Consider the following 576,716-nt stretch of genomic DNA (forward strand, 5'->3'; position numbering starts at 1 on the left):
AAAAATGGTTATTCTGTGGTGAACGGATTCGTATATCTGAGGATGAAAGTAGAATAGTAAATGACCGTTGAATCAGATTGAAAGAATGTACAGTATAACTTATTAATGTGAAATCTAAATATTCCTCGGGTATTACCTACCCGTTAAAATATTTTCATCATTAACAGTTTATACAAAAGAATTTTTAATTACAATCTTTATGAAAATATACTTACATATATATTTTCTTCAGATGTAATAATAGATTTAATGAGTTAATATGATATTAAACTCATCTGATATTCTGGTGGAACTAGAAATGAATAATCTCTAAGACTTTAGAGATTACATAATCACCACAGAATGGTTCTCCAATGAAATTATGAATCAATACATCATCGGTTAATATTGTTGTTGGTATTCCTTGGTATCTATGGTGCATATGACGTTGATGCTCGAGATACAGATTATGATGTTGAATCATGGGATGTGAATGTTATGGATGGTGGTACTGGTTATGCTGCTGGTGCTTGTAACCTTTGCACCATGTTCTCTAAAGCCACTATCCGAGCGTGAAGCTCGTTGACTTCTTCTATTACACCGGGGTGATTGTCGGTTCGGACGAGCGGATGAATAAGATCTAAAATTTGAGATAATATATAATCATGACAAGACACTCTGGAAATGAGAAAGAAAATAGTGTCTCAAACAGGTTCGCCGGTAAGTGCTTCAGGTTCTTCGCCAAAAGGGAAATGTGGTGGATGGAAAGGATCACCTTCTTCTTGTCTCCAATGATTAAGTAGGCTACGAACCCATCCCCAATTCATCCAAAATAGATGATGGCTAATTGGTTAATCCATTCCGGTCACACTACTTTCGGAGCTCGAGTGAGATTCCATTTCAGAATCCGAGGGACTTGAACTAATGACGAATTCCATTTTGTATGATTGAATAAAGGATTTTTCGATATGAAATGATTTTCCTGCTATCGGGTGGTATTCTAATTACATAGAATATCTATATATATATAGAGCAAAAAATTTCGTAGATTACAGAGGAATTTACAGAATATGTCAGGCAAAGTTTACAGTAACAGATACGCTAAGATATGAATTAGCAGATTCGCTAAGATATGAATTTTGTCTATATACTATTCATGCAATCAATGCAATAAAATGTCTCTAGACTAAGAATGATAAGCAGGCAATTTCTGACAAAAATGATAAGCAAAACTTTTGACATGCAGACACGGTCGAAGTCCAGACTCACTAATGCATCCTAACGACTTATCAGTTAGACACACTAATGCAGACCTGGTTCGCTAAGACCACCGCTCTTATACCAACTAAAATGCCCCGTTCATATACATTATAAACGATTCACAATAGTTGATTTCATCGCGAGTTATTTGACCTCTATATGATACATTTTTCAAACATTGCATTCATTTTTAAAAGACAAACTTTCTTTACATTTAAAGTTGACGGCATGCATACCATTTCATAATACATCCAACTGTATTTGACTTAATAATAATCTTGATGAACTCAAAGACTCGAATGCAACGTCTTTTGAAATATGCCATGAATGACTCCAAGTAATATCCTTAAAATGAGCTAATGCATAGCGGAAGATTTCTTTAATACCTGAGAATAAACATGCTTTAAAGTGTCAACCAAAAGGTTGGTGAGTTCATTAGTTTATCATAAATAATCATTTCTAATATTATAATAGACCACAAGATTTCTATTTCCATTTCTCATAAATATACGTCCTATACATAGAGACAAAAATCATTCATATGGATTGAACACCAGGTAATCGACCTTAACAAGATGCATATAGAATATCCCCATCATTCCGGGACTCCTTTCGGACATGATAAATTCGAAGTACTAAAGCAGTTCAAATTCTCTGACTGGGGCTTGTTAGTGCCCATAGATCTATCTTTAGGATTCGCGTCAATTAGGGTGTCTGTTCCCTAATTTTAGATTACCAGACTAAAAAGGGGCATATTCGATTCAATAATCCAACCATAGAATGTAGTTTCGATTACTTGTGTCTATTTCGTAAAACAGTTATAAAAGCAGCGCATGTATTCTCAGTCCCAAAAATATATATTGCAAAAACATTTAAAAAGGGAGCAAATGAAACTCACAATACTGTATTTCGTAGTAAAAATACATATGACGTCATTGAACAAGTGTAGGTTTGGCCTTGGATTCACGAACCTATATCATTTGTATATTTATTAATATACATAATTGTAATCGAAAAAATATATGTATAATTTTATTAGTTATATTCTTTTTATGTTAATAGTATATATATATATATATATATATATTTTTTATATGTTCTTTTTGTATAAAAAAATATTAATTTTGTTATTTTATAGGTATTATATATATATATATATATATATATATATATATATATATCATTTGTTTGTCAAAAATAATAATTATAATGATACTAAAATTATATTAATATTGGTAAAAATGATTATAATTATAATACTTAATATTATTAATAAAGGTAATAATGTTAATAATTATATTAATGATAATGATATTAATACTAATAATTGTAAAATATTTATTTTACTGTTAATGATCTTTATGATAATGATTTTAGTAATTATATAATAATAATATACATGATAAGATTAATAATAATATTTATAATGATTTGATAATATTATTAATAGTAATGATACATAATAATAATACTAATAATAATCTTAATAATAATAATAATGATAAAAATGATAATATTAGTAATGATAATAATAATGATAATAATATTAATATTAATGATGATATTTACAATAATCATAATATTTATAATAATCTTAATAATAATAATGTTAATGATAAAAGTAGTAATAATAGTAATAATTACTACTACTTTAATTATAACAATAAAAATCATACTTATATATTAACAATTAATCATCTTATATAATTAACCTTAACCATAATAACAATAGAATTAATAATAATATTAATAATAATAATAACAATACTTAATAATAATAATAATAATAATAATAATAATAATAATAATAATAATAATAATAATAATAATAATAATAATAATAATAATAATATCAAATTATACCTTAGAAGCATTAAAAAGAAGTAAACTGCCTGGGAGGGGACTCGAACCCGCTACCTCTAGCTTAGACCAAACACACTTAACCATTTCTCTAAATCAGTTTTTCTGAATTATAAACCTTCCAAATTTTTATAACCCGTACATCCTGTTTCCTATTTCTCCTTCTCCTTCCCAAGAATGATTCGACTGGAAAAATCAAATAATAACAACGGATAATTTGTTTAGTTTTAGGACTTTTCAAATGTAATTAAAGTGGCCATGACATAATCGATTCGAATTTTATAATAGTAAAGGAGAAAAAATTAAATTAAATGAAGCTGCAGCAGTCGTAACCAAACCATAAACTTAAATTCAATTTTTGATTTTTAGTCTGTTTTAAGTTCTAATTCCTACATGAATTAGGTTCTAAATTCTTCCTAGAAACTGTCTCAATCCTCAATTGAGCATGAACTATCAACATCTATTCGAATTTTCTGATGAACAATTTGTTGACTTTTTAATTTTGAAACTTTGACTCTAAAATTCATACTCATTTTAAAGAATTGAAAGCTTGAATTTTGCAGATAGTTTCACTAAAAGATTTCTAATGTATCTACATTTTTACATTTTGAAAATTCTTTCAAATTTGAGTTGTTGTTCATCACAGTCACGAATAACATGAATACTAAATCGAATATTAAATTTTAAATCATTTTTGGTTTTAATTACGACATGAATTATGTTATAAATCATTCATAGAAACTTTATGGATCATCAATTGATCAAGAAACTTCAAAACGAATTCAAATTTCATGATGAACAAAACCTTTGACTTTTTAAATTTTAACTTTGACTTCAAAATTCGAAATTAATAGAAAGATTTGGAGTATGAGAACTTACAGATAGTTTGATTAGATCATTCCTAACAGAACTGCATTGTTACATTTTGAAAATTTGTTCGAATTTGATCTAATGATCTTCACACTTCATGAACAGGGGAGCTGAACTAGTTCCTTTTAATTTTGTTTAATTTAATGATTATGAGCTGTAACCAGTTTTTAGATTGATAAGGATAGAATAATTAAGTAATACTTCAGCAATTGAGGTGATGAATTATTGTTAAATAATGGATTTGAGTGTCGACCAAAAATCACAAGTATAACAGGAGCTAGAAAAAAAAATTTAAAATGGATAGTGATATAACACGTAAGTACTTGTGATTATATAATATAGTTAGCCCTTAATATATATATATATATATATATATATATATATATATATATATATATATATATATTTGTAGTTATCTGTATTTATAATATCTGTATGTAATTATATTCATATATCAGTATTTACATATAATACTAATCTTATTAATTAATAAATATAACAATAATAATAATACTCTTAATATTATAAATAATAAAATTTATGATAATATAATAATAATAATAATAATAATATTATTAATGATAATAATAACTATAAAATTTATAACAATAATATTATTAATAATAATAATACTAATTATAATAATACTAATAATAATAATATTAATTATAATAAAACTATAACAATTTATATATATCAAATTCGTATCTCAGATTATATATTTAAATTAATATTAATAACACTAGTATTGATATTAATATTGAAAGTAATAACAATATTATTATAACAATTATATTTATACTTGTATTATATATATGTATTATTACTAGTATAATATTTAATAATCATATAATATATTATATAATAACTTTTATTGAATTTTTATTATTTATACATAACAATATAATAATAACTATACATAGCAATTATATATATTTATATATATAGCTTCATTTTTAATAACAACTTTTTATCTTGTGTATCATTTTACATAATTAACTCAATTGATTAAATTGTATTTTATTATTTCAATTTATTATATAAACTTATATTTAAATATATATATATATATATATATATATATATATATATATATATATATATATATATATATATATATATATATATATATATATATATATATATAGTTACAACAATCGTTCGTGAATCGTTGGGTAAGGTCCAATGGATAGTTAAGTGTATGAAATTATTTTAATATACAATGTCGATTTACTTACCTTGTCGATATCCATTATCTAAGTTATCTACATTTCATAATTTCACCTTTACATTAAATAATATGAAAGTTAAATAGTTACCTTATCAAAAGTCACGAGAAAATTATTGTAAAGCATGTATTGAAAATCAAACAGGAGTCTCCACTAACTTTTGTATAACTCTCGTTAATTGACACTTTGTTCTCACTAGAAGACCACTTTACTATTTCTTCCGAATATTGTTAAAAGAAAAGATTTCTTAAATCAAAGTGTGCCTTACTACAGAGATCCGTTAATCATTTCACATTGTATCTGATAATTCAATCATTTGATATTATCTTTTAATTCCATCGATAATCATATTGAAACAAATACGTTCATGTAAAGTATTATTAATGTGCGCAGAGGTGTATATGAAATGGTTATATTTTTATACGAAATACTATTAAATACGATATAATTTAACACAAGTTATTTATTTATTTATAGAGTGGATATACCTAAACCTTGCTATAACACTTATAGGAAGTGTACCTAATCGTATAGTAATGTAGTTTTTAGTAAGTCCAGTTTATTCCGCAGGGAGCTAGCCAAGTTTAACGCTATATTTTTAAAACTATATTTGTATATATATATATATATATATATATATATATATATATATATATATATATATATATATATATATATATATATATATATATATATATATATATATATATATATATATATATATAAGTAGTATTATTGTTATAAAAGGGGGTTTTTACCGTTTAATGACCGGTTTGTCGATTTTATGTCTTAAGTCGCAGTTAAAACCTAATGTAAAATATTAAAAATAAATTTAACTTAATTTAAAGCGTAAAGTAAATGACGATAATTAAAATGCAATAATTTAAAGTACGATAAATAAAATGACGATAAATAAAATTGTGATAATTAAAAAGTACGATAATTAAAAAGTGCGATAAATAAAAATGTAATGAATAAAATGACAGTAAATAAAAGTGCGATGAAATATGAATTAAAGGAATTATGCTTATTTAAACTTCCGTAATCATAATGTTTGACGTGTTGATTTTAGTTTATTACCATGGGTTAATTGTCCTTTGTCCTGGATTATTCGATATGTCCATCTGGTTTTTGTCCATAACAGTCCATCAGTCATAAATATAAAGTGCGAGTGTCCTCGTCAAATTATCCTTATATCCGAAGTCAAATATTCTCACTAATTGGGGACTTAAACTGTAACAAGGTCTTAATACTTTGTTTAATAATTACACCAGGATATCGACTGCGTGTAACCCAAGGTTTTAATACTTTGTTAACAATTATGCCAAGTATCCTTGTACATAATTCACCCCTGTTTTAATGAGTCCATTGACTATTAATCCATTCCCGTGTCCGGTCAAATAAACAATTATTAGTACTTATAAATATCCCGCCCATCGTGTCCGATCGAGTGTTTATGATTATTTATAGGTACGTCCAATTGTAAATCTTTATATTAAATTAACGAACTATCATTCAATTAAACAAATATAAAGCCCATTAATAGCCCATAGTCTAATTTCCACAAGTGTCGGTCTTTTGTCCAAACCCCAATTATGGTACAAAGCCCAATAACCCCGTCTTTAATATTTTAGCCCAACATCACGATTACTTCAATTTAAATAAGCATAATAATAACTTAGCTATGAGACATTAATTTAAAAAGGTTGAACATAACTTACAATGATTAATAATAGCGTAGCGTTACACGGACAGAATTTCGACTTACACACTTACAACTTTTGCTAACATACCCTTATTATTATTAATCTTAAATTAAAATTATAAATTATAAATTTTATATATATATATATATATATATATATATATAGTGAGAGAGTGTGGATAAAAAAAGATGTGTTTTTGTTCGCTGAATTCGTTGCCTTTTATAGATGTGGCCAGCATCAGGGCCATGCGATCACATGAGCTTCCTTTGCATATGCCATGCGATCGCATGGAGTCTAGGGACAGCTCACATAACTTTGTTTTCTTGTTTGCCGACGGTTTTAATTATATAATATAATATATATATAATTTTAAGAATTAATTATATATTATATTATATTCATGTGCATAGTTGACTTGTAATTTTTAGTCCATTGCGTCATGCGTTGAGAGTTGACTCTGGTCCCTGTTCAGGATTTTTGAACGTCCTTGCGTAAATTTATTATCTTGTACTTTGCGTTTTGCGGCTCGTACTCTTGTAATTTTTAGACGTTTCTCATCAATAATTTGAACCACTTTGATTGTACTTTGTACTTTTTAGCTTTTTGGTCATTTGCGTCTTCAAATCGTCGAATCTGTCTTTTGTCTTCACCTTTTATTATTTAAACGAATATCACTTGTAAATAGAACAATTGCAACCAAAAGCTTGTATTTCTTGAAGGATAATGCTATGAAATATATGTTCATTTTTAGCATTATCAAATATACCCACACTTGAGCATTGCTTGTCCTCAAGCAATATAGTCTTGAAATAAAAATACTAGAATCACTTCTTTATTCTTCACACTTTGTACATCAGTGATTTCTATACGGCGGTATAAACAATCTAGCTTTTACCCTAGATAAGTTTTCCAGAATAACCCTTCACCGGTGTTTGCAAAATGTTTTTGTGGGTTTTGTGGGTTTCAGATTTGAAAATTTTAGCTCAAAACTTGCGGTTTTGTGTCACCCACTTGCTAACCTTGTATTGGGAAAGCAACACGTCCAGTTTACTTCCTCCGTACATTACCTTTAGGTAAACTACCATCCGGTTGTAAAGGAAAGCGTTGAACAAGCAACTGTTAAGGCAATGTCCCGTGACATGCTTTTGATTATGGTCTATAACGTGTCAGATGCAATTACTATCCTTTGTAGGAGTAATAGTAAAGATCATCCTATAGTTTTTCGGTCTGGAATAAGGTCCTGTCTTTGTCCATGCTATGCAACCACCGTTCTTACGGTTGACACTCGATTTGGTTCAGGTGACCTAATGAATTCCAGGTTAATTCCTAGGATTTTATGTTCAATGGTAATGAACGCATTGAAAATAGGGTTTTCAGAAAACAAATCGGTTTGTAATTTAATCAAATTATTTTCTCATTCAAGCTCGAGTTTAGATATCATCGAATTCCATGAGTTTGTAATTCTCAATCATTAAGGTCAATCTCAAGGATTCAGTAACATCAGGCTTAAAAGCTGATTTTTTATTTTTAAGGAGATTATCCTTTCTGGGGATCTGATTCATTAGTCTTATAAGCTAATTTGCATGGTGCCCCCCATTGTACGAGACAGATCCTCTCATGGTTAGGATAAGTCTGACCACTTGGCGACCCTGTTTGATGCTGAGGTCCGTGGATTTTCAGCTGATTTTCGAGAAAACTTTTTACGGTTTTTCGTAGACTCTACAACTGGTTTGGACGACAACTTCCTGACCTAAATCAAGAAGCGCGTGTCTTTTTCTCGAAAGACTTTACTTCCTTTTTAAATTCTATTACAATAAACTGGGTAAAACCTGATTAAAATCATCCAAAATAAAAGTATCTTCAATTATTTGTACAAAAATATGTGACATATGTTCTAAATAACTTGGTAAATTTTTCCCACACTTGGCTTTTATTTTCCTTTCTTTGCTTTTTTTTTTTCTCTATTCCATTTTAAATGAATTCTAACATTTTGGGTTGTTTCTCAATTTATGTCCTTTCCGAGGTAACAATAATTTCGGTGTTAACACCTAGTTTTATCGTTCATAAATTTGTATAAACATGATTTGGAGTTCATTTAATTGAAAATTTTGAAAAATTTTACTAGAATTGGGTAGTCAGTATATAAGACTAGGGCTGTTCTTTATTATCAGAGAGCACTAGATTCTAATACAACTACTACGTAACTAGTATTTTTAATGGTAACCAAGTGTATAAGTCAAAAATTTTAAAAATCTGAAAGAATTTAACCCCTTCCCACACTTAAGATCTTGCAATGCCCTCATTTGCAAGAAATCAGTAACAATTTAAATTATTGAGGGTGATTAGCGTAGAAAAATGATTAAATTTTATCAAAGTTTCCAAACATATTGGCGTTTGTTTGTTGAATGATAAATGGTGCACATCATTTGTTCATTCCATCTTGTTGTTACATCACATTTGTTTTTCGTTTTGTCGTCAAAATTAGTAGCTTTTGCTGAACTTAATGGCAGTCTTTGAAAATTCGTTGTTTTACCCTGTTGTGTACAATTGACAATATACATACATACAAATAATAACATGCATGGTAATTTGAAATAGGACTTAACATCCCACTTTCAAATCAAATATGAAATATTAGTACAACATAATAAAAATGTTAAAACTTACATAAAAGTATCACAATATTATATGTTTAAACATAAATAAATAAAAATAATAAAAAGATAAAAATCATAGAAATTCACCAACGGGAACTGTATCAATCTAGATAGGGGTTCCAGTTCATGTCATCGGTCGGGTTCCACGGTTGGTTATAGGTGTACTGATAGGCTTGGTTGGGGTCGTAGAGAGTAAATGGTGGCTGCATATCGGGCTGGTGTGGCAGATAGTAAGCAGGTCAGGTCGGTACATCGTTGCCTGGAATGCTCATACACATTCTCGGCGTGCCACTGCTCGAACTGACTATGTCTAGCCTCGTTTATCATTTCTACCTCATCTATACGCTGGTAAACGTCAGTAACAGCCTCCCTAATGACATCCCTAATGTCATCCGATTCCTCCATTTCCTCATCTGAACCTCTCTCTACCTGTGAATGACGACCCTCGTATGGTACTGCCTGATTGTGTCTGCTCTTTAATACCTTTGCACCATGATAGACCCGCAATCCTAAAGTCTCAACCTGTTCCTTACATACCATCAGTGGATGTGACGACCCGGAAATTTCCGACTAAATTTAAACTTTATCTTTATATTATTCTGACACGATAAGCAATGTTTGTTAAGTTAAATCTCAAGGATTTTAAACTATGTTCATACATTCATTTAAACCTCGACCAAATTCCAATGATTCACGAACCATTAAATGAACATATATGAATATGTATGTATATGTTATAAATTGAAAATGTCAACAAAGTATTTAAACGTATAATGCTTTATATGAACGTATTTGTTTCAATATGATTATCGACGAAATAAAAAAATAATATTAAAAGATTGAATTATCAGAAACATTGAATTATGATTACAAGTCTCTGCTGAGAGGTCCACTATGATTTGAGAAAATCTATTCCTCTTAACGATATTCGGAATAATTTGTAAAGCTATTTATAAATAAAAATAAAAAGTGTCATTTACGAAAGTTAGACAAAAGTTAGTGGAGAATTGGTTTCCATAATATTCTATTAATCTATTTTCAAACGTACAAAAACGTTTTCAGTTTAAAAAGAACTTTATTATTAAAACGTATATAACTTTTATAAATATCTAGAATCACTTTTGACAACTCATTACTTAACCAGTATAATAAATATAACGATATTTATATTTTATTTCATTAAATATATATAACGATTTAAATTAATATTATATATATATATATTTATACGCGTATTATACATACATAGTTTTTATACTTTTACTATACTTTAACTTTACCTTTACTTTACTTTTACTTTACTTTAACTTTAATAATTCACTTTAATAATTCATACTTTAATAATTCACTTTAATAATTCATACTTTAATAATTCACTTTAATAATTCATACTTTAATAATTCACTTTAATAATTCATACTTTAATAATTCACTTTAATAATTCATACTTTAATAATTCATACTTTAATAATTCAAAAATCTATTATAAATAGAATTTAATAGGTTTCATTATTTCATAGAAACTTGAAAATATATTTCTCTAAACTCTCTCAATCGATTTATATATATATATATATTTGCTCTGTATTATTTCAAGATATTATTAGTATACATAAAATATTACGACGGAGTGATGTCCGAGTGATTTCAAAATAGTTTTTTTTGAATGAGTCGAAGCTAAGAAAATTATGGGTTATAGCTATGGAGGTGATGGATATGGTTCATGGGTATGCTCGTGAGGTCAATCTAGTGTTTATCATCTCCGTTGCGTCTACGTACTTTCCTGCAATATTGAATCTCAATATTGATACGTGAGCACTCATAAATTAACTTTTATATATCAATAGTGTATCCCTGACTAGTGCTCGAGTATATAGGATTATGCATGCTTGTACATTCGATATTGTCATTAGATAGGTTTGTTGAATCCTGAATTAGATACATATGCTACTGAGATAGGGTATATGATATGCATGTCGTTGGAAGGCTAGCGAAAAATTAAGAACTTTTCATTTAGATATCGAATGGTTTCGATGAACGGATTAGAAGTTATAGTCAACTGAATTTTAGTTTTATTGTTAAAATGATTATTATTACTATCGTCGTTATTATTTTAATAGAAATATCATTGTTATTATAAAATATCATTATTACTATTATGTTAGTATTATCATTTTATCATAATAATATTTTTAGTAAATATAAATATTGTTATTTTTTTTATAAGAATAATAATAATTATTATTACAAAATAATACAACTTTTACTTATTATTATTATGATCAATATTATTTTATCAAATAAATAGGGGATACAAAGATATTTTTCACCACGCGTAATATAATTACATTAATAATACTTACCACTATAGTTTTACGATATTAAGTGAACTTTATAAATTTTACTACTTAAGATATATAAAAGTATATTTTATCATATATAAACGTTAATATAAATTTTTGTTAATAAATGATTTTATTATTATAAAATCTAATAAATATATTTAAATATATAAAACGACTATAGTTAAGTTATATAATAAACACGTATAAATTTTAGAAGTCATTTTGGGTCAAGTTGACTTTTGTTGACTTTTGCATATTAGTCTCGAGCATTAGGATTGTGGTACACTATGACTTGACCAAAAATTGTTAGACAAATATTGACCAACATATAAATATATATAATTAATATAGGTTCGTGAATCCGAGGCCAACCTTGCACTTGTTAAATGACGTTATATGTATTTTTACTACGAAATACAGTATGGTGAGTTTCATTACTCCCTTTTATATATATTTTTGGGACTGAGAATACATGCGCTGTTTTTATAAATGTTTTACGAAATAGGTACAAGTACTAAAACTAATTCTACGTGGGTTTAAACCAGAAATATACCCTTAGCTTGGTAACATTAAACTACTTGTCTATGTACGGTAGGCGCGAATCCTAAAGATAGATCTATTGGGCCTGACAAACCCCATCCTGACTATGGGATGCTTTAGTACTTCGAGGTTATTTTAAACACACCTGATCTGGTGTACTTCAGAGGGTAAAACATGAACGTTAAGGCTTGTTACCGGGTGCCTACAACTTATAGAATACTTTTATACACTTGCGAGTGTACATATATTTATAAACAGAAATCTTGTGGTCTATTAATATATTGAAATGATTGTTATGATAAACCTATGAACTCACCAACCTTTTGGTTGACACTTTAAAGCATGTTTATTCTCAGGTATTAAAGAAATCTTCCGCTGTGCATTAGCTCATTTTAAGGATATTACTTGGAGTCATTCATGGCATATTTTGAAAGACGTTGCATTCGAGTCATTGAGTTCATCAAGATTATTATTATGTCAATTATAGTTGGATGTATTATGAAATGGTGTGCATGCCGTCAACTTTCGTTGTAAAAAAAGTTTGTCTTTTAAAAATGAATGCAATGTTTGTAAAATGTATCATATAGAGGTCAAATACCTCGCGATGTAATCAACTATTGTGAATCGTTTATAATGTATATGAACGGGTCCTTTCAGTGGACCCCCTTGATCCCTATCTATACTTAAATACTCTCCAATGAGAGTAACAAAAATACCTCCTCCTATTATTCCCCCGTCCTGTATTCCTTCCACCATTTTGGACAGATAAAAACCAACACAGTAGGGGATATTAACAAAGCTTCTAGTGTTTCGAATACACTTAAGGTAAAATAAATTGTGTTGAGTCACTTTCTCCTTGTTGTTACCTCCTTGTGTAATTGAAATAGCTAAAAATCTATGTATAATACGAAGCTCGGCTTTATTAATATCTAAATAGGAGTGTCTTCCTCCCTGCGTAAAAACATTATAATTTGACATACGCCTCCAGACGGCGTCATCGTCAAAATTCCTATCTACCCTTTCACCATGATAAATCAAATTTGTACAATTAGGTAGTAGTAATTCACCAGGAGTGTAAATCTGTAAAGCCCTGTCCATGTCCAGCATGGACATCCTATACATCCTACGGCCAAGTAAAAATCTAAGAAAATTCCTATCGTCTAACCTAACTACATCCTCATCAAGTGATATAGTACTCATAAGCTCAACACACCACTCCTTATATACATGCCTACGAATGGTGAATAAACGTTCTCAATCGGGAAAAGAAGAGTTACAATACCCTTGGATCAGATGCTGCCTAACTGAGTTAGCTAGTTGGACCCTTTCCAAAGGCTCCCAATCGATTACCCTCGTTACTTCTACATTTTTCGGTACCAATTTAAATTTGTTACTTTGGTATGTCGGGTAATCTCTCCAGCTTCGATCAAATCTCAAATTGGGATGCAACTGTTCTTCATGAATCGTTGGGTGTTCTATTATTGGATGAATCGGAAATTGTACGTAGGCATTAACATATTCTTGTTGCGGATCATAATATGGTATGTGTTGATCATTATGATATTGTTGTTCCTGTTGTTGTTCCTGTTCAGGTTCTGGTTCATATTGCATTTCTGGTTCAGGTTCGTTTTCAGGTTGTCTAGATGATGATCCACTGCCAGATTTGGTATATTTCTACAAAACACATTAAATACAAAATTTGTACATCCAAATATGCATTAGTGTTAGCAAAATAACAACTTGAAACAATTACAATGACATGTTTAATCCATATTAAACTCATGCTCATTTTCATATTTTTATCAATTCTACACTTTTTCAAATAAGCATGTATGAAAATGTTTACAAAGTTCATAAGCATCCTACTCAAATAACATGTCAAAATAATCATTACTAGCAATTAAATAAGTTTCAAATGGCATTTACATCAATTTAATCAAGTTAATGGATTTTAGACTTAAAAAGTCCACTTTAATTATCAAAAATCATGTTTAGGATCAAAGTTTGGATCATTTAGCTACCTAAACATGTTACACTACTTAATTTAGCAATAATTCATGACAAGAATTCTCAGAGACCTACTTTAGCTGACTCATAGGAGAGTCGTGTGATTTGGTTTTCCATAGCTACATAAGCGTAACCTCGATTCTTCAATATCTTTTCTTCTAAACATATGAACGGTCCTTCTCTGCATAGAGTAACAAATTCGGTATTTGAATATGTTTAATTGTTTGAACATTTACCTTCATGTGACCATTTTTTGCATTTATAACATCTTTCAAGGTGTCGTGCTCTTCTTTTTGTTGCGAATTTTGATTTTCCTTTACCAAAATGTATCTTATGATGATCTTTCCTGAGTTCTCTCCTTACTTCGTCCATTTTGCCTCTTATGAATGATACCACTTCACTCGGGAGTGTGTCATTATTATGTTTAGTAATCAAAGCGTGTAGTAGTAGACCATGGTTCAGATCAAAGGAATTCTTCATCTCGTAAAACCTAAAAAAGATAAAAATTCAGAATAGAGGGAGAAGACTAGTTCTTTAGGGTCTGCTAGGGAAAGACCATTCGAATTCCATTCTAGGGAACTACACGAAAAAAGAATATCTAACTGTTACAGAAATACATATTACCCTAAAAAGATTCGAATCTTCCCACAATTAGTTAGCTGTGGTATCGAAAATGTGATTAACTTCATCTTCAACTTCCATTGGATTATCTATGTAATGTTTAACTCTGTGACCATTAACCTTAAATTCAATCCCATTTGAATTTATTAATTATACTGTTCCGTACGGGAAAACTCTTTTGACTATGAATAGTCCAGAACATCTTGATTTCAATTTTCCAGGAAATAGCTTGAATCGTGAATTGAAAAGAAGAACTTTATCTCCTTCTTTAAATTCTTTTGAACTTCCGATTCTTTTATCATGCCATTTCTTCGTTCTTTCCTTATAGATTAACGAATTTTCATATGCTTCATGTCTTAATTCTTCTAATTCGTTTAGTTGACTTAATCGTAAACGTCCGGCTTCATGTAAATCAAGATTACATGTCTTCAAAGCCCAAAATGCTTTGTGCTCAATTTCTACTAGAAGGTGACATGCTTTTCCGTAAACGAGTTTAAAAGGTGTGGTTCCAATTGGAGTTTTGTAGGCTGTTCTAAAAGCCCAGAGTGCATCCTCCAATTTCATGGACCATTTCTTTAGATTTGATCCTACGGTTTTCTCTAGAATATGTTTTAATGCTCGGTTGGTATTTTTAACTTGTCCACTTGTTTGTGGATGATAAGCGGTTGAGATTTTATGAGTTACTCCATATCTTTTAAGAACTTTCTCAAGTTGATTATTACAAAAATGAGTACCCCGATCACTTATTAAGGCTTTCGGTGTTCCGAACCTAGCAAAAAGACATTTTAAGAAGTTGACTACAACTCGTGCATCGTTAGTTGGGAGAGCTTGTTCTTCCGCCCATTTAGATACATAAACAATGGCAACGAGAATGTAGAGATTATTATGAGATTTTGGAAATGGACCCATAAAGTCAATACCCCAAATGTCAAATACTTCAAATACTTGAATGACATTTTGTGGCATTTCATCACGTTGAATTATTTTTCCAGCCCTTTGACAAGCATCACAGGATTTACAAAGAAGGTGTGCGTCTTTGAAAATTGTAGGCCAATAGAATCCAGCATCGTAAACTTTTCTTGCTGTGAGTTGAGGCCCATAATGTCCTCCTATTGGTCCTATGTGACAATGGTTTAAGATTTGACTGGCTTCATCCCCGAATACACATCGACGTATTATTCAATCGGGACAACTTTTAAACAAATGTGGATCTTCCCAGAAATAGTGTTTTATATCACTAAAGAATTTCTTTCGTTTTTGGTACGACAACCCTTTTACAAGGAATCCACATACTAAGTAGTTTGCATAGTCTGCAAACCATGGAATTTCATTATAATCTATCTTCAATAGATATTCATCAGGAAAGTTATCTTGTATGGTCAATTCATTTAGAACTTCTAATTCGGGATTTTCAAGACGAGAAAGATGATCAGCTGCGAGATTTTCTGCTCCCTTTTTGTCTCGGATTTCAATATCGAACTCTTGTAAGAGTAAGATCCAACGAATTAATCTTGGTTTGGCATCTTGTTTTGAAAATAGGTATCTAAGAGCAGAATGTTCGGTATAGACCACCGTTGTAGCTAGAACGAGATATGAACGAAATTTGTTAAAAGCAAAGACAATAGCAAGGAGTTCTTTTTCAGTAGTTGTGTAATTCGTTTGTTCTCCTTGTAACGTCTTACTAGCGTAATAAATAGGTTGAAATCGTTTTTCAATCCTTTGTCCTAAAACGGCTCCCATTGCAAAATCACTTGCATTGCACATGAGTTTAAATGGTAGATTCCAATTTGGAGTAATCATGATTTGCGCATTAGTGAGTTTTTCCTTAAGAATATTAAAAGATTTGATGCATTCATCTGAAAAGATGAATGTAGCATCCTTTTCAAGGAGTTTATTCATAGGAGTAGCAATTTTAGAAAAAATCTTTTATGAAACGTCGGTAAAAACCGGCATGCCCTAGAAAACTCCTAACTCCTCTAACATTGGTGGGATGTGGAAGTTTAACAATTACATCTACTTTAGCTCTATCCACTACAATTCCTTGCTTTGAAATTTTATGTGCAAGAACGATGCCTTCTTTAACCATGAAATGGCATTTCTCCCAATTAAGTACTAGATTTGATTTTTCGCATATAATAAGCATTCGTTCAAGATTAACTAGACATGTTTCAAAAGTATCACCGAAGAATGAAAAGTCATCCTTGAAAACTTCCATGCATTCTTCTATCATGTCGTGAAAAATTGCCATCATGCACCTTTGAAAGGTTGCAGGGGCATTGCAAAGTCCAAATGGCATGCGTTTGTAAGCAAAAGTACCATAAGGGCACGTGAATGTGGTTTTCTTTTGGTCCTCGGGTGCTATTGGAATTTGAAAATATCCGGAGAAACCGTCAAGAAAACAATAGTAACTGTTTCCGGCTAATCTTTCTAACATTCGATCAATGAAAGGTAAGGGAAAGTGATCTTTTCTGGTGGCGTCATTTAATTTTCTATAATCAATACAAACACGCCATCCTGTTACAGTCCTAGTAGGAATAAGCTCATTTTTTCCATTTGTGATGACAGTCATGCCACCCTTCTTAGGTACGCATTGAACTGGGCTTACCCATTGACTATCAGAGATTGGATAAATTAAACCTGCGTCTAGCAGTTTAATAATTTCTTTTTTAACAACATCTTGCATATTAGGATTTAGTCTTCGTTGGCGTTGCACATACGTTTTATGACCTTCTTCCATAAGGATTTTATGTGTGCAATACGAAGGACTTATGCCTTTAATGTCATGAATCTTCCATGTAATAGCTAATTTATGAGCTTTTAGCACAGAAATGAGTTGAGATTTTTCATTTTCAATAAGAGAATACGATATTATTACAGGAAATTCAAATACACCATGTAAATAAGCATATTTCAAATGGTTTGGAAGTAGTTTTAACTCTAATATCGGTGGTTCTTCTATAGATGATTTGTATCGATATCTGTCTTCTTCTTTTAGCATTTGAAGTTCTTCTGTTGTTGGTTCATATTCATTAGCTATGAGTGCAGCTAACATTTCAGCTTCATCAATTGGTTCAGTTCTTTCTCCTAAAGAACATTCTCCTGTTCCTTGTAATTCTGGAAATTCTTCTAACAATTCTGCATGTGAATCTATAGTTTGAATATAATAACATGTATCATCTGCAGATTGCGGTTGTTGCATGGCTCTGTCAACAGAAAAGGTAACACTCTCGTCCTCTATACTTAGGGTCAGTTTCTTACCAAACACGTCTATTATTGCTTTAGCCGTGTTTAAGAATGGTCTTCCTAATATGAGAGGAACTCGAGAATCTTCTTCCATGTCCAGAATAACAAAATCTACTGGAAATACTAAAGTACCAACTTTAACTAGCATGTTCTCCATTATCCCTCTAGGATATTTTACTGATCGATCGGCTAGTTGTATGCTTATTCGTGTTGGTTTCAATTCTCCGAGGTCTAGTTTAGTGTATAGTGAATACGGCATTAAATTTATACTAGCACCTAAATCTGCCAATGCTTCTGTTGAACTAAGACTACCCAGAAAATATGGAATTGTGAAACTTCCTGGATCTGATAATTTTTCTGCTATCTTATTCAACAGCACTGCAGAACAATTAGCATTCATTGTAACAGCCGAAAGTTCTTCCATTTTCTTTCTATTTGTGATTAGATCTTTCAAGAATTTGGCATACCTAGGCATTCCTGAAATCACATCAATGAAAGGAAGATTGACATTTATTTGTTTAAACATATCCAAGAATTTGGATTGCTCGGCTTCAAGTCTTTCTTTTCTCATTTACTCGGGTAAGGAAGTGGTGGTTGATATGGTTTAACATAAGGCTTAGCCTTAACTGTGTTATCTTCATTAACCTTTTCAACTACCGGTTATGTTTCCTTATCTTACTCAGGTTGTTGTTCTTGTGGAGTAGGAATAGAGTCATCAGAAATTACAGGTATTTCAGGTGGTTTAAGTGTAATACCACTTCTTGTGGTAATGGCTTTAGTTGTTTCATTCCGGGAGTTAGCATTTGTATCGCTAGGTAGACTTCCCGGTTTTCTTTCACCTATCAACCTTGCTAGGTTGCTTACTTCTTGTTTCAGATTTTGAATAGAAGCTTGTTGATTTCTAAATGCTTGAGCATTTTGTTCATTGGTTTGTTTCTGAGATGTGAAAAATTGAGTTTGAGATTCAACTAGCTTCGACATCATGTCTTCTAAATTTGGCTTTTTATCATCGATTTATGGTGGTTAAATTGGAAAAATAGGTCTTTGCTGATTGTAAGTATTGTTGGATACTTGTTGATTGTTAGGACCTTGTTAATTGTTGTATGGAACATTTCGGTTATAATTCTAATTTTGATTGTAGATTGGTCTTGGCGGTTGATAATTATTCTGATAATTATTTCCAGGCCTTTGGTTCATGTATGAAACATTCTCTCTTTGTTCCATTGTTTGTTCAATACCGAATCAATATTTTGTCAAATGTGGTCCTCCACACTGCTCCCAACTAATTCATATTGAGTGAATATCTTTAATCATTTTTTCCATTCGTCTCTCGACAGCATCTATCTTTACAAAAATGGAATCAAAGTCATGGATAGAATCGGCTCTAGCCGCTTTAGATGATCTAACGATATCTTTTTCTTGATGCCACTCATGTGAGTGGGAAGCAGTGTTATCAATAATTTTGTAAGCTTCAGTTGCGGTTTTCTTCATAATGGAACCACCAGCTGCTATATCGATGTCTTTTCTTTTAGTGATGTCACATCCTTGGTAGAATATTTGTACTATTTGATAAGTGTCTAAACCATGTTGCGGTCATCCTCTCAACAACTTTCCAAATCTTGTCCATGCCTCATACAGAGTTTCATTTGACTTTTGCGTGAACGTAACTATTTCTCCTTGAAGTCTCACGACTTTAGATGCCGGAAAAAATTGTTTAAGAAAATTTTCAACTAAAACATCCCATGTATCAATTGCCCCTTCAGGTAACGATTTTAACCAATCTTTGGCTTCTCCCTTTAAAGTCCAGGGAAATAACATGAGATAGATCTGTTCATCCTCCACTTCTCAGATTTTAAATAGTGTACAGATCCTATTAAAGGTACGAAGATGTTCGTTTGGATCTTCCTTCGGCGCACCACTAAATTGGCATTGATTAGTTACCATTTGTAGGATGTGTCCATTGATTTCATAATCTGGCGCATTAATGTCTGGTTGAGTAATTGCGTGACCTTGGCAAGTGCGTTTAGCTCTCATTCGGTCTTTCATACTTAGAGGTTCCAGATTTTCCATGATTGAATTTGTTGAATCTGAATCACTAGAGGATTCTGAATTAATGGTTTCTTCCTCGACAATTTCTGGATGAGTGATTTGTGGTTCAGGTGGAATGATTAGTGGTTCAGGATCTCTGAATTGTCCCTGAATATCCTCCGGATTCTCAATTGTGAGGCCGGGTTCAGAAAATGGATTATCGGAAATTTGAATTGGAGTACTTGGTCGACTGGATGACTATTCTAAAGAAAAATCAACGGCGACAATGTTGGCTAGATGTCTTGATCGAGTTACAGGTGGTGAACGTATAAAAGGTGGTGAACGTTTTGCTCGGTGCATTCACAGAATATCCTATTAGTTATAAAAGATAAAAATTATATAAGGTATCAAATTAATAGACTTTTCTGATTTTGCCCCCGTTTCGAATAGCCAATAGATGCAGCAGGTAGCCAGGACCCTTTAAATCGGAAGCCCACAACTCGCCACTAACAAATCTAACTATTACTACGAACCAGAAAATTTTGGATGTCTATCAATTTAACCACTTAAAATAATTTTTCGTTTTGAAATTTTAGAGAAGAAATAGAAAATTCTATGTCCTAAAAACTAGAGCGTCGAGAAATAAGAAAGAAAAAGTGCGCGTCGAAAAATGTCGAAAAAAAAAGTTGAAAAATAAAAATAAGAAAGAAAAGCGTCGAAACTCAAAAGTCTAAAAACTAAATATTAAAACTTACGTCTAAAGGTATTAAAGTTTAAAGGAATTCTATATCCAAAACGGCAATAACTTAAAAAGGCACTAAAACTTAAAACGGCGTCGCAAAATTCTAAAGCACCTAAATCTTAGTCTAAAGATAAAGCACTTAAGGGATTTTACGGCAAAGTCTAAAAATCTAGAAATATAAACAATAATTATGGCAAAATACTAAGTTTAAAATTAAATACGAATGAAAAATTACAAATTACGAATAAACGATTAAAATATACAATTTATAAAAATAGACTTAAAGTTATAAAAATACAATTTTACAAAAATATTATTTTTATATTATTATTTTTATAAAAGTATTAATTTATTATATTAATAAAACTAATTAAAACTTAAAAATACAAAATAAATAAAACTAAAACTACTTAATATAATAATTAACCATAATTGGGGTTTACTAATAATAATAATTAAATTATACTCCGTACTTAATGTAGTACCAGGTTCAATCCTTGCGTGTCAGACAATCTCATGCGGTCGCATGAGTTTTAGCCTACGGGTTCATGCGGTCGCATGGCCCAGATATTCAGATCACAAATTGGGCTGCTACAATGTAGCCCGAATACTTTTTATATATATTTTTTTATTTTTCTGTTTTTAATTTATTTATATAAAATGAATAAAAACATAATTTTTAAAAACTAAAATAGAAATAGAAAAACTTTATATTTTAAACAAACTCTTAAAAATATATATATATTTTGTTTTTCTTTTTATATTTTTGTATTTTTAATATTTAAAACGTATTTTTACAAAAAGAAATTAAAACTTAATAAATTTTTTTTTTTTAAAAATAGTTTTTCGCTTCGGCGTTAAGTGATCCCCGGCAGCGGCGCCAAAAATACTTGATGTGCGCAGAGGTGTATACGAAATAGTTATATTTTTATACGAAATACTATTAAATACGATACAATTTTACACACGTTATTTATTTATTTATAGAGTGGATATACCTAAACCTTGCTACAACACTTATAGACAGTGTACCTAATCGTACAGTAGTATAGTTTTTATTAAGTCTGGTTCGTTCCACAGGGAGCTAGCCAAGTTTAACGCTATATTTTTAAAAGTATATTTGTATATATATATATATATATATATATATATATATATATATATATATATATATATATATATATATATATATATATATATATATATAAGTAGTATTTTATTATAAAAGGGGGTTTTTATCGTTTAATGACCGGTTTGTCGATTTTATGTCTTAAGTCGCAGTTAAAACCTAATGTAAAATATTAAAAATAAATATAACTTAATTTAAATCGTAAAGTAAATGACGATAATTAAAATGCAATAATTTAAAGTGCGATAAATAAAATGACGATAAATAAAATTGCGATAATTAAAAAGTACGATAATTAAAAAGTGCGATAAATAAAAATGCAATGAATAAAATGACAGTAAATAAAAGTGCGATGAAATATGAATTAAAGGAATTATGCTTATTTAAACTTCCGTAATCATGATGTTTGACATGTTGATTTTAGTTTATTACCATGGGTTAATTGTCCTTTTTCCTGGATTATTCGATATGTCCATCTGATTTTTGTCCATAACAGTCCATCAGTCATAAATATAAAGTGCGAGTGTCCTCGTCAAATTATCCTTATATCCGAAGTCAAATATTCCAACTAATTGGGGACTTAAACTGTAACAAGGTCTTAGTACTTTGTTTAATAATTACACCAGGATATCGACTGCGTGTAACCCAAGGTTTTAATACTTTGTTAACAATTACGCCAAGTGTCCTTGTACATAATTCACCCCTGTTTTAATGAGTCCATTGACTATTAATCCATTCTCGTGTCCGGTCAAATGAACGATTATTAGTACTTATAAATATCCCGCCCATCGTGTCCGATCGAGTGTTTATGGTTATTTATAGGTACGTCCAATTGTAAATCTTTATATTAAATTAACGAACTATCATTCAATTAAACAAATATAAAGCCCATTAATAGCCCATAGTCTAATTTTCACAAGTGTCGGTCTTTTGTCCAAACCCCAATTATGGTACAAACCCCAATAACCCCGTCTTTAATATTTTAGCCCAACATCATGATTACTTTAATTTAAATAAGCATAATAATAACTTAGCTACGAGACATTAATTTAAAAAGGTTGAACATAACTTACAATGATTAATAATAGCGTAGCGTTACACGGATAAAATTTCGACTTACACACTTACAACTTTTGCTAACATACCCTTATTATTATTAATCTTAAATTAAAATTAAAATTATATATATATATATATATATATATATATATATATATATATATATATATATATATATATATATATATATATATATATATATATATATATATATATATATATATAAATATCGTGAGAGAGTGTGGATAGAAAAATATATGTTTTTGTTCGCTGAATTCGTCGCCTTTTATAGATGTGGTTAGCATCAGGGCCATGCGATCGCATGAGCTTCCTTTGCATATGCCATGCGATTGCATGGAGTCTAGGGACATCTCACATAACTTTGTTTTCTTGTTTGCCGACGGTTTTAATTATATAATATAATATATATATAATTTTAAGAATTAATTATATATTATATTATATTCATGTGCATAGTTGACTTGTAATTTTTAGTCCGTTGCGTCGCGCGTTGAGAGTTGACTCTGGTCCCGGTTCTGGATTTTCGAACGTCCTTGCGTACAATTTAATATCTTGTACTTTGCTTTTTGCGGCTCGTACTCTTGTAATTTTTAGACGTTTCTCATCAATAATTTGAACCACTTTGATTGTACTTTGTACTTTTTATATTTTTGGTCATTTGCGTCTTCAAATCGTCGAATCTGTCTTTTATCTTCACTTTTTATTATTTAAACGAATATCACTTGTAAATAGAACAATTGCAACCAAAAGCTTTTATTTCTTGAAGGATAATACTATGAAATATATGTTCGTTTTTAGCATTATCAATTATACGCTTACTACTTTGTTAACGTTCTCAAGTTATAATACATATACATATATCTACATATACATATTCATATTAAATTATATGATGGTTCGTGAATCGTCGAAATTTAGTCGAGGTTAAATGAATGTATGAACACAGTTTAAAATTATTGAGATTCAACTTAACAAACTTTGCTTATCGTGTCGGGATAATATAAAGATAAAGTTTAAATTTGGTCAGAAATTTTCGGGTTGTCACACCACTTCCCTGTTTTGTACTCAAATCTGAGTTTTCTTTGAAACCATCTGGAAAGGTCACTATCTTCAGCGTTCAACATCTTCAGCTTCGCAAGTTGCATGATCTCAAAGTAAGATAGAGTTTTGAAGTGACTCAGTCTTTCCATATAATCAACTCCTCCTACTCTTTTGATTGCAAAACAATTGATCTCCTTGAAGTAACCCTAGCTCAATATTTTACCCTTGGCATACTTCTTGGTTCTCTTTCCCTTTTCATAGAAACTTGCAAACTTCGGCTCGAGTTCTGGCTTATTCATCTGCTCAGGGTTAACAACGTTCTGTTTCCACCAACTTTGACGACTCTCGTCTTCTTCAACATTTCTGTTCATCGTAACCCTATCACGTTCAAACCACTTCTTAATTTTGTTAGTCCCTAAAACATGAATATGTATGAATACATGAAGAACATGGTACGAATGTTGAGAGGAATAGTCAAATGGTCAACATCTTATTTCATACCAAGGGCTTTGAATGTGACAAGCACTTGACAAAAGGGAGCATTGAGGTCTTATATATAGCCACATATATAAGACCCACATTACATGGCTAGGAAACATAATCTGGCTCATTTTAGGGTGTCAACAATCTCCCCCATGAGATAGATTATGTTTCAAAAATTGCTCCCCTTCAAGTTTACATACAAAAAATACATACAAAAATACATACAAGGAATCACTAGAGCTAACTAACTAATTCCTATACAAATTAAGTATATGCCATCGAATCTTGAATCTTCGATGAATTTCCATCACTAACATTGTCTCGGTTAATCATTACGCTTCAACCTCCCCATAGATCCTCGAATTGTCACGCTAACATTCTTCCTTGACTTGTTTGAGATATGAACTTCATCTTGATTCTTCAATGGTCTTTGAGTAGTGCATAGCAGAATGTGTTATAATATCATCAACTTCATCACCGTCGATCACTATAGAGTAACCTCCCCCTTGACTTAGTTGTGATACGTCTTGAAGCTTTCATCAACGTCTACCTTTGTCGATCGCTAGACAACAATCTCCTCCCTAGATATCCATTGTGAATAGCTTGTAGAATTTGATTGATTTGAGATGAAATGTCGATACTCTAGAAGCTCCCCCTGAAAGTACATGGGATCTTTCTTTCAAAGTCTCGATCAATTGCTATTAGCTTTTATCAACTTCAACCTTTTTCGATTGCTAGACAACAATCTCCTCCCAAGATATCCGTTGAGAATCCCTTTAGCCTGATCCGAATAACTTCCCATATGATTTAGTATCTTCTTTGAATATCTAACTCCCCCCAATCAAACAATTTTTTCTTTAAACTCGAGTCTTGCAATGTACATATACAAGAGTCATAGTCGAAGCATCACTTCATGTATAAAGAACACTTCGAATTCTTGGAAGCACCTCTTTGGCGTCGATTACGAGCAAAACCATCTGATAATTACATACGAAACCCTCTTGGAAGATGTTTCATCATTACAGATGTTTTGGCGTCGATTGCGAGCAAAATCCTCTGAAAATTACATACGAAACCCTCTTGAAAGATGTTTCAACTTTCTTGACGAAACCCTCTTGGAAGATGTTTCATCATTACAAATGTTTTGGCTTCGATTGCAAGCAAAACTCTCTGAAAATTACATACGAAACCCTCTTGGAAGATGTTTCAACTTTCTTGATCATTACAGATGTTTTATCACCAGAAAGAGTGCTTTGACTTTGTCTTTGAAGACCGAGTCCCATACGGAGGGTATGGAAGTCATTATCTGAAGCGCGAGTCCTATACTGAGTGTATAGAAATCATTTGAAGATCATACAAATTTCATTTCTCCCCCAAAATGATGAATTTGTTGTAAAAAGCATCATTTTTAATTGGTTGATGTTGTTCGGAGAGGATTCGACAATTGAATCACCAAATCCGTTAGTCTCCGTTAGGCTTTTGTTGGTTGAAGTTTACTAGCACCCTTAAAAAATAAACAGTGTCAGTTAGCTGCATTTGCACAGATGGGCCCTTTTTAAGACCATAAGCCCAACTTGTATCACCATCACTATTTAATTGTTATTTGAGCAGCAGTAGTTTTCGAGCAGCTTGTTGCATCAGGTCTTCGAGCAGCAACTGATGAAGAACAGTTATCACCATTTGCAAGTATCTTTCTCTCTCTCTCAACCTTATCATCATAATACTTGTTCTTAACAACTAAACCCACTTACACTTACTAACCGATTGACCTTAGCAAGAATTGGGGCTAACAATTGGTATCAGAGTGGGTCTAAGCTCTTTGCATAAAAGATCCGTTGCTCGAAGGTCTCCATCTCATTTTTGAAGTGTTTGTGTTTGATTTCGATTTAGGTACCTTTATAACTCAACTCCGTGTTTTTGTTGGTTTAAATTCATATAACTTGTTGTATGTTTATCTAACCTCTAAAACTAGAAAATTTCATTAATACATACACATATGTGCTCACTGTTGCTTAATCTTGTTGTATGCAAAATTAAATTCGAACTTGTGTGTTTGAAATAGTATCACTCTTAAGCTTAAACTGCTACTACATGTTAAATTTCATATTTTGTTCATTTTGTTCATATACATGCTGAAATTGACTTGAATTTTAGCTTGTGAAAAAGTTAAACTGTTAGGATTTCTTGTTCTAGTGCATAAAACTGCTATAGAACACATTGAAATTAGATTTTTAGACTCAAAAGGTGTGTTTCCATCGAAAATAACCTGCTCGAAAACCTCTGCTGTTGTGCTTGAAACATAGCTTTTGTGCAATTTGGTATCCGAAAACTTAACTTTGTGCCAGAAAACTGTGATATTCATGCTCGAAAATTTGACTTGTGCCTAATTTTGCTGCTCGAAAATTAAAGATTGACTTGTTTTTGGCTCCAAAACTTTATCCATCAGACAAAACCCACCGAAAAACACAGTGTTGTGTAAGAATTGACTTGTTTTTGGCTCCAAAACAATATTTTTTGGATATCCATAAAAGTACAAAAGTACAAAGTGTTGTGTAAGAATTGTGTAAGGTGCATGTGATTTGTCAGAAAAAGTCATAAAGCAAGTGAACAAAAGTCAAAACTTATCCTTAAAATATTTAAAAAGGGGGGGGGGGGTTCGGTTAATTGGTGCTCGAAATATTTGATAACTCTGCTCGAAAAGTTAGCATAACTAAAGGTCTTGCTTGAAAAGTTGACTGAAGAGTGCTCGAAAACTTGGTCAAAACCTTACTGCTCGAAAATTGTGGCTTAGAACTTTTATGTGTTTAACTGCTCGAAAACCTGATCAAAAACCTGCTCGAGAATCCCCTGCTCGAAAACCTGATCAAAAACATTGCTCGAAAATCGTGCTCGAAAATCCTGCTTGAAAAACCTGCTCGAAAACCTTCCTGCCTGAAAACTTCTTTGAAATCATCTGCTCGAAAACTTTACACAAAAACCTCCTGCATCAAACCCTTATAAAGTTAAAAAAAAGGCGGGAAAACTCGGGTAAATTTAAATTTTTTCTTAGATTTAAACGATCATTTTTAAGCGAGATTTAAATTTTCACGACAGAAAATTTTCCGACCACAAAAACCACCCGAAAACGAACTATTTTGAACGAAATTTGTCAGAAAATTTTGGAAAAAGTCAAAATTTTTTCTCCACCCCTCGGTCACATATTAGCTCATATCTCAAAACTTTACGACATAAATTTTTGTCGAAAAATTTTGGAGGGAAAACCAAAACGTTCACTTAACTGATACTTAACGGAAAGTTAACGAAAACCTACGAAACCTCATTTTCAAAATTTGATTCATGTGAATCATATTTTGAGGGGGATAAAAGTGACATTCTTAAGTTTATTTGTCGTTTCGTGGTTTGCTCGTATACCTTGTCTGTCCTGACCCCTTGTTGAACACATGTCCTGTTAACATGGCAAATCGTGATGATCACGTGTCCTCTAATGTTGAGGAAGAGGTACAATTATACACTGATATTACTCATGCATATTATAACTCTGTGCATAATAATTCTGTATCTATATCTGATGTATTGCAAACTTGTCATGAAACACCTCTTGATCTAAATGATACAATTGCATGTAGCTCTGCTTTTCATACCTCAGTCCCACCTGTTCAAATGAAACTATCCATCAAATCTGAATCTGTGCTTTTTAATGACGAATGTGTGTTTCCTATACTACCTGATATGTATGTAGATAACTTTGCCAAGACGAATAGAGACCTTAGATCATTTGCTAGTCAAATTAGCGAACTCAAAAATGATAAATCTAGGTTGAAATCAGAATTGGAAACAAAAGTATCAAATCATACTTATTTGAAATTAAAACAAGATCTAGCTGACAAAGTAACTGAATTAAGAGAGCTAGAAAGTAGTGTGAAACCCCTACGGATCAAAAGGACATACTTTAAACCGAGGAATGCAGTTCTCATGGAAAAAGTTAACAACACTGAAAAAGAACTTAAGAAGCTTAATGATTCTAAGATACTTTTCCTAGAGACTGTAGAACAGAAAACTAGAAAGCCTTTGAGTGACCTGGCCGAGAAGACTTCTGAATGCTCTAAGTTAGTTACAGAAAACTTAGACTTGAAAACCCAACTAAGTTTACTTGAAGAAAAACTTTACAGAACTGACCAAGCTAAAGTAGTCTTAGATGGACACATTTCTAAACAAGCTCTGTTCTTGAATCGACCCAAAAACTCCTACCAAAAACACCAGGGGTTAGGTTTTGAAAATCCTCAAATACAGTCCAAGATCTCCAAAGCTGAACCTAGTTTATATGATGGTAGATACATTAAGATAGGTTTGCCAGGGAGACTCAATTTTGCCAATGAAAGTGAGATTGAGGAGAGAATAGCCAATCGATCAACAAAAATGAAACGTAAGGTGTCATTAATTTATGACAAAATAAATGCAAATTACATGAGAAAAGATGGTTCATATTATAACACTCCTCTCGATTTATTCAATGATTTTGAAAGTTTGAATGCTCAAAATAGTCCAAAAAGGCGTTTAATCTATTTACCAACCTTGGTTTTAGAAAGATACATCATCACTCCGAAGGACGAACTTGATCAAAACAAAATCAAATATTTTGACAACGAACTCAAATTTTAAATGATCATTAAGGCTTTACAACACCAAATCTCTGTCATTGAATCCCAAAACAACAAACTGGTCTCCAATGTTCATAAACTTGAAAAGCAAATTGCAAATCAAGTTGTTAATTTTTGTGAATTGATTTTAAAGAACACTGAATCACGGGACTCAAACCCAAAATCCGTGAATGACTCCATCGATTGTGTAGGTCTAGCACAAGAACTCAAAGACTTTAGTGATTCTCTCTTGACTAAACTTGACACTGTTGAACGTAGGTTAGAATCATCTAGGTCCAAATCTCTAGATCACTTCTTAGAATCTCAACCAAAGTTTTCAGAAGTTAAGTTTGAACCACAACCCGAGAAAGAACCTATCTCTTTAGGAGCTCAGGATGTTGAGACTGACCTTACTCAATTTGTTGACAAGCTAGAACGAGAAAACTTAGATCTGCAGGTTAAATGTGAGACCTACAAGAAACTCTAGCAACAATTGAGAAGATGCATGTAGTTCGTAAAGTAGAACTCACTTATGATTTTAAAGACTCTATTGTAGTTTCTATTGATGACCTTGTCTTAGAAATTCAGGAGTTAAAAGCTCATGTGAATCTACTTAAGGAAGAGAATGTGACCTTGCATGACCAATGTGATTCACTGGAAAGTATGGACTTCGTGACCAAGACCATATATTCAAAACCTGGATCTTACAAGATTTGTCCTGGTACTGAGACCTTACTAAAATCTACTGATACTCCAAAACTAAATGTGTTAGTTGGTTCCCAAGGTACTAAGTCTAAGTTATCCAATGCTTCAACGTCTACACCTAAGACTAAGAAAAAGCAGGTGACTTTTGCCAAGACCAATCCCAAACCCATAGTGTACCAATCCTCAATGTACTCAAGGACTGCTGTACGTAAAACACCAAAGACCTTGGAGACTCCAAAATCAAAAGACAACGGTCCTCCTAAGTCTACACAGACACCGGGGAAAACCCCCGTGAAACCAAAAGTTCACCAGGATACACCACCCAAAAGGTTCTCTAACCCCAAACCAAAAGAACGAGGTTCTCCAAAGTCAACGGTGACTCCAAAAAAAACATCCTCAAAACCAAACGAACCCAAAGTTACCCAACCCAAACCAAAGGAATTTAACGTTTCCCTACCCGTAGAATCCAAGATCCCAAGCAAAAGGATTTACTCTAGTTACCAGACCAAGTTCAATTGCCTGTTTCTGGAAACAACTTATGGGAAAAATGGGGAGATTACGGGGCTTCGTGATCAATATGGTTGGCTTCCACACAAACCCATGAAGCCATCCATAGGTCCGAGAAATACCCCGCGCACCAAAATTGACCTTGTTTCTAAACACTCAAAGAATAATTCTGCTAAATAAGTGTCAAATAAGAAGTGGACAACTAAACCATTTTCAACACCAACATCCACTTCTTCTTCAAAACCAATTAAGTACTCTTCGTCTGAGTTACTTAAACTTAAGCCGAGTTCTGTTTCTCTGGCTATGTCAAAAGATTTTCAATCATCCTTGATTCCACAAAATCAACTTTCTAAGGATACGTCGTGTATCAAACCTAAGTGGAATTCAACGTCCATAAGTCAGATCGACAATGCCTATAAATGGTATTCAAATTTGACTTTCAAAAAATTATTTGAATTCAAAATGGTTCTTGGACACAATGGTTCAAGACCCGGACTTAACCCGCTGACACCTGACTGTTCACTCAGGCATGACCCACTCGCAACCTCAGATGACCTGATGTGTTGTTTGAACCTATCTTTCCTTCAACCTTGTCCTATCCCCGGTTAATCCAAAACCAATTTTGCCTTAATCCACAGCCTTTGGTACATATACTTCAGTAGTTGTAGGCGAATCACCGTCCGTTGAAAAACACTCATATGAGTTTCTTCTCCTGGATGAACCTGGAAACTGCATGTGTCTAGGGGGAGCAATGCATGTGCCTAGGGGGAGCAATGCATGTGCCTAGGGGGAGCAATGAGACACGCAATGAAATGACGGTTATCAAAATCTGAAACGTCAAAAATTTTTTAGGGGGAGAATGGGGGAATGTGGGTTCCCATATAGATCATGATGGTTCCCATAATAGATCTGTATGGGATTCGCACTGCAAAGAAGGTTTTCACCCAAATCTTATACGATGTATGCACACATTTCAGTGTTTGCCCCGAGTCTCAACTGTCTTTCTTTCTTTTTCTTAAAAACATTTCAATAGAGAAACGTCAAATTTTTTTTATGGGGAGAAAGGGGGAATGATGGTTCCCATAGAGATCATGATGGTTCCCATAATAGATATCTATGGGACCCGCAAATCAAAGAAGTCCCTGAGAATGATGATGATTATAATAGATCTCAAAGGGACCCGCAAATCAAAGTAGGTTTCGTCCAAAACCTTATATGGTGTATGCACACATTTCAGTGTATGCCCCACGTCTCAAATGCCTTCCACTCTTTCTCTTAAAAACATCTTAGTGGAGAAACGTCAAATTTTTTTAGGGGGAGAAGGAGGGAATGATGATTCCCATAGAGATCATGATGGTTCCCATAATAGATATGTATAGGAACAACTCTTCAAAGAAGGTTTTATCCAAAACCTTAAATGGACCCGCAAAGAAGGTTTTTCATCAAAACGTTATATGGCTCGCGTCTCAACTGCCTTACAACCTTTCTCATCAAAACCTATATTTTCTGTGTAGCAAATTGTCAAAATATATTTTAATTCCAAATAAATCATATTTTGAGGGGGAGAAAAAGACCAAAAAAATAAAGGTTTTATCAAAACATGACACGTCATATATTGAGGGGGAGGGTAAAAGGATTAAAACCAACATGTGTTACATCCATAATGGCTTCTACATACTTCTGTGTAGAACCTGCATTTTAAAGTGGTGTCAAACACACTTCAAAGTGGTGTTAAACATCAAAACGGCTTTTGCACAAATAACAGTGTAAAACCCATATTTTCACAGAAAACTTTCCCAAGAAACCAAAGCTAAAACGTGCAACTATCAAGGGGGAGTTTAAAGATTCAAATGTAAGTAATGACGGAGGATGTGTCCTAGTGACAGCCTCAAGAGGATGTGTCTAAATGACTGCCTCAAACAAAATAGTCATCAAATGACGGAGGATGTGTCCCAGTGACTGCCTCAGGAGGATGTGTCTAGATGACTGCCTCAACTGTGGAATGACCCACCAACTTGATGCAAACTAAGTGTTTGGAGTCTCGAACTGCTGAAGGGGTTTCGAAAAACCATGAATAGGAACCCTGCGTATCGGCCAGAAATCCTCTATCAACACCTTATTTTAGAAGGTGGGACCTCAAACAGGGTTTAGAGGTCAGACTTATCTTGATGAGGGAGATCTGTATAGTTCAACGGAGAGGAAATATGACAATGCTTAGGCTTACCTTGGTAGATTTATCAGACATTTAATGATCAGTCAGCATTTAAGCCTGACCACACATACTCCTTTGAGAGTACAACAACTGAAAGAGATTTGTCACCTCATGACATATCAATGACTTCAGGACGCGATGTAACATCTTCCTACATTACATTGATTTCTACCGACACCAATGCGGTGTTAGGTACAGTTGGAAGACTTAGTATAACCAAGAGCGACATAGTTGCACAAAAGTCCCATGATACTTTAATCATGGAGGTGGATAGCTTGCTAACGCCGACTGGAACCTACCAATACCGGTGAGGTCCCCAAATCGGGAAATAGTTTTGGTTTTAGAAAACTTGTCTAGTGCAACAACTAGCATGCCTGATTTAAACCTGTCTAGTATAACAACTAGCTTGATTTTCACAAAACCAAAAACGGTTTATGAAGATCCTGTTTTCCCTGAGGATCAAACTTTTACCTTAATCTATTTGTCTCTTCTTAGAAGATACACGTTCCCTCTCTAACAATAATCACACATGATCTCTCTGCTGTTTTACGATAAACACGGGATACCATATTCATGCTACATGTGCTGAACACGGTACACCATATTAATCATGTGGAGAGAATGAAACACGAGTCAAAAATAAACCAATCATGATCATGAAAAAGGCGACTCAACATTTGAGGGGGAGCAAAAGAGGTTTACACAAGATCATATCGAAAGTCAAAGATCAAGACCTCGTCGCCCGCCTGAACTAAAGAAGATGACAGAACAAATCAACCATAACACTCCCAGATCAGTTCATCCTATGTGCAAGTTCGTGTTCAAAGCTGACAGCATCAAAAGCGTCATAGCTTCAAACCAAAATTAATGTCCAGAAGAAGACTGCACAAGAAACTGCAAGAGAATGATCAAGGGAGAATTACATCTGTTGAAAACCCCATGCAAAGGACTAATGGTTGACAATCAAGAAGAAGACTGTTGACAAAGGAAGACTGTTGACAACCAACACTGTTTTGAAAACCCCATGCCAAGGGGGAGATTGTTGACAATGAATATTGTCTATTATTTGTGGCATGTGGTTTTAGACTTATTCATGTAATAGGTTATTTACTTGTTATTGTATTTGTTAGTTTTACCATGGTAATTCTTATTTACCACTATTGTAACTAAAGGAGGTTTCTAGTATATAAAGCAACCTCCCACCCATTTTACTAGTTAGTTGAGTTATTACACATTTCACCATTTGCATGTATCTCTCTCTCTCTCTCTCTCTCTCTCTCTCAACCTTATCATCATAATACTTGTTCTTAACAACTAAACCCACTTACACTTACTAACTGATCGACCTTAGCAAGAATTGGGGCTAAAAAATTTCTTCTCATCCCTTGGCCTTAGCTTGCTCGGCTCGGAGTTTCTTCTTCTTTAGTTCAGTCTCATTTCTTTCTTTCTCAACGAGCAGTTTCTCATGTCAGATTCTCTTATTCCTTTCCATCAAAACATCAACTTCTTTGATTTGCTCCTTGTATACCTTCCTCGCCTTTTCTAATTCAATCAACTTCTTTGTTTTCACCTCACTACTTAAATTGAAAAAGTTACTTAAAGTATTGAGTGACGGATTCGAGTAGGGCTCGAGCGAAGGTATAACAATCTCAACCAGTTCATCTTCGGATTCAATAATCACATCCTCTTTCATATTATCTTTACCGACAGAATCTTCACTCTTTTCATCTTCAAACAAATTATCAAAATCACTTAAATCGATATTTTGGATTGATTCGGAAGGGACTTCAGCAATTGGCTCTTCTTGTGGAGCCTTGTTTTCAGCTTCAACTATCTCTGCATCCACTGTATCATTATCACTATCGTGTGCCAGAGCAGCAAGCTGCTCCACTGGGAAATCACTTGATGGAACGTCCCCCTTTTCCGCATCATTAAAAACATTTGAATAATTCATATAATATTCAGCAGTAAAGACCTCACCATATTCATTAAAACTTCGAATAGGTATCTCACTAACGGGTATCCAAAAGAGGGTCTTCCAGTTCAGCGTCTTCTTCATCTTTCTCATCGTCACCACCCAAATCAGAGGAATATTCTTCTCCTCCATCCGTTATCAACTTAGTTTTACCAGAGGTGAGCTGTTTGATCTTATCATTTAACTCTTTCAACTTCACTTCGTTCTCATTCTTAATTTCAACAATATGTTTCTTCAGCTTCTCTGTCTTTCCCTTCTGACGATTCACACGTTTCCACAAATTCTTATTATCTTCCACTAACAACTCAATCTTCGCATCACTCGACTTCTTTTCCTTAACGGCTTGATTTTCAAGATTCGTAATCTTAGTAATCAATGACAACAGAAGATTTTGTTGTGTCTTGAATTCAGATGGAGTAACCTGAGGTGTTGTAACAGCAACCCTCGGTGAGGTAACATCGGCTCTAGCATCCTTCATGAAACTGGAAGGTTGTTTTTGAATCTGTTGCCTTGAACCTCCATGAGATGATCTCTGTGGTGAGTCATTATGGTGTTTGGTTCTCCTCTCCTTCTTTTTAGGTTGCTCGAAAGTCATCGGTTGTTTCCCTTTCCTCTTCCTTTGAATCAAACTAACATCCTCTTCAGTCACTTCATCATTATCACCATCATTGTCATCATCATTGTTTCCTCCTTGAGCTTCACCAGCAGCTCTCTGATTATCACCTTCTCCTTCTTCCTCATCAGTAACTTCATAGTTTGAATCGGAATCATCGTTTCTCCAAGCATTACCAGATGGACATCTATAATCCTCCTTGCTAAGATGGCAAACAAGCTTTCTCTTGAAATCAAGTTTCAGTCCCTCATTTCGAGTTTGTTCCATTCTTTGAAATGTCACAACATTCATTGGACGTAGCGGCATGATGTCATGTTCAAGTTTTGGTAAGTCTGGTGCAGCGTCGTTGATAATCAACTGAAGAAAACGGGCGTAGATAAGATATCTCTATGTAGAACTGAAGTGATTAGCTTTGAAGTAATAGAAAACAAATTCGGAGAAATCATACGAAGCCTTTAGGACGAGTGCAACAAACAAGCTTTGCACTTTCTCATTAAGCTTATCAAACCCAACTTTTCGTCCACTCAAGCAATGCATCAACACGTAAGCAAGATATCGATACTGTAGAGGCAGAATAGACTTCATCAGTTCAGAATTACCAGTAAGGTAACCAGAGTATCCACATCTCTTGAAGCATCCGTGGATTCTTTCTCGATTAATTGTCATGTGGGAGCAGTTCTCATCATTAAAGCCTAGGATCCTCCTAATCACAGTCTTAGAAACAACAATCTCGTGCCCTTGAACATTACTAACCAGCTTAGCTTCATCCTCTGACACATCAAGCACTACATTTCTCCAGAATTCCCTTTGGTGGCTATAGTAGGCTATACACTGAGTAGAAATGGCAGTATGGATCCTTGATCATTTAAGAAAATCAACAATCTCTACAAAGTGGTCTCCTTTCTCAAGAGTAGTGTCGTAGAGAGCAACTTGGTTGTTCTGATCACCCATCTCTAAGATAATCTCTGGTTGAGCAGGTGGGTTGATGGGATTAACCTGAGGATTCTATCCTTGCTCCCCCTGAGCTTCTTGATTAACAACCGGAACATTAGCTTGTGGTTTTGCCATTGGTAGTATCTTAACAAACTGAAACATCAACATAAAAGTTAGAAACATTAATCATATATCATAAATCATCAAAGCACTTGCAATACAGTGTCATAAGCTCATAAACAGGACAAACGTGCGAGTGGCACTGTCACACATGCAGCTGAGAGGTCAGTCGTGCGAGTAACATAATCACTCGTATCACTGTTAACACGTTTGAGCAGTAACATGTTTCAGACAAGGTACACGGTTGAGGCAGCATGGATAAGCGAGTGAGTCAACCGTGTGGTGACTCGTACGGTTAAGCACACGTGTTAGCTTAGTCAAATGAGTGAGCATCCAAATAAATACTAAGTGATATCAAACGAGTGGGCTCAGATGTTCACACGGTTAAGCCTTAACCGTGCACTGACTTGTGTGAGTCAAGTTCCACGCGTGCGAGTGGGGTAACTCAAGCATTTCTGATGAAACCAATATTAAATGCTATTATTTAAATCAACACGATTACATGTTTGTGTGTTTTGGGATCCGATTTACATCACGATAGCAAGTGTATATACCGTTTAACACAAAACAACATCAAACAGTCATCAAAACACAATGCAATTACACAAAATTCGATTTATAACCCACTAGGGTTTTGACATATTCAAACAGCAAATTAACCAACGAAAAATTGATAGAATTGTACCTAGCTAGTGGCGCTGTGATCGGCTTTTGATGCTTAACAAACCCTACGGTGGAAAACTTGAATGGTGAGGATCTAGATTTGAGAGCAAAATAGGTGTTGGTGTGCAAGTGTGAGCGACTGTGCTCAGCACCCCTTATTTTTACTCTCGTGCTCAACCGTACGGTTGAGCACACGATTCACCTTCTAATTGCGCACCTCACAGTCACTCGTGCGTGTGACCCAGAAGACTATGGACAATTCTAGAACATGGTCACCCGTACAGTTAACCTCAATCGTGTAGTTACTCGTACGGTTCATACTTCAAACGTGCGAGTGATCCACTTAGGCAAATTCAAATTTTCACAAACTTAGGATTTCAACTCATTTGTCAATCTTAGAGCTAATCAGCACCTTCAATTTGAGTCATAAATCACTAATCCATCAAGAAATGAACACTAACACTTAGGCAATCCAAACATCTTAACCAAAAAGAGGTTAGTACTCTAAACATTCTGTTTCTCATGAGTAAGTCCTACAGTGTAATGTCATCTTAAGGTCACTAGCACCTTAAATCTTTAAAGTCCTTCAAACAATCACAAGCTCTACAAACTTCTATCTTATGGATTTGGTGGCCAGAAATATCTTGATCTCAATAAGGTTCTTTCAGATGTCATTGTGCATTCAGAGGATAATCAGAAAACAAAGGAAAGATAAAATCTTTATGAATATTCTGAGATATAATGTCATGCAACTAAAAATATGCAAAGGAGAGACATTCTATTATGAAATGCTATAACATGCAAAACCAAAATCTTTTTGTTATTTTTATGGTTTTCAATGCAAGCTATTTAACAAAATCAAACAGATAAGCAAAGCATACAAATCCACATTCTTTTTGTGAGCAAGATGATTAACAATTCTAAAAATGGATCAGAACTGACATATTGAATCAACTTCTGTTGTTCATTCCCAATTGTCCAGTCTATATCTATTATCATGCAATTACTGATATCAATTGATCATATACATAACATTGTATATATATATATATATTTTATTTGCTACAGGCCAAGAGCAGAACTGCGCGAACTATAATGCAAGGTTATGCAGTGTTCGCTAAAAATAAGTATAGCAGTTATCTTTTCGCACTAGCAAATGACTGCGGTTTAATCCGCTGGGTTTCCGCGGATAGTTAAGTGACTCGCAGACCGCGGATACCTCGAATACTATAAATAGGAAGCATGGCCTCTCATTTATAGGTTGTTGATTCTCTGCCATTTTGCCTAAGCCTTTGTAATTTCCACTTGTGATCTTGCCCAATGGATCTTTACATCGCGCAAAGGTGAATTATGCTAATTAACAATCATGACCGGGTCGGGGTGGTTGATCACTTGATAGTTAAAGTGAAAGACGATCATCGGGGCCCAAAATAATCATCAAACATTCCATCCTCCATTATAATCTTATTGCACTCAATCCGTAATTAAGTAACATTATTAATTAAGGATTGATCAATTGGCACCATCCGTGGGACACGTTTTACAAATTAAACTATAAAATTTTTTGTTTCGTGCCATCAAACAATTAATTCGTCGGTTTAATTTCAATCGTGTTTTTGTTGTGATGATTTGCAGGTGGTTTTTGAATACGCAATCAGTTGATCTGCTTGATAGTCACGATAACAAATGCAAAGCAAACTGGCATTTCTGCGAATGCTGATGCACTGCCTGGAGATTCGTAGAACGTCGTGATATTTCCATTGCAAACAAATGCTAGTATAACCGCGGGAATATCGGTTCAAGAACCGATTGCTAAAACATCCACTGTAAACAACGCTAGTGATTCGCAGCCAGAAATCGCTGCTGAGAAAATGATTGCGCGCAGAACTTTGCTGCAAAATCGCAATGAAACAATCGCTGATGGGAAGTGAGTAAAAGTTTTATCTAGAAAATCTAGTCTGCGAACTGACAAAATTGTTGGTACTGCTATTGAGCAAGCTAAGAAAGATGCTAAGTGCAGTCGTGAGTCTCGCATACCGCACACTTACTTATGGCCATTGAACGATTCAGGATCAAAAGTTGATCGCTTAGTTCTTGAGCGTAATGATAATGATAGTGATAATGCAGAAGATCGCATTCCTTTGAATTCTGCATATAACTCAAAAATGGCGAAGACGCCAAGAGAAGAAAGCGAATTTTCTGATGATTCGGACTGCGTGGAAGAGTTTGTTAAAAATCCACATGTTAAGCGAAAACGACCACCAACACCTTTCCCTCGTTATGGGGAAGAGGGTGAAGCATCTGATGCTGCTCGCAGAGAAAATGCCCAAAATTTTTTGGCGGATGCTTTCAGAAGCATTGCGCCAAAATCAATGCAACATAAGTTTGATCAGCCAAATTTTTTGCAAGACATTCTTACCAAGTTTTGTGCGGAGAATGCAGATACTCGCACAAAAAAGGCAACAGAAATCATTACTGCTGCGGACTAGTTTGCCCAGCATATTTATGACTATCCAATTGTTTCTCCGCCGATCGTGCCGGCAACTCTGGGAGTCTATTCGGGTTTAACCGATCCCTTAGATTTCCTGCAATGCTTTGAAGGGATGGTAAGCACCTATAACTGGGATGAACCAGTTGCGTGTAGAGTGTTCCCCATGGCTTTGCAAGTGTCAGCAAGGGAGTGGTCTCATAGTCTGCAATCTCGCAGTATCATTGGCTTTGTCGATTTGCGCGAATTTTTTTTGCTGCAGTTTCAAAATCTTTTACCGCAGAAAAACACATATAGAATGTCACAATATTAAGCAAGGTAACAAGGAAACTTTGAGCGCATTACTTACGCGGTACATTTACGAGTGCCAAAAAATTCCACGATTGAATGAAGATCAAAAAATTTCTGGTTTTTTGCATGCTATTAACCCACAGCGACATCCTACTCTTGTGCGAAGATTGCGAAGAGATGTCCCGCCGACTTTTGCAAAATTTCAACAAGAAACATATGATTATCTCCGCGGTGGAGAGGATAGCAGTATAACCCCTGCATGTGGGTGGGGTAGAGACAAAAGTTGGAGAGATGACAATGACTCTTTTCGCGATGGTAACAGTGATAATTACCGCGGATCAGGTTTTCCACAGAGAAATGGCAGAGATGGATACTCGCGAAATGACAGGTTTCAAGGTCAAAGTGATAACCATGGATATGGCCGTCGTGATCGCTATTCTACGCGAAGGTGGAACAATGAATCTTTCAATATCATTCAGATACTAACAAAAACACCTAAGGAGATTTTGTTACAGGAAAGAGTCGCTAAATCTTTTCCTGATTCGCAGCCTTTGGGAGAAAATAGCAGGCGCGATCGATCAAAGTTTTGTGTTTTCCATGACGATTACGGTCATGACACCAACCGCTGTAGAGATTTGGCGGAACTCATTGCAGAAGCATACGAGCAAGGCAAGCTGGTCAATTTAATCGCACAGAACACTGCAAATATGATTATAATGCATACAGAATCTAACACCTCAAATGCATCAAATGCGGTTGAGCGAAAGGCTCCCACAGTGAAAAATCTGGGGGTGAATATGGTGAATAAGAAAGAAAATCAGTGCGGAATTCAAGTAATTAATGTGGTAGAAGTGCAGGGCGAACTGTCAGTACTTCAAATTTCTGAGCAGATTGTAAGTTGGAGGTGCCCATCCATTACTTTTCCTCCTGCAAGATTGACCGCGGATGGTGATAAACCTGTGGTGGTTTCATGCCGCATTGCGAATACTGGTATAATGATAATGAAGGTACATGTGGATACTGGTAGCAGTGTCGATGTCATGTACGAACAATGTTTTAGCAAGCTGCCCGCGAACATTCAAGCTTTGATCAAACCTACTGCGGTTTCACTTGTCGGGTTCTCAGGAGAGTCATCCTGGCCTGTTGGCCAGTTGGAATTGTAAATGGAGCTAGTTGATGACAGCGATGAGTCGCTAAGGTGCCAAGCTTTATTGAATCTGTACATAATGCGAAATCAATCGCGATTCAATATGATACTTGGGCGCACTGCTCTGCGCATGTTTGGTGCTATTCCTTCTACTATACATGGCATGGTTAAATTTTATGCCAATAAGGGAATTGGCATGCTAATTTCTACGGAGACGGAGCCATTCTGTGCAATGATTATGGCAAATGCGAATATGGGTATTGAAGGATATTCAGTTAATCCTAAATAGTGCGAAATTTTAAAAGTTGTAATGAGATGCTAAGGCAAACTTTATCAATGTATGATATAATGATGCGAATACGATTGTTGCGTTTATTTTTGAACCTTGTAATGCGAAACAATAATGAATGAAGCAAAGTTAATCTCAGTGTTAGTAGTTGTTTCTTTAACAAAGCGAATGCACTGCGTGTGGCCACAAGTAGTGATAATTTCGCAGTATACAATTACTTATCTTTTATAACACTAAGTTAATGTTTGTTCTGCGGATACTTTCATTAAAGTGGCATGGTTTTCGCTAAACATGGCCTACTTAAATGTTAAAATAATGTAAAAATGCATTGCGAAATAAATTGTTAAAAATAAAGTGATGAAGTTGCCCACTTGTGTTAATAATTGCGAAAGGATAAAATTTCCTAAGTATTTGATCTTGCCAATACTTAGATGCTTTGCAATGCTAAATTTTCCTAAGGATCGATTTGTAGGACTTAGAAGATTCATAATGATTAAAAGATTGTTTCGCATAAAGTACGCTTTGTTATGTGCACAATAGCGAATGCGGAAATTGCAAAGGGCAAGTCTGAATTATGAATATATGATAATGTAAAGCGCTATATAAATAAAAGAAGTTGCAACTGCGAATTGTAAATAAGTCATTAATATTAAGCGTGGAAACAACGCAGATCATTACAAAAAACGCAATTCAAGATTGCAAGAATACATTCAAAAGCTAGCTAAGGCAAATTTAAAGCTCTAATGCTTCAATATCTGCGAATGAAATGCCCTCGCGCTGACTAAGTTCTTCCAGGGCAGGTATGCTGATTTTCTCGACCTCCTTCTTCGCTCTCTCGAGTGCTTCGCGAGCATCATCTGTGGCGCATATTTCTTTCACCATGACAAAAGGTAGAGGTTGAGAAAGATTGCCAAGCTTGCACAATAGATCATACCACTCACAACGAGTGGCAAGTTTTGCTGCTTGGGCATACGCTTGAAATTTTTCAGTGACTGGATTGGAGTCCATCACTTTATCTGCGAAAGTTGGGAGATATTTGACCAGCTGTGCAAAATTTTGTTCCGCAGTTTCCGCCCTCTTTTTAAGCTTGGCGTTCTCTTCCGCAACCTTTTTAAACAGTGCCTAGCCCTTTGCGCTTTTCTCTCGTGCGCGTTAGCAAGCTTCATAACATTATCATACTCATCTGACATCTCCGTGAAGCGCTCCATGCTGTTAATTGTTAGATAAATTTCATTATAACAATTATGCAGCCGCTGTCTTGCAGCTTCGGAGTATGATAGTTTGCGGTATTGCTCTTTTGTTTCCTGGGGAACAAATTTATAAAGCCTGCGGTATAATTTATTGGCATGTTCTGCTGCTGCAATTTCTTCTGCATCAGCTTCTCCTTCCTCCTCCTGATTAGACGCTTCTGCGTCAGATGGAAGAGACAAATCTTCTTACCCGGGCTCTTCGAGAACATCTGTGGGGATGCTCCCACTGATGTTGTAGAGTGGGGTGGCTTCAGCGGATGACTCTGAAAGAACAACTATAACCAGATAAACAAATATAGCGAGTTTATGCGAAAGTAAAAAAAACGTGTAATAAATAAATACTGCGAATCACAATTACGTACTCGTTTCTTGTTCAGCAAGAGAGCGTAATCATTTTCTACACGGGGTGGTGGCACCTTCCACAACTTTTCGCTTGCCGCGTTCCTCGCCACCAGTAATATAACATGTATTGATGATTGGCTCATCAATAAGAACAATATCGTCGTCGTCATTCTTTATACGACGAGCAGGGCTGATCCTGCTGATATCGGCAGATCTCATGATAATCTCAAGAGCAATCTCTGCGAAAATATAAACATATAGTATTATGTGAAGCAAAAATATACTACGAAAAGTATAAAAAGTATTATGCGATAAGTTTAAGCGATATATCATTTTTTGCCTGGTCAACCAAAAGCGCGTCATAGTCGCTCAATGGCCATTGAATTGAAACTCTGCCAATGTATAGCGGTACATTCGAATAAGCTCGCAGAATTAGGCCAGCGTTTTTTAGTGTTTTGAGAATATCATTCTCAAGATCATCAAGTACAGGCTTCTCATTGAGATTGGGATCAAGTTCTGTACACCATGTTCTTGAAATGTCGCTGTCCACATTGGCGGTGTCGTTAATATAAAAGAAAGAACCACGCCAGTTGTCGATTGTGTCTTTTGGCGAAATCATTGTGCCTAGTTTGCTGCGGAATGAAAACCATCCTACATAGTATAAAATTAGATTGTTACACGTGCGAAACACGTTTAGCAGCGGTTGTACGTTGGTGGCATTGCAAAACATCTCAAACAACACAATTTTATTAATTGCGTTGGGATGAAGCTGAGCCATGGCAATCTTATAATACTTACAAACACTGCGGAAGAATTGAGTAAGCGGGAATCGTAGGTTGCCCCGTGAGATGGCAGCCTCATAAACGGAAATCATCCCCTTAGGGGGAGTGTCAGCTCGTTGTTCCGCCGCGGGTGCGGTAGGAACAAATTGGGCAAGTGGCGGATACCACTCCTGTAGGGTTTGGAGTTTTGCTTCCGTCATATAGGAAACATAACCTCCAGGAGTATGCATAGATGAAGACGACGACATTTGTAATAAGGAAAATAAATTGGATGTTGGAATTGAAGAAATTAAAGGTTGGATTCGTTAATTGCTTGGTACGATTGTGATTAGATGAATTTGATTGAAAATGAAATCGAGCGAGAAGGCGTAAAGTTTTTATGCGGATTATTCAGCTATTTATAATTGGAATTAGGGTGAGCAAGTGGAAAAGGTAATCATTACATTTAAACGGCTAAAATTACCGCAACGTGTAAACGGTAAATTTCTAACCGTTACAGCGTATTTATTTGACAGAATAGCGAAAGTTACCGTTGTAATTGCGCGATGAGCCTAATAAAAACAACGGTAATAAATGGACGGTAAAAATTGTAAAATATTTCTTGTGAAATATTTTAAATAAGCACTTCTTTATTTTTAGAGTTTATCATGATACATTTGCTTCACGAAAATGTATCATAATAAACTGGGGGGACTTGATCATATACATAGCATTGTATATGTATAATTTATTTGCTACAGGCCAAGAGCAGAATTGCGCGAACTATAATGCAAGGTTATGGAGTGTTTGCTGAAAATAAGTATAGCAGTTATCTTTTCGCACTAGCAAATGACTGCGGTTTAATCCGCTGAGTTTCCGCGGATAGTTAAGTGACTCGCAGATCGCGGATACCTCGAATACTATAAATAGGGAGCATAGCCTCTCATTTATAGGTTGTTGATTCTCTGCCATTTTGCCTAAGCCTTTGTAATTTCCACTTGTGATCTTGCCCAAGGGATCTTTACATCGCGCAAAGGTGAATTATGCTAATTAACAATAAAGACCGGGTCGGGGTGGTTGATTACTTGATAGTTAAAGTGAAAGACGATCATCGGGGCCCAAAATAATCATCAAACATTCCATCCTCCATTATAATCTTATTGCACTCAATCCGTAATTAAGTAACATTATTAATTAAGGATTGATCATCAATCCTCATTAAATATGAACATATTTATTCCGGACACTTCGACAATCATGTTGACATTAATTACCTGAACACTAAAAAGCATTGATTTTTGAGATCACACTAAGTTCATTAATCCTTGATTCTTTCATCACTTATGATTGTGCGTTTCTATTAGGTTGTCAATTCATTACACGTAACTTTCCATTATCTCTATCCATGTACTTCATTCAAATTGAACAGGATGGTTCTCACGGCATTTTGAATAACCCTATCAGCCTTTGGCTTCTACCAATGTGTTGTCAATCTTCAATCTAGTTGGCTCGGCTGATCTTAGAGTATATTTGATTTTCTGAATAAGTGCATTATTTATCGTGGGGATTGGTCTACAGTTAAATCAGACATGCCTGATGACCAGTCGTCACACGAAATAAATCTCAAGGCCCTTAACTTCCTTATGTTCAAGTTGTCATGGAAAATGGAATCGGAAGTTAAACTTTCATTTATATATTATTTAGAGTATATCTAGGTAAGTATCTTTCCAACTTACAGTCTTAATAGGTATAAATCTAAATCGCAGACGATAAGAATCTTGATTGTTCCGTGTGAATGATTAAACAATTCAAGCTGCGCGGGGGCGTCATACTAAGAATGATCTGAGTTCTTTATGAGCACATCATGAATCAGCATTCTTCATACTTTCAGGACTTTGCCATCTTGATACGACAATTATTATTGACATTGATTTTCTTTTGATATTTTACTTTTTAGCATATCATTGTCTTTTGATATATTGATTTTGAACGCCATCATGAATGGATTTTCCATTTTTATGCATGAACTCATATTTCTTTGTTATGTGCTCAGATCACTCGAAGGTGTTCTCCCTTAAATGCTTGAACGGTCTGCAATAAAGAATCATACTTTTAAACTTTAAGCGAGAAGGAATACCTACTTCAACATACACTAATTTTCTCTGTAATTTCAGGGTTTAGTTTCGATTATTAAGTCTTAGGCCCGTGACAACGTGGTATGCACCAGCCAAACAGATAATCCTCAACCCTAAATCCACCCCAACCTTTTCTAATGATTATCAATTATGATAGGGGATACCCTCAACCGACTGTTGAGTTCCTCAACAATTATCATTTCATACAGATTCGGAGATAATTAGGTGATTACCTTCAAACGCTAAAGATCGTCCATGACTTCAGAATCTTAGATGATTGTTATTCTTAGTATGATTGTCTAATGCCAAGAATTCATAAGTCACATCTATCAGTACATCACACAACAGATAAACATAAACATTCAAATCAGTCCTTACTAATCAAATATATCAATTCTCAGTACAATAATTTCTTCATCTCTAACATATTAATCAAAACAAGCTCATTTTTGGAATTTTCATCTTTTTAGGATTTTCTGATGAGGCATTTTACACTTTTTAGGTATTTTCTGTTGAAACATATACTCCCCCTAAAATACTAAAACATAAAATCTTTTTGTCTTTTAGCATTTTAAACAAACAAAAAATATCTACAGACTAGCATGTAAACATGAAAGAAATCATGCAAGGAAATGCAGACAGAAAGCAAAAATATGCAGTACAGATAATCAGAAACTAAAATCTATATGTCATGCATCCTATATGCAAAGTCTAAAAGTTTGATTAAACCTCACACTCAACATCCGAAATTACTTTGTCTCGATCAACAATGCCATTCATCTCTAAAAGTAGCAAGAACCTAGGTTTATCAAAAGCCTTAGTGAAAAGGTCAGCCCTCTGGTCCTTAGTACCTATTCTCTTAACCTCAATTATCTTTTTCTCATGGCAATCTCTAAGAAAATGATACTTAACACCTATGTGTTTAGTCTTAGAATGTTGCACAAGATTCTTAGTAATTGCTATAGCAGTAATATTCTCAATATAAAGAGGAGAGAAAGAGATTCTTAGTACGTAATTGCGAAGTTGTTGTTGTATCCAGACAACTTGCGAACAACAACTAGCAGCAGCAATATATTGAGCTTCACATGTGGAAAGAACAACTGCAGTTTATTTCTTGCATTGCCAGGTCACCAGCCTTTCACCTAGAAATTGACATCCTCCTGACGTAGATTTGTTGTTGATTTTGCAACCTGCATAGTCTAAATCACTGTAGGCTATAAGATCAAACTTGTCTTTGTTCGAATACCAGATGCCGAGATTTGGAGAGTGTAACAGATAACGTAGAATTTTTTTGGCAGCTGTAAGATGAACTGTATTCGGATTAACTTGATAACGAGCACACAGACATGTTGCGAACATAATATCCAGCCTAGATGCTGTGACGACCCGAAAAATTTCGACTAATTTTAAACCAAACTCTCGATACGATTTAATATTTTTGACACGATAGGAAAAGTCTGTTAGGTTGAGTCTCAAAAATTTTAAACTGTTGCATATATTCAATTGACCTACGACCATTCCCGACGATTCACGAACAATTAATTGTGAATAGATATGTGTGCATATAGATATATAATAATTTGACATATAATTTGAAATATTACATGTTGTTGTTATTAAAGTTAATTATGTAAAATAAAATAAAAATAGGATATTATAATAATTATTATTTAAAATATATCAATATATATAATTGAACTATATATATATATATATATATATATGATTTAGATTTCATTTAGTAAACGAACGTAGCACTCATCCATTATTTCTATTGATAATTCAACAAGTTAAATTCAAACTCAAGTCTTTCGTTAATCAATGTCAGTTAAGATGAAATGTCCCTCTTGACAACATTCATTAAGTTGTTATCTATCCCATCCTTTTATTCAAGAAAATATGGATTTATAATTGATTATATATATATATATATATATATATATATATATTTCCCATGACTTTACCTTATGACAAATCATTGTCTTTTAAAAAGATCCACTAGATAAAATTTTTGTAATTCTTGTGACTCTTTGGTGCATTATTCAGAAATGAACGAAATTGAGACAACTGTTTTACATCCTTGAAATTTAGGATAATTTATAGGGCCACAAGATATGGACTTTTATTGGCATTACATATACCACTTGCATGCTTTTTCTTCCTATATGAATATTATATCTTTTATGAGCAATCAACCAAATGTGATTTATATTAGATTGTCTCTTCCCACAAACCATGTTTACTACTGTAAATATTTAGCTCTACATAATTTATGCATTCATATTTCACCATTTAGCTATTCTAAGTATTATATAATACATATAACATTTACATACATACAGATATAGAATGAACAAGAGCTTTATCTATCATCTCACCCTCTCTATCAACTCCCTTCTTAAATCATCTCCTTCAGCCACCACAGCCCCACTTGCAACAACAATAATATTCGTAATTTCCTTATTTGATCCCCACATCCACTACATAACAAATTACCAATTCCTACACTGTGTCTAATTGATTTAATTACTATTTCAAAGTTAACTTTCTGTTACATATCACCATCATCAATATCTATTCTATCTCTAATATATATATATATATATATATATATATATATATATATATATATATATATATATATATATATATATATATATATATATATATATATATATATATATATATATATATATATGATACATATAAAAACTAAAACATATAAGCTCGATCAACCATGAAACGTGAAACTTCACTTCTTCTTCATCCACAACCCCCATCTCATTTGTTTTTGGTTTCGCAAACTCATAACCTTATTTTCTTGCTCGATCAACTCCTACGACAACACCTAGTTCTTTTCTGTTTAAACCTTTAACTGCCATCACTGCTGCTGCAACCTTCTATAATATTTTTTTTCTGTTTATACTGCTCGTACCTACTGTCAATTTGTGGTCACTACAGTCATGAGGTGGCTGCTGCAGTTATGACCTGCTACAGCAGCTGGTAAACCACCAAGGACACCCAAGAGGTTCAACTACTACTACCCCATTGCTACTGCTGTCCTCATTTTTTTTTTTTGCTATCACTGTTACCTGCAACGAAAACCACCATAACAAAACCACCTCCTGCAAAAATTCATTAATTTATGTGCAACAGACCAAATCTATAAAGCATTCAGAACTTGTAATATATATATATATATATATATATATATATATATATATATATATATATATATACACTAATCCAAATCCATACTCTTACCTCATCAAAACATGAATACAAATCAACTCACTTTCTTGCTCACCAGCCTTATTCTTTGATAATCGTATCTGGGTGTTCTTCCATTGAATTTGTTACCAATCACTTACTCAATACCCTAATTATTTTCTTTTTCTGTTCCACTTTCAATCAAGCCATATATGTAACTATTTTATTTATATTCGATTAAACCTAACCCACCTTCAATCACCACCCTGCAAACAACCATCTCCATCTATCTACCTGTTACTTTTGTTCGATCATTTAAGAATATAGAGAAACACATCAATTCATCAAGTAAGTTATGATTCAACTATACTTTCAAAACAATTGCCAATCAAAATTGTTGAGGACCTTAGAACAATTGATTTAATATCAAAATTTAATTAACGACTTATTTCGATCCCTGGATACTCGTTTGTGCCTCGTAATGTATAAATCTTAATTGACTTACAATTCTAAATTCCAGATTCCAAGTCAACGAATAAAACCTTTTTGTCAATTTTTAATTCTTGAAATATAAGGAGTTTCGGGAACAAATCATTGATTTCGAGTGTTCTATGGGAGATTCTAAACACTTTTCGTGAAGGAATTTATACCTGGACCGCTTTAGATTCCAATTTCTGACTATTTGGTTCATCATCACCATCGCCTCTGTTGTAACAAAAATTGGAGCAGTCGATTATTCCTGGCCTTGATTTCCTTCACATGACCCTTAAGTGTAGGTCTAGGAAACGATTTCAGTGATCTTGTGATATGCTTTCATGGAATTCGATCTTGGAGAAATGAAATATTGGGCGTTCGTATTCGTATTATCGTATATGGTGAGAGTGAATCGACAGATACCAAGGCAGGGAGACTGAATAATATAGGCTGGCTGTTTATTTAGGCTTTTAATTTTGTAAAGCCCAACAAACCAATATTGTAAAGTGTACTATGTTCATTTATGTTGTTGGGCCGAAATGAAACTGGGCTAAGAAATAATAATACGGGTTAAATACTATTGGGTCTGAGATTAGATCAGAAAAACAGAAATGGCTCAATTTTTAGGGTGCGTGTTGGGTTATCGATAGGTCGTGGGTTCGAGCCCGGGCAAGGGCAGTTATTTCTTTTTGAAGCTTTTTCTTATGAGGTTCGTGAATCCGAGGCCAACATTGCATTGTTCAGTTCCGTCGTATGCATATTTTTACTACAAAATATCGTATCGTGAGTTTCATTTGCTCCCTTTTTAAATGATTTCGCAATATATATTTTTGGGACTGAGAATACATGTGCTGCTTTTATAAATGTTTGACGAAATAGACACAAGTACATAAAAACATTCTACGATTGAATTGGTGTTTATTATAATTGCCACCAAGATATGAGTACACCGGATATCATCCCTTTTTTACTGGTAACCTAAGAATTAGTGTTTATTATAATTGCCGCTAATTGACAAGAAATCCTAAAGATAGATCTATGGGCCTTGACAAGCCCCAGTCAAAGAATTTGAACTGCTTTAGTACTTCAACTTTTATTATACAACCGCCATCTTTAAAAGCTATGACCTGTTGTAAGGTGTATACAACCGTCATTTTTAAAAGGGATGGCCTGTTTGTATGCTGTGAGCAAACTGAGTGCAAAGCACGTGTTATGCGGGGGATATTCTAGATGCATTTTGTTAATGTCAGTTACCAAGTGTTGAATTTCGATAGAATGATTTTTACACTTGCAAGTGTATGATTACTTATATTTGAAATCTTATGGTCTATTAAAAAGATGGAAATGAATGTTTATGATAAACTAATGAACTCACCAACCTTTTGGTTGAAACTTTTAAGCATGTTTATTCTCAGGTATTAAAGAAATCTTCCACTGTGCATTTGCTCATTTTAGAGATATTACTTGGAGTCATTCATGACATATTTCAAAAGACGTTGCATTCGAGTCGATCGAGTTCAAAAAGATTATTATTAAGTAAATGACAGATTAAGTCATTTATAGTTTGGATATATTGGGAAATGGTATGCATATTGTCAACTATCGTTGTAATGAAATTTGACTTTTAAAAACGAATGCAATGTTTGTAAAATGTATCATATAGAGGTCAGAACCTCACAATGAAATCAACTATTATGAATCGTTTATAATCGATATGAACGGGTCCTTTCAGTTGGTATCAGAGCGGTGGTCTTAGCGAACCAGGTCTTGCATTAGTTTGTCTAACTGATAGTTATTAGGATGCATTAGTAAGTCTGACTTTGACCTTAGCTGCATATTATAAGTTTTGTTTATAATTCCTAGTAGGAAATTACCTGCTTATCATTTCTAAGTCTATATACGTCTTACTGCAATTATTGCATAGATGGTGTACAGACAAATTCATATCCCATCATATTAGACCTTGTCTGACACGTTTCCTTAATTCCCTCCGTAATCTACGGGATCTTTTGTACTATATATAGATATTCTAAGTAATTAGAATATCATTATATATCCTAAAACCATTTCATCTTGAAGAATCATTTATCTGACCGTGTAAGATGGATCTAGTTCCGAAGGCGATTATGAAGACTCTGAAGGTAGTGTGACTGAAGTGCCCCAACTGGTTGACTGCACTTCTTTCTGGAGGAGATGGGGATGGGTTCAAGACATACTCACTCGCTGGAGAAATGAAGAGGGATAACCCTACAGTGAACCAAATTTACCTCCCGACATCGGAGAACTTGACGCGCTCACCGGTCAACCAATCTGCAATACCGTTTTCACACTCTTTGCCAGAATATTCCACCTCGAAGAACGCATTCATAGAGTTATGTTAGTGATTCAACCTCTACTCCCGACTACTAATCAAGTAGGATTAGTGGAAGAATTCAAGGAGCTTTGTGCCAGGCTTGAAGAAAGAATGGAATCTCTGGAAAGTACAGTACGCAATTTGGAAGATAGACTTACGTCTACAACATCAGCATCAACCGCACCAGTACCACCAACAACAACATTCGCATCGCAAGCCTTAATATCACGATCTATACCTCGAGCATAATCATCGTTCTACATATCGTTCTACATCATTTATCTTCGTTCTACATAGCGATTATGTAATATCTAATGTTTCAAATATTATGTATTCTAGTTTTAACGGTAAATCAAATGAGTTTAATATTATATTAACTCATTAAATCCATGATTACATCTGAAGAAAATATATATATATATATATATATATATATATATATATATATATATATATATATATATATATATATATATATATATATATATATATTCATAAAGATTGGAATTAAAAGTTCTCTTGTACAAACTAATAATGATGAGAATAATTTAACGGGTAGGTAATACCCTAGAAATATTTAGATCTCACATTAACATGTTACACTGTGCATTCTTCAAATCCGATTCAACAGTCATTTACTATCATACTTACAACCACAGATATACGTATCCTTTCACCAAAGAATAACCATTTTCATTCCAATTCAATTTCATATACGAATTTCTGCCGATCAAAATCCAAGTCAAGATTTGACAAGTGGCATAATGAAGAAAATAATGGATAAAATAAAATTGATTAGTAAACAATTAATTAAATACGTAAAATTTCTTCATCATCTTCTGATCATAAATATTTTAAATTCTAAGATTATATATTGGACTATTGGACTATTGGACTACTAACATTGGACTACTAACCTTGGATAATTAAAAAGTATAAAAAGAGTAGGAAACATTAATTATAATTCATTTTGATTAAAATATCGTTAATAAGTTACATCTTCTACCGTTAAACATTCCTTCAAGTTTGCCACTTGATTCCATCTTAAACATCATATGTATCTTGAGGATTACAAACTATGTTCAAACCCTTCGAAATTCTTGAAAATCACCTCAGATTGATAACCAATGATTCAGATATGAGAGTGCTGATGAAGCAGCAAAACCTACAAATAGTCTTAATGGCCAAAAGCTTGATAATAAGAATGGTGTGTTGAAAAAGCTCAGATTTGGAACTGAAAAATGGATTGAGCAAACCCTGAAGGAGACTATGGACAAATCACAAGGATTAAACCTGTACTTAAAGAATTCAGATGATTCGTATCCGATAAAATCTTTAGTGAATACCTTAATCTTTACTTATTCTAAATTCTTGCGGAAAAATTTTATTCATCATCCTTCAAGTTTAGAAATTCTGAGATATCATCGCATCTTTCAGTTAAATATCCTCAGTATTTCTGAAGATATTTTCATAACTAATCTTGTCCGAAATTATTTATCTCTTCGTACTATCCGTGTTACATCATAAAGGAAACTGTTTTAGTTTCTAAATTCCATAACCTTCAAGTTTAAATTATGAATGATTTCTGGAGAAGTGTTGGAAATTGAAGCATGAGTTAGTATAATATAATGATGTCCGGCCAACGTGGTTATATTACAGTAAGTCATGCTGAATTTCTAATGGAACGTGATGATTCACAGACCTTACCCTCATCATGTGTCATGTTACACGACTCTTCATTCTATTTATCCTTTAAACATATCAATAAGTATTTTCTTGATATATCTATCTCTTCCGTGATTCTGGTAATTTGAAAATCAAATCGTGCTATTACCTTTCCTTTCTGCTTAGTGTATTATGATCATCTGAAACTTCATACCTATGAATTCTGGATCATTACTTGCTTTACTTAAAACCGAGAAGAGAAAACAAAAGCACAAAGCTTCGAAATATAAATAGGTGTATAAATCACAGCATATAGAAGAAATCCTTAACCATGGATATTAATAAATATGGAAAGACATATGGAAGGAAGGATTATGAGAACCACTACCCCAAGAGCGAAGTAGAAGTAAACAGATACCTCCGGTGGGAGTTGGAACAGAAGGATGATTGTTGGGATAGTCAGAATGAGATCAAAGATCAGAACTGGATTAAGCATCTCCACAATCTTTTGAAAGTTGGAATTGAGGAAAGTAAGATGAGAATGGTGACAGTAAGGAAATAAAGAAGGTGAATTTATAAAGAAATATCAGACATAGCAATCGAGGTAGATGATCGCATTTAATTAAAGAGAATCCTAATTTCCTTATTCACCGAAGAACCGAATCTTATATAGATTTCGAAGATTTTTCTAAATTCCTCGAATTCCGAAAATCCACCGTGACTACGTCAAAAGTTAAATCTCTATCTCAATCTTTTGTGACAGCTTCACTCGTACGCTTCACAAAATCGAATCGTTTTATCTATATTAATCAATAATGATAAAACTCTATTTATCAGCTCATATTCATCATGAAAACATTTTTATTGTTAGCCATGACGACCTCGATCAAATTTCGAGACGAAATTTCTTTAACGGGTAGGTACTGTGACGACCCAGGAAATTTCGACAAATTTTAAACCAAACTCTCGATACGATTTAATATTTTTGACACGATAAGAAAAGTCTGTTAGGCTGAGTCTCAAAATTTTTGAACTGTTGCATATATTCAATTGACCTTCGACCATTCCCGACGATTCACGAACAATTAATTGTAATAGATATGTGTGCATATATATATATAATAATTTGAAGTATAATTTGAAGTATTACATGTTGTTGTTATTAAAATTAATTACGTAAAATAAAATAAAAATAGGATATTATAATAATTATTATTTAAAATATATCAATATATATAATTGAAGTATATTATATATATATATATATATATATATATATATATATATATATATATATATATATATATATATATATATATATATATATATGATTTAGATTTCATTTAGTAAACGATCGTAGCACTCGTCCATTATTTCGATTGATATTTCAACAAGTTAAATTCAAACTCAAGTCTTTCGTTAATCAATGTCAGTTAGGATGAAATGTCCCTCTTGACAACATTCATTAAGTTGTTATCTATCCCATCCTTTTCTTCAAGAAAATATGGATTTATAATTGATTATATATATATATATATATATATATATATATATATATATATATATATATATATATATATATATATATATATATATATATATATATATATATATATATATCCTATGACTTTACCTTATGAAAAATCATTGTCTTTTAAAAAGATCCACTAGATAAAATTTCTGTAATTCTTGTGACTCTTTGGTGCATTATTCAGAAATGAACGAAATTGAGACAGCTGTTTTACATCCTTGAAATTTAGGATAATTTATAGGGCCACAAGATATGGACTTTTGTTGGCATTACATATACCACTTACATGCTTTTTCTACCTATATGAATATTATATCTTTTATGAGTAATCAACCAGATGTAATTTATATTAGATTGTCTCTTCCTAATGATACACATATCCGCAAAACTGTGCGGATTGCGCATCCAAATCCCTAAACCGCACATAAACTGCCATGTAAGGCATATGGCACGGGTATAGCCGCACCTTGTGCGCCTATACCATTTGATGCAAGTTTCGTATACTTGCATAAGGGTCCGGTACATTCTAGAAGAATGTACGGTATAATCAATTCGGATTCTTTTCCTTAAATAACGAAACTTAGTTGGGATAAGATTGCATTTAATTAGGGAAGAGATTCTACCGAAACCCTAATTCATGAGCCTATAAATACATAGCTCATAAACCCTAATACATACACATTCATTCGTTTAATCATACATAAACCATAGCATACAAATCTTCATCGTACGAACAAAGCTTCTTACGATCTTAAAGACTTTCAGGTATGTCTCGAACTATAAAACCTTCATGTCTTTGGGCCACTCAACCTCGTATGCTAGGTTGTTGGTGGACTCTCAAATCGGCCACCCTGTCGGAATCGAAACGATGCCGATGTGGGTTATCCACGACTACGCATCGGAGGTTCGAATGTTGTTAGTCCTTAAACCTCATTATGCACTCAAGCGTAAGTTCACCTTGACCTCGTGAAAATATGCTTGATCATTTGGCGCCATCCGTAGGACCGGTTACATGAGTAAATAAGAAGGAAATTCATAATGAATCTAATTCATTTTTGTGTTTTCAATAAAATATTTTTTGTTCATACTAATCGGTCAATTTCAGGTAATTTGCCTAATTCAGATCAATGGTGGGCAACAAAGGTTCGAAGCCGACTTTTCAGACATTTACAGGTCAAAGAACACCTACACAAACATCAAAACAGGCATCTGTGGTAGAAGGGAAAAAGGTGTCAAAACCTCCTTCGACAGAAGCTATCCTAACGGGGCTGACAGGCACCGTGACTGAAAAAACAGTTCCTCCAATCACGGCAGGGATAGAAAGTGAACGGCTGCAAAGTGATGGGGAAGATACGCCCCCAGCAGTAGAAACTAGCTCTATACGTTTCAAAGAAACGGAAACGGGGCGCATGAAGTCTTCGAAAAAAATAAGTTTCGGATCTTCAGCCAGCACTGACTATATACGTTTTAAAGAAACAGAGGATGGGTATGAATCTCTGCCAAGTGGTGTCCAGCTAATAGTAAAAACTAGGTATGTAGAAATAATCCCAATTATCACAACGGTGGAACCAGAAACTCAAACTTTGAGGGTTACCCCGGCAAGTGCGCAGGAAGAAATTAGAAGATTGGGCTTGAGAAACCTAGATGGTTTGTATATTGCAGTAGCGCCACTACAAGCAAAGATGACCTATGCACCATCCCAACCAAATGTAGGTGGGTTAACGCAAACTCAACATCAGTACGACCAGGGGAGTGCGCCTTATAATCCGCTGGAGCCAAGAAGCTCGAACAATTTTATTTCACAATTGCAGCAAGGTGCACCTCCACACCTAGCGCAAGCACTCAATGAGCCAGCGCGATTTCAGGAGTTTATGCAAAACTGGTTTGCAGTAATGCAATGGCATAAAGCAAGGCAATCTCTAGAGGTGGCTCCAACTACAGAAAAGTTCGCTGCACACATAGCGAATCATCCATTTTCGGAAGCACCTGTAATACCATTGACATTAGGAAGCTATGATGGGTTGTCTGATCTTGATGACTTCCTACAAAGGTTTGAGGGAACGGCAAGAACCCACAATTGGGGAGACGCGGTAGCATGTCACATGCTACCAATTGTGCTGCAAGGAGTGGCGCGGGAGTGGTTCAACAATTTAACTCCCAGAAGCATAACAGGTTATGCATATTTAAGATCTCGGTTTCTACTTAATTTTCATAGTCTGCGTGCACGAAGAAGAACGCACGTGGAATGCCATGACATAAAGTAAAAACCCAAAGAATCTTTGGGTGAGATTATTGATAGGTACACAAAGGAAGTGGCTAAAATACCAGATCTACCAGAAAGCCAAAAGGTGTCAGGATTTATACACTGCCTTGATACAGAAAAGCACCTGTCTTTGTGGCAGAGGTTGCGAAGGAAAGTTCCACAAACATTTGCGGAAGCAATAAAGGAAGCACATGATTACATGTGGGCGCAAGAAGATATAACTTAAAATTGCGGAAAAAGCTATCTGGGCAGAAATAATGATGATGATCATCATCGCGATCAGGGCAAAAGCTCTGGGTCTACAAAGAGATATAATAATAATAGCCCTCTCAAAGGTGGAAGTTACAACAATAACAATAAGTACCGACGGTACAACAGTAGAGGAGGTGGCAATTAAAGAAGCAAGAGCGTCCACGACGATAATTATGCAATCATAAAAGACCTCAGCAAAACACCAAAGGAGATATTGGCAACTGAGTCAGTGTGTAAAACATTTGAAGCTCCAGCACCACTACCCGATTATGCAAAGAAGGACAAAACCAAATTTTGTGACTTTCATGACAATTTTGGTCACGAAACTAATAAGTGCAGGCAGTTAATCGAGAAGGTAGTTGCAGAACTAAAAAGGGAAAAGTTGCAGCATTTAAAGAAATCGGCTAAAACAGAAGGCAATAGGTCAAGACAGGAAAAAGAATACCCGTGGCAAAAGAAAAGCGAATCAAAAGCAGGAGAAGCAGAAAAAACCATAAATATGGTAACAAGTGAGAGCGTAAGGACAGAAACGAAAGAAGTCAAAGAGTGGAAAAAAGAAAAAATCTCATTCGAAGCAAGCGAAAGGGAGTGGTTCAACAAACCTGTGATAGTTAAAGGATACATCAAAAGTTTCAACCAGGAACTTAAGGGGTTGTGTGTAGACACTGGCTATGACATAGATATCATGTATGAACATTGCTACATGTCGCTACCTAGATCAGTTAAGTCGCAGTTAAAAAAGAAAGCAGTTACTTTTTTTGGTTTTGCTGGTGAAATGGTCCCGTCATTAGGAATGATTAAAGTTGGGTTAGAACTACGAGACGCCACCAATGTTAAAAAGAGAAGGGATGTTGAGATTGAATTCGCTGTAGTCAAATCGAGAGCTGAGCACAACGCACTATTAAGCAGGGACACCTTACAGAAGCTAGGTGCCATACTATCCACAATACATGGCTTGTTAAGATTCCCAACAAAATGGGGAGTCGCAACTATAAAATCATAAGTGGATAGGAATGAAAAAGCGATATAAAAAGGCATAAGGCGGAGATGCAAAGATGCAGAGTCAAGCAAACAGCGAATGGCTCAGATAATCGAAGAAACGCTATGCTCACAGGTACGCAAATATTTTAATTCGATATTTGATGTTGCAAGTTTTTAGGAAAAACAAAAGTGCCAATTTGCTTTTCAATAAAGGTTACTTATTTAAAAAAAAGTGTAAACAATTAAGATAGGCGCTTAATTACGTAATGTGGGAGCATAAAACTGCGTTATAATTACCTGTCTTAAAGATATTATATACTATTATAAGATGCAGGGTTTGGAAAATCTTAGAAAAAGTGTTAAAATGAACAAGGAAATAAAAAGAAAGATCCGCACCCGCATCATGGATTTAGTGAAGAACTGCAATCCAAGGACCAAGAAAGAAACAACACATGCAATGGTAGAAAGATTACCTAATGCCAAAGAAGGACAGCTTGTGATGCACAAGCAAAACGCAAGGGTGCGCACACATATAAAGACAAAAAAATAGCTTGCACACAGCATCAAAAAATAGTACAGTTGTAAAGAACGATGCGCCCAAAGAGCTTGCTATAAAGCAAAGCATGCGTACCCGAAGATCTACTGACATCATTCAAACATGGTTGTCAGGAAGAGGTAAATTGCGTACATAAAATAACAGCAAAGTTAAATATTTTACTCTAGGCTAAATTGAAATTTATTTTCAGACATTATATCGATAGGAGGGTCATGACGTTTAAAACAATGACAATCAAGTGGTTGGTGGGATAAACACCATGCCAACGAAAAACCTCTGAAGATTGTTCTTGAAAAGATTGAGGCAAATGAAAGAGTGTCTAAAGGAAAAATGCCATGAAAGCAACATTGGGTTAAAATACAAAGAAACGATGGCACTGCCAGGTTAATAGCGGTAAGGAAAAAAGAATAATAAAAATCCAAGATATGATTGCGTGGTGAATGACCCAGATAACATGGTTACTAGGAAATGCAACAAAAAGGAGCACAAGGGCTTGAAAGAAAACTGACAGGATGCACCTTGCATGCGTAAAAATAAACGGCGCAAAAAAGCAAAAGATAGCAACAGTAGGATTGATCACCCAGACATCTGTTGAAATTTTGTTATGTTTCTATTTCTGTCATTTGAATTATTTTTCATAATAAATTGAATCATGCAATTTAAGCCCATAATTCGTGCACTTTTACATTTTCCTTAAGCTGCACAGGGACATACTCCGAGTCTCAAGTGGCATAGTTTAGTTTGGTTACTAATACTATCTCTAATGGTAACAGTAGTAAAATATTGGTTTGTTTCAAACGCTTGTATACTGCACAAGACGGAGACTTGCAAAGTCATGACTATAAAACACAAGTTTGGTTACTTGTTCATATCACAGACATTGGATTGTCCGGAAGACTCTTGAAATAAGCATTGGGTTGCTTATATAGACGGATTCGATATTGGTTTATCAATGCGTACAAATAATTTAAAACTGAAGAGTATAATATGTATAAGCATTGGTTTGCTTTGATAATATGTAAGAATAAAAAGATCATGCGCATATAGAAGGGTCGCTCCCGTCATATGCGAGTGACATTTATTCCCATGCTGTAATGCGCATACGAATGCAAATACGCCGCTTATAAATTTGCAAAAAAATATGAAATGCATATTGCAAAATATATTCAAATATTCGTACACGATAAGTAGAGCAATATTTATATTAAAATGCCTTCAGCAAACAGAAAATCTCTTACACTCCAACATCGTATAAGAAAAGGCAGATACCTATAAAGGATAGAATTCTACTTTTCCGCATATCGTTTAAAATAATTATTTCCTACTAATATACTAAGGGTGGCTTAATTGGAACGGTGCCTTACACTAAGGAGAATATACAATCCTCGCCCACAGCTATCAGACGTATATCCCGCTTTTAAAACAAAATAAATAAATATAGATATAGGGATGCGAAACCCATAAACTGTTGGGCCCATCCCTCGCTGGCGAAAAACAACAATCACTGCCCCTTCAACCCACCGCCTGCCAACCTATGCAAGCATATCGTCAACCACTTGACGGGATGAAAAGTTCCGATTTTCAGCCAATTCCTCCAGACGAGGAATCCTTAAACTTGCTAAAGCCGCACAGGCTTCCGTACACTTTCCATCAGCATCCTTCATAAGCTCATCTGAAATGGGTGTCGGAATAATATCCGGCACAGAAAGGTTTGACTTAACAACATCCCAAAAGCGCGATCGCTCAAGAGCACGTGCAGCAACTATAGCCTTACTAAACGGAATGCAAATACTCGGACAAGCCATAATATGCTTCGCAATCTCAGGAAGACCGGACGTTAGGGTCGAGTATTCAGATTTGAGGCTCGAGTATTCAGCTTTGAGGCTTGAGCATTCAGCTTGGAGGCTTGAGCACTTGGTCTTCAGGTCATCACGTTCGTTAACAACTGTTTGGCGCTCCGCATTCAACTCCTCAAGCTGTTTTTTAAACTGGCAGTTTTTCGATGATGCAGTACCAAGTTGTAGGGACAGATGAATCACTTGGGACTCAAGATCAGCACGAACAGTTTCAGAACGCTTGATTTCATTCAATAAACGCTGACACTCACCCTCAAGATGAGTATTCCTACCTTCCACTTTTAAACGGGCATCAACCTCCTGATGAAGTTGTTCAGAAATCTGTTGTTTCTCAGCATCAAGCTTGGCAAACTCCCTTTGCTTATGCGATAGATGTTTATGGCCAAGAACTATGGAATTAGACTTTTGTTTCAGACATCTAATATCTTTGGCAAGGTTAAACATCGTGGCTTGTGTCTCAATGAACAGATCTTGCTCAGGAGAAAGATGCTCAAACTTTGCAGCAAGATTGGAAGGAGCGCATGCACCTAGATGCGAGAATTGTTGGGAAAAAGTGGGGACAGATATCTTAAAAAACTCCTCAAAATAATCCAGATTCATGTCAGGGGATAAAGAAAAGCTGTGACGACCCGAAAATTTCGACCAAATTTAAACCTAACCTTTATATGTTTCCGACACGATAAGCAGAATTTGTAATGTTGAATCTCAAAAAGTTTGGAACTGCATTCATGTAATCAATTACCCTTTGACCGTGTTCGACGATTCACGAACAATTATGTGTATATAGATATGTATATATAATATATAATAACTGAAAACATTAACAAAGTATTTGATATATATGATACTTTACATGAACGTATTTGTTTCGATATATTTATCGACAGAATTAAAAGATAATATCAAATGATTGAATTATCAGATACATTATGATATGATTACGGGCCAATGTTATGAGGTCCACTGTAATTTAAGAAATCTATTCTTTTTGACAATATTCGGAAAATGGTAAAGTGATCTATAAGTAGGAACGTGGAGTATAAATAACTTAGATGTTGGATATCGACAAGTTAAGTAACTCGACATTTTTCATTAAGATGATTTAATACGTTTATTAAACCTTTGAACTTTGTCCCATGCTTCACCAACAGACTGTAATTTAAAAACTTGAAACCTATTATGAATATATATAATTCTACTTTTCTAATATGTTTTATGATATAACGATTTAAATTAATATTAAATATATTTATACGCGTATTATACGTACATAGTTTTATACTTTTACTATACTTTAACTTTACCTTTACTTTACTTTTACTTTACTTTTACTTTACTTTTACTTTACTTTAACTTTAATAATTCACTTTAATAATTCACTTTAATAATTCATACTTTAATAATTCACTTTAATAATTCATACTTTAATAATTCACTTTAATAATTCATACTTTAATAATTCATACTTTAATAATTCACTTTAATAATTCATACTTTAATAATTCATACTTTAATAATTCACTTTAATAATTCAAAAATCTATTATAAATAGAATTCAATAGGTTTCATTATTTCATAGAAACTTGAAAATATATTTCTCTAAACTCTCTCAATCGAATTACATATATATATTTACTTAGTATTATTTCAAGATATTATTAGTATACATAAAATACTACGACGGAGTTATATTCAGACGATTTCAAAATAAGTTTTCAAATGGGATAGAGCTAAGGAAATTATGGGTTATAGCTATGGAGGTTATGTGTATTGTTCGAGGGTATTGCTCGTGAGGTCAACCTAACGTTTATCATTTTCGTTGCGTCTACGTACTTTCCTGCAATATTGAATCACAATATTGATACGTGAGCATTCATATCTTATCTTTTATATATTAATAGTGTATCCCTGACTAGTGCTCGAGTATATATGATTATGCATGTTTGTATGCTTAGTTTCGTCGTTAAATAGTTTATGATAAATCATGAATTTGATACATATGCTACTGAGATAAGGTATATGATATGCATGTCGTTGAAAAGCTAAAGAAAAATTAATAACTTTTCATTTAGAAATCGTGTGGGTTCGATGAACGGATTAAAAGATATAGTCAACTGAATTATTATTAATTTTAATATTATTATTAAAACGATTATTATAATTGTTATCAGTTAATGTTATTACTAAAATTATCTTTATTACTAAAAATTAATATTTTTATTGAAACTATCATTTTATTATTTTTATCATTATTATTATTATCAATATTATTTAATCAAATAAATATGCGTACAAAGATATTTTTACCACACGTAATATAATTACATTAATAATACATACCACTATATTTTTATGATATTAAGTGAATTTTATAAATTTTATTAATTGAGAAATATAAAAGTATATTTTTATCATATATGAATTTAAATATAAATTTTTATTTATTAATAAATGACTTGTATTATTTAGTATAATAAGATCTGATAATTATATTTAAATATATAAAACGACTATATATAAGTTATATAATAAACATGTATAGATTTTGGAAGTCATTTTGGGTCAAGTTGACTTTTGTTGACTTTTGCATGTCGGTCTCGAGCATTAGGATTGTGATACACTACGACTTGACTTAAATTGTTAGACAGATATTGACCAACATATAAATATATATATACTTAATATAGGTTCGTGAATCTGAGACAAACCCTGCACTTGTTCAGTGCCGTCATATACATAATTGCTACGAAATACAGTATTGTGAGTTTCATTTCCTCCCTTTTTAATTGCTTTTGCAATATATATTTTTGGGTTGAGAATACATGCGCTGTTTTATAAATGTTTTACGAAATAGACACAAGTACTAAAACTAATTCTACGTGGGTTTAAACCAGAAATATACCCTTAGCTTGGTAACATTAAACTACTTGTCTATGTACGGTAGGCGCGAATCCTAAAGATAGATCTATTGGGCCTGACAAACCCCATCCTGACTATGGGATGCTTTAGTACTTCGAGGTTATATTAAACACACCTGATCTGGTGTACTTCAGAGGGTAAAACATGAACGTTAAGGCTTGTTACCGGGTGCCTATAACTTATAGAATACTTTTATACACTTGCGAGTGTACATATATTTATAAACAAAAATCTTGTGGTCTATTACTATTACAGAAATGATTGATTATGATAAACTAATGAACTCACCAACCTTTTGGTTGACACTTTAAAGCATGTTTATTCTCAGGTATTAAAGAAATCTTCCGCTGTGCATTAGCTCATTTTAAGGATATTACTTGGAGTCATTCATGACATACTTTAAAAGACGTTGCATTCGAGTCGTTGAGTTCATCAAGATTAATATTAAGTCAATTATAGTTGGATGTAATATGAAATGGTATGCATGCCGTCAATTTTAGATGTAAAGAAAGTTTGCCTTTTAAAAATGAATGCAATGTTTATAAAACGTATCATATAGAGGTCAAATACCTCGCGATGTAATTAACTATTGCGAATCGTTTATAATGTATATGAACGGGTCCTTTCAGTTGGTATCAAAGCGGTGGTCTTAGCGAACCAGGTCTTGCATTAGTGTGTCTAACTGATAGTTGTTAAGATGCATTAGTGAGTCTGGACTTCGACCGTGTCTGCATGCCAAAAGTTTTGCTTATCATTTTTAGTCGGAAATCATATACTTACCATCCTTAGGAAATTACCTGCTTATCATTCTTAAGTCTAGACGCGTTTTCCTACATTTATTGCATAATAATGTATAGACGAATTCTTATCTTAGCATATCTGTTACTGTGAACTTTGATTGACATCTTTCAAAGATTCCTCCGTAATTTATGGGATTTTGGTATTATATATACATATGTAAATTATGTATTGAAGAATACCAAATCTAAATTCTACAATCTATTTCATACCAAAAATTCTTTTCCTGATCATACAAGATGGATCCCTCAACCAGTTCGAATTCCTCAGATTCCGACAGCTATGCCGATATGGATTTCCACATGAGCTCCGAAAGCAGCGTGATCGGAATGGATCAAGTAATTAGCCATCATCTATTTTGGATGAATTGGGGATGGGTTCGTAATCTACTTAACCATTGGAGACAAGAAGAAGGTGATCCCTTTCATCCACCACATTGCCCTCTTGACAATGAACCTGAAGCACTTACCGGCGAACCTGTCCGAAACACCATTTTCTCTCTCATTTCCAGAGTATCTCGTCATGATTATATACTACACCAAATTCTAGATCTTATCTATCCGCTCGTCCGAACCGACAATCACCCCGGTGTAATAGAAGAAGTCAATGAGCTTCGCGCTAGGGTAGTGGCTTTGGAGAATATGGTGCAAAGGTTACAAACACCAGCAGCAGCACCAGCAGCATAACCAGTACCACCATCAACAACATCAACAGTACCATTACCACCACCAACAACAACCGCATCACAAACCTCAACTTCACAATCTGTCCCACGAGCATCGACGTCATACGCCATGTAGATACCAAGGAATACCACAACGATGAAGTATTGATTCATAACTTCATTGGGGAAACATTCTACGACGATTATGTAATTTCTAAAGTTTAGAAATTATCTATCCTAGCCTTAACCATAAATCAAATGAGTTTAATTTAATATTAACTCATTAAATCTATATTACATCTGAAGAAATATACACATATATACTTCCATAAAGACTGTAATAAAATTCTTTTGTACAAAATATTAATTGTGAAATTTTTTTTAACGGGTAGGTAATACCCGAGAGATATATAAATTCACAATTAATATGTTACATTCTTCGAATCTGATTCAGCAAATCATCCATTATACTCCCTACTTTCACAACAATATACATTCTTTTATAGAAATCAAAACAACCATACTCATTCAAAATCTAATTACATATTCTGATTTTGAAATCTCAGAATCCGATTCAAGATATAACCGAAATCATCACTCTTAGATTTCTACATCTTTCAAAACTATACTTTGACTTCAAAACTGTCCTAGAACCTCATTTCTATTCATGGAACTCACAAAAATATTTGTATCATTCAAAATCTTAGAACATCATATGTATATTAACAATTACAATATGTGTTCAAACACTTCGAAATTCTTAAAGACATGCGAGATGATGATCCAACCACACATTACCCACTGTCATGCACCTGAAAAGCTCTCGAAACCAAAGTTATAGTTTAACACGTATCCGTGTCAGATCCTTTGATATTTATTACCAAATATAATTTTTCAATCTCTTTTCAAAATAGACAGTTTTGTCATAGCTTCAACAAATCACCTTCATTTGTTTATACGAATAAACCTTATTATAACAATTACCCCTTCATCATTGTTACCGGGAAACCTTTCATATCTCGCCACATTAGCAGTAAACTTATCAACAACTTCATTAACCTTCGACTTAAGCCTCTCTGAAAAGCCACTATACTTATTCATTAAAACCCCATCATGTACTCACCTACATCCTGTAACAATAATTGTCACACCAACTACTGGGAATTAGCAATCAGTATTTTGAATTTCGCGATAATTTTACGTCAAAAGTTATATGTATACATATAACGTCTATCTCCTATACTTACATACTTCGAATGTGAATTTTCTGAAAAACATCCCAAACTATGAACTAGTTCTCCGAAATTGGAAAAAATGCTGATGAAGTAGCAAAAAACTGTAAACGACTTTAACAGTCAAAAGTTTGATGATAAAGAATAGTATGGTGGTAAAGCTGAGAAAAAGAGAAGGTTTGAAACTGGAAAACGGATTGATCAGACCATGAAGGAGGCTGTGGACAAATCACAAAGACTAAACCTGCCTTCAAAGGATCCAAATGATTCAGTGTCTACTGAAATCGTTAGCAAACACCTTACTTCTTATTCTAAACCTTCACAGACAAATCTTCTTCATCATCCATCTATGTTAAGAATTCTAAGATATCATCGTATCTTTTATTATAAATATCTTCGATATTCCTGAAGATATTTTCAAAACTATTCTTATCCGAAATCTTCTATCTATTCGCAATATCTGCGTTACAACATAAAAAGAAACCGTGTTAGTATCTAAATTTTGAAGAAGAAAAAAATTCGAATTTAAAATAGGAATGTTTTTGAAGTAGTGTTGGGAACTGAAGCATGAGTTAGTATAATATAATGACACTTGATCAATGTGATTATATTACAGTAAGTCATACTGAGTTTCTAATGGAACGTGATGATTCACAGAACATACCGTCATCATGTACTATTTACACGACTCTTACATTCTACCCAATTTCCAAACATATTAAGAACATATCATCTTGATAGCTCTATATTTTTGGATATTCTGGTAATTTGCCAAATCAAGATCGTGCCATTACGATTTTCTTCTTGGAACATTAACTATGTTCATCCAAAAATTCATATCTACAAATTCTGGACCATTATCCGCTTGACTTAAGGTCGAGAAGAAAAAACGAAAGCATGAAGCTCCGAAATATAATGGAGAATGTAAAGCCCGATAACAACCCCGAAATTACAAACCTTGTATATCAATGCATATAGCAATATAAAGACACGGGAGAATGAAAAACACAATAACCCCAAGGTAATGGTAGAAGAAAATAACTTCCTCCGGTGGTAGATGAAAAAGAAGAATGACAGATATGAAAGTTAAGATTATATCAAGAATCAATACTGGATGAAGCATATTAACGAATGCTTTAAAGTATGAATTGGGGAGAAAGACTAGAAGGTGTGAGCTGTGAAAATAAAGAAACGAAGGGGGTGGATTTATAGTAAAATATCAGGCAGAGAAATCGAGACAGATTATCGCATTTAATCAAATAAGATCCTGATTTTCTTAATCGCCGAAGAACCAAATCTTATTGCAAAGATTTTCTTTAAATTCCATGAATTCCGGAAATCAATCATAACTATGTCGTCGGTTAAAACGAATATACGTTTACTCATTTCACTCTCTTGCGATAGCTTCACGTATACTCTTCGCGTAATCAAATTGCTTTATCTATATTACTCAATGATGATAAAACTTTATTTATCAACTCATATTCGTCATGAAAACATTTTTAAAGTTAGCCATGATGACCTCGATCAAATTTCGAGACGAAATTTCTTTAACGGGTAGGTACTGTGACGACCCGGAAATTTCGACCAAATTTAAACCTAACCTTTATATGTTTCCGACACGATAAGCAGAATTTGTAATGTTGAATCTCAAAAAGTTTGGAACTGCATTCATGAAATCAATTACCCTTTGACCGTGTTCGACGATTCACGAACAATTATGTGTATATAGATATGTATATATAATATATAATAACTGAAAACATTAACAAAGTATTTGATATATATGATACTTTACATGAACGTATTTGTTTCGATATATTTATCGACAGAATTAAGAGATAATATCAAATGATTGAATTATCAGATACATTATGATATGATTACGGGCCAATGTTATGAGGTCCATTGTAATTTAAGAAATCTATTCTTTTTGACAATATTCGGAAAATGGTAAAGTGATCTATAAGTAGGAACGTGGAGTATAAATAACTTAGATGTTGGATATCGACAAGTTAAGTAACTCGACATTTTTCATTAAGATGATTTAATACGTTTATTAAACCTTTGGACTTTGTCCCATGCTTCACCAACAGACTGTAATTTAAAAACTTGAAACCTATTATGAATATATATAATTCTACTTTTCTAATATGTTTTATGATATAACGATTTAAATTAATATTAAATATATTTATACGCGTATTATACGTACATAGTTTTATACTTTTACTATACTTTAACTTTACCTTTACTTTACTTTTACTTTACTTTTACTTTACTTTTACTTTACTTTAACTTTAATAATTCACTTTAATAATTCACTTTAATAATTCATACTTTAATAATTCACTTTAATAATTCATACTTTAATAATTCACTTTAATAATTCATACTTTAATAATTCATACTTTAATAATTCACTTTAATAATTCATACTTTAATAATTCATACTTTAATAATTCACTTTAATAATTCAAAAATCTATTATAAATAGAATTCAATAGGTTTCATTATTTCATAGAAACTTGAAAATATATTTCTCTAAACTCTCTCAATCGAATTACATATATATATTTACTTAGTATTATTTCAAGATATTATTAGTATACATAAAATACTACGACGGAGTTATATTCAGACGATTTCAAAATAAGTTTTCAAATGGGATAGAGCTAAGGAAATTATGGGTTATAGCTATGGAGGTTATGTGTATTGTTCGAGGGTATTGCTCGTGAGGTCAACCTAACGTTTATCATTTTCGTTGCGTCTACGTACTTTCCTGCAATATTGAATCACAATATTGATACGTGAGCATTCATATCTTATCTTTTATATATTAATAGTGTATCCCTGACTAGTGCTCGAGTATATATGATTATGCATGTTTGTATGCTTAGTTTCGTCGTTAAATAGTTTATGATAAATCATGAATTTGATACATATGCTACTGAGATAAGGTATATGATATGCATGTCGTTGAAAAGCTAAAGAAAAATTAATAACTTTTCATTTAGAAATTGTGTGGGTTCGATGAACGGATTAAAAGATATAGTCAACTGAATTATTATTAATTTTAATATTATTATTAAAACGATTATTATAATTGTTATCAGTTAATGTTATTACTAAAATTATCTTTATTACTAAAAATTAATATTTTTATTGAAACTATCATTTTATTATTTTTATCATTATTATTATCAATATTATTTAATCAAATAAATATGCGTACAAAGATATTTTTACCACACGTAATATAATTACATTAATAATACATACCACTATATTTTTATGATATTAAGTGAATTTTATAAATTTTATTAATTGAGAAATATAAAAGTATATTTTTATCATATATGAATTTAAATATAAATTTTTATTTATTAATAAATGACTTGTATTATTTAGTATAATAAGATCTGATAAATATATTTAAATATATAAAACGACTATATATAAGTTATATAATAAACATGTGTAGATTTTGGAAGTCATTTTGGGTCAAGTTGACTTTTGTTGACTTTTGCATGTCGGTCTCGAGCATTAGGATTGTGATACACTACGACTTGACTTAAATTGTTAGACAGATATTGACCAACATATAAATATATATATACTTAATATAGGTTCGTGAATCCGAGACAAACCCTGCACTTGTTCAGTGCCGTCATATACATAATTGCTACGAAATACAGTATTGTGAGTTTCATTTGCTCCCTTTTTAATTGCTTTTGCAATATATATTTTTGGGTTGAGAATACATGCGCTGTTTTATAAATGTTTTACGAAATAGACACAAGTACTAAAACTAATTCTACGTGGGTTTAAACCAGAAATATACCCTTAGCTTGGTAACATTAAACTACTTGTCTATGTACGGTAGGCGCGAATCCTAAAGATAGATCTATTGGGCCTGACAAACCCCATCCTGACTATGGGATGCTTTAGTACTTCGAGGTTATATTAAACACACCTGATCTGGTGTACTTCAGAGGGTAAAACATGAACGTTAAGGCTTGTTACCGGGTGCCTACAACTTATAGAATACTTTTATACACTTGCGAGTGTACATATATTTATAAACAAAAATCTTGTGGTCTATTACTATTACAGAAATGATTGATTATGATAAACTAATGAACTCACCAACCTTTTGGTTGACACTTTAAAGCATGTTTATTCTCAGGTATTAAAGAAATCTTCCGCTGTGCATTAGCTCATTTTAAGGATATTACTTGGAGTCATTCATGACATACTTTAAAAGACGTTGCATTCGAGTCGTTGAGTTCATCAAGATTAATATTAAGTCAATTATAGTTGGATGTAATATGAAATGGTATGCATGCCGTCAATTTTAGATGTAAAGAAAGTTTGCCTTTTAAAAACGAATGCAATGTTTATAAAACGTATCATATAGAGGTCAAATACCTCGCGATGTAATTAACTATTGTGAATCATTTATAATGTATATGAACGGGTCCTTTCAAAAGCTGGTCGAAATATTGAGTCGAGCACGCTTGTTACGGCTAGTATCAAGTGAAGAGGTATCCGAACACAAGTTGGCGCGCCTTTGGAATGGTGGAAGCTCGCAGGAAACATTTGGATCTATAGTTGATTGACGGATAACGGGAGAATTTGGAATAGTTTTGGATACTTGGGCTTCTGAAGCAGGGGCACGGTTGTCAGATTGCACCTCTTGGTCGATTTCAATCGGATTGCTGATATCTGCAACATAAGGAATTACGATAAAAATATATGAATAAATAAATAATAGAAATGTTCTCAAATGGAGCATAAGGGACGTTTACCTATGATTGGCCTTTTTCCAGCCGCTTTCGAAGTTTCAACAACAGGGGATCGCTGAATTTCAACAAAGGAAGATACGTCGGTTTCTCTCTCTTGACGTAGACTGGTTGTCCTGCGCTTCGAAGTAGCAGGAGCAGCTGGATTAGTTGAAGCCTTGATAATTTCTGGGCGCACATCAGAGTCAGTATCATGCAGATCTTTCTGTCCATAAGCAATTCCATTGGACATCTTCAACAGCATGAACTCATTCAAGTCCATCTCTGCAAATACATGAATGCATATAAATATGAGAAGAAGGGAATTAAACATACACCCTATGTAATGCAACTAAAAAAGGGATATACCCTTCTTGTTCTTAATTATAACAGGATGCTTATCTGAAGGCGCCCAGTGGGTTGAAATGTAGCCGATAACTAAGGGGACATTGGGATAAACGTGAGATGGAAGCTGAAGGTTAAGTCAAGACTTATAAAATTTGTCTTCCTCAGTAGGAATCGGCAGAGGTTTATTTTTCTCCCCCTTCTTTCCAGAATACTAGACGAGAATGCTATTAAACTCCTCAGAAATACAAGTAGCTTTAATAAAGAAAAATGATTTTTTCCACGCCCCCTTCACACCCCGTTTTGGAGTAACACAAAATTTGACAACATTATCAAAAGAATACCAACTCTCATCACTCATTGAGGCAAGAAACAGGTTGGTAAAAATGGACAAAGAAGGTTTGCGACCATTGGCACGACACCACATTTCAAAAATAGAAATACAAATGGCACCATAAGGGTGCAATTGACTAATACCAATTGAGTAATGACGGAGAGCCTCCATGAAAAAATGGGTAGGAGGAATACGGGTGTTTCCGAACTCCAACACTTTGTCATAAATAGCAATCATATGCTCCGGCGGCTGGTTCGCCCGTTGGTCGCTGGCAGGGGCAATCGGAGAATATTTTTCAATTGGGGGGTATTGTTCGATGATACGGCGAATTTCTGCTTCGGTAATAGAAGATTCTATATCCTTCACGTTCTTATCAGAAGACATGATGAATGGATGCAAGATTTAAAGCGTAAAAAAGGAAAATAAAGAAAAGAAAGCACGGACCTTTAGGTAAATACGAACGGAAAAGCAAACGGCTGCCGGAAAAAGAGCAAAATTTGAAATAAGAGAGGAGCGTGCAAAACCCAAAAAGGGTGAATTATCTATTTATAGGCAAAGCAAATTTGAAAATAGCACGGTCAAATTCTGAGTGTACACGTGTATCAATCTGCAATAAAGATGATTGACAAAATCGGCGTACGATAGCAACTCCATGCGGTTACATATGTTTTCATCATTATGTCTAGGATGAATAGTGACAGCTGTCACCTCGGGTACAGGAATTACAGTTGAAAGGACGATTTTTCAACTATAAGAATATTTATCATTTAATGCAAATGGCGGTTGATTACATATACACGCATATAATGTCCTATGTGCATCGCCAATACGTTTAAATACACAGTCCAATGATCCGAGGTAATCATTGGGCATTATTCGGTACTTTTATTTTATTTTAAATTAGTTCAACGCTATACACTTATTGGCATTGTATATAACATCGAACTGGGGGGACTTAATGATACGCATATTCGCAAGACTGTGCGAATTGCGCATCTAAATCCCTAAACCGCACATAAACTGCCATGTAAGGCATATGGCACGGGTATAGCCGTACCTTGTGCACCTATACCATCTGATGCAAGTTTCGTATACTTGCATAAGGGTCCGGTACATTCTAAAAGAATGTACGGTATAATCAATTCGGATTCTTTTCCTTAAATAACGAGAGTTAGTTGGGATAAGATTGCATTTAATTAGGGAAGAGATTCTACCGAAACCCTAATTCATGAGCCTATAAATACATAGCTCATAAACCCTAATACATACACATTCATTCGTTTACTCATACGTAAATCACATCATACAAATCTTCATCTTACGAACAAAGCTTCTTACGATCTTAAAGACTTTCAAGTATGTCTCGAACTATAAAACCTTCATATCTTTAGGCCACTCAACCTCGTATGCTAGTTTGTTGGTGGACTCTCAAATCGGCCACCCTGTCAGAATCGAAACGATGCCGATGTGGGTTATCCACGACTACGCTTCGGAGGTCCGAATGTTGTTAGTCCTTTAACCCCATTATGCACTCAAGCGTAAGTTCACCTTGACCTCGTGAAAATATACTTGATCACTTCCCACAAACCATGTTTACAACTGTAAATATTTAGCTCTACATAATTTATGCATTCATATCTCACCATTTAGCTTTCTAAGTATTATATAATACATATAACATTTACATACATACAGATATAGAATGAACAAGAGCTTTATCTATCATCAGACCCTCTCTATCAACTCCCTTCTTAAATCATCTCCTTCAGCCACCACAACCCCACTTGCAACAACAATAATATCCGTAATTTCCTTATTCGATCCCCACATCCACTACATAACAAATCACCAAATCCTACACTATGTCTAATTGATTTAATTGATTTAATTACTATTTCAAAGTTAACTTTCTATTACATATCACCATCATCAATATCTATTCTATCTCTAATATATATATGAGATACATATACAAACTAAAACATATAAGCTCGATCAACCATGAAACGTGAAACTTCACTTCTTCTTCATCCACAACCCCCATCTCATTTGTTTTTGGTTTCGTAAACTCATCACCTTATTTTCTTGCTCGATCAACTCCTACGACAACACCTAGTTCTTTTCTGTTTCAACCTTTAACTGCCATCGCTGCTGCTGCAACCTTCTATAATATTTTTTTCTGTTTAAACTGCTCGTACCTGCTGTCAATTTGTGGTCACTACAGTCGTGAGGTGGCTGCTGCAGTTATGACCTGCTACAGTAGCTGGTAAGCCACCAAGGACACCCAAGAGGTTCAACTACTACTACCCCATTGCTACTGCTGTCCTCATTATTTTTTTTTTTTGCTATCACTGTTACCTGCAACATAAACCACCATAACAAAACCACCTCTGCAAAAATTCATTAATTTCTGTGCGACAGGCCAAATCTATAAAGCATTCAGAACCTGTATATATATATATATATATATATATATATATATATATATATATATATATATATATATATACGCTAATCCAAATCCATACTCTTACCTCATCAAAACATGTATACAAATCAACTCACTTTCTTGCTCACCAGCCTTATTCTTTGATAATCGTATCTGGGTGTTCTTCCATTGAATTTGTTACCAATCACTTACTCAATACCCTACTTATTTTCTTTTTCTGTTCCACTTTCAATCAAGCCATATATGTAACTATTTTAATTATATTCGATTAAACCCAACCCACCTTCAATCACCACCCTGCAAACAACCATCTCCATCTATCTACCTGTTACTTTTGTTCGATCAATTAAGAATACAGAGAAACAAATCAATTCATCAAGTAAGTTATGATTCAACTATACTTTCAAAACACCTGCCAATCAAAATTGTTGAGGACCTTAGAACAATCAATTTAATATCGGAATTTAATTAACGACTTATTTCGATCCCTGGATACTCGTTTGTGCCTCGTAATGTATAAATCTTAATTGACTTACAATTCTAAATTCCAGATTCCAAGTCAACGAATAAAACCTTTTTGTTAATTTTTAATTCTTGAAATATAGATTTTCGGGAACAAATCATTGATTTCGAGTGTTCTATGGGAGATTCTAAACACTTTTCATGAAGGAATTTATACCTGGACCGCTTTAGATTCCAATTTCTAACTATTAGGTTCATCATCACCATCGCCTATGTTGTAACAAGAATTGGAGCAGTCGATTGTTCTTGGCCTTGATTTCCTTCACAGGACCCTTAAGTGTAGGTCTAGGAAACGATTTCAGTGATCTTATGATATGATTTCATGGAAGTCAATCTTGGAGAAAATAAATATTGGGCGTTCGTATTCGTATTATCGTATATGGTGAGAGTGAACCGACAGATACCAAGGCAGGGAGACTGAATAATATAGGCTGGCTGTTTATTTGGGCTTTTGATTTTGTAAAGCCCAACAAATCAATATTGTTAAGTGTACTGTGTTCATTTATGTTGTTGGGCCGAAATGAAACCGGGTCAGGAAATAATAATACGGGTTAAATACTATTGGGTCTGAGATTAGATCAGAAAAACAGAAATGGCTCAATGGTTAGGGTGCGTGTTGGGTTATCGATAGGTCGCGGGTTCGAGCCCGGGCAAGGGCAGTTATTTCTTTTTGAAGCTTTTTCTTGTAAGGTTCGTGAATCCGAGGCCAACATTGCATTGTTCAGTTCCGTTGTATGCATATTTTTACTACAAAATATCGTATCGTGAGTTTCATTTGCTCCCTTTTTAAACGCTTTTGCAATATATATTTTTGGGACTGAGAATACATGCGCTGCTTTTATAATGTTTGACGAAATAGAAACAAGTACATAAAAACATTCTATGATTGAATTGGTGTTTATTATAATTGCCACCAAGATATGAGTACACCGGATATCACCCCTTTTTGCTGGTAATCTAAGAATTAGTGTTTATTATAATTGCCACTAATTGACGCGAATCCTAAAGATAGATCTATGGGCCTTGTGTCACACCCCCCTAAATGGAACCGGGGGTAACTGTGACTAACTAATATCATAACACAAGTGTATAAGCGAGAACGACTTTAAATGAGACGTTTTATTTATTAAATAAACAACGGAAGCATTATTCAAAGTTTTACGTCATAAGAGTACAGTAAATGGGAAATGTCTAAATAACATGATAAATATGAATGATGGACTCCATGCAAGCAACAAAGCATACATCAATCATCTAGAAGCAAGTAGCAGCTAGCTCAATCATCACCTGAGACAAAACATGCTTAAAGTGTCGACCAAAAAGGTTGAGTGAAATTCATAGGTTTATAAATAATATCCAAAGTTTTAGACAACAAGATTTAGTTTAAAGTTGATCAATATAGATATATCAATCTAAAAGTGTTGCTGTAGTTTGTAATATCGCTACTAAACAATTTACCCTATGATACCTTGTACTGCCAGTGTCGTGGAATCATTATTATGTAACCAAAGACCAACGGTCGAATGATTAGAGACGTTACTCTCAATAGGCCTACTCACAATAATTAAGTTTGCATTTAAACATAGCAATTAACGATATTACGGTAGGGATTTAGCATGAATCAAAGCATGACAGCATAGTTAACAATTTAGTACTTGTGTCTAAGCGTAAAATAGTTATAAAGCAAGCATGTGTCTCACCCCAAAAGTTGTAAAACAGTTATGAAATAGTAAAAAGTGGGGCTATGAAGTTCACCTTAAATAGCAGTTGAAGATAATCCACAAAGAAAAAAAATGACGGAAGTAACTAACGGAGATCTCAACCTAGAGATATAACGTTTAGTCAGTTATGTTCTAACAGACAAAAAGTATGTTTATTAATATAAGGATTATATTAATAGTGACAATTTATAGTAAGAGTTTATACTTTTGAAAAGTTTCCATTTAAAGCAGGTTTATAGTTTTAGAACGTTTGGGTTATAATCCTCCACATTAAGACGTTGTACAACTTCGTCCAAACTTCGTTGCTATTAAGTAAGTCGGGCTGACCAGATGTAACCGGGGGTCAGGAACTTTCAGTTGGACTATAAGTCTACAACCTTTCGTTTAATCCAAAACCTTATTCCCATTATGGCAACCTAGACATCATCCACTTTACCGTAAATAGCGGTGAGTTCGTATAAGTCATACGTTATCTTTTGATCATAACCTTCACCCATTATGTGAGTATAGAAATACGACATGTTTATGTATTAATAATATGATATTAATAAGTTTATTGTTATCGTATTAATAATTCGATTATCTTTGTTATTTATTTAAGTGTATATAAGTTTAGGTTTATTATTATATATATTATTGTATTTTATGAATTAATAAAGTATATGTATGTATAATAGGGAAAGGAATTAATTAGTTATTATAAGTATTATTTTGATGTTTTATAATAATAGTAACAATATAATATTAATGTATTTAATTAGTTTAGCCGAATTATATACATATACGATTTAATTTGTTGATTAATTCCATTAGTCACCTAAAAATTATGTTCATAATTTTTATAAATCTAGTTAGGTATATGAATCGGTAGAAACATTTACAAAAATAATTTTTCCAAGTTTTTATATTTATTTCCATTTTTCTTTGCATATGTTCTCGGTTTAGATTAAATCAAAGTTAATTAGGTAATTAATATCAAATCAACCTAAATAAATAATTTTATATTTTTTACAGGTTCTATATTCTATAAAAATGTTACAAAAATTATTAAATCAAATTTTATATCAAAATATTATTTATTTAATGTTTTCTAATTATTTTACCATTCTAATTGGCCTATAATTAAATAAATTGGAAAAACAATTTAAAATTAATTGTTATATTTTTTTTACAGTATCTAATGATGCTACTAATCATATAAAAATTTTATAAAAATAGATTTAATACACGTTTGTATTTATTTTGTATTTTCTTTATTATTTCACTCAGTTTAGAATAATGCAAAAGTAAATTCTATTTAAATAATAATCGACCCATTTATTTAATTTTTATAATTTTCACTTGTTTATAATAATATAGTAATCTCAAAAAACATTTATAATTATTTTTATTACTGTTTAATATTTTATTACGAATTTTTCATAGTTTTCGTGTTTAATTAATAAGTAATTCGTAATTAAATATAAATAATATTCCAAAAATTCTAAAAATCATTTTCACATGTTCCTTAATAGTTCCAACTAATTTTTATACAATTGTTACTAATCTTAATATTTTATATCATTTATATATATTTTATATATATATATATATATATATATATATATATATATATATATATATATATATATATATATATATATATATATATATATATATATATATATAGTGGTTTTGATTAAAATATAGAATATATATATAAAATAGTAAATAAATTTTGATTTCAGTTCTAATATTCTTTTTATGTTAATTTAAAGTTATGAAAATATTTTTTTTCCAGTTTTTAAGTACATATACTAATTTTTATTGATTTATAGTATATATATATACTAACCGAAACAAAAATAAAAATAAATACATAGAACAACATATAAATTAATATTTTGAATTTAATAACTTATATGTGATTAATAGAATCTGTAAAAATTATTTTTACTAATTTTAATGATTTATAATTATTTAATCCAATTTATATATTATTTTATGTAAACCGAAAAAAAAATGAAATAAAAAGAAGGAAAAGAAATTACCTCAAATTTCTTCAAAATTTGGAGAGAAATATTTAGGAGTTGTGTGAAAAAATATATGTGTTTTAGGTTGGTATTTATAGGTAAAAATGGTTGGTGAAAAGAAAAAAAATATACTAAAATAAAGGTGCCAATTTTGAAAAAAAAATAAAAGAAAACATGTTAAAAATATTTTTAATAAGTTTTTGTCTTTGAAAATATTTAGTCAAAATTCATGGGCTCATTATTTAATTTATAAAAAAAAATCTTATTTTTTTTATAAGTTAAAAATATAAAAAATGATAAAAATAACTTATCATTTAATTAATTATTATGTTACTTATAGTTTTATATATAATACACATTAATATTAATATTAACTAAAGCTATTTTATATAATTAGTGTAAACTTTAGTTAACAAAACATGCCGACTAAAAATAAATATTTAATTAACGTCGAATTTAATCATATATTACGTATGGATAACAACCCTAGGGGCAAATTAATCAATTCAAGTATGGAAATGTGAGGGTTGTTATAATACCTCCCCGTTAAAGAAAACTTCGTCCTAAAGTTTCAAGTAGACTTCTCGGATGCATCGGCGGTTGAGAAGAGGTGGGGATATTTCCGTTTCATATGGTCTTCACGTTCTCAGGTATACTCGGGGCCACGCCGTGAATTCCAACGGATCTTAACAATAGAAATGTTGCTTTGTTTCAAGTGTTTAATCTCACTATCCATAACTTCTATAGGTTCTTCGATGAAGTGCATTTTATCATCAATGCGGAGATCATCCAAAGGAATAACAAGTGTGTCATCAGCAAGACACTTTTTCAAGTTCGAGATATGAAATACGTCATGTACACTACTAAGCTCAGCAGGTAGTTCTAATCGATACGCCACGGGACCAATTCTCTCAGTAATCTTGAAAGGCCCAACAAAACGCGGACTTAGTTTGCTTCGTTTACCAAAATGAACGACGCCTTTCTAAGGGGATACTTTCAACATGACTTTATCACCCACTTGGAATTCCAAATCCTTTCGACAATTATCAGCATAGCTCTTCTGTCGACTGCGGGAAGTTTCCAATCGTTTCTTAATCTGTACGATCTTTTCGGTAGTTTCATGTATGATTTCAGGACTAGTTAACTGTTTGTCCTCTAGTTCATCCCAACATAGGGGTGATCTACATTTCTGTCCGTATAAGGCTTCAAAAGGTTCAACCTTAATACTTGAGTGGTAACTGTTGTTGTAAGAGAATTTACCCAAGGGCAGATGCCTGTCCCAACCTTTGCCGAAGTCGATAACATAAGCACGAAGCATATCTTCTAATGTTTGAATGGTTCGTTCAGTTTGACCATAAGTTTGCGGATGATAAGCGGTACTCATGTCGAGTTGAGTTCCAAGAGCATATTGTAAAGTTTTCCAGAATCTAGAAGTGAATCGACTATCGCGATCAGAAATGATAGAAATAGGGACTCCATGTCGTGAGACAATCTCTTTGATGTAAAGTTGTGAAAATTTCTCCATCTTGTCAGTTTCCTTGATTGGTAAAAAGTGTGCAGATTTAGTAAGGCGATCCACTATAACCCAAATAGTATCATTGCCACTAGAAGTCTTGGGCAATTTAGTAATAAAGTCCATAGTGATACATTCCCACTTCCACTGCGGAATATCTGGCTATTGAAGTAAACCAGACGGCTTTTGATGCTCGGCCTTAACTTTCAAACAAGTAAGACACTTGCTCACATACTCAGCAATATCAGATTTCAGATTAGGCCACCAATAAAACTCTTTCACATCGTGATACATTTTACTAGAGCCTGGGTGAATAGAATACCTAGTCTTATGTGCTTCATCCAAGACTAGTTCTTGAAGATTTCCAAAGGTTGGGACCCAGATTCGGTTATTAAAATACCATGTTCTGTTTCCCTTGAGTTCAAGTTGCTTTTCAAGACCTTTTAGTCTCTCGAGTTGGGCATTTTCTTCCTTCAATGCTTCAAGTTGTGCTTCGCGGATTCGAGTTGTAAGATTAGTCTGAATAACCATGTTCAAAGCTCGGACTCGAATAGGTTTATTACATTCCTTTCGGCTGAGAGCATCGGCAACAACATTTCCCTTACCGGGATGGTACTTAAGCTCACAATCATAGTCGTTTAGTAGTTCAACCCATCACCGTTGCCTCATGTTTAGTTGTTTCTGATCAAAGATATGTTGAAGACTTTTATGATCGGTAAACACCGTGAATTTAATTCCGTAAAGGTAATGTCTCCATATCTTCAAAGCGAATACCACAGCTCCTAACTCCAGGTCATGTGTGGTATAATTCTTCTCATGTTTCTTAAGTTGTCTAGATGCGTATGCAATAACTTTTTGACGTTGCATCAATACACAACCGAAACCTTGATTCGAGGCATCACAATAAACTATGAAATCCTCGTCTCCTTCAGGTAAAGATAGAATCGGGGCTGTGGTCAATTTCTCCTTTAAAATCTTAAATGCAGATTCTTGTTCTTCAGACCATTCAAACTTCTTCCCCTTGTGAGTTAACTTAGTAAGAGGTTTTGCTAGAATAGAAAATCCTTTGATAAATCTTCGGTAATAAACAGCAAGTCCTAAAAATTGGCTAATATGCTTCGCATTCTTAGGCACTTCATAGTTCTGAATAGCAGTGATTTTTGCTGGATCGACATGTATTCCTTCACTATTAACCACATGTCCAAGAAATTGAACTGTTCGTAACCAGAATTCACACTTGGAGAACTTGGCATACAGTTGTTCTCTCTTCAAGAGCTCTAAAATCAAGCGTAGATGTTGTTCATGCTCTTGCTCGTCTTTGGAATAGATTAAGATATCGTCGATGAAAACAATCATGAATTTTTCAAGATAAGGTTTGCATACACGGTTCATAAGATTCATGAATACATCAGGTGCGTTTGTTAAACCAAAAGGCGTAACAAGAAATTTGTAATGTTCGTAACGAGTTCGAAAGGCAGTCTTGGGAACATCAGTTTCCTTGACTCTCAGCTGATGATACCCTGACCTAAGTTCAATCTTCGAATAGATACTTGACCCTTGCAGTTGGTCAAATAGGTCATCAATACGCGGAAGTGGATAACGGTTCTTGATAGTTAACTTGTTGAGTTCTCGGTAATCAATACACATTCTCAACGTGCCATCTTTCTTCTTAACAAAAAGAACAGGTGCTCCCCATGGAGACGAGCTAGGACGAATGAATCCTTTCTCTAAGAGTGCTTGTAGTTGGATGGATAATTCTTTCATTTCGGATGGAGCTAGTCAATATGGTGCCTTTGCAATAGGTGCAGCACCGGGAGTTTGATCGATTTGAAACTTGACTTGTCTTTGAGGTGGAAGACCAGGGAGTTCTTCAGGAAAAACTTCAGGAAATTCTCTTACCACCGGAACATCTTCAATTTGTTTCTCTTCTGGTTCGACTTCCTTAACATTAACCAAGATGGCTTGATACCCATTCATCAGGTATTTACGGGTTTTGATACAAGAGATGATATTAAGTTTAGAACCACTCTTTTCTCCTTGTATGATTAGGGTTTCACCATTCTCAAGAGGAATATTAATGGTTTTATCACAACATATGATTGCAGCTCTCAACGGGGTTATCCAATCTATCCCTACAACTACATCAAAGCTTCCTAATTCGACTGGAAGTAAGTCGATCTTAAAGTTTTTGTCGGCTAGAATTAGATCACAATTTTTATAAATGTTGTCTACTTTCATAACCTTACCGTTTGCTACTTCTACAAGGCGATTGATTTCTAAGGCTTGTGGTTTTTCAGTGAATAAGGCACAAAATTCAGTAGACACATAACTTCTATCAGCACCGGAATCGAATAAAACAGTAGCATAGCAATTGTTAACAAGGAAAGTATCCGTTATAACTTCATCTTCCTCACGGGCCTCTTTGGTAATCATGACAAATGCTCTACCCTTAGCATTACCCGTTGTTGCAGTCTTGTTCTTAGGGCACTGGTTTCTGAAATGCCCAACTTCCCCACAACCGTAACAAGTAGGCACGGTTAGATTAGACTTTGCAGCTGGAGTGTTGGTTGCAGGCAGCACAACCTTACAATTCTTGGCTAAGTGGCCAATTTTCGTACACCTACTGCACTCAACAGTGCACCTCCCATGATGATGCTTATCACAGCGATTACATAACGGCTTTGTTCAAATATAACCACTTTTTGTAGCATCACTAACCCTTTTGTTTGAACCCTGACCCGAACTCTGAGCATACTCAAACTTCCTTTTATTATCAGCAGCTTTTACTTCAGTTTGCTTATTAGTGGCGAGCTTCCTTCTTTTCGCCATTACCAAATTTTGAGCCATCAATATCACACCATCGACGGTCTCCTTACCAGCAGCTATCACATTACCCTGAATCTCATCAGGCAGACCTTGAACATAACGTTCAATCTTCTTGTGTTCTGTAGGTACCATGTCGGGGCACAATGTAGCCAACTCTAAGAAACGGTTGGTATAAGCCTCAATGTCAGTACCCTTCACCTTGAGTTCCCAGAACTCACTTTCCATTTTCTGGACCTGATTTCTCAGACAATACTTGTCCGTCATCATTCTTTTTAGGATAGTCCATGGAATGGCATTTGCAGCATCAAGTCCCACAGTTTGAGAGTATGCGGTCCACCAAGTCAGTGCACTGCCAGATAAAGATCCTGTAGCAAATTTAACGCGATCAACATCGGCACAATTGCACATCTGGAAAATAGATTCAAGTTTTTCGAACCACCGAGTTAGTTCAACCGGTCCCTCAGTTCCTTTATAGCTTGGAGGTTTGCAGTTTGAGAAATCCTTGTATGAACAAGTTTTGGGGAGATTCTGTTGACCGTTGTTGCCATTGCTGTGGTTGCCCTGGGCGGCAGCTAAAAGTATCTGAAATTGCTCGACAGAGAGAGTAATGTTGGGAATAGTGTTGTTGTCGTTTGTTTGCGCACCACTAGTCATTTTCTTCAATACATAAATAAAGTATTAATTGAAGAGTTATGGTGTAATAAATATAAGTTTGCAATTATGATTCATAATAATCACACAACACACACATATAGATATGGTGAGATAAGACAAGATTTTTAAAAACAAACACTTGACTTTTATTAATAACGAATGGATAAATTATCCTTATTACACAGAAAACGATGAGTAGGCAAAGCGTTTATATGAAAAACACTTGACTTTTTTTATATAACTAAGTTAGTTGTGTTTAAGTCTCTTGGAGGGACTAGGGGTTTCAACAATAGGTGTCTCAGGTTCCTTCCACTTTTGAGAGGGAGCTAAGACAACAGTGGGCTCAGACTCCTTCTCGGGTTCAGATTCTTCTTCTTCTTTAATAATTTCCTCCATGATTTCTTCTTCATCATCATCCCCATCATAGTCAGCATCAATTTGGGATTCTCCAGCAGGTGGTGAATATGGTGGAGTAGCGGGCATATAGACTGGTGATGCAGGCGGTGTAGTCGGAACATAAACTAGTGATGCAAGTGGAGTAGCAGGTGCGTAAGTTGGTGAGTTGCCTGATCCTTCAGTTTCAGAATCAGAGATGATGATCGGATTACATTTGACTGATCCTTCAGTTTCGGAGTCAGAGATGATGATCAGATTATGGTTAGGCATCCTAAAAGAAAGAAGGAAAGAGAACTAGAATGATTCTAAGGATGACATAAAAGCACGAGGTAAGATATAAGGGAAAAGCACTTAAAACTAAGGCATGAAAGGTTATAGTCCTAAAGATTGCTAAGGTACCCTAACTAGCACATAAGGCACACATAAAATGCAATCCTGGTTCTCTATAACAATCCTGCTCTGATACCAATCTGTCACACCCTCCCTAAATGGAACCGGGGGTAACTGTGACAAACTAATATCATAACACAAGTGTATAAGCGAGAACGACTCTAAATGAGACGTTTTATTTATTAAATAAACAGCGAAAGCATTATTCAAAGTTTTACATCATAAGAGTACAGTAAATGGAAAATCTCTAAATAACATGATAAATATGAATGATGGACTCCATGCAAGCAGCAAAGCATACATCAATCATCTAGAAGCAAGTAGCAGCTAGCTCAATCATCATCTGAGACAAAACATGCTTAAAGTGTCAACCAAAAAGGTTGAGTGAAATTCATAGGTTTATAAATAATATCCAAAGTTTTAGACCACAAGATTTAGTTTAAAGTTGATCAATATAGATATATCAATCTAAAAGTGTTGCTGTAGTTTGTAATATCGCTACTAAACAATTTACCCTATGACACCTTGTACTGTCAGTGTCGTGGAATCATTATTATGTAACCAAAGACCAACGGTCGAATGGTTAGAGACGTTACTCTCAATAGGCCGAATCACAATAATTAAGTTTGCATTTAAACGTAGCAATTAACGATATTACGGTAGGGATTTAGCATGAATCAAAGCATGACAGCATAGTTAACAATTTAGTACTTGTGTCTAAGCGTAAAACAGTTATAAAGCAAGCATGTGTCTTACTCCAAAAGTTGTAAAACAGTTATGAAACAGTAAAAAATGGGGCTATGAAGTTCACCTTAAATAGCAGTTGAAGATAATCCACAAAGAAAAGAAATGACGGAAGTAAGTAACGGAGATCTCAACATAGAGATATAACGTTTAGTCAGTTATGTTCTAACAGACAAAAAGTATGTTTATTAATATAAGGATTATATTAATAGTGACAATTTATAGTAAGAGTTTCTACTTTTGAAAAGTTTCCATTTAAAGCAGGTTTATAGTTTTAGAACGTTTGGGTTATAATCCTCCACATTAAGACGTTGTACAACTTCGTCCAAACTTCGTTGCTATTAAGTAAGTTGGGATGACCAGATGTAACCGGGGGTCAGGAACTTTCAGTTGGACTATAAGTCTACAACCTTTCGTTTAATCCAAAACCTTATTCCCATTATGGCAACCTAGACATCATCCACTTTACCGTAAATAGCGGTGAGTTCGTATAAGTCATACGTTATCTTTTGATCATAACCTTCACCCATTATGTGAGTATAGAAATACTACATGTTTATGTATTATTAATATGATATAATATGTTTATTGTTATCGTATTAATAATTCGATTATCTTTATTATTTATTTAAGTGTATATAAGTTTAGGTTTATTATTATATATATTATTGTATTTTATGAATTAATAAAGTATATGTATGTATAATAGGGAAAGGAATTAATTAGTTATTATAAGTATTATTTTGATGTTTTATAATAATAGTAACAATATAATATTAATGTATTTAATTAGTTTAGCCGAATTATATACATATACGATTTAATTTGTTGATTAATTCCATTAGTCACCTAAAAATTATGTTCATAATTTTTATAAATCTAGTTAGGTATATGAATTGGTAGAAACATTTACAAAAATAATTTTTCCAACTTTTTATATTTATTTCCATTTTTCTTTGCATATCTTCTCGGTTTAGATTAAATCAAAGTTAATTAGGTAATAAATATCAAATCGACCTAAATAAATAATTTTATATTTTTTTACAGGTTCTATATTCTGTAAAAATGTTATAAAAATTATTAAATCAAATTTTATATCAAAATATTATTTATTTAATGTTTTCTAATTATTTAACCATTCTAATCGGCCTATAATTAAATAAATATGAAAAACAATTTAAAATTAATTTTTTTATTTTTTTACAGTATCTAGTGATGCTACTAATCAAATAAAATTTTTATAAGAATAGATTTAATACACATTTGTATTTATTTTGTATTTTCTTTATTATTTCACTCGGTTTAGAATAATGCAAAAGTAAATTCTATTTAAATAATAATCGACCCATTTATTTAATTTTTATAATTTTCACTTGTTTATAATAATATAGTAATCTCAAAAACAATTTATAATTATTTTTATTGCTGTTTAATATTTTATTACGAATTTTTCATAGTTTTCGTGTTTAATTAATAAGTAATTCGTAACTAAATATAAATAATATTCCAAAAATTCTAAAAATCATTTTTACATGTTCCTTAATAGTTCCAACTAATTTTTATACAATTCTTACTGATCTTAATATTTTATATCATTTATATATATTTTATCTATATATATATATAGTGGTTTTGATTAAAATATAGAATATATATATATATAAAATAGTAAATAAATTTTGATTTCAATTCTAATATTCTTTTTATGTTAATTTAAAGCTATGAAAATATTTTTTTTCCAGTTTTTAAGTACATATACAAATTTTTATTGATTTATAGTATATATATATATATATACTAACCGAAACAAAAATAAAAATAAATATATAGATCAACATATAAATTAATATTTCAAATTTAATAACTTATATGTGATTAATAGAATCTGTAAAAATTATTTTTACTAACTTTAATGATTTATAATTATTTAATCCAATTTATATATTATTTTATGTAAACTGAAAAAAAATGAAATAAAAAGAAGGAAAAGAAATTACCTCAAATTTCTTCAAAATTTGGAGAGAAATATTTAGGAGTTGTGTGAAAAAATATATGTGTTTTAGGTTGGTATTTATAGGTAAAAATGGTTAGTGAAAAGGAAAAAAATATAATAAAATAAAGGTGCCAATTTTGAAAAAAAAAAGAAAACATGTTAAAAATGTTTTTAATAAGTTTTTGTCTTTGAAAATATTTAGTCAAAATTCATGGGCTCATTATTTAATTTATAAAAAAAATCTTATTTTTTTTTATAAGTTAAAAATATAAAAAATGATAAAAATAACTTATCATTTAATTAATTATTATGTTACTTATAGTTTTATATATAATACACATTAATATTAATATTAACTAAAGCTATTTTATATAATTAGTGCAAACTTTAGTTAACAAAACGTGTCGACTAAAAATAAATATTTAATCAACGTCGAATTTAATCATATATTACGTATGGATAACAACTCTAGGGGCAAATTAATCAATTCAAGTATGAAAATGTGAGGGTTGTTATACCTTGACAAGCCCCAGTCAGAGAATTTGAACTGCTTTAGTACTTCGAATTTTAGTATACAACCACCATCTTTAAAAGCTATGACCTATTGTAAGGTGTATACAACCGTCATTTTTAAAAGGGATGGCCTGTTTGTATGATGTGCGCATACTGAGTGCAAAGCACATGTTATGCAGGGGATATTCTAGATGCATTTTTTTAATGTCGGCTACCAGGTGTTGAATTTCAATAGAATGATTTTTACACTTGCGAGTGTATGATTACTTATATTTGAAATCTTGTGGTCTATTAAAAAGATGGAAATGAATGTTTATGATAAACTAACGAACTCATCAACCTTTTGGTTGATACTTTTAAGCATGTTTACTCTCAGGTATTAAAGAAATCTTCCGCTGTGCATTTGCTCATTTTAGAGATATTACTTGGAGTCATTCATGACATATTTCAAAAGACGTTGCATTCGAGTCGATCGAGTTCAAAAAGATTATTATTAAGTAAATGACAGATTAAGTCATTTATAGTTTAGATATATTGGGAAATGGTATGCATATTGTCAACTATCGTTGTAATGAATGTTGTCTTTTACAAACGAATGCAATGTTTGTAAAATGTATCATATAGAGGTCAGAACCTTGCAATGAAATTAACTATTGTGAATCGTTTATAATCGATATGAACGGGTCCTTTCAGATGCAGTGAGATACATGATCGATCCGATGATTGCTCGATAGTATGTAGGATCAACAGGCTCCCCCTCACAGTCTAATGAAATACCGTGATTCACAGCTAGCGGGGTGGACACAGGACGTTCTTGAGTCATACCAAAACGTTCGAGTATATCATTCACATACTTTGCTTGGTGAAGAAAAATTCCATTATCAGTATGTTCGACTTGCAAACCAAGAAAATAGTGTAAGAGACCCAATTTACTGATTTCAAATTCGTCCTTCATCACCTGCTCAAACTCGTCAACGAGTTCCTGCTTAGTAGCACCGAAATAATGTCGTCTACATAAATCTGGACTAAGATTAATATCATCATCTTTAACTTTTGTGAATAGAGTACAATCTACCGTGCCCATTTGATAACCTTTTTCGATCAGATAACTTGACAAACATCCATACCAAGCACGCGGGGCTTGATGTAAACCATATAGGGCTCTCCATAAACGATAAACTTTGTCAGGATGAAGATGATCTTCAAAACCCAGTGGTTGACTGACATATACTCTTTCATTAAGCTTGCCATAAAGAAATGCACTCTTGACATCCATTTGATACACTTTGAACTTCATAAAAGATGCAAAAGTCAAGAAAATGTGAATAGCTTCTAATCTGGCAACAGGAGCAAAATATTCATCATAATCAAATTCAGGATGTTGCTGATAACCTTTAGCAACTAATCTTGCTTTGTTACGGATAACATTGCCATCTTCGTCAAACTTTCACTTCCAAACCCACTTGAGATCAATTACTTTAGCTCAATGCGGTTTGGTAACTAACTTCCAAATATCCAAACGATTGAATTGCTGAATCTCTTCTTGCATGGCCATGACCCAATCAACATTCTTCAATGCTTCTTTTGTTGTCTTTGGCTCTATTCTGGAAATATGACATGAGTACTCGTAGTAAGCGGCAGCAGCTGTCATATGAGTATCAACTTGACCATCAAAGTAAACTTGTCTTCTTGTTCTAACACATGCATTTGAATCTCCAATAATATTCTCTCTAGGATGAGCAGCTGTAGTTCTGGGAACTGGTTGTGCGGGAACAGGCATCTCGTTGTGTAGATTAGTAGTATCTCCAATATCTTCAGGATTGTCAGAACTTTCACTTGAAATATTAGATCCGCAGGTATCGTACACTGGATCAACATCTTGATCTGAATCTTGAACTGTCTCATTGACTATCGGTAATGGAGTTGGAATTGGAGTAGGTGCAGACACTTTTGGTTGACGAAACAAGACTAGGAACTTCGAAATCAACAGATTTAACTCATACAAAGGCGGAATTAGTGAATCAAACTCTCTAGTGAATATGAAATGCTTTTTGGGATTAATTAAGTCAAACCACAATAATGGATGTGTGATTAGATTAACACCTAGAGCTATTATTCACCTCTTGAGTGATTTGGGTTGAGTTAGAATCGAACAGGCTACCAGATCTGAGTGATGTGTGTGTAATGAGAGGCTTAACCTAAAATGAATACAATAACAGTTATATACCCCTACTGTTGACTCAACCGTGCGAGTCAGCCCTCACTCGTACGAGTGGGCTGTCTCAGCCGTACGGGTGATCACTCACTCGTGTATGTTTACACAGATTAAGTTTGTGACTCAGCTCAGCACCCTCGTGCATATGAGCTTGTCAGCTGTACGAGTGAGGCTTCACTCGTACGTCTGACTGAGTCTAAGATAGTCAAATATCCATATCGTGTTCCTGCAGTACCTGTAACCACATATAAACACAGATAGGATAATAACGAGCGATCATGGTAGCCCATAAACGGAAATACTAATCATAAACATAAGATAGATGTCTAGGGACTTACAGAAAATGCATCAACATCTCCCCTAGGACCTAGAACATCGATTACAATAAAGTAAACGTTCGTGAAATACATATAAGTCCAAAAGTAACATCAGTTTATCATCAAAACATATCCAGATTGTGATGACCCGGATTTTTCCTACTACTTGATTATACTATTTACATGATTTAATAATTTTGACTTGATAAGCAATGAATTTTAATAAGTCTTGAACCTCCGGAAAGAATTTTACATAAGCAGTTGACCACCCTTTTATTCTTACGATTCACGAACGTCATAACTTGTATTAATTATATATATATATATATATATATATATATATATATATATATATATATATATATATATATGTATATGTATATATATATATATATATATATTTAACTTGAAAATATGATAATTAAATACCTCATTAAGTATATTAACAAAGTATTATATATATATATATATATATATATATATTTTCATACTACTTATTTAAAGAGTTTTTGAACAAAATATATGTTACTATTTAAAAGACGTAATTAACTTATATTAAAATGTATTTACATATAAATTATTACGAGTGTAAATACATCCTTACAAGTATTGAATACACTTTATAATATACCAATACATATAAAGGATAGTTATATTCGTATTTTCGTTTAATTTCCTCAAGAATTCTACTCGCATTCATACGGTATTTTTACCTGTATTATACACAGCTTCTAGAAGTATTTACTATTGGTATATACCAATAGAAATCTGCAATTATTTGTGTAATATGTCATCTATGACCTAATCAATTTAATATGTCATCCATGACTTATTACATATTAACTTATCTTAGATATTTTCATTAAAAACAAAATTTTCAAGCCTATAAATAAGCACCATTTCTAACTCATTTTTACACATTCATTTTCCAAATTTTACTTTCAATTTTCACACACACTTGCAAGAACTCTCTCAAGTTTTGTTCTACTACTTCTTTTCAGCAACTTTACATTCTAAACTTGAGGTAAAAACTCTACTTCAACTCTTGTTCAATTCATATGTCTATAGCTATCTATATAAGAGTTTATAAACTAGAACATAGTTTAGTTAATTCTAAACTTGTTCGCAAACAAAGTTAATCCTTCTAACTTAACTTTTAAAAATAACTTAACACATGTTTTATATCTATATGATATACTAACTTAATGAGTTAAAACTTGGAAACACGAAGAACACCGTAAAATTGGACATACGCCGTCGTAGTAAAACCGGGGGCTTTTTGGGTTGGATAATTAAAAACTATCATAATCTTTGATTTAAAAGTTTTTCTTCTAGGAAAATTATATTTCATATGAACATGATACTATATCCAAAAATCATGGTTAAACTCAAAATTGAAGTGTGTTTTTTCAAAATGGTCATCAAGATGTCGTTTTTTCGACGAAAATGACTACCTCTTTCAAATATGGATTATAACTAGTAACTCTGACTATAAACCACCACTTTTCAGTTTAGTTTCACAAATTACAGTTCGTTATGAAACTGTAGCAATTTGATTCACTCAAAACAGATTTATAACGAAGAAATTATGGGCAAAACAATATTGGTTAGAAATGGATAATTTGATTACGGGATTAATTCGATAAAATCTATACTAACCATATCCTAGCTAACTTTTCTTGTATTATACATGTATTCTAACATGTCATGGTTACACAATACATCGGATAAATCAAAAGACACCACATACACAATACGTGTAACTACATTAGCGGTATTGTGGGTCATGATTGAGTCTTATACAACACGTGTATACTATGTACTACTAATTGTGGACTACTAACTGTGGACTACTAACTGTGGACTACTAATTGTGGACTACTAACGTTGGACTGCTAACTTGACAACTTAAACAATCACACGTGATTGAAAATATAAACTTAAACACTCACATGTGATTGATGATATGATATGAATAATAGTTGTATTACATTTTGATATATATATATATATATATATATATATATATATATATGTGTATATATATATATATGTGTATATATATATATATGTGTATATATATATATGTGTATATATATATATATGTGTATATATATATATGTGTATATATATATATGTGTATATATATATATGTGTATATATATATATATGTGTATATATATATATATATGTGTATATATATATATGTGTATATATATATATATATATATTTGTTACAGGTTCGTGAATCCAAGGACGACAGCCATATTTTTAATAAGTTGAAAACTTATTATTAATATACTTTTACTACCGTGAGTATATAATTTTTTAAACTCTAAAAATATTTTGGGATGAGAATACATGCATTTTGTATTTTACGCTATGGACACAAGTACTTAAAATATATTCTGCGTTGAGTTGTACCACCTTGCATATCTTCCCTAATAGCTTGGTAACTAATATTTACATGTTGTAAGAACATGTAAGCGCGAATCCTCTTGATAGATCTATCGGGTTTGACAACCCTAACCGGGCTAGTCGCTCTATTATCGTAAACGGTTGCATAATACTTCGTTTTTACTACACTTGGTACAGTGTAGGGAGATTTCATAATAAAGGGAATATGCTACATTTATGGTTAAGTATGGTTACCGAAGCGCTCAACAACTTATAGAATATCTTTATTGAAATATTTATAACTATGAAATCTTGTGGTCTATATTTATATCGATGCTAGCTTTAAACCTATATATCTCACCAACCTTTGTGTTGAATGTTTAAGCATGTTTATTCTCAGGTCCTTAAGAAAGTCTTCCGCTGTTGCATTATCTGAGCAAGCTGTGCATGGAGTCTCATGCTTTTGTTTAAATGAAGTGTTGCATTCAATAAAACCTTTGTTATGTATTATATTTGACTGTTATGTTACGTGTGTAGTATTTGGAAACCGATGTATCATGGTGATTATTCCTTAAATAATTGCCCACTTGTTTAAAACATGTATTATGTATAATAATGGTGTGCTTTTCATGAAACGGATGCAATATTTTCTAAAACGTATCATATAGAGGTCAAATACCTCGCTATGGGACCAATGAATAACGTACTGCATTTATAGTAATATGGACGGGTCGTTTCATAGATTCTCTCTCTCTCGCATAAATACATCATCAAAAATTAAATATAAACTAGCAACACAGTATCTGACAGGATTTAGTTGGCCTGAGCTTGGTTCGAGCTTTGAGCATCACTTTCTCTGTTGAGGTAGGCATGGTAGACAACGATCACACGTTGATATCTCATAGCTTCCTCCTTTTTATCATATCTGAACGTAATGTGATGGCGGTGAAGTGTCTCCACATCAAATCTCGACAAGTTTCTCAGCCACATAGGATCTAGAATCCTCACATTGTCAAACTGTATGCTTCCATCATCTTTCTCAATTGCGGTCAGGATCACTGCAACCTCCGACAATTCATCATAGAACCACCATCTGAAGTTTTTACATATATCCTTGGGTAAGGGCATCAAAGGAGATTGTTTCATGTACTTAGCTGGACGGAACTTAACAACTCGAACATGTCCACCTTTCAAATTCAACTTTGTTGGGTGCATAGAGAACTTGGTGTCAGTTGATTTAAATATATCCCATTTCCCTGTTTTGTACTCAACATCTTCAGCTTTGCAAGTTGCATGATCTCAAAGTAAGGTAGAGTTTTGAAGTGACTCGGTCTTGCCATATAATCAACTCCTCCTTCCCTCTTGATAGCAAAACAATATATCTCCTAGAAGTATCCCCAGCTCAAAATTTTACCCTTGGCATACTTCTTGGTTCTCTTTCCCTTTTCATACAAACTGAAAAACTTTGGATCGAGTTCTGGCTTATTCATCTAATCAGGGTTAACAACGTTCTGTTTCTACCAACTCTGACGAATCTCGTCTTCTTCAACATTTCTATTCACCTTAACCCCAATTATCTTTTTCTCATAGCAATCCCTAAGAAAATGATACTTAACACCTATGTGTTTAGTCTTAGAGTGTTGCACAGGATTCTTAGTAATTGCAATAACAGCAGTATTATCAATATAAAGAGGAGAGAAAGAGATTCTTAGTTCGTAATCGCGAATTTGTTGTTGAATCCAAACAACTTGCGAACAGCGGCAACAATATATTCAACTTCAAACGTGGAAAGTGCAACTGCAGTTTGTTTCTTGCATTGCCAGGTTACCAGCCTTTCACATAGAAATTGACATCCTCTTGATGTAGATTTTTTGTTGATTTTGCAACCTGCATAGTCTGAATCACTGTAGGCTACAAGATCAAACTTGTCTTCATTCGAATACCAGATGCTGAGATTTAGAGAGTGTAACAGATAACGTAGAATTATTTTGGCAGCTGTAAGATGAACTGTATTCGGATTAACTTGATAACGAGCACACAGACATGTTGCGAACATAATATCTGGCGTAGATGCAGTGAGATACATGACCGATCCGATGATTGCTCGATAGTATGTAGGATCAACAGGCTCCCTTCACAGTCTAACGAAATACCGTGATTCACAGCTAGCGGGGTCGACACAGGATGTTCTTGAGTCATACTGAAACGTTCAAGTATATCATTCACATACGTTGCTTGGTGAAGAAAAATTCCATTATCAGTTTGTTCGACTTGCAAACCAAGAAAATAGTGTAAGAGACCCAATTTTCTCATTTCGAATTCGTCCTTCATAACCTGCTCAAACTCGTCAACGAGTTCCTTCTTAGTAGCACCGAAAATAATGTCGTCTACATAAATCTGAACTAAGATAATATCATCATCTTCAACTTTCGTGAACAGAGTACAATCTGCCGTGCCCATTTGATAACCTTTTTCAATCAGATAACTTGACAAACGTCCATATCAAGCACGTGGGGCTTAATGTAAACCATATAGGGCTCTCCGTAAATGGTAAACTTTGTTAGGATCAAGATGATCTTCAAAACCCGGTGGTTGACTGACATATACTCTTTCAATAAGCTTGCCATAAAGAAATGCACTCTTGACATTCATTTGAAACACTTTAAACTTCATAAACGAAGCAAAAGTCAAGAAAATGCGAATAGCTTCCAATCTGGCAACATGAGCAAAAAATTCATCATAATAGAATTCAGGATCTTGCTGATAACCTTTAGCAACTAATCTTGCCTTGTTACGGATAACATTGCCATCTTCTTCAAACTTTCACTTCCAAACCCATTTGAGATCAATTACTTTAGCTCCATGCGGCTTAGTAACTAGCTTCCAAATATCCAAACGATTGAATTGCTGAATCTCTTCTTGCATAGCCATGACCCAATCAACATGCTTCAAGGCTTCTTTTGTTGTCTTTAGCTCTATTCTAGAGATATGACATGAGTACTCATAGTATGCAGCAGCAGCTGTCATATGAGTATCAACTTGACCATCAAACTGAACTTGCCTTCTTGTTCTAACACATGCATTTGGATCTCCAATAATATTCTCTCTAGGATGAGCAGCTGTAGTTCTGCGAACTGGGTGTGTAGGAACAAGTATCTCATGATGTAGATTCGTAGTGTCACCAATATCTTCAGTATTGTCAAAACTTTCACTAGAAATATCAGATCCGCAGGTATCGTACACTGGATCAACATCTTGATCTGAATCTTGAACTGGCTCATTGACTATCGGTAATGGAGTTGGAATTAGAGTAGGTGCAGACGCTTGTGGTTCATTTTGTAAATGAAACAACATTTGTAACTCAACTTCATTCTCCATTTCAATCAGCTCATCATAGTTATAAATCCAAGGATGACTCTTAGGAGCACTCTTCGTTTGATTCCTTTGGAAGTCAACTTCAGACCATTCTTCAACACATCTTGTTTCATTGTTAAAAACTCGCTTGTTAGGAGAACTATACCCAAGAAATACTCCAGTAACCACCTTAGAATCAAACTTACTTCCTGGTTTTCTTTTCAAGATGGTACACGGTGCACCAAATGGTTCTAGATGCTTCAATGATGGTTTTCTCCCATGCAATAACTCATAGCAAGTTTTACCCAGTCGTTTCACAGTTAGAACTCGATTCATAGTGTAACATGCATTAGCAATAGCTTCACTCCAAAAATGAACAGGTAATGATGAATCTGCCAGCATTGTTCTAGCTGTCTCGATCAATACCCTATTCTTTCTTTCAGCAACACCATTCATCTAGGAAGCGTATGCAGAACTGAACTGCATATTGATACCTTTTTCAATACAGAAACCTGCAAGATACTGATTCTTGAATTCTGTACCGTTGTTGCAATGAATCTTTCTTACCTTTAGATTAAAACATGTCTCGAATTGATTGATTAGAACTTTCAAATTCTCAAATGTATCGGACTTCTCTTTCAAAAACATTACCCAAGAAAATCTTGAATAATCATCAATTACCACCAAACAATACTTACTTCCATCGATGCTTTCAAAACGAATTGGACTGAAAAGATCCATATGTAACAATTCAAGTGGAGCAGAGATTGGATTATACTTCACCAGCTTATGAGCTTTCTTGCTCTGCTTACCCTTCTTACACGGAACAAATGTTCCTGGAATCTAAAAAGATCGAAGATCAACACCTTCTACAAGATTATTGTGGACAAGGTGATTCATTTTCCAAAAACTTAAATGACCCATGCGTTTGTGCCATGTAATAGAATCTTGTTCAGTCGCTTTAGAAACAAAAGCTTGATGATGTTCAGCAGTTGAAGTAGCAACATTCATATCTAGCATGTATAAATTAGCTTGTCTAGGAGCCTTCATCAAAATCATTTCTGGAGGAATCACAAACTCTGTTTTCAAAATGTAGCTGAATTCGTCATCAAATGCTACTTTGAAAGATTTTTCACATATTTGTGAAACTGACAACAAATTGTTTACAAGCTCTTGAAAATAGTTCACTTTATCGAAACTAACTTTTTCATTCTTTAATAAATCTTGAGCTGAAATGTGACCTCCTTTATCTCCAGCAAAAGCTACATATACTCCCTTAATTGGGTGTACATTCGAAAGAAGAGATAGTTGTCCAATCATATGTCTCGAAGCGCCGCTATCCACTATCCAGGTCTTATTTGCAGGTACCCTGCTTCCCTGCATATCACATTAAGAATATTAATTGATAATGGGAACCCATGCCCGGACGGCAGTAGGTTGTCCATTAACACCCATAGCTTGAAATTCCATCCATTTCCCGTTTGAGTCCGGTGGAATCTCATCATTAGAAACCATAAACTTAGACAGTTAAGAAGTAGCAATATTGCTCTTCTGGCTTTTCACATTTTACTCATCTTCGGAGCGATTCATTCATGGTCTATTACGAGAAAAGTATTTTCGACGACTAGCTTTTTGCGAAGGTGATCGTGCCTTTGGTTCAAAAGGTTTTTCTTGATTACAAAACCCTATTACATTTTCCTCAAAACATCTTTTTGGAATTTTACCTTTCACAGGTGAAACAGATCTATTTAAATTCTTTCTCTTAGAATCTCCATAAACAACATTTGTCTTAAACCTCTTATCACGACTTTCATTACTTACGGGTGAATTTGTTCTATGAACATAAGATGATCTAAAATTATCATGTGTCAAGTCAATCTTATGTCTAGTGGAACGAACTCTTCTAGGACAATAAGCAGCAATGTGTCCAAAGACAGCACATGTAAAACATTGACGAAACTCCCTATGTCCTCTAAATTCATACACGTTATTAGAGTTTGAAGAGGAAGGGTCTTGTGTTCTTACGAACACAGGAGAATCATTTGATTTATCTCTTGGAACAGGCTTAGGGGTAATAGGAGGAACATGTATGTAAGCAAATCTAGGATTTCTTAAAATTTTAACAGGACCTATTGGTGTTCTGACCCTACTTCTCTTAGAATTATCTCCTAAACCAGTTTTCCTATCTTCCTCATGATCTAGAGCACCTTCAGCAATATCATCAGAAGTTGTATTCTTAGTTGAGCTACATTTTTTATTCTTTTCAACGTAATCTTCATAACTAGGAGGAATACAGTCTTCTGGTCGACCGTCAACTACGTTTGCGTTAACAAATGTGTTCTGAAAAGGAGGAGATGCAGACTTATATCCAATACCCTTGTCCTTGGTGTCATTAATTTCCACCATTAATGCATTCCATTGTGACGCACTTGCCCAACATTTCATTTTAATTGAAATAGCTTCTAAATCAGCTTTAACGCATTCATTTTCTTTCTTTAGTTCATTGATTGTGTCAACACGTTTAATTAAAGCTTGATATATGTCAAATTTATAACATTTAAGATCGTGAAGCTGCTTTTTATAAACTTTGATCTGCTCTTTCAACTCATTTTCAACCTTAGTGGTCACAAGGTTTGCTTGACATTTATCTTTCATCTCCGCATAAGCCTTGGTTAAATTGTCTATTGTTATTTTAGATTCAGCGTATTTAACACATTCATTATCAGTAGATGGATTAGAAGATACCTGTTGAGCATTATTTGATGAAGAAGTCTCAGCCATAAATGCAAAGTAATTTGTCTTCTTCCCATCATCGAACTCATCTTCTGATTCTGATGAATCTGTAAGAAACTCTGATGTATCAGCATCTTTTCCCAAATGAATCTGTTCAAGTCTGTCCCAAATATCTTTAGCTCTTGTTAACCCAAAAACTTTCTCAAGATCACTTTTTGATAAGTACATCTTTAGTAAATCTACTGCTTGCTTGTTCAGTGCTTCAAAATCAGTTTGATCAAGTCTAGTATGATCAGCTTTAACTTCAACTTCTGAGTCTGATATTTTGTCTGAATCATCATCTTCTGAATTTACAATCTCAAGATCTGAACCTTCACCCATGAGAACTAACATTTCCAACTCTACGACAATCATTCTACCCCATTCGTCTAGTTCCTTGTCCGCATCAGATAAGGTTTCTTCATATTGATCAGCTTCTAGACTGTCTTCAAACACTGAGGTATCACCATATTTACTCTTCCAACTGTTGAAGTAGTAGTCCTCTGACGACGTTGGTAAAACACTTCCAGATTCGGGTGTACAAGGAACTGAATCACGTGCTTTCTTGAATTTGTCTTTAACCTGTTTCTGAATCTTCTCCTTCCAAATGGTTCGAGACAACTCGTCAGCTCTTTCAGCACGAGCAGTCAGCTTCTCAATTAAACTTCGATCAGTGACACAGTATTCTTCTATTGCAGTGATCTTTGCCATGTTAGCTTTAGGTTGTTGATCGTCTACATTCAATTTGATAGACCAATCATCATCATCTCCATGAATGATAACCAAAGCTTTGTTTGGAATCTCAGCTGTTTCTGCTTCATTTACTTTATCAGTAATCTATGTCTCACACTTAGTTGTTTGACTCTGAGAACTGTAGTTCCGATTCTTGAAAGGATTACGATTACCCTACTTCTTCTATTTTGTACACTGTCTTGAAAAATGACCTAATTCTCCACTGTTGTAACAATTAACAGTATTCATATCAAATCCCAGTTTTGTATCTTTGTTCAGACTGATCGGTTTTCAAGTTCGCTCTTCGTAATCTATAGCTTTTCTCACAAGATTTGCCATACCCCACATAATATCCATCTTTTCTGCTTCGTCCTTATCAAGTTGATGATAATCTTCAGTTGTTAGATGAATGTTACCCATACGACCATCAAGATAACTATCATAAGAATTTACAAGGCTTGATAGTATGGCTATATCTTCACTAATCTTTTCTTTCCCAGCTTTCCTTATGTTCTCGATCTTAAGAGCAGATAGAACATCTGATGCAGTCGGTGTAGATGATTCTGTAGTATTGGAAGTAGGTTGCGATTGAGTGTTGAGTGAACATGGTGAAACTTGTGGTGGATATGAAGGTTGTAGAATAGGTGCACTGCTGACATTCAAACCATAAAAATTTTGATTGTTCGTAGCAATGGCAGTTTAAAAAGGTGCATGAGGTGATTTAGGAGGTGTATATCCATTTGGACAATACATTTTAGTGTCTTGAACTTGTTTAGACCTCTTAACTTTGTTTAACAACTCTAATTCTTCTTCCTGAAGTCTTGCGATAAACGAGTTCACTGTAGCAGTAGCAAGTTCTCCACTGGTTTTCATAGTTAGTACGAAACCATTCCATTCTAATGGTAATGCTCCAGCTAGACATGTCACTTTATCTTTCTCAGCAATGGTTACATCATGCTTATGTAGTTCAGCTAGCAAGTGACGGTATCTTTCAACCAATTCCGTAATAGATTCTCCGACTTGCCAGTGAAAATGATCAAACTCAGCTTTCAACTCTAAACCTTTTCTAGTTCTGTAAGATGTATTTCCTTCATTGAAAGTACGGAGTGCTTCCCAAATCTTGAACGAATTATCATGACATGGGACCGTCAAGAGCACTTGTCAAGTTACAGTACATCTTCTTCTCCAAGTTATACTCTTCACGTTCTTCTGAAGGCATATTATGCAACGTATACAACTCATTTGTAACTGGTGAACGTGGCCATTGAAATTCGGTTTCAATGTACTTCCAAAGCTTGTGTCCTTACCATCAGACCAAATCTTAAATCTTGACTTCCATGTATAATTGTTATCCATATTCATCAATCTTGGACATTTCGTACCACTTCCGGATTCACTCTCAGCAAGGAGTAATCTTTTAGTCATATTCGTGATACTCTGAACTAAAGGTGCAGCTAATGCATAATCCTTCGAATTAAACATCTTGACAATCTTACCAAAATAGGTAAACCGTGCGGTTCAGAATCTCAGTCGTACGAGTCACAACCTCAAACGTACATGTCACTATCTCAAGCGTACGTGTCACAACTTAATCGTACGTATGACCTAGACAACCAAAAGAACCAACACTAAACCGTAAACGTGCGAGTAAGAATCAACCGTGTGATCACTCGTACGTGTCACAGTCAACCGTATGATCACTCGTGTGATCAGACTGTAGTCACTTAACCTAACTAAGGTTATGCTAAACCGTGCGGATGAGTTCACGAGTGAGGCTCAGCCGCGCGAGTGAGGAAATTTTCAGTGACCCACTCGTGTGACCTACTGTTTACCCTAAGTCACTCTAAAACCCTAGAAAATGATGTTAAACCTCAATTTCTTCATCCACAAGCTGGATTAGCACTAAACTAACATAAACACACTCTCTAATTACATTTACACACGTAAAAATAATTCCTTTTTTGATCAAAATCACTCTAAACTCAAAAACCCAAATAATAAACTCTTTAATAACCAAAAATCACTAGGATGATGTTGAAATCACAACCAATGCTCTGATACCAATGATGAAACATGACTAGAAACTTCGAAATCAACAGATTTAACTCACACAATGGCGGAATAAGTGAATCAAACCCTCTAGTGAATGAGAAATGCTTTTTGAGATTAATTAAGTCAAACCACAATAAGGATTGTGTGATTAGAATAACACTTAGAGATATTATTAACGTCTTGAGTGATTTGGGTTGAGAGAGAATCGGACAGGTTACCAGATCTGAGTGACGTGTATGTAATGAGAGGCTTAACCTAAAATGAAGAGCATAAACACTTATATACCCCTGTTGTTGAGTCAATCGCGCGTGTCAGGCCTCACTCGTACGAGTGGGCTGGCTCAGCCGTACGGTTGATCACTCACTCGTGTATTTGTATACAGATTAGGTTTGTGACTCAGCTCATAACACTCGTGCGTATGAGCTTGTCAGCCGTACGAGTGAGGCTTCACTCTTATGTCTGACCGAGTCTAAGATAGTCAAACTTCCATATCGCGTTCTTGCAGTACCTTTAACCACATATAAACACAGATAGGATAACAACGAACGATCATGGTAACCCATAAACTGAAGTACTAATCACAAACGTAAGATAGATGTCTAGGGACTTACAGAATATATATATATATATATATATATATATATATATATATATATATATATATATACTATGTTGGTGGTGGTGATGAAACTGAAAGTGGTGATTGGTGTGGTTGTGGTGATGATGCGGTTTGTGATGGTGGTATAGACTATTGATCGTAATGGTGGTATACACTGATGGTGGTGATGAACAATGTTGGTGCGTCATGTGGTGGTATAGATTGTGAGATGACCCGTCCTAATCCAATAGGATGAATACAATAACATATGATTACATTGCGAGGTACTTGACCTCTATATGATACCTTTTACAAACATTGCATTCATTTTTAAAAGACAAACTTTCATTTCATCGAAAGTTGATGACATGCATACCATTTCATAATATATCCAACTATAATTGACTTAATAATAATCTTGATGAACTCAATGACTCGAATGCAACGTCTTTTGAAATATGTCATGAATGACTCCAAGTAATATCTCTAAAATGAGCAAACGCACAGCGGAAGATTTCTTTCATACCTGAGAATAAACTTGCTTTAAAGTGTCAACCAAAAGGTTGGTGAGTTCATTAGTTTATCATAACAATCATTTCAATATTTTAATAGACCACAAGAGTTCATATTTCGAAAACAATCTGTGCAGGTCTGCTCAATGCTGTAAAAATCATTCATACGAATTGAACCCTGGTAACCGACATTAACAAAATGCTTCTAGAATATCCCCAAATATAAAAACTTCGAAGTACTAAAGCAGTTCAAATTCTCTAACTGTGGCTTGTCGAGGCACATAGATCTATCTTTAGGATTCGCATCAATTGGTGGCAATTATAATAAACACCAATTCTTAGGTTGCCAAGCTCAAAGGGGTGATATCTGGTATAACAATTCAATCGTAGAATGTAGTTTCTAATTACTTGTGTGTATTCGTCAAACATTTATAAAAGCACATGTATTCTCAGTCCCAAAAATATATATTGCAAAAGCATTTAAAAAGGGAGCAAATGAAACTCACGATACGATATTTTGTAGTAAAAATATGCATACAACGGAACTGAACAATGCAAGGTTAGCCTCGGATTCACGAACCTATATCATTTATATATATTAACACACATAATTGTAATCGTACAAATTTATATATATATATATATATATATATATATATATATATATATATATATATATATATATATATATTTATTAGTTATATCATTTTTATATTAATAACCTATATGTTTCATATATTTTATATATTTAAAATAAAAATATTACTTTTGTTATGTTATATGTATTAAATATTTTTTTGTGTATATATATATATATATATATATATATATATATATATATATATATATATATATATATATATATATATGTATATATATCATTTATTTGTTAAAATTTATAATAATATTAAAATAATATTAGTAATGGTAAAAATAATAATAATGATATTGGAGTTAAAAATGATACTTAACGATAAAAATGATAACTTAAATAAAAATGATACATTTAAATAAAATTTTAATTTTAATAATAATGAATACTAATAATAATAACCAGAAAAATAATGATTTTACTAATAATAATAATGATACTAATATTTATATTTTTTAATATTTGTAATAGCATAATAATAATAATAATTACTAATAATAATAATAATAATAATAATAATAATAATAATAATAATAATAATAATAATAATAATAATAATAATAATAATAATAATAATAATAACAATAATAATAATAATAATAATAATAATAAGTAAGAATAATAATAATAATACTAAGTAATAAATAAACTACCTCAAAGAAGTAACCCTTAAAAAAAATGCCCAAGTCCGAGTTTGAACCCGCGACGTCCCGCTAACCCGATAACATCCTTAATAATTGCTCCGTTTCCTATTTTCTATTTTAATTCGCCACTTTAACCTATTTAACCCATATGTTTTTCTGTTTATTTTTCTTCTTAATTTAAAACCCAAATCATCATCTTCATTAATCATGTATCATTGTCTTCATTATAATCACAGCATCATCATAACATCATCGAACATCCACCATCATCATAACAGCATCATCTTTCTTTATTATCATCATATACATAAAATTTTAATCATAAATTCATATTCATAATCATAATTCATAATAATAATTATATTCATATCGTCACATCACCATCCTATATCATCACCATATCTAATTACAATCGTCTTTATCATTATGACCTTCATTATCATAATAATCATCATAAATGAATCGTCTTCAACATCATCATCTATATTAATCGCTTAAATCGCCATCATCATTCTTAGATGCTGTAACCGAAGCATAAAATAACAACTAGTGGTAGTAGCAGTCGGTAACGAATCTCAAAGGAAACTGAACCAGAAGCAAGTGAGTAGCAACAACAATGAATCACGATGATCATCAAATCTTGGTGATCATAATCATCATCATCATCATCATCATCTCAACTTCATTAATCACATACCTCATCATCATTCATATCATAATTTCATAACCATCATCTTCTTCGTTGTCCATCATCAACATCGTTACCTCTCTTATCATCATTGTTAATCATCAGCTACTTAAAGGATGTATGTGTTTGTGTTGTTGTCGTGTAGGAATCAGAAAACATGAATGATAGCTTGCAAGTTGTGGCCCAAATTGCCTCACAAGCCCAAATAGTAAGAGATGGCCCAAGTTAAAGTGGTTAGAAGTAACCTGTCCAAGTTGCTAAAGTAATGAGCCCAAGTTGCAGCAATTTTACTCGCTTTAATTAAATGACTAGAGTCATGTTTTCTATCGGTGGAAAAGTATCGAATGAAAAGAAAAAAGTTATCATCTTCTTCTTTGGTCTGTAACAGACAAATAGAAACAGAGGTAAGGTACAGTAGCAGTAGCAGAAGTAGCAATATAGCGACAATTTTAGCAGCGAGATCATTCATCGTATCCACCATCATCATTGCATATCATTCGTCGTCACTTTCCATCATTGTAATAGTAACAGTGATGCTAGCAGTAGGAGTTATGGTATAGCAGTAGTCCAATTATGATTATAGATTGGTTTTCGAATAGAAATAATGAAAACAAAAAAGTATTGCAGCAATAGTGGTGGCAATGGTGATTGGGTTTTGAAGTTGTTTTTGTTAGGGTAGAACAAAAGGAAGCAATAGTAGCAACATGAGTTTAAAGAGGGTGGCGATTATGGATGTGTGTTGCTCCGGTTGTTTTAGATAGAAACAGAAAATACAGAAGCAGGTAGCAGAAGTATTCGAACTAGAAAGCAGGAAACAAACGAGAGAGAGATAGAGAGGAAAAAGTGGTGGCGGTTGGTGGTGTTTTCCGGCGGTTCAATGGTGAAAGATGGGTGGCCGTGGATGGTTGTGAATGTGGTGGGTTTGTTGAAGATGAAGAAGAAGAACATGAAGGTAGGTTATTATATGTCTATCTATCCTTCATTGTATGTAGGTGTATATATATATATATAAATATATATATATATATATATATATATATATATATATATATATATATATATATATATATATATATATATATACACCTACATACAATGAAGGATAGATAGACATATAATAACCTACCTATATATATATAAATTTATGTATAGATATGTACTCCGTTAAAATGTTCAATGGAAAGAAAGGAAAGACAAAAGATTAACACTAACTCAATAATATTGATTGTCAATCATAAACAGTAACATTGAATATAATGTTTATAAGTTTCACGGATAGAAGTTCTAGCAAAAGTGAAAAGAAATATATAATATAAATATATAAACGTGTAATATTATTAGCCGTCACCTTTCACGGACTGAATTTCGTACTCCTTTGTTAATCAGTGGCGAATAAAAGTCCACAGAAAAATCCCATATTTTTAAATTAACTATATTTATTTATTTTGGTCATTATGGTATAAAATTCGATCATTAATTTAATAAATAAAAATTACATCAACTGTCCCTCTCATTTATGGGTAAAATATAAAAAGTGTTAAAATTAAATAATTAGATCCTAAATATATTTTTAATAAGCCTATAACTTATATAACTCATTTTCGGATCACCTTTTATTTTAAAATCATATATGTTCGTTTTTAACTTGATTAATAACTATCAAGATGGTAAACGAGTGCTACGAGCGTTTATTAAATAAATTCTGAATTATATATATTCAATGTACTTTTCATATATAGATAGATTTATAGTAATTACATGTATTATTTTATTTACACAAATAAACTAACTCATATAAGTTTCTATTTCAAATTAATATATATATATATATATATATATATATATATATATATATATATATATATATATATGTTGTTTATTTACAGATAGTGGTTCGTGAATCGTCGGAAATAGTCGAAGGTCAAATAGATATCTGAAACAGTTCAAAATTTTCGAGACTCAATATTACAGACTTTTCTTATCATGTCGAAATCATATAAGATTAAGTTTAAATTTGGTCGGAAATTTCCAGGTCGTCACAGTACCTACCCGTTAAAGAAATTTCGTCCCAAAATTTGAGTGAGGTGGTCATGGCTAATAATAAAAATGTTTTCATGACGAATATAAGTTGATAAAATAGAATTTTATCTCTTCTAAGTATTTGAATAGAATAATTAGATTACTCAGAGCGTATGAGAGAAGCTATCACAAAAGAGTGAAATGAATAAATGCAAGTTTGTCTTAACCGGTGACGTAGTCACGGCTGATTTTCGAATTTAAGGGATTTGGAGAAAATCTTTGTAAAAGATTTGATTCTTCGGCGAATAAGGAAACTAAGACCTCTATAATTAAATACGGTGATCTGCCTCGATTACTCTGTCTGATATTTCCATTATAAATTAACCTTTTTTCGTTCCATTATATTCTCCATTCCTATACTTTTTTTCTTAGTTCATACATCCAAAAGATTGTGAAAAAGCTTAATCCAGTTTTAATCCTTGATATTTTTCTAATTATCATTTCTGTCATCCTTCTTTTCAATCTTTCACCAGAAAAATATCTGTTTACATCTACTATTTCCTTGGGGTGATACTATTCTTAATTGTACCGTGTCTTTATATTGCTATTCGTATTAATATCTACGGTTTGTAACCTCTGTGTTGTTATTGGGCTTTATATTTTCTCTTATATTTTGGAGCTCTTTGCCTTTTTATTCTCTTCTCGACCTCTAGTAAGGCGAGTAATGGTCCAGAATTTGTAGGTATAGAGTTTCGAATGACCATGACTAATGTTCTAAACAAGAAAGAACGTAATAGCACGATTTGATTTGTCAAATTACCAGAATATCCCCAAAAAGGCCGAATCATCAAGAAAAATATTTTCTTGATATATTTAGAGGTTAAGTAGAATACAGGAGTCATGTAACATGGCACATGATGACGTTATAATCTGTGAATCATCACGTTCCATTAGAAACTCAGCATGACTTACTGTAATGTAATCACGTTGATCAAGTGTCATTATATTATACTAACTCATGCTTCAGTTTCCAACACTACTTCAATATCATTCATATTTTAAGTTCGAATTTTTCAGAATTTAGAAAATAACATAATTCCCTTTCTGATGTAATGCAGATATTGCGAGAAGATAAATGATTTCAGATAAGAATAGTTATGAAAATATCTTCAGAAATATCGAGGATATTTATAATGAAAGATACGATGATATCTTAGAGTTTCTAATATCGATGGATGATGATGAAGATTTTTCCGTAAAAGTGTAGAGTTGGGAGCAATGTATTCATTAATGACTTCAGCGGATACTGAATCATTTGGATTCTTTGAAGACAGGTTTAGTCTTTGTGATTTGTCCACAGCCTCCTTTATGGTTTGCTCAATCCGTTTTTCAGTACCAAGTTTTCTTTTGCGCTTTTCCAACATACTATTCTCTATCATCATACTTTCGACGGTTAAAGTCATTTACGGTTGTCTACAGTTTCTGCTGCTTCATTCAGCTTTTTCAAAATTTGGAGTATTGTTTCTTAGACTGGGTGCTTATTTAGAAGTTCATAATTGAAATATGTAAGTCCAGGAGATAGATGTTATATGTACTCATATAACTGTTCATGTAGAAACGTTGCGAGATTCAAAATATTGAATGCTGATTCCCGGTACTTGGTACGGCAATTCTCGTTAAAAGATGTAGATGAGCACATGATAGGGTTTCGATAAAGATAATGATTTTTCGGAAAGTCAAAGATCAGTGAAGTTGCTGGTAACTTTACTGCTAATGTGATGGGATATAAATGGTTCTCCGGTAATGATGATGAAGGGGTAATCTTTATAATAAGGTTCATTCGAATAAAAAATTGAAGTTGATTTGTTGGAGCTGTGACAAAATTGGCTAATTTGAAAAAGAATTTCAATGTTATTTTCGGTAATAACAATGCCAAAGGAGCTATCACAGATACGTGTTAAACGTTTACTCAGGTTCCGAGTGTTTTCAGGTGCATAACTATATGAATCGATCTTTTCTCCCGTAGATGAAGTGCGGTTGGTTCATCCTCTCGATTGAGGTGTTTTTAAGAATCATGAAAGGTTTGAACGCAGGTTCTAATCGTCAAGATACAAATGAGGTTTAAGATGAAATCAAGTGACAAACTTGAAGAAATGTTTAGTTTCATAGGTTATAATCAATATTTTAATTCATTTTAATTGTCCAATATTGGTAGTTCACAGTTAGTAATTAATAATTAATATGTAGTTTAATATATAATATTCGAATTAATTAGTACGTATCGTGACCCATTGTATACATGTCTCAGACTCGATCACAACTCAAAGTATATATATTATTGTAGAATCAACCTCAACCCTGTATAGCTAACTCAAGCATTACTGCATATAGAGTGTCTATGGTTATTCTAAATAATATATATAGATGCGTCGATATGATATGTCAAAACCTTGTATACGTGTCCCGATATTTAAAGTGCATAAATTAAATAACAGAAATTAAATGACAATAAATAAAATTGCGAGAATTAAATTGCGATAAAATAAATTGCTATAATTAAAATGTAACAAGGAATTAGCAGTTAGCTAGGAACAGTTAGCTAGGATTTTGTTAGCGTGGATTCTTAATAGAATTTCTCATAGTTAATTCGTTTGTTTCTAACAAATTTTATTTTGTCCAATGTTTTCTTCATTATGTCACTTGTTGGATTCTGATAGATCAAAATCCAAATATGAAATTGAATGAAAATGGTTATTTTGCGGTGAACGGATACGTATATCGGTGGTTGTAAATAGGATAGTAAATGACTATTGAATTAGATTTGAAAGAATGTACAGTGTACTTATTAATGTGAAATCTAAATATTCCTCAGGAATTACCTACCCGTTAAAATATTTTCATCATTAACAGTTTGTACGAAATAATTTTTAATTACAATCTTTATGAAAACATATATACATATATATTTTCTTCAGATGTAACCATGGATTTAATGAGTTAATATGATATTAACTCATCTGATTTATCGTTAGAACAAGAATATATAATCTCTAAAACATTAGAGATTACATAATCGCCATGTCGAACGAAGATAAATGATGTAGAACGATATGTAGAATGATGATTATACTCGAGGTACAGAATAGGATGCTGAGGCGTGTGTTGTTGATGGTACGGGTATTATTGCTGGTGGTCCTGTTGATGTCGGTGATGTTGCTGAAGCTGGTAAGTTTTGCACCATATTTTCCAAAACTATTACTCGAGCACGAAGTTCGTTGACTTCTTGTATTACTCCGGGATGATTGTCGGTTGGAATGAGTGGATGAATAAGGTTTAGAATTGTGGATCAAATATAATTGTGACAAGATACTCTGGAAATGAGAGAGAAAATGGTGTCTCGAACAGGTTCGCCGGTAAGTGCTTCAGGTTCATCGTTAAGAGGGCAATGTGGTCGATGGAAGGGATAACCTTCTTCTTGTCTCCAATGACCAAGTAGATTACGAACCCATCCCCAATTCATCCAGAATAGATGATGGCTAATTGGTTGATCCATTCCGGTCACACTGCTTTCGGCGCTTGAGTGAAACTCCATATCAGAATGCGAGGGACTTGAACTAGTGGCGTATTCCATTTCGTACGATTGAACAAAGGATTTTTCAATATGAAATGATTTTCTGGCTATCGAGTGGTATTCTAATTATATAGAATATCTATATATATAGAAAAAAAGATTTCGTAGATTACGGAGGAATTTACGGAATATACTAGGCAAAGTTTACAGTAACAGATACGCTAAGATATGAACTTTGTCTATACACTATTCATGCAATCTGAAAGGACCCGTTCATATACATTATAAACGATTCACAATAGTTGATTACATCGCGAGGTATTTGACCTCTATATGATACGTTTTACAAACATTACATTTGTTTTTAAAAGACAAACTTTCTTTACATCAAAAATTGACGGCATGCATACCATTTCATATTACATCTAACTATAATTGACTTAATATTAATCTTGATGAACTCAACGACTCGAATGCAACGTCTTTCAAAGTATGTCTTGAATGACTCCAAGTAATATCCTTAAAATGAGTTAATGCACAGCGGAAGAATTCTTTAATACCTGAGAATATACATGCTTTAAAGTGTCAACCAAAAAGGTTGGTGAGTTCATTAGTTTATCATAATCCATCATTTCCGTAATAGTAATAGACCACAAGATTTCAGTTTCTATAAATATCCGTACACTCGCAAGTGTATAAAAGTATTCTATAAGTTGTAGGCACCCGGTAACAAGCCTTAACGTTCATGTTTTACCCTCTGAAGTACACCAGATAAGGTGTGTTTAATATAACCTTGAAGTACTAAAGCATCCCATAGTCAGGATGGGGTTTGTCAGGCCCAATAGATCTATCTTTAGGATTCGCGCCTACCGTACATAGACAAGTAGTTTAATGTTACCAAGCTAAGGGTATATTTCTAGTTTAAACCCACGTAGAATTAGTTTTAGTACTTGTGTCTATTTCGTAAAACATTTATAAAACAGCGCATGTATTCTCAGCCCAAAAATATATATTGCAAAAGCAATTAAAAAGGGAGCAAATGAAACTCAAAATATTGTATTTCGTAGCAATTATGTATATGACGGCACTGAACAAGTGCAGTGTTTGTCTCGGATTCACGAACCTATATTAAGTATATATATTTATATGTTGATCAATATCTGTCTAACAATTTAGGTCAAGTCGTAGTGTATCACAATCATAATGCTCGATACCGACATGCAAAAGTCAACAAAAGTCAACTTGACCCAAAATGACTTCCAAAATCTATACATGTTTATTATATAACTTATATATAGTAGTTTTATATATTTAAATATATTTATCAGATCTTATTATACTAAATAATATAAGTCATTTATTAATAAATAAAAATTTATATTAAAATTCATATATGATAAAAATATACTTTTATATATCTCAAATAATAAAATTTATAAAATTCACTTAATATCATAAAAATATAGTGGTATGTATTATTAATGTAATTACATTACGTGTGGTAAAAATATCTTTGTACGCATATTTATTTGATAAAATAATATTGATAATAATAATAATGATAAAAATAATAAAATGATAGTTTCAATAAAAATATTAATTTTTAGTAATAAAGATAATTTTAGTAATAACATCAACTGATAACAGTTATAATAATCGTTTTAATAATAATATTAAAATTAATGATAATTCAGTTGACCATATCTTTTAATCCGTTCATCGAAACCACACGATTTCTAAATGAAAAGTTATTAATTTTTTCTTCAGATTTTCAACGACATGCATATCATATAACTTATCTCAGTAGCATATGTATCAAATTCGTGATTTATCATAAACTATTTAACGACGAAACTAAGCATACAAACATGCATAATCATATATACTCGAGCACTAGTCAGGGATACACTATTAATATATAAAAGATAAGATATGAATGCTCACGTATCAATATTGTGATTCAATATTGCAGGAAAGTACGTAGACGCAACGAAAATGATAAACGTTAGGTTGACCTCACGAGCAATACCCTCGATCAATACCCATAACCTTCATAGCTATAACCCATAATTTCCTTAGCTCTATCCCATTTGAAAACTTATTTTGAAATCGTCTGAATATAACTCCGTCATAGTATTTTATGTATACTAATAATATCTTGAAATAATACTAAAATAATACTAAGTAAATATATATATATATATATATATATATATATATATATATATATATATATATATATATATATATATATATATATATATATATATATATATATATATGTAATTCGATTGAGAGAGTTTAGAGAAATATATTTTCAAGTTTCTATGAAATAATGAAACCTATTGAATTCTATTTATAATAGATTTTTGAATTATTAAAGTGAATTATTAAAGTATGAATTATTAAAGTGAATTATTAAACTATGAATTATTAAAGTGAATTATTAAAGTATGAATTATTAAAGTGAATTATTAAAGTTAAAGTAAAGTAAAAGTAAAGTAAAGGTAAAGTTAAAGTATAGTAAAAATATAAAACTATGTACGTATAATACGCATATAAAAATATATATAATATTAATTTAAATCGTTATATATATATATATATATATATATATATATATATATATATATATATATATATATATATTATATATATATATATATTTAATAAAATAAAATATAAATATCGTTATCTTTATCATACTGGTTAAGTAATGAGTTTTCAAAAAAAAAAAAAAAAATAGATTTCTTAAATCACAGTGGACCTCATAACATATTCCCGTAATCATATTATAATGTATCTGATAATTCAATCATTTGATATTATCTCTTAATTCTGTCGATAAATATATCGAAACAAATATGTTTATGTAAAGTATCATATATCTAATACTTTGTTAATGTTTTCAGTTAATATTATATATTATATATACATATCTATATACACATAATTGTTCGTGAATCGTTGAACACGGTCAAAGGGTAATTGATTACATGAATGTAGTTCCAAACTTTTTGAGATTCAACATTACAAATTCTGCTTATTGTGTCAGAAACATATAAAGGTTAAGTTTAAATTTGGTCGGAAATTTCCGGGTCGTCACAGTACCTACCCGTTAAAGAAATTTCGTCCCGAAATTTGATCGAGGTCGTCATGGCTAACTATAAAAATGTTTTCATGACGAATATGAGTTGATAAATAGAGTTTTATCATCATTGAGTAATATAGATAAAACAATTTGATTACGCGAAGAGTATAAGTGAAGCTATCGCAAGAGAGTGAAATGAGTAAACGTATATTCGTTTTAACCGATGACGTAGTTATGATTGATTTCCGGAATTCATGGGATTTTAAGAAAATCTTTGCAATAAGATTTGGTTCTTCGGCGATTAAGGAAATCAGGATCTTCTTTGATTAAATGCGATAATCTGTCTCGATTTCTCTGTCTGATATTTTACTATAATCCCACCCCCTTCGTTTCTTTATTTCCACAGCTCACACCTTCTAGTCTTTATCCCTAATTCATACTTTAAAGCATTCGTTAATATGCTTCATCCAGTATTGATTCTTGATATACTTTTAACTTTCATATCTGTCATTCTTCTTTTTCATCTACCACCGGAGGAAGTTATTTTCTTCTACCATTACCTTGGGGTTATTGTGTTTTTCATTCTCCCGTGTCTTTATATTACTATACGCATTTATATACACGGTTTGTAATTTCGAGGTTGTTATCGGGCTTTATATTCTCCATTATATTTCGGAGCTTCATGCTTTCGTTTTCTCTTCCCGATCTTAAGTCAAGCGGATAATAGTCCAGAATTCGTAGATATGAATTTTTGGATGAACATAGTTAATGTTCCTAGAATAAAATCGTAATGGCACGATCTTGATTTGGCAAATTACCAGAATATCCGAAAATATAGAGCTATCAAGATGATATGTTCTTAATATGTTTGAAAATTGGGTAGAATGTAAGAGTCGTGTAAACAGTACATGATGACGGTATGTTCTGTGGATCATCACGTTCCATTAGAAACTCAGCATGACTTACTGTAATATAATCACGTTGATCAAGTGTCATTATATTATACTAACTCATGCTTCAGTTCCCAACACTACTTCAAAAACATTCCTATTTTAAATTCAATTTTTTTTTAAATTTAGAAACTAACACAGTTTCTTTTTATGTTGTAACGCAGATATTGCGAAGAGATAAAAGATATCGAATAAGAATAGTTGTGAAAATATCTTCAGGAATATCGAAGATATTATAATAAAAGATACGATAATATGGATGAAGAAGAAGATTTGTCTGTGAAGGTTTAGAATAAGAAGTAAGGTGTTTGCTAACGATTTTAGTAGACACTGAATCATTTGGATCCTTTGAAGGCAGGTTTAGTCTTTATGATTTATCCACAGCCTCCTTCATGGTCTGCTCAATCCGTTTTCCAGTTTCAAACCTTCTCTTTTTCTCAGCTTTACCACCATACTATTCTTTATCATCAAACTTTTGACTGTTAAAGTCGTTTACAGTTTTTGCTGCTTCATCAGCATTTTTCCAATTTCGGAGAACTAGTTCATAGTTTGGGATGTTTTTCAGAAAATTCACATTCGAAGTACATAAGTCTAGGAGATAGACGTTATATGTATAACTTTTGACGTAAAATTGTCGCGAAATTCAAAATACTGATTGCTAATTCCCAGTAGTTGGTGTGACAATTATTGTTACAGGATGTAGGTGAGTACATGATGGGGTTTTAATGAATAAGTATAGTGGCTTTTCGGAGAGGCTTAAGTCGAAGGTTAATGAAGTTGTTGATAAGTTTACTGCTAATGTGGCGAGATATGAAAGGTTCCCCGGTAACAATGATGAAGGGGTAATTGTTATAATAAGGTTTATTCGTATAAACAAATGAAAGTGATTTGCTGGAGCTGTGACAAAACTGTATTTTTGGAAAGAGATTGAAAAATTATATTTGGTAATAAATATCAAAGGATCTGACACGGATACGTGTTAAACTATAACTTTGGTTTCGAGAGCTTTTCAGATGCATGACAGTGGGTAATATGTGGTTGGATCATCATCTCGCATGTCTTTAGGAATTTCGAAGTGTTTGAACACATATTGTAATTGTTAATATACATATGATGTTCTAAGATTTTGAATGATACAAATATTTTTGTGAGTTCCATGAATAGAAATGAGGTTCTAGGACAGTTTTGAAGTCAAAGTATAGTTTTGAAAGATGTAGAAATCTAAGAGTGATGATTTCGGTTATATCTTGAATCGGATTCTGAGATTTCAAAATCAGAATATGTAATTAGATTTTGAATGAGTATGGTTGTTTTGATTTCTATAAAAGAATGTATATTGTTGTGAAAGTAGGGAGTATAATGGATGATTTGCTGAATCAGATTCGAAGAATGTAACATATTAATTGTGAATTTATATATCTCTCGGGTATTACCTACCCGTTAAAAAAAATTTCACAATTAATATTTTGTACAAAAGAATTTTATTACAGTCTTTATGGAAGTATATATGTGTATATTTCTTCAGATGTAATATAGATTTAATGAGTTAATATTAAATTAAACTCATTTGATTTATGGTTAAGGCTAGGATAGATAATTTCTAAACTTTAGAAATTACATAATCGTCGTAGAATGTTTCCCCAATGAAGTTATGAATCAATACTTCATCGTTGTGGTATTCCTTGGTATCTACATGGCGTATGACGTCGATGCTCGTGGGACAGATTGTGAAGTTGAGGTTTGTGATGCGGTTGTTGTTGGTGGTGGTAATGGTACTGTTGATGTTGTTGATGGTGGTACTGGTTATGCTGCTGGTGCTGCTGCTGGTGTTTGTAACCTTTGCACCATATTCTCCAAAGCCACTACCCGAGCGCGAAGCTCATTGACTTCTTCTATTACACCGGGGTGATTGTCGGTTCGGACGAGCGGATAGATAAGATCTAGAATTTGGTGTAGTATATAATCATGACGAGATACTCTGGAAATGAGAGAGAAAATGGTGTTTCGGACAGGTTCGCCGGTAAGTGCTTCAGGTTCATTGTCAAGAGGGCAATGTAGTGGATGGAAAGGATCGCCTTCTTCTTGTCTCCAATGATTAAGGAGGCTACGAACCCATCCCCAATTCATCTAGAATAGATGATGGCTGATTGTTTGATCCATTCCAGTCACACTGCTTTCGGAGCTTGAGTGGGATTCCATTTCGGAATCCGAGGAACTTGAACTGATGACGAATTCCATTTCGTACGATTTGATAAAGGATTTTTTTGATACGAAATGATTTTCCGGCTATCGGGTGGTATTCTAACTACATAGAATATCTATATATATATAGATCAAAAGATTTCATAGATTACGGAGGAATTTACGGAATATGTCAGGCAAAGTTTACGGTAATAGATACGATAAGATATGATTTAGCAGATACGCTAAGATATGAATTTTGTCTATACACTATTCATGCAATCAATGCAGCAAGACGTGTCTAGACTAAGAATGATAAGCAGGTAATTTCCTAAGGATGGTAAGTAGATGATTTCCGACTAAAAATGATAAACAAAACTTTTGACATGCAGACACGGTCGAAGTCCAGACTCACTAATGCATCTTAACAACTATCAGTTAGACACACTAATGCAAGACCTGGTTCGCTAAGACCACCGCTCTGATACCAACTGAAAGGACCCGTTCATATACATTATAAACGATTCACAATAGTTGATTACATCGCGAGGTATTTGACCTCTATATGATACGTTTTACAAACATTACATTTGTTTTTAAAAGACAAACTTTCTTTACATCAAAAATTGACGACATGCATACCATTTCATATTACATCTAACTATAATTGACTTAATATTAATCTTGATGAACTCAACGACTCGAATGCAACGTCTTTCAAAGTATGTCTTGAATGACTCCAAGTAATATCCTTAAAATGAGTTAATGCACAGCGGAAGAATTCTTTAATACCTGAGAATAAACATGCTTTAAAGTGTCAACCAAAAAGGTTGGTGAGTTCATTAGTTTATCATAATCCATCATTTCCGTAATAGTAATAGACCACAAGATTTCAGTTTCTATAAATATCCGTACACTCGCAAGTGTATAAAAGTATTCTATAAGTTGTAGGCACCCGGTAACAAGCCTTAACGTTCATGTTTTACCCTCTGAAGTACACCAGATAAGGTGTGTTTAATATAACCTCGAAGTACTAAAGCATCCCATAGTCAGGATGGGGTTTGTCAGGCCCAATAGATCTATCTTTAGGATTCGCGCCTACCGTACATAGACAAGTAGTTTAATGTTACCAAGCTAAGGGTATATTTCTGGTTTAAACCCACGTAGAATTAGTTTTAGTACTTGTGTCTATTTCGTAAAACATTTATAAAACAGCGCATGTATTCTCAGCCCAAAAATATATATTGCAAAAGCAATTAAAAAGGGAGCAAATGAAACTCACAATACTGTATTTCGTAGCAATTATGTATATGACGGCACTGAACAAGTGCAGTGTTTGTCTCGGATTCACGAACCTATATTAAGTATATATATTTATATGTTGATCAATATCTGTCTAACAATTTAGGTCAAGTCGTAGTGTATCACAATCCTAATGCTCGAGACCGACATGCAAAAGTCAACAAAAGTCAACTTGACCCAAAATGACTTCCAAAATCTATACATGTTTATTATATAACTTATATATAGTAGTTTTATATATTTAAATATATTTATCAGATCTTATTATACTAAATAATATAAGTCATTTATTAATAAATAAAAATTTATATTAAAATTCATATATGATAAAAATATACTTTTATATATCTCAAATAATAAAATTTATAAAATTCACTTAATATCATAAAAATATAGTGGTATGTATTATTAATGTAATTACATTACGTGTGGTAAAAATATCTTTGTACGCATATTTATTTGATAAAATAATATTGATAATAATAATAATGATAAAAATAATAAAATGATAGTTTCAATAAAAATATTAATTTTTAGTAATAAAGATAATTTTAGTAATAACATCAACTGATAACAGTTATAATAATCGTTTTAATAATAATATTAAAATTAATGATAATTCAGTTGACCATATCTTTTAATCCGTTCATCGAAACCACACGATTTCTAAATGAAAAGTTATTAATTTTTTCTTCAGATTTTCAACGACATGCATATCATATAACTTATCTCAGTAGCATATGTATCAAATTCGTGATTTATCATAAACTATTTAACGACGAAACTAAGCATACAAACATGCATAATCATATATACTCGAGCACTAGTCAGGGATACACTATTAATATATAAAAGATAAGATATGAATGCTCACGTATCAATATTGTGATTCAATATTGCAGGAAAGTACGTAGACGCAACGAAAATGATAAACGTTAGGTTGACCTCACGAGCAATACCCTCGATCAATACCCATAACCTTCATAGCTATAACCCATAATTTCCTTAGCTCTATCCCATTTGAAAACTTATTTTGAAATCGTCTGAATATAACTCCGTCATAGTATTTTATGTATACTAATAATATCTTGAAATAATACTAAGTAAATATATATATATATATGTAATTCGATTGAGAGAGTTTAGAGAAATATATTTTCAAGTTTCTATGAAATAATGAAACTATTGAATTATATTTATAATAGATTTTTGAATTATTAAAGTGAATTATTAAAGTATGAATTATTAAGGTGAATTATTAAACTATGAATTATTAAAGTGAATTATTAAAGTATGAATTATTAAAGTGAATTATTAAAGTTAAAGTAAAGTAAAAGTAAAGTAAAGGTAAAGTTAAAGTATAGTAAAAATATAAAACTATGTACGTATAATACGCATATAAAAATATATATAATATTAATTTAAATCGTATATATATATATATATATATATATATATATATATATATATATATATATATATATATATATATATATATATATATATATATTTAATAAAATAAAATATAAATATCGTTATCTTTATCATACTGGTTAAGTAATGAGTTTTCAAAAAAAAAAAAAAATTGATTTCTTAAATCACAGTGGACCTCATAACATATTCCCGTAATCATATTATAATGTATCTGATAATTCAATCATTTGATATTATCTCTTAATTCTGTCGATAAATATATCGAAACAAATATGTTTATGTAAAGTATCATATATCCAATACTTTGTTAATGTTTTTATTTAATATTATATATTCTATATACATATCTATATACACATAATTGTTCGTGAATCGTCGAACACGGTCAAAGGGTAATTGATTACATGAATGTAGTTCCAAACTTTTTGAGATTCAACATTACAAATTCTGCTTATTGTGTCAGAAACATATAAAGATTAAGTTTAAATTTGGTCGGAAATTTCCGGGTCGTCACACAATCAATGCAGTAAGATGTGTCTAGACTAAGAATGATAAGCAGGTAATTTCCTAAGGATGATAAGTAGATAATTTTTGACACGAAATGATAAGCAAAACTTTTGACATGCAGACACGGTCGAAGTCCAGACCCACTAATGCATCTAAACAACTATCAGTTAGACACACTAATGCAAGACCTGGTTCGCTAAGACCACCGCTCTGATACCACATGAGACGACCAGTCCTAATCCAATAGGACGAATACAATAACATATGATTACATTGCGAGGTACTTGACCTCTATATGATACATTTTACAGACATTGCATTCATTTTTAAAAGACAAACTTTCATTTCATCGAAAGTTGACGGCATGCATACCATTTCATAATATATCCAACTATAATTGACTTAATAATAATCTTGATGAACTCAACAACTCGAATGTAACGTCTTTTGAAATATGTCATGAATGACTCCAAGTAATATCTCTAAAATGAGCAAACGCACAGCGGAAGATTTCTTTCATACCTGAGAATAAACATGCTTTAAAGTGTCAACCAAAAGGTTGGTGAGTTCATTAGTTTATCATAACAATCATTTCAATATTTTAATAGACCACACGAATTCATATTTCGAAAACAATCTGTGCAGTTCTGCTCACTGCTGTAAAAATCATTCATACGAATTGAACCCTGGTAACCGACATTAACAAAATGCAACTAAAATATCCCCAAATATAAAAACTTCGAAGTACTAAAGCAGTTCAAATTCTCTGACTGGGGCTTGTCAAGGCCCATAGATCTATCTTTAGGATTCACTTCAATTGGTGACAATTATAATAAAAACCAATTCTTAGGTTACCAAGCTCAAAGGGGTGATATCCGGTATAACAATTCAATCGTAGAATGTAGTTTCTAATTACTTGTGTCTATTCGTCAAACATTTATAAAAGCGCATGTATTCTCAGTCCCAAAAATATATATTGCAAAAGCATTTAAAAAGGGAGCAAATGAAACTCATGATACGATATTTTGTAGTAAAAATATGCATACGACGGAACTGAACAATGCAAGGTTGGCCTCGGATTCACGAACCTATATCATTTATATATATATTAACCCACATAATTGTAATCGTACAAATTTATATATGTATATATAAATTTACTAGTTATATCATTTTTATATTAATAACCTATATGTTTCATATATTCTTTTTATATATTTAAAATAAAAATATTACTTTTGTTATGTTATATGTATTAAATATTTTTTTTGTGTATATATATATATATATATATATATATATATATGTATATGTATATATATCATTTGTTTGTTAAAATTTATAATAATATTAAAATAATATTAGTAATTGTAAAAATAATAATAATGATATTGGAGTTAAAAATGATACTTAACGATAAAAATGATAACTTAAATAAAAATGATACATTTAAATAAAATTTTAATTTTAATAATAATGAATTCTAATAATAATAACTATAAAAATAATAATTTTACTAATAATAATAATGATACTAATATTTATATTTTTTTTAATATTTGTAATAGCATAATAATAATTATAATTACTAATAACAATAATAATAATAATAATAATAATAATAATCAGTAATAATAATAATAATAACAATAATAATAATAATAATAATAATAATAATAATAATAATAATAATAATAATAATAATAATAATAATAATAATAATAATAATAATAATAATAATAATAATAATAATAATAAAAAATAAACTACTTCAAAGAATTATCCCTTAAAAAAAATGCCCAAGTCCGGGTTTGAACCCGCGACGTCCCGCTAACCCAATAACATCCTTAATCATTGCTCTGTTTCCTATTTTCTATTTTAATTCACCACTTTAACCTATTTAACCCATATGTTTTTCTGTTTGTTTTTCTTCTTAATTTAAAACCCAAATCATCATCTTCATTAATCATGTATCATTGTCTTCATTATAATCACAGCATCATCATAACATCATCGAACATCCACCATCATCATAACAGCATCATCTTTCTTTATTATCATCATAGGCATAAAATTTTAATCATAAAATCATATTCATAATCATAATCCATAATCATAATTATATTCATATCGTCACATCACCATCCTATATCATCACCATATCTAATTACAATCGTCTTTATCATTATGACCTTCATTATCATAATAATCATCATAAATGAATCGTCTTCAACATCATCATCTATATTAATCGCTTAAATCGCCATCATCATTCTTAGATGCTGTAACCGAAGCATAAAATAACAACTAGTGGCAGTAGCAGTCGGTAACGAATCTCAAAGGAAACTGAACCAGAAGCAAGTGAGTTGCAACGACAATGAATCACGATGATCATCAAATCTTGGTGATCATAATCATCTTCATCATCATCTCAACTTCATTAATCACATACCTCATCATCATTCATATCATAATTTCATAACCATCATATTCTTCGTTGTCCATCATCAACATCGTCACCTCTCTTATCATCATTGTTAATCATCAGCTACTTAAAGGATGTATGTGTTTGTGTTGTTGTCGTGTAGGAATCAGAAAACATGAACAATAGCTTGCAAGTTATGGCCAAAATTGCCTCACAAGCCCAAATAGTAAGAGATGGCCCAAGTTAAAGTGGTTAGAAGTAACCTGTCCAAGTTGCAAAAGTAATGAGCCCAAGTTGCAGCAATTTTACTCGCTTTAATTAAATTGCTAGAGTCATGTTTTCTGTCGGTGGAAAAGTATCGAATGAAAAGAAAAAAGTTATCATCTTCTTCTTTGGTCTGTAACAGAAAAATAGAAACAGAGGTAAGGTACAGTAGCAGTAGCAGAAGTAGCAATATAGCGACAATTGTAGCAGCAAGATCATTCATCGTATCCACCATCATCATTGCATATCATTCGTCGTCACTTTCCATCATTGTAATAGTAACAGTGATGCTAGCAGTAGGAGTTATGGTATAGCAGTAGTCCAATTATGATTATAGATTGGTTTTCGAATAGAAATAATGAAAACAAAAAAGTATTGCAGCAATAGTGGTGGCAACGGTGATTGGGTTTTGAAGTTGTTTTTGTTAGGGTAGAACAAAAGGAAGCAACAGTAGCAACATGAGTTTAAAGAGGGTGGCGATTATGGATGTGTGTTGCTCCGGTTATTTTAGATAGAAACAGAAAAGACAGAAGCAGGTAGCAGAAGTATTCGAAATAGAAAGCAGGAAACAAACGAGAGAGATAGAGAGAGAGGAAAAAGTGGTGGCGGTTGGTGGTGTTATCCGGCGGTTCAATGGTGAAAGATGGGTGGCCGTGGATGGTTGTGAATGTGGTGGGTTTGTTGAAGATGAAGAAGAAGAACATGAAGGTGGGTTATTATATGTCTATCTATCCTTCATTGTTTGTAGGTGTATATATATATATATATATATATATATATATATATATATATATATATATATATATATATATATATATATATATATATATATATACTCCGTTAAAATGTTCAAAGGAAAGAAAGGAAAGACAAAAGATTAACACTAACTCAATAATATTGATTGTCAATCATAAACAGTAACATTGAATATAATGTTTATAAGTTTCACGGATAGAAGTTCTAGCAAAAGTGAAAAGAAATATATAATATAAATATATAAACGTGTAATATTATTAGCCGTCGCCTTTCACAGACTGAATTTCGTACTCCTTTGTTAATCAGTGGCAAATAAAAGTCCACAGAAAAATCCCATATATTTAAATTAACTATATTTATTTATTTTGGTCATTATGGTATAAAATTCGATCATTAATTTAATAAATAAAAATTACATCAACTGTCCCTCTCATTTATGGGTAAAATATAAAAAGTGTTAAAATTAAATAATTAGATCCTAAATATACTTTTAATAAGCCTATAACTTATATAACTCATTTTCGGATCACCTTTTATTTTAAAATCATATAAGTTAGTTTTTAACTTGATTAATAACCATCAAGATGGTAAACGAGTGCTACGAGCGTTTATTAAATAAATTCTAAATTTTATATATTCAATGTACTTTTCATATATAGATAGATTTATAGTAATGTCATGTATTATTTTATTTACACAAATAAACTAACTCATATAAGTTTCTATTTCAAATTAATATATATATATATATATACATATATATATATATATACATATATATATATATACATATATATATATATATATATATATACATATACATATATATATATATACATATATATATATACATATACATATATATATATACATATACATATATATATATATATATATATATATATATGTATATATATATATATATATGTATATGTATATGTATATGTATATGTATATGTGTATATATATATATATATATATATATATATATATATATATATATATATATATATATATATATATATATATATATATATATTTATTTATTTACAGATAGTGGTTCGTGAATCGTTAGAAATAGTCGAAGGTCAAATAGATATATCTGAAACAGTTCAAAATTTTCGAGACTCAACATTACAGACTTTGCTTATCGTGTCGAAATCATATAAGATTAAGTTTAAATTTGGTCAGAAATTTCTGGGTCGTCACAGATTGTTGGTCGTGATGTTGATGCTAATGAACGATGTTGGTGATGTATGTATTTATGCAGCTTTAAAAGTGAAACCTGTAAATGTGTAAGGTAGTAAGTGATTAGTGATTTTCAATATGGTAATTAAAGGAAGATGTTAAGTGATTGGTGATGTTAAAGGTGGTACTCGTGTTGGTGTATATGCAGGTTACACAATGAATCCCGTGAAGCAATTGGACCCCATGTACAGGCTTTAAAATATTAAATATGGCATACAATCTTATTGAAAATCTTATGGTGATAAGATTTTTGATAGTTGTAAGGTAACCTTTGCGAGCCTTGCGACTCGTATAACAACATCGTATGACTCATAAAACACGGTCATACGCAACACGCAAGAGCAACGTGCGACTCTGCAACTCGTGTTGTCTCGGTCATCAGTCTAAGTCTCAGTTCACGACTTGAATTTTCTCAGCCATCACCGAGCCTATGGCGAGTCGTAGGTTCACCTGGGCACCTTGCGACTTGCGAGGGCATTTTGGTAATATTATTTTGAATGCGAATCTTTATCGTTCGTTGTGAAAATGGGAGTTTTGGTAAGTCGCCCATAAAGGAATCTAACATAAGTAGTCAAAAAATAACAAGTATAGAAACCATAAGAAGTACTCGTTTTTGTGGTGTAGTGGTACACCTAACACATTGTGTGTTGTTTAGGGGTGGAAGGTCTTAAGTTTGAGTCCCCTCCTTTAAAATATTTCAGGTTATTAATACTTGAAATTAGTTGATAATGATTCCTTAGATAGCAACTAATGATACCGCAACCCGCAGGCGCACCGCAAATGTATGCGGACAATCACTATTGTGCGTATGCGTGTTCTTGTGTGCGGTATGCGGCGTGCGAATGCCTTTGTTCCCGGTACGGCGGTTGCTTAGCTGTCAAGTAAATATCTTTTCCATAATTATATCCGTGATTTGGGGGAGTCAGTTATGGATAAGATTAACGTGATCTGGGACGGTTCTAGAATTAGGGTTTGCCTATAAATACAAACCCTAATCATCATTTACCGGACACGGCATATTACGTAACTATCACACACGAGATACATTACGCAAAACAGCATCATTCAGCATCTCTTCAAGGTTAACAGGTTAGTCTTTCGTAAGCTAGTACCTACGACCTTATTTGGGGCCTCTTGATCGACGACCGTTATCAGAGGTGGACTTAATCACTTGGCCACCCCGCCGATATCATCATGTCGGCCAGGGTTATTCACGGTAGCCGGACCGGAGAGCCACGTTCTAAGATCCTTAAACCCCTCTTTACGTATTGAGCAGGCATATTAAACCCCACGGTTAAAATATGCATGATCAAGTGGTGCTTTCATTGAGAGTCGAATTAATTCAAGACTGTTTAATTGCTTTTTCTTTTAAGGTTTTGAATTGTATGACTCGTTATTTACAAAATTTTTGAATTTTTTCTTTAACAGTATCATGACTTCCGAGGAATCATCGGAACATACCCAAACAGATGTTCAGAACGCGCCGTCTGGTAGTCAACATACACCGGTTATGACTACGGGGGCCGCTATTCAGGCGGGGTACACGATGTACCCTCCACCTATATCCGGCGAACCCTTTCAGAGGTACAAGCTGATATATTCAGACGGGGTTACACCGCCAAGAGCAAACTCACCAGTCACAACCACGCGGCTGGACTTTTCGTCAGTGGATGCAGGGGTCATCTTTGCAGGCACTAGCGGTGGAACAACGGGGCCGCATGTGGTTTGCTGCGGCCAGGTACCTATTTACAGTACCACTGTTTCAATACCTCTGCATACGCAGAGCATTCAGCAGAATTCGTCATTTACACCGTTGCAACCCTGGCAACCACCGCGCCCAGTTTCACAATTTTTAACTCCTGCGGATGCGCAGGCGTTACTTAATAGTTGGGGATTTGGTGTCATCCTAGATGCAAACTCTCATAGGGCGCCAATAACAGCGCAGCAGCAAAGCACAGCGCATACAGTTGGGCTTTTAAGCGTGTATCCTCAAGTTTCGCAGATATCTGCACCACAGGTTTCGCTTCCTTTACAGCCACCTGTGTACTCTGCGTCTTCAAGTTATCCCTCTTTTCCAACGCAGCAGCCTTGGTTATATCCGCAGACGCAGGGTCAACCTTGGCAAATGTTCAAGGGCAGGCAAATCTTGCAAGTCAATTCATGCAGGCCGTACCTCCTGATATGGTTCACTTATTTTCACAACCTGACTTTGTTCAGGACATGATGAAGTGTTTCTTTGCAAACTTGAAAGGGGATCCTGTTAAACCACCCTTCGAGCTACCGACTACCTTTGACAAGTTTCCTCCGCATATATCCGCATACCCGTTTCCATCAGCACCAAAGATACCTAGCACGTTGGGTACTTACAATGGCCTGACCGATCCAGATGATTTTTTACAGCGTTTCGAAGGCGCAATGCGCACTCAAGGCTGGGTGGATCCGGTTGCGTGTCAGATATTTCCTATGACACTACAGGGTATTGCTCGTGAGTGGTTTAATAAGTTGCCGGCGATTAGTATTGCCGGGTTTATGGATCTGCGGACAAAGTTTTTGCTGCAATATCAGAATCAGAGACCACACAAGCGCACTCACATTGAATGCCATGACATCGTGCAGAAGTCCAAGGAATCTTTGGGCGAATTTCTCACAAGGTATACTAATGAGTGCCAGCGTATACCAGATCTCAAACCAGAGCAACAGATTTCCGGACTCATACATGGTATAAACTCAGAACGTCATCCAACACTGGTAAGGCATCTGCGCCATACAGCCCCAACAACTTATGCTGAGGCGCTTAATGAATGCCACGACTATATGCGGAGTGGCGAAGATAATGACATTCCAACAGCTAGCTCACGCAACGAGAGGAAGGACGATGATGATCGTTCGCGCGATCAAAATCGTGGTAACAACTCTCGCGGAAGGTATCCTAGCGGTGGTCCTATCAGGAATGATAAAGGGAAATCAAGTTGCAATTATCGAAACAATAATCAGCGCGGCATCAATAATCAGAACTATGCGCTACTCAAAAGTTTGTCCAAAACGCCCAAGGAAATTTTGGCAACGGAGCCAGTATGCGCGACCTTCACGGTTCCAACTCCGCTTACAGAATTTGGCAAGCGGGACAAAACAAAGTATTGTGAATTTCATGACGATTATGGTCACGAAACCAATCGGTGTAAAAACTTGATGGAACGGGTTCTGGAAGCGCTTCGCGCGGGCAAATTGGATCATCTAAAACCACCTAAAAAGGACAAGGGAAAGGCCGCAGAAGAGGCTTTGAAGTCTAAGACTTTTGCGTGGCAGAAAGTTGACAAAGCGAAAAATGCCGACTTAACCATTAACATGGTTGACACAGAGAAAATCAGCCAGCGGAGAAAGTAGAACGATCACCAGGATTGGGAGCTTCTCCCGATCACTTTCCCTCCTGTAATGTCAATTGATTCTATTAATGAGCCCATTATCATCAAGTGTCGCATCCCCGATTGCGGAATCCAGGTTAAGCGCATGCATGTTGACACTGGCAGCGGTGTCGATATTATGTATGAGAATTGTTATCGTTTCCTTCCGGCAGAAGTCAAAGCGCAGTTACGCCAGCCTGATATTACGCTATCAGGGTTTTCTGGAGAAAACTCGTGGCCGCTAGGCCGAATAGAGTTAATGATAGAGCTTGCGGATGACAGGAACCCGCAGATGATCAGGCGTGAATTGGTCGATTTTTATGTGGTTCGTTCAACTTCACGATATAACGCACTGCTAGGGAGAAACTTCATACGGCGTTTTAACATTATCCCATCGGTAGTGCATGGTTTGATTAAGTTTCCCACAGTAGGAGGCGTTGCCACAGTTGCGTCACATCAAGAAACCGAGCTGTGTGGCTCCATTGCGTCTGTAAGCGCTCCTAGCGTAGGAGAGCAACTTGAAAACTGTGCAGTAATAGCAAACCACTTGCATCCGGATAAGCGAATTAAAATCAGCGCAGGCTTGTCAGCCGAAACGAAGGGCAAGTTGCATGGAATACTGTCAGCTAACGCAGATATTTTTGCATGGCGCGAGTCAGACATGACAGGGGTTCCGCGGGATATTGCGGAACATAAGTTAAACGTTAATCCATCATTGACACCCGTTAGGCAAAAGAAGTGGCATATGGCCCTAGACCGCAGTGATTGGTTGTGCGCAGAGGTGGACAACCTTGTCAAAGCAAACATTCTGCGGGAAGTGTGTTATCAGACATGGGTTGCAAATCCTGTGTTGGTAAAAAAGGCTGACGGTAACTGGCGAATGTACGTTGATTTCAAAGACATTAATAAGGCATGTCCTAAGGACAACTACCCTCTCCCGGAGATAGACTGGAAGGTAGAATCACTGTCGGGATTTAGGTACAAGTGTTTTTTGGACGCATACAAGGGTTATCACCAAATCTTAATGGCTGCGGAAGATGAGGACAAGACCGCTTTTCATACGTCGCAGGGTATTTATTGTTACACGAAGATGCCTTTCGGTTTAAAGAATGCGGGCACGACCTATCAGCGTATAATTGACGCAGCATTCAAGCACCAAATCGGTAGAAATCTTGAAGCGTACTTCAACGACTTGGTAATTAAAAGTAACACCGAAGAAGACATGCTCGCGGACATCCTGGAAACGTTTGCATCTCTGCGCAGGATCAACATGAAGCTTAACCCGCTTAAATGTAGTTTTGGGGAAGAGGAAGGCAAGTTTTTAGGTCATGCGGTGACAGCGCGGGGTATTAAGGCCAATCCCAAAAAGATTGAAGCCATTGATAATTTGCCATCTCCGAAGACAAAGAAAGATGTGCAGAGTCTAACGGGGAAGCTTGCGGCTATCACACGGTTTCTGTCGAAAGCCGCAGAACGACAGTTACCATTCTTCAATACTTTGAAAAATTGTTTGAAGAAAAAAGACTTCGTATGGACTCAGGAAGCAGAATCAGCCTTTCAGGAGATGAAAAAGGTGCTTGCAGAATTACCAACACTTACTGCGCCAGTATCAGGAGAAACGCTAACGCTGTACCTCGCAGCATCGAAGGAAGCTGTCAGCTCAGTCCTCATCGCGGATCGCAGAAAGGTAATCCATTAATTTACATGCTTTATTTATATCGCAGAAATTTAACGACTGAGGTTTTTCTCAGACGCAAATGCCGGTCTACTTCGTAAGCAAGACACTGACATCAAGCGAAGTAAACTACTCACCAATAGAAAAGCTTGTATATGCGCTAGTCCATACGGCGCGGCGTTTGCACCGATATTTTCAAGCACATCCAATCGTGGTCCTAACTGATCAACCAATCAAACAGGTTGGTAAACGCCTACTTTGCGGCAATGACCGGGGTTACCGCATTGACTAACGCAATCATTTTTCTTTCAGGTGTTATATAAGCCTGAGATTTCTGGCCGAATGGCTAAGTGGGCAGTTGAATTAGGTGAACATGAAATAAATTTTTCTTCGCGCAGTGCGGTTAAGGGTCAAATACTTGCTGATTACCTAGCAGAATTACCTGCGGATGTCGAGGCATCAGCAGAACATCAGGATCCACCTGCACCAACTTTGTCACCATGGGAATTGTACACCGATGGTGCGTGCAGCGCATCTGGTGCAGGTGCGGGTGTAATTTTAACAGGCCCTGATGGCGAAGAGCATACATACGCACTGCGGTTTAATTTTGCTGTTACAAATAACAAAGCAGAGTATGAGGCTCTGTTAGCAGGTATGCGCATTGCGCATAAGTTAAATGTTAAAATTTTGCACGCTTATGTGGATTCAAAGCTAGTATGCAGTCAAGTCAGCGGAGATTTCGAAGCGCATGACATAGCCATGCAGCAATATCTATCGCTTGTTCACAACCTCGCTGACCAGTTTGAAGCTTTTCAAATCTCCCACGTAATGCGGGGGCAAAATAAGAAAGCGGATGCGCTAAGCAAACTGGCTGCCTTGGCTTTTGATCATATGGGAAAGAAAGTTCTAATAGAAGAACTCAATGCGAAATCCATTGTTATGATGCCTTTAGTGGCACCAGTTAAGGAATCAAGCTCAACATGGATGACGCCCATCGTGGCTTTTCTGCGGGATGGCACTTCTCCTGCAGATTCCGCTGACGCAAAGAAAGTCCGCGTTAAGGCACCGCTGTATGCCCTTGAGGGTAACGTCCTATATCGAAAGAATTATTTGGGACCGCACTTAAGGTGCATTGGCCCGAAGGAGGCAGAGGAAGTTGTACGCGAGGTGCATGAGGGTGCATGCACACTCCATTCGGGGCACAGGTCCATTGTGTCAAAAATAATGCGGCTAGGATATTATTGGCCCACCATGTACGGGGATACTGCGCGCATAGTTAAGCAATGTGAATCATGCCAAATACATGCACCTATTAGCAGAGCACCTGCGCATCCAATGATACCAGTCTCCTCACCGTGGCCATTCTGCAAATGGGCAATCGACATGGTCGGACCATTCCCAAAAGGCCGAGGTAATTTTATCATTTATTTTCTAAACATGTTACTCACATCAGTACCTTACGCACCTTCTGCACACGCAGGAAACATCAAATTTTTGATTGTTGCAATCGACTATTTCACAAAGTGGGTCGAAGCCAGACCGCTGGCAGCAATCTCAGGAAAAAGGGTGCGAAATTTTGTATGGGAAGACATCGTCTGTCAATTTGGTATACCAAACGAAATTGTTAGCGATAACGGTATGCAGTTCGCGGGTGACCCTTTTCGCAGCTGGTACGCGGAGCTTAATATTAAGCAAACTTTTACATCTGTTGTGCATCCGCAGGCGAATGGCCAGTGCGAAGTCACCAACCGGGATATAGTAGCTGGAATCAAAGCTAGGTTGGTTCATGGTCGCGTTGGTTGGGTGGATGAACTACCGAAGGTTTTATGGGCGCATAGAACAACACCCAAAGCAAGCACTGGTGAGACCCCGTTCAGTTTGGTCTATGGATCAGAAGATGTTGTACCCGCAGAAATTGGGGTACCAACGTTCCGCATACAAAATTTTGATGAGCAAAATAACTCTGAAGCTTTGCGGGAAAATCTTAATTTGCTGGAAGAGCGCAGACTCTCTGCGGCTGTCAACGAAGCAAATAACAAGCAAAAAATTGCAAAGTACTATAATCAGCGTGTGCGTTCGCGCTCTTACAAGTGCGGTGACTTGGTTTGGCGTCAGAACGACGCAAGTTATGCGGAGGATACTGGGAAACTGGGCCCCCATTGGGAAGGTCCATACAGGGTAGCGAAGGCAAACAATACCGGGGCGTACCATCTCGAGACATTAGATGGAAAACCTGTGAAATGCACTTGGCATGCGACGTTATTGAAAAAATGTTATATGTAGCTAGGTGGACCTGATCACTCCAGTTTATTGTAGCACATTATTTTTTCTATGTATTTTCCGTCCGTTTGGATGTGTCGCGGTTGTAATTGTGATTAATGCTAATTAAATATTTACTCGCGCATACTTTTGTTGTTTAAATCTTTTTTGTATGCGGTTCCTGCCTACTTAAGGGGTGTCCTCTAGCCCCCGTGCGGCAGAAGCCTGTTTGGTTACAAGGCTAGACGCTAACGGCAGGCAAAGGGAATTGGTTTTCCCCTAGCCAAGCGCCACGCAGACTAGATGGCTGCAAAGTCGACTTAAAAAATTACAAGCATTGGTTTGCTTGTGCGTAATTACTCTCGCATTGGTTTGCTTGAGGTACTCAAAGCATAAAAACATTGGCTTGTTTTTAGTTGCGTTGCTTACCATACAGCTATAGTGCACCTCTAGTACATGACAAAGCGATAACGCAGTAGCTTTCGAGTCTAAATTATTAAAGGGTAATTGTTAAAGTATTGGTTTATTTTACGCAGTAATACCTGCATACGCATGAGTTTTGGTTAACTATGCGCATGGGCATGCGGTTCACCTTTTGTTTTGATTCGCGATATATAAACAAATAAACACACTACGCATGCATATCAGGAATATATATACATCAAATTAAGTTGTTACATAAGAGGTAATTGTTTGTAACGCCTGCCCAACACGGGACTTAGGGCTGCAAAAATACAAATACCTGCCTAAGCATAGGACTTACGGCTCATTCCAACACAAACTAATAATCCTCCTTTAAAAACCCATCGATCGACATGTTCGGGTCCGCAGCGAATGCGTTGATTAGGGGGATAGGGATGGACTTGATGGCTTCTTCCGCCTCCATTAACGCTGCAGCCGTTCCCTCTTTTAGCTTCTTTTGAATGATGTCGGGGAATGGCGGTGTTAGACCGCAAGCTTGGATTACCTCCTGCACAGCCTTGTTGATTTCATGGTCCCTGACCGCATCAACGTAGGCATTGAACTTGTCGGACACAGGCTCTGAGTCCATCACCTTTTGCGCAATGGTAGGGAGTGCGGTGCGCAGCTTCGCTAGATCCGCCTCTGCCAGCTCGCGGTTGGTTACCGCGTCATCCTTTTCCCTCATCACTTTCTCAAGCTCCGACCGCAAACGTTCTGCATCCCCCTTCGCCTGCTCAACCGCACCAACCAGCTCATGGCTCTTTTTTATTTCCTCAATTAGCGCAGTTTTGGTTTCATTCGCGGTCGACTCAACTGCCTTACGCGCCTCCTCAGCAGCATCCCTATCCTTCTTAACCTGATCTACACCCGCCTGCAGTAGTCCTAGCTCTACCTCTTTGCGCAAAGCTAGCTGGTATATGCTGGAAGAGCGGCGGGCCTGATCCGCAAACATGCCGAAAAATACAAGGCCGTTTTGAATGAAGGCATTGTGCACATGGTTAAACGGTAGAGCGGCCAGTTGCTCGCGGAATTCGGCCGGAAAGATTTGCTGCAGGAACGCAGACTGCTCTGCGACATTTTCCGCGGAAGACTGTGTGAGTTGGCTGAGGTTGGCAAGGCGGAAGCTACCTTGCGGAGGAGTTGGTGTGGAATCGGAATCCACGTGTATTATCTTCTCCTTTGATGTGGCGGTAGCTTGGAGATCTGGGTGACCCGCGGGGTGGACGGCTGCGTCTCCTCCACATGCTCTGCATATCAGTAAATAGTTCTAACGTGAACTTTAGTATGCGGTAAAGGAGCAAGGAATGGACGCTTACCAGTAATGGGGGGAAGTAGTTCTGCGGAGCGTGGCTCGATTGGAACAAAGTTATCGTTCCGTATGTCCTCCCTTTGTTTGGGAGTCATTTTCTTCTTCTTCTGCTGAGCCGCAGAGGTCTCAGTTGCTTTGCGTTTGTTGCCAGATGCCGCAGGCGATTGCACCACGTTTTCGCTAGCTTTCTCCTGCTCTAGCTGTGCGTTCACATCTTGCTTGCGGAAGGAGATTCCCGCAATCTCTTCCGCAGTCAGCACCTTCTTCATCCTCATTTCTGCAAAGATACGCGCATGCGTTAGATAATATACATACAAAAACAGTTTAGTACGCGATAATACTATTCCTACCCTTTCCATCCGGTCCAACTATGGCTGGGCGCACATCCCCCCATGGCCAGTGTGCGGATATCTTCCCTAGCCGCAGCATTACGTTCCCATATGATCGATGCACTAGCTGTGCGTTTGCACACTCCGCTAATAGTTTCCTTACATCCTCATCCAGGGCGGGGGTCTTGTTTACATCCTTCTCTACCTTCTCGAACCATATCAGCGTTTGCGGGAAGTTTGCACTCACCACAGTTTGGTCGATGAAAAAGAATGTCTCTTTCCAATTCCCCGCATTCGATTTTGGGGTCTTGGTGAAGTTTTGACGAGCGAAGAAGGTGAACCACGATTTGTGGTGGTGGGCTAGTCGGTATAAATGGCAAAACACCTTCACCAGGGGCACTTTTTTGAGTGCAACGCACCACATCTCGAACAAGACTATTTTTCCTATAGCGTAAGGGTGTAACTGACCTAATCCGACCTTAAAGTGATCTAGCACGCCCAGAAAGAAATCAGTGGGAGGAACCCTAAAGTTACCATGCTTGAACGCATGTTCATAGATGGCCACTTTCTTCTCCGGTGGCTCGTGAGCACGCTGATGGGGTAGGGGTGGCACCGGATTGTACTTGGCTAAGGGAGGATACTGTTTCACTAAGTAATCTATGTGCTTCTGCTCTATAACAGACTCTACGCTATCTACATATGTCTCGTTAGCTTTAGTCATTTTCTAGGAGTAATCGGATGAATACTAACCTTTAAATGGTGGCCGGAATGTTCGATTTTTGATCGGAATTCAAATTGGCAGCGTAACGAGGAAGCTTGAAGCAGGAAAGTGGAAATGAGCTGCAAAATGGGGTATTTATAGGGAAGATTGGATGGAGTGGTGTGATCGTGGCTGTACACGTGTTACGCAATCGACGGCCAGCACTTTATTTATGCGCGTGGATGCCAGTTGGGTATGATTACATGTACGCGCGTGGTTGGCACGCGCCTGACACACTGCCACTTTATGTCATGTCCGCTGAATGGGCTTCTGCGATTGTGACAGGCATTTAATGGCATCGAGGCGCACGCGGAATATTAAATGCTAGCCGTTTTCTTGTTTTTTCTTTCGCTTAATAGTTTGATATCATACGCCTCGCACCATATAACATCAAACTGGGGGGACATAATGATACCGCAACCCGCAGGTGCACCGCAAATGTATGCGGACAATCACTATTGTGCGTATGCGTGTTCTTGTGTGCGGTATACGGCGTGCGAATGCCTTTGTTCCCCGTACGGCTGTTGCTTAGCTGTCAAGTAAATATCTTTTCCATAATTATATCCGTGATTTGGGGGAGTCAGTTATGGATAAGATTAACGTGATCTGGGACGGTTCTAGAATTAGGGTTTGCCTATAAATACAAACCCTAATCATCATTTACCGGACACGGCATATTACGTAACTATCACACACGAGATACATTACGCAAAACAGCATCATGCAGCATCTCTTCAAGGTTAACAGGTTAGTCTTTCGTAAGCTAGTACCTACGACCTTATTTGGGGCCTCTTGATCGACGACCGTTATCAGAGGTGGACTTAATCACTTGGCCACCCCGCCGATATCATCATGTCGGCCAGGGTTATTCACGGTAGCCGGACCGGAGAGCCACGTTCTAAGATCCTTAAACCCCTCTTTACGTATTGAGCAGGCATATTAAACCCCACGGTTAAAATATGCATGATCAGCAACTAATAAGTTCTGTGATGAATCCATTACCAATAATAACATCAAAAATTAGAAGATAAAAAAATTTGCAGCGAGCATTATCTAAAAAGTCTTCATAAGAACTCAACTTTTTCAAAATCAAACTCTAATTCATTTTTTATGAAGGTTTCTTCATGAAATCTACTGCAAATCCATCACTAAACATTCGACTATAATCAACATAACCTGAATCGACTCATATCATCCGAGTTCAATAATCGAATTTTATGTTGACTTTTTTATAACGAACTTTGACCTTCGATTTCGTGCTTGAATCAACGATTTAGTATATGTAAATTTGCAGATAGTTTCAAGATGTGATGGAAACAACTCTGCAATTTTACTTTTTGCGTAATACTTCTGGATTGAACTGGAGACCAAAACAGTTATCATTTTCGGTTTAAGATGAACTCAATCATAATCGAGGTGAATCTAAATATGTTAATCTATTCAGATGATTGTAGAACGCCCAGTAGATGATAAGAAATACATATCTGAGCTCGAGTTGTATTTATAAGATGCTGATGGTGATGATGAAGAGATAAAGGACTTTTGGTGAAATTTTTAAGAAACTTTAAGGGACCAACCTTTTATTTTTTACTAACGACCGTTAAAGAATTTGACGATGATTACCTCATATTTTCTGAAATCGTAATCCTTTTCTTTGACACATTTAAACTATAATCCTTTTTGGGCTTAAGCAAATTAGGGGCTACCTTGATTGTCAAATTGGGTAACATATGTTACCCTTTCGATCCATTTGCCCTTTAATCTTTTATGTTTCTGTTCTTATCACTTTAATGGATACGAAATAATTGCTTATTAAATATTGATATCCATGCATATAAATATATTCATGCCATGTAATATGTTATTTGTTGTCTTATATGCCGATAACGTGTGATGATTATATAATTTTAAAGCTATAATGTATGAGATATATTGTTAAAGATATATGTTTTTTTATTGAACATCAAAACTTTATTAATAATCAACCCACCTAGCAAGCAGCTAGAAGGTCATAAAACGGGGCATTACACTGGCTTAACAAGCCAATCGTCCCAAGATAAATTACATTTGATTGTACTAGAAAACTATAAAAAAGACAAACTACAAATAGAATCAAACAAGTAAACTTTCTTCATATTGTTGACGGGAAAAATAACGATGTTTCTGTACCTCCAGAGAAACCAAAGCAAGGCCGCAACAATCGAGAACATCTTATTCTTCGAAACTTTATTCGCCGTCTAGCAATCAAACCACTCTAAGAACTCGGACCATGAATTGAAACTCGGCATTTGAACATTCAACCAAATCCTGCGTTTACGCCAAATATCTACTACAAGGTCACATTCGAAAAAAATGTGATCAACACTTTCTGTCCCCCACGAGCAACTCACGCTGCCCGTATCTCAACACTTTCTGTCCCCCACGAGCAACTCACGCTGCCCGTATCCTCAATAGCTACCCCGCGATGATCAATATTAACACGCGATGGGAGTCTATTTAGCGCCAAACGCTAAATAAAAATGTTAACCTTTCGGGGAATACATTTAAACCAACGTGAAGCAATTTGATGTGTCGGCAGCATTCTATCATCCAAAAAAAATCTCGTAGCACTAACTGTATATTCCGTATCATTATCAAGGGACTACTTCCAAGCGTCACACGAATCCGAAACAGAAATCTCACCAATACTCGATATCATGTCTGCAAGTTTACTCATGTTTCGCGACCCAATGTCTCGTTTCCTGACCATTTCCACCCTTCGGACCCAAGTCGGTCCGCAAGTGTACAATTTTCATCCGAATCCAAATAAAATAATTTCCCTAACTTTTCTCGTAACGTGCCATTACCTAGCCAATTATCCTTCCAAAATAAGATAGATTGCGCATTTTCCACTTTAGCTCTAAGGACGTTAGTCGGTAAAAGACCTTTAATTTTAACTTTATTAAACGAATAAACAATGTTATACCACACACCTTTACAAGGAATAATAGAACCATCCAAACCCGCTTTTACACCATATAAAGCTTATAAAACCGAAACCTAAATAGAATTAGGCGAATTAATAAATCTCCAAATCCATTTAAGTAAAAGGCCGTAATTGAAAGAGCGTAGGCTACCAACATCCAAACCTCCTTTATCATGGGAACTAAGGACTTGTTCCCAAGATACCCAATGCATTCTTTTGTCAGTTTCAGTACTTCCCCAAAAAAATCCGGCGCGTAAACTTTTCAATTTATCTAACACCATTTCCGAGCATTTAAACATCGACAAGTAATAGACTCCCAAATTTCCCAAAACCGCCTAAATTAGTGTTAGTCTACCACCAATCGATAAAATTTTTGCATTCCAACCCAACAATTTTTTTCGAAATCGATCTTCTAACGGTTTCCAAATCACAATCAAATTCATATTAATGCCAATAGGCAACCCCAAATAAGTAAATGGAAACATACCTTTCGAACACCCCATTTCTTGAACACACGAATCAATTTGCAACTCATCCACCCCGAGTCCAAAAAGGTGTGATTTAGACACATTAATTTTTAGCCCCGACATGTTATGAAGCTCGTTAAGAGTCGACAAAATATTTTCCTAACTAACTCTATTCCAATCCAACAAAATGATATCGTCCTTCGTGTAAAAAAGATGTGAAATGTTAACATTTGAATTACCAACTTTCACCCCATGAATCAAACCCACTTCTACCTTTGCTTTTAATAAAATATGTAAACCTTCCATGACAATTAGGAATAAAAACGGACTAATCGGGTCTCCTTGACGAATCCCTCACTGTAACCGAAATTCACCGGTTGGACTCCCGTTAACTAAGACCGATGATTTCGAATTATACAAACACATTTTTATCCAATTCCGCCATCTAGACCCAAATCCCAACGTAAGAAACATATGGTCTAGAAAATACCAATTGACTGTATCGTATGCCTTTTCAAAATCAACTTTAAAAATCATGAACCAATTAACCAATTCACTAACAATAAGAGGACCATAAAGTATTTGTCTTCCTCTAATAAAAGTCGATTGTTCAGGCGAAATAACTTTATCAATAACCCCCACTAACCGATTGGCTAGAATTTTAGAAATGATTTTGTAGTGAACCCCAATCAAAGATATAGGTCTATAATATTTTATGCACATCTGGTTAGTCACTTTCGGAATAAGAGTAATAAAAGCGGAGCACGCACCTTTAGGCATTTGGTTTTCTGAAAAGGCACTTTTAATCGAGACAACTAAGTCACCCTTGATTGACTCTCAAAATTTCTAATAAACAAAAACGTGTAACCATCCGCACCCTGTGATTTGTCATTACCGCAATCCCATACCGCGATTCGAATTTCCTCTTCGGTTACATCTTGTTGCAACAACATGTTATCATCGACACACAATTGCATCAAAGCTGTTAAAGGGGCCTGCACACTATACGAATGAGCCGCAAATTTATTGGCATAGAACTGTTTAAATGCATTTTTTATTAACATCGGATCTGTCACCCAAACACCATTAAGAGAAATACCATGGACCGTTTGTTTACTTCTTCTATGTTTCAACATTCTATGGAAATATTTGGAGTTCTCACCCCCTTCAACATTCCATTTTATTTTAGATTTTTGGATGATGTTTTTCTCTTCAATCTTTTGAATACTTAACACCTCGTTCAACAATTCTAATCTCTCCTTACGATCTTCCTCGAACATGGAGTTATCATCAATCTTTTTCTCAATATCACTGATTTTATCATAAATAACTTTGAACGAGATTTCATCTCAACTCTTTTTGCCTTGATCCAAACTTTAATTACATCTTTTAACACCTTAAGTTTATCATTGAAAGCCCAAGTATCTTTGAAAACTTGTGAATATAGAGTAGATTGCACAAGCTCCTCAAACCCACCCATACCAATCCATGAATGAAAAAACTTAAACGGAATAGGACCAAAGAAGCAAAATAGGAAAATGGTCCGAATGCACCCGATTAAGAGCTTCCAATTTTTAATCCTCACTGTTGATTAAAGCGTTCGATGACACCAAAACTCGGTCAATTCTACTCATTTTCGACGCCACTTTATTCATCCAGGTGAACCTTCTACCACATAGAGGAACGTCTACTAAACTGGTATTATCAATAAACGCGTTGAACACCCTTGCCTCGTTTCTATTAAAAACGGAGTCAAACCTCTCCTCTTCCTCTCTAACTTCATTCATATCACCAAATAACACATATTCCCCGGTATTGTTAGTAATTAATGAGTATAATCTATCCCATAAGCTAGCTTTGGCATTCGAATTGTGAGGACCATATACATTAACCATATAATAGACAACATCCGATCCTACCCATCTTCCGTTTACTATAACATAATTTTCATCAATCCATACCCGATCTTTAATAAAAAATTAGGGTCCCATATGGAGATAATCCCCCCGACATACATCTGGATAACGAACAAGCAAACTCAAAGGAATAGTTTCCCCACATTGACTTGATCCGAAACAACTCCAATCTTTCCATCTTTGATTCTTGCACCCCTAAAAATTTAATATTATTTGCATAACACATCTCTTTAATCCACACCCTTTTCTTCCTCTTCTTACACCCCCTTATATTCATCGACAAGAGCTTCATTGATTAATCATTGTAATCCCCACGGTACCCACCAATTTTTCAAATAACTCACGAGTTTTATTTTCATCTATTCCAATTTTAGCACCAATCGACATGAATAATTCTTCTTCTTCGTTGGACCAATTTTTTGCACGTTTGTTATAAAATGGGAATGAACTACTACCTGGATCGAACTTCGAATAGATGTTACCAATCGAATGAGACTTTTACCTTCACTTTGTGAAGCACTGTTATTACCAAAAGAACCTCCAACATTCTGTTTGTGACCTTCATTATTAGGAGACTCATATCCACCCTTAACAAAATCAGTTTCGTCAACAGACGACTCCTAAGTGTCCGAAGGAGATGAGGACATATCTTCTTCATTATCTTTATTACCCCTTTCATCTAGATTTATTGTCCATGAACCAACCTCGTGTACATGAACTTCGTATATAACCCCATTAATTTCTACATTCACCCATTCGTTAATCCAACTTTTCTGCCTTGTCGCAATACAAACCCTGCCTAAACACATAACATCACAACTTTCTTTATCGAAGAAAATGAATCTACCAAGCAGTGTCGATACCTTCTTGAACGCACAAGACTTGCAAGCACACAACTGTTGGTTTATTTTGGCTAGTAGAAGATATGTTTATCCCACATTGGTGGGAGGAAGATGTGAGGGGTGAGTGACTTGGTTATATAAGAGGGGCTAAGTCTTCATTCCAAATTGCACCAATCAATACACTTTAAGTATTTGATTATTTCTTTCTTTCTTACCCTTGTTTGAGAGTTGTATTAGTTAAATATTTTGGAGAGTGTAGTTGGCTTAAAAGAGTCGTCTATATCATTGTAACAATTTGTGATATAGTGTATTTCTCTCTTTGGGGGCCGGTGGTTTTTCTCCTGTTTTGGAGTTTCCACGTCAAATCTTGTGTTGTGTATTGTTCTTATTTCTTTACTATTATTGTTGGGCTGGGTGGTGGAAATTAGTGAGGCCGTAATTTCCCAACAACTGGTATCAGAGCGTCAGGTTTGACGGGGGTCTCGGTTATAGGAGTCGGAGTATGCTCTGTGGTTGCCACGGGAGTGGATCGTCCACATCAGAAACGAGTTCTATTGATCGTATAGGGTATCTGGTTAGACAATATTTTTTCTGATTCGTAGTAATAGTTGGATTTGTTAGTGGCCTAGTTGTGGATTTCCGATTTAAAGGGTCCTGGCTACCTGCTACATCTTTTGGCTATTCGAAACGTGAGCAAAATCAGAGAAAGTGTTGTTTATAGGATACGGATACGATGTCGAAGTTCAGTCCAATGAGGTTTGATGTAGAGAAATTTGATGGGATGATCAATTTTGGCTTATGGCAGGTTCAAGTCAAGGATGTGTTGATTCAGTCCGGTTTACACAAGGCTTTGAAGGGTAAACCCACCCTTGTTCCTGGCAGTGATTCTAGCAGTAAGTTCGACGAAGAAGAATGGGATGATATGGATTTGAGGGCAGCAAGTGCGATTCGTTTGTGTCTTGCAAAGAACGTGCTTGCAAATGTGCACGGGTTATCAACGGCAAAGGAGCTTTGGGTTAAACTAGAACAGTTGTACCATGGCAAGGGCATCTCAAATCGGTTGTGTCTTAAAGAACAATTTCATACTCTGCGTATGGATGGGGGTTCAAAGATTTCAGATCATCTAAGTATTCTTAATGGTATTGTTTCAGAACTGGAGGCTATTGGAGTTAAAACGGATGATGAAGATAAAGCTTTGAGGTTGATATTATCTTTATCATCGTCTTATGAACACATGAAACCTATTTTGATGTATGGGAAGAAAACTCTAAAGTTTGAAGACGTTACTAGCAAGCTCCTATCCGAGGAGAAAAGACTGGAAGGTAACGGGGTCTCGTCATCAGGAGATACGATAGTGTTGTGTTCGGATAGGCAGAAGAGAAACTCTAGAAAGAATCTGACATGCTGGAAGTGCGGGAAGACTGGACATGTAAGGGTTAATTGTCCCGGTGGAGCTAATCCGGCAAATGGCTCCAAAGACGCTAACATTGTCTCCGTTGTTACGGAGAGTGACGAATTCCTCTGAAGTCACGTCATCCTCATGGTGTGTCCGCGCCACCATGGAAAGGGATGTTCGTTAGCGGTTCCACAATTACACATGGGCATTGGTTTGGCGTTGATGCAGGTTGTGTGGTGGAAACTGATGTTGTAGCTGATGGGACTTTCGGGAAAGCCAAACAAGGAAGTTACACCATAAAGTTTCAGCTGGTTGTTCAACAACATGTGCCGAGGTGAAATGCTTGGAATGTGATATTCTAAGTGCTATACTCTTAATGGTGGAGTATGATAATTCTTGTTAAGAGTTATGCTTGTCTGTGATGACAATGATTGTCGGTTTAGACAATGTTCGATGAAGATGCAAGTTTTGTCTCTTGGGAGATAATGTCAACGGCATAAAGATGAGGATCTTGAAGTTGTCGTCGAGGAAGCGTCTACATCGGTTATCCTAGCAATGTGGAAGCATGGTTATCTTCTTCTTTCCAAAAGGTGGAGATTTGTTGGTTTATTTTGGCTAGTAGAAGATATGTTTATCCCACATTGGTGGGAGGAAGATGTGAGGGGTGAGTGACTTGGTTATATAAGAGGGGCTAAGTCTTCATTCCAAATTGCACCAATCAATACACTTTAAGTATTTGATTATTTCTTTCTTTCTTACCCTTGTTTGAGAGTTGTATTAGTTAAATATTTTGGAGAGTGTAGTTGGCTTAAGAGAGTCATCTATATCATTGTAACAATTTGTGATATAGTGTATTTCTCTCTTTGGGGACCGGTGGTTTTTCTCCTGTTTTGGAGTTTTCACGTTAAATCTTGTGTTGTGTATTGTTCTTATTTCTTTACTATTATTGTTGGGCTGGGTGGTGGGAATTAGTGAGGCCGTAATTTCCCAACAACAACGGCATGCCCGAAATCTCAATCCAAGTTAACCCTTCGTCCATTACAAAGTTCTTAACGATAGGTCAAGCAAAAGCGTATAAAAATCTGAGATTTGTGTTCACTTTGAACGCGGCACAAGCATCTACCGATTCAAATTCACACCAAATCCACAAAATACCCATGTATTGAATCGATACATCATGAAAACCCTCCTCTTTTAGTACCATTCCAAAGCTTAGAAGAGACTGAATATCTTTCAGTTTAATCATTAACGACTCCATCGGATTCGACATTTGCACCAAATCATGTTCGACTAGCACAGTTTTCATAATCAGTGCAGAAGTCTCATCTAAACCCTTTTGTTTCACCACTGTTTTGGGTCGCATTAGCTGCATGAGACTTGTTACCACCACCTTGTGAAAACGTTAGGTTTGGGAACCCTAGTACTATCCTGTCCACGTTGGAATCTAGCTACTGTAGCAAAAAGTTTCATCTTCTCAATGTGGATAGTGGATAAAAGCCTTGCTAGATGGATCGGATCCTTTACATTAACGAAACGGAAAAATCCAAACCTTGTACCCAATTTTTATTTTTTGAATGCCACATATGATTAAAAATCGAGCCATAATCTTTGCAGATGTGTCAAAGACCATGACGATCCATATTGTCCGGTAGATTAGTGACATAAAAGGTTGTCATTTCCTTCGATCGATCTGATTGATACGGATTATCAATCGGTTTGCAATTACCGTTGTGGACCTTATAGGTCTAGCCTTCCTCATCCTTCTTAAACCAATGTCTTCCTCCCATGATTGGCAGCGAGAAATGCCGGAGAACAAACAAGAAATGAACGGAAAAACGACGATGGTTTTGTGGAACCCTAATCGCCCTAAAATTTTGGAGCGTGAGGCTTTTTATTAAATTCATGATATATGTTGATCATGATCTTTTGTAAAATTGAACATGTTTATGCTTTTAATTTGCCAAATGTACATGATCGAATATGCTACGACATGTTTGCATTATGTTTTTTTTTCTTTTTTGGGACATGGTATTTAAATATTTGATATATTATCTTATATTTGATTTATATCGTTAGAATTTGCTACTAACAATATTAAAATTCAAGTTTAACTTTGTTTCTAACTTATTTTCGCAATTTGTTAACCAAATGACTGGCGTCTAGAAAAATTATTTGGAATTGGTTGTTTGATTTTCAGAACAGTCGTAGAACTACGACCAAAAAGATCTTGCATCTCCATTAAATCGGCTTGGCCAATTATTTGGGATAATACATTATGAGGTTTTGAAGGTTACAAAGTTGTGTGGAAATACATTTGGTTCATTTGTTTGAACTTTAAACATTGGCAGCAAAATATGTTCTTTTCTCTAACCACATTAAACCTTGCGAGGTTCTTAACTAATATCGCTCCTCAACTTGCTGAAGGACAACATGATTCTTAAATCGTGAGAGCGAGTTCATGCTTGGAATTATCCTAATTTCTTGTGCAGTAACTATGTCTTGCATGGCATGGTTGATTCGCTCTATAAAGTGTACTGCAAGACAAAGACTGCCAGAGATTTATGTGAGTCTTTACAACGAAAGTACAAAATTGAGGATGCGGGTGCTAAGAAATTTGTCGTGGCTAAGTTCTTGGATTTTAAGATGACCAGGTCTTAAGACTGTTATGACTCAAAACCAAAAATTACATGTTATTGTTCATGATATACATGTTGAAGGAATAACATTGAGGCATTCCAAGTTTCTTCAATGATCTAGAAACCGCCACCACGCTGGGTTGATTTCAAGAATTATATGAAGCATTAGAGAAAGGAAATAACCGCTGAAGATCTTTTGGTCTGTCTTCGTATTGATGAAAACAATTAAGTTTCTCTTCAAAGGAGAAATACCGATGATTCAACAACGATTAATTTTGTTGAATACGGTCACTCCTCAAAAGATAGTAAGAGTAGAGGGAGGCTTAGAAGAGAAACAAATGGAAAGGCTTTAAGCTTAGACCTAAAGAGGTGTTGCGAAGAAGAAAGGGTTCTCTAACACATGCTCTAACTATGACCATCCGGATGATCGTGCTAATGAGTGCAAGAAGCGTAAGAAATGGACCCCGACAAGCCACATGGTTATGATGTTGAAAACCATGTTGCAATGGCTACTGACCTCATTGTTATGATTTTTGAGGTCAATATGGGTTTGTTTACCTATTTGGTTTATTGTATAGTTTACTCGTTAAGTTGAAACGTTTATATTTACTCATTGGATAGGTTTACTCGTTTGATTTGAAACCTATTACATTTATTCTTTTGGATTGAAACATGTTTGGTTTACTCTTTTGGGTTGAAACCTATATGGTTTAACTTATTTTAGTTGAAGCTTGTTAGTTCAACCTGGTTGAGTTGAAACCTATTTGGTTTAACCCATTTATTACCCATAAACTGGAACCTTTATTTGTGGGTTGAAAACTCAAATTAGTCAGTTCACGTGGTACTTGTCGACTGAAACTGTTTTTTTTTTTTTTTTTTTGCGAAAACAGTTTAGTTTAGTTCATATTTCAGAGTGATGATCTCTGAAAGTAACTTGGTTAGATCGTATACCAAGGAGTGATGGATATAGAGTGGGATACCTTTGATGTTTACGCTAACATGGGTCTTTTCAACTCCTTAAAAGAGATTACTAATGAAGAAAAAAGAGATTACTAATGAAGAAAATCTCTTCATGGTAGGGATCTTAATCTCGAAAATGAACTATGGAAAAGAACTCACATTAAACAATGTATTGAATATTCATTAGATATGTCAGAATCTAGTGTCTATAAATTTGGCTTCAGCATAGAGTTTGAATTTGATAAGTTCATGATGACCAAGAGTCGATTGAATGTTAGAGAAGGTTATGCCCTTATTAGTATGTTCAAAATGATATGACTAAGAATGTTACATACTCGAGTCTTTAAATATGTGGCATTAGAGACTTGGTCATGTTAATTATAATCCATCAATTCGGTTGAAAGAAAAACGAACCACTTCATACGATCCATATATATGTGTGTGATTTGAAATTCATTCTAACAAGAAATAAAACAAATACTTCATTGCGTTTATTGATGATTTCACGAAGTATTGTTATGTTTACTTGTTAAAAGTAAAGATGAAGCAATTGATTCATTGATATCTTATAAAAACGAAGTTTAGAATCAACTTAATATAAAAATCAAGGTTGTTCACAGTCATAGAGGTAGTAAATATGTCACACTTTTTGCTGAATTTTATTTACAAAATGGCATTAGATATGAAATCACTGCATCTTACTTATCCCAATCGAATGGGACTGCAGAATGAAAGAATAGAACCTTGAAAGAAATGGTGAATGCCATGTTGGTAAGTTCTGGTGTAAGTCAGAACATTTGGGGGGATAGAATCCTATCAGAAAATTATTTTTTAAATAAGATACCCCAAAAGAAAAAGGATGAAACCCCATACGAATTGTGGTGGAAAAGGAAACGATCCTATGAATACCTCAAAGTGTAGGGGTGTCTAGCAAAGGTAGCTGTTCTATTACCTACGGCACAAAAGATAGGATCCAAGACTGTTGATTACATAGTTTTTGGATATACTGAACACAATATGACTTATCACTTCCTTGTGTACGAGTCTAAGATTCAGGATATACACAAAGGTACAATAATGGAATCCAGATGCGCTTTGTTCTTTGAGAATGTGTTTCCATGCATTATACATGAACGTTGAAGTTCGTCTAGGATAGACGATGAAGGTGTTCAAGATGAGACATCTAATGAGTTAGTTCAAGAAGAACTAGAACAACCCGCGGATATAGAGCTTTATCTGAGAAGAAGCAAAAGAGCAACGACAGAAAAATCTTGCGGTCATGATTCTCTCACTTACATGGTTAATACATAAACGTGTAACTTACCGTAAAGTGGTGTATTCCTCGAAAGGACCTCAATGGAAGGAGGCCATTAAGAGTGAAATAGATTTTATTTTACAAAACCATACTTGAGAGTTAGTGGATCTTTCTTCGTGATGCAAGTCACTAGGTTATCAATGAATCTTCGAGAAGAAAATGGGACCATTAATAAGTATAAGGAAAGCTTGGTGATTAAAGGCTATAGAAAGTGGGAAAGTCTAGATTACTTTGATACGCATTTGCTGGTAACGCGAATAACCTCCATCAGGTTAGTACTTTTCATTGCTGCATTTAAAAATTTATGTACATCAAATGGATATAAAAACCGCTTTCCTGAACAAAACTATCGAAGAATAGATTTACATTGAACAACTAGGGGTTTATAGTGCGTGGATAAGAATCGAAAGTCTGTAAACTTGTTAAAGCCTTATATGTAAACAAGTTCCTAACCAATGGCATTAGAAGTTTGATCAAGTGATGCATGATTCTTGGTTTAAGATCAATGATGTGACAAGTGTGTATGTGGAAGACACATATAATGGATATTTCATCTTCTGTCTATATGCAGATGATATGCCCATTGATGATATTAATGAGAAATGATAAAATTTACAAAAGAAATGTTGAAGTTAAAGTTTGACAATAAAGACATAGGTTAAGCGGATGTGATATTGGGAGTACAAATCTCACGAACCGAAAGTGGACTTTTTCTAAGAGTTAATTACTAAAATAGCAACCCCTACACCTTTCAAACGTAGTTTACTAATTAAGACTAGGCTTCCTAGTCCATTTCGAAATTGACAAGTAAGAGGATAAGCTTACGAATTTTAATGATTCAACTGAGATAACCATGTGTGGTTAATCAGTAGCCATTTAGTGGTGAATCACCTATAGAAGTGGGGTCGGGAACCATACTTCATAAGCTCTTGTAGAACCAGGATAATGTTCATGAACATAACGAACATAACTATGAGGACTTGACTTTGTCAGGGAGAGTCTTGTGCGCAGTGTATTGTCGCTTACACAAATGGCAGATGAGTTCAAAAACATACTGTCTACTCAGAGCCAGTAGAAAAAGTGCGTTTCATAAGCGAAGGTTCAAAGGTTAACACCTACCTATTATATGCAAGATTCTACAAATGAAATTTAATTAGAATATTTTTTTTCGAGATCGATCTCCATTCATGTGGGGGATTGTTGAAAAAATAGTATTAAAAAGTGTGTGTTTCACTAATATTTGGACACAAATTAATATATGATATAGTGTTATATATTAATGCCTAGTTAATGGATTTTGTAGCCTCTAATAAGGGCTTTACATTGAACCAAAGTGTATCTGAATTGAATTAAAGATGAATGAGATATCGAATCTCAAAGTTGTTAGTTTGGTGCAAAATCTAGAAGGAATTTAGTACTTGTCCCACTTCGAAAGTGGAGCAAACCTGAGGTATTGGTTTTCACTATAAATAGAGGCCTTTAGGGTTGTAGAAAGGCACATCAAAAACTAAAATCACGAACATAATTAGTTTTTCTTCTTAACCGCAACATGGTCTCCCAGTTCCAGTTATGTTTCGGGTAAGTGTTCAAGTCCGGTAGTACACTTATCCATGACATATGTCTTTATAACTAGACTGTGCCACATCAAATACACCTCACTATATCATTCTCATCACTAACTCATCACACTACACTAGTATTCATGATATATGTCTTCACAACCACACCAGATCACTTCTATTGTTTTATTTTTATTATTATATCTAGTATCATTTATTTATATTTTACATATAATTTACTAATATTATTATTTATCAGTTATAAATATTTTTTATAATTAATTAAAATTCAAATATGAAAGGACCCGTTCATATACATTATAAACGATTCACAATAGTTGATTACATCGCGAGGTATTTGACCTCTATATGATACATTTTACAAACATTGCATTCGTTTTTAAAAGACAAACTTTCTTTACAACGAAAGTTGACGGCATGCACACCATTTCATAATACATCTAACTATAATTGGCTTAATAATAATCTTGATGAACTCAATGACTCGAATGCAACGTCTTTCAAAATATGCCATGAATGATTCCAAGTAATATCCTTAAAATGAGCTAATACACAGCGGAAGATTTCTTTAATACCTGAGAATAAACATGCTTTAAAGTGTCAACCAAAAGGTTGGTGAGTTCATAGGTTTATCATAACAATCATTTCAATATATTAATAGACCACAAGATTTCCGTTTATAAATATATGTACACTCGCAAGTGTATAAAAGTATTCTATAAGTTGTAGGCACCCGGTAACAAGCCTTAACGCTCATGTTTTACCCTCTGAAGTACACCAGATCAGGTGTGTTTAAAATAACCTCGAAGTACTAAAGCATCCCATAGTCAGGATGGGGTTTGTCAGGCCCAATAGATCTATCTTTAGGATTCGCGCCTACCGTACATAGACAAGTAGTTTAATGTTACCAAGCTAAGGGTATATTTCTGGTTTAAAACCCACGTAGAATTAGTTTTAGTACTTGTGCCTATTTCGTAAAACATTTATAAAAACAGCGCATGTATTCACAGTCCCAAAAATATATATAAAAGGGAGCAAATGAAACTCACAATACTGTATTTCATAGTAAAAATACATATAACGTCATTTAACAAGTGCAAGGTTGGCCTCGGATTCACGAACGTATCAATATTAAGATTCAATATTGCAGGAAAGTACGTAGACGCAACGGAGATGATAAACACTAGATTGACCTCATGAGCATACCCATGAACCATACCCATCACCTCCATAGCTATAACCGATAATTTCCTTAGCTTCGACTCATTCAAAAAAACTATTTTGAAATCACTCGGACAGCACTCCGTCGTAATATTTTATGTATACTAATAATATCTTGAAATAATACAGAGCAAATATATATATATATATATATATATATATATATATATATATATATATATATATATATATATATATATATATATATGTATATATATCGATTGAGAGAGTTTAGGGAAAAATATATTTTCAAGTTTCTATGAAATAATGAAACCTATTGAATTCTATTTATAATAGATTTTTTAATTATTAAAGTGAATTATTAAAGTATGAATTATTAAAGTGAATTATTAAAGTATGAATTATTAAAGTGAATTATTAAAGTATGAATTATTAAAGTGAATTATTAAAGTTAAAGTAAAGTAAAAGTAAAGTAAAGGTAAAGTTAAAGTATAGTAAAAGTATAAAAACTATGTATGTATAATACGCGTATAAATATATATAATATTAATTTAAATCGTTATATATATTTAATGAAATAAAATATAAATATCGTTATATTTATTATACTGGTTAAGTAATGAGTTTGTCAAAAGTGATTCTAGATATTTATAAAAGTTATATGCATTTTAATAATAAAGTTCTTTTTAAACTGAAAATGTCTTTGTACGTTTGAAAATAGATTAATAGAATATTATGAAAACCAATTCTCCACTAACTTTTGTCTAACTTTCGTAAATGACATTTTTTGTTTTTATTTATAAATAACTTTACAAATTATTCTGAATATCGTTAAGAGGAATAGATTTTCTCAAATCATAGTGGACCTCTCAACAGAGACTTGTAATCATAATTCAATGTTTCTGATAATTCAATCATTTAATATATATTTTTTTAATTTCGTCGAAAATCATATTGAAACAAATATGTTCGTGTAAAGTATTATACGTTTAATACTTTATTAATATTCTCAAGTTATAATATATATATATATATATATATATATATATATATATATATATATATATATATATATATATATATATATATATATATATATATATATATATATATACATACATATACATATCTATTTATATATAACGGTTCGTGAATCGTTGGAATTTGGTCGAGGTTATAATGAATGTATGAACACAGTTTAAAATTCTTGAGATTTAACTTAACAAACTTTGCTTATCGTGTCGGAATAATATAAAGATTAAAGTTTAAATTTGGTCGGAAATTTCCGGGTCGTCACAGTACCTACCCGTTAAAGAAATTTCGTCCCCGAAATTTGATAGAGGTCGTCATGACTAACAATGAGAATGTTATTATAACGATTATAGAGTTTTATCATGTTCAAGAAGAATGGATAAAATAATTCGATTACTCGAAGCGTGTGAGTGAAGTTATCGTAAATGAATGAAATAAGATAATAGTGATTCGTCGTATCTTTTGACGTCATCACGATTGATCTCCGAAAAGAAAATCTTTGTAATCTATATTGGATTTGATTATTCGGCGATTAAGGAAATTATGATCCTCTTCGAATTAATGCGATAATCCATTTGGATTTCTCTGTCAGATATTTCACTATAAATCCACCTCATTTGTTTTCTTACAACTCACACCTCTCAACTCATATTTTAAAGTATTTGTCAATATGCTTCATACAGTGCTGATTCTTGATATACTTCTCACTTTCATATCTGTCGCTCTTCTTTTTCATCTGCCTCCGAAAGAATCTATTTACTTCTACTATACTCTTGGTTTTATAGTGTTTTTAGTTCTCCCGTGTCTTTATATTGCTATATGAATTGATATATACGGTTTGTGATTTCTGGGTTGTCGTTGGGTTTTATATCTTCCCTTATATTTCAAAGTTCTTGCTTCTTCTATAATCATTGTCATCCACAGTTAATGCTCTCTTCTATTTGCTATGATTTATACTCCCATTTCTAGTTCGGAGCTTTGTCCTTTCGTTTCTTCTTCTTGCGATTAAGCACCGCTTGTAATGGTCCAGAGTTCGCAGATATAAATTTTGGAATGAACATTGTTAATGTTCTATGAAGGAAATTGTAATGACACGATCTTGACTTGTCAAATTACCAGAATACCTCGGAAAAGGCTGAATCATCAAGAAATATTTTCTTGATATTTAAAGATCAAAGAGAATACAAGAGTCGTGTAACATAGCACATGATGACGTTATGATCTGTGAATCATCATGTTCCATTTAGAAACTCAGCATGAATTACTGTAATATAATCACGTTGATCAAGTGTCATTATATTATACTAACTCATGCTTCAGCTCCGAACATTTCTTCAGGAATATTCCTATTTTAAACTCGAATGTTTCAGAATTTAGAAACTAAAATAGTTTCTTTTATGATATAATACAGATAGTGCGAAGAGGTAAATGATTTCAGATAAGAATAATTTAAAAATATCTTCAGAAGTATGGATGATATTTATAATGAAAGATACGATGATATCTTAGAATGTCTAATATCAGAGGATGATGAAGGATATTGTCCGCAGGGGTTTAGAGTCATGAGCAAGGTATTCGTTAATGACTTCAGCAAGTACTAAATCATTTGGATTCTTTGAAGGCAGGTTCAGCCTTTGTGATTTTTCCACAGCATCCTTCATACTTTGCTCAATCCGTTTTCCAGTTCTAAAGCTTTTCTTTTTTGAGCTTTGCCAATATACTATCCTTTATCATCCAACTTTTTACTGTTAAGGTCGTTTACAGTTTTTGCTGCTTCATCAGCATTTTTCAAAATTTCGAGAACTGCTTCGCAGTTTAGGGTGTTTTTCAGAAATTTCTCATTCAACGAATGTAAGTCTTGTAGGTAGACGTTGTGTGTATATGTAATTGTTGATGTAGACATGCTGCGAGGTTTCAAAATACTGATTGCTGATTCTCAATAATTGGTATGGCAATTCTTGTTATAAGGTACGAATGAGTATATGATAGGGTTTCGATAATTATAATGATTTTTTTTTTAAGTCAAAGATCAGTGAAGTTGTTGGTAAGTTTATTGCTAATGTGGTGAATATAAATGATTCCCCGGTAACGTTGGCGAAAGGGCAACGTATCTATTGAGGTTATAATAAGACTGTTTTGATTGAGAAGTCGAAGTTGACTTGCTGGAGTTGTGACAAAACTGTCTATTTTGAAACGGAATTGAAAAGTTATTTTAGCTAGTAAATGCCAAAGGGTCTAACACGGATACGTGTCGAACTATGACTTGGGTTTTGAGAGTTTTTCAGGTGTATAACTGTGGGTAACATGTGGTTGGATCATCATCTCGATTGTTCCTTAGTTGAAGTGTCTTCAGGAATTTCGAAGGGTTTGAGCACATATTGTAATCGTTAATACATATGATGTTCTAACACAGTTTTGAAGTCAAAGTATAGCTTTGAAAGATATAGGAATCTAAGAGTGATGATACTGGTTATATTTCGAATTGAAATATGCGATTTCAAAATCATAATATGTAATTGAATTTGAATGAGTATGATTGTTTTAATTTATATGATAGAATGGATATTGTTGTGAAAGTAGGGAGTATAGTTGATGATTGCTGAATCAGTTTCGAAAAATGTAATATATTAATTGTGAATTTATATATCTCTCGGGTATTACCTACCCGTTAAAAAAAATTTCACAATTAATATTTTGTACAAAAGAAGTTTATTACAGTCTTTATGAAAATATATGTGTATATTTTCTTTAGATGTAATATAGATTTAATGAGTTAATATTAAATTAAACTCATTTGTTTTATGGTTGGAACGAGAATTGAGTAATCCCTAAAACTTTATAAATTGCATAAGTATTTCTTCAATAATATTGAAATTATGAATCATTACTTTGTTATTTGTTGGTTTTCGTGAAATTCTTGTGAACTTCGCAAGGTACGAATGATGTTATTTGAAAAGTTTCGAGTACATCGATGATAAAAGTGTAAAATCAAACATATATTCGAATAATACACTTGATTTATTATGAATTGGATTTTTATTGAATTGAGACAGAGATTGTAATTAACGATGGTTAAGTTGCGGATGAAGGACGTACATCATTGTATATTTGTAATATGAATTAACTGAGTAGTTAAGATTCACACATAATAGCTTAGTACGGGAAGATTTATTATGGTTTAAAAATTTATACATATAAATCTTTCGATTGGAAATGAGTTAATACTTCATAACTCGTTGATACAATATATTTGTTGTTGATTCGTAATGATGTCCACAATGATTCTTGAACTGACAGAGTTTGTGATGTTACAGGTGCTGTTGATTCTGACGATACTGACGGCACTGACTGTGTTGATGATGCTACGGTCCTGTTGATGCTGTTGGTAAAACAATTCTAGCTTATAAATCGTACACCATTTTCGATCAAAGTTTCTACTCTACCATCTCCGTTCACTCGTCCGATTTACTGTCAGAATTAAATAATCTCTAAGATTTTGGAGATTACATAACTGCCGTAGAGATATCTCTTCAATGAAGTTTATGAATTAATACTTCATCGTTTGTTGTTGTTGATATTCCTGGATATTTACAGGGCGTATGACGTTGATGTTTGAGATACAGATTGTGATGTTGCGGTGTGGGATGTGGATGTTGTTGTTGGTGGTGGTGATGGTACTGTTGGTGTTGCTGATGGTGGTACTATTTATGTTGCTGGTGCTGCTGCTGGTGTTTGTAACCTTTGCACCATATTCTCCAAAGCCACTACCCGAGCGCGAAGCTCGTTGACTTCTTCTATAACATCGGGGTGATTGTCGGTTCGGAAGAGCGGATAAATAAAATCTAGAATTTGGTGTAGTATGTAATCGTGACGAGATACTCTAGAAATAAGAGAGAAAATGGTGTTTCGGATAGGTTCGCCGGTAAGTGCTTCAGGTTCTTCGCCAAGAGGGCAATGTGGTGGATGGAAGGGATCACCTTCTTCTTGTCTCCAATGATTAAGGAGGCTACGAACCCATCCCCAATTCATCCAGAATAGATGATGACTAATTGGTTGATCCATTCCGGTCACACTGCTTTCGGAACTTGAGTGGGATTCCATTTCGGAATCCGAGGGACTTGAACTAATGACGAATTCCATTTCGTACGATTGAATAAAGAATTTTTCGATATGAAAAGATTTTCCGGCTATCGGGTGGTATTCTAATTATATAGAGCAAAAGGTTTCGTAGATTACGGAGGAATTTACGGAATATATCAGGCAAAGTTTACAGTAACAGATACGCTAAGATATGAATTAGCAGATACGCTAAGATATGAATTTTGTCTATACACTATTCATGCAATCAATGCAATAAGATGTGTCTAGACTAAGAATGATAAACAGGTAATTTCCGACAAGAATGATGAGCAAAACTTTTGAAATGCAGACACGGTCAAAGTCCAGACTCACTAATGCATCCTAACGACTATCAGTTAGACACACTAATGCAGACATGGTTCGCTAAGACCACCGCTCTGATACCAACTAAAAGGACCCGTTCATATACATTATAAACGATTCACAATAGTTGATTACATCGCGAGGTATTTGACCTCTATATGATACATTTTACAAACATTGCATTCGTTTTTAAAAGACAAACTTTCTTTACAACGAAAGTTGTCGGCATGCACACCATTTCATAATACATCTAACTATAATTGGCTTAATAATAATCTTGATGAACTCAATGACTCGAATGCAACGTCTTTCAAAATATGCCATGAATGATTCCAAGTAATATCCTTAAAATGAGCTAATACACAGCGGAAGATTTCTTTAATACCTGAGAATAAACATGCTTTAAAGTGTCAACCAAAAGGTTGGTGAGTTCATAGGTTTATCATAACAATCATTTCAATATATTAATAGACCACAAGATTTCCGTTTATAAATATATGTACACTCGCAAGTGTATAAAAGTATTCTATAAGTTGTAGGCACCCGGTAACAAGCCTTAACGCTCATGTTTTACCCTCTGAAGTACACCAGATCAGGTGTGTTTAAAATAACCTCGAAGTACTAAAGCATCCCATAGTCAGGATGGGGTTTGTCAGACCCAATAGATCTATCTTTAGGATTCGCGCCTACCGTACATAGATAAGTAGTTTAATGTTACCAAGCTAAGGGTATATTTCTGGTTTAAAACCCACGTAGAATTAGTTTTAGTACTTGTGCCTATTTCGTAAAACATTTATAAAAACAGCGCATGTATTCTCAGTCCCAAAAATATATATAAAAGGGAGCAAATGAAACTCACAATACTGTATTTCGTAGTAAAAATACATATAACGTCATTTAACAAGTGCAAGGTTGGCCTCGGATTCACGAACATATCAATATTGAGATTCAATATTGCAGGAAAGTACGTAGATGCAACGGAGATGATAAACACTAGATTGACCTCACGAGCATACCCATGAACCATACCCATCACCTCCATAGCTATAACCCATAATTTCCTTAGCTTCGACTCATTCAAAAAACTATTTTGAAATCACTCGGACAGCACTCCGTCGTAATATTTTATGTATACTAATAATATCTTGAAATAATACAGAGCAAATATATATATATATATATATATATATAAATCGATTGAGAGAGTTTAGAGAAAAATATATTTTCAAGTTTCTATGAAATAATGAAATCTATTGAATTCTATTTATAATAGATTTTTGAATTATTAAAGTGAATTATTAAAGTATGAATTATTAAAGTGAATTATTAAAGTTAAAGTAAAGTAAAAGTAAAGTAAAGGTAAAGTTAAAGTATAGTAAAAGTATAAAAACTATGTATGTATAATACGCGTATAAATATATATAATATTAATTTAAATCGTTATATATATTTAATGAAATAAAATATAAATATCGTTATATTTATTATACTGGTTAAGTAATGAGTTTGTCAAAAGTGATTCTATATATTTATAAAAGTTATATATGTTTGAATAATAAAGTTCTTTTTAAACTGAAAACGTCTTTGTACGTTTGAAAATAGATTAATAGAATATTATGGAAACCAATTCTCCACTAACTTTTGTCTAACTTTCGTAAATGACACTTTTTGTTTTTATTTATAAATAGCTTTACAAATTATTCTGAATATCGTTAAGAGGAATAGATTTTCTCAAATCATAGTGGACCTCTGAACAGAGACTTGTAATCATAATTCAATGTTTCTGATAATTCAATCATTTAATATATTTTTTTTTTAATTTCGTCGAAAATCATATTGAAACAAATACGTTCGTGTAAAGTATTATACGTTTAATACTTTATTAATATTCTCAAGTTATAATATATATATATATATATATATATACATATATATATATATATATATATATATATACATATATATATATATATATATATATATATATATATATATATATATATATATATATATATATATATATATATATATATATATATATATAACGGTTCGTGAATCGTTGGAATTTGGTCGAGGTTATAATGAATGTATGAACACAGTTTAAAATTCTTGAGATTTAACTTAACAAACTTTGCTTATCGTGTCGGAATAATATAAAGATTAAAGTTTAAATTTGGTCGGAAATTTCCGGGTCGTCACAAAATATTAAATAAACATTAAAATATTTCATTAATAATAACATTATATTAAGCTTAAAACCAAGAAATGCAATAACATAAACATAACTAAAAATATAAAATCTACTCTTCTCTGTCTTCTTCATCTTCATCCTCTTCTTCATCTACGTCTTCATCTTGACATTTTCCGGAATGATTGAAGATTCCATGGTTGGATTATATCGAATACGGTGGTTTGGTGGAAGACTCCAAATATGTTCGATAAGCATTTCTTGATAAAAATGATGAATGGTTGAATCTCGTAGTTCTCTCTCCTTTCTCATATGCAGTTTGACCCTTTATCGGATGTTTAATTATCGTGGACGATGAGCCAGTGGGTAGTCTTCCTCCAGTCCACAAAATGCATGCCCATTGTCTTCGCCTCTACGGTTATTATATAGTGTAGGACGAAGCAAGTATACATTATGTTTTGAATATTGCTGATATAGAATTGTCTTGCCGAATTTTTAACGATTGCAAAACGACTTTGAAGTATACCGAAAGTTCGTTTAATATCTTTTTTTTGCGGACTCTTGAAATTTTGGTCAAGCGTACTTTTGAAAGATCTAACACATTCTAGATAAATTCCATTTGTTAAACAATACCCTTTATTTAATTGTTTCTTATTCACCATATAGTTACACGGAAGTGACATATCTTGTAATAGTTAATTAAATAAATCCAATTGATTTAGTACATTAATGTCATTGATTGAACCTGCGGGGCCAAAAAAGCATGACAAATCCATGCATCATACTAGGCCACCGCCTCTAACATTATTGTTGGGTGACCATGATCACCTCGACTAAATTTCCCTTTCCCAGTAACTAGACAATTTTTTCAACCCCAATGCATATAAGCGATACTTCCAAACATCCCCGGAAAATTATGTATTTCTTCATGTTTTGAAATTAAATGATAAACATCTTGTGCACTCGGCCTTCTCATGTACTTGGCCGAGTATAAGTGTAACACACTTTTGAAAAAGTTGTCTATACATTTATAAGATATTGCTTCACCCATATGTAAATACTCATCAAATAAATCGTATGCAACACCATACGCTAATTGTCGTATAGCGCACGTGCATTTTTAAAAAACCATAAAACCACATAAACCGGCAGCATCCAACTTTCGAAAAAAATAATGGATATTATCGGTAATAGATTCTTGATTAATATTAATTATACTTCGGCATATACAGATAAACAAAGACTCACTTATTCGAAAGCATCTCTGGGAACGATCATGCGGGAAAGGGGGTGTGTAGATAAAATAATCATCGAACAATCGTTTAGCCGTTCCTTGACAATCTCTCGAAAAATATCTTCTTGTAGCTCTAGTTACAAATTCAACTATATTATCGTTATCATCTTTTTCCAAAAATTGATAGAATCGCGAGCTTGTAAAGAATTGTAAGCATTTAAAAGTGCTAAACTTTCTTCATAATATTGACCATCCTCATCCATTTAAGAAGAGACAAAAATAGAATTATAGAGAGAACTTGAGTGATAGATTAAAAAGTATAAAATAATGTAGTATATATAGGTAAAAATATAATAGAAAAACCCGTTAGTATTGCAACGGTTAGATTTTTTTATTTTTTTTATTCAACATAACATAAAAACTAGCGTCCTTCAATAAGTTGAATCGCCACTTTATCCAAGGCGGTATTCGAATGGTGAGGCTAACCACGGCTGCTAGTATCGAAGCTGTTCAACCGCGTTAGCAATGGCGGAGCGATACTCGCATTCTAAAGCTCTACGAAATTACATACACCAAAAATTCTAAAACATAAACTCTAAACCCTAATATATATATAATATCAAGAGCTAAGCACCCTTTTTAAGATAAATAATTTTTTTTTAAGTTACTAAAATATTAGGGTTTAGAGTGTATGTTTTAGAATTTTTGGGGTTAGTATTTTTTGTTTACATTGAAAAACATAGTTAAAAAAAAAAAGCTATTCTTCACATCAGGTTATCATTTATTGTATGTATGATATGACTCAAAACTAATGAAAAATAACTAACGATTATTAAAAAATATATTTAAAATTTAAAAATTGGGAGTTTTGGCTAAATCTAGATAAGAAAACTTCATGTTTAATTATCCTTTATCATGATGTATGATAACCTGATGTGTTAAAAAGAAAACTCGAAAATATGTTAATTTTTTTCTTTCAAAAAACTACTTTTTAAAATTTAAACAATAAATACTAGGTTTTGAAACCTTGAAACTTAATTCTAAACCCTAAATTTGATATATTAAAAAAAAATATTCATTTATCCCCTTATCTTCAAAGTAGTGTTTTTTCTATATATATATATATATATATATATATATATATATATATATATATATATATATATATATATATATATATATATATATATATATATATATATATATATATATATATATATATATATATATATATATATATGAGAGAGAGAGATCAAGGAAAAAACATTACTTTTAATTATATATATATAATCAAAAGTTCAAAAGAGAATAAGAAAAAGGCGAGAACTGCGATAACTTTTAATTTACAAATATTTTCACATGTGCGTAGATTGAATCACCCGTAAATGTTGATGAGGAGTGAGAATGAACATAAAATAAATTGAAAAAACCTATATTTTATCAATATAATCAAATATATAGTTTCTCGTTCACGGGTGCATATTTGTTTGTGTAACATGTGAACATTTCATATAATTAATAATTTAACATGTTATGTTCGGTAATGAAAATATGTTTGTCAATAATATGAGCATTAATTAACATTTGCATGTAATTTATTGTATGTAAATACACAAAAACTATGAAATTACAAAGTTCTCGCAGTTCTCGCCCATTTTGTGGTTCTCGTTTGAAGTATATATATATATATATATATATATATATATATATATATATATATATATATATATATATATATATATATATAATTCATAAAGAATAAATTACTTCATGTTTTAGTTCTACCTCATTACAATAGTATACCTATTTGATGTTTTAGTTTTAGTAACCTTATATTAATTATCTGGAAAAATGTAACACCCCGTCAGAACACACTAACAGAATATTAACTCCTCGTCCCACAGTTAACGGTCATGCCCTTTATATGAGACGTTTTTCGAAAAACAATCCCATTTATTTCAAAAGACGTTGTCATAAAATGTAAACAAATCAAATAGTTAACATTAATGACATAAGTAAATAATCCTTAAACAATGTTTAAAAGAACCAGTTTTAAATGCGATCATAAATGTTTTTACATTAATCAAATCATGCTAGACTTCAATTCAGTGTATGCACCAAGTAAGCACATAATCATCAATGTTTGTGGAAGCAAAGTACCTTTAAGAACCTGAGATAAAACATGAAAACGGTCAACAAAATTGTTGAGTGAATCCACAGGTTTAATAAATCAGTTATCTTTTGTTAGACCACGAGAATTCGTTCAAAGTAGTAAAATTTATACATATGTTATGAGCACTTGAATATAAAGCTTTAACCCGTGGATAGGTAAATGCGCTACACGAATTCCTTTACCCTATAGAGCATACGCTGATCAAGCATATGGTAACGAAGTAATAAGCACCCGTTCGTTGGACGAGGTTTCTCAGACCTATAGATCCGTTCTTATAGTTCGAGCCTTACGTAAGAAATAAATATATTCAAGCTAAGGGCTTTTGGATCAAACTCATTATGTATATTTAGTTTAGTACTCATGTCTAATGCATAAAACAGTTTCAAAATAGCATGTTATCTCATCCCAAAAAGTAAAAGTGTATGGGACTGTAGACTCGCCTTGAGTGCACTTGACAATTCACAAGCAAAGAGTAGTCGAATTACTACGACCGAGTAATATAAACTAAATGTACCAATATATAGTTACATAAGTTTGTTCCAAAAGATAGACTCACACTACAGTTGTCCTATTGCTCAGACCGACGCACTTTTAGAGTAAAAGTCAACACATAAGTCAACTAGTCAAGCAAGTCAACAAAAGTCAAACTTGGTCAAGTTGGTCAACCTAAGTCCACTATATCAGTAGGTCATGCCAATGATATCACAAAGTCAAACCAAGGTCAACTCATAAGTTTTACACATTCGTTCAGTAAATTAACGTTTACTAGTTTAGTTATCGCTCGTGTTCACAACAGTCATGCAATCGGACAAGATTTGTTCACAAATGACACATCAAGAATTTTATGATAAAATCAAGATCACAAGTACATGTCATAAGATTTCTAAAAAGACTAAGCACACTATCATACTATTCCTAGAACTCACATAGCATGCAAAACATTCAAGTTCAGTTTCTGTCTGCGCATCAGTTTCATAATAATTCTCATTTAATCTAGAAAATAGTAAATCACAAACGGCAAATTGGAGATAGTTTCTAACACCTCAAATTATCAGTGGTAAAAAGTTCTAAGAAAACCATACAGACAATTTTACAGTATTGACCAACAAGTCGGACTTTCTGATTTAGACAAAATCCACACCTTCGGTTTCGGCACGCATACAACACATAGCAATTAAACTTTTCAGAGATAGACATACAAATGAGATATTCTAAGAAATATACATTTAACATTGTCTAAATCAATTTCTACTTCATGCTAGACAATTAAATGTACAAATGAGACAGATTCGATCCCGTTCACGTAGTCATTTTCGGGGTCGATTATACGAGCATCTAGAAACAATTAGCACATGAGGTCTCCATGAAAGATCAAATAATAATCATTTACTTTCCCGAATACAAAAGATTGGTTTCTAAAAATCATGTGAAGTGGTCGTTTGATTCATGAACAAATTGTTATTTAACAATTTTTAGCGCAAACATTCAAGTAGGCATAAAACAATTTTCACAAATCCAATAGCTATGATATCCTAGTCCATCTTATGTGTTATTAAATTATCCATCCATCTAACATCAGATCATGAGCCAATTCTAATCACAAAAATTGCAGCTTTCGAAATAGAGCATAAATACACACCGATACTTCAATTAAGCATAACTCAAGCTATACATAATGAAATCATGCAATTCAAACGATCAAAATCAATAGTTTTTCAATAGCTATTTATTTATACACTTCATATTTGCAAAAAAACAAAGTGATTAAATCAGTAACATAATAATACAATTCGTGATTAAAACCTAACTCGCAATCCGGACATTATAACGACTAATTACAAGTACAAATACGACCAATTGAGCAATAGAACATCTAAACCATATAAATAACAGTAAAATTCAGATTTATAAATCTAGGGTTTGAAATTATACCTTAATGGGGCAATCAATGGGCTTTACTAGATGTAGAACGACGCGTAGAACAGCGTTTATGTTGAAGACTTTTTGCTAATTTTGAGTTGAAGATGGTGTTCTTAGGGTGGTGATAGTCGACGAGCAAGAGGGAGAGGAAGGATCAGATTTAGTTGGCTGAATTAGGTTATGGGAGTGTCCAATTATCTTTTGCTTCTAATTGTAGTATGCATTAGGGCCTAATTCAAGTAAACTAGTGTCCACAAAGCCCAAACAACAAAATTAAGGGGAAGACGGGGAGGGGTCGGCCAAATGGCCCATGTGGGTTGGGTCTCGAGCTCATTTTTCTTACTAGTGTACGCTTAGTGATCCGTTCTGTGCGCCGTTAACCATAACGTGTTCCCGGAACGTTAACCGATCGTTAAAACGCAATCCACCTCTGTTGTAGTTTTCAAAACCGTATGGTTTTCTCAGTATCTCTAATCATGAAATAAGTTTTTCGGCTAATATAATCATATATTAAATATAGTAGTTCATCATGAACTCAATTATGCATTTAATTCGATTAAATACACAAAATGAAAGTAAGCACCGTTAAATAACTTAACGGACATTTAACAAAGATTAACTGAAATAGTAGGGTTATTACATTACCTCCTCGTTAATGAAATTTCCTCCCGAAATTTAGTAGACTTTCGCTGGAGTTGTCTCGTCAGGAAACAATTACGGATTCTTTTGCTTCATCTGATATTCACGTTCCCACATGAACTATGGTCCTCTACATACGTTCCTTAAACTTTCACAATAGGTATGTTGCTCTACTTTAGACGTTTACCTCACGGTCGATGATTTCAACAGGTTCCTCCACAAAATGTAGTTTACTATCAACTTGTATCTCGTCCAAAGGACTTATCAGATTCTCGTCTGACAAGCACTTCTTCAGGTTTGACACGTGAAACGTATCATGAATCTCGCTAAGCTCTTGAGGTCGACTTAATCTATAAGCTACTGGTCCAACCCCCTCAGTGATCTCAAATGGTCTAACGTACCTTGCACTTAACTTTCCTCGTTTCTCAAAACGTACTACACCTTTCCAAAGTGATACTTTCAACATAACTTTGTCACCAACCTAAAATTCTAGAGGTCACCTTCAAACATCTACATAGCTCTTTTGTCGACTTCGAGCAGTTTTCAACCTCTCTTGAATTTACACAATCTTATCAGTAGTCTCGTGAATAATCTCAGGACCTATCAATTGACTATCCCTTAATTCACTCTAGTATATTGGTAATCTACACTTTTTGTCGTATAACATCTCGAAAGGTGCGGCCTTAATACTCGTGTGATAACTATTATTGTATGAGAATTCTGCCAATGGTAGGTGCCTATCCCATTCGTTCCCAAAGTCAATAACACATGCTCTCAACATGTCCTCTAAAGTTTGGATGGTTCTTTCACTCGGTCCATCTGTCTAGGGATGATACGCTGTACTCATATCTAGTCGATTTCTCATTGGCTTTTGCAATGTTTGCCAAAATCTAGATGTAAATCTGCTGTCTCAATCGGAAATAATCGATATTGGCACACCATGTCTGGAAACCACTTCCTTTAGGTCAACCTGTGCCAACTTCTCCATCTTATCCGTCTCGTTAATCGGTAGTAAATGAGCTGACTTTGTGAGACGATCTACAATAACATAAATAGTGTCATAACCTCCCACAATCTTGGGTAACTTAGTGATAAAGTCCATAACAATACATTCTCATTTCCATTGGAGAATCTCTAATTGTGTCAACAGTCCTAACGGTCTATGATGTTCAGCCTTGACCTTAGCACATGTCAAGCATTTACCAACATAGGTAGCAATATCGGCCTTCAGATTGGTCCACCAATATAGTGCCTTAAGATTTTGATACATTTTTGATCCAGGGTGAATAGAGTATCTTGACTTGTGTACTCATCCAGCACTAGTTCCCTTAGTCCGCCAATTTTGGTACCCATATTCTATTAGCAAAGTAGTAAGTTACATCATCTCTAATGTCAAACTGTTTATCTAAGCCATTGAGAGATTTAGTAGTAATATTCTCTTGTGTTAAAGCCTCAAGTTGTGCATCGCTAATTTGAGAAGTAAGATTCGTTCGGACGGTCATGTTCAACGCACTAACTCGCAGAGGTTTAGCTTTCTCTTTCCTACTCAAGGCATTTGCGACAATATTAGCCTTTCTAGGATGGTAACGAATTTCACAGTCATAGTCATTCAGCAGTTCTACCCAACTTCTCTGTGTCATGTTTAACTGTTTCTGATCGAAGATATGTTGCAAGCTCTTGTGATCGGTGAAAATCATATACTTAGTACCATACAAGTAGTGTCTCCACATCTTCAGTGCAAAGACCACACCACCAAGTTCCAAATCATGTGTCGTATAATTCTGTTCATGGATCTTCAACTGTCGTGATTCATAGGCAATCACTTTCTTCCGTTGCATCAACACACAACCAAACCCTTATCGTGAAGCATCACAGTAAATCACGAAATCTTCATTTCCTTCGGGTAAAGACAAAATCGGAGCAGTAGTCAAAGTCTGTTATAACAACTGAAATGCAGTACCATGTTGCTCACTCCACTCATACTTTTTACCCTTGTGAGTCAATGCTGTCAACGGTCGGGCAATAGTAGAAAATTTCTCAATGAATCTCCTATAATAATCGGTGAGACCTGAGAATTGCCGAATCTGCGTTGGCGACTTAGGAGTCTCCCATTTCTTGACCGTTTCTATCTTTGCAGGATCAACTTGAATACCATTGATACCCACAATATGACCCAAAAATTGAACTTATCATAGCCAAAAGTCACACTTCGAAAACTTCGCATACAACTGCTCTTTCCTTAGCATCTCTAGTATTAAACGAAGATGTTGTTCATGTTCCTTCTCATTCTTTGAATATACCAGAATATCATCAATGAACACAATGACAAACTTGTGTAGGTATGGCTTACACACACGGTTTATGAGATCCATGAACACTGCCGTTGCGTTCGTCAAACCAAACGGCATTACTGTAAATTCATGATGTTCGTAGCATGTTCTGAACACTGTCTTCGGTATATCAGTCTCTTTTACTCTAATCAGATGATAACCTGGACTCAGTTCAATCTTAGAGTAACATCCAGATCCTTGCAATTGATCAAACAGATCATCGATTCTCGATAATGGATATCTATTCTTTTTTGGGTAAAGGGTGTTCACCCGGTAAATTTCATTCATAAAATGCACAAATACTAAATCTCTACATAAAAAGCAGACAGGAGATGACCAAAAGGCTACAAATCAGCAACCAAAACAACCAAGAAACAAACAACACAACACAAACACATCAAATCTTCCATGCCATTCTCAAATTGCGAACATGTTGTGACTCCTTGAACTTCATCGACATCAACTTGAACCTCATAGTCCCATGGATGATGTTGAACACCTGATTAGGATCACAAAACTCCCCCTTGAATAACCTGGCATTGCGCTCTTGCCATATGAAATACACAGTAGCAGCAAAAAGAAGTTTAAACACCACTACACGTGCCACTTTGCGATGAGCAACATGACTCATCTTTTGCACAATCTCCTTCAATTTGAAGTTAATTCCAGGAACTGTAATAAGGCCCTTAGCCTTTTCCCAAATATGTTTCGAATAGTTGCACTCAAAAAATAAATGGTTATGTGAGTCTTATTGCATTTTACATAACGGACACACCAATTGCGTATTCAGATTCCTCACGTCCCAATCTCGCACCCTATCTTGGGTCTTCAATTTCTCATTCATAAGCAACCATAAAATAAATGAGTGACAAGGAATAGTAGAAGCAAACCAAACCATCGAATACCAAAACACTCGATGAGCATATGGGCGAAGAGAATCCCATGCAGTTTTAGCCGAATACTCAACGAGACTGCCATTAGACGCTCTCCAATACACTTTATCATATTGAGTTCTATTTGGTATAGGAATGTCCAATAACATAGGGTATCTATTCGTCCAATTTATAGGCCACTTCCACCCATTTGGACCCAGCAAATCCGCAACCAGTGACTGCTGATAGAATCCTGTTTGGTGAATTTCACGTACTGTAATTGCATCTGCAAGTGGACCATAATCTGTCCACGAATCATACCATGCTGAGGTGCTATTACCATTCCCAACAACATGAAAAATCAAATGACGGAACACATCTCTGATGCTAAGAATTTTTCGCCACACCCAACTAGCTGAAGCAACCGTATCAACTATCCAAAAATTGAATTGTTGCAAACGATACGTGTGGATCCACTTGAACCATAAAGATTGTTTACGAGTGATAATGGTACATATGTGGTAAGACATAAGCGCTATATTCCACGTCTTTAAACTTCGAATACCTAGGCCCCCTTCCGCTTTGGGTAAACAAACATCCGACAATTTTACTTTTGCTTTTCCTTTTTTCATCTCCCCTTGACACCAAAGAAAACCCTTCATAAGTTTCTCCATATCTTTGATAACACTGTCTGGGAGCATAAAAACAGATGACCAGTAGATCTTCATTGATGAAAGAACAGACGTGATGGGTTGTATGCGACCCGCAAATGATAACGACTTGTTCTTCCAATCTCCAATCTTCACACGCATTCTATCAATCAACCCCTTACAATATTTATGATAAAGATGATAGGAGATTAACAGAACACCGAGGTACATAGCAGGTAAGGATCCTTCAGTAATTGGCATATTCGAAAGAATAGTATTCTTTAAAGTATCATGAACGTTAGCAAAGTAGGCTGTACTTTTTTGGATACTTTGGACCAGGCCCGAACATTCTTTAAACTCCTGAAGCGCATTTGAGATGACCTGCACAGACTCTCAGTTTGCACTAGAGAAAATAAACAGGTCGTCTGTGAAACACACATTTACAATCTCCTGACGCTCACATTTGGGGTGATATGAGAAATCTTCATCGATACGAATATTACGTTTAATTAATAAAGTGAGAATCTCCATGACCATTGTAAATAAGTAAGGAGACATCGGGTCGCCTTGTCTTAGACCTCGCTTACCCTTAAAATGCCCGTGCAAATCGCCATTTATACTAAGATAAAATGATGTGGTGGTAACACACTTCATAATCCATTTAATCATAGTATTGTGGAACCCGAAACCGTATAGAATATCTTTAAGAAACACCCAGTCCACCGTGTCATATGCTTTTTGAATGTCAACCTTGAATGCATACCTTGGCGTGCCTCTGTTTAAGTGGTAGTTCTTCAGAATTTCTTGCGTGATCAGGATATTATCTGAGATTCTTCTCCCCGGCACAAACGCAGATTGATTATCACTTATTAACACATCCAACACAATCTTTATCATGCTAGTAATAATTTTGCTTATACATTTATAAATAACGTTACAACAGGATATAGGACGGTAATCATTCACCTTAGAGGGTGACTCAATTTTCTGTAAAAGGGTTAAAATTGTGTGATTTATCTCCGTGAGCAGTTGGCCATTTGTAAAGAATTCGCTCACCGCATTACATACATCGTTTCCCACAATATTCCACGCCTTTTTAAAGAAAGTAAAGGAATACACATCAGGACCCGACACCTTGTCTTCACCAATATTAAACATCACTAGCTTCACTTCATCATCAGTAACTGGTTTAACCATATCATGCGTTAGTCTGGTCGAAAAAAGCTGCTGTGAAGACAGCCTTGTACATTCAGAACTAGACCCCAAAAAATGCATGTAAATGACTCACAAATACTTCAGGGACTTCTCTAATTTCACTAAGAATACCATCATGGTTAGTACAGTTAACCTTAGCTTTCACCACCTTATGAAAGTAATTCGAGTTACTATCACCCACCCGAAGCCAATCCACATTTGATTTCAGTTTAAGGAACTTTTCTTCGTCCCATAGAGCATCATTATAATCCTTGAGAGTTTTTATTTCTTTGTTACGAATTTCATCAGAGAAAGGGTTAGCATCTAGAAGCTTTTGGATTGAATCCAGCTCCCCTCTCAAACGGACAACATTCGCGTGTAAATTACCCTTTGTCCACATGAGTTTGCGTAGAGGTTTTTTGAGCATTCTCAACTTTTTAACAATTTTATACATTTTATGCCCATCAATCTCTGTGTACCACACCTCATTTACAATGTCCAGAAACTTTTAGTTATCCGCGACATAGTTGCTAAACCTGAACATTTTTGGCCTATTAATCATTTTTGATGGGATCTTTATCACTGCTGGACTATGATCTGAAATTCTGTACGGTTGAAAAATAGCGTATGTATTATTATGAGCCGTCAGAAAAGCTTCATTTACCAGCACCCTGTCTATTTTCTTTAACATTCCCGTCATCTCTAATGGGCTTTGATTCCATGTATAGTTCATACCAGAATAGTTCAAGTCAGTAACTTGTAAAGCATCGATGCATTCTTGAAATTCCTTCATGGAAATTTTCATTCTAGAGCTTCCTGTTGTTGATTCATCTACAGACAATGATGTGTTAAAATAACCTAGAATGGCCCACGGACCACTTCCCACAAAACCAGAATGCATATTTAAGTCATGCCATAACATACGCCGTTGAATATAAGAATTAGAAGTATAGACAAAGAACATAAACAAATGTTGATTATCATTAACAAACCATAGTTGGCAATGCATAAATTGATCTGATGCAGCCAAAACCATAACATCCACAATATTCGGGTCCCATCCTATAATAATTCGAGTACCTTTATGGCACATATTATTGTTTGACGTCCAGTTCCATCTACTAAAAACCCTATCACATATGTGCTTTAGATTTTTTAGCGCCACATATGATTCCAAAACAGCACAAAGACAAAGATTATTGCTAGAAATTACATCACGAACCTCCTTTTGCTTCGGGATACGATTCAGACCTCGAATATTCCAAGAGGCGATACTAATCATTGAGACCTTGGTAACCGGGAGTGCTTGCCCCCTCAGACGGAACCTTTAATCGCATATAATCATCCTCTTGATTTTCTTCTACATCACTTTCCTCATCTATCAATCCTTTATCGATAGCTTGATTCGCCCCATCTATATTGTCATCATTTAAATTTTCTAAAGCTTGAAAAGAATTGACAGTGGTGTTAATACAAATTTGATCAGCAGACTGCTTTCTTACCTCACTATTAGGCACAACATGCTTTGGCACATTATTATTGACCACACCCTTTGAAACAGACCTAAATATAAATTTCTGTTTTTTCCTTACCACATAGCCATCACTTTGTTTCCCATCTCCCTTGGTCTTGGCAGGAGCTTTACCCATTCTTCTATTAACCTCTTTAAAACCGTCGGCTGTTTCAACAACTTGATTAACCACTGGTATAGCCTTTAGGCATTGCGCATCAGTATGGCCAAAGACTTTGTAACACCCACATCTTGGTGGTTTCCATTCGTACTCAATCCTCACTTCGTCACGAGTTATTCCACTTCCATCCAAACAAGGAGTAGCGACTATCAAGGTTTCTTTTAATTCATCCTAACTTACACCTCAACTTGAGCGCGAGCATAGTTAGGTCTACACCAAGACTCCGTACACATAGTACTAGTGTACGCGTCTAACATTAGAGGCTTCCCAATCTTTGAAACAATCGAGCTAAGACCATCATCTGTATATCCAGCTAAAGGCACATCATGAATATTAACCCAAACACGTACTTTTGTTAAGTCTTACTTTGTTAACGATATATTCGGTGACCATTTGTTTAGGATAATAGGAATTGATCGAATAACCCATGGACCATTCTCCAACACTCCATTCATCCCTTGTTCCGATGTAAACTTGAAGAAAAAAAACCCCTTGGCATTCATCATTATCTTTTTCAATCCGTACTTCCTCCATACATTCAACACATAATTTTGTACCACCGGATATGCAATCCTTTTCCCAAGAAAATAGCCATACAAGGTATGGTTATATCTCTTTGTAGCTTCCCTAACAGAGGATATTGGAATGGTAACATCAACCCCAGATTCCAGCTCATCTGTTTGCTTAATAAATCTGAAATTCACTTTGTGAGTATTGAGAGATCCACCCACCAACTCACTAAACGTAGGCTTTGGGGTTGCTTCTTCATTAACTGTTCTAGCTTCCTTTTCTACCTCTTGCGTAGTTTCAACAGGTACATCAGAAATATTAGCTGTTGGTTCATTTTTTACCTGCCGATTGAACTTTCTGAACATATGTATCCCTATTCTCAGATGAATCAGAATCTTCATCATGAATACTGACATGATCAGCTTCTTGATCTTCCATTCTTCCGGATGTAACATCCTCTTCATTATCATTCGTTGTTGTTTTACTCCCCTCATCGCTAGACGTTCCGTCCTGAAAACCTATCTTCCTGTTACGAAGGACACGAGGGACCGTGACCGCCACTTTTTTCTTTTTACCTCCCGAATTTTTACCCTTGAGCCTATTACCAACGGATATCTATTCTTGATAGTCAGCTTATTCAGTTCTCTGTAATCAATACAAAGTCTCATGGATCCATATTTCTTTTTAACAAAAAGAACCAGAGCTCCCCATGGTGAAGAACACATTCGAATAAATCCCTTGTCTAAAAGCTCTTGTCACTGACTAAATAACTCTTGCAATTCAGAAGGTGCAAGTCTATTCGGTGCACGTGCTACAGGTGCTGCTCCAGGCATTAAGTCAATCTGAAATTCAAAGTCTCTATGTGGTGAAAGACCAAGTAACTCTTCCAGAAAAACATCGGGAAAATCTCTGACGATCGGTACATCTTCGAGTTTCTTAACTTCAGGTTCAGTTTTACTCACGTGAACCAACATTGTAAGACAACCCTTTCTAATGTGCTTCTGCGAGTTCAAACAATTAATGAAATGCAATGGTGTATTATTTCTCTCTCGTACACCATCAAAGGCTCACTGTCAACGATAGGAATGCGAATAGCTTTCTGGTAGTAGACGATATCGGCTCTATTATTGGATAACCATTCCATTCTGACCACAAGGTCAAAACTTCCTAGCTTTATCGATATCACATCAATACTAAAATATTTCCCAGCCATGTTTAAAGTACACTCACGATAGATTTGGTCAGCTTTCATTAGATTACCGTTCCCTAGTTCTATAGAGTACAAGCTTTCTAACGATGATACAAGATTCTTAATATTATGGCAAAAATCCTTATACATAAAACTTCTATCAGCACCAGAATCAAAAAGTACATAAGCATGATGATTGTCGAGTAAAAACGTACCCGTGACTAGCTTCAGATCATCACGAGCTTCACTTGAATTGATGTTGAACGCTCTACCTTTTGCAGGCTCGCTAGTCTTCTCCGCATTAGGGCACTCCCTTCTATAATGACCAGTCTTACCACATCCAAAACAGCTATTTGTGCCCATCTTACAGTCCTTCGCCGAGTGTCCAGGCCTTTTACACTTATCACACATCAATTTGTTACAAGTTCCCGGATGATGCTTGTTACACTTGGTACAAAGTGGAAACTTTCCCTAATACCCTGATCTAGTATTCGGGACAGTCTCAGTACCCTTATTAGTCTCCTGTTTCTTGTGTAATTGCTGGTTAGAGTTCTTATCATGTCCATGATTCCACTTACGCTTACCGTCTCCAGAACGGTTTTCATTAGTCACAACAACCTTATTGTCACTCGCAGCTTGATCAAGTAACAAACCAGCCATGTCTATGGCTTCCTGGACAGTTCTTGGCTTTGAAGTAGTTACACCACTTCTGATGGTTCCAGTCAAACCCTCGATATATTGTTGCACTTTCCGCCTCGCAGTTCGGATCAATTCTGGGCACATCAACGCTAACTCAAAGAATCTCTTGTTATAACTAACAAGATCAGTACCCACAAGTTTCAACTCATGGAGCTCTCGTTCCATCCTTAAAATCTCATTTCGAGGGCAGTACTCCTCAATCATACATCGCCTAAAATCTTCCCACGGAGTAGCAAATGCCTGATCGAGTCCTACCGACAAAGCATAATCATTCCACCAAGTTAGTGCACTATCTGACAACGTGCACGAAGCAAACTTCACCTTGTCAACTTCTCTAATCTCATTGATTAGGTATACAGATTCTAATTTCTCAAATCATTAAGTCTAACCAACTGGTTCTTCAGTTCTGTGAAAAGCATGCGGCTTGCAGCTAGTAAACATCTTGTAAGTACATCCTCCTTGATTGTTGTTGTTGCTGTTAGTACCATTGGTGTTGTTGCTAGTGTTGTAACACCGACCATTTTTTTTATAAAACAGCGGAAGAGTTTACTAATAAACACAATATAAGTCACGTCATTACATTAATTTGTGTAATTAAGCTTAAGTTTACACAACGATGTTACGTTATTACAAAACATTATTTAAACAAAAGTCCACATCAGAGTAGGGTTGTCAAACATGTCTTCTACATCAGCACCCATCCTGACTAGCAGTATCTAAATCTGTAAGGGAAAAAATGTGGGGGATTAGCGCACCACTAAGTGAATGGAATCTATCTATCAGATATAGCTTAAGCCATACACAAGCTATATACTAACAACAACACATGCTAACTACCAACTAGCATATAATAAGACAATACGAGGATCGGCGGCTTGTACGAGCACACGACTCTCAGGTGATCGGGCCTGAGTCTACCGATAGTCCCTGCTACTCAATTCACAGTATAGTTATCCAGATGTAGGGGATGCATCGTTCACACTATACTCTACAATCAGTATCCTATGGACCCAACCACCCCTAGGCACGGTTGACCTCATACGGACTCTAACCTCTCCTAGGCACGGTCTCGAGTCCTAGTCTCCCTAGGCCCGACTGGTGCCATTCACACAGTGTACACATAATTTACACACAACATCAGGCATACTATATTATTCTAACATGGCAATCCCTACACTATGCATGGTAAAAGAGTCAACCACAGTAGCAAGTTATGCTACTTAAACTCTATCCGGAGATAGACCCACTCACCAATTACCAGCAACTGCTTAGTTATTATTTATGAGCTTCCTCCGTGTTCTTATCACTTGAGAACAACAAAAACTACGTTAGAATAGTGCTCCCATCAAAATTAGACACACTGACAGCACATTTTAGCAAATTATAAAAAAGCGTTTGCTAAAAACTCATGCTTAACACTTATGCATTTTCAAAATTTACATCCTGACAACCATAAAAACACGCGGGCATCATAACGGCTATAAATCAACAATTAGTAAAATATTTACTACCAAAAGAGCATTGGTCGATGGTCCCATCTATCGGCCAATCGTCACCACACCATCGGTCGATGGTCTCCCCCAATCGCTCGATCATCAAAATTACATCCGCTGGTCAAAATTCATACACTATCGGTCGATGATCTTGTCAACCGGCCGATCGTCCCTCACTATCGGTCGATGGTCAACGACCATCGGCCGAAGGTAGTTCATCAGCTGCAACAGCAGCAAAGTGACGGGTTTCACACCCAAATCACCAAATCTCGACCTAGGACTCGTTTAAGACCCCAAAACCGAACACATCTTTTATAATAAACGTTTTGAGACATAAACCAACAAAATTTACGCTCAAACAACATCAATTTAAGCACTTTTGACCCAAAAATCACTTTTAACAAAACTCACCTTCAAACTCAATTTACACACTGATTTGGACATGAAATTTGACAAATCTTACCTTGATAGACTCACAACAACATAAGGAATCAGTTTCTTGACTCAATTCAAGAACCAAATCAAAATTAAGTGATTAGGGTTTTTAAAGAGGTGAATGTTAGGTAAGGGAGTGAAGAAGAAATTTTTGGAAACATAACAAAATGAGTAGGTCAAGGCTTAAATATTTATGTTAAACACAATACCCCCATCACCCACGGGTATTTATCAGTTATCTGATATCTTTCGCACAAGATTAAGTAACCTAAATGAGGTCTAAATAAAATAAACAAACCTGTTCTGGGACCCTTGTCACAAACTGGTCACAACACAAATATAATAAAATACTAATAAAATAATTAAAATAAAAGCACTTAAGACTAAGCACAAACCCTAAGGACAAAATAGGCAACTTACAACTAGCCCGGATTTCAGTCTGTTACAAATTCACCCCCTTAAGAAGATTCCGTCCTCGGAATCTGGTCTTGGTCAAACAAACGAGGGTAGCGGTTTCTCATCAACTCTTCTGTCTCCCAAGTAAGATTAGAACCCAAACTGTGCTTCCACTCAATCAACACCATTGGAATCTCTTTCTTTCTCAGCTTAGTCACCTTTCGGTCAACTACACTGACCGGCTCTACCACCAATTTCTTATTCAAATCGACCCTTAAATCTTTTAAAGGAAGAAGTTGCGTTTCATCTTCGACTTCACACTTACTAAGATAACATACGTTGAATGTATTATGAATACCGGCTAACTCTGGCGGAAGATCTAACACCACAGTCTGATCATTCAACACTTCACTGATCGGAAACAGACCAATATATCTCGGTGCTAACTTATCAAATTTACTGAATCTGATAACCCCTTTCCACGATGATACTTTCAGATACACTCATTCACCCACACTAAATGTTACCGGACGTCTACACAGATCAACATACATTTTCTGCCTGTCTCTAGCGGCTTTTAACTTTTCTCGCGCAATTGCAACTTTTTTGGATGTCATTTGAACAATTTCAGGACCTGCAAACTGTTTCTCCCCAGCTTCTAACCAACAAGTCGGAGTTCTGCAATGACGACCATACAACATTTCATAGGGCGGCATTCCTATACTCGAATGATATGAATTATTATACGCGAATTCGACCAATGACAAATGTGTATCCCAAGAACTACCGTATTCCAACACACAAGCCCTTAACATATCCTCCAAAGTCTGTATCGTTCTTTCACTCTGACCGTCTGTCTGAGAATGATAAGCTGTACTTAAATTCACACGTGTACCCAGATTCTGTTGAAGACTATTCCAAAAATTCGACACAAATCCGGAATCTCTGTCTGAAACGATCGATAATGGCACACCATGTCGACTAACTATTTCTTTCACGTACAATTCGGCTAACTCACTTAACGAAGATGTTTCACGAGTAGCAAGAAAATGAGCACTTTTAGTTAGACGATCCACTATTACCCAAATCATATTGTGACAACCCGTAAATTTCCGACCAAATTTAAACTTAATCTTTATATATTTCTGATATGATAAGCAAAGTTTGTTAAGTTGAATTTCAAAAATTTTAAACTTTGTTCATACATTCATTTAACATTGACCAAACCCTGATGATTCACGAACCATTATATAATTAGATATGAATATATATATATATATGTGTATATATATGTATAGATATTATATATACTTGAAAATGTTAACAAAGCATTAAATGTATAATACTTTACATGAATGTATTTGTTTCAAAATATTTATCGATGGAATTAGAAGATAATATCAAGTGATTGATTTATTGTGATATGATTACGGGTCTCTGTTGAGAGGTCCACTTTGATTTAGGAAACCTTTCCTTTTAACGGTATTCGGAAATTTGGTAAAGTGATTTACATGTAAGAACAAAAGTGTCATTATTGAGGACTAGACAAAGGTTAGTGGAGATTCCCGTTTAATTTTTCAAAAGCATACTTTACAGTGACTGCCTCGTGTCCCATGGTAGTTTAATTATTTAGTTTTCATATCATTAACAACATTATTTGATATAATAACTTTTATTATTTAAACGAGTTAACTTATATAAAACGGACTTTGAAATATAATTGGTTTTGAAAAACTAAATATTATGTTACGTAATTATTCAATTATATATATAAATTATATTCCTAAAATAAAGATATATATATATATATATATATATATATATATATATATATATATATATATATAATATTAATATAGTTATAAACTTTTTGATATTTTATATATATTATTAAATACATTTTAATAAACAACGAGAAGTTGATTTGTAGAAGCAAATGACCAAAACACTCAAATTTATAAGTTACACTTCGTGTAATATTGTTTATCAATGATTTTAGTCTGTATTTTGACAAGGGTACGAGTCATGAAAAGTAAAGTATAAGTTTTCTAAGCGTACGAAAACGCGTTCGAGAAACCGGAACCGAGTCATAAATCATTTTCCAACGTAAGTCTCAGTGGAACTGATTTTACAAGTTAACTATTAACTATGTATGTAAATATAATATAATATTTTAGTAATTATATAAATTAAATATATTATATAAATAAAAACGTGTGTCGGCAGGATCAAACAAAACATGAGCTATTTTCAGAGGCCATGCGATTGCATGGCTGTATGCCTTGAGTCCCATGCGATCGCATGGGATGGCTGGGCAGGAGTGTCTATAAAGCTCGATCGATTTCGGGTTTGAAACACACACACATACACGAATAAATATTACTCCCTCTGTTATTTATAATTATTTATGTTATTATTATTATTATTATTATTATTATTATAAAGATTATAATTATTATTAATCTTATTAATATTAGTATTATTAGAATTATTATTATTAGTATTATACATAAAATATTACGACGAGGTTATGGGCAAGTTATTTCAAAACGGGTTACGAGCAGGATAGAGCTAAGGAAATTATGGGTTATAGCTAAGGAGGTTATGTGTACACTTCGGGGGTATAGATCGGGAGGTCAACCTAGTGTTTATCATCTCTGTTGCATCTACATACTTTCCTGCAATATTGAATCACAATATTGATAAGTGAGCACTCAAATCTTATCTTTAATATATTAATAGTGTATCCCTGACTAGTGCTCGAGCATATTTGATTATGCATGCTTGTATATTTAATTTCATCGTTATATAGTGAATGTTTAATCATGAATTTAATACATATATTACTGATATAAGGTATATGATATGCATGTCGTTGGAAAGCTGTCGAAAAATTAATAACTTTTCATTTAGAAGTGGTGTGATTTCGATGGACCGATTAAAATATATAGCCAACTGAATTATTATTATTTCTAAGTATTATTATTATTATTATTATTATTATTATTATTATTATTATTATTATTATTATTATTATTATTATTATTATTATTATTATTATTATCGTCGTTATTATTATTATCTAATAGTTATTATTGTTGTTATCATTATCGTTATGAATATAAGTATTATCATTAAAATTGTTATTGTTATTATTAATACTATCGTTATTATCACTAAAGGTTATTATTAATATTAATTATTAACATTGATTTTATGACTGAAATTATCATTATTATTAAAAATTAACATTTTATAAAAACTATCATTTAATTATTTTTATCATTATTGTTATTATTAAAAGTATCATTAATATTAAAATTAGCACGTTTATTAAAATTATCATTTCTAATAGAAATATTATTTTTACTATAAAATATTATCATTATTATCATATTAGGATTATTATTATTAAAAATTATCATTTTTGATAGAATTATTATTATCACTATTCTGATTATGATAATTATTATATATAGTAAATATTATTATTAAAATAAATTATATTAAATTATCGATACTATCAATTATCATTTATCATTGTTATTAAAATTATCATTCTATTAAAAATTATCATTATTATTATTATTATTAAAAATTATCGTTTTTTATTAGAATATAATACCATTAAAAATATATAGAATTTAAAACTAACGTTTTATTTAAAATTATCGTTACTATCAATTTTATTTGTATTATTAATATCATCATTATTATTACAATTTTTATTTATATTAAAGTAATTTTAATAACATTATCGTTATTATTATTATCATTATTATTATTACAAAATAATATAACTTTTACTCATTATTATTATCAATATTATTTTATCAAATAAATATGTGATACAAAGATATTTTTACCATACGTAATATAATTACATTAATAATACATACCACTATATTTTTATGATTTTGAGTGAACTATATAAATTTCATTACTCGAGATATATAAAAGTATATTTTTATCATATATAAATGTTAATATAAATTTTTATTTATTTATTAATATATGACTTGTATTATTTACTCTAATAAAATCTAATAAATATATTTAAATATATAAGATGACTATATTTAAGTTATATAATAAACATGTATAGATTTTGAAAGTCATTTTGGGTCAAACTGACTTTTGTTGACTTTTGCATATCGATCTCGAGCATTAGGATTGTGGTACACTATGACTCGAGCTTATTTGTTAGACAGATATTGACCATTATATAAATATATATATACTTAATATAGGTTCGTGAATTCAAGGCCAACCTTGCATTTGTCAATGCCGTCATATGTATTTTTACTATGAAATACAGTATTGTGAGTTTCATTACTCCCTTTTTAAATGCTTTTGCAATATATATTTTTGGGACTGAGAATACATGCGCTGCTTTATAAATATTTTACGAAATAGACACAAGTAATCGAAACTACATTCTGTGGTTGGATTATCGAAATCGAATATCACCCTTTTTAGTCTGGTAATCTAAGAATTAGGGAACAGAAACCCTAATTGACGCAAATCCTAAAGATAGAACTATTGGGCCTAACAAACCCTATCCGGGTTACGGATGCTTTAGTTGATTTTATCATGTCCGGTGAGAGTCCCGAAATGATGGGGATATTCTAGACGCGTTTTGTTAATGTCGATTACCAGGTGTTCACCATATGAATGATTTTTATCTCTATGTAGTTTTTACGAAATGCCTGATATGAGATGATGTTTATGAAAAATGGAAATGAAAATCTTGTGGTCTATTAACATTATGGATATAATCGATTATGATAAACTAATGAACTCATCAACCTATTGGTTGATACTTGAAAGCATGTTTATTTTCAGGTTTGAAAGAAATCTTCCGCTGTGCATTTACTCATTTTAATGATGTTACTTGGAGTCATACATGACATATTTCAAAGGACGTTGCATTCAAGTCGTTGAGTTCAATAAATATCACTATTAAGTAAATGACATATTAAGTCATCTATAGTTTGGATATATTATGAAAGGGTATGCATAATTGTCAACTTTCGATGTAATGAAAGGTTGTCTTTTAAAAACGAATGCAATGTTTGTAAAATGTATCATATAGAGGTTAAATACCTCGCAATGTAACCATATGTTATTGTATTCGTCCTTATGGATTAGGACGGGTCGTCTCACATATCATGCCTTTTCTGAGTTCGACGTAGTTTTGTCACAAAATCCATCGTTATATGTTCCCACTTCCACTCTGGAATCTGTAACTGGCGTAACGAACCATAAGGTTTTTGATGTTCTGCCTTCACTTGAGCACAAATATGACACTTTTTGACATAACGGGCGATATCTGTTCTCATTGTTGGCCACCAATACACTTTTTTCATGTCATGATACATCTTATTACTACCCGAATGTACTGTCAATCTGGATTTGTGAGCTTCTGTCATGATTAAATCCCTCAAATCTCCAAGCTTAGGCACCCAAACACGATTGTTTAAGGTCTTTAGTCCACGTGAGTCATCAATTAAGTCCACTTTTTGTTTGATCATTTGTTCATATTTAATATGTTCGTCCTCCAAAGCACAGGCTTGAACGGTTCTTAAGCTGTTAATTAAATCTGAAATTATATTCAAAGGAAGGAATTTCACATTTTCACTTGACTTTTTACGACTTAGCGCATCTGCAACCACATTTGCCTTACCATGATGGTATTTAATTTCACAATCATAATCTTTGATCAACTCTTGCCACCGTCTCTGATGCATGTTCAATTCTTTCTGTGAGAAGATATACTGCAAACTCTTGTGATCTGTAAAAATAATACAATGTGTTTCATACTAATAGTGTCTCCACAGTTTCAAAGCAAACACTACTGCATCCATTTCAAGATCATGCACTGGATAATTCTTCTCATGAACTTTCAACTGTCGTGAGGCATAAGCGATTACTTTATCTCTTTGCATTAATACATAACTTAATCCAGCAAATGACTCATCACAGTATACCACGAAGTCATCTGAACCTTCTGGTAAAGCAAACACTGGTGCTTGACACAGTAGCTGCTTCAAAATCTGAAAAACCTTTTCCTGTTCATCAGTCCATCGAAAGGCTACATCTTTAAGAGTCAACTTATTCAACGGGCCCCTATTTTCGAGAAATTCTTGATAAATCTGCGATAATAACCGGCTAATCAGAGAAAACACTTAATCTTAGTCGGAGTCTTAGAAGAATTCCAATTCATTACCGCCTCTATCTTTATCGGATCAACCTTTATACCTTCGGTACAAATCACATGACCCAAAAACTGCACTTCACGTAACCAAAATTCACATTTTGAAAATTTTGCAAATAGTTGCTCACGTTTCAACGAGTTCAAAACCTGTCTCGGATGTTCAGCATGTTCAGTCTCTGTCTTTGAATACACTAGTATATTGTCTATAAACACAATCACAAACTTATCAAAGAATGGACGACACACTCTAATCATTAGATCCATGAAGACTGCTGGCGCATTCGTCAACCCAAACGACATGACAAGAAATTCATAATGACCCCACCTTGTTTTGAACGTTGTTTTCGGTATATCTGATTCAGCAACACGAACCTAGTGATATTCGGATCGTAAATCTATTTTAGAAAAGAATGAAGCACCCTGTAACTGATCGAGCAAGTCATCTATTTGAGGTAACGGATACTTATTCTTCACTGTTCTTTTGTTCAATTCACGATAATGAATACACATACGCATTGACCTATCTTTCTTTTTAACAAACAATACCGGAGCACCCCACGGTGAAGAACTCGGTCGGATAAACTCACGATCTAATAACTCTTGAATCTGTGACATCATTTCACGGATTTCAGACGGCGCTAATCGGTATGGAGCTTTTGCAACTTGAGTTGTTCCTGGAACCAACTCAATCTTATATTCGACTTCCCTTACCGGCGGTAGACCTGGTAACTCATCCAGGAACACTTCAGAAAATTCTGATACTATCAGAATATCGGCCGCTGTTTTCTTTTCTTTCTTCGCATCAATCACATATGCAAGAAATGATTCACAACCCTTTGGCATCGAATTTTTCGCTTTCATCATGGTTATCAACGGAAAAATATACTCGCCCCGCTCCCCTCGGGCCACAACACGGGTTCCATCGGTCGAACGAAAGGTAATCATTTTCCTATCACACTTAATATTAGCCCTAAGCGAGCTCAACCAATCCATTCCTAATACTACATCAAAGCTAGGAATAGGTAACACTAAACAAGTCACCGGGAAAGACTTCCCTTCGATCTCTATACAAACCCCAGACACATATGTTGTGACGGGTGTGGTCTTACCATCGGCTACTTCTACACTAACCGGCTTGGGTAACACAGTAGCTGGTAAATTCAACTTAGCACAGAAATCTAGGGACATAAAACACCTATTGGCACCACAATCAAACAATACGTGAGGAGGTATTGAGTTGATTAGAAACATACCAGTGATCACTTCGTCGGTTGTCACAGCATTCTCAACCGACATCTGAAAAGCTCTAGCCTCTGATATCGGAGGGTTCTTCCTCTTCTGCCCACTCGAGGCAGTTGACCCTCCGGCTGATGCCGAACGCGCCCCTGACCCTGCCCCTGAACTACCACTCTTCGACGGAAAACTAATTGCACGATGCCCTGGCTTGTGACAACTCCAACACACACTATTCGGATACGGGCATGCTGAAGACTCATGCCCAACAACACTACACTTTAAGCATCTTCTTGTAGCCTTAGAACACTGACCACTGTGAGAAGATCGACACGTATGACACCAATTCCCTTTACCTGATCCAGACCCAGTACTACTCTGACCACTTTTACCCTTCGATTTAAACCCACTAGACTTCTTGGATCAGATCCTGTTTGACCAGATACTTGCCCACCTTGTTGTAGCACATTACCAAACATTCTGTTTCTGGCGGCCTGAACATCACTTTCTACCATCTTAGCTAACACAACAGCTTGAGACAATGATATAGTTGTTCTAACAAAAGTTCGGTACTCTAGCATAATGATATTAACAAAATGCTGGATACGAGATGCTTCGTCTGGCACCTACTGTTGTACAAACCTCAGTTTATCCATATACTTATCTACTACTTCATCGATCATCATTTGAGGTGTCATCTTCATTTCAAGAAACTCAGTCTTGATTCAGTTCATATCAAACAGATTACAATACTGTTCACACACCTTCCCATGAAACTGCTCCCACTTGATCATACTCACTTGCTCTTTCGGTATACTAGAAATCAAAGAATCCCACCAAATCATAGCCCTACCTTTCAACAATTAACTAGCATATGTTACTTTGAGCTCAGGTTCACACTGGCACGCTTCAAATACCCTTTCAATTTTTCGCAACCAATTAAGAGTTACAGTCAGATCAGTACTTCCAGAAAACTCAGAGGGTTTGCAATCACGGAAGTTCTTATAAGTGCACCTTTTGGGTGGTTGCATGTAGGGTTGTTGAAACATTTGCATTTGGTATGGGTTCATCATCATGGGATTTTGGTAAGTAAAAGTGTTTTGCGGTGGCATATAGTATTGGTTAGGTATTTGATTCTGAAACTAGTTCTGGTGTAAATTAGGTATTGTTTGGGATTGCGCGGTTGGGAATCCAGGTGGTGTATCATCATTTCCAGAATGCCTCGCCAATTCAAGCTCATTAATTTTATCTTCAGCCTCCTTTAGCTTGCTTTCTAATTGAAGGATGTAACTATTCTGATCATCATCAGACTCAACACCCTCTTCTGGTGCTCTGAATGTTTCGTGGTTGAATGGGCCAGTTACGTTTATATCAGCCATTCCTGTGCTACCAAACAGCTCACACAAAAGCTTAGTGGATATCAGTTAGTTCAATCACAACAAACACACGTATATCCTATTTTCATTTAGCCCCCACTCCCACAGACATGTTTGACTTACCTCAGGGTTTGGGAACAAAATACGCGCACGTATTTGCTACCAAACCATGCTCTGATACCAACTTGTAACACCGGCCATTTTTTTTAAAACAGAACGAAAGACTTTACTAATAAACACAATATAAGTCACGTCATTACATTAATTTGTGTAATTAAGCTTAACTTTACACAACGGTGTTACGTTATCACAAAACATTATTTAAACAAAAGTCCACATCAGAGTAGGATTGCCAAACATGTCTTCTACATCATCACCCATCCCGACTAGCAGTATCTAAACCTGCAAGGGGAAAAATGTGGGGGATTAGAGCATAGCTAAGTGAATGGAATCTATTTATCAGATATAGCTTAACCCACACACAAGCTATATACTGACAACAACACATGCTAACTACCAACTAGCATATAATAAGACAATACGAGGATCGACAGCTTGTACGAGCACACGACTCTCAGCTGATCGGGCTTGAGTCTACCGATAGTCCCTGCTAATCAATTCACAGTATAGTTATCCAGATGTAGGGGATGCATCGTTCACACTATACTCCACAATCAGTAGCCTATGGACCTAACCTCCCCTAGGCACTGTTGACCTCATACGGACTCTAACCTCTCCTAGGCACGGTCTCAAGTCCCAGTCTCCCTAGGCCCGACTGGTGCCATTCACACAGTGTACACATAATTTACACAAAACATCAGGCATACTATATTATTCTAACATGGCAATCCCTACACTATGCATGGTAAAAGAGTCAACCACAGTAGCAAGTTATGCTACTTAAACTCTATCCGGAGATAGACCCACTCACCAATTACTAGCAACTGCTTAGTTATTATTTATGAGCTTCCTCCGTGTTCTTATCTCTTGAGAACAACAAAAACCAAGTTAGAATAGTGTTCCCATCAAAATTAGACACACTAACAGCACATTTCAGCAATTTAGTAAAAACGCGTTCGCTAAAAATTCATGCTTAACGCTTGTGCATTTTCAAAATTTACATCCTGAAAACCATAAAAACACGCGGGCAGCATAACGGCTATAAATCAACACTTAGTAAAATTTTTACTGCCAAAAGACCATCGGTCGATGGTCCCATCCATTGGCCGATCGTCAACACACCATCGGTCGATGGTCTCCCCCAATCGGTCGATCATCAAAATTACATCCGCTGGTCAAAATTCATACACTATCGGTCGATGGTCTTGTCAACCGGCCGATCGTCCCTCACCATCGGTCGATGGTCAACGACCATCGGCCAAAGGTAGTTCATCAGCTGCAACAGCAGCAAAGTGACGGGTTTCACACCCAAATCACCAAATCTCGACCTGGGACTCGTTTAAGACCCCAAAACCGAACACATCTTTTATAATAAACGTTTTGAGACATAAACCCACAAAATTTACACTCAAACAACATCAATTTAAGCACCTTTGAACCCAAAAATCACTTTTAAAAAAACTCGCCTTCAAACTCAACTTACACACTGATTTGGACAAGAAATTTGACAAATCTTACCTTAATAGACTCACAACAACACAAGGAATCAGTTTCTTGACTCAATTCAAGAACCAAATCAAGATTGAGTGATTAGGGTTTTTAAAGAGGTGAATGTTAGGTACGGGAGTGAAGAACAAATTTCTGGAAACATAACAAAATGAGTAGGTCAAGGCTTAAATATTTGTGTTAAACACAATACCCCATCACCCACGAGTATTTACCAGTTATCTGATATCTTTCGCACAAGATTAAGTAACCCAAACGAGGTCTAAATAAAATAAACAAACCTGTTTTGGGACCCTTGTCACAAACTGGTCACAACACAAATATAATAAAACACTAATAAAATAATTAAAATAAAAGCACTTAAGACTAAGCACAAATGCTAAGGGCAAAATAGGCAACTTACAACTAGCCCGGGTTTAAGTCTGTTACAAGTGTTTCCCTGGTTATTATGGGCTATCTCAGCACGCTCGACTGCCATGCCTTCGGCAACGACTCTTCAGGCCAAAGCAACTGTTGATTCCTTCGGAGGCATTATCTTCAAGACAAAATAATGCACCAGATCAGTTCAATGAAAACAACAACTTAAAAGTATACTAGCAACGAGTAGTGATGCGTAGTAAGTAGTAGTGCATCGTAGAGATTTAGTAGTGATAGTAGTGAATAGTAGTGAGTAGTGTTAACTAGTAGTAATTGTAAACACCAGTACATAAATATGACAACAATTTAAGCAGTAGATTATCATGCAGCATAACAATGTATAAATATATTACCATACAACACATAACATGTCATTAAGTAAAGTATTCATCATGCCAATAGTAAATAATTCAATAATCATAAATAAAAGAATCAATAATCATCCACTAGTATGTAAGTAAAATAGGCGGCAAAAACCACACCAGTAAGTCTAGGATAAAGTAGATAAGTAATAAAATATCCAAAGTAGTGGAAACAAGAAAGGTACGCAAAAACAATTCTACTTGGGTGATCGCTCCTTATCAAGTAGACGGCTAAGAGCATCCTCCACCAATCTAAGTCTCGCACTTATACTCCATAAAGTGACCTCTTCAGTAGCTGAGGTAGCAGGAGTACTAGGCGTGGCACTGGTAGACGAACGATAAGAGTCATGTAAAGAAACCCTAGGAGCAACTAGGTTGCTACTCGGCTCAAACACCCTCATTCGGGGTTTATCCTTTCTCCACCCACCTACCACACGAGGGATAAAAAGGGGTTCAGGCGAGCGGGGCCTTTTACCCAAAGTGCTAGGCTGCACTGGGGTAGGTTGTTCGGGTTCTGACTCTTCCGCGGGTTCTTCCTCAACAGGATCTGGTATCGACCAAAAAGTCACGTTTTTACCCCCGATATTAGCACCATTTATGATAAAGTAATTGACTTTATCATATAGATAAGCATTTATTTGATTCATTTGGTAGATTATGTCATTACGAAGGCTATGTTTCAAGAATCACTAAAACCGGATGAAAAATGGGGAAAAACGAGCAAAACTGGCTAAGACGATTAACTCGCGTTTAAATAACTTATATTATTATTTTTGGAAAAGTTTATATACTTAATCTCATGTTGTAGGATATTTAATTACGAACACGTGAACGTAATAATCGTCAGAAATGGAGCTAAAACGAAGATTTTAAAGCCAGAACGGTGAAAGACAAGTTACGATCCAGCAAATGGCTTGCCCTAACAAACGGCCTTGCCAAATGGCTTGCCAAACGGCCTGCCAAACGGCCTACCAAATGGCCAGCCAAACGGCCTACCAAATGGCCTGTCAGCCGTTTTTCAGCCATTTAATTACAACTTTGCCTTCAAGCCTTTCCTATAAATAGGTGGCTCATCTCACCATTTCTACACACACCTTTCTCACTTCTCTCTCTAAATATCTCTCTATTTTCGCTCTCTAGTGATCGAATTCAATTTCCTACACACAACAGTGTTCGTGGTGTGGTGGGTGAACGATTGTTGCTGCTTGAGGTGATTGGTAAGGTTGACAGGTTAGGGTTAGCTTCTCTTGCAATTTAGGGGTTTCGATTGTTAGTCCCGTTGTGTTCATAAGACTTTTTTGAATTAAACGGTTGGTTCAAAAAATTTTAACGCGAGTCGAGCTGAAAGATATGTCCCGCTGAAAATATGGGTGAAGTTTGTTTAAGATTTTTAATTAAAAAATATGTTTACATTTTGCCCCCTGATTTGGTTAGGAGATTAGTTCTCTCTCTACTTTCTCTCTCTAGATTCTAGAGAGAGAAAAGTACAGAGATTAGGAAAATAATTATCTCTATATTGTCGCTCTCTAGTGATCAATAGGAGAATAGTATGTAGTTAGTAGTAGAAGCTATTAAGCATTGTAACGCTATGGATATTATGAAGAAATACAAGTGTTATTCTGCCGACATTATTCGGTAACATCTATCCTTTCTTTTATTAATTTATTATAATATTCTTGTTTGATGTTTGTGATTTATTAATATTAGAAATATTTGTTGCCATGATGTGTGAATAATTGCTTCATTGTTTGCCATGATTTAAAAATGTTAGTTAGGGATGATTATCGTTTCGTACTCGCTTTCGGTCTATGATATTAAACCTCATTATTATCGTCCTTCCACCAATAAACGTGATTAAAACCTTTTATAAAGTCGACAATTATTAGGTAATTAATTATCTGTGTTTATACATTGGTCAAGGTATGAACCCATCAGAAATACTATAAAGTACATGGGAAATTACTGTAGGACCAAATCAATACATTGGTTAAGAGTATAAGACTCGAGGAAATACTGTTGCAATAGTAGAGTACAATGTTGATGTACTATAGGATCACTTGAGCATGGTCAAGGTTAGAAGCTGTGAAACCACTACAGGTGTAGTACATGGTGGATAACTAAGGGATTTATTGGGTAGATTTAAGTAAGGGCTGGTTTATATCATAAATAGGAATTTAACGCACTATAATACAAACTAAGCTTATAAGTCTTTACGGATGACTGAGAACTATCAGAAGTTCTAGTTTGTCTATAAACCCTTAGATTTTACCAAACCATTGACAGAAAGGAATTCGAAACGCAATCATAACCACTCACTTGGGTGATACACTAAGGTGTTAAGATAGGTTGGATATTCTATATATATGGCTATGCTACTTTATTCGTGCGCCCAAGGTATGCATTGCATCCAAGATGGACCGCTTATATCCTTAAACTGAATAAAGCGTCGGGAGTTGAGCATAGTCCATCCGATCAGAATCACGATACCCTAGTTCCTGGTGACATGCTAATCAAAAAATCAATTAGTAGGGAATCTAGGGTTTACACCAAGGCATATCTATCCAATGAGTGTATCACAATCATCCCGACACTACGTTATCTTAAATCATGGTAAACCACGTCTTCTATGTCCTTAGTTGTTGCATGCTAGCTAGCTTATTTTAATTATATTGCTATAATATTTTAAATACAATTATAAATCAAATTAACCCAACTATAGCCTTTACACAATTTGATATTCCGGATAAAAGTGGTGTCTAGAATAAACCGGTTGGACTTGGTTGTTGGATTTTCTGAACAGTCACCAATTTATTGGGACCAAAAGGATCATGCCTCTCCACACAAGGTGTACCTGGCCATTAGTCTTGGATACTAAATTGTGTAAGAACCCAATCTTAATTACAAAATTATCTGAATAAGCTACGTTTCAAATTCGACCGCTCAAGGAACGACCCTAGGTCATATTTTCCCTTGCTAACCCATAAGAAGGAATAATAGATTTAGGCCCAGCATATATAAATTAAACAATCAACTTCTTCTATTGATATCCTGAATTGACGTTTTGCGACCTAACGACACCGCATAAATAAACTGTCCGATTCGCGCATATCAGGATCCTTTTCGGGTTCCTCTTCCATTTCTTCCTCGGGATCTTCCTCAGCAGCATTTGTATTCACCTCCGAGGGCTCAGTCTCCTCCGTATGTACAGTCTCAACCTCAACCTCAGACTCAGGTATCTGGTTCCTTGGTGACTGAACAGTATCTTCAGTCTCAGATTCGGAGTCACTAATGATGATAGGGTGAGAAGCAGAAATCTAAACCTCAAAGAAAACACACCAAGTTAGTACACACATAACATAAGAACAGTATATGTAGCAGTGTAGTAAATCGCAAAAGTTCTAAGTACGGGTTGTAGTCTAGACTCGCTTATGTGTCCTAGAGACTCAGACGGACACACTAATGCAAATACTAGTTCCCTACAACCATTAGCTCTGATACCAAATGTAACACCCCGTCAGAACATACTAACGGAATATTAACTCATGGTCCCACAGTTAATGGTCACGCCCTCTATATGAGACGTTTTTCGAAAAGTAATCGTATTTATTTTAAAAGACGTTGTCATTAAATGTAAATAAATCAAAAAGTTAACATTAATGACATAAGTAAATAATCCCTAAACAATGTTTAAATGAATCAGTTTTAAATACTATGACGACCCGAAAATTTTCGACAAAATTTAAACTTAATCTTTATATGGTTTCGACACGATAAACAAAGTCTGTAATGTTGAGTCTCAAAATTTTTGAACTATTTTATGAATTAATTTGACCTTTGACTATTCTCGACAACTCACGATACGATTACTTATAAATAGATATGCATATAATTAAACATATATATATATATATATATATATATATATATATATATATATATATATATATATATATATATATATATATATATATATATATATATATATATATATATATATATATATATATATATATATATATAAGTATTATATATTGTAATTATTAGAATTAATTAGGTAAAATAATAATAATATATAATTCATAAAATCTACATATAAATAAAATGTATAGAATATATATCTAGTGAATTTGAAGTTATTTAGTAAACAATGGTAACACTGAATTGTCATTCGAATGATAGAAAACGAGTTAGAAAGGAACTTATGTGATTTTAAAATAAACGGTGATCTGAAAATGAGCTTTATAAATTATAGGCTTATTAAAAATATAATTAGGAACTATTTGTTGAATTTTAAAAATTTTTATATTTTACTTGGGGTTGGGAGTGAATAATTAATGTAATTTTCATTTAATAGTTAATGATCGAATTTTATACCATAATGACTGAAATAATTAAAGAAACTTAATATAAAAATTTGGGATTTTTTTGAATACTTTTATACGCCACTAATTATCAACGGAGCACGATAAAGTTCGGGTGATAAAAACTATCGGCACAAAAGGATAAGAAGGTGGCTGCTAAAATTGTGATATACTATTTGAGTGGCAGATTTTTCCAAACAAGAATCACTTTTTATATATTTATTATTATTATTATTATTATTATTATTATTATTATTATTATTATTATTATTATTATTATTATTATTATTATTATTATTATTATTATTATTATACTTACTATATATATATATATATATATATATATATTATATGCATATGTGGTCATCAAACTAGAAATGAAAAGGAAAAACACACCTGCATATATGATTCTGTCGAGCACCATTTCAACCCATCAACCTCAATTCGTTGGAGCACCATCGGCACCACCATTTCTCCTATGGCCACCACACTCGTACACCATCCACCCCCAATGACTACTATACATCATCACCTCCGTTGTTTTCCCACTGTAAACCACCCTCACGACCACCTATAAACCACCACGAACAACATTTTTATCTCCACCACCTTAGCATCACCACCTAAGCCGTTAATCACCACCAAAGTGATCCACCGGACCACCGCCACTCAACACCCTTCTTCCACCATCATTCTTTTTTTTTGACAACCCGTCATCATCACATCACCATTCTTCTTCCCATGGATCAACCATTAAAGAACCACCACTTTTCAACCTCCACTCTATCACCACTTCCTGCTCGCCACCATCACCCACCGGCAACCACCATCACTACAATCATCAATAACCACACAAAAGTGCTGCTGTATGACTGTTTCTGTTGCCACCCAAAGACCACCGTAAACTACCATTGATAACCATCTCAATCTCTCTCTCTCTATTCTCTCTCTCTCCTCAAAAATTTGAGAGGATAATGAACAGTGATGGGTCTACTATGAGGATGACTTTGTGATGTCATAATGATGATTCCGATTGATAACTATGAAGATGACCACGATGATGATGATCGGTAACGATGATGGTGAAGTATGAGAACGACTAGGATGAATCACGATGATGAGATGATCATTGAAGATAATCATGAAGATGATGATGATAATACCTGTTAATGATGATTATGATGAGATGAGGACGTTCTATGAAGATGATGATGTCCGATTAAGATGATGAAGATGATAATGATAATATGAAGCAAATATTACGGGTTATATACTTTTACGGTTAGTAATAATTCAGAAAAACAAGCTTGGTCCGTTGGTTTGTGGCATGTGTGTGTTACCTTGAGGTCGCGGGTTCAAGGCCCGGCCGAGGCAGTTTTTCTTTTTATTTTATTTAAAGCTTCTAAGGTATTATTTGATAATTATAATTATTATTATTATTATTATTATTATTATTATTATTATTATTATTATTATTATTATTATTATTATTATTATTATTATTATTATTATTATTATTATTATTATTATTATTATTATTATTATTATTATTATTATTATTATTATTCATTCATTCATTCATTCATTCATTCATTATTATTACAAGTAATATAAATATTAGTATTATTATTATTACTATTATATGTATTATTATTATTATTATTATAGACATTATTAGGATTATTATTATTATTATTATGAAAATGATAAAAACTATTATTATTTTCACTAATATTAGTATTAGTATCACTTATCATTATTATTATGATATAGTAACTATAATTATTACTAAAATAGATATTACTAGTATTATTATCATTACTAAGTATTAACATTTATTATTATTATTATTATTATTATTATTATTATTATTATTATTATTATTATTATTATTATTATTATTATTATTATGAAAATAATAAAAGTTATAATTATTTTAATTAATATAGGTATTAGTATCACTTATAAACATTAGTATTATTATTAATCTAATTATAATTAATATTAGTATTATTACTAAACTTTTCATTTAAAAACTGTTATTATTATCATTATTATTATTGTTATAAGTACTATTAGTATTAACATCAATATTTTTATCACTAATGAAATCATAACCAGTAATATTTTTGTTAAGTATTATAAATATTACCATATGTGTTAATATATATACAATTGATATAGGTTCGTGAATCCGAGGCCAACCTTACATTTTGTTCAATGCCGTCATATGTATTTTTACTACAAAATACAGTATTATGAGTTTCATTTGCTCCCTTTTTAATTGCTTTTGCAATATATATTTTTGGGCTGGGAATACATGCGCTGCTTTTATGTTTGACGAAATAGACATAAGTACTTAAAATATATTCTACGTTGAGTTGTACCACCTTGCATATCTTCCCTAATAGCTTGGTAACTAATATTTACATGTTGGAAGAACATGTAAGCGCGAATCCTATTGATAGATCTATCGGCTTTGACCACCCCAACCAGGCTAGTCGCTCTAGTATCGTAAACGGTTGCATAGTACTTCGTTTTTACTACGCTTGGTACAGTTTGGGGAGTTTTATAATAAAGGGAATATGCCACATTAATTGTTAAGTATGGTTACCGAAGCGCTCAACAACTTATAGAATACTTTTATACACTTGCGAGTGTACATATATTCATGAAACTGAAATCTTGTGGTCTATCAAATTTATGAATAATATCGTTTATGATAAACCTATGAACTCACCAACCTTTTGGTTGACACTTTAAGCATGTTTATTCTCAGGTATGAAAGAATTCTTCCGCTGTGCATTTGCTCATTTTAAAGATATTACTTGGAGTCATTCATGGCATATTTAGGTCAGTACCTCGCAATGGGACCAGATGATGATGACTTCGTCCAGGTGGATTAGGACGGGTCGTCACATGTGGTATCAGAGCGTTGGTCCTAGCGAACCAGGTCTTGCATTAGTGTGTCTAACTGATAGTTGTTAGGATGCATTAGCGTGTCTGGACTTCGACCTTAGCTGCACATTATAAGTATTGTTTATCATTCCTAGTGGAAAATTACCTGCTTATCATTCCTAAGTCTAGACACGCCTTACTGCCTTTATTGCATAAATAGTGTATAGACAAATTCATATCTTAGCGTATCTATTACGGTAAACTTTTCCTGATATCTTCCATAAATTTCTCCGTAATTTAAGGGATCCTGGTACTATATATATCTATGCATATTATGCATTGAGAATACCATCCAACTATTATTTGCTGTCACTAAGCTTTTCATACCAAAAATCTTTTCTGTGATCGCGTAAGATGGCCTCTACGAATCGACCAAGTTCCTCTGACTCCGAAGATAGCATGACGGGAGCACACCAACCGATCAACTACCGTGATTTCTTTAGAAAGTGAGGATGGGTTCGTGAAAGACTTACCCTATGGAGAAATGAAGAAGGTACTCCATATCACGAGCCAAACTTACCACCTAACATCGGAGTGCTCGATCCGCTTACTGGCGAACCTGTTCGCAATACCGTTTTCACTCTTTTCGCACAGATTTTCCGCCTCGAAGGTCGACTCGATGTAGTTGAAGATAGTATTCGTCCTCTACTCCCGAATTCAAATCAGATAGGATTATTAGAAGAAGTTAGAAGACTTCGAACTAAATATCAAGAATTGACAAACCTTGCGGAAGAATGGGTAGAACTAATTCATAGACTCGGGCGTAAAGTAGAAACCCTAGAGGTGACAGTGTTCGATTTGGAAGCTAGGCTCGCATCTACTACGGATGTACCACAAGCAGTACCAACACCAACAGTAACACCACCCGCACCAGCATCATTTCCATCACCACAAGCTCCGTAAGCACCACAGACACCGAAGAGTACCGAGAATGATGAATTATGAAATATTAATTCATTACTTTCTGTTCACGATTAAAGGTATTTATGTATATCTCGAGATCGTAATAAAAATTCTTTTCATATTAACTATGACGTTGTGAATTTTTAAAGGATAGGTAATACCCGAGAAAGATAAAAGAAGCTTTAAAGGGTTTCTATCATAATTAATTCACATATGTTATCATTCACATCTTTCATCATCGATTTAACAATCGATATCTATAAATCCATGATTACATCTGAAGAAGATATATATGTAAGTATATTTTCATAAAGATTGTAATTAAAAATTCTTTTGTACAAACTGTTAATCGTGAAAATATTTTAACGGGTAGGTAATACCCGAGCGATATTTAGATTTCACATTAATAAGTTACATTGTACATTCTTCCAATCTGATTCAACAGTCATTTACTATCCTACTTACATTCACAGATATACGTATCCGTTCACCACAGAATAACCATTTTCATTCAATTTCATATTTGGATTTTGACTTACCAGAATCCAACAAGTGGCATAATGAATAAAACATTGGACAAAAATAAAATTTGTTAGAAACAAACAAATTAACTATGAGAAATTTTGTTAAGAATCCACGCTAACAAAATCCTAGCTAACTGTTCCTAGCTAACTGATTACATTTTATTTATCGCAATTTATTTATCACCATTTATATTCTCGCAATTTTATTTATTGTCATTTAATTTCTGTTATTTATTTTACGCACTTTAAATATCGGGACACGTATACAAGGTTTTGACATATCATATCGACGCATCTATATATATTATTTGGAATAACCATAGACACTCTATATGCGGTAATGATCGAGTTAGCTATACAGGGTTGAGGTTGATTCTATAATAATATATATACTTTGAGTTGTGATCAAGTCTGAGACATGTATACAATGAGTCACGAATACGTATTAATTAATTCAAATATTATATATTAAACTATATATGAATTATTGAACTACTAACTGTGGACTACTAACATTTGACAATTAAAATGAATTAAAATATTGATTATAACATATGAAACTAAACATTTCTTCAAGTTTGCCACTTGATTTCATCTTAAACATCCTTTGTATCTTGACGATCACAATCAACGTTTAATCATCTAAAAACCTTCAATATTCTTGAAAACCCTCGGTTTGATAACCGATAATCCAGATCTGTTAACTTTGATAATGCTGACGAAGCAGCATGTTGTAGATGGTCTTAATGTCCAAAAGTTGATGATAAAGAATGGAACGCTCGATAAAAAAATTTGGTACTGAAAAATGGATTGAGCAAACCATGAAGGAGACCAAGGACAAATACAAGGACCAAACCCTATATTCGAAGAATTCAGGTAATTCTGGATCCGATGAAACCTTCAACGAATATCTTGCTCCGTACTCATGTTAAAATCTTGTAGAAAATCTTTCTTCATCAACCTTCGAACTTAAAAATTCCAAAATATCATCATAAATATCCTCGATATTTCTGAGGATATTTTCATAAGTATTCTTGTCCGAAATTATATATCTCTTCGTGCTTTCTGTATTTCATTAGAAACTTCTGTAAAATCTAACTATAATTACGAATGAATTTTGGAGAAATGTTAAGAAATTGAGCATGAGTTAGTCTAATATAATGACACTTGGCCAACGTGATTATATTACAGTAAGTCATGATGGAAGTTCTAATGAAACATGATAATTCACATACTATACTGTCATCATGTGCCATGTTACATAACTCTTTCATTCTGCTTAACTTTTGAACACATCAAGAAAATATATTCTTGATAGTTCTATCCTCAGTGATTCTGGTAGTAATAATAAATGATAACTAATACATATTTTAATAGTAGTAATAATAATAATAATAACATTTATAATACTTGTAATACTAACAATAATTATAATAACAATAATTAATAATAACAATATCAATAATAATAATAATAATAATAATAATAATAATAATAATAATAATAATAATAATAATAATAATAATAATAATAATAATAATAATAATAATAATAATAATAATAATAATAATAATAATAATAATAATGATAATGATAATAATAATAATAATAATAATAATAATAATAATAATAATAATAATAATAATAATAATAATAATAATAATAATAATAATAATAATGAAAGAATTTACTACCTCAATTAATCTGATAACAAAAAAAAAATTCCCACAGTCAGGCTCGAACCCGCGACCCCTAGTTCACACCCAACACCCACGACCACTCCTCCATTCTCTATTTTTTGAAATTAATTCAACGCATTTAATTATAACTCTTACTCTCTTGTTCTTATTTCATCTTCTTCCTTAACAGCAAATCGACCAAAGGATCAAACTGATTAACAATGTGTTACTAACTAGTTTTAGGATTTAAAATAGATACATAAACAATTAATGGGTAGTTAAATGGATTGAAGAAAAAAATATAAAAGAAATCAAAGTGTTGCGGTGTCACGGTTTTACAGAAAAAAATAACTTGATTTTTGAATTCGAGCACGTAATAGACTATGATTACAAATAAAGTAGGTTTCAAATACCTCCTATAAACTTTAAAAATTATCAATTTAACTTAAATTGAAACAGAAAGCTCGAATTTGATTGATGAACAATGTTTGACTTTTTAAAACCAAAATTTTGACTCGAAAATTCGATCTTGATATAATGAATTGGATTTTGAAACTTAGCAGATAGTTTACATAAATGATTCCTAACAAGACTACATTTAAGGATTTTGAAATTTGTTTCCATTTTGAGATTTGGAAAAAATTTCAAGAACAGAGGTACGTGCCCCTTTTTTTTTTTAAAGAAGATCTGTTTTCTTTTATGAATTGCAGTGGACACTTATGTAGAGTGATTGTATAAAGTATATAGTAGCTGCATTGCCAATAATTGATAAGTGAAGTTAACAAGGAATTTTGGAGCAGTCAGTTTAAAAAAAAAAACAGACAAGTAAACAAATAAAAAGAATTTAAAGCTAATTGATCTTGTTGTACTAAATTTGTTTTGTAATGCCAATTTGATAAAGACCTGTAACAAACTTCAGACAAGTAAATCAAATAAAGGAATCAAACAAAAAATAAAATAAAAAGTAGAAACTGATGGGTATCAGAATATCGATTCTATTTTTATAATTATTATTAATTTTTTAATTATTAATTATTAAAAATCAGTAAATATAAACCTATTAATAATAATAATACTAATAATAATTATAATTACATAAATAATAAAAAAATAATAAAGAAAAATATGATAATAATATTATTAATGATAATATCAATAATACTAGTAAGAATAATAATTATATTAATAATAATAATGCTAATATTAATAATGATAAGTAATGATAATTATAATTATAGAAATGATAATAATGATAAAAATAAAATAATGATTTTTAATGATAATGGTAAAAATAATAATAATAATAATCTTAATCAAAATAACATAATAATGATATTAACAATGATAACAATAATATTTGTAATAATAATATCATAACAATTTATATGTATAAATTTTCATCTCCATATATTATCTTTTGAAAATAATAATAATAATATCCCTAAATTTTAATATTAATATTAGTATTAATATTGATATTAGTATAACAATCATATTTGTAATTTACATTCATCATATTAATATTATATATTATTATTATACCATATATATTATATGATACATATGTTTATAAATACATTATATATTATGTGTTTGCATATTAAATATAATTATCTTATATATTTATAAGTATTATATATGTATTTACTTGCTATGTTATTTTCTTTTATTAAAATTAAAATTTGACACATAATATCTATAACTTATATATATATATATATATATATATATATATATATATATATATATATATATATATATATATATATATATATATATATATATATATATATATATATATATATATATATATATATATATTCCAATATAAATATGATAATAATTATTATAGGAATCATTTATACTTAGATTTATTTTAGTAACAAGTTATTTTGTTTAGTATTTTACATTTTTAAATTTTGAGTTAATAACATTTTATAATTTCTAATACTTACATTTATAATTATATATATATATATATATATATATATATATATATATATATATATATATATATATATATATATATATATATATATATATATATATATATATATATAGTTGTTTACAAACCATTGTTTGTGAATCGTCGAGCACAGTCAAAGGGTTATTGAATACATGAACATTGTTCCAAAAATTTTGAGACTTAACTTTACAGACTTTACTTATCGTGTCGAAATCATATAAGAATCAAGTTTAAATTCGGTCGGAAATTTCCGGGTCGTCACAGTACCTTACCCGTTAAAGAAATTTCGTCCCGAAATTTGATTGGGATCGTCATGGTTGACAATAAGTATGTTTTCATGACTCATATGAGTTGATAGATACAGTGTTATCATCATTGAATAATATGAACAAGACAATTCGATTACTCGAAGCGTATGAGTGAAGCTATCATAAAATAGTGAAATGTGGAGGATAAAGATTCGTCTTACTTTTGGCGTAGTCACGGTTGATTTCCAGAATTCGACGAATTTAAAGAAAATCTTCGTAATCTGAATAAGATCTGATTCTTCGGTAATTAAGGAAATTATGATCCTCTTTGATTAAATGAGATAATCTATCTTGATTGCTTTGTCGAATATTTCACTATAAATTCACCCCCTTCGTTTCCTTATTTTCACATCTCATACTTTCTATTCTTTTTTTCTCAATTCATACTTTTGTTTTCGCTTCTCGACCTTAAGTAGAAAATAATGGTCCAGAATTCGTAGGTATGAAGTTTCGAATGAACATGACTAACGTTCTAAGAGAGAAATTCTAATAGCACGATCTTGATTTGTTAAATTACCAAATTCAAGAGAAAAGATAGAACTATCATGAAGATATGTTCTCGATATGTTTGGAGATTAGGTAGAATGTAAAAGTCGTGTAACATGGCACATGATGACGTTATGATCTGTGAATCATCATGTTCCATTAGAAACTCAGCATGACTTACTGTAATATAATCACGTTGATCAAGTGTCATTATATTATACTAACTCATGCTTCAGTTCCTAACACTTCTTCAAAAACATTCATATTTTAAATTCGAATCTTTTAGAATTTAGAAACTACAACAGTTTCCTTTCTGATGTAACACTGATATTGCGAGGAGATAAATGATTTCAGATAAGAATAGTTATGAAAATATCTTCAGAAATATCGAGGATATTTATAATGAAAGATACGATGAAATCTTAGAATTTCTAATATTGATGGATGATGATGAAGATTTGTCCGTAAAAGTGTAGAGTCAGGAGCAAGGTATTCGTTAATGACTTCACCAGATACTGAATCATTTGAATTCTTTGAAGGCAGGTTTAGTCTTTGGATTTGTCCACAGCCTCCTTCATGGTTTCCTCAATCCGTTTTCCAGTTCCAACATTTCTGAGCTTTGCCAACATACAATTTTTTTTTTCATCAAACTTTCGACGGTTAGGTCGTTTACAGTTTTTGCTGCTTCATCGGCATTTTCAAAATTTAGAGTATTGATTCGTAGACTGGGTGCTTTTAAGAATCGAAGATCATAATTCTGGGCGATAAATGTTATATGTATACATATAGCTGTTGATGTAGAAACGCTGCGAGATTCAAAATACTGATTGCTAATTCTCGGTAATTGATATGGCAACTCTCGTTATAAGGTGCGGATAAGTATATGATATTTGTTTTAATGGACTGATATAATGGTTTTTCGGAGAGACTTAAGCCAATGAGTAATGAAGTTGCTGGTAAGTTTTCTGCTAATGTGATGGGGTGTAAATGGTTCTCCGGTAGCAATGATGAAGGCTAATCTTTATAATAAGGTTTATTCGAATAAAAAATTGAAGTTGATTTGTTGGAGCTGTGAAAAAATTGGCTAATTTGAAAAAGAATTGCAATGTTATTTTTGATAATAACAATGCCAAATGAGCTATCACCGATACGTGTTAAACGTTTACTCAGGTTTCGAGTGTTTTCAGGTGCATAACTATATGCATAAATCTTTCCTTCCGTAGATGAAGTGCGGTTGGTTCATCCTCTACAATGAAGAGTTTTCAAGAATCATGAAAGGTTTGAACGCAGATTGTAATCGTCAAGATATAAATAAGGTTTAAGATGAAATCAAGTGGCAAACTTGAAGAAATGTTTTAGTTTCATATCTTATAATCAATATTTTTAATTCATTTTAATTGTCCAATGTTAGTAGTCCACAGTTAGTAATTCATAGTTAGTAGTTCCATAACTCATATATAGTTTAATATATAATATTCGAATTAGTTAATACGTATCGTGACCCATTGTATACATGTCTCAGACTCGATCACAACTCAAGGTATATATATTATTTTAGAATCAACCTCGACCATGTATAGCTAACTCGAGCATTACCGCATATAGAGTGTCTATGGTTATTCCAAATAATATATATAGATGACGTCGATATGATATATCAAAACATTGTATATGCGTCCCGACGATATTTAAAGTGTGTAAAATAAATAACAGAAATTAAATGACAGTAAATAAAATTGCAAGAATTAAAATTGCGATAAATAAATTTCGATAAATAGATTGCGATAAATAAAATGTAATAAGGAATTAACAGTTAGCTAGGAATAGTTAGCTAGGATTTTGTTAGCGTGGTTTCTTAACAAAATTTCTCATAGTTAATTTGTTTATTTCTAACAAATTTTATTTTCTCCAATGTTTTCTTCATTATGCCACTTGTTGGATTCTGATAGGTCAAAATCCAAATATGAAATTGACTGAAAATGGTTATTCTGTGGTGAACGGATACATATATCTGTGGATGTAAGTAGGATAGTAAATGACTGTTGAATCATATTGGAAGAATGTACAGTGTAACCTATTAAGGTGAAATCTAAATATTCCTCGGGTATTACCTACCCGTTAAAATATTTTCACCATTAACAGTTTGTACAAAAGAATTTTTAATTACAATCTTTATGAAAACATATATACATATATATTTTCTTCAGATGTAATCATGGATTTAATGAGTCAATATGATATTAAACTCATTTGATTTACCGTTAGAACAAGAATATATAATCTCTAAAACATTAGAGATTACATAATTGTCATGTCGAACGAAGATAAATGATGTAGAACGTCATGTATAACGATGATTATGCTTGAGGTATAGATTGTGATGTTGAGGCGTGTGATGTTGAAACTTAGTTTGTTGGTGGTACTGGTACTGTTGGTGCCGGTGATGTTGCTGAAGCTGGTAAATTTTGCACCATATTCTCCAAATTGATTACTCGAGCGTGAAGTTCATTGACTTCTATTATTTCGGGATGATTGTCGGTTCGGACAAGCGGATGAATAAGGTTTAGAATTGTGGATAGAATATAATCGTGATGAGCTACCCTGGAAATGAGAGTGAAAATAGTGTTTTGGACTGGTTCGCCGGTAAGTGCTTCAGGTTCTTCGCCAAGAGGTGAATTCGATTGGTGTAAAGGATCGCCTTCTTCTCGTCTCCATTGATTAAGTCGACTACGAACCCATCCCCATATCCAGAATAGATGATGGCTGATTGGTTGCTCCATTTCGGTCACACTGCTTTCAGAGCTCGAGTGAAAAATCTATATCGGAATCCGAGGGACTTGAACTAGTGGCGAATTCCATTTTGTACGATTGAATAAAGGATTTTTCGATATAAAATGATTTCCGGCTATTGGATGGTATTCTAATTACATAGAATATCTATATATATAGAACAAAAGATTTCGTAGATTATGGAGGAATTTACGAAATACGTCAAGCAAAGCTTACAGTAACATATACGCTAAGATATGAATTAGCAGATACGCTAAGATATGAATTTTGTCGATACACTATTCATGCAATCAATGCAGTATGATGTGTCTAGAGTAAGAATGGTAAGCAGGTAATTTTCGACATGAAATGATAAGCAAAACTTTTGACATGCAGACACGGTCGAAGTCCAGACTCACTAATGCATCTAATCATCTATCAGTTAGACACACTAATGCAAAACCTGGTTCGCTAAGACCACCGCTCTGATACCAACTGAAATGACCATTCATACCGATTATAAACGATTCACAATAGTTGATTTTATTGCGAGGTATTTGACCTCTATATGATACATTTTACAAACATTGCATTCGTTTTTAAAAGACAATCTTTCTTTACATCGAAAGTTGATGGCATGTATACCATTTCATAATATAACCAACTACAATTGACTTAGTAATAATCTTGATGAACTCAATGACTCGAATGAAATGTCTTTTGAAATATGCCATGAACGACTCCAAGTAATATCTCTAAAATGAGCAAATGCACAGCGGAAGATTTCTTTCATACTTGAGAATAAACATGCTTTAAAGTGTCAACCAAAAGGTTGGTGAGTTCATAGGTTTATCATAAACAATAAAATTCATCATTTTGATAGACTACAAGATTTAATACAGTACACCTATCTCATGTACAAAACCATTTTTCATAATGCTTGGCAGAGTAGGTTCGTATCCTTTTCTCCCCCGTAGGTTGCCTCGCGATTTTTAAATAACTGTACACATATCTCGTGTACAAAATATAATACACATAACCTGTGTATAATAATCATTCTCTCGATACATAACATTCACTTTAATTTCATTGCTCAACATGGTAACCGACCTTAACATATAATGTGCATCAATAATATCCCCAAAACAGAACATCTCGTCTGTAAAATATATAAACTTCGAAGTACTAAACACCACGCCCACTAGCTCTTCCGTCTAGTGAACATTCTGGGTGGGGGTGTTAAACCCGGTAGCTAACTTTAGGATTCGCGTGAATTAAGGCCATACCCGTTTTCTAATTCTTAGGTTACCAAGCAATAATAATCAAGGGAAAATATTCATAACAATTAGTGACAATTATAACGTCCAACTAATGCAATCATAATCAACAGGACTCATGTCTGCATAATAATTCATTCGAGAAATATTTTGCTTGTGTCATATCGCGTCAAACATTTATAAAAGCATTTCATGTATTCTCAGTTCAAAAATATAGATTTCAAAGGAATTTAATAAAACAGTTGTAAAAACAGCGCATGTATTCTCAGTCCCAAAAATATAAAGAGTAAAAGGGAATCAAAAGAACTCACGATACAATATTTTGTAGTAAAAATATTCATACGACGGACCTGAACAATGCAGGGTTGGCCTCGAATTCACGAACCTATATCATTCATATATATATTAACACATATACTTGTAATCGAATAAATTATATATATATATATATATATATATATATATATATATATATATATATATATATATATATATATATATATATATGTAAATTTATTAGTTATATCGTTTTTACATTAATAACCTATATATTTCATATATTCATTTTTATATATAAATATAAATTTTGTTATGTTATAAGTATTAAGTGTATATATATATATATATATATATATATATATATATATATATATATATATATATATATATATATATATCATTTGTTTATTAAGATAATTATTATAATAATACTAGAATAATATTTGATATGATAAAAATGATAATAAAGATAATACATGATATTAATAATAGTAACAATATTAATGATTCTATTAATGATGTTATTAATGATAGTGTTATTAATAAATCTTTTATTAATGATAATAACAGTAATTTTTAATAAGAATGAAAAATTTAATAATAATGAAAATAATGATTTTTAATAATAATACATAATACTTAATAATAATAATTATTATAGCAATTTCCCCCATACCCCATATAGGTGGGATTGGGTATTGTTGTTGTTTTTGTATTATAGCAATTTCATTACTAGTGATAATATTAATAACACCACGCCCGGTTAATCTTAATCAAAATCGTCATGTTTAATTTGTAAACTAATAACTGAAGCTTCGTAATCCTAATCATAATAATAAGAGTAATACTTATTAATAATAATAATAATAATAATAATAATAATAATAATAATAATAATAATAATAATAATAATAATAATAATATTCATAAATGTGACTATAATCATAATACTAATAATAAATGATAACTAATACATATTTTAATAGTAATAATAATAATAATAATAACTACATTTATAATACTTGTAATACTAACAATAATTATAATAACAATAATTAATAATAACAATATCAATAATAATAATAATAATACTAATAATGATAATAATAATAATAATAATAATAATAATAATAATAATAATAATAATAATAATAATAATAATAATAATAATAATAATAATAATAATAATAATAATAATAATAATAATAATAATAATAATAATAATGAAAGAATTTACTACCTCAATTAATCTGATAACAAAAAAAAATGCCCACAGTCAGGCTCGAACCCGCGACTCCTAGTTCACACCCAACACCCACGACCACTCCTCCATTCTCTATTTTTCTGAAATTAATCCAACCCATTTAATTATAACTCTTACTCTCTTGGTCTTATTTCATCTTCTTCCTTAACAGCAAATCGACCAAAGGATCAAACTGATTAACAATGTGTTACTAACTGGTTTTAGGATTTAAAATAGATACATAAACAATTAATGGGTAGTTAAATGGATTGAAGAAAAAACAATATAAAAGAAATCAAAGTGTTGCTGTGTCACGATTTTACAGAAAAAAATAAATTGATTTTTGAATTCGAGCACGTAATAGACTATGATTACAACATAAAGTAGGTTTCAAATACCTCCTATAAACTTTACAAATTATCAATTTAACTTGAATTGAAACAGAAAGCTCGAATTTGATTGATGAACAATGTTTGCTTTTTAAAACCAAAACTTTGACTCGAAAATTCAATCTTGATATAATGAATTGGATTATGAAACTTAGCAGATAGTTTACATAAATGATTCCAAACAAGACTACATTTAAGGATTTTGAAATTTGTTTCGATTTTGAGATTTGGCATAAATTTCAAGAACGGAGGTACGTGCCCCTTTGTTTTTAAAGAAGATCTGTTTTCTTTTATGAATTGCAGTGGATACTTATGTAGAGTGATTGTATAATGTATATAGTAGCTGTATTGCTAATAATTGATAAGTGAAGTCGACAAGGAATTTTGGAGCAGTCAGTTTAAAAAAAATATCAGACAAGTAAACAAATAAAAAGAATTTAAAGCTAATTGATCTTGTGGTACTGAATTTGTTTTGTAATGCCAATTTGATAAAGACCTATAACAAACTTTAGACAAGTAAATCAAATAAAGGAATCAAACAAAAAATAAAATAAAAAGTAGAAACCGATGGGTATCAGAATATCGATTCTGTTTTTATAATTATTATTAAATTATTAATTATTAATTATTAATTATTAAAAATCAGTAAATATAAACCTATTAATAATAATAATAATACTAATAATAATTATAATTACATAAATAATAATATTAATAAAGAAAAATATGATAATAATATTATTAATAATAATATCAATAATACTAGTAAGAATAATAATTATAGTAATAATAATAATGCTAATATTAATAATGATAAGTAATGATAGTTATATTGATAATTATAATTATAGAAATGTTAATAATGATAAAAATAAAATAATGATTTTTAATGATTTGGTAAAAATAATAATAATCATAATCATAATCAAAATAACATAATAATGATAATAACAATGATAACATTAATATTTGTAATAATAATATCATAACAATTTATATGTATAAATTTTCATCTCCATATATTATCTTTTGAAAATAATAATAATAATATCCCTAAATTTTAATATTAATATTAGTATTAATATTGATATTAGTATAAAAATCATATTTGTAATTTACATTCATCATATTAATATTATATATTATAATTATACCATATATATTATATGATACATATGTTTATAAATACATTATATATTATGTATTTGCATATTAAATATAATTGTCTTATATATTTATAAGTATTATATATGTATTTACTTGCTATGTTATTTTCTTTTATTAAAATTAAAATTTGACACATAAAATCTATAACTATATATATATATATATATATATATATATATATATATATATATATATATATATATATATATATATATATATATTCCAATATACATATGATAATAATTATTATAGGAATCATTTATACTTAGATTTATTTTAGTAACAACTTATTTTGTTTAGTATTTTACATTTTTAAATTTTGAGTTAATAACATTTTATAATTTCTAATACTTACATATATAATTATATATAATTATATATATATATATATATATATATATATATATATATATATATATATATATATATATATATATATATATATATATATATATATATATATATATATATATATATATATATATATATATATATATATATATATATATATATATAGTTGTTTACAAACCATTGTTCGTGAATCGTCGACTACAGTCAAAGGGTAATTGAATACATGAACATTGTTCCAAAAATTTTGAGACTTAACTTTACAGACTTTGCTTATCGTGTCGAAATCATATAAGAATCAAGTTTAAATTTGGTCGAAAATTTTCGGGTCGTCACAATTAAATCATCTCTTTCCTAAGAGATAAGAATCTATCCCATAAAAGACATAAAATGTAACAACCCAAACCAATAATCAAACGATTACGAGAAAAAAAAAACAAAAAAAAAAATTTTAACAGTGGAGTGCGCCACGCGCACCTCCATAGGGTGCGCGGCGCGCACAGGCCCAAATTCAGTTCTGTCCAAATTTGTAAATTTTCAAATAAAGATCTCCCACTTCCCGACATAATTAGACGAAATGCTTTTCACAACATGTTCTAATATAGAAAACTCATACGATTCAAACATAAAATGAGTTTTACAAAACGGGGCCCACATCGGCCGTTTTACGAGTTTCATACAAAAGTTCGAGTTTCGACCACACTAGTTTAAATTCCAAACGACACTATGAGCATGATGTTTGGGGTTAAACTACCCAAATCTCAGTCAAACTCCAAAAGCTATCACATCCCAAAAGCGTCCCTTAAACAACAAGCGGGATCTCTATTCCAATCGAAGGCCCTTACCCTTGTCAACGCCGGAGCCTATAAAAAGATAAATAAAGAGAGGGTAAGCAAAGCTTAGTGAATGCAATAATTATACCCATATATATAATATACCTACTTGCAATCACTTACACATATACCGCATACACGCTAGCAATACAATTAGCATACCATCACAAGTACAAAGCTAATATTCTCCAACAAACCGCTACTAGCGTAATCAATAACATATAATCGACATAATATAATATGGTACAAAAAAATACACAACCATGGTTAACCATTCTCGCGTCATGGTGCTACCGACTCTTTGGTTCACACCATACGCATTTGTCATGATGCTACCGGCTCTTTGGTTCACATCACAACTCGAGTCATACTCACGCTAGAGTGCTACCAGCTCTTTGGTTCACACTCTAACAACGCTAAGGTGCTACCGGCTCTTTGGTTCACACCCTAACAAATCGTGCTATAGCGCTACCGGCTCTTTGGTTCACACTATAACACACGTACTATGATGCTACCGGCTCTTTGGTTCACATCATAGCACGCTCGCACATACTATGGCACTACCGACTCTTTGGTTCATAACATAGCATACAAATAAATACATTACATACATATGCATGTAATCTTGGGATACCATAGACACTCTATATGCAGTAATGTTGGAGTTAGCTATACATGGTTGAGGTTGATTCCAAAAATATATATACTTTGAGATGTGATCTAGCCTGAGACGTGTATACACTGGGTCATGGATTGGGTCAAGATAATATATATCAATTTATTTCTGTACATCTAACTATGGACAACTAGTTGTAGGTTACTAACGAGGACAGCTGACTGAAAATATTTAAAACATTAAAACGTATTAAAAAAATGTTGTAAATATATTTTGATCATACTTTGATATATATGTACATATTTGTTATAGGTTCGTGAATCGACCAGTGGCCAAGTCTTACTTCCCGACGAAGTAAAAATCTGTGAAAGTGAGTTATAGTCCCACTTTTAAAATCTAATATTTTGGGATGAGAATACATGCAGCTTTATAAATGTTTTACAAAATAGATACAAGTACGCAAAACTACATTCTATGGTTGGATTATTAAACCGAATATCGCCCTTCAAGTCTGGTAGCCTAAGAATTAGGGAAATGGCCCCTAATTGACGCGAATCCTAAAGATAGATCTATTGGGCTTAACAACCCCCATTCAGGTTATGGATGGTTTAGTACTTCGAGATTATTATACAGACGAGAGGTTCTGTTTTGGGAATATTCTATGCATTAAGTTAACGTCAGTTACCAGGTGTTCAACATATGAATGATTTTTATCTCTATGCAGTTTGCGAAATGCCTGATAAGAGATGTGTTATAAAAATGAAATCTTGTGGTCTACTATTATGATTTAATAATATGTAGGTTAAACCTATAACTCACCAACAATTTTGTTGACGTTTTAAGCATGTTTATTCTCAAGTGATTATTAAGAGCTTCCGCTGTTGCATACTAAATTAAGGACAAGATTTGGAGTCCATGCTTGTATAATATTGTTTAGAAACTTCATTCGAAGACTTATGTTGATGTGTAATATTATTGTAAACCATTATGTAATGGTCGTGTGAAAAACGCTATATTTTAGATTATAATTATTTGATAATCGTCGTAATATTTTAAAGGTTATGGTTTGTTTTAAAATCGAATGCAGTCTTTGAAAAACGTCTCATATAGAGGTCAAAACCTCGCGACGAAATCAATTAATATGGAACGTTTATAATCAATATGAACGAGACATTTCAGTTGGTATCCGAGCGTTGGTCTTAGAGAACCAGAAATTTGCATTAGTGTTGAAATGTCCCGTTCTTATTGATTAAAAACGTTCCATATTAATTGATTTCGTTGCGAGGTTTTGACCTCTATATGAGACGTTTTTCAAAGATTGCATTCATTTTTAAAACAAACCATAACCTTTATTTCATAAATAAAGGTTTAAAAAGCTTTACGTAGATTATCAAATAATGATAATCTAAAATATCCTGTTTACACACGACCATTACATAATGGTTTACAATACAAATATGTTACATCGAAATCAGTTTCTTGAATGCAGTTTTTACACAATATCATACAAACATGGACTCCAAATCTTGTCCTTATTTTAGTATGCAATAGCGGAAGCTCTTAATATTCACCTGAGAATAAACATGCTTTAAACGTCAACAAAAATGTTGGTGAGTTATAGGTTTAACCTATATATATCAAATCGTAACAATAGACCACAAGATTTCATATTTCAATACACATCCCATACATAGAGATAAAAATCATTCATATGGTGAACACCTGGTAACCGACCATAACAAGATGCATATATAAGAATATCCCCATCATTCCGGGACACCCTTCGGATATGATATAAATTTTGAAGTACTAAAGCATCCGGTACTTTGGATGGGGTTTGTTAGGCCCAATAGATCTATCTTTAGGATTCGCGTCAATTAGGGTGTCTGTTCCCTAATTCTTAGATTACCAGACTTAATAAAAAGGGGCATATTCGATTTCGATAATTCAACCATAGAATGTAGTTTCACGTACTTGTGTCTATTTTGTAAATCATTTATAAAACCTGCATGTATTCTCATCCCAAAAATATTAGATTTTAAAAGTGGGACTATAACTCACTTTCACAGATTTTTACTTCGTCGGGAAGTAAGACTTGGCCACTGTTGATTCACGAACCTATAACAATATATACATATATATTAAAGTATGTTCAAAATATATTTACAACACTTTTAATATATTTTGATGTTTTAAGTTTATTAAGTCAGCTGTCCTCGTTAGTAACCTATAACTAGTTGTCCACAGTTAGATGTACAGAAATAAATCGATAAATATTATCTTGAATCAATCCACGACCCAGTGTATACGTATCTCAGTATTGATCACAACTCAAACTATATATATTTTGGAATCAACCTCAACCCTGTATAGCTAACTCCAACATTCACATATAGAGTGTCTATGGTTGTTCCGAAATATATATAGATGTGTCGACATGATAGGTCGAAACATTGTATACGTATCTATAGTATCTCAAGATTACATAATATACAATACAAGTTGATTAAGTTATGATTGGAATAGATTTGTTACCAATTTTCACGTAGCTAAAATGAGAAAAATTATCCAATCTTGTTTTACCCATAACTTCTTCATTTTAAATCCGTTTTGAGTGAATCAAATTGCTATGGTTTCATATTGAACTCTATTTTATGAATCTAAACAGAAAAAGTATAGGTTTATAGTCGGAAAAATAAGTTACAAGTCATTTTTGTAAAGGTAGTCATTTCAGTCGAAAGAACGACGTCTAGATGACCATTTTAGAAAACATACTTCCACTTTGAGTTTAATCATAATTTTTGGATATAGTTTCATGTTCATAATAAAAATCATTTTCTCAGAATAACAACTTTAAAATCAAAGTTTATCATAGTTTTTAATTAACTAACCCAAAACAGCCCGCGGTGTTACTACGACGGCGTAAATCCGGTTTTACGGTGTTTTTCGTGTTTCCAGGTTTTAAATCATTAAGTTAGCATATCATATAGATATAGAACATGTGTTTAGTTGATTTTAAAAGTCAAGTTAGAAGGATTAACTTTTGTTTGCGAACAAGTTTAGAATTAACTAAACTATGTTCTAGTGATTACAAGTTTAAACCTTCGAATAAGATAGCTTTATATGTATGAATCGAATGATGTTATGAACATCATTACTACCTTAAGTTCCTTGGATAAACCTACTGGAAAAGAGAAAAATGGATCTAGCTTCAATGGATCCTTGGATGGCTCGAAGTTCTTGAAGCAGAATCATGACACGAAAACAAGTTCAAGTAAGATCATCACTTGAAATAAGATTGTTATAGTTATAGAAATTGAACCAAAGTTTGAATATGATTATTACCTTGTATTAGAATGATAACCTACTGTAAGAAACAAAGATTTCTTGAGGTTGGATGATCACCTTACAAGATTGGAAGTGAGCTAGCAAACTTGAAAGTATTCTTGATTTTATGAAACTAGAACTTTTGGAATTTATGAAGAACACTTAGAACTTGAAGATAGAACTTGAGAGAGATTAATTAGATGAAGAAAATTGAAGAATGAAAGTGTTTGTAGGTGTTTTTGGTCGTTGGTGTATGGATTAGATATAAAGGATATGTAATTTTGTTTTCATGTAAATAAGTCATGAATGATTACTCATATTTTTGTAATTTTATGAGATATTTCATGCTAGTTGCCAAATGATGGTTCCCACATGTGTTAGGTGACTCACATGGACTGCTAAGAGCTGATCATTGGAGTGTATATACCAATAGTACATACATCTAAAAGCTGTGTATTGTACGAGTACGAATACGGGTGCATACGAGTAGAATTGTTGATGAAACTTAACGAGGATGTAATTGTAAGCATTTTTGTTAAGTAGAAGTATTTTGATAAGTGTATTGAAGTTTTTCAAAAGTGTATAAATACATATTAAAACACTACATGTATATACATTTTAACTGAGTCGTTAAGTCATCGTTAATCGTTACATGTAAGTGTTGTTTTGAAACCTTTAGGTTAACGATCTTGTTAAATGTTGTTAACCCAATGTTTATAATATCAAATGAGATTTTAAATTATTATATTATCATGATATTATCATGTATGAATATCTCTTAATATGATATATATACATTAAATATCTTTACAACGATAATTGTTACATATATGTCTCGTTTAAAAATCATTAAGTTAGTAGTCTTGTTTTTACATATGTAGTTCATTGTTAATATACTTAATGATATGTTTACTTATCATAGTATCATGTTAACTATATATATATCCATATATATGTCATCATATAGTTTTTACAAGTTTTAACGTTCGTGAATCACCGGTCAACTTGGGTGGTCAATTGTCTATATGAAACATATTTCAATTAATCAAGTCTTAACAAGTTTGATTGCTTAACATGTTGGAAACATTTAATCATGTAAATATCAATCTCAATTAATATATATAAACATGGAAAAGTTCGGGTCACTACAGTACCTACCCGTTAAATAAATTTCGTCCCGAAATTTTAAGCTGTTGAAGGTGTTGACGAATCTTCTGGAAATAGATGCGGGTATTTCTTCTTCATCTGATCTTCACGCTCCCAGGTGAACTCGGGTCCTCTACGAGCATTCCATTGAACCTTAACAATTGGTATCTTGTTTTTCTTAAGTCTTTTAACCTCACGATCCATTATTTCGACGGGTTCTTCGATGAATTGAAGTTTTTCGTTGATTTGGATTTCATCTAATGGAATAGTGAGATCTTCTTTAGCAAAACATTTCTTTAAATTCGAGATGTGGAAAGTGTTATGTACAGCCGCGAGTTGTTGAGGTAACTCTAGTCGGTAAGCTACTGGTCCGACACGATCAATAATCTTGAATGGTCCAATATACCTTGGATTTAATTTCCCTCGTTTACCAAATCGAACAACGCCTTTCCAAGGTGCAACTTTAAGCATGACCATCTCTCCAATTTCAAATTCTATATCTTTTCTTTTAATGTCAGCGTAGCTCTTTTGTCGACTTTGGGCGGTTTTCAACCGTTGTTGAATTTGGATGATCTTCTCCGTAGTTTCTTGTATAATCTCCGGACCCGTAATCTGTCTATCCCCCACTTCACTCCAACAAATCGGAGACCTGCACTTTCTACCATAAAGTGCTTCAAACGGCGCCATCTCAATGCTTGAATGGTAGCTGTTGTTGTAGGAAAATTCTGCTAATGGTAGATGTCGATCCCAACTGTTTCCGAAATCAATAACACATGCTCGTAGCATGTCTTCAAGCGTTTGTATCGTCCTTTCGCTCTGCCCATCAGTTTGTGGATGATAGGCAGTACTCATGTCTAGACGAGTTCCTAATGCTTGCTGTAATGTCTGCCAGAATCTTGAAATAAATCTGCCATCCCTATCAGAGATAATAGAGATTGGTATTCCATGTCTGGAGACGACTTCCTTCAAATACAGTCGTGCTAACTTCTCCATCTTGTCATCTTCTCTTATTGGTAGGAAGTGTGCTGATTTGGTGAGACGATCAACTATTACCCAAATAGTATCAAAACCACTTGCAGTCCTTGGCAATTTAGTGATGAAATCCATGGTAATATTTTCCCATTTCCATTCCGGGATTTCGGGTTGTTGAAGTAGACCTGATGGTTTCTGATGCTCAGCTTTGACCTTAGAACACGTCAAACATTCTCCTACGTATTTAGCAACATCGGCTTTCATACCCGGCCACCAAAAATGTTTCTTGAGATCCTTGTACATCTTCCCCGTTCCAGGATGTATTGAGTATCTGGTTTTATGAGCTTCTCTAAGTACCATTTCTCTCATATCTCCAAATTTTGGTACCCAAATCCTTTCAGCCCTATACCGGGTTCCGTCTTCCCGAATATTAAGATGCTTCTCCGATCCTTTGGGTATTTCATCCTTTAAATTTCCCTCTTTTAAAACTCCTTGTTGCGCTTCCTTTATTTGAGTAGTAATGTTATTATGAATCATTATATTCATAGATTTTACTCGAATGGGTTCTCTGTCCTTCCTGCTCAAGGCATCGGCTACCACATTTGCCTTCCCCGGGTGGTAACGAATCTCAAAGTCGTAATCATTCAATAATTCAATCCACCTACGCTGCCTCATATTCAGTTGTTTCTGATTAAATATGTGTTGAAGACTTTTGTGGTCGGTATATATAATACTTTTGACCCCGTATAAGTAATGCCTCCAAGTCTTTAATGCAAAAACAACCGCGCCTAATTCCAAATCATGCGTCGTATAATTTTGTTCGTGAATCTTCAATTGTCTAGACGCATAAGCAATCACCTTCGTTCGTTGCATTAATACACAACCGAGACCTTGCTTTGATGCATCACAATAAATCACAAAATCATCATTCCCTTCAGGCAATGACAATATAGGTGCCGTAGTTAGCTTTTTCTTCAATAACTGAAACGCTTTCTCTTGTTCATCATTCCATTCAAATTTCTTCCCTTTATGCGTTAATGCAGTCAAGGGTTTTGCTATTCTGGAAAAGTCTTGGATGAACCTTCTGTAGTAACCAGCTAGTCCTAAAAACTGGCGTATGTGTTTTGGAGTTTTCGGGGTTTCCCACTTTTCAACAGTTTCTATCTTTGCCGGATCCACCTTAATACCTTCTTTGTTCACTATGTGACCGAGGAATTGAACTTCTTCCAACCAAAATGCACACTTTGAAAACTTAGCGTACAATTCTTCCTTCCTCAATACTTCTAACACCTTTCTCAAATGTTCACCGTGTTCTTGGTCATTCTTTAAGTAAATAAGTATGTCATCAATGAAAACAATGACAAACTTGTCAAGGTATGGTCCACACACTCGGTTCATAAGGTCCATGAACACAGCTGGTGCATTAGTTAAACCAAACGGCATGACCATAAACTCGTAATGACCGTAACGTGTTCTGAAAGCAGTCTTTGGAATATCATCTTCTTTCACCCGCATTTGATGATACCCGGAACGTAAGTCAATCTTTGAATAAACAGACGAGCCTTGTAGTTGATCAAATAAGTCGTCGATTCTCGGTAGTGGGTAGCGGTTCTTGATGGTAAGTTTGTTCAACTCTCGGTAATCGATACACAACCTGAATGTACCATCTTTCTTCTTGACAAACAAAATAGGAGCTCCCCACGGTGATGTGCTTGGTCGAATGAAACTACGCTCTAAAAGTTCTTGTAATTGGCTTTGCAGTTCTTTCATCTCGCTGGGTGCGAGTCTGTAAGGAGCACGAGCTATTGGTGCAGCTCCTGGTACAAGATCTATTTGAAATTCAACGGATCGATGTGGGGGTAATCCGGGTAATTCTTTCGGAAATACATCGGGAAATTCTTTTGCAATGGGAACATCATTGATGCTCTTTTCTTCAGTTTGTACTTTCTCGACGTGTGCTAGAACAGCATAGCAACCTTTTCTTATTAGTTTTTGTGCCTTCAAATTACTAATAAGATGTAGCTTCGTGTTGCCCTTTTCTCCGTACACCATTAAGGGTTTTCCTTTTTCTCGTATAATGCGAATTGCATTTTTGTAACAAACGATCTCCGCTTTCACTTCTTTCAACCAGTCCATACCGATTATCACATCAAAACTCCCTAACTCTACTGGTATCAAATCAATCTTAAATGTTTCGCTAACCAGTTTAATTTCTCGATTCCGACATATATTATCTGCTGAAATTAATTTACCATTTGCTAATTCGAGTAAAAATTTACTATCCAAAGGCGTCAATGGACAACTTAATTTAGCACAAAAATCTCTACTGATATAGCTTCTATCCGCACCCGAATCAAATAAAACGTAAGCAGATTTATTGTCAATAAGAAACGTACCCGTAACAAGCTCCGGGTCTTCCTGTGCCTCTACCGCATTAATATTGAAAACTCTTCCACGGCCTTGTCCATTCGTGTTCTCCTGGTTCGGGCAATTTCTAATAATGTGGCCTGGTTTTCCACATTTATAACAAACTACATTGGCATAACTTGCTCCGACACTACTTGCTCCACCATTACTCGTTCCGACACCATTTGTTCCTTTCATTCTATTAACCCCTGGTCCGTAGACCTCACACTTCGCCGCGCTATGACCATTTCTTTTACACTTGTTGCAAAATTTGGTGCAGAACCCCGAGTGATTCTTTTCACACCTTTGGCATAGCTGCTTCTGATTGTTGTTGTTGTTGCGGTTATTATTGTTGTTGGGATGATTGTTGTAGTTGCTGTTGTTGTTGTTGTTGTTGTTGTTGGGCCGTTTGTTGTAGTTGCGATTGATGTTGCGATTGTTGGGATAATTGTTGCGATTATTGTTGTAATTGCTGTTGTTGTTGTATTGGTGATTCTTATCACCGTTTTCCTCCCACTTTCTTTTGACTTGCTTCACATTGGCCTCTTCAGCAGTCTGTTCTTTAATTCTTTCTTCAATCTGGTTCACTAGTTTGTGAGCCATTCTACATGCCTGTTGTATGGAGGCGGGCTCGTGTGAACTTATATCTTCTTGGATTCTTTCCGGTAATCCTTTCACAAACGCGTCGATCTTCTCTTCCTCATCTTCGAATGCTCCCGGACACAATAGGCACAATTCTGTGAATCGTCTTTCGTACGTGGTAATATCAAATCCTTGGGTTCGTAACCCTCTAAGTTCTGTCTTGAGCTTATTGACCTCGGTTCTGGGACGGTACTTCTCGTTCATCAAGTGCTTGAATGCTGACCACGGTAGTGCGTACGCATCATCTTGTCCCACTTGCTCTAGATAGGTATTCCACCATGTTAACGCAGAACCTGTGAAGGTATGCGTAGCGTACTTCACTTTGTCCTCTTCAGTACACTTACTTATGGCAAACACCGATTCAACCTTCTCGGTCCACCATTTCAATCCGATCGGTCCTTCGGTTCCATCAAATTCCAAAGGTTTGCAGGCAGTGAATTCTTTGTAGGTGCATCCTACACGATTCCCTGTACTGCTAGATCCAAGGTTATTGTTGGTATGTAGCGCAGCCTGTACTGCGGCTATGTTTGAAGCTAGAAAAGTAAGGAATTCCTCTTCATTCATATTCATGGTGTGTCGAGTAGTCGGTGCCATTTCCTTCAAAATAGTTAAATGGAACAAGTTAATCATACAGAATATTAAGAGTAGTTAATAGTATTTCGTAGCATAATATGAACTCATTTATAAAAGCTTTTTCTTCATATTAGCGTTTTATAAGTTTAAATTCGGGTAGTACCTACCCGTTAAGTTCATACTTAGTAGCTAATATACAATTCAACTACTACAATTCTATATGAAAAACTGATTATAATAATATTTCGCGTTCAAACTTTTATACAATATTTTACAAACTTACAATACCGCTTATTTTACATAAAGCATGAAATATAGCACACAATAACTTTGATACAAGATAGTTGTGAAGACAATTCTAGCTAGTGCACAAGTCGTTCAGCAAAGGCAATAAAGACACGTAATTCATACGTCCAGAAACAAGTCATGCATTCTGGTTTTACTAGGACTACTTCCCATCCTTGGTCTTGTGCAACATAACCATTATGGCCGTTGATAAGACAGCGTGTTGTAACGTCATCAAAGGGACGAGGGTTACGTAATGTCCAACAGTCCCGTAATAATCTAAAAACCTCATTTCTTACCCCAATTACCGACTCCGTCACTTGTGGAAACGTTTTGTTTAATAGTTGTAGCCCGATGTTCTTGTTCTCACTTTGGTGAGAAGCGAACATTACTAATCCGTAAGCATAACATGCTTCTTTATGTTGCATGTTAGCCGCTTTTTCTAAATCACGAAGTCCAATATTCGGATATATTGAGTCAAAATAATTTCTTAACCCGTTGCGTAAAATAGCATTTGGGTTCCCCGCAATATATGCGTCAAAGTAAACACATCGTAACTTATGGGTTTTCCAATGTGATATCCCCCATCTTTCAAACGAAAGTCTCTTATAAACCAAGAAATTCTTGGAACGTTCTTCGAATGTCTTACAAACTGATCTCGCCTTAAATAGTTGTGCCGAAGAATTCTGGCCGACTTTAGACAAGATTTCATCAATCATGTCTCCGGGTAGGTCTCTTAAAATATTGGGTTGTCTATCCATTTTGTGTTTTTATACTGTAAAACAGACAAGAGTTAGATTTATAAAAAAATACTTATTAATACAAGTAATTTTTACATATATCATAAAGCATAAGAACACTATATTACATATATTACACCACACGAATACAACTATCTTATTCCGACTCGCTCGTTTCTTCTTCTTCGGTTTTGGTTCGTTTTGCCAAGTTTCTAGGGATATATGATGTTCCCCTAATACGAGCCGTCGTTGTCCACATTGGTTTAGAAAAACCTGGTGGTTTAGAGGTTCCCGGGTCATTGTTACAACTTAAGGACTTCGGGGGTTGACGATACATATAAAGTTCATCGGGGTTGGAATTAGATTTCTCTATTTTTATGCCCTTTCCCTTATTATTTTCTTTTGCCTTTTTAAATTCAGTTGGGGTAATTTCTATAACATCATCGGAATTCTCGTCGGAATCCGATTCATCGGAGAATTGGTAATCCTCCCAATATTTTGCTTCCTTGGCGGAAACACCATTGACCATAATTAACTTTGGTCGGTTGGTTGAGGATTTTCTTTTACTTAACCGTTTTATTATTTCCCCCACCGGTTCTATTTCTTCATCCGGTTCCGATTCTTCTTCCGGTTCCGATTCTTCTTCCGGTTCTGACTCTTCTTCCGGTTCCTCTTCGGGAACTTGTGAATCAGTCCACAAATCATTCCAATTTACATTTGACTCTTCATTATTATTAGGTGAGTCAATGGGACTTGTTCTAGAGGTAGACATCTATCACATAATATCAAACACGTTAAGAGATTAATATATCACATAATATTCATATGTTAAAAATATATAGTTTCCAACAAAAATGTTAAGCAATCATTTTTAAAGAAAACACGGTCGAAGTCCAGACTCACTAATGCATCATAACAAACTCGATAAGACACACTAATGCAAATTTTCTGGTTCTCTAAGACCAACGCTCGGATACCAACTGAAATGTCCCGTTCTTATTGATTAAAAACGTTCCATATTAATTGATTTCGTTGCGAGGTTTTGACCTCTATATGAGACGTTTTTCAAAGATTGCATTCATTTTTAAAACAAACCATAACCTTTATTTCATAAATAAAGGTTTAAAAAGCTTTACGTAGATTATCAAATAATGATAATCTAAAATATCCTGTTTACACACGACCATTACATAATGGTTTACAATACAAATATGTTACATCGAAATCAGTTTCTTGAATGCAGTTTTTACACAATATCATACAAACATGGACTCCAAATCTTGTCCTTATTTTAGTATGCAATAGCGGAAGCTCTTAATATTCACCTGAGAATAAACATGCTTTAAACGTCAACAAAAATGTTGGTGAGTTATAGGTTTAACCTATATATATCAAATCGTAACAATAGACCACAAGATTTCATATTTCAATACACATCCCATACATAGAGATAAAAATCATTCATATGGTGAACACCTGGTAACCGACCATAACAAGATGCATATATAAGAATATCCCCATCATTCCGGGACACCCTTCGGATATGATATAAATTTCGAAGTACTAAAGCATCCGGTACTTTGGATGGGGTTTGTTAGGCCCAATAGATCTATCTTTAGGATTCGCGTCAATTAGGGTGTCTGTTCCCTAATTCTTAGATTACCAGACTTAATAAAAAGGGGCATATTCGATTTCGATAATTCAACCATAGAATGTAGTTTCACGTACTTGTGTCTATTTTGTAAATCATTTATAAAACCTGCATGTATTCTCATCCCAAAAATATTAGATTTTAAAAGTACGACTATAACTCACTTTCACAGATTTTTACTTCGTCGGGAAGTAAGACTTGGCCACTGTTGATTCACGAACCTATAACAATATATACATATATATTAAAGTATGTTCAAAATATATTTACAACACTTTTAATATATTTTGATGTTTTAAGTTTATTAAGTCAGCTGTCCTCGTTAGTAACCTATAACTAGTTGTCCACAGTTAGATGTACAGAAATAAATCGATAAATATTATCTTGAATCAATCCACGACCCAGTGTATACGTATCTCAGTATTGATCACAACTCAAACTATATATATTTTGGAATCAACCTCAACCCTGTATAGCTAACTCCAACATTCACATATAGAGTGTCTATGGTTGTTCCGAAATATATATAGATGTGTCGACATGATAGGTCGAAACATTGTATACGTGTCTATGGTATCTCAAGATTACATAATATACAATACAAGTTGATTAAGTTATGGTTGGAATAGATTTGTTACCAATTTTCACGTAGCTAAAATGAGAAAAATTATCCAATCTTGTTTTACCCATAACTTCTTCATTTTAAATCCGTTTTGAGTGAATCAAATTGCTATGGTTTCATATTGAACTCTATTTTATGAATCTAAACAGAAAAAGTATAGGTTTATAGTCGGAAAAATAAGTTACAAGTCGTTTTTGTAAAGGTAGTCATTTCAGTCGAAAGAACGACGTCTAGATGACCATTTTAGAAAACATACTTCCACTTTGAGTTTAATCATAATTTTTGGATATAGTTTCATGTTCATAATAAAAATCATTTTCTCAGAATAACAACTTTAAAATCAAAGTTTATCATAGTTTTTAATTAACTAACCCAAAACAGCCCGCGGTGTTACTACGACGGCGTAAATCCGGTTTTACGGTGTTTTTCGTGTTTCCAGGTTTTAAATCATTAAGTTAGCATATCATATAGATATAGAACATGTGTTTAGTTGATTTTAAAAGTCAAGTTATAAGGATTAACTTTTGTTTGCGAACAAGTTTAGAATTAACTAAACTATGTTCTAGTGATTACAAGTTTAAACCTTCGAATAAGATAGCTTTATATGTATGAATCGAATGATGTTATGAACATCATTACTACCTTAAGTTCCTTGGATAAACCTACTGGAAAAGAGAAAAATGGATCTAGCTTCAATGGATCCTTGGATGGCTCGAAGTTCTTGAAGCAGAATCATGACACGAAAACAAGTTCAAGTAAGATCATCACTTGAAATAAGATTGTTATAGTTATAGAAATTGAACCAAAGTTTGAATATGATTATTACCTTGTATTAGAATGATAACCTACTGTAAGAAACAAAGATTTCTTGAGGTTGGATGATCACCTTACAAGATTGGAAGTGAGCTAGCAAACTTGAAAGTATTCTTGATTTTATGAAACTAGAACTTTTGGAATTTATGAAGAACACTTAGAACTTGAAGATAGAACTTGAGAGAGATCAATTATATGAAGAAAATTGAAGAATGAAAGTGTTTGTAGGTGTTTTTGGTCGTTGGTGTATGGATTAGATATAAAGAATATGTAATTTTGTTTTCATGTAAATAAGTCATGAATGATTACTCATATTTTTGTAATTTTATGAGATATTTCATGCTAGTTGCCAAATGATGGTTCCCACATGTGTTAGGTGACTCACATGGGCTGCTAAGAGCTGATCATTGGAGTGTATATACCAATAGTACATACATCTAAAAGCTGTGTATTGTACGAGTACGAATACGGGTGCATACGAGTAGAATTGTTGATGAAACTGAACGAGGATGTAATTGTAAGCATTTTTGTTAAGTAGAAGTATTTTGATAAGTGTATTGAAGTTTTTCAAAAGTGTATAAATACATATTAAAACACTACATGTATATACATTTTAACTGAGTCGTTAAGTCATCGTTAATCGTTACATGTAAGTGTTGTTTTGAAACCTTTAGGTTAACGATCTTGTTAAATGTTGTTAACCCAATGTTTATAATATCAAATGAGATTTTAAATTATTATATTATCATGATATTATCATGTATGAATATCTCTTAATATGATATATATACATTAAATATCTTTACAACGATAATCGTTACATATATGTCTCGTTTAAAAATCATTAAGTTAGTAGTCTTGTTTTTACATATGTAGTTCATTGTTAATATACTTAATGATATGTTTACTTATCATAGTATCATGTTAACTATATATATATCCATATATATGTCATCATATAGTTTTTACAAGTTTTAACGTTCGTGAATCACCGGTCAACTTGGGTGGTCAATTGTCTATATGAAACATATTTCAATTAATCAAGTCTTAACAAGTTTGATTGCTTAACATGTTGGAAACATTTAATCATGTAAATATCAATCTCAATTAATATATATAAACATGGAAAAGTTCGGGTCACTACAAGTGTGTCTTATCGAGTTTGTTAGGATACATTAGTGAGTCTGAACTTCAACCGTTTTTTCTTTAAAAACGATTGCTTAACACTTTTGTTGGAAATTATATATTATTAACATGTAAATATTATGTGATACATTAACCTCTTAATGTGTTTGATATTGTGTGATAGATGTCTACCACTAGTACAAATCCCATTGACTCACCTAATAATAATGAAGAGTCGAATATAATTTGGGAAGATTCACAAATTCCCGAAAAGGAACCGAAAGAAGAGGAACCGGAAGAAGAGGAACCGGAAGAAGAGGAATCAAAAAAGGAGGAACCGGAAGAAGAATAGGTTCCGGAAGAAGAAATATTGATACCTATAGTAAATTGATTAAATAAAATAAAATCCTCAACCAACGGACCAAAGTTAATAATGGTCAATGGTGTTTCCGCCGAGGAAGCAAAATATTGGGAAGATTATCAATTTTCCGATGAATCGGATCCCGATGAGGATTCCGAAGATGTTATAGAAATTACCTCGACCCAATTTAATAAAGCGAAAGAAAATAATAAGGGAAAAGGTATAAAAATAGAGAAACCCGATTCCAACCCCGATGAACTTTATATGTATCGGCAACATCCGTATTTCCTAAAATGTAATAATGACCTGGGAACCTCTAAACCACCAGGTTTTTCTAAACCATTGTGGAAAACGACAGCTCGTATTAGGGGAGCATCATATATCCCTAGGAAATTAGCAAAATGAACCAAGTTCAAAGAAGAAGAAATGAGTGAGTCGGATTAAAGAGTTGTAATCATGTTGTGTAATATATGTAATATAGTGTGCTTGTACTTTTATGTTCTATGTAAAAAAATTGCTTGTATTGTTTGTTAATTATCTTTTACGAATCTAATCCTTGTCTATTTTACAGTATAAAAACAAAATGGACGTTAAGGGTAGACAATCGAATATTTTAGAAGACCTACCAGAGGATATGATTGAGGAAATCTTGTCTAGAGTCGGTCAGAATTCATCAGCACATTTAGTTATGGCGAAATTAACTTGTCAAACATTTGAAAGACTTTCCAAAAATGTCTTAGTTTATAAAAGGCTTTCCTTTGATAGGTGGGGTATATCACATTGGGGAGACCGTAAGTTACGCCGTGTTTTCTTTAAAGCGTTAAATGCGGGGAACCCAAATGCAATTTTACGCTACGGGTTAAGAACCTATTTTGACTCAACATATCCCAACATAGGATTTCGTGAGTTAGAAAGAGCTTCTAACATGCAACATAAAGAAGCATGTTATGCTTATGGGTTAATAATGTTCGCTTCTCATCAAATTGAGAAAAAGAACATTGGGTTGCAACTTTTAAATAAAACATTCCCACAAGTGATGGACTCGGTAGTTGAGATGAGAAATAAGGTTTTTAGATTATTACGGGGCTGTTGGAAATTACGAAACCCTCGTCCTTTTGACGACATTACAACATGCTGTCTTGTCAACGGTCACAATGGTTATGTTCCACAAGACCAAGGATGGGAAGTAGTCATTGTAAAACCAGAATGCATGACTTGTTTCTGGACGTATGAATTACGTGTCTTTATTGCCTTTGTTGAACGACTTGCGTATTAACTAGAATTGTCTTCGCAACTGTTTTGTATCAGAGTTTTTATGTGCTATATTTCATGCTATATGTAAAATAGCGGTATTGTAAGTTTGCAAAATATTGTATAAAAGTTTGAATGTAAAATATTATTATAATCAGTTTTCATATAGAATTGTAGTAGTTGAATTGTATGTTAGCTACTAAGTATGAACTTAACGGGTAGGTATTACCCGAATTAAAACTTATAAAACGTTAATATGAAGAAAAAGCTTTTATAAATGAGTTCATATTATGCTACGGAATACTATTGACTACTCTTAATATTCTACATGATTAACTTAATTCTTTTGGCTATTTTTGAAGGAAATGGCACCGACTACTCGTCAGAACTTGAACATGAGTGAGGAAGACTTCCGTGCTTTCCTTGCAGCAAATATAGCCGCATTACAGGCTGCAATGCAAAACAACAATAACTCAAGGTCTAGCAGTGGAGTTAACTCCACAGGAAACCGTGTAGGATGCTCCTACAAGGCTTTCACTGCCTGTAAACCTCTGGAATTCGATGGAACTGAAGGACCAGTCGGACTGAAATGATGGACCGAAAAGGTCGAATCTGTGTTTTCTATAAGCAAATGTGCTGAGGAAGATAAGGTAAAGTACGCCACGCATACCTTCACAGGTACTGCATTAACATGGTGGAATACATATCTCGAACAAGTGGGACAAGATGCTGCTTATGCACTACCGTGGTCAGCATTCAAACACTTAATGAACGAGCAATACCGTCCCAGAAACGAGGTCAATAAGCTCAAGGTAGAGCTTAGAGGGTTACGAACACAAGGGTTTGATATTACCAGGTACGAACGATGATTCAAAGAGTTGTGCCTATTGTGTCCGGGAGCGTTTGAAGATGAAGAAGATAAAATCAACGCATTTGTAAAAGGGTTACCGGAAAGGATCCAAGAGGATATAAGTTCACACGAGCCTGCCTCCATACAAAAGGCAAGTTGAATGGCTCATAAACTTATAAATCAAATTGAGGAAAGGATTAAAGAACAGGCGGCCGAAGAAGCCAATACGAAACAAGTCAAGAGGAAATGGGAAGAAACCAGTGACAAGGGTCACAATTTCAATAATCAACCCAACAATCATAACTACAATCGCACCAATTTTCGTAACAACAAATGCAACAACAACAACAACCACCCCAGCAAAAACTACAACAACCGTTTTAACAACAATAACAACCGCAACAACAACAATCCCAACAATAACAACAAGAGGCAGAAATTCTGCCAGAGATGTGAAGGATACCATCCAACTAGGCTCTGCACAGCAGTGTGCACTAAGTGTAATAGAAAGGGTCATGGTGCGACAAAGTGCGAAATCTACGGATCAATGGCTAAGGGAACAAATAATGCCGGAACAAGTTATGCAGACATTACCTGTTTCGAATGGGGAAGAAGGGCCATTACAAAAATATGTATCCAAATCAAGGGGATAATAATGGGCAAGGCCGAGGAAGAGTCTTCAACATTAATGCGGTTGAAGCGCAGGAAGACCCGGAGCTTGTTACGGGTACGTTTCTTATTGACAATACATCTGCTTATGTTTTATTTGATTCGGGTGCGGATAGAAGCTATATGAGTAAGGATTTCTGTGCTAAATTAAGTTGTCCATTGACACCTTTTGATAATAAGTTTATACTAGAATTAGCAAACGTAAATTAATTGCAGCAGATAATATATGTCAGAATTGAGAAATTAAACTGGTTAGCGAAACATTTAAGATTGATATAATACCAGTAGAGTTAGGGAGTTTTGATGTGATAATCGGCATGGACTGGTTGAAAGAGGTGAAAGCAGAGATCGTATGTTACAAAAATACAATTCGCATTATACGAGAAGAAGGAAAACCCTTAATGGTGTACGGAGAAAAGAGCAACGCGAAGCTAAATCTTATTAGTAATTTAAAGGCGCAAAAGTTAATAAGAAAGGGTTGCTATGCTGTTCTAGCACACGTTGAGAAAGTACAAACTGAAGAAAAGAGCATAAATGATGTTCCCGTCGTAAAAGAATTTCCTGATGTATTTCTGAAAGAATTACCGGGATTACCTCCACACCGATCCATTGAATTTCAAATAGATCTTATACCGGGAGCTGCACCAATAGCTGGTGCTCCATACAGAATCGCACCTAGCGAAATGAAGGAACTTCAGAGCCAATTACAAGAACTTTTAGAGTGTGGTTTCATTCGACCAAGCACATCACCGTGGGGAGCTCCTGTTTTGTTTGTCAAGAAGAAGGATGGTACATTTAGGTTGTGTATCGACTACCGAGAGTTGAACGAACTTACCATCAAGAACCGCTACCCACTACCGAGAATCGATGACTTATTTGATCAATTACAAGGATCGTCAGTTTATTTGAAGATTGATTTACATTCTGGGTATCATCAAATGCGGGAGAAGGAGGACGATATTCCGAAGACAGCTTTCAGAACGTGTTACGGTCATTACGAGTTTATGGTTATGCCGTTTGGATTGACTAACACACCAGCTGTGTTCATGGACCTCATGAACCGTGTGTGTGGACCATATCTCGACAAGTTTTCATTATTTTCATTTATGACATACTTATCTACTCAAAGAATGATCAAGAGCACGAAGAACATTTGAGAAAAGTGCTAGAGTTGTTGAGGAAAGAAAAACTGTACGCTAAGTTTTCAAAGTGTGCATTTTGGTTGAAAGAAGTTCAATTCCTCGGTCACATAGTGAACAAAGAAGGTTTTCAGGTGGATCCGGCAAAGATTGAGACCGTTGAAAAGTGGGAAACCCCTAAAACTCCGAAGCATATACGCCAATTTTTAGGACTGGCTGGTTACTACAGAAGATTCATCCAAGATTTTTCCAAAATAGCAAAACCCTTGACTGCATTAACGCATAAAGGGAAGAAATTTGAATGGAAGGATGAACAATAAAAAGCGTTTCGATTGTTGAAGAAAAAGTTAACTACGGCACCTATATTGTCATTGCCTGAAGGGAATGATGATTTTATGATATATTGTGACGCCTCAAAGCAAGGCCTCGGTTGTGTATTAATGCAATGAACGAAGGTAATTGCTTATGCATCTAGACAATTGAAGACTCACGAGCAAAATTATACGACACATGATTTGGAATTAGGCGCTGTTGTTTTTGCATTAAAGACTTGGAGGCACTACTTATATGGGGTCAAAAGTATTATATATACCGACCACAAAAGTCTTCAACATATATTTAATCAGAAACAACTGAACATGAGGCAGCGCAGGTGGATTGAATTGTTGAATGATTACGACTTTGAGATTCGTTACCACCCGGGGAAGGTGAATGTGGTAGCCGACGCTTTGAGTAGAAAGGACAGAGAACCCATTAGAGTAAAAGCTATGAATATAATGATTCACAATAACCTTAGTACTCAAATAAAGGAGGCGCAACAAGGAGTTTTAAAAGAGGGAAATTTAAAGGATGAAATACCCAAAGGATCGGAGAAGCATCTTAATATTCGGGAAGATGGAACCTGGTATAGGGCTGAAAGAATTTGGGTACCAAAATTTGGAGATATTAGAGAAATGATACTTAGAGAAGCTCATAAAACCAGATACTCAATACATCCTGGAACGGGGAAGATGTACAAAGATCTCAAGAAACATTTTTGGTGGCCAGGTATGAAAGCCGATGTTGCTAAATATGTAGGAGAATGTTTGACGTGTTCTAAGGTCAAAGCTGGGCATCAGAAATCATCAGGTCTACTTCAATAACCCGAAATCCCGGAATGTAAATGGGAAAACATTACCATGGATTTCATCACTAAATTGCCAAGGACTGCAAGTGGTTTTGATACTATTTGGGTAATAGTTGATCGTCTCACCAAATCAGCACACTTCCTGCCAATAAGAAAAGATGACAAGATGGAGAAGTTAGCACGACTGTATTTGAAGGAAGTCGTCTCCAGACATGGAATACCAATCTCTATTATCTCTGATAGGGATGGAAGATTTATTTCAAGATTCTGGCAGAAATTACAGCAAGCATTAGGAACTCGTCTAGACATGAGTACTGCATATCATCCAAAAACTGATGGGCAGAACGAAAGGATGATACAAACACTTGAAGACATGCTATGAGCATGTGTAATTGATTTCGGAAACAGTTAGCATCAACATCTACCGTTAGCAGAATTTTCCTACAACAATAGCTACCATTCAAGCATTGAGATGGTACCGTTTGAAGCACTTTATGGTAGAAAGTGCAGGTCTCCGATTTGTTGGAGTGAAGTGGGAGATAGACAGATTACGGGTCCGGAGATAATACAAGAAACTACCGAGAAGATCATCCAAATTTAACAACGGTTGAAAACCGCCCAAAGTCGACAAAAGAGCTACGCCGACATTAAAAGAAAAGATATAGAATTTGAAATTGGGGAGATGGTCATGCTTAAAGTTTCGCCTTGGAAAGGCGTTGTTCAATTTGGTAAATGAGGGAAACTAAATCCAAGATACATTGAACCATTCAAGATTTTAGATCGTGTCGGACCAGTAGCCTACCGACTTGAATTACCTCAACAACTCGCCAATGTACATAATACCTTTCATGTCTCGAATCTGAAGAAGTGCTTAGCTAAAGAAGATCTCACTATTCCTTTAGACGAAATTAAAATCAATGAAAAACTACAATTCATTGAAGAACCCGTCGAGATAATGGATCGTGAGGTTAAAAGGCTCAAGCAAAACAAGATACCAATTGTTAAGGTTCGATGAAATGCTTGTAGAGGACCCGAGTTCACCTGGGAATGAGAAGATCAGATGAAAAAGAAATACCCACATTTATTTCTAGAAGATACGTCAACACCTCCAACTGCTTAAAATTTCGGGACGAAATTTATTTAACGGGTAGGTACTGTAGTGACCCGAACTTTTCCATATTTATATATATTAAATGAAATTGATATTTATATGATTAAGTGTTTCCAACATGTTAAGCAATCAAACTTGTTAAGACTTCATTAATTGAAATAGGTTTTATATAGACAATTGACCACCCAAGTTGACCGGTGATTCACGAACGTTAAAACTTGTAAAAACTATATGATGTCATATATATGGATATATATAGTTAAAATGGTATTATGATAATTAAACATATCATTAAGTATATTAACAATGAACTACATATGTAAAAACAAGACTACTAACTTAATGATTTCGAAATGAGACATATATGTAACGATTATCGTTGTAACGACATTTAATTGTATATATATCATATTAAGGTATATTAATATATCATAATATCATGATATTACATCTCATTTGATATAATAAACAATGGGTTAACAACACTTAACAGGATCGTTAACCTAAAGGCTTCAAAACAACATTTACATGTAACGACTAACGATGACTTAACGACTCAGTTAAAATGTATATACATGTAGTGTTTTAATATGTATTTATACACTTTTGAAAGACTTCAAGACACTTATCAAAATACTTCTACTTAACAAAAATTCTTACAATTACATCCTAGTTCAGTTTCATCAACAATTCTACTCGTATGCACCCGTATTCGTACTCGTACAATACAAAGCTTTTAGATGTATGTACTATTGGTATATACACTCTAATGATCAGCTCTTAGTAGCCTATGTAAGTCACCTAACACATGTGGGAACCATCATTTGGCAACTAGCATGAAATATCTCATAAAATTACAAAAATATTAGTAATCATTCATGACTTATTTACATGTAAACAAAATTACACATCCTTTATATCTAATCCATATACCAACGACCAAAAACACCTACAAACACTTTCATTCATCAATTTTCTTCATCAAATTAATCTCTCTCAAGTTCTATCTTCAAGTTCTAAGTGTTCTTCATAAATTCTATAAGTTCTAGTTTCATAAAATCAAGAATACTTCCAAGTTTGCTAGCTTACTTCCAATCTTGTAAAGTGATCATCCAACCTCAAGAAATCTTTCTTATTTACAGTAATATATCTTTCTAATACAACGTAATACTCATATTCAAACTTTGATTCAATTTCTATAACTCTAACAATCTTATTTCGAGTGGAAATCTTACTTGAACTTGTTTTCGTGTCATGATTCTGCTTCAAGAACTTTCAAGCCATCCAAGGATCCTTTGAAGCTAGATATATTTTTCTCATTTACAGTGGGTTTATCCACAAAACCTGAGGTAGTAATGATGTTCATAACATCATTCGATTCATATATATATAAAACTACCTTATTCGAATGTTTAAACTTGTAATCACTAGAACATAGTTTAGTTAATTCTAAACTTGTTCGCAAACAAAAGGTAATCCTTCTAACTTGACTTTTAAAATCAACTAAATACATGTTCTATATCTATATGATATGCTAACTTAATGATTTTAAACCTGAAAACACGAAAAAACACCGTAAAACTGGATATACGCCGTCGTAGTAACACCGCGGGCTGTTTTGGGTTAGTTAATTAAAAACTATGATAAACTTTGATTTAAAAGTTTTTCTTCTGGGAAAATGATTTTTCTTATGAAAATGAAACTATATCCAAAAATCATGATTAAACTCAAAATGAAAGTATGTTTTCCAAAATGGTCATCTAGACGTCGTTCTTTCGACTGAAATGACTACCTTTACAAAAATGACTTGTAACCTGTATTTATGACTATAAACTTATACTTTTTCTATATAGATTCATAAAATTAAGTTCAATATGAAACCATAGCAATTGGATTCACTCAAAACGGATTTAAAACGAAGAAGTTATGGGTAAAACAAGATTGGATATTTTTACTTGTTGTAGCTACGTGAAAATTGGTGACAAATCTATACAAATCATATCCTAGCTAACTTATATTGTATTATACATGTATTCTAATATATTATGTAATCTTGGGATACCATAGACACGTATGCAAATGTTTGACATATCATATTGACCCATCTATATATATTATTTGGAACAACCATAGACACTCTATATGCAGTAATGTTGGAGTTAGCTATACAGGGTTGAGGTTGATTCCAAAAATATATATACTTTGAGTTGTGATCTAGACTGATACGTGTATACACTGAGTCGTGGATTGGGTCAAGATAATATATATCAATTTATTTTTGTACATCTAACTATGGACAACTAGTTGTAGATTACTAACGAGGACAGCTGACTGAAAATATTTAAAACATTAAAACATATTAAAAAAATGTTGTAAATATATTTTGAACATACTTTGATATATATGTACATATTTTTTATAGGTTCGTGAATCGACCAGTGGCCAAGTCTTACTTCCCGACGAAGTAAAAATCTGTGAAAGTGAGTTATAGTCCCACTTTTAAAATCTAATATTTTGGGATGAGAATACATGCAGCTTTATAAATTTTTTACAAAATAGACACAAGTACGCAAAACTACATTCTATGGTTGGATTATTAAACCGAATATCGCCCTTCAAGTCTGGTAGCCTAAGAATTAGGGAAATGGCCCCTAATTGACGCGAATCCTAAAGATAGATCTATTGGGCTTAACAACCCCGATTCAGGTTATGGATGGTTTAGTACTTCGATATTATTATACAGACGAGAGGTTCTGTTTTGGGGATATTCTATGCATTAAGTTAACGTCGGTTACCAGGTGTTCAACATATGAATGATTTTTATCTCTATGCAGTTTGCGAAATGCCTGATAAGAGATGTGTTATAAAAATGAAATCTTGTGGTCTATTATTATGATTTAATAATATGTAGGTTAAACCTATAACTCACCAACAATTTTGTTGATGTTTTAAGCATGTTTATTCTCAGGTGATTATTAAGAGCTTCCGCTGTTGCATACTAAATTAAGGACAAGATTTGGAGTCCATGCTTGTATAATATTTTTTAAAACTACATTCGAAGACTTATGTTGATGTGTAATATTATTGTAAACCATTATGTAATGGTCGTGTGAAAAACGCTATATTTTAGATTATCATTATTTGATAATCGTCGTAATATTTTAAAGGTTATGGTTTGTTTTAAAATCGAATGCAGTCTTTGAAAAACCTCTCATATAGAGGTCAAAACCATGCGACGAAATCAATTAATATGGAATGTTTATAATCAATATGAACGGGACATTTCATATTTCGGGTCATCCACTAACCCAACTAACACCCATTTTCCAATTAGCTAGGTGTGCTAGTAATTAACTAACCAATTAGGACTCATAAACTTCAATTAACACTTTGAAACCCTAGGTTAGTTACCATTGAGTCTTCATGACTCCATCTTACCCAAGAACACCCAAAATCAACAAATATGGGTTTTATGTTCTTCATTTACCCAAACCCTAACCCTACACAAAATCAAAGTAAGGAAATCAAGATTAGAGCTTACCACTACAACCACAACGTAGCTAGTGAGTAGATGAACGACTTTAATACCCGCACTTTGGCCCGAGAACAACTTCTTCCTCTTGGATTTAAGCTTTCTCACTCAAGAAATCACACTCTCTCTCCAAAATTAAAGTGAAGATAATGTTGTTGAAAATGGAGTGAATGATACCCCAAGATCTGACCTACTGGCCTCCAACTCGTCCACAAGTGAAATTACCAAAAAGCCCATCAAAATATCTAATTAAAACAAGCAAAACCCGGCTACAGTGAGGAGTGCGCCAGGCGCACCCCGAAGTGTGCGCTGAGCGCACCCTGCCCAGTTCGCCCTCTGACCTCTGTTTTAATATACAAGGTCACCCACACTTCATGTACCCTATTTACTTTGCTGTACAATGAAGATTAGAGTCTTACAACTCTCCCCCACTTGAATCGGAGCGCGTCCTCGCGATCCAAGCCGCATGACAAGAGGGAAGATAAACTAACACAAACTCTTCGGGCTCCCAAGTAAATTCGGAACCTTTACTACGACGCCATTGAACTTTAAAAGTTCTCACTTCTTTATTTCTCAACCTTTTGACCTTCTCATCGAGTATGGCAATCGGCTCCTCAATATACTCTAACTTATTGTTTAGCTCAATCTCATCTAACGGTACCCAAGATGAATCATCCACAAGACACTTACGGAGATGGGAAACATGAAATGTACTATGGATCCCCGCAAGCTCTTCGGGTAATTCCAAACGATACGCGACTTCACTGACACGAGCTAAAACCTTAAATGGCCCAATAAACCGAGGAGCTAATTTTCCCCATTTTCTAAACCGAATAATGCCTTTCCATGGCGAAACCTTAAGCATCACCATGTCACCTTCTTGAAATTTGATCATTCGCCTACGTTTGTCGGCATACGACTTTTGTCTATCTTGAGCCTTTTTCAAATGAGCCCGAATCATATCAATCTTGCTATTCGTCTCTAAAACCAAATCGGTACTCCCGATTTCCTTTTGACCAATTTCACCCCAACAAATCGGAGTTCGACATCTACGCCCATAAAGCATCTCATATGGCGGCACCCCAATACTAGTATGATAACTATTATTGTACGAGAATTCCACCAAAGGTAAGTGCTCATCCCAACTACCACCGAAATCAATAATGCACACCCGTAGCACATCCTCCAATGTTTGATTCGTACGTTTGGTTTGACCGTCCGTCTGAGGATGATACGCCGTGCTCAATTTCAATTGTGTGCCCATATCTTCATGAAACTTTTCCCAAAACCGAGATGTAAATCGGGTATCTCGATCCTAAATAATAGATATAGGAACTCCGTGTCGAGAGATGACTTCCTTGATAAACAACTTTGCCAAGGTCTCCGACGATATCGCTTCCCGAATGGGAAGAAACAAGGCACTCTTCGTCAATCGATCAACTATCACCCATATCGAATCGAATTGGGTTCTCGCCGTTTTAGGTAACTTTGTGATGAAATCCATGGTAATGTGCTCCCATTTCCATTTCGGGATTTCTAACGGTTGTAACTTACCATACGGCTTTTGGTGTTCGGCTTTAACTTGCAAACACGTGACACATTGCTCAACATACCTAACAACATCACGTTTCATGCCCGGCCACTAATAATCCTTTCTCAAATCAAGATACATTTTCGTCACGCCCGAATGAATAGAATACTTTGACTTATGTGCTTCATCAAGTAGCACTCGTCGATAATCCCCCATCTTAGGCACCCACACTCTTCCTTGAAATGACAACAAACCACGCGAACCCATAGTAATGAATTCCGATTGCCCCACAATTCGTTCTGCATGCTTGTTGTGAACGTAAGCTTCAATTTGAATCACACCAAGTTTTTCAAGAAAATCGTTAGTAATAATCATACGTAACAATCCTAATCGTAACGCCGGGTGGTAACTCTTTCGACTTAACGCATCCGCCACCACATTCGGCTTGCCCGGATGATAAAGTATTTCATAATCATAATCTTTTACCACATCCATCCATCTACGTTGACGATACTTCAAATCTCTTTGATCAAAAAGATGTTTCAAACTCTTGTGATCCGAATAAAACGTACACTTGACACCATACTAGTAATGGCGCCAAATTTTCAACGCATGAACAACCGCTGCCAACTCAAGATCATGAGTCGGATATCTCGTTTCGTGTTCCTTTAATTGTCGAGAGGCATAAGCGATGACTTTACCCCCTTTGCATTAGAACACACCCGAGCCCATTTAAAGAAGCATCACAATAAACCGTCATGTTTTCCACACCTTCCGGCAACACTAACACCAGAGCTTGACATAACTTCTCTTTTAACAATTGAAAAGCAATTTCTTGCTCGTTCTCCCAATTAAATCTTGCGTTCTTTCTTGTCAATTTCGTCAATGGAGAAGCAATCTTAGAAAAGTCTTGGATAAACAGACGATAATAACCAGCCAATCCGAGAAAAGTTCGGATTTTCGTAGGCGTAGTCGGTCGTCCCCAACTCTTTACCGTCTCAATCTTCCCCGGATCTACTTGAATACCATTTTCGTTCACGATATGGCCAAGGAATTGAACTTCCCTTAGCCAAAATTCACATTTGGAGAATTTAGCATACAACTTCTCCTTCTGCAACGTCTTTAACACACCCCTCAAATGATGTTCATGTTCCTTCATACTTTTCGAATAGACAAGTATGTCGTCAATGAACACAATCACCGACTTGTCCAACATAGGTTGGCACACTCGGTTCATGAGATCCATGAATGCCGCCGGTGCATTCGTAAGACCAAAAGGCATAACTACGAATTCAAAATGCCCATAACGCGTTCGAAAAGCCGTTTTCTCGATATCCTCCTCACGGACCCGCATTTGGTGATAGCCGGATCGTAGGTCGATTTTTTGAGAAATACGTTGCACCTTGGAGTTGGTCAAACAAATCGTCAATCCTAGGCAATGGATAACGATTCTTGATCGTCACTTTGTTCAACTCCTGATAATCGATGCACATCCGCATACTACCATCCTTCTTCTTCACGAATAAAATCGGAGCGCCCCATGGCGAAGCACTCGGTCGGATAAAACCCTTTTCAAGTAGCTCTTGGGTTTGATTTAAGAACTCTTGCATTTCTGTCGGCGCTAAACGATAAGGAGTTTTAGCAATGGGGGTAGCCCCCGGAACCAACTCAATGCGAAATTCAACTTGTCTTTCCGCCGGAACATCCGGAAAAACATCTTCAAATTCATTCACCACCGGAATTTCACGAATGGATGGTGGCTTATCTCGAGTATCAACAACATGGGCAAGAAAATCCATGCCACCACCAACAAGAAAACGACGTGCCCGTGCAAAAGTGCATATCGGCACAAGTCTTCTTCGTTTATCGCCAAGAATAATTAACTCTCCCTCACTTAGGGTCTTCACTCGAATAGATTTTTCATGGCATGCAATATCAGCTCTATTATGTAACATCCTAGTATCGGGCCTAGGTGAAATTGCCTATTTGTCCTTTTTGCGTATTAAAATGTGTTTTAGTGAAATAATTAATTATTGAGTGTATTTAATTAATTATTAAGTTCAATGAGTGCGTTTTGTGACAAGGGTCACAGAGATATTTTATTTATTAAATTTGGACTTCGTTTAGACTCACTACTGTGCTGGGTTTCGTTTCTGAAAACAGGTAAATACCCGTGTTTTATTGGATAAGTGATTTAATAACCATTAAATAAACAAAAACCGCACCCCTTGTTTTATATTACTGTACGTGGTTTTTCTTCTCCTTTTTCTTGTTTCAATCACGACACACACACATACATGAACTAAACCCTAAGTTTTGATTAATTGAAGATGATGATAAATTACAAGCTTTAATCTATGAATTCTTGCTTCTCTAACAAGGTTTGTCTTCCCATTTTTGCTATTTAATTCTTGCTTTTAGGGTTTATACAAGTTTTTTAAGAAAAGATGCATTTGTGCTTGAATCTTTGAAATTGGTGATGAATTAGTGATAAATTGTTAGTTATTGTTTGTATAATTGCTAGAAATTGTTATGGATTTGATTTAGCTTCAAAAGCTAGCAAGAACACCAAAAACATGAACCACCATGGACATGGGAAGTAGCCATGGCTGCTGCCGCTGCTGTTTCTGCCCACGGCCACCACGCTATCGGCGGCAGCAGGTGGCTGGTGGTGGTGGTTGGCGATGGTGGCTTCCCCGTTGGTTGCCGCTGCTGTTTTCTTCTGTTTCTTGACCAAAGCAGCAGCTATAGCTGCTTCTGATGCTGTTTGACTGCTGACCGCCGCTGCTGGCGGTAGCCGGCGGTAGTGGTTGGCGGTCGGGCGGTGGTGGTTTGTTGTTTTGGCCCGCGAAAGGTTTCGGTTTACCCGATTGGATCCCGACCCGTTTATATTAATTTGTGGACATTTGGTTTTGTCATTTTAATACCCATTTTATTAGTTTAATTTGGGTTGTAATTTATTAAAGTGGACTTTTTGAACGAAATGCGCGGGTTGCTTGATTTTGAACCGTTCATATTAAATTAGGAATAACTCGGTTTTGCCCGTTTTAGTCTCGATTCAATGGTTAATTTTTATTTGGGTCGAAATTGGTATAAGTGTACCTAGTGTGTAGATTGTTGTTGTTACTCGTGACTCTATGTGTATAAGTGTGCATTTTGTATAAATTACCGTTATTAGCCCATGACCCATTTTTAGTGGTAATTGGGTTGTTATTGTATAAATGGACTTTTTGAGTGGATTGCTTGTTTACTAACGACCTGTTTTTATGACCTTTGTGAACTTGCAAGTCGACCAAAATAATCAGAAATCATAGATTTTGGGGTCGAAACCCGGATGGACACAGCTTCTTTTGCTACAACATTTTGTAGCTGCTGTTGCAGCCCGTTTTGCTGCTGTTCACAGCCGTGGTGCGCAACTAGTTTGCCCGTATCTTTGTTTTGTGGTTCATGTGTGTTGTTTGATCGCTCGTGTTGCTCATGACCCGCTCGTTTGGACATGTTTAGTGTATATATATAATATATCCGTAAGTGTGTATATATTTATACAAATATATATAAGTGCATGTTGAATTGTGATATATATATATATATATATATATATATATATATATATATATATATATATATATATATATATATATATATATATATATATATATGTGTGTGTGTGTGTGTGTGTGTGTGTGTGTGTGTAAGTGTATGTATATATATATATATATATTGTTACGATGAGGCGTGATTCGTATATACATGTTTATATATATATATTTATATATGCATATTGTATAAAGTGGTAGTATTGTATATATGCATATATAGTGAAATATTGTTAGTAAATGTGATGTGATTTACTAACTTGTTCAGTATTTCTCAGGTGATACTGACGAGGAGAAGACTCAATGACATTAGACTACTGAGTTTTGCTGGCGATTGGTGAGTGGGTCTATCTAAGGATAAAGTTTGAGTAGAAAGTCGTATACTCTATTTTATTAGACTCTAGTTATATACGATTGCCATGATTAGATATCTGATTGCCATGTTTAGATAATGGTTAACATGTTAATGAATTATTACATGTTGATGATATTGTGTGATATTATGTGCACTGTGTTTGACGCCAGCCGGGCCTGGCGAGGCTGGGGACTCATAACCAAGCCTAGGGAGGTTAGAGTCTGTATGAGGTCAAGCGAGCCTGGGGAGGTTGGGTCCAAAGGCTACTGATTGTGGAGTATAGTTTGAATGACGCATCCCCTGCGTCCGAATGACTATACTGTGAATCGAGTAGCGAGGACTATCGGTAGACTCTAGCCCAATCAACTAGGAGTCGTGTGCTCGTACAAGCCGCCGATCCTCATATTGTCGTTGTATTTGTTTGTATTCTGTTAGGACGTTAGCATACTTTTATATGGTTGCTGGATTGATGCTTAGACTTGATCCATTAGATAGATTAAATTCACTTAGCAGTTGTGCTAATCCCCCACATTTTCACCATTGCAGGTTCAGTACTATTGCATGTTAGATACCAGGATGAAGACGGGATACGGGATGATATGTTTGACAAGTCGAGACTCTGATGTCGTGTCTTTTGTTAATAGTGTCTTTGCTTAACGTAACACATGGTTTTTATATATGTAACGGATTTTTAATATTTGATATTATATTAATGTAATGTAATACAGATGTCGTTTGTATTACGTGTCATATTTTATAAACAGGACTTCCGCTGTGACTTTAAAAAAAAAGAAAAAAAATCAGGGTGTTACAATTGTGGTATCAGAGCGTGGATTTGGCAGCGTGTTCACGAAAGTGACATGTTCCCAATTCGTGTGTCGAGTCAAACATATCTTGGGGGATGGGTTAAGTGAATGAGATAGGTATAACGACATTAGTTTTTTTAATTGCTAACCAGTGTTGTACTAAGATTTGGTGTGAGATGTTGTGCATTACAGGTATGGCTGATAGTGACAGTGACGCTGTGACCCCCAACGCCCTTGGAACAGTTAGAGCTTCAGAGTATACAGATGTGTATCAGGTAAAGAATATGAGAAACAGATGTCAGGGTTGTAAGGACTGATGTCTGGGTTGTAAGGTCAGTTACCAAGGGTTTCCAGTAAGGTTATATGATTTAAATATGAGTTTGAATAGTAAGTGCAGGTGGACGCAAGTATTGTACCTTTGGATCAGACGGTTAGATAGTGTTGGGCGAGTGTTCAGTTTTGCTTAGGTGAAACTACAGAGGGTAATAATAAAAAACAAAATACGGAAAAAAAAAAAGGGGTTCAGTTGTACAATTGGTAGGTAGTTGACCCCTTAGGTAATGCGGGTTAAAATCATTCAATATTTAAAGAACTTTTATGGATTTAACCCAGTAGAAGGACCAAGACGGGAAGGTACGAGTTCTATGTGAGTAGGGTGTGATGGGTATGGGTTGCCCTACTTCGCGATACGATTCTTTGGCGGTGAAATAGGTGAGTTGTGATAAAATAGAGTAGAAAGTTTAGTTATTATCCTTCAGAGGCAGTATTGGATGGATAGGTCAGTGTATGGGACACGGAGCATTTCGGTGTTCAATAGATCAGAGGTGGAGTTCTGGAGCGGGGTCTGGGGCACAGATTTCATGAGCTGGGTAACCTTCTGCTCTTGTAGTCCGACAAGAGAGAAGAAATCCCACAGTGGATACAGTTGGAGCACACCAGATGTTGGCAGAGGCTGGTGATACATATGACGTCTCGGCTAACGGTATGTGTTTATTACACTTTTATGATTTTATTACAGTTGATAATTAGTAGTTGCGTATAGTAAGTCGTCAATGTGGAAATGTATGATAGTCATATGTTGTTTAATGTAGTGGAAACTGTTTAGATGACCTTAGACTAGTTTCCTGCTTAGTAGTGCATAGTCGCTTAATTATTGTAATAGGTTGCCATGCTAGTTGCGACAGGATATTTGTAATGCGTGCAACCTATTGACGTGACGTGTTAATATTGTTGTAATAGTGCCTTGCTCTAGGTATTAGATAGCTATCCTAAATGCGATTGGCCTGTTAGTCCAAATTTAGTTTATGTTACTATGCAAGATCCGTTAGTGGGAACTAAGACTTGTAGGAAGTTTTTTCTTTATCATAGGCTGTTAACTGGCGGGACACACGTAGTGCCCACAGGGACTATTTTAGAGTCCTAGTTCCCTTATGTCTTGATCAGAGACTTGAGCCTTAGTTAGTGGCCTTTTGAGACATAGTATGTATGGTTAATAGACAGTGACAGAACCAGTAGATGTGACTGGACCAGGGGTATCCATGTATGAATGGACAAGTCATGTAGGACTCATAGGGTTATCCTAAGTAACTGACTTCATTCCTTGACCTGATGTGACCTTATGTGTGGTCTTTAGAACGTAAGTGCAGGCTGTTTCCTTGTATTGGTCTCTTGGGTAGGTAGAGACAGACTTTAACTGGACTGAGGATTGAGTTTTGAGTGTGAGTTAACCCTAAGACTAGGGTGAGTGTCCGACTGTGAGTGAGGTTGCGATTAGTATCACTTAAGGATAAATCGATGTAAGTTGATAATACCATGTTCAGGGGTATTGTGACTGTAGAGGATTTAGAGAGAAGTGTTGGAATTTATTAGTGTGTTGCGAAAAAAAAAAGGAATAGTTAGGTACATTTGAACAGTGAAAATGTGCCAGGATAGTTGTAATCGGATAAAAAATTTAGAAACCCCGAGTTTAGAATATATTTGTTATTAGTAGATTATAACTGTCAGTGATCAGAGTAAATAGACTGTGATGGATCGATGGATTCTATTAGGGTCTTGCTATGAAATACCGAAATGGAGATATGATTTGTGATGATGTATTACGCCTGGCCAACGGAATACATCATGGTAAATCATACAATAGTTTCGGGATTCAGAGGAGATGTAGTGATTGATAGTCTGTTTTGAATTTCGGAGGATTTTGACCAAAAGCTGATTTTCCTGACTTGGTGCTAATGGATGTAATGTACCTAGACTTTGTGTAATTATTAGTCTAATAGGTTTGGATTGAAGATTCTGATGGAATCTTAACCTAGTCATGACCTTTGAGGAATAACTTTAACAATGTCGGACAAAAGAATTAAGGTTATTTGAGGCAATTAATCATTAGATAATTACTTCCGGTATAGGATGATGGTTATTCTATACTCAGGATTCGTGATTTAACGATTAGATTTTACTTGGAACTGTGTTGGTAAGTGAAACGACCCGACCCAATCCATAGGGACGAATACAATAACATATGATTACATCGCGAGGCATTTGACCTCTATATGATACGTTTTATAAACATTGCATTCTTTTGAAAAGATATACCATAAATGAATATTTAAAATTCAATGTTTTCGACATCTGATGATTTCTACATATAGACAATCATCGTAAATAACAGTTTACAAGAATACTTCCGTTGACAATGCAGTCAAAATAAATACACGGTGATGATTTTGTGAATGCAATGCTTCCTCGAATAAAACATGTATGACTCCATGCACATGGTTTCTCTAACATATATTCAAACAGCGGAAGACTTCTAGGAACCTGTGAATAAACATGCTTTAAACGTCAACATAAAGTTGATGAGATATAGGTTTAATGCTAGCAGCGTTATAAATAAAGACCACAAGATTTCATATACATAAACGTTTTAATAAAAATATTCTAAGTGGTTGAGCACTTGATAACCATACTTAACATTTAATCAACGTCGCATATTCCCTTTATTATGAAATCTCACTACACTGTACCAAGTGTAGTCACCGAAACGAAGTACTGTGCAACCGTTGAATACTGGTCGTCCAGTCCGGTTGGGGTTGTCAGGCCCGATAGATCTATCAACAGGATTCGCGTTTACAATACCACATGTAAATAGTAGTTACCAAGCTACAGGGAAGTATGCCAGTGGTACAACTCAACGTAGAATATATTTTTTTATCACTTGTGTCCATAACGTAAATCATAAAATGCATGTATTCTCATCCCGAAATATTTAGAGTTTAAAAGTGGGACTATATACTCACTTTTGCCTTGAAGGTATTTAACTCGACTTGGTCTCCGATAGATATCACGAACCTAACCATATATATAATATATCAACATATTTTCTTTTCAATTAATCGTTACATATATACTTATAATACTTTTAATATTTTCTTAGTCCGTAGTTAGCAGTCCGATATTAGTGGTCCACAATTAGTTGCTCAATAAAATAAATAAATAAAGACCCCATCGTATTCGTATTGATCAGAATTAATCTCGACCCATGGTACCATGTTGTCAAATGACGTGTTGCGTACATAAAGTACCGTGTTGTCAAATGACGTGTTGCGTACAATCATGAGGTCTTATGATTAATCTTCTCGTGTTGTTTACGGGTGGTCCTGAAATATGTAAAATCAAATCATAAGTAATTATATATAAAATATCATATTAATTAGAAAAGATATGATTAATTTACTTTATCTCCAAATATTTTCGTAGCTAAACTAGCTTCGGATACCCAATCTTGTTTTAGTCGTAGTTTCTTCATTACAACTCCGTTTTTGTTGGTTCAACTTGCCACTTCCTTGGATCGAGTCAAATTTTAAGAATATGAACTGAAAATACCTTAGTTTGTATTCAAAATCATAGGTTATATGTCAAACTTTGATAAAACTTATGAAAGTGATCATTTCCGTTGTAAAAACAACATCTAGATGATCATTTTTACAAAAATACTTACACTTTGAGTTACACCATGAGATTTTTATATATTAACATATTCATAAGAAATATCATTTTTCCAGAATATAAACTTCCAATTCAAAGTTCAAGATGGTTTTTAATTATCCAACCCAAAACAGCCCCAGGTTGCACTCCGACGACGTAGATTCAGTTTTTAAGGTGTTCTTTGTAAAACCAAGTTATATCTTGTTAAGTTAGAATTTCATTATGATATATTACAGGTTTTGAAGTGTTTTAAAAGTTAAGTTAGAAGGATCTATTTAGTTTGCAAACAAGTTTGAAATCATTCAAACTATGTTCTTGTTGTTAAAATTTTACAACATAAAATAAGATAGCTATATAATTATGAATCGAACAAGATTATGAACAAGGTTACTACCTCAAGTTACTTGGACAAAGTTACTGTAAGAGATAAGAAAAAATCTTGGAATCAAAGAGTGGTGGAGTTAGATCAAAAGGTTGGAAGTATACTTCTTCAAATGGGTGGTTATTTTGATATGTTCTTGAAAGAGTTTTCTTATGGTGTTTAAGGCTTGTAATTGAAGCTAAATGATGGGGAAAATGCTTGGAGATGATCAAGTATGAAGTTAGGAGTATTTTTAGAGAGAAATGAGGGTGTAGGTATGAGAAAATGGAGTGAAGAAATGGTGTTCATTCATAAAAACGTTTTTAGTTTATAAAGAAAGAAAAGGATTCCTAATTTTGTTTTCTTACTAATAATTCATGCAACTTGACAAATCCTAGTTACCTCATATCTAGGGCAGTAACAATGTTGATTAGGATGTTGATTTGATGTGTATATACCAATAGTAAATACATATAGAAGCTGGGTATGATACGGGTACATATACCCAAGATATACGTATAGAAATCTTAAGGAAACGGAATGAGAATTCAAATATAGCTATCTTTTGTGAATATACTTATATTGTTTTATGTATTTAAGTCCTTAAAAAGTGATTAAATACATTATATATACGATACATGTATAAGCATTATAGGTTATAAGTATATATATCAAAGAATGTTACGTATAGTTATCGTTTTGAAAACTTAAGTTAGTAGTTTCAAAATATACTTATAACTCATTGTCATTAGTACACAATGAGATGTTAAACCATCCTTAGATCATGTTAAATATATATAAATACATATATATACACAAACGTATAATTATCATATGTTATATAGTTCGTGATATCATCGGTCAAATTGGACGGTCAAACGTTGTGTAAAACTCTTTTCAAAAACACAAGTCTCAACAACTTGGATTGCTTATCATGTTGGTAAGGTTTAATTTATGTAAATATTAATCTCATAAGTATAAAACGATTGGAAAAATCCGGGTCGTTACAGTACCTACTCGTTAAATAAATTTCGTCCCGAAATTTGAATGGGATGGTCATGGCTGACAATAAGTATGTTTTCATGACGTATACGAGTTGGAAATTAGAGTTTTATTATCATCAAGTAATATTGATAAAGCAATTTGATTTTTGTGAAGAGTACGAGTGAGGCTATCACCAAAGGGTGAAATGAGTAGGTATAGATTCGTCATATCTTTTGACGTAGATAGGACTGATTTCCAAGTTCAAGAGATTTGGAGTAAAATCTTCATAATGAGATTTGATTCTTCGATAATCAAGGAAATTAGAATCCGCTTTAAATGCAATCATCTATTTTGATTGCTCTGTCGGATCTTTTACTATAAATCCACCTCCCTTCATTTCCTTACAACTCATACCTTCTATTCTTCCTCCCTCAATTCATACTTTAAAACATTTATCAGTATGCTTCATCCAGTACTGATCCTGGATATACTCTTAACTTTCATCTCTGTCATTCTTCTTTTTCATCTACCTCCGAAGGATTTTATTTATTTCTACTATTACCTTGGGGTTATAGTATTGTTAATTCTCCCCTGCCTTTACATTGCAATACGTATTGATATACACGGTTTGTAATTTATTTGTTGTTGTCGAGCTTTATATTTTCTTTTATATTCAACAGTTCCATACTTCTGTTTCCTCTTCCCGACTTCGAGTCAAGCGAATAATGGTCCTGAATTCGTAGGTATGGATTTTGAAATAAACATAGTTAATGTTCTAAGAAGGAAATAGTAATTGCACGATCTTGTTTTGGTAAGTTACCAGAATGTCCGATAAGATAGAATTATCAAGGAGATATGTTCTTAATATGTTTGGAGATTGGGTAGAATGTAAGAGTTGTGTAACATGGCACATGATGACGTTATGATCTGTGAATCATTATGTTCCATTTAGAAACTCAGCATGAATTACTGTAATATAATCACGTTGATCAAGTGTCATTATATTATACTAATTCATGCTTCAGTTTCCAACACTACTTCAAAACATTCATATTTTAAACTCGAATTTTTCAGAATTTAGAAACTAACACCGTTTCTTTTATGTTGTAACGCAAATATTGTGAAGAGATAAATGATTTTTGATGAGGATAGTTGGGAATATATCTTCAAGAATATCGGAGATATTTATAATGAAAAATACGATGATATCTTAGAATATCTAAGATCAGGGAATGACGCGGAAAATCTGTCTGTGAAGGTTTAGAATAAGGAGTAAGGTTCTTACTAACGGTTTCAGCAGACACTGAATCATTTGAATCCATTGAAGGTAGATTTCGTCATTGTGATTTGTCCACGACCTCCTTTATACTTTGCTCAATCCGTTTTCCAGTACCAAATTTTTCGTTCGAGCTTTTCCAATCTATTATTCTTTATTGTCAAACTTCTGACCGTAATTGTTGTCTACTATCTTTACCACTTTATTAGTCTTTTCCAAAACTTAATAGCACTAATTCGTAGACTGGAGCATTTTTTAGAAACTTCACATTTGAAATATGTAATTCTTGGGGATAGACGTTGTATATATATATAACTGCCGAAATAGAAATGCTGCGAGATTTCAAAATACCAATTGTTGATTCCGCCAAAGGGGTAACGAGTTGCTGGTACATCTGCTGATAATGTCGTGGAATATAAAAGGTTCCCTGGTAACAAAAGGGTAATCGTATGTATTACAGGTTATAATAAGGCTACTTTGAATGGAAAGTCGAGGTTGACTTGCTGAAACTGTGACAAAATTTGCTATTTTGAAAAGGAATCGCAAAGTTATTTTTGCTTATAAATGCTAAAAGATTTAACGCGGATACGTATTAAATTATGTTCTTGGTTTCGAGAGCTTTTCAGGTGCAAGACTGCGGGTAATGTGTGGTTGGATCATCATCTCGATTGTCCATTATTTGAAGTGTCTTCAGGAATTTCGAAGGGTTTGATCATAGATTGTAATTGTTAATGTACATATGATGTTTTAGGACTTTGAATGATACAAATATTTTTCTGGGTTCCAAGAATCGAATGATGTTCTAGCATAATTTTGAAGTCAAAGTATAGTTTTGAAAGATGTAAGAGTCCTAAGAGTGATGTCTTCTGTTAAGTCTTGACTTGGATTTCGCTTTGTCGTAATCAAATTTGGATGAAAATGGTTGTTTTGATTTCTATGAAAGAATGTATATTATTGTGAAGGTAGTGAGTATAGTTGATGATTGTTGAATCAGAGTTGAAGAATATAATCATATTAATTGTGAATTTATATATCTCTCGGGTATTACCTACCCGTTAAAAAAATTTCACAAGTAATGTTTTGTACCAGAGAATTTTATTACAATCTTTATGAAAATATATGTACATATATATCTTCTTCAGATGTAATCATGAATTTAATAAGTCAATATAATATTAGACTCATTTGATTTTCGGTTTGAGCTAGAATAAGTAATCTCTAAAATGATTAGGAACCACATATTCTTCACAGAATATTAATGAAGTTATGGATCAATACTTCATTATTTATTCTTATATATATTTCCTTAGTGAATCATGCTGATACTCATTGAACTCTTGCTAACTTCGCAAGATATGAATGTTGTTTCCCAGTAAGCTTCGAGTACATTGAAGATGAAAGTGTAAAATCAAACATATTATTGAATAATACACTTGGTTTATTATAAAACGAAATTCATTGAATTGAAACAGGGATTGTAGTTAACGATGATTAAGTTGCTGACGAAGGACGTACATCATTGCATATTTGTAGTATGAATTTAAACGAGTAGTATCTACCCTTTTTCAATTCATACTTAATAGCTTAGTACGAAAAGATTTATTTTGGTTTCCGAATTCATATATATAAAATATTTATATAAATTCTTCAGAAGAATGAGTTAATACTTCATAACTCATTGATGCAATATACACGTTATTGATGATGTCCACGGTGATTCTTGAACTGGTGGAGCTTGTGATGTTAAAGTTGCTGATGATTCTAACGATGTTGATAGCACTGACTGTGTTGGTGAGGCTAAGGGTACTGCTGATGCTGTTAGTAAAACAAGTCTAGCTTGTACCTTACGCATCATTCTTGTCTGAGTTTCTACTCTTCCTTTTATCATTTCTGTCCACTCATCTGATTTATGGTTAAGGCAGAAATAGGTAATCTCTATGTCTTTAGAGATTACATAATCACCATAGAATGTTTCTCCAATGAAGTTATGAATCAATACTTCATCGTTTATTGTTGTTGGTACTTCTTGGTATCTATGGTGCGTGTGACGTTGATATCCGAGGTACGGATGGTGATATTGAGGCGTGTGATGCGGATGTGATTGTTGGTGGTGGTAATGATCCTGTTGATGTTGATGATGGTGATAACGTTGATGCTGCTGGTGCTTAGGGTATTGAGGCATGCGATGTTGATGTTATTGACGGTACTGGTTATGCTGCTGATGCTGCTGATGGTGTTTGTAACCTTTGTACCGTATTCTCCAAAGCCACTACCCTAGTGCGAAGCTCGTTGACTTCTTCTATTACACCGGGGTGATTGTCGGTTCGGACGAGCGGATAAATAAAATCTAGAATTTGATGTAGTATATAATCATAACGAGATACTCTGGAAATGATAGAGAAAATGGTTTCTTGAACAGGTTCGCTGGTAAGTGCTTCAGGTTCATCGTCAAGAGGGCAATTTGGTGGATGGAAGGGATCACCTTCTTCTTGTCTCCAATGATTGAGGAGGCTACGAACCCATCCCCAATCCATCCAAAATAGATGATGACTGATTGGTTGATCCATTCCGGTCACACTGCTTTCGGAGCTTGATTGGTATTCCATATCAGAATCCGAGGGACTTCAACTAGTGACAAGTTCCATTTCGTATGATTGAATAAAGGATTTTTCGATATGAAATGATTTCCCGGCTATTGGGTGGTATTCTAATTATATAGAATATCCACATATATAGAACAAAAGATCTCATAGATTACGGAGGGATTTACGGAATATGTCGGACAAAGTTTACAGTAACAGATACGCGTAGATATGAATTAGCAAATACGCTAAGATATGAATTTTGTCTATACACCATTCATGTAATGAATGCAGTAAGACGCGTTTAGACTTAAGATGATAAGCAGGTACTTTCCTACAGATGATAAGTAGATGATTTTCGACACAAAATGATAAGCAAAATTTTGACATGCAGACACGGTCGAAGTCCAGAATCACTAATGCAACCTAACGACTTATCAGTTAGACACACTAATGCAGACCTGGTTCGCTAAGACCACCGCTCTGATACCACATGAAACGACCCGACCCAATCCATAGGGACGAATACAATAACATATGATTACATCGCGAGGCATTTGACCTCTATATGATACGTTTTATAAACATTGCATTCTTTTGAAAAGATATACCATAAATGAATATCTAAAATTCAATGTTTTCGACATATGATGATTTCTACATATAGACAATCATCGTAAATAACAGTTTACAAGAATACTTCCGTTGACAATGCAGTCAAAATAAATACACGGTGATGATTTTGTGAATGCAATGCTTCCTCGAATAAAACATGTATGACTCCATGCACATGGTTTCTCTAACATATATTCAAACAGCGGAAGACTTCTAGGAACCTCAGAATAAACATGCTTTAAACATCAACATAAAGTTGGTGAGATATAGGTTTAATGCTAGCAGCGTTATAAATAAAGACCACAAGATTTCATATACATAAACGTTTTAATAAAAATATTCTAAGTGGTTGAGCACTTGATAACCATACTTAACATTTAATCAACGTCGCATATTCCCTTTATTATGAAATCTCACTACACTGTACCAAGTGTAGTCACCGAAATGAAGTACTGTACAACCGGTGAATACTGGTCGTCCAGTCCGGTTGGGATTGTCAGGCCCGATAGATCTATCAACAGGATTCGCGTTTACAATACCACATGTAAATAGTAGTTACCAAGCTACAGGGAAGTATGCCAGTGGTACAACTCAACGTAGAATATATTTTTTTATCACTTGTGTCCATAACGTAAATCATAAAATTCATGTATTCTCATCCCGAAATATTTAGAGTTTAAAAGTGGGACTATATACTCACTTTTGCCTTGAAGGTATTTAACTCGACTTGGTCTCCGATAGATATCACGAACCTAACCATATATATAATATATCAACATATTTTCTTTTCAATTAATCGTTACATATATACTTATAATACTTTTAATATTTTCTTAGTCCGTAGTTAGCAGTCCGATATTAGTGGTCCACAATTAGTTGCTCAATAAAATAAATAAATAAAGACCCCATCGTATTCGTATTGATCAGAATTAATCTCGACCCATGGTACCATGTTGTCAAATGACGTGTTGCGTACATAAAGTACCGTGTTGTCAAATGACGTGTTGCGTACAATCATGAGGTCTTATGATTAATCTTCTCGTGTTGTTTACGGGTGGTCCTGAAATATGTAAAATCAAATCATAAGTAATTATATATAAAATATCATATTAATTAGAAAAGATATGATTAATTTACTTTATCTCCAAATATTTTCGTAGCTAAACTAGCTTCGGATACCCAATCTTGTTTTAGTCGTAGTTTCTTCATTACAACTCCGTTTTTGTTGGTTCAACTTGCCACTTCCTTGGATCGAGTCAAATTTTAAGAATATGAACTGAAAATACCTTAGTTTGTATTCAAAATCATAGGTTATAGGTCAAACTTTGATAAAACTTATGAAAGTGATCATTTCCGTTGTAAAAACAACATCTAGATGATCATTTTTACAAAAATACTTACACTTTGAGTTACACCATGAGATTTTTATATATTAACATATTCATAAGAAATATCATTTTTCCAGAATATAAACTTTCAATTCAAAGTTCAAGATGGTTTTTAATTATCCAACCCAAAACAGCCCCAGGTTGCACTCCGACGACGTAGATTCAGTTTTTAAGGTGTTCTTTGTAAAACCAAGTTATATCTTGTTAAGTTAGAATTTCATTATGATATATTACAGGTTTTGAAGTGTTTTAAAAGTTAAGTTAGAAGGATCTATTTAGTTTGCAAACAAGTTTGAAATCATTCAAACTATGTTCTTGTTGTTAAAATTTTACAACATAAAATAAGATAGCTATATAATTATGAATCGAACAAGATTATGAACAAGGTTACTACCTCAAGTTACTTGGACAAAGTTACTATAAGATATAAGAAAAAATCTTGGAATCAAAGAGTGGTGGAGTTAGATCAAAAGGTTGGAAGTATACTTCTTCAAATGGGTGGTTATTTTGATATGTTCTTGAAAGAGTTTTCTTATGGTGTTTAAGGCTTGTAATTGAAGCTAAATGATGGGGAAAATGCTTGGAGATGATCAAGTATGAAGTTAGGAGTATTTTTAGAGAGAAATGAGGATGTAGGTATGAGAAAATGGAGTGAAGAAATGGTGTTCATTCATAAAAACGTTTTTAGTTTATAAAGAAAGAAAAGGATTCCTAATTTTGTTTTCTTACTAATAATTCATGCTACTTGACAAATCCTAGTTACCACATATCTAGGGCAGTAACAATGTTGATTAGGATGTTGATTTGATGTGTATATACCAATAGTAAATACATATAGAAGCTGGGTATGATACGGGTACATATACCCTAGATATACGTATAGAAATCTTAAGGAAACGGAATGAGAATTCAAATATAGCTATCTTTTGTGAATATACTTATATTGTTTTATGTATTTAAGTCCTTAAAAAGTGATTAAATACATTATATATACGATACATGTATAAGCATTATAGGTTATAAGTATATATATCAAAGAATGTTACGTATAGTTATCGTTTTGAAAACTTAAGTTAGTAGTTTCAAAATATACTTATAACTCATTGTCATTAGTACACAATAAGATGTTAAACCATCCTTAGATCATGTTAAATATATATAAATACATATATATACACAAACGTATAATTATCATATGTTATATAGTTCGTGATATCATCGGTCAAATTGGACGGTCAAACGTTGTGTAAAACTCTTTTCAAAAACACAAGTCTCAATAATTTGGATTGCTTATCATGTTGGTAAGGTTTAATTTATGTAAATATTAATCTCATAAGTATAAAACGATTGGAAAAATCCGGGTCGTTACAGTAAGCGGTTCTACAATGGATGTGTGGACCAGAATTACAATTCAGTCATTAAATTAGTGAGTGAATATCGATACGATTGAGTGAATTTCGATGAAATTCTTAAAGATCAAGATTGAAACAGGTATTAAATTACAAAATTTGGGTAATTTAGTTTAATCCGAGTTGACTTAGCGATATTGTAGTGATGAAATTAGCTAAGTTTGTGTGTTCTAAGGTAAATGATAGCCATTAGGAATGTTTTAGACTGAGTTGATTCGGAAAAATTCGATGAACATGACTCGGGGATAACCCCAAATTATGATTGACAGATATCATGTAGAGGTCATTAGTGGTGACTCGACAGGTTAGTGTGTAAAACTTAGACTTGAGATGGAATTTATGTGGTAATTCGTAAGATTGATGACATATCAAGTTTAGAATTCGGACATAATTAAACTTGTTCAGTTATTAAATAGCGACAGGTTTTCAGCATTGAATTACTTTTGTAAGTGGTGTAGACTGTAGGGAACGATTCGAATGTTGTGTAGGGTAAATAAACTTTCCGCTCAGAGTATAGCGGGTCTTGACCCTTGCGGTAGTCTTAGTAGACGGTGTGTTTGACTTTCGGCCTGTGAGTTATCTCTTGACCTACGAGAAATGGATGGAGCTTTATAGTGTACCGTAAGACCTATTTGATTAAGGTCTAGTTGTGACCCGTTGTGGTGGTTCGTAGCACTCATGACCTTTGTTGACATTGACTGACCAGATTCCGAGGACGGAATCTCTTTAAGGGGGGTAGATTTGTAACATCCTAGTATCGGGCCTAGGTGAAATTGCCTATTTGTCCTTTTTGCGTATTAAAATGTGTTTTAGTGAAATAATTAATTATTGAGTGTATTTAATTAATTATTAAGTTCAATGAGTGCGTTTTGTGACAAGGGTCACAGAGATATTTTATTTATTAAATTTGGACTTCGTTTAGACTCCTACTGTGGTGGGTTTCGTTTATGAAAACAGGTAAATACCCGTGTTTTATCGGATAAGTGATATAATAACCATTAAATAAACAAAAACCGCACCCCTTGTTTTATATTACTGTACGTGGTTTTTCTTCTCCTTTTTCTTGTTTCAATCACGACACACACACATACATGAACTAAACCCTAAGTTTTGATTAATTGAAGATGATGATAAATTACAAGCTTTAATCTATGAATTCTTGCTTCTCTAACAAGGTTTGTCTTCCCATTTTTGCTATTTAATTCTTGCTTTTAGGGTTTATACAAGTTTTTTAAGAAAAGATGCATTTGTGCTTGAATCTTTGAAATTGGTGATGAATTAGTGATAAATTGTTAGTTATTGTTTGTATAATTCCTAGAAATTGTTATGGATTTGATTTAGCTTCAAAAGCTAGCAAGAACACCAAAAACATGAACCACCATGGACATGGGAAGTAGCCATGGCTGCTGCCGCTGCTGTTTCTGCCTACGGCCACCACGCTGTCGGCGGCAGCAGGTGGCTGGTGGTGGGGGTTGGCGATGGTGGCTTCCCCGTTGGTTGCCGCTGCTGTTTCCTTCTGTTTCTTGACCAAAGCAGCAGCTATATCTGCTACTACTTCTGTTTGACTGCTGACCGCCGCTGCTGGCGGCAGCAGGCGGTGGTGGTTGGCGGTCGGGCGGTGGTGGTTTGTTGTTTTGGCCCGCGAAAAGTTTCGGTTTACCCGATTGGATCCCGACCCGTTTATATTAATTTGTGGACATTTGGTTTTGTCATTTTAATACCCATTTTATTAGTTTAATTTGGGTTGTAATTTATTAAAGTGGACTTTTTGTGCGAAATGCGCGGGTTGCTTGATTTCGAACCGTTCATATTAAATTAGGAATAACTCGGTTTTGCCCGTTTTAGTCTTGATTCAATGGTTAATTTTTATTTGGGTCGAAATTGGTATAAGTGTACCTAGTGTGTAGATTGTTGTTGTTACTCGTGACTCGATGTGTATAAGTGTGCATTTTGTATAAATTACCGTTATTAGCCCATGACCCATTTTTAGTGGTAATTGGGTTGTTATTGTATAAATGGACTTTTTGAGTGGATTGCTTGTTTACTAACGACCTGTTTCTATGACCTTTGTGAACTTGCAAGTCGACCAAAATAATCAGAAATCATAGATTTTGGGGTCGAAACCCGGATGGACAACAGCTTCTGCTGCTACTGTTTTGCTACAACATTTTGTAGCTACTGTTGCAGCCCGTTTTGCTGCTGTTCGCAGCCGTGGTGCGCAACTAGTTTGCCCGTATCTTTGTTTTGTGGTTCATGTGTGTTGTTTGATCGCTCGTGTTGCTCATGACCCGCTCGTTTGCACATGTTTAGTGTATATATATATAATATATCCGTAAGTGTGTATATATTTATACAAATATATATAAGTGCAAGTTGAATTGTGATATATATATATATATATATATATATATATATATATATATATATATATATATATATATATATATATATATTGTTACGATGAGGCATGATTCGTATATACATGTTTATATATATATTTATATATGCATATTGTATAAAGTGGTAGTATTGTATATATGCATATATAGTGAAATATTGTTAGTAAATGTGATGTGATTTACTAACTTGTTCAGTATTTCTCAGGTGATACTGACGAGGAGAAGACTCAGTGACATTAGACTACTGAGTTTTGCTGGCGATTGGTGAGTGGGTCTATCTAAGGATAAAGTTTGAGTAGCAAGTCGCGCTCCTGTCGTTTACTCTATTTTATTAGACTGTAGTTATATACGATTGCCATGATTAGATATCTGATTGCCATGTTTAGATCATGTTAATGAATTATTACATGTTGATGATATTGTGTGATATTATGTGCACTGTGTTTGACGCCAGCCGGGCCTGGCGAGGCTGGGGACTCATAACCAAGCCTAGGGAGGTTAGAGTCCGTATGAGGTCAACCGAGCCTGGGGAGGTTGGGTTCAAAGGCTACTGATTGTGGAATATAGTTTGAATGACGCATCCCCTGCGTCCGAATGACTATACTATGAATGGAGTAGCGAGGACTATCGGTAGACTCTAGCCCGATAAACTAGGAGTCGTGTGCTCGTACAAGCCGCCGATCCTCATATTGTCGTTGTATTTGTTTGTATGCTGTTAGGACGTTAGCATACTTTTATATGGTTGCTGGATTGATGCTTAGACTTGATCCATTAGATAGTTTCCATTCACTTAGCAGTTGTGCTAATCCCCCACATTTTCACCATTGTAGGTTCAGTACGATTGCATGTTAGATACCAGGGTGAAGACGGGATGCGGGATGATATGTTTGACAAGTCGAGACTCTGATGTCGTGTCTTTTGTTAATAGTGTCTTCGCTTAACGTAACACATGGTTTTTATATATGTAACGGATTTTTAATATTTGATATTATATTAATGTAATGTAATACAGATGTCGTTTGTATTACGTGTCATATTTTATAAACAGGACTTCCGCTGTGACTTTAAAAAAAAGAAAAAAAAATCAGGGTGTTACATATTATGATCGAGCCAATCCATACCAACAACGATATCAAAATCACCCAAAGTCATCGGGATGAGATCGATTTTAAAGTTTTCGACACCAAACACAGCATTACAATTTTTACACACATCAACCACTAGCACCGTCTTGCCATCCGATATTTCAATTTCTACCGAACGACTTAACGTAGCTAACGGTTTATTAAGTTTAGGCACAAATTTTGGTGACACAAATGACAAGTTTGCACCACTATCAAAGAGTATCCTTGTCGGATTGGAATTAACCATGAAAGTACCTGAGACAACTTCGCTAGATTGCTTGGCCTCATCATTGGTCATCAAATAATTTCAACCCCTAGCCGTACCCGCCGCCTTCTCTAGTCGTTTAACATTATCGTTACGCAATTCGGGACACTCCGGCCTCTTGTGCCCCTCTTTGTTACAATTAAAACAAACGATTTTGTTAGAAGATGAGTTCGTAAAATCACGGGCCAAGTGCCCTTGTCGGCCACAATTGTAGCACGTGGGCCCAAAACTCTTAGAAGCCCCCTTTTTCGCACTACCGACACTCTCAGTCACACTCTTGTTCTTCTTGTTCAAGTGGCTAGTAGCTTCAAATTTTCGTTTGCCAATGGTGAAGTCACTCTTTCTTGGAGCAAGCGACTCAAAACCCTTAGCGATATCAAATAGCTCATCAAAAGTCTTCGCCGAATTCCTACTAATCCTTTCTTGATAGTTATCATTCAAGGTTCAGTAGAAATCTTCTTTCAACATGTGATCCTTCCTGTCATACTCCGGGCAAAATTGGGTCTTTGATAAGAAAGTGGACTTGAGAGTGTTCAAATCTATTGACCCTTGCCTTAAAGTACGTAACTCGTCCTTAAGCTTTGAAAGATCGGCCGAAGTTCGGTACTCCTTGAAAAATTCTTCTTTAAACTCGTCCCACGTCAAACTCATACTTTGTTCTTCGCTATAAAGTCGGATTTTCGCATCCCACCACAACTTGGCATCACCCCTCATCATGCTACTACCAAACCTCGTCTTTTTATCGAGAGGGAACTCACTAGTACGGAAAGCCCCCTCAATATCGGAGATCCATCGTGCACTCTTGAGTGGGTCTCGTTCACCTTCAAAGGTGGGAGGTTGAGCATCTTTGAAGTTTTTATAGTGGAAGTATCGTCTTCCCGCGTTATCCTCTTTAAGAACAACCTTAACTTGTTCCTTGACTAGATTGACTACTTGTTCGTCAATCAAATCCAAGAACATCTTCTTAACATCCTCTAAGAAGGCCTCATGACGCCTTTGCATAATAGCCTTCACCTTGGCCGTAAACTCAACATCCACGCTCGAACCCCCTTCATTGGTCTCGGGTCCGTTTCTCATCTTCATACTATAAAACGGAAATGGTTAAGCAACGAACGAGAAAACCTAACACATATGAATGTACATATACACCACACTACCCCATCTTGCTCAACAATCATCGTACATCGCTTGTTTGACACAATTTGAACCCGTAACAATGGTAGCTAATCATTGTTACGCGAGCACGTCGCATTAACTTGCTAGTACAACGTCTATCTCGCTTGATGATTGCTAACACAACACAAAACAATTAGCGTAAGGTTAGTTCATATAAACCTAAGCACTAATCAACTCCCGGTCCGACCCGTCTCCTACAAGTCCCGCATAAAGCGCATACACAAATAAGTCTAAGTCTAGACACCTATCTCAAGTCGCCTAAATCCCTTAGACCATGCTCTGATACCACTTGTAATGACCCAAACCAATAATCAAACGATTACGCGAAACAAAAAAAATAAAAATTTTAACAGTGGAGTGCGCCACGCGCACCACCATAGGGTGCGCAGCGCGCACAGGCCCCAATTCAGTTCTGTCCAAATTTGAAAATTTGGACAGAACTGAATTGGGGCCTGTGCGCGCCGCGCACCCTATGGTGGTGCGCGTGGCGCACTTCACTGTTAAAAAAAAAAATTTGTTTCGCGTAATCGTTTGATTATTGGTTTGGGTTGTTACATAAAAATATATCTTTAATTCTTTAATAAGAATTAAACTATTTAATAAAACAACTCTTATCTGCATCCACGCTCTCTTGGGAAGATAACCTAAAATACTACATCTGACCGGGTTTTGTTGCTCGTTACGGTGTTAAAAGTGTATTAATAAAGGTTTTATAAATTTAAAAGTTTGAAAGGCAAATTAAGCACTGCACACTTTTGCACATCAACTTTTTGGCGCCGCTGCCGGGGAGCGCGGTAAATACGGTAATTGGATATACTTTGGTTATTGATATTTCTTTAAAACGGGTGATGACTGTCTTCCTTTAGGGAAAGGTTGCTGGGCTTCCGATTTAAAGGGCTCTGTCGGGACCTAGACGCCGACAGGTCACTTAAGTATTGAAAGATTCAATAGGCCGTGTATGTTTGATTATTCGTTGTTATGCGATAAAAGTTGTTATTTAGTTTATTTATAAGTTATTTATATTTTATTACTTAAAGTTTAAAATATTTAGTTATTATTTAATTACTTAAATTATTTTCTCATTCAAATCTTAATTCCTCCTATGATTAAAATCTCCATTCTAAAATCTAAATCTCAAATCTTATTTAAAAATATGGAACACCCAATAAAGAGAAAAGAAGATAAAACTTTTATGAAAATGTTCAGTATAGAAAATAAGGATGAATATAAAGCTGATCCATATACACCAAAACAAATACAATCAATATTAGAATGGAATGAATATATGAGACAGGAAAAGGAAAAGGAAAAAAATGTTCAAACTCAACATAAGATACTATCGAACAATATCTTTCCAATGCGTATTATTTGACTAATGATGAGGAAGAGTTGGTTAATGAGGAGTTCGAACCAGTCAAAGAAGAGGTAGAGGAGATTGGGGTTAGTGTTAGAAACATGTCGATAGAAGAGATGATGATAGCCGAGGGATTTTGCCCGTGTTTTTATGGACTTTTCAATGTTGCACAAATCCAGACGTAAAACATTCATGTACCCCATCTAATACACAATTACCTACCGATTTAAACCTAAAACAATTAAGTATGATAGAATCTATTCCAATACCACAACCAATAACAACAAAACCTACAATTTCACCACCTATGTTAGTAGTCCCGGATAGTATATTTAGCGATGAAATTTTAGATGAAGAATCACCGGGTATAGATTGGGATCCTTCAGATACCGAAGACAATGATGAGTTCCATCCGATCAAATGGGATTCTTCTGATGATGAAGAAGATGATTCTTATCTTAATTTTGAGGTGTACGGATAGTTAGAAAACACTAGGTTAGTGGGAGATGCTCCAATTGTAAGGTTAGATGATATTGATTCTTCTCTTGAGGAAGATTTTCGGGAATTAGTGAATGTAGATACGGGGGATTTCACATCCATTAGTATTAATGATGAAGATCTAGATGCCGAGTTTGACGAGTTTATGAAGGTCAACATCAATGATGAATCCAAGGATGAACTGTTTGAAATATTTACTAAGAAATAACTTATACCGGAAACACCATTTGAAATATGTATAACTCCGATAGACTTCGTGTATCCTAAAAAAATTACCGGATGTGAAATGGTATCTAAAGACCCGTTTTGGCAAGAACCCGCAACGAAAACAAACTTATTACCGCAAGATCTACACAATGGGAAACTATTTATTGACACTCGGGTTAATTTCAAAATTTTGAATAAACAACAAATTAAATATATTTTTACAACCCGAGGTGTTTATGACTGGTTAACATTACTTATTCGTGGAACATTTTCCACCGATTTTATATGTCGCCCAATAAGTGTGGGGGAAGTTAAACTCCACTAAGGAAAAATTTAAATGGGTTCGAGTCAAGCTTATGACTCGTTAATAAAGAAGAACGTATATTTCCTTTTTATTGTTGATTATTTGAATAAATGGGATGATTGGGCGCGTGTTCTTCAATTTCAACTGCTGCAACTATCCTGTAACTACAATCTAATTCCAGGTAACATCATTCTTCTCCCTATTTACATTTTTGTCTTCCTTTATTTTATCGTTGTAGTATAAATTCATGCAAGTGAGGACATTGCATGATTTTAAGTGTGGGGGGAAAGACGTGAATTTTCCACTTAATTAAAAACCCAGGATAAATTTTTGAAAATTGTTAAGAAAAGACTAGTAAAATGAGTTTTTTATGATTTAAGAATCACACTTGATTTTGTTTGTCCTACATTATAAAAAATTATTGTTTTTTGATTAATAATTCATACTCTTAAAAGTAACTAGTTTTTGACTCCCTATATGGTGAATTTTTAAATTTTGAGATGTAAAGAAATATAAAACACCTAAAGTTAAGGTAATGTAAATGATAAAGAAATATCTAGAATTTTATTTTTTGTCAGCCTTTTATTTTAAAACCAATTTAAGCCAGTACCCAGGTCGTTAGGACTTCAATACATATCCAAATATATAGAGTGCTAACAAAATTCCAATTAGTTACCATTAGAAACCTTAACCTTTAGATAAAAACCCAATTTAAACCAAATTCCCAATCATAACCCTATAAGTTTGGAAGTATAAAGTCTTAGTCAAACTTATGTCTTTTCATTAATCTAATCTTAAAGCTAACTACTCTCAACTTCCAGAGCGGACTACTTGTTAAAATAGGAAGTAAACTCCAAATATTGTGAAACGATTGCAAACTTATAGTCACTACCATATGACATAATAAGCATGGACCACTGAAGCAGCAAAAGAGTCCCAATGAGGGCCAACTTAGAAAAAATTGCCAAATATAAAGTTAAAAGCTAAGTATGAAAGCAAAAGAAATGAAAAGCAAAAGAGCCCAATGAAGGCCAATAAGAGTGATGAGAGCGAGAGAAAAGAATTCCAATGAGAACCACACACTTATAAAAGCTCTAGTTAGAAAATAAAAGAGTCCAATGATGACCAACTGTTGTATAAATCTGGTTTAATAAACATTAGGACCACTTGTACTCCTTGGTCTGGTTTAGACTAGTTCTTATAATAATAACTAAATTTTAATGATTAGACATCTTTTTGACTTTGCATTTTGCTTCCGCTTTTAAATCAATTTTATCCGTGTCATGGCCACACCGATAAACCAAATTCCGATTACCCATTTAATATTTCTTTTGATACATTACCTAGGTGAAATTCATAAATAAGTGTTAATCTTTCAAAAGATTTTAAAGATAATTTTCAGCTGAAAACACAAGATTAACCAAAGTATTGTCAAAACATCTCATTAAATACTATGTTTGATAAAAATGCCTAAGGGAGTATACTTTTAAATGTTTTATCTTTATTTGCTTGAGGACAAGCAAAAGCTTAAGTGTGGGGGATTTGATAACTCCTAAATTATACAGTTTTTTGATAATATTTTGAGGAGTTATCTTAGTATTTTTTTTACTCATTTTAATGCCAAAACACACTAAAATGGGTAAAAATGGGAAAAAGGTATTTCTAATGATTATATCAAAGTTATGTATTAAACAGGATCAAAAATAAAGAAAATTGCAGAACGGCTAAATGAAGCCGCCGGCATGGGTTCTATGAAGCCGCCGGCTTGGAGTTAAATGTGTCAGAATGTTCTAGAATCTTCGTAAAATTGAAAAAACTTGTTGATCAAGCAAAAGGCAAAGGAAGCCGCCGGCTTCACCCTGAAGCCGCCAGCCTAGTTGACATGGTTTCTCAACTTATCGGCCAAGTTCAAGTAAAAATGGAAACAAAATCAAAAAGATTTGGCGGATCTCTGAAGCTGCCGGCCTTCCCTGAAGCCGCCGGCTTGAGTATGACAGTTAAAATATTTTAGCTTGCGGATTAATTTTAACTTTCAAAAGGAGTCACCGACCCAAGGCAAGCCGCCGGCTTCCCACTGTAGCCGCCGGCTTGGCTACCGTCTCAGAATACTATAAATTTCGACATCTGGTCTCAGTTTTCTTATGTAATTAGTTTTTCAGAATTCAATAATTCTGGTTAGGTCATTTTTAGGGTTTTCTCTAAACCCTTAGGTTAGATTTATTCATTGTAATCAAGATTCAAGTTTTAATTCAAGTTCTTTTACATCTACCTTCTTTTTAAGGTATGATTCTATCCTTATTTTATTATTTTACTTATTTTAATTACTGTATTCGTTTCTGTTCATCTTCTGCTATGAACTTAACGTTCATAGTGGTTACGTGGACGAAAACTGAACTTCATCTGGGAATCAGATGAAGCCGCCAGCCTCACTCCCAAGCCGACGGCTTGGTTGGAAGGAAGCCGCCGGCTTCGTGCTTCAGTCCGTACAGTTTCTGGTTCTTTTCCAGATCTGTATGCTCATGTTTCTGTGATGATTATTTATACTGTTTATATCTGCCATGATTAAGTAACTTGTTTGCCATGCTTAATGATTAAATATCATGAATCTATGATTAACTAGTCATTGATTCTATGATCTTATATTCGATTCATATCACTTGTTTAGATCTAGTCCATCAAATATAGTGTTTAGATTGCATGCAAATTAGGTAAACATCATTGGTAGTTATATAACTAGTTGAACTTCACTTATATAATAGAATTCATTATTGTTAGGCTTAATCGAAGAACCTTTGTTTATGTGTGTTTAATTGTCAATTGCATGAGAACCTGATTAAGATTAACTTTCAGCTAGTAACTTGAGTTGATCTGATTAAGTTTATTAGCTTATATAATTTGTCAGTCTAATTAGATGTTGCCTCGGATCCACATCAGGTTTAGGTAATATTTATCATGTGATTATTTGAATGCTATGAATGAAGACATTAGCTATGAACATCACTTAGTTAATGTATGCTTTAGGTCCTACCTTATGAATGATATGCGACATTTAGCTTAACCTTTTAGGGATGATGATTGGTCTATGATTGTTATCTTGCTATTTGTTAATATAGGATATGAAATAATTAATACAATTCCCTCATGATTCACATGTCCTCGTAATCACTTTTCTTTTATAATTGTTTATTTTAAAACTTTATTTCTTGCTTTATATTTTGTTATTTATTGATATTAAATCATCTCTTTCCTAAGATATAAGAATCTTGTGACAACCCAAAAATTTCCAATCAAATTTAAACTTTATCTTTATATTATTCCGACACGATAAGCAAAGTTTGTTAAGTTAAATCTCAAGAATTTTAAATTGTGTTCATACATTCATTATAACCTCGACCAAATTCAGACCATTCACGAACCATTATATATAAATAAATATGTATATATATGTATATATATATTATAACTTGAGAATATTAATAAAGTATTAAACGTATAATACTTTACATGATCGTATTTGTTTCAATATGTTTATCGATGGAATTAGAAGATAATATCAAATTGTTGATTTATCGGATACATTATGATATGATTACGGGTCTATGTTATGAGGTCCACTGTGATTTAAGAAATCTATTCTTTTTGACAACATTCGGAAAATGGTAAAGTGATTTATAAGTAAGAACGTGAAGTGTAAATACCTTAGATGTTGGATATCGACAAGTTAAGTAACTCGACATTTTTCATTAAGATGATTTCATACGTTTATTTAACCTTTGAACTTTATCCCATGCTTCACCAAAAAAAAACTGTAATTTAAAAACTTGAAACCTATTATGAATATATATGATTCTACTTTTTTTAAAACATTTTATGATATAACGATTTCCATTATTTTAACCTTTAAACAAAATGATTCTTAAAAAATATATTTGATTTTGGAAAACAAAATTATTATATTCATTTGATTTAGTTTCAAACGTACAAAAACGTTTTCAGTTTAAAAAGAACTTTATTATTAAAACGTATATAACTTTTATAAATATCTAGAACCACTTTTGACAACTCATTACTTAACAAGTATGATAAAGATAACGATATTTATATTTTATTTTATTAAATATATATAACGATTTAAATTAATATTATATATATTTATACGCGTATTATACGTACATAGTTTTATACTTTTACTATACTTAAACTTTACCTTTACTTTATTTTTACTTTACTTTAACTTTAATAATTCATACTTTAATAATTCACTTTAATAATTCATACTTTAATAATTCACTTTAATAATTCAAAAATCTATTATAAATAGAATTCAATAGGTTTCATTATTTCATAGAAACTTGAAAATATTTTTCTCTAAACTCTCTCAATCGATTTACATATATATATTTACTCCGTATTATTTCAAGATATTATTAGTATACATAAAATATTACGTCAGAGTGCTGTCCGAGTGATTTCGAAATTGTTTTTCGAGTGGGATTAGATTAAGGAAATTATGGGTTATAGCTATGGAGGTGATTGGTATGGTTCATGGGTATGCTCGTGAGGTCAATATAGTGTTTATCATCTCCGTTGCGTCTACGTACCTTTCCTGCAATATTGAATCTCAATATTGATACGTGAGTACTCATAATTTAACTTTTATATACTAATAGTGTATCCCTGACTAGTGCTCGAGTATATAGGATTATGCATGTTTGTACTTTTGATATTGCCTTTAGTTAGGTTATGTTGAATCCTGAATTAGTTATATATGCGACTGAGATAAGGTATAAGATATGCATGTCGTTGGAAAGCTAGCGAAAAATTAAGAACTTTTCATTTAGATATCGAATGATTTCGATGAACGGATTTGAAGTTATAGTCCATCGAATTTTTGTATTATTATTAAAAATGATTATTATTATCGTCGTTATTATCGTCGTTCTAGTTTTTTTCTTATTATTATTATTATTATTATCTTTATTAATAAAAGGATTTATCATTAAAAATTGTTATTTTTTTTATTATTACTATCGTTATTATCGTTAAAGTTATAATTAGTATTATTATTATTATTATCCAATTATTATTATTATTATTATTATTATTATTATTATTGGTATTATTATTATTATTATTATCATTATTAATATATATATCATTATTTAAAAATGGTTATTGTTATTGTTATTATTATTATTACTATATTATCATTAAGATAATTATTAGTATTATCGTTAATAATGTTATAGTAACTATCATTATTAATATTAGTGTAATTAAAACAAATATTTGTAACACCTAATTATTTTGATTACTATTATTATCATTATTACGAACACGATATAAAAGACGATTAAAAGCTATTAAACGAAACGATTAGGAAATAATGGGTAAGAGTATCATGATGAAATTAAAATATTATAAGATATTGATTTAGATAAAATTATCGTTCTTATTATTTTTATCATTACTATTATTATTAAAATTATCGTTAGTATTAAAACTATCATTTTAACAAAAATTATCATTTTAATAGAAATGTCATTGTTACTATAAAATATCATTATTATTATTATTTTAAATAGAATTATTATTTTAAAGATAATATTAAAAATTATCGTAAATATTAAAGTTATCATAATTAGAATTATCGTTTTATCATAATGTCATCTTAGTAATTATAAATATTGATATTTTTATAATAATAATTATTATTACAAAATAATACAACTTTTACTTACTATCATTATAGATATTATTTTATCAAATAAATATTTGATACAAACATATTTTACTACGTGTAATAACTACTTTAATAATACGTATCATATTATCTTTATAATATTAAATGAACCCTATAAATTTTATTACTTAATATATATAAAAGTATATTTTATTATATAAATATAATATAAAATTTTATTTATTAATAAATAAATTATATTATTTACTCTAATAAATCTTTTAAAAATATTTAAAAATATAAAACGACGAAATTTAAACTATATATTAATCATGTATAAATTTTTGGAAATTATTTTGAGTCAAATTTACTTTTGTTGACTTTTGCATATTAGTCTCGAGCATTAGGATTGTGGTACACTATAACTTGACCTAATTTGTTAGACAAATATTGACCAACACATAAATATATATAATTAATTTAGGTTCGTGAATCCGAGGCCAACCTTGCACTTGTTCAATGACGTTATATGTATTTTTACTACGAAATACAGTATGGTGAGTTTCATTTGCCTTTTTACCCTTTATATTTTTGGGCTGAGAATACATGCGCAATTTTTATAAATGTTTTACGAAATAGACACAAGTAATCGAAACTACATTATATGGTTGAATTATCGAAATCGAATATGCCCCTTTTTATATAGTCTGGTAATCTAAGAATTAGGGAACAGACACCCTAATTGACGCGAATCCTAAAGATAGATCTATTGGGCCTAACAAACCCCATCCAAAGTACCGGATGCTTTAGTACTTCGAAATTATATCATGTCCGAAGGAGGATCCCGGAATGATAGGGGATATTCTTATATGTATCTAGTTAATGTCGGTTACCAGGTGTTCACTATATGAATGATTATTTTTTTGTCTCTATGCATGGGACGTATATTTATGAGAACTGGAAATGAAATTCTTGTGGTCTATTAAAATGATGGAAATAAATGATTATGATAAACTAATGAACTCACCAACCTTTCGGTTGACACTTTAAAGCATGTTTATTCTCAGGTGTTAAAGAAATCTTCCGCTGTGCATTTGCTCATTTTAAAGATATTACTTGGAGTCTTTCATAGCATATTTCGAAGAACGTTGCATTCGAGTAATTGAGTTCATCAAAGATTATTATTAAATCAATTTATAGTTGGATAGTGGATATTATGAAATGGTATGCATGCCTGTCAATTTTTGATGTAAAGAAAGATTGTCTTTCAAAAACGAATGCAATGTTTGTAAAATATATCATATATAGGTCAAATACCTCGCAATGTAATCAACTATTGTGAATCGTTTATAATGTATATGAACGGGTCCTTTCAAATCTATCCCATAAAAGACATAAAAATATATCTTTAATTCTTTAATAATAATTAAACTATTTAATAAAACAACTCTTATCCGCATCCACGTTCTCTTGGGACGATAACCTAAAATACTACATCGGACCGGGTTTTGTTGCTCGTTAGGGTGTTAAAAGTGTATTAATAAAAGTTTTATAAATTTCAAACTTTGAAAGGCAAATTAAGCACTGCACACTTTTGCACATCACTTGCTCACAAATATAAACCAGTTTTTTTAATTAATAATTTATTAATATATCGATATAATAATATATCGCTAAATTAATAAAATATCCCGGTCTTAACATTATTCAATTATAGAGGTTTTACTGTATATCAAAAGTATGTTTGGCTGAGTGGTGTGCGTACCTGCATGCTAAGCAGCAAGTCCTAGGTTTGATTCTGGCCACTCTCTCCCCTCCCACCTCTTTTTTTCTTTTTACTTTATACTTTCTACCATTAGCCCCTTCTTTTTCTTTAATATCTTAAAATATCACCTCCACTATTTTTATTTTCAATTAAATCCTCAAACTCTCCTACCTCATTTAATTTTTTTTAGTTTAAACCCTCTCATTTTTTTATTTATTTTCTTAACTTCTTTTACAATATTTCTTTTACTACTTTTTCTTTATTATTCATTTAAAACTTTTTTAAATGCATCTCCCATTTTCTCAATTCTTTTGCATTTTTTTATGGAACTTTTGACCCACTATTTTTTTATAAGATAACTATTTTTATAATTTTTTTCAGATATTTTAGATTGGATTGTGTTACTTTGAAATTTGATATGAGAATATAAATAGTATTAACAAACTAATAAATATATATTAATATATGACATGCTTGGTAGAACTATGTAGCTTTATTGTACACTATCGATAACGTGATAGAAACAAGAAACAACTAACATATAACATAGACATGGCCGTTTCTAAGCGGGGACAAGGGGGTCGCCCGCATCCAGTCAATTTTGAAATTTTAGTGGAATATTTTTGGATATTTCGACTTTGGCCGGGCGGATTTTTTTTTTTTTGTCCCAAAACTTTCAAATTTTGTTTAAAAATCTACAAATATTACCCAAAACCTTCAAATTTTGCCCACAGTAAAAACCTCAATTTTTTGTCCCAAAACCTTCATATTTTGCCCAAAAAAGTTTCTATGATTTTTAAAAAAAAATTCGCCCCTAATGTAAAATAATCCTGGTTCCGCCACTATATGTAAAATTATCGCCCTCAGTGTAAAATAAACCTGGTTCGGCCGCAACGAAGCGCGGATAACAACAAAACTTGTTGTCTTCAATTAAAGAACTGTAAAATTAAAATTTAATATTTAATTATTCATTTAAAACTTTTTTAAATTCATCTCACATTTTATCAATTCTTTTGCATTTTTTTATGGAACTTTTGACCCACTGTTTCTTTATAAGATAACTATTTTTATAATTTTTTTTTCCAGATATTTTAGATTGGATTGTGCTACTTTCAAATTTGATATGAGAATATAAATAGTATTAACAAACTAATAAATATATATTAATATATGACATGCTTGGTAGAACTATGTAGCTTTATTGTACACTATCGATAACGTGATAGAAACAAGAAACAACTAACATATAACATAGAATTATGTACGCAGGGCCGTTTCTAAGTGGGGACAAGGGGGTCGCCCGCCTCCGGTCGATTTTGAAATTTTAGTGGAATATTTTTTGATTTTTCGACTTTGGCCGGGCGGATTTTTTTTGCCCCAAAACTTTCAAATTTTGCTCAAAAATCTACAAATATTGCCCCAAAACCTTCAAATTTTGCCCACAAACCTTCAAAATTTGCCTAAAACCTCCATTTTTTGTCCCAAAACCTTCATATTTTGTCCAAAACAGTTTCTATGATTTAAAAAAAAATTTCGCCCCTAGTGTAAAATAATCCTAGTTCCGCCACACTATGTAAAATTTTCGCCCTCAGTGTAAAATAATTCTGGTTCGGCCACAGTGAAGCGCGGCTAACCACAAAACTTCTTGTCTTCAATTAAAGAACTGTAAAATTAAAATTTAATATTTAATTATAATGTACAAAATATTTTTGCTTGACAATTTTAAAAGACATGTTTAGAAAAATCGAAATAAGTATATGATGTAAGGAAAGGAATTGAAGCAAACCTATGGACGTACAGCTCATGCATGTCCGATGGTGATCTTTATTGTTAATTAATTGAATCTTTTGAAATCATGTGGTGCCGTTAACTATATATGATGTGATACGATGATGTCAAGATGATGATGATGGGGGGTTGATGCTATCCTTAGCTTGTCTGCCATGGAAGGGATAATATTTGAAAAGTTTAAGCATCATAATGTTCATTAAGCTTTCTACTTTTTATCGGTAATAAAAGTTAATTTAATAATTCATCACTTTACAACGCATAGTTGTGACCTGATAGAGATTACTAGATTCACATGAAACACATGATGCGACTTTAGTGATTTTTGAAGTATTTTTACACACGCACAAGAGTAACTACCACAATTACGAGTACTATCAACAAATTATTATATTAACCGTTTTCTTTAAATTAAAATTGCATTTGATAAAACATAATAAGTATGCATCGAATGATTAATAACCTTATTTTGTATTCAATTTCTAATAATATTTAATAAATTCGCCAGAACCTTCAGAGAGTGTTAGTGGGAAGCAAATGGAAGGAATGCGAGTAGAAAGGCAAGCATGTATAAATATAATGGTGTAAAATGACTAAAATACCTTTTTGAAATAAAATAAGGTCGTGAACAGTAACATACATGAACTCTATTGATATATATATATAAAATAAAATATAAATAATTAAAAGCATTTGAATGAAATTAGTTAATATATTTGAAAATTATTCTGAATTAATTATATAAACGAGGTGAAATTATATAATTAATCTTTTACACAAATGGAAATTTTAAATATAATTGTTTGATACGTCATCTTTATATAATTTAAAGAGGATATTATAGAAAATTTAGGGGCCTAAAGGTTAACATACTGTTTCAACTCTAAATGATTTAACAATGAATGTTGAATCATTCAACATCATATGATATTCAGAGATAAAAAATAAACACACTGAATGCTAAATTGTTCAACATTTAGTGAAAAAAAAATATTCAATTAAGAGGTAAAGCAACACGCCAGAAGCCTTTACGTAACCATATCAGTTTACAATTTCACGTTATGGTTTCTTAACAAATACTGAATGTTTGTACAATTCTCGACGGATCTTATCAACAAGATAAGTATGAAAACTCCTAATCACAAAGTAAGTTAAATATGGGTGAATGTAGGGTATATTTCCTTTCATTGGCGATTCCCCGAAGGTAGCGAGTATGATAACCGCTTTATACCAACGGAAGGATTTTGAAAATGTTTGAATGTGGCATTTAATTGCTGGTTTTCTTTATGTAAACATGTTTGATATAATTTTCTTATTTGTAGTAGAATACGATGTTGCTAGTTTCCTATATACTTTTGAGGAACTAGTTAAATATCCAATTTTGGCCTCTTACAAAGTGAAAGTTACTTTGTCTACTTTCTATATTTGTTTGGTTAAGTCGTCTGGCTAGTTACAGGGCGCTGTTCTTGACTTTTATTCAACCGAGGTTCGGTGCGTGGTATACGATGCCATCGCTCCGTTATGAGCTACCTTCGTACGACTTCTTCGTATTTTGATTCGTATTTATCTTTTACTTTGTGAGAGATGGGGTACACTGTCAAGCCTCCCTGTTTAATTTTACGAAGCATCACTTGAAGCTTCGTGAATTTAAACTCTAATTAGGTCGGACGGTGATTTGATTTCTGCAAAAGCTGTATTTTCTTTCAAGTTACCTGTGAAACACCCCGTCAAAATCCATTAACGGCGATGTTAACTCTGGTCCCAGCGCATGGCTTGACTTCTATATAACACAAAAGTTCTACAGCGGAAGCAATTAATACCTGAGAAATAACACGCAAAACGGGCCAACAATAATGTTGAGTGAATCTACAGGTTTAAGTAAATAATACAGTATGTTTAAGAAATGATTTTCAGAAAAATGTTTATTAGCATAAGACCACCAAGGTTTAATATTAAAAGTTTGTAGACAGCATTTGTCAAGTTTTAATCTAGTTGTGAACAACAATGTCAAGTTACAGTTGTGTGTGACATTCAAAAATATTTTGTTCCTCCTTGCTTGTAAAACACCAGTTTAAGTAATCAATTATAACATATGAGACCACAAAGCTTTCATATTTAAAGTTTGTAGACAGCACTGTGTCCTGTTTCAAATGTTTGTAGACAATACCATGTCAAGTTTAATTTCTCTTGTTTGTAAACCACATGTTTAAGTAACATAAAGTAGTGTCTGAAAGTCAGTATTCAGAAAAGTAGTTATTAGTTTTTGACCACGAGATTTCATAAGTATATACAACTATGAGCACATGAATACTAGCTAAAGACCTGCGTATAGTTTACAAATACACTTATCCTTTACCCCATATATCATATACACTTGTTCGAGTGTACTTGTAGTTAGAAGTAAATGCATCGCAGTTATAGTAGGGTGAGGTTTGCCTAACCTAACGGATCCGTCCATCTAAATCGTGCTTACCCGAAGGTAATTAAAGTATTCAAGCTAGGGGCTTTGTGAACAATAACTCAACATGTATAATAGTACTCGTGTCAAAAGTAAAAGCATATGTAATAACGTAATGTAACCAGCGTGTATTCTCATCCCATAAAATATGTAAAAAGCGGGACTGTAGACTCACAATGTATAATAATGGTCGATTCTTAAGTTCATGTCCGGTTTCAATAACGGGAGTTCCGTATGCGTCCTAAGGTAAATGAGGACGGTCAATGTCTATATAAGTACTTAAATATAGAAGTCAATTCATAAATGTTTCATCATTATGCTTGTAATCGTGTTCGAGTGTTACTTTTAATTAAGTAGTTAGTCATAAGTGTTCAAAAGTGGACTGATTTGGAAGTCAGTTTTATTTTGGCCAAATCTCCTAGAATGTTAAGAGTTAGAAAACCATTCGAATACATAGATGTAGCTTATTGAGTTAGATTTCCAACACATATAGCCACACCCACTAATTCCAAGCAAGCCACTCAAAATCGTGAACTTTTCTGTAGTGGTCAGAATGTGTGACGGTTGGTGAACTCAACTTGCTCGGTGCATAAAAATCAAATGACAAACTTAATTCATATAAATCCAAAGCCAATAGTTGTCTAACATCTGGAATTAAGTTATATCAAAGGCACATGACTCAAGTGTTTACCAAATGTTTCAGAATGCAAACTCTTAACATGCATGGTTTCAATAATCAAAATCAAACAACAAAACACGAAGATTGACCATCGGGAGAGCATAACTCACATGTCTCATATCTTCATGTAACATATCCACCTCTGAGATTTAGATTATTTAGTTGACATTAAAAGTCATTTGAACAATAATCTCATATTAGGCTTGTTAGTCATGTTTTATTGGCGATGAAACATCAAACGTTTCAGCACAACAAAACCCGACACATTGACTAAACTATCTTTGTGAAACATACTTAAATACCAAATGTACGAACCATGATTGTTCCAGAAGTGATGAACATATAAATAGACATTAGGAAACTTTTAAACTCATCAAACGATGATATTAAGGTCACCTAATACACGGAATTAAAAAAATAAGATTTTCGGTTCAGATATTTCAGCAACACCAAACATGAATGTCATTTTGTTTTGGGAATAACACTCACCTCATTTCACCATTGAAGGTGATTCAAGTTGGAGGTTTTAGGTCATTGAGTATTCTACCCAATTAACATGCATGTTTGGTCAGAAGATCAACACAAAAATGTCAAGTACACCATCTTTAGCTGATGGTCAGAAATCCAAACAGTAGAACATGCAAAATGTTGTCAACAAGATGAGACACTTCTACTCATCATCCATGCATATATCTTACATGAAAAGAAAGGTATTGAACTATATTTTAACATGGAGAAAAGCCTTATACTCAAAAGTTAAATTTTCAAGTAGTTATAGCTATTTATATCTCAGACTTGAAATCTAAGAATTTTTCAGCAACAAACAAAACGATTACTAGTTTCGTTTAGCCATATCTCTCATCTCCTTTCACCAATGAAGGTGGTTCAAGTTGGAGATATTAGGTCATTAAGATATATTGCTAAAAAAAAGTCATATGTGACTGTAAGTATTCATAAAAATTGAAAATATGCAAGTACCATTCGGAGGTCAGAAATTCTTTCAGCAAGACATGCATTTTTGTTTCAAGAAGATGAGGTACTTATACTCATCATCTATGCATGGTTCTTATATGGATAGAAAGGTATTGAGCTGTAGTTTCATAATGAAAAGATTTTAACTCAAAAGTTAATTTTTGAAATGATTATAGCTGTTGGAAATTCAGATTCACTGCTGGAAATTTTCCGCAAGCAATGCATGTGTAATTCAACACTCTTACAAGCATAATATGATATATGTAAGTTAATTAATGATGAAATTAGTTGTATTAGAGTTTACTTACTTCCTAAGAGCTTAAAAGTTCAAGGGTTTAATGTGTGCTCGAAGAAATGCAAGTAGTGATTGTAGTTAATGAACGTGTTCTTGAACTAAAAATGCAAGTAATGATCCTGATGATGATGGTTGAAGATGATGATGGATGGTGATGTTTTTAGGGGTGGTGGTACTGATTCTTGAGAGAAAAATTAGAGAGAATATGTGTGTGTTTGTGTTTGGTGTTGAATGAAGTGAAAACAAGCATGCTAGAAGACTTAATCAAGGAAATTGTGCAAGTGTGCACCTAGGGAAGAGGGGTGTCTGGTCTAGGGGTGGGAGGGAGGTGTTTTATTATTTTATTATTAGATAATATTGTAGGATATCAAAATATGAACGTTTGTGCTTTTGAATCACCTCATTTCGAGTCCGTATGACCGAGATATGCTAAAAATAGCGCAATCGGAGATTCTAAGCTAGGGATTTCTAATTAATTGAAGTCATCATATGAATGAATATAAAATTAATTCAATTAATCGTCGAACATTTCGTAAGTCATGAAATGACATTTTTGGGTTTTCACTAACTGAGGCGTTTTCTGAAATTTTCGAATACTTTTAAACCGAAGCATATAAACACGTAATATGTAACACATATTAAAATACTATGTTGTATAAGTTCATACAAGGATTCTTAACATGAAAAATCCCAGATTTCAAGCAACGGTCATTAAATATTTAACAGAAAAGTTGGGTTGTTACATTACCTACCCGTTAAAGAAATTTCGTCCTGAAATTTTAGTGCTAGTCCGCTGAAGTCGTTTTGTCATAAACAGCTATGAATACTTTTGCCTCATTTAATCTTCCAGCTCCCACGTGAACTCTGGTCCTCTACGGGCGTTCCACTGAACTTTAACAATCGGTGTGTTGCTTTGCTTTAATTGTTTGACCTCGCGGTCCATGATTTTAACAGGCTCTTCAACAAAATGAAGTTTGTCATCGATGCGTAACTCCTCTAAAGGAATCGCCAAATTTTCTTCAACCAGGCACTTCTTCAATTTTGACACATGGAAAGTGTCGTGCATTTCACTCAGTTCCTATGGCAGTTTCAATCTGTAAGCCATCGGTCCAATTCTCTCAATTATTGCGAATGGTCCAACATACCTTGGACTCACTTTACCTCGTTTTCCAAATCGAACTACACCCTCCCAGGGTGATACTTTAAACATGACTTTATCACCAACTTGAAACTCTAATGGTCAACTTCTCACATCGGCATAGATTTTCTGATGAGCTTGAGCTGTCTTCAATCGTGTCTGAATTGCACAATTTTCTCGGTTGTTTTGTGTATAATCTCGGGACCTGTGTCAACTGAATATCCCCTATTTCGCTCCAACATCAGGTATAAAGGCTTCAAAAGATGCTGCCTTTATACTCGTATGGTTTTGTTGTATGAGAACTCAGCTAATGGATGATACTTATCCCATCCGTTCACAAAATAAATGACAGATGCTCGCAACATGTCCTCTAGAGTTTGAATTATTTGTTCACGTTGGCCGTCTGTCTGGGGATGATACGTTGTACTCAAGTTTAAACGAGTCCGCATTGCCTCTTGCAATGATTGCCAGAATCTAGAAGTAAATCTGCTGTCGCGATTGGATATGATAGATACAGGCACTACATGTCTAGAGACGATTTCTTTTATGTAATGTTGTGCTAACTTATGCATTCCGTCAGATTCTCTTACCGGTAAAAAGTGTGCGGACTTTGTGAGACGATCCACGACAACCCAAATAGCGTCGTAACCTCCCGCAGTTCTTGGCAGTTTAGTAATCAAGTCCATTGTAATATTTTCCCACTTCCATTGCGGAATTTCCGGTTGAATTAGCAGCCCTGATGGCCTCTGGTGTTCGGCCTTGACCTTAGCACATGTTAAACACTTCCCGACATAGGTAGCAATGTCAGCTTTCAAATTCGGACACAAATAGAACGCTTTCAGATCTTGGTACATTTTGTTGGAACCGGGATGAATTGAGTACCTTGATTTGTGTGCCTCATCCAACACTAGTTTTCTCAATCCACCGGATTTTGGTACCCAGATTCGGTTAGCAAAGTATCGTGTTCCATCTTCCTTTATGTCGAACTTCTTATCTAATCCCTTGATAAATTCTACATTGACATTCTCTTGTTTAACAGCCTCCCGTTGTGCATCACGGATCTGTGATGTAAGGTTCGTACGTACAACTATGTTAAGAGCTTTAACCCTTAGAGGTTTATCTCTCTCTCTTTCCTACTTAGAGCGTCTGCTACGACATTCGCTTTGCCAGGATGGTATTCAATTTCACAATCGTAATCATTTAGTAACTCCATCCAAAGTCGTTGTCTCATGTTGAGTTGTTTCCGATCGAAAATGTGCCGTAAACTCTTATGGTTAGTGAAAATAGTAAACTTGATTCCATACAGGTAGTGTCTCTACATTTTGAGTGCAAAGAGTACAGCTCCTAGTTCAAGTTCGTGCATAGTATAGTTCTGCTCGTGAATCTTTAATTGTCACGATCCATAAGCAATAACTTGTTTCGCTACATTAGCACGCAGCCCATTCCTTTCCGCTAGGCATCACAATAAATAACAAAGTCCTTATTCCCCTCGGGTAGAGTTAATATCTGTGCAGTCGTCAACTTCTCTTTTAACAACCGAAATGCAGCTTCTTGTGGTTCTGACAGCTCATACTTCTTGCCTTTATGAGTTAACGCGGTTAATGGTCGGGAAATCATAGATAAACCTTCACTGAATCTCCTGTAGTAACCAGCTAGACCTACAAATTGTCGGATCTGAGTTGGTGTCTTTGGGGTTTCCCAATTCTTAACCGTTTCAATCTTTGCCGGATCAACTTGCATTCCGTTGGAGCATACAACGTGACCAAAGAATTGTACTTCTTGTAATCAAAAGTCACACTTTGAGAAATTTGCATGTAGTTGCTCTTCTCTAAGCATTGCCAGTACTTAATGCAAAGGTTGTTCGAGTTCTTCTCTGTTCTTGGAATACAACAATATGTCATCATTGAATACCATGACAAATTTATCTAGATATGGCTTATACACACGGTTCAGGAGGTCCATGAACATTGCTGGTGCGTTCGTCAATCCAAACGACATCACTGTAAATTCATAATATCCATAGCGTGTACTAAAAGCCGTCTTAGGAACATCAACTTCTTTGACTCTCAATTGATGATAACCCGATCTCAGATTGATCTTTGAGTAACAACTAGATTCGTGTAATTGGTCGAATATATCATTAATTCTCGGCAGTGGGTACCGATTCTTGATTGTCAACTTGTTCAGTTCTCTATAGTCAATACATAATCTCATTGATCCATCCTTCTTCTTAACGAACAAGACCGGAGCTCGAACTCTGAACTCCTCGACAATAAAGTCCATATGTGTGTACCAGACACGGATCATGTGATGACCCGGAAATTTCTGATCAAATTTAAACTTTAATCTTTATATATTCCCGACACGATAAGAAAAATTTGTAATGTTGAGTCTCGAAAGCTTTAAAACTATATTCATGTAATCAAATACCCTTTGACCATGCCTGACGATTCACGAACAATTATGTGTAAATAAATATATATACATATACATATGTGTGATTATTAAATTGAAATATATTAATAAAACATTGAACGGATTAGTTGATATGAATATAAGCTATGAGATCTATTTTATGAACTTGGAAATGCTATCAAGGTATTGAATGAATAATACTTTACATGAACGTATTTGTTCGATGTAAGTTTATCCACGAGATTAAAAGATAATATCAAATAATTGAATTATCAGATACATTGAATTATAATTACGAGTCTCTGTTATGAGGTCCACGTTGATTTGAGAAATCGTTTCTTTTTAACGGTATTTGGAGTAGTTGGTAAAAGTGATTTGCCAAAGTGTCATTTACGAGAGTTAGTCAAAAGTTAGAAATCATTCCGTTTAAAATTCAAAAGTGTACTTTACTTGATTTACTCGTGTTTCTTGATAAATCAACTCTTTAGTTTTCATATAAAAAAAAATACTATTTGGTAAAATAACTACTAATATATAAAACAGGTAAAGTATATAAAACGAACTTGAAATGTAAATTTGTTTTGAAAGACTAAATATTATACATTAGATAAATATTTCAAAACATATATATATATGATACAAATTTACAATTTTAATTAAAAATATATATTTTAACTTAGTCATAAAACGTTTAATTTAAAATAAAATATTTTGACAAACAACAAGACTTTGATTTATAGAAGGAAATGACCACAACGCTCAATATTATAAGTTACATTTTTCATAAAGTAAATCTTTGATAAATAAGTCAAATTATTATTAAAGGTACGCGTTGCGTAACGTAAAAGGCTAGTTTTCCAAACGTACGAGAGTGCGCTCGAAAAACCGAAAGTGATACATGAGTCGTGAGACCACGTCCGTGTCATTTTTGTAAAAATTATATTTTTACCATGAACATAAATATAATATAATATATAAGTAATTATATAAATAAAATATATTATACTAAATATAAACTAAACTAATAACCACGTTCCTTTTTTTTCAATTCTTATATGAAGTTAATGCGCAAATCACGGACGTAACATTCCATATTATGTAAACCACAAATCACGGATCAAATTTAATAACTCACGGGTTGGATTTTGGGATATGTCACGAGGTCAAATTGACCAAAAGTAGCAACAGGTTTGATTCTCTTAGTACGTTAATATATATATATGTACACAAGATCCATTTTTTTAAAAAAACACAACACACATATCTACATCTATTTGTGTACTACCTTTTATTATTATTATTATTATTACTACTACTAGTTTTAAATACATAAAATACTACGACGGAGTGCTGCTCGAGTAATCTAAAACGAGTTTTCAAAACTGGTTTTCGAGTAGGATAGGGCTAAGGAAATAATGGGTTATAGCTATGGAGGTGATGGGTATGGTTCATGGGTATGCTCGTGAGATCAATTTAGTGTTTGTCATCTCCGTTGCGTTTATGTACCTTTCCTACAATATTGAACCTCAATATTGATACGTGAGTACTCGTAAATTAATTTTTTTTATACATTAATAGTGTATCCCTGACTAGTGCTCGAGAAAATAGGATTATGCATGTTTGTATTTTTGATATTGCCTTTAGATAAGATAGGCTGAATTTTGAAGTTAGTTACACCTGTGGTTAAGATAAGGTATAAGATATGCATGTCCTTAGAAAGCTAGCGAAAAACTATAAACTTTTCATTTTGATATCGAATGGATTCGATGAACGGATTAGAAGTTATTGTCGATTGAACTTTTGTATTATAAGTAAAAATGATTATTATTATCGTCGTTCTAATTTCTATCTAATTATTAATTATTATTATTATTATTATTATTATTATTATTATTATTATTATTATTATTATTATTATTATTTAGTCTCATTATTATTATTATTATTATTATTATCATTTAAAATAGTTATTAGTAATATCATTATTATAACATTTATTATTATTAGTATTATTATAATATAAGTAACCCTTAATTATTATTATTACTATTATTATCATTAAAATGAACGCGTTATAAAAGACGATTTAAAAGCTATTAAATGAATCGATTAGGAAATAATAGGTGTAAGTATCATGATGAAATTAAAATATTGAAAGATATTAAATTATATAAAATTGTCATTTTTATTATTTTTTATCATTACTATTATTATTAAAAAGTATCGTAAATATTAAAGTTATCCTAATTAAAATTATCATTTTATCATATTATCATTCTTAGTAAATTTAAATAGTAATATTTTATTAATAGGATAATAATAACTATTATTACAAAATAATACAATGTTTACTTATAGATATTATTTTATCAAATAAATATGTGATACAAACATGTTTTACTACGTGTAATAAAATTACATTAATAATACTTATCCTATTCTCTTCATGATATTAAATAAACTCTCTAAATTTTATTACTTTATACATATATAAAGGTATAATTTATTATATAAATTTTAATATAAAATTTTATGTATTAATAAATGAATTATATTATTTACTCTAATAAATCTTTTAAAAATATTTAAAAATATAAAATGACGATATTTAAATTATGTAATAATCATGTATAAATTCTGGAAATCATTTTGAGTCAAATTAACTTTTGTCGACTGTTGCATATTAGTCTCGAGCATTAGGATTGTGGTACACTATGACTAGACCTAAATTGTTAGACAGATATTGACCAACGTATAAATATATATAATCAATATAGGTTCGTGAATCCGAGGCTAACCTTACACTTGATCAATGATGTTATATGTATTTTTACTACGAAATACAGTATGGTGAGTTTCATTTGCCTTTTTACCCTTTATATATTTTTGGGCTGAGAATACATGCGCAACTTTTTATAATTGTTTTACGAAATAGACACAAGTAATCGAAACTACATTATATGGTTGAATGATCGAAATCGAATATGCCCCTTTATAGTCTGGTAATCTAAGAATTGGGGAACAGACACCCTAATTGACACGAATCCTAAAGATAGATCTATCGGGCCCAACAAGCCCCATCCAAAGTACCGGATGCTTTAGTACTTCGAAATTTATATCATGTCCGAAGGAGGATCCCGGAATGATGGGGATATTCTTATATGTATATTGTGAATGTCGGTTACCAGGTGTTCAATCCATGTGAATGATATTTTGTCTCTATGCATGGGACGTATGTTTATGATAAATGGAAATATGAAATCTTGTGGTCTATTAAAATTATGAAATGATTATTTATGTTAAACTAATGAACTCACCAACCTTTTGGTTGACACTTTAAAGCATGTTTATTCTCAGGTATGAAAGAAGTCTTCCGCTGTGCAATTGCTCATTTTAAAGATATTACTTGGAGTCATTCATGATATATTTCAAAAGACGTTGCATTCGAGTCGTTGAGTTCATCAAGATTAATATTAAGTCAATTATAGTTAGATATATTATGAAATGGTATGCATACCGTCAACTTTCGATGTAATGAAATAACGTCTTTTCAAAAACGAATGCAATGTTTGTAAAATGTATCATATAGAGGTCAAGTACCTCGCGATGTAATCAACTATTGTGAATCATTTATAATCGATACGGACTTCGTCCGGATGGATTAGGACGGGTCCTTTCAGTTGGTATCAGAGCGGTGGTCTTAGCGAACTAGGTTTGCATTAGTGTGTCTGACTGAGAAGTCGTTAGGATGCATTAGTGAGTCTGGACTTCGACCGTGTCTGCATGTCAAAAGTTTTGCTTATCATTTTTGTCGGAAATCATCTGCTTATCATCCTTGGGAAATTACCTACTCATTATTCATAGTCTAGACACGTTTTACTACATTGACTGCATGAATAGTGTATAGACAAATTTCATATCTTAGCGTATCTGACAATTCATATCTTAGCGTATCTGTTACTATAGACCTTGCCTGATATCTCTCGTAAATTTCTCCTTAATTTATGGGATCCTGGTACTATATATATCTATGCAAATTATGCATTGAGAATACCATCCAACTATCAATTGCTGTCACTAAACTCTTCATACCAAAAATCTTTCCTGAGATCGTGTAAGATGGCCTCTACGAATCGACAAAGTTCCTCTGACTCCGAAGACAGCGTGATAGGAGCACACCAACCAATCAACTACCGTGATTACTGGAGAAAATGGGGGTGGGTTCGCGACATACTCACCCTATGGAGAAAGGAAGAAGGTACTCCATATCATGAATCGAATCTACCACCTAACCTTGGAGTACTTGACCCACTTACCGGCGAACCCGTTCGCAACACCGTTTATACCCTATTTGCAAGAATTTTTCATCTTGAAGCTACCATTAACGGAACTAGAGAAGATATCCGACCTCTACCTCACACTGATAATCAACCAGGGTTAATAGAAGAAGTTAGAGAACTCCGAGCTCGAGTATTAACTTTAGAGAGCACGGTATACAATTTGCAAGCACCAGCAGTATCACCAACACCGGTAACATCACCAACCTCAACACCAATGTGAAAGGATCCGAAACTAATCATCCGGACGTTGTCCATATTGATTACAAACGAATTACAATAGTTGATAACATTGCGAGGTACTCGCCCTCTATATGATACATCTTACAAACGTTGCATTTATTCTTAAAAGGCAATCTATAGTTACATCCATAATTGACATATTCGCCTGACATTTCATAATATTCAAATGACCTAAACCGCCATTTACTTAATAATAGTCTCTATGAACTTTAATGACTCGAATGCAACGCCTTATGATATAAGTCCTTAATGGCCTCAAGTAGTATCCTTAGTACGAGATAATGCACAACGGAAGACTTAATTCATACCTGAGAATAACATGCTTTAAAATGTCAACATAAAGTTGGTGAGATATAGGTTTAATGTCGACAGCGATATAAATATAGACCACAAGATTTCATATATAAACATTTTAATAAAAATATTCTAAGTGGTTGAGCACTTGGTAACCATACTTAACAATTAATCACGTCGCATATTCCCTTTAATATGAAATCTTACTACACTGTACCAAGTGTAGTCACGAAACGAAGTACTGTGCAACCGTTGAATACTGGTCGTCCAGTCCGGTTGGGGTTGTCAGGCCCGATAGATCTATCAACAGGATTCGCGTTTACAATACCGCTGTAAATATTAGTTACCAAGCTACAGGGAAGTATGCCAGTGGTACAACTCAACGTAGAATATATTTTTCAGTTACTTGTGTCCATAACGTAAAACATAAAATACATGTATTCTCATCCCGAAATATTTAGAGTTTAAAAATGGGACTATATACTCACTTTCATCTTGAAGATATATATAGTTTGACTTGGTCTCCGGTTGATATCACGAACCTATCCATATATAATATATCAATACCTTTTCTTTTTAAACAAACTTCACATATATATACTTGTTATACTTTTAATACTTTGAATAATTCCTTAGTCCGTAGTTAGCAGCTCGTTGTTAGTAATTCAATTTTAATGGTTCATTTTTAGATGTTTAATATACCCGCAATGAAATAAATAAAACCCCCAACGAAATAAATAAAACCCCATCGTATATGTATTGGTCGAGATTAATCTTGACCCACGGTACCGGTGTTGTCAAATGACGTGTTGCGTACATAAAGTACCGGTGTTGTCAAATGACGTGTTGCGTACAAACATGGGATCTTATGATTAATCTTCTCGTGTTGTTTACGGGTGATCCTGAACCATATAAAATTGAATTATAAGTACATATATATAAAATATCATGTTATCTTAGAAATATGTGATTTATTTAATTTTTCCCAATTAATCCCGAAGTTAAACAAGTCTAGGATAACCAATTTTGTTTCGGTCATAGTTTCTTCGTTACAAATCCGTTTTCATTGATTCAACTTGCCATCTCCTTGGATCGAGTCCCTCTTTAAGACTATGAACTGAAAATACCTTGGTTTGTATTCAAAATCACACGGCATAGGTGAAACTTTAGTGAAACTTATGAAGTTAAACATTTTTGTTACAAAAAAATAACACTTAATGACCATTTTTCTAAAAATACTTATACTTTGAATTAAATCATGAAATTTTTATGTGTTAACATATTTATAGTAAAAATCATTTTTCCAGAACATAAACCTCCAATTCAAAGTTTAAGATAGTTTTTAATTATCCAACCCAAAACAGTCCCCGGTTACACTCCGACGTCGTAAAAACAGTTTTTAAGATATTCTTTGAAAAACCAAGTTATACCTTGTTAAGTTAGCATATATTTAAGTTATATTACAGGTCTTGAAGTATTTTAAAAGTTAAGTTAGAAGGATCTATTTAGTTTGCAAACAAGTTTGAAAACTTTCAAACTATGTTCTTGTTGTTAAAATTGTATACCACAAAATATGATAGCTATATATATATGAATCAAATAAGGTTATGAACATAGATACTACCTCAAGTTCCTTGGACAAGGTTGCTGTAAAAGAGGAGTAAAAAGCTAGAACCAAAAGGGTGATGGAATTGGATGAAAGATTGGAAGTAAGTTTGTGTTCTTGGAAGGATTTCTTGAAGTGTTTTTGTATGGTTTTCTTATGGTGTTTAAGTAAGGTTTTTGAAGCTAAATGATGGGGAAAATGCTTGGAGATGATCAAGTATGAAGTTAAGAGTATTTTGAGAGAGAAATGGAAGTGTAAGTATGAGAAAATGGGGTGAAGAAATGGTGTGCATGCATAAAAACGTTTTTAGGTTATAAAGGAAAAAAAAGATACCTAACTTTGTTTTCTTGCTAAATAATTCATGCTACTTGAAAAATGGTTGGTTCCACATGTTTTTTAATCATTTAAGGCTGCTAAGGAGCAGATTTTTATTGGTATATACCAATAGTAAATACATCTAGAAGCTGCGTATGATACGGGTACATATACCCTAAATATACGTGTAGAAATCTTTGAGAAAACGGAACGCGGATTCAAATATAGCTATCTTTTGTGAATATACTTATATTGTTTTATGTATTTAAGTCCTTAAAAGTGATTAAATACATTACTTATACGTTATATGTATAAACATTATAAGTCATAAGTATTTATATCAAATAACGTTATGTATGGTTATTGTTTTGAAAACTTAAGTTAGTAGTTTCAAAATATACTTATAACTTATTGTTATTAATACAAAATGAGATATTAAAACATCCATAAACCATGTTAAATATGTATATATACATATATATACACAAACGTATAATTATCATATGTTATATAGTTCGTGATATCATCGGTCAAACTAGACGGTCAAACGTTGTGTAAAACTCTTTTCGAAAACATAAGTCTCAACAATTTGGATTGCTTATCATGTTGGTAAGGTTTAATTTATGTAAATATTAATCTTATAAGTATAGAACGATCGAAAAAGTGCGGGTCAACTTTAGGGTTTTTGCTTATCGTGTCGGAACCATATAGAGATTAGAGTTTAAATTTGGTCGGAAATTTCCGGGTCGTTACAGTACCCACCCGTTAAAGAAATTTCGTCCTCGAAATTTGGTAGAGGTTGTCATAAATAACAATAGGAATGTTTTCATGACGAATATGAGGTAATAATGAAATTTTATCATTATTGAAAGATTTAGATAAAACGATTCGGTTATGTGAGACGGACGAGCGAAGCTATCACAAAAGAGTGAAATGAGTAAATATAGAATTGTTGTAACCGATGACGTGATTATGATCGATTTCCGGGATTTAAGGGTTTTAAAGAAAATCTTATGTAATAAGATTTAGTTTTGCGGCGATCAGGATCTTCTTTGATTTAACGCGGCAATCTGTTTTGATTTCTTTGTCGAATATTTCACTATAAATTTACCTCCTTCCCTTTCTTTCTTCCCACATCTTCTATTCTTTCTCTTTAGTTCCTACTTTAAGACATTCGCTAATATGCTCCATCCCATTCTAATCCTTGTTATATTTCTAACTTTCATATCTTTCATTCTTCTTTTTCATCTATCACCAGAAGAATCTATTCTCTTTTATCCTTTCCTTGGAATTATAATGTTTTTAATTCTCCCGTGCCTTTACGTTGCAATACGTATTGATATGCACGGTTTGTAGTTTCGGGGTTGTTGTTAGGTTTTATACCTTCCCTTATATTTCGATGTTCCTACTCCCGTCCCTTAAAATCATTGTCATCCACAGTTAATGCTCTCTCTTATTTGCTGTGGTTTATGTTCCTATTTCTATTCTGAGGTTTTGTCCCTTCGTTTCTTCTTCCCGTCCTCGAGCCAAGCGAACAATGGTCCGAAATTCGTAGGTAGGAAATTTGGAATGAACCTAGCTATTGGTTTTAGAATGAAATTGTAATGGCACGATCTTGATTTGTTAAATTACTCGAATATTCCGGAAAAATAGAACTATCAAGGTGATACGTTCTAATATGTTTGGAGACTTGATAGAATGTAAGAGCCGTGTAACATGGCACATGATGACGGTAATGTGAATCATCACATTCCATTAGAAACTTAACATGACTTACTGTAATATAATGAAGTTGATCAAGTTTCATTATATTATACTAATTCATGCATCAGTTCCCAACACTACTTCAAATCATTTATATTTTAATCTCGGAGGTTTCAGAATTTAGAAATTAACACAGTTTCTTTTATATTGTAACGCAGATGTTACGGAGAGATAAATGATCGCAGATAGGAATAGTTGTAAAAATATCTCCAGAAATATGAAAAATATGTATAACGAATGATATGAAGATATCTTATAATATCTAAGATAAGATGATGATGAAAAATATCATCCGGGCAAGGTTTTGAATAAAGAGTAGGGTTCTTACTGACGGTTTCAGCAGGTACGGAATCGTTTGTATTCTTTGAGAGCAGGTTCAGTCCCTGTGATTTATCCACAGCCTCTTTCATACTTTGCTTCATCCGTTTTCTAGTTCCAAACTTTTTTTTTTTTTTTTTTTTTCAGCTTTACCACCTTACTATTCTTTGTCATCAAACTTTTGACCGTTAAAGTCGTTTACAGTTTTTGCTGCTTCGTTAGCATTTCAAGAACTATTTCATAGTCCCGGGTGTTTTTCAGAAACTTCACGTTCAGATTATGAAATTCTTAGGGATAGACATTATAGATATGATGGAAGAAGTTCCGCGAGATTTTCAAAATACTGATTGTTGATTTCGCCAAAAGGATAACGATCTGCTGGTGCACCTGTTGATGTTGTCGAGGGATATAAAAGGTTTTCCGGTAATGACGGCGAAAGGACAAGGTATAAATATCATGATTATAATAGAAATAATCTCACTGAAAAGTCGAAGTGGAGCTGTGACAAAATTAGCTTCTTGAAAAGGAATTGTAGGGTTGTTCTTGCTAATAAATGGCAAAGGATTCAATACGTTATGTGTTAAATTATGAATTTGGGTTCGAGAGTTCTTCAGGTGTATAACTGTATGTATAAATCTTCATTCCGTAGGCGAGGTGCGGCGGGTTCAACTTCTCGGTCGAGGTGTTTTCAGGAATCATGAAAGGATTTGAATGCGAATTGTAATCGTTAAGTTACGAATGAGGTTTAAGATAAAATAAAGTGGCAAGCTTGAAGAATTGTTTAGCTTCATATGTTACAATCAACATTTTAATTCATTTTAATTGTCCAGAGTTAGCCGGAACAGTTAGCGTGGAATCCTTAATAGATTTTTAATTAGTTAAATCGTGTGTTTCTAACAATTTTTTTTTTGTCCAATGTTTTCTTCTTTATGCCACTTGTTGGATTCTGGTAGGTCAAAATCCGAATATGAAATTTGATTGAAAATGGTTATTCTGGGGTGAGCGGATACGAATATCGGTGGTTGTAAGTAAGATAATAGATAACCGTTGAATCAGATTCAAGAATGTACAATATAACTTATTAATGTGAATTCTAAATATTCCTCGGGTACTACCCACCCGTTAAAATATTTTCATCATTAATAGTTTGTACGAAGGAATTTTTAATTACTATCTTTATGAAAATATACTTGCATATATATTTTCTTCAGAGATAATCATAGATTTAATGAGTCAATAAGATATTAAACTCATTTGATTTATCGTTAATTCTAGATTACATAATCTCTAAGACTTTAGAAATTACATAATCGTCATACGATACGTAAAGCGAAGATAATCGATGTAGAACGATATATAGAACGAAGATCATACTCGAAGTACAGATATTGAGTCGTGTGATGTTGATATTCGAGATACAGATTGTGATGTTGAGATTTAAGGCGCGGTTGTGATTGGGGTGATAAAGGTACTGTCGGTGTTGACGATGGTAGTACGGATTATGCTGCTGGTGCTGCTGTTGGTGTTTGTAACCTTCGCACCATATTCTCCAAAACCACTACCCGAGCACGGAGTTCGTTGACTTCTTCTATTATACCGGGATGATTGACGGTTGGAACGAGCGAATGAACAAGATTTGAAATATGGGATAGTATGTAATCATGACGAGATACTCTAGAAATGAGCGAGAAAATGGTGTTTCGAATAGGTTCGCCGGTAAGTGCTTCAGGTTCATCGTTAAGAGGACAATTTGGTGGATGGAATGGATCACCTTCTTCTTGCCTCCAGAAATTTAGTATATTACGAACCCATCCCCAATTCATCCAGAATAGATGATGGGAAATTGGTTGATCCATTCCGGTAACGCTGTTCTCGGAGCTCGAATGGAAATCCATATCGGCGAAGCTATCGAAGTCGGAGGAATTTGAGCTGGATGAAGAATCCATCTTGTATGGTCGGAGAAATGAATTTTTGGTTTGGAATAGATTATAGGAGTTGGGTTTGGTACTCTTCAATACATAATTTACATATGTATATATAATATCAAAATCCCATGAATTACGGAGAATCTTTGAAATACGTCAGGCAATGTCTATCGTAACAGATACGCTAGGATATGAATTTTGTCTATACACTATCGATGCACTAAATGCAGTAAGACGTGTCTAGACTTAAGAATGATAAGCAGGCAGTTCCCTAAGAATGATAAGCAGATGATTTCCGACTAGGATTGATAAGCAAAACTTTTGACAGGCAGACACGGTCAAAGTCCAGACTCACTTAATGTATCCTAACAACTACTAGTTAGACACACTAATGCAAGGCCTGGTTCGCTAAGACCAACGCTCTGATACCAACTGAAAGGATCCGAAACTAATCATCCGGACGTTGTCCATATTGATTACAAACGAATTACAATAGTTGATAACATTGCGAGGTACTCGCCCTCTATATGATACATCTTACAAACGTTGCATTTATTCTTAAAAGGCAATCTATAGTTACATCCATAATTGACATATTCGCCTGACATTTCATAATATTCAAATGACCTAAACCGCCATTTACTTAATAATAGTCTCTATGAACTTTAATGACTCGAATGCAACGCCTTATGATATAAGTCCTTAATGGCCTCAAGTAGTATCCTTAGTACGAGATAATGCACAGCGGAAGACTTAATTCATACCTGAGAATAACATGCTTTAAAATGTCAACATAAAGTTGGTGAGATATAGGTTTAATGTCGACAGCGATATAAATATAGACCACAAGATTTCATATATAAACATTTTAATAAAAATATTCTAAGTGGTTGAGCACTTGGTAACCATACTTAACAATTAATCACGTCGCATATTCCCTTTAATATGAAATCTTACTACACTGTACCAAGTGTAGTCACGAAACGAAGTACTGTGCAACCGTTGAATACTGGTCGTCCAGTCCGGTTGGGGTTGTCAGGCCCGATAGATCTATCAACAGGATTCGCGTTTACAATACCGCTGTAAATATTAGTTACCAAGCTACAGGGAAGTATGCCAGTGGTACAACTCAACGTAGAATATCTTTTTCAGTTACTTGTGTCCATAACGTAAAACATAAAATACATGTATTCTCATCCCGAAATATTTAGAGTTTAAAAATGGGACTATATACTCACTTTCATCTTGAAGATATATATAATTTGACTTGGTCTCCGGTTGATATCACGAACCTATCCATATATAATATATCAATACCTTTTCTTTTTAAACAAACGTCACATATATATACTTGTTATACTTTTAATACTTTGAATAATTCCTTAGTCCGTAGTTAGCAGCTCGTTGTTAGTAATTCAATTTTAATGGTTCATTTTTAGATGTTTAATATACCCGCAATGAAATAAATAAAACCCCCAACGAAATAAATAAAACCCCATCGTATATGTATTGGTCGAGATTAATCTTGACCCACGGTACCGGTGTTGTCAAATGACGTGTTGCGTACATAAAGTACCGGTGTTGTCAAATGACGTGTTGCGTACAAACATGGGATCTTATGATTAATCTTCTCGTGTTGTTTACGGGTGATCCTGAACCATATAAAATTGAATTATAAGTACATATATATAAAATATCATGTTATCTTAGAAATATGTGATTTATTTAATTTTTCCCAATTAATCCCGAAGTTAAACAAGTCTAGGATAACCAATTTTGTTTCGGTCATAGTTTCTTCGTTACAAATCCGTTTTCATTGATTCAACTTGCCATCTCCTTGGATCGAGTCCCTCTTTAAGACTATGAACTGAAAATACCTTGGTTTGTATTCAAAATCACACGGCATAGGTGAAACTTTAGTGAAACTTATGAAGTTAAACATTTTTGTTACAAAAAAATAACACTTAATGACCATTTTTCTAAAAATACTTATACTTTGAATTAAATCATGAAATTTTTATGTGTTAACATATTTATAGTAAAAATCATTTTTCCAGAACATAAACCTCCAATTCAAAGTTTAAGATAGTTTTTAATTATCCAACCCAAAACAGTCCCCGGTTACACTCCGACGTCGTAAAAACAGTTTTTAAGATATTCTTTGAAAAACCAAGTTATACCTTGTTAAGTTAGCATATATTTAAGTTATATTACAGGTCTTGAAGTATTTTAAAAGTTAAGTTAGAAGGATCTATTTAGTTTGCAAACAAGTTTGAAAACTTTCAAACTATGTTCTTGTTGTTAAAATTGTATACCACAAAATATGATAGCTATATATATATGAATCGAATAAGGTTATGAACATAGATACTACCTAAAGTTCCTTGGACAAGGTTGCTGTAAAAGAGGAGTAAAAAGCTAGAACCAAAAGGGTGATGGAATTGGATGAAAGATTGGAAGTAAGTTTGTGTTCTTGGAAGGATTTCTTGAAATGTTTTTGTATGGTTTTCTTATGGTGTTTAAGTAAGGTTTTTGAAGCTAAATGATGGGGAAAATGCTTGGAGATGATCAAGTATGAAGTTAAGAGTATTTTGAGAGAGAAATGGAAGTGTAAGTATGAGAAAATGGGGTGAAAAAATGGTGTGCATGCATAAAAACGTTTTTAGGTTATAAAGGAAAAAAAAGATACCTAACTTTGTTTTCTTGCTAAATAATTCATGCTACTTGAAAAATGGTTGGTTCCACATGTTTCTTAATCATTTAAGGCTGCTAAGGAGCAGATTTTTATTGGTATATACCAATAGTAAATACATCTAGAAGCTGCGTATGATACGGGTACATATACCCTAAATATACGTGTAGAAATCTTTGAGAAAACGGAACGAGGATTCAAATATAGCTATCTTTTGTGAATATACTTATATTGTTTTATGTATTTAAGTCCTTAAAAGTGATTAAATACATTACTTATACGTTATATGTATAAACATTATAAGTCATAAGTATTTATATCAAATAACGTTATGTATGGTTATTGTTTTGAAAACTTAAGTTAGTAGTTTCAAAATATACTTATAACTTATTGTTATTAATACAAAATGAGATATTAAAACATCCATAAACCATGTTAAATATGTATATATACATATATATACACAAACGTATAATTATCATATGTTATATAGTTCGTGATATCATCGGTCAAACTAGACGGTCAAACGTTGTGTAAAACTCTTTTCGAAAACATAAGTCTCAACAATTTGGATTGCTTATCATGTTGGTAAGGTTTAATTTATGTAAATATTAATCTTATAAGTATAGAACGATCGAAAAAGTGCGGGTCAACTTTAGGGTTTTTGCTTATCGTGTCGGAACCATATAGAGATTAGAGTTTAAATTTGGTCGGAAATTTCCGGGTCGTTACACAATGGCACCAGTACCACCAACAACCCAAGTTTCAACAATCCATGCCTCAACATATCATTCTGTACCTCGAGTATAATCATCATTCTACGTATCATTCTACATCAATTATCTTCGTTTTTCATGGCGATTATGTAATCTCTAATGTTTTAGAGATTATGTATTCTAGTTATAACGGTAAATCAAATGAGATTAATATTATATTAACTTATTAAATCTATGATTACATCTAAAGAAAATATATATGTAAGTATATTTTCATAAAGATTGTAATTAAAAATTCATTCATACAAACTGTTAATGGTGAAAATATTTTAACGGGTAGGTAATACCCGAGGAATATTTAAGATTCACATTAATAAGTTACATTGTACATTCTTCGAATCTGATTCAACAGTCATTTACTATCCTATTTTCAAACACCTATATACGTATCCGTTCACTGCAAAATAACCATTTTCATTCAACTTCATATTTGGATTTTGACTTATCAGAATCCAACAAGTGGCATAATGAAGAAAACATTTGGCAAAATAAAATTTGTTAGAAACAAACAAATTAACAAGGAGAAATTTTGTTAAGAATCCACGCTAACTGTTCCTAGCTAATTGTTCCCAGCTAACTGATTACACTTTATTTATCGCAATTTAATTATCGCAATTTACATTCTCGCAATTTTATTTATCGTCATTTAATTTCTGTTATTTACTTTACGCATTTAATTTATCGTCATTTAATTTCTGTATTTATTTTACGCACTTAAAATATCGGGACATGTATACAAGGTTTTGACATATCATATCGACGCATCTATATATATTATTTGGAATAACCATAGACACTCTATATGCGGTAATGCGGGAGTTAGCTATATAGGGTTGAGGTTGATTCTATAATAATATATATACTTTGAGTTGTGATCGAGTCTGAGACGAATACGGGTCACATTACGTATTAATTAATTTGAATACTATATATTAAACTATACATGAATTATTGAATTGCTAACTGTGGACTACCAACAGTGGACTACCAACATTGGACAATTAAAATGAATTAAAATATTGACTATAACATATGAAACTAAACATTTCTTCAAGTTTTCCACTTGATCTCATTTTAAACCTCATTTGTATCTTGACGATTTCAATCTGCGTTCAAACCTTTCATGATTCTTGAAAACATTTCAACCGAGAGGATGAACCAATCGCACATCATTTACGGAAGGAAAGAGTGATGCATATAGCTATGCACCTGAAAATACTCGGAACCTGAGTAAACGATTAACATGTATCTGTGTTAGATCCGTTAGCATTATTATTACCCAAAATAACTTCACAATCCCTTTTCAAGGTAGTAAATTTTGTCACAGCTTCAACAAGTCAACTTCGACTTTTCACTCAGTTTAGCTTATTATAACCCTGATATAAAAGTTGCCTTTCGTCATCAATACCGGAAAACCGTTTATATCTCACTACATTAGCAGTAAACGTACCAGCAACCTCGTTGCTTCTTGGCTTAAATATCTCTGACAAATCATTATATTTATTCATTGAAACCCTATCATATACTCATCCGCATCTTGTAACGAGAGCTGCCATAACAATTACCGGGAATCAGCAATCAGTACTTTGAAAACTCACAGCATATCTACATCAACAGTTATATGTATGACATTTATCTCTTAGAATTATGATCTCTCATTCTAAAATTCTGAAAAGCACTCAGGCACAAACCAATACTCTGAATGTTGAAAAAGCTGAATGAAGCAGCAGAAACCATAGACAACCGTAAACGACCTTAATCATTGGAAGTTTGATGATAAAGAATATTATGTTGGAAAAGCTCAGAAAAGTTGGAACTGAAAAATGGATTGAGCTAACCACGAAGGAGACCAAGGACAAATACAAGGACCATACCATATATTCAAAGAATCCAGGTAATTCTGGACCCGATGAAACCTTCAATGAATATCTTGCTCCGTACTCATGTTAAAATCTTGCGGAAAATCTTCTTCATCAACCATCGAACTTAGAAATTCCAAAATATCATCATCAATATCTTCGATATTTCTGAGGATATTCTTAAAAATATTCTCGTCCGAAATTATATACCTCTTCGTACTTCCTGTGTATCATTATATTGGAAAAATTCAAGAGAAAATTTAGTACCAAAAAGCAGGTTATGCGAAACTATGAAGAAAGCCGTGGACAAATCACAAAGAATAAGTTTGACTTCAAAGAATATAAATGATTCAATGACTGCTGAAGTCTTTAGCGAATATCCTGCTCGTTACTCTAAACCCTTGCAGACAATAGTCTCCATCATTCTCTGATCTTAGATATTCAAAGATATCATCGTATCTTTCATTATAAATATCCTCCATATTTCTGAAGATATTTTCATAACTATTCTTATCTGAAGTCATTAATCTCTTCGTGCTATCAGTGTTACATCATATAGAAACTGCTAGTTTCTATATTCTGTAAACTTCGAGCTTAAAATATGAATGTTATTGAAGTAATGTTGGGAACTGATGCATGAGTTAGTATAATATAATGACACTTGATCAACGTGATTATATTACAGTAAGTCATGCTGAGTTTCTAATGGAACGTGATGATTCACAGATCATAACGTCATCATGTGCCATGTTACACGACTCGTTCATTCTACTTCACATTCGGACATATCAAGAAAATATATTCTTGATAGTTCTATTCTCAGTGATTCTGGTAATTTGACAAATCAAACCGTGCTATCACGTTCCTTCCTGCTTAGAACATTATAATCATTCGAAACTCTATATCTACAAATTCTGGACTATTATTCGCTTAACTTGAGGTCGGGAAGAGAAAACAAAAGCATAGAGCTTTGAAATATAAGGGAGAATATAAAGCCCGATAACAACACATAAATTACAAACCGTGTATATCAATGTTTAACGCAACATAAAGACACTGGAGAATTAAAAACATTATAATCCCAAGGGCGAAGTAGAAGAAGGCAGATTCCTCTGGTGGGAGTTGGAAAAGGAGAATGATTGTTGCGGTAGTAAGAATGAGGACAAGGATCAGAACTGGATTAAGCATTTTCACAATCTTTTAGATGAATGAAATAAGAAAGAAAGTATATGAATGGTGAGAATAATGGAACGGAAGAGTTTAATTTATAATAGAAATATCAGACAGAGTAATCGAGTCAGATCACTGCATTTAATTATAAGAGATCTTAATTTTCTTATTCACTGAAGACTCAAATCTTATAGATTTCGAAGATTTTCTTTAAATCCCTTAAATTCCGGAATTCAATCGTGACTACGTCAAAAGTTATGGAAAATCTTCATTTCTTCATCTCGGTCTTTTGTGATAGCTTCATTCATACGCTTCGATTAATCGAATCATTTTATCCATATTACTCAATGATGATAAAACTCTATTTATCAACTCATATTCGTCAGGAAAACATATTTATTGTTAGCCATGACGACCTCATTCAAAATTTCGGGACGAAATTTCTTTAAAAAGGTAGGTACTGTGATGACCCGGAAATTTCTGATCAAATTTAAACTTTAATCTTTATATATTCCCGACACGATAAGCAAAATTTGTAATGTTGAGTCTCGAAAGCTTTAAAACTATATTCATGTAATCAAATACCCTTTGACCATGCCTGACGATTCACGAACAATTATGTGTAAATAAATATATATACATATACATATGTGTGATTATTAAATTGAGATATATTAATAAAACATTGAACGGATTAGTTGATATGAATATAAGCTATGAGATCTATTTTATGAACTTGGAAATGCTATCAAGGTATTGAATGAATAATACTTTACATGAACGTATTTGTTCGATGTAAGTTTATCCACGAGATTAAAAGATAATATCAAATGATTGAATTATCAGATACATTGAATTATGATTACGAGTCTCTGTTATGAGATCCACGTTGATTTGAGAAATCGTTTCTTTTTAACGGTATTTGGAGTAGTTGGTAAAAGTGATTTGCCAAAGTCTCATTTACGAGAGTTAGTCAAAAGTTAGAAATCATTCCGTTTAAAATTCAAAAGTGTACTTTACTTGATTTACTCGTGTTTCTTGATAAATCAACTCTTTAGTTTTCATATAAAAAAAATACTATTTGGTAAAATAACTACTAATATATAAAACAGGTAAAGTATATAAAACGAACTTGAAATGTAAATTTGTTTTGAAAGACTAAACATTATACATTAGATAAATATTTCAAAACATATATATTTGATACAAATTTACAATTTTAATTAAAAATATATATTTTAACTTAGTCATAAAACGTTTAATTTAAAATAAAATATTTTGACAAACAACGAGACTTTGATTTATAGAAGGAAATGACCACAATGCTCAATATTATAAGTTACATTTTTCATAAAGTAAATCTTTGACAAATAAGTCAAATTATTATTAAAGGTACGCGTTGCGTAACGTAAAAGGCTAGTTTTCCAAACGTACGAGAGTGCGCTCGAAAAACCGAAAGTGATACATGAGTCGTGAGACCACGTCCGTGTCATTTTTATAAAAATTATATTTTTACCATGAACATAAATATAATATAATATATAAGTAATTATATAAATAAAATATATTATACTAAAAATAAACTAAACTAATAACCACGTTCCTTTTTTTTCAATTCTTATATGAAGTTAATGCGCAAATCACGGACGTAACATTCCATATTATGTAAACCACAAATCACGGATCAAATTTAATAACTCACGAGTTGGATTTTGGGATATGTCACGAGGTCAAATTGACCAAAAGTAGCAACAGGTTTGATTCTCTTAGTACGTTAATATATATATATATGTACACAAGATCCATTTTTTTTAAAAACACAACACACATATCTACATCTATTTGTATACTACCTTTTATTATTATTATTATTATTATTACTACTACTAGTTTTAAATACATAAAATACTACGACGGAGTGCTGCTCGAGTAATCTAAAACGAGTTTTCAAAACTGGTTTTCGAGTAGGATAGGGCTAAGGAAATAATGGGTTATAGCTATGGAGGTGATGGTATGGTTCATGGGTATGCTCGTGAGATCAATTTAGTGTTTGTCATCTCCGTTGCGTTTATGTACCTTTTCTACAATATTGAACCTCAATATTGATACGTGAGTACTCGTAAATTAATTTTTTTTACACATTAATAGTGTATCCCTGACTAGTGCTCGAGAAAATAGGATTATGCATGTTTGTATTTTTGATATTGCCTTTAGATAAGATAGGCTGAATTTTGAAGTTAGTTACACCTGCGGTTAAGATAAGGTATAAGATATGCATGTCCTTAGAAAGCCACCGAAAAACTATAAACTTTTCATTTAGATATCGAATGGATTCGTTGAACGGATTAGAAGTTATTGTCGATTGAACTTTTGTATTATAAGTAAAAATGATTATTATTATCGCCGTTATTATCGCCGTTCTAATTTCTATCTAATTATTAATTATTATTATTATTATTATTATTATTATTATTATTATTATTATTATTATTATTATTATTATTATTATTATTATTTAGTCTCATTATTATTATTATTATTATTATTATTATTATTATTATCATTTAAAATAGTTATTAGTAATATCATTATTATAACATTTATTATTATTAGTATTATTATAATATAAGTAACCCTTAATTATTATTATTACTATTATTATCATTAAAATGAACGCGTTATAAAAGACGATTTAAAAGCTATTAAATGAATCGATTAGGAAATAATAGGTGTAAGTATCATGATAAAATTAAAATATTGAAAGATATTAAATTATATAAAATTGTCATTTTTATTATTTTTTATCATTACTATTATTATTAAAAAGTATCGTAAATATTAAAGTTATCCTAATTAAAATTATCATTTTATCATATTATCATTCTTAGTAAATTTAAATAGTAATATTTTATTAATAGGATAATAATAACTATTATTACAAAATAATACAACGTTTACTTATAGATATTATTTTATCAAATAAATATGTGATACAAACATATTTTACTACGTGTAATAAAATTACATTAATAATACTTATCCTATTCTCTTCATGATATTAAATAAACTCTATAAATTTTATTACTTTATACATATATAAAGGTATAATTTATTATATAAATTTTAATATAAAATTTTATGTATTAATAAATGAATTATATTATTTACTCTAATAAATCTTTTAAAAATATTTAAAAATATAAAATGACGATATTTAAATTATGTAATAATCATGTATAAATTCTGGAAATCATTTTGAGTCAAATTAACTTTTGTCGACTGTTGCATATTAGTCTCGAGCATTAGGATTGTGGTACACTATGACTAGACCTAAATTGTTAGACAGATATTGACCAACGTATAAATATATATAATCAATATAGGTTCGTGAATTCGAGGTCAACCTTACACTTGATCAATGATGTTATATGTATTTTTACTACGAAATACAGTATGGTGAGTTTCATTTGCCTTTTTACCCTTTATATATTTTTGGGCTGAGAATGCATGCGCAACTTTTTATAACTGTTTTACGAAATAGACACAAGTAATCGAAACTACATTATATGGTTGAATGATCGAAATCGAATATGCCCCTTTATAGTCTGGTAATCTAAGAATTGGGGAACAGACACCCTAATTGACACGAATCCTAAAGATAGATCTATCGGGCCCAACAAGCCCCATCCAAAGTACCGGATGCTTTAGTACTTCGAAATTTATATCATGTCCGAAGGAGGATCCCGGAATGATGGGGATATTCTTATATGTATATTGTGAATGTCGGTTACCAGGTGTTCAATCCATGTAAATGATATTTTGTCTCTATGCATGGGACGTATGTTTATGATAAATGGAAATATGAAATCTTGTGGTCTATTAAAATTATGAAATGATTATTTATGTTAAACTAATGAACTCACCAACCTTTTGGTTGACACTTTAAAGCATGTTTATTCTCAGGTATGAAAGAAGTCTTCCGCTGTGCAATTGCTCATTTTAAAGATATTACTTGGAGTCATTCATGATATATTTCAAAAGACGTTGCATTCGAGTCGTTGAGTTCATCAAGATTAATATTAAGTCAATTATAGTTAGATATATTATGAAATGGTATGCATACCGTCAACTTTCGATGTAATGAAATAACGTCTTTTCAAAAACGAATGCAATGTTTGTAAAATGTATCATATAGAGGTCAAGTACCTCGCGATGTAATCAACTATTGTGAATCATTTATAATCGATACGGACTTCGTTCGGATGGATTAGGACGGGTCCTTTCAGATTAGAGTATTACAGCCTTGATGTTCTTCACCATGGGGAGCTCCTATTCTATGTGAGCACCTTGCTCCTTAGCTTGGAGTTCATAGCCAACAACTCTTGTAGCTCTGGGAGTACAAGTCTATATGGTGAAAGAGCCACTGGAGTCACTCCTGGCACTAGATCAATCTGAAATTCATCTTCACGGTGAGGTGGAAGACTAGGTAACTCTTCCGGAAGGACCTTAAGGAAAATTTCTAATGATTGCGACATCTTCGGGTATCTTAAATGTTGATTCAACTTTGCTCACATGTGCCAGAACTGCAAGACACCCTTATCTCGTTTACTTCTGGACCTTCGAGCAATTAAATGTAACACAACGGTGTACTGATCTTCTCTCCGTACACCATCATTGATTCGCCATCGGTAAGAGGAATTCGAATAGCCTTCTGGTCGCAAACAACCTCAGTTTGTCATTAGATAGCTAGTCCGTTCCAACCATGAGGTCCAAACTTCCTAGTTTAATAGTTCTATAGAGTACACGTTGTCCAAGGAAGATATTAGATTCTAAATTTTATGACAGAATTCTCTAGCAAATAAGCTTCTATCAGCACTGGTGTTGTCAGTATATAAACATGATGCTTGTTGAGTAAGAACATACTCATGACGAACTTCATCGGAGTTGATGTTGAAAACATGGTGAGTTATCAGACTTGCTCTACATTGGTGGGAAGGAGAACATAATATCCTTTATGAGAGGGGGTGTGGGTATCTCTCCTAGTAGGCGCGTATTAGAAATCAAAACCGTGAGGCCGCGGGTAGCTGAATGATAGGTGAGTCGGAGGTCAGAGCAGACAATATCTACTACGGATTGCGAGGGCTGTTACAGTAAATTCACTCTCTAAGATATATCAGCAATGAGTTGTGATGCATAGAAGCTAGTAGTAAATCATAGACATATTAGTGGTGATGTTTAGCACTTAGTAGTGGTATGTAGTAATAGGTAGCATTAAGTAGTAACTAGCATTGACAAGTAGTAAGGAGTAGTGATCTATCATGACTAACAGTGAGAGGCGGCGTTGTGTAGTAGTTTAGCAATGATAAGTAGTAAAGACTAGTGGTTGGATATGATGAGTATGCCCAAGTAGTGTTTTCATAGTGCCAATTAGTGAATGGTGGTGACGGACAGTATCGAGTAGTCACGAGTTGTGACGTGATTACGCGCTATCAATAGGTTATAATAAAAATTAATTCTCACAGTGTACAATTCTACCCATACTTGAGGTTATCGGTCGTATGTTCTAAGCTGTATTTATCCAAATAAACTACTTGACTCGCTCCAAATTCCTTATTTTGCGATTTCAGAACTTCTATATGAGTTACCGTAATATAATCCCGGTCATTATATTACCCTAACTCATATTTCCATTTGACATCACTCCACGAGTTCAAGGTAGCGCGATCAACTTAATCCAGTTTAGGTCTTGTGTCGTGCGTATGTACGATTCGTGATACAGTATTTAGTCTAAGTCCATATCAATATGGGTATAGGTGTGTATATGTACATGATATAATATGTATCCCTACATGTAGCATACTTAAACCAAACAGTGTAAGCATGGCATATGATAGTCATTCCAAGTATACGGCTATAGTGTAGACCCACTAATGCGCCCTACGGTTAGATACACTAATGCATCCTAGTTCCCTATAGCCAAAACTCTGATACCAACTGAAACACCCCATCAAAATCCATTAACGGCGATGTTAACTCTGGTCCTAGCGCATGACTTGACTTCTATATAACACAAAAGTTCTACAGCGGAAGTAATTAATACCTGAGAAATAACACGCAAAACGGGTCAACAATAATGTTGAGTGAATCTACAGGTTTAAGTAAATAATACAGTATGTTTAAGAAACGATTTTCAGAAAAATATTTATTAGCATAAGACCGCCAAGGTTTAATATTAAAAGTTTGTAGACAGCATTTGTCAAGTTTTAATCTAGTTGTGAACAACAATGTCAAGTTTCAGTTGTGTATGACATTCAAAAATATTTTGTTCCCCCTTGCTTGTAAAACACCAGTTTAAGTAATCAATTATAACATATGAGACCACAAAGCTTTTATATTTAAAGTTTGTAGACAGCACTGTGTCCTGTTTCAAATGTTTGTAGACAATACCATGTCAAGTTTAATTTCTCTTGTTTGTAAACCACAGGTTTAAGTAACATAAAGTAGTTTCTGAAAGTCAGTATTCAGAAAAGTAGTTAGTAGTTTTTGACCACGAGATTTCATAAGTATATACAACCATGAGCACATGAATACTAGCTAAAGACCTACGTATAGTTTACAAATACACTTATCATTTACCCCATATATCATATACACTTGTTCGAGTGTACTTGTAGTTAGAAGTAAATGCACCGCAGTTATAGTAGGGTGAGGTTTGCCTAACCTAACAGATCCGTCCATCTAAATCGTGCTTACCCGAAGGTAATTAAAGTATTCAAGCTAGGGGCTTTGTGAACAATAACTCAACATGTATAATAGTACTCATGTCAAAAGTAAAAGCATATGTAATAACGTAATGTAACCAGCGTGTATTCTCATCCCAGAAAATATGTAAAAAGCAGGACTGTAGACTCACAATGTATAATAATGGTCGGTTCTCAAGTTCATGTCCGATTTCAATAACGGGAGTTCCGTATGCGTCCTAAGGTAAATGAGGACGGTCAATGTCTATATAAGTACTTAAATATAGAAGTCAATTCATAAATGTTTCATCATTATGCTTGTAATCGTGTTCGAGTGTTACTTTTAATTAAGTAGTTAGTCGTAAGTGTTCAAAAGTGGACTGATTTGGAAGTCAGTTTTATTTTGGCCAAATCTCCTAGAATGTTAAGAGTTAGAAAACCATTCAAATACAGAGATGTAGCTTATTGAGTTAGCTTTCCAACACATATAGCCACAACCACTAATTCTAAGCAAGCCACTCAAAATCGTGAACTTTTCTGTAGTGGTCAGAATGTGTGACGGTTGGTGAACTCAACTTTCTCTGTGCATAAAAATCAAATGACAAACTTAATTCATACAAATCCAAAGCCAAGAGTTGTCAAACATCTAGAATTAAGTCATATCCAAGGCACATGACTCAAGTGTTTACCAAATGTTTCAGAATGCAAACTCTTAACATGCATGGTTTCAATAATCAAAATCAAACAACAAAACACGAAGATTGACCATCGGGAGAGCATAACTCACATGTCTCATATCTGCATGTAACATATCCACCTCTGGGATTTAGATTATTTAGTTGACATTAAAAGTCATTTGAACAATAATCTCATATTAGGCTTGTTAGTCATGTTTTATTGGCGATGAAACATCAAACGTTTCAGCACAACAAAACCCGACACATTGACTAAACTATCTTTGTGAAACATACTTAAATACCAAATGTACGAACCATGATTGTTCCAGAAGTGATGAATATATAAATAGACATTAGAAAACTTTTAAACTCATCAAACGATGACATTAAGGTCACCTAATACACGGAATTAAAAAAATAAGATTTTCGGTTCAGCATTTCAGCAACACCAAACATGAATGTCATTTTGTTTTGGGCATAACTCTCACCTCATTTCACCATTGAAGGTGATTCAAGTTGGAGGTTTTAGTTCATTGTGTATTCTACCCAATTAACATGCTTTTTTGGTCAGAAGACCAACACAAAAATGTCACGTTCACCATCTTTAGCTGATGGTCAGAAATCCAAACAGCAGAACATGCAAAATGTTGTCAACAAGATGAGACACTTCTACTCATCCTCCATGCATATATCTTAAATGGAAAGAAAGGTATTAAACTATATATTAACATGGAGAAAAGCCTTATACTCAAAAGTTAAATTTTCAAGTAGTTATAGCTATTTATATCTCAGACTTGAAATCTGAGAATTTTTCAGTAACAAACAAAACGATTACTAGTTTCGTTTAGCCATATCTCTCATCTCCTTTCACCAATGAAGGTGGTTCAAGTTGGAGATATTAGGTCATTAAGAATTTCTAAAACAAAAGTCATATGTGACTGTACGTATTCATAAAAATCGAAAACATGCAAGTACCATTCGGAGGTTAGAAATTCTTTCAGCAAGACATGCATTTTTGTTTCAAGAAGATGAGGTACTTATACTCATCATCTATGCATGATTCTTATATGGATAGAAAGGTATTGAACTGTAGTTTAACATAATGAAAAGCTTTTAACTCAAAAGTTAATTTTTCAAATGATTATAGTTGTTGCAAATTCAGATTCACTGCTGGAAATTTTCAGCAAGCAATGCATGTGTAATTCAACACTCTTACAAGCATAATATGATATATGTAAGTTAATTAATGATGAAATTAGTTGTATTAGAGTTTACTTACTGCCTAAGAGCTTAAAAGTTCAAGGTTTTAATGTGTGCTCAAAGAAATGCAAGTAGTGATTGTAGTTAATGAATGTGTTCTTGTACTAAAAATGCAAGTAATGATCTTGATGATGATGGTTGAAGATGATGATGATGTATGGTGACGTTTTTAGGGGTGGTGGTACTGATTCTTGAGAGACAAATTAGAGAGAATATGTGTGTGTTTGTGTTTGGTGTTGAATGAAGTGAAAACAAGCATGCTAGAAGACTTAATCAAGGAAATTGTGCAAGTGTGCACCTAGGGAAGAGGGGTGTCCGGTTCTAGGGGTGGGAGGGAGGTGTTTTATTATTTTATTATTAGATAATATTGTAGGATATCAAAATATGAACGTTTAGGCTTTTGAATCACCTCATTTCGAGTCCGTATGACCGAGATATGCTAAAAATAGCGCAACTGGAGATTCTAAGCTAGGGATTTCTAATTAATTGAAGTCATCATATGAATGAATATAAAATTAATTCAATTAATCGTCGAACATTTCATAAGTCATGAAATGACATTTTCGGGTTTTCACTAACTGAGGTGTTTTCTGAAATTTTCGAATACTTCTAAACCGAAGCATATAAACACGTAATATGTAACACATATTAAAATACTACGTTGTATAAGTTCATACAAGGATTCTTAACATGAAAAGTCCCGGATTTCAAGTAACGGTCGTTAAATATTTAACAGAAAAAGTTGGGTTGTTACAACCTGCCCTTTTATTCATCCCTTTTCCTTCTTGATCCTCAGGGGTACGGTCTTCTTTTTCCTTACTTTTTTTGCTGTTACCGAGGGGTTTCTGCGCTGATTTGATAGTAGTTCGGCTGAGTAATAAGCGATCTCATTCTTGATTTATTTACCCTCTCTTCCTTTTATTTTGATCGCATTCTTCCACCATTGTTGTTTCAAGGTATTCTAAGTTCCTTCTTTCTTTTAATTTTTCTTGCAATTATGGGTATGCAGTCTGTATTTGTTTGTACCAGTAACATTACTCCCAAATGTTTGTCTGGTCTTTCTAAAACCTTGGGTTTATCTGAAGGGGATATGATAATTCCTTCCAAAGACCAAACTATTTTACAGTTTCTCGACGATCGTTTCGTCATTTATACCCAGATTTTCTTTGAATGTAACGTTAGGGTTTCTGTTTCCAAGTTTTATTTGAGTGTATTAGAATATGTCTCTATTCATGTTTCAGTGTTGCATCCTTTGGCCACAAAAAAGATCATGTCTTTTGAGGTGATGTGTCGGGCTTATTGTGGTGAGCCTTCTGTTGATTTATTTTGTTGTTTCTTTCAAACCATTGATGCCGGTGACTGGGTTACTGTTTCCAAATGGAAGAAAAAAAAGGGTTTCTCAAAATCCTCCTATCCATTTTTCACCCTATAGTCCAGATGTTCGTAATTGGAAGTCATTTTTTGTCTTTATGAAGAAGTCTTTCTTTACTTCGTTAACCTACCCCTCTATTTGTGATAAGAAATGGGTGATTCTGCCTCATGAGTATAGGGACCACGTTCCTTATAGTTTTAGCAATGATCCTTTGTTTTTGAGAATTTTTAACCACCCCATCCTTGCTTCTTCGTACCCGAATACCATCTTGTTTAAACATGGGATGGCATCGAAGTGGGAGTAGGGCGAGAAGGATCATGTGATTTTGTGTGCGGAGAAGGGTATGTGTTATTACCCTACCGTGGTTAATGCTTATTTGTGTTGTAAATAACTAGAGGAAGGGGTGTGATTAGTTACTTAATACGATTTTTAAAACTTTTTCAATGATCAACAAGATTTGAACAATCCTTGATCAACTTAATCAACTCAAACTCAATGTGTGTAGTGTTTATGTTTCAAGTATTGCGAAAAGTAAAGTAAAAAACATAATCATAAAGATTTATAGTGGTTCGGGTGGATGTTAACTAATATACCTTAATCCACTCCCTGATTTACTAATAGGGAGTTTTACTTCGCTAAGCCTTTTTTTTTTCTTCCAAATCCGGTGAAGATCCTATTTACAAGTCTTGTACTCCTTTGTAAACAACAAACCTAATCTTTCTAACCCTTTGAAAGATTACCTCTAACTTAGATCAACTTGTCTTCACCTTGGACAATTATTAATCCCCGATGGAATTAATCAACTTCCTAGTTCCCTTTAAGGAAGAAGATAGCTAAGCTAGCTTATGCTTCTAGTTACAAAGTACAAGACTCACCCTTTTTAGTGATGATAATCCTAAGACAATTCAAAGGATAATACAACACTAAGTAAACTCACAAAGATAGTAATTTGATAGTAAGTTCACAACACTTCTACAATGTATAAGATCATAGAACATCTCTTGCTAATCACAAAAAGTCTTCAACACTTCATGTAGATGGTGTTTTTGTTCCTTCACACTCTTAGAACAAATGAGTATGTCATCAATGAACACAATTACCGAGTTGTCCAACATGGGTGGACACACTCGATTCATAAGGTCCATGAATTTCGTGGGCACATTCGTAAGACCAAAGGGCATCACCACAAACTCGTAATGCCCGTATCCAGCTCGAAATGCCATTTTCTCAATATCTTCGTCAGGGATCCACACTAGATAATAGTCAGATCGCAAATCAATCTTATAAAAACAACACGCCCCTTGTAATTGATCAAACAAGGCTTCAACACGAGGCAACGGATAACGATTTTTAATCGTCACCTTATTCAATTTACGGTAATCAATGCACATGCGCATACTACCGTCTTTCTTTCACGAACAAAACCAGAGCACCCCAAGGTGAAATACTCAATCGGATAAAACCCTTCTCCAACAATTCTTGAGTTTGATTCAACAACTCTTGCATCTCTGTTGGTGCTAAATGATAAGGCGTCTTAGCAATGGGAGTAGCCCTTAGAACCAACTCGATGCAAAATTTAACTTGCCTTTCTGGCGGAACACCCGGTAATTCATCCGGAAACACATATTCAAATTTATTTATCGCATGAATACTTCGAATGGATGGAGGCTCTTCTCGAGTATCAACTACATGTACTAGAAAATCTATACCTTCACTACAAAGGAGTCGACGTGCCCTTGCATAAGTGGCACAAGTCTTCTCCGTTTTCACCATGGATAATTAACTCTCCCACACTTAGGGCCTTCAACCGCACAAACTTTTCATGGCATGCAATGTCGGCTCTATAACGATCGAGCCAATCCATGCCAACAAAAACATTGAATTCACCCAATGTCATTGGTATGAGGTCAGTCTTAAAGTTTTCATTACCAAACAAAATATCACAATTTTTGCACACATCAACCCCTAGTATAGTTTTGCCATCCACTATTTCGACTTCTACCAGATTTTTCAACTTAACTAGTGGTCTATGAAGCTTATTCACAAACTTTGGAGAGACAAAAGAAAAATTAGCACCACAATCAAAAAGCACTTTCGCAGGTTTAGTGTTAACCACAAAAGTACCTAAAACGACTTCGTTGCAATTCCTTGCTTCTTCATTCCTCATCAAATAATTACGACTCCTCACGACACCCGCTGCCCTTTCCAACATCTTGGTTTGATCACGCCTCCTCTCATCCGTGGTCAATTCGGGACCTTATGATTTTCGGTGCCCCTCCTAATTTTAAATGTAACACGTGATCTTGCTAGAAGGGGGTTTGTACAATCACAAGACAAATGACCCTCTTTGACCACAATTATAACAAGTAGGAGCATAACCCCCGGAACCACCCTTCTTCAAGCTATCGACACTTTCGGTCGCACTCTTTGCTTTTTTGCTCGTGGCACTATTAGATTCAAACCTTCTCTTGCTCAAAGTATGATCACCCGTCTTCGGAGCATGTGACTCGAAACCCTTGGCAACTTCAAACAACTTGGCAAAGGAGTCCACATGTCCAAGACTAATCTTCTCGTGCAGGTTATCATTCAAAGAATCATAGAAACTTTCCATTAGCACACGATCATTATCGACGAACTCGGGGCAAAATCGTGCCTTCGCAAAGAAAGTAATCTTGAGAGTATTTAGGTCCATAGACCCTTGTCTCAAACTTTGCAACTCATTCCACAAGGTCGGATTGAGTTCGGTATTCCTTCAAGAATTCCTTTTTGGAATCCTCCCAAGATAACCCAGCGATCTGCTATTCACCAAAAATATCGATCTTTTCATCTAACCATGTCTTAGTGGCTCCCCTCCATAAACTTGTAGCGAGCCTCGTCTTTTTATTAGGCGGGCACTCACGAATTCGGAAGCACCATTCAAAGTCCGATACCCATCTTGTACTCTTTAATGGGTCGGGATCCCCTTCAAAGGTAGGAGATTTAGTCAACATAAAGTTCTTGTAGTAAAACTCCATTTTCTTATTGACGTTGTCTTGAACCCCGTAATCTAGAGGAGCCTCTTCCTCGCCGCCTTCGGCTTGAGGTTTGGGAAACCTCGCCTCGAACTTAGCCCTAACCGCCTCAGAAATTTTCTCTTTCACAATCTTTGCAATCTTATCATTAATTGCTTTACTAAAGGCTTCCTTGACCATCCGGGTGAAGACTTCCGAATAGTCCTCGAAGGCACTCTCAATCAACTTAGCCAAGTTATCCTCGTCGCTCGGATTCCCTTGACTTGCACCACTCCCAACCTTTATACTGAAGATTTAAAAAGATTAAGTACACAATTTAAATAAACGTAACACACACCACAACCCCAGCTTGCTCGACACTTGTCGTATTTCATTCATTTGACACGGTGTGCAACCGTAATAGTGGTGGCTAAGCACTACTACCCTTGCACCACATACAAACTCATTGATACAATGATTATCTCGCTTGATGTAATTAACACACGCATACACATATCACTAAATATAAACATAAGTATAGCAAGTAAGCACGTGCACTAAAGCACTAATAACGTCCGATTCGTCCCGTAACCCAACATGTCATGCCAAACTAGCCCAAGTCAAGGCACCCATCCTAAAGGTCACCTAGATCCCATAGGCCATGCTCTGATATCACTTGAAACGCCTCGAAACCATAACCGAAAACTTGACCATTTTTTTAAAATGGATTCTTGTCTGATGCAGGCTTATTGCGCGGTGCACAGGGTTTTGGTGCGACGCGCCAACCTACTGTGCCAGATGCCCCAGAACCTGGTTCACCTTCGGGATTAAAAATCCTTTATACCGAGCAGTGCACAAGGATTTTGCGCGATGCGCCATTTTAATGATTGGAGCTGCAGCAATATTAAATGTAAAACACCAAATTTTCACAAATTACCAGTCTTAATACTCCAAAAGCCTGTTTAACACAACGTACAACAATTTTCATAAGTTTTCAAGAACGGGTACCACTTGACCCATAAAATGTTAAGTGTTTAACTCTAACCCAAAAAGAGAGCATGACCATCCGGGCGAACTACCATAAGAAAATCCCAATCCAAAGCTACTCCAACGTCTTACCCTAGTCCCTTGTGGCACTTGAGTATATAAAAGAGTAAACAACGAGGGAGTAAGTAACATGCTTAGTGAGTGCAATAGTTATATGCATACACACATAACCTACTTACTTGCACATACTTACACTATACCACTTACAAGCTAGCATCACAAACACATACAATCACAATGTAATATGCTACACTACAAACACATAAATATGGTTACCCATACACAATAGTGCTAGTCATCAAATGATATAACACTATTCAACACATGTATGTGGCCAAAAAAGTGCCTTCCGGATAGCACTACCACATACACACACGAATATGGTCGATGAAAAGTGAAACCATTCGGTGACACTTTGATAATGCTAAAAACGAACATATATTTCATAACATTATTCCTCAAGAAAGACAAGCTTTTAATTGCAATTGTTCTATTTAAAAGTGATATTCGTTTAAATAATAAAAGGTGAAGACAAAAGACAGATTCGACGAATTGAAGACGCAAACGACCAAAAAGCTCAAAAGTACAAAAGACAATCAAAGAGGTTCCAATTATTGATGAGAAACGTCTCGAAATTACAAGAGTACAAGATTCAAAACGCAAAGTACAAGATATTAAATTGTACGCAAGGACATTCGAAAATCCAGAACCGGGACCAGAGTCAACTCTCAACGCTCGACGCAACGGACTAAAAATTACAAGTTAACTATGTATATAAATATAATATAATATATAATTAATTATATAAATTATATTTATATAATAAACCGTCGGTAAACAAAGAGCCAAAATGGAGTGAGCTGTAATTACAAACTCCGCGACTCGCGGAGTTTGAAGAAGGAAAGGGCCGCAAGTCTCGGAGCCCCAAAAACTGAAACTCCCTATAAAAGCAAACGAATTCTGATCGCAAAAAATAACATATATATCCATCCATCTATCTAAACGTAATATTTATATTTATAATTTATATTTTAATTTTAATTTTAATTTTAATCCTAATAATAAGGGTATGTTAGCGAATGTTGTAAGAGTGTAAGTCGAAATTCTGTCCGTGTAACGCTACGCTATTTTTAATCATTGTAAGTTATGTTCAACCTTTTTAATTTAATGTCTCGTAGCTAAGTTATTATTATGCTTATTTAAATCCGAAGTAATCATGATGTTGGGCTAATTACTAAAATTGGGTAATTGGGCTTTGTACCATAATTGGGGTTTGGATAAAAGAACGACACTTGTGGAAATTAGACTATGGGCTATTAATGGGTTTTATATTAACTAAACAATACCTTGTTAATTTAATATACAAACTTATAATTTGACGTATTTATATATAACCACATACGCTTGACTGGGTACGGTGGGCGGGATATCTATAAATACCAATAATTATTCATTTTACCGAACACGGAACTGGATTAATAGTTAATAGACTTGTTGAAACAGGGATGAATTACATTCAAGGGTAATTGGTGTAATTGTTAACAAAGTAGTAAAACCTTGGTTTACACGCAGTCGATAACCTGGTGTATTCATTAAACAAAGTATTAAAACCTTGTTACAATTCGAATCCCCAATTAGTTGGAATATTTGACTTCGGGAATAAGAATAATTTGACGAAGGCTTTCGCTCTTTATATTTATGACTGATGGACTATTATGGACAAATCCGTATGGACATATTAAATAATCCAGGACAAAGAACAATTAACCCATGGGCATAAAACTAAAATCAACACGTCAAACATCATGATTACGGAAGTTTAAATAAGCATAATTCTTTTATTTCATAATTAATTTCCTTTATTTTATATTTAATTGCACTTCTAATTATCGCATTTTTATTTATTGTTATTGTATTTAATTGCATTTTTAATTATCGTACTTTTTAATTATCGCAAGTTTATTTTATCGCACTTTTATTATTCGCAATTTCATTATCGTTATTTACTTTACGCTTTAAATTAAAGTCCTTTTAATATTTTATATTTGGTTTTAACTGCGACTAAAGTTTTAAAATCGACAAATCGGTCATTAAACGGTAAAAACCCCCCTTTATAATAATAATATTACCTATATATATATTTGTATTTTTATAAATTTAAACTAATATAGCGTTAAGCTTTGTGAAAAAGATTCCCTGTGGAACGAACCGGACTTACTGAAAACTACACTACTGTACGATTAGGTACACTGCCTATAAGTGTTGTAGCAAGGTTTAAGTATATCCATTCTATAAATAAATAAATATCTTGTGTAAAATTGTATCGTATTTAATAGTATTTCCTGCTAAAATTTTATAGTATTTTATACCCCTTAGCTCTAACTATCAAGTATTTTTGGCGCCGCTGCCGGGGAACTCTTAAACGCCGAAAGCGCAACGCTATATATTTAAAAAAAAAGATTTTTATTTTTAGTTTACTTTTATTAAAATTCACTTTTGTAAAAATACGTTTTTTATTATTCGAAAATATAAAAAGAAAATAAAAATATAAATATTTTTAAGAGTTTGTTAAATATTTAAGTTTTATAAAGTTTCTTTATTTTTATTTTATAAAAATATAAGTTTTATTTAAATATTTTGTGTTTATTTAGAACATAAAATTAAAAACCGAAAAAAAAAACGTCGAATTAAAAAAAAAAGTACCTGAGTTGAATTTTGGAACCCCGCGACTCGCGGAGTTTACAGCTTCTAATACCGCAACTCGCGGAGACAATCTGACACGCCACACAGGAACCCTAATCAGCATTAATTACGGAGTAATTATTAATTATTATTATTATTAACCCTAATTACTTATTATTATTATAATTATTTTTACTTTTTATTTAATTTATATTTTAGTTAAATTAGTTTAATTAAATTGTAAAATTAATAATTTTAATAAATAATTAATATAAAAATAATATTTTTATAAAATTTGTACTTTTTACAACTTTTAGTATATTTTTATATTTTGTCCCTTTTTAATTGTTATAGCGTAATTTTTTGTATTTTTCGCTCGTATTTAGTTTTAATACATAGTTTTTGCCATAGTTATTTTTAGTTCTAGATTTTTAAGCTTTGCCGTAAAATCCCTTAAGTACTTTTTCTTTAGACTAAGATTTAGGTGCTTTAGAATTTTGCGACGCCTTTTTAAGTTTTAGTACCTTTTTAAGTTATTTCCATTTGGGATTTAGTTTTTCCTGTAAGCTTTAATATTTTTAGATGACTTTTACCTATGTATCAATTATCATTCCAATTAGTAATCTCAATTTGCGATTATAATTTTAAGTTAGTTGTAGTAATAAGGTTAGGTTAGTCAAGTGTTTTTAAGTTTTATAAGTTTCTTTTATTTTTCGTCACCTTTTATTTTTCAACCATTTTTCTTTTTCGACCTTTTTCGACGAACTCTTTTCCTTTCTTATCTCTCGCTATTCTAGTTTTTAGGACATAGATTTTTATTCTACTTCCTATCTAAATTTTTTAAAATTACGAAAATTTATTTTAAGTAGTTAAATTGATAGACATCAAAATTTTCTAGTTCGTAGTAATAGTTGGATTTGTACGTGGACCGGGTTATTGGAGCCAAACAGTCCTCAATTATATTGAGACCAAATGAATCCTGCCCCTCTGCTGCATCTTTTAGCTATTCGAAACGTGGGCAAAATCAGAAAAGTCTATTAATTGGATAACTTATATAATTTTTCTTTCCTTTTTAAAAACTAATAGGATATTCAGTGAATGCACCGAGCAAGACGTTCACCACCTTTTGTACGTTCACCACCTGTAACTAGATCAAGACATTTAGCAAATATTACCGCCGTTGATTTTTCTTTAGAATCGTCATCCAGTCGACCAAGTACTCCAGTTCAAATTTCCGATAATCCATTTTTTGAACCCGACCTCACAATTGAGAATCCGGAGAATATTCAGGGACGATTCATAGATCCTGAACCATTAAATTTTTCTCCGGAACCACCAATCATTCAAACAGAGATTGTTGAGGAACGAACCATTAAATCAGAATCCTCTGGTGATTCCGATTCAACAAATTCAATTATGGAGAATCTGGAACCTTTAAGTATGGAAGACCGAATGAGAGCTAAACGCACTGGCCAAGGTCACACAATTACTCATCCTGACATTAATGCGCCAGATTATGAAATCAAAGGACAAATTCTACACATGGTGACTAATCAATGCCATTTTAGTGGTGCACCGAAGGAAGATCCAAATGAACATATACGTACCTTTAATAGGATCTGCACACTATTTAAAATCCGAGAAGTAGAGGATGAACAGATATATCTCATGTTATTTCCCTGGACTTTAAAGGGAGAAGCCAAAGATTGGTTGGAATCGTTACCTGAAGGGGCGATTGATACATGGGATGTTTTAGTTGAAAAATTTCTTAAACAATTCTTTCCTGCATCTAAAGCCGTAAGACTTCAAGGAGAAATTGTTACATTCACACAGAAGCCAAATGAAACTCTATATGAGGCGTGGACAAGATTTGGAAAGTTATTAAGAGGATGTCCGCAACATGGTTTAGACACCTGTCAAATAGTACAAATATTCTACCAAGGATGCGATATCACTACAAGGAAAGACATAGATATAGCAGCTGGTGGTTCCATTATGAAGAAAACCGAAACTGATGCTTACAAAATTATTGATAACACTGCTTCCCACTCACATGAGTGGCACCAAGAAAAAGATATCGTTAGATCATCTAAAGCAGCTAGAGCCGATTCTAGCCATGACTTAGATTCCATTTCCGCAAAGATAGATGCTGTCGAGAGACGAATGGAAAAGATAACTAAGGATATTCACTCAATACGAATTAGTTGTGAGCAGTGTGGAGGACCACATTTGACAAAAGATTGTCTCAGTATTGAACTAACAATGGAACAAAGAGAGAATATTTCATACATAAACCAAACGCCTGGAAATAATTATCAGAATAATTATCAACCGCCAAGACCTATTTACAATCAAAATCAGAACTATAACAGAAATATTCCATACAACAACCAACAAGGTCCTAGCAATCAACAAGTATCCAACAATACTTACAACCAGCAAAGACCTAATTTTCAAAACAAACCACCACAACAAACCGATGATAAAAAGCCGAATTTAGAAGATATGATGATGAAGCTAGTTGAAACTCAAACGCAGTTTTTCACATCTCAGAAACAAACTAATGAACAAAATGCTCAAACATTTAGAAATCAACAAGCTTCTATTCAAAACTTGGAACAAGAAGTAAGTAACCTAGCAAGGTTAATAGGTGAAAGAAAACCGGGAAGTCTACCTAGTGATACAAATGCTAACCCACGGAATAAAACAGCTAAAGCCATTACCACAAGAAGTGGTACAACACTTAAACCACCTGAAATACCTGTAACTTCTGATGAAGCTATTCCTACTCCACAAGAACCACAACCTGAACAAGATAAGGAAAAAGAACCGGTAGTTGAAAAGGTTAATGAAGATAACACAATTAAGGATAAACCTTATGTTAAACCATACCAACCACCACTTCCTTACCCGAGTAAAATGAAGAAAGAGAAACTTGAAGCCGAGCAATCCAAATTCTTGGATATGTTTAAACAGATAAATGTAAATCTTCCTTTCATTGATGTGATTTCAGGAATGCCTAGATATGCTAAATTCTTGAAAGATCTAATCTCAAATAGAAAGAAAATGGAAGAACTCTCGGCTGTTACCATGAATGCTAATTGTTCAGCAGTGCTGTTGAATAAGATACCAGAAAAACTATCTGATCCAGGAAGTTTCACAATTCCATGTTTTCTGGGTAGTCTTAGTTCAATAGAAGCATTGGCAGACTTAGGTGCTAGTATAAATCTAATGCCATATTCACTATACGCTAAACTAGACCTTGGAGAATTGAAACCAACCAGAATAAGCATATAACTAGCCGATAGATCAATAAAATATCCTAGAGGGATAATGGAGAACATGCTAGTTAAAGTTGGTACTTTAGTATTTCCAGTAGATTTTGTTGTTCTGGACATGGAAGAAGATTCTCAAGTTCCTCTCATATTAGGAAGACCATTCTTAAACACGGCTAAAGCAATGATACACGTGTTCGGTAAGAAATTGACCCTAAGTATAGAGGATGAGAGTGTTACCTTTTCAGTTGATAGAGCAATGCAACAACCACAATCTGCAAATGATACATGTTATTATATTCAAACTATAGATGCACATGCAGAATTATTAGAAGAATTTCCAGAATTACAAGGAACAGGAGAATGTTCTTTAGGAGAAGGAACAGAACAAATTGATGAAGCTGAAATGTTAGCTACACTTATAGCTAATGGATATGAACCAACAACAGAAGAAATTCAAATGCTAAAAGAAGAAGACAGATATCGATACAAATCATCGATAGAAGAACCTCCGAAATTAGAGTTAAAGCCACTTCCAAACCATTTGGAATACGCTTATTTACATGGTGAATCTGAATTACCTGTAATAATATCGTCTTCTCTTACTGAAAATGAGAAATCACAACTCATTTCTGTGTTGAAAGCTCATAAACCAGCCATTGCATGGAAGATTCATGATATTAAAGGAATAAGTCCTTCGTATTGCACACATAAAATCCTTATGGAAGAAGGTCATAAAACGTTTGTGCAACGCCAACGAAGACTAAATCCTAATATGCAAGATGTAGTTAAGAAAGAGATTATTAAACTGCTAGATGCAGGTTTAATATATCCAATCTCTGATAGTCCATGGGTAAGCCCAGTTCAATGCGTGCCTAAAAAGGGTGGCATGACTGTCATTACAAATGAGAAAAATGAGCTTATTCCTACTAGGACTATAACAGGATGGCGTGTGTGTATTGATTATAGAAAATTAAATGACGCCACCAGAAAAGATCACTTTCCCTTACCTTTCATTGATCAAATGTTGGAAAGATTAGCCGGAAATAGTTACTATTGTTTTCTAGATGGATTTTCCGGATATTTTCAAATTCCAATAGCACCCGAGGACCAAGAGAAAACCACGTTCACGTGCCCTTATGGTACTTTTGCTTACAAACGCATGCCATTTGGACTTTGCAACGCCCCTGCAACCTTTCAAAGGTGCATGATAGCGATTTTTCACGACATGATAGAAGAATGCATGGAAGTTTTCATGGATGACTTTTCAGTCTTCGGTGATACATTTGAATCATGTCTAGTTAATCTGGAACGAATGCTTATTAGATGCGAACAATCAAATCTAGTTCTTAATTGGGAGAAATGCCATTTCATGGTTAAAGAAGGCATCGTTCTTGGACATAAAATTTCAAAAGAAGGAATTGAAGTGGATAGAGCTAAAGTAGATGTAATTGCTAAACTTCCACATCCCACCAATGTTAGAGGAGTTAGGAGTTTTCTAGGGCATGCCGGTTTTTACCGACGTTTCATAAAAGATTTTTCTAAAATTGCTACTCCTATGAATAAACTCCTAGAAAAGGATGCTCCATTCATCTTTTCAGATGAGTGTATCAAATCTTTTAATATTCTTAAAGAGAAACTCACTAATGCGCCGATCATGATAACACCAAATTGGAATCTACCGTTTGAACTAATGTGCGATGCAAGTGATTTTGCAATGGGAGCCGTTTTAGGACAAAGGATTGAAAAACGATTTCAACCTATATATTATGCTAGTAAGACGTTACAAGGAGCACAAACGAATTACACAACTACTGAAAAAGAACTCCTTGCTATTGTCTTTGCTTTTGACAAATTTCGTTCATATCTCATTCTAGCTAAAACGGTGGTCTATACCGACCATTCTGCTCTTAGATACCTATTTTCGAAACAAGATGCTAAACCAAGATTAATCTGTTGGATCTTACTCTTACAAGAGTTTGATATTGAAATCCGAGATAAAAGAGGAGCAGAAAATCTCGCCGCTGATCATCTTTCTCGTCTTGAAAATCCCGAATTAGAAGTTCTAAATGAATCGGCCATACAAGACAACTTTCCTGATGAATATCTATTGAAGATAGATTATAATGAAATCCCATGGTTTGCAGACTATGCAAACTACTTAGTTTGTGGATTCCTTGAAAAAGGATTATCGTACCAAAAATGAAAGAAATTCTTCAGTGATATAAAACACTATTTCTGGGAAGATCCACATTTGTTTAAAAGTTGTCCAGATGGAATAATACGCCGATGTTTATTCGGAGATGAAGCTAGTAAAATTTTAAACCATTGTCACACAGGACCAACAGGAGGGCATTATGGGCCTCAACTAACAGCAAGAAAAGTTTATGAAGCTGGATTCTATTGGCCTACAATTTACAAAGACGCACACCTTCTTTGCAAATCCCGTGATGCTTGTCAAAGGGCCGGAAAAATAAGTCAACGTGATGAAATGCCACAAAATGTCATCCAAGTATGTGAAGTATTTGACATTTGGGGTATTGACTTTATGGGTCCATTTCCAATATCTCATAATAATCTCTATATTCTCGTAGCCATTGATTATGTATCTAAATGGGCGGAAGCACAAGCTCTCCCAACTAACGATGCACGAGTTGTAGTCAACTTTTTAAAACGTCTTTTTGCAAGGTTTGGAACACCGAAAGCTTTAATAAGTGATCGGGGTACTCATTTCTGTAATAATCAACTTGAGAAAGTTCTCAAAAGATATGGAGTAACTCATAAAATCTCCACAGCATATCATCCACAAACAAGTGGACAAGTTGAAAATACCAACCGAGCTTTAAAATGTATTCTAGAGAAAACCGTAGGATCAAATCCGAAGGAATGGTCCATTAAATTGGAGGATGCACTCTGGGCTTTTACAACAGCCTACAAAACTCCAATTGGAACCACACCTTTTAAAATCGTCTACGGAAAAGCATGTCATCTTCCAGTAGAAATTGAACACAAAGCATTTTGGGCTTTGAAGACATGTAATCTTGACATACATGAAGCTGGACGTCTACGATTAAGTCAACTAAACGAATTAGAAGAAGTAAGACATGAAGCATACAAAAATTCGTTAATCTATAAAGAAAGAACGAAGAAATGGCATGATAAAAGAATCAAAAGTTCAAAAGAATTTAAAGAACGAGACAGAGTTCTTCTTTTCAATTCACGATTCAAGCTATTTCCTGGAAAATTGAAATCAAGATGGTCTGGACCATTCATAGTCAAAAGAGTTTTCCCATACGGAGCGATAGAATTAATAAATTCAAATGGGATTGAATTTAAAGTTAATGGTCACAGAGTTAAACATTACATACATGGTCCGATGGAAGTTGACAATGAAGTTAATCACAATTTCGATATCACAACTAACTAAGTGTGGGGAGAATCAAGTCTTTAAAGGATAATATGTATTTCTGTTAGAGTTAGATTGTCTGTTTTCGTGTAGTTCTCGAAAATGGAACCCGAATGGTCTTTCCCTAGCAGACCCTAAAGAACTAGTCTTCTCCCCCCATTCTGAATTTTTATTTTTTTTAGGTTTTTACAAATTGAAGACTGCCTGTGAACTAAACCATGGTCTAATGCTACACGCTTTGATCACTAAACGTAATAATGACACACTTCCGAGTGAAATAGTATCAGTAATCAGAGAAAGATTGGACGGAGTAAGAAAAGAATCCAGATGCGAAGATAATAAGTCACAATTTGGTAAAGGAAAATCAAAATCCGCAGCGAAAAGAAGACCACGACACCTGGAAAGATGTCACAAATGCGAAAAATGGTCACATGGAGGTAAATGTTCAAATAATCAAACCTATTCAAATACCGAATTTGTTACTTTATGCAGAGACGGACCGTTCATATGTTTAGAAGAAAAAACACTGAATGCTCGAGGTTACGCCTATGTAGCTATGGAAAACCAATTAAACCGACTATCTTATGAATGGGATAGATCATATAACTAAGAATACTATATCACAGGTAAGTCTGTACAATTTTTATTTTTTATTTTTTAACCTTTTGATAATAAACGCTAATTTGTTCGCTATAAAGTATTAAATTGGTATTAAATAAAATTAGGTTTGGCGACCGAAATTATTGATATCATACAAAAATTTATTACATCACTGCGAAATTTAACGTTTATTCTTAAGGTATAAATATCTTTAATCAATCAACCCAAAATATTTCAAAAATTCGTCATGAGTTAAATTAGGTCTTGGAACCGAACTCACTTTACCGAAAAGAGGGGCGCATATTTTTGATAATATTTGATTGATTAAAGTGGGATAAAAGCCAAAAAGATTTTTAATTTTATTTTTACCATGTTTTTAAAATTAATATATATCTTAAATTAATATTGTAAACTTTGTAAAAACAATATATTTAAAGTTGTAAATATTTAAAAAAATATAATATAAGTTTGGTGTGATTTTATAATATGAATTTTTAAATTAAGTTTGGTATGAATTTAAAAACAAAAATTTACTTTATCTCATTAAGTTAAAAATATGATTTTTAAAATTCGTCGTAAGTTGAAGACTAGGTCGTTGAACCGAAATTGCTTTACCCAAGGGAGGGACGAGAACTTTTATTATCATTATTTTTAATCTTATTGAATTAAAGTATGCCAAAAACATTAAAAAACTAAAAAAATTCTAAGCTTTTAAAACAATCGCTTGAAAAAGACAAATTTTAAAATTTTGTCGAAGGACGGACTAGGACATCGATCCGAAACGACCTCATCCTAAATAACAAGGGAAACAAAATTTTAAAATTAATTACTTAATTGTTTTAATTAGTATAAGATATATATATATATATATATATATATATATATATATATATATATATATATATATATATATATACAAACTTCGCGACTCGCGAAGTTTGAAAGGGAAAAACACCGCGACTCGCGGAGTTCCAAAAATACCGAAAAAAATAAAAGGGGCTGAACTGATCAGTCCCCAACCCAACACCCACGAAAACACTGCGATAAAACCCGCAAAAACCCGAAAAAATACCCCCAAATTCACAATTTTTGACCGTTAATCATAAAATCTTTTACTAAAATCATGTTGAGAAGGATGCTATCAAGGAATTACTCAAGAAAAACGGTAAATTTCTACACCTAAACACCATTTAATCCGAAAATTAGTGTTCTTGAGCAATTTTTTCCCAATTTGATTTTGATGCTTTTTAGTGTAATTATGCTTGAATTGTTTATGTATTATGCTTGTATAACCTAGATTGATGCTATTTAACATGATTAGAAGCCTTAAACTTCAAATTTTGAGTAATCTAGGGTTTGTGTTCTTGAGCAATTTGGGGCTTTTTGATATAAACAGGTTATGGCCGATTTTTGTCATGAATTGTTGCTAAATTAAGTAGTGTAACATGTTTAGGTAGTTAAATGATCCAAACTTTGAGCCTAAACATGATTTTGAGAATTAAAGTGGACTTTTTCAAGTCTAAAATTCATGAACTTGATTTTTGAAAGATAATGCCATTTGAAACTTGTTTAATTGCTAGTAATGATTATTTTGACATGTTATTTGAGTTGAATGCTTATGAACTTGGCGAACATTTTCGTATATGCTTATTTGAAAAAGTGTAGATTTGATGAAAATATGAAAATGAGCTTAAGTTTGATATAAATTGATCATGTCATTGTAATTATTTTGATTGATGATTTTGCTGACACTAATGCATATTTGGATGCACAAAAATTGTGTTTGATGTGTTTTGCAGACTGAAAGGGGTGAATCTTCATCCCAAGCTCGCAATGCTCCTGCTGAGAATGCGGAACAACAGGAGGTGGATAACTACTACAAACAAGAAATACCTCATCCAGTCATGACATTTTCTGATATGCACTTGGAAGATTTGCACCCGAACCTGAGATTTGACAGACTTTGGATAGATTATCAAAAATACCAAAGGGGTCTGCATACTCTTCATTCTAAAGCTGTTGAGGTACCTAGGGTCATAGAATGGGGACCATTAGAAGCTGTAGAATTGGCCGGGCCAATTAGGGAATTACTTGCACAGAGGTATGGTAATTCTACTTTTAACGATTGGGTACGGTTATTCAACAGCGTAGACCTGTATATAAAGTATGGTGTGAAGAATTGTTGTGTAGTATAGAATTAAATGATCGGGTAGCTAGTTTAACCGATCGATCTTTTATTAGATTTTTGTTAGGAGGTTCGATGCGCCACATGTCTTTACTAGACATGGCTCAGGCTTTACGTATATATACGCCTGAGGAGCTAGCATCTGCCGATTGTAGAGGGTTGATATTGAACGGTAGAATGATAGACGAAAATTTTGATACGCATGGTGTATGGAGTCAAATGACTAGCCATCACCGATTTAAAGGGGGAAATTACTCTTATTTGGATATAGATAGAGCAGAGTTAAGAGTAATTCATAGGTTTTTAGCTAATTCGATTACACAAAGAGGTAAGAACAAGGAAAAGGTAAATGAATAGGATTTTTTTTACCATATGTGTATTCGAGACCCACAAAGCGCTGTAAGTATACCTTATTGTGTGGGTTATTATTTATCAGCTATGGTTAGGGGGATGAGACCGCATAGCATAATAGGAGGTGGTATATTTATTACTTTGATTGCTGAATATCTCGGTGTGGATATAAGTCGGGGGGGATTATTAGTCGAAGAACCAGAACCCCGAGATACAATAGGTTTAAATTTATACCATGGTGCGAAAGTTTTGAAGAGGCGAAATAACGCCGCAGCACGATATAATGGTAGACATCCACAGGTTGAGAGAAACCAACAGCAAGGTAATGTAGGAGGGGAAATGAAATGGCAGAAATGCAAAGGTTTATAGATTCACAAGAGTATGAAAATGCTAGACATAGAGCATTTGAAGATTGGCAAGTTCATCAAAACCAAATCATAGCTTATTGCCAACATATAGGTAGAAACTATATTCCTACTCCATCGCCCGTATTCCCTCCCTGGTCTATAGTGATTCAACCACCGTATCCTACGTATAACCCAGCCGAAGCATTTTATAGCACCTATGGTTATGCATGGAACCCCTACTGGTATCAGTATCATCCCTAGTCTACTTAGTTTTATTTATTTTGTAATTTGTAATGTTGATACGTTTAATACTTATGTTAATATTGTAATAGTTTTTATAATTTTCTAACTTTTATTCTTAGATTTCAATAATTTTTGAATGTGGGGTAATATACCAAACTTCAAAAATATGTATATATGTTTGCAGTTTATCTTATGTACACAACAGGGTAAAACAACGCATTTTCAAAGACTGGCATTAAGTTCAGCAAAAGCAACTAATTTTGACGACAAGATGCAAAATATATGTGAAATAACAACAAGACGGAATGAACAAATGATATGCACCATTTATCATTCAGAAGCAAACACAAATATGTTTGGAAACTTTGGTAAAATTTAATCATTTTCACACAAATCACCCTCAACAATTTAAATTGTTACTGATTTCTTGCAAATGAGGGCATTGCAAGATCTTAAGTGTGGGAAGGGGTTAAATTCTTTCGGATTTTTAAAATTTTTATCTTAAACACTTGGTTACCATTAGAAATACTAGTAAAGCAGTAGTTGTATTAGAACCTAGTGCTCTCTGATAATAAAGAACAGCCCTAGTCTTATATACTGACTACCCAATTCTAGTAAAAATTTTCAAAATTTTCAATTAAATGAACTCAAAATCATGTTTATACATATTTATGAACGATAAAACTAGGTTTTAACACCGAAATTATTGTTACCTCGGAAAGGACATAAATTGAGAAACAAACCAAAATGTTAGAATTCATTTAAAATGGAATAGAGGACAATAAAAAGGAAAATAAAAGCCAAGTGTGGGAAAAATTACCAAGTTATCTTAAACATATGTCACATATTTCTGTAACAAATAACTGAAAATACTTTTGCTTTGGACTAAACTAAACTGTTTTACCCGATGAAAGAAAAGAAGAGATGGATCTACATGATGAATCAATTCCATCATTAAAAGGAAGTAAAGTCTTCCGAAAAAGAAACGCGCTTCTTGATTTAGGTCATGAAGTTGTCGTCCAGACCAGCTGTAGGTTGACGAAAAACCTAGAAAAGTCATCACTAAAATCAGCAGGAAATCCACGGACCTCAGCATTAAACAGGGTCGCCAAGTGGTCAGACTTATCCTAACCATGAGAGGATCTGTCTTGTAAAATGGAGAGGGCACCGTACAAATTAGCTTGATAAGACTAATGAATCAGATCCCCAGAAAGGATAATCTCCTTAAAGATTAAAAATCAGCTTTTAAGCCTGATATTACTCAATCCTAGAGATTGACCTTAAAGATTGAGAATTCAAACTCATGGAATTCAATGATATCTAAACTCGAGCTTGAACGAGAAAATATTTTGATCAAAATTACAAACCGATTTGTTTTCTGAAAACCCATTTTCAATGCGTTCATTACCATTGAACGTAAAATCCTAGGAATTCACCTGGAGTTCATTAGGTCACCTGAACCAAATCGGGTGTCAACCGTAAGAACGGTGGTTGCATATCATGGTCAAAGACAGGACCTTGTGCCAGACCAAAAAATCATAAGGGTGAGCTTTACTATTGCTCCTACAAAGGATAGTAATTGCGTTCGACACGTTATAGACCATAATTAAAAGCATGTCAGGGGACATTGCCTTAACAGTTGGTTGTTCAACGCTTTCCTTTACAACCGGACGGTAGTTTACCGAAAGGTAATATACGGGACAAGTAAACTGGACGTGTTGCTTTCCAAATACAAGGTTAGCAAGTGGGTGACACAAAACCATAAGTTTTGAGCTAAAATTTTCAAATCTGAAACCCACCAAACCCACAAAAATATTTTGCAAACACCGGTGAAGGGTTATTCCGGAAAACTTATCTAGGGTAAAAACTAGATTTAATTTTCAAAAGATCAAATGTTTTCATAAAGATCCAATTTCCTTAATGGATCTAAATTTTTATAGTCATGTGGGACTGTAAACCATATCGTTACTACCATTGTTTATACCGCCGTATAGAAATCACTGATGTACAAAGTGTGAAGAATAAAGAAGTGATTCTAGTATTTCAAGACGATATTGCTTGAGGACAAGCAACGCTCAAGTGTGGGAATATTTGATAATGCTAAAAACGAACATATATTTCATAACATTATTCCTCAAGAAAGACAAGCTTTTAGTTGCAATTGTTCTATTTAAAAGTGATATTCGTTTAAATAATAAAAGGTGAAGACAAAAGACAGATTCGACGAATTGAAGACGCAAACGACCAAAAAGCTCAAAAGTACAAAAGACAATCAAAGAGGTTCCAATTATTGATGAGAAACGTCTCGAAATTACTAGAGTACAAGATTCAAAACTCAAAGTACAAGATATTAAATTGTACGCAAGGACGTTCGAAAATCCGGAACCGGGACCAGAGTCAACTCTCAACGCTCGACGCAACGGACTAAAAATTACAAGTTAACTATGTATATAAATATAATATAATATATAATTAATTATATAAATTATATATATATATTATATTTATATAATAAACCGTCGGTAAACAAAGAGCCAAAATGGAGTGAGCTGTAATTACAAACTCCGCGACTCGCGGAGTTTGAAGAAGGAAAGGGCCGCAAGTCGCGGAGCCCCAAAAACTGAAACTCCCTATAAAAGCAAACGAATTCTGATCGTAAAAAATAACATATATATCCATCCATCTATCTAAACGTAATATTTATATTTATAATTTATATTTTAATTTTAATTTTAATTTTAATCCTAATAATAAGGGTATGTTAGCGAATGTTGTAAGGGTGTAAGTCGAAATTCTATCCGTGTAACGCTACGCTATTTTTAATCATTGTAAGTTATGTTCAACCTTTTTAATTTAATGTCTCGTAGCTAAGTTATTATTATGCTTATTTAAATCCGAAATAATCATGATGTTGGTCTAATTACTAAAATTGGGTAATTGGGCTTTGTACCATAATTGGGGTTTGGATAAAAGAACGACACTTGTGGAAATTAGACTATGGGCTATTAATGGGTTTTATATTAACTAAATAATACCTTGTTAATTTAATATACAAACTTATAATTCGACGTATTTATATATAACCACATACGCTTGACTGGGTACGGTGGGCGGGATATCTATAAATACCAATAATTATTCATTTTACCGGACACGGAACTGGATTAATAGTTAATAGACTTGTTGAAACAGGGGTGAATTACATTCAAGGGTAATTGGTGTAATTGTTAACAAAGTAGTAAAACCTTGGTTTACACGCAGTCGATAACCTGGTGTATTCATTAAACAAAGTATTAAAACCTTGTTACAATTCGAATCCACAATTAGTTGGAATATTTGACTTCGGGAATAAGAATAATTTGATGAAGGCTTTCGCTCTTTATATTTATGACTGATGGACTATTATGGACAAATCCGTATGGACATATTAAATAATCCAGGACAAAGAACAATTAACCCATGGGCATAAAACTAAAATCAACACGTCAAACATCATGATTACGGAAGTTTAAATAAGCATAATTCTTTTATTTCATATTTAATTTCCTTTATTTTATATTTAATTGCACTTCTAATTATCGCATTTTTATTTATTGTTATTGTATTTAATTGCATTTTTAATTATCGTACTTTTTAATTATCGCAAGTTTATTTTATCGCACTTTTATTATTCGCAATTTCATTATCGTTATTTACTTTACGCTTTAAATTAAAGTCTTTTTAATATTTTACATTTGGTTTTAACTGCGACTAAAGTTTTAAAATCGACAAACCGGTCATTAAACGGTAAAAACCCCCCTTTATAATAATAATATTACTTATATATATATTTGTATTTTTATAAATTTAAACTAATATAGCGTTAAGCTTTGTGAAAAAGATTCCCTGTGGAACGAACCGGACTTACTAAAAACTACACTACTGTACGATTAGGTACACTGCCTATAAGTGTTGTAGCAAGGTTTAAGTATATCCATTCTATAAATAAATAAATATCTTGTATAAAATTGTATCGTATTTAATAGTATTTCCTGCTAAAATTTAATAGTATTTTATATACACCTCGCATAACATCACACTTACCACATTCCACCGTAGCGTGTGGCTGACGAAGAGTGAGTAACACTCACCACACATCACAACCACAAACGTGGTAGATGAAATGTGAATCCTTACAGATAGCACCTACCCCTTTGCATCAAGTGGCCAACGAAGAGTGAATCCTTACACCCGGATTTCACTCGCCACTTCACCCACAAGCAAGCAAATTATATACATACACATATAAATACTCCACTCACTTTGATTATCGTATGAACGAGTCTCAAGCTTGTACTTTCACTAATCAATAATGTATACACCTATAATCCATCAATAAGCTATAATTAACCAACAGCTTTTACAATCCAAAACAACCAAGTGCAACTGCAACCCATTTGCACTTGAACACCAAAAATAGGTCAAAGCCAAGACCCAAACATACTTAGTCACTAATGGCTAATGATTTAGACTCAAGTTTACTAATTTAGACTCAAAATCAAGCATTCTAAGTACTAATTGACCCATTTTAACAACAAACCCATTTTTTGCCCAAATTGAGGGTTTACACCCAATATCAAGTTCACACAAGTAACAATATCATTAATTTACAATTGTTCTAGTGATAATCTTGAAATGTCCCGTTCTTATTGATTAAAAACGTTCCATATTAATTGATTTCGTTGCGAGGTTTTGACCTCTATATGAGACGTTTTTCAAAGACTGCATTCATTTTTAAACAAACCATAACCTTTATTTCATCAATAAAGGTTTAAAAAGCTTTACGTAGATTATCAAATAATGATAATCTAATATATCCTGTTTACACACGACCATTACATAATGGTTTACAATACAAATATGTTACAACAAAATAAGTTTCTTGAATGCAGTTTTTACACAATATCATACAAGCATGGACTCCAAATCTTGTCCTTATTTAAGTATGCGACAGCGGAAGCTCTTAATAATCACCTGAGAATAAACATGCTTAAAACGTCAACAAAAATGTTGGTGAGTTATAGGTTTAACCTATATATATCAAATCGTAACAATAGACCACAAGATTTCATATTTCAATACACATCCCATACATAGAGATAAAAATCATTCATATGGTGAACACCTGGTAACCGACAATAACAAGATGCATATATAAGAATATCCCCATCATTCCGGGACACCCTTCGGATATGATATAAATTTCGAAGTACTAAAGCATCCGGTACTTTGGATGGGGTTTGTTAGGCCCAATAGATCTATCTTTAGGATTCGCGTCAATTAGGGTGTCTGTTCCCTAATTCTTAGATTACCAGACTTAATAAAAAGGGGCATATTCGATTTCGATAATTCAACCATAGAATGTAGTTTCACGTACTTGTGTCTATTTTGTAAATCATTTATAAAACCTGCATGTATTCTCATCCCAAAAATATTAGATTTTAAAAGTGGGACTATAACTCACTTTCACAGATTTTTACTTCGTCGGGAAGTAAGACTTGGCCACTGGTTGATTCACGAACCTATAACAATATATACATATATATCAAAGTATGTTCAAAATATATTTACAACACTTTTAATATATTTTGATGTTTTAAGTTTATTAAGTCAGCTGTCCTCGTTAGTAACCTACAACTAATTGTCCACAGTTAGATGTACAGAAATAAATCGATAAATATTATCTTGAATCAATCCACGACCCAGTGTATACGTATCTCAGTATTGATCACAACTCAAACTATATATATTTTGGAATCAACCTCAACCCTGTATAGCTAACTCCAACATTCACATATAGAGTGTCTATGGTTGTTCCGAAATATATATAGATGTGTCGACATGATAGGTCGAAACATTGTATACGTGTCTATGGTATCTCAAGATTACATAATATATAATACAAGTTGATTAAGTTATGGTTGGAATAGATTTGTTACCAATTTTCACGTAGCTAAAATGAGAAAAATTATCCAATCTTGTTTTACCCATAACTTCTTCATTTTAAATCCGTTTTGAGTGAATCAAATTGCTATGGTTTCATATTGAACTCTATTTTATGAATCTAAACAAAAAAAGTATAGGTTTCTAGTCGGAAAAATAAGTTACAAGTCGTTTTTGTAAAGGTAGTCATTTCAGTCGAAAGAACGACGTCTAGATGACCATTTTAGAAAACATACTTCCACTTTGAGTTTAACCATAATTTTTGGATATAGTTTCATGTTCATAATAAAAATCATTTTCTCAGAATAACAACTTTTAAATCAAAGTTTATCATAGTTTTTAATTAACTAACCCAAAACAGCCCGCGGTGTTACTACGACGGCGTAAATCCGGTTTTACGGTGTTTTTCGTGTTTCCAGGTTTTAAATCATTAAGTTAGCATATCATATAGATATAGAACATGTGTTTAGTTGATTTTAAAAGTCAAGTTAGAAGGATTAACTTTTGTTTGCGAACAAGTTTAGAATTAACTAAACTATGTTCTAGTGATTACAAGTTTAAACCTTCGAATAAGATAGCTTTATATGTATGAATCGAATGATGTTATGAACATCATTACTACCTTAAGTTCCTTGGATGAACCTACTGGAAAAGAGAAAAATGGATCTAGCTTCAATGGATCCTTGGATGGCTCAAAGTTCTTGAAGCAAAATCATAACACGAAAACAAGTTCAAGTAAGATCATCACTTGAAATAAGATTGTTATAGTTATAGAAATTGAACCAAAGTTTGAATATGATTATTACCTTGTATTAGAATGATAACCTACTGTAAGAAATAAAGATTTCTTGAGGTTGGATGATCACCTTACAAGATTGGAAGTGAGCTAGCAAACTTGAAAGTATTCTTGATTTTATGAAACTAGAACTTTTGGAATTTATGAAGAACACTTAGAACTTGAAGATAGAACTTGAGAGAGTTCAATTAGATGAAGAAAATTGAAGAATGAAAGTGTTTGTAGGTGTTTTTGGTCGTTGGTGTATGGATTAGATATAAAGGATATGTAATTTTGTTTTCATGTAAATAAGTCATGAATGATTACTCATATTTTTGTAATCTTATGAGATATTTCATGCTAGTTGCCAAATGATGGTTCCCACATGTGTTAGGTGACTCACATGGGCTGCTAAGAGCTGATCATTGGAGTGTATATACCAATAGTACATACATCTAAAAGCTGTGTATTGTACGAGTACGAATACGGGTGCATACGAGTAGAATTGTTGATGAAACTGAACGAGAATGTAATTGTAAGCATTTTTGTTAAGTAGAAGTATTTTGATAAGTGTATTGAAGTCTTTCAAAAGTGTATAAATACATATTAAAACACTACATGTATATACATTTTAACTGAGTCGTTAAGTCATCGTTAGTCGTTACATGTAAGTGTTGTTTTGAAACCTTTAGGTTAACGATCTTGTTAAATGTTGTTAACCCAATGTTTATAATAACAAAAGAGATTTTAAATTATTATATTATCATGATATTATGATGTACGAATATCTCTTAATATGATATATATACATTAAATGTCGTTACAACGATAAACGTTACATATATGTCTCGTTTCAAAATCATTAAGTTAGTAGTCTTGTTTTTACATATGTAGTTCATTGTTAATATAATTAATGATATGTTTACTTATCATAATATCATGTTAACTATATATATAACCATATATATGTCATCATATAGTTTTTTTACAAGTTTTAACGTTCGTGAATCACCGGTCAACTTGGGTGGTCAATTGTCTATATGAAACCTATTTCAATTAATCAAGTCTTAACAAGTTTGATTGCTTAACATGTTGGAAACATTTAATCATGTAAACATCAATCTCAATTAATATATATAAACATGGAAAAGTTCGGGTCACTACAGTACCTACCCGTTAAATAAATTTCGTCCCGAAATTTTAAGCTGTTGAAGGTGTTGACGAATCTTCTGGAAATAGATGCGGGTATTTCTTCTTCATCTGATCTTCACGCTCCCAGGTGAACTCGGGTCCTCTACGAGCATTCCATCGAACCTTAACAATTGGTATCTTGTTTTGCTTAAGTCTTTTAACCTCACGATCCATTATTTCGACGGGTTCTTCGATGAATTGGAGTTTTTCGTTGATTTGGATTTCATCTAACGGAATAGTGAGATCTTCTTTAGCAAAACATTTCTTCAAATTCGAGACGTGGAAAGTGTTATGTACAGCCGCGAGTTGTTGAGGTAACTCAAGTCGGTAAGCTACTGGTCCGACACGATCAATAATCTTGAATGGTCCAATATACCTTGGATTTAATTTCCCTCGTTTACCAAATCGAACAACGCCTTTCCAAGGTGAAACTTTAAGCATGACCATCTCTCCAATTTCAAATTCTATATCTTTTCTTTTAATGTCAGCGTAGCTCTTTTGTCGACTTTGGGCGGTTTTCAACCGTTGTTGAATTTGGATGATCTTCTCGGTAGTTTCTTGTATAATCTCCGGACCCGTAATCTGTCTATCCCCCACCTCACTCCAACAAATCGGAGACCTGCACTTTCTACCATAAAGTGCTTCAAACGGCGCCATCTCAATGCTTGAATGGTAGCTGTTGTTGTAGGAAAATTCTGCTAACGGTAGATGTCGATCCCAACTGTTTCCGAAATCAATAACACATGCTCGTAGCATGTCTTCAAGCGTTTGTATCGTCCTTTCGCTCTGCCCATCAGTTTGTGGATGATAGGCAGTACTCATGTCTAGACGAGTTCCTAATGCTTGCTGTAATGTCTGCCAGAATCTTGAAATAAATCTGCCATCCCTATCAGAGATAATAGAGATTGGTATTCCATGTCTGGAGACGACTTCCTTCAAATACAGTCGTGCTAACTTCTCCATCTTGTCATCTTCTCTTATTGGTAGGAAGTGTGCTGATTTGGTGAGACGATCAACTATTACCCAAATAGTATCAAAACCACTTGCAGTCCTTGGCAATTTAGTGATGAAATCCATGGTAATGTTTTCCCATTTCCATTCCGGGATTTCGGGTTGTTGAAGTAGACCTGATGGTTTCTGATGCTCAGCTTTGACCTTAGAACACGTCAAACATTCTCCTACGTATTTAGCAACATCGGCTTTCATACCCGGCCACCAAAAATGTTTCTTGAGATCCTTGTACATCTTCCCCGTTCCAGGATGTATTGAGTATCTGGTTTTATGAGCTTCTCTAAGTACCATTTCTCTCATATCTCCAAATTTTGGTACCCAAATCCTTTCAGCCCTATACCGGGTTCCGTCTTCCCGAATATTAAGATGTTTCTCCGATCCTTTGGGTATTTCATCCTTTAAATTTCCCTCTTTTAAAACTCCTTGTTGCGCCTCCTTTATTTGAGTAGTAATGTTATTATGAATCATTATATTCATAGATTTTACTCGAATGGGTTCTCTATCCTTCCTGCTCAAGGCATCGGCTACCACATTTGCCTTCCCCGGGTGGTAACGAATCTCAAAATCGTAATCATTCAATAATTCAATCCACCTACGCTGCCTCATATTCAGTTGTTTCTGATTAAATATGTGTTGAAGACTTTTGTGGTCGGTATATATAATACTTTTGACCCCATATAAGTAGTGCCTCCAAGTCTTTAATGCAAAAACAACCGCGCCTAATTCCAAATCATGCGTCGTATAATTTTGTTCGTGAATCTTCAATTGTCTAGACGCATAAGCAATCACCTTCGTTCGTTGCATTAATACACAACCGAGACCTTGCTTTGATGCGTCACAATAAATCACAAAATCATCATTCCCTTCAGGCAATGACAATATAGGTGCCGTAGTTAGCTTTTTCTTCAATAACTGAAACGCTTTCTCTTGTTCATCATTCCATTCAAATTTCTTCCCTTTATGCGTTAATGCAGTCAAGGGTTTTGCTATTCTGGAAAAGTATTGGATGAACCTTCTGTAGTAACCAGCTAGTCCTAAAAACTGGCGTATGTGTTTCGGAGTTTTCGGGGTTTCCCACTTTTCAACAGTTTCTATCTTTGCCGGATCCACCTTAATACCTTCTTTGTTCACTATGTGACCGAGGAATTGAACTTCTTCCAACCAAAATGCACACTTTGAAAACTTAGCGTACAATTCTTCCTTCCTCAATACTTCTAACACTTTTCTCAAATGTTCACCGTGTTCTTGGTCATTCTTTGAGTAAATAAGTATGTCATCAATGAAAACAATGACAAACTTGTCAAGGTATGGTCCACACACTCGGTTCATAAGGTCCATGAACACAGCTGGTGCATTAGTTAAACCAAACGGCATGACCATAAACTCGTAATGACCGTAACGTGTTCTGAAAGCAGTCTTTGGAATATCATCTTCTTTCACCCGCATTTGATGATACCCGGAACGTAAGTCAATCTTTGAATAAACAGACGAGCCTTGTAGTTGATCAAATAAGTCGTCGATTCTCGGTAGTGGGTAGCGGTTCTTGATGGTAAGTTTGTTCAACTCTCGGTAGTCGATACACAACCTGAATGTACCATCTTTCTTCTTGACAAACAAAACAGGAGCTCCCCACGGTGATGTGCTTGGTCGAATGAAACCACGCTCTAAAAGTTCTTGTAATTGGCTTTGCAGTTCTTTCATCTCGCTGGGTGCGAGTCTGTAAGGAGCACGAGCTATTGGTGCAGCTCCTGGTACAAGATCTATTTGAAATTCAACGGATCGATGTGGGGGTAATCCCGGTAATTCTTTCGGAAATACATCGGGAAATTCTTTTGCAATGGGAACATCATTGATGCTCTTTTCTTCAGTTTGTACTTTCTCGACGTGTGCTAGAACAGCATAGCAACCTTTTCTTATTAGTTTTTGTGCCTTCAAATTACTAATAAGATGTAGCTTCGTGTTGCCCTTTTCTCCATACACCATTAAGGGTTTTCCTTTTTCTCGTATAATGCGAATTGCATTTTTGTAACAAACGATCTCCGCTTTCACTTCTTTCAACCAGTCCATACCGATTATCACATCAAAACTCCCTAACTCTACTGGTATCAAATCAATCTTAAATGTTTCGCTAACCAGTTTAATTTCTCGATTCCGACATATATTATCTGCTGAAATTAATTTACCATTTGCTAATTCGAGTAAAAATTTACTATCCAAAGGCGTCAATGGACAACTTAATTTAGCACAAAAATCTCTACTCATATAGCTTCTATCCGCACCCGAATCAAATAAAACGTAAGCAGATTTATTGTCAATAAGAAACGTACCCGTAACAAGCTCCGGGTCTTCCTGTGCCTCTACCGCATTAATATTGAAAACTCTTCCACGGCCTTGTCCATTCGTGTTCTCCTGGTTCGGGCAATTTCTAATAATGTGGCCTGGTTTTCCACATTTATAACAAACTACATTGGCATAATTTGCTCCGACACTACTTGCTCCGCCATTACTCGTTCCGACACCATTTGTTCCTTTCGTTCCATTAACCCCTGGTCCGTAGACCTCACACTTCGCCGCGCTATGACCATTTCTTTTACACTTGTTGCAAAATTTGGTGCAGAACCCCGAGTGATTCTTTTCACACCTTTGGCATAGTTGCTTCTGATTGTTGTTGTTGTTGCGGTTATTATTGTTGTTGGGATGATTGTTGTAGTTGCTGTTGTTGTTGTTGTTGTTGTTGTTGGGCCGTTTGTTGTAGTTGCGATTGATGTTGCGATTGTTGGGATAATTGTTGCGATTATTGTTGTAATTGCTGTTGTTGTTGTATTGGTGATTCTTATCACCGTTTTCCTCCCACTTTCTTTTGACTTGCTTCACATTGGCCTCTTCAGCAGTCTGTTCTTTAATTCTTTCTTCAATCTGGTTCACTAGTTTGTGAGCCATTCTACATGCCTGTTGTATGGAGGCGGGCTCGTGTGAACTTATATCTTCTTGGATTCTTTCCGGTAATCCTTTCACAAACGCGTCGATCTTCTCTTCCTCATCTTCGAATGCTCCCGGACACAATAGGCACAATTCTGTGAATCGTCTTTCGTACGTGGTAATATCAAATCCTTGGGTTCGTAACCCTCTAAGTTCTGTCTTGAGCTTATTGACCTCGGTTCTGGGACGGTACTTCTCGTTCATCAAGTGCTTGAATGCTGACCACGGTAGTGCGTACGCATCATCTTGTCCCACTTGCTCTAGATAGGTATTCCACCATGTTAACGCAGAACCTGTGAAGGTATGCGTAGCGTACTTCACTTTGTCCTCTTCAGTACACTTACTTATGGCAAACACCGATTCAACCTTCTCGGTCCACCGTTTCAATCCGATCGGTCCTTCGGTTCCATCAAATTCCAAAGGTTTGCAGGCAGTGAATTCTTTGTAGGTGCATCCTACACGATTTCCTGTACTGCTAGATCCAAGGTTATTGTTGGTATGTAGCGCAGCCTGTACTGCGGCTATGTTTGAAGCTAGAAAAGTACGGAATTCCTCTTCATTCATATTCACGGTGTGTCGAGTAGTCGGTGCCATTTCCTTCAAAATAGTTAAATGGAACAAGTTAATCATACAGAATATTAAGAGTAGTTAATAGTATTTCGTAGCATAATATGAACTCATTTATAAAAGCTTTTTCTTCATATTAGCGTTTTATAAGTTTAAATTCGGGTAGTACCTACCCGTTAAGTTCATACTTAGTAGCTAATATACAATTCAACTACTACAATTCTATATGAAAAACTGATTATAATAATATTTCGCGTTCAAACTTTTATACAATATTTTACAAACTTACAATACCGCTTATTTTACATAAAGCATGAAATATAGCACACAATAACTTTGATACAAGATAGTTGTGAAGACAATTCTAGCTAGTACACAAGTCGTTCAGCAAAGGCAATAAATACACGTAATTCATACGTCCAGAAACAAGTCATGCATTCTGGTTTTACTAGGACTACTTCCCATCCTTGGTCTTGTGCAACATAACCGTTATGGCCGTTGATAAGACAGCGTGTTGTAACGTCATCAAAGGGACGAGGGTTACGTAATGTCCAACAGTCCCGTAATAATCTAAAAACCTCATTTCTTACCCCAATTAACGACTCCGTCACTTGTGGAAACGTTTTGTTTAATAGTTGTAGCCCGATGTTCTTGTTCTCACTTTGGTGAGAAGCGAACATTACTAATCCGTAAGCATAACATGCTTCTTTATGTTGCATGTTAGCCGCTTTTTCTAAATCACGAAGTCCAATATTCGGATATATTGAGTCAAAATAATTTCTTAACCCGTTGCGTAAAATAGCATTTGGGTTCCCCGCAATATATGCGTCAAAGTAAACACATCGTAACTTATGGGTTTCCCAATGTGATATCCCCCATCTTTCAAACGAAAGTCTCTTATAAACCAAGACATTCTTGGAACGTTCTTCGAATGTCTTACAAACTGATCTCGCCTTAAATAGTTGTGCCGAAGAATTCTGGCCGACTCTAGACAAGATTTCATCAATCATGTCTCCGGGTAGGTCTCTTAAAATATTGGGTTGTCTATCCATTTTGTATTTTTAAACTGTAAAATAGACAAGAGTTAGATTCATAAAAAAAAATACTTATTAATACAAGCAATTTTTACATATATCATAAAGCATAAGAACACTATATTCCATATATTACACCACACGAATACAACTATCTTATTCCGACTAGCTCGTTTCTTCTTCTTCGGTTTTGGTTCGTTTTGCCAAGTTTCTAGGGATATATGATGTTCCCCTAATACGAACCGTCGTTGTCCACATTGGTTTAGAATAACCTGGTGGTTTAGAGGTTCCCGGGTCATTGTTACAACTTAAGGACTTCGGGGGTTGACGATACATATAAAGTTCATCGGGGTTGGAATTAGATTTCTCTATTTTTATGCCCTTTCCCTTATTATTTTCTTTTGCCTTTTTAAATTCAGTTGGGGTAATTTCTATAACATCATCGGAATTCTCGTCGGAATCCGATTCATCGGAGAATTGGTAATCCTCCCAATATTTTGCTTCCTTGGCGGAAACACCATTGACCATAATTAACCTTGGTCGGTTGGTTGAGGATTTTCTTTTACTTAACCGTTTTATTATTTCCCCCACCGGTTCTATTTCTTCATCCGGTTCCGATTCTTCTTCCGGTTCCGACTCTTCTTCCGGTTCCTCTTCGGGAACTTGTGAATCAGTCCACAAATTATTCCAATTTACATTTGACTCTTCATTATTATTAGGTGAGTCAATGGGACTTGTTCTAGAGGTAGACATCTATCACATAATATCAAACACGTTAAGAGATTAATATATCACATAATATTCATATGTTAAAAATATATAGTTTCCAACAAAAATGTTAAGCAATCATTTTTAAAGAAAACACGGTCGAAGTCCAGACTCACTAATGCATCCTAACAAACTCGATAAGACACACTAATGCAAATTTTCTGGTTCTCTAAGACCAACGCTCTGATACCAACTGAAATGTCCCGTTCTTATTGATTAAAAACGTTCCATATTAATTGATTTCGTTGCGAGGTTTTGACCTCTATATGAGACGTTTTTCAAAGACTGCATTCATTTTTAAACAAACCATAACCTTTATTTCATCAATAAAGGTTTAAAAAGCTTTACGTAGATTATCAAATAATGATAATCTAATATATCCTGTTTACACACGACCATTACATAATGGTTTACAATACAAATATGTTACAACAAAATAAGTTTCTTGAATGCAGTTTTTACACAATATCATACAAGCATGGACTCCAAATCTTGTCCTTATTTAAGTATGCGACAGCGGAAGCTCTTAATAATCACCTGAGAATAAACATGCTTAAAACGTCAACAAAAATGTTGGTGAGTTATAGGTTTAACCTATATATATCAAATCGTAACAATAGACCACAAGATTTCATATTTCAATACACATCCCATACATAGAGATAAAAATCATTCATATGGTGAACACCTGGTAACCGACAATAACAAGATGCATATATAAGAATATCCCCATCATTCCGGGACACCCTTCGGATATGATATAAATTTCGAAGTACTAAAGCATCCGGTACTTTGGATGGGGTTTGTTAGGCCCAATAGATCTATCTTTAGGATTCGCGTCAATTAGGGTGTCTGTTCCCTAATTCTTAGATTACCAGACTTAATAAAAAGGGGCATATTCGATTTCGATAATTCAACCATAGAATGTAGTTTCACGTACTTGTGTCTATTTTGTAAATCATTTATAAAACCTGCATGTATTCTCATCCCAAAAATATTAGATTTTAAAAGTGGGACTATAACTCACTTTCACAGATTTTTACTTCGTCGGGAAGTAAGACTTGGCCACTGGTTGATTCACGAACCTATAACAATATATACATATATATCAAAGTATGTTCAAAATATATTTACAACACTTTTAATATATTTTGATGTTTTAAGTTTATTAAGTCAGCTGTCCTCGTTAGTAACCTACAACTAATTGTCCACAGTTAGATGTACAGAAATAAATCGATAAATATTATCTTGAATCAATCCACGACCCAGTGTATACGTATCTCAGTATTGATCACAACTCAAACTATATATATTTTGGAATCAACCTCAACCCTGTATAGCTAACTCCAACATTCACATATAGAGTGTCTATGGTTGTTCCGAAATATATATAGATGTGTCGACATGATAGGTCGAAACATTGTATACGTGTCTATGGTATCTCAAGATTACATAATATATAATACAAGTTGATTAAGTTATGGTTGGAATAGATTTGTTACCAATTTTCACGTAGCTAAAATGAGAAAAATTATCCAATCTTGTTTTACCCATAACTTCTTCATTTTAAATCCGTTTTGAGTGAATCAAATTGCTATGGTTTCATATTGAACTCTATTTTATGAATCTAAACAAAAAAAGTATAGGTTTCTAGTCGGAAAAATAAGTTACAAGTCGTTTTTGTAAAGGTAGTCATTTCAGTCGAAAGAACGACGTCTAGATGACCATTTTAGAAAACATACTTCCACTTTGAGTTTAACCATAATTTTTGGATATAGTTTCATGTTCATAATAAAAATCATTTTCTCAGAATAACAACTTTTAAATCAAAGTTTATCATAGTTTTTAATTAACTAACCCAAAACAGCCCGCGGTGTTACTACGACGGCGTAAATCCGGTTTTACGGTGTTTTTCGTGTTTCCAGGTTTTAAATCATTAAGTTAGCATATCATATAGATATAGAACATGTGTTTAGTTGATTTTAAAAGTCAAGTTAGAAGGATTAACTTTTGTTTGCGAACAAGTTTAGAATTAACTAAACTATGTTCTAGTGATTACAAGTTTAAACCTTCGAATAAGATAGCTTTATATGTATGAATCGAATGATGTTATGAACATCATTACTACCTTAAGTTCCTTGGATGAACCTACTGGAAAAGAGAAAAATGGATCTAGCTTCAATGGATCCTTGGATGGCTCAAAGTTCTTGAAGCAAAATCATAACACGAAAACAAGTTCAAGTAAGATCATCACTTGAAATAAGATTGTTATAGTTATAGAAATTGAACCAAAGTTTGAATATGATTATTACCTTGTATTAGAATGATAACCTACTGTAAGAAATAAAGATTTCTTGAGGTTGGATGATCACCTTACAAGATTGGAAGTGAGCTAGCAAACTTGAAAGTATTCTTGATTTTATGAAACTAGAACTTTTGGAATTTATGAAGAACACTTAGAACTTGAAGATAGAACTTGAGAGAGTTCAATTAGATGAAGAAAATTGAAGAATGAAAGTGTTTGTAGGTGTTTTTGGTCGTTGGTGTATGGATTAGATATAAAGGATATGTAATTTTGTTTTCATGTAAATAAGTCATGAATGATTACTCATATTTTTGTAATCTTATGAGATATTTCATGCTAGTTGCCAAATGATGGTTCCCACATGTGTTAGGTGACTCACATGGGCTGCTAAGAGCTGATCATTGGAGTGTATATACCAATAGTACATACATCTAAAAGCTGTGTATTGTACGAGTACGAATACGGGTGCATACGAGTAGAATTGTTGATGAAACTGAACGAGAATGTAATTGTAAGCATTTTTGTTAAGTAGAAGTATTTTGATAAGTGTATTGAAGTCTTTCAAAAGTGTATAAATACATATTAAAACACTACATGTATATACATTTTAACTGAGTCGTTAAGTCATCGTTAGTCGTTACATGTAAGTGTTGTTTTGAAACCTTTAGGTTAACGATCTTGTTAAATGTTGTTAACCCAATGTTTATAATAACAAAAGAGATTTTAAATTATTATATTATCATGATATTATGATGTACGAATATCTCTTAATATGATATATATACATTAAATGTCGTTACAACGATAAACGTTACATATATGTCTCGTTTCAAAATCATTAAGTTAGTAGTCTTGTTTTTACATATGTAGTTCATTGTTAATATAATTAATGATATGTTTACTTATCATAATATCATGTTAACTATATATATAACCATATATATGTCATCATATAGTTTTTTTACAAGTTTTAACGTTCGTGAATCACCGGTCAACTTGGGTGGTCAATTGTCTATATGAAACCTATTTCAATTAATCAAGTCTTAACAAGTTTGATTGCTTAACATGTTGGAAACATTTAATCATGTAAACATCAATCTCAATTAATATATATAAACATGGAAAAGTTCGGGTCACTACAAATCTAACATATGCAATATCATTCATGTGACGCTACAAATCCATCGTGTACGGTTCATCAACAACAGGATCATTACAAGGTCAAACACTATATGCTGTTTGAAAACCAGTTTTGTATTCATAAAAAGATAGCGTTTTACAAAAGATAACGTGACATGAAGGTCGTTACAAAGTCATTGTTTGAAAATAACATAAGTTACGAATGCAAAAGAAAAGTTCCATGATTGAGACATCTCTAAGTAATGCAGCGGAAATCTAACACAGCAGGTCCATAACAGCAAGTCTATAACACCAAGACAACAATTGTAACAGCGGAATCAACATCATCTAAGCACCTGAGAAATACACGCTTAAAAGTCAACACGAATGTTGGTGAGCTATAGTTTGTAATCAGTAAAGTAATGAAGACCACGAGATTTCAGTGCTTCAATCAGCAATTTAAATCAATATGAAAAGTATATGCTTAACCGTGGGCACCCGGTAACTAGACTTAACGTATGTATATCACCCTCTAAAAGTGCACTTGGTGAGTGCGTTTGTCCTCGAAGCATTAAACACCCGTTGAATGCTAGCGCGACTTGCCCGAGTGGGGTTGTCAAACCCTACGGATCCATATCTAAGATTCGCGTTCACGGTTCAGAAACCAATGATTAAACGTTACCGAGCTAAGGGGAATCTTTGTGCCATTTTGTAACCCACACATATATAAAGTTTAAGTACTAGTGTCTAGCATGTAAAACGTAAAAAGCGCATGTATTCTAAGTCCCAAAAATAGTAAAAAGTAATAAGGGATGCTATAACTCATAGTGAATAAGCAGTAAAAGTCAATATGAAACGTATGCAGGTAGTAAGTCGGTCCGAAAGGTCGTCAACCTAAGTCAAAGGTCACTAGGTCAGTATGTTGTCCCAATAAGTGTAAAAGTGAATAAATTAAGTTTAAGTGTCATCATCAACATCATCATTATCATCATCATGCATCAACACTAAGGTAAGTTTAACAAGAATAGAGATCAAAACAAAAGGCTGATTTAGGACAGCTGTTACGACCTCTATACAAATCGAAAAAACGCGTAGTCAGTGGCTATGGCTCCGTATGTGATTCCTATAACCGCTGACCAATTTTCAGAACCTAACTCGTCTTCGTTTGACCGTAGCGACGGTTTAAGTGCGAGTAGGTCAGAAATTTCAGCACAACATTACAAAGGCGTAGTGACTTTCGGAAGGCTATAAATCCTAAACCGTATATCGGATTAAGTCGAGTCCTAAACGAAAAGTCACCGAATCGAAACGAACTATCTGAAAATAAATTTTACAGAAGCCTAGGAGTCGGATCAGACCCCGAAAAACAGAAAACAAATGCTCCGGTGAGATTCTTGGTGCTTGATGCTCATCACGGTTCTCATCCTTGATGCTTGTAAGCTTCAAGTGTACAACTCTTTGATGTTTTAGCATCACTTTGACCAAGGTTCAACCATCAACACACAACTAAGAGTAAAATCTATCATTCTACAAGTTTTGAACATCAAGATTGCCTCTTTATTGCATAAATCCAATAAAACTTCAACCTTTGTCCATTTTACACAAGTTTATGCATCTCCATCATATGTGATGATGAAGACTTGATCTTTATCATCACAACAAACATAAAAAGGTTCCAAGTAAGTGAGATCTACAATAATAACTTAGATCTCAAGTATTAAGAAAACCCTAAGCTAGAAAGCTTCGATCTTTACAAGATTAATGAGACCATAAGCTAGAAAGCTAAGATCTTTAACAAAATAATGAAAGTAATGAGACCATAAGCTAAAAAGCTAAGATCTTTAACAAAATAATGAAACCCTAAGTAGAAAGCTTGGATCTTTAGTGTTCTTGAAGATCCCTAAAGCAAAAGACTTGATCTTCAAGTTACATGAAGATCATAAACACAAGTTTTGATCTTTATAACAAAACAAAGAAAGCACAAGCTAGATCTAACAAGTCAATGAAGATTCAAAGCTAGAAAGCTTGAATCTTCCATGTTCTTGAAGGATTCAAACCCAAGTTTAAATCTACAAGATATAACAAGATCAAAAGCTAAAAGGTAGATCCATTAAATGATGATGATGATGATGTCGTGTATATGAAGGGAAGAAGAAGAGAAAGAAAATTTAAAACTTACACTTTTTAGAGTGAGAAAGAATAGAGAGAGAATTAGAGAGTAAGTGTGTATAATTTGTAAATGAAATAAAGTGTGAAATGAATGGGATAACTTGGTATTTATAGGAGGTGAGGGTGTAGGGAGGGTATGGTGGCCGTGGGTTTGGTGGGGGGACAAGGAGGACACCTTTTTGCGTTTTGGTTAATGGTTGTCTAAAGTTGGTGCTTATGCTAGGATCCCATGTAACATTAAGGATAATGCTTAATAAAAATGCTAGTATGTTCCCTTTAATAAATGGGCATTTGTCTTTTATTATTATGGGTCACTAACTTATTATAATTGGGCTAATTAAATAGTCCACTAGCTAGCGTAGAGTGGGCTAAAGTCCAACAAGACTAACTAGCGTGCTCTAGTAAATTACTAAGCGTAATTAAGCATCCAAAAACCCAAGTAATTGTTATTATAAAATAAAAATTAGTAATTCGTAGTCATAATATTCCAATTATGACCAAAGTTAAACGTGTACACAGTACGCAGTTCGTTCTAAACGTCAAGTGACACCAACGGTCATAAAGGCTTCCGGGGATCAAGTTAAGTAACCTACGTACTTAAAGGAACGTTTTCACATATAAGCGAAAGTAATCCACATGTAGTAAGATCCCAGAGTATAGTATATCTCAGTACACATAAATACGCAGTTTTGTGAAAGTACAAAGCACAAAAGCAAGTTGAAAAGTCGGGTCGTTACATTACCCACCTGTTAATGAAAATTTCGTCTTGAAATTTTAAGCTGAGGTAGATGGTAGAGTTGTGAAGAGGTGAGGATACTTCTGCTTCATCTGATCCTCTCGCTTCCAAGTAAACTCAGGTCCTCATTTTGCATTCCATCGTACTCGGACGATCGAAATCTTGTTGCATTTCAAGGTCTTGACCTCACGGTCCATAATTTCGACAGGTTCTTCCACAAAATGGAGTTTGTCGTCAATCATAAGCTCCTCGAGAGGTATGATGAGTTCTGGTTCGGCAAGACACTTCTTCAGATTTGACACGTGAAAAGTGGGGTGAACAGCACTCAACTGAGTCGGAAGATCCAAACGGTAAGTAACGGGTCCAACACGCTCCAAAACTTCAAAAGGACCAATATATCGCGGATTCAACTTCCCACGCTTTCTGAAATAGATTACACCTTTCCAAGGTGTGACTTTCAACATAACGTGGTCGCCGATTTAAAATTCGCGATCTCTACGTTTAAGGTCGGCATAGCTCTTTTGACGATCATGGGCCGTCTTGAACCTCGCTTGAATGTGGACAATATTCTCGGTTGTTTCATGGACGAGTTCGGGACCGGTGAGTTGCTTTTCACCTACTTCGGTACAACAGACAGGAGAACGATATTTACGGCCATACAATGCTTCAAAAGGTGCGGCCTTAATGCTTGCGTGATAGCTGTTGCTGTAAGAGAATTCGGCTAAAGGCAAATGTCTCTCCCAAGCTTTCCCGAAATCAATAACACAAGCACGTAACATGTCCTCCGGGGTTTGAATAGTGCGCTCGCTCTGTCCGTTGGTTTAAGGGTGATACGCTGTACTCATATGTAGACGTGTTCCCAAGGCTTCTTGTAAAGAACGCCAAAATCTAGAAGCAAAACGGGTATCGCGATCTGAGATAATCGATAAGGGTACATCGTGACGAGATACAATATCCTTTATGTATAGCTGCGCCAGTCTCTCCATTTTATCAGTCTCCTTCATGGCTAGGAACTGTGCAAATTTGGTAAGACGGTCAACGATAACCTAGATGGTACTATAACCGCCTATCGTCTTCAGTAGCTTCATGATGAAGTCCATCGTTATTCCTTTCCACTTCCATTACGGGATTTCGGGTTGTTGAAGTAACCCAGACGGCTTCTGATGTTCGACTTCGATCTTGGAACAAGTTAAACACTTTCCAACATATGCCCAACATCCCTTTTGAGGTTTGGCCACCAATATTGAACATTGAGGTCGTGGTACATCTTACCAGCTCCTGGATGAATCGAATACCTTGACTTATCAGCTTCGTCTAGAATAAGGCTCCGTAAATCCCCATAACTAGGTACCCAAATTCTTTCAGCAAAGTATCGGAGTCCAGTCTCCTTGACCTCAAATCGAGAAACGAGAATGTTCAAGTGCTCTTGAGAAATATTCTCCTCCTTGAGAGCCTCTTCTTGAGCTACGCGAATCTGACTATTGAGATTCGTCTAAATGGTGATGTTCAAGGCACGGACACGAGGTGGTACCATTCTCTCCTTTCAGCTCAAGGCATCGGCTACAACATTTGCCTTACTATGGTGGTAACGAAGTTCACAATCATAGTCGTTCAACGTCTCGATCCATCGACGCTGTCTCATTTTCAGTTGCTTTTGTGATCAGTGAAGATAGTACTCTTAGTTCCATACAGATAGTGTCTCCATAGTTTGAGAGCAAAGACAACGGCTCCAAGATCGAGATTGTGAGTGGTGTAGTTTCGCTCGTGAATCTTCAGTTGTCGGGAGGCGTAAGCAATAACCTTCTTCCGTTGCATCAATACACACCCAAAACCTTGTCGGGAGGCATCGCAATACACAACGAAGTCATCACTTCCTTCAGGAAGGGATAGAATACGAGCAGTGGTTAACTTCTGCTTCAGGGTTTGGAATGCCGACTCTTGCTCGGTTTCCCAAACGAACTTCTTCCCGTTATGAGTTAACGCGGTCAAAGGATGCGCAATCAAAGAGAAACCTTCGATGAATCTACGATAGTAACCGGCGAGGCCTAAGAATTAGTGGATATGAGTAGGAGTAGTGGGGGTTTCCCACTTGCTTATAGCTTCAATCTTCGCGGGATCGACTTTGATACCCTGATCGCTCACGATATGACCAAGAAATTGAACTTCCTTCAACCAAAATTCGCACTTAGAGAATTTAGCATAAAGTTGCTCTTGTCTCAAGAGTTCTAGCACGAGTCAAAGATGTTGCTCATGTTCTTCTTCGCTTTTGAAATAGATGAGGATATCATCTATGAAGACGATAACGAACTTGTCCAGGTACGGTTTGCATACGCGATTTATGAGATCCATAAACACGGCAGGTGCATTGGTTAAACCGAAAGGCATCACAAGAAACTCATAATGGCCATAATGAGTTCGGAACACAGTCTTCAGCACATCGCTCTCTTTCACCCTCAACTGGTGATAACCTGATCGTAAATCAATCTTGGAGTAAACGCTGGATCCTTGCAGCTGGTCGAAAAGATCGTCAATTCTAGGAAGGGGATACCAACTCTTGATCGTCAATTTATTCAGCTCACGATAATCGTTACACATGCGGAAAGATCCATTCTTCTTCTTTACGTACATCCACGGTTGGATAAATCCACGGTCTAGCAATTCCTGCAGTTGACTCTGCAACTCTTGCAGTTCGGAAGGTGCAAGTCAATAAGGTGCGTGAGCTACGGGTTTAGCTCCTGGCACTAGATCGATCTAAAACTCTACTGATCTCGGCGGTGGTAATCCAGGCAACTCTTCTGGAAAGACGTCGGGAAATTCATTCACAATTCGTACATCATCCACGCTTTTCTCTTCAACTTCTAGCTTCTTCACATGTGCCAGAATAGCAAAGCGCCCGTTCTTTATAACCTTATGTACCTTCAAGCAACTAATAAGGTTCAACTTCGGACTACATCTATCTCCGTAAACAATCAGAGGCTCACCATATTCGAGTGGTATACGAAGAATCTTCTTACCACATATAACTTCGGCACTTACCTTGGACAAACAGTCTATACTGACAATCACATCAAAACTTCCCAACTTGATAGGTATTAGATCAATCTCAAAATCCACTCCGGCTAGGTTGATAATACCTCCTCGGCTAATTTGGTCAACTGTCTCATGTTTTCCATTGGCTACCTCAACAAACATACTCTCCTCCAAAGGCACTAACAACCAATCTATCTTAGAGCAAAAGTGTCTACATACGTAACTCCTATCGGCACCAGTATCAAACAGAACATAAGCTAATAGGTTATTGATAGTGAATGTACCTGTAACCAAGTTAGGATTCTTGCGGGCATCTCCTGCGTTCTTGTTGAAGGCTCTTCCACGTGATGGCCCACCATCCTTCTTCTTATTAGGATATTCATTCCTGAAGTGGCCCTGCTGTCCACACTCATAGCACTTCCTTGGTCCATTTGGGTTTGTCCTCACAGCTGAGGCGGTGCTCTTACAGTCTCTGCCGATGTGTCCAATCCTCTTGCACTTCTCACACACTGCGTTGCAGTATCCAGTGTGATGCTTGTAGCATCTCTTACACTGAGGAAGGGTACCTTTGTAGTTAGGATTTGAGCTAGGATTCGGGTTCGGGTTCCTCCAGTTGTTGTTCCCGTTGAAATTCTCATACCTCTTAGTCGGGTGCTGGTCAAAACATTTTCCCTTGTTTCCGTCCCACTTACGTTTCCCATTACTAGCTCCCGATTCTGATTTCGCCTTCTCTGGCTCTTAGCGGGTAATTTGATTCATTAGGGTGTGCGCCATACGCATAGCTTCTGGGACATTCGCTGGTTTCGATGATGTGACATTTCCTTGAATGTCCTTGGGGAGTCCCCACAGATACCTCTCCATTCGCTTGTACTCTGGAGTAACCATTGTGGGGCACATCAAAGCTAACTCCAAGTACCTTCGGTTATAGCCATCAAGGTCAGTTCCTACAACTTTCAGTTCCCAAAATTTCGCTTCCATTTTCTGAAAATCGGTATGGGGCAGTACTCCTCGATCATGGCACTCTTAAACTCCTCTCATGGTGTAGCGTAAGCTTCGTCGATTCCTCACGCCTGGGCGAGCGTATTTCACCAAGTCAAAGCGCCATTCGACAAAGTGCAGCATACGAACTTAGTCTTATTCCCCTTAGAGTAGTTACTCACACGGAACACAGATTCCAACTTCTCAAACCATCTCGTCAACCCAACTGGCCCTTTCTGTTCCGCTGAAATTGTGGGGCTTGCAGCTCTGGAACTCCTTGTAAGTACACCTGTTATGAACAGCTGGGTTAGCCGATAGAGCTGGGGAACGGTTGGCATCTGCTATAGCTGCGGTGACTCGAGTAGCTATCATCTCCTCGATCTGAGCTGCGGTGGGAATTTCTCGTGGACCTCTTCCGTTAGCCATCGATCTTCCAAACAAAAATTTCGACTTAAGTCAAAATCCCATAATCGGTAACGTCATAGCAGAAGGTAAACAGTACGAAATCAACACAACACACGATAGCTAAGCATCAGCCGGTAGCACAAAAGCCAACATTTAATAAAACTCCATACAACAATTAAGCAACAGTAATTCCATTCATAATAAGAAAATTGCATACAATGGCATGAGGTTTGTACATTACATTAATGAAAAATAGGAAACTACAAATGGAATACATAAGGAAATCTAATGCAATAGTCCTAGGGCGAAGGTGGGTAAATGATGTCCATCAGGTGGGACATCTGGTCCTCGAGCTCAGTTACCCGAGCACGGAGGGCATGCACTACCCTCATCAGTTCCTCGACGATAGGAGATGCTGGTGGTGCAGATGGTGCAGATGGTCCAGATGATGCAGATGTAGACAGCACAGTGCGGGCGGTCTTACGCACGAATGGATCGGCGGGATAAGGTACGACCCTCTTACGAGCTGTGACCCTAACCAACTGTCCACGTGCATCCACGAACGATCTACCTCCGTTAACCCCTGGAATAATAGTACCATCAAAATGGTACCGCTTCTTCGGTTGGGTAGAGGGCGGCTGCACGGGCTCCTCCTCAGGGTCCTCCTCAGAATCCTCCTCGCTGGAGTCATCGGATGATGATCCATCTGAATCGTCGGAAGGTAATGCAGGATCATCGCGGGCAGAAGAAAGCGTCTGACCGGTGGTCATAAGTCGATATCTTCCTGGTGGAATCGGTACAACAAGTCCATCTGCGGTGCGTCTAGCCAAATGTTCATGCCCGTTACGGAGAGGACCGTCTCCATTTCCCCCAGGGATCACAGTATCACCGCAATGGTGCTGTGGCTCCGGGGGTCTAGGGCTAGGTGGTGCTGGAATCATCTCGGGATCCTCGTCTCCATCTGAGACGTCCATCAGGTCAAGCATGAGTCCACTATCTCCAGAAGGCAAATCGCTAGAGTCATCGAAGGTTAGCGGTGAGTTAGCAACAATCGTAGACGAGGCAATAGTCGTCTCTGAGTCACTCTCGAAGTCAAAGGTCATGGGCAGCATGTCTGACATCTGAACAAGGAAAAATAACTTTTTCCATGTCAGTAAGACTGATGTTAAAGCAGAGGTGTACGAAATAGTTATATTTTTGTTACAAAATACTACACAGGTTTTATTAATTTACTGATGGGATATACCTAAACCTTGCTACAACACTTATAGGCAGTGTACCTAATCGTAGAGTAGTGTAGGTTTTAGTAAGTCCGATTCGTTCCACAGGGAGCTAGCTGAGTTTAACGCTATATTTTTAACAACTATATTTATATAAAATATATATAATTATATATAGTAATATTATTATAAAAGGGGGTTTTTTTTACCGTTTAATGACCGGTTTGTCGATTTTAAATAAAGCATAAAGATAAATGACGATAATATAAATGACAGAATTTAAATTGCGATAAAGTAAATTGCAGTAATTAAAATGACAGTAAATAAAGGTACGATGAAATATGAAATAAAAGTATTATGCTTATTTAAACTTCCGTAATCATGATGTTCGACGTGTTGATTTTAATTTATTACCCGGGTTAATTGTCCTTTGTCCTGGATTATTTGATATCTATTTGGTTTTTGTCCATAATAGTCCATCGGTCATAATTATAAAATGCTCGTCAAATTAACCTTATTCCCGAAGTCAAATATTCCAACTAATTAGGGATTCGAACTGTAACAAGGTTTTAATACTTTGTTAATAATTACACCAGGTTATTGACTGCGTGTAATCCAAGGTTTTAATATTTTGTTAACAATTACACCAATTATCCTTGTATGTAATCCACCCCTGTTTTAATGAGATATGAATATTAATTTACCTATTTGATCAGAATGAATAATCAATTACCCAACCCGAATAATTAATTAAATGATCGTAAAAGATGTCGTATAAACGTTACTAAATAGGACATACATAATCATTTTAATAATTATTAGATTAACTAATTTGAATATAGGTTTGACAGGTTCCAATGAGTTGTCGCTCAATTAGACAATACCCCTTATCTATTAATAGTCATAGTCCAATGTCCACAAGTGTCTGTCTTTTGTCCAAACCTTAATTATGGTACAAAATCTAATAACCCCGTCTTAATATTTACTCTAACATCACGATTACTTTGGCTCAAATAAGCATAATAATAACTTAGTTACGAGACATTAATTTAAAAAGGAAGAACATAGCTTACAGTGGTGATTAATCGCGTAGCGTTATACGGACAGAGTTCCGACTTACAAAACCTTAAAACATTTCTTACAATAACCCAATTATTATTAAACTTAAATTAAACTTTAAATTATAAATATATATATATATATATGTTTCTTACAGAGAAGGAAAAGAAAAAGATGTGTGTTTAATTTCGGCCAGAAAACGTGAGTTTTATAGAATGTGGCCTGCTACAGTAACTCATGCGAGTGCATGAGTTTTGTGCCTTCTGGCCATGCGATCGCATGGCCGTCATTTCCTGGTCACATACTTTTTGGCTCCTAGCTTGTCGACATATTTATTTAATATATATAATATATATATATATATATATATATATATATATATATATATATATATATATATATATATATATATATATATATATATATATATATATATATATATATATTCATGTGCATAGTTGATTTGTAATTTTAGCTCCGTTGCGTCGCGCGTTGATAGTTGGCTCAGGTACCGGTTCCGGATTTTCGAACGTCCTTTCGTACGATTTAATATCTTGTACTTTGCGTTTTGCGTCTTGTACTCTTGTAACTTTTGAGACGTTTCTTATCAATAATTTGAACCACTTGGATTGTACTTTTGTACTTTTGAGCTTTTTGGTCGTTTGCGTCTTCAAATCGTCGTTTTCTTCTTTTGTCTTCGCACTTATTTATTTAAACGATTATTACATAAAAATAGAACAATAGTAACTAAAAGCTTTACATATTGGAATGATATTGTGCCTAAATATATGTTCATATGGAGCACTATCAAATATCCCCACACTTGAACGTTGCTTGTCCTCAAGCAATACAGAACTTGAAATTAAATCACACTTCACTCGAATCATTTTTTTATTCTCACACTTTATACATCAGTGATTTTGATACGGCGGTATAAACAATGATAGTAACGATGTGGTTTACAGTCCCACATGACTTATAAAATTTAGATCCTTAAGGAAATTGGATCTTTATGAAAACATTTGATCTTTTGAAAATTCATTCTAGCTTTTACCCTAGATAAGTTTTCCGGAATAACCCTTCACCGGTGTTTGCAAATTGTTTTTGTGGGTTTTGTGGGTTTCAGATTTGAAAATTTTAGCTCAAAACTTGTGATTTTGTGTCACCCACTTGCTAACCTTGTATTAGGAAAGCACACATCCAGTATACTTGCTCAGTATATTACCTTTCGGTAAACTACCGTCCGGTTGTAAAGGAAAGCATTGAACAGGCAACTGTTAAGGCAATGTCTAATGACATGCAGATGTTCATGGTCCACAACGTGTCGGATGCAATTACTATCCTTTGTATGAGCAATAGTAAAGATCACCCTATAATTTTTCGGTCTGGCACAAGGTCCTGTCTTCGACCATGCTATGTAACCACCGCTCTTACGATTGACACCCAATTTGGTTCAGGTGACCTGATGTATTCTGGTGAATTCTTAGGATTTTACGTTCAATGGTAATGAACGCATTGAAAATAGATTTTCAGAAAACAAATTAGTTTGTAATTTTGATCAAAATATTTTCTCGTTCAAGCTCGAGTTTAGATATCAGTGAATTCCATGAGTTTGTAATTCTCAATCTTTAAAGTCAATCTCAAGGATTGAGTAATATCAGGCTTAAAAGCTGATTTTTAATCTTTAAGGAGATTATCCTTTCTGGGGGTCTGATTCATTAGTCTTATCAAGCTAATCTGCACGGCGCCCTCTCCATTTTACGAGACAGATCCTCTCATGGTTAGGATAAGTCTGACTACTTGGTGACCCTGTTTGATGCTGAGGTCCGTGGATTTCCTACTGATTTTAGAGATGACTTTTCTAGATTTTTCGTCAACCTACAGCTGGTCTGGACGACAATTTCCTGACCTAAATCAAGAAGCGCGTGTCTTTTTTGGAAGACTTTACTTCCTTTTAATGATGGAATTGATTCATCGTGTAGATCCATCTTTTCTTTCAAATGTATTACAATAAACGGGTAAAAAATTTAATTTAGTCCAAACAGAAGTACCTGCAATAACTTTACAGAAACATGTGATAGATAGTTTTTAATTGAAAAACTTGGTACATTCTCCCCACACTTAGCTTTTTTTTTTCTCCTCTATTCCATTTTAAATGAATTCTAACGTTTTGGGTTGTTTCTCCATTTATGTTCTCTCCGAGGTAACAATAATTTCGGTATTACAACCTAGTATTATCGTTCATAAATATGTATAAACATGATTTTGAATTCATTTAGTTGAAAATTTTTCAAATTTTCACAAAATTTGGCAATTAAACTAAGTGTAAATCCGAGAGAATTTATAACCCTTCCCCACACTTGAGATCATGCAATGCCCTCATTTGCATGAAATCAGACTATAATTATAAATTCATGAGGGTGATTAGTGTAGAAAAGTGATTAAAAATACCGAGTTTGCAAACATATTATTTTATATCACATTTGATATTTTGTGTCTTGTCGTCAAAATTAGTAGCTTTTGCTGAACTTAATTCCAGTTTTGAAAATGCATTGTTTTACCCTATTTTGTATATAACATAAAATACAAACATATATATATATATATATATATATATATATATATATATATATATATATATATATATATATATATATATATATATATATATATATATATATATATATATATATATATATTTTCTTTATAAAACCTTTATTTATTAAAACAATTTAAATGAATAATTTTTTAAAATTTTGTTTCCTTTTACTTTAAGTAGTTTCGGTATGTTTACCAAGTCCGTCCCTCGACAAAATTTAAAATTTGTCGTTTTTAAAGCGATTGTTTTAAAACCAAAGATTTTTGGGTTTTTTAATTTTTTTTTGGTATACTTTAGATCAATGAAATTAAAAATAATGATAACAAAATTTTTCGCCCCACCCTCGGGTAAAGCAATTTCGGTTCCATGACCTAGTCTTCAACTTACGATGAATTTTAGAAATCATTTTTTAAACTTAATGAAATAAAGCAAATTTTGTTTTTAAATTCACACAAAACTTAAATTTAAAAAGCGTATTAATTTCATACAAAACCTTCAAAACAAAAAAATTCAGAATGGGGAGAGAAAACTAGTTCTTTAGTGTCTGCTAGTGGAAAAGACCAATCGGATTCCATTCTCGGAACTACACGAGAACAGAACAACTAACTCTAGACAGCATTTTCTTTTTAGAACATTTGAATCTCCCCACACTTGGTAGCTGTGGTGTCGAAATTGTGATTAACTTCATCGTCAATTTCTTTTGGACCATAATCAACTTGTATATCTGTGACTTTTGCTTTAAGCCATTGGTCGGATTCCTGTGTAATATCCACAAATTCAACTAGTTTTTCCTTTTCTTTAGGCGATAGATTGGATACCAATCGGTTACATAACTTAAAGTTCCCCTTGGTTCTTGCATCGCGAATCCGTTTAATAAGTTTCTTCATTGAACTATTAATAACGGGGTCATTTAATTTCGTATCAACAACGGGGTTCTTTGTTATCAGGTCATCATTAGGTGTTACTTCATCTTCCCCACACTTAGGCGTTTTATTATTGTCAAGCACTACCGTTGTAGTTGGTAAAACAATATGCTTCTTACCAATCGTTTTTGTTGGTTCAACGGTTTTGGTTAGTGGAGATTTAGACTTTTGACTCACAAAGGTGATCGATTTTTCATTATTACTAAGTGTCATTCTACCCTCTCTTACATCAAATAACGCCCCGGTAGATGCTAAGATTGGTCGACCTAAAATTAGAGGAATGTTTGGGTCCTCTTCTATGTCAATGACAATAAATTCGACTAAAAAGGTTAAATTACCCACTTGAACAGGTAGGTCGTCAGCAATTCCAACTGGGTGCTTAATGGTTTGATCAAAGAGTCGAACACTCATTTCCGTTGGACTTAACTCACCTACTCCTAATCTCTTATATAATGAAAGAGGCATAACACTCACACTCGCACCTAAATCTGCTAGTGCATCATATATGACGCAATCACTAAGTAGACAATGAACAATAAATTCACCCTGATCACCCAACCTGGGTGGAGGTTTTGGTGGAACTGTCTTCACCGGGTTTACTTTTACGATTTTTGTTTCTTGCACTTTCTTATTCTTCTTTTTCTTTCCAGAGGTATCACAAACTTTATTACCTATCACTTGCTCATACTCAACTCCTTTTCTTGGAAATGGGATGGGTGGTCTGTATGGTGCCACCACTGGCTTTACATACTCGGGTGGTGGTGGTGGTGGTGGTGTTGTAACTTCTTCATTGTTACTCACATCTAAAACCTTCCCATCTTCCGGTGTTGGTTTTTCAGAATTTGTTGAAACCATATTAACATTCTCATTCTGAGGATTTACTTCAGTATTACTCGGTAGCTTTCCTTATTCCCTCTCACTCATCATGTTAGCAAGAGTACCTACGTGTTTTTCTAGATTCAAAACGGAAGCTTGTTGAGTTCTTAATGACTGATCAAACCTCTCATTTGTTTGGGTTTGAGATGTAATAAATTGTGTTTGAGATTTCATTAGCTTTGTCATCATTTCTTCCAGATTTGACTTTTTCTCTTCGGTTTGTTGTGGTGGTTTATACAAGATAGGTTTTTGTTGATTGAAAGTGTTGTTTTGAGTTGGTAGGTTATTCGGACCTTGTTGGTTATATGAGTTATTGTTTGGCCCATTTGGATTGTAAAGAATGTTTTGATTTCAATTGAAGTTTGGCCTTGGCGGTTGATAATTATTTTGATAATTATTTCCTGGCCTTTGGTTCATGTAGGAAACATTCTCACGTTGTTCCATCGTTTGCTCGATGTGACACTCTTTCGTTAAGTGTGGTCCACCGCATTGCTCACAACTGATTCGTATTGCGTGAATTTCTTTAGTCATCTTTTCCATTCGTCTCTCGAAAGCATCTATTTTTGCGGAAACGGAATCAAAGTCATGGCTAGAATCGGCTCTAGCCGCTTTAGATGAACAAAAAATATCTTTTTCTTGATGCCACTCATGCGAGTGGGAGACTGTGTTATCAATGATTTTGTGTGCTTCAGTTGCGGTTTTCTTCATAATGGAACCACCAGCTGTTATGTCGATGTATTTTCTTGTAGTGATGTCGCATTCTTGATAGAATATTTGTACTATTTGATAAGTGTCTAAACCATGTTGAGGACATCCTCTCAACAACTTTCCAAATCTTGTCCACGCCTCATATAAAGTTTCATTTGGCTTTTGTGTGAACGTAACTATTTCTCCTTGAAGTCTCACGACTTTAGATGCCGGAAAGAATTGTTTAAGAAAATTGTCAACTAAGGCATCCCATGTATCAATCGCCCCTTCATGTAACGATTCTAACCAATATTTGGCTTCTCCCTTTAAAGTCCAGGGAAATAACATGAGATAGATCTGTTCATCCTCAACTTCTCTGATTTTGAATAGAGTACAGATCCTATTAAAGGTTTGAAGATGTTCGTTTGGATCTTCTTTTGGCGTACCACTATATTGGCATTGATTAGTTACCATGTGTAGGATTTGTCCCTTGATTTCATAATCTGGTGCATTAATATCTGGCTTAATAATGGCGTGACCTTAGCCCGTGCGTGTGGCTCTCATTCGGTCTTCCATACTTAGAGGTTCCGTTACTTTCATAATTGAATTTGTTGAATATGAATCACTAGAGGATTCTGATTTAACGGTTTCTTCCTCGACAATCTCTGGATGTGTAATTTGTGGTTCCGGAGGAATGATTAGTGGTTCAGGATCTCTGAATTGTCCTTGAATATCCTCCGGGTTCTCGGTAGTGAAGTCAGGTTCAAAAAATGGATTATCGGGATTTTGAGTTGGAGTACTTGTTCGACTAGATGATGATTCTAAAGAAAAATCAACGGCGACAATATTGGCTAGATGTCTTGATCGAGTTACAGGTGGTGAACGTATGAAAGGTGGTGAACGTTTTGCTCGGTGCATTCACTAAATATCCTATTAGTTATAAAGATAAAAATTATATAAGTTATCAAATTAATAGACTTTTCTGATTTTTCCCACGTTTCGAATAGCCAATAGATGCAGCAGGTAGCCAGGACCCTTTAAATTGGAAGCCCACAACTCGCCACTAACAAATCCAACTATTACTACGAACCAGAAAATTTGGATGTCTATCAATTTAACTGCTTAAAATAATTTTTCGTCGAAATTTTGAAATAAAAATCTATGTCCTAAAAACTAGAGCGTAGAAATGAGAAAGAAGAAGAGTGCGTCGAAAAACGTCGAAAAATAAAAAGTCGAAAAATAAAAATAAGAAAGTAGAGCGTCGAAACTTAAAAGTCTAAAAACTAAATATTAAAACTTGCGTCTAAAGGTATTAAAGCTTAAAAGGAATTCTATATCCAAAACGGCAATAACTTAAAAAGGCACTAAAATCTATTAAATATTTAAGCGATAAGCGACGTCATAAAATTTTAAAGCACCTAAATCTTAGTCTAAAGAAAAAGTACTTAAGGGATTTTACGGCAAAGCCTAAAAATATAGAAATATAAAAATTCTACGGCAAAAACTATGCTTAAAACTATATAACGAACTAAATGATACAAATTATAAAAAGATATATTATAAAAAGATAAAAATAAAATTTTATATAAAAATATTATTTTTATATTATTAGTTTATAAAAATATTAATTTATATAATTAATAATAATACTTAATCTTAATATTACAAAATATAAATTAAACTAATTACTAAATACAAATTAAATAAATAAAAACCTAATTAGGTTAAATAATAATATTAATTAATAAAAACTCTAAACCGTAATTAATGCGTACCAGATTAGTCCTGTCAGCCTACACCATGCGACCGCATAGAATTTAGGCATTCAGCTCATGCGATCGCATGGGCCTGGATTGCAGATCAGTTTTGGGCTTCGACTGGTTCGGCCCAATCTTTAATTTCAATTATATTTTTTTCTGATTTATATAAAATATTTATATAATATAAAAAAAACTTATATTTTAAAAATCTAAAAATAAAAATAAAAATACTTTTTAATTTTATATATTTTAAACAAACTCTTAAATATATATATATATATATATATATATATATATATATATATATATATATATATATATATATATATATATATATATATATATATATATATATATATATATATATATATATATATATATATATATATATATATATATATATATAACGTTTCGCTGAGTCCCCGGCAGCGGCGCCAAAAACTTGATGTTAAAGCAGAGGTGTACGAAATAGTTATATTTTTGTTACGAAATACTACACAGGTTTTATTAATTTACAGATGGGATATACCTAAACCTTACTACAACACTTATAGGCAGTATACCTAATCGTAGAGTAGTGTAGTTTTTAGTAAGTCCGGTTCGTTCCACAGGGAGCTAGCTGAGTTTAACGTTATATTTTTAACAACTATATTTATATAAAATATATATAATTATATATAGTAATATTATTATAAAAGGGGTTTTTTTTACCGTTTAATGACCGGTTTGTCGATTTTAAATAAAGCGTAAAGATAAATGACGATAATATAAATGACAAAATTTAAATTGCGATAAAGTAAATTGCAGTAATTAAAATGACAGTAAATAAATGTACGATGAAATATGAACTAAAAGTATTATGCTTATTTAAACTTCCGTAATCATGATGTTCGACGTGTTGATTTTAATTTATTACCAGGGTTAATTGTCCTTTGTCCTGGATTATTTGATACCTATTTGGTTTTTGTCCATAATAGTCCATCGGTCATAATTATAAAATGCTCGTCAAATTAACCTGTAACGACCCGGATTTTTCCGATCGTTTTATACATATAAGATTAATATTTACATAAATTAAACATTACCAACATAATAAGCAATCCAAATTGTTGAGTCTTGTGTTTTTAAAAAGAGTTTTACACAACGTTTGACCGTCCAATTTGACCGATGATATCACGAACTATATAACATACGATAATTATACGATTTTGTACATATACGTATTTATACATATTTAACATGACCTAAGGATGGTTTAACATATCATTGTGTACTAATAACAATGAGTTATAAGTATACTTTGAGACTACTAACTAAAGCTTTCAAAACGGTAACTATACGTAACGTTCTTTGATATATATACCTATAACCTATAATGCTTATACAAGTATCGTATAAATATGTATTTAATTACTTTTAAAGGGCTTAAATACATAAAACAATATAAGTATATTCACAAAAGATAGTTATATTTGAATTCTCGTTCCGTTTCCTCAAGATTTTTACACGTATCCCTAGGGTATATGTAACCGTATTGTACGCAGCTTCTAGATGTATTTACTATTGGTATATACACCTTTAATCATTCATTCTTAGCAGCCATTTTAGAGTCAAAAATATGTGGAACCATTATTTATCAACTTGTATGACTAATGAGCTAAAAACAAACTTAAGGATTTTTTTTCTATATAACAAGTAAATTCATTTTTATGATTTCACCCCATTTTTTCATTCCATTTTCTCATACTTACACTCCAAATTCTATCTCAAAATACTCCTAACATCATACTTGATCATCTCCAAGCATTTTCACCATCTTTTAGCTTCATAATCAAGGTAAAACTATGTTTAAACTTTGATTCAATTCATGTAAGTTATTTATCTTAAATCAAGATATAAACTTACTTACAACCTTTGTTTCTTTTCATGATTTCACTTCTTAATCTTCCAAGTCATCAAGAACAAGTTCATATCTTGTTTATTCAGTAACTTTCTTCATCATACTTGAGGTATAACCTTGGTTCATCATCTTGTTCAATTCATATATGACTATCTTACTACGAATATATATAACAATAAGAACATAGTTTGAATGATTTCAAACTTATTCTCAAACTAAATAGATCCTTCTAACTTAACTTTTAAAACACTTCAAGACCTGTAATATATCATAAGGATATGCTAACTTAACAAGATACAACTTGATTTTACAAAGAACACCTTAAAACTGAATCTACGTCGTCGGAGTGCAACCGGGGGGCTGTTTTGGATTGGATAATTAAAAACCATCTTAAACTTTGAATTGGAAGTTTATATTCTGAAAAAAATGATATTTCTTATGAATATGTTAATATATAAAAATCTCATGGTGTAACTCAAAGTGTAAGTATTTTTGTAAGAATGATCATCTAGATGTTGTTTTTACAACGAAAATGATCACTTTCATAAGATTCACCAAAGTTTGACCTATAACCTGTGATTTTGAATGCAAACTAAGGTATTTACAGTTCATATTTATAAATAATGACTCGATCCAAGGAAGTGGCAAGTTGAACCAACAAAAACGGAGTTATATTGAAGAAACTACGGTTAAAACAAAATTGGGTATCCGGAGCTAGTTTAGCTACGAAATTAATTGGAGTAAAACTAAACTAATCATATCTTTGCTAATTAATATGATATTTCATATATATTTACTCATGATTTAATTCTACATATTTCAGGACCTTCCGTAAACAACACGAGAAGATTAATCATAAGACCTCATGATTGTACGCAACACGTCATTTGACAACACGGTACTTTATGTACGCAACACGTCATTTGACAACATGGTACCATGGGTCGAGATTAATTCTGATCAATACGAATACGATGGGGTCTTTATTTATTTATTTTATTGAGCAATTAATTGTGGACCACTAATATCGGACTGCTAACTACGGACAATTAGATATTAAAAGTATTATAAGTATACATGTAACGATTATTTGAAAAGAAAACATGTTGATATATTATATATGGTTAGGTTCGTGATATCTATCGGAGACCAAGTCGTATATCTTCAAGACAAAAAGTGAGTATATAGTCCCACTTTTAAACTCTAAATATTTCGGGATGAGAATACATGCATTTTATGATTTACGTTATGGACACAAGTGATAAAAAATATATATATTCTACGTTGAGTAGTACCACTGGCATACTTCCCTGTAACTTGGTAACTACTATTTACATGCGGTATTGTAAACGCGAATCCTGTTGATAGATCTATCGGGCATGACAACCCCAACCGGACTGGACGACCAGTATTCAACGGTTGCACAGTACTTCGTTTCGGTAACTATACTTTGTACGGTGTAGTGAGATTTCATAATAAAGGGAATATGCGACGTTGATTAAATGTTAAGTATGGTTATCAAGTGCTCAACCACTTAGAATATTTTTATTAAAACGTTTGTGTATATGAAATCTTGTGGTCTATATTTATAACGCTGCTAACATTAAACCTATATCTCACCAACTTTATGTTGACGTTTTAAGCATGTTTATTCTCAGGTGATAATTAAAAGCTTCCGTTGCATTATACCGAATTTAAGCAAGATTTGGAGTATGCATATTTGTGTCAAAAATAAAACTGCATATCGGAAGATTTGTAATGTGAAATATGTTGGAAATCGTATTGTTATTATTAAATGTAAAGTTTGTAAAACTAAGATTATCACTAAACGATAATCATTATTATGCTGTTTGAACCTTCGATTATAATAAAGGTTATGGTTTGTATTATAAAAACGTATGCAGATTTTGAAAAATGTCACATATAGAGGTCAATACCTCGCAATGACACCAATGAGTACGTGACGTTTATATTCGATATGAACGGGACGCTTCATAACCTTATTCCTGAAGTCAAATATTCCAACTAATTAGGGATTCGAACTGTAACAAGGTTTTAATACTTTGTTAATAATTACACCAGGTTATCGACTGCGCGTAATCCAAGGTTTTAATACTTTGTTAACAATTACACCAATTATCCTTGTATGTAATCCACCCCTGTTTTAATGAGATATGAATATTAATTTACCCACTTGATCAGAATGAATAATCAATTACCCAACCCGAATAATTAATTAAATGATCGTAAAAGATGTCGTATAAACGTTACTAAATAGGACATACATAATCATTTTAATAATTATTAGATTAACTAATTTGAAGATAGGTTCGACAGGTTCCAATGAGTTGTCGCTCAATTAGACAATACCCCTTATCTATTAATAGTCATAGTCCAATGTCCACAAGTGTCGGTCTTTTGTCCAAACCTTAATTATGGTACAAAATCTAATAACCCCGTCTTAATATTTAGTCTAACGTCACGATTACTTTGGCTCAAATAAGCATAATAATAACTTAGTTACGAGACATTAATTTAAAAAGGAAGAACATAGCTTACAGTGGTGATTAATCGCGTAGCGTTATACGGAGAGAGTTCCGACTTACAAAACCTTAAAACATTTCTTACAATAACCCAATTATTATTAAACTTAAATTAAACTTTAAATTATATATATATATATATATATATATATATATATATATATATATATATATATATATATATATATATATATATATATATATATATTTATGTTTCTTACAGAGAAGGAAAAGAAAAAGATGTGTGTTTAATTTCGGCCAGAAAACGTGAGTTTTATAGAATGTGGCCTGCTACAGTAACTCATGCGAGTGCATGAGTTTTGTGCCTTCTGGCCATGCGATCGCATGGCCGTCATTTCCTGGTCACATACTTTTTGGCTCCTAGCTTGTCGACATATTATTTAATATATATAATATATATATAATTATATATATATATATATATATATATATATATATATATATATATATATATATATATATATATATATATTTTATTCATGTGCATAGTTGATTTGTAATTTTAGCTCCGTTGCGTCGCGCGTTGATAGTTGACTCAGGTCCCGGTTCCGGATTTTCGAACGTCCTTTCGTACGATTTAATATCTTATACTTTGCGTTTTGCGTCTTGTACTCTTGTAACTTTTGAGACGTTTCTTATCAATAATTTGAACCACTTGGATTGTACTTTGTACTTTTGAGCTTTTTGGTCGTTTGCATCTTCAAATCGTCGTTTTCTTCTTTTGTCTTCGCACTTATTTATTTAAACGATTATTACATAAAAATAGAACAATAGTAACTAAAAGCTTTACATATTGGAAGGATATTGTGCCTAAATATATGTTCATTTGGAGCACTATCAAAGACATATAGCAATCATGAAATCAGGCAGTACAACAACCTAGATCGTCTACCGCAGTACATAGCATGGCAATAACAACAGTACTAAACAAAGTAACATGTAATCGAAAGCAGACAGTAGCATGCAGTAACGAGGATAAGCAATAGCATACAGTAAGGTCACATAGCAGGAAGGGTAAGCAGTAGCATGCAGCAAGATCATACGGCAGTATAAATAAGCAGTAAAAGGTAAACGAGCAAGTTGTAGATTAGTCCTATTAGTGAATCCTACTCGGTCTGGTATGACTCACTAATGCAACCTAATTCCCTACAACCAATGCTCTGATACCAAATGTGACGCCCCGTACAAAGCCATCGTGTACGGTTCATCAACCACAGGATCATTACAAGGTCAGACACTATATGCTGTTTGAAAACCATTTTTGCATTCATAAAAAGATAGCATTTTACAAAAGATAACGTGACACGAAGGTCGTTACAAAGTCATTGTTTGAAAATAACATAAGTTACGAATGCAAAAGAAAAGTTTCATGATTGAGACATCTCTAAGTAATGCAGCGGAAATCTAACATAGCAGGTCCATAACAGCAAGTCTATAACAACAAGACAACAATTCTAACAGCGGAAGCAACATCATCTAAGCACCTGAGAAATACACACTTAAAAGTCAACATGAATGTTGGTGGCTATAGTTTGTAATCAGTAAAGTAATGTAGACCACGAGATTTCAGTGATTTAATCAGCAGTTTAAATCAGTATGAAACGTATATGCTTAACCGTGGCCACCCGGTAACTAGACTTAACGTATGTATATCACCCCTAAAAGTGCACTTGGCGAGTGCGTTTGTCCTCGAACCATTAAACACCCATTGAATGCTAGCGCGACTAGCCCGAGTAGGGTTGTCAAACCCTATGGATCCATATCTAAGATTCGCTTTCACGGTTCAGAAACCAATGATTAAACGTTACCGAGCTAAGGGGAATCTTTGTGCTGTTTTGTAACCCACACATATATAAAGTTGAAGTACTCGTGTTTAGTATGTAAAACATAAAAAGTGCATGTATTCTCAGTCCCACAAATAGTAAAAAGTAGTAAGGGATGCTATAACTCACAGTGAATAAGCAGTAAAAGTCGATATGAAACGTATGCAGGTAGTAAGTCGGTCTGAAAGGTCGTCAACCTAAGTCAAAGGTCACTAGGTCAGTATGTTGTCCCAATAAGTGTAAAAGTGAATAAATTAAGTTTAAGCGTCATCATCAACATCATCATTATCATCATCATTCATCAACACTAAGGTAAGTTTAACAAGAATAGAGATCGAAACAAAAGGACGACTTCGGACAGCTGTTACGACCACTATACAAATCGAAAAGATGTGTAGTCAGTGGCTATGGCTCCGTATGTGAGTCCTCTAACCGCTGACCAATTTTCAGAACCTAACTCGTCTTCGTTTGACCTTGGAGATGGTTTAAGTGCGAGTAGGTCAGAAATTTCAGCCCAACGTTACAAAGATGTAGTGACTTTCGGAAGGCTATAAATCCTAAACCGTATATCAGATTAAGTCGAGGCCTAAACAAAAAGTCATCTAATCGAAACGAACTATTTGAAAATCATTTTACAGAAGCTTAGGAGTCTGATCAGACCCCAAAAAATAGCAAACAAGTGCTCCGGTGAGATTCTTGGTGCTTGATGCTCATCACGGTTCTCATCCTTGATGCTTCTAAGCTTGAAGTGTACAACTCTTTGATGTTTTACCATCACTTTGACCAAGGTTCAACCATCAACACACAACTAAGAGTAAAATCTATCATTCTACAAGTTTTGAACATCAAGATTGCCTCTTTATTGCATAAATCCAATAAAGCTTCAACCTTTGTCCATTTTACACAAGTTTATGCATCTCCATCATATGTGATGATGAAGACTTGATATTTATCATCAAAACAAACACAAAAAGGCTCCAAGTAAGTGAGATCTACAATAATAACTTAGATCTCAAGTATTAAGAAAACCTAAGCTATAAAGCTTGGATCTTTACAAGATTAATGAGACCATAAGCTAGAAAGCTAAGATCTTTAACAAAATAATGAAAGTAATGAGACCATAAGCTAAAAAGCTAAGATCTTTAATAAAAAATGAAACCCTAAACTAGAAAACTTGGATCTTTAGTGTTCTTGAAGATCCCTAAAGCAAAAGACTAGATCTTCAAGTTACATGAAGATCATAAACACAAGTTTTGATCTTTATAATAAAACAAAGAAATCACAAGCTAGATCTAACAAGTCACTGAAGATTCAAAGCTAGAAAGCTTGAATCTTTCATGTTTTTGAAGGATTCAAACCCAAGTTTGAATCTACAAGATATAACAAGATCAAAAGCTAAAAGGTAGATCCATTAAATGATGATGATGATGTGGTGTATATGAAGGGAAGAAGAAGAGAAAGAAAATTTAAAACTTAGACTTTTTAGAGTGAGAAAGACTAGAGAGAGAATTAGAGAGTAAGTGTGTGTAATTTGTAAATGAAATCAAGTGTGAAATGAATGGGATACGCTTGGTATTTATAGGAGGTAAGGGTGTGGAGAGGGTATGGTGGCCGTGGGTTTGGTGGGGGGACAAGGGGGACACCTTTTTGCTTTTTGGTTAATGGTTGTCTAAAGTTGGTGCTTATGCTAGGATCCCATGCAACATTAAGGATAATGCTTAATAAAAATGCTAGCATGTTCCCTTTAATAAATGGGCATTTATCTTTCATTATTATGGGTCACTAACTTATTATAATTGGGCTAATTAAATAGTCCACTAGCTAGTGTAGAGTGTGCTAAAGTTTAACAAGGTAGAAAGTCCAACAAGACTAACTAGTGTGCTCTAGTAAATTACTAAGCGTAATTAAGCATCCAAAAACCCAAGTAATTGTTATTATAATATAAAAATTAGTATTTCATAGCCATAATATTCCGATTATGACCAAAGTTAAACGTGTACACAGTACGCAGTTCGTTCTAAACGTCAAGTGACACCAACGGTCATAAAGGCTTCCGGGGATCAAGTTAAGTAACTTACGTACTTAAAGGAACTTTTTCACATATAAACGAAAGTAATCCACATGTAGTAAGATTCCAGAGTATAGTATAGCTCAGTACGCACAAATACGCAGTTTCGTGAAAGCACAAAGCACAAAAGCAAGTTGAAAAAGTCGGGTCGTTACAATTCACTTGCAAATTCGTCATTCAAAACCCTTAGTTACAAATTAGGGTTAAAACCCTCAAATCACCACCAAAGAACTCTAATTTCTCCAGAAATTGGGTCTTAAGCACAACACCAACCCTAAACCTAACCTCAAACACGAAATTAAACACAAAAATTCAGATTTAGGTTATACTTCAAGTGTAGCACAACTCTAGATAGCAGCTACAACAAGATTGGGTGTTCAATTTGGGTTAGAACAAGCTTTTCTTCTTCAATTTCAAGCTTTCTCATTCTAGGGTTGGCTCTTTCTCTCTCTCTCTCTCTCTCTCTCTCTCTCTCTCTCTCTCTCTCTCTCTAAGTGTGTGTGTTGAGTGAAGTAGAAATGAAGATAGATTGCGCTAAAACTGATTAAACATGTCACAAATTCGGCCATGCAAAATTGCAAAAAGGTCCCTCTTCTTATTTTATTTATTTTGCAAAACACCCCTCCAGGCCCGTTTATTAGCGCGGCATGCAGAAAATCGGCGCGGAGCGCCGTTATTGTAACGACCCGACAAAATTGTCGTTGACGGCACCGTTAACTTAGGTCCCGTTACATGGTCATAGTCCCTAAATGAGATGCGTTTGACCAAAATTATGTCGCATTCATTTGAAACGTGCATGACTTGCAAAGTTTTAAGTTACCAAACGGTTCGACAAAAAGTTTAAGTTTACAAAAGTTCTAAAGTATAAATGAAATAACTTACGACATAATATAAGTTGAAAATCAAGAATGTTATCAATAGCGTATGCATGTAAACATTAAGTTTGAATCCAAAGGTACTATCACTAGTGTATGCATGTATGCTTGACCCCAAGCAAGTAATCAAAGTGTGCGGAAGCAAGTATCAGGTAGCCAAGTATGAACCTGAGAAACATATAGAAAACTGTCAACGAAAAACGTTGGCGAAATCATAGGTGTATTTTTAAACGTTGTTTTTGAACCACAAGATTTTGTATAGTTGATTATCCAAATCATTTGCATTCCAAAGTTGTTGTACGTTTGTGGAGCTTTCAATTATCAAAACTTAACTATTTACGAACCACGTTATCATAGTGTTAGAACCGACACTATATACTCGAAAATATATTTCATCCGCTAATGGTAGCGAACCGTCCGAATGAGGGCTTGTCAAGCCCGTATGGATCCACACAACATAAGTTCACGTTTACACACTGCAAGTGTAACTAATGATAATTGAATTGAGACCTTTTTGTTCTAACCCCACGTGGAATGTTTGTTTTCGTACTTGTGTTTAAAGCATAAAAGTATGATACATATATGTTTCTCATCCCATAATTTAAAGAGCAGAAGTTATTGAAAAGGTGGGACTATGATCTCACCGTAGTTGCATGCCAAAGTACTTGTAATTTAAACGTTGTACAGTGAATGTTGCTTAGCCTTGACCCAAAAGTGATGAAGTTAGTATCAAAATGTAGAGGACGAATAGAGGATTCCAAATATGTAATCGGATTTGTTGTAAGCTTCCTAGATGTGAAATAGATGATGAATCTTTGTTGAAGATGAAAAAGATGCAAGAAATGGAAGTATTATATGAAAGAAAATGGAAAAGAGAAAAAGAAATGAAATGAATGGAGGAGGTGAAGTGGTTGACTAGCTGAACTAGTCACCACTTTGGCCACTTGACACTATTAGTCCCTCAAGTTTAAAAACGGGTGCGTGAATTTACCGAACGAATTATTTTAAACACGCGAGAGTATACGGAAAATGTTATAATCTAATAACGGGAATATTAAGAACGTTAGTTAACAAAAGGTACGAATTTAGATAACGAAAGATATTATAAAAAAAAGACGGGCGTTAAAATAAATTAACGGAAAAGGCGGGTCATTACATTACCAACACCTTAAAAGAAATTTCGTCCCGAAATTTAGTTTGAAGTAGTAGTTGTTGATTCTTCCTCGAGACCTTGCGTTGCCAATTCAATGAATAAGCGAAGGCACCTCCTTTGGCATTCCAACGGGCTTGACCATCGGGATTTTACATTGTTTTAAAATTTTGATTTCACGATTCATAATTTCAACCGGTTCTCCTATGAGGTGGAGTTTGTCATCGATAATAAGCTCATCAAAAGGAATAACAAGTTCTTGTACCGCAAGACACTTCCTTAAGCTTGATGCATGGAATGTAGGATGAACGGAATTCGATTGAGTTGGGAGTTCGAAACGGTAAACAACGGGTCCAATACGCTCCAAGATTCCAAAAGGATAAAAAATATCGTGGTTTAACTTTATACGTTTCTCGAAACGGATTACACCTTTCCAAGGTGCGACTTTTAACATTACGCAGTTTCCCACTAGGAATTGAGGGGTTTACATCTAACATTGGCATAGCTCTTTTGGCGACTACGGGCCATCTTGAGCCTTTCTTGGGTTGAACGATCTTAACGGTTATTTCATGAATGAGTTCGTGTCCGGTGGTTTGATTGTCGCTTACTTCGGCCCAACAATTTAAGAGAACGACATTTGCGGCCACATAAAGTTTTGAAAAGGTGCGGCGTTAATACTCGAATGATAACTATCGTTGTGAGAGGAATCAATTAAAGGCAACAATACAAGTTCGTGCTATGTTTTTCTAAGATTTAAATCGTACATTTGCTTGGTCCGTCGGTTTGTGGATGATACGCGGTACTCATGAATAATCTGGTTTCCAAGGTTTATTGTAAGGAAACCCAAAATCTAGGAGTGAAACGAGCATCTCGATTCGAAACGAGGTACATTCCTTTAAGATATATTTGAACAATTTTGCTAGGAATTGGAAACGTTTGTTAGAATAGGTTTCTTATTAGTTTCTGAAAACGTTCGTTAGGACTATTCACCCTCGTGGCGAATACTTTGTATAACGTGAAGAGTCTCTCTCTCCATTGAGAATTAAGATAAAAGATTTCCTTATACAGAAGTACGAATGTAATGCGAGAGAAATTTCCGTCTCGATGTGAGCATAACAAGCATATTGTAGTTCGTCGATAAAACTGTGCAAAAACGAGATAGTACACATGTGTAACCTATCTTTTGAAGTTGAAAGAGTTTGTCATTCATTCAGAAGCATAAATATGTTTTGGCAATAATTAAAGATGTGTCCCTGGTATGGTTGTTATCAATATTCTCGGAGTTTTCGGATGTCAAACAAGAAAAATGAAATCATGTGCATGGCACATGGTGGTGATTAGGTTGATCGAGTCCAATCACCATCACAAGTCATTAGAACTCTGGTATGACTTACCATAATATAACCACATTTATCGAGTGTCGTTATATTACGCTAACTCATACCTCCATCCCCACATTACTCCATAGAACTAAGTTCGTGTGATCGTGAAGTTTTAAAATGAACAAAGTATAACGACGTCTCTAACGTGACTCATATTGAATCGAAAGAATTAGTGCAACTCTTGAAGAAGCGTTTCCCGAGGTAAGTGTATAAATGATTGTTCACGTCAATGCGGTTCAAGTCAAACAATAATGTCTTTAGGTACGAAAAGAGTAACGAGTTATGATAACGAGTAGTATGCAACCGTAGTGATAAGTAGTGATGACGATACTCATCAATAGTAGTGGTAGTAGTGATGAACAGTGATAGATGGTGAGGAGCACTAGTGCAATATCAGTAGTGAGTAGTGAGTATTAACCGTAATAGTCGTGAAAGTTTTACCACACTTGAGAATAGTAAGCTAGGATAATAATAAACAACGATCTGGGAGACAGAGTTCCCGAACTAGGGTGACTAATGAAGTCGTCGTCATCCTTAAGCGTATGAATCTTGAATTTACATGTGTTACCAGAAAGTGGCAGAGTACGAGTTCGTATGATAGAAATTTGGTACCATTAAGAAGTTCACCTAAGAAAGATTCAAGTATAAATGCACAAGTAGTCAAGTAAGTGCTATCTATAGCATATGCAAGTCAGAATGCAATGGTTAACTACCCGGTTGTAGTCTAGATTCACTAATACGTCCTAACGACTCTGTCAGACATACTAATGCATATCCTAGTTCCCTACAACCAATGCTCTGATACCATCTGTAACGACCCGACAAAATCGTCATTGATATTGCCATTAACTTAGGTCCAGTTATGTGGTCATAGTCCCTAAATGAGACACGTTTGACCAAAATTATGTCGCATTCATTTGAAATGTGCATGACTTGAAAAGTTTTAAGTTACCAAATGGTTCGACAACAAGTTTAAGTTTACAAAAGTTCTAAAGTATAAATGAAATAACTTGTGACATAATATAAGTTGAAAATCACGAATGCTATCAATAGCGTATGCATGTAAACATTAAGTTTGAATCCAAAGGTGCTATCACTAGCGTATGCATGTATGCTTGACCCCAAGTAAGTAATCAAAGTGTGCGGAAGCATGTATCAGGTAGCCAAGTATGAACCTGAGAAACATATAGAAAACTGTCAACGAAAAATGTTGGTGAAATCATAGGTGTATTTGTAAACGTTGTTTTTGAACCACAATATTTTGTATAGTTGATTATCCAAATCGTTTGCATTCAAAAGTTGTTGTACGTTTGTGGAGCACCTAATTATTAAAATTTAACTGTTTACGAACCCTGTTATCATAGTGTTAGAACCTACACTATATACTCGAAAATATATTTCATCCACTAACGGTAGTGAACCGTCCGATGAGGGCTTGTCAAGCCCGTATGGATCCACACAACATAAGTTCATGTTTACACCCTGCAAGTGTAACTAATGATAATTGAATTGAGGCCTTTTTGTTCTAACCCTACGTGGAATGTTTGTTTTCGTACTTGTGTTCAAAGCATAAAAGTATGATACGTATATGTTTCTCATCCCATAATTTAAAGAGCAAAAGTTGTTGAAAAGGTGGGACTATGATCTCACCGTAGTTGCATGCCAAAGTACTTGTAATTTAAACGTTGTGCAATGAATGTTGCTTAGCCTTGACCTAAAAGTGATGAAGTTAGTATCAAAATGTAGAGGACGAAGAGAGGATTCCAAATATGCAATCGGATTTGTTGTAAGATTCCTAGATGTGAAATAGATGATGAATCTTTGTTGAAGATGAAAAAGATGCAAAAAATGGAAGTATTATATGAAAGAAAATGGAAAAGAGAAAAAGAAATGAAATGAATGGAGGAGGTTAAGTGGTTGACTAGTTGACCTAGTCACCACTTTGGCCACTTGACATTATTAGTCCCTCAAGTTTAAAAGCGAGTGCGTGAATTTACCGAACGAATTATTTTAAACACGCGAGAGTAAACGGAAAATGTTATAATCCAATAACGGGAATATTAAGAACGTTAGTTAACGAAAGGTACGAATTTAGATAACGAAAGATATTATAAAAAAAGACGGGCGTTAGAATAAATTAACGGAAAAGGCGGGCCATTACATTACCAACACCTTAAAAGAAATTTCGTCCCGAAATTTAGTTGGAAGTAGTAGTTGTTGATTCTTCCTCGAGACCTTGCGTTGCCAATTCTATGAATAAGCCAAGGCACCTCCTTTGGCATTCAAACGAGCTTGACCATCGGGATTTTACGTTGTTTTAAAATTTTGATTTCACGATTCATAATTTCAATCGGTTCCCCTATGAGGTGGAGTTTGTCATCGATAATAAGCTCATCGAAAGGAATAACAAGTTCTTGTACCGCAAGACACTTCCTTAAGCTTGATGCATGGAATGTAGGATGAACGGAATTCGATTGAGTTGGGAGTTCGAAATGGTAAGCAACGGGTCCAATACGCTCCAAGATTTCAAAAGGATCAAAATATCGTGGTTTAACTTTATACGTTTCTCGAAACAGATTACACCTTTCCAAGGTGCGACTTTTAACATTATGCGGTTTCCCACTAGGACTTGAGGGGTTTACGTCTAACATCGGCATAGCTCTTTTGGCGACTACGGGCCGTCTTGAGCCTTTCTTGGGTTTGAACGATCTTAACGGTTATTTCATGAATGAGTTCGGGTCCGGTGGTTTGATTGTCGCTTACTTCGGCCCAACAATTTAAGAGAACGACATTTGCGGCCACATAAAGTTTCGAAAAGGTGCGGCGTTAATACTCGAATGATAACTATCGTTGTGAGAGGAATCAATTAAAGGCAACAATACAAGTTCGTGATATGTTTTTCTAAGATTTGAATCGTACATTTTCTTGGTCCGTCGGTTTGTGGATGATACACGGTACTCATGAATAATCTGGTTTCCAAGGTTAATTGTAAGGCAACCCAGAATCTAGGAGTGAAACGAGCATCTCGATTCGAAACAGATACATTCCTTTAAGATATATTTGAACAAGTTTGCTAGGAATTGGAAACGTTTGTTAGAACAAGTTTCTTATAACGTGAAGAGTCTCTCTCTCCATTGAGAATTAAGATAAAAGATTTCCTTATACGGAAGTACGATGTAATGCGAGAGAAATTTTCGCCTCGATGTGAGCATAACAAGCATATTGTAATTCATCGATAAAACTTGCGAAAACGAGAGAGTACACACGTGTAACCTATGTTTTGAAGTTGAAAGAGTTTGTTATTCATTTGGAAGCGTAATATTGTTTTGGCAATAATTAAAGATGTGTCCCTGGTATGGTTGTTATCAATATTCTCGGAGTTTTCGGATGTCAAACAAGAAAAATGAAGTCATGTACATGGCACATGGTGGTGATTGTTGGGATTTAACAAGTTCATATATCTTAAAACCATTTAAGATTATAAGAAAACGGAAGCGAGTAATTACCAATTTACTTGTTTAATCTTTAAACCAATTAAAGCTAAATCCCACAAGGATCAAGTTATGAAATTATGCTTACAAATTAACAAGAAAGGAAAGAGTTTTATACCTCCTTAAAACAAGTTTAAGGGCTGTCCAAAATGGTAGTAAGATGATGAATAAATGTGTAGAACTTCAAGCCTTTGATCCTCCAACACCACCCTTAAGTTAGCTAGACTTTATAACCTTAACACCCTTGTTAATCTAGCTTGAAACCCACTTCCTTTGAACCCAAAAATCTGGACAGCAAACTCTTCAAGAGATGATGTTGAATGCAAGTTTCAAAAGCATGAAACCTCAAGAGATTATACCCTAAACTATGCACCAACACCCTAGCTATTGGTTAGGATTTATTACACTTGAATTTCACTTGTTAATGAGCTTGAACAACCCTTTGTTTCAGCCCTAAACCACGTTTTTGGACAGCCACATGGGGCTGGAAAAACTGAGCAGTTTGCAAGCTTATTGATGTGTTTGAATGCATGTGTGAGTGTAGAACACTATATCTTGGTCTTGGTTAAACATGGGTGGTCACTAATAAACAATTGCATGCTTATTACAACTCCCATGTCACTCACATTACCTTGTTATTATATAAAGTAGTTGTAAAAGACTGATTTGTGAAATCAGTTTTTATAAAACTTAATTTTATAAAACTCATTTTATAAGCTTGCATATTTGTTATGTATATTTTACAAAACCAATTTATAAAATGTAACATAACTTAATTAATTATTTAACCTATAAATAATTAAATCCTTATATAAATTATTCCATAATTTATATATACATATCAAGTGTTAATAATTTAGAAACCATTTTCTAAAATTCAAGTGTCGCGTATTTAATCAACGAACCAATCGCTAAGATCAAATACGAATAAGGTGTCGGTAAGTTTGTTATTGGGTATGACCCGACTTGGATCATAACCTATTAGCCACATTAATTTAATATGTCTCTCGGGCATATGAAATACCTTCAATCTCCCACTTGCACGAGAAACATAAGAAATTAATGCAAGTGATGGATACAGCCTAACACACCGTCCACCACCCCCAATATGTTATGACTTTGTGCCATTCAATAACATCATCCTTTTTGAGTACCCAACTCGAATTGATATACAGGTGAATCTTTTCATTATATCCTTTAATCCTAGATGTCATGTCAAATCCAAGAGATACAGAGTGACCACTCTCTTTTAGATTTAACTTTATCAGGCCTTAGACATCTGACTCTCAACGAATAAGAGGGACAAATTCCATCTTGACTACATACGTCCTAGATACACACTTTGCATTATACCTGAGCTCTTCCTTATGTACTACCATATTTCAGAATAGCGAAGGAAAGAATCAAGGCATAATACTCGGTGAATATTAGGACCCAATATGTATCTCAGGTCAGAGGATACTATGATATTCGCCTTTACTCAAGATTACATGTGATCAACCACAAAGGCTCCATATAGTAAGTCTTGAGAGCGGGTCTTCCAATATTTGTATCCCACAAATATCTATGAACCTTGGTAGCAACCTAGCCCTACATTCATTCCGTGAATGTATACCAATCCAAGTTCATAATAGTCTAATCCTCACACTCATTCCCATAAATGTGATCGACTACGGAATTTAGAATAATGTCTTATTCATGGATAAAATATGCAAAATGGGAACATAACTCAAAATAAACTAACCAATAATTATATTAATGAGTTTGAACCAATTCGTTCCGTTACAATACTTAAAACAGATCATGACCAATCACTAGAATATCGAAGCCCTAATGCACAAACATGTCCTTCATGTTTTGCTCCATGTAAGAGCTTCGTGAGTGGATCCGCTATATTAAGATCTGTGTGAACTTTGCGAGTACATATCTTTCCCTTTTCAACTTCATCCCTTATGTAGTTGAATCTCCACTCAAAGTGACGAGTCTTTTGGTGAGCACGAGGTTCCTTGATTTGAGCAATCACACCATCGTTATCACAAAAGATCTTAAGAGGGTCCTGAATGGTAGGGACCACTCCTAAGTCGTCGATGAATTTCTTCATCCATGCAGCTTCCTTAGCTACCAATGAGACGGCGATGTACTCTGATTCTGTAGTGGATAAAGCAACAACATCCTAGTTTTAACACTTCCAAGAGACCGTACCTCCATTTAAAATGAAGACATAACCAGATTGTGATCGAGATCCATCTCGATCAGTTTGGAAGCTCGCGTCCACGTAACCTTTTACAGCGAGTTCCTCCTCACCAGACCCGTATATATGAAACATATCCTTAGTCCTTCTAAGGTATTTCAATATACTTTTAACCGCAGTCCCATGACTGTTTCCATGGTTATTCTGGTATCTACTTGTCATGCTAAGAGCACATGACACATCTGGTCTAGTGCATATCAACGCATACATGGTTGACCCAATAGCAGACGCATATGGGACCTTTTCTTGCTTTCTTTTCATCTTTCGTGGTGGGGCACTGAGATGAACTGAGAAGCGTTCCTCTATGAAAAGGTACCAAACCTTTCTTAGAGATTTCCTTCTTGAACCTTTTCAAGCCTTTTTCAATTTATGCACTTTGATTCAAACCTATCAATTTCTTGGATTTATCCCTTTAGATCCTAATCCCCAATATGTATTGTGCTTCTCCAGGATCCTAATCCCCAATATGTATTGTGCTTCTCCAGGATCCTTAATGGAGAAGCAAATACTTTGCCAGGTTGTAACACCTTGCATGGTCGGAATATCATTTCTAAATAATAATATGACATCCACATATAATACAAGGAACATGATAGTGCTCCCACTAGCTTTCTTGTATACACAAGCTTCATCATCGTTATTAATGAAGTCAAATTTCTTGACTTCCTCATTAAAATGATGATTCCACATTCTCGATGCTTGTTTCAATCCGTAGATTGATTTCTTTAACTTGCATACTTTGTTAGGATATTTCAGATTGACAAAACCTTCAGGCTGAACCATATAGACATCTTCCTCAAGTTATCCATTTAGGAAAGCGGTTTTGACATCTGTTTGCCATATTTTAAAATCATGATGAGTAGCAATGGCAAATAATATCCTAATAGACTTTAGCATTGCCACAGGTGAAGAAGTTTCATCATAGTCAATTCCTTGACTTTGAGTGAAAACTCTTGCGATAAGTCTTGCCTTGTATGTATCCAAGTTTCCATGCATGTTGGTTTTCTCCTTGAAACGCCATTTACAATCAACTAACTTAGAGTTAGTAGGTTGTGTAACCAATTCCCAAACTTGGTTGTCATACATGGATTGCATCTCAACGTTCATGGCTTCCTGCCATTTATCTTTATCAATCCGTGATAAAGTATTTTGGTAGTTCGTTGGTTCATCCAAATGAATCACATAGCAACCTTCCATGAGGATCTAAATCACTCAGAAGGATTACTAATCTTACCAGATCTACGAACGTTTTGTATACTTTGATCATCCATTTGATCATTCTCAACATTTACATGTTGAGTTCTAGTGTCAACCAATTGTGTATCATCTCCTTGATCTTGAACCTCTTCAAGATCTACCTTCCTTTCACTATTACCTTCCAAAAGGAACTTAGTTACAAGGAACTCAGCCTTCCGAGCAACAAATATATATGCTCGGATGGATCATAGAATTAGTATCCCATACCATCCTTGGGATATCCTATGAAGATACACTTTGTGGATCGAGCATTCAACTTATTAGGGATGTAGTGCTTAGGATAAGCTTCACATCCACATACCTTTAAGTTTGATAGAGAAGGAGGTTTTCTAAACCACATCTCATGAGGAGTTCGTTCCACTTTCTTGGTTGGGGCCATATTTAGAATACTATACGCGGAGCATAGACAATAACCCCAAAATATATTGTTGAGTTTATTATGTACTTCATTTTGATATACTTTGAATGCTTCAAATGTTTCATCCTTGTGTCTTAATAAGTAGACATATCAGAAACGACTCAAGTTTATCAATTAAAGTGATGAAGTATCTTTCACCATTCCTAGTCATGGGCTTAAAGGGTCCATATACATCCAAATGTATTAATTCCAATAAGTCTTTAGTCCTTTCATAGGTCCCCTTTGAAGGTGCTTTAGTCATTTTGCCTTGTAAACAAGATTCACATACATCAAATGAATCCAGCTCACTTGATTTTAAAAGACCATTCTTTTGAAGTGTATGCATTTGATTCTTGTTTATGTGACCAAGGTGACAATGCCATAAGTAGGAATCACTCAAATCCCTTTTGAGTTTCTTGGTGCTTGCTTGGTATATTGAGCTATCAAATGATGTGTTATCATGAACCAATTCATAAATACCATTTAAAGGCGAAGCCCTAAAATAGAACATATCATTTAAAGAACCATGGATATCATCATTAATAAAATTAAGATTAAAACCATATTGTCTTAAGCGGGAAACAGAAATAATGTTTCGTGTCAACAGAGGTGCATACAAAACATTTTTCAAAATTAGCTCCAATCCAGTTTAAAGCTTTAACATAAAGTCTCCTTGAGCTTTTACGTGCACCTTTGCACCATTTCTCATGTAGAGACTTTTGTTCCCGCATTTAGTTTACTTCTTTTGAACCCTTGCAATGAATTGCAAATATGAGTTCCACATCCTGTGTCCAATACCCATGTATTAGAAGAAGTAAAACTAAGCTCAATGTATTCCATATATACATTACCCGAGGTTTGCCCTGCATCCCTCTTTTCTTTCAACTCCTTTAGGTAGACCGGGCAGTTGCATTTCTAGTTACCCATCACATCGCAACCAAAGCACGGATCTTCCTTGGGGTTTGCTTGTCTGGCAACCTTTTGCTTTTTATTTGGTTGGGGTAACCAACTTCCCTTTTCCTTTGTCCTTGCCTTTGTAGGTGGGTCCTTTTCTCTTAGCCACCTTTGGCTTAGAAGTGGAATTGTTCTTAGACCCACCTTCTTTGATCATAAGTACGGGTGAAGCCCTTTTACCCATGCTTGATTCGGCCGTCTTAAGCATGGCATGTAATTCGCCAATGCTTTTATCCCAACCATTCATGTTGTAATTTAACATGAATGTGTCAAACCTTTTTGACAAAGAGTTGAGGATAAGGTCCGTGGCTAATCCATCAGGCACGTTACAATTTAGACGGTCCAATCGATCAATAAGGCTTTTCATCTTTAGTACATAAGATGAAATAGATTGGGAGTTATTTTCTTTTCCGAGGATGGACCTCAATGATAGGTTATTAAAGTTGATTGGTGCGTTTGGAATGTTGTTGTTTGTTATTGGCGGCCATCTACAAAATTTGACAAAGTTTGTTTAAGAATTGATTTATAATTTAACAATCAATACCCTTTTAGTTTAATTGATCCATGTTAAATTTTAGAATCCAACGGTAAACCAAATTTCGGTTAGGTGACCTTTATCTCGTTATTTGATTTAGCTAGGTAGTCATTCCATGACAATTGCAATCCTTTTGCAACTTCTAAGGTATGGGATCATGCAATCCTTTTGCATGGCATATTTATCCCATCAACGCCTATTTGTTCCTCATGCTTCGGTGACCCTAAGTTCATGATTCCCAAATCAAGTTGTCCTACTTGTGTAAACATGTAAACTTAACGTACAGGTGGTTAGGTGACCTTTATCCCACAAGCATGTCAAATTCACCTTAACCACATTAGTTTGTTCATGACGGTTAGGTGACCTTTATCCCATCATGAGTTCCCTAACATGCTTAAGTGTCACACAAAAGGATGGCGTTAAACTTGTTTTCCTTGTTTGTAAAAGGGATTTTAAGTTTTCATTAATTCTAGTTTGAGAAAACTTTTATGCCATACACCAACATGCATTTAGTGTATGGTACATTTGAAAATCCATTTTTCATGTCATGTAATAAATCCAATTTTATTACTTTGATATAAACCATTTTATATGTGTAATCCTTTCTTGTTCTTAATAACCATTTATTAAGGTCTTTAGTTGCTTTTAATTTAACCAATTAAATTGTCGTTTTGCATGTCATTAATACGTCTAATTTAACCAATTAAATTGTCGTTTTGCTTGTTGTTATCTTGTGATTAATTGTATCAACTAAACATACAAACACAATAAACATACAAACAACCACACATGCAAAACAAGTATGTTCACAATCTAGCCATTTTGGTGGACATTTGTTTAGCCGAAAACAAATGTCACCGGGTTAAGGGGTAATAATACAAAGTAGGAGATTTCAAATCTCCCACTTAACCTTGCATCCATATGCTCCTTGTGTTCTTCAAGTCTTCATCATCTTGTATCTTCATTTTTACAAAATATGTATCCTAATACATTTTTCTCTAGAAAATGAAAATACAACCTAATCTATTTTACATACCAAATATAAAATAAATTACATAACCAAATAAATAAATAATATTACATGCCAAATGAATAAATATTATTACAAACCAATTGAATTAATATAAATCAACCATGCATGCAACAAACACAAGGTCAAGGCATAGATTGTGAACTTCATCATGCAACCAAGTATGAACCAAATGAAGAAACTTAAAACCCATTTTTGAGTCCCAAATAATTCGGCCTATGCAATAAACCCACCCAAACCCTTTGATTTTTTTTTGCATTCTACATTCATGCATGTTTATAGAATGCAAATATAATGGGTTTAAAACAACTTCTTGAAGCATATTTCATCAACTTCGGCTCTAGATACCATTGTTGGGATTTAACAAGTTCATATATCTTAAAACCATTTAAGATTATAAGAAAACGGAAGCGAGTAATTACCAATTTACTTGTTTAATCTTTAAACTAATTAAAGCTAAATCCCACAAGGATCAAGTTATGAAATTATGCTTACAAATTAACAAGAAAGGAAAGAGTTTTATACCTCCTTAAAACAAGTTTAAGGGCTGTCCAAAATGGTAGTAAGATGATGAATAAATGTGTAGAACTTCAAGCCTTTGATCCTCCAACACCACCCTTAAGTTAGCTAGACTTTATAACCTTAACACCCTTGTTAATCTAGCTTGAAACCCACTTCCTTTGAACCCAAAAATCTGGACAGCAAACTCTTCAAGAGATGATGTTGAATGCAAGTTTCAAAAGCATGAAACCTCAAGAGATTATACCCCAAACTATGCACCAACACCCTAGCTATTGGTTAGGATTTATTACACTTGAATTTCACTTGTTAATGAGCTTGAACAACCCTTTGTTTCAGCCCTAAACCACGTTTTTGGACAGCCACATGGGGCTGGAAAAACTGAGCAGTTTGCAAGCTTATTGATGTGTTTGAATGCATGTGTGAGTGTAGAACACTATATCTTGGTCTTGGTTAAGCATGGGTGGTCACTAATAAACAATTGCATGCTTATTACAACTCCCATGTCACTCACATTACCATGTTATTATATAAAGTAGTTGTAAAAGACTGATTTGTGAAATCAGTTTTTATAAAACTTAATTTTATAAAACTCATTTTATAAGCTTGCATATTTGTTATGTATATTTTACAAAACCAATTTATAAAATGTAACATAACTTAATTAATTATTTAACCTATAAATAATTAAATCCTTATATAAATTATTCCATAATTTATATATACATATCAAGTGTTAATAATTTAGAAACCATTTTCTAAAATTCAAGTGTCGCGTATTTAATCAACGAACCAATCGCTAAGATCAAATACGAATAAGATGTCGGTAAGTTTGTTATTGGGTATGACCCGACTTGGATCATAACCTATTAGCCACATTAATTTAATATGTCTCTCGGGCATATGAAATACCTTCAGTGATTAGGTTGATCGAGTCCAATCACCATCACGAGTCATTAGAACTTTGGTATGACATACCATAATATAACCACATTGATCGAGTGTCGTTATATTACGCTAACTCATACCTCCATCCCCACATTACTCCATAGAACTAAGTTCGTGTGATCGTGAAGTTTTAAAATGAACAAAGTGTAACGACGTCTCTAACGTGACTCGTATTGAATCGAAAGAATTAGTGCAACTCTTGAAGAAGCGTTTTCCGAGGGAAGTGTATAAATGATTGTTCACGTCAATGCGGTTCAAGTCAAACAATAATGTCTTTAGGTACGAAAAGAGTAACGAATTATGATAACTAGTAGTACGCAACCGTAGTGATAAGTAGTGACGACGATACTCACCAATAGTAGTGGTAGTAGTGATGAACAGTGATAGATGGTGAGGAGCACTAGTGTAATATCAGTAGTGAGTAGTGAGTATTAACCGTAATAGTCGTGAAAGTTTTACCACACTTGAGAATAGTAAGCTGGGATGATAGTGAACAACGATCTGGGAGACAAAGTTCCCGAACTAGCGTGACTAATGAAGTCGTCATCATCCTTACGCGCGTAAATCTTAAATTTACGTGTGTTACCAGAAAGTGGCAGAGTACGAGTTCGTATAATGGAAATTTGGTACCATTAAGAAGTTCACCTAAGAAAGATTCAAGTATAAATGTACAAGTAGTCAAGTAAGTGCTATCTATAGCAAATGCAAGTCAGAATGCAATGGTTAACTACCCGGTTGTAGTCTAGATTCACTAATGCGTCCTAATGACTCTGTCAGACACACTAATGCATATCCTAGTTCCCTACAACCAATGCTCTGATACCATCTGTAACGACCCGACAAAATCATCATTGATGGCGCCGTTAACTTAGGTCCCGTTACGTGGTCATAGTCCCTAAATGAGATGCGTTTGACCAAAATTATGCCGCATTCATTTGAAACGTGTGTGACTTGAAAAGTTTTAAGGTACCAAACGGTTCGACAACATGTTTAAGTTTAGAAAAGTTCTAAAGTATAAATGAAATAACTTGCGACATAATATAAGTTGAAAATCACGAATGCTATCAATAGCGTATGCATGTAAACATTAAGTTTGAATCCAAAGGTGCTATCACTAGCGTATGCATGTATGCTTAACCCCAAGCAAGTAATCAAAGTGTGTGGAAGCATGTATCAGTTAGCCAAGTTTGAACCTGAGAAACATATAGAAAACTGTCAACGAAAAATGTCGGCGAAATCATAGATGTATTTGTAAACGTTGATTTTGAACCACAAGATTTTGTATAGTTGATTATCCAAATCGTTTGCATTCCAAAGTTGTTGTACATTTGTGGAGCACCCAATTATCAAAACTTAACTGTTTATGAACCCCGTTATCATAGTGTTAGAACCTACACTATATACTCAAAAATATATTTCATCCGCTAACGGTAGCGAACCGTCCGAATGAGGGCTTGTCAAGCCCGTATGGATCCACACAACATAAGTTCACGTTTACACCCTGCAAGTGTAACTAATGATAATTGAATTGAGGCCTTTTTGTTCTAACCCCATGTGGAATATTTATTTTCGTACTTGTGTTCAAAGCATAAAAGTATGATACGTATATGTTTCTCATCCCATAATTTAAAGAGTAAAAGTTGTTGAAAAGGTGGGACTATGATCTCACCGTAGTTGCATGCCAAAGTACTTGTAATTTAAACGTTGTGCAATGAATGTTGCTTAGCCTTGAACCAAAAGTGATGAAGTTAGTATCAAAATGTAGAGGACGAAGAGAAGATTCAAAATATGCAATCGGATTTGTTGTAAGCTTCCTATATGTGAAATAGATGATGAATCTTTGTTGAAGATGAAAAAGATGCAAAAAATGGAAGTATTATATGAAAGAAAATGTAAAATAGAAAAAGAAATAAAATGAATGGAGGAGGTGAAGTGGTTGACTAGTTGACCTAGTCACCAATTTGGCCACTTGACACTATTAGTCCCTCTTTAAAAGCGGGTGCGTGAATTTACCGAACAAATTATTTTAAACACGCGAGAGTAAATGAAAAATGTTATAATCCAATAATGGGAATATTAAGAACGTTAGTTAACGAAAGGTACGAATTTAGATGACGAAAGATATTATAAAAAAAAGACGGGCGTTAAAATAAATTAACGAAAAAAGGCGGGTCATTACAGTTGTGCTGTTTCTGAAATCATAATGTTACAGTTATAAATGGGTTTTTGGTAAAACTTAGCTTAAATCTTGTTGTTGGGTGTTTATTAACACCAATAGATGTTAGAAATGAGTTATAGATACGTTTAGTAGTTTCTTTAGGTGTACAATCGGACTAAAACGCCTTAAAACTGAGTTTTTGAGTGAAAATTACCCAAATTGGCGTAGCTTATGATACAATGCTCGAAAACATGTGTGCCCGAAAACCTCTGCTCGAAAAGTGGGTGCTAAAAAAGTAGGTGCACGAAAAGTTAAGTGCTCAAAAACCTAGGTTTACGAAAACTTTAAGTTCTCGAAAACATTAAGGTGTAGGAAAACCTAATGCTCGAGAACCTAGTGCTCCAAAACCTTATTGACCGAAAACTCTAGACTGCTAAAAAACCTTCTCTGTTCTACCACTTTAATGCCTGTAAACATTATAATTGACATGTTCCACCACTTTAATGTCTGTTAATTTATATTATGATATGTTCTACAACTTAGTTGGTGAGTGGGTTTAACTATAGACAAGTAGTATATGGTAATTAGTTAAACTGTATATGTCATGAAATTTAGGAGCATTGTAGTAAGGTAACTGATTGATGATGACTATCGGTTGCATGCTGATATTGTGTGATATTCTGTGATAAACCCTGGTGTGTCCATACCAAGTGACGTAGTTTAGGATAGGAAGATCAACCATGTGGGGTTGGGTTCCTCGATGGCAGTTGGTTTAGTATAAGTCGGAATGATGCGTCTCGTGCATGTTGATGACTTATACTATTCAGTATGTATGAGTAACTTCTGGTTAGACCTTGGTCTGATCAACCGATGGTTGCAGGCTAGGTCAAGCCGCCGGAGTCTCTTTAACGACACTAGTGGTTTTGCGTGATTATTTGTATGACATGTTAGTATAGCTATTTATTATATGCTATTGCATGTAGTTAGCTATTTATTATATGCTATTTGTATGACATGTTGGGTCGTGACAGACTCTGCTGTGTCAGCTTTTGTCTTGATAATTAAATATGTATTTGTTAAATGTATTCAAGTGACACTTGGTTTGTAATAACTTAATATGGTACAATATTAATTTATTAATGCTATGTTTGACTTCCGATGTGTATTTTAAAAAAAATTGGCTGTCACAGTCCTAGCCTCATACAATGTTTCCGACAGTTTCTGTCAAAAATTATTTATCTCACTCTGTAAACGTGCAGCTCTGGAAGTTGGAAGAAACCTCTGTAAGAACTTATCAACTGTAACATCCCAACTATCAATTTCCCCTTCTGGCAGTGACTATAACCAATCATTTGGTTCATCCTTTAACAACCATGGAAAATTCCTCAAATACACAACTTCCAGTTAAACCCCATTTATACCGAATAAGTTGCAGATTCCCTTGAAAGACCGCAGATGTTCGTTAGCATCCTCATTAGGTGTACCACCGAACTAACGCTGTTTAAAAATTATATAAAGAAATTTCCCCTTGATCTCAAAATCTTCCAGAACTGTGGGTTGTGTAATAGCATAACCCTGGCCAGTTCGTGTGGCCTTTATCAATGCTTCAATAGTCCGATTCTCGTCACCCATCTCGTTAAACTCAGATTTCTCACTAGCAGTATCAGAATCTGAAAAATAATAAAGTAATATTGCGAAACCCTTAAAGTATTCACTGCTTTTCCTTAGCTTTTCTGCATGTTTAATAACTTCTTGCGGGCTTAGAAAATGGATTCATAAATTATGAGTTGTCAGAACCCTGTCTCATACTTACACCTAACATGCAATCACACCACAACATATAGATGCGTAAAACCAAACAATAATAACAAAAAATAACTTCCCTGAAAACGAATTCTCACGAAAGGATCGAACAACTAAAAGTTATAAATATCCTAAAACACACCGCTCCCCGGAAGTGGCGTCAAAAAGTTGATGTTGTAAAGCACACCTAAAATTAATGTACTAAACTAAATCGTTTTATCACACAAATCAGGCAACTATCCTAATCAATGCATAAAGGTATTTAGTAAGTTCAGATTCGTTCATAGCGAGCAATTATTCAGAATTAATTTAACTATAAGTTGTCCTAAAGAAAATGTTGGATTGATTGGAGTTTTAATTAAACTAAAATAGGAAATATGAAATATAGGAAGAGCGAGTAATAGAAGAATGTTCACTCAGATGATTCACAATTATCGTGGATTTTCCTTAACGATTAAAGCCGATTTAATATTCGATAAATTATAATTCAATCAATCAAATTTGCTAACTCACATTAATCTCATTTAAAAGATCAAACTATATTTGATTAAGCTATTGAGATTCAACCTAAATTAAATTCACATAAAATCCTAAATCCTAATCATAACAATCACTCAATGCAATTACACAACTATGATGTTCAATTACCATTCAATCACTAATTAAACGCATAAAACAATCACTTGAAGTTACTTGTTTAATTGCTTAGATCACCTAAGTGTTGAAGTAATCGAACAATCACAATGATTGATATTTTGATAAACTCAATAACTATAACTAATCAAACATTAAAATCCATATAATAGAACAATTCAACAAGTAAAAGTGTTACATCTAAGCAAACACTAGGAGTTTAGCCAAGCATGTTCATGGAAAATTCAATAAAACAATCATAAACAATAGAATCCATAATATTGTCACTAAAATTAAGGAAATCTAGAGTATCAATGATCACCTATGACCCAATCTTCAAGTCTTGATGTAATCACCTTTTGATTTGGTGAAGAATGACTTTTGAATCACCGAAATCTCCCAAGTATCGCTCCAAAACGGCATACAACAAGTTATGACTTAAAAAATCACGAAATTGGGTTTTAAAGCCAAAAGTCATGTATTTGACCACTTCCCGAATCGGGATCTAGAGATCCCGGATAGGGATCCTTAGTGTTTAGATTTTTCAACTTTTTCAACTTTTTGGCTTGGAGATCCCTTATAGGGATATGTGGAGATCCCCAGTAGGAAAATATTTCTGATCAAATTTCCATAAAACCATGTAGATCCCCGATGGATATGTGTTGAGTTCCCCGATGAGAATTGCTGCTATTATGGGCATTTTTTTCTTTCGGCTCACCGGATCAATTCGAATGACAAATACACTTCAAATCTTCAATAAAACCTCATAAATTAGCACGAATCCAAGCTTTTCCTCTAACGTGCACTTGAGTCCATTTTTCATTCAATTAAGTACCAAAACTTCACACAACGAACATGAAACCATAATATTTGGATCGATATTGCGACGATAATCATGTATGATTTGAGCAATATCATACCCTTTGATACAACGTTAGTTTACTTTTGATTTATGAAGATAAATTTTAGTTCTTGTGTTTGAATAAATTAGGGTTTATGATTCTTAAAAGAGATAAACCGGTAGTAAATATAAGAGTTAAAACAATAAATACGCTATATACTTTCACTTTTGTTTCAATGTAGGCTATATACCAGATAAAATATCATTGTAGGTCACATACTTTTAAAAAGTGTTCTAATGTAGGCAATTGGTGATCGGTTACCTGCTGAACCGGTAAAATTAATTACTTAGCATTTTTAAAGATTTTATATTGCTACAAATAGGTTATATACTTTCATTTTTGTTACGATATAGGCTATATACTTAAATTATTTGTTCCGATGTAGGTTATATACTTCGTTTTTCTTTTATCTGGTTAACAAGTTTGGTGCGTTTATATTAGCACACTTTTTAAAAGTATATAGTCTGCATTGGTATTTTTTGGGGTATATAGCCTACATTGGAACAAAAGTGAAAGTATATAGTGTATTTATAGCTTTAACCCTAATTATAAAAAGAAATGGACGAAAATACCCATCATGTGAGAAGCACATGTGGACACTTAACGAATTTTGACTAACAACCGTTTGTATTAAGGATCAACTGTGCAACATGTGCAAATATCGGGTGCTTTCACATCAAAATTAAAAAAAAAAAAAAAAAAAAAAAAAAAAAAAAAAAAAAACGTTTAGGCCCATACGTCCAATTTTGCACAAATATTTAAGGACCTATCAGAATAATTTAGCATTCAAATAATTTACATCTCCATCTTTATGATCTTAGAATGTGATAAAAGTATGATATAAATATCACTAATTTTATAAATTTTTGTACTTTTACAAAAAAACTCTACTGTCAAACGTACATTTAGACGTGAAGTCAAGAATCATGTTAATCGATCTAACCAATTATGCAATAATAAGCCTTTTGAACCAAAATAAGGAACGACCATCCCCCTTGAAGACTTTAACACTTGACATGGTTGGTTGGCTTTTATAGTTATGATGAAAATATGAGTTGATATGATGAAAGTTTGGATTTGGCAAAGGACTTGACTAAAACAGAAACAGTTAAATCGTTGTCACAGCTTATATATATAGCATCTCTTGCAAGGAAAGCATAATTGAAGAGAAAATTAAGGTATTTAGTCATTAAATTGGAAATTAAAGGGATCAAGTCATCACAATGCACAATTGACATGCAATTTTTCTTACTACATAAGTTGCTTCAGGTTGTTCATCCAAGTATGTTTCACACTTTGACAACGCAACATCCTCTTTGAAAATGCTTGAAAAGATAATACTCTTAATAGTTGTAAGTAATTTATAAGAGACAACACAACATCCTCTTTGAAAATTGGAGTAGGACAGCGAAAATATTCGTTTACAATCACGTTGTAAAGTGGATTTAATCGCATATGCGGTTAACAAAAATTTAAACTTCAAGAAGATTAACAAAAAAGAAACTCTTGTCCTATAAGAATTCTAATTAAGTTTCCTAAAAATAAATAATTAAAGTTTCCTAATTTAAAAATTTTCAGCTTGTTTTTCAAGGAAAATTTGGTTACTTGCTCCTCAAGTTTTCATACCACATAAAAATGCTTGACAAAAGATAACATCCCTTGATAGTTATATAGCTATAACTAATTTATAAGAGACAAAACACAATTATGAAATATATGTTAATACATGCCCCTTTGAAAATGTAATTTTAGTCCCGAAAACACAATCACTAACACATGTTCATATTCTGAACTTGATTTGAATAAACCACTTTTGTATATAACGAGTTAAAGTCTCCGCGCGTTGCAGCGGCAGATCGTTTACCGAATTCGATAGATGAAATGAATGAAAAGTAGAAGCAAATGAATGAACTGAAGTAGGTAAAAAGCTCAAGGTTTAATAAAATGACTTAATGGTTATTGTTTACTTTGAAAACATTTTGTCTATTAGTATATATCAAAAAATGTATATAACGAAAAATGTATATAATTCGTTATAGTGATTGATAGATGAAATTATGAGAAGAAAATATTGAACCTAGTAAAATAATATTAGTTGATTAGTCATTTGACTATATCATTTGTGTTTTGTAGAGCTGATCTCATTTCATTGCATGTCCCACTAATGTATCCACCAAGCAACAAACTTCATTAATACGGTAATTAGTATATATAAGAATAAGAATATGTATCAAATATATAACTTTTAGACTGATGGAAGTATATATAATGTAGAAGAATATTAGAAAGATTAGTATAGTCACTTGAATACTACTCATATCATCCAAGATAACATAGTGGTTGTAACGACCCGTCAAAATCGCTATTGACGCGGCACGTTAATCATTGATTCCACAGTGAGGTTTTGACCTCTATATGATACGTTTTGATAAAATATTGCATTCATTAAAATAAGTGACTTTCTAAACATAGAAAGTTATAAACATGTGGGCGAGTGCTTAGGTATAAGCAAAACCCCAAAATACATAAGTCTTTAATTTACAGGTTGACATCACAGTCCAATTATTTATTACACAACGCAGTTTTATTTTGAATGCAATAAACTTTGTACAAAGCATGAGAGACTCCATGCAGGCAACAAGCACATCACAGCGGAAGCATTCTAAGGACCTGAGAATAAAACATGCTAAAAAGTTAACACGAATGTTGGTGAGTTATAGGTTTAATTGCTCGAGTCATAAACATGTATAAAGATAGACCACAAGATTTCATCAAAAGTTTATCAATAGATTCTACGTAACAGAGCACCCTGGTAACTAAACTTAACGCTATAGTGATAATTACCCCATTCGTTTTAATACACGCAAACCAACGTGTCTTAAACTCAAATAACATACGTCTGTTAAAAGGCTAGCGCTCTAGCTCGGACGGGGATGTCAAGCCCTATGGATCCATATACAATTATTCGCGCCCACCAGTCCATATCCTATGTACTGGCAGCTACTAGTTACCAAAGCTAAGGGATTTTCGGTTTAACTCAGTGTAGAATTTTGTATGTACTTGTGTCTTATTGCGTTTAAAATAAATTGCATGTATTCTCAGCCCAAAAATATTTAAAGTATTTAAAAAGGGAGACTATAACTCACAGTTCAATATTGCGATTCAATATTGTAGGCAAATTGCGTAGACGTAATGATGGTAGACGACTGTATGGTTGGTCTTGGATTCAAGAACAATACCCCGAACAATACCCAAAATTTCCTTATTTTAAAACGGTTTGAAACCCGAATTAAAAATACCCTCGAATATACTTTATTATTATTAAACTTAAAATTAAAATTATAATTATAATTATAATTATAAAATTTACGTAAAGAAATTATTATGAAAAATTCGTCGAGCAAAACTGACCTTTTATAGTACTTTTCGATTTACTGTAGCTCATGCGATCGCATGAGTTTTCAGTGTTTTTGCCATGCGATCGCATGGCCGCCTTTTCTGTTTTTGTTTGCTAGTTCGCTGACATCAAATAGTATTTTACTGTAGCAAATAGTGTTTTACTGCAGCAAATAGTATTTTACTGTAGCAAATAGTGTTTAATGTAGCAAATAGTGTTTTACTGTAGCAAATCACTGTAGCACTGTAGCAAAATACGGTTTCACTGTAGCAAATAGTGTTTTACTGTAGCAAAGTCATTTTTACTGTAGCAATTAATGTTTTACTGTAGGAAAGTCGTTTTTACTTGTACATCTTATAATATATATATATATATATATATATATATACATACATATATGTATATTTACATAATATTAAATCATAAAGAGAATTGGTTTAAATTAGTCGAAATTTTTCGATTCATCATAGTACCTCCCCGTTAAAGAAAATTTCGTCCCGAAATTTTGAGTAGTACCTGTTTCATGAGCGATATCAGTGAACAAATGTGGATACTTTTGCTTCATTTGATCCTCACGTTCTCAAGTAAACTCGGGTCCCCGTCTAGCGTTCCAACGAACTCTAACTATCGGTATTTTGCTTTGTTTTAATTGTTTGACCTCACGGTCCATGATTTCAACAGGTTCTTCGACAAAATGGAGTTTATCATTGATTCGTATTTCGTCAAGAGGAATTATGACATCCTCTTCAGCTAAACATTTCTTCAAATTTGACACGTGAAATGTGTCGTGAACACTACTAAGTTCTTGTGGTAGCCTTAATCGATAAGCAACTGCTCCAATTCTTTCGGTGATTTCAAAGGGTCCTACGTACCTAGGACTTAGCTTTCCTCGTTTACCGAATCGTACAACGCCTTTCCAGGGTGACACTTTCAACATGACTTTGTCGCCCACTTGAAATTCTAGCGGTTTTCTTCTTACATCAGCATAACTCTTTTGGCGACTCATGGCCGTTTTCAATCGCTGTTGTATTTGAATGATCTTTTTGGTGGTTTCATGAATAATTTCTGGTCCAGTAAGTTGTCTTTCTCCTACTTCACTCCAACAGATAGGTGATCTGCACTTTCTACCGTAAAGTGCTTCAAATGGCGCTGCGTTGATGCTCGTATGATAGCTGTTATTGTATGAAAATTCTGTCAACGGTAAGTGTCGATCCCAACTGGTTCCGAAGTCAATCACGCATGCCCGTAACATGTCTTCCAATGTTTGTATTGTTCTTTCACTTTGACCATCTGTCTGTGGGTGATAAGCGGTGCTCATATCTAATCGAGTTCCCAATGCTTTTTGTAATGACTGCCAGAAAAGTGATGTGAATCGGGTGTCACGATCAGATATGATGGAGATAGGTACACCATGCCTGGAAACTACTTCCTTCAAATATAGGCGTGCTAATTTCTCCATACTGTCTGTCTCCTTTATTGGTTGAAAGTGAGCTGATTTAGTTAGACGATCAACTATCACCCAAATAGTATCATGACTACTTGTAGTCCTTGGCAATTTTATAATGAAATCCATGGTTATTCTTTCCCATTTCCACTGCGGAATTTCTGGTTGTTGCAGTAATCCTGACGGCTTTTGGTGCTCAGCTTTGACCTTTGCACACGTCAAACATTTGCTTACATAAGTAGCAATTTCTGTCTTCATATTAGGCCACCAATAAAACTTCTTGAGATCGTGGTACATTTTCCCATTTCCTGGGTGAATTGAGTACCTCGTTTTGTGTGCTTCATCCAGTACTAGTTGCCTTAGATTACCATGTTTTGGTACCCATATCCTATCAGCAAAATACATGGTTCCATCGGCTTTTTCTTCAAGCTGTTTTTCTAACCCTCTGCTCATTTCGCCTTTTTCATTTTCTTCTTTTAAAGCCTCTAACTGTGCTGCTTGAATTTGCTTTGTGAGATCAGTATGAATTGTAATATTCAAAGCTCGGACCCTAAGAGGTTTTACTCTTTCTTTTCGACTTAGGGCATCAGCTACCACATTAGCCTTTCCGGGGTGGTAACGGATTTCACAATCGTAATCGTTTAAAAACTCTACCCAGCGACGTTGCCTCATATTGAGTTGTTTTTGATCAAAAATATGCTGAAGACTCTTATGGTCGGTGTACACTGTACACTTGGTGCCATATAGATAGTGTCTCCATATTTTGAGTGCAAAAACTACAGCTCCAAGTTCCAAATCGTGTGTCGTATAGTTCTTTTCATGAATTTTTAGTTGTCGTGAGGCATATGCGATAACTTTTGTGCGTTGCATTAATACACATCCTAAACCTTGGCGCGAAGCATCACAATAGATCACGAAATCATCATTTCCTTCTAGTAATGACAAAATGGGTGCAGACGTTAACTTCTTCTTTAATAACTGGAATGAGGATTCCTGTTCCGTGGACCAATCATACTTCTTTCCCTTTTGAGTCAATGAAGTTAAGGGATTGGCGATTCTAGAGAAATCTTGAATGAATCTTCGGTAGTAACCAGCAAGACCTAAGAATTGGTGAATTTGTGTTGGAGTCTTCGGGGTTTCCCATTTACTAATGGCTTCGATCTTGGCGGGGTCAACTTTAATTCCATGTTTACTGACAACATGGCCCAAAAATTGTACTTCTTGTAACCAGAAATCACACTTCGAAAATTTTGCGTACAATTCTTCTTTCTTGAGTATCTCCAGTACCAGTCTTAAGTGTTGCTCATGTTCTTCCTTGTTCTTTGAGTAAATCAATATGTCGTCGATAAAAACAATGACAAATTTGTCTAAATACGGTCTACAGATGCGATTCATTAGATCCATGAATACTGTTGGAGCATTAGTTAATCCAAAAGGCATGACTAGAAACTCATAGTGACCGTAACGGGTTCTGAACGCGGTTTTAGGAACATCTTCTTCCTTCACTCTCAGCTGATGATATCCGGAGCGTAGATCAATCTTAGAATAAACACTTGATCCTTGCAATTGATCAAACAAATCATCAATCCTCGGTAATGGGTACCGATTCTTGATCGTTAATTTGTTTAATTCTCGGTAATCTATGCACATTCTCATAGATCCATCCTTCTTCTTGACGAACAGAATAGGAGCACCCCAAGGTGAAAAACTGGGACGAATAAATCCACGGTCCGATAATTCTTGCAACTGGTCTTGTAATTCTTGCATTTCTGAAGGTGCAAGTCTATATGGGGATCGGGCTACAGGTGCGGCTCCTGGTATGAGATCAATCTGGAATTCTACACATCTGTGTGGAGGTAGCCCCGGTAATTCTTCTGGAAATACTCCGGGATATTCTCTTACAACCGGCATATCATTAATGCTTCTTTCTTCAGTATCGATCTTCTTTATGTGTGCCAGAATAGCATAACAACCTTTTCTTATAAGTTTCTGGGCCTTCATACAGCTGATAAAGTTCAGCTTTGAGTTGCTCTTTTCCCCATAAATCATTAATGACGTTTCATCCTTACGAGGGATGCGAATTGCTTTCTCAGCGCAAACAACTTCCGCTTTTGTTTTGGACATCCAGTCCATGCCAACAATTACGTCAAAACTTCCTAATTCTACGGGTATCAAATCGATTTTGAAGGTTTCACCAGCGAGATTCATTTCGCAACCATGGCAAATTTTATCGGCTTTTATCAGTTTACCATTAGCTAATTCTATAGTATATTTATCGTCTAGAGGTAATGATGCACATTTTAGTTTAGAACTAAAGTCTTTACACATATAACTTCTATCAGCACCCGTATCAAACATAATAGAAGCTAGTTGATTATTAACGGTAAACGTACCCGTGACAAGATTAGGATCCTCACGTGCTTCACTGGTACTAACATTAAATGCCCTCCCACGTGCGGGTTCTTTGTTCTTCTCCTTATCAGGGCATTGATTTTTAAAGTGACCAGACTTCCCGCATCCAAAACATTTCTTGACATCGGTCAGTTTTGTCTTTACTTCAGAAACGGTGGCATAACAATCTTTCGCCACATGTCCTTTCTTGTTGCACTTATCACAGACCACTTGGCAATAACCTGCATGATGTGTGTAACATCTTTTGCAGAACGGATGGGGTCCCTTATAGTTTGGACTTGCAGTTGCCCCATCTTGTTTACCTTTAAAAGTTTCTTGTTTCTTCAGTTGAGTACTTTTGCCCTTATAGTCTTCCCATTTCCTCTTTCCTTCAGTTGTCTTGACTTCGGTAATTGGTGCCTTAATCGAACTCTCTGTGATCTGGTCCATGAGTTGGTGTGCCATTGTCATGGCTTCCTGCATCGTATTTGGTTTGGATGATGTAACATTTCCTTTGATATTGATCGATAAACCGTCAATATACATTTCTATCTTTCGTTTCTCATTTGGCACCAATTCGGGACACAACAAGGCTAGTTCCATGAAACGCTTTTCATAGTTATTGAGATTCGCGCCGATAACCTTCAGATTACGTAACTCAGATTCCATTTTTCTGATCTCGTTTCGAGGACAGTACTCCTCGATTAGCATCTTTTTCAGTTCTTCCCAAGAGATATCATATGCCGTATCTATTCCTTCCGCTTTAGCATAATTGTTTCACCAAGTAAGTGCACCGTCTTGCAACGTGCACGAAGCATACTTTGACTTGTCTCCGTTCGCACAATTACTGATTTTGAAAACGGACTCCATCTTTTCAAACCATCGGGTTAGACCGACTGGTCCCTCGGTTCCACTAAACGTCTGTGGTTTGCATCCTTGAAAAGTTTTGTATGAGCATCCGTTTCGTGAGTTTGTGTTTACGGCTGCTGCTTTGGCTGCTGCTTCGGCTGTCGCTTTTGCTGCTTCGGTTGCAGCAATTCTTTCATTCACACATTTCTCGACTAGTTGTTCAAACTCAGCATCCGACATTTGAGACATGTTTCTTCAATAAACACAACAGATATAATTTAATCATATAGAATATTATACGTAAAATGAGTTGTCAATAGTTAATCGTAGCATATTAATAATATGAACCGATTATTATAAAAGCCTTTTCTTCTTATTAGCATTTTATAATTATTTCTAGGGTATTACCTACCCGTTAAGTTCATACATAATAGCTAGTACCAGGAATTAACTACTAAAATCCTAATAATATTCCACTATGAAAAATTATAGCGAGTTACTACATTATTATGTAATAATAATAATAAGAAGTAGTAATAATACAAATAATCATTCCATGCATTTATTATTAATAAACCAAAATAATACAATACCATACAATACTGATATTTTACATATGCTTATTTTATATAACAAGATAGAGTAGCACACATAAGCAATAAAATAGCGCATGGAAGATTTATGGTTGCGAGGTCGTTCATTCAGAACTATCAGAAACTTCTTCCCATTTGGTTCTCTCTGCCAATTGTTTGTGTGCACATGGTCCGACAGACATTCTGGCAGTGTATTTTATTTTTAGTTGGGGTTTTGAGGTACCCGTTGCCTCAGTGGGTTTAATACAATAAGGGTGGTTACGGATCGAATGGTCCTGTTCTTTTTTAATAACTAAGGACATTTTATTATTGTGGTTGTTTTTATTATCTATAGCAAGTTGGAATTTCTCCTTAGTGATCTCTTTTATTTCATTAGCGAAATCCACCTCCTTACTGATCTCGTCTGATGATGAACTGTCTGAGTCATGTGTAGGAGAATATGATGACGAACTGCAAGAATATGTACCGGTGGTCATGAACCGAAATCTGCCAGGCGTAATCGGCACAACCCGCCCGTTGGCGGTATATCTGGACCAATGTCCATATTTGTTTAGAAATGGACGATCCTCGTTTACTCCAGGGATCATGGGTCCATGCCAACGATACTGTGGCTCCGAAAAACTAAAGCTGGGTGGAGCTGGAACCTCCTCTGGGTTTACCGGGAGTTGAGATTCCCCGGCTAACACAATTTCTTCTTTAATAGGTATTGGAACGCCCTTTTCAATTGTGGATAGAATAGATTCAGTGTCCGATTCCGAGTCGTACAAAATGATAGGATTAGAGGAAGTCATCTATCACATAATTGAAACAACAATTACGTTAGCATATAAATATATCACATATAATGTTTTTGACCAAATAATAAGCAAAAATCAGGAAAAACAGATATGGTCATAGTCCAGACTCACTAATGCATCCTAACAATTACCAGTTAAACACAATAATGTAATTTCTGGTTCCCTATGACCTCAAGCTCGGATACCAACTGTAACGACCCGTCAAAATCGCTATTGACGCGGCACGTTAATCATTGATTCCACAGTGAGGTTTTGACCTCTATATGATACGTTTTGATAAAATATTGCATTCATTAAAATAAGTGACTTTCTAAACATAGAAAGTTATAAACATGTGGGCGAGTGCTTAGGTATAAGCAAAACCCCAAAATACATAAGTCTTTAATTTACAGGTTGACATCACAGTCCAATTATTTATTACACAATGCAGTTTTATTTTGAATGCAATAAACTTTGTACAAAGCATGAGAGACTCCATGCAGGCAACAAGCACATCACAGCGGAAGCATTCTAAGGACCTGAGAATAAAACATGCTAAAAAGTCAACACGAATGTTGGTGAGTTATAGGTTTAATTGCTCGAGTCATAAACATGTATAAAGATAGACCACAAGATTTCATCAAAAGTTTATCAATAGATTCTACGTAACAGAGCACCCTGGTAACTAAACTTAACGCTATAGTGATAATTACCCCATTCGTTTTAATACACGCAAACCAACGTGTCTTAAACTCAAATAACATACGTCCGTTAAAAGGCTAGCGCTCTAGCTCGGACGGGGATGTCAAGCCCTATGGATCCATATACAATTATTCGCGCCCACCAGTCCATATCCTATGTACTGGCAGCTACTAGTTACCAAAGCTAAGGGATTTTCGGTTTAACTCAGTGTAGAATTTTGTATGTACTTGTGTCTTATTGCATTTAAAATAAATTGCATGTATTCTCAGCCCAAAAATATTTAAAGTATTTAAAAAGGGAGACTATAACTCACAGTTCAATATTGCGATTCAATATTGTAGGTGATAAGGCTAAAAAGGAACATATATTTCATAGCAAAATCACTCAAGAAAGATAAGATTTTAGTTGCAATTGTTCCATTTTCAAGTAATATTCGTTTATATTTAATAAGTGCGAAGACAAAAGGCGAAAACGAAGATTTGAAGACAAAAAGGTCCAAAAAGCTCAAAAGTACAAGATACAATCAAAAAGGTTCAAATTATTGATGAAGAACGTCTAAAAATGACAAGAGTACAAGTTACAAAACGCAAAGTACAAGATATTAAATAGTACGCAAGGACGTTCGAAAATCCGAAACCGGGACATGAACCAACTTTCAGCGCTCGACACAACGGTGTAAAAATTACGAGTCAACTATGCACAAGAATAAAATATAATATTTAAATAATTCATAATAAGAATAATATTAAATAATAAAAAGTTGTTAATTGAGCATAGTTCAGGGGTCGTAAATGAAAAATCAATTTCTAATTTCGCTATAAAAGGATGATTTACGATCAAAATTAGGGAGACCTTTTTTCGATCAACTTTTCTATCTTTTTTTTTCCCGATCAAATATCAATATCAATTATCAATATCTATATTCTATATCTCTATCATAATGTTAATGTAATAAGATATAACAATAATCTTAATTTTAAGTTTAAATTATGATAATAATAAGATTTATGATAGAGATCGTTTGAGTGTGTAAGTCGAAACTCTGTCCGTGTAACGCTACGCTATAAATAATCATTGTAAGTTATGTTCTTCCTTTTTAAATTAATGTATCGTAACTAAGTTATTATTATGCTTATTTGAGCCGAAGTAATCGTGATGTTGGGCTAAAATATTAAGAAGGGGTTATTGAACTTTGGACCATAATTAAGGTTTGGGCAAAAGACCGACACTTGTGGAAATTGAACTATTGACTATTAATAGATGGGGGGTATTGTCTAATTGAGTGACAACTCATTGGAGTCTGTCGAACCTATCTTCAAATTAATTAACCTAATAATTAATAATGATTATGGTTGTCCTATTTAGTGATGTTCATATGCAATCTGTTATAATCATTTAATTAATCAATTGGGTTGGGTAATTGATTATTCATTCTGATCAAGTGGATGAATTAATATTCATAAACTAATTAAAACAGGGGTGGATTACATACAGTGATAACTGGTGTAATTGTTGACAGAAGTGATAACTGCGTCACAGTTTAAATCCTTAATCAGTTGGAATATTTGACTTCGGGTATAAGGGTAATTTGACGAGGATACTCGCACTTTATATTTATGACCGATGGACTATTATGGACAAAAACCAGATAGACGTATCAAATAAACCAGGACAAAGGACAATTAACCCATGGTAATAAATTAAAATCAACACGTCAAACATCATGATTACGGAAGTTTAAATAAGCATAATTCTTTTATTATATTTCTCATCGTATCTTTATTTACTGTCATTTTATTACTCGCAATTTTATTTACTGTCATTTTATTTATTGTCATTATTTTACGCACTTTAATTATCGTCATTTATCTTTACGCTTAAAATATAGAATCGACAAACCGGTCATTAAACGGTAAAACCCCCCTTTTATAATAAGATTACTACTTATATAATTATATATATTTTATATAAATATAGTTAAAAATATAGTAAGTATCACCAGCTCCCTGTGGAACGAACCGGACTTACTAAAAACTACACTACTCTACGATTAGGTACACTGCCTATAGTGTTGTAGCAAGGTTTAGGTATATCCCATCCGTAAATTAATAAAACTTGTGTCATATTTTGTAGTATTTTGTATTAAAAATAAAACTATTTCGTACCCTCACGCTACATCATCAAGTTTTTGGCGCCGCTGCCGGGGAGCGCTAAAACGCTATATTTTTAATTATAATAATATTGAAATAAAATATAATAATATAATAATATTGAAATAGAATATAATAATATAATAATATTGAAATAGAATATAATAATATAATAATATTTAAGAATCAAAAATATACGTAAATTTTAAAAAAAGTCGTATTTATTAAATACTTCAGGGGTATATTATGTAACTTATAATTAATAATTGCTATCATGTCGCTTTCATGTGAATAGTAAATTAATTAATTTATTTTCATTTACTATTCATGAATAGTAAATGAATTAAAAAAAAATCGTTTTTTTAAAAAAAAAAAAAATCGTTTTTTTTTAAAAAAAAAAAAAAAATTCGTTTTAAAAAAAAAAAATTTGTAAAAAAAAAAAAAAATCGTTTTTTTTTAAAAAATTTTAAAAAAAAAAAAAAAAAAAAACGTAAAAAAAAAAAAAAAAAAAAACGTAAAAAAAAAATATATATTTTTAAAATTTTGTCTCTAAAAAAAAAAAAAAAATGTTTTTTTTTAGTTTTATTACCTTTAGATTTTTAGACTATAGTCGTAACTTTTAGTATTAAGTTTAGTTTTGCCATAGTTATTTTTACTTCAAGAATTTTTAGGCTTTGCCGTAAAATCCCTTAAGTGCTTATTCCTTAGACTAAGTTTTAGGTGCTTTAGAATTTTACGACGCCGTATTTCGCACTACTTTCTTATTTTTATTTTTCGACGCCTATTTTTCGACCTTTTATTTTTCGATCTTTTTCGACGAACTCTTTTTCTTTCTTATTTCTCGCTATTCTAGTTTTAGGACATAGATTTTTATTCTACTTCTTATCTAAATTTCTTAAAATTACGAAAATTTATTTTAAGTGGTTAAATTAATAGACATCAAAATTTTCTGGTTCGTAGTAATAGTTGGATTTGTACGTGGACCGGGTTATTGGAGCCAAACAGTACTCAATTATATTGAGACCAAACGAATCCTGCCCCTCTGCTGCATCTTTTGGCTATTCGAAACGTGGGCAAAATCAGAAAAGTCTATTAATTGGATAACTTATTATAATTTTTCTTTCCTTTTTAAAAACTAATAGGATATTCAGTGAATGCACCGAGCAAAACGTTCACCACCTTTCATACGTTCACCACCTGTAACTCGATCAAGACATCTAGCAAATATTGTCGCCGTTGATTTTTCTTTAGAATCGTCATCTAGTCGAACAAGAACTCCAACTCAAATTTCCGATAATCCATCTTTTGAACCCGACTTCACAATTAAGAACCCGGAGCATATTCAAGGACAATTCCAAGATCCTGAACCACAAACCGTTAAATCAGAGTCCTCTAGTGATTCGTATTCAACGAATTCAATTATGGAAGTAACGGAACCTCTAAGTATGGAAGATCGAATGAGAGCCACACGCACGGGCCAAGGTCACGCCATTATTAAACCAGAAGTTAATGCTCCAGATTATGAAATTAAAGGACAAATCCTACACATGGTAACTAACCAATGCCAATTCAGTGGTGCACCGAATGAAGATCCTAACGAACACCTTCGTACGTTTAAAAGAATTTGTACACTATTCAAAATCCGAGAAGTGGAAGATGAGCAGATCTATCTCATGTTGTTTCCCTGGACTTTAAAGGGAGAAGCCAAAGATTGGTTAGAATCGTTACCTGAAGGGGCGATTGACACATGGGATGTTTTAGTTGAAAAATTTCTTAAACAATTCTTTCCGGCATCTAAAGCCGTGAGACTTCAAGGAGAAATTGTTACGTTCGCGCAAAAGCCAAATGAAACATTATATGAGGCGTGGACAAGATTCGGAAGGATGTTGAGAGGATGTCCTCAACACGGTTTAGACACTTACCAAACAGTACAAATATTCTACCAAGGTGTCAACGTTGCTACACGAAAAGACATCGACATAACAGCTGGTGGTTCCATTATGAAGAAAACCGCAACTGAAGCTTACAAAATTATTGATAACACAGCCTCCCACTCGCATGAGTGGCACCAAGAAAAAGATATTTTTCGTTCATCTAAAGTGGCTAGAGCCGATTCTAGCCATGACTTTGATTCCGTTTCCGCAAAAATAGATGCTTTCGAAAGACGAATGGAAAAGATGAATAAAGATATTCACGCAATACGAATCAGTTGTGAGCTATGCGGTGGACCACACTTATTGAAAGATTGTCACATTGAACCAACATTGGAACAACGAGAGAATGTTTCCTATATGAACCAAAGGCCTGGAAATAATTATCAAAATAATTATCAACCGCCAAAGCTAAACTTCAATCGAAATCAAAACATTCTTTACAATCCAAAAGGACCCGAAAATAACTGGTATAACCAACAAGGTCCGAATAACCAACCAACTCAAAACAACACTTTCAATCAACAAAGACCTGGCTTATATAAACCACAACAACAAACCGAAGAGAAAAAGTCAAATATGGAAGACGTGGTATTCAAGCTAGTTGAATCTCAAACACAATTTATTGAAACTCAAACCCAAACGAACGAGAGATTTGATCAGTCATTAAGAACTCAACAAGCTTCCATTTTGAATCTAGAAAAACACGTAGGTACTCTTGCTAGCATGATGAGTGAGAGGGAACAAGGAAAGCTACCGAGTAATACTGAAATAAATCCTCGGAATGAGAATGTTAATATGGTTTCAACGAATTCTGAAAAACCAGCACCAGAAGATGGGAAGGTTTTAGATGAGAGTAACAATGAAGAAGTTACACCACCACCACCCGAGTATGTAAAGCCAGTGGTGGCACCATACAAACCACCCATCCCGTTTCCAAGAAAAGGAGTTGAGTATGAGCAAGTGATAGGTAATAAAGATTGTGATACCTCTGGAAAGAAGAAGAAGAAAAAGAATAAGAAAGTGCAAGAAACAAAAGCCGTAAATATAAACCCGGTGAAGACAGTTCCACCAAAACCTCCACCTAGGGTAGGTGATCCGGGTGAATTTATTGTTCTTTGTCTACTTAGTGATTGTGTCATGTATGATGCACTAGCAGATTTAGGTGCAAGTGTAAGTGTTATGCCTCTTTCCTTATATAAGAGATTAGGTGTAGGTAAGTTAAGTCCAACGGACATGAGTGTTCGACTCTTTGATCAAACCATTAAGCACCCAGTTGGAATTGCTGACAACCTACCCGTTCAAGTAGGCAATTTAACCTTTCTAGTCGAATTTATTGTCATTGACATAGAAGAGGACCCAAACGTTCCTCTAATTTTAGGTCGACCATTCTTTGCGTCCACCGGGGCGTTATTTGATGTAGGAAACGGAAGAATGACACTTAAAAGTGGTAACAAATCAATCACCTTTATGATTCGAAAGTCTAAATCTCCACCAACTAAAACCGTTGAACCAGTAAAAACGATTGGTAATAACCATGTTGTTTTACCAACTCCAACGGTAGTGCTTAGCAATAATAAAACGCCTAAGTGTGGGGAAAATGAAGTAACACCTAATGATGACATGATAACAAAGAACCCCGTTGTTGATACGAAATTAAATGATCCCATTATTAATAGTTCAATGAAGAAACTTATTAAACGGATTCGCGATGCTAGAACCAAGGGGAACTTTAAGTTATGTAACCGGTTAGTATCCAATCTATCACCTAAAGAAAAGGAGAAACTAGTTGAAATTATGGATATTACACAGGAATCCGACCAATGGCTTAAAGAAAAAGTCACGGATATGCAAGTTGATTATGGACCAAGAGAAATTGACGATAAAGTTAATCACAATTTTGACACCACGGCTACCTAAGTGTGGGGAGATTCAAATGTTCTAAAAAGAAAATGCTATCTAGAGTTAGTTGTTCTGTTCTCGTGTAGTTCCGAGAATGGAATCCGAGTGGTCTTTTCCACTAGCAGACACTAAAGAACTAGTTTTCTCCCTCCATTCTGAATTTTTGTTTTGTAGGTTTTATATAAAATTAATATGTTTTTTTTTAATTTAAGTTTTGTGTGAATTTTAAAAACAAAATTTACTTTAATTCATTAAGTTGAAAAAATGATTTCTAAAATTCGTCGTGAGTTGAAGACTAGGTCGTTGAGCCGAAATTGCTTTACCCGAGGGCGGGACGACAAATTTTGTTATCATTATTTTTAATTTTATTGATTTAAAGTATGCAAAAAAAAAAAATATTAAATATTATAAATTTTTGAAAGTAGGGTAATATACCAAACTTCAAAAATATGTATATGTATGTTTGTATTTTATGTTATGTACAAAATAGGGTAAAACAGCGCACTTTCAAAGAATGTCATTAAGTTCAGCAAAAGCTTCTAATTTTGACGACAAGACGCAAAATATCAAATGTGATATAAAACAACATGTTTGCAAACTCGGTATTTCCAATAACTTTTCTACACTAATCACCCTCATGAATTTATAATTAGAGTCTGATTTCATACAAATGAGGGCATTGCATGATCTTAAGTGTGGGGAAGGGTTATAAATTCTCTCGGGTTTATACTTGGTTTATTTGCCAAATTTTGTGAAAATTTGAAAAATTTTCAATTAAATGAACTCAAAATCATGTTTATACATATTTATGAACGATGAAAACTAGGTGTTAATACCGAAATTATCGTTACCTCGAAAAGGACATAAATTGAGAAACAACTTAAAACGCTTGAATTCATTTAAATTAGAATAAAGGAGAATAAAAAGGCAAAGAAAGAAACTAAGTGTGGGGAGAATGTACCAAGTTATTCAATTAAAAACTATCTATCACATATTTTTGTACAAACAATTGAAAATACTTTTGTTTTGAACGATAATCAACTGTTTTATCCGATGAAAGAAAAGAAGAGATGGATCTACACGATGAATCAATTCCATCATTTGAAGGAAGTAAAGTCTTCCGAAAAAGACACGCGCTTCTTAATTTAGGTCATGAAGTTGTCGTCCAGACCAGCTGTAGGTTGACGAAAAATCTAGAAAAGTCATCTCTAAAATCAGCAGGAAATCCACGGACCTCAGCATCAAACAGGGTCGCCAAGTGGTCAGATTTATCCTAACCATGAGAAGGATTTATCTCGTACAATGGGGAGGCACCGTGCAAATTAGCTTGATAAGACTAATGAATCAGATCCCCAGAAAAGGATAATCTCCTTAAAGATTAAAAATCAGCTTTTAAGACTGATAATACTCAATCCTAGAGATTGACCTTAAAGATTGAGAATTCAAACTCATGGAATTCGATGATATCTAAACTCGAGCATGAACGAGAAAATATTTTGATCAAAAATACAAACCGATTTGTTTTCTGAAAAACCATTTTCAATGCGTTCATTACCATTGAACGTAAAATCCTAAGAAATTCACCTGGAATTCATTAGGTCACCTGAACCAAATCGGGTGTCAACCGTAAGAACGGTGGTTGCATAGCATGGTCGGAGACAGGACCTTGTGCCAGACCGAAAAATCATAGGATGATCTTTACTATCGCTCCTACCAAGGATAGTTCTAGCATCCGACACGTTAAAAGACCATAATCATCTGCATGTCACGGGACATTGCCTTAACAATTTCTTGTTCATCGCTTTCCTTTACAACCGGACGGTAGTTTGCCGAAAGGTAATATACGGAACAAGTAAACTGGATGTGTGCTTTCCGATACCGGGATAGCAGTGGATTACACGAACCTAAATGTTTTTAGCCAAAATATTGATCCACAAATATATTTTGCAACACCAATGGTGGATCAAATCAGAAAACTTATCTAGGGTAAAAGCTAGATTGAATTTTCAAAAGATCAAATGTTTTCATAAAGATCCTATTTCCTAAAGGATCTAAATTTTTATAGTCATGTGGGACTGTAAACCGCCTTTCAAATGTGCACTTTGCTTTGGAAACCGAAAGTAAATCGGCTATTTGATTGCAAGTGTCGTTGACCTAAACCCGAGGCAACTGTGGATGACACACCCACCTTTAACCATGGTTCTATTGTTAATATCATTGTTTATACCGCTCTATCAAAATCACTGATGTACAAAGTGTGAAGAATAAAGAAGTGATTCGTGTGATGTATTATATTATTTCAAGACTGTATTGCTTGAGGACAAGCAACGCTCAAGTGTGGGGATATTGATAAGGCTAAAAAGGAACATATATTTCATAGCAAAATCACTCAAGAAAGATAAGATTTTAGTTGCAATTGTTCCATTTTCAAGTAATATTCGTTTATATTTAATAAGTGCGAAGACAAAAGGCGAAAACGAAGATTTGAAGACAAAAAGGTCCAAAAAGCTCAAAAGTACAAGATACAATCAAAAAGGTTCAAATTATTGATGAAGAACGTCTAAAAATGACAAGAGTACAAGTTACAAAACGCAAAGTACAAGATATTAAATAGTACGCAAGGACGTTCGAAAATCCGAAACCGGGACATGAACCAACTTTCAGCGCTCGACACAACGGTGTAAAAATTACGAGTCAACTATGCACAAGAATAAAATATAATATTTAAATAATTCATAATAAGAATAATATTAAATAATAAAAAGTTGTTAATTGAGCATAGTTCAGGGGTCGTAAATGAAAAATCAATTTCTAATTTCGCTATAAAAGGATGATTTACGATCAAAATTAGGGAGACCTTTTTTCGATCAACTTTTCTATCTTTTTTTTTCCCGATCAAATATCAATATCAATTATCAATATCTATATTCTATATCTCTATCATAATGTTAATGTAATAAGATATAACAATAATCTTAATTTTAAGTTTAAATTATGATAATAATAAGATTTATGATAGAGATCGTTTGAGTGTGTAAGTCGAAACTCTGTCCGTGTAACGCTACGCTATAAATAATCATTGTAAGTTATGTTCTTCCTTTTTAAATTAATGTATCGTAACTAAGTTATTATTATGCTTATTTGAGCCGAAGTAATCGTGATGTTGGGCTAAAATATTAAGAAGGGGTTATTGAACTTTGGACCATAATTAAGGTTTGGGCAAAAGACCGACACTTGTGGAAATTGAACTATTGACTATTAATAGATGGGGGGTATTGTCTAATTGAGTGACAACTCATTGGAGTCTGTCGAACCTATCTTCAAATTAATTAACCTAATAATTAATAATGATTATGGTTGTCCTATTTAGTGATGTTCATATGCAATCTGTTATAATCATTTAATTAATCAATTGGGTTGGGTAATTGATTATTCATTCTGATCAAGTGGATGAATTAATATTCATAAACTAATTAAAACAGGGGTGGATTACATACAGTGATAACTGGTGTAATTGTTGACAGAAGTGATAACTGCGTCACAGTTTAAATCCTTAATCAGTTGGAATATTTGACTTCGGGTATAAGGGTAATTTGACGAGGATACTCGCACTTTATATTTATGACCGATGGACTATTATGGACAAAAACCAGATAGACGTATCAAATAAACCAGGACAAAGGACAATTAACCCATGGTAATAAATTAAAATCAACACGTCAAACATCATGATTACGGAAGTTTAAATAAGCATAATTCTTTTATTATATTTCTCATCGTATCTTTATTTACTGTCATTTTATTACTCGCAATTTTATTTACTGTCATTTTATTTATTGTCATTATTTTACGCACTTTAATTATCGTCATTTATCTTTACGCTTAAAATATAGAATCGACAAACCGGTCATTAAACGGTAAAACCCCCCTTTTATAATAAGATTACTACTTATATAATTATATATATTTTATATAAATATAGTTAAAAATATAGTAAGTATCACCAGCTCCCTGTGGAACGAACCGGACTTACTAAAAACTACACTACTCTACGATTAGGTACACTGCCTATAGTGTTGTAGCAAGGTTTAGGTATATCCCATCCGTAAATTAATAAAACTTTTGTCATATTTTGTAGTATTTTGTATTAAAAATAAAACTATTTCGTACCCTCACGCTACATCATCAGTAGGCAAATTGCGTAGACGTAATGATGGTAGACGACTGTATGGTTGGTCTTGGATTCAAGAACAATACCCCGAACAATACCCAAAATTTCCTTATTTTAAAACGGTTTGAAACCCGAATTAAAAATACCCTCGAATATACTTTATTATTATTAAACTTAAAATTAAAATTATAATTATAATTATAATTATAAAATTTACGTAAAGAAATTATTATGAAAAATTCGTCGAGCAAAACTGACCTTTTATAGTACTTTTCGATTTACTGTAGCTCATGCGATCGCATGAGTTTTCAGTGTTTTTGCCATGCGATCGCATGGCCGCCTTTTCTGTTTTTGTTTGCTAGTTCGTCGACATCAAATAGTATTTTACCGTAGCAAATAGTGTTTTACTGTAGCAAATAGTGTTTTACTGTAGCAAATAGTGTTTAATGTAGCAAATAGTGTTTTACTGTAGAAAATCACTGTAGCACTGTAGCAAAATACGGTTTCACTGTAGCAAATAGTGTTTTACTGTAGCAAAGTCATTTTTACTGTAGCAATTAATGTTTTACTGTAGGAAAGTCGTTTTTACTTGTACATCTTATAATATATATATATATATATATATATACATACATATATGTATATTTACATAATATTAAATCATAAAGAGAATTGGTTTAAATTAGTCGAAATTTTTCGGTTCATCATAGTACCTCCCCGTTAAAGAAAATTTCGTCCCGAAATTTTTATTAGTACCTGTTTCATGAGCGATATCAGTGAACAAATGTGGATACTTTTGCTTCATTTGATCCTCACGTTCCCAAGTAAACTCGGGTCCTCGTCTAGCGTTCCAACGAACTCTAACTATCCGTATTTTGCTTTGTTTTAATTGTTTGACCTCACGGTCCATGATTTCAACAGGTTCTTCGACAAAATGGAGTTTATCATTGATTCGTATTTCGTCAAGAGGAATTATGACATCCTCTTCAGCTAAACATTTCTTCAAATTTGACACGTGAAATGTGTCGTGAACACTACTAAGTTCTTGTGGTAGCCTTAATCGATAAGCAACTGCTCCAATTCTTTCGGTGATTTCAAAGGGTCCTACGTACCTAGGACTTAGCTTTCCTCGTTTACCGAATCGTACAACGCCTTTCCAGGGTGACACTTTCAACATGACTTTGTCGCCCACTTGAAATTCTAGCGGTTTTCTTCTTACATCAGCATAACTCTTTTGGCGACTCATGGCCGTTTTCAATCGCTGTTGTATTTGAATGATCTTTTCGGTGGTTTCATGAATAATTTCTGGTCCAGTAAGTTGTCTTTCTCCTACTTCACTCCAACAGATAGGAGATCTGCACTTTCTACCGTAAAGTGCTTCAAATGGCGCTGCGTTGATGCTCGTATGATAGCTGTTATTGTATGAAAATTCTGCCAACGGTAAGTGTCGATCCCAACTGGTTCCGAAGTCAATCACGCATGCCCGTAACATGTCTTCCAATGTTTGTATTGTTCTTTCACTTTGACCATCTGTCTGTGGGTGATAAGCGGTGCTCATATCTAATCGAGTTCCCAATGCTTTTTGTAATGACTGCCAGAAACGTGATGTGAATCGGGTGTCACGATCAGATATGATGGAGATAGGTACACCATGCCTGGAAACTACTTCCTTCAAATATAGGCGTGCTAATTTCTCCATACTGTCTGTCTCTTTTATTGGTAGAAAGTGAGCTGATTTAGTTAGACGATCAACTATCACCCAAATAGTATCATGACTACTTGTAGTCCTTGGCAATTTCGTAATGAAATCCATGGTTATTCTTTCCCATTTCCACTGCAGAATTTCTGGTTGTTGCAGTAATCCTGACGGCTTTTGGTGCTCAGCTTTGACCTTTGCACACGTCAAACATTTGCTTACATAAGTAGCAATTTCTGTCTTCATATTAGGCCACCAATAAAACTTCTTGAGATCGTGGTACATTTTCCCATTTCCTGGGTGAATTGAGTACCTCGTTTTGTGTGCTTCATCCAGTACTAGTTGCCTTAGATTACCATGTTTTGGTACCCATATCCTATCAGCAAAATACATGGTTCCATCGGCTTTTTCTTCAAGCTGTTTTTCTAACCCTCTGCTCATTTCGCCTTTTTCATTTTCTTCTTTTAAAGCCTCTAACTGTGCTGCTTGAATTTGCTTTGTGAGATCAGTATGAATTGTAATATTCAAAGCTCGGACCCTAAGAGGTTTTACTCTTTCTTTTCGACTTAGGGCATCAGCTACCACATTAGCCTTTCCGGGGTGGTAACGGATTTCACAATCGTAATCGTTTAACAACTCTACCCAGCGACGTTGCCTCATATTGAGTTGTTTTTGATCAAAAATATGCTGAAGACTCTTATGGTCGGTGTACACTGTACACTTGGTGCCATATAGATAGTGTCTCCATATTTTGAGTGCAAAAACTACAGCTCCAAGTTCCAAATCGTGTGTCGTATAGTTCTTTTCATGAATTTTTAGTTGTCGTGAGGCATATGCGATAACTTTTGTGCGTTGCATTAATACACATCCTAAACCTTGGCGCGAAACGTCACAATAGATCACGAAATCATCATTTCCTTCTGGTAATGACAAAATGGGTGCAGACGTTAACTTCTTCTTTAATAACTGGAATGAGGATTCCTGTTCCGTGGACCAATCATACTTCTTTCCCTTTTGAGTCAATGAAGTTAAGGGTTTGGCGATTCTAGAGAAATCTTGAATGAATCTTCGGTAGTAACCAGCAAGACCTAAGAATTGGCGAATTTGTGTTGGAGTCTTCGGGGTTTCCCATTTACTAATGGCTTCGATCTTGGCGGGGTCAACTTTAATTCCATGTTTACTGACAACATGGCCCAAAAATTGTACTTCTTGTAACCAGAAATCACACTTCGAAAATTTTGCGTACAATTCTTCTTTCTTGAGTATCTCCAGTACCAGTCTTAAGTGTTGCTCATGTTCTTCCTTGTTCTTTGAGTAAATCAATATGTCGTCGATAAAAACAATGACAAATTTGTCTAAATACGGTCTACAGATGCGATTCATTAGATACATGAATACTGCTGGAGCATTAGTTAATCCAAAAGGCATGACTAGAAACTCATAGTGACCGTAACGGGTTCTGAACGCGGTTTTAGGAACATCTTCTTCCTTCACTCTCAGCTGATGATATCCGGAGCGTAGATCAATCTTAGAATAAACACTTGATCCTTGCAATTGATCAAACAAATCATCAATCCTCGGTAATGGGTACCGATTCTTGATCGTTAATTTGTTTAATTCTCGGTAATCTATGCACATTCTCATAGATCCATCCTTCTTCTTGACGAACAGAATAGGAGCACCCCAAGGTGAAAAACTGGGACGAATAAATCCACGGTCCGATAATTCTTGCAACTAGTCTTGTAATTCTTGCATTTCTGAAGGTGCAAGTCTATATGGGGATCGGGCTACAGGTGCGGCTCCTGGTATGAGATCAATCTGGAATTCTACACATCTGTGTGGAGGTAGCCTCGGTAATTCTTCTGGAAATACTCCGGGATATTCTCTTAAAACCGGCATATCATTAATGCTTCTTTCTTCAGTATCGATCTTCTTTATGTGTGCCAGAATAGCATAACAACCTTTTCTTATAAGTTTCTGGGCCTTCATACAGCTGATAAAGTTCAGCTTTGAGTTGCTCTTTTCCCCATAAATCATTAATGACGTTTCATCCTTACGAGGGATGCGAATTGCTTTCTCAGCGCAAACAACTTCCGCTTTTGTTTTGGACATCCAGTCCATGCCAACAATTACGTCAAAACTTCCTAATTCTACGGGTATCAAATCGATTTTGAAGGTTTCACCAGCGAGATTCATTTCGCAACCATGGCAAATTTTAATGGCTTTTATCAGTTTACCATTAGCTAATTCTATTGTATATTTATCGTCTAGAGGTAATGATGCACATTTTAGTTTAGAACTAAAGTCTTTACACATATAACTTCTATCAGCACCCGTATCAAACATAATAGAAGCTAGTTGATTATTAACGGTAAACGTACCCGTGACAAGATTAGGATCCTCACGTGCTTCACTGGTACTAACATTAAATGCCCTACCACGTGCGGGTTCTTTGTTCTTCTCCTTATCAGGGCATTGATTTTTAAAGTGACCAGACTTCCCGCATCCAAAACATTTCTTGACATCGGTCAGTTTTGTCTTTACTTCAGAAACGGTGGCATAACAATCTTTCGCCACATGTCCTTTCTTGTTGCACTTATCACAGACCACTTGGCAATAACCTACATGATGTGTGTAACATCTTTTGCAGAACGGATGGGGTCCCTTATAGTTTGGACTTGCAGTTGCCCCATCTTGTTTACCTTTAAAAGTTTCTTGTTTCTTCAGTTGAGTACTTTTGCCCTTATAGTCTTCCCATTTCCTCTTTCCTTCAGTTGTCTTGACTTCGGTAATTGGTGCCTTAATCGAACTCTCTGTGATCTGGTCCATGAGTTGGTGTGCCATTGTCATGGCTTCCTGCATCGTATTTGGTTTGGATGATGTAACATTTCCTTTGATATTGATCGATAAACCGTCAATATACATTTCTATATTTCGTTTCTCGTTTGGCACCAATTCGGGACACAACAAGGCTAGTTCCATGCAACGCTTTTCATAGTTATTGAGATTCGCGCCGATAACCTTCAGATTACGTAACTCAGATTCCATTTTTCTGATCTCGTTTCGAGGACAGTACTCCTCGATTAGCATCTTTTTTCAGTTCTTCCCAAGAGATATCATATGCCGTATCTATTCCTTCTGCTTTAGCATAATTGTTTCACCAAGTAAGTGCACCGTCTTGCAACGTGCACGAAGCATACTTTGACTTGTCTCCGTTCGCACAATTACTGATTTTGAAAACGGACTCCATCTTTTCAAACCATCGGGTTAGACCGACTGGTCCCTCGGTTCCACTAAACGTCTGTGGTTTGCATCCTTGAAAAGTTTTGTATGAGCATCCGTTTCGTGAGTTTGTGTTTACGGCTGCTGCTTTGGCTGCTGCTTCTGCTGTTGCTTTTGCTGCTTCGGTTGCAGCAATTCTTTCATTCACACGTTTCTCGACTAGTTGTTCAAACTCAGCATCCGACATTTGAGACATTTTTCTTCAATAAACACAACAGATATAATTTAATCATATAGAATATTATAGGTAAAATGAGTTGTCAATAGTTAATCGTAGCATATTAATAATATGAACCGATTATTATAAAAGCCTTTTCTTCTTATTAGCATTTTATAATTATTTCTAGGGTATTACCTACCCGTTAAGTTGATACATAATAGCTAGTACCAGGAATTAACTACTAAAATCCTAATAATATTCCACTATGAAAAATTATAGCGAGTTACTACATTATTATGTAATAATAATAATAAGAAGTAGTAATAATACAAATAATCATTCCATGCATTTATTATTAATAAACCAAAATAATACAATACCATACAATACTGATATTTTACATATGCTTATTTTACATAACAAGATAGAGTAGCACACATAAGCAATAAAATAGCGCATGGAAGATTTATGGTTGCGAGGTCGTTCATTCAGAACTATCAGAAACTTCTTCCCATTTGGTTCTCTCTGCCAATTGTTTGTGTGCACATGGTCCGACAGACATTCTGGCAGTGTATTTTATTTTTAGTTGGGGTTTTGAGGTACCCGTTGCCTCAGTGGGTTTAATACAATAAGGGTGGTTACGAATCGAATGGTCCTGTTCTTTTTTAATAACTAAGGACATTTTATTATTGTGGTTGTTTTTATTATCTATAGCAAGTTGGAATTTCTCCTTAGTGATCTCTTTTATTTCATTAGCGAAATCCTCCTCCTTACTGATCTCGTCTGATGACGAACTGTCTGAGTCATGTGTAGGAGAATATGATGACGAACTGCAAGAATATGTACCGGTGGTCATGAACCGAAATCTGCCAGGCGTAATCGGCACAACCCGCCCGTCGGCGGTATATCTGGACCAATGTCCATATTTGTTTAGAAATGGACGATCCTCGTTTACTCCAGGGATCATGGGTCCATGCCAACGATACTGTGGCTCCGGAAAACTAAAGCTGGGTGGAGCTGGAACCTCCTCTGGGTTTACCGGGAGTTGAGATTCCCCGGCTAACACAATTTCTTCTTTAATAGGTATTGGAACGCCCTTTTCAATTGTGGATAGAATAGATTCAGTGTCCGATTCCGAGTCGTACAAAATGATAGGATTAGAGGAAGTCATATATCACATAATTGAAACAACAATTACGTTAGCATATAAATATATCACATATAATGTTTTTGACCAAATAATAAGCAAAAATCAGGAAAAACAGATATGGTCATAGTCCAGACTCACTAATGCATCCTAACAATTACCAGTTAAACACAATAATGTAATTTCTGGTTCCCTATGACCTCAAGCTCGGATACCAACTGTAACGACCCGTCAAAATCGCTATTGACGCGGCACGTTAATCATTGATTCCACAGTGAGGTTTTGACCTCTATATGATACGTTTTGATAAAATATTGCATTCATTAAAATAAGTGACTTTCTAAACATAGAAAGTTATAAACATGTGGGCGAGTGCTTAGGTATAAGCAAAACCCCAAAATACATAAGTCTTTAATTTACAGGTTGACATCACAGTCCAATTATTTATTACACAACGCAGTTTTATTTTGAATGCAATAAACTTTGTACAAAGCATGAGAGACTCCATGCAGGCAACAAGCACATCACAGCGGAAGCATTCTAAGGACCTGAGAATAAAACATGCTAAAAAGTCAACACGAATGTTGGTGAGTTATAGGTTTAATTGCTCGAGTCATAAACATGTATAAAGATAGACCACAAGATTTCATCAAAAGTTTATCAATAGATTCTACGTAACAGAGCACCCTGGTAACTAAACTTAACGCTATAGTGATAATTACCCCATTCGTTTTAATACACGCAAACCAACGTGTCTTAAACTCAAATAACATACGTCCGTTAAAAGGCTAGCGCTCTAGCTCGGACGGGGATGTCAAGCCCTATGGATCCATATACAATTATTCGCGCCCACCAGTCCATATCCTATGTACTGGCAGCTACTAGTTACCAAAGTTAAGGGATTTTCGGTTTAAATCAGTGTAGAATTTTGTATGTACTTGTGTCTTATTGCGTTTAAAATAAATTGCATGTATTCTCAGCCCAAAAATATTTAAAGTATTTAAAAAGGGAGACTATAACTCACAGTTCAATATTGCGATTCAATATTGTAGGCAAATTGCGTAGACGTAATGATGGTAGACGACTGTATGGTTGGTCTTGGATTCAAGAACAATACCCCGAACAATACCCAAAATTTCCTTATTTTAAAACGGTTTGAAACCCGAATTAAAAATACCCTCGAATATACTTTATTATTATTAAACTTAAAATTAAAATTATAATTATAATTATAATTATAAAATTTACGTAAAGAAATTATTATGAAAAATTCGTCGAGCAAAACTGACCTTTTATAGTACTTTTCGATTTACTGTAGCTCATGCGATCGCATGAGTTTTCAGTGTTTTTGCCATGCGATCGCATGGCCGCCTTTTCTGTTTTTGTTTGCTAGTTCGCTGACATCAAATAGTATTTTACTGTAGCAAATAGTGTTTTACTGTAGCAAATAGTGTTTACTGTAGCAAATAGTGTTTTACTGTAGCAAATCATCGTTTTCACTGTAGCACTGTAGCAAAATACGGTTTCACTGTAGCAAATAGTGTTTTACTGTAGCAAAGTCATTTTTACTGTAGCAATTAATGTTTTACTGTAGGAAAGTCGTTTTTACTTGTACATCTTATAATATATATATATATACATACATATATGTATATTTACATAATATTAAATCATAAAGAGAATTGGTTTAAATTAGTCGAAATTTTTCGGTTCATCATAGTACCTCCCCGTTAAAGAAAATTTCGTCCCGAAATTTTGAGTAGTACCTGTTTCATGAGCGATATCAGTGAACAAATGTGGATACTTTTGCTTCATTTGATCCTCACGTTCCCAAGTAAACTCGGGTCCTCGTCTAGCGTTCCAACGAACTCTAACTATCGGTATTTTGCTTTGTTTTAATTGTTTGACCTCACGGTCCATGATTTCAACAGGTTCTTCGACAAAATGGAGTTTATCATTGATTCGTATTTCGTCAAGAGGAATTATGACATCCTCTTCAGCTAAACATTTCTTCAAATTTGACACGTGAAATGTGTCGTGAACACTACTAAGTTCTTGTGGTAGCCTTAATCGATAAGCAACTGCTCCAATTTTTTCGGTGATTTCAAAGGGTCCTACGTACCTAGGACTTAGCTTTCCTCGTTTACCGAATCGTACAACGCCTTTCCAGGGTGACACTTTCAACATGACTTTGTCGCCCACTTGAAATTCTAGCGGTTTTCTTCTTACATCAGCATAACTCTTTTGGCGACTCATGGCCGTTTTCAATCGCTGTTGTATTTGAATGATCTTTTCGGTGGTTTCATGAATAATTTCTGGTCCAGTAAGTTGTCTTTCTCCTACTTCACTCCAACAGATAGGAGATCTGCACTTTCTACCGTAAAGTGCTTCAAATGGCGCTGCGTTGATGCACGTATGATAGCTGTTATTGTATGAAAATTCTGCCAACGGTAAGTGTCGATCCCAACTGGTTCCGAAGTCAATCACGCATGCCCGTAACATGTCTTCCAATGTTTGTATTGTTCTTTCACTTTGACCATCTGTCTGTGGGTGATAAGCGGTGCTCATATCTAATCGAGTTCCCAATGCTTTTTGTAATGACTGCCAGAAACGTGATGTGAATCGAGTGTCACGATCAGATATGATGGAGATAGGTACACCATGCCTGGAAACTACTTCCTTCAAATATAGGCGTGCTAATTTCTCCATACTGTCTGTCTCCTTTATTGGTAGAAAGTGAGCTGATTTAGTTAGACGATCAACTATCACCCAAATAGTATCATGACTACTTGTAGTCCTTGGCAATTTCGTAATGAAATCCATGGTTATTCTTTCCCATTTCCACTGCGGAATTTCTGGTTGTTGCAGTAATCCTGACGGCTTTTGGTGCTCAGCTTTGACCTTTGCACACGTCAAACATTTGCTTACATAAGTAGCAATTTCTGTCTTCATATTAGGCCACCAATAAAACTTCTTGAGATCGTGGTACATTTTCCCATTTCCTGGGTGAATTGAGTACCTCGTTTTGTGTGCTTCATCCAGTACTAGTTGCCTTAGATTACCATGTTTTGGTACCCATATCCTATCAGCAAAATACATGGTTCCATCGGCTTTTTCTTCAAGCTGTTTTTCTAACCCTCTGCTCATTTCGCCTTTTTCATTTTCTTCTTTTAAAGCCTCTAACTGTGCTGCTTGAATTTGCTTTGTGAGATCAGTATGAATTGTAATATTCAAAGCTCGGACCCTAAGAGGTTTTACTCTTTCTTTTCGACTTAGGGCATCAGCTACCACATTAGCCTTTCCGAGGTGGTAACGGATTTCACAATCGTAATCGTTTAACAACTCTACCCAGCGACGTTGCCTCATATTGAGTTGTTTTTGATCAAAAATATGTTGAAGACTCTTATGGTCGGTGTACACTGTACACTTGGTGCCATATAGATAGTGTCTCCATATTTTGAGTGCAAAAACTACAGCTCCAAGTTCCAAATCGTGTGTCGTATAGTTCTTTTCATGAATTTTTAGTTGTCGTGAGGCATATGCGATAACTTTTGTGCGTTGCATTAATACACATCCTAAACCTTGGCGCGAAGCGTCACAATAGATCACGAAATCATCATTTCCTTCTGGTAATGACAAAATGGGTGCAGACGTTAACTTCTTCTTTAATAACTGGAATGAGGATTCCTGTTCCGTGGACCAATCATACTTCTTTCCCTTTTGAGTCAATGAAGTTAAGGGTTTGGCGATTCTAGAGAAATCTTGAATGAATCTTCGGTAGTAACCAGCAAGACCTAAGAATTGGCGAATTTGTGTTGGAGTCTTCGGGGTTTCCCATTTACTAATGGCTTCGATCTTGGCGGGGTCAACTTTAATTCCATGTTTACTGACAACATGGCCCAAAAATTGTACTTCTTGTAACCAGAAATCACACTTCGAAAATTTTGCATACAATTCTTCTTTCTTGAGTATCTCCAGTACCAGTCTTAAGTGTTGCTCATGTTCTTCCTTGTTCTTTGAGTAAATCAATATGTCGTCGATAAAAACAATGACAAATTTGTCTAAATACGGTCTACAGATGCGATTCATTAGATCCATGAATACTGCTGGAGCATTAGTTAATCCAAAAGGCATGACTAGAAACTCATAGTGACCGTAACGGTTTCACTGTAGCACTGTAGCAAAATACGGTTTCACTGTAGCAAATAGTGTTTTACTGTAGCAAAGTCATTTTTACTGTAGCAATTAATGTTTTACTGTAGGAAAGTCGTTGTTACTTGTACATCTTATAATATATATATATATATACATACATATATGTATATTTACATAATATTAAATCATAAAGAGAATTGGTTTAAATTAGTCGAAATTTTTCGGTTCATCATAGTGGTTGAGGTTATGATACTCTCTCAAATAATATATGTCAAATCTCGATGTGGATGATAACCATGATTCGGATGAAGAAGATTTTGTTGATGATACGTTCGATGTTTCAGATGATGATTTCACGGTAAGGGATGGCGACTGTAATCACGATACAGATCATGTTAATTCCGGTCAACATAGTCCGATCAATATTTCCGATCAAGTGAAAGAAAAAAATGAAAAGAAAATTGAAAATGAAGAGTGTGGGACACCTTTCCAAGAAAACAATGATAATGTTCCATCAAAAGAAGTCAAAAGCAAGAAATTGTCTGACTTTGGGGAATGTGAAGATGATGACATTCAAAATTCCACTAATAACGTCCATTTTGATTCTAGAAATCATACTCCACTTAATGCTACTGTTGATGGGCCAGAGGGTTTGGGTGACCTAGTTCCAATTATTCACGAATCTACTGGGCCTAATGATAACTTCACTCCTTTTGGGCACGTTCAAGATGTTATGAATACTTATAGCCCACTAAGGACTGGGAGCCTAAATCTTGATAAGAAAAATGATAAGTTGGGACAACAGAAGGATGGGCCAAATAAGACGGAAGTTCAGAAGGAAAAAGTTTCTGTTAATCACACTAACAAGAAAATTCCAAAAACTACTCGTTCTAAGGCACCAAAAACCGTTCTAATTAATCCGAAAAAGAAAAGTAATGACGTGAACAGGTCGACCAAAAAAGATGGTTGCAGGGGTAGGTTGCGCAATTGGAAAGCTTCATCTAGAATTCTGAATACTATTCGTTCCACAGGTTCCTCTTGTGCAAAGAGTGTGGGATCGGGTCAGTTGAATTCTAATGCATCAAGCAGAAACAATGAGTCATTCTCATCTTACTCAAAATCAAATGGTGGAGTGCAGGAATTCAGCCGTAAACTTGGACTCAAATGGGTGGAAAAATCCACTCAGTAAGTCTTCTGATCCTTTCACCTTTCGTTCTCTTATTATTTTTTTATGAAGATGATTTCTCTTAATATTCGTGGATTTGGAGATGGGAAAGTCAATAAATTCGTTTGGGTTAGAAATATTTGTAGAATTGAGAAGCCTAATATCCTTTTTTTGCAAGAAACTAAACTAAACACAATCGATTTGGGTAGAATTCGGGTTCTTTGGGGTAATGATAATTGCAATTTCGTCCAAAAAGCAAAAGTCGGGAAATCGGGTGGTCAGATTATTATTTGGGACATCGATTGTTTTGATGCTACTGATTCTTTCGTTTTTGATTTTTGCCTTGTTGTCCGAGGTACCTGGAAAAGTAATAATAAAGTGATCAATTTGGTGAATGTCTATGGACCTCATGATGATCGTAATAAAGAAAAACTATGGGATCTTCTTTACTCATTTATTTCGAGAAAACCTAATGAAGCATGGATCATTGGCGGTGATTTTAATGAAGTAAGGTCGGAGGAGGAAAGATTCAATAGTAATTTTATCGAAAGTAGAGCGACACGTTTCAACGATTTTATTGATAAATCGAAATTAATAGACATTCCTCTAGGTGGTCGCTTATTTACTCGAATAAGTGATGACGGGCTAAAATTTAGCAAACTAGATCGATTTCTTGTTAATGATAATTTCCATGATCTTTGGAAATGCTTGTCGATGGTGGCCCTTGAACGCAAACATTCGGATCATTGTCCAATTCTCATTAAGGATGATGATAAAAATTTCGGCCCTAAACCAATCAAGGTATTCGATGAGTGGCTCGACATAGAGGGTATGGATCAAGTTATTAAAGAATCATGGGGTGAAGATAGCGGTGGTGGTTCTAGAATGGATTGTTGCCTGCGTAATAAGCTCAAAAAAACGAAGGCCGAAATAAAAAATAAAAGTCAGCATGCATTTGGAAATATTGATGGTGAAATTGAATTATTGAAGGCTATTGCAAACAATCTAGAATTAAAGGCTGAATCGGGAGGCATTTCAGAAGTCGAGAGAAATGAATGGATGACAGCTAGAAAAGAATGGCTAAAAAGAGATAAAATAAAATGCAGCATGTTGAAACAAAAATCAAGAGCAAAATGGGTTCGAGAAGGTGATGATAACACGAAATATTTCCATTCTCTTATTAGAAGAAGAAACAATGTAAACAACATTCGTGGGTTAACAATCAATGGTGTTTGGAGTGAAGATCCACAAGAAATTAAAGAAGCCGCATATCAGCACTTTAAAAACATTTTTGAAGAACGATCGGGTTCAAGACCAAGTTTGGCCGATTTATCTTACCCTACACTAACAGATTCGGAAGCAATGAGTCTCGAAGATCCAATCTCTGAACAAGAAGTTTTTAATGCAATCAATTATTGTGGGAGTTGTAAAGCTCCCGGTCCCGATGGTTTTAATCTAAGATTCTATAAGAAACATTGGGATACTATTAAAGAAGATGTTATGAATGCCATAACCTGGTTTTGGAATGTTGGGGAATTCTCGAGGGGTTGTAACGCATCTTTTGTCACTCTTATTCCTAAAAAATGCGATCCTATTAATCTTGGCGACTACCGTCCTATAAGTTTAATTTGTAGCTTTTACAAAATTGTTACAAAAGTTCTTTCCAATAGACTTCGAAAAGTAATTCCAAAATTAATCGGATCGGAACAAAGTGCGTTTCTAAAGGAAAGGTTTATTCTTGACGGTGTTCTAACGGCGAATGAATCACTTGAATTTTTGAAGGCTAACCGAAAGAAAAGTATCATTTTCAAAGTTGATTTCGAAAAAGCTTTTGATAGCTTAAATTGGGATTTTCTTATGGAAGTTATGGCTTGTATGGGGTTCGGTGAAAAATGGAGGAAGTGGATTTTTTCTTGTTTAAAATCGGCATCGATCTCAATTCTCATCAACGGGTCTCCAACCCGCGAATTCACAATGGGGAGAGGGTTTAGGCAAGGTGATCCATTGTCTCCTTTTCTCTTTATCCTAGCAGCGGAGGGTCTCAACCTACTCACAAAATCCGCAATTACTAATGGTCTTTTTAAGGGGGTTGAAATTGGTCGTCACAAAATTTTGATATCACACTTGCAATACGCAGACGATACTATGTTCTTCGGTGAATGGTCCAAAACGAATGCTCGCAATCTAATAAATATTCTAAAGTGTTTTGAGTTGGCATCCAGATTAAAAGTGAACTATCTGAAAAGTTGTTTATATGGAGTTAATGTTAATTCAAGTGAAGTTGAGGAACTAGCTATTCGTATGGGATGCCAAACCGGAAAATTGCCATTCATATATCTCGGTCTCCCTATAGGCTCAAATATGAAAAAACTGAACGATTGGGCACCGGTTATTGCAAAGATAAAAAGTAAACTTTCGGATTGGAAGATGAAGACGATGTCTTTCGGTGGAAGACTAGTCCTTATTAAATCAGTCCTTAATAGCCTCCCGTTGTACTACTTTTCATTGTTTCGTGCTCCGCCATGTGTCCTCAATTTGCTCGAGAGAGTGAGACGTACTTTCTTTTGGGGCAGGGATTTTTCGGGTTCTAAAATGTCTTGGGTTAAATGGGAAAACACTATTTTACAATATCGGGAGGGGGTTTAAATATTGGGTCTTTAAAAAATAAAAATATTGCACTTTTGGGAAAATGGTGGTGGAGGTTTAAAACCGAAACTAATTGTCTTTGGACAACCATTATTCGAAGTATTCATGGAATTGACGGTGGTCTTCGGGCGGAGGGTGGGCTTGCTCATCCTTCTTCCGTTGGAATTTGGAATAACATTATTCGTGTAGGTAATCATATTGAAGATTTGCAAATCCCTTTCAAAGCTTCCTTCAAGAAATCTCTCGGTGATGGCAACTCAACAAAGTTTTGGATGGATACTTGGTGCGGGTCAATACCTTTCAAAGACATGTTCAATCGAATTTACAGACTAGATTCAAACAATGAAGCTACAATAAAAGATAGGATCGTCATGGAGGAAAACACCGTTCGTTTCAACTGGAATTGGATTCGGGAGCCATCAGGTCGCACTCTCGGCGAATTTGAGGAGCTACGCAACATTTTATCATCAGTCTCGTTTGATTTCAGCAAACCAGAAACATGGAGTTGGGATCTAGCGAGTAACGGACTGTTTTCAGTTAAAAAGCTCACAGATATTATCACTTCTGCTTCAGTTCATTCGTTAACAACATCCTCGCAGGTTTCGGAAACATTAAGGAACAATCTAGTACCAAAAAAAGTCGAAATTTTCGTGTGGAGACTTCTCAAAAAAAGGATCCCGGTAAGGGTTGAATTAGACAAGCGTGGCGTCGATCTTCATAGTACTTGTTGCCCCATTTGTGATGATCAACTTGAATCGGTGGATCATTTTCTTTTTTCGTGCAACTTCTCTTTCGATGTATGGTCGCGGATTTTTCAATGGTGGGGAGTAAATCTTTCGACAAATCACAATTCGGGTCAAATCCTTCGCGGTACGCTCTCATCTGCCATGTCATCTCTTGGGTCGAAAATATGGCAAGCGGTTGAATGGATTTGTGTATACTATCTTTGGAAAAATCGTAACATGAAGGTTTTTAAGAACAAACACTCGATTTCTCCGGTTATTGTTAGCGAAATTCAAGTGATGACTTTCGATTGGATCTCCGGAAAGCTTAAAGGAAAAAAGATCGATTGGCAAACGTGGCTTACAAATCCTAAGAATTACCTTAATATTTAATGTTCTCGTGACTTTGTTTAGTACTATTGTTTCATATTTTTTAGGTTAGCATTCTCGGCTTCCTAATCTCTCGTTGTGCTTTGGGTCGAATGGCACTCTTTGCTGTAATTGTTTCGTGTGATTTTTATACCAATTTGCTTTTCAAAAAAAAAAAAAAAATCTCACTTGCAACATATATGTATATATCCCGGTGTTAGGAAAATCGTCAGAAAATGATTACGGAATAACATAGTTAAAACACGTACATTTGAATAAAAAATACTTGAACTCTAACATATATTAGAATCAATAGAGAAAAGTTTATACAGTTAAACGTCTACTTAAATATCATTAATTATTAATTAATGTTTATTAAATAGGGCTGAATGCTTAGTGTACCCTTTCAGAACAAATTAACTACTGTAATAAATTAAAATATGGAATTTGTCTTTTGATGAGCAAAAAATTTGTGTTTTTATTTTCAAATAAACTAAATATGGCTATGGCTAGTACAATAAAATAACACACCATTTGTATGAATGTGATATCCAGGTTAACATGTTGAATAGTCTAGAACGACAGGAAGATGTAAGAATTTTTTAACAACATGTGTATTTTACGGATACCCGATATCTTTTCAATATATAAAATATTTGCAGTGGAGTACTAAAACTCACATAAACTTGATAGAATACGACAGTTTACATTTCATATTGGTATTATATATATACATATATATATATACATATATATATATAATACCAATATGGAATTATGCTCTCAGAAAGAAAGATGATTTTGGCAACAACTCAAATTGATTTCTTGGGAATGACTATCAACAACTCTCAATATCACCTTCAACCTCATGTTTTGAAATACTCTCAAATTCCTTCTAAGATATCAAACAATGTCTTATTGGGAATCAATATTTGACAATTTCCTCACTACATATGTTGTAATTATTTTCCATCAGAACCTGGTCCGATGTTCACAGTCTCCAAACGGCACAATAATCCATCAAGATTCATTTGTAAAAATCCATGGCTGGTATGGATATAATCTCATCAGTACAAAAGATGTTCACCCAGAACAGTGGTTATTATTCAAGGTAGAAATGAGTCAGCTCAACGGATTACCTCATACATTCATTGACTCAACATCTTTTCGACAAGCAGATCACCCTCTAAGCCAGTCCCCAGCAACAGCTTTGGATGCTTTTGTTAAGAATACTATTCGTGAAAGAGATTTAATGGAAACCATAATCAATACAGATCCAAACAATCACATGGATGAAACATCATCAGAAGAAGAACAGTACAGGCACCCTAGAGATGATTTCGACAGTGATGAGTGGCCGGATACAGATTAAAATACGTATTTATGTATTTGTGTAATATTATGTATGCAATGATGTCATAGTGTGGTGTGATGTGTGCAATGATGTCATTAGATCAATAATTGTGAATGATGTAAGCAATGATGTCATAGTGTGGTGTGATGTGTGCAATGATGTCATTAGATCAATAATTGTGAGTGATGTAAGCAATGATGTCATTACATCAATAATTAAGCTTTTACCTGATTAGCAGGTAACAAGTCATCCGGTAACCTCTTTAAGAGGTAGCAGGTCATTTCCACTTTTATGGCCTATAAATATGTATTGATAGAATGGAGTTGGATCATAACTTAAAAAAAGATCACAACTTCTTCTTCCTTGTATAATAAATTACCCAGATTGTTGTAATTCTCTCCTTCTGCTTCTCTATTTTTCCAATTTGTTTTACGAGTTTACGAGTTTCTCTCCTCACTGAGACAACCCCCTCCTTGGTATCAGAGCTGGTAATACACCCATTAATGAGTCACTAAACACCTCATCTGGTAAAACACCCTTATATGCAAAGAGTGCTTAAATATCAAAAGTTTTGCTATTTCTTTTATTAGTAAAACTATTGTTCATCCTAGATAAGTATGCTCTGTATTAGCCAAACTATGTTTGGAATTTTACATCAGAAAACATGGATGATATCTAGTTTGAATGACTAGAAATATGTACAATAATGTTCTCTTACAAGATATTCCCGGAGGCCGGAGTGTTATTGTAGCCGAGGAAATGGCGTTGTTTGAACACGTAGCCGTAGGAAGTTGGTAAAAGAAAATTATTGTTTTCAAAACCTGAAACCCAACATCAGAAAACTTTGCAAAAGGTGTGTAATACCAGATCACTTCTAAATATGTCTTTCAGATCTCCATCAAACTCATCTTCTTTACCCTCTTCAAAATTAGATTATCTATATCAGTTATCATATATAGATGACGAATCTAAAATTCCAGAATCTAGATATCTTGTAGTTAATCCTTATGATGTTTATAAAAAACCTTCTTCTTCAATTTCTAGAGTAGCTTCTCAAGTATTTCACTCATCGAAACCATGCTTTTGACATACCAGTTCCATCTCACATAAACACAGAAGATGCTATATTCCTTAATATAGATTCAACAGCTACACCTAGTCTTTCCTACATCCCAAAACAAATAACCAAAGAAGCCCTTTGTGAATTACTCCCTTCTTCTTGGTTAACAAATTATGAATCAATCCACTCCCAGACACAAACAGCCCAATCAACAGATCCAGTTTTCCATACTAGATCAGATGGTCTAGTTGAGATCCGTTTTCCAAAACCAAATATTGTTCAAAATTGTCCAGTAGTTCCCTCAGAACTAAACGTATTAGATTCTGATCCACTAAAAGTTGCATATTTTACAAGTGAAGGAAATCCTGTTTATCATGGTAAAGATCCAGTCACAGGACATATATGGTATGATGATTCCATTTGTAAATGCTATCTATGTCTAAATCATCAAGATGATTCTGAATCTGATGAAGATATAGAAGATCCTCAACCATTTACCAGACGATCAAGAAGAAACCCCAGAACCAGATCTAATCGTATCCTACAACCGGAATGCAACATGTTTGAACTACAAAACCCATCATATGAACAAGAATTCCCACCTCTTAAACCTTTTCAAAACCCAGAGAAAATCTCTCATTCATGGAAAATAGAAGCCCCTGTAGCTATTGATCATCAAGGTAGACGAACTCAACAACCACTTGTTGAGCAAGTGCTTAATTGGCAATCAGAAAATCAAGTTGCTCAAAATAAAGTATTAAAAAGGCTTTCAGATGACAATGAAAAAATGAAATCTAAAGTTTTTTCCATAGAAGCAACTACTGCAGAAATCAAAGCCAAAATTGATGTACTTCATAAAGAATTGATGATGGTGGTTACTACAATGAAAGGTACTATAAATTATTCTGAACTCCTCTCTCAAAAAGAACAAGAGAAAAAATCCCTTGAAAACCAATTATTTTATTTTCAGAATAAACAAAATCAACCCTCATCTTTTCCTTCAAACCCTTTTTCCCCAAGAGTTTCACAACCAAACATCCAGATTCAAACACTTCAAGCAAACTCTTCATTCCACCCATCAGTTAACCCATTCTCACTAAAACTAAAACATACCATAGACTCCAAACCACAAGTTAAACCAAAAGTACCCAAAACTGAACCAGATGAACCCGATGCTTTTATTGGTGCTTCAACCTCAACCTCAACAGCAAATGAAACCCTTGAAACCATGGCCCTACAACAAGAAAACCCGATAAGTGCATTTTTGAAATCTCTTACCATACAACCACTAAATCTGAAACCCCATATCAAGCCAAAAAAGCCAATTCCAGAACCATTTGATCCGTTTCAAGCTTTTGAAGAACTATACATGGCAGATCAAGAAGAACTTCACTTTGATGATCTTGAAACTCCTTACACAGAAACCCACCAAACACCACAATCCATAACGTTCAAAAGTTTCACTATTGATGATATTCCTTTTTCGCAATGGCGAGATCGCATGCAACATTTTCTTGCATGGTGCACGGCTGAATTAGAAGAAAATGATATGCATGAAGTCTGTAGACGATTTGTTGCAAGACTTGAAGGCAGACTCTCTGATTGGTATCATTCTCTTGGCGAATACCGACAGATAGAAATCCTTTCAGCAAGAACCCCAATTGATCTCATGAATTATATTCACACAGAATTTCTTGGTACTGGAGATCAGATGCTTACTGCAGCTCGTGAAGAATTTTTAAAAATGAAATGCTGCTCCTTCGAATCAAAACACCTGAATAAGCATTATAATCGAATGTCAAAAAGATTTTATATGCTTGGTGGAATAGATGATGTTAATCTCAAACAAGTTTTCTTGAACTCTTTTCCTGAACCTCTGGCAATAGAAGCAACACGAACTATCCAGAAAACAGGCAAGCAATTGAAAGATGTTTCATTAGGTGTTCTATACCAATTCATTACTGAAGCATTGGAAAAGTTTTGTAATCACAAAAAATTTCTCAAATACGTTGAAGAAACTGGCTCTAAGCTTGGCAACGCATGTGATGACAGAAGATTTAAGATAAAGTGCAAAGATGAAAAATGCAATTGTTCTTCCAAAAGATCCACAAGATTCAAGAAATACAGAAACTACAAGATGAAGCCTTTCAAACGAGGAAAATGGAAATTCCTAAGAAAGAAAAATAAAAATTCTTTTAAAGGGAAAAATCGATGCTTCATTTGTGGCAAAAGTGGTCATTTTGCAAAGGAATGCAGAAACAAGAAAAAAGATAAATTCATGAAACAAGTCTCGATGATTACAGAAGAAGACTCGTCTGATCATGACATCGAATCTTTATTTTCATTAGATGATGAGTCCAATGATGAAACAATTTTAATGATCCAATTGTCTGATTCTGAATCAAATTGCTCAGAAGATACTTCAGAAAATGAATCGATGATGATAGATATTCAAGGAATCTATCCTGTTGAAAGAAGTGTCCCTTATGCACCAGTCCAAATACTCCTTACCCACTATTCAAAACCTCAAACCCTTATCGCTTTTTTTGATACAGGTTCTTCTTCAACCATTATGAATCCAGATCTTCTCCCCTCTCATATGTGGCAACCATGTTCTCAAACCTTTCGAACAGCTAATAGTTCTTCTCTTTCTATAGAACTTATTAGTAAACCTTTACTCATAAAACTCTTTCCACAATGTATAATACGTCATAGAGTTTTAGGATCTCATCTTCCCAATAAAGATTTGTTATTAGGTTTTGATGTCTTGAGTCAAATCAAAAATCTTTCATGGTCAAACCAAGGTCTAAAATATAAGTCTTTTGTATTACCCTGGTTATCACTAACCCATTTGCAGGTACACACAATTGACAACAATTTTGGAGAATTTTCAACAAAGATAATTAGTACATCCTGTGCTAATTCACATACAGAATTTCTTCAAAAATGCAAGAATCCTTTATGGCAGAATCCAGAGTTTTTCATCAAACTACCTTTCAAGCTCAATGAAGATGTCAATCCAACAAAAGCAAGCCACCAAGGAATGAATCCAGAAGACTTACAACTTGCAGTCCAAGAACTTTCCCAACTCCAGCAAGAAGGCCTGATCGAACCAACAACATCCCCATGGGCGTGTGAAGCTTTCTATGTCAACAAACATTCAGAACAGATACGTGGCAAGAAAAGACTTGTAATCAACTACAAGCCTTTGAATGAATTCCTTGCAGATGATAAGTTTTCTCTTCCAAACAGATGGACTCTCTTCCAAAGCCTAACCAATGCAAAAGTTTTTTCCAAGTTTGATCTTAAAGCAGGTTTTTGGCAAATTGGCATTCATCCTGAAGAAAGATACAAAACAGCTTTTTGTATCCCTGATCATCACTATCAATGGACAGTGATGCCCTTTGGTCTAAAAAGTGCTCCTTCAGCTTTTCAAAAAGCAATGATCAAGATCTTTGAACCAATTCTCTCAAGTGCAGTAATTTATATTGATGACATTCTTCTCTTTTCAAAAAATGAAGAAGAGCATTTAGTACTGCTAAACAAATTTCATTCATTGCTTTTGCAATATGGAATTATGCTCTCAGAAAGAAAGATGATTTTGGCAACAACTCAAATTGATTTCTTGGGAATGACCATCAACAACTCTCAATATCACCTTCAACCTCATGTAGCGAAAAAACTACTTGAATTCCCAGACATGCTTTCCACTACCAAGGAAATTCAACAATTTCTTGGTATAGTAAATTACATGTCCCCATTCATCAAAAACCTTTCCCATTTAACCAAACCATTGTATGATATGCTCAAAAAGAACCCTCCACCCTGGAATTTTCAACAAACCAAAGCAGTGCAACAACTTAAGAGACTAACTGATAATCTCCCTCCCCTCCAAATTCCATCCAATGGAAAAAGAATATTACAGACAGATGCAAGTGATGAACACTGGGGAGCAGTCCTCTTAGAAGAAATTAATGGTAACCGCAACATCTGTGGTTATCAAAGTGGTCATTTCAAACCTTCTGAAACACACTACCATTCTACTTTCAAAGAAATCCTTGCAGTCAAAAATGGTATCAAAAGGTTTGCCTTTCACCTTATTGGTCACAAATTTCTTATTGAAATGGATATGTCTTCATTTCCTAAAATGTTACAATTCAAGAACAAGACAATCCCACATCCTCATCTTCTTTACCCTCTTCAAAATTAGATTATCTATATCAGTTATCATATATAGATGACGAATCTAAAATTCCAGAATCTAGATATCCTGTAGTTAATCCTTATGATGTTTATAAAAAACCTTCTTCTTCAATTTCTAGAGTAGCTTCTCAAGTATTTCACTCATCGAAAAATCCAAAAACAAAAGAATTTATCGAAGCTTCTCGATTTGATCAATATCAAATCCCTTCTGATTCAAAAGAGCAGTTGGTATCTCTTGAATTACCAAAACATTTAATCCCTAATTGGCAGAGAGCAGGTTACACACATATGCACTTTGGTGCTATCAGATTAGCTCTTACTTTTCATGGGAGAAAAGGACTTGGAGTAGTCTCTCGAATAGCTCTCCTTGATTCAAGGTTTACAAGATATCAAGATGCTTGTATTGCAACAGTACAAACAACTCTGAATGCTGGAACAGTCTTCCTGACTTTCTTTCCAAATTTCAATATGCCTCTCACAGATCCATCACTGTTGACAGCCTTGAAAGTCCAGATGCAGATAACTGGAGCACCTCAGGTAAACACGTATGCTGCTACTCTTCACTACCAAATGGTTTACAGAGTACAAAACCATGCTTTTGACATACCAGGTCCATCTCACATAAACACAGAAGATGCTATATTCCTTAATATAGATTCAACAGCTACACTTAGTCTTTCCTACATCCCAAAACAAATAACCAAAGAAGCCCTTTGTGAATTACTCCCTTCTTCTTGGTTAACAAATTATGAATCAATCCACTCCCAGACACAAACAGCCCAATCAACAGATCCAGTTTTCCATACTAGATCAGATGGTCTAGTTGAGATCCGTTTTCCAAAACCAAATATTGTTCAAAATTGTCCAGTAGTTCCCTCAGAACTAAACGTATTAGATTCTGATCCACTAAAAGTTGCATATTTTACAAGTGAAGGAAATCTTGTTTATCATGGTAAAGATCCAGTCACAGGACATATATGGTATGATGATTCCATTTGTAAATGCTATCTATGTCTAAATCATCAAGATGATTCTGAATCTGATGAAGATATAGAAGATCCTCAACCATTTACCAGACGATCAAGAAGAAACCCCAGAACCAGATCTAATCGTATCCTACAACCGGAATGCAACATGTTTGAACTACAAAACCCATCATATGAACAAGAATTCCCACCTCTTAAACCTTTTCAAAACCCAGAGAAAATCTCTCATTCATGAAAAATAGAAGCCCCTGTAGCTATTGATCATCAAGGCAGACGAACTCAACAACCACTTGTTGAGCAAGTGCTTAATTGGCAATCAGAAAATCAAGTTGCTCAAAATAAAGTATTAAAAAGGCTTTCAGATGACAATGAAAAAATGAAATCTAAAGTTTTTTCCATAGAAGCAACTACTGCAGAAATCAAAGCCAAAATTGATGTACTTCATAAAGAATTGATGATGGTGGTTACTACAATGAAAGGTACTATAAATTATTCTGAACTCCTCTCTCAAAAAGAACAAGAGAAAAAAGCCCTTGAAAACCAATTATTTTATTTTCAGAATAAACAAAATCAACCCTCATCTTTTCCTTCAAACCCTTTTTCCCCAAGAGTTTCACAACCAAACATCCAGATTCAAACACTTCAAGCAAACTCTTCATTCCACCCATCAGTTAACCCATTCTCACTAAAACCAAAACATACCATAGACTCCAAACCACAAGTTAAACCAAAACTACCCAAAACTGAACCAGATGAACCCGATGCTTTTATTGGTGCTTCAACCTCAACCTCAACAGCAAATGAAACCCTTGAAACCATGGCCCTACAACAAGAAAACCCGATAAGTGCATTTTTGAAATCTCTTACCATACAACCACTAAATCTGAAACCCCATATCAAGCCAAAAAAGCCAATTCCAGAACCATTTGATCCGTTTCAAGCTTTTGAAGAACTATACATGGCAGATCAAGAAGAACTTCACTTTGATGATCTTGAAACTCCTTACACAGAAACCCACCAAACACCACAATCCATAACGTTCAAAAGTTTCACTATTGATGATATTCCTTTTTCGCAATGGCGAGATCGCATGCAACATTTTCTTGCATGGTGCACGGTTGAATTAGAAGAAAATGATATGCATGAAGTCTGTAGACGATTTGTTGCAAGACTTGAAGGCAGACTCTCTGATTGGTATCATTCTCTTGGCGAATACCGACAGATAGAAATCCTTTCAGCAAGAACCCCAATTGATCTCATGAATTATATTCACACAGAATTTCTTGGTACTGGAGATCAGATGCTTACTGCAGCTCGTGAAGAATTTTTAAAAATGAAATGCTGCTCCTTCGAATCAAAACACATGAATAAGCATTATAATCGAATGTCAAAAACATTTTATATGCTTGGTGGAATAGATGATGTTAATCTCAAACAAGTTTTCTTGAACTCTTTTCCTGAACCTCTGGCAATAGAAGCAACACGAACTATCCAGAAAACAGGCAAGCAATTGAAAGATGTTTCATTAGGTGTTCTATACCAATTCATTACTGAAGCATTGGAAAAGTTTTGTAATCACAAAAAATTTCTCAAATACGTTGAAGAAACTGGCTCTAAGCTTGGCAACGCATGTGATGACAGAAGATTTAAGATAAAGTGCAAAGATGAAAAATGCAATTGTTCTTCCAAAAGATCCACAAGATTCAAGAAATACAGAAACTACAAGATGAAGCCTTTCAAACGAGGAAAATGGAAATTCCTAAGAAAGAAAAATAAAAATTCTTTTAAAGGGAAAAATCGATGCTTCATTTGTGGCAAAAGTGGTCATTTTGCAAAGGAATGCAGAAACAAGAAAAAAGATAAATTCATGAAACAAGTCTCGATGATTACAGAAGAAGACTCGTCTGATCAAGACATCGAATCTTTATTTTCATTAGATGATGAGCCCAATGATGAAACAATTTTAATGATCCAATTGTCTGATTCTGAATCAAATTGCTCAGAAGATACTTCAGAAAATGAATCGATGATGATAGATATTCAAGGAATCTATCCTGTTGAAAGAAGTGTCCCTTATGCACCAGTCCAAATACTCCTTACCCACTATTCAAAACCTCAAACCCTTATCGCTTTTTTTGATACAGGTTCTTCTTCAACCATTATGAATCCAGATCTTCTCCCCTCTCATATGTGGCAACCATGTTCTCAAACCTTTCGAACAGCTAATAGTTCTTCTCTTTCTATAGAACTTATTAGTAAACCTTTACTCATAAAACTCTTTCCACAATGTATAATACGTCAAAGAGTTTTAGGATCTCATCTTCCCAATAAAGATTTGTTATTAGGTTTTGATGTCTTGAGTCAAATCAAAAATCTTTCATGGTCGAACCAAGGTCTAAAATATAAGTCTTTTGTATTACCCTGGTTATCACTAACCCATTTGCAGGTACACACAATTGACAACAATTTTGGAGAATTTTCAACAAAGATAATTAGTACATCCTGTGCTAATTCACATACAGAATTTCTTCAAAAATGCAAGAATCCTTTATGGCAGAATCCAGAGTTTTTCATCAAACTACCTTTCAAGCTCAATGAAGATGTCAATCCAACAAAAGCAAGCCACCAAGGAATGAATCCAGAAGACTTACAACTTGCAGTCCAAGAACTTTCCCAACTCCAGCAAGAAGGCCTGATCGAACCAACAACATCCCCATGGGCGTGTGAAGCTTTCTATGTCAACAAACATTCAGAACAGATACGTGGCAAGAAAAGACTTGTAATTAACTACAAGCCTTTGAATGAATTCCTTGCAGATGATAAGTTTCCTCTTCCAAACAGATGGACTCTCTTCCAAAGCCTAACCAATGCAAAAGTTTTTTCCAAGTTTGATCTTAAAGCAGGTTTTTGGCAAATTGGCATTCATCCTGAAGAAAGATACAAAACAGCTTTTTGTATCCCTGATCATCACTATCAATGGACAGTGATGCCCTTTGGTCTAAAAAGTGCTCCCTCAGCTTTTCAAAAAGCAATGATCAAGATCTTTGAACCAATTCTCTCAAGTGCAGTAATTTATATTGATGACATTCTTCTCTTTTCAAAAAATGAAGAAGAGCATTTAGTACTGCTAAACAAATTTCATTCATTGCTTTTGCAATATGGAATTATGCTCTCAGAAAGAAAGATGATTTTGGCAACAAATCAAATTGATTTCTTGGGAATGACCATCAACAACTCTCAATATCACCTTCAACCTCATGTAGCGAAAAAACTACTTGAATTCCCAGACATGCTTTCCACTACCAAGGAAATTCAACAATTTCTTGGTATAGTAAATTACATGTCCCAATTCATCAAAAACCTTTCCCATTTAACCAAACCATTGTATGATATGCTCAAAAAGAACCCTCCACCCTGGAATTTTCAACAAACCAAAGCAGTGCAACAACTTAAGAGACTAACTGATAATCTCCCTCCCCTCCAAATTCCATCCAATGGAAAAAGAATATTACAGACAGATGCAAGTGATGAACACTGGGGAGCAGTCCTCTTAGAAGAAATTAATGGTAACCGCAACATCTGTGGTTATCAAAGTGGTCATTTCAAACCTTCTGAAACACACTACCATTCTACTTTCAAAGAAATCCTTGCAGTCAAAAATGGTATCAAAAGGTTTGCCTTTCACCTTATTGGTCACAAATTTCTTATTGAAATGGATATGTCTTCATTTCCTAAAATGTTACAATTCAAGAACAAGACAATCCCACATCCTCAATTGCTCAGATGGGCAGAATGGTTTTCCCAATATGATTTTGAAGTTAAACACATAAAAGGATCAACCAATTTTCTTCCAGATTTTCTTTCAAGAAAAGGTGCAGAACAAAGCAATTTACTCATTCCTGTTATAGCAGTTTTACAACCAGATGCAGAATCTTCATCTTCATCATCAGCACCTCAATCAACAGTATGGCAAAGAATGGATCAACTCCCACATGAAATCACAGAAAAAATCCTAGAAAAGTCAATTCCTGTCTACTGTCATGAAACATGGACAGCATATTGGAAAATACTTGCTAGAAAATATGGAAGCTCTCCATTTCGAGGAATGACCTTCAATTCTGAATACCCTTTTCTCAACCTTTTCCACATTCATGATCCATATCACCTTGTCCCTGAAGCAATCCCTTTCTTCCTCAATCTATCCAGGTGTCATTACATTGCAATTGTATTCAATGCACAAGTGATGAACAGATATTTGTTCTTAACACAAGTAGGAAATCCCCAAGATGAACAACAAATGTTTCGAAATACTCTCAAATTCCTTCTAAGATATCAAACAATGTCTTATTGGGAATCAATATTTGGCAATTTCCTCACTACATATGTTGTAATTATTTTCCATCAGAACCTGGTCCGATGTTCACAGTCTCCAAACGGCACAATAATCCATCAAGATTCATTTGTAAAAATCCATGGCTGGTATGGATATAATCTCATCAGTACAAAAGATGTTCACCCAGAACAGTGGTTATTATTCAAGGTAGAAATGAGTCATCTCAACGGATTACCTCATACATTCATTGACTCAACATCTTTTCGACAAGCAGATCACCCTCTAAGCCAGTCCCCAGCAACAGCTTTGGATGCTTTTGTTAAGAATACTATTCGTGAAAGAGATTTAATGGAAACCATAATCAATACAGATCCAAACAATCACATGGATGAAACATCATCAGAAGAAGAACAGTACAGGCACCCTAGAGATGATTTCGACAGTGATGAGTGGCCGGATACAGATTAAAATACGTATTTATGTATTTGTGTAATATTATGTATGCAATGATGTCATAGTGTGGTGTGATGTGTGCAATGATGTCATTAGATCAATAATTGTGAGTGATGTAAGCAATGATGTCATAGTGTGGTGTGATGTGTGCAATGATGTCATTAGATCAATAATTGTGAGTGATGTAAGCAATGATGTCATTACTTCAATAATTAAGCTTTTACCTGATTAGCAGGTAACAAGTCATCCGGTAACCTCTTTAAGAGGTAGCAGGTCATTTCCACTTTTATGGCCTATAAATATGTATTGATAGAATGGAGTTGGATCATAACTTAAAAAAGATCACAACTTCTTCTTCCTTGTATAATAAATTACCCAGTTTGTTGTAATTCTCTCCTTCTGCTTCTCTATTTTTCCAATTTGTTTTACGAGTTTCTCTCCTCACTGAGACAACCCCCTCCTTGGTATCAGAGCTGGTAATACACCCATTAAAGAGTCACTAAACACCTCATCTGGTAAAACACCCTTATATGCAATGAGTGCTTAAATATCAAAAGTTTTGCTATTTCTTTTATTAGTAAAACTATTGTTCATCCTAGATAAGTATGCTCTGTATTTGCCAAACTATGTTTGGAATTTTACATCAGAAAACATGGATGATATCTAGTTTGAATGACTAGAAATATGTACAATAATATTCTCTTACAAGATATTCCCGGAGGCCGGAGTGTTATTGTAGCCGAGGAAATGGCGTTGTTTGAACACTTAGCCGTAGGAAGTTGGTAAAAGAAAATTATTGTTTTCAAAACCTAAAACCCAACATCAGAAAACTTTCCAAAAGGTGTGTAATACCAGATCACTTCTAAATATGTATTTCAGATCTCCATCAAACTCATCTTCTTTACCCTCTTCAAAATTAGATTATCTATATCAGTTATCATATATAGATGACGAATCTAAAATTCCAGAATCTAGATATACTGTAGTTAATCCTTATGATGTTTATAAAAAACCTTCTTCTTCAATTTCTAGAGTAGCTTCTCAAGTATTTCACTCATCGAAAAATCCAAAAACAAAAGAATTTATCCAAGCTTCTCGATTTGATCAATATCAAATCCCTTCTGATTCAAAAGAGCAGTTGGTATCTCTTGAATTACCAAAACATTTAATCCCTAATTGGCAGAGAGCAGGTTACACACATATGCACTTTGGTGCTATCAGATTAGCTCTTACTTTTCATGGGAGAAAAGGACTTGGAGTAGTCTCTCGAATAGCTCTCCTTGATTCAAGGTTTACAAGATATCAAGATGCTTGTATTGCAACAGTACAAACAACTCTGAATGCTGGAACAGTATTCCTGACTTTCTTTCCAAATTTCAATATGCCTCTCACAGATCCATCACTGTTGACAGCCTTGAAAGTCCAGATGCAGATAACTGGAGCACCTCAGGTAAACACGTATGCTGCTACTCTTCACTACCAAATGGTTTACAGAGTACAAAACCATGCTTTTGACATACCAGTTCCATCTCACATAAACACAGAAGATGCAATATTCCTTAATATAGATTCAACAGCTACACCTAGTCTTTCCTACATCCCAAAACAAATAACCAAAGAAGCCCTTTGTGAATTACTCCCTTCTTCTTGGTTAACAAATTATGAATCAATCCACTCCCAGACACAAACAGCCCAATCAACAGATCCAGTTTTCCATACTAGATCAGATGGTCTAGTTGAGATCCGTTTTCCAAAACCAAATATTGTTCAAAATTGTCCAGTAGTTCCCTCAGAACTAAACGTATTAGATTCTGATCCACTAAAAGTTGCATATTTTACAAGTGAAGGAAATCCTGTTTATCATGGTAAAGATCCAGTCACAGGACATATATGGTATGATGATTCCATTTGTAAATGCTATCTATGTCTAAATCATCAAGATGATTCTGAATCTGATGAAGATATAGAAGATCCTCAACCATTTACCAGACGATCAAGAAGAAACCCCAGAACCAGATCTAATCGCATCCTACAACCGGAATGCAACATGTTTGAACTACAAAACCCATCATATGAACAAGAATTCCCACCTCTTAAACCTTTTCAAAACCCAGAGAAAATCTCTCATTCATGGAAAATAGAAGCCCCTGTAGCTATTGATCTTCAAGGCAGACGAACTCAACAACCACTTGTTGAGCAAGTGCTTAATTGGCAATCAGAAAATCAAGTTGCTCAAAATAAAGTATTAAAAAGGCTTTCAGATGACAATGAAAAAATGAAATCTAAAGTTTTTTCCATAGAAGCAACTACTGCAGAAATCAAAGCCAAAATTGATGTACTTCATAAAGAATTGATGATGGTGGTTACTACAATGAAAGGTACTATAAATTATTCTGAACTCCTCTCTCAAAAAGAACAAGAGAAAAAAGCCCTTGAAAACCAATTATTTTATTTTCAGAATAAACAAAATCAACCCTCATCTTTTCCTTCAAACCCTTTTTCCCCAAGAGTTTCACAACCAAACATCCAGATTCAAACACTTCAAGCAAACTCTTCATTCCACCCATCAGTTAACCCATTCTCACTAAAACCAAAACATACCATAGACTCCAAACTACAAGTTAAACCAAAAGTACCCAAAACTGAACCAGATGAACCCGATGCTTTTATTGGTGCTTCAACCTCAACCTCAACAGCAAATGAAACCCTTGAAACCATGGCCCTACAACAAGAAAACCCGATAAGTGCATTTTTGAAATCTCTTACCATACAACCACTAAATCTGAAACCCCATATCAAGCGAAAAAAGCCAATTCCAGAACCATTTGATCTGTTTCAAGCTTTTGAAGAACTATACATGGTAGATCAAGAAGAACTTCACTTTGATGATCTTGAAACTCCTTACACAGAAACCCACCAAACACCACAATCCATAACGTTCAAAAGTTTCACTATTGATGATATTCCTTTTTCGCAATGGCGAGATCGCATGCAACATTTTCTTGCATGGTGCATGGCTGAATTAGAAGAAAATGATATGCATGAAGTCTGTAGACGATTTGTTGCAAGACTTGAAGGCAGACTCTCTGATTGGTATCATTCTCTTGGCGAATACCGACAGATAGAAATCCTTTCAACAAGAACCCCAATTGATCTCATGAATTATATTCACACAGAATTTCTTGGTACTGGAGATCAGATGCTTACTGCAGCTCGTGAAGAATTTTTAAAAATGAAATGCTGCTCCTTCGAATCAAAACACCTGAATAAGCATTATAATCGAATGTCAAAAAGATTTTATATGCTTGGTGGAATAGATGATGTTAATCTCAAACAAGTTTTCTTGAACTCTTTTCCTGAACCTCTGGCAATAGAAGCAACACGAACTATCCAGAAAACAGGCAAGCAATTGAAAGATGTTTCATTAGGTGTTCTATACCAATTCATTACTGAAGCATTGGAAAAGTTTTGTAATCACAAAAAATTTCTCAAATACGTTGAAGAAACTGGCTCTAAGCTTGGCAACGCATTTGATGACAGAAGATTTAAGATAAAGTGCAAAGATGAAAAATGCAATTGTTCTTCCAAAAGATCCACAAGATTCAAGAAATACAGAAACTACAAGATGAAGCCTTTCAAACGAGGAAAATGGAAATTCCTAAGAAAGAAAAATAAAAATTCTTTTAAAGGGAAAAATCGATGCTTCATTTGTGGCAAAAGTGGTCATTTTGCAAAGGAATGCAGAAACAAGAAAAAAGATAAATTCATGAAACAAGTCTCGATGATTACAGAAGAAGACTCGTCTGATCATGACATCGAATCTTTATTTTCATTAGATGATGAGCCCAATGATGAAACAATTTTAATGATCCAATTGTCTGATTCTGAATCAAATTGCTCAGAAGATACTTCAGAAAATGAATCGATGATGATAGATATTCAAGGAATCTATCCTGTTGAAAGAAGTGTCCCTTATGCACCAGTCCAAATACTCCTTACCCACTATTCAAAACCTCAAACCCTTATCGCTTTTTTTGATACAGGTTCTTCTTCAACCATTATGAATCCAGATCTTCTCCCCTCTCATATGTGGCAACCATGTTCTCAAACCTTTCGAACAGCTAATAGTTCTTCTCTTTCTATAGAACTTATTAGTAAACCTTTACTCATAAAACTCTTTCCACAATGTATAATACGTCATAGAGTTTTAGGATCTCATCTTCCCAATAAAGATTTGTTATTAGGTTTTGATGTCTTGAGTCAAATCAAAAATCTTTCATGGTCAAACCAAGGTCTAAAATATAAGTCTTTTGTATTACCCTGGTTATCACTAACCCATTTGCAGGTACACACAATTGACAATAATTTTGGAGAATTTTCAACAAAGATAATTAGTACATCCTGTGCTAATTCACATACAGAATTTCTTCAAAAATGCAAGAATCCTTTATGGCAGAATCCAGAGTTTTTCATCAAACTACCTTTCAAGCTCAATGAAGATGTCAATCCAATAAAAGCAAACCACCAAGGAATGAATCCAGAAGACTTACAACTTGCAGTCCAAGAACTTTCCCAACTCCAGCAAGAAGGCCTGATCGAACCAACAACATCCCCATGGGCGTGTGAAGCATTCTATGTTAACAAACATTCAGAACAGATACGTGGCAAGAAAAGACTTGTAATCAACTACAAACCTTTAAATGAATTCCTTGCAGATGATAAGTTTCCTCTTCCAAACAGATGGACTCTCTTCCAAAGCCTAACCAATGCAAAAGTTTTTTCCAAGTTTGATCTTAAAGCAGGTTTTTGGCAAATTGGCATTCATCCTGAAGAAAGATACAAAACAGCTTTTTGTATCCCTGATCATCACTATCAATGGACAGTGATGCCCTTTGGTCTAAAAAGTGCTCCTTCAGCTTTTCAAAAAGCAATGATCAAGATCTTTGAACCAATTCTCTCAAGTGCAGTAATTTATATTGATGACATTCTTCTCTTTTCAAAAAATGAAGAAGAGCATTTAATACTGCTAAACAAATTTCATTCATTGCTTTTGCATTCTTTGTTGAAAATTCTCCAAAATTGTTGTCAATTGTGTGTACCTGCAAATGGGTTAGTGATAACCAGGGTAATACAAAAGACTTATATTTTAGACCTTGGTTTGACCATGAAAGATTTTTGATTTGACTCAAGACATCAAAACCTAATAACAAATCTTTATTGGGAAGATGAGATCCTAAAACTCTATGACGTATTATACATTGTGGAAAGAGTTTTATGAGTAAAGGTTTACTAATAAGTTCTATAGAAAGAGAAGAACTATTAGCTGTTCGAAAGGTTTGAGAACATGGTTGCCACATATGAGAGGGGAGGAGATCTGGATTCATAATGGTTGAAGAAGAACCTGTATCAAAAAAAGCGATAAGGGTTTGAGGTTTTGAATAGTGGGTAAGGAGTATTTGGACTGGTGCATAAGGGACACTTCTTTCAACAGGATAGATTCCTTGAATATCTATCATCATCGATTCTTTTTCTGAAGTATCTTCTGAGCAATTTGATTCAGTATCAGACAATTGGATCATTAAAATTGTTTCATCATTGGGCTCATCATCTAATGAAAATAAAGATTCGATGTCATGATCAGACGAGTCTTCTTCTGTAATCATCGAGACTTGTTTCATAAATTTATCTTTTTTCTTGTTTCTGCATTCCTTTGCAAAATGACCACTTTTGCCACAAATGAAGCATCGATTTTTCCCTTTAAAAGAATTTTTATTTTTCTTTCTTAGGAATTTCCATTTTCCTCGTTTGAAAGGCTTCATCTTGTAGTTTCTGTATTTCTTGAATCTTGTGGATCTTTTGGAAGAACAATTGCATTTTTCATCTTTGCACTTTATCTTAAATCTTCTGTCATCACATGCGTTGCCAAGCTTAGAGCCAGTTTCTTCAACGTATTTGAGAAATTTTTTGTGATTACAAAACTTTTCCAATGCTTCAGTAATGAATTGGTATAGAACACCTAATGAAACATCTTTCAATTGCTTGCCTGTTTTCTGGATAGTTCGTGTTGCTTCTATTGCCAGAGGTTCAGGAAAAGAGTTCAAGAAAACTTGTTTGAGATTAACATCATCTATTCCACCAAGCATATAAAATCTTTTTGACATTCGATTATAATGCTTATTCAGGTGTTTTGATTCGAAGGAGCAGCATTTCATTTTTAAAAATTCTTCACGAGCTGCAGTAAGCATCTGATCTCCAGTACCAAGAAATTCTGTGTGAATATAATTCATGAGATCAATTGGGGTTCTTGCGGAAAGGATTTCTATCTGTCGGTATTCGCCAAGAGAATGATACCAATCAGAGAGTCTGCCTTCAAGTCTTGCAACAAATCGTCTACAGACTTCATGCATATCAATACATATTTATAGGCCATAAAAGTGGAAATGACCTGCTACCTCTTAAAGAGGTTACCGGATGACTTGTTACCTGCTAATCAGGTAAAAGCTTAATTATTGATGTAATGACATCATTGCTTACATCACTCACAATTATTGATCTAATGACATCATTGCACACATCACACCACACTATGACATCATTGCTTACATCACTCACAATTATTGATCTAATGACATCATTGCACACATCACACCACACTATGACATCATTGCATACATAATATTACACAAATACATAAATACGTATTTTAATCTGTATCCGGCCACTCATCACTGTCGAAATCGTCTCTAGGGTGCCTGTACTGTTCTTCTTCTGATGATGTTTCATCCATGTGATTGTTTGGATCTGTATTGATTATGGTTTCCATTAAATTTCTTTCACGAATAGTATTCTTAACAAAAGCATCCAAAGCTGTTGCTGGTGACTGGCTTAGAGGGTGATCTGCTTGTTGAAAAGATGTTGAGTCAATGAATGTATGAGGTAATCCGTTGAGCTGACTCATTTCTACCTTGAATAATAACCACTGTTCTGGGTGAACATCTTTTGTACTGATGAGATTATATCCATACCAGCCATGGATTTTTACAAATGAATCTTGATGGATTATTGTGCCGTTTGGAGACTGTGAACATCGGACCAGGTTCTGATGGAAAATAATTACAACATATGTAGTGAGGAAATTGCCAAATATTGATTCCCAATAAGACATTGTTTGATATCTTAGAAGGAATTTGAAAGTATTTCGAAACATTTGTTGTTCATCTTGGGGATTTCCTACTTGTGTTAAGAACAAATATCTGTTCATTACTTGTGTATTGAATACAATTTTAATGTAATGACACCTGGATAGATTGAGGAAGAAAGGGATTGTCTTGTTCTTGAATTGTAACATTTTAGGAAATGAAGACATATCCATTTCAATAAGAAATTTGTGACCAATAAGGTGAAAGGCAAACCTTTTGATACCATTTTTGACTGCAAGGATTTCTTTGAAAGTAGAATGGTAGTGTGTTTCAGAAGGTTTGAAATGACCACTTTGATAACCACAGATGTTGCGGTTACCATTAATTTCTTCTAAGAGGACTGCTCCCCAGTGTTCATCACTTGCATCTGTCTGTAATATTCTTTTTCCATTGGATGGAATTTGGAGGGGAGGGAGATTATCAGTTAGTCTCTTAAGTTGTTGCACTGCTTTGGTTTGTTGAAAATTTCAGGGTGGAGGGTTCTTTTTGAGCATATCATACAATGGTTTGGTTAAATGGGAAAGGTTTTTGATGAATGGGGACATGTAATTTACTATACCAAGAAATTGTTGAATTTCCTTGGTAGTGGAAAGCATGTCTGGGAATTCAAGTAGTTTTTTCGCTACATGAGGTTGAAGGTGATATTGAGAGTTGTTGATGGTCATTCCCAAGAAATCAATTTGAGTTGTTGCCAAAATCATCTTTCTTTCTGAGAGCATAATTCCATATTGCAAAAGCAATGAATGAAATTTGTTTAGCAGTACTAAATGCTCTTCTTCATTTTTTGAAAAGAGAAGAATGTCATCAATATAAATTACTGCACTTGAGAGAATTGGTTCAAAGATCTTGATCATTGCTTTTTGAAAAGCTGAAGGAGCACTTTTTAGACCAAAGGGCATCACTGTCCATTGATAGTGATGATCAGGGATACAAAAAGCTGTTTTGTATCTTTCTTCAGGATGAATGCCAATTTGCCAAAAACCTGCTTTAAGATCAAACTTGGAAAAAACTTTTGCATTGGTTAGGCTTTGGAAGAGAGTCCATCTGTTTGGAAGAGGAAACTTATCATCTGCAAGGAATTCATTCAAAGGCTTGTAGTTAATTACAAGTCTTTTCTTGCCATGTATCTGTTCTGAATGTTTGTTAACATAGAATGCTTCACACGCCCATGGGGATGTTGTTGGTTCGATCAGGCCTTCTTGCTGGAGTTGGGAAAGTTCTTGGACTGCAAGTTGTAAGTCTTCTGGATTCATTCCTTGGTGGCTTGCTTTTGTTGGATTGACATCTTCATTGAGCTTGAAAGGTAGTTTGATGAAAAACTCTGGATTCTGCCATAAAGGATTCTTGCATTTTTGAAGAAATTCTGTATGTGAATTAGCACAGGATGTACTAATTATCTTTGTTGAAAATTCTCCAAAATTGTTGTCAATTGTGTGTACCTGCAAATGGGTTAGTGATAACCAGGGTAATACAAAAGACTTATATTTTAGACCTTGGTTTGACCATGAAAGATTTTTGATTTGACTCAAGACATCAAAACCTAATAACAAATCTTTATTGGGAAGATGAGATTCTAAAACTCTATGACGTATTATACATTATGGAAAGAGTTTTATGAGTAAAGGTTTACTAATAAGTTCTATAGAAAGAGAAGAACTATTAGCTGTTCGAAAGGTTTGAGAACATGGTTGCCACATATGAGAGGGGAGGAGATCTGGATTCATAATGGTTGAAGAAGAACCTGTATCAAAAAAAGCGATAAGGGTTTGAGGTTTTGAATAGTGGGTAAGGAGTATTTGGACTGGTGCATAAGGGACACTTCTTTCAACAGGATAGATTCCTTGAATATCTATCATCATCGATTCATTTTCTGAAGTATCTTCTGAGCAATTTGATTCAGTATCAGACAATTGGATCATTAAAATTGTTTCATCATTGGGCTCATCATCTAATGAAAATAAAGATTCGATGTCATGATCAGACGAGTCTTCTTCTGTAATCATCGAGACTTGTTTCATGAATTTATCTTTTTCCTTGTTTCTGCATTCCTTTGCAAAATGACCACTTTTGCCACAAATGAAGCATCGATTTTTCCCTTTAAAAGAATTTTTATTTTTCTTTCTTAGAAATTTCCATTTTCCTCGTTTGAAAGGCTTCATCTTGTAGTTTCTGTATTTCTTGAATCTTGTGGATCTTTTGGAAGAACAATTGCATTTTTCATCTTTGCACTTTATCTTAAATCTTCTGTCATCACATGCGTTGCCAAGCTTAGAGCCAGTTTCTTCAACGTATTTGAGAAATTTTTTGTGATTACAAAACTTTTCCAATGCTTCAGTAATGAATTGGTATAGAACACCTAATGAAACATCTTTCAATTGCTTGCCTGTTTTCTGGATAGTTCGTGTTGCTTCTATTGCCAGAGGTTCAGGAAAAGAGTTCAAGAAAACTTGTTTGAGATTAACATCATCTATTCTACCAAGCATATAAAATCTTTTTGACATTCGATTATAATGCTTATTCAGGTGTTTTGATTCGAAGGAGCAGCATTTCATTTTTAAAAATTCTTCACGAGCTGCAGTAAGCATCTGATCTCCAGTACCAAGAAATTCTGTGTGAATATAATTCATGAGATCAATTGGGGTTCTTGCTGAAAGGATTTCTATCTGTCGGTATTCGCCAAGAGAATGATACCAATCAGAGAGTCTGCCTTCAAGTCTTGCAACAAATCGTCTACAGACTTCATGCATATCATTTTCTTCTAATTCAGCCTTGCACCATGCAAGAAAATGTTGCATGCGATCTCGCCATTGCGAAAAAGGAATATCATCAATAGTGAAACTTTTGAACGTTATGGATTGTGGTGTTTGGTGGGTTTCTGTGTAAGGAGTTTCAAGATCATCAAAGTGAAGTTCTTCTTGATCTGCCATGTATAGTTCTTCAAAAGCTTGAAACGGATCAAATGGTTCTGGAATTGGCTTTTTTGGCTTGATATGGGGTTTCAGATTTAGTGGTTGTATGGTAAGAGATTTCAAAAATGCACTTATCGGGTTTTCTTGTTGTAGGGCCATGGTTTCAAGGGTTTCATTTGCTGTTGAGGTTGAGGTTGAAGCACCAATAAAAGCATCGGGTTCATCTGGTTCAGTTTTGGGTACTTTTGGTTTAACTTGTGGTTTGGAGTCTATGGTATGTTTTGGTTTTAGTGAGAATGGGTTAACTGATGGGTGGAATGAAGAGTTTGCTTGAAGTGTTTGAATCTGGATGTTTGGTTGTGAAACTCTTGGGGAAAAAGGGTTTGAAGGAAAAGATGAGGGTTGATTTTGTTTATTCTGAAAATAAAATAATTGGTTTTCAAGGGCTTTTTTCTCTTGTTCTTTTTGAGAGAGGAAGAGTTTGAATGACTAGAAATATGTACAATAATGTTCTCTTACAAGATATTCCCGGAGGCCGGAGTGTTATTGTAGCCGAGGAAATGGCGTTGTTTGAACACGTAGCCGTAGGAAGTTGGTAAAAGAAAATTATTGTTTTCAAAACCTGAAACCCAACATCAGAAAACTTTGCAAAAGGTGTGTAATACCAGATCACTTCTAAATATGTCTTTCAGATCTCCATCAAACTCATCTTCTTTACCCTCTTCAAAATTAGATTATCTATATCAGTTATCATATATAGATGACGAATCTAAAATTCCAGAATCTAGATATCCTGTAGTTAATCCTTATGATGTTTATAAAAAACCTCCTTCTTCAATTTCTAGAGTAGCTTCTCAAGTATTTCACTCATCGAAAAATCCAAAAACAAAAGAATTTATCCAAGCTTCTCGATTTGATCAATATCAAATCCCTTCTGATTCAAAAGAGCAGTTGGTATCTCTTGAATTACCAAAACATTTAATCCCTAATTGGCAGAGAGCAGGTTACACACATATGCACTTTGGTGCTATCAGATTAGCTCTTACTTTTCATGGGAGAAAAGGACTTGGAGTAGTCTCTCGAATAGCTCTCCTTGATTCAAGGTTTACAAGATATCAAGATGCTTGTATTGCAACAGTACAAACAACTCTGAATGCTGGAACAGTCTTCCTGACTTTCTTTCCAAATTTCAATATGCCTCTCACAGATCCATCACTGTTGACAGCCTTGAAAGTCCAGATGCAGATAACTGGAGCACCTCAGGTAAACACGTATGCTGCTACTCTTCACTACCAAATGGTTTACAGAGTACAAAACCATGCTTTTGACATACCAGTTCCATCTCACATAAACACAGAAGATGCTATATTCCTTAATATAGATTCAACAGCTACACCTAGTCTTTCCTACATCTCAAAACAAATAACCAAAGAAGCCCTTTGTGAATTACTCCCTTCTTCTTGGTTAACAAATTATGAATCAATCCACTCCCAGACACAAACAGCCCAATCAACAGATCCAGTTTTCCATACTAGATCAGATGGTCTAGTTGAGATCCGTTTTCCAAAACCAAATATTGTTCAAAATTGTCCAGTAGTTCCCTCAGAACTAAACGTATTAGATTCTGATCCACTAAAAGTTGCATATTTTACAAGTGAAGGAAATCCTGTTTATCATGGTAAAGATCCAGTCACAGGACATATATGGTATGATGATTCCATTTGTAAATGCTATCTATGTCTAAATCATCAAGATGATTCTGAATCTGATGAAGATATAGAAGATCCTCAACCATTTACCAGACGATCAAGAAGAAACCCCAGAACCAGATCTAATCGTATCCTACAACCGGAATGCAACATGTTTGAACTACAAAACCCATCATATGAACAAGAATTCCCACCTCTTAAACCTTTTCAAAACCCAGAGAAAATCTCTCATTCATGGAAAATAGAAGCCCCTGTAGCTATTGATCATCAAGGCAGACGAACTCAACAACCACTTGTTGAGCAAGTGCTTAATTGGCAATCAGAAAATCAAGTTGCTCAAAATAAAGTATTAAAAAGGCTTTCAGATGACAATGAAAAAATGAAATCTAAAGTTTTTTCCATAGAAGCAACTACTGCAGAAATCAAAGCCAAAATTGATGTACTTCATAAAGAATTGATGATGGTGGTTACTACAATGAAAGGTACTATAAATTATTCTGAACTCCTCTCTCAAAAAGAACAAGAGAAAAAAGCCCTTGAAAACCAATTATTTTATTTTCAGAATAAACAGAATCAACCCTCATCTTTTCCTTCAAACCCTTTTTCCCCAAGAGTTTCACAACCAAACATCCAGATTCAAACACTTCAAGCAAACTCTTCATTCCACCCATCAGTTAACCCATTCTCACTAAAACCAAAACATACCATAGACTCTAAACCATAAGTTAAACCAAAAGTACCCAAAACTGAACCAGATGAACCTGATGCTTTTATTGGTGCTTCAACATCAACCTCAACAGCAAATGAAACCCTTGAAACCATGGCCCTACAACAAGAAAACCCGATAAGTGCATTTTTGAAATCTCTTACCATACAACCACTAAATCTGAAACCCCATATCAAGCCAAAAAAGCCAATTCCAGAACCATTTGATCCGTTTCAAGCTTTTGAAGAACTATACATGGCAGATCAAGAAGAACTTCACTTTGATGATCTTGAAACTCCTTACACAGAAACCCACCAAACACCACAATCCATAACGTTCAAAATTTTCACTATTGATGATATTCCTTTTTCGCAATGGCGAGATCGCATGCAACATTTTCTTGCATGGTGCACGGCTGAATTAGAAGAAAATGATATGCATGAAGTCTGTAGACGATTTGTTGCAAGACTTGAAGGCAGACTCTCTGATTGGTATCATTCTCTTGGCGAATACCGACAGATAGAAATCCTTTCAGCAAGAACCCCAATTGATCTCATGAATTATATTCACACAGAATTTCTTGGTACTGGAGATCAGATGCTTACTGCAGCTCGTGAAGAATTTTTAAAAATGAAATGCTGCTCCTTCGAATCAAAACACCTGAATAAGCATTATAATCGAATGTCAAAAAGATTTTATATGCTTGGTGGAATAGATGATGTTAATCTCAAACAAGTTTTCTTGAACTCTTTTCCTGAACCTCTGGCAATAGAAGCAACACGAACTATCCAGAAAACAGGCAAGCAATTGAAAGATGTTTCATTAGGTGTTCTATACCAATTCATTACTGAAGCATTGGAAAAGTTTTGTAATCACAAAAAATTTCTCAAATACGTTGAAGAAACTGGCTCTAAGCTTGGCAACGCATGTGATGACAGAAGATATAAGATAAAGTGCAAAGATGAAAAATGCAATTGTTCTTCCAAAAGATCCACAAGATTCAAGAAATACAGAAACTACAAGATGAAGCCTTTCAAACGAGGAAAATGGAAATTCCTAAGAAAGAAAAATAAAAATTCTTTTAAAGGGAAAAATCGATGCTTCATTTGTGGCAAAAGTGGTCATTTTGCAAAGGAATGCAGAAACAAGAAAAAAGATAAATTCATGAAACAAGTCTCGATGATTACAGAAGAAGACTCGTCTGATCATGACATCGAATCTTTATTTTCATTAGATGATGAGCCCAATGATGAAACAATTTTAATGATCCAATTGTCTGATTCTGAATCAAATTGCTCAGAAGATACTTCAGAAAATGAATCAATGATGATAGATATTCAAGGAATCTATCCTGTTGAAAGAAGTGTCCCTTATGCACCAGTCCAAATACTCCTTACCCACTATTCAAAACCTCAAACCCTTATCGCTTTTTTTTATACAGGTTCTTCTTCAACCATTATGAATCCAGATCTCCTCCCCTCTCATATGTGGCAACCATGTTCTCAAACCTTTCGAACAGCTAATAGTTCTTCTCTTTCTATAGAACTTATTAGTAAACCTTTACTCATAAAACTCTTTCCACAATGTATAATACGTCATAGAGTTTTAGGATCTCATCTTCCCAATAAAGATTTGTTATTAGGTTTTGATGTCTTGAGTCAAATCAAAAATCTTTCATGGTCAAACCAAGGTCTAAAATATAAGTCTTTTGTATTACCCTGGTTATCACTAACCCATTTGCAGGTACACACAATTGACAACAATTTTGGAGAATTTTCAACAAAGATAATTAGTACATCCTGTGCTAATTCACATATAGAATTTCTTCAAAAATGCAAGAATCCTTTATGGCAGAATCCAGAGTTTTTCATCAAACTACCTTTCAAGCTCAATGAAGATGTCAATCCAACAAAAGCAAGCCACCAAGGAATGAATCCAGAAGACTTACAACTTGCAGTCCAAGAACTTTCCCAACTCCAGCAAGAAGGCCTGATCGAACCAACAACATCCCCATGGGCGTGTGAAGCTTTCTATGTCAACAAACATTCAGAACAGATACGTGGCAAGAAAAGACTTGTAATTAACTACAAGCCTTTGAATGAATTCCTTGCAGATGATAAGTTTCCTCTTCCAAACAGATGGACTCTCTTCCAAAGCCTAACCAATGCAAAAGTTTTTTTCAAGTTTGATCTTAAAGCAGGTTTTTGGCAAATTGGCATTCATCCTGAAGAAAGATACAAAACAGCTTTTTGTATCCCTGATCATCACTATCAATGGACAGTGATGCCCTTTGGTCTAAAAAGTGCTCCTTCAGCTTTTCAAAAAGCAATGATCAAGATCTTTGAACCAATTCTCTCAAGTGCAGTAATTTATATTGATGACATTCTTCTCTTTTCAAAAAATGAAGAAGAGCATTTAGTACTGCTAAACAAATTTCATTCATTGCTTTTGCAATATGGAATTATGCTCTCAGAAAGAAAGATGATTTTGGCAACAACTCAAATTGATTTCTTGGGAATGACCATCAACAACTCTCAATATCACCTTCAACCTCATGTAGCGAAAAAACTACTTGAATTCCCAGACATGCTTTCCACTACCAAGGAAATTCAACAATTTCTTGGTATAGTAAATTACATGTCCCCATTCATCAAAAACCTTTCCCATTTAACCAAACCATTGTATGATATGCTCAAAAAGAACCCTCCACCCTGGAATTTTCAACAAACCAAAGCAGTGCAACAACTTAAGAGACTAACTGATAATCTCCCTCCCCTCCAAATTCCATCCAGTGGAAAAAGAATATTACAGACAGATGCAAGTGATGAACACTGGGGAGCAGTCCTCTTAGAAGAAATTAATGGTAACCGCAACATCTGTGGTTATCAAAGTGGTCATTTCAAACCTTCTGAAACACACTACCATTCTACTTTCAAAGAAATCCTTGCAGTCAAAAATGGTATCAAAAGGTTTGCCTTTCACCTTATTGGTCACAAATTTCTTATTGAAATGGATATGTCTTCATTTCCTAAAATGTTACAATTCAAGAACAAGACAATCCCACATCCTCAATTGCTCAGATGGGCAGAATGGTTTTCCCAATAAGATTTTGAAGTTAAACACATAAAAGGATCAACCAATTTTCTTCCAGATTTTCTTTCAAGAAAAGGTGCAGAACAAAGCAATTTACTCATTCCTGTTATAGCAGTTTTACAACCAGATGCAGAATCTTCATCTTCATCATCAGCACCTCAATCAACAGTATGGCAAAGAATGGATCAACTCCCACATGAAATCACAGAAAAAATCCTAGAAAAGTCAATTCCTGTCTACTGTCATGAAACATGGACATCATATTGGAAAATACTTGCTAGAAAATATGGAAGCTCTCCATTTCGAGGAATGACCTTCAATTCTGAATACCCTTTTCTCAACCTTTTCCACATTCATGATCCATATCACCTTGTCCCTGAAGAAATCCCTTTCTTCCTCAATCTATCCAGGTGTCATTACATTGCAATTGTATTCAATGCACAAGTAATGAACAGATATTTGTTCTTAACACAAGTAGGAAATCCCCAAGATGAACAACAAATGTTTCGAAATACTCTCAAATTCCTTCTAAGATATCAAACAATGTCTTATTGTTAATCAATATTTGGCAATTTCCTCACTACATATGTTGTAATTATTTTCCATCAGAACCTGGTCCGATGTTCACAGTCTCCAAACGGCACAATAATCCATCAAGATTCATTTGTAAAAATCCATGGCTGGTATGGATATAATCTCATCAGTACAAAAGATGTTCACCCAGAACAGTGGTTATTATTCAAGGTAGAAATGAGTCAGCTCAACGGATTACCTCATACATTCATTGACTCAACATCTTTTCGACAAGCAGATCACCCTCTAAGCCAGTCCCCAGCAACAGCTTTGGATGCTTATGTTAAGAATACTATTCGTGAAAGAGATTTAATGGAAACCATAATCAATACAGATCCAAACAATCACATGGATGAAACATCATCAGAAGAAGAACAGTACAGGCACCCTAGAGATGATTTCGACAGTGATGAGTGGCCGGATACAGATTAAAATACGTATTTATGTATTTGTGTAATATTATGTATGCAATGATGTCATAGTGTGGTGTGATGTGTGCAATGATGTCATTAGATCAATAATTGTGAGTGATGTAAGCAATGATGTCATAGTGTGGTGTGATGTGTGCAATGATGTCATTAGATCAATAATTGTGAGTGATGTAAGCAATGATGTCATTACATCAATAATTAAGCTTTTACCTGATTAGCAGGTAACAAGTCATCCGGTAACCTCTTTAAGAGGTAGCAGGTCATTTCCACTTTTTTGGCCTATAAATATGTATTGATAGAATGGAGTTGGATCATAACTTAAAAAGATCACAACTTCTTCTTCCTTGTATAATAAATTACCCAGTTTGTTGTAATTCTCTCCTTCTGCTTCTCTATTTTTCCAATTTGTTTTACGAGTTTCTCTCCTCACTGACATCATTGCACACATCACACCACACTATGACATCATTGCATACATAATATTACACAAATACATAAATACGTATTTTAATCTGTATCCGGCTACTCATCACTGTCGAAATCATCTCTAGGGTGCCTGTACTGTTCTTCTTCTGATGATGTTTCATCCATGTGATTGTTTGGATCTGTATTGATTATGGTTTCCATTAAATCTCTTTCACGAATAGTATTCTTAACAAAAGCATCCAAAGCTGTTGCTGGGGACTGGCTTAGAGGGTGATCTGCTTGTCGAAAAGATGTTGAGTCAATGAATGTATGAGGTAATCCGTTGAGCTGACTCATTTCTACCTTGAATAATAACCACTGTTCTGGGTGAACATCTTTTGTACTGATGAGATTATATCCATACCAGCCATGGATTTTTACAAATGAATCTTGATGGATTATTGTGCCGTTTGGAGACTGTGAACATCGGACCAGGTTCTGATGGAAAATAATTACAACATATGTAGTGAGGAAATTGCCAAATATTGATTCCCAATAAGACATTGTTTGATATCTTAGAAGGAATTTGAGAGTATTTCGAAACATTTGTTGTTCATCTTGGGGATTTCCTACTTGTGTTAAGAACAAATATCTGTTCATTACTTGTGCATTGAATACAATTGCAATGTAATGACACCTGGATAGATTGAGGAAGAAAGGGATTGCTTCAGGGACAAGGTGATATGGATCATGAATGTGGAAAAGGTTGAGAAAAGGGTATTCAGAATTGAAGGTCATTCCTCGAAATGGAGAGCTTCCATATTTTCTAGCAAGTATTTTCCAATATGCTGTCCATGTTTCATGACAGTAGACAGGAATTGACTTTTCTAGGATTTTTTCTGTGATTTCATGTGGGAGTTGATCCATTCTTTGCCATACTGTTGATTGAGGTGCTGATGATGAAGATGAAGATTCTGCATCTGGTTGTAAAACTGCTATAACAGGAATGAGTAAATTGCTTTGTTCTGCACCTTTTCTTGAAAGAAAATCTGGAAGAAAATTGGTTGATCCTTTTATGTGTTTAACTTCAAAATCATATTGGGAAAACCATTCTGCCCATCTGAGCAATTGAGGACGTGGGATTGTCTTGTTCTTGAATTGTAACATTTTAGGAAATGAAGACATATCCATTTCAATAAGAAATTTGTGACCAATAAGGTGAAAGGCAAACCTTTTGATACCATTTTTGACTGCAAGGATTTCTTTGAAAGTAGAATGGTAGTGTGTTTCAGAAGGTTTGAAATGACCACTTTGATAACCACAGATGTTGCGGTTACCATTAATTTCTTCTAAGAGGACTGCTCCCCAGTGTTCATCACTTGCATCTGTCTGTAATATTCTTTTTCCATTGGATGGAATTTGGAGGGGAGGGAGATTATCAGTTAGTCTCTTAAGTTGTTGCACTGCTTTGGTTTGTTGAAAATTCCAGGGTGGAGGGTTCTTTTTGAGCATATCATACAATGGTTTGGTTAAATGGGAAAGGTTTTTGATGAATGGGGACATGTAATTTACTATACCAAGAAATTGTTGAATTTCCTTGCTAGTGGAAAGCATGTCTGGGAATTCAAGTAGTTTTTTCGCTACATGAGGTTGAAGGTGATATTGAGAGTTGTTGATGGTCATTCCCAAGAAATCAATTTGAGTTGTTGCCAAAATCATCTTTCTTTCTGAGAGCATAATTCCATATTGCAAAAGCAATGAATGAAATTTGTTTAGCAGTACTAAATGCTCTTCTTCATTTTTTGAAAAGAGAAGAATGTCATCAATATAAATTACTGCACTTGAGAGAATTGGTTCAAAGATCTTGATCATTGCTTTTTGAAAAGCTGAAGGAGCACTTTTTAGACCAAAGGGCATCACTGTCCATTGATAGTGATGATCAGGGATACAAAAAGCTGTTTTGTATCTTTCTTCAGGATGAATGCCAATTTGCCAAAAACCTGCTTTAAGATCAAACTTGGAAAAAACTTTTGCATTGGTTAGGCTTTGGAAGAGAGTCCATCTGTTTGGAAGAGGAAACTTATCATCTGCAAGGAATTCATTCAAAGGCTTGTAGTTGATTACAAGTCTTTTCTTGCCACGTATCTGTTCTGAATGTTTGTTAACATAGAAAGCTTCACACGCCCATGGGGATGTTGTTGGTTCGATCAGGCCTTCTTGTGGAGTTGGGAAAGTTCTTGGACTGCAAGTTGTAAGTCTTCTGGATTCATTCCTTGGTGGCTTGCTTTTGTTGGATTGACATCTTCATTGAGCTTGAAAGGTAGTTTGATGAAAAACTCTGGATTCTGCCATAAAGGATTCTTGCATTTTTGAAGAAATTCTGTATGTGAATTAGCACAGGATGTACTAATTATCTTTGTTGAAAATTCTCCAAAATTGTTGTCAATTGTGTGTACCTGCAAATGGGCTAGTGATAACCAGGGTAATACAAAAGACTTATATTTTAGACCTTGGTTTGACCATGAAAGATTTTTGATTTGACTCAAGACATCAAAACCTAATAACAAATCTTTATTGGGAAGATGAGATCCTAAAACTCTATGACGTATTATACATTGTGGAAAGAGTTTTATGAGTAAAGGTTTACTAATAAGTTCTATAGAAAGAGAAGAACTATTAGCTGTTCGAAAGGTTTGAGAACATGGTTGCCACATATGAGAGGGGAGAAGATCTGGATTCATAATGGTTGAAGAAGAACCTGTATCAAAAAAACGATAAGGGTTTGAGGTTTTGAATAGTGGGTAAGGAGTATTTGGACTGGTACATAAGGGACACTTCTTTCAACAGGATAGATTCCTTGAATATCTATCATCATCGATTCATTTTCTGAAGTATCTTCTGAGCAATTTGATTCAGTATCAGACAATTGGATCATTAAAATTGTTTCATCATTGGGCTCATCATCTAATGAAAATAAAGATTCGATGTCATGATCAGACGAGTCTTTTTCTGTAATCATCGAGACTTGTTTCATGAATTTATCTTTTTTCTTGTTTCTGCATTCCTTTGCAAAATGACCACTTTTGCCACAAATGAAGCATCGATTTTTCCCTTTAAAAGAATTTTTATTTTTCTTTCTTAGGAATTTCCATTTTCCTCGTTTGAAAGGCTTCATCTTGTAGTTTCTGTATTTCTTGAATCTTGTGGATCTTTTGGAAGAACAATTGCATTTTTCATCTTTGCACTTTATCTTAAATCTTCTGTCATCACATGCGTTGCCAAGCTTAGAGCCAGTTTCTTCAACGTATTTGAGAAATTTTTTGTGATTACAAAACTTTTCCAATGCTTCAGTAATGAATTGGTATAGAACACCTAATGAAACATCTTTCAATTGCTTGCCTGTTTTCTGGATAGTTCGTGTTGCTTCTATTGCCAGAGGTTCAGGAAAAGAGTTCAAGAAAACTTGTTTGAGATTAACATCATCTATTCCACCAAGCATATAAAATCTTTTTGACATTCGATTATAATGCTTATTCAGGTGTTTTGATTCGAAGGAGCAGCATTTCATTTTTAAAAATTCTTCACGAGCTGCAGTAAGCATCTGATCTCCAGTACCAAGAAATTCTGTGTGAATATAATTCATGAGATCAATTGGGGTTCTTGCTGAAAGGATTTCTATCTGTCGGTATTCGCCAAGAGAATGATACCAATCAGAGAGTCTGCCTTCAAGTCTTGCAATAAATCATCTACAGACTTCATGCATATCATTTTCTTCTAATTCAGCCGTGCACCATGCAATAAAATGTTGCATGCGATCTCTCCATTGCGAAAAAGGAATATCATCAATAGTGAAACTTTTGAACGTTATGGATTGTGGTGTTTGGTGGGTTTCTGTGTAAGGAGTTTCAAGATCATCAAAGTGAAGTTCTTCTTGATCTGCCATGTATAGTTCTTCAAAAGCTTGAAACGGATCAAATGGTTCTGGAATTGGCTTTTTTGGCTTGATATGGGGTTTCAGATTTAGTGGTTGTATGGTAAGAGATTTCAAAAATGCACTTATCGGGTTTTCTTGTTGTAGGGCCATGGTTTCAAGGGTTTCATTTGCTGTTGAGGTTGAGGTTGAAGCACCAATAAAAGCATCGGGTTCATCTGGTTCAGTTTTGGGTACTTTTGGTTTAACTTGTGGTTTGGAGTCTATGGTATGTTTTGGTTTTAGTGAGAATGGGTTAACTGATGGGTGGAATGAAGAGTTTGCTTGAAGTGTTTGAATCTGGATGTTTGGTTGTGAAACTCTTGGGGAAAAAGGGTTTGAAGGAAAAGATGAGGGTTGATTTTGTTTATTCTGAAAATAAAATAATTGGTTTTCAAGGGCTTTTTTCTCTTGTTCTTTTTGAGAGAGGAGTTCAGAATAATTTATAGTACCTTTCATTGTAGTAACCACCATCATCAATTCTTTATGAAGTACATCAATTTTGGCTTTGATTTCTGCAGTAGTTGCTTCTATGGAAAAAACTTTAGATTTCATTTTTTCATTGTCATCTAAAAGCCTTTTTAATACTTTATTTTGAGCAACTTGATTTTCTGATTGCCAATTAAGCACTTGCTCAACAAGTGGTTGTTGAGTTCGTCTGCCTTGATGATCAATAGCTACAGGGGCTTCTATTTTCCATGAATGAGAGATTTTCTCTGGGTTTTGAAAAGGTTTAAGAGGTGGGAATTCTTGTTCATATGATGGGTTTTGTAGTTCAAACATGTTGCATTCCGGTTGTAGGATACGATTAGATCTGGTTCTGGGGTTTCTTCTTGATCGTCTGGTAAATGGTTGAGGATCTTCTATATCTTCATCAGATTCAGAATCATCTTGATGATTTAGACATAGATAGCATTTACAAATGGAATCATCATACCATATATGTCCTGTGACTGGATCTTTACCATGATAAACAGGATTTCCTTCACTTGTAAAATATGCAACTTTTAGTGGATCAGAATCTAATACGTTTAGTTCTGAGGGAACTACTGGACAATTTTGAACAATATTTGGTTTTGGAAAACGGATCTCAACTAGACCATCTGATCTAGTATGGAAAACTGGATCTGTTGATTGGGCTGTTTGTGTCTGGGAGTGGATTGATTCATAATTTGTTAACCAAGAAGAAGGGAGTAATTCACAAAGGGCTTCTTTGGTTATTTGTTTTGGGATGTAGGAAAGACTAGGTGTAGCTGTTGAATCTATATTAAGGAATATAGAATCTTCTGTGTTTATGTGAGATGGAACTGGTATGTCAAAAGCATGGTTTTGTACTCTGTAAACCATTTGGTAGTGAAGAGTAGCAGCATACGTGTTTACCTGAGGTGCTCCAGTTATCTGCATCTGGACTTTCAAGGCTGTCAACAGTGATGGATCTGTGAGAGGCATATTGAAATTTGGAAAGAAAGTCAGGAAGACTGTTCCAGCATTCAGAGTTGTTTGTACTGTTGCAATACAAGCATCTTGATATCTTGTAAACCTTGAATCAAGGAGAGCTATTCGAGAGACTACTCCAAGTCCTTTTCTCCCATGAAAAGTAAGAGCTAATCTGATAGCACCAAAGTGCATATGTGTGTAACCTGCTCTCTGCCAATTAGGGATTAAATGTTTTGGTAATTCAAGAGATACCAACTGCTCATTTGAATCAGAAGGGATTTGATATTGATCAAATCGAGAAGCTTGGATAAATTCTTTTGTTTTTGGATTTTTCGATGAGTGAAATACTTGAGAAGCTACTCTAGAAATTGAAGAAGAAGGTTTTTTATAAACATCATAAGGATTAACTACAGGATATCTAGATTCTGGAATTTTAGATTCGTCATCTATATATGATAACTGATATAGATAATCTAATTTTGAAGAGGGTAAAGAAGATGAGTTTGATGGAGATCTGAAAGACATATTTAGAAGTGATCTGGTATTACACACCTTTTGCAAAGTTTTCTGATGTTGGGTTTCAGGTTTTGAAAACAATAATTTTCTTTTACCAACTTCCTACGGCTACGTGTTCAAACAACGCCATTTCCTCGGCTACAATAACACTCCGGCCTCCGGGAATATCTTGTAAGAGAACATTATTGTACATATTTCTAGTCATTCAAACTAGATATCATCCATGTTTTCTGATGTAAAATTCCAAACATAGTTTGGCTAATACAGAGCATACTTATCTAGGATGAACAATAGTTTTACTAATAAAAGAAATAGCAAAACTTTTGATATTTAAGCACTCTTTGCATATAAGGGTGTTTTACCAGATGAGGTGTTTAGTGACTCATTAATGGGTGTATTACCAGCTCTGATACCAAGGAGGGGGTTGTCTTAGTGAGGAGAGAAACTCGTAAAACAAATTGGAAAAATAGAGAAGCAGAAGGAGAGAATTACAACAAACTGGGTAATTTATTATACAAGGAAAAAGAAGTTGTGATCTTTTTTTAAGTTCTGATCCAACTCCATTCTATCAATACATATTTATAGGCCATAAAAGTGGAAATGACCTGCTACCTCTTAAAGAGGTTACCGGATGACTTGTTACCTGCTAATCAGGTAAAAGCTTAATTATTGATGTAATGACATCATTGCTTACATCACTCATAATTATTGATCTAATGACATCATTGCACACATCACACCACACTATGACATCATTGCTTACATAATATTACACAAATACATAAATACGTATTTTAATCTGTATCCGGCCACTCATCACTGTCGAAATCATCTCTAGGGTGCCTGTACTGTTCTTCTTCTGATGATGTTTCATCCATGTGATTGTTTGGATCTGTATTGATTATGGTTTCCATTAAATCTCTTTCACGAATAGTATTCTTAACAAAAGCATCCAAAGCTGTTGCTGGTGACTGGCTTAGAGGGTGATCTGCTTGTCGAAAAGATGTTGAGTCAATGAATGTATGAGGTAATCCGTTGAGCTGACTCATTTCTACCTTGAATAATAACCACTGTTCTGGGTGAACATCTTTTGTACTGATGAGATTATATCCATACCAGCCATGGATTTTTACAAATGAATCTTGATGGATTATTGTGCCGTTTGGAGACTGTGAACATCGGACCAGGTTCTGATGGAAAATAATTACAACATATGTAGTGAGGAAATTGCCAAATATTGATTCCCAATAAGACATTGTTTGATATCTTAGAAGGAATTTGAGAGTATTTCGAAACATTTGTTGTTCATCTTGGGGATTTCCTACTTGTGTTAAGAACAAATATCTGTTCATTACTTGTGCATTGAATACAATTGCAATGTAATGACACCTGGATAGATTGAGAAAGAAAGGGATTGCTTCAGGGACAAGGTGATATGGATCATGAATGTGGAAAAGGTTGAGAAAAGGGTATTCAGAATTGAAGGTCATTCCTCGAAATGGAGAGCTTCCATATTTTCTAGCAAGTATTTTCCAATATGCTGTCCATGTTTCATGACAGTAGACAGGAGGGGGTTGTCTCAGTGAGGAGAGAAACTCGTAAAACAAATTGGAAAAATAGAGAAGCAGAAGGAGAGAATTACAACAAACTGGGTAATTTATTATACAAGGAAGAAGAAGTTGTGATCTTTTTAAGTTATGATCCAACTCCATTCTATCAATACATATTTATAGGCCATAAAAGTGGAAATGACCTGCTACCTCTTAAAGAGGTTACCGGATGACTTGTTACCTGCTAATCAGGTAAAAGCTTAATTATTGATATAATGACATCATTGCTTACATCACTCACAATTATTGATCTAATGACATCATTGCACACATCACACCACACTATGACATCATTTCTTACATCACTCACAATTATTGATCTAATGACATCATTGCACACATCACACCACACTATGACATCATTGCATACATAATATTACACAAATACATAAATACGTATTTTAATCTGTATCCGGCCACTCATCACTGTCGAAATCATCTCTAGGGTGCCTGTACTGTTCTTCTTCTGATGATGTTTCATCCATGTGATTGTTTGGATCTGTATTGATTATGGTTTCCATTAAATCTCTTTCACGAATAGTATTCTTAACAAAAGCATCCAAAGCTGTTGCTGGTGACTGGCTTAGAGGGTGATCTGCTTGTCAAAAAGATGTTGAGTCAATGAATGTATGAGGTAATCTGTTGAGCTGACTCATTTCTACCTTGAATAATAACCACTGTTCTGGGTGAACATCTTTTGTACTGATGAGATTATATCCATACCAGCCATGGATTTTTACAAATGAATCTTGATGGATTATTGTGCCGTTTGGAGACTGTGAACATCGGACCAGGTTCTGATGGAAAATAATTACAACATATGTAGTGAGGAAATTGCCAAATATTGATTCCCAATAAGACATTGTTTGATATCTTAGAAGGAATTTGAGAGTATTTCGAAACATTTGTTGTTCATCTTGGGGATTTCCTACTTGTGTTAAGAACAAATATCTGTTCATCACTTGTGCATTGAATACAATTGCAATGTAATGACACCTGGATAGATTGAGGAAGAAAGGGATTGCTTCAGGGACAAGGTGATATGGATCATGAATGTGGAAAAGGTTGAGAAAAGGGTATTCAGAATTGAAGGTCATTCCTCGAAATGGAGAGCTTCCATATTTTCTAGCAAGTATTTTCCAATATGCTGTCCATGTTTCATGACAGTAGACATGAATTGACTTTTCTAGGATTTTTTCTGTGATTTCATGTGGGAGTTGATCCATTCTTTGCCATACTGTTGATTGAGGTGCTGATGATGAAGATGAAGATTCTGCATCTGGTTGTAAAACTGCTATAACAGGAATGAGTAAATTGCTTTGTTCTGCACCTTTTCTTGAAAGAAAATCTAGAAGAAAATTGGTTGATCCTTTTATGTGTTTAACTTCAAAATCATATTGGGAAAACCATTCTGCCCATCTGAGCAATTGAGGATGTGGGATTGTCTTGTTCTTGAATTGTAACATTTTAGGAAATGAAGACATATCCATTTCAATAAGAAATTTGTGACCAATAAGGTGAAAGGCAAACCTTTTGATACCATTTTTGACTGCAAGGATTTCTTTGAAAGTAGAATGGTAGTGTGTTTCAGAAGGTTTGAAATGACCACTTTGATAACCACAGATGTTGCGGTTACCATTAATTTCTTCTAAGAGGACTGCTCCCCAGTGTTCATCACTTGCATCTGTCTGTAATATTCTTTTTCCATTGGATGGAATTTGGAGGGGAGGGAGATTATCAGTTAGTCTCTTAAGTTGTTGCACTGCTTTGGTTTGTTGAAAATTCCAGGGTGGAGGGTTCTTTTTGAGCATATCATACAATGGTTTGGTTAAATGGGAAAGGTTTTTGATGAATGGGGACATGTAATTTACTATACCAAGAAATTGTTGAATTTCCTTGGTAGTGGAAAGCATGTCTGGGAATTCAAGTAGTTTTTTCGCTACATGAGGTTGAAGGTGATATTGAGAGTTGTTGATGGTCATTCCCAAGAAATCAATTTGAGTTGTTGCCAAAATCATCTTTCTTTCTGAGAGCATAATTCCATATTGCAAAAGCAATGAATGAAATTTGTTTAGCAGTACTAAATGCTCTTCTTCATTTTTTGAAAAGAGAAGAATGTCATCAATATAAATTACTGCACTTGAGAGAATTGGTTCAAAGATCTTGATCATTGCTTTTTGAAAAGCTGAAGGAGCACTTTTTAGACCAAAGGGCATCACTGTCCATTGATAGTGATGATCAGGGATACAAAAAGCTGTTTTGTATCTTTCTTCAGGATGAATGCCAATTTGCCAAAAACCTGCTTTAAGATCAAACTTGGAAAAAACTTTTGCATTGGTTAGGCTTTGGAAGAGAGTCCATCTGTTTGGAAGAGGAAACTTATCATCTGCAAGGAATTCATTCAAAGGCTTGTAGTTGATTACAAGTCTTTTCTTGCCACGTATCTGTTCTGAATGTTTGTTGACATAGAAAGCTTCACACGCCCATGGGGATGTTGTTGGTTCGATCAGGCCTTCTTGCTGGAGTTGGGAAAGTTCTTAGACTGCAAGTTGTAAGTCTTCTGGATTCATTCCTTGGTGGCTTGCTTTTGTTGGATTGACATCTTCATTGAGCTTGAAAGGTAGTTTGATGAAAAACTCTGGATTCTGCCATAAAGGATTCTTGCATTTTTGAAGAAATTCTGTATGTGAATTAGCACAGGATGTACTAATTATCTTTGTTGAAAATTCTCCAAAATTGTTGTCAATTGTGTGTACCTGCAAATGGGTTAGTGATAACCAGGGTAATACAAAAGACTTATATTTTAGACCTTGGTTTGACCATGAAAGATTTTTGATTTGACTCAAGACATCAAAACCTAATAACAAATCTTTATTGGGAAGATGAGATCCTAAAACTCTATGACGTATTATACATTGTGGAAAGAGTTTTATGAGTAAAGGTTTACTAATAAGTTCTATAGAAAGAGAAGAACTATTAGCTGTTCGAAAGGTTTGAGAACATGGTTGCCAAATATGAGAGGGCAGAAGATCTGGATTCATAATGGTTGAAGAAGAACCTGTATCAAAAAAAGCGATAAGGGTTTGAGGTTTTGAATAGTGGGTAAGGAGTATTTGGACTGGTGCATAAGGGACACTTCTTTCAACAGGATAGATTCCTTGAATATCTATCATCATCGATTCATTTTCTGAAGTATCTTCTGAGCAATTTGATTCAGAATCAGACAATTGGATCATTAAAATTGTTTCATCATTGGGCTCATCATCTAATGAAAATAAAGATTCGATGTCATGATCAGACGAGTCTTCTTCTGTAATCATCGAGACTTGTTTCATGAATTTATCTTTTTTCTTGTTTCTGCATTCCTTTGCAAAATGACCACTTTTGCCACAAATGAAGCATCGATTTTTCCCTTTAAAAGAATTTTTATTTTTCTTTCTTAGGAATTTCCATTTTCCTCGTTTGAAAGGCTTCATCTTGTAGTTTCTGTATTTCTTGAATCTTGTGGATCTTTTGGAAGAACAATTTCATTTTTCATCTTTGCACTTTATATTAAATCTTCTGTCATCACATGCGTTGCCAAGCTTAGAGCCAGTTTCTTCAACGTATTTGAGAAATTTTTTGTGATTACAAAACTTTTCCAATGCTTCAGTAATGAATTGGTATAGAACACCTAATGAAACATCTTTCAATTGCTTGCCTGTTTTCTGGATAGTTCGTGTTGCTTCTATTGCCAGAGGTTCAGGAAAAGAGTTCAAGAAAACTTGTTTGAGATTAACATCATCTATTCCACCAAGCATATAAAATCTTTTTGACATTCGATTATAATGCTTATTCAGGTGTTTTGATTCGAAGGAGCAGCATTTCATTTTTAAAAATTCTTCACGAGCTGCAGTAAGCATCTGATCTCCAGTACCAAGAAATTCTATGTGAATATAATTCATGAGATCAATTGGGGTTCTTGCTGAAAGGATTTCTATCTGTCGGTATTCGCCAAGAGAATGATACCAATCAGAGAGTCTGCCTTCAAGTCTTGCAACAAATCGTCTACAGACTTCATGCATATCATTTTCTTCTAATTCAGCCGTGCACCATGCAAGAAAATGTTGCATGCGATCTCGCCATTGCGAAAAAGGAATATCATCAATAGTGAAACTTTTGAACGTTATGGATTGTGGTGTTTGGTGAGTTTCTGTGTAAGGAGTTTCAAGATCATCAAAGTGAAGTTCTTCTTGATCTGCCATGTATAGTTCTTCAAAAGCTTGAAACGGATCAAATGGTTCTGGAATTGGCTTTTTTGGCTTGATATGGGGTTTCAGATTTAGTGGTTGTATGGTAAGAGATTTCAAAAATGCACTTATCGGGTTTTCTTGTTGTAGGGCCATGGTTTCAAGGGTTTCATTTGCTGTTGAGGTTGAGGTTGAAGCACCAATAAAAGCATCGGGTTCATCTGGTTCAGTTTTGGGTACTTTTGGTTTAACTTGTGGTTTGGAGTCTATGGTATGTTTTGGTTTTAGTGAGAATGGGTTAACTGATGGGTGGAATGAAGAGTTTGCTTGAAGTGTTTGAATCTGGATGTTTGGTTGTGAAACTCTTGGGGAAAAAGGGTTTGAAGGAAAAGATGAGGGTTGATTCTGTTTATTCTGAAAATAAAATAATTGGTTTTCAAGGGCTTTTTTCTCTTTTTCTTTTTGAGAGAGGAGTTCAGAATAATTTATAGTACCTTTCATTGTAGTAACCACCATCATCAATTCTTTATGAAGTACATCAATTTTGGCTTTGATTTCTGCAGTAGTTGCTTCTATGGAAAAAACTTTAGATTTCATTTTTTCATTGTCATCTGAAAGCCTTTTTAATACTTTATTTTGAGCAACTTGATTTTCTGATTGCCAATTAAGCACTTGCTCAACAAGTGGTTGTTGAGTTCGTCTGCCTTGATGATCAATAGCTACAGGGGCTTCTATTTTCCATGAATGAGAGATTTTCTCTGGGTTTTGAAAAGGTTTAAGAGGTGGGAATTCTTGTTCATATGATGGGTTTTGTAGTTCAAACATGTTGCATTCCGGTTGTAGGATACGATTAGATCTGGTTCTGGGGTTTCTTCTTGATCGTCTGGTAAATGGTTGAGGATCTTCTATATCTGAAGGTTTTTCGTATGCCCGAGAGACATATTTAATTAATGTGGCTAATATGTTATGATCCAAGTCGGGTCATACCCAATAACAAGCTTACCGACACTTTACAAGTATTTAATCTTAACGGTTGGATCGTTAAATAAATACGCGACACTTGGATTTTAGAAAATCGGTTTTCTAAAATAATATCACTTGAGATAAATTATTTGGATAATTTATATATAATTGTTTATAAGTTTAAATAATTATGTTGTGTTATATTTTATAAAAGGTTTATAAAATATAAAAGTAACAAAACTATTACATGTTTATAAATATATGTAGATAACATGTTCATATATTTTATTAAGACATGGTTTTATAAAATAAGTAGAGTGCAGAATTTTGGTCTCCAAGACAAGATTCCATACTCCTTTTGTTACTTCCAACATACACAACTACATAGGAGCATGGCATATTACTTGTACCCATGCTTGACCATCATTTTTCAAGTGATATACACATTCTAAGCTAGTAAAAAAAACTGGAAAATTCTGCAGCAAAAGGGCTGCTAGGCCGTGGCCTTTGGAGCTAAAAGGAGTGTTCACAATTTTTTTTTACATGCTAAATTCAAGTGTCATACAAATCCTAACTAAAGGCAAGAGTGTTGGGGTTATAGCTTGGGGTATTACACACTTGAGACTTCAAGTTAGAAGTTGCTATTTCATCATCATCTTCATCATCTTGTAACCTCCTAACTTGGAGTAGGTACATCTCTTTACTTGCTTGTAGTTTGTAAGTATATATCACAACTTGATCCTAATTGGGATTTTGTAGTGATTCATAAGATTACCAAATATCCATATCCATATATGTATGAGTCAAAAGTCAAATTTATTAATAAGTAAGCGGAAGCATTTTAAATCTAATCTTTTAACAAGTTTAACCATTTAAACATGAATCCCTTTGATAGATCTAGTCTTGTAATATATGCTAAAATGTAAATAGAGCTAGTTATGGAGTTTTTACCTCCTCTAATCAAAGAGGGTGAAGAAACTAGATGTAGAGAAGAAGATGATGAAAAAGGGCTTGTTTCTCACTTGAAACCTCAAGTTTTGTATACCCACAAGTATGCAACCAACACCACCTTTAGTTAGGATTTACAAGACACCAAATTACAAGCAAAATCAAACCAAAACCACCTTTTGGAACCCCTTCAAAATCGGCCAAAAAAATGGAGGAGGAAGAAGAAGATTTTTTGCTAGTTTGAAACTTGAGAGAAGTGTGTGTAAAGTTGTGCAAGAGTCATATGCATGTATGGGAGACTACAACTAGTTAAAGCAAGCATGGGAGGTGTCTTGGGACTCCCCAAAACCGTCCTCCTTTGTTCTTTTTTTTTTTTTTTTTTTTTTTTTTTTTAATTAATGATTAAAGCATGCTTGAAACTAGTTACATACACTTTATTATGCATGTACATTTATATATGTTATAAACCTTTTATAAACATATAAATATACATATGTTACATGTACATGTATATTATTTATAAGCCACTTATAAATATATACATATAAGTTACTTGCACATCTATTCTATTTCATAACCATTTTATAAAATTATAACACACAAATAAGTTTAATCAACCAATTAAACTTATACTTAAAATTATCCAAATAATTTAATCTCAAGTATTTTACTTTAGAGAACCAATTTTCTAAAGTTTAAGTGTCAAGTATTAGTTTTAATAATCCAATCATTAAACAAATACATAAAGGTGTTGATAAACTTGTTATTGGGTATGACCCGACTTGGATCATAACATATTAGCCACATTAATTTATTATGTCTCTCGGGCATATAAAATACTATCAATCTCCCACTTGCACGAGAAACATAAGGAATTAATGCAAGTGACGGATACCACCTAACGACCGTCCATCACCCCCAATATGTTATGACTTAGTGCCATTCAATAACATCATCCCTTTCGAGTTCCCATCTCGAATATGATTAGGTGAATCTTTCACTATATCCTTTTGTCCTAGATGTCATGCTAAATCCAAGAGACATAGAGTGATCACTCTCTTATAGATTTAGCTTTATCAGGCCTTAGACATCTGACTCTCAACGAATAAGAGGGACAAATTCCATCTTGACTACATACGTCCTAGACACTACACCTTGCATCATACCTGAAGCCTCCCTTATGAGCTACCATGTTTCAGAATAGCGAAGGAAGGAATCAAAGCACAATACTCGGTGAATATCTGAACCCAATATGTATCTCAGGTCAGAGGATACAATGATATTCTCCTTTACTCAAGATTACATGTGATCAACCACAAAGGCTCCATACAGTAAACCTTGAGAGCGGGTCTTCCAATATTTGTGTCCCACAAATATCTATGAACCTTGGTTGCAACCTTGCCCCACATTCAGTCCTTGAATGTTAACCAATCCAAGTTCATAATAGTCTAAACCTCACACTTGTTCCCACAATTGTGATCAACTACGGAATTTAGAATAATAATTTATTCATGGATAAATATGCAACATTGGAACATGACTCATAATTAAATTAATACCATAATTATATTAATGAGTTTGAACTAATTCGTTCCGTTACAATACATAAAGTAGATCAATTCCAATCACTAGAATATCGAAGCCCTAACGCACAAACATGTCCCTCATGTTTTGGCCCATGTAAAAGCTTCGTGAGTGGATCCGCAACATTATGATCTGTGTGAACTTTGTGAATACATATCTTTCCCTTTTCAACCTCATCCCTGATGTAGTTGAATCTCCGCTCAATGTGACGAGTCTTTTGATGAGCACGAGGTTCCTTGATTTGAGCAATCGCACCCTCGTTGTCACAAAAGATCTCAAGAGGGTCCTGAATGGAGGGGACCACTCCTAAGTCGTCGATGAATTTCTTCATCCATGCAGCTTCCTGAGCTGCCAGTGAGGCGGCAATGTACTCCGACTCTGTAGTGGATAACGCAACAACCTCCTGTTTCGAACTCTTCCAAGAGACCGCACCACCATTTAACATGAAGACATAACCGGATTGTGATCGAGAGTCATCTCGATCAGTTTGGAAACTCGCGTCCACGTAACCTTTTACGGCGAGTTCCTCCTCACCAGACCCATATATTAGAAACATATCCTTAGTTCTCCTAAGGTATTTCAATATACTTTTAACAGCAATCCAATGACTGTTTCCTGGGTTATTCTGGTATCTACTTGTCAAGCTTAGAGCGCATGACACATCCGGTCTAGTACATATCATCGCATACATGATAGACCCAATAGCAGATGAGTATGGGACTTTCTTCATTCTCTCTTGTTCATCTTTCGTGGTAGGACACTGAGATGAATTGAGAACGGTTCCTCTTTGAATAGGTACCAAACCTTTCTTAGAGTTTTCCATCTTGAACCTTTTCAAGATTTTATCAATGTATGTACTTTGACTTAAACCTATCAATCTCTTGGATCTACTCCTATAGATCCCTATCCCCAATATGTATTGTGCGTCTCCAAGATCCTTAATGGAGAAGCAACTCTTTAGCCAAGTTTTGACTCCTTGCATCGTGGTAATATCATTCCCAAATAATAATATATCATCCACATATAGCACAAGGAACATTATAGAGCTCCCACTAGCCTTCTTGTACACACAAGCTTCATCACCATTTTTAATGAAGCCAAATTTCTTTGCCTCTTCATTAAAGCGATGATTCCACATTCTAGATGCTTGTTTCAATCCGTAGATTGATTTCTTCAACTTGCATACCTTTTTATGATTTTTCGGATCAACAAAACCTTCGGGCTGTACCATATAGACATCTTCCTCAAGATATCCATTTAGGAAAGCGGTTTTGACATCCATTTGCCATATTTCATAGTCATAGTGAGCAGCAATGGCAAATAATATCCTAATAGACTTTAGCATTGCCACTGGCGAGAAAGTTTCATCATAATCAACCCCTTGAGTTTGAGTGAAACCTTTTGCTACAAGTCTAGCTTTGTATGTATCCAAGTTTCCATGTATGTCGGTTTTCTTCTTGAAAAGCCATTTGCAATCAATTAGCTTGGAGCTAGGAGGTTGCACAACAAGTTCCCAAACTTGGTTTTCATACATGGATTGCATCTCGGCGTTCATGGCTTCCTGCCATTTATCTTTATCAATTCTTGATAAAGCATCTTTGTAGTTTGTCGGTTCATCCAAATCAACCGTATAGCAACCTTCCACGAGAAACCCATATCTCTCGGGAGGATTACTAATTCTACTAGATCTTCGAACGTCTTGTGTACCTTGATCATCCACTTGATCATTTTCAACATCCTCATGTTGAGTACTAGTGCCAACCAATTGTGTATCATCGGCTTGATCTTGTACCTCTACAAGATCTATCTTCCTTTCACCATCACCTTCCATAAGGAACTTGGTTTCAAGGAATTCCGCTTTCCGAGCAACAAATACGGTTTGCTCGGATGGATCATAGAAGTAATATCCCATGTCATCTTTGGGATATCCTATGAAGATACACTTTGTGGATCGAGCATGTAGCTTATTTGCTACATAACGCTTAGGATAAGCTTCACATCCCCATACTTTCAAGTATGAAAGTGAAGGAGGTTTTCCAAACCACATCTCATGAGGAGTTCGTTCCACCTTCTTGGTTGGGGCCATATTTAAAATACGAGCCGCGGAGCTTAGACAATAACCCCAAAATGATAGAGGCAACGAGCTTCTTGCCATCATAGATCGAACCATATCCATTAGGGTTCGGTTCCTCCTTTCGGAAACTCCATTAAGTTGGGGTGTTCCGGGTGGAGTAAGTTGTGAGATAATCCCACAACTCCTAAGATGATCTTGGAAGGCATCGCTTAGGTATTCACCTCCTCTATCGGTACGTAGTACCTTAATTGTCTTATTGAGTTGATTTTGTACTTCGTTTTGATATTCTTTGAATGCTTCAAACGTTTCGTCCTTGTGTCTTAATAAGTAGACATATCCGAAACGACTAAAGTCATCAATGAAAGTAACAAAGTATCTTTCACCTTTCCTAGTCATGGGTTTAAAGGGTCCACATACATCCGAATGTATTAATCCCAATAAATCTTTAGCCCTTTCATAGGTCCCTTTGAAAGGTGTTTTAGTCATCTTGCCTTGTAAACAAGATTCACATACTTCAAACGAATCCATTTCATTTGATTTCAAAAGTCCATTCTTTTGAAGTGTATGTATTCGGTTCTTGTTTATGTGACCAAGGCGACAATGCCATAAGTAGGAATCACTCAAATCCCTTTTGAGTTTCTTGGTGCTTGTATGGTACATTGAGCTACTAGATGATGTGTCATCATGAACCAATTCATAAATTCCATTTGAAGGCGAAGCCTTGAAATAGAATACATTATCTTTAGAAACATGAATATCATCATCAATAAAATTAACAACGTAACCACATTGTTTTAAGCGAGAAATAGAAATAATGTTTCTACACAAATCCGGAGCATACAAAACATTTTCTAAAATAAGTTCCAATCCGCTTGGAAGCTTCAAAATAAAATCTCCTTGAGCTTTAACATGCACCTTTGCACCATTGCCCATATAGAGACTTGATGTTCCCGCCTTATAATTACTTCTTTTGAACCCCTGCAAAGAATTGCAAATATGAGTTCCACATCCAGTGTCTAATACCCATGTATTAGAAGAAGTAATACTTAGCTCTATATATACCATATATATATTACCTGAGGTTTGCCCTGCATCCCTCTTGTCCTTCAACTCCTTAAGGTAGACCGGACAGTTTCGTTTCCAATGACCCATCTCACCGCAACCGAAACATGGGTCTTCCTTGGGGTTTGCCTTCTCGGTGACCTTTTGCTTCTTGGCCTTGTTGATGGTTGGGGTAAACATCTTCCCCTTCCCTTTGCCTTGATAGGCGGGTCCTTTTCTCTTAGCCACCTTTGGCTTAGAGGTGTTACCTTTGGACCCACCTTGATCGATTGCTAACACGGGTAAAGCCCTTTTACCCATGCTAGTTTCCGCCGTCTTAAGCATCCCGTGGAGCTCACCAATGCTCTTATCCATCCCATTCATATTGTAATTAATTACAAATTGATCAAACCTTTTTGATAGGGAGTTTAGGATAAGATCGGTGGCAAGCTCTTTTGATATGTTTAGATTGAGACGGTTGGCGCGATCGATATGGCTTTTCATTTTGAGGACATATGTTGAAACGGATTGGGAGTCGTCCATACGACATGCATGAAGCGCTCGAACGGTCTCGAAGCGCTCAACTCGTGCTTGTTGAAGGAACATCTCCTTCAATTGAGTGATCATGTCGTATGCGGTATGAAACTCGAAATCCTTTTGGAGTTCGGGTATCATAGTCCCAAGCATTAGACATGATACTTGCACGGAATCGTTGACATACTTATCCCAAGCAGCCATGCCCACTACATCCGCCTCGTCTGGTTGGTCGGGAATAGGGTCCTCCAACACATACGCCTTGTCCTCATGCCTAAGGACAATTCTTAAATTACGGAACCAATCCATAAAGTTCGTATGGTTGAGTTTGTCTTTCTCTAAGAGAGACCGTAACGATAGGTTGTTCATGTTAATTGGTACGTTTTGCAAGTTGTTGTTGTTGTTGGCGGCCATCTACAAAATTTAACAAAGTTCTTTTAAGTATCGATTTTAGATTTAATAAACAATACCCTTTTATGATTTTTAATTGTTTTATTAAATCTTAGAATCCAACGGTAAATCAAATTTCGGTTAGGTGACCTTTATCCCGTCATTTGATTTAGCTAGGTAGTCATTTACATGACAATTGCAATCCTTTTGCAACTTCTAAGTTATGGGATCATGCAATCCTTTTGCATGGCATATTAATCCCATCAACGCCTAATTGTTCCTCATGCTTCGGTGACCCTAAGTTCATGATTCCCAATTCAAGTCGTCCTACTTGTGTAAACATGTAAATTTAACAAACAAGTGGTTAGGTGACCTTTATCCCACTAGTGTGCGGAATTTACCTTATTCACATTAATCCGCTCATGACGGTTAGGTGACCTTTATCCCGTCAAGAGTTTCTTAATATGTCTAAGCGTTTTCACAAAAGGATGGCGTTCAACTTGTTTTCTTTGTTTTAGTTAAAGGGATTTTAAGTCTTCCTAAATTCTAGTTTATGAAAACCCTTTCCATACACCAACATGCATTTGATGTATGGTACATTATGAAAAACCCATTTCATGTCATTAGTAAAAAAAACCAATTTTTACTTGATATAAACCATTTTATATGCACTTTTCATCTAGTTCCTAATAACCATTTATTAGTGTCTTATGTTGTTTTTAATTATAACCAATTATAATGTCATTTTGCAAGTTTGTTTCATGAGATATTGTATCAACCAAACACATACACAAAATCATACAAGCATGCAAAATAGAAGTCCACAATCATGCCAAAGTGGTGAACACTTGTTTAGCCAAAACAAGTGTTACCTAAAGGGTTAAAACCACAAAGTAGGAGATTAACAAATCTCCCACTAACTCTTGCATCCTAATGCTCCATCTTGTAATCTTCATACATCTTCTTGAGTCTTCATTTCTTTTACAAAATTATGTAACCTACTACATTTTTCTAGTAAAAGGAAATTACAACCTACTCTATTTTTACAAACCAAAATAGAATAAATTACAACATGAAATTACAAAATAATTATTACAAGCTTTACAACCAAATGAATGAATAATTATTACATGCCATAAGAATGAATAATCAACCATGAATATAATCAAACCACACACAAATCCAACCACAAGGTCAAGGCATGATTGTGAACCAAAACAACAACAAATCTTGGCCAAACTTGAAGTCCCAAAACCCACTTTTGGGGTCCAAAATTTCGGCCAAGAACCAAACCCCACCAAAACTCAAGATTTTTTACATTCTACTTTCATGCATGTTAGTAGATTGTAAAATAAATGAGTTTTCTAGCCAAAAACAAGAAGCATATTAACAAGACTTTGGCTCTAGATACCATTGTAGTGATTCATAAGATTACCAAATATCCATATCCATATATGTATGAGTCAAAAGTCAAATTTATTAATAAGTAAGCGGAAGCATTTTAAATCTAATCTTTTAACAAGTTTAACCATTTAAACATGAATCCCTTTGATAGATCTAGTCTTGTAATATATGCTAAAATGTAAATAGAGCTAGTTATGGAGTTTTTACCTCCTCTAATCAAAGAGGGTGAAGAAACTAGATGTAGAGAAGAAGATGATGAAAAAGGGCTTGTTTCTCACTTGAAACCTCAAGTTTTGTATACCCACAAGTATGCAACCAACACCACCTTTAGTTAGGATTTACAAGACACCAAATTACAAGCAAAATCAAACCAAAACCACCTTTTGGAACCCCTTCAAAATCGGCCAAAAAAATGGAGGAGGAAGAAGAAGATTTTTTGCTAGTTTGAAACTTGAGAGAAGTGTGTGTAAAGTTGTGCAAGAGTCATATGCATGTATGGGAGACTACAACTAGTTAAAGCAAGCATGGGAGGTGTCTTGGGACTCCCCAAAACCGTCCTCCTTTGTTCTTTTTTTTTTTTTTTTTTTTTTTTTAATTAATGATTAAAGCATGCTTGAAACTAGTTACATACACTTTATTATGCATGTACATTTATATATGTTATAAACCTTTTATAAACATATAAATATACATATGTTACATGTACATGTATATTATTTATAAGCCACTTATAAATATATACATATAAGTTACTTGCACATCTATTCTATTTCATAACCATTTTATAAAATTATAACACACAAATAAGTTTAATCAACCAATTAAACTTATACTTAAAATTATCCAAATAATTTAATCTCAAGTATTTTACTTTAGAGAACCAATTTTCTAAAGTTTAAGTGTCAAGTATTAGTTTTAATAATCCAATCATTAAACAAATACATAAAGGTGTTGATAAACTTGTTATTGGGTATGACCCGACTTGGATCATAACATATTAGCCACATTAATTTATTATGTCTCTCGGGCATATAAAATACTATCAGATTTAACTTTAATTGGTTAAAGATTAACAAGTTTTAAATGATAATATGAACATGCTTCCGCTTTTTCTTAATTCTTAAAATGGTTTAAGTATATTATAAACTTGTTAAATCCCAACAATGGTATCTAGAGCCGAAGTTGTTGAAATATGCTTCGAGATGGTTATTAAACCCACTATAATTTTGCATTCTATGAACATGCATGAAGTACAATGTAAAATTTTCGGTTTTGGGTGGTTGTCATTTTGGCCAAAATCACTTGTGATTCTGCATTCTGTACTGCAAATCACTTGTGATTCTGTATTGCCAATCACTTGTGATTCTGTGTTGCAGATCACTTGTGATTCTGTGTTGCCGATCACTTGTGATTCTGTATTGCCAATCACTTGTGATTCTGTGTTTCCAATCACTTGTGATTCTGTATTGCCTATCACTTATGTTGATGATGTTCACAATCTAAGCCTTGACCTTGTGTTTGGTTGCATGCATGGTTGATTGATATTTATTCAATTGGTTTGTAATAATATTTATTCATTTGGCATGTAATAATTCATTTGGTTATGTAATTTATTTTATATTTGGTATGTAAAATAGATTAGGTTGTATTTTCATTTTTTAGAGAAAAATGTATTAGGATATATTTTTTGTAAAAGATGAAGATGCAAGATGAAGAACACAAGAAGAAGCATTTGGATGCAAGATTGAGTGGGAGATTTTAAATCTCTAACTTTGAGTTATAACCCCTTAACCGGTGGCATTTGTTTTGGGCTAAACAAATGCCTACCAAAATGGCTAGATTGTGAACATCTTTGTTTTGCATGCGTGGTTGTTTTAATTTCTTGTATGATTGTGGATTGTATGTTTGTATGCCACAAGTTAATCACACAAGTTAACAACAAACAAAACTAAAATTTAATTGGTTAAATTAGACGTTATTAATCACATGCAAAACGACAATTTAAAATGGTTAAATTGAAATGGCTAAAAGGACATTAATAAACGGTTATTAAGATCATGATTAGGATCATATATATAAAATGGTTTATAGACATGAAATTGGCTTTTCATAATGAACTATACACCAAATGCATGTTGGTGTATGGCAAATGTTTTCTTAAACTAGAATTTATGGAAACTTAAAATCCCTTAACTAAAACAAGGTAAACAAGTTAAACGCCATCCTTTTGTGAAAACACTTAGACATATTAGGAATCTCTTGATGGGATAAAGGTCACCTAACCGTCATGAGTGAACTAATATGAATAAGGTACACTTCGCATACATGTGGGATAAAGGTCACCTAACCACTTGTATGTTAAGTCTACATGTTTACACAAGTAGGACGACTTGATTTAGGAATCATGAACTTAGGGTCACCGAAGCATGAGGAACAAATAGGCGTTGATGGGATAAATATGCCATGCAAAAGGATTGCATGATCCCATAACTTAGAAGTTGCAAAAGGATTGCAATTGTCACATAAATGACTACCTAGCTAAATCAAATAACGGGATAAAGGTCACCTAACTGAAATTTGATTTACCGTTGGATTCTAAGATTTAATAAAACAATTAAAAATAAGAGGGTATTGTTTATTAAATTTAAAATCGATACTTAAAAGAACTTTGTTGAATTTTGTAGATGGCCGCCAATAACAACAACAACATGCAAAACGCACCACTTAACCTAAACCACCTATCATTAAGGTCTCTCTTAGAGAAAGACAAACTCAACCATACCAACTTTATGGATTGGTTCCGCAATCTTCGGATTGTCCTCAAACAAGAGGATAAAGCGTATGTACTTGAGGACCCCATTCCCGATCAACCGGATGAGAATGATGTGGAGGCAATGGCCTCTTACGATAAGTATTGCCACGACTCCCTTCAAGTCTCATGCTTAATGCTTGGGACTATGATACCCGAACTCCAAAAGGATTTCGAACATCATAGTGCATACGACATGATAACGCAATTGAAGGAGATGTTCCTTCAACAAGCGCGTGTCGAACGCTTCGAAACGGTTCGAGCGCTACATGCTTGTCGTATGGACGATACCCAATCGGTTTCATCTTATGTACTTAAGATGAAAAGCCTTATCGATCGTGCTAACCGTCTTAACCTAAACATATCTAATGAGTTAGCCACCGATCTTATCCTAAACTCCCTATCAAAAAGGTTTGATCAATTTGTAATTAATTACAATATGAATGGGATGGATAAGAGCATAGGTGAGCTTCACGGTATGCTTAGAACGGCGGAAACTAGCATGGGTAAAAGGGCTTTACCCGTGTTAGCAATCGATCAAGGTGGGTCCAAAGGTAACACCTCTAAGCCAAAGGTGGCTAAGAGAAAAGGACCCGCTTACCAAGGCAAAGGGAAAGGGAAGATGGTTACCCCAACCATCAACAAGGCTAAGAAGCAAAAGGTAGCCGAGAAGGCAAACCCCAAGGAAGACCCATGTTTCGGTTGCGGTGAAATGGGTCATTGGAAACGAAACTGTCCGATCTATCTTAAGGAGTTGAAGGATAAGAGGGATGCAGGGCAAACCTCAGGTAATATATATATGGTATATATAGAGCTAAGTATTACTTCTTCTAATACATGGGTATTAGACACTGGATGTGGAACTCATATTTGCAATTCTTTGCAGGGGTTCAAAAGAAGTGATCATGAGGCGGGAACATCAAGTCTCTATATGGGCAATGGTGCAAAGGTGCATGTTAAAGCTCAAGGAGATTTTATTTTGAAGCTTCCAAGCGGATTGGAACTTATTTTAGAAAATGTTTTGTATGCTCCGGATTTGTGTAGAAACATTATTTCTATTTCTCGCTTAAAACAATGTGGTTACGTTGTTAATTTTATTGATGATGATATTCATGTTTCTAAAGATAATGTATTCTATTTCAAGGCTTCGCCTTCAAATGGAATTTATGAATTGGTTCATGATGACACATCATCTAGTAGCTCAATGTACCATACAAGCACAAAAAAACTCAAAAGGGATTTGAGTGATTCCTACTTATGGCATTGTCGCCTTGGTCACATAAACAAGAACCGAATACATACACTTCAAAAGAATGGACTTTTGAAATCAAATGAAATGGATTCGTTTGAAGTATGTGAATCTTGTTTACAAGGCAAGATGACTAAAGCACCTTTCAAAGGGACCTATGAAAGGGCTAAAGATTTATTGGGATTAATACATTCGGATGTATGTGGACCCTTTAAACCCATGACAAGGAAAGGTGAAAGATACTTTGTTACTTTCATTGATGACTTTAGTCGTTTCGGATATGTCTACTTATTAAGACACAAGGACGAAACGTTTGAAGCATTCAAAGAATATCAAAACGAAGTACAAAATCAACTCAATAAGACAATTAAGGTACTACGTACCGATAGAGGAGGTGAATACCTAAGCGATGCCTTCCAAGATCATCTTAGGAGTTGTGGGATTATCTCACAACTTACTCCACCCGGAACACCCCAACTTAATGGAGTTTCCGAAAGGAGGAACCGAACCCTAATGGATATGGTTCGATCTATGATGGCAAGAAGCTCGTTGCCTCTATCATTTTGGGGTTATTGTCTAAGCTCCGCGGCTCGTATTTTAAATATGGCCCCAACCAAGAAAGTGGAACGAACTCCTCACGAGATGTGGTTTGGTAAACCTCCATCTCTATCATACTTAAAGGTATGGGGATGTGAAGCTTATCCTAAGCGTTACGTCCCTAATAAGTTGAATGCTCGATCCACAAAGTGTATCTTCATAGGATATCCCAAAGATGACATGGGATATTACTTCTATGATCCATCCGAGCAAACCGTATTTATTGCTCGGAAGGCGGAATTCCTTGAAACTAAGTTCCTAATGGAAGGAAATAGTGAAAGGAAGATAGATCTTGAAGAGGTTCAAGATCAAGTAGATGATACACAATTGGTTGACACTAGCACTCAACATGAAAATGTTGATAGTGATCAAATGGATGATCAAAATACACAAGACATTCGTAGATCTGGTAGGATTAGCAATTCTCCTGAGAGATATGGGTTTCTCATAGATGGTTGCTATACGGTTGATTTGGATGAACCAACAAACTACCAAGATGCTTTATCAAGGATTGATAAAGATAAATGGCAGGAAGCCATGAACGCCGAGATGCAATCCATGTATGAAAACCAAGTGTGGGAACTTGTTGAGCAACCTCCTAGCTCTAAGCTAGTTGATTGCAAATGGCTTTTCAAAATGAAAACCGACATACATGGAAACTTGGATACATACAAAGCTAGACTTGTAGCAAAAGGATTCACTCAAACTCAAGGGGTTGATTATGATGAAACTTTCTCGCCAGTGGCAATGCTAAAGTCTATTAGGATATTATTTGCCATTGCTGCTCACTACGACTATGAAATATGGCAAATGGATGTCAAAACCGCTTTCCTAAATGGATATCTTATGGAAGATGTCTATATGGTCCAGCCTGAAGGTTTTGTTGATCCAAAATATCCTAAAAAGGTATGCAAGTTAAAGAAGTCAATCTACGGATTGAAACAAGCATCTAGAATGTGGAATCATCGTTTTAATGAGGAAGCCGAGAAATTTGGCTTCATTAAAAATGGTGATGAAGCTTGTGTATATAAGAAAGCTAGTGGGAGCACTATCATGTTCCTTGTACTATATGTGGATGATATATTATTATTTGGGAATGATATTACCACAATGCAAGGAGTCAAAACTTGGCTAAAGAGTTGCTTCTCCATTAAGGATCTTGGAGATGCACAATACATATTGGGGATAGGGATCTATAGGAATAGATCCAAAAAACTGATAGGTTTGAATCAAAGTGCATACATTGAAAAGATCTTGAAAAGGTTCAAGATGGAGAACTCTAAGAAAGGTTTGGTACCTATTCAAAGAGGAACACTCCTTAGTTCATCTCAGTGCCCCACCACGAAAGATGAACAAGAGAGAATGAAGAAAGTCCCATATGCGTCTGCCATTGGGTCAATCATGTATGCAATGATATGTACTAGACCGGATGTGTCATGCGCTCTTAGCCTGACAAGCAGATACCAGAATAACCCAGGAAACAGTCATTGGATTGCTGTTAAAAGTATATTGAAATACCTTAGGAGGACTAAGGATATGTTTCTAATATATGGGTCTGGTGAGGAGGAACTCGTTGTAAAAGGTTACGTGGACGCGAGTTTCCAAACTGATCGAGATGATTTTCGATCACAATCCGGTTATGTCTTCACGTTAAATGGAGGTGCAGTCTCTTGGAAGAGTTCAAAACAGGATGTTGTTGCTCTATCCACTACAGAGTCAGAGTACATCGCCGCATCATTGGCAGCTCAGGAAGCTGCATGGATGAAGAAATTCATCGACGACTTAGGAGTAGTCCCTTCCATTCAGGACCCTCTTGAGATCTTTTGTGACAACGAAGGTGCGATTGCACAAATCAAGGAACCTCGTGCTCATCAAAAGACCCGTCACATTGAGCGGAGATTCAACTACATAAGGGATGAAGTTGAAAAGGGAAAGATATGTATTCGCAAAGTTCACACAGATCTTAATATAGCGGATCCTCTCACGAAGCTCTTACATGGATCAAAACATGCAGGACATGTTTGTGCATTAGGGCTTCGATATTCTAGTGATTGGTCATGATCTGTTTTAAGTATTGTAACGGAACGAAATTGTTCAAACTCATTAATATAATTATGGTTTAATTTATTTTGAGTTAAGTTCCTATTTTGCATATTTTATCCATGAATAAACTATTATTCTAAATTCCGTAGTTGATCACATTTGTGGGAACAAGTGTGAGGTCTAGACTATTATAAACTTGGATTGGTATACATTCACGGACTGAATGTGGGGCAAGGTTGCAACCAAGGTTCATAGATATTTGTGGGATACAAATATTGGAAGACCCGCCCTCAAGATTTACTAAATGGAGCCTTTGTGGTTGATCACATGTAATCTTGAGTAAAGGCGAATATCATTGTATCCTCTGACCTGAGATACATATTGGGTTCGGATATTTACCAAGTATGGTGCCTTGATTCTTTCCTTCGCTATTCTGAAATATGGTAGTTCATAAGGAAGAGCTCAGGTACAATGCAAGGTACATATTTAGGACGTATGTAGTCAAGATGGAATTTGTCCCTCTTATTCGTTGAGAGTCAGATGTCTAAGGCCTGATAAAGTTAAATCTAGAAGAGAGTGATCAATCTGTGTCTCTTGGATTTAACATGACATCTAGGACGAAAGGAAATAATGAAAGATTCACCTATTCATATTCGAGATGGAAACTCGAAAGGGATGATGTTATTGAATGGCAAAAGTCATAACATATTGGGGGTGATGGACGGTCGTTAGGTGGTATCCATCACTTGCATTAATTTCTTATGTTCCTCGTGCAAGTGGGAGATTGAAGGTTTTTCGTATGCCCGAGAGACATATTTAATTAATGTGGCTAATTTGTTATGATCCAAGTCGGGTCATACCCAATAACAAGCTTACCGACACTTTACAAGTATTTAATCTTAACGGTTGGATCGTTAAATAAATACGCGACACTTGGATTTTAGAAAATCGGTTTTCTAAAATAATATCACTTGAGATAAATTATTTGGATAATTTATATATAATTGTTTATAAGTTTAAATAATTATGTTGTGTTATATTTTATAAAAGGTTTATAAAATATAAAAGTAACAAAACTATTACATGTTTATAAATATATGTAGATAACATGTTCATATATTTTATTAAGACATGGTTTTATAAAATAAGTAGAGTGCAGAATTTTGGTCTCCAAGACAAGATTCCATACTCCTTTTGTTACTTCCAACATACACAACTACATAGGAGCATGGCATATTACTTGTACCCATGCTTGACCATCATTTTTCAAGTGATATACACATTCTAAGCTAGTAAAAAAAACTGGAAAATTCTGCAGCAAAAGGGCTGCTAGGCCGTGGCCTTTGGAGCTAAAAGGAGTGTTCACAATTTTTTTTTTACAAGCTAAATTCAAGTGTCATACAAATCCTAACTAAAGGCAAGAGTGTTGGGGTTATAGCTTGGGGTATTACACACTTGAGACTTCAAGTTAGAAGTTGCTATTTCATCATCATCTTCATCATCTTGTAACCTCCTAACTTGGAGTAGGTACATCTCTTTACTTGCTTGTAGTTTGTAAGTATATATCACAACTTGATCCTAATTGGGATTTAACTTTAATTGGTTAAAGATTAACAAGTTTTAAATGATAATATGAACATGCTTCCGCTTTTTCTTAATTCTTAAAATGGTTTAAGTATATTATAAACTTGTTAAATCCCAACAATATCTTCATCAGATTCAGAATCATCTTGATGATTTAGACATAGATAGCATTTACAAATGGAATCATCATACCATATATGTCCTGTGACTGGATCTTTACCATGATAAACAGGATTTCCTTCACTTGTAAAATATGCAACTTTTAGTGGATCAGAATCTAATACGTTTAGTTCTGAGGGAACTACTGGACAATTTTGAACAATATTTGGTTTTGGAAAACGGATCTCAACTAGACCATCTGATCTAGTATGGAAAACTGGATCTGTTGATTGGGCTGTTTGTGTCTGGGAGTGGATTGATTCATAATTTGTTAACCAAGAAAAAGGGAGTAATTCACAAAGGGCTTCTTTGGTTATTTGTTTTGGGATGTAGGAAAGACTAGGTGTAGCTGTTGAATCTATATTAAGGAATATAGCATCTTCTGTGTTTATGTGAGATGGAACTGGTATGTCAAAAGCATGGTTTTGTACTCTGTAAACCATTTGGTAGTGAAGAGTAGCAGCATACGTGTTTACCTGAGGTGCTCCAGTTATCTGCATCTGGACTTTCAAGGCTGTCAACAGTGATGGATCTGTGAGAGGCATATTGAAATTTGGAAAGAAAGTCAGGAAGACTGTTCCAGCATTCAGAGTTGTTTGTACTGTTGCAATACAAGCATCTTGATATCTTGTAAACCTTGAATCAAGGAGAGCTATTCGAGAGACTACTCCAAGTCCTTTTCTCCCATGAAAAGTAAGAGCTAATCTGATAGCACCAAAGTGCATATGTGTGTAACCTGCTCTCTGCCAATTAGGGATTAAATGTTTTGGTAATTCAAGAGATACCAACTGCTCTTTTGAATCAGAAGTGATTTGATATTGATCAAATCGAGAAGCTTGGATAAATTCTTTTGTTTTTGGATTTTTCGATGAGTGAAATACTTGAGAAGCTACTCTAGAAATTGAAGAAGAAGGTTTTTTATAAACATCATAAGGATTAACTACAGGATATCTAGATTCTGGAATTTTAGATTCGTCATCTATATATGATAACTGATATAGATAATCTAATTTTGAAGAGGGTAAAGAAGATGAGTTTGATGGAGATCTGAAAGACATATTTAGAAGTGATCTGGTATTACACACCTTTTGCAAAGTTTTCTGATGTTGGGTTTCAGGTTTTGAAAACAATAATTTGAAGGTATTTCGTATGCGCGAGAGACATATTAAATCAATGTGGCTAATATGTTATGATCTAAGTCGGGTCATACCCAATAACAAGCTTACCGACACCTTATAAGTATTTAATCATAACGAATGGATCGTTAAATAAATACGCGACACTTGGATTTCAGAAAATCGGTTTTCTGAAATATTATTACTTGAGATAAATTATTTGGATGATTTATATATATAATTATTTATGGATTCAAATAATTAAAATGTGCTATATTTTATAAAAGGCTTTATAAAATATACAAGTAACAAATAAATACATGAAGTATTTACAAGTTTATAAAAATTGAATGGATTTTTTTTTATAAACAAGCATGGGCTGCATATGTGGACTCCAAGACATCAAACCTATGCTTATTCTTGTTACTTTTGATAAGCACATTTCCTTAAGTGTATGTCTTTTGACTCTAACACAAATACATGCATAAAAGATCAAGTAATTTATCAAAAACTCCTCTCTCTTTTCTGCATCATTCTGGCCGTGAGTTTCAGCTGGTTGCAAGGGGTTGTTCCAAGCTAATTTGCTAGTAAAATTCAAGTGTAATTAAATCCTAATCAAGGCTAAGTTGTTGGTAACAAGCTTGGGGTATAATCCCTTGAGGTTCTATACTTTTAGAGCTTGCATTCTCCATCATTTTAAAGTTGCAGCTGGTCAAAATTTCCAGCAGGTTCAGGAGGTTTTCAAGCTCGTGTTTAAGGTGTTTAAGGGTCCTAAACATTAGCAAGCTCAAAGGGGTTGTTGGTGAATCAAAGGCTAGGGTTTTGCTTACTTGAAGTTTCAAGTTTGGAGCCTACTTCTTCATCATTTTCATCCATTTTCTGCACCATCCTAACAGCCCTCAAAACAGATTTTGAGGAGGTATATATCTTCTCCTCTTGTTCTTATATGTAAGTATATATTCTAGACTTGATATTAACATGGAATTTGACCAAAAGGATGAACATTTAAACATGAACTTATCATAATGCTTCCGCTTGTTTTAACTATCTCAAAATGGTTTTCATAACATGTAAATTTTGAGAATATGTTGTTTATAATGTTGTTAAATTCCATCAATGGTATCATGAGCCGAAGTCTATGGATTATGCTTCGTATATTGTCTTTAAACCCACTATATTTGCATTCCAAGTACATGCATGAATATGGAATGTAAAAATGTTCGGGTTTGGGTGGGTTTGGTAAGTTGGCCGAATTATTGGGGTTTCAAAAAGGGTTTGGAACTTGTCATTTGGTCAATTTTATTCTATGTTGTTGTTCACAATCAATGCCTAGACCTTGTGTTTGTTTGGTTGTGTGTTTGAATGATTTGTATTATTCATTTGGTATGTAATAATAATTTATTCATTTGGTTGTAATATTCATTCATTTGGTTATGTAATCTATTTTATTTTTGGTATGTAAAGTAGATTAGGTTGTATTTTCATTTTCTAGACAAAATGTATTAGGATATATTTTGTAAAATGATGAAGATGATGAAGACTTGAAGAACACATGGAGAAGCATTTGGATGCAAGGTTAAGTGGGAGGTTAAAACCTCTTACTTTGTGTTATTACCCTTACCCGGTGGCATTTTGTTTTCGGCTAAACAAAATGCTTATCAAAAGGCTTGATTGTGAACATTTATTTTGCATGCGTGGTTGTTTAAATTCTTGTATGATTGTGGATTGTGTATGTTACTACAACATGTTATCACACAAGTTAACAACAAGCAAAACTACTATTTAATTGGTTAAATAATTAACAACATGAAATGTACCATACTACAATTTAATCGGTTAAATTGAAATGGCTAAAGACATTAATAAATGGTTATTAAAGAACAAGAACGGATCTCACATATAAAAATGGTTTATATCAAAGTGATGATATTGGATTTATTACATGACATGAAAAATGGATTTTCAAATAAACCATACACTAAATGCATGTTAGTGTATGGTGCAAAAGTTTTCTCAAACTAGAATTAATGAAAACTTAAAATCCCTTATTAACAAGGCAAACAAGTTAAACGCCATCCTATTGTGTGACACTTAAAAGTATTAGGGAACTCATGATGGGATAAAGGTCACCTAACCATTATGAGCAAACTAATATGATTAAGGTAAATTTCGCATGCTTGTGGGATAAAGGTCACCTAACCACATGTATGTTAAATTTACAAGTCTATACAAGTAGGACGACTTGATTTGGGAATCATGAACTTAGGGTCACCGAAGCATGAGGAACAAATAGGCGTTGATGGGATAAATATGCCATGCAAAAGGATTGCATGATCCCATACTCTAGAAGTTGCAAATGGATTGCAATTGTCATTTATTGACTACCTAGCTAAATCAAATTGCGGGATAAAGGTCACCTAACCGAAATTTGGTTTACCGTTGGATTCTAGAATTTAATAATTCAATTTGATTTAAAGGGTATTGAATGTTAAATTAAAATCGATACTTAAACAAACTTTGTTAATTTTGTAGATGGCCGCCAATAACAACAACATCATTCCTAACGCACCACATAACCTAAACCACCTATCATTAAGGTCTCTCTTAGAGAAAGACAAACTCAACCATACCAACTTTATGGATTGGTTCCGCAATCTTCGGATTGTCCTCAAACAAGAGGATAAAGCGTATGTACTTGAGGACCCCATTCCCGATCAACCGGATGAGGATGATGAGGAGGCAATGGCCTTTTACGATAAGTATTGCCGCGACTCCCTTCAAGTCTCATGCCTAATGCTTGGGACTATGATTCCCGAACTCCAAAAGGATTTCGAGCATCATAGTGCATACGACATGATAACGCAATTGAAGGAGATGTTCCTTCAACAAGCGCGTGTCGAGCGCTTCGAAACGGTTCGGGCGCTACATGCTTGTCGTATGGACGATACCCAATCGGTTTCATCTTATGTACTTAAGATGAAAAGCCTTATCGATCGTGCTAACCGTCTTAACCTAAACATTTCCAATGAGTTAGCCACCGATCTTATCCTAAACTCCCTATCAAAAAGGTTTGATCAATTTGTAATTAATTACAATATGAATGGGATGGATAAGAGCATAGGTGAGCTTCACGGTATGCTTAGAACGGCAGAAACTAGCATGGGTAAAAGGGCTTTACCCGTGTTAGCAATCGATCAAGGTGGGTCCAAAAGTAAGACCTCTAAGCCAAAGGTGGCTAAGAGAAAAGGACCCGCCTATCAAGGCAAAGGGAAAAGGAAGATGGTTACCCCAACCATCAACAAGGCTAAGAAGCAAAAGGTAGCCGAGAAGGCAAACCCCAAGGAAGACCCATGTTTCGGTTGCGGTGAAATGGGTCATTGGAAACGAAACTGTCCGGTTTATCTTAAAGAGTTGAAAGACAAGAGGGATGCAGGGCAAACCTCAGGTAATATATATATGGTATATATAGAGCTTAGTATTACTTCTTCTAATACATGGGTATTAGACACTGGATGTGGAACTCATATTTGCAATTCTTTGCAGGGGTTCAAAAGAAGTGATCATAAGGCGGGAACATCAAGTCTCTATATGGGCAATGGTGCAAAGGTGCATGTTAAAGCTCAAGGAGAATTTGTTTTGAAGCTTCCAAGTGGATTGGAGCTTATTTTAGAAAATGTTTTGTATGCTCCGGATTTGTGTAGAAACATTATTTCTATTTCTCGCTTAAAACAATGTGGTTACATTGTTAATTTTATTGATGATGATATTCATATTTCGAAAGATAATGTATTCTATTTCAAGGCCTCGCCTTCAAATGGAATTTATGAATTGGTACATGATGACGCATCATCGAGCTCTATATACCATACAAGCACCAAGAAACTCAAAAGGGATTTGAGTGATTCCTATTTATGGCATTGTCGCCTTGGTCACATTAACAAGAACCGAATGCATACACTTCAAAGGAATGGACTTTTGAAATCAAATGAAATGGATTCGTTTGATGTATGTGAATCTTGTTTACAAGGCAAGATGACTAAAGCACCTTTCAAAGGAACTTATGAAAGGGCTAAAGATTTATTGGGATTAATACATTCGGATGTATGTGGACCCTTTAAACCCATGACTAGGAATGGTGAAAGATACTTTGTTACTTTCATTGATGACTTTAGTCGTTTCGGATATGTCTACTTATTAAGACACAAGGACGAAACGTTTGAAGCATTCAAAGAATATCAAAACGAAGTACAAAATCAACTCAATAGGACAATTAAGGTACTTCGTACCGATAGAGGAGGTGAATACCTAAGCGATGCCTTCCAAGATCATCTTAGGAGTTGTGGGATTATCTCACAACTTACTCCACCCGGAACACCCCAACTTAATGGAGTTTCCGAAAGGAGGAACCGAACCCTAATGGATATGGTTCGATCTATGATGGCAAGAAGCTCGTTACCTCTATCATTTTGGGGTTATTGTCTAAGCTCCGCGGCTCGTATTTTAAATATGGCCCCAACCAAGAAAGTGGAGCGAACTCCTCATGAGATGTGGTTTGGAAAACCTCCTTCTCTTTCATACTTAAAAGTATGGGGATGTGAAGCTTATCCTAAGCGTTATGTAGCTAATAAGCTACATGCTCGATCCACAAAGTGTATCTTCATAGGATATCCCAAAGATGACATGGGATATTACTTCTATGATCCATCCGAGCAATCGGTATTTGTTGCTCGGAAAGCGGAATTCCTAGAAACCAAGTTCCTTATGGAAGGTGATGGTGAAAGGAAGATAGATCTTGTAGAGGTACAAGATCAAGTCGATGATACACAATTGGTTGGCACTAGTACTCAACATGAGGATGTTGAAAATGATCAAATGGATGATCAAGGTACACAAGACGTTCGAAGATCTAGTAGGATTAGTAATCCTCCCGAGAGATATGGGTTTCTCGTGGATGGTTGCTATACGGTTGATTTGGATGAACCGACAAACTACGAAGATGCTTTATCAAGGATTGATAAAGATAAATGGCAGGATGCCATGAACGCCGAGATGCAATCCATGTATGAAAACCAAGTTTGGGAACTTGTTGAGCAACCTCCTAGCTCTAAGCTAGTTGATTGCAAATGGCTTTTCAAGAAGAAAACCGACATACATGGAAACTTGGATACATATAAAGCTAGACTTGTAGCAAAAGATTTCACTCAAACTCAAGGGGTTGATTATGATGAAACTTTCTCGCCAGTGGCAATGCTAAAGTCTATTAGGATATTATTTGCCATTGCTGCTCACTACGACTATGAAATATGGCAAATGGATGTCAAAACCGCTTTCCTAAATGGATATCTTATGGAAGATGTCTATATGGTCCAGCCTGAAGGTTTTGTTGATCCAAAATATCCTAAAAGGGTATGCAAGTTAAAGAAGTCAATCTACGGATTGAAACAAGCATCTAGAATGTGGAATCATCGTTTTAATGAGGAAGCCGAGAAATTTGGCTTCATTAAAAATGGTGATGAAGCCTGTGTATATAAGAAAGCTAGTGGGAGCACTATCATGTTCCTTGTACTATATGTGGATGATATATTATTATTTGGGAATGATATTACCAAAATGCAAGGAGTCAAAACTTGGCTAAAGAGTTGCTTCTCCATTAAGGATCTTGGAGATGCACAATACATATTGGGGATAGGGATCTATAGGAATAGATCCAAGAGATTGATAGGTTTAAGTCAAAGTACATACATTGATAAAATCTTGAAAAGGTTCAAGATGGAAAACTCTAAGAGAGGTTTGGTACCTATTCAAAAAGGAACCGTTCTCAGTTCATCTCAGTGTCCTGCCACGAAAGATGAACAAGAGAGAATGAAGAAAGTCCCATACGCATCTGCTATTGGGTCTATCATGTATGCAATGATATGTACTAGACCAGACGTGTCATGCGCCCTGAGCTTGACAAGTAGATACCAGAATAACCCAGGAAATAGTCATTGGATTGCTGTTAAAAGCATATCGAAATACCTTAGGAGGACTAAGGATATGTTTCTAATATATGGGTCTGGTGAGGAGGAACTCGCTGTAAAAGGTTACGTGGACGCGAGTTTCCAAACTGATCGAGATGACTCTCGATCACAATCCGGTTATGTCTTCATGTTAAATGGTGGTGCCGTCTCTTGGAAGAGCTCAAAACAGGAAGTTGTTGCGTTATCCACTACAGAGTCGGAGTACATTGCCGCCTCACTAGCAGCTCAGGAAGCTGCATGGATGAAGAAATTCATCGACGACTTAGGAGTGGTCCCTTCCATTCAGGACCCTCTTGAGATCTTTTGTGACAACGAGGGTGCGATTGCTCAAATCAAAGAACCTCGTGCGCATCAAAAGACTCGTCACATTGAGCGGAGATTCAACTACATAAGGGATGAAGTTGAAAAAGGAAAGATATGTATTCGCAAAGTTCATACAGATCATAATGTTGCGGATCCACTCACGAAGCTTTTACATGGGCCAAAACATGAGGGACATGTTTGTGCATTAGGGCTTCGAAATTCTAGTGATTGGATATGATCTATTTTATGTATTGTACCGGAACGAAATTATTCAAACTCATTAATATAACTATGGTGTTAATTTATTTGAGTTATGTTCCTATTTTGCATATTTCATCCATGAATAAGCAATTATTCTAAATTTCCGTAGTCGATCACATTTGTGGGAACAAGTGTGAGGTTTAAACTATTATGAACTTGGATTGGTATACATTCATAGGTTGAATGTGGGGCAAGGTTACAACCAAGGTTCATAGATATTTGTGGGAAACAAATATTGGAAGACCCGCTCTCAAGAATTACTGTATAGAGCCTTTGTGGTTGATCACATGTAATCTTGAGTAAAGGCGAATATCATTGTATCCTCTGACCTGAGATACATATTGGGTTCGGATATTCACCAAGTACTGTGCCTTGATTCTGTCCTTCGCTATTCTGAAACATGGTAGTACATAAGGAAGAACTCAGGTATATTACAAAGTGTATATCTAGGACGTATGTAGTCAAGATGGAATTTGTCCCTCTTATTCGTTGAGAGTCAGATGTCTAAGGCCTGAAAAGTTAAATCTATAAGAGAGTGATCACTCTGTATCTCTTGGATTTAACATGACATCTAGGATGAAAGGAAATAATGAAAGATTCACCTAATCATATTCGAGATGGGAACTCGAAAGGAATGATGTTATTGAATGGCACAAAGTCATAACATATTAGGGGTGATGGACGGTGTGTTAGGCTGTATCCATCACTTGCATTAATTTCTTATGTTTCTCGTGCAAGTGGGAGATTGAAGGTATTTCGTATGCGCGAGAGACATATTAAATCAATGTGGCTAATATGTTATGATCCAAGTCGGGTCATACCCAATAACAAGCTTACCGACACCTTATAAGTATTTAATCATAACGAATGGATCGTTAAATAAATACGCGACACTTGGATTTCAGAAAATCGGTTTTCTGAAATATTATTACTTGAGATAAATTATTTGGATGATTTATATATATAATTATTTATGGATTCAAATAATTAAAATGTGCTATATTTTATAAAAGGCTTTATAAAATATAGAAGTAACAAATAAATACATGAAGTATTTACAAGTTTATAAAAATTGAATGGATTTTTTTTTATAAACAAGCATGGGCTGCATATGTGGACTCCAAGACATCAAACCCATGCTTATTCTTGTTACTTTTGATAAGCACATTTCCTTAAGTGTATGTCTTTTGACTCTAACACAAATACATGCATAAAAGATCAAGTAATTTATCAAAAACTCCTCTCTCTTTTCTGCATCATTCTGGCCGTGAGTTTCAGCTGGTTGCAAGGGGTTGTTCCAAGCTAATTTGCTAGTAAAATTCAAGTGTAATTAAATCCTAACCAAGGCTAAGTTGTTGGTAACAAGCTTGGGGTATAATCCCTTGAGGTTCTATACTTTTAGAGCTTGCATTCTCCATCATTTTAAAGTTGCAGCTGGTCAAAATTTCCAGCAGGTTCAGGAGGTTTTCAAGCTCGTGTTTAAGGGTCCTAAACATTAGCAAGCTCAAAGGGGTTGTTGGTGAATCAAAGGCTAGGGTTTTGCTTACTTGAAGTTTCAAGTTTGGAGCCTACTTCTTCATCATTTTCATCCATTTTCTGCACCATCCTAACAGCCCTCAAAACAGATTTTGAGGAGGTATATATCTTCTCCTCTTGTTCTTATATGTAAGTATATATTCTAGACTTGATATTAACATGGAATTTGACCAAAAGGATGAACATTTAAACATGAACTTATCATAATGCTTCCGCTTGTTTTAACTATCTCAAAATCGTTTTCATAACATGTAAATTTTGAGAATATGTTGTTTATAATGTTGTTAAATTCCATCATAATTTTCTTTTACCAACTTCCTACGGCTACGTGTTCAAACAACGCCATTTCCTCGGCTACAATAACACTCCGGCCTCCGGGAATATCTTGTAAGAGAACATTATTGTACATATTTCTAGTCATTCAAACTAGATATCATCCATGTTTTCTGATGTAAAATTCCAAACATAGTTTGGCTAATACAGAGCATACTTATCTAGGATGAATAATAGTTTTACTAATAAAAGAAATAGCAAAACTTTTGATATTTAAGCACTCTTTGCATATAAGGGTGTTTTACCAGATGAGGTGTTTAGTGACTCATTAATGGGTGTATTACCAGCTCTGATACCCAAGGAGGGGGTTGTCTCAGTGAGGAGAGAAACTCGTAAAACAAATTGGAAAAATAGAGAAGCAGAAGGAGAGAATTACAACAAACTGGGTAATTTATTATACAAGGAAGAAGAAGTTGTGATCTTTTTTTAAGTTATGATCCAACTCCATTCTATCAATACATATTTATAGGCCATAAAAGTGGAAATGACCTGCTACCTCTTAAAGAGGTTACCGGATGACTTGTTACCTGCTAATCAGGTAAAAGCTTAATTATTGATGTAATGACATCATTGCTTACATCACTCACAATTATTGATCTAATGACATCATTGCACACATCACACCACACTATGACATCATTGCTTACATCACTCACAATTATTGATCTAATGACATCATTGCACACATCACACCACACTATGACATCATTGCATACATAATATTACACAAATACATAAATACGTATTTTAATCTGTATCCGGCCACTCATCACTGTCGAAATCATCTCTAGGGTGCCTGTACTGTTCTTCTTCTGATGATGTTTCATCCATGTGATTGTTTGGATCTGTATTGATTATGGTTTCCATTAAATCTCTTTCACGAATAGTATTCTTAACAAAAGCATCCAAAGCTGTTGCTGGGGACTGGCTTAGAGGGTGATCTGCTTGTCGAAAAGATGTTGAGTCAATGAATGTATGAGGTAATCCGTTGAGCTGACTCATTTCTACCTTGAATAATAACCACTGTTCTGGGTGAACATCTTTTGTACTGATGAGATTATATCCATACCAGCCATGGATTTTTACAAATGAATCTTGATGGATTATTGTGCCGTTTGGAGACTGTGAACATCGGACCAGGTTCTGATGGAAAATAATTACAACATATGTAGTGAGGAAATTGCCAAATATTGATTCCCAATAAGACATTGTTTGATATCTTAGAAGGAATTTGAGAGTATTTCGAAACATTTGTTGTTCATCTTGGGGATTTCCTACTTGTGTTAAGAACAAATATCTGTTCATCACTTGTGTATTGAATACAATTGCAATGTAATGACACCTGGATAGATTGAGGAAGAAAGGGATTGCTTCAGGGACAAGGTGATATGGATCATGAATGTGGAAAAGGTTGAGAAAAGGGTATTCAGAATTGAAGGTCATTCCTCGAAATGGAGAGCTTCCATATTTTCTAGCAAGTATTTTCCAATATGCTGTCCATGTTTCATGACAATAGACAGGAATTGACTTTTCTAGGATTTTTTATGTGATTTCATGTGGGAGTTGATCCATTCTTTGCCATACTGTTGATTGAGGTGCTGATGATGAAGATGAAGATTCTACATCTGGTTGTAAAACTGCTATAACAGGAATGAGTAAATTGCTTTGTTCTGCACCTTTTCTTGAAAGAAAATCTGGAAGAAAATTGGTTGATCCTTTTATGTGTTTAACTTCAAAATCATATTGGGAAAACCATTCTGCCCATCTGAGCAATTGAGGATGTGGGATTGTCTTGTTCTTGAATTGTAACATTTTAGGAAATGAAGACATATCCATTTCAATAAGAAATTTGTGACCAATAAGGTGAAAGGCAAACCTATTGATACCATTTTTGACTGCAAGGATTTCTTTTAAAGTAGAATGGTAGTGAGTTTCAGAAGGTTTGAAATGACCACTTTGATAACCACAGATGTTGCGGTTACCATTAATTTCTTCTAAGAGGACTGCTCCCCAGTGTTCATCACTTGCATCTGTCTGTAATATTCTTTTTCCATTGGATGGAATTTGGAGGGGAGGGAGATTATCAGTTAGTCTCTTAAGTTGTTGCACTGCTTTGGTTTGTTGAAAATTCCAGGGTGGAGGGTTCTTTTTGAGCATATCATACAATGGTTTGGTTAAATGGGAAAGGTTTTTGATGAATGGGGACATGTAATTTACTATACCAAGAAATTGTTGAATTTCCTTGGTAGTGAAAAGCATGTCTGGGAATTCAAGTAGTTTTTTCGCTACATGAGGTTGAAGGTGATATTGAGAGTTGTTGATGGTCATTCCCAAGAAATCAATTTGAGTTGTTGCCAAAATCATCTTTCTTTCTGAGAGCATAATTCCATATTGCAAAAGCAATGAATGAAATTTGTTTAGCAGTAGTAAATGCTCTTCTTCATTTTTGGAAAAGAGAAGAATGTCATCAATATAAATTACTGCACTGGAGAGAATTGGTTCAAAGATCTTGATCATTGCTTTTTGAAAAGCTGAAGGAGCACTTTTTAGACCAAAGGGCATCACTGTCCATTGATAGTGATGATCAGGGATACAAAAAGCTGTTTTGTAGCTTTCTTCAGGATGAATGCCAATCTGCCAAAAACCTGCTTTAAGATCAAACTTGGAAAAAACTTTTACATTGGTTAGGCTTTGGAAGAGAGTCCATCTGTTTGGAAGAGGAAACTTATCATCTGTAAGGAATTCATTCAAAGGCTTGTAGTTGATTACAAGTCTTTTCTTGCCACGTATCTGTTCTGAATGTTTGTTGACATAGAAAGCTTCACACGCCCATGGGGATGTTGTTGGTTCGATCAGGCCTTCTTGCTGGAGTTGGGAAAGTTCTTGGACTGCAAGTTGTAAGTCTTCTGGATTCATTCCTTGGTGGCTTGCTTTTGTTGGATTGACATCTTCATTGAGCTTGAAAGGTAGTTTGATGAAAAACTCTGGATTCTGCCATAAAGGATTCTTGCATTTTTGAAGAAATTCTGTATGTGAATTAGCACAGGATGTACTAATTATCTTTGTTGAAAATTCTCCAAAATTGTTGTCAATTGTGTGTACCTGCAAATGGGTTAGTGATAACCAGGGTAATACAAAAGACTTATATTTTAGACCTTGGTTTGACCATGAAAGATTTTTGATTTGACTCAAGACATCAAAACCTAATAACAAATCTTTATTGGGAAGATGAGATCCTAAAACTCTATGACGTATTATACATTGTGGAAAGAGTTTTATGAGTAAAGGTTTACTAATAAGTTCTATAGAAAGAGAAGAACTATTAGCTGTTCGAAAGGTTTGAGAACATGGTTGCCACATATGAGAGGGGAGAAGATCTGGATTCATAATGGTTGAAGAAGAACCTGTATCAAAAAAAGCGATAAGGGTTTGAGGTTTTGAATAGTGGGTAAGGAGTATTTGGACTGGTGCATAAGGGACACTTCTTTCAACAGGATAGATTCCTTGAATATATATCATCATCGATTCATTTTCTGAAGTATCTTCTGAGCAATTTGATTCAGAATCAGACAATTGGATCATTAAAATTGTTTCATCATTGGGCTCATCATCTAATGAAAATAAAGATTCGATGTCATGATCAGACGAGTCTTCTTCTATAATCATCGAGACTTGTTTCATGAATTTATCTTTTTTCTTGTTTCTGCATTCCTTTGCAAAATGACCACTTTTGCCACAAATGAAGCATCGATTTTTCCCTTTAAAAGAATTTTTATTTTTCTTTCTTAGGAATTTCCATTTTCCTCATTTGAAAGGCTTCATCTTGTAGTTTCTGTATTTCTTGAATCTTGTGGATCTTTTGGAAGAACAATTGCATTTTTCATCTTTGCACTTTATCTTAAATCTTCTGTCATCACATGCGTTGCCAAGCTTAGAGCCAGTTTCTTCAACGTATTTGAGAAATTTTTTGTGATTACAAAACTTTTCCAATGCTTCAGTAATGAATTGGTATAGAACACCTAATGAAACATCTTTCAATTGCTTGCCTGTTTTCTGGATAGTTCGTGTTGCTTCTATTGCCAGAGGTTCAGGAAAAGAGTTCAAGAAAACTTGTTTGAGATTAACATCATCTATTCCACCAAGCATATAAAATCTTTTGACATTCGATTATAATGCTTATTCAGGTGTTTTGATTCGAAGGAGCAGCATTTCATTTTTAAAAATTCTTCACGAGCTGCAGTAAGCATCTGATCTCCAGTACCAAGAAATTCTGTGTGAATATAATTCATGAGATCAATTGGGGTTCTTGCTGAAAGGATTTCTATCTGTCGGTATTCGCCAAGAGAATGATACCAATCAGAGAGTCTGCCTTCAAGTCTTGCAACAAATCGTCTACAGACTTCATGCATATCATTTTCTTCTAATTCAGCCGTGCACCATGCAAGAAAATGTTGCATGCGATCTCGCCATTGCGAAAAAGGAATATCATCAATAGTGAAACTTTTGAACGTTATGGATTGTGGTGTTTGGTGGGTTTCTGTGTAAGGAGTTTCAAGATCATCAAAGTGAAGTTCTTCTTGATCTGCCATGTATAGTTCTTCAAAAGCTTGAAACGGATCAAATGGTTCTGGAATTGGCTTTTTTGGCTTGATATGGGGTTTCAGATTTAGTGGTTGTATGGTAAGAGATTTCAAAAATGCACTTATCGGGTTTTCTTGTTGTAGGGCCATGGTTTCGAGGGTTTCATTTGCTGTTGAGGTTGAGGTTGAAGCACCAATAAAAGCATCGGGTTCATCTGGTTCAGTTTTGGGTACTTTTGGTTTAACTTGTGGTTTGGAGTCTATGGTATGTTTTGGTTTTAGTGAGAATGGGTTAACTGATGGGTGGAATGAAGAGTTTGCTTGAAGTGTTTGAATCTGGATGTTTGGTTGTGAAACTCTTGGGGAAAAAGGGTTTGAAGGAAAAGATGAGGGTTGATTTTGTTTATTCTGAAAATAAAATAATTGGTTTTCAAGGGCTTTTTTCTCTTGTTCTTTTTGAGAGAGGAGTTCAGAATAATTTATAGTACCTTTCATTGTAGTAACCACCATCATCAATTCTTTATGAAGTACATCAATTTTGGCTTTGATTTCTGCAGTAGTTGCTTCTATGGAAAAAACTTTAGATTTCATTTTTTCATTGTCATCTGAAAGCCTTTTTAATACTTTATTTTGAGCAACTTGATTTTCTGATTGCCAATTAAGCACTTGCTCAACAAGTGGTTGTTGAGTTCGTCTGCCTTGATGATCAATAGCTACAGGGGCTTCTATTTTCCATGAATGAGAGATTTTCTCTGGGTTTTGAAAAGGTTTAAGAGGTGGGAATTCTTGTTCATATGATGGGTTTTGTAGTTCAAACATGTTGCATTCCGGTTGTAGGATACGATTAGATCTGGTTCTAGGGTTTCTTCTTGATCGTCTGGTAAATGGTTGAGGATCTTCTATATCTTCATCAGATTCAGAATCATCTTGATGATTTAGACATAGATAGCATTTACAAATGGAATCATCATACCATATATGTCCTGTGAGTGGATCTTTACCATGATAAACAGGATTTCCTTTACTTGTAAAATATGCAACTTTTAGTGGATCAGAATCTAATACGTTTAGTTCTGAGGGAACTACTGGACAATTTTGAACAATATTTGGTTTTGGAAAACGGATCTCAACTAGACCATCTGATCTAGTATGGAAAACTGGATCTGTTGATTGGGCTGTTTGTGTCTGGGAGTGGATTGATTCATAATTTGTTAACCAAGAAGAAGGGAGTAATTCACAAAGTGCTTCTTTGGTTATTTGTTTTGGGATGTAGGAAAGACTAGGTGTAGTTGTTGAATCTATATTAAGGAATATAGCATCTTCTGTGTTTATGTGAGATGGAACTGGTATGTCAAAAGCATGGTTTTGTACTCTGTAAACCATTTGGTAGTGAAGAGTAGCAGCATACGTGTTTACCTGAGGTGCTCCAGTTATCTGCATCTGGAATTTCAAGGCTGTCAACAGTGATGGATCTGTGAGAGGCATATTGAAATTTGGAAAGAAAGTCAGGAAGACTGTTCCAGCATTCAGAGTTGTTTGTACTGCTGCAATACAAGCATCTTGATATCTTGTAAACCTTGAATCAAGGAGAGCTATTCGAGAGACTACTCCAAGTCCTTTTCTCCCATGAAAAGTAAGAGCTAATCTGATAGCACCAAAGTGCATATGTGTGTAACCTGCTCTCTGCCAATTAGGGATTAAATGTTTTGGTAATTCAAGAGATACCAACTGCTCTTTTGAATCAGAAGGGATTTGATATTGATCAAATCGAGAAGCTTGGATAAATTCTTTTGTTTTTGGATTTTTCGATGAGTGAAATACTTGAGAAGCTACTCTAGAAATTGAAGAAGAAGGTTTTTTATAAACATCATAAGGATTAACTACAGGATATCTAGATTCTGGAATTTTAGATTCGTCATCTATATATGACAACTGATATAGATAATCTAATTTTGAAGAGGGTAAAGAAGATGAGTTTGATGGAGATCTGAAAGACATATTTAGAAGTGATCTGGTATTACACACCTTTTGCAAAGTTTTCTGATGTTGGGTTTCAGGTTTTGAAAACAATAATTTTCTTTTACCAACTTCCTACGGCTACGTGTTCAAACAACGCCATTTCCTCGGCTACAATAACACTCCGGCCTCCGGGAATATCTTTCAAGAGAACATTATTGTACATATTTCTAGTCATTCAAACTAGATATCATCCATGTTTTCTGATGTAAAATTCCAAACATAGTTTGGCTAATACAGAGCATACTTATCTAGGATGAACAATAGTTTTACTAATAAAAGAAATAGCAAAACTTTTGATATTTAAGCACTCTTTGCATATAAGGGTGTTTTACCAGATGAGGTGTTTAGTGACTCATTAATGGGTGTATTACCAGCTCTGATACCAAGGAGGGGGTTGTCTCAGGAGGGGGTTGTCTCAGTGAGGAGAGAAACTCGTAAAACAAATTGGAAAAATAGAGAAGCAGAAGGAGAGAATTACAACAAACTGGGTAATTTATTATACAAGGAAGAAGAAGTTGTGATCTTTTTTAAGTTATGATCCAACTCCATTCTATCAATACATATTTATAGGCCATAAAAGTGGAAATGACCTGCTACCTCTTAAAGAGGTTACCGGATGACTTGTTACCTGCTAATCAGGTAAAAGCTTAATTATTGATGTAATGACATCATTGCTTACATCACTCACAATTATTGATCTAATGACATCATTGCACACATCACACCACACTATGACATCATTGCTTACATCACTCACAATTATTGATCTAATGACATCATTGCACACATCACACCACACTAAGACATCATTGCATACATAATATTACACAAATACATAAATACGTATTTTAATCTGTATCCGGCCACTCATCACTGTCGAAATCATCTCTAGGGTGCCTGTACTATTCTTCTTCTGATGATGTTTCATCCATGTGATTGTTTGGATCTGTATTGATTATGGTTTCCATTAAATCTCTTTCACGAATAGTATTCTTAACAAAAGCATCCAAAGCTGTTGCTGGTGACTGGCTTAGAGGGTGATATGCTTGTCGAAAAAATGTTGAGTCAATGAATGTATGAGGTAATCCGTTGAGCTGACTCATTTCTACCTTGAATAATAACCACTGTTCTGGGTGAACATCTTTTGTACTGATGAGATTATATCCATACCAGCCATGGATTTTTACAAATGAATCTTGATGGATTATTGTGCTGTTTGGAGACTGTGAACATCGGACCAGGTTCTGATGGAAAATAATTACAACATATGTAGTGAGGAAATTGCCAAATATTGATTCCCAATAAGACATTGTTTGATATCTTAGAAGGAATTTGAGAGTATTTCGAAACATTTGTTGTTCATCTTGGGGATTTCCTACTTGTGTTAAGAACAAATATCTGTTCATCACTTGTGCATTGAATACAATTGCAATGTAATGACACCTGGATAGATTGAGGAAGAAAGGGATTGCTTCAGGGACAAGGTGATATGGATCATGAATGTGGAAAAGGTTGAGAAAAGGGTATTCAGAATTGAAGGTCATTCCTCGAAATGGAGAGCTTCCATATTTTCTAGCAAGTATTTTCCAATATGCTGTCCATGTTTCATGACAGTAGACAGGAATTGACTTTTCTAGGATTTTTTCTGTGATTTCATGTGGGAGTTGATCCATTCTTTGCCATACTGTTGATTGAGGTGCTGATGATGAAGATGAAGATTCTGCATCTGGTTGTAAAACTGCTATAACAGGAATGAGTAAATTGCTTTGTTCTGCACCTTTTCTTGAAAGAAAATCTGGAAGAAAATTGGTTGATCCTTTTATGTGTTTAACTTCAAAATCATATTGGGAAAACCATTCTGCCCATCTGAGCAATTGAGGATGTGGGATTGTCTTGTTCTTGAATTGTAACATTTTAGGAAATGAAGACATATCCATTTCAATAAGAAATTTGTGACCAATAAGGTGAAAGGCAAACCTTTTGATACCATTTTTGACTGCAAGGATTTCTTTGAAAGTAGAATGGTAGTGTGTTTCAGAAGGTTTGAAATGACCACTTTGATAACCACAGATGTTGCGGTTACCATTAATTTCTTCTAAGAGGACTGCTCCCCAGTGTTCATCACTTGCATCTGTCTGTAATATTCTTTTTCCATTGGATGGAATTTGGAGGGGAGGGAGATTATCAGTTAGTCTCTTAAGTTGTTGCACTGCTTTGGTTTGTTGAAAATTCCAGGGTGGAGGGTTCTTTTTGAGCATATCATACAATGGTTTGGTTAAATGGGAAAGGTTTTTGATGAATGGGGACATGTAATTTACTATACCAAGAAATTGTTGAATTTCCTTGGTAGTGGAAAGCATGTCTGGGAATTCAAGTAGTCTTTTCGCTACATGAGGTTGAAGGTGATATTGAGAGTTGTTGATGGTCATTCCCAAGAAATCAATTTGAGTTGTTGCCAAAATCATCTTTCTTTCTGAGAGCATAATTCCATATTGCAAAAGCAATGAATGAAATTTGTTTAGCAGTACTAAATGCTCTTCTTCATTTTTTGAAAAGAGAAGAATGTCATCAATATAAATTACTGCACTTGAGAGAATTGGTTCAAAGATCTTGATCATTGCTTTTTGAAAAGCTGAAGGAGCACTTTTTAGACCAAAGGGCATCACTGTCCATTGATAGTGATGATCAGGGATACAAAAAGCTGTTTTGTATCTTTCTTCAGGATGAATGCCAATTTGCCAAAAACCTGCTTTAAGATCAAACTTGGGAAAAACTTTTGCATTGGTTAGGCTTTGGAAGAGAGTCCATCTGTTTGGAAGAGGAAACTTATCATCTGCAAGGAATTCATTCAAAGGCTTGTAGTTGATTACAAGTCTTTTCTTGCCACGTATCTGTTCTGAATGTTTGTTGACATAGAATGCTTCACACGCCCATGGGGATGTTGTTGGTTCGATCAGGCCTTCTTGCTAGAGTTGGGAAAGTTCTTGGACTGCAAGTTGTAAGTCTTCTGGATTCATTCCTTGGTGGCTTGCTTTTGTTGGATTGACATCTTCATTGAGCTTGAAAGGTAGTTTGATGAAAAACTCTGGATTCTGCCATAAAGGATTCTTGCATTTTTGAAGAAATTCTGTATGTGAATTAGCACATGATGTACTAATTATCTTTGTTGAAAATTCTCCAAAATTGTTGTCAATTGTGTGTACCTGCAAATGGGTTAGTGATAACCAGGGTAATACAAAAGACTTATATTTTAGACCTTGGTTTGACCATGAAAGATTTTTGATTTGACTCAAGACATTAAAACCTAATAACAAATCTTTATTGGGAAGATGAGATCCTAAAACTCTATGACGTATTATACATTGTGGAAAGAGTTTTATGAGTAAAGGTTTACTAATAAGTTCTATAGAAAGAGAAGAACTATTAGCTGTTCGAAAGGTTTGAGAACATGGTTGCCACATATGAGAGGGGAGAAGATCTGGATTCATAATGGTTGAAGAAGAACCTGTATCAAAAAAAACGATAAGGGTTTGAGGTTTTAAATAGTGGGTAAGGAGTATTTGGACTGGTGCATAAGGGACACTTCTTTCAACAGGATAGATTCCTTGAATATCTATCATCATCGATTCATTTTCTGAAGTATCTTCTGAGCAATTTGATTCAGTATCAGACAATTGGATCATTAAAATTGTTTCATCATTGGGCTCATCATCTAATGAAAATAAAGATTCGATGTCATGATCAGACGAGTCTTCTTCTGTAATCATCGAGACTTGTTTCATGAATTTATCTTTTTTCTTGTTTCTGCATTCCTTTGCAAAATGACCACTTTTGCCACAAATGAAGCATCGATTTTTCCCTTTAAAAGAATTTTTATTTTTCTTTCTTAGGAATTTCCATTTTCCTCGTTTGAAAGGCTTCATCTTGTAGTTTCTGTATTTCTTGAATCTTGTGGATCTTTTGGAAGAACAATTGCATTTTTCATCTTTCCACTTTATCTTAAATCTTCTGTCATCACATGCGTTGCCAAGCTTAGAGCCAGTTTCTTCAACGTATTTGAGAAATTTTTTGTGATTACAAAACTTTTCCAATGCTTCAGTAATGAATTGGTATAGAACACCTAATGAAACATCTTTCAATTGCTTGCCTATTTTCTGGATAGTTCGTGTTGCTTCTATTGCCAGAGGTTCAGGAAAAGAGTTCAAGAAAACTTGTTTGAGATTAACATCATCTATTCCACCAAGCATATAAAATCTTTTTGACATTCGATTATAATGCTTATTCAGGTGTTTTGATTCGAAGGAGCAGCATTTCATTTTTAAAAATTCTTCACGAGCTGCAGTAAGCATCTGATCTCCAGTACCAAGAAATTCTGTGTGAATATAATTCATGAGATCAATTGGGGTTCTTGCTGAAAGGATTTCTATCTGTCGGTATTCGCCAAGAGAATGATACCAATCAGAGAGTCTGCCTTCAAGTCTTGCAACAAATCGTCTACAGACTTCATGCATATCATTTTCTTCTAATTCAGCCGTGCACCATGCAAGAAAATGTTGCATGCGATCTCGCCATTTCGAAAAAGGAATATCATCAATAGTGAAACTTTTGAACGTTATGGATTGTGGTGTTTGGTGGGTTTCTGTGTAAGGAGTTTCAAGATCATCAAAGTGAAGTTCTTCTTGATCTGCCATGTATAGTTCTTCAAAAGCTTGAAACGGATCAAATGGTTCTGGAATTGGCTTTTTTGGCTTGATATGGGGTTTCAGATTTAGTGGTTGTATGGTAAGAGATTTCAAAAATGCACTTATCGGGTTTTCTTGTTGTAGGGCCATGGTTTCAAGGGTTTCATTTGCTGTTGAGGTTGAGGTTGAAGCACCAATAAAAGCATCGGGTTCATCTGGTTCAGTTTTGGGTACTTTTGGTTTAACTTGTGGTTTGGAGTCTATGGTATGTTTTGGTTTTAGTGAGAATGGGTTAACTGATGGGTGGAATGAAGAGTTTGCTTGAAGTGTTTGAATCTGGATGTTTGGTTGTGAAACTCTTGGGGAAAAAGGGTTTGAAGGAAAAGATGAGGGTTGATTTTGTTTATTCTGAAAATAAAATAATTGGTTTTCAAGGGCTTTTTTCTCTTGTTCTTTTTGAGAGAGGAGTTCAGAATAATTTATAGTACCTTTCATTGTAGTAACCACCATCATCAATTCTTTATGAAGTACATCAATTTTGGCTTTGATTTCTGCAGTAGTTGCTTCTATGGAAAAAACTTTAGATTTCATTTTTTCATTGTCATCTGAAAGCCTTTTTAATACTTTATTTTGAGCAACTTGATTTTCTGATTGCCAATTAAGCACTTGCTCAACAAGTGGTTGTTGAGTTCGTCTGCCTTGATGATCAATAGCTACAGGGGCTTCTATTTTCCATGAATGAGAGATTTTCTCTGGGTTTTGAAAAGGTTTAAGAGGTGGGAATTCTTGTTCATATGATGGGTTTTGTAGTTCAAACATGTTGCATTCCGGTTGTAGGATACGATTAGATCTGGTTCTGGGGTTTCTTCTTGATCGTCTGGTAAATGGTTGAGGATCTTCTATATCTTCATCAGATTCAGAATCATCTTGATGATTTAGACATAGATAGCATTTACAAATGGAATCATCATACCATATATGTCCTGTGACTGGATCTTTACCATGATAAACAGGATTTCCTTTACTTGTAAAATATGCAACTTTTAGTGGATCAGAATCTAATACGTTTAGTTCTGAGGGAACTACTGGACAATTTTGAACAATATTTGGTTTTGGAAAACGGATCTCAACTAGACCATCTGATCTTGTATGGAAAACTGGATCTGTTGATTGGGCTGTTTGTGTCTGGGAGTGGATTGATTCATAATTTGTTAACCAAGAAGAAGGGAGTAATTCACAAAGGGCTTCTTTGGTTATTTGTTTTGGGATGTAGGAAAGACTAGGTGTAGCTGTTGAATCTATATTAAGGAATATAGCATCTTCTGTGTTTATGTGAGATGGAACTGGTATGTCAAAAGCATGGTTTTGTACTCTGTAAACCATTTGGTAGTGAAGAGTAGCAGCATACGTGTTTACCTGAGGTGCTCCAGTTATCTGCATCTGGACTTTCAAGGCTGTCAACAGTGATGGATCTGTGAGAGGCATATTGAAATTTGGAAAGAAAGTCAGGAAGACTGTTCCAGCATTCAGAGTTGTTTGTACTGTTGCAATACAAGCATCTTGATATCTTGTAAACCTTGAATCAAGGAGAGCTATTCGAGAGACTACTCCAAGTCCTTTTCTCCCATGAAAAGTAAGAGCTAATCTGATAGCACCAAAGTGCATATGTGTGTAACCTGCTCTCTGCCAATTAGGGATTAAATGTTTTGGTAATTCAAGAGATACCAACTGCTCTTTTGAATCAGAAGGGATTTGATATTGATCAAATCGAGAAGCTTGGATAAATTCTTTTGTTTTTGGATTTTTCGATGAGTGAAATACTTGAGAAGCTACTCTAGAAATTGAAGAAGAAGGTTTTTTATAAACATCATAAGGATTAACTACAGGATATCTAGATTCTGGAATTTTAGATTCGTCATCTATATATGATAACTGATATAGATAATCTAATTTTGAAGAGGGTAAAGAAGATGAGTTTGATGGAGATCTGAAAGACATATTTAGAAGTGATCTGGTATTACACACCTTTTGCAAAGTTTTCTGATGTTGGGTTTCAGGTTTTGAAAACAATAATTTTCTTTTACCAACTTCCTACGGCTACGTGTTCAAACAACGCCATTTCCTCGGCTACAATAACACTCCGGCCTCCGGGAATATCTTGTAAGAGAACATTATTGTACATATTTCTAGTCATTCAAACTAGATATCATCCATGTTTTCTGATGTAAAATTCCAAACATAGTTTGGCTAATACAGAGCATACTTATCTAGGATGAACAATAGTTTTACTAATAAAAGAAATAGCAAAACTTTTGATATTTAGGCACTCTTTGCATATAAGGGTGTTTTACCAGATGAGGTGTTTAGTGACTCATTAATGGGTGTATTACCAGCTCTGATACCAAGGAGGGGGTTGTCTCAGTGAGGAGAGAAACTCGTAAAACAAATTGGAAAAAAAGAGACTGTGAACATCGGACCAGGTTCTGATGGAAAATAATTACAACATATGTAGTGAGGAAATTGCCAAATATTGATTCCCAATAAGACATTGTTTGATATCTTAGAAGGAATTTGAGAGTATTTCGAAACATTTGTTGTTCATCTTGGGGATTTCCTACTTGTGTTAAGAACAAATATCTGTTCATCACTTGTGCATTGAATACAATTGCAATGTAATGACACCTGGATAGATTGAGGAAGAAAGGGATTGCTTCAGGGACAAGGTGATATGGATCATGACGTATTATACATTGTGGAAAGAGTTTTATGAGTAAAGGTTTACTAATAAGTTCTATAGAAAGAGAAGAACTATTAGCTGTTCGAAAGGTTTGAGAACATGGTTGCCACATATGAGAGGGGAGGAGATCTGGATTCATAATGGTTGAAGAAGAACCTGTATCAAAAAAAGCGATAAGGGTTTGAGGTTTTGAATAGTGGGTAAGGAGTATTTGGACTGGTGCATAAGGGACACTTCTTTCAACAGGATAGATTCCTTGAATATCTATCATCATCGATTCATTTTCTGAAGTATCTTCTGAGCAATTTGATTCAGTATCAGACAATTGGATCATTAAAATTGTTTCATCATTGGGCTCATCATCTAATGAAAATAAAGATTCGATGTCATGATCAGACGAGTCTTCTTCTGTAATCATCGAGACTTGTTTCATGAATTTATCTTTTTTCTTGTTTCTGCATTCCTTTGCAAAATGACCACTTTTGCCACAAATGAAGCATCGATTTTTCCCTTTAAAAGAATTTTATTTTTCTTTCTTAGGAATTTCCATTTTCCTCGTTTGAAAGGCTTCATCTTGTAGTTTCTGTATTTCTTGAATCTTGTGGATCTTTTGGAAGAACAATTGTATTTTTCATCTTTGCACTTTATCTTAAATCTTCTGTCATCACATGCGTTGCCAAGCTTAGAGCCAGTTTCTTCAACGTATTTGAGAAATTTTTTGTGATTACAAAACTTTTCCAATGCTTCAGTAATGAATTGGTATAGAACACCTAATGAAAGACTTGAAAGTTTGGGATTATCTATATCAGTTATCATATATAGTTGACGAATCTAAAATTCCAGAATCTAGATATCCTGTAGTTAATCCTTATGATGTTTATAAAAAACCTTCTTCTTCAATTTCTAGAGTAGCTTCTCAAGTATTTCACTCATCGAAAAATCCAAAAACAAAAGAATTTATCCAAGCTTCTCGATTTGATCAATATCAAATCCCTTCTGATTCAAAAGAGCAGTTGGTATCTCTTGAATTACCAAAACATTTAATCCCTAATTGGCAGAGAGCAGGTTACACACATATGCACTTTGGTGCTATCAGATTAGCTCTTACTTTTCATGGGAGAAAAGGACTTGGAGTAGTCTCTCGAATAGCTCTCCTTGATTCAAGGTTTACAAGATATCAAGATGCTTGTATTGCAACAGTACAAACAACTCTGAATGCTGGAACAGTCTTCCTGACTTTCTTTCCAAATTTCAATATGCCTCTCACAGATCCATCACTGTTGACAGCCTTGAAAGTCCAGATGCAGATAACTAGAGCACCTCAGGTAAACACGTATGCTGCTACTCTTCACTACCAAATGGTTTACAGAGTACAAAACCATGCTTTTGACATACCAGTTCCATCTCACATAAACACAGAAGATGCTATATTCCTTAATATAGATTCAACAGCTACACCTAGTCTTTCCTACATCCCAAAACAAATAACCAAAGAAGCCCTTTGTGAATTACTCCCTTCTTCTTAGTTAACAAATTATGAATCAATCCACTCCCAGACACAAACAGCCCAATCAACAGATCCAGTTTTCCATACTAGATCAGATGGTCTAGTTGAGATCCGTTTTCCAAAACCAAATATTGTTCAAAATTGTCCAGTAGTTCCCTCAGAACTAAACGTATTAGATTCTGATCCACTAAAAGTTGCATATTTTACAAGTGAAGGAAATCCTGTTTATCATGGTAAAGATCCAGTCACAGGACATATATGGTATGATGATTCCATTTGTAAATGCTATCTATGTCTAAATCATCAAGATGATTCTGAATCTGATGAAGATATAGAAGATCCTCAACCATTTACCAGACGATCAAGAAGAAACCCCAGAACCAGATCTAATCGTATCCTACAACCGGAATGCAACATGTTTGAACTACAAAACCCATCATATGAACAAGAATTCCCTCCTCTTAAACCTTTTCAAAACCCAGAGAAAATCTCTCATTCATGGAAAATAGAAGCCCCTGTAGCTATTGATCATCAAGGCAGACGAACTCAACAACCACTTGTTGAGCAAGTGCTTAATTTGCAATCAGAAAATCAAGTTGCTCAAAATAAAGTATTAAAAAGGCTTTCAGATGACAATGAAAAAATGAAATCTAAAGTTTTTTCCATAGAAGCAACTACTGCAGAAATCAAAGCCAAAATTGATGTACTTCATAAAGAATTTATGATGGTGGTTACTACAATGAAAGGTACTATAAATTATTCTGAACTCCTCTCTCAAAAAGAACAAGAGAAAAAAGCCCTTGAAAACCAATTATTTTATTTTCAGAATAAACAAAATCAACCCTCATCTTTTCCTTCAAACCCTTTTTCCCCAAGAGTTTCACAACCAAACATCCAGATTCAAACACTTCAAGCAAACTCTTCATTCCACCCATCAGTTAACCCATTCTCACTAAAACCAAAACATACCATAGACTCCAAACCACAAGTTAAACCAAAAGTACCCAAAACTGAACCAGATGAACCCGATGCTTTTATTGGTGCTTCAACCTCAACCTCAACAGCAAATGAAACCCTTGAAACCATGGCCCTACAACAAGAAAACCCGATAAGTGCATTTTTGAAATCTCTTACCATACAACCACTAAATCTGAAACCCCATATCAAGCCAAAAAAGCCAATTCCAGAACCATTTGATCCGTTTCAAGCTTTTGAAGAACTATACATGGCAGATCAAGAAGAACTTCACTTTGATGATCTTGAAACTCCTTACACAGAAACCCACCAAACACCACAATCCATAACGTTCAAAAGTTTCACTATTGATGATATTCCTTTTTCGCAATGGCGAGATCGCATGCAACATTTTCTTGCATGGTGCACGGCTGAATTAGAAGAAAATGATATGCATGAAGTCTGTAGACGATTTGTTGCAAGACTTGAAGGCAGACTCTCTGATTGGTATCATTCTCTTGGCGAATACCGACAGATAGAAATCCTTTCAGCAAGAACCCCAATTGATCTCATGAATTATATTCACACAGAATTTCTTGGTACTGGAGATCAGATGCTTACTGCAGCTCGTGAAGAATTTTTAAAAATGAAATGCTGCTCCTTCGAATCAAAACACCTGAATAAGCATTATAATCGAATGTCAAAAAGATTTTATATGCTTGGTGGAATAGATGATGTTAATCTCAAACAAGTTTTCTTGAACTCTTTTCCTGAACCTCTGGCAATAGAAGCAACACGAACTATCCAGAAAACAGGCAAGCAATTGAAAGATGTTTCATTAGGTGTTCTATACCAATTCATTACTGAAGCATTGGAAAAGTTTTGTAATCACAAAAAATTTCTCAAATACGTTGAAGAAACTGGCTCTAAGCTTGGCAACGCATGTGATGACAGAAGATTTAAGATAAAGTGCAAAGATGAAAAATGCAATTGTTCTTCCAAAAGATCCACAAGATTCAAGAAATACAGAAACTACAAGATGAAGCCTTTCAAACGAGGAAAATGGGAATTCCTAAGAAAGAAAAATAAAAATTCTTTTAAAGGGAAAAATCGATACTTCATTTGTGGCAAAAGTGGTCATTTTGCAAAGGAATGCAGAAACAAGAAAAAAGATAAATTCATGAAACAAGTCTCGATGATTACAGAAGAAGACTCGTCTGATCATGACATCGAATCTTTATTTTCATTAGATGATGAGCCCAATGATGAAACAATTTTAATGATCCAATTGTCTGATACTGAATCAAATTGCTCAGAAGATACTTCAGAAAATGAATCGATGATGATAGATATTCAAGGAATCTATCCTGTTGAAAGAAGTGTCCCTTATGCACCAGTCCAAATACTCCTTACCCACTATTCAAAACCTCAAACCCTTATCGCTTTTTTTGATACAGGTTCTTCTTCAACCATTATGAATTCAGATCTCCTCCCCTCTCATATGTGGCAACCATGTTCTCAAACCTTTCGAACAGCTAATAGTTCTTCTCTTTCTATAGAACTTATTAGTAAACCTTTACTCAAAAAACTCTTTCCACAATGTATAATACGTCATAGAGTTTTAGGATCTCATCTTCCCAATAAAGATTTGTTATTAGGTTTTGATGTCTTGAGTCAAATCAAAAATCTTTCATGGTCAAACCAAGGTCTAAAATATAAGTCTTTTGTATTACCCTGGTTATCACTAACCCATTTGCAGGTACACACAATTGACAACAATTTTGGAGAATTTTCAACAAAGATAATTAGTACATCCTGTGCTAATTCACATACAGAATTTCTTCAAAAATGCAAGAATCCTTTATGGCAGAATCCAGAGTTTTTCATCAAACTACCTTTCAAGCTCAATGAAGATATCAATCCAACAAAAGCAAGCCACCAAGGAATGAATCCAGAAGACTTACAACTTGCAGTCCAAGAACTTTCCCAACTCCAACAAGAAGGCCTGATCGAACCAACAACATCCCCATGGGCGTGTGAAGCTTTCTATGTCAACAAACATTCAGAACAGATACGTGGCAAGAAAAGACTTGTAATCAACTACAAGCCTTTGAATGAATTCCTTGCAGATGATAAGTTTCCTCTTCCAAACAGATGGACTCTCTTCCAAAGCCTAACCAATGCAAAAGTTTTTTCCAAGTTTGATCTTAAAGCAGGTTTTTGGCAAATTGGCATTCATCCTGAAGAAAGATACAAAACAGCTTTTTGTATCCCTGATCATCACAATCAATGGACAGTGATGCCCTTTGGTCTAAAAAGTGCTCCTTCGGCTTTTCAAAAAGCAATGATCAAGATCTTTGAACCAATTCTCTCAAGTGCAGTAATTTATATTGATGACATTCTTCTCTTTTCAAAAAATGAAGAAGAGCATTTAGTACTGCTAAACAAATTTCATTCATTGCTTTTGCAATATGGAATTATGCTCTCAGAAAGAAAGATGATTTTGGCAACAACTCAAATTGATTTCTTGGGAATGACCATCAACAACTCTCAATATTACCTTCAACCTCATGTAGCGAAAAAACTACTTGAATTCCCAGACATGCTTTCCACTACCAAGGATATTCAACAATTTCTTGGTATAGTAAATTACATGTCCCCATTCATCAAAAACCTTTCCCATTTAACCAAACCATTGTATGATATGCTCAAAAAGAACCCTCCACCCTGGAATTTTCAACAAACCAAAGCAGTGCAACAACTTAAGAGACTAACTGATAATCTCCCTCCCCTCCAAATTCCATCCAATGGAAAAAGAATATTACAGACAGATGCAAGTGATGAACACTGGGGAGCAGTCCTCTTAGAAGAAATTAATGGTAACCGCAACATCTGTGGTTATCAAAGTGGTCATTTCAAACCTTCTGAAACACACTACCATTCTACTTTCAAAGAAATCCTTGCAGTCAAAAATGGTATCAAAAGGTTTGCCTTTCACCTTATTGGTCACAAATTTCTTATTGAAATGGATATGTCATCATTTCCTAAAATGTTACAATTCAAGAACAAGACAATCCCACATCCTCAATTGCTCAGATGGGCAGAATGGTTTTCCCAATATGATTTTGAAGTTAAACACATAAAAGGATCAACCAATTTTCTTCCAGATTTTCTTTCAAGAAAAGGTGCAGAACAAAGCAATTTACTCATTCCTGTTATAGCAGTTTTACAACCAGATGCAGAATCTTCATCTTCATCATCAGCAACTCAATCAACAGTATGGCAAAGAATGGATCAACTCCCACATGAAATCACAGAAAAAATCCTAGAAAAGTCAATTCCTGTCTACTGTCATGAAACATGGACAGCATATTGGAAAATACTTGCTAGAAAATATGGAAGCTCTCCATTTCGAGGAATGACCTTCAATTCTGAATACCCTTTTCTCAACCTTTTCCACATTCATGATCCATATCACCTTGTCCCTGAAGCAATCCCTTTCTTCCTCAATCTATCCAGGTGTCATTACATTGCAATTGTATTCAATGCACAAGTGATGAACAGATATTTGTTCTTAACACAAGTAGGAAATCCCCAAGATGAACAACAAATGTTTCGAAATACTCTCAAATTCCTTCTAAGATATCAAACAATGTCTTATTGGGAATCAATATTTGGCAATTTCCTCACTACATATGTTGTAATTATTTTCCATCAGAACCTGGTCCGATGTTCACAGTCTCCAAACGGCACAATAATCCATCAAGATTCATTTGTAAAAATCCATGGCTGGTATGGATATAATCTCATCAGTACAAAAGATGTTCACCCAGAACAGTGGTTATTATTCAAGGTAGAAATGAGTCAGCTCAACGGATTACCTCATACATTCATTGACTCAACATCTTTTCGACAAGCAGATCACCCTCTAAGCCAGTCACCAGCAACAGCTTTGGATGCTTTTGTTAAGAATACTATTCGTGAAAGAGATTTAATGGAAACCATAATCAATACAGATCCAAACAATCACATGGATGAAACATCATCAGAAGAAGAACAGTACAGGCACCCTAGAGATGATTTCGACAGTGATGAGTGGCCGGATACAGATTAAAATACGTATTTATGTATTTGTGTAATATTATGTATGCAATGATGTCATAGTGTGGTGTGATGTGTGCAATGATGTCATTAGATCAATAATTGTGAGTGATGTAAGCAATGATGTCATAGTGTGGTGTGATGTGTGCAATGATGTCATTAGATCAATAATTGTGAGTGATGTAAGCAATGATGTCATTACATCAATAATTATGCTTTTACCTGATTAGCAGGTAACAAGTCATCCGGTAACCTCTTTAAGAGGTAGCAGGTCATTTCCACTTTTATGGCCTATAAATATGTATTGATAGAATGGAGTTGGATCATAACTTAAAAAAGATCACAACTTCTTCTTCCTTGTATAATAAATTACCCAGTTTGTTGTAATTCTCTCCTTCTGCTTCTCTATTTTTCCAATTTGTTTTACGAGTTTCTCTCCTCACTGAGACAACCCCCTCCTTGGTATCAGAGCTGGTAATACACCCATTAATGAGTCACTAAACACCTCATCTGGTAAAACACCCTTATATGCAAAGAGTGCTTAAATATCAAAAGTTTTGCTATTTCTTTTATTAGTAAAACTATTGTTCATCCTAGATAAGTATGCTCTGTATTAGCCAAACTATGTTTGGAATTTTACATCAGAAAACATGGATGATATCTAGTTTGAATGACTAGAAATATGTACAATAATGTTCTCTTACAAGATATTCCCGGAGGCCGGAGTGTTATTGTAGCCGAGGAAATGGCGTTGTTTGAACACGTAGCCGTAGGAAGTTGGTAAAAGAAAATTATTGTTTTCAAAACCTGAAACCCAACATCAGAAAACTTTGCAAAAGGTGTGTAATACCAGATCACTTCTAAATATGTCTTTCAGATCTTCATCAAACTCATCTTCTTTACCCTCTTCAAAATTAGATTATCTATATCAGTTATCATATATAGATGACGAATCTAAAATTCCAGAATCTAGATATCCTGTAGTTAATCCTTATGATGTTTATAAAAAACCTTCTTCTTCAATTTCTAGAGTAGCTTCTCAAGTATTTCACTCATCGAAAAATCCAAAAACTAAAGAATTTATCCAAGCTTCTCGATTTGATCAATATCAAATCCCTTCTGATTCAAAAGAGCAGTTGGTATCTCTTGAATTACCAAAACATTTAATCCCTAATTGGCAGAGAGCAGGTTACACACATATGCACTTTGGTGCTATCAGATTAGCTCTTACTTTTCATGGGAGAAAAGGACTTGGAGTAGTCTCTCGAATAGCTCTCCTTGATTCAAGGTTTACAAGATATCAAGATGCTTGTATTGCAACAGTACAAACAACTCTGAATGCTGGAACAGTCTTCCTGACTTTCTTTCCAAATTTCAATATGCCTCTCACAGATCCATCACTGTTGACAGCCTTGAAAGTCCAGATGCAGATAACTGGAGCACCTCAGGTAAACACGTATGCTGCTACTCTTCACTACCAAATGGTTTACAGAGTACAAAACCATGCTTTTGACATACCAGTTCCATCTCACATAAACACAGAAGATGCTATATTCCTTAATATAGATTCAACAGCTACACCTAGTCTTTCCTACATCCCAAAACAAATAACCAAAGAAGCCCTTTGTGAATTACTCCCTTCTTCTTGGTTAACAAATTATGAATCAATCCACTCCCAGACACAAACAGCCCAATCAACAGATCCAGTTTTCCATACTAGATCAGATGGTCTAGTTGAGATCCGTTTTCCAAAACCAAATATTGTTCAAAATTGTCCAGTAGTTCCCTCAGAACTAAACGTATTAGATTCTGATCCACTAAAAGTTGCATATTTTACAAGTGAAGGAAATCCTGTTTATCATGGTAAAGATCCAGTCACAGGACATATATGGTATGATGATTCCATTTGTAAATGCTATCTATGTCTAAATCATCAAGATGATTCTGAATCTGATGAAGATATAGAAGATCCTCAACCATTTACCAGACGATCAAGAAGAAACCCCAGAACCAGATCTAATCGTATCCTACAACCGGAATGCAACATGTTTGAACTACAAAACCCATCATATGAACAAGAATTCCCACCTCTTAAACCTTTTCAAAACCCAGAGAAAATCTCTCATTCATGGAAAATAGAAGCCCCTGTAGCTATTGATCATCAAGGCAGACGAACTCAACAACCACTTGTTGAGCAAGTGCTTAATTGGCAATCAGAAAATCAAGTTGCTCAAAATAAAGTATTAAAAAGGCTTTCAGATGACAATGAAAAAATGAAATCTAAAGTTTTTTCCATAGAAGCAACTACTGCAGAAATCAAAGCCAAAATTGATGTACTTCATAAAGAATTGATGATGGTGGTTACTACAATGAAAGGTACTATAAATTATTCTGAACTCCTCTCTCAAAAAGAACAAGAGAAAAAAGCCCTTGAAAACCAATTATTTTATTTTCAGAATAAACAAAATCAACCCTCATCTTTTCCTTCAAACCCTTTTTCCCCAAGAGTTTCACAACCAAACATCCAGATTCAAACACTTCAAGCAAACTCTTCATTCCACCCATCAGTTAACCCATTCTCACTAAAACCAAAACATACCATAGACTCCAAACCACAAGTTAAACCAAAACTACCCAAAACTGAACCAGATGAACCCGATGCTTTTATTGGTGCTTCAACCTCAACCTCAACAGCAAATGAAACCCTTGAAACCATGGCCCTACAACAAGAAAACCCGATAAGTGCATTTTTGAAATCTCTTACCATACAACCACTAAATCTGAAACCCCATATCAAGCCAAAAAAGCCAATTCCAGAACCATTTGATCCGTTTCAAGCTTTTGAAGAACTATACATGGCAGATCAAGAAGAACTTCACTTTGATGATCTTGAAACTCCTTACACAGAAACCCACCAAACACCACAATCCATAACGTTCAAAAGTTTCACTATTGATGATATTCCTTTTTCGCAATGGCGAGATCGCATGCAACATTTTCTTGCATGGTGCACGGCTGAATTAGAAGAAAATGATATGCATGAAGTATGTAGACGATTTGTTGCAAGACTTGAAGGCAGACTCTCTGATTGGTATCATTCTCTTGGCGAATACCGACAGATAGAAATCCTTTCAGCAAGAACCCCAATTGATCTCATGAATTATATTCACACAGAATTTCTTGGTACTGGAGATCAGATGCTTACTGCAGCTCGTGAAGAATTTTTAAAAATGAAATGCTGCTCCTTCGAATCAAAACACCTTAATAAGCATTATAATCGAATGTCAAAAAGATTTTATATGCTTGATGGAATAGATGATGTTAATCTCAAACAAGTTTTCTTGAACTCTTTTCCTGAACCTCTGGCAATAGAAGCAACACGAACTATCCAGAGAACAGGCAAGCAATTGAAAGATGTTTCATTAGGTGTTCTATACCAATTCATTACTGAAGCATTGGAAAAGTTTTGTAATCACAAAAAATTTCTCAAATACGTTGAAGAAACTGGCTCTAAGCTTGGCAACGCATGTGATGACAGAAGATTTAAGATAAAGTGCAAAGATGAAAAATGCAATTGTTCTTCCAAAAGATCCACAAGATTCAAGAAATACAGAAACTACAAGATGAAGCCTTTCAAACGAGGAAAATGGAAATTCCTAAGAAAGAAAAATAAAAATTCTTTTAAAGGGAAAAATCGATGCTTCATTTATGGCAAAAGTGGTCATTTTGCAAAGGAATGCAGAAACAAGAAAAAAGATAAATTCATGAAACAAGTCTCGATGATTACAGAAGAAGACTCGTCTGATCATGACATCGAATCTTTATTTTCATTAGATGATGAGCCCAATGATGAAACAATTTTAATGATCCAATTGTCTGATACTGAATCAAATTGCTCAGAAGATACTTCAGAAAATGAATCGATGATGATAGATATTCAAGGAATCTATCCTATTGAAAGAAGTGTCCCTTATGCACCAGTCCAAATACTCCTTACCCACTATTCAAAACCTCAAACCCTTATCGTTTTTTTTTTATACAGGTTCTTCTTCAACCATTATGAATCCAGATCTTCTCCCCTCTCATATGTGGCAACCATGTTCTCAAACCTTTCGAACAGCTAATAGTTCTTCTCTTTCTATAGAACTTATTAGTAAACCTTTACTCATAAAACTCTTTCCACAATGTATAATACGTCATAGAGTTTTAGGATCTCATCTTCCCAATAAAGATTTGTTATTAGGTTTTGATATCTTGAGTCAAATCAAAAATCTTTCATGGTCAAACCAAGGTCTAAAATATAAGTCTTTTGTATTACCCTGGTTATCACTAACCCATTTGCAGGTACACACAATTGACAACAATTTTGGAGAATTTTCAACAAAGATAATTAGTACATCCTGTGCTAATTCACATACAGAATTTCTTCAAAAATGCAAGAATCCTTTATGGCAGAATCCAGAGTTTTTCATCAAACTACCTTTCAAGCTCAATGAAGATGTCAATCCAACAAAAGCAAGCCACCAAGGAATGAATCCAGAAGACTTACAACTTGCAGTCCAAGAACTTTCCCAACTCCAGCAAGAAGGCCTGATCGAACCAACAACATCCCCATGGGCGTGTGAAGCTTTCTATGTCAACAAACATTCAGAACAGATACGTGGCAAGAAAAGACTTGTAATCAACTACAAGCCTTTGAATGAATTCCTTGCAGATGATAAGTTTCCTCTTCCAAACAGATGGACTCTCTTCCAAAGCCTAACCAATGCAAAAGTTTTTTCCAAGTTTGATCTTAAAGCAGGTTTTTGGCAGATTGGCATTCATCCTGAAGAAAGATACAAAACAGCTTTTTGTATCCCTGATCATCACTATCAATGGACAGTGATGCCCTTTGGTCTAAAAAGTGCTCCTTCAGCTTTTCAAAAAGCAATGATCAAGATCTTTGAAACAATTCTCTCAAGTGCAGTAATTTATATTGATGACATTCTTCTCTTTTCAAAAAATGAAGAAGAGCATTTAGTACTGCTAAACAAATTTCATTCATTGCTTTTGCAATATGGAATTATGCTCTCAGAAAGAAAGATGATTTTGGCAACAACTCAAATTGATTTCTTGGGAATGACCATCAACAACTCTCAATATCACCTTCAACCTCATGTAGCGAAAAAACTACTTGAATTCCCAGACATGCTTTCCACTACCAAGGATATTCAACAATTTCTTGGTATAGTAAATTGCATGTCCCCATTCATCAAAAACCTTTCCCATTTAACCAAACCATTGTATGATATGCTCAAAAAGAACCCTCCACCCTGGAATTTTCAACAAACCAAAGCAGTGCAACAACTTAAGAGACTAACTGATAATCTCCCTCCCCTCCAAATTCCATCCAATGGAAAAAGAATATTACAGACAGATGCAAGTGATGAACACTGGGGAGCAGTCCTCTTAGAAGAAATTAATGGTAACCGCAACATCTGTGGTTATCAAAGTGGTCATTTCAAACCTTCTGAAACACACTACCATTCTACTTTCAAAGAAATCCTTGCAGTCAAAAATGGTATCAAAAGGTTTGCCTTTCACCTTATTGGTCACAAATTTCTTATTGAAATGGATATGTCTTCATTTCCTAAAATGTTACAATTCAAGAACAAGACAATCCCACATCCTCAATTGCTCAGATGGGCAGAATGGTTTTCCCAATATGATTTTGAAGTTAAACACATAAAAGGATCAATCAATTTTCTTCCAGATTTTCTTTCAAGAAAAGGTGCAGAACAAAGCAATTTACTCATTCCTGTTATAGCAGTTTTACAACCAGATGCAGAATCTTCATCTTCATCATCAGCACCTCAATCAACAGTATGGCAAAGAATGGATCAACTCAAACATGAAATCACAGAAAAAATCCTAGAAAAGTCAATTCCTGTCTATTGTCATGAAACATGGACAGCATATTGGAAAATACTTGCTAGAAAATATGGAAGCTCTCCATTTCGAGGAATGACCTTCAAATCTGAATACCCTTTTCTCAACCTTTTCCACATTCATAATCCATATCACCTTGTCCCTGAAGCAATCCCTTTCTTCCTCAATCTATCCAGGTGTCATTACATTGCAATTGTATTTAATGCACAAGTGATGAACAGATATTTGTTCTTAACACAAGTAGGAAATCCCCAAGATGAACAACAAATGTTTCGAAATACTCTCAAATTCCTTCTAAGATATCAAACAATGTCTTATTGGGAATCAATATTTGGCAATTTCCTCACTACATATGTTGTAATTATTTTCCATCAGAACCTGGTCCGATGTTCACAGTCTCCAAACGGCACAATAATCCATCAAGATTCATTTGTAAAAATCCATGGCTGGTATGGATATAATCTCATCAGTACAAAAGATGTTCACCCAGAACAGTGGTTATTATTCAAGGTAGAAATGAGTCAGCTCAACGGATTACCTCATACATTCATTGACTCAACATCTTTTCGACAAGCAGATCACCCTCTAAGCCAGTCCCCAGCAACAGCTTTGGATGCTTTTGTTAAGAATACTATTCGTGAAAGAGATTTAATGGAAACCATAATCAATACAGATCCAAACAATCACATGGATGAAACATCATCAGAAGAAGAACAGTACAGGCACCCTAGAGATGATTTCGACAGTGATGAGTGGCCGGATACAGATTAAAATACGTATTTATGTATTTGTGTAATATTATGTATGCAATGATGTCATAGTGTGGTGTGATGTGTGCAATGATGTCATTAGATCAATAATTGTGAGTGATGTAAGCAATGATGTCATAGTGTGGTGTGATGTGTGCAATGATGTCATTAGATCAATAATTGTGAGTGATGTAAGCAATGATGTCATTACTTCAATAATTAAGCTTTTACCTGATTAGCAGGTAACAAGTCATCCGGTAACCTCTTTAAGAGGTAGCAGGTCATTTCCACTTTTATGGCCTATAAATATGTATTGATAGAATGGAGTTGGATCATAACTTAAAAAAAGATCACAACTTCTTCTTCCTTGTATAATAAATTACCCAGTTTGTTGTAATTCTCTCCTTCTGCTTCTCTATTTTTCCAATTTGTTTTACGAGTTTCTCTCCTCACTGAGACAACCCCCTCCTTATCAGAGCTGGTAATACACCCATTAATGAGTCACTAAACACCTCATCTGGTAAAACACCCTTATATGCAAAGAGTGCTTAAATATCAAAAGTTTTGCTATTTCTTTTATTAGTAAAACTATTGTTCATCCTAGATAAGTATGCTCTGTATTAGCCAAACTATGTTTGGAATTTTACATCAGAAAACATGGATGATATCTAGTTTATGTACAATAATGTTCTCTTACAAGATATTCCCGGAGGCCGGAGTGTTATTGTAGCCGAGGAAATGGCGTTGTTTGAACATGTAGCCGTAGGAAGTTGGTAAAAGAAAATTATTTTTTTCAAAACCTGAAACCCAACATCAGAAAACTTTGCAAAAGGTGTGTAATACCAGATCACTTCTAAATATGTCTTTCAGATCTCCATCAAACTCATCTTCTTTACCCTCTTCAAAATTAGATTATCTATATCAGTTATCATATATAGATGACGAATCTAAAATTCCAGAATCTAGATATCCTGTAGTTAATCCTTATGATGTTTATAAAAACCCTTCTTCTTCAATTTCTAGAGTAGCTTCTCAAGTATTTCACTCATCGAAAAATCCAAAAACAAAAGAATTTATCCAAGCTTCTCGATTTGATCAATATCAAATCCCTTCTGATTCAAAAGAGCAGTTGGTATCTCTTGAATTACCAAAACATTTAATCCCTAATTGGCAGAGAGCAGGTTACACACATATGCACTTTGGTGCTATCAGATTAGCTCTTACTTTTCATGGGAGAAAAGGACTTGGAGTAGTCTCTCGAATAGCTCTCCTTGATTCAAGGTTTACAAGATATCAAGATGCTTGTATTGCAACAGTACAAACAACTCTGAATGCTGGAACAGTCTTCCTGACTTTCTTTCCAAATTTCAATATGCCTCTCACAGATCCATCACTGTTGACAGCCTTGAAAGTCCAGATGCAGATAACTGGAGCACCTCAGGTAAACACGTATGCTTCTACTCTTCACTACCAAATGGTTTACAGAGTACAAAACCATGCTTTGACATACCAGTTCCATCTTACATAAACACAGAAGATGCTATATTCCTTAATATAGATTCAACAGCTACACCTAGTCTTTCCTACATCCCAAAACAAATAACCAAAGAAGCCCTTTGTGAATTACTCCCTTCTTCTTGGTTAACAAATTATGAATCAATCCACTCCCAGACACAAACAGCCCAATCAACAGATCCAGTCTTCCATACTAGATCAGATGGTCTAGTTGAGATCCGTTTTCCAAAACCAAATATTGTTCAAAATTGTCCAGTAGTTCCCTCAGAACTAAACGTATTAGATTCTGATCCACTAAAAGTTGCATATTTTACAAGTGAAGGAAATCCTGTTTATCATGGTAAAGATCCAGTCACAGGACATATATGGTATGATGATTCCATTTGTAAATGCTATCTATGTCTAAATCATCAAGATGATTCTGAATCTGATGAAGATATAGAAGATCCTCAACCATTTACCAGACGATCAAGAAGAAACCCCAGAACCAGATCTAATTGCATCCTACAACCGGAATGCAACATGTTTGAACTACAAAACCCATCATATGAACAAGAATTCCCACCTCTTAAACCTTTTCAAAACCCAGAGAAAATCTCTCATTCATGGAAAATAGAAGCCCCTGTAGCTATTGATCATCAAGGCAGACGAACTCAACAACCACTTGTTGAGCAAGTGCTTAATTGGCAATCAGAAAATCAAGTTGCTCAAAATAAAGTATTAAAAAGGCTTTCAGATGACAATGAAAAAATGAAATCTAAAGTTTTTTCCATAGAAGCAACTACTGCAGAAATCAAAGCCAAAATTGATGTACTTCATAAAGAATTGATGATGGTGGTTACTACAATGAAAGGTACTATAAATTATTCTGAACTCCTCTCTCAAAAAGAACAAGAGAAAAAAGCCCTTGAAAACCAATTATTTTATTTTCAGAATAAACAAAATCAACCCTCATCTTTTCCTTCAAACCCTTTTTCCCCAAGAGTTTCACAATCAAACATCCAGATTCAAACACTTCAAACAAACTCTTCATTCCACCCATCAGTTAACCCATTCTCACTAAAACCAAAACATACCATAGACTCCAAACCACAAGTTAAACCAAAAGTACCCAAAACTGAACCAGATGAACCCGATGCTTTTATTGGTGCTTCAACCTCAACCTCAACAGCAAATGAAACCCTTGAAACCATGGCCCTACAACAAGAAAACCCGATAAGTGCATTTTTGAAATCTCTTACCATACAACCACTAAATCTGAAACCCCATATCAAGCCAAAAAAGCCAATTCCAGAACCATTTGATCCGTTTCAAGCTTTTGAAGAACTATACATGGCAGATCAAGAAGAACTTCACTTTGATGATCTTGAAACTCCTTACACAGAAACCCACCAAACACCACAATCCATAACGTTCAAAACTTTCACTATTGATGATATTCCTTTTTCGCAATGGCGAGATCGCATGCAACATTTTCTTGCATGGTGCACGGCTGAATTAGAAGAAAATGATATGCATGAAGTCTGTAGACGATTTGTTGCAAGACTTGAAGGCAGACTCTCTGATTGGTATCATTCTCTTGGCGAATACCGACAGATAGAATTCCTTTCAGCAAGAACCCCAATTGATCTCATGAATTATATTCACACAGAATTTCTTGGTACTGGAGATCAGATGCTTACTGCAGCTCGTGAAGAATTTTTAAAAATGAAATGCTGCTCCTTCGAATCAAAACACCTGAATAAGCATTATAATCGAATGTCAAAAAGATTTTATATGCTTGGTGGAATAGATGATGTTAATCTCAAACAAGTTTTCTTGAACTCTTTTCCTGAACCTCTGGCAATAGAAGCAACACGAACTATCCAGAAAACAGGCAAGCAATTGAAAGATGTTTCATTAGGTGTTCTATACCAATTCATTACTGAAGCATTGGAAAAGTTTTGTAATCACAAAAAATTTCTCAAATACGTTGAAGAAACTGGCTCTAAGCTTGGCAACGCATGTGATGACAGAAGATTTAAGATAAAGTGCAAAGATGAAAAATGCAATTGTTCTTCCAAAAGATCCACAAGATTCAAGAAATACAGAAACTACAAGATGAAGCCTTTCAAACGAGGAAAATGGAAATTCCTAAGAAAGAAAAATAAAAATTCTTTTAAAGGGAAAAATCGATGCTTCATTTGTGGCAAAAGTGGTCATTTTGCAAAGGAATGCAGAAACAAGAAAAAATATAAATTCATGAAACAAGTCTCGATGATTACAGAAGAAGACTCGTCTGATCATGACATCGAATCTTTATTTTCATTAGATGATGAGCCCAATGATGAAACAATTTTAATGATCCAATTGTCTGATTCTGAATCAAATTGCTCAGAAGATACTTCAGAAAATGAATCGATGATGATAGATATTCAAGGAATCTATCCTGTTGAAAGAAGTGTCCCTTATGCACCAGTCCAAATACTCCTTACCCACTATTCAAAACCTCAAACCCTTATCGCTTTTTTTGATACAGGTTCTTCTTCAACCATTATGAATCCAGATCTTCTCCCCTCTCATATGTGGCAACCATGTTCTCAAACCTTTCGAACAGCTAATAGTTCTTCTCTTTCTATAGAACTTATTAGTAAACCTTTACTCATAAAAATCTTTCCACAATGTATAATACGTCATAGAGTTTTAGGATCTCATCTTCCCAATAAAGATTTGTTATTAGGTTTTGATGTCTTGAGTCAAATCAAAAATCTTTCATGGTCAAACCAAGGTCTAAAATATAAGTCTTTTGTATTACCCTGGTTATCACTAACCCATTTGCAGGTACACACAATTGACAACAATTTTGGAGAATTTTCAACAAAGATAATTAGTACATCCTATGCTAATTCACATACAGAATTTCTTCAAAAATGCAAGAATCCTTTATGGCAGAATCCAGAGTTTTTCATCAAACTACCTTTCAAGCTCAATGAAGATGTCAATCCAACAAAAGCAAGCCACCAAGGAATGAATCCAGAAGACTTACAACTTGCAGTCCAAGAACTTTCCCAACTCCATCAAGAAGGCCTGATCGAACCAACAACATCCCCATGGGCGTGTGAAGCTTTCTATGTTAACAAACATTCAGAACAGATACGTGGCAAGAAAAGACTTGTAATCAACTACAAGCCTTTGAATGAATTCCTTGCAGATGATAAGTTTCCTCTTCCAAACAGATGGACTCTCTTCCAAAGCCTAACCAATGCAAAAGTTTTTTCCAAGTTTGATCTTAAAGCAGGTTTTTGGCAAATTGGCATTCATCCTGAAGAAAGATACAAAACAGCTTTTTGTATCCCTGATCATCACTATCAATGGACAGTGATGCCCTTTGGTCTAAAAAGTGCTCCTTCAGCTTTTCAAAAAGCAATGATCAAGATCTTTGAACCAATTCTCTCAAGTGCAGGAATTTATATTGATGACATTCTTCTCTTTTCAAAAAATGAAGAAGAGCATTTAGTACTGCTAAACAAATTTCATTCATTGCTTTTGCAATGTGGAATTATGCTCTCAGAAAGAAAGATGATTTTGGCAACAACTCAAATTGATTTCTTGGTAATGACCATCAACAACTCTCAATATCACCTTCAACCTCATGTAGCGAAAAAACTACTTGAATTCCCAGACATGCTTTCCACTACCAAGGAAATTCAACAATTTCTTGGTATAGTAAATTACATGTCCCCATTCATCAAAAACCTTTCCCATTTAACCAAACCATTGTATGATATGCTCAAAAAGAACCCTCCACCCTGGAATTTTCAACAAACCAAAGCAGTGCAACAACTTAAGAGACTAACTGATAATCTCCCTCCCCTCCAAATTCCATCCAATGGAAAAAGAATATTACAGACAGATGCAAGTGATGAACACTGGGGAGCAGTCCTCTTAGAAGAAATTAATGGTAACCGCAACATCTGTGGTTATCAAAGTGGTCATTTCAAACCTTCTGAAACACACTACCATTCTACTTTCAAAGAAATCCTTGCAGTCAAAAATTGTATCAAAAGGTTTGCCTTTCACCTTATTGGTCACAAATTTCTTATTGAAATGGATATGTCTTCATTTCCTAAAATGTTACAATTCAAGAACAAGACAATCCCACATCCTCAATTGCTCAGATGGACAGAATGGTTTTCCCAATATGATTTTGAAGTTAAACACATAAAAGGATCAACCAATTTTCTTCCAGATTTTCTTTCAAGAAAAGGTGCAGAACAAAGTAATTTACTCATTCCTGTTATAGCAGTTTTACAACCAGATGCAGAATCTTCATCTTCATCATCAGCACCTCAATCAACAGTATGGCAAATAATGGATCAACTCCCACATGAAATCACAGAAAAAATCCTAGAAAAGTCAATTCTTGTCTACTGTCATGAAACATGGACAGCATATTGGAAAATACTTGCTAGAAAATATGGAAGCTCTCCATTTCGAGGAATGACCTTCAATTCTGAATACCCTTTTCTCAACCTTTTCCACATTCATGATCCATATCACCTTGTCCCTGAAGCAATCCCTTTCTTCCTCAATCTATCCAGGTGTCATTACATTGCAATTGTATTCAATGCACAAGTGATGAACAGATATTTGTTCTTAACACAAGTAGGAAATCCCCAAGATGAACAACAAATGTTTCGAAATACTCTCAAATTCCTTCTAAGATATCAAACAATGTCTTATTGGGAATCAATATTTGGCAATTTCCTCACTACATATGTTGTAATTATTTTCCATCAGAACCTGGTCCGATGTTCACAGTCTCCAAACGGCACAATAATCCATCAAGATTCATTTGTAAAAATCCATGGCTGGTATGGATATAATCTCATCAGTACAAAAGATGTTCACCCAGAACAGTGGTTATTATTCAAGGTAGAAATGAGTCAGCTCAACGGATTACCTCATACATTCATTGACTCAACATCTTTTCGACAAGCAGATCACCCTCTAAGCCAGTCCCCAGCAACAGCTTTGGATGCTTTTGTTAAGAATACTATTCGTGAAAGAGATTTAATGGAAACCATAATCAATATAGATCCAAACAATCACATGGATGAAACATCATCAGAAGAAGAACAGTACAGGCACCCTAGAGATGATTTCAACAGTGATGAGTGGCCGGATACAGATTAAAATACGTATTTATGTATTTGTGTAATATTATGTATGCAATGATGTCATAGTGTGGTGTGATGTGTGCAATGATGTCATTAGATCAATAATTGTGAGTGATGTAAGCAATGATGTCATAGTGTGGTGTGATGTGTGCAATGATGTCATTAGATCAATAATTGTGAGTGATGTAAGCAATGATGTCATTACATCAATAATTAAGCTTTTACCTGATTAGCAGGTAACAAGTCATCCGGTAACCTCTTTAAGAGGTAGCAGGTCATTTCCACTTTTATGGCCTATAAATATGTATTGATAGAATGGAGTTGGATCATAACTTAAAAAAAGATCACAACTTCTTCTTCCTTGTATAATAAATTACCCAGTTTGTTGTAATTCTCTCCTTCTGCTTCTCTATTTTTCCAATTTGTTTTACGAGTTTCTCTCCTCACTGAGACAACCCCCTCCTTAGCTACACCTAGTCTTTCCTACATCCCAAAACAAATAACCAAAGAAGCCCTTTGTGAATTACTCCCTTCTTCTTGGTTAACAAATTATGAATCAATCCACTCCCAGACACAAACAGCCCAATCAACAGATCCAGTTTTCCATACTAGATCAGATGGTCTAGTTGAGATCCGTTTTCCAAAACCAAATATTGTTCAAAATTGTCCAGTAGTTCCCTCAGAACTAAACGTATTAGATTCTGATCCACTAAAAGTTGCATATTTTACAAGTGAAGGAAATCCTGTTTATCATGGTAAAGATCCAGTCACAGGACATATATGGTATGATGATTCCATTTGTAAATGCTATCTATGTCTAAATCATCAAGATGATTCTGAATCTGATGAAGATATAGAAGATCCTCAACCATTTACCAGACGATCAAGAAGAAACCCCAGAACCAGATCTAATCGCATCCTACAACCGGAATGCAACATGTTTGAACTACAAAACCCATCATATGAACAAGAATTCCCACCTCTTAAACCTTTTCAAAACCCAGAGAAAATCTCTCATTCATGGAAAATAGAAGCCCCTGTAGCTATTGATCATCAAGGCAGACGAACTCAACAACCACTTGTTGAGCAAGTGCTTAATTGGCAATCAGAAAATCAAGTTGCTCAAAATAAAGTCTTAAAAAGGCTTTCAGATGACAATGAAAAAATGAAATCTAAAGTTTTTTCCATAGAAGCAACTACTGCAGAAATCAAAGCCAAAATTGATGTACTTCATAAAGAATTGATGATGGTGGTTACTACAATGAAAGGTACTATAAATTATTCTGAACTCCTCTCTCAAAGAGAACAAGAGAAAAAAGCCCTTGAAAACCAATTATTTTATTTTCAGAATAAACAAAATCAACCCTCATCTTTTCCTTCAAACCCTTTTTCCCCAAGAGTTTCACAACCAAACATCCAGATTCAAACACTTCAAGCAAACTCTTCATTCCACCCATCAGTTAACCCATTCTCACTAAAACCAAAACATACCATAGACTCCAAACCACAAGTTAAACCAAAAGTACCCAAAACTGAACCAGATGAACCCGATGCTTTTATTGGTGCTTCAACCTCAACCTCAACAGCAAATGAAACCCTTGAAACCATGGCCCTACAACAAGAAAACCCGATAAGTGCATTTTTGAAATCTCTTACCATACAACCACTAAATCTGAAACCCCATATCAAGCCAAAAAAGCCAATTCCAGAACCATTTGATCCGTTTCAAGCTTTTGAAGAACTATACATGGCAGATCAAGAAGAACTTCACTTTGATGATCTTGAAACTCCTTACACAGAAACCCACCAAACACCACAATCCATAACGTTCAAAAGTTTCACTATTGATGATATTCCTTTTTCGCAATGGCGAGATCGCATGCAACATTTTCTTGCATGGTGCACGGCTGAATTAGAAGAAAATGATATGCATGAAGTCTGTAGACGATTTGTTGCAAGACTTGAAGGCAGACTCTCTGATTGGTATCATTCTCTTGGCGAATACCGACAGATAGAAATCCTTTCAGCAAGAACCCCAATTGATCTCATGAATTATATTCACACAGAATTTCTTGGTACTGGAGATCAGATGCTTACTGCAGCTCGTGAAGAATTTTTAAAAATGAAATGCTGCTCCTTCGAATCAAAACACCTGAATAAGCATTATAATCGAATGTCAAAAAGATTTTATATGCTTGATGGAATAGATGATGTTAATCTCAAACAAGTTTTCTTGAACTCTTTTCCTGAACCTCTGGCAATAGAAGCAACACGAACTATCCAGAGAACAGGCAAGCAATTGAAAGATGTTTCATTAGGTGTTCTATACCAATTCATTACTGAAGCATTGGAAAAGTTTTGTAATCACAAAAAATTTCTCAAATACGTTGAAGAAACTGGCTCTAAGCTTGGCAACACATGTGATGACAGAAGATTTAAGATAAAGTGCAAAGATGAAAAATGCAATTGTTCTTCCAAAAGATCCACAAGATTCAAGAAATACAGAAACTACAAGATGAAGCCTTTCAAACGAGGAAAATGGAAATTCCTAAGAAAGAAAAATAAAAATTCTTTTAAAGGGAAAAATCGATGCTTCATTTGTGGTAAAAGTGGTCATTTTGCAAAGGAATGCAGAAACAAGAAAAAAACATAAATTCATGAAACAAGTCTCGATGATTACAGAAGAAGACTCGTCTGATCATGACATCGAATCTTTATTTTCATTAGATGATGAGCCCAATGATGAAACAATTTTAATGATCCAATTGTCTGATACTGAATCAAATTGCTCAGAAGATACTTCAGAAAATGAATCGATGATGATAGATATTCAAGGAATCTATCCTGTTGAAAGAAGTGTCCCTTATGCACCAGTCCAAATACTCCTTACCCACTATTCAAAACCTCAAACCCTTATCGTTTTTTTTGATACAGGTTCTTCTTCAACCATTATGAATCCAGATCTTCTCCCCTCTCATATGTGGCAACCATGTTCTCAAACCTTTCGAACAGCTAATAGTTCTTCTCTTTCTATAGAACTTATTAGTAAACCTTTACTCATAAAACTCTTTCCACAATGTATAATACGTCATAGAGTTTTAGGATCTCATCTTCCCAATAAAGATTTGTTATTAGGTTTTGATGTCTTGAGTCAAATCAAAAATCTTTCATGGTCAAACCAAGGTCTAAAATATAAGTCTTTTGTATTACCCTGGTTATCACTAACCCATTTGCAGGTACACACAATTGACAACAATTTTGGAGAATTTTCAACAAAGATAATTAGTACATCCTGTGCTAATTCACATACAGAATTTCTTCAAAAATGCAAGAATCCTTTATGGCAGAATCCAGAGTTTTTCATCAAACTACCTTTCAAGCTCAATGAAGATGTCAATCCAACAAAAGCAAGCCACCAAGGAATGAATCCAGAAGACTTACAACTTGCAGTCCAAGAACTTTCCCAACTCCAGCAAGAAGGCCTGATCGAACCAACAACATCCCCATGGGCATGTGAAGCATTCTATGTTAACAAACATTCAGAACAGATACGTGGCAAGAAAAGACTTGTAATCAACTACAAGCCTTTGAATGAATTCCTTGCAGATGATAAGTTTCCTCTTCCAAACAGATGGACTCTCTTCCAAAGCCTAACCAATGCAAAAGTTTTTTCCAAGTTTGATCTTAAAGCAGGTTTTTGGCAGATTGGCATTCATCCTGAAGAAAGATACAAAACAGCTTTTTGTATCCCTGATCATCACTATCAATGGACAGTGATGCCCTTTGGTCTAAAAAGTGCTCCTTCAGCTTTTCAAAAAGCAATGATCAAGATCTTTGAACCAATTCTCTCAAGTGCAGTAATTTATATTGATGACATTCTTCTCTTTTCAAAAAATGAAGAAGAGCATTTAGTACTGCTAAACAAATTTCATTCATTGCTTTTGCAATATGGAATTATGCTCTCAGAAAGAAAGATGATTTTGGCAACAACTCAAATTGATTTCTTGGGAATGACCATCAACAACTCTCAATATCACCTTCAACCTCATGTAGCGAAAAAACTACTTGAATTCCCAGACATGCTTTCCACTACCAAGGATATTCAACAATTTCTTGGTATAGTAAATTACATGTCCCCATTCATCAAAAACCTTTCCCATTTAACCAAACCATTGTATGATATGCTCAAAAAGAACCCTCCACCCTGGAATTTTCAACAAACCAAAGCAGTGCAACAACTTAAGAGACTAACTGATAATCTCCCTCCCCTCCAAATTCCATCCAATGGAAAAAGAATATTACAGACAGATGCAAGTGATGAACACTGGGGAGCAGTCCTCTTAGAAGAAATTAATGGTAACCGAAACATCTGTGGTTATCAAAGTGGTCATTTCAAACCTTCTGAAACACACTACCATTCTACTTTCAAAGAAATCCTTGCAGTCAAAAATGGTATCAAAAGGTTTGCCTTTCACCTTATTGGTCACAAATTTCTTATTGAAATGGATATGTCTTCATTTCCTAAAATGTTACAATTCAAGAACAAGACAATCCCACATCCTCAATTGCTCAGATGGGCAGAATGGTTTTCCCAATATGATTTTGAAGTTAAACACATAAAATGATCAACCAATTTTCTTCCAGATTTTCTTTCAAGAAAAGGTGCAGAACAAAGCAATTTACTCATTCCTGTTATAACAGTTTTACAACCAGATGCAGAATCTTCATCTTCATCATCAGCACCTCAATCAACAGTATGGCAAAGAATGGATCAACTCCCACATGAAATCACAGAAAAAATCCTAGAAAAGTCAATTCCTGTCTACTGTCATGAAACATGGACAGCATATTGGAAAATACTTGCTAGAAAATATGGAAGCTCTCCATTTCGAGGAATGACCTTCAATTCTGAATACCCTTTTCTCAACCTTTTCCACATTCATAATCCATATCACCTTGTCCCTGAAGCAATCCCTTTCTTCCTCAATCTATCCAGGTGTCATTACATTGCAATTGTATTCAATGCACAAGTGATGAACAGATATTTGTTCTTAACACAAGTAGGAAATCCCCAAGATGAACAACAAATGTTTTGAAATACTCTCAAATTCCTTCTAAGATATCAAACAATGTCTTATTGGGAATTAATATTTGGCAATTTCCTCACTACATATGTTGTAATTATTTTCCATCAGAACCTGGTCCGATGTTCACAGTCTCCAAACGGCATAATAATCCATCAAGATTCATTTGTAAAAATCCATGGCTGGTATGGATATAATCTCATCAGTACAAAAGATGTTCACCCAGAACAGTGGTTATTATTCAAGGTAGAAATGAGTCAGCTCAACGGATTACCTCATACATTCATTGACTCAACATCTTTTCGACAAGCAGATCACCCTCTAAGCCAGTCCCCAGCAACAGCTTTGGATGCTTTTGTTAAGAATACTATTCGTGAAAGAGATTTAATGGAAACCATAATCAATACAGATCCAAACAATCACATGGATGAAACATCATCAGAAGAAGAACAGTACAGGCACCCTAGAGATGATTTCGACAGTGATGAGTGGCCGGATACAGATTAAAATACGTATTTATGTATTTGTGTAATATTATGTATGCAATGATGTCATAGTGTGGTGTGATGTGTGCAATGATGTCATTAGATCAATAATTGTGAGTGATGTAAGCAATGATGTCATAGTGTGGTGTGATGTGTGCAATGATGTCATTAGATCAATAATTGTGAGTGATGTAAGCAATGATGTCATTACTTCAATAATTAAGCTTTTACCTGATTAGCAGGTAACAAGTCATCCGGTAACCTCTTTAAGAGGTAGCAGGTCATTTCCACTTTTATGGCCTATAAATATGTATTGATAGAATGGAGTTGGATCATAACTTAAAAAAAGATCACAACTTCTTCTTCCTTGTATAATAAATTACCCAGTTTGTTGTAATTCTCTCCTTCTGCTTCTCTATTTTTCCAATTTGTTTTACGAGTTTCTCTCCTCACTGAGACAACCCCCTCCTTGGTATCAGAGCTGGTAATACACCCATTAATGAGTCACTAAACACCTCATCTGGTAAAACACCCTTATATGCAAAGAGTGCTTAAATATCAAAAGTTTTGCTATTTCTTTTATTAGTAAAACTATTGTTCATCCTAGATAAGTATGCTCTGTATTAGCCAAACTATGTTTGGAATTTTACATCAGAAAACATGGATGATATCTAGTTTGAATGACTAGAAATATGTACAATAATGTTCTCTTACAAGATATTCCCGGAGGCCGGAGTGTTATTGTAGCCGAGGAAATGGCGTTGTTTGAACACGTAGCCGTAGGAAGTTGGTAAAAGAAAATTATTGTTTTCAAAACCTGAAACCCAACATCAGAAAACTTTGCAAAAGGTGTGTAATACCAGATCACTTCTAAATATGTCTTTCAGATCTCCATCAAACTCATCTTCTTTACCCTCTTCAAAATTAGATTATCTATATCAGTTATCATATATAGATGACGAATCTAAAATTCCAGAATCTAGATATCCTGTAGTTAATCCTTATGATGTTTATAAAAAACCTTCTTCTTCAATTTCTAGAGTAGCTTCTAAAGTATTTCACTCATCGAAAAATCCAAAAACAAAAGAATTTATCCAAGCTTCTCGATTTGATCAATATCAAATCCCTTCTGATTCAAAAGAGCAGTTGGTATCTCTTGAATTACCAAAATATTTAATCCCTAATTGGCAGAGAGCAGGTTACACACATATGCACTTTGGTGCTATCAGATTAGCTCTTACTTTTCATGGGAGAAAAGGACTTGGAGTAGTCTCTCGAATAGCTCTCCTTGATTCAAGGTTTATAAGATATCAAGATGCTTGTATTGCAACAGTACAAACAACTCTGAATGCTGGAACAGTCTTCCTGACTTTCTTTCCAAATTTCAATATGCCTCTCACAGATCCATCACTGTTGACAGCCTTGAAAGTCCAGATGCAGATAACTGGAGCACCTCAGGTAAACACGTATGCTGCTACTCTTCACTACCAAATGGTTTACAGAGTACAAAACCATGCTTTTGACATACCAGTTCCATCTCACATAAACACAGAAGATGCTATATTCCTTAATATAGATTCAACAGCTACACCTAGTCTTTCCTACATCCCAAAACAAATAACCAAAGAAGCCCTTTGTGAATTACTCCCTTCTTCTTGGTTAACAAATTATGAATCAATCCACTCCCAGACACAAACAGCCCAATCAACAGATCCAGTTTTCCATACTAGATCAGATGGTCTAGTTGAGATCCGTTTTCCAAAACCAAATATTGTTCAAAATTGTCCAGTAGTTCCCTCAGAACTAAACGTATTAGATTCTGATCCAATAAAAGTTGCATATTTTACAAGTGAAGGAAATCCTGTTTATCATGGTAAAGATCCTGTCACAGGACATATATGGTATGATGATTCCATTTGTAAATGCTATCTATGTCTAAATCATCAAGATGATTCTGAATCTGATGAAGATATAGAAGATCCTCAACCATTTACCAGACGATCAAGAAGAAACCCCAGAACCAGATCTAATCGTATCCTACAACCGGAATGCAACATGTTTGAACTACAAAACCCATCATATGAACAAGAATTCCCACCTCTTAAACCTTTTCAAAACCCAGAGAAAATCTCTCATTCATGGAAAATAGAAGCCCCTGTAGCTATTGATCATCAAGGCAGACGAACTCAACAACCACTTGTTGAGCAAGTGCTTAATTGGCAATCAGAAAATCAAGTTGCTCAAAATAAAGTATTAAAAAGGCTTTCAGATGACAATGAAAAAATGAAATGCTGCTCCTTCGAATCAAAACACCTGAATAAGCATTATAATCGAATGTCAAAAAGATTTTATATGCTTGGTGGAATAGATGATGTTAATCTCAAACAAGTTTTCTTGAACTCTTTTCCTGAACCTCTGGCAATAGAAGCAACACGAACTATCCAGAAAACAGGCAAGCAATTGAAAGATGTTTCATTAGGTGTTCTATACCAATTCATTACTGAAGCATTGGAAAAGTTTTGTAATCACAAAAAATTTCTCAAATACGTTGAAGAAACTGGCTCTAAGCTTGGCAACGCATGTGATGACAGAAGATTTAAGATAAAGTGCAAAGATGAAAAATGCAATTGTTCTTCCAAAAGATCCACAAGATTCAAGAAATACAGAAACTACAAGATGAAGCCTTTCAAACGAGGAAAATGGAAATTCCTAAGAAAGAAAAATAAAAATTCTTTTAAAGGGAAAAATCGATGCTTCATTTGAAGCAAAAGTGGTCATTTTGCAAAGGAATGCAGAAACAAGAAAAAAGATAAATTCATGAAACAAGTCTCGATGATTACAGAAGAAGACTCGTCTGATCATGACATCGAATCTTTATTTTCATTAGATGATGAGCCCAATGATGAAACAATTTTAATGATCCAATTGTCTGATACTGAATCAAATTGCTCAGAAGATACTTCAGAAAATGAATCGATGATGATAGATATTCAAGGAATCTATCCTGTTGAAAGAAGTGTCCCTTATGCACCAGTCCAAATACTCCTTACCCACTATTCAAAACCTCAAACCCTTATCGCTTTTTTTGATACAGGTTCTTCTTCAACCATTATAAATCCAGATCTTCTCCCCTCTCATATGTGGCAACCATGTTCTCAAACCTTTCGAACAGCTAATAGTTCTTCTCTTTCTATAGAACTTATTAGTAAACCTTTACTCATAAAACTCTTTCCACAATGTATAATACGTCATAGAGTTTTAGGATCTCATCTTCCCAATAAAGATTTGTTATTAGGTTTTGATGTCTTGAGTCAAATCAAAAATCTTTCATGGTCAAACCAAGGTCTAAAATATAAGTCTTTTGTATTACCCTGGTTATCACTAACCCATTTGCAGGTACACACAATTGACAACAATTTTGGAGAATTTTCAACAAAGATAATTAGTACATCCTGTGCTAATTCACATACAGAATTTCTTCAAAAATGCAAGAATCCTTTATGGCAGAATCCAGAGTTTTTCATCAAACTACCTTTCAAACTCAATGAAGATGTCAATCCAACAAAAGCAAGCCACCAAGGAATGAATCAAGAAGACTTACAACTTGCAGTCCAAGAACTTTCCCAACTCCAGCAAGAAGGCCTGATCGAACCAACAACATCCCCATGGGCGTGTGAAGCATTCTATGTTAACAAACATTCAGAACAGATACGTGGCAAGAAAAGACTTGTAATCAACTACAAGCCTTTGAATGAATTCCTTGCAGATGATAAGTTTCCTCTTCCAAACAGATGGACTCTCTTCCAAAGCCTAACCAATGCAAAAGTTTTTTCCAAGTTTGATCTTAAAGCAGGTTTTTGGAAAATTGGCATTCATCCTGAAGAAAGATACAAAACAGCTTTTTGTATCCCTGATCATCACTATCAATGGACAGTGATGCCCTTTGGTCTAAAAAGTGCTCCTTCAGCTTTTCAAAAAGCAATGATCAAGATCTTTGAACCAATTCTCTCAAGTGCAGTAATTTATATTGATGACATTCTTCTCTTTTCAAAAAATGAAGAAGAGCATTTAGTACTGCTAAACAAATTTCATTCATTGCTTTTGCAATATGGAATTATGCTCTCAGAAAGAAAGATGATTTTGGCAACAACTCAAATTGATTTCTTGGGAATGACCATCAACAACTCTCAATATCACCTTCAACCTCATGTAGCGAAAAAACTACTTGAATTCCCAGACATGCTTTCCACTACCAAGGATATTCAACAATTTTTGGTATAGTAAATTACATGTCCCCATTCATCAAAAACCTTTCCCATTTAACCAAACCATTGTATGATATGCTCAAAAAGAACCCTCCACCTTGGAATTTTCAACAAACCAAAGCAGTGCAACAACTTAAGAGACTAACTGATAATCTCCCTCCCCTCCAAATTCCATCCAATGGAAAAAGAATATTACAGACAGATGCAAGTGATGAACACTGGGGAGCAGTCCTCTTAGAAGAAATTAATGGTAACCGCAACATCTGTGGTTATCAAAGTGGTCATTTCAAACCTTCTGAAACACACTACCATTCTACTTTCAAAGAAATCCTTGCAGTCAAAAATGGTATCAAAAGGTTTGCCTTTCACCTTATTGGTCACAAATTTCTTATTGAAATGGATATGTCTTCATTTCCTAAAATGTTACAATTCAAGAACAAGACAATCCCACATCCTCAATTGCTCAGATGGGCAGAATGGTTTTCCCAATATGATTTTGAAGTTAAACACATAAAAGGATCAACCAATTTTCTTCCAGATTTTCTTTCAAGAAAAGGTGCAGAACAAAGCAATTTACTCATTCCTGTTATAGCAGTTTTACAACCAGATGCAGAATCTTCATCTTCATCATCTGCACCTCAATCAACAGTATGGCAAAGAATGGATCAACTCCCACATGAAATCACAGAAAAAATCCTAGAAAAGTCAATTCCTGTCTACTGTCATGAAACATGGACAGCATATTGGAAAATACTTGCTAGAAAATATGGAAGCTCTCCATTTCGAGGAATGACCTTCAATTCTGAATACCCTTTTCTCAACCTTTTCCACATTCATGATCCATATCACCTTGTCCCTGAAGCAATCCCTTTCTTCCTCAATCTATCCAGGTGTCATTACATTGCAATTGTATTCAATGCACAAGTAATGAACAGATATTTGTTCTTAACACAAGTAGGAAATCCCCAAGATGAACAACAAATGTTTCGAAATACTCTCAAATTCCTTCTAAGATATCAAACAATGTCTTATTTGGAATCAATATTTGGCAATTTCCTCACTACATATGTTGTAATTATTTTCCATCAGAACCTGGTCCGATGTTCACAGTCTCCAAATGGCACAATAATCCATCAAGATTCATTTGTAAATATCCATGGCTGGTATGGATATAATCTCATCAGTACAAAAGATGTTCACCCAGAACAGTGGTTATTATTCAAGGTAGAAATGAGTCAGCTCAACGGATTACCTTATACATTCATTGACTCAACATCTTTTCGACAAGCAGATCACCCTCTAAGCCAGTCCCCAGCAACAGCTTTGGATGCTTTTGTTAAGAATACTATTCGTGAAAGAGATTTAATGGAAACCATAATCAATACAGATCCAAACAATCACATGGATGAAACATCATCAGAAGAAGAACAGTACAGGCACCCTAGAGATGATTTCGACAGTGATGAGTGGCCGGATACAGATTAAAATACGTATTTATGTATTTGTGTAATATTATGTATGCAATAATGTCATAGTGTGGTGTGATGTGTGCAATGATGTCATTAGATCAATAATTGTGAGTGATGTAAGCAATGATGTCATAGTGTGGTGTGATGTGTGCAATGATGTCATTACATCAATAATTAAGCTTTTACCTGATTAGCAGGTAACAAGTCATCCGGTAACCTCTTTAAGAGGTAGCAGGTCATTTCCACTTTTATGGCCCATACTGTTGATTGAGGTGCTGATGATGAAGATGAAGATTCTGCATCTGGTTGTAAAACTGCTATAACAGGAATGAGTAAATTGCTTTGTTCTGCACCTTTTCTTGAAAGAAAATCTGGAAGAAAATTGGTTGATCCTTTTATGTGTTTAACTTCAAAATCATATTGGGAAAACCATTCTGCCCATCTGAGCAATTGAGGATGTGGGATTGTCTTGTTCTTGAATTGTAACATTTTAGGAAATGAAGACATATCCATTTCAATAAGAAATTTGTGACCAATAAGGTGAAAGGCAAACCTTTTGATACCATTTTTGACTGCAAGGATTTCTTTGAAAGTAGAATGGTAGTGTGTTTCAGAAGGTTTGAAATGACCACTTTGATAACCACAGATGTTGCGGTTACCATTAATTTCTTCTAAAAGGACTGCTCCCCAGTGTTCATCACTTGCATCTGTCTGTAATATTCTTTTTCCATTGGATGGAATTTGGAGGGGAGGGAGATTATCAGTTAGTCTCTTAAGTTGTTGCACGGCTTTGGTTTGTTGAAAATTCCAGGGTGGAGGGTTCTTTTTGAGCATATCATACAATGGTTTGGTTAAATGGGAAAGGTTTTTGATGAATGGGGACATGTAATTTACTATACCAAGAAATTGTTGAATTTCCTTGGTAGTGGAAAGCATGTCTGGGAATTCAAGTAGTTTTTTCGCTACATGAGGTTGAAGGTGATATTGAGAGTTGTTGATGGTCATTCCCAAGAAATCAATTTGAGTTGTTGCCAAAATCATCTTTCTTTCTGAGAGCATAATTCCATATTGCAAAAGCAATGAATGAAATTTGTTTAGCAGTACTAAATGCTCTTCTTCATTTTTTGAAAAGAGAAGAATGTCATCAATATAAATTACTGCACTTGAGAGAATTGGTTCAAAGATCTTGATCATTGCTTTTTGAAAAGCTGAAGGAGCACTTTTTAGACCAAAGGGCATCACTGTCCATTGATAGTGATGATCAGGGATACAAAAAGCTGTTTTGTATCTTTCTTCAGGATGAATGCCAATCTGCCAAAAACCTGCTTTAAGATCAAACTTGGAAAAAACTTTTGCATTGGTTAGGCTTTGAAAGAGAGTCCATCTGTTTGGAAGAGGAAACTTATCATCTGCAAGGAATTCATTCAAAGGCTTGTAGTTGATTACAAGTCTTTTCTTGCCACGTATCTGTTCTGAATGTTTGTTAACATAGAAAGCTTCACACGCCCATGGGGATGTTGTTGGTTCGATCAGGCCTTCTTGCTGGAGTTGGGAAAGTTCTTGGAATGCAAGTTGTAAGTCTTCTGGATTCATTCCTTGGTGGCTTGCTTTTGTTGGATTGACATCTTCATTGAGCTTGAAAGGTAGTTTGATGAAAAACTCTGGATTCTGCCATAAAGGATTCTTGCATTTTTGAAGAAATTCTGTATGTGAATTAGCACAGGATGTACTAATTATCTTTGTTGAAAATTCTCCAAAATTGTTGTCAATTGTGTGTACCTGCAAATGGGTTAGTGATAACCAGGGTAATACAAAAGACTTATATTTTAGACCTTGGTTTGACCATGAAAGATTTTTGATTTGACTCAAGACATCAAAACCTAATAACAAATCTTTATTGGGAAGATGAGATCCTAAAACTCTATGACGTATTATACATTGTGGAAAGAGTTTTATGAGTAAAGGTTTACTAATAAGTTCTATAGAAAGAGAAGAACTATTAGCTGTTCGAAAGGTTTGAGAACATGGTTGCCACATATGAGAGGGGAGAAGATCTGGATTCATAATGGTTGAAGAAGAACCTGTATCAAAAAAAGCGATAAGGGTTTGAGGTTTTGAATAGTGGGTAAGGAGTATTTGGACTGGTGCATAAGGGACACTTCTTTCAACAGGATAGATTCCTTGAATATCTATCATCATCGATTCATTTTCTGAAGTATCTTCTGAGCAATTTGATTCAGAATCAGACAATTGGATCATTAAAATTGTTTCATCATTGGGCTCATCATCTAATGAAAATAAAGATTCGATGTCATGATCAGACGAGTCTTCTTCTGTAATCATCGAGACTTGTTTCATGAATTTATCTTTTTTCTTGTTTCTGCATTCCTTTGCAAAATGACCACTTTTGCCACAAATGAAGCATCGATTTTTCCCTTTAAAAGAATTTTTATTTTTCTTTCTTAGGAATTTCCATTTTCCTCGTTTGAAAGGCTTCATCTTGTAGTTTCTGTATTTCTTGAATCTTGTGGATCTTTTGGAAGAACAATTGCATTTTTCATCTTTGCACTTTATCTTAAATCTTCTGTCATCACATGCGTTGCCAAGCTTAGAGCCAGTTTCTTCAACGTATTTGAGAAATTTTTTGTGATTACAAAACTTTTCCAATGCTTCAGTAATGAATTGGTATAGAACACCTAATGAAACATCTTTCAATTGCTTGCCTGTTTTCTGGATAGTTCGTGTTGCTTCTATTGCCAGAGGTTCAGGAAAAGAGTTCAAGAAAACTTGTTTGAGATTAACATCATCTATTCCACCAAGCATATAAAATCTTTTTGACATTCGATTATAATGCTTATTCAGGTGTTTTGATTCGAAGGAGCAGCATTTCATTTTTAAAAATTCTTCACGAGCTGCAGTAAGCATCTGATCTCCAGTACCAAGAAATTCTGTGTGAATATAATTCATGAGATCAATTGGGGTTCTTGCTGAAAGGATTTCTATCTGTCGGTATTCGCCAAGAGAATGATACCAATCAGAGAGTCTGCCTTCAAGTCTTGCAACAAATCGTCTACAAACTTCATGCATATCATTTTCTTCTAATTCAGCCGTGCACCATGCAAGAAAATGTTGCATGCGATCTCGCCATTGCGAAAAAGGAATATCATCAATAGTGAAACTTTTGAACGTTATGGATTGTGGTGTTTGGTGGGTTTCTGTGTAAGGAGTTTCAAGATCATCAAAGTGAAGTTCTTCTTGATCTGCCATGTATAGTTCTTCAAAAGCTTGAAACAGATCAAATGGTTCTGGAATTGGCTTTTTTGGCTTGATATGGGGTTTCAGATTTAGTGGTTGTATGGTAAGAGATTTCAAAAATGCACTTATCGGGTTTTCTTGTTGTAGGGCCATGGTTTCAAGGGTTTCATTTGCTGTTGAGGTTGAGGTTGAAGCACCAATAAAAGCATCGGGTTCATCTGGTTCAGTTTTGGGTACTTTTGGTTTAACTTGTGGTTTGGAGTCTATGGTATGTTTTGGTTTTAGTGAGAATGGGTTAACTGATGGGTGGAATGAAGAGTTTGCTTGAAGTGTTTGAATCTGGATGTTTGGTTGTGAAACTCTTGGGGAAAAAGGGTTTGAAGGAAAAGATGAGGGTTGATTTTGTTTATTCTGAAAATAAAATAATTGGTTTTCAAGGGCTTTTTTCTCTTGTTCTTTTTGAGAGAGGAGTTCAGAATAATTTATAGTACCTTTCATTGTAGTAACCACCATCATCAATTCTTTATGAAGTACATCAATTTTGGCTTTGATTTCTGCAGTAGTTGCTTCTATGGAAAAAACTTTAGATTTCATTTTTTCATTGTGATCTGAAAGCCTTTTTAACACTTTATTTTGAGCAACTTGATTTTCTGATTGCCAATTAAGCACTTGCTCAACAAGTGGTTGTTGAGTTCGTCTGCCTTGATGATCAATAGCTACAGGGGCTTCTATTTTCCATGAATGAGAGATTTTCTCTGGGTTTTGAAAAGGTTTAAGAGGTGGGAATTCTTGTTCATATGATGGGTTTTGTAGTTCAAACATGTTGCATTCCGGTTGTAGGATACGATTAGATCTGGTTCTGGGGTTTCTTCTTGATCGTCTGGTAAATGGTTGAGGATCTTCTATATCTTCATCAGATTCAGAATCATCTTGATGATTTAGACATAGATAGCATTTACAAATGGAATCATCATACCATATATGTCCTGTGACTGGATCTTTACCATGATAAACAGGATTTCCTTCACTTGTAAAATATGCAACTTTTAGTGGATTAGAATCTAATACGTTTAGTTCTGAGGGAACTACTGGACAATTTTGAACAATATTTGGTTTTGGAAAATGGATCTCAACTAGACCATCTGATCTAGTATGGAAAACTGGATCTGTTGATTGGGCTGTTTGTGTCTGGGAGTGGATTGATTCATAATTTGTTAACCAAGAAGAAGGGAGTAATTCACAAAGGGCTTCTTTGGTTATTTGTTTTGGGATGTAGGAAAGACTAGGTGTAGCTGTTGAATCTATATTAAGGAATATAGCATCTTCTGTGTTTATGTGAGATGGAACTGGTATGTCAAAAGCATGGTTTTGTACTCTGTAAACCATTTGGTAGTGAAGAGTAGCAGCATACGTGTTTACCTGAGGTGCTCCAGTTATCTGCATCTGGACTTTCAAGGCTGTCAACAGTGATGGATCTGTGAGAGGCATATTGAAATTTGGAAAGAAAGTCAGGAAGACTGTTCCAGCATTCAGAGTTGTTTGTACTGTTGCAATACAAGCATCTTGATATCTTGTAAACCTTGAATCAAGGAGAGCTATTCGAGAGACTACTCCAAGTCCTTTTCTCCCATGAAAAGTAAGAGCTAATCTGATAGCACCAAAGTGCATATGTGTGTAACCTGCTCTCTGCCAATTAGGGATTAAATGTTTTGGTAATTCAAGAGATACCAACTGCTCTTTTGAATCAGAAGGGATTTGATATTGATCAAATCGAGAAGCTTGGATAAATTCTTTTGTTTTTGGATTTTTCGATGAGTGAAATACTTGAGAAGCTACTCTAGAAATTGAAGAAGGAGGTTTTTTATAAACATCATAAGGATTAACTACAGGATATCTAGATTCTGGAATTTTAGATTCGTCGTCTATATATGATAACTGATATAGATAATCTAATTTTGAAGAGGGTAAAGAAGATGAGTTTGATGGAGATCTGAAAGACATATTTAGAAGTGATCTGGTATTACACACCTTTTGTAAAGTTTTCTGATGTTGGGTTTCAGGTTTTGAAAACAATAATTTTCTTTTACCAACTTCCTACGGCTACGTGTTCAAACAACGCCATTTCCTCGGCTACAATAACACTCCGGCCTCCGGGAATATCTTGTAAGAGAACATTATTGTACATATTTCTAGTCATTCAAACTAGATATCATCCATGTTTTCTGATGTAAAATTCCAAACATAGTTTGGCTAATACAGAGCATACTTATCTAGGATGAACAATAGTTTTACTAATAAAAGAAATAGCAAAACTTTTGATATTTAAGCACTCTTTGCATATAAGGGTGTTTTACCAGATGAGGTGTTTAGTGACTCATTAATGGGTGTATTACCAGCTCTGATACCAAGGAGGGGGTTGTCTCAGTGAGGAGAGAAACTCGTAAAACAAATTGTAAAAATAGAGAAGCAGAAGGAGAGAATTACAACAAACTGGGTAATTTATTATACAAGGAAGAAGAAGTTGTGATCTTTTTTTAAGTTATGATCCAACTCCATTCTATCAATACATATTTATAGGCCATATAAAGTGGAAATGACCTGCTACCTCTTAAAGAGGTTACCGGATGACTTGTTACCTGCTAATCAGGTAAAAGCTTAATTATTGATGTAATGACATCATTGCTTACATCACTCACAATTATTGATCTAATGACATCATTGCACACATCACACCACACTATGACATCATTGCTTACATCACTCACAATTATTGATCTCATGAATTATATTCACACAGAATTTCTTGGTACTGGAGATCAGATGCTTACTGCAGCTCGTGAAGAATTTTTAAAAATGAAATGCTGCTCCTTCGAATCAAAACACCTGAATAAGCATTATAATCGAATGTCAAAAAGATTTTATATGCTTGGTGGAATAGATGATGTTAATCTCAAACAAGTTTTCTTGAACTCTTTTCCTGAACCTCTGGCAATAGAAGCAACACGAACTATCCAGAGAACAGGCAAGCAATTGAAAGATGTTTCATTAGGTGTTCTATACCAATTCATTACTGAAGCATTGGAAAAGTTTTGTAATCACAAAAAATTTCTCAAATACGTTGAAGAAACTGGCTCTAAGCTTGGCAACGCATGTGATGACAGAAGATTTAAGATAAAGTGCAAAGATGAAAAATGCAATTGTTCTTCCAAAAGATCCACAAGATTCAAGAAATACAGAAACTACAAGATGAAGCCTTTCAAACGAGGAAAATGGAAATTCCTAAGAAAGAAAAATAAAAATTCTTTTAAAGGGAAAAATCGATGCTTCATTTGTGGCAAAAGTGGTCATTTTGCAAAGGAATGCAGAAACAAGAAAAAAGATAAATTCATGAAACAAGTCTCGATGATTACAGAAGAAGACTCGTCTGATCATGACATCGAATCTTTATTTTCATTAGATGATGAGCCCAATGATGAAACAATTTTAATGATCCAATTGTCTGATACTGAATCAAATTGCTCAGAAGATACTTCAGAAAATGAATCGATGATGATAGATATTCAAGGAATCTATCCTGTTGAAAGAAGTGTCCCTTATGCACCAGTCCAAATACTCCTTACCCACTATTCAAAACCTCAAACCCTTATCGCTTTTTTTGATACAGGTTCTTCTTCAACCATTATGAATCCAGATCTCCTCCCCTCTCATATGTGGCAACCATGTTCTCAAACCTTTCGAACAGCAAATAGTTCTTCTCTTTCTATAGAACTTATTAGTAAACCTTTACTCATAAAACTCTTTCCACAATGTATAATACGTCATAGAGTTTTAGGATCTCATCTTCCCAATAAAGATTTGTTATTAGGTTTTGATGTCTTGAGTCAAATCAAAAATCTTTCATGGTCAAACCAAGGTCTAAAATATAAGTCATTTGTATTACCCTGGTTATCACTAACCCATTTGCAGGTACACACAATTGACAATAATTTTGGAGAATTTTCAACAAAGATAATTAGTACATCTTGTGCTAATTCACATACAGAATTTCTTCAAAAATGCAAGAATCCTTTATGGCAGAATCCAGAGTTTTTCATCAAACTACCTTTCAAGCTCAATGAAGATGTCAATCCAACAAAAGCAAGCCACCAAGGAATGAATCCAGAAGACTTACAACTTGCAGTCTAAGAACTTTCCCAACTCCAGTAAGAAGGCCTGATCGAACCAACAACATCCCCATGGGCGTGTGAAGCTTTCTATGTTAACAAACATTCAGAACAGATACGTGGCAAGAAAAGACTTGTAATCAACTACAAGCCTTTGAATGAATTCCTTGCAGATGATAAGTTTCCTCTTCCAAACAGATGGACTCTCTTCCAAAGCCTAACCAATGCAAAAGTTTTTTCCAAGTTTGATCTTAAAGCAGGTTTTTGGCAAATTGGCATTCATCCTGAAGAAAGATACAAAACAGCTTTTTGTATCCCTGATCATCACTATCAATGGACAGTGATGCCCTTTGGTCTAAAAAGTGCTCCTTCAGCTTTTCAAAAAGCAATGATCAAGATCTTTGAACCAATTCTCTCAAGTGCAGTAATTTATATTGATGACATTCTTCTCTTTTCAAAAAATGAAGAAGAGCATTTAGTACTGCTAAACAAATTTCATTCATTGCTTTTGCAATATGGAATTATGCTCTCAGAAAGAAAGATGATTTTGGCAACAACTCAAATTGATTTCTTGGGAATGACCATCAACAACTCTCAATATCACCTTCAACCTCATGTAGCGAAAAAACTACTTGAATTCCCAGACATGCTTTCCACTACCAAGGATATTCAACAATTTCTTGGTATAGTAAATTACATGTCCCCATTCATCAAAAACCTTTCCCATTTAACCAAACCATTGTATGATATGCTCAAAAAGAACCCTCCACCCTGGAATTTTCAACAAACCAATGCAGTGCAACAACTTAAGAGACTAACTGATAATCTCCCTCCCCTCCAAATTCCATCCAATGGAAAAAGAATATTACAGACAGATGCAAGTGATGAACACTGGGGAGCAGTCCTCTTAGAAGAAATTAATGGTAACCGCAACATCTGTGGTTATCAAAGTGGTCATTTCAAACCTTCTGAAACACACTACCATTCTACTTTCAAAGAAATCCTTGCAGTCAAAAATGGTTTCAAAAGGTTTGCCTTTCACCTTATTGGTCACAAATTTCTTATTGAAATGGATATGTCTTCATTTCCTAAAATGTTACAATTCAAGAACAAGACAATCCCACATCCTCAATTGCTCAGATGGGCAGAATGGTTTTCCCAATATGATTTTGAAGTTAAACACATAAAAGGATCAACCAATTTTCTTCCAGATTTTCTTTCAAGAAAAGGTGCAGAACAAAGCAATTTACTCATTCCTGTTATAGCAGTTTTACAACCAGATGCAGAATCTTCATCTTCATCATCAGCACCTCAATCAACAGTATGGCAAAGAATGGATCAACTCCCACATGAAATCACAGAAAAAATCCTAGAAAAGTCAATTCCTGTCTACTGTCATGAAACATGGACAGCATATTGGAAAATACTTGCTAGAAAATATGGAAGCTCTCCATTTCGAGGAATGACCTTCAATTCTGAATACCCTTTTCTCAACCTTTTCCACATTCATGATCCATATCACCTTGTCCCTGAAGCAATCCCTTTCTTCCTCAATCTATCCAGGTGTCATTACATTGCAATTGTATTCAATGCACAAGTGATGAACAGATATTTGTTCTTAACACAAGTAGGAAATCCCCAAGATGAACAACAAATGTTTCGAAATACTCTCAAATTCCTTCTAAGATATCAAACAATGTCTTATTGGGAATCAATATTTGGCAATTTCCTCACTACATATGTTGTAATTATTTTCCATCAGAACCTGGTCCGATGTTCACAGTCTCCAAACGGCACAATAATCCATCAAGATTCATTTGTAAAAATCCATGGCTGGTATGGATATAATCTCATCAGTACAAAAGATGTTCACCCAGAACAGTGGTTATTATTCAAGGTAGAATTGAGTCAGCTCAACGGATTACCTCATACATTCATTGACTCAACATCTTTTCGACAAGCAGATCACCCTCTAAGCCAGTCCCCAGCAACAGCTTTGGATGCTTTTGTTAAGAATACTATTCGTGAAAGAGATTTAATGGAAACCATAATCAATACAGATCCAAACAATCACATGGATGAAACATCATCAGAAGAAGAACAGTACAGGCACCCTAGAGATGATTTCGACAGTGATGAGTGGCCGGATACAGATTAAAATACGTATTTATGTATTTGTGTAATATTATGTATGCAATGATGTCATAGTGTGGTGTGATGTGTGCAATGATGTCATTAGATCAATAATTGTGAGTGATGTAAGCAATGATGTCATAGTGTGGTGTGATGTGTGCAATGATGTCATTAGATCAATAATTGTGAGTGATGTAAGCAATGATGTCATTACATCAATAATTAAGCTTTTACCTGATTAGCAGGTAACAAGTCATCCGGTAACCTCTTTAAGAGGTAGCAGGTCATTTCCACTTTTATGGCCTATAAATATGTATTGATAGAATGGAGTTGGATCATAACTTAAAAAAGATCACAACTTCTTCTTCCTTGAATAATAAATTACCCAGTTTGTTGTAATTCTCTCCTTCTGCTTCTCTATTTTTCCAATTTGTTTTACGAGTTTCTCTCCTCACTGAGACAACCTCCTCACTGAGAATCTAGATATCCTGTAGTTAATCCTTATGATGTTTATAAAAAACCTTCTTCTTCAATTTCTAGAGTAGCTTCTCAAGTATTTCACTCATCGAAAAATCCAAAAACAAAAGAATTTATCCAAGCTTCTCGATTTGATCAATATCAAATCCCTTCTGATTCAAAAGAGCAGTTGGTATCTCTTGAATTACCAAAACATTTAATCCCTAATTGGCAGAGAGCAGGTTACACACATATGCACTTTGGTGCTATCAGATTAGCTCTTACTTTTCATGGGACAAAAGGACTTGGAGTAGTCTCTCGAATAGCTCTCCTTGATTCAAGGTTCACAAGATATCAAGATGCTTGTATTGCAACAGTACAAACAACTCTGAATGCGGGAACAGTCTTCCTGACTTTCTTTCCAAATTCCTCTCACAGATCCATCACTGTTGACAGCCTTGAAAATCCAGATGCAGATAACTGGAGCACCTCAGGTAAACACGTATGCTACTACTCTTCACTACCAAATGGTTTACAGAGTACAAAACCATGCTTTTGACATACCAGTTCCATCTCACATAAACACAGAAGATGCTATATTCCTTAATATAGATTCAACAGCTACACCTAGTCTTTCCTACATCCTAAAACAAATAACCAAAGAAGCCCTTTGTGAATAACTCCCTTCTTCTTGGTTAACAAATTATGAATCAATCCACTCCCAGACACAAACAGCCCAATCAACAGATCCAGTTTTCCATACTAGATCAGATGGTCTAGTTGAGATCCGTTTTCCAAAACCAAATATTGTTCAAAATTGTCCAGTAGTTCCCTCAGAACTAAACGTATTAGATTCTGATTCACTAAAAGTTGCATATTTTACAAGTGAAGGAAATCCTATTTATCATGGTAAAGATCCAGTCACAGGACATATATGGTATGATGATTCCATTTGTAAATGCTATCTATGTCTAAATCATCAAGATGATTCTGAATCTGATGAAGATATAGAAGATCCTCAACCATTTACCAGACGATCAAGAAGAAACCCCAGAACCAGATCTAATCGTATCCTACAACCGGAATGCAACATGTTTGAACTACAAAACCCATCATATGAACAAGAATTCCCACCTCTTAAACCTTTTCAAAACCCAGAGAAAATCTCTCATTCATGGAAAATAGAAGCCCCTGTAGCTATTGATCATCAAGGCAGACGAACTCAACAACCACTTGTTGAGCAAGTGCTTAATTGGCAATCAGAAAATCAAGTTGCTCAAAATAAAGTATTAAAAAGGCTTTCAGATGACAATGAAAAAATGAAATCTAAAGTTTTTTCCATAGAAGCAACTACTGCAGAAATCAAAGCCAAAATTGATGTACTTCATAAAGAATTGATGATGGTGGTTACTACAATGAAAGGTACTATAAATTATTCTGAACTCCTCTCTCAAAAAGAACAAGAGAAAAAAGCCCTTGAAAACCAATTATTTTATTTTCAGAATAAACAAAATCAACCCTCATCTTTTCCTTCAAACCCTTTTTCCCCAAGAGTTTCACAACCAAACATCCAGATTCAAACACTTCAAGCAAACTCTTCATTCCATCCATGTAGAGTTTGCTTGAAGTGTTTGAATCTGGATGTTTGGTTGTGAAACTCTTGGGGAAAAAGGGTTTGAAGGAAAAGATGAGGGTTGATTTTGTTTATTCTGAAAATAAAATAATTGGTTTTCAAGGGCTTTTTTCTCTTGTTCTTTTTGAGAGAGGAGTTCAGAATAATTTATAGTACCTTTCATTGTAGTAACCACCATCATCAATTCTTTATGAAGTACATCAATTTTGGCTTTGATTTCTGCAGTAGTTGCTTCTATGGAAAAAACTTTAGATTTCATTTTTTCATTGTCATCTGAAAGCCTTTTTAATACTTTATTTTGAGCAACTTGATTTTCTGATTGCCAATTAAGCACTTGCTCAACAAGTGGTTGTTGAGTTCGTCTGCCTTGATGATCAATAGCTACAGGGGCTTCTATTTTCCATGAATGAGAGATTTTCTCTGGGTTTTGAAAAGGTTTAAGAGGTGGGAATTCTTGTTCATATGATGGGTTTTGTAGTTCAAACATGTTGCATTCCGGTTGTAGGATACGATTAGATCTGGTTCTGGGGTTTCTTCTTGATCGTCTGGTAAATGGTTGAGGATCTTCTATATCTTCATCAGATTCAGAATCATCTTGATGATTTAGACATAGATAGCATTTACAAATGGAATCATCATACCATATATGTCCTGTGACTGGATCTTTACCATGATAAATAGGATTTCCTTCACTTGTAAAATATGCAACTTTTAGTGAATCAGAATCTAATACGTTTAGTTCTGAGGGAACTACTGGACAATTTTGAACAATATTTGGTTTTGGAAAACGGATCTCAACTAGACCATCTGATCTAGTATGGAAAACTGGATCTGTTGATTGGGCTGTTTGTGTTTGGGAGTGGATTGATTCATAATTTGTTAACCAAGAAGAAGGGAGTTATTCACAAAGGGCTTCTTTGGTTATTTGTTTTGGGATGTAGGAAAGACTAGGTGTAGCTGTTGAATCTATATTAAGGAATATAGCATCTTCTGTGTTTATGTGAGATGGAACTGGTATGTCAAAAGCATGGTTTTGTACTCTGTAAACCATTTGGTAGTGAAGAGTAGCAGCATACGTGTTTACCTGAGGTGCTCCAGTTATCTGCATCTGGATTTTCAAGGCTGTCAACAGTGATGGATCTGTGAGAGGAATTTGGAAAGAAAGTCAGGAAGACTGTTCCCGCATTCAGAGTTGTTTGTACTGTTGCAATACAAGCATCTTGATATCTTGTGAACCTTGAATCAAGGAGAGCTATTCGAGAGACTACTCCAAGTCCTTTTGTCCCATGAAAAGTAAGAGCTAATCTGATAGCACCAAAGTGCATATGTGTGTAACCTGCTCTCTGCCAATTAGGGATTAAATGTTTTGGTAATTCAAGAGATACCAACTGCTCTTTTGAATCAGAAGGGATTTGATATTGATCAAATCGAGAAGCTTGGATAAATTCTTTTGTTTTTGGATTTTTCGATGAGTGAAATACTTGAGAAGCTACTCTAGAAATTGAAGAAGAAGGTTTTTTATAAACATCATAAGGATTAACTACAGGATATCTAGATTCTCAGTGAGGAGGTTGTCTCAGTGAGGAGAGAAACTCGTAAAACAAATTGGAAAAATAGAGAAGCAGAAGGAGAGAATTACAACAAACTGGGTAATTTATTATTCAAGGAAGAAGAAGTTGTGATCTTTTTTAAGTTATGATCCAACTCCATTCTATCAATACATATTTATAGGCCATAAAGGTGGAAATGACCTGCTACCTCTTAAAGAGGTTACCGGATGACTTGTTACCTGCTAATCAGGTAAAAGCTTAATTATTGATGTAATGACATCATTGCTTACATCACTCACAATTATTGATCTAATGACATCATTGCACACATCACACCACACTATGACATCATTGCTTACATCACTCACAATTATTGATCTAATGACATCATTGCACACATCACACCACACTATGACATCATTGCATACATAATATTACACAAATACATAAATACGTATTTTAATCTGTATCCGGCCACTCATCACTGTCGAAATAATCTCTAGGGTGCCTGTACTGTTCTTCTTCTGATGATGTTTCATCCATGTGATTGTTTGGATCTGTATTGATTATGGTTTCCATTAAATCTCTTTCACGAATAGTATTCTTAACAAAAGCATCCAAAGCTGTTGCTGGGGACTGGCTTAGAGGGTGATCTGCTTGTCGAAAAGATGTTGAGTCAATGAATGTATGAGGTAATCCGTTGAGCTGACTCAATTCTACCTTGAATAATAACCACTGTTCTGGGTGAACATCTTTTGTACTGATGAGATTATATCCATACCAGCCATGGATTTTTACAAATGAATCTTGATGGATTATTGTGCCGTTTGGAGACTGTGAACATCGGACCAGGTTCTGATGGAAAATAATTACAACATATGTAGTGAGGAAATTGCCAAATATTGATTCCCAATAAGACATTGTTTGATATCTTAGAAGGAATTTGAGAGTATTTCGAAACATTTGTTGTTCATCTTGGGGATTTCCTACTTGTGTTAAGAACAAATATCTGTTCATCACTTGTGCATTGAATACAATTGCAATGTAATGACACCTGGATAGATTGAGGAAGAAAGGGATTGCTTTAGGGACAAGGTGATATGGATCATGAATGTGGAAAAGGTTGAGAAAAGGGTATTCAGAATTGAAGGTCATTCCTCGAAATGGAGAGCTTCCATATTTTCTAGCAAGTATTTTCCAATATGCTGTCCATGTTTCATGACAGTAGACAGGAATTGACTTTTCTAGGATTTTTTCTGTGATTTCATGTGGGAGTTGATCCATTCTTTGCCATACTGTTGATTGAGGTGCTGATGATGAAGATGAAGATTCTGCATCTGGTTGTAAAACTGCTATAACAGGAATGAGTAAATTGCTTTGTTCTGCACCTTTTCTTGAAAGAAAATCTAGAAGAAAATTGGTTGATCCTTTTATGTGTTTAACTTCAAAATCATATTGGGAAAACCATTCTGCCCATCTGAGCAATTGAGGATGTGGGATTGTCTTGTTCTTGAATTGTAACATTTTAAGAAATGAAGACATATCCATTTCAATAAGAAATTTGTGACCAATAAGGTGAAAGGCAAACCTTTTGATACCATTTTTGACTGCAAGGATTTCTTTGAAAGTAGAATGGTAGTGTGTTTCAGAAGGTTTGAAATGACCACTTTGATAACCACAGATGTTGCGGTTACCATTAATTTCTTCTAAGAGGACTGCTCCCCAGTGTTCATCACTTGCATCTGTCTGTAATATTCTTTTTCCATTGGATGGAATTTGGAGGGGAGGGAGATTATCAGTTAGTCTCTTAAGTTGTTGCACTGCTTTGGTTTGTTGAAAATTCCAGGGTGGAGGGTTCTTTTTGAGCATATCATACAATGGTTTGGTTAAATGGGAAAGGTTTTTGATGAATGGGGACATGTAATTTACTATACCAAGAAATTGTTGAATTTCCTTGGTAGTGGAAAGCATGTCTGGGAATTCAAGTAGTTTTTTCGCTACATGAGGTTGAAGGTGATATTGAGAGTTGTTGATGGTCATTCCCAAGAAATCAATTTGAGTTGTTGCCAAAATCATCTTTCTTTCTGAGAGCATAATTCCATATTGCAAAAGCAATGAATGAAATTTGTTTAGCAGTACTAAATGCTCTTCTTCATTTTTTGAAAAGAGAAGAATGTCATCAATATAAATTACTGCACTTGAGAGAATTGGTTCAAAGATCTTGATCATTGCTTTTTGAAAAGCTGAAGGAGCACTTTTTAGACCAAATGGCATCACTGTCCATTGATAGTGATGATCAGGGATACAAAAAGCTGTTTTGTATCTTTCTTCAGGATGAATGCCAATTTGCCAAAAACCTGCTTTAAGATCAAACTTGAAAAAAACTTTTGCATTGGTTAGGCTTTGGAAGAGAGTCCATCTGTTTGGAAAAGGAAACTTATCATCTGCAAGGAATTCATTCAAAGGCTTGTAGTTGATTACAAGTCTTTTCTTGCCACGTATCTGTTCTGAATGTTTGTTAACATAGAATGCTTCACACGCCCATGGGGATGTTGTTGGTTCGATCAGGCCTTCTTGCTGGAGTTGGGAAAGTTCTTGGACTGCAAGTTGTAAGTCTTCTGGATTCATTCCTTGGTGGCTTGCTTTTGTTGGATTGACATCTTCATTGAGCTTGAAAGGTAGTTTGATGAAAAACTCTGGATTCTGCCATAAAGGATTCTTGCATTTTTGAAGAAATTCTGTATGTGAATTAGCACAGGATGTACTAATTATCTTTGTTGAAAATTCTCCAAAATTGTTGTCAATTGTGTGTACCTGCAAATGGGTTAGTGATAACCAGGGTAATACAAAAGACTTATATTTTAGACCTTGGTTTGACCATGAAAGATTTTTGATTTGACTCAAGATATCAAAACCTAATAACAAATCTTTATTGGGAAGATGAGATCCTAAAACTCTATGACGTATTATACATTGTGGAAAGAGTTTTATGAGTAAAGGTTTACTAATAAGTTCTATAGAAAGAGAAGAACTATTAGCTGTTCGAAAGGTTTGAGAACATGGTTGCCACATATGAGAGGGGAGGAGATCTGGATTCATAATGGTTGAAGAAGAACCTGTATCAAAAAAAGCGATAAGGGTTTGAGGTTTTGAATAGTGGGTAAGGAGTATTTGGACTGGTGCATAAGGGACACTTCTTTCAACAGGATAGATTCCTTGAATATCTATCATCATAGATTCATTTTCTGAAGTATCTTCTGAGCAATTTGATTCAGTATCAGACAATTGGATCATTAAAATTGTTTCATCATTGGGCTCATCATCTAATGAAAATAAAGATTCGATGTCATGATCAGACGAGTCTTCTTCTGTAATCATCGAGACTTGTTTCATGAATTTATCTTTTTTCTTGTTTCTGCATTCCTTTGCAAAATGACCACTTTTGCCACAAATGAAGCATCGATTTTTCCCTTTAAAAGAATTTTTATTTTTCTTTCTTAGGAATTTCTATTTTCCTCGTTTGAAAGGCTTCATCTTGTAGTTTCTGTATTTCTTGAATCTTGTGGATCTTTTGGAAGAACAATTGCATTTTTCATCTTTGCACTTTATCTTAAATCTTCTGTCATCACATGCGTTGCCAAGTTTAGAGCCAGTTTCTTCAACGTATTTGAGAAATTTTTTGTGATTACAAAACTTTTCCAATGCTTCAGTAATGAATTGGTATAGAACACCTAATGAAACATCTTTCAATTGCTTGCCTGTTTTCTGGATAGTTCGTGTTGCTTCTATTGCCAGAGGTTCAGGAAAAGAGTTCAAGAAAACTTGTTTGAGATTAACATCATCTATTCCACCAAGCATATAAAATCTTTTTGACATTCGATTATAATGCTTATTCAGGTGTTTTGATTCGAAGGAGCAGCATTTCATTTTTAAAAATTCTTCACGAGCTGCAGTAAGCATCTGATCTCCAGTACCAAGAAATTCTGTGTGAATATAATTCATGAGATCAATTGGGGTTCTTGCTGAAAGGATTTCTATCTGTCGGTATTCGCCAAGAGAATGATACCAATCAGAGAGTCTGCCTTCAAGTCTTGCAACAAATCATCTACAGACTTCATGCATATCATTTTCTTCTAATTCAGCCGTGCACCATGCAAGAAAATGTTGCATGCGATCTCGCCATTGCGAAAAAGGAATATCATCAATAGTGAAACTTTTGAACGTTATGGATTGTGGTGTTTGGTGGGTTTCTGTGTAAGGAGTTTCAAGATCATCAAAGTGAAGTTCTTCTTGATCTGCCATGTATAGTTCTTCAAAAGCTTGAAACGGATCAAATGGTTCTGGAATTGGCTTTTTTGGCTTGATATGGGGTTTCAGATTTAGTGGTTGTATGGTAAGAGATTTCAAAAATGCACTTATCGGGTTTTCTTGTTGTAGGGCCATGGTTTCAAGGGTTTCATTTGCTGTTGAGGTTGAGGTTGAAGCACCAATAAAAGCATCGGGTTCATCTGGTTCAGTTTTGGGTACTTTTGGTTTAACTTGTGGTTTGGAGTCTATGGTATGTTTTGGTTTTAGTGAGAATGGGTTAACTGATGGGTGGAATGAAGAGTTTGCTTGAAGTGTTTGAATCTGGATGTTTGGTTGTGAAACTCTTGGGGAAAAAGGGTTTGAAGGAAAAGATGAGGGTTGATTCTGTTTATTCTGAAAATAAAATAATTGTTTTTCAAGGGCTTTTTTCTCTTGTTCTTTTTGAGAGAGGAGTTCAGAATAAATTTATAGTACCTTTCATTGTAGTAACCACCATCATCAATTCTTTATGAAGTACATCAATTTTGGCTTTGATTTCTGCAGTAGTTGCTTCTATGGAAAAAACTTTAGATTTCATTTTTTCATTGTCATCTGAAAGCCTTTTTAATACTTTATTTTGAGCAACTTGATTTTCTGATTGCCAATTAAGCACTTGCTCAACAAGTGGTTGTTGAGTTCGTCTGCCTTGATGATCAATAGCTACAGGGGCTTCTATTTTCCATGAATGAGAGATTTTCTCTGGGTTTTGAAAAGGTTTAAGAGGTGGGAATTCTTGTTCATATGATGGGTTTTGTAGTTCAAACATGTTGCATTCCGGTTGTAGGATACGATTAGATCTGGTTCTGGGGTTTCTTCTTGATCGTCTGGTAAATGGTTGAGGATCTTCTATATCTTCATCAGATTCAGAATCATCTTGATGATTTAGACATAGATAGCATTTACAAATGGAATCATCATACCATATATGTCCTGTGACTGGATCTTTACCATGATAAACAGGATTTCCTTCACTTGTAAAATATGCAACTTTTAGTGGATCAGAATCTAATACGTTTAGTTCTGAGGGAACTACTGGACAATTTTGAACAATATTTGGTTTTGGAAAACGGATCTCAACTAGACCATCTGATCTAGTATGGAAGACTGGATCTGTTGATTGGGCTGTTTGTGTCTGGGAGTGGATTGATTCATAATTTGTTAACCAAGAAGAAGGGAGTAATTCACAAAGGGCTTCTTTGGTTATTTGTTTTGGGATGTAGGAAAGACTAGGTGTAGCTGTTGAATCTATATTAAGGAATATAGCATCTTCTGTGTTTATGTGAGATGGAACTGGTATGTCAAAAGCATGGTTTTGTACTCTGTAAACCATTTGGTAGTGAAGAGTAGCAGCATACGTGTTTACCTGAGGTGCTCCAGTTATCTGCATCTGGACTTTCAAGGCTGTCAACAGTGATGGATCTGTGAGAGGCATATTGAAATTTGGAAAGAAAGTCAGGAAGACTGTTCCAGCATTCAGAGTTGTTTGTACTGTTGCAATACAAGCATCTTGATATCTTGTAAACCTTGAATCAAGGAGAGCTATTCGAGAGACTACTCCAAGTCCTTTTCTCCCATGAAAAGTAAGAGCTAATCTGATAGCACCAAAGTGCATATGTGTGTAACCTGCTCTCTGCCAATTAGGGATTAAATGTTTTGGTAATTCAAGAGATACCAACTGCTCTTTTGAATCAGAAGGGATTTGATATTGATCAAATCGAGAAGCTTGGATAAATTCTTTTGTTTTTGGATTTTTCGATGAGTGAAATACTTGAGAAGCTACTCTAGAAATTGAGGAGAGAAACTCGTAAAACAAATTGGAAAAATAGAGAAGCAGAAGGAGAGAATTACAACAAACTGGGTAATTTATTATACAAGGAAGAAGAAGTTGTGATCTTTTTTTAAGTTATGATCCAACTCCATTCTATCAATACATATTTATAGTCCATAAAAGTGGAAATGACCTGCTACCTCTTAAAGAGGTTACCGGATGACTTGTTACCTGCTAATCAGGTAAAAGCTTAATTATTGATGTAATGACATCATTGCTTACATCACTCACAATTATTGATCTAATGACATCATTGCACACATCACACCACACTATGACATCATTGCTTACATCACTCACAATTATTGATCTAATGACATCATTGCACACATCACACCACACTATGACATCATTGCATACATAATATTACACAAATACATAAATACGTATTTCAATCTGTATCCGGCCACTCATCACTGTCGAAATCATCTCTAGGGTGCCTGTACTGTTCTTCTTCTGATGATGTTTCATCCATGTGATTGTTTGGATCTGTATTGATTATGGTTTCCATTAAATCTCTTTCACGAATAGTATTCTTAACAAAAGCATCCAAAGCTGTTGCTGGGGACTGGCTTAGAGGGTGATCTGCTTGTCGAAAAGATGTTGAGTCAATGAATGTATGAGGTAATCCGTTGAGCTGACTCATTTCTACCTTGAATAATAACCACTGTTCTGGGTGAACATCTTTTGTACTGATGAGATTATATCCATACCAGCCATGGATTTTTACAAATGAATCTTGATGGATTATTGTGCCGTTTGGAGACTGTGAACATCGGACCAGGTTCTGATGGAAAATAATTACAACATATGTAGTGAGGAAATTGCCAAATATTGATTCCCAAAAAGACATTGTTTGATATCTTAGAAGGAATTTGAGAGTATTTCGAAACATTTGTTGTTCATCTTGGGGATTTCCTACTTGTGTTAAGAACAAATATCTGTTCATTACTTGTGCATTAAATACAATTGCAATGTAATGACACCTGGATAGATTGAGGAAGAAAGGGATTGCTTCAGGGACAAGGTGATATGGATCATGAATGTGGAAAAGGTTGAGAAAAGGGTATTCAGAATTGAAGGTCATTCCTCGAAATGGAGAGCTTCCATATTTTCTAGCAAGTATTTTCCAATATGCTTTCCATGTTTCATGACAGTCGACAGGAATTGACTTTTCTAGGATTTTTTCTGTGATTTCATGTGGGAGTTGATCCATTCTTTGCCATACTGCTGATTGAGGTGCTGATGATGAAGATGAAGATTCTGCATCTGGTTGTAAAACTGCTATAACAGGAATGAGTAAATTGCTTTGTTCTGCACCTTTTCTTGAAAGAAAATCTGGAAGAAAATTGGTTGATCCTTTTATGTGTTTAACTTCAAAATCATATTGGGAAAACCATTCTGACCATCTGAGCAATTGAGGATGTGGGATTGTCTTGTTCTTGAATTGTAACATTTTAGGAAATGAAGACATATCCATTTCAATAAGAAATTTGTGACCAATAAGGTGAAAGGCAAACCTTTTGATACCATTTTTGACTGCAAGGATTTCTTTGAAAGTAGAATGGTAGTGTGTTTCAGAAGGTTTGAAATGACCACTTTGATAACCACAGATGTTGCGGTTACCATTAATTTCTTCTAAGAGGACTGCTCCCCAGTGTTCATCACTTGCATCTGTCTGTAATATTCTTTTTCCATTGGATGGAATTTGGAGGGGAGGGAGATTATCAGTTAGTCTCTTAAGTTGTTGCACTGCTTTGGTTTGTTGAAAATTCCAGGGTGGAGGGTTCTTTTTGAGCATATCATACAATGGTTTGGTTAAATGGGAAAGGTTTTTGATGAATGGGGACATGTAATTTACTATACCAAGAAATTGTTGAATTTCCTTGGTAGTGGAAAGCATGTCTGGGAATTCAAGTAGTTTTTTCGCTACATGAGGTTGAAGGTGATATTGAGAGTTGTTGATGGTCATTCCCAAGAAATCAATTTGAGTTGTTGCCAAAATCATCTTTCTTTCTGAGAGCATAATTCCATATTGCAAAAGCAATGAATGAAATTTGTTTAGCAGTACTAAATGCTCTTCTTCATTTTTTGAAAAGAGAAGAATGTCATCAATATAAATTACCGCACTTGAGAGAATTGGTTCAAAGATCTTGATCATTGCTTTTTTAAAAGCTGAAGGAGCACTTTTTAGACCAAAGGGCATCACTGTCCATTGATAGTGATGATCAGGGATACAAAAAGCTGTTTTGTATCTTTCTTCAGGATGAATGCCAATTTGCCAAAAACCTGCTTTAAGATCAAACTTGGAAAAAACTTTTGCATTGGTTAGGCTTTGGAAGAGAGTCCATCTGTTTGGAAGAGGAAACTTATCATCTGCAAGGAATTCATTCAAAGGCTTGTAGTTGATTACAAGTCTTTTCTTGCCACGTATCTGTTCTGAATGTTTGTTGACATAGAAAGCTTCACACGCCCATGGGGATGTTGTTGGTTCGATCAGGCCTTCTTGCTGGAGTTGGGAAAGTTCTTGGACTGCATGTTGTAAGTCTTCTGGATTCATTCCTTGGTGGCTTGCTTTTGTTGGATTGACATCTTCATTGAGCTTGAAAGGTAGTTTGATGAAAAACTCTGGATTCTGCCATAAAGGATTCTTGCATTTTTGAAGAAATTCTGTATGTGAATTAGCACAGGATGTACTAATTATCTTTGTTGAAAATTCTCCAAAATGGTTGTCAATTGTGTGTACCTGCAAATGGGTTAGTGATAACCAGGGTAATACAAAAGACTTATATTTTAGACCTTGGTTTGACCATGAAAGATTTTTGATTTGACTCAAGACATCAAAACCTAATAACAAATCTTTATTGGGAAGATGAGATCCTAAAACTCTATGACGTATTATACATTGTGGAAAGAGTTTTATGAGTAAAGGTTTACTAATAAGTTCTATAGAAAGAGAAGAACTATTAGCTGTTCGAAAGGTTTGAGAACATGGTTGCCACATATGAGAGGGGAGAAGATCTGGATTCATAATGGTTGAAGAAGAACCTGTATCAAAAAAAGCGATAAGGGTTTGAGGTTTTGAATAGTGGGTAAGGAGTATTTGGACTGGTGCATAAGGGACACTTCTTTCAACAGGATAGATTCCTTGAATATCTATCATCATCGATTCATTTTCTGAAGTATCTTCTGAGCAATTTGATTCAGAATCAGACAATTGGATCATTAAAATTGTTTCATCATTGGGCTCATCATCTAATGAAAATAAAGATTCGATGTCATGATCAGACGAGTCTTCTTCTGTAATCATCGAGACTTGTTTCATGAATTTATCTTTTTTCTTGTTTCTGCATTCCTTTGCAAAATGACCACTTTTACCACAAATGAAGCATCGATTTTTCCCTTTAAAAGAATTTTTATTTTTCTTTCTTAGGAATTTCCATTTTCCTCGTTTGAAAGGCTTCATCTTGTAGTTTCTGTATTTCTTGAATCTTGTGGATCTTTTGGAAGAACAATTGCATTTTTCATCTTTGCACTTTATCTTAAATCTTCTGTCATCACATGCTTTGCCAAGCTTAGAGCCAGTTTCTTCAACGTATTTGAGAAATTTTTTGTGATTACAAAACTTTTCCAATGCTTCAGTAATGAATTGGTATAGAACACCTAATGAAACATCTTTCAATTGCTTGCCTGTTTTCTGGATAGTTCGTGTTGCTTCTATTGCCAGAGGTTCAGGAAAAGAGTTCAAGAAAACTTGTTTGAGATTAACATCATCTATTCCACCAAGCATATAAAATCTTTTTGACATTCGATTATAATGCTTATTCAGGTGTTTTGATTCGAAGGAGCAGCATTTCATTTTTAAAAATTCTTCACGAGCTGCAGTAAGCATTTGATCTCCAGTACCAAGAAATTCTGTGTGAATATAATTCATGAGATCAATTGGGGTTCTTGCTGAAAGGATTTCTATCTGTCGGTATTCGCCAAGAGAATGATACCAATCAGAGAGTCTGCCTTCAAGTCTTGCAACAAATCGTCTACAGACTTCATGCATATCATTTTCTTCTAATTCAGCCGTGCACCATGCAAGAAAATGTTGCATGCGATCTCGCCATTGCGAAAAAGGAATATCATCAATAGTGAAACTTTTGAACGTTATGGATTGTGGTGTTTGGTGGGTTTCTGTGTAAGGAGTTTCAAGATCATCAAAGTGAAGTTCTTCTTGATCTGCCATGTATAGTTCTTCAAAAGCTTGAAACGGATCAAATGGTTCTGGAATTGGCTTTTTTGGCTTGATATGGGGTTTCAGATTTAGTGGTTGTATGGTAAGAGATTTCAAAAATGCACTTATCGGGTTTTCTTGTTGTAGGGCCATGGTTTCAAGGGTTTCATTTGCTGTTGAGGTTGAGGTTGAAGCACCAATAAAAGCATCGGGTTCATCTGGTTCAGTTTTGGGTACTTTTGGTTTAACTTGTGGTTTGGAGTCTATGGTATGTTTTGGTTTTAGTGAGAATGGGTTAACTGATGGGTGGAATGAAGAGTTTGCTTGAAGTGTTTGAATCTGGATGTTTGGTTGTGAAACTCTTGGGGAAAAAGGGTTTGAAGGAAAAGATGAGGGTTGATTTTGTTTATTCTGAAAATAAAATAATTGGTTTTCAAGGGCTTTTTTCTCTTGTTCTTTTTGAGAGAGGAGTTCAGAATAATTTATAGTACCTTTCATTGTAGTAACCACCATCATCAATTCTTTATGAAGTACATCAATTTTGGCTTTGATTTCTGCAGTAGTTGCTTCTATGGAAAAAACTTTAGATTTCATTTTTTCATTGTCATCTGAAAGCCTTTTTAATACTTTATTTTGAGCAACTTGATTTTCTGATTGCCAATTAAGCACTTGCTCAACAAGTGGTTGTTGAGTTCGTCTGCCTTGATGATCAATAGCTACAGGGGCTTCTATTTTCCATAATTGAGAGATTTTCTCTGGGTTTTGAAAAGGTTTAAGAGGTGGGAATTCTTGTTCATATGATGGGTTTTGTAGTTCAAACATGTTGCATTCCGGTTGTAGGATACGATTAGATCTGGTTCTGGGGTTTCTTCTTGATCGTCTGGTAAATGGTTGAGGATCTTCTATATCTTCATCAGATTCAGAATCATCTTGATGATTTAGACATAGACAGCATTTACAAATGGAATCATCATACCATATATGTCCTGTGACTGGATCTTTACCATGATAAACAGGATTTCCTTCACTTGTAAAATATGCAACTTTTAGTGGATCAGAATCTAATACGTTTAGTTCTGAGGGAACTACTGGACAATTTTGAACAATATTTGGTTTTGGAAAACGGATCTCAACTAGACCATCTGATCTAGTATGGAAAACTGGATCTGTTGATTGGGCTGTTTGTGTCTGGGAGTGGATTGATTCATAATTTGTTAACCAAGAAGAAGGGAGTAATTCACAAAGGGCTTCTTTGGTTATTTGTTTTGGGATGTAGGAAAGACTAGGTGTAGCTGTTGAATCTATATTAAGGAATATACCATCTTCTGTGTTTATGTGAGATGGAACTGGTATGTCAAAAGCATGGTTTTGTACTCTGTAAACCATTTGGTAGTGAAGAGTAGCAGCATACGTGTTTACCTGAGGTGCTCCAGTTATCTGCATCTGGACTTTCAAGGCTGTCAACAGTGATGGATCTGTGAGAGGCATATTGAAATTTGGAAAAAAAGTCAGGAAGACTGTTCCAGCATTCAGAGTTGTTTGTACTGTTGCATTACAATCATCTTGATATCTTGTAAACCTTGAATCAAGGAGAGCTATTCGAGAGACTACTCCAAGTCCTTTTCTCCCATGAAAAGTAAGAGCTAATCTGATAGCACCAAAGTGCATATGTGTGTAACCTGCTCTCTGCCAATCAGGGATTAAATGTTTTGGTAATTCAAGAGATACCAACTGCTCTTTTGAATCAGAAGGGATTTGATATTGATCAAATCGAGAAGCTTGGATAAATTCTTTTGTTTTTGGATTTTTCGATGAGTGAAATACTTGAGAAGCTACTCTAGAAATTGAAGAAGAAGGTTTTTTATAAACATCATAAGGATTAACTACAGGATATCTAGATTCTGGAATTTTAGATTCGTCATCTATATATGATAACTGATATAGATAATCTAATTTTGAAGAGGGTAAAGAAGATGAGTTTGATGGAGATCTGAAAGACATATTTAGAAGTAATCTGGTATTACACACCTTTTGCAAAGTTTTCTGATGTTGGGTTTCAGGTTTTGAAAACAATAATTTTCTTTTACCAACTTCCTACGGCTACGTGTTCAAACAACGCCATTTCCTCGGCTACAATAACACTCCGGCCTCCGGGAATATCTTGTAAGAGAACATTATTGTACATATTTCTAGTCATTCAAACTAGATATCATCCATGTTTTCTGATGTAAAATTCCAAACATAGTTTGGCTAATACAGAGCATACTTATCTAGGATGAACAATAGTTTTACTAATAAAAGAAATAGCAAAACTTTTGATATTTAAGCACTCTTTGCATATAAGGGTGTTTTACCAGATGAGGTGTTTAGTGACTCATTAATGGGTGTATTACCAGCTCTGATACAAAGGAGGGGGTTGTCTCAGTAAGGAGAGAAACTCGTAAAACAAATTGGAAAAATAGAGAAGCAGAAGGAGAGAATTACAACAAACTGGGTAATTTATTATACAAGGAAGAAGAAGTTGTGATCTTTTTTTAAGTTATGATCCAACTCCATTCTATCAATACATATTTATAGGCCATAAAAGTGGAAATGACCTGCTACCTCTTAAAGAGGTTACCGAATGACTTGTTACCTGTTAATCAGGTAAAAGCTTAATTATTGATGTAATGACATCATTGCTTACATCACTCACAATTATTGATCTAATGACATCATTGCACACATCACACCACACTATGACATCATTGCTTACATCACTCACAATTATTGATCTAATGACATCATTGCACACATCACACCACACTATGACATCATTGCATACATAATATTACACAAATACATAAATACGTATTTTAATCTGTATCCGGCCACTCATCACTGTCGAAATCATCTCTAGGGTGCCTGTACTGTTCTTCTTCTGATGATGTTTCATCCATGTGATTGTTTGGATCTGTATTGATTATGGTTTCCATTAAATCTCTTTCACGAATAGTATTCTTAACAAAAGCATCCAAAGCTGTTGCTGGGGACTGGCTTAGAGGGTGATCTGCTTGTCGAAAAGATGTTGAGTCAATGAATGTATGAGGTAATCCGTTGAGCTGACTCATTTCTACCTTGAATAATAACCACTGTTCTGGGTGAACATCTTTTGTACTGATGAGATTATATCCATACCAGCCATGGATTTTTACAAATGAATCTTGATGGATTATTGTGCCGTTTGGAGACTGTGAACATCGGACCAGGTTCTGATGGAAAATAATTACAACATATGTAGTGAGGAAATTGCCAAATATTGATTCCCAATAAGACATTGTTTGATATCTTAGAAGGAATTTGAGAGTATTTCGAAACATTTGTTGTTCATCTTGGGGATTTCCTACTTGTGTTAAGAACAAATATCTGTTCATCACTTGTGCATTGAATACAATTGCAATGTAATGACACCTGGATAGATTGAGGAAGAAAGGGATTGCTTCAGGGACAAGGTGATATGGATCATGAATGTGGAAAAGGTTGAGAAAAGGGTATTCAGAATTGAAGGTCATTCCTCGAAATGGAGAGCTTCCATATTTTCTAGCAAGTATTTTCCAATATGCTGTCCATGTTTCATGACAATAGACAGGAATTGACTTTTCTAGGATTTTTTCTGTGATTTCATGTGGGAGTTGATCCATTCTTTGCCATACTGTTGATTGAGGTGCTGATGATGAAGATGAAGATTCTGCATCTGGTTGTAAAACTGCTATAACAGGAATGAGTAAATTGCTTTGTTCTGCACCTTTTCTTGAAAGAAAATCTGGAAGAAAATTGGTTGATCCTTTTATGTGTTTAACTTCAAAATCATATTGGGAAAACCATTCTGCCCATCTGAGCAATTGAGGATGTGAGATTGTCTTGTTCTTGAATTGTAACATTTTAGGAAATGAAGACATATCCATTTCAATAAGAAATTTGTGACCAATAAGGTGAAAGGCAAACCTTTTGATACCATTTTTGACTGCAAGGATTTCTTTGAAAGTAGAATGGTAGTGTGTTTCAGAAGGTTTGAAATGACCACTTTGATAACCACAGATGTTGCGGTTACCATTAATTTCTTCTAAGAGGACTGCTCCCCAGTGTTCATCACTTGCATCTGTCTGTAATATTCTTTTTCCATTGGATGGAATTTGGAGGGGAGGGAGATTATCAGTTAGTCTCTTAAGTTGTTGCACTGCTTTGGTTTGTTGAAAATTCCAGGGTGGAGGGTTCTTTTTGAGCATATCATACAATGGTTTGGTTAAATGGGAAAGGTTTTTGATGAATGGGGACATGTAATTTACTATACCAAGAAATTGTTGAATATCCTTGGTAGTGGAAAGCATGTCTGGGAATTCAAGTAGTTTTTTCGCTACATGAGGTTGAAGGTGATATTGAGAGTTGTTGATGGTCATTCCCAAGAAATCAATTTGAGTTGTTGCCAAAATCATCTTTCTTTCTGAGAGCATAATTCCATATTGCAAAAGCAATGAATGAAATTTGTTTAGCAGTACTAAATGCTCTTCTTTATTTTTTGAAAAGAGAAGAATGTCATCAATATAAATTACTGCACTTGAGAGAATTGGTTCAAAGATCTTGATCATTGCTTTTTGAAAAGCTGAGGGAGCACTTTTTAGACCAAAGGGCATCACTGTCCATTGATAGTGATGATCAGGGATACAAAAAGCTGTTTTGTATCTTTCTTCAGGATGAATGCCAATTTGCCAAAAACCTGCTTTAAGATCAAACTTGGAAAAAACTTTTGCATTGGTTAGGCTTTGGAAGAGAGTCCATCTGTTTGGAAGAGGAAACTTATCATCTGCAAGGAATTCATTCAAAGGCTTGTAGTTAATTACAAGTCTTTTCTTGCCACGTATCTGTTCTGAATGTTTGTTGACATAGAATGCTTCACACGCCCATGGGGATGTTGTTGGTTCGATCAGGCCTTCTTGCTGGAGTTGGGAAAGTTCTTGGACTGCAAGTTGTAAGTCTTCTGGATTCATTCCTTGGTGGCTTGCTTTTGTTGGATTGACATCTTCATTGAGCTTGAAAGGTAGTTTGATGAAAAACTCTGGATTCTGCCATAAAGGATTCTTGCATTTTTGAAGAAATTCTGTATGTGAATTAGCACAGGATGTACTAATTATCTTTGTTGAAAATTCTCCAAAATTGTTGTCAATTGTGTGTACCTGCAAATGGGTTAGTGATAACCAGGGTAATACAAAAGACTTATATTTTAGACCTTGGTTTGACCATGAAAGATTTTTGATTTGACTCAAGACATCAAAACCTAATAACAAATCTTTATTGGGAAGATGAGATCCTAAAACTCTATGACGTATTATACATTGTGGAAAGAGTTTTATGAGTAAAGGTTTACTAATAAGTTCTATAGAAAGAGAAGAACTATTAGCTGTTCGAAAGGTTTGAGAACATGGTTGCCACATATGAGAGGGGAGGAGATCTGGATTCATAATGGTTGAAGAAGAACCTGTATCAAAAAAAGCGATAAGGGTTTGAGGTTTTGAATAGTGGGTAAGGAGTATTTGGACTGGTGCATAAGGGACACTTCTTTCAACAGGATAGATTCCTTGAATATCTATCATCATCGATTCATTTTCTGAAGTATCTTCTGAGCAATTTGATTCAGTATCAGACAATTGGATCATTAAAATTGTTTCATCATTGGGCTCATCATCTAATGAAAATAAAGATTCGATGTCATGATCAGACGAGTCTTCTTCTGTAATCATCGAGACTTGTTTCATGAATTTATCTTTTTTCTTGTTTCTGCATTCCTTTGCAAAATGACCACTTTTGCCACAAATGAAGCATCGATTTTTCCCTTTAAAAGAATTTTTATTTTTCTTTCTTAGGAATTTCCATTTTCCTCGTTTGAAAGGCTTCATCTTGTAGTTTCTGTATTTCTTGAATCTTGTGGATCTTTTGGAAGAACAATTGCATTTTTCATCTTTGCACTTTATCTTAAATCTTCTGTCATCACATGCGTTGCCAAGCTTAGAGCCAGTTTCTTCAACGTATTTGAGAAATTTTTTGTGATTACACAACTTTTCCAATGCTTCAGTAATGAATTGGTATAGAACACCTAATGAAACATCTTTCAATTGCTTGCCTGTTTTCTGGATAGTTCGTGTTGCTTCTATTGCCAGAGGTTCAGGAAAAGAGTTCAAGAAAACTTGTTTGAGATTAACATCATCTATTCCACCAAGCATATAAAATCTTTTTGACATTCGATTATAATGCTTATTCAGGTGTTTTGATTCGAAGGATCAGCATTTCATTTTTAAAAATTCTTCACGAGCTGCAGTAAGCATCTGATCTCCAGTACCAACAAATTCTGTGTGAATATAATTCATGAGATCAATTGGGGTTCTTGCTGAAAGGATTTCTATCTGTCGGTATTCGCCAAGAGAATGATACCAATCAGAGAGTCTGCCTTCAAGTCTTGCAACAAATCGTCTACAGACTTCATGCATATCATTTTCTTCTAATTCAGCCGTGCACCATGCAAGAAAATGTTGCATGCGATCTCGCCATTGCGAAAAAGGAATATCATTAATAGCAAAACTTTTGAACGTTATGGATTGTGGTGTTTGGTGGGTTTCTGTGTAAGGAGTTTCAAGATCATCAAAGTGAAGTTCTTCTTGATCTGCCATGTATAGTTCTTCAAAAGCTTGAAACGGATCAAATGGTTCTGGAATTGGCTTTTTTGGCTTAATATGGGGTTTCAGATTTAGTGGTTGTATGGTAAGAGATTTCAAAAATGCACTTATCGGGTTTTCTTGTTGTAGGGCCATGGTTTCAAGGGTTTCATTTGCTGTTGAGGTTGAGGTTGAAGCACCAATAAAAGCATCGGGTTCATCTGGTTCAGTTTTGGGTACTTTTGGTTTAACTTGTGGTTTGGAGTCTATGGTATGTTTTGGTTTTAGTGAGAATGGGTTAACTGATGGGTGGAATGAAGAGTTTGCTTGAAGTGTTTGAATCTGGATGTTTGGTTGTGAAACTCTTGGGGAAAAAGGGTTTGAAGGAAAAGATGAGGGTTGATTTTGTTTATTCTGAAAATAAAATAATTGGTTTTCAAGGGCTTTTTTCTCTTGTTCTTTTTGAGAGAGGAGTTCAGAATAATTTATAGTACCTTTCATTGTAGTAACCACCATCATCAATTCTTTATGAAGTACATCAATTTTGGCTTTGATTTCTGCAGTAGTTGCTTCTATGGAAAAAACTTTAGATTTCATTTTTTCATTGTCATCTGAAAGCCTTTTTAATACTTTATTTTGAGCAACTTGATTTTCTGATTGCCAATTAAGCACTTGCTCAACAAGTGGTTGTTGAGTTCGTCTGCCTTGATGATCAATAGCTACAGGGGCTTCTATTTTCCATGAATGAGAGATTTTCTCTGGGTTTTGAAAAGGTTTAAGAGGTGGGAATTCTTTTTCATATGATGGGTTTTGTAGTTCAAACATGTTGCATTCCGGTTGTAGGATACGATTAGATCTGGTTCTGGGGTTTCTTCTTGATCGTCTGGTAAATGGTTGAGGATCTTCTATATCTTCATCAGATTCAGAATCATCTTGATGATTTAGACATAGATAGCATTTACAAATGGAATCATCATACCATATATGTCCTGTGACTGGATCTTTACCATGATAAACAGGATTTCCTTCACTTGTAAAATATGCAACTTTTAGTGGATCAGAATCTAATACGTTTAGTTCTGAGGGAACTACTGGACAATTTTGATCAATATTTGGTTTTGGAAAACGGATCACAACTAGACCATCTGATCTAGTATGGAAAACTGGATCTGTTGATTGGGCTGTTTGTGTCTGGGAGTGGATTGATTCATAATTTGTTAACCAAGAAGAAGGGAGTAATTCACAAAGGGCTTCTTTGGTTATTTGTTTTGGGATGTAGGAAAGACTAGGTGTAGCTGTTGAATCTATATTAAGGAATATAGCATCTTCTGTGTTTATGTGAGATGGAACTGGTATGTCAAAAGCATGGTTTTGTACTCTGTAAACCATTTGGTAGTGAAGAGTAGCAGCATACGTGTTTACCTGAGGTGCTCCAGTTATCTGCATCTGGACTTTCAAGGCTGTCAACAGTGATGGATCTGTGAGAGGCATATTGAAATTTGATACTTGGAGTAGTCTCTCGAATAGCTCTCCTTGATTCAAGGTTTACAAGATATCAAGATGCTTGTATTGCAACAGTACAAACAACTCTGAATGCTGGAACAGTCTTCCTGACTTTCTTTCCAAATTTCAATATGCCTCTCACAGATCCATCACTGTTGACAGCCTTGAAAGTCCAGATGCAGATAACTGGAGCACCTCAGGTAAACACGTATGCTGCTACTCTTCACTACCAAATGGTTTACAGAGTACAAAACCATGCTTTTGACATACCAGTTCCATCTCACATAAACACAGAAGATGCTATATTCCTTAATATAGATTCAACAGCTACACCTAGTCTTTCCTACATCCCAAAACAAATAACCAAAGAAGCCCTTTGTGAATTACTCCCTTCTTCTTGGTTAACAAATTATGAATCAATCCACTCCCAGACACAAACAGCCCAATCAACAGATCCAGTTTTCCATACTAGATCAGATGGTCTAGTTGAGATCCGTTTTCCAAAACCAAATATTGTTCAAAATTGTCCAGTAGTTCCCTCAGAACTAAACGTATTAGATTCTGATCCACTAAAAGTTGCATATTTTACAAGTGAAGGAAATCCTGTTTATCATGGTAAAGATCCAGTCACAGGACATATATGGTATGATGATTCCATTTGTAAATGCTATCTATGTCTAAATCATCAAGATGATTCTGAATCTGATGAAGATATAGAAGATCCTCAACCATTTACCAGACGATCAAGAAGAAACCCCAGAACCAGATCTAATCGCATCCTACAACCGGAATGCAACATGTTTGAACTACAAAACCCATCATATGAACAAGAATTCCCACCTCTTAAACCTTTTCAAAACCCAGAGAAAATCTCTCATTCATGGAAAATAGAAGCCCCTGTAGCTATTGATCATCAAGGCAGACGAACTCAACAACCACTTGTTGAGCAAGTGCTTAATTGGCAATCAGAAAATCAAGTTGCTCAAAATAAAGTATTAAAAAGGCTTTCAGATGACAATGAAAAAATGAAATCTAAAGTTTTTTCCATAGAAGCAACTACTGCAGAAATCAAAGCCAAAATTGATGTACTTCATAAAGAATTGATGATGGTGGTTACTACAATGAAAGGTACTATAAATTATTCTGAACTCCTCTCTAAAAAAGAACAAGAGAAAAAAGCCCTTGAAAACCAATTATTTTATTTTCAGAATAAACAAAATCAACCCTCATCTTTTCCTTCAAACCCTTTTTCCCCAAGAGTTTCACAACCAAACATCCAGATTCAAACACTTCAAGCAAACTCTTCATTCCACCCATCAGTTAACCCATTCTCACTAAAACCAAAACATACCATAGACTCCAAACCACAAGTTAAACCAAAAGTACCCAAAACTGAACCAGATGAACCCGATGCTTTTATTGGTGCTTCAACCTCAACCTCAACAGCAAATGAAACCCTTGAAACCATGGCCCTACAACAAGAAAACCCGATAAGTGCATTTTTGAAATCTCTTACCATACAACCACTAAATCTGAAACCCCATATCAAGCCAAAAAAGCCAATTCCAGAACCATTTGATCCGTTTCAAGCTTTTGAAGAACTATACATGGCAGATCAAGAAGAACTTCACTTTGATGATCTTGAAACTCCTTACACAGAAACCCACCAAACACCACAATCCATAACGTTCAAAAGTTTCACTATTGATGATATTCCTTTTTCGCAATGGCGAGATCGCATGCAACATTTTCTTGCATGGTGCACGGCTGAATTAGAAGAAAATGATATGCATGAAGTCTATAGACGATTTGTTGCAAGACTTGAAGGCAGACTCTCTGATTGGTATCATTCTCTTGGCGAATACCGACAGATAGAAATCCTTTCAGCAAGAACCCCAATTGATCTCATGAATTATATTCACACAGAATTTCTTGGTACTGGAGATCAGATGCTTACTGCAGCTCGTGAAGAATTTTTAAAAATGAAATGCTGCTTCTTCGAATCAAAACACCTGAATAAGCATTATAATCGAATGTCAAAAAGATTTTATATGCTTGGTGGAATAGATGATGTTAATCTCAAACAAGTTTTCTTGAACTCTTTTCCTGAACCTCTGGCAATAGAAGCAACACGAACTATCCAGAAAACAGGCAAGCAATTGAAAGATATTTCATTAGGTGTTCTATACCAATTCATTACTGAAGCATTGGAAAAGTTTTGTAATCACAAAAAATTTCTCAAATACGTTGAAGAAACTGGCTCTAAGCTTGGCAACGCATGTGATGACAGAAGATTTAAGATAAAGTGCAAAGATGAAAAATGCAATTGTTCTTCCAAAAGATCCACAAGATTCAAGAAATACAGAAACTACAAGATGAAGCCTTTCAAACGAGGAAAATGGAAATTCCTAAGAAAGAAAAATAAAAATTCTTTTAAAGGGAAAAATCGATGCTTCATTTGTGGCAAAAGTGGTCATTTTGCAAAGGAATGCAGAAACAAGAAAAAAGATAAATTCATGAAACAAGTCTCGATGATTACAGAAGAAGACTCGTCTGATCATGACATCGAATCTTTATTTTCATTAGATGATGAGCCCAATGATGAAACAATTTTAATGATCCAATTGTCTGATACTGAATCAAATTGCTCAGAAGATACTTCAGAAAATGAATCGATGATGATAGATATTCAAGGAATCTATCCTGTTGAAAGAAGTGTCCCTTATGCACCAGTCCAAATACTCCTTACCCACTATTCAAAACCTCAAACCCTTATCGCTTTTTTTGATACAGGTTCTTCTTTAACCATTATGAATCCAGATCTTCTCCCCTCTCATATGTGGCAACCATGTTCTCAAACCTTTCGAACAGCTAATAGTTCTTCTCTTTCTATAGAACTTATTAGTAAACCTTTACTCATAAAACTCTTTCCATAATGTATAATACGTCATAGAGTTTTAGGATCTCATCTTCCCAATAAAGATTTGTTATTAGGTTTTGATGTCTTGAGTCAAATCAAAAATCTTTCATGGTCAAACCAAGGTCTAAAATATAAGTCTTTTGTATTACCCTGGTTATCACTAACCCATTTGCAGGTACACACAATTGACAACAATTTTGGAGAATTTTCAACAAAGATAATTAGTACATCCTGTGCTAATTCACATACAGAATTTCTTCAAAAATGCAAGAATCCTTTATGGCAGAATCCAGAGTTTTTCATCAAACTACCTTTCAAGCTCAATGAATATGTCAATCCAACAAAAGCAAGCCACCAAGGAATGAATCCAGAAGACTTACAACTTGCAGTCCAAGAACTTTCCCAACTCCAGCAAGAAGGCCTGATCGAACCAACAACATCCCCATGGGCGTGTGAAGCTTTCTATGTCAACAAACATTCAGAACAGATACGTGGCAAGAAAAGACTTGTAATCAACTACAAGCCTTTGAATGAATTCCTTGCAGATGATAAGTTTCCTCTTCCAAACAGATGGACTCTCTTCCAAAGCCTAACCAATGCAAAAGTTTTTTCCAAGTTTGATCTTAAAGCAGGTTTTTGGCAAATTGGCATTCATCCTGAAGAAAGATACAAAACAGCTTTTTGTATCCCTGATCATCACTATCAATGGACAGTGATGCCCTTTGGTCTAAAAAGTGCTCCTTCAGCTTTTCAAAAAGCAATGATCAAGATCTTTGAACCAATTCTCTCAAGTGCAGTAATTTATATTGATGACATTCTTCTCTTTTCAAAAAATGAAGAAGAGCATTTAGTACTGCTAAACAAATTTCATTCATTGCTTTTGCAATATGGAATTATGCTCTCAGAAAGAAAGATGATTTTGGCAACAACTCAAATTGATTTCTTGGGAATGACCATCAACAACTCTCAATATCACCTTCAACCTCATGTAGCAAAAAAACTACTTGAATTCCCAGACATGCTTTCCACTACCAAGGAAATTCAACAATTTCTTGGTATAGTAAATTACATGTCCCCATTCATCAAAAACCTTTCCCATTTAACCAAACCATTGTATGATATGCTCAAAAAGAACCCTCCACCCTGGAATTTTCAACAAACCAAAGCAGTGCAACAACTTAAGAGACTAACTGATAATCTCCCTCCCCTCCAAATTCCATCCAATGGAAAAAGAATATTACAGACAGATGCAAGTGATGAACACTGGGGAGCAGTCCTCTTAGAAGAAATTAATGGTAACCGCAACATCTGTGGTTATCAAAGTGGTCATTTCAAACCTTCTGAAACACACTACCATTCTACTTTCAAAGAAATCCTTGCAGTCAAAAATGGTATCAAAAGGTTTGCCTTTCACCTTATTGGTCACAAATTTCTTATTGAAATGGATATGTCTTCATTTCCTAAAATGTTACAATTCAAGAACAAGACAATCCCACATCCTCAATTGCTCAGATGGACAGAATGGTTTTCCCAATATGATTTTGAAGTTAAACACATAAAAGGATCAACCAATTTTCTTCCAGATTTTCTTTCAAGAAAAGGTGCAGAACAAAGCAATTTACTCATTCATGTTATAGCAGTTTTACAACCAGATGCAGAATCTTCATCTTCATCATCAGCACCTCAATCAACAGTATGGCAAAGAATGGATCAACTCCCACATGAAATGGGGAAATGACCTGCTACCTCTTAAAGAGGTTACCGGATGACTTGTTACCTGCTAATCAGGTAAAAGCTTAATTATTGATGTAATGACATCATTGCTTACATCACTCACAATTATTGATCTAATGACATCATTGCACACATCACACCACACTATGACATGATTGCTTACATCACTCACAATTATTGATCTAATGACATCATTGCACACATCACACCACACTATGACATCATTGCATACATAATATTACACAAATACATAAATACGTATTTTAATCTGTATCCGGCCACTCATCACTGTCAAAATCATCTCTAGGGTGCATGTACTGTTCTTCTTCTGATGATGTTTCATCCATGTGATTGTTTGGATCTGTATTGATTATGGTTTCCATTAAATCTCTTTCACGAATAGTATTCTTAACAAAAGCATCCAAAGCTGTTGCTGGTGACTGGCTTAGAGGGTGATCTGCTTGTCGAAAAGATGTTGAGTCAATGAATGTATGAGGTAATCCGTTGAGCTGACTCATTTCTACCTTGAATAATAACCACTGTTCTGGGTGAACATCTTTTGTACAGATGAGATTATATCCATACCAGCCATGGATTTTTACAAATGAATCTTGATGGATTATTGTGCCGTTTGGAGACTGTGAACATCGGACCAGGTTCTGATGGAAAATAATTACAACATATGTAGTGAGGAAATTGCCAAATATTGATTCCCAATAAGACATTGTTTGATATCTTAGAAGGAATTTGAGAGTATTTCGAAACATTTGTTGTTCATCTTGGGGATTTCCTACTTGTGTTAAGAACAAATATCTGTTCATCACTTGTGCATTGAATACAATTGCAATGTAATGACACCTGGATAGATTGAGGAAGAAAGGGATTGCTTCAGGGACAAGGTGATATGGATCATGAATGTGGAAAAGGTTGAGAAAAGGGTATTCAGAATTGAAGGTCATTCCTCGAAATGGAGAGCTTCCATATTTTCTAGCAAGTATTTTCCAATATGCTGTCCATGTTTCATGACAGTAGACAGGAATTGACTTTTCTAGGATTTTTTCTGTGATTTCATGTGGGAGTTGATCCATTCTTTGCCATACTGTTGATTGAGGTGCTGATGATGAAGATGAAGATTCTGCATCTGGTTGTAAAACTGCTATAACAGGAATGAGTAAATTGCTTTGTTCTGCACCTTTTCTTGAAAGAAAATCTGGAAGAAAATTGGTTGATCCTTTTATGTGTTTAACTTCAAAATCATATTGGGAAAACCATTCTGCCCATCTGAGCAATTGAGGATGTGGGATTGTCTTGTTCTTGAATTGTAACATTTTAGGAAATGAAGACATATCCATTTCAATAAGAAATTTGTGACCAATAAGGTGAAAGGCAAACCTTTTGATACCATTTTTGACTGCAAGGATTTCTTTGAAAGTAGAATGGTAGTGTGTTTCAGAAGGTTTGAAATGACCACTTTGATAACCACAGATGTTGCGGTTACCATTAATTTCTTCTAAGAGGACTGCTCCCCAGTGTTCATCACTTGCATCTGTCTGTAATATTCTTTTTCCATTGGATGGAATTTGGAGGGGAGGGAGATTATCAGTTAGTCTCTTAAGTTGTTGCACTGCTTTGGTTTGTTGAAAATTCCAGGGTGGAGGGTTCTTTTTGAGCATATCATACAATGGTTTGGTTAAATGGGAAAGGTTTTTGATGAATGGGGACATGTAATTTACTATACCAAGAAATTGTTGAATATCCTTGGTAGTGGAAAGCATGTCTGGGAATTCAAGTAGTTTTTTCGCTACATGAGGTTGAAGGTGATATTGAGAGTTGTTGATGGTCATTCCCAAGAAATCAATTTGAGTTGTTGCCAAAATCATCTTTCTTTCTGAGAGCATAATTCCATATTGCAAAAGCAATGAATGAAATTTGTTTAGCAGTACTAAATGCTCTTCTTCATTTTTTGAAAAGAGAAGAATGTCATCAATATAAATTACTGCACTTGAGAGAATTGGTTCAAAGATCTTGATCATTGCTTTTTGAAAAGCTGAAGGAGCACTTTTTAGACCAAAGAGTATCACTGTCCATTGATAGTGATGATCAGGGATACAAAAAGCTGTTTTGTATCTTTCTTCAGGATGAATGCCAATCTGCCAAAAACCTGCTTTAAGATCAAACTTGGAAAAAACTTTTGCATTGGTTAGGCTTTGAAAGAGAGTCCATCTGTTTGGAAGAGGAAACTTATCATCTGCAAGGAATCATTCAAAGGCTTGTAGTTGATTACAAGTCTTTTCTTGCCACGTATCTGTTCTGAATGTTTGTTGACATAGAAAGCTTCACACGCCCATGGGGATGTTGTTGGTTCGATCAGGCCTTCTTGCTGGAGTTGGGAAAATTCTTGGACTGCAAGTTGTAAGTCTTCTGGATTCATTCCTTGGTGGCTTGCTTTTGTTGGATTGACATCTTCATTGAGCTTGAAAGGTAGTTTGATGAAAAACTCTGGATTCTGCCATAAAGGATTCTTGCATTTTTGAAGAAATTCTGTATGTGAATTAGCACAGGATGTACTAATTATCTTTGTTGAAAATTCTCCAAAATTGTTGTCAATTGTGTGTACCTGCAAATGGGTTAGTGATAACCAGGGTAATACAAAAGACTTATATTTTAGACCTTGGTTTGACCATGAAAGATTTTTGATTTGACTCAAGACATCAAAACCTAATAACAAATCTTTATTGGGAAGATGAGATCCTAAAACTCTATGACGTATTATACATTGTGGAAAGAGTTTTATGAGTAAAGGTTTACTAATAAGTTCTATAGAAAGAGAAGAACTATTAGCTGTTCGAAAGGTTTGAGAACATGGTTGCCACATATGAGAGGGGAGAAGATCTGGATTCATAATGGTTGAAGAAGAACCTGTATCAAAAAAAGCGATAAGGGTTTGAGGTTTTGAATAGTGGGTAAGGAGTATTTGGACTGGTGCATAAGGGACACTTCTTTCAACAGGATAGATTCCTTGAATATCTATCATCATCGATTCATTTTCTGAAGTATCTTCTGAGCAATTTGATTCAGTATCAGACAATTGGATCATTAAAATTGTTTCATCATTGGGCTCATCATCTAATGAAAATAAAGATTCGATGTCATGATCAGACGAGTCTTCTTCTGTAATCATCGAGACTTGTTTCATGAATTTATCTTTTTTCTTGTTTCTGCATTCCTTTGCAAAATGACCACTTTTGCCACAAATGAAGCATCGATTTTTCCCTTTAAAAGAATTTTTATTTTTCTTTCTTAGGAATTTCCATTTTCCTCGTTTGAAAGGCTTCATCTTGTAGTTTCTATATTTCTTGAATCTTGTGGATCTTTTGGAAGAACAATTGCATTTTTCATCTTTGCACTTTATCTTAAATCTTCTGTCATCACATGCGTTGCCAAGCTTAGAGCCAGTTTCTTCAACGTATTTGAGAAATTTTTTGTGATTACAAAACTTTTCCAATGCTTCAGTAATGAATTGGTATAGAACACCTAATGAAACATCTTTCAATTGCTTGCCTGTTTTCTGGATAGTTCGTGTTGCTTCTATTGCCAGAGGTTCAGGAAAAGAGTTCAAGAAAACTTGTTTGAGATTAACATCATCTATTCCACCAAGCATATAAAATCTTTTTGACATTCGATTATAATGCTTATTCAGGTGTTTTGATTCGAAGGAGCAGCATTTCATTTTTAAAAATTCTTCACGAGCTGCAGTAAGCATCTGATCTCCAGTACCAAGAAATTCTGTGTGAATATAATTCATGAGATCAATTGGGGTTCTTGCTGAAAGGATTTCTATCTGTCGGTATTCGCCAAGAGAATGATACCAATCAGAGAGTCTGCCTTCAAGTCTTGCAACAAATCGTCTACAGACTTCATGCATATCATTTTCTTCTAATTCAGCCGTGCACCATGCAAGAAAATGTTGCATGCGATCTCGCCATTGCGAAAAAGGAATATCATCAATAGTGAAACTTTTGAACGTTATGGATTGTGGTGTTTGGTGGGTTTCTGTGTAAGGAGTTTCAAGATCATCAAAGTGAAGTTCTTCTTGATCTGCCATGTATAGTTCTTCAAAAGCTTGAAACGGATCAAATGGTTCTGGAATTGGCTTTTTTGGCTTGATATGGGGTTTCAGATTTAGTGGTTGTATGGTAAGAGATTTCAAAAATGCACTTATCGGGTTTTCTTGTTGTAGGGCCATGGTTTCAAGGGTTTCATTTACTGTTGAGGTTGAGGTTGAAGCACCAATAAAAGCATCGGGTTCATCTGGTTCAGTTTTGGGTACTTTTGGTTTAACTTGTGGTTTGGAGTCTATGGTATGTTTTGGTTTTAGTGAGAATGGGTTAACTGATGGGTGGAATGAAGAGTTTGCTTGAAGTGTTTGAATCTGGATGTTTGGTTGTGAAACTCTTGGGGAAAAAGGGTTTGAAGGAAAAGATGAGGGTTGATTTTGTTTATTCTGAAAATAAAATAATTGGTTTTCAAGGGCTTTTTTCTCTTGTTCTTTTTGAGAGAGGAGTTCCGAATAATTTATAGTACCTTTCATTGTAGTAACCACCATCATCAATTCTTTATGAAGTACATCAATTTTGGCTTTGATTTCTGCAGTAGTTGCTTCTATGGAAAAAACTTTAGATTTCATTTTTTCATTGTCATCTGAAAGCCTTTTTAATACTTTATTTTGAGCAACTTGATTTTCTGATTGCCAATTAAGCACTTGCTCAACAAGTGGTTGTTGAGTTCGTCTGCCTTGATGATCAATAGCTACAGGGGCTTCTATTTTCCATGAATGAGAGATTTTCTCTGGGTTTTGAAAAGGTTTAAGAGGTGGGAATTCTTGTTCATATGAAGGGTTTTGTAGTTCAAACATGTTGCATTCCGGTTGTAGGATACGATTAGATCTGGTTCTGGGGTTTCTTCTTGATCGTCTGGTAAATGGTTGAGGATCTTCTATATCTTCATCAGATTCAGAATCATCTTGATGATTTAGACATAGATAGCTTTTACAAATGGAATCATCATACCATATATGTCCTGTGACTGGATCTTTACCATGATAAACAGGATTTCCTTCACTTGTAAAATATGCAACTTTTAGTGGATCAGAATCTAATACGTTTAGTTCTGAGGGAACTACTGGACAATTTTGAACAATATTTGGTTTTGGAAAACGGATCTCAACTAGACCATCTGATCTAGTATGGAAAACTGGATCTGTTGATTGGGCTGTTTGTGTCTGGGAGTGGATTGATTCATAATTTGTTAACCAAGAAGAAGGGAGTAATTCACAAAGGGCTTCTTTGGTTATTTGTTTTGGGATGTAGGAAAGACTAGGTGTAGCTGTTGAATCTATATTAAGGAATATAGCATCTTCTGTGTTTATGTGAGATGGAACTGGTATGTCAAAAGCATGGTTTTGTACTCTGTAAACCATTTGGTAGTGAAGAGTAGCAGCATACGTGTTTACCTGAGGTGCTCCAGTTATCTGCATCTGGACTTTCAAGGCTGTCAACAGTGATGGATCTGTGAGAGGCATATTGAAATTTGGAAAGAAAGTCAGGAAGACTGTTCCAGCATTCAGAGTTGTTTGTACTGTTGCAATACAAGCATCTTGATATCTTGTAAACCTTGAATCAAGGAGAGCTATTCGAGAGACTACTCCAAGTCCTTTTCTCCCATGAAAAGTAAGAGCTAATCTGATAGCACCAAAGTGCATATGTGTGTAACCTGCTCTCTGCCAATTAGGGATTAAATGTTTTGGTAATTCAAGAGATACCAACTGCTCTTTTGAATCAGAAGGGATTTGATATTGATCAAATCGAGAAGCTTGGATAAATTCTTTTGTTTTTGGATTTTTCGATGAGTGAAATACTTGAGAAGCTACTCTAGAAATTGAAGAAGAAGGTTTTTTATAAACATCATAAGGATTAACTACAGGATATCTAGATTCTGGAATTTTAGATTCGTCATCTATATATGATAACTGATATAGATAATCTAATTTTGAAGAGGGTAAAGAAGATGAGTTTGATGGAGATCTGAAAGACATATTTAGAAGTGATCTGGTATTACACACCTTTTGCAAAGTTTTCTGATGTTGGGTTTCAGGTTTTGAAAACAATAATTTTCTTTTACCAACTTCCTACGGCTACGTGTTCAAACAACGCCATTTCCTCGGCTACAATAACACTCCGGCCTCCGGGAATATCTTGTAAGAGAACATTATTGTACATATTTCTAGTCATTCAAACTAGATATCATCCATGTTTTCTGATGTAAAATTCCAAACATAGTTTGGCTAATACAGAGCATACTTATCTAGGATGAACAATAGTTTTACTAATAAAAGAAATAGCAAAACTTTTGATATTTAAGCACTCTTTCCATATAAGGGTGTTTTACCAGATGAGGTGTTTAGTGACTCATTAATGGGTGTATTACCAGCTCTGATACCAAGGAGGGGGTTGTCTCAGTGAGGAGAGAAACTCGTAAAACAAATTGGAAAAATAGAGAAGCAGAAGGAGAGAATTACAACAAACTGGGTAATTTATTATACAAGGAAGAAGAAGTTGTGATCTTTTTTTAAGTTATGATCCAACTCCATTCTATCAATACATATTTATAGGCCATAAAAGTGGAAATGACCTGCTACCTCTTAAAGAGGTTACCGGATGACTTGTTACCTGCTAATCAGGTAAAAGCTTAATTATTGATGTAATGACATCATTGCTTACATCACTCACAATTATTGATCTAATGACATCATTGCACACATCACACCACACTATGACATCATTGCTTACATAATATTACACAAATACATAAATACGTATTTTAATCTGTATCCGGCCACTCATCACTGTCGAAATCATCTCTAGGGTGCTTGTACTGTTCTTCTTCTGATGATGTTTCATCCATGTGATTGTTTGGATCTGTATTGATTATGGTTTCCATTAAATCTCTTTCACGAATAGTATTCTTAACAAAAGCATCCAAAGCTGTTGCTGGGGACTGGCTTAGAGGGTGATCTGCTTGTCGAAAAGATGTTGAGTCAATGAATGTATGACGTAATCCGTTGAGCTGACTCATTTCTACCTTGAATAATAACCACTGTTCTGGGTGAACATCTTTTGTACTGATGAGATTATATCCATACCAGCCATGGATTTTTACAAATGAATCTTGATGGATTATTGTGCCGTTTGGAGACTGTGAACATCGGACCAGGTTCTGATGGAAAATAATTACAACATATGTAGTGAGGAAATTGCCAAATATTGATTCCAAATAAGACATTGTTTGATATCTTAGAAGAAATTTGAGAGTATTTCGAAACATTTGTTGTTCATCTTGGGGATTTCCTACTTGTGTTAAGAACAAATATCTGTTCATTACTTGTGCATTGAATACAATTGCAATGTAATGACACCTGAATAGATTGAGGAAGAAAGGGATTGCTTCAGGGACAAGGTGATATGGATCATGAATGTGGAAAAGGTTGAGAAAAGGGTATTCAGAATTGAAGGTCATTCCTCGAAATGGAGAGCTTCCATATTTTCTAGCAAGTATTTTCCAATATGCTGTCCATGTTTCATGACAATAGACAGGAATTGACTTTTCTAGGATTTTTTCTGTGATTTCATGTGGGAGTTGATCCATTCTTTGCCATACTGTTGATTGAGGTGCTGATGATGAAGATGAAGATTCTGCATCTGGTTGTAAAACTGCTATAACAGGAATGAGTAAATTGCTTTGTTCTGCACCTTTTCTTGAAAGAAAATCTGGAAGAAAATTGGTTGATCCTTT

Source organism: Rutidosis leptorrhynchoides, chromosome 10 (genome assembly GCF_046630445.1).
Source record: "Rutidosis leptorrhynchoides isolate AG116_Rl617_1_P2 chromosome 10, CSIRO_AGI_Rlap_v1, whole genome shotgun sequence".
Taxonomy (NCBI): Eukaryota; Viridiplantae; Streptophyta; class Magnoliopsida; order Asterales; family Asteraceae; genus Rutidosis; species Rutidosis leptorrhynchoides.